The sequence below is a fragment of the Dendrobates tinctorius genome, unplaced genomic scaffold, assembly GCF_039654945.1.
Source record: "Dendrobates tinctorius isolate UK_male_01 unplaced genomic scaffold, ASM3965494v1 ptg000058l, whole genome shotgun sequence".
Taxonomy (NCBI): Eukaryota; Metazoa; Chordata; class Amphibia; order Anura; family Dendrobatidae; genus Dendrobates; species Dendrobates tinctorius.
The window spans coordinates 5,781,129-6,357,844 of NW_027361726.1; the positions used below are offsets into that span (position 1 = coordinate 5,781,129).

The 576,716-nt window shown below is 45.1% G+C and overlaps 2 protein-coding genes across 10 annotated transcripts in view; one reads left to right on the forward strand and one right to left on the reverse strand.

Annotated features, from left to right (window-relative positions):
• Positions 1 to 123,868, forward strand: part of WDR25 (WD repeat domain 25) — a 155,874-nt gene extending 32,006 nt beyond the window's left edge. For 2 of the 3 annotated variants that reach the window (XM_073577976.1, XM_073577977.1), the window contains exons 3-7: positions 54,726 to 54,873; positions 62,580 to 62,710; positions 112,163 to 112,333; positions 114,179 to 114,319; positions 121,477 to 123,868. In XM_073577976.1, the coding sequence (XP_073434077.1) occupies positions 54,726 to 54,873; positions 62,580 to 62,710; positions 112,163 to 112,333; positions 114,179 to 114,319; positions 121,477 to 121,698 (813 nt within the window). In that variant the 3' untranslated portion in view covers positions 121,699 to 123,868. The remainder of the gene's footprint in view (positions 1 to 54,725; positions 54,874 to 62,579; positions 62,711 to 112,162; positions 112,334 to 114,178; positions 114,320 to 121,476) is intronic. The other variant, XM_073577978.1, reaches the window with a different exon arrangement.
• A 35,772-nt stretch (positions 123,869 to 159,640) lies between these two features.
• BEGAIN (brain enriched guanylate kinase associated) lies at positions 159,641 to 452,897 on the reverse strand. Of its 7 annotated transcripts, none has more exons than XM_073577984.1 (8): positions 452,567 to 452,895; positions 319,679 to 319,768; positions 280,420 to 280,578; positions 278,513 to 278,579; positions 174,697 to 174,804; positions 167,238 to 167,321; positions 163,991 to 164,014; positions 159,641 to 163,894 (listed from the first exon to the last, which is right to left on the reverse strand). In XM_073577984.1, exons 1-8 carry the CDS (start codon positions 452,578 to 452,580, stop codon positions 162,635 to 162,637), a joined length of 1,806 nt encoding a protein of 601 aa, XP_073434085.1. In that variant the 5' UTR covers positions 452,581 to 452,895; the 3' UTR covers positions 159,641 to 162,634. The 7 variants fall into 7 exon arrangements, with proteins under 7 accessions (XP_073434085.1, XP_073434083.1, XP_073434086.1 ...); XM_073577982.1 differs by having other exon boundaries at positions 280,420 to 280,581; XM_073577985.1 differs by lacking the exon at positions 452,567 to 452,895 and adding an exon at positions 298,956 to 299,093 and having other exon boundaries at positions 280,420 to 280,581; positions 319,679 to 319,771.
• Positions 452,898 to 576,716: the final 123,819 nt, after the last annotated feature.

Sequence of the window (576,716 nt, forward strand, 5' to 3'; positions counted from 1 at the left end):
TTGAGAAACACTGCATTAGGGTTAGGGTTGGGGCGAAGGTTAGGGGTGTGTTAGAATTGGGGGCTTTCCACTATTTAGGCACATCAGGGGCTCTCCAAACGAGACATGGCGTCTGATCTCAATTCCAGCCAATTCTGCTTTGAAAAAGTCAAACTGTGCTCTTTCTCTTCCGAACTCTGCCATGCACCCAAACATTAGTTTACCCCCACATATGGGGTATCTGCATACTCAGGACAATTTTCAAAACAACTTTTTGGGGTCCAATTTCTCCTGGTACTCTTGGGAAAATAAAAAAATTGGGGGCAAAAAGATAATTTTTGTGAAAAAAAGATTTTATTTTTACGGCTCTACGCTATAAACTTCTGTGAAGCACTTGAGGGTTCAAAGTGCTCATCACACATCTAGATAAGTTCCTTAGGGGACTGCTTTCCAAAATTGTGTCACTTTTGGGGGTTTTCCACTGTTTAGGCACATCAGGGGCTGTCCAAACGCGACATGGAGATATTCCAGCCAATTTTGCATTGAAAAGTCAAACCGTGCTCCTTACCTTCTGATTTCTGCCATGCGCCCAAACAATGGTTTACCTGCATATATGGAGTATCGGCGTACTCAGGACAAATTGTACAACCACTTTTGGGGTCCAATTTCTCCTGTTAACATTGGTAAAATAAAACAAATTAGATCTGAAGTAATTTTTTTGTGAAAAAAAGTTAAATGTTCATTTTTTTTTTTTTTTAAACATTCCAAAAATTCCTGTGATGCACCTGAACATAGTAACATAGTTATTAAGGTTGAAGGAAGACTTTAAGTCCATCTAGTTCACCCATATCCTATCCTAACCTAACCTGCCCTAACATGTTGATCCAGAGGAAGGCAAAAAAAACCTCATGTGGCAAACAGTAAGCTTCCCGACTCCACATACAGAAATCAGACTAGCTCCCTGATCAACGCAATGTCAAGGAGACTAGTGTATATAACCTGTAATATTAAACTTTTCAAGAAAGGCATCCAGTCCCTTCTTAAATTTTAGTAGGGAATTACTCATTACAACATCATATGGCAGAGAGTTCCATAGTCTCACTGCTCTTACAGTAAAGAATCCGCATCTGTGAGTATGCTTAAACCTTCTTTCATCCAGACGTAGAGGATGCCCACTTGTCCCCGTCACAGGTCTAAGAGTAAAAAGATCATTAGAAAGGTATTTGTACTGTCTCCTCATATATTTATACATTGTAATAAGATCACCCCTAAGCCTTTGATTTTCCAAACTAAATAACCCCAAGTGTAATAACCTGTCTTGGTATTGTAGACCCCCCAGTTCCCTAATCACCTTGGTCGCTCTTCTCTGCAGCCGCTGCAGTTCAGCTATGTCTTTTTTTATACACCGGAGACCAGAACTGTACACAGTTTTCTAAGTGTGGGCGCACTATAGTGACTTATATAAAGGTAAAATTATGTTCTCCTCATGAGCATCTATGCGTCTTTTAATGCATCCTATTATTTTATTTGCCTTTGCAGCAGCTGCCTGACACTGGCTGGTAAATGTGAGTTTGTCGTCCACCCATACACCCTGGGCTTTCTCAGTGACAGTTTTACCCAGTGTTTTACAATTAAGCACATACCGTATATACTTGTGTATAAGCCGACCCCCGCCCCCTAATTTTGCCACAAAAAACTGGCAAAACTTATTGACTCGCATATAAGCCTAGGGTGGAAAATGCAGCAGCTACTGGTAAATTTCAAAGATAAAAAGAGATACCAATAAAAGTAAAATTAATTGAGACATCAGTAGGTTAAATGTTTTTGAATATCCATATTGAATCAGGAGCCCCATATAATGCTCCATACAGTTCATGATGGGCCCCAGAAGATGCTCCATACAAAATACACCCCATATAATGCTGCACAAAGGTTAATAATGCCCCCACAAGATGCTCCATAGAATAATATGCCCCATATAATGCTCAATAAAGGTTATGACTCCATAGATTATGCCCCCATAAAATGCTCCATAGAATATGCCCCCATATGCAGCCCCATATGCTGCCCCATAGGATATGCCCCCATATGCTGCTCCATAGGATATGCCTCCATATGCTGCCACATAGGATATGCCCCCATATGCTGCTCCATAGGATATGCCCCCATATGGTGCTCCATAGGATATGCCCCCATATGGTGCTCCATAGGATATGCCCCCATATGGTGCCACATAGGATATGCCCCCATATGCTGCTGCTGCAAAATAATACCATACTCACCTCTCCTGCTAAGGACCTCACCTGTCTGGGGGCCATCGCTGCTCACCGCTGTTTGCCATGTCGTCTGTCATTGACGTTCAGCCAGCAGAGGACACAGCGCGCACTAACCACGTCACCACGCCCCCTGCTGCCTAAACGTCACAGACAGAGGATGCAGCAGACAGCGGTGAGCAGTGATGGACACCCCGGACAGGTGAATATCGCTATACTTACCTCCCCTGGCGTGGTCTCTGCAGCGGCAGCATCGCTTCTCCACAGTCTCCCTTCCTGCCTTCAACGGTCACGTGGTACCGCTCATTACACTCATGAATATGCACATGGTCATGAGTTTAATGAGTGGTACCTTGTGACCGCTGAAGGGAGACCGTGGAGGAGCGGGGGAGCTGCAGAGACCGCGCCAGGGGTGGTAAGTATGATCTCTGACACTCCCGCTCCCCCACCGACCCCCAGGTATATGACTCGTGTATAAGCCGAGAGGGGGGACTTTCAGCCCAAAAAAATGGGCTGAAAAATCTCGGTTTATACACGAGTATATACGGTAATTATACATTTTGTTTGTTCTACCCAAGTGCATGACCTTACATTTATCCCCATTAAAGCTCATTTGCCATTTATCAGCCCAAAGGTTAATAAACGTCTTGAATGTGAGCATCTTCAGGGGTGCAGTTTTTAGAATGGTGTCACTTTTGGGTATTTTCTATCATATAGACCCCTCAAAGTGACTTAAAATGTGATGCGGTCCCTAAAAAAAAAAATGGTGTTCTAAAAATGAAAAATCGCTGGTCAACTTTTAACCCTTATAACTTCCTAACCAAAAAAAATTGTGGGAAATGTTACTTATTAAGTATTTTGTGTGACATATCTCTGTGATTTAAGGGCATGAAAATTCAAAGTTTAAGGCTATGTGCCCACGTAGCGTTTTAAAACGCTCACTAAAAACCGAACTCCTTCCCAGAAATCGCGCGTTTTTTCTGCGCGATTTCACCGCGATTTTACCGCGATTATGATCGCGATTTTGCCGCGATTTTCGCGTGCGATATTCAAGCACTTTCCAAGCGATTTGAAGCATCGCTTGTAAAGTGATTGACAGGTTGGTTACATTCGGCAAACATAGTGTTTGACAAGTGTGACCAGGTTTTTACTATTGAGGCCGCCTATGCGGCCTCAATAGTAAAAGATAGGATGTTAAAATGCTAAAAAAAAATAAAAAAATCGGGGTATATTTACCTTCCGGCGTCCCGCGCTGCCATCACGGGCCACAGCGTTCCCAGTAATGCCTTGCGAGACCTGTGATGACGTAGTCTCGCTTTGCTATAGCGATCTCGCGAGACCACGTCATTACAGGGCCTTGCCGCAAGGCATTACTGGGAACGCTTAGGCCGGGATGCAGCGCGGGACACCGAAAGGTAAATATACCCCGATTTTTTTTAATTTTTTATTCTTTTTTTTTACAGGGGTATGGTACCCAGGGCCTGGAGGACAGTCTCCTCTCCTCCACACCGTGGGTACCAACCGCACATGAGACGCTCAATTTCCCGCATGGTGGGCATAGCCACATGCGGGAAGTAAGCGATTCTCATGCATTCCTATGGGTGCGGAATCGCGGCAATTCTTTGCGATTCCGCGCAAAAGAATGAGCATGCTGCGATTTTTTTCCGCGATGCGATTCCGCCGTGGAAAAAAGCGCAGCATTAGCACAGCATGTGCGAAATGCCATAGGTATGCATGGGGGGCGTTCTGTACACGATTTTTAAACGTTTTCGCGCTGAAAATCGCGGCAAAAACGCTTAAAAATTGCTACGTGGGCACACAGCCTGAAAATTGCGAAATTTTCACAATTTTCGCCAAACTTCCATTTTTTTTTCCACAAATAAACGCAAGTCATATCAAATAAGTTTTACCACTATCATGAAGTACGATATGTCATGAGAAAACATTGTCAGAATCACCGTGACCAATGGAAGCATTTCAGAGTTATTAACTCATAAAGGGTCAATGGTCAGAATTGTAAAAATTGGCCTGGTCATTAACATGCAAGTCACCCTTGGGGGTAAAGTGGTTAATTGCACCTGTTTGAACTCATTACCTGCCAAGACCAAAGAGCTGTCTAAGGACACCAGGGACCAAGTTTTAGACCTGCAACAGGACAAGCAGCTTAGTGAGAAGGCAACAGCCTTTGGCACAATTATTAGAAAATGGAAGAAACACAAGATAACTGTCAATCTTCCTCGTTCTGGGGCTCCATGAACGTTCTCGCCTCGTGGAGTAAGTATGATTCTGAGAAAGGTGAGGAATCAGCCCAGAACTACACAGGAGGTCCTGATCAATGTCCTGAAGAGAGCTGGGACCACAGTCTAAAGAACACAGTCCAATCCGTGAGGCATGGTAGGGGAAACATCATAGTTTGGGGTTGCTTTTCTGCAAAGGGGACAGGATAACTCCCAGGGCTCAAAGCATTATATGGGGCCCATTATATCCTCTTAGTGACAGAGCCAATTTGGTACTTAATGGCCAAGCCAATTTTTACAATTCTGACCACTGTCACTTTATGAGGTTATAGGTCTAGAACACTTCAACGTATCCCACTGATTCTGAGATCGTGTTTTTCGTGACCTATTTTACTTCAGGATAGTGGTAAAATTTCTTTGATATCACTTGTTTATTTGTGACAAAATTGGATCTTTGGCAATGTTGCAATTTTCAAACTTTTAATTTTTGTACCCTTAAATTAGAGTGGTGTCACACAAAATAGTTAATGAATAACATTTCCCATATGTCAGCTTTACATCAGCAAAATTTTGGAAACATAATTTTTTTTTGTTAGGACGTTTATAAGGGTTAAAAGTTGACCAGCGATTTCTAATTTTTCCAACAAAATTTACAAAACCATTTTTTTAGGGACCACTTCACATTTGAAGTGAGTTTGGGGGTCAGTATAGCAGAAAATACCCAAAAGTGATACCATTCTAAAAACTGCACCCCTCAAGGTGCGCAAAACCACATTCAAGAAGTTTATTAACCCTTCAGGTGCTTCACGAGAACTAAAGCAATGTGGAAGGAAATATTTAGCATTTTACTTTTTGCACAAAAAAATTACTTTGGAACCATTTTTTTTTATTTTCACAAGGGTATCAGGAGAAAATGGACCATAAAATTTATTATGCAATTTGTCCTGAGTGCTCCAATACCTCGTATGTGGGGGAAAGCCACTGTTTGGGCGCGTGGCAGGGCTCAGAAGGGAGGGAGCACAGTTTGACTTATTGAACCCAAAATTGGCTGGAATCAATGGCGGGTGCCATGTTATTTTTGATGTACCTAAACAGTGGAACTCCCCCATTCTAATCAACCCTAATCCTAACCATAACCCTAAACTGGCCCAAATCATGTTCTCTGAGACTCTGGAGAAATTCCGATTCTGAGGGGCGCTATACATTTATTTCTCTGCGCCGTTAAAAAGTGGCGCTGAGGCATAAGTACCCTCTGTTTTGTCTTGTGCTATAGGAACCTGCGAAAAGGTACCTCTAACATTGGCAAATATTAAGAGGGTGAGTTTGGTTTGTGCCAAGAATATGGAGAAATTGAGTAATAGGTTGAAGGATTGTGGGTATTAGGTGCAATATGGAATAAGAATAGTTTGAAACCTGATACGCACCCATGTAAAGCTATAGGGGGTGCAGAATGAGCAGTCATACGCCTGACCCTTATGCCGGAGGGGTACAAAAACTTCTCTTTCCCCAGAGAAGATGACAGTATCTTGAAATAATGGAAGCTCTACACCATGCAATAGAAGCACCTATTAATTTATTATTTTGGGACTTGTCTCTTGCCCATTAAGTCTCAGCTTGCCAGGTAAATACCAGCTATTTTTCCTATTATAGAGAACGGTCGCTTACAACGGGCAGGATTGTTTTTGTCCCTGTAATTCACAATAAAAAAGTAAATGATCATTACATAGTATATAACCACTCCAGCGATATTAAGAGCAGTGACCTAATCCATCACTGCCGAGCCAGGATTATTGTGCGGAGAAGACCCATATTTCTTCTTTACTCTGGCATGTGTTTGCTAAAATCGCTGCAGGGGAAAAAGGTGAAGATTGTATCTTAAAGTGGCAGTCATATACAAAAGCTGAAAGCTACACATTGCATGTTTTGTTTATGTATAGTGTTAAAAGGGATGTCTTCTATTTGGACAAACCCTTTCTCATTCTTCTTCTTTGGCCTTGTTAAAATTAAAACACCTATACAACTCCTATGTCGACACTCATGTTCCCGGGGTTCACGTAAAGTTATGTCAGGTGAGCTCTGCGCCCAATCAGCGCTGCTATCTGTAGTAACAGGTGTTATATTCGAGGGTAGCTATGTGTCCCCCAGAATGCACATAAAAGCGTATTAAGACCGCTGGAGTGCATTGTAGTCACAGGCATAGCTGTGATTGCAGTGCAAAATAAAAGTAAGTTTGATCTTGGGCAAGCTATTTGCCCAAGGCAGATTTAAGAACCCGGCATGGGCTTTTATTTTTGGAACGAACTACAGGATGGAAGTGGGGCATTTGGCTCCCTCCAGGCCAGATCTTACAAGTGGCCCATGGCCACAGATTCCATTTAAAATCCCCGCAGCAAAGGATTTGGTGTGTCAATCTTGAATTGCAAACTGCAGAGCAGATGGCTCTGCAAAGCTCAGCCTGTGTGAAGTAACATGGAACCAAGCAAAGCCAAAAGGCCTCGCACACCTCAGTGTAGCAGGGTGGTGCAGTTGCCCACGGGAATGGGTCTCGTGTACGGACTGTCTTGATTCCCAGTTGCGATCCGAAGGATACCGTGTGCTGTTTATTTTGTGAGTCTGTACATTAAAGCACGTTTGTTTTGAAATTTCCTGGATCACTGCACCAACCCCGCTGCACTACATATGGTTGGAGAATGCGGGCATTGTGAACTGAGGCATGCCCACAGCTCAAGCCTGCTGACAAGATGGAGGAAATACTCAAACAGTTGGCCTCCACCCAGCAACGGCAGCAGGAGCAGCTGCAGTTCCAGTGGCAACAGCAAGAGCTAGCCGCTGCAGTTTCAGCAGCAACAACAAGAGCAACCGCAGCAGGAGTAGCACCAGTTGCAGCAGCACAATCGTCAGCAGCAGAAAACTAATGAGCTGATTCTACAGCAGATTGCGGCCCTGAGAGAGGCACCATCACCAGCGTCCCCAATCCTTTCAGAGGCCCGGTACACAGTCCGGTCACCACTGAGGAAGATGAGTCTTGAGGACAATTTGGAGGATTTCCTCACTGTGTTTGAGCGCACAACAGAGCGGGACAGCTTGCCGATGTCCCAGTGAGCTGAAGTGGTGGCCTCTGTTGTGAATTCGCTTTCTGGCCTACCTCTGGTTACCACTGAAGGTAGTGGAGTTGGCCAAATTGACAGAGGGGTTGCGAGTTCTCTTTCTGGGCTTCCTCTGGTGGTTACTGTAGGTAATGGAGCTGATCTGATTAACAGAGGCTTGCCACCTGATAATGAGGACGACTATTGGAGATCTGGGATTTAAGACAGCCGACTCCCTCTATCCCTGCTGGTGATTTTCTTCCTGCCTCCTGAGGTCTTAGTTTCCAGCTCAGTCCCTGCATGTTCAGCTAAGTGTTCATTTGCTACTCTGTTTACATTTGATCTGGTTTTGTCTTTCAGTTTTGTGTGGGTCAGCCAGCTCTGGCTGGGGTTGTGCTGAATCACCATCCATATGTTACTGCTTGTGCCAGTTTGTTTTTGTCCCTTATTAGATTGGCCTCTTTTTGCTCTGCTTTCATAATATACCAGAGTGCTGATATAGTGGGCGAAGTCGTACGACTTCAGTATTTTTTGCATCAGATGTGTTGGACTTTTTTGCAGGGTTTTTTGCGTGATTGCAGACAGTGTCTTTCCTTTCCTGTCCTGTCTAGTCAGTGTGGGCCCCATCGTTTGCTCAGTCTATTTTCCTGCCTGCGTTTGTGTTTTCATCTTGTCTCACCGACAATATATGTTTGGGGCTATCTATTCCTTTGGGGTCTGTTCTGGGGCAGTTTAGATTTCCCCTTTTCTTGCTTTAGGCTTAGTTAGCACTCCGGCTGTGCCGAGGCATCTAGGATCATCGTAGGCATGCTCCACAGCTACTGCTAGTTGTGTGGATAGGATCAGGGGTCTGCAATTCGCTTAGTTACCAACCTCTCTGGTTTTCTGTGGCTTGGCTTGGGCTTGCTCTCCTCTTCGGTGACCCAATCATAACAGGCCCCCTTCCTGACGGGAGATGCCCAGAAGGCCTACCTGGATCTCAGTCGGGACGATGCACTGGACTATGAGAAGCTGAGAGGTGAGATCCTTGCCCGACTTGGGGTTAATACATATGTGCGGGCTCTGCGGGTGTACCAGTGGTCCTTTACGGAGTCTTGTCCTGCCCGGTATCAGGCATATGACTTGCTGCAGCTGATTAAAAAAAAAAAAAATTGCTTCAGCCTGAGACCTTAGCCCCTTTCCAGATGGTAGAGAGGGTGGTAGTTGACCAGCTGTAGAGGGTTCTGCCAGCAGCCATACAGCGTTGGGTAGGGCAAGTGGACCAGGCCACTCTGGACCAGGTGGTTGGACTGGTTGAGCGGTATACAGCCACTCAGGACTTTATATGGGACACTGCTCCACTTCAGCTGTCACGTCGAACACCGCCAGCCCAGGAGCCTGAGAAAGGTCCCCGACTCTGCTGGGGCCAACCAGGACCGAGTCCGTATGGAGGGAGTAACCCAAAGTGAGAGTAACAAGAGAACCGGTTCCCCTAAGTTGGCCCCAAGGTCTAGTTGTGTGGCAGCTATTAAGTGTTGGCGGTGCCAAGGGCCCGGAAATGTGGCTGCCAACTGCCTCCTGACAGCTGAACCCATGGACAGCGTGTATACTCGCCATGTGTCTATGTATGCCTAGCAAGTCTGCACCTAAACTACAGGTACTGCTGGCAGCGAACCCCAATTGTGCCAAGTACTCGTCAACGGGTACCAAACGGAGGCTCTCTTTGACTCGGGGAGCTTAATGACTCTGGTGCATGGGTTCCTTGATGCTGGGGACAACTCCAATGTACGGAAAGTGGGGGTGGTGTGTATACATGGGGATCTCAAGGAGTACCCGACCACGGAGGTTACTTTTTCCACACGGTGTGGAAAAGTAAAACATGTAGTGGGAGTGGTGAAGACCCTTCCATATGGGACTGTGTTGGGAAGAGACTTGCCCCTATTATGGTCCCTATGGGAGACCATGGTTAAAACTACCAAAGGTAAATGTTATTTCTGGCGCGGAACCCGAAGATCCCGAGTTGGGGATTCCTGCTGAAGGGGTCGCCAACCTAGGGACAGAGTGTAACCCTGATAGGTTTCCTCTAAAGGTATTGATAGGGGAGGTTGAGGAGACCCCACTGATCCCCGAGCTGGAAGTGTCCCCTGGTAAGATCTGGACAGCTCAGCTCCAGGATTCTACTCTGGCCCAGGCACAAGAAAGGGTGATGGAAATAAATGGAGTGGCTCAGCAACCGGGTGCCGAGGCAGTTTTCCCTCGCATGGCTATTCACCGGGATTTGTTATACAGGGTGGATAAAATCCAGGATTAAGTGGTGGAACAACTGGTAGTGCCAAAATGACTCACACCCGCATGCTGGCAGGGCACTTGGGAGCCAAAAAGATGCAGTAGCGCATACTGCATCCATTTTTTTTTTTTTTTTTTGCCTAGGATCTACGCTGAGGTCCAGAGGTATTGAGTTCTGTCCTGAGTGACAACTTGCCACACTCACTGCACATTTCCAGAGTTCATAGGTGCCTCTACCCATTATAGAGGTCCCATTTGAGCAGATAGCAATGGATCTGGTGGGGCCTATAGTGAAATCTGGCTGTGGCTATCAACATATTTTGGTCATAGTGGACTACGCCACACGGTACCCAGAGGCGATACCTCTCTGCCACACCTCAGCAAAACTAATAGCTCACAAACTATTTGCCATTTTTTGTCTTCTTGGGCTACCAAAGGAGATCCTCACGGAACAGGGGACTCCTTTTATGTCCAAGGTGACCAAGGAGCTATGCAAGCTGCTCCGGATCAAACAGCTATGCACGTTGGTGTACCACCCACAAACCGACGGGTTAGTAGAGAGGTTTAATAAGACACTTATTAACATTGGCACATGTTATTGGGACATGTTATTGCCCTATCTAATGTTTGCTATCCGCGAGGTACCACAGGCGTCCACAGGTTTCTCACCATTTGAGCTATTGTATGGCAGTCATCCGAGGGGGTTGCTCGACATAGTTAAGGAGATGTGTTAACAGGAGCCAACTCCACATCTGAGTGTAATCGAGCACGTGGCAAGCATGCAGGACTGGATTTTGGCTGTCAGGCTTATAGTAAAGGAGCATTTGATAAATACCAAGGCTGCGCAGAGCCGCACGTATAATATAAGAGCTATTTTCACGACCTATAAAGAAGGGGACCGGGTGTTGGTACTAGTGTCCACCACAGAGAGTAAATCAAATAAAAAAAGACCAGACACAAATGGGCATGCACACCTGTTTCAATATTCAGATCAAGATAACAATAATATATATAGCTTTATTAGGACACACAAATCCACAAGCAATAAAAACAATTAAAAACAAATATTCATCATGGCGAACAACCCGCACCCTCTCAATGTTAAGTGGTGACTACCTGTCAGTTTTCATACCCGTGTGTTAAATCAACAGTACACAACTGGCAGTTAATTGTTTTTATTGTTTGTGGATTTGTGTGTCCTAATGTCTAAATAAAGCTATTTATTTTATTATTGTTATCTTGATCTGAGTATTGAAAATGATGTGCACGTCCATTTGTGTCTGGTCTTTTTGCTTTAATTCACGTTGTATTTTCAGGTTCGGTGGTGGCACCCGGTTACACAGATTGACATGCAGACTACCTAATGGAGGTGCACCCTCTTTTTTTTTTCCCTGTTACACCACATAGAGTAAACTCATGGCTAAGTGTAAAGGGCCATATGAGATATGGGGGAAGGTGGGAAAAGTAAATTCTAGAATCTATTAGCGTTTAAAGAGGAAACCCCAAACAACTGTACCATGTAAACCTGCTAAAAGCTTGGAAGGAGAGTCACGGAGGTGACTCCGGTCGTATCAACGGGGAACCCTCTGTCACCGGCCAAGGACGCGGCCGAGGGTCAGGTTAAAATAAATGACGCTCTCACAAAACAGCAGTGACGGGAGGCTCGGGTTCTGGTGCAACAGAATACGGAGGTATTCTTAGAGCTGCTGGGTCGGATTTCGGTGATCCAGCATGACATTGTAACCGAGCCCCAGGTAAGGGTACAGGTGAAACAATACTGAGTGCCAGAAGCCCGGAGGCAAGCCATCACGGTCAAACTGAAGCAAATGCTTCAGTTGGGAGTCATCGAGGAATCCCGGTGTGAGTGGGCTTCCCCCATTGTACTAAATCCAAAGCCAGACTGGTCATTACGTTTTTGTAATGACTTCAGAAAATTAAATGAGGTGTTCAAGTTTGACCTCCATCCAATGCCCTGGGTCGACAAGCTAATTGAGAGACTGGGGGAGGCCCAGTACTTCACCACGCTCAGTCTTACCAAAGGTTACTGGCAGGTCCCACTGACTGAATCGACGAAAGAAAAGACTGCTTTTATAACGCCAGAAGGCCTCTATTTCTATGTTGTCTTGTCTTTTCGATTACATGGGGCTCATGCCACATTCTAGAGGCTGATGGACATCGTATTAGAGCCTCATCGGAAAAAGAGGTAGGTCTAGGAGCAGTACTGTTGCCAGAGGTGAACGGGGATGAACAACTAAACAACTACTTGAGCAGGAAACTGGCCCCGGCAGAGAAAAATTTATAGCGTAGTAGCGAAGAAGTGCTTGGTGATTAAGTGGGCCTTGGAGTCCCTACGCTACTATTTGCTCGGGTTTCAGTTTCATTTCATAACGAACCATTCACCCCTTGTCTGGGTGAGCAATGCAAAAGAGAGGGATGCTCTCGTCATCAGATGGTTCCTGTCCCTACAAAACTTTAGTTTCTCAGTGGAACATTAGACAGGGAATTCGCAAGGAAATGAAGATGCCCTGTCACGGGGCCCCCTGTATGGTAACAAATGTTCAACCCCACAAGTTTGAATGGAGGGGGGTATGTGAGGCAGTGACAGGTGTTTTATGCAAGGGTCGCTATGCTCATAGAAGCGTATTAAGACTGTTGCAGTGCATTGTAGTCACAGGTATAGCTGTGATTGCAGTGCAAAATAAAAGTAAGTTTGATCTTGGGCATGCTATTTGCCCAAGGCAGATTTAAGAAAACCTGGCATGGGCTTTTATTTTTGGAGCGAAATACAGGATGGAAGTGGGGCAATTCGCTCCCTCCAGGCCGGGTCTTACAAGTGGCCCATGGCCACAGATTCCGTTTAAAAACCCCGCAGCAAAGGATTGGGTGTGTCAGTATTGGTTTGCAATGCTCAGCCTGTGTGAAGTAACATGGAGCCAAGCAAAGACAAAAGGCCTAGCACGCCTCAGCGTAACACGGTAGTGCAGTCGCCCATGGGAACCAGTCTCAGATACGGACTGCCTTGATTCCCAACTGCGATCCGGAGGATACCGTGTGCTGTTTACTTTGTGAATTCTGGACGTTAACCCCTTCCCGACCTGTGACACAGCGTATGCGTCATGAAAGTCGGTGCCAAACCGACCTGTGACGCATACCCTGTGTCACTGTTATGCGGGGCTTAGGTCAAAGGAGGCTGAAATACCCGGGGCCCCTGCGGAGTCCCTCCAACTAGGGAAAACCCTGTCTGACCCTCAACCCAGGGTTTTTGCTAATGGTGCAAATGCCTGAGCCTCCAACCTTTCCTTATCTCCTGCTCAGCCCTAAGCTGAACCCTCCACCCAGTGAGTTGTCAAACCACCAAAGCCCACACAGTAGTGACAGACAGGGAGAACTTAAACCACACCGCGCCGCAAACACACAGGACAATACTGTAATGTGAACAGGGCAAAACAAAGCACAAATATAGAAAGGCGAAAAGGTAACAACGGATCATACGCCACCAGATATGAATTTCTCTCTCCAACACCTCCTCTCCAGACCGGAACCACTTGGCATAAAACACAAGCTATAATCGGCGACGCCCACAGGCCAGCACAAAGACCGTGGGCGTGACCAAACATCCCACCTGATTTCCAGCTAGATTAACCCCCGATAACCTGAGTAAAATCAAGCCGGCGCCACTGAGGCTATAGTGCACGGAGATGGAACTACCGCTGCCTGCCGGACGCTGTGGTGTGAATAGCGTCCGACATGACAGTCACAGAATGATCGCCCTCCTGCGGGCTGGGTGACCGGGGTGAATGAAAGGTCACCCGGCACGCAGGTACAGGGGGACCTATACTTGACCCCAGGGGGGGTGGCTTAGCCCCCCCGTGTCTACGATCACTCCTGGTGACCTTTTTGTCACCCCCCCCTCTGATCTGATTGGAGCTAGCGTCCATGTGACGCTAGCCCTCCAATCAGATGTGGAGGGGCGGAGAAAAACAATGTCTGCCTTGCTCCTCAGCTTCATCCCATCTGTGGAAGCCGAGGAGCGAGGTGCCTGACCGCTGACCTGCCCGACAGAGCCCGCGATCGCCGCCGCTGCTAGCACCACCGCTGCTGTGTGCTGAGGACAGGTACTCCCCCCTCCTGTCCTCCACTCCACCCGACCTCCGCTCCCTCCCCCCTGCCCCCCGATCACCACCTGAACGGGTGATCACCCCCTGCCCCCCCTAATCACCTGCTGCATTTGCTCACCTCCTCCTGCAGGCACCATTTACTCCCCTCCTCCCTCCTGCCCCCCCTGCGCCTGACAGCTCCATTTTCTGGCCTCCTCCCCTTGTGATCACCCCCTGCCCCCCCAATCACCTGCTGCTGCCATCTACATTTTCCGCTGATCCTCTGCTCCCCTCCTGCCCCCAAACGCACCTGACAGCCCCATCCTCCCCTGGTGATCACTCCAATCACCCCCTGATCACCCGCTGCCGGCTTCATCTACAGCTGGTCCTCTGCTACCCTCCTGCCCCCCCCCCCCGCACCTGACAGCCCCATCCTCCTCTGGTGATCACCCCCCCAGTGATCACCCCGTGTCCCCCTGATCACTCCCTGATCACCCCCTGATCACCTACTGCTGCTGCCGGCTTCATAAAAACAGCTCGTCCTCTGCTCCCCTCCTGCCCCCCCAGTGCCTGACAGCTCCATCCTCCCCTGGTGATCACCCCAATCACCCCGTGCCCCCCTGATCACCCCGTGCACCCCTGATCACCCCCTGATCACCTGCTGCCCGCTCCATCTGTAGCTGGTCCTCGGCTCCCCTTCTGCCCCCCCCCTCGCAACTGATAGCCCCATCCTCACCTGGTGATCACCCCCCCCAGTGATCACCCCGATCACCCCGTGCCCCCCCTGATCACCCCGTGCCCCCCTGATCACCCCCTGATCACCTGCTGCTGCCGGCTCCATCTGTTGCTGGTTCTTTACTCGCCTGACAGCCCCCGCCCGCGCCTGCCTGCCCTCCCTCGCCCGCGCCTGCCTGCCCTCCCTCGCCCGCGCCTGCCTGCCCTCCCTCGCCCGCCTGCCCTCCCTCGCCCGCCTGCCCTCCCTCGCCCGCGCCTGCCCGCCCTCGCCCGCCAGCCCTCCCTCGCCCGCGCCTGCCTGCCCTCCCTCGCCCGCGCCTGCCTGCCCTCCCTCGCCCGCGCCTGCCTGCCCTCCCTCGCCTGCCCTCCCTCGCCCGCGCCTGCCCTCCCTCGCCCGCGCCTGCCCTCCCTCGCCCGCCTGCCCTCCCTCGCCCGCCTGCCCTCCCTCGCCCGCGCCTGCCCGCCCTCGCCCGCCTGCCCTCCCTCGCCCGCGCCTGCCTGCCCTCCCTCGCCCGCGCCTGCCTGCCCTCCCTCGCCCGCGCCTGCCTGCCCTCCCTCGCCTGCCCTCCCTCGCCCGCGCCTGCCCTCCCTCGCCCGCGCCTGCCCTCCCTCGCCCGCGCCTGCCTGCCCGCCCTCGCCCGCGCCTGCCTGCCCGCCCTCGCCCGCGCCTGCCTGCCCGCCCTCGCCCGCGCCTGCCTGCCCGCCCGCGCCCGCGCCCGACTGCCCGCGCCCGACTGCCCGCGCCCGACAGCCCCGTCCTGCAGTAGAAAGTTTTTCACCAAACACTCGCACATACACACGCCCACGCACACTATAATAAAGCTTTTTTACGCACGCACACACACAATGTCCCGCTCATCCCAGTCACAAAGGGTCTACTCAGTTGTGGAGGCATATGAAATTATTGCCTCCGAAACTGATAGTGAGGAGGACCCCACCTTTCTCTATACCTCCCACTCTTCCTCTTCCAGCGACATAGACTTGCCACCACCAAGATGTCGCAGGACGAGAAATCGTCCAGAGCCCAGGGAGGAAGAGTCGGGTACCTTGGAGGAAGTCCCACAGTCGTGTGAGTTTCCCCCAACCTAGTGCTAGTCACGCCCAACCTAGCACTAGTGCTCCCTCCTGGACCCCCGTCCCTGAAAATTTTGCTCCACGGATTCCTGATTTTTTTCGTTCCCCAATCAGGAATCCAGTTTGAGACTGCCAACTTCAGGGAAATAGACTTTTTCAAAGTCTTTTTCTCTGAGTCAATCGTCAGTCTCATGGTGGAGCAAACAAACTTGTATGCCCAGCAATTTTTGGCCGAACACCCAATTTCTTCATTCTCTACTTGGAGTCCCGTGGACTCTGTAGAAATGATTAAATATTGGGGACTGGTTCTTCACATGGGGATTGTGAAGAAACCAGAAATTCGCCAATACTGGAGTACTGATATTTTATATCAAACTCCAGTATTTGGCATGGTTATGTTTCGCAAACGTTTTGAGGCGATTCATAAATTTCTCCATTTCAGGGACAACACTGAAAGCCTTCCCCGCGATGACCCGAATTTTGATAGACTGTTCAAAATTCGTCCGCTCATCGAACACTTCAGCAACAAGTTTGCTGAAGTGTACATTCCCGAAAGGGAAATTTGTGTGGATGAATCCCTCGTCCACTACAAAGGGAGGCTTCAGTTCCGTCAGTACCTGCCCAGCAAAAGGGCGAGGTACGGGATAAAACTCTACAAGCTGTGTGAGAGTACCTCAGGGTACACTCTCAGCTTTAGAGTTTACCAAGGAAAGGACAGTAGGATCCAGCCCCCAGAATGTCCACTTGCTTTGGGGGTGAGTGGGAAAATAGTGTGGGATTTGGTCCACCCAATGCTTGATAAAGGTTACCATTTGTACGTTGATAACTTTTATACAAGCATCACACTATTTCAATCCCTCTCTGCCAGAGCTACCGTCGCTTGCGGTACCGTGCGCAGAAACCAGAGGGGTCTCCCTTTGCCGCTAATTGAGCAGCCTCTCCGAAAGGGTGAGAGCCGAGCCCAATGTAGCGGCAACATGCTTGTGGTCAAGTTCAAAGACAAAAGAGATGTCTTTGTCTTCACCACAATCCATGGTCCCGGCACCATGGCCACCACCGTTCGAGGTACCCCAGCACCGGTCCACAAACCGGACTGTGCCCTGGCGTACAACCATCACATGGGGGGAGTTGATCTTTCTGATCAAGTCCTCCAGCCCTATAGTGCCATGCGGAAGGTGAAGGTGTGGTACAAAAAACTGGCTGTGCACATCGTACAAATGGCACTGTATAATGCATGCATGCATGCTATCACGATGTGCAGGCCAGACCCACACCTTCCTTCAGTTCCAGGAGGCGGTGATAAAGGCCATGATTTTTGGAGAGGAGGACGGAGCGCGCCCCAGCACCCCTGGAACTCAAGTTTCCCGTATGGTACCAGGGCAACATTTTCCCAGTGAGGGGATAACAAGAAAAAGGTGCCGGGTGTGCTATAAAAGGGGGACAAGAAGAACGACTCGTTTCCAATGTGAAACGTGTCCTGACAAACCTGGACTGTGTTTGAATGAATGCTTCAGAATTCACACGTCCATGGACTAAACACATCCAGACATTCCACGACAGAACTCGCCCACACTAGGCTGACATACACAACACCACACACACCAACCTGACGTACACTAAACCACACACGCCAACCTGACATACACTACACCACACACGCCAACCTGACGTAATGTGTCAGGTTGGTGTGTGTGGTGTAGTGTACATCAGGTTGGTGTGTGTGGCCTAGTGTACGTCAGGTTGGTGAGTATGTGTGCTGTACACTACACCACACACACCAACCTGACGTACACTACACCACACACCAACCTGACGTAGTGTTTCAGGTTGGTGTGTGTGTGTGTGTGGTGTAGTGTATATCAGGTTGGTGTGTGTGGCCTAGTATACGTCAGGTTGGTGAGTATGTGTGCTGTACACTACACCACACACACCAACCTGACATACACTACACCACACACCAACCTGACGTACACTACACCACACACACCAATCTCACATAGTGTGTCAGGTTGGTGTGTGTGGTGTAGTGTGCATCAGGTTGGTGTTTGTGGCCTAGTGTACGTCAGGTTGGTGAGTATGTGTGCTGTACACTACACCACACACACCAACCTGACGTACACTACACCACACACCAACCTGAAGTACACTACACCACACACACCAACCTGACGTAGTGTTTCAGGTTGGTGTGTGTGTGTGGTGTAGTGTACATCAGGGTGGTGTTTGTGGCCTAGTGTACGTCAGGTTGGTGAGTATGTGTGCTGTACACTACACCACACACACCAACCTGACGTACACTACACCACACACCAACCTGGCGTACACTACACCATACACACCAACCTGACGTAGTGTCAGGTTGGTGTGTGTGGCGTAGTGTACGTCAGGTTGGTGTGTGGTGCAATATAGTGTACATCATGTTGTTGTCGTGTGTGTGGGTGGTGTATATTACACCACACACCAACCTGACATACACTACATACTTTCCATAAGCGACATGGTGTCCGCTAACGATTGGAGCTAATTTTCCATTCAAAAAGTCAAATGGCGCTCCTTCCCTTCTGAGCCCTGCCGTGCGCCCAAACAGTGGTTCCCCCCACATATGAGGTATCGCTGTACTCAGGAGAAATTTTCCAACAAATTTTAGGATCCATTTTATCCTGTTGCCCATGTGAAAATGAAAAAATTGAGGCTAAAATAAATTTTTTTTGTGGGAAAAAAAGTACTTTTTCATATTTACGGCTCAATTTGTGACGCACCTAGGGGTTCGGAGTGCTCACTATGCATCTAGATAGGTTCCTTGGGGGTTCTAGTTTCCAAAATGGGGTCATTTGTGGGGGTGCTCCAATGTTTCAGCACACAGGGACTCTAAACACGACATGTCAACTGCTAAATATTCCAGCATATTTTCCATTCAAAAAGTCAAATGGCGCTCCTTCCCTTCTGAGCCCTGCTGTGCTCCCAAAGAGTGGTTTATGACCACATATGAGGTATCGCTGTACTCAGGAGAAATTTCCCAACAAATTTTAGGATCCATTTTATCCTGTTGCCCTTGTGAAAATGAAAAAATTGAGGTCTAAAAGAAAATTTTTGTGAAAAAAAGGTACTTTTTCATATTTACGGCTCAATTTATGAAGCACCTGGGGGTTCGGAGTGCTCACTATGCATCTAGATAAGTTCCTTGGGGGGTCTAGTTTCCAAAATGGGGTCACTTGTGGGGGTGCTCCAATGCTTAGGCACACAGGGGCTCTCCAAACGCGACATGGTGTACGCTGAGGATTGGAGCTAATTTTCCAGTCAAAAAGTCAAATGGCGCTCCTTCCCTTCTGAGCCCTGCTGTGCACCCAAACAGTGATTTATGACCACATATGAGGTATCGCTGTACTCAGGATAAATTTACCAACAAATTTTAGGATCCATTTTATCCTGTTGCCCATGTGAAAATGAAAAAATTGAGGCTAAAAGAACATTTTTGTGAAAAAAAAAAAAAAAAAGTACTTTTTCATATTTACAGCTCAATTTGTGAAGCACGTGGGGGTTTGGAGTGTTCACTATGCATTTAGATAAGTTCCTTGGGGGGTCTAGTTTCCAAAATGGGGTCACTTGTGGGGGTGCTCCAATGTTTCGGCACACAGGGACTCTCCAAACGCAACATGGCACCCGCTAAATATTCCAGCATATTTTCCATTCAAAAAGTCAAATGGCGCTCCTTCCCTTCTGAGCCCTGCTGTGTACCCAAACAGTGGTTTATGACCACATATGAGGTATCGCTGTACTCCGGAGAAATTCCCCAACAAATTTTAGGATCCATTTTATCCTGTTACCCATGTGAAAATGAAAATATTGATGATAAAAGAAAATTTTTGTTGAAAAAATTAAAATGTCCATTTTTTTTCTTCCATGTTGCTTTAGTTCCTGTGAAGCACCTTAATAAACTTCTTGAATGTGGTTTTGAGTAGCTTGAGGGGTGCAGTTTTTGGAATGGTGTCACTTTTGGGTATTTTCTGCCATATAGTCCCCTCAAAATGACTTCAAATGTGAGGTGGTCCCTAAAAAAAAATGGTTTTTTTAATTTTGTTGTGAAAGTAAGAAATCACTGGTCAAATTTTAACCCTTATAACGTCCTAACGAAAAAAAAATTTGATTCCAAAATTGTGCTGATGTAAAGTAGACATGTTGGAAATGTTATTTATTAACTATTTTGTGTCAAATAACTCTCTGGTTTAACAGAATAAAAATTCAAATTTTGAAAATTGTGAAATTTTCAAAATTTTCACTAAATTTCCATTTTTTTCACAGATAAACGCAAAAATTATAGACCTAAATTTACAACTAACATGAAGCCCAATATGTCATGAAAAAACAATCTCAGAATCGCTAGGATCCGTTGAAGCGTTCCTGAGTTATTACCTCATAAAGGGACACTGGTCAGAATTGCAAAAAATGGCCAGGTCATTAAGGTCAAAATAGGCTGGGTCATGAAGGAGTTAAAACACATTTGTTTTGAACTTTCCTCGGTCACTGCCTGCCTGTCACACTGCACCAACCTTGCTGCACAATTCATCACTGTCCCCTCTTTCGGACAAATCGAAAATCAAGAGGAATTGAGAGAGCAGCCGCAGCCCTGGCTTCCTATTGATGTTCAAAGGCGGGGACAGTGATGGCAGCGCTAGTTAGGTGAGGGGCTCACGTGACATAACAACCTCACATGAGCCCTGGGAACACGAGTGTCGACACTGCTGTAACAGCACTGACACAGCAGGTGAGTATGTGTCTTTATTTTAATGGGGCCAAACATGAGAAAGGGGTTGTGTACAACCCCTTTAACACATTTGCAGCACTCCTGTTTTTGTCGATTGGGTTCTAACTGCTACTTTTTCAATTTCAGAATATGTTAAAGTGGCAGTCATTGTGCAGAAGGAACCTCGAGTATTAGCCCTCAATCCTTCTATGCTCAGAAGATACTAGCGCAAAGATGTGGAATTACCCTCAATAATTAGATTGGGCAATGCCCTCTATGTCCAAGAATATAAGTAGTATAAGGCTGTGTGCCCACCTTGCGCTTTTTAAGCTTTGCCGCAGCGGAAACGCGTAAAAAGCGCATTCCCATGCAATCCTATGCGATTCCGAAGTTGCTGTGCCCGTGCTGCGGATTTTCCAGCTGCGGAATCGCATAGCGGTAAAATCCGCAGCATGTCCATTATTTCTGCGGAATCGCGGCGATTCCGCTGCCATATGATTGTATTGAAACGCTCACTTTACGCATGTGGCTTTACCCATCATGCGTAATGTGAGCGCTTCATGTACGGATAGTACTCAGGGTCTGGAGGAGAGAAGACTCTCCTCCATGCTCTGGGTACCATATTCCTGTAAAAAATAGAATTAAAATAAAAAATAAGGATATACTTAGCCTCTGATGGCCCCCGGAGTCCTCCCGGCTCTCAAAGGTGCCGGCGGCATCTTCCGTTCCCAGGGATGCATTGCGCGAATCACCTGAGATGACGTAGCGGTCACGTGACCGTGACGTCATAAAGGTCCTTCGCACAAAGCACTATGCTTGACAAGTGCGACCCACCTGTCAATCACTTTTCCAAGCGATGCTTCAAATCGCTTGGAAAAGTGCTAGCATTCTGCAAGCTAAAAACGTTTGCAAAATGCTTGTGTTTTGTGGTAAAACGCATGCGAATTCCGCATGCGTTTTTACCCGCGGCAGGATGTTGCGCTAATGCTGCGGACATTTCTCCTTCGCCTCATTGGGGGACACATACTGTGGGGTGTATGCTTCTGCCGCTTGGAGGCTGACACTAAGTGAAAAAAAGAGATCCTCCTCCGCTATAATCACCCTCGCCCCCTTTGCGGGCGGAAATCAGTTTTTTGCTTAGTGTCCATGGAGGCACACGTCTGGCTTTTTTCTCCAGACTTTTTTCTTTTTTCCCATGAAGATTAGACAGGGGCAACGGATCCTATTGAAAGGGTCCGATTTCCCCAAACCAACAACAGGCGAGCACGTGCTAGTGTCGCCTCCACGTATCCTCTCCCGCGACGTGGGACACAATGCCGGACTTAGCCCTGACCACCCCTAGGTATTGAAACCATGGGCTGTACAGAGGCACCAGACTAGTATGTGCGGCCCCCACTGCTCCACCAATGCTTAGACTGCGGTGCTGCAAGGCGGCGGACGGTCCCTCTCCTCACCCCCTGAAGGGGTTAGATGGAGCTAGGGTGCCTGCACCGTCCTATTGTTCGAGGCCCCCCTCACATACCTGAGCTCAGGAAGCTGAAGAGGATCGTCAGAGGAGGATGGCCTGGGAGGGTTCCTGCTTGATCCGGGGCTGGAGTCCTTAGCCGGCGGAGAGCGTAAGTAGCGCCATTTTTCGGCGCCATGGAAGGTCCACGCCCCCCCCCCCGTCGCGGCCGGAAGTCCCGCCTCCGGGACATGCGTCATTCCGGCGGCCCGCCCCTCAAGCCTGGGAGGCGGTGAATAAATTGAGTCCCCAGCTTCGGAGCGCGGCTAGGCCGCAGAGCCGGAAGTACCGCCCCTGGAGCGGTTCATATGCTGGCAGGCCCGCCCCAGAGGCCACGCTACAGGGAAAACGAGGTGCTACCTCCTCCCCCCCCCCCCCCTCCCCAGCAGCGGACAGATACAGGCCGAAAAAGCAAAGACGCACACGTTTTTTTACCCTGCATGCATCTCTTGGGCTGCGTTTCCGCGGGCGCAGAGCAACCGATTATGCGATGCCTGCGAGACAGAACGCGCCCAGGAGCCCTCCCCTGCGACCGCGACAGAGGTCCCGAGCCCCCTGGAGTGGGCCCTATCACTATCACAGTCCATGGCGTGGCTTACGAGGGCAATCGAGTCCCTTCAGGCCCCAGATAGGGGCAGGGACAGTGGCTCGCCGGCCTTAGAAGGAACCTCCACCTCACAAGAGCCTTCGGCCTGCAGTGGCCGCTCTCATTCCAGGCAGACCCGGGGGAAAAGAATCCACACGGTGTCGCCCAGTCCATCCGGTGCCTTGGCATCCGAAAGTTCTGCTTCTCGCTCCCCGTCACCAGTGGTTGATAGCGAGCAGACCTCAGATTTCAACTCAGACGAGCCCCTGGACCTGGATGCTCCAGGATCACGTGAAACAGTGGACAGCCTCATAGAAGCCGTCAATCAGACCTTGGGGATTGAGGATGGTCCCGCAGCGTCTACAGGGCATAAGGTAGCGTTTAAGCGAGTGAAGCGGCCGCACAGAGTTTTTGCCACTCACCCTGAGTTTGAGGACATAGTGCAGCGACACAGGGAACGACCAGACAGGCGTTTTTCGGGTCAAAAGGCACTCGAAGCAAGGTATCCATTTGCCCCGGACCTCCATAAAAAATGGACGGAATCTCCGATGGTGGATCCACCGGTTTCGTGCCTAGCCACTAAAACCCTGTTATCCGTACCTAGTGGTTCTTCTATTAAGGATCCCACGGATCGCCTCATAGAGAGCTTAGCTCGCTCAGTATATGAGGCGTCAGGATCAGCGCTCTCTCCCTTGTTCGCAGCAACTTGGGTAGCCAAGGCCATGATTTCATGGTCAGAATCATTAAACAAGGTCGTGAGGGAGCAAGATCTACCTGCAGAGATATCGGAGATCGCAAGTCAGATCGCGATGGCCGGAGACTATGTAATCAATGCATCTTTGGATGCGGCCAATTGCCCGGCACTTGCTTCCGCTAACGCAATTTCTATTAGAAGAGCTCTTTGGTTAAGGACATGGCGGGCCGATTCTACTTCCAAGAAGTCCTTGACTTCCCTGCCTTATCAGTACGGCCGTCTATTTGGGGAGAAGTTAGATCAACTTATCTCCGACTCCACAGGAGGAAAGAGCGGTTTTCTCCCTCAACAAAAGGTCAAACCCAGTTAATTGTTTTTATTGTTTGTGGATTTGTGTGTCCTAATGTCTAAATAAAGCTATTTATTTTATTATTGTTATCTTGATCTGAGTATTGAAAATGATGTGCACGTCCATTTGTGTCTGGTCTTTTTGCTTTAATTCACGTTGTATTTTCAGGCTCGGTGGTGGCATCCGGTTACACAGATTGACATGCAGACTACCTAATGGAGGTGCACCCTATTTTTTTTTTTTCCCTGTTAAACCACATAGAGTAAACTCATGGCTAAGTGTAAAGGGCCATATGAGATATGGGGGAAGGTGGGAAAAGTAAATTCTAGAATCTAATAGCGTTTAAAGAGGAAACCCCAAACAACTGTACCATGTAAACCTGCTAAAAGCTTGGAAGGAGAGTCACGGAGGTGACTCCGGTCGTATCAACGGGGAACCCTCTGTCACCGGCCAAGGACGCGGCCGAGGGTCAGGTTAAAATAAATGACGCTCTCACAAAACAGCAGTGACGGGAGGCTCGGGTTCTGGTGCAACAGAATACGGAGGTATTCTTAGAGCTGCTGGGTCGGATTTCGGTGATCCAGCATGACATTGTAACCGAGCCCCAGGTAAGGGTACAGGTGAAACAATACTGAGTGCCAGAAGCCCGGAGGCAAGCCATCACGGTCAAACTGAAGCAAATGCTTCAGTTGGGAGTCATCGAGGAATCCCGGTGTGAGTGGGCTTCCCCCATTGTACTAAATCCAAAGCCAGACTGGTCATTACGTTTTTGTAATGACTTCAGAAAATTAAATGAGGTGTTCAAGTTTGACCTCCATCCAATGCCCTGGGTCGACAAGCTAATTGAGAGACTGGGGGAGGCCCAGTACTTCACCACGCTCAGTCTTACCAAAGGTTACTGGCAGGTCCCACTGACTGAATCGACGAAAGAAAAGACTGCTTTTATAATGCCAGAAGGCCTCTATTTCTATGTTGTCTTGTCTTTTCGATTACATGGGGCTCATGCCACATTCTAGAGGCTGATGGACATCGTATTAGAGCCTCATCGGAAAAAGAGGTAGGTCTAGGAGCAGTACTGTTGCCAGAGGTGAACGGGGATGAACAACTAAACAACTACTTGAGCAGGAAACTGGCCCCGGCAGAGAAAAATTTATAGCGTAGTAGCGAAGAAGTGCTTGGTGATTAAGTGGGCCTTGGAGTCCCTACGCTACTATTTGCTCGGGTTTCAGTTTCATTTCATAACGAACCATTCACCCCTTGTCTGGGTGAGCAATGCAAAAGAGAGGGATGCTCTCGTCATCAGATGGTTCCTGTCCCTACAAAACTTTAGTTTCTCAGTGGAACATTAGACAGGGAATTCGCAAGGAAATGAAGATGCCCTGTCACGGGGCCCCCTGTATGGTAACAAATGTTCAACCCCACAAGTTTGAATGGAGGGGGGTATGTGAGGCAGTGACAGGTGTTTTATGCAAGGGTCGCTATGCTCATAGAAGCGTATTAAGACTGTTGCAGTGCATTGTAGTCACAGGTATAGCTGTGATTGCAGTGCAAAATAAAAGTAAGTTTGATCTTGGGCATGCTATTTGCCCAAGGCAGATTTAAGAAAACCTGGCATGGACTTTTATTTTTGGAGCGAAATACAGGATGGAAGTGGGGCAATTCGCTCCCTCCAGGCCGGGTCTTACAAGTGGCCCATGGCCACAGATTCCGTTTAAAAACCCCGCAGCAAAGGATTGGGTGTGTCAGTATTGGTTTGCAATGCTCAGCCTGTGTGAAGTAACATGGAGCCAAGCAAAGACAAAATGCCTAGCACGCCTCAGCGTAACACGGTAGTGCAGTCGCCCATGGGAACCAGTCTCAGATACGGACTGCCTTGATTCCCAACTGCGATCCGGAGGATACCGTGTGCTGTTTACTTTGTGAATTCTGGACGTTAACCCCTTCCCGACCTGTGACACAGCGTATGCGTCATGAAAGTCGGTGCCAAACCGACCTGTGACGCATACCCTGTGTCACTGTTATGCGGGGCTTAGGTCAAAGGAGGCTGAAATACCCGGGGCCCCTGCGGAGTCCCTCCAACTAGGGAAAACCCTGTCTGACCCTCAACCCAGGGTTTTTGCTAATGGTGCAAATGCCTGAGCCTCCAACCTTTCCTTATCTCCTGCTCAGCCCTAAGCTGAACCCTCCACCCAGTGAGTTGTCAAACCACCAAAGCCCACACAGTAATGACAGACAGGGAGAACTTAAACCACACCGCGCCGCAAACACACAGGACAATACTGTAATGTGAACAGGGCAAAACAAAGCACAAATATAGAAAGGCGAAAAGGTAACAACGGATCATACGCCACCAGATATGAATTTCTCTCTCCAACACCTCCTCTCCAGACCGGAACCACTTGGCATAAAACACAAGCTATAATCGGCGACACCCACAGGCCAGCACAAAGACCGTGGGCGTGACCAAACATCCCACCTGATTTCCAGCTAGATTAACCCCCGATAACCTGAGTAAAATCAAGCCGGCGCCACTGAGGCTATAGTGCACGGAGATGGAACTACCGCTGCCTGCCGGACGCTGTGGTGTGAATAGCGTCCGACATGACAGTCACAGAATGATCGCCCTCCTGCGGGCTGGGTGACCAGGGTGAATGAAAGGTCACCCGGCACGCAGGTACAGGGGGACCTATACTTGACCCCGGGGGGGTGGCTTAGCCCCCCCGGGTCTACGATCACTCCTGGTGACCTTTTTGTCACCCCCCCTCTGATCTGATTGGAGCTAGCGTCCATGTGACGCTAGCCCTCCAATCAGATGTGGAGGGGCGGAGAAAAACAATGTCTGCCTTGCTCCTCAGCTTCATCCCATCTGTGGAAGCCGAGGAGCGAGGTGCCTGACCGCTGACCTGCCCGACAGAGCCCGCGATCGCCGCCGCTGCTAGCACCACCGCTGCTGTGTGCTGAGGACAGGTACTCCCCCCTCCTGTCCTCCACTCCCCCCGACCTCCGCTCCCTCCCCCCTGCCCCCCGATCACCACCTGAACGGGTGATCACCCCCTGCCCCCCCTAATCACCTGCTGCATTTGCTCACCTCCTCCTGCAGGCACCATTTACTCCCCTCCTCCCTCCTGCCCCCCCTGCGCCTGACAGCTCCATTTTCTGGCCTCCTCCCCTTGTGATCACCCCCTAATCACCCCCTGCCCCCCCAATCACCTGCTGCCATCTACATTTTCCGCTGATCCTCTGCTCCCCTCCTGCCCCCAAACGCACCTGACAGCCCCATCCTCCCCTGGTGATCACTCCAATCACCCCCTGATCACCCGCTGCCGGCTTCATCTACAGCTGGTCCTCTGCTACCCTCCTTCCCCCCCCCCCCGCACCTGACAGCCCCATCCTCCTCTGGTGATCACCCCCCCAGTGATCACCCCGTGTCCCCCTGATCACTCCCTGATCACTCCCTGATCACCCCCTGATCACCTACTGCTGCTGCCGGCTTCATAAAAACAGCTCGTCCTCTGCTCCCCTCCTGCCCCCCCAGTGCCTGACAGCTCCATCCTCCCCTGGTGATCACCCCAATCACCCCGTGCCCCCCTGATCACCCCGTGCCCCCCTGATCACCCCCTGATCACCTGCTGCCCGCTCCATCTGTAGCTGGTCCTCGGCTCCCCTTCTGCCCCCCCCCTCGCAACTGATAGCCCCATCCTCACCTGGTGATCACCCCCCCAGTGATCACCCCGATCACCCCGTGCCCCCCTGATCACCCCGTGCCCCCCTGATCACCTGCTGCTGCCGGCTCCATCTGTTGCTGGTTCTTTACTCGCCTGCCTGCCCTCGCCCGCACCTGCCTGCCCTCGCCCGCGCCTGACTGCCCGCGCCTGACTGCCCGCGCCCGCGCCTGTCTGCCCGCGCCTGACAGCCCCCGCCCGCGCCTGACAGCCCCCGCCTGACAACCCGCACCTGACAGCCCCGTCCTGCAGTAGAAAGTTTTTCACCAAACACTCGCACATACACACGCCCACGCACACTATAATAAAGCTTTTTTACGCACGTACACACACAATGTCCCGCTCATCCCAGTCACAAAGGGTCTACTCAGTTGTGGAGGCATATGAAATTATTGCCTCCGAAACTGATAGTGAGGAGGACCCCACCTTTGTCTATACCTCCCACTCTTCCTCTTCCAGCGACATAGACTTGCCACCACCAAGATGTCGCAGGACGAGAAATCGTCCGGAGCCCAGGGAGGAAGAGTCGGGTACCTTGGAGGAAGTCCCACAGTCGTGTGAGTTTCCCCCAACCTAGTGCTAGTCACGCCCAACCTAGCACTAGTGCTCCCTCCTGGACCCCCATCCCTGAAAATTTTGCTCCACGGATTCCTGATTTTTTTCGTTCCCCAATCAGGAATCCAGTTTGAGACTGCCAACTTCAGGGAAATAGACTTTTTCAAAGTCTTTTTCTCTGAGTCAATCGTCAGTCTCATGGTGGAGCAAACAAACTTGTATGCCCAGCAATTTTTGGCCGAACACCCAATTTCTTCATTCTCTACTTGGAGTCCCGTGGACTCTGTAGAAATGATTAAATATTGGGGACTGGTTCTTCACATGGGGATTGTGAAGAAACCAGAAATTCGCCAATACTGGAGTACCGATATTTTATATCAAACTCCAGTATTTGGCATGGTTATGTTTCGCAAACGTTTTGAGGCGATTCATAAATTTCTCCATTTCAGGGACAACACTGAAAGCCTTCCCCGCGATGACCCGAATTTTGATAGACTGTTCAAAATTCGTCCGCTCATCGAACACTTCAGCAACAAGTTTGCTGAAGTGTACATTCCCGAAAGGGAAATTTGTGTGGATGAATCCCTCGTCCACTACAAAGGGAGGCTTCAGTTCCGTCAGTACCTGCCCAGCAAAAGGGCGAGGTACGGGATAAAACTCTACAAGCTGTGTGAGAGTACCTCAGGGTACACTCTCAGCTTTAGAGTTTACCAAGGAAAGGACAGTAGGATCCAGCCCCCAGAATGTCCACTTGCTTTGGGGGTGAGTGGGAAAATAGTGTGGGATTTGGTCCACCCAATGCTTGATAAAGGTTACCATTTGTACGTTGATAACTTTTATACAAGCATCACACTATTTCAATCCCTCTCTGCCAGAGCTACCGTCGCTTGCGGTACCGTGCGCAGAAACCAGAGGGGTCTCCCTTTGCCGCTAATTGAGCAGCCTCTCCGAAAGGGTGAGAGCCGAGCCCAATGTAGCGGCAACATGCTTGTGGTCAAGTTCAAAGACAAAAGAGATGTCTTTGTCTTCACCACAATCCATGGTCCCGGCACCATGACCACCACCGTTCGAGGTACCCCAGCACCGGTCCACAAACCGGACTGTGCCCTGGCGTACAACCATCACATGGGGGGAGTTGATCTTTCTGATCAAGTCCTCCAGCCCTATAGTGCCATGCGGAAGGTGAAGGTGTGGTACAAAAAACTGGCTGTGCACATCGTACAAATGGCACTGTATAATGCATGCATGCATGCTATCACGATGTGCAGGCCAGACCCACACCTTCCTTCAGTTCCAGGAGGCGGTGATAAAGGCCATGATTTTTGGAGAGGAGGACGGAGCGCGCCCCAGCACCCCTGGAACTCAAGTTTCCCGTATGGTACCAGGGCAACATTTTCCCAGTGAGGGGATAACAAGAAAAAGGTGCCGGGTGTGCTATAAAAGGGGGACAAGAAGAACGACTCGTTTCCAATGTGAAACGTGTCCTGACAAACCTGGACTGTTTGAATGAATGCTTCAGAATTCACACGTCCATGGACTAAACACATCCAGACATTCCACGACAGAACTCGCCCACACTAGGCAGACATACACAACACCACACACACCAACCTGACGTACACTAAACCACACACGCCAACCTGACATACACTACACCACACACGCCAACCTGACGTAGTGTGTCAGGTTGGTGTGTGTGGTGTAGTGTACATCAGGTTGGTGTGTGTGGCCTAGTGTACGTCAGGTTGGTGAGTATGTGTGCTCTACACTGCACCACACACCAACCTGACGTACACTACACCACACACACCAACCTGACGTAGTGTTTCAGGTTGGTGTGTGTGTGTGGCCTAGTATACGTCAGGTTGGTGAGTATGTGTGCTGTACACTACACCACACACACCAACCTGACGTACACTACACCACACACCAACCTGACGTACACTACACCACACACACACCAATCTCACATAGTGTGTCAGGTTGGTGTGTGTGGTGTAGTGTGCATCAGGTTGGTGTTTGTGGCCTAGTGTACGTCAGGTTGGTGAGTATGTGTGCTGTACACTACACCACACACACCAACCTGACGTACACTACACCACACACCAACCTGAAGTACACTACACCACACACACCAACCTGACGTAGTGTTTCAGGTTGGTGTGTGTGTGTGGTGTAGTGTACATCAGGTTGGTGTGTGTGACCTAGTATACGTCAGGTTGGTGAGTATGTGTGCTGTACACTACACCACACACACCAACCTGACGTACACTACACCACACACCAACCTGACGTACACTTCACCACACACACCAATCTGACATAGTGTGTCAGGTTGGTGTGTGTGGTGTAGTGTACATCAGGGTGGTGTTTGTGGCCTAGTGTACGTCAGGTTGGTGAGTATGTGTGCTGTACACTACACCACACACACCAACCTGACGTACACTACACCACACACCAACCTGGCGTACACTACACCATACACACCAACCTGACGTAGTGTCAGGTTGGTGTGTGTGGCGTAGTGTACGTCAGGTTGGTGTGTGGTGCAATATAGTGTACATCATGTTGTTGTCGTGTGTGTGGGTGGTGTATATTACACCACACACCAACCTGACATACACTACATACTTTCCATAAGCGACATGGTGTCCGCTAACGATTGGAGCTAATTTTCCATTCAAAAAGTCAAATGGCGCTCCTTCCCTTCTGAGCCCTGCCGTGCGCCCAAACAGTGGTTCCCCCCACATATGAGGTATCGCTGTACTCAGGAGAAATTTTCCAACAAATTTTAGGATCCATTTTATCCTGTTGCCCATGTGAAAATGAAAAAATTGAGGCTAAAATAAATTTTTTTGTGGGAAAAAAAAGTACTTTTTCATATTTACGGTTCAATTTGTGACGCACCTAGGGGTTCGGAGTGCTCACTATGCATCTAGATAGGTTCCTTGGGGGTTCTAGTTTCCAAAATGGGGTCACTTGTGGGGGTGCTCCAATGTTTCAGCACACAGGGACTCTAAACACGACATGTCAACTGCTAAATATTCCAGCATATTTTCCATTCAAAAAGTCAAATGGCGCTCCTTCCCTTCTGAGCCCTGCTGTGCTCCCAAAGAGTGGTTTATGACCACATATGAGGTATCGCTGTACTCAGGAGAAATTTCCCAACAAATTTTAGGATCCATTTTATCCTGTTGCCCTTGTGAAAATGAAAAAATTGAGGTCTAAAAGAAAATTTTTGTGAAAAAAAGGTACTTTTTCATATTTACGGCTCAATTTATGAAGCACCTGGGGGTTCGGAGTGCTCACTATGCATCTAGATAAGTTCCTTGGGGGGTCTAGTTTCCAAAATGGGGTCACTTGTGGGGGTGCTCCAATGCTTAGGCACACAGGGGCTCTCCAAACGCGACATGGTGTACGCTGAGGATTGGAGCTAATTTTCCAGTCAAAAAGTCAAATGGCGCTCCTTCCCTTCTGAGCCCTGCTGTGCACCCAAACAGTGATTTATGACCACATATGAGGTATCGCTGTACTCAGGATAAATTTCCCAACAAATTTTAGGATCCATTTTATCCTGTTGCCCATGTGAAAATGAAAAAATTGAGGCTAAAAGAACATTTTTGTGAAAAAAAAAAAAAAAGTACTTTTTCATATTTACAGCTCAATTTGTGAAGCACGTGGGGGTTTGGAGTGTTCACTATGCATTTAAATAAGTTCCTTGGGGGGTCTAGTTTCCAAAATGGGGTCACTTGTGGGGGTGCTCCAATGTTTCGGCACACAGGGACTCTCCAAACGCAACATGGCACCCGCTAAATATTCCAGCATATTTTCCATTCAAAAAGTCAAATGGCGCTCCTTCCCTTCTGAGCCCTGCTGTGTACCCAAACAGTGGTTTATGACCACATATGAGGTATCGCTGTACTCCGGAGAAATTCCCCAACAAATTTTAGGATCCATTTTATCCTGTTACCCATGTGAAAATGAAAATATTGATGATAAAAGAAAATTTTTGTTGAAAAAATTAAAATGTCCATTTTTTTTCTTCCATGTTGCTTTAGTTCCTGTGAAGCACCTTAATAAACTTCTTGAATGTGGTTTTGAGTAGCTTGAGGGGTGCAGTTTTTGGAATGGTGTCACTTTTGGGTATTTTCTGCCATATAGTCCCCTCAAAATGACTTCAAATGTGAGGTGGTCCCTAAAAAAAAATGGTTTTTTTAATTTTGTTGTGAAAGTAAGAAATCACTGGTCAAATTTTAACCCTTATAACGTCCTAACGAAAAAAAAATTTGATTCCAAAATTGTGCTGATGTAAAGTAGACATGTTGGAAATGTTATTTATTAACTATTTTGTGTCAAATAACTCTCTGGTTTAACAGAATAAAAATTCAAATTTTGAAAATTGTGAAATTTTCAAAATTTTCACTAAATTTCCATTTTTTTCACAGATAAACGCAAAAATTATAGACCTAAATTTACAACTAACATGAAGCCCAATATGTCATGAAAAAACAATCTCAGAATCGCTAGGATCCGTTGAAGCGTTCCTGAGTTATTACCTCATAAAGGGACACTGGTCAGAATTGCAAAAAATGGCCAGGTCATTAAGGTCAAAATAGGCTGGGTCATGAAGGGGTTAAAACACATTTGTTTTGAACTTTCCTCGGTCACTGCCTGCCTGTCACACTGCACCAACCTTGCTGCACAATTCATCACTGTCCCCTCTTTCGGACAAATCGAAAATCAAGAGGAATTGAGAGAGCAGCCGCAGCCCTGGCTTCCTATTGATGTTCAAAGGCGGGGACAGTGATGGCAGCGCTAGTTAGGTGAGGGGCTCACGTGACATAACAACCTCACATGAGCCCTGGGAACACGAGTGTCGACACTGCTGTAACAGCACTGACACAGCAGGTGAGTATGTGTCTTTATTTTAATGGGGCCAAACATGAGAAAGGGGTTGTGTACAACCCCTTTAACACATTTGCAGCACTCCTGTTTTTGTCGATTGGGTTCTAACTGCTACTTTTTCAATTTCAGAATATGTTAAAGTGGCAGTCATTGTGCAGAAGGAACCTCGAGTATTAGCCCTCAATCCTTCTATGCTCAGAAGATACTAGCGCAAAGATGTGGAATTACCCTCAATAATTAGATTGGGCAATGCCCTCTATGTCCAAGAATATAAGTAGTATAAGGCTGTGTGCCCACCTTGCGCTTTTTAAGCTTTGCCGCAGCGGAAACGCGTAAAAAGCGCATTCCCATGCAATCCTATGCGATTCCGAAGTTGCTGTGCCCGTGCTGCGGATTTTCCAGCTGCGGAATCGCATAGCGGTAAAATCCGCAGCATGTCCATTATTTCTGCGGAATCGCGGCGATTCCGCTGCCATATGATTGTATTGAAACGCTCACTTTACGCATGTGGCTTTACCCATCATGCGTAATGTGAGCGCTTCATGTACGGATAGTACTCAGGGTCTGGAGGAGAGGAGACTCTCCTCCATGCCCTGGGTACCATATTCCTGTAAAAAATAGAATTAAAATAAAAAATAAGGATATACTTAGCCTCTGATGGCCCCCGGAGTCCTCCCGGCTCTCAAAGGTGCCGGCGGCATCTTCCGTTCCCAGGGATGCATTGCGCGAATCACCTGAGATGACGTAGCGGTCACGTGACCGTGACGTCATAAAGGTCCTTCGCACAAAGCACTATGCTTGACAAGTGCGACCCACCTGTCAATCACTTTTCCAAGCGATGCTTCAAATCGCTTGGAAAAGTGCTAGCATTCTGCAAGCTAAAAACGTTTGCAAAATGCTTGTGTTTTGTGGTAAAACGCATGCGAATTCCGCATGCGTTTTTACCCGCGGCAGGATGTTGCGCTAATGCTGCGGACATTTCTCCTTCGCCTCATTGGGGGACACATACTGTGGGGTGTATGCTTCTGCCGCTTGGAGGCTGACACTAAGTGAAAAAAAGAGATCCTCCTCCGCTATAATCACCCTCGCCCCCTTTGCGGGCGGAAATCAGTTTTTTGCTTAGTGTCCATGGAGGCACACGTCTGGCTTTTTTCTCCAGACTTTTTTCTTTTTTCCCATGAAGATTAGACAGGGGCAACGGATCCTATTGAAAGGGTCCGATTTCCCCAAACCAACAACAGGCGAGCACGTGCTAGTGTCGCCTCCACGTATCCTCTCCCGCGACGTGGGACACAATGCCGGACTTAGCCCTGACCACCCCTAGGTATTGAAACCATGGGCTGTACAGAGGCACCAGACTAGTATGTGCGGCCCCCACTGCTCCACCAATGCTTAGACTGCGGTGCTGCAAGGCGGCGGACGGTCCCTCTCCTCACCCCCTGAAGGGGTTAGATGGAGCTAGGGTGCCTGCACCGTCCTATTGTTCGAGGCCCCCCTCACATACCTGAGCTCAGGAAGCTGAAGAGGATCGTCAGAGGAGGATGGCCTGGGAGGGTTCCTGCTTGATCCGGGGCTGGAGTCCTTAGCCGGCGGAGAGCGTAAGTAGCGCCATTTTTCGGCGCCATGGAAGGTCCACGCCCCCCCCCCCCCGTCGCGGCCGGAAGTCCCGCCTCCGGGACATGCGTCATTCCGGCGGCCCGCCCCTCAAGCCTGGGAGGCGGTGAATAAATTGAGTCCCCAGCTTCGGAGCGCGGCTAGGCCGCAGAGCCGGAAGTACCGCCCCTGGAGCGGTTCATATGCTGGCAGGCCCGCCCCAGAGGCCACGCTACAGGGAAAACGAGGTGCTACCTCCTCCCCCCCCCTCCCCAGCAGCGGACAGATACAGGCCGAAAAAGCAAAGACGCACACTTTTTTTACCCTGCATGCATCTCTTGGGCTGCGTTTCTGCGGGCGCAGAGCAACCGATTATGCGATGCCTGCGAGACAGAACGCGCCCAGGAGCCCTCCCCTGCGACCGCGACAGAGGTCCCGAGCCCCCTGGAGTGGGCCCTATCACTATCACAGTCCATGGCGTGGCTTACGAGGGCAATCGAGTCCCTTCAGGCCCCAGATAGGGGCAGGGACAGTGGCTCGCCGGCCTTAGAAGGAACCTCCACCTCACAAGAGCCTTCGGCCTGCAGTGGCCGCTCTCATTCCAGGCAGACCCGGGGGAAAAGAATCCACACGGTGTCGCCCAGTCCATCCGGTGCCTTGGCATCCGAAAGTTCTGCTTCTCGCTCCCCGTCACCAGTGGTTGATAGCGAGCAGACCTCAGATTTCAACTCAGACGAGCCCCTGGACCTGGATGCTCCAGGATCACGTGAAACAGTGGACAGCCTCATAGAAGCCGTCAATCAGACCTTGGGGATTGAGGATGGTCCCGCAGCGTCTACAGGGCATAAGGTAGCGTTTAAGCGAGTGAAGCGGCCGCACAGAGTTTTTGCCACTCACCCTGAGTTTGAGGACATAGTGCAGCGACACAGGGAACGACCAGACAGGCGTTTTTCGGGTCAAAAGGCACTCGAAGCAAGGTATCCATTTGCCCCGGACCTCCATAAAAAATGGACGGAATCTCCGATGGTGGATCCACCGGTTTCGCGCCTAGCCACTAAAACCCTGTTATCCGTACCTAGTGGTTCTTCTATTAAGGATCCCACGGATCGCCTCATAGAGAGCTTAGCTCGCTCAGTATATGAGGCGTCAGGATCAGCGCTCTCTCCCTTGTTCGCAGCAACTTGGGTAGCCAAGGCCATGATTTCATGGTCAGAATCATTAAACAAGGTCGTGCAGGAGCAAGATCTACCTGCAGAGATATCGGAGATCGCAAGTCAGATCGCGATGGCCGGAGACTATGTAATCAATGCATCTTTGGATGCCGCCAATTGCCCGGCACTTGCTTCCGCTAACGCAATTTCTATTAGAAGAGCTCTTTGGTTAAGGACATGGCGGGCCGATTCTACTTCCAAGAAGTCCTTGACTTCCCTGCCTTATCAGTACGGCCGTCTATTTGGGGAGAAGTTAGATCAACTTATCTCCGACTCCACAGGAGGAAAGAGCGGTTTTCTCCCTCAACAAAAGGTCAAACCGCCTTTTCGCCACCCGTTTCAGGCACGTTTTCGGGCCTTTTGCAACCCCGGGTGGACCACAGCGGCCAATTCCGCCGCTTCAAGCCACCCCAACCAGGATAGGGAGCGGCAGGTCTCATATAGAACCAACCCACTGGGGAGAATGCGTGCTCAGCAGCCCAGATCGAGGGGATCCAGATCCCAAAGATCGTCAGCCAAATGACTCGAGGCGTTTGCCAGACGTCACCAGCAGGGTGGGCGGCCGACTACTCTGGTTTTGCCACGTCTGGTTCAGTGTCGCATGCGACGCATGGGTAAAGGAGTTGGTGGCCTCAGGTTACAAAATAGAATTTGTCAGATACCCTCCAAGACGTTTTTTTCTTTCTTGTCTTCCCAGGGTGGATACCCAGGCAAGGGCTCTGTTAGGAGCCATCGAATCGCCCCAGCACAGCGGGGTCATTGTTCCCGTGCCAGAGCACGAAAGGGCTCAGGGCTTTTATTCCAACCTGTTTGCGGTTCCCAAAAAGGACGGGTCGGTCAGACCGGTTTTGGACCTGAAGCTTCTGAACAAATTCATCAGGATCAGACGTTTCTGGATGGAGTCTTTCCGTTCAGTCATATTGGCCATGAAGCAGGGAGAATACTTGGCCTCGATCGACATCCAGGACGCATATCTGCATATTCCCATTACTCTGTCGCCTCATTGGGGGACACAGAACCATGGGTGTTATGCTGCTGTCGACTAGGAGGTGACACTATGCATAATCTGAAAAAGATTAACTATGGCTCCTCCTCTGCAATATACACCCCTGGACGGCGTCAGCCTTCTCCAGTTTTTGCTTAGTGTCGCAAGGAGGCACACCTAAAGGATTTTTTTTTATTTTCCGTGTTTTTTTTCTTCCGGATGACAGATGAAGAAAAGTGGGTCTCCTTTGAGACTCCCGGCATGGCTCCTTCCTCGGCCCTCTATTATGGGGTGCCCAGTTGAAGTCGAGATGGTGCTTCCCCATGTCGCTCCTTCCCCAGCCCTGCGGGTGCTGGTTCGAAATAGAGACCCCCCACCTTCCCCAATTCCTTTTGGTCTTGGGCTGAGGTCGAGGCGAGGAAGAAGCCCCCTGATGGTGACAGCAGCACCCTCCCTAATCCCCCTATGGGGGTATTAGGTTGAGACGCCTCAGATAGGGTCTGCCCCATGGCAATCTGCACGGTATCCAGGAACCCCAGCCAGCTGCTGGCTTCTGTCGGGGACGGGGGGGGAGTGCTGGCAGGCATAGCACGTACAGACACAGGGCTCCCTGCGTCCCTGTCTCTGGCAGCATCACGTCTAGCGCCTCAGGAGGACCCATCACAGGGCCCCGCTTCAGATTGCAGCCTCACCGCTAGCCTGCCTTTCAATCCAGAGGGGTCCAGTAAAAATCCGACCCCCCCCTCCCCACGGACTACCGCGCTGGCCTCGAGCCCTTCCTAGGCATCGGTCTCTAATTTAGGCCGCGGCTTCGGCCTAGCTGCGGTCGCCGCCTCCTCTCCGGCCCCCGGATGACAGTTATGACGCTCCACAGTGTCATAGAAGGGGCGGATCGAGGCAGATAGGGCGCGTTTCTACACAGCTCTGCGCTCCCTTTCTCAGCTCTCCGCCCCCTTCTTCTCCCTCCTCATCCTCCCGGCGGCCATTTCTGAAGCAGGCAAAGGGAGAAAATCAGCAGCACCATGCCAGCCAGTCTCCGGGGAGCACAAGGGCGGTGGATCTTCGGCGCTGGACCTAGGGGCACACTGGTGGGGTAAGATCACAGCTCGGGCTCTTGTGCTCGGCTGTGAATCTGGATTCCCTGTAAGGCTCCCCTATAAGTTACCCCTGCATATCCACCCCTGTAGGGCTCTCTCATAACCAGTCCTGCCGTGCTCTGAGCACTATGCCAGTCTCAAGGTACAAGAGAACCTGGCAGGAATGCTTTTATGCATTCTGCACAGCCTGCAAATCCACTCTTCCCAGTGGCACCACGTGCCCCCACTGTAGGGACTGTATCCAGAATACTGGGTCAGAACCCCAAGAGGTTCCTACCAATGCTTCAGCGACTGCTACCACGTCAGAATGGGCTACCCAGATGTCACAGTCTATGACACAGTCTATAGATAACCTAACCTCCACATTACCCCAGGCTCTGCAGGGTCATGTCTCGGCTATGAGCGTTACCCAGCAAAGGGATAGCTCCACTCAGGGACAGGCAGTTTCTGACTCCCCCAGACATAAGCGGGCCCACACGTCCCGTTCCTCTGCGTCATCCCATAGCACACGGTCATCCCCCTCCAGGGAGAGACACCGTAGCTCCAGGTCATCTAGACCGTCCCCTACCAGAGACAGACAACGCAGATCGCCGCAGCGACCCCTGACTACAGAGGACCTCCGCCCCTTGTCCCCCTAGCAATACAGCGCTAGTTGAAGACACAATCTCTTCCATCCATCAGGTGCTGGACATTTCCGATCCAACCCCGGAAGCCCCAGAACACAAGATTTGCTTTGAAGGTGTCCTGAAACCACCTAAGGTTTTCTCTAACCACCCGGAGTTTCAGACGATCCTTACTAAGCAATTTTCTCAGCCTGAGAAGAAATTCTCCCATCGCAAATATTTGGAGGCTAGGTACCCCTTCCCACAAAAGGACACCAAGCAGTGGACAGATCCACCCGAAGTGGACCCCCGGTATCTAGACTAGCAGCACAGACCCTACTCTCACTGCCAGATAGCTCAACCCTCAGGGACGCAGCAGACCGGCAGGTAGAACGCATGGCTTGTTCAGTCTTCGAAGCGGCAGGGGCCTCTATACAGAAATATTAATTTTACTTCTTTCTCTGTTTCGCAGATTCCTGGCGACTGGAGAGACCCTATCTTCACTACACTTCCAATACCGGATTGGAATCTCCACCTTGTCGGGAATTGTTGCGGACACCTGCCGGGCTTTGTGGGACATTCTCTGTCCAGAATTTATGCCCCTGCCCACCGCAGAAAAGTGGATGGAAATTGCTGACAAATTCTGGACAGTCTGCAATTTCCCCAACTGTTTGGGAGCTGTTGATGGTAAACACATATGGATCATCAAACCCAAAAGAACTGGATCTGAGTACTATAATTATAAAAAGTACTTTTGTTCAGTACTCATGGCCATTGCGGATGCCGGATATATGTTTCTAGCAGTGGGCATTGGGGCATTTGGCCGTGGTAATGACTCACAGGCTTTTAAAAACTCGGACATGGGCCGGAGGTTGTATGGCAGCCAATTTAATTTCTCCATGCCACGGCCTCTTCCCCACACCGAAGCTCCGTCACAGCCCTTTGTTATGGTTGGGGATGAGGCTTTTCAAATGTGCGCAAACCTACTGAAACCATACTCCCAACCGTGACTTGAACCACACCAAAAAATTTTTTAATTACAGGCTGACCAGGGCCAGAAGAACTGTAGAGTGTGCATTTGGGATTCTTGTCTCCAGATGGCGTATTCTCGGCACAGCCATTAATCTTAAACTGGAAACAGTGGATGAGGTGGTGATGGCATGTGTGGTTCTACATAATTTTGTAATGGCTAAAGAGCACCCGACCTTTCAACTCGATGATGCTGCTCCTAACCCATTGCCTGAATTCACTCAGCACCCTCTCAGGTCATCCATTTGAACTGAGACTGTAGAGATAATAAAGTTTATAAAACTTCTACAATCCCCAAGCCTAGTGTCATGCTGAAGTGAGGACGCCAAAAATAACGCATCCTGACTTCAGAATGTTATCACACCTGGGCAGGTAAATACACATATGAGTTAGACTACAGCATCGCTACAGTCTGCGTGAAATATATTCAGACTGAAGCGACGCTGCAGGTGAAAAATCATGTGTATTCACCAGCCCAGTTTTGATATATAGTTGTGATACTAGGCCTGGCTATTGTACATATGACGTGTATTTTACCCATCATTTCCTCAGTTTATTCAACACTCACTGAATAGAGGATGTCGTTAATTACAAGGTATATCTAGAATCCGCCCGGGCTGGTCTCACAGTAACTGAATTGAGGATGTTAGAAAACAGACCATCCTCAATTCAATTTTTATGATACCTGCCAAGGTGACAATAGATATGCCTTGCACTCAACACCTTCCTCTATTCAGTCTGTGCAATTTTAGCAAACTGAATAGACTGGTGGTGAAAATACAAGTCATATATTTGTGTTTTTGACAACACATATCTCCTTGACAGACAAGAAACGTGTCAGTGGAGTTATGAGTTGTCAAATACACAAAGTGTACAGCGCAGTGTGTGTAGGCGGCGAAAAACACATTAATCAAAATTTATTATGGTAAACCAGAAATGAAAATGTATTTTTTTTTTAAAAAATATGAAAAAATAACTTTATTTTTTTACCCTGTTTGAGGGAAGATGAGAGCAAGTTTGGGGTGTGCAGTGATGATGAGCGGCTTACAGTGGATGAAGGTGTTCTAGGCGAAGGGGCAGCAAAAGTTGTGGGGGAAGGGAGGTCAGTGATGGAAATGGAGGTAGACTCACTACTAGGAGTGGGGGGAGGTACAGTTAAAGTTCTGTGACCTTTTTTGTTTCTCCTGAGACTGTCCTGCCTGGACCTCCTTGTGCCCATGACCGCCTTGATTCTTGGCTCCAGCTGGAACTTGGGGCAAATAAGGAATGGAGGTACCCCGTTTGCTGTGGCTGCTGCTGCTGTAGCTGCTGCTGCTGTAGCTGCTGCTGCCGTGGCTGCTGCTGCTGTAGCTGCTGCTGCCGTGGCTGCTGCTGCTGCGGTGCCTACCGCTGCTGCGGCTGCTGCTGCTCAGTGGTGGCGGTAGCAGTGCTCGTCCTTGCATGTGGACTAGTTGCGGCAGTGCTGATCCATGTTTGCGGAGTGGTGGCGGCAGGGCTACTGCTTGTAGGAGTGGTGGCGGCAGGGTTGTTCCACGCTTGATGAGTGGTCACGGTGGCTGTGCTCCAAGCAGGGGGGGTGGTGGTGCTCCAGACAGGAGCAGCGCTTGCCATGGTGGTGGCGGTGAAGTGACCAGCTGCACTCCGACTTGTGGTGGTGTAATGTTGGCTGTCAAGGCTTTGAATAGAGGTGGCCGTGCAGTGATATGCAGCAGAAGTCGGTAGTTCGGTGTGGCGAGTCAGTGGTGGCACAGTTGGAAATGACACCACTGACTGCTGCACGTACCGATTCTGCTGCATAGCCTGCAAGTAAGCAGTGTTGCAGGCCTGTAACACACTCAGCTGTTGCTCAGGACTAAGGTGTTCTGCCATGCCCCGTTCAATTTTACTGAAAAAATGGTGCGCTGGTCTGTTGAGGTCGGCCTCCAGACGGTCAAGGCGCTGTTCGACAGACTGGAAGCGGTGTTCCATGTGGTTAAAACCTCGTTCCATGAGTGAAAAACCGCTTTCCACTCTGTCTGACAGCAACTTGAGACTGGCATGAAAGGCTTTGCTCAAGTGCATGAACTCGGGCAAGACAAGCCTGTCCAAGGCCCTCTGGTGCTGGCGGGTATTGCCCGCATAACCAGTGACAGAGACCTGGGACTGGGAACACCTGATGGACCAGCTTCCTGGTCACCAGCTGTCCATGTTGCTGACCCTGCAAGATGCTTCTTGGCTGTCGGATGGCTAGGACGGGTCCGAGGTCGTCCGATGAAGGACCGCTCCAGGGACAGGTTGCAGGGTGCTGCTCCAGGTGCGGTGGAAATAAAAGAAAAACATTACTATCATGCATTTACAAGAAGCATCAGCTGTGGAATAGAAAAGCATAGATTTAAGAAAATAAAATACTTATGCTCTGGTGGCAAGGACCGGTCTTAGGAACTCCAAATTGTGATGGTACCGGTATTTGGTTCTGGTCCTTGCCGCTGACCCACTGCGAACCTGTCCCTCAGCACGAACAACAGTGTTGAAGCGGTCCTTCATCGAGCGCCAATGTGTTCGGACTGTTGGAAAAACAAAGAAAATACATTTATGTGTATGATGCAAGATATATTCTATCAGTAAACACAACAGTGCCATCTGGAAAAACAGTGAAAGCAGCACAATTCAGCAATACAATACCAAAAGTAGTCACTGTTGATCCTGATATTTTTGTTGTTTTTGCTGATAGAATATATCTCTCAGTAAACACAACAGTGCCATCAGGAAAAACAGTAAATTCAGCAATACAAAACCCAATGCAGTCACTGTTGATCCAGATATACTGTTGTGTTTACTGCTAGAATATATCTAGCTGAAAACATAACAGTGTCATCAAGGACAATAGTCACTGCGGCATCACAGAGCAGGGAAATACTTACGAAACGCCTTTTTGGAAGTTGCAGGGGCGCTGTCACAGCCATCCATCAACGCTGCGACCACCTCATTCCATAGCACCGTGTCACCACATTGTCCTTGTGAAGCTGGTCACGGCTGTCCCACAACGGGACACGCTCCTGGACCAGGCGGATCAGGTGTTCATTATCCAGGTAGACGTCTTCATTCCGTTGTGGAACCTATAAAACAAACACACATTAGAATATTGGAATTTTGTGTGAATTAAAAAGTTCTAAAAAGAAACAGAAAAGAAGAAAAAAGGTAAAAAAAAAACAAAAAAGGGACATTCAAAATCATTTTATACTTACATTGCGTCTCACCGCCGGGACTTGGCTTTGCTGCTCCTCCTGTTCGGCCTCACTAGCAGAGTCCGATGATGATGATGTCTGGAAAAAAAAAACCTCAAATTATTAGACATTTGTAGATGCAGCAGCTATACTTACCCAAAGGCACGAAAGTAATCACCTCACGCTTTGCTTGGGCCAGTTCCTCCCGAGATGGTGAATAATTTGATCCTGAAGACATACTGCATGTAAAAAAAAAACAAAAAACATTAGTACATAATACATTTGTCAAGACAGGCATACATTTAGATGTAAGAAAACTCACATTCTTGGTGCTGAAGCTTGAATCCAAAATTCTATTTTGTTTTTCAACTTGTCTGCTCTCCAGGCTGTCTGTAGAGTTGTGGTACAGTACAGGCAGACACCTTGTTTTATCTAGACTCATCTCAAACAATGTTTCTTGTGTAGGGGGTGGTTATTGTCTAGACATTGTTTACTCAAACTTTCCACGCGCTGATAAGCGCTGACGTGCGCTGAGCCATGCGCTCGCCATTGCACCCATAGACTGTAATGTTGTTTTTTTGCGCTTTACGTGCGCACACGTGCGCATGCGCTTTTTTTAAGCCGATGGGCGGAACAAAAATGCAACATGTAGTGTCTGGCGCGTCTGGGCGCACACCTGGAAAATGCGCAGCGCACGACAAACTCTGATGAACGCGTGCAAGCGCTAAACAATTTGCACCCATGTTAAAGATAGGGGGGCATTGAGCATGCTTACTATAGCGCACAATGCGCTGCGGGATAAAACGCTAATGTGAAACCAGCCTAACATACCCCTTCTGTGGACTGTGCATACTGGGTGTGGATTTATGGAGCGGACTCAGGCTGAAACCCACGCCATTTTCATCAGATGCTGGCTGTATTAAGCCATGTTCAAACGTTCAGTATTTGGTCAGTATTTACATCAGTATTTGTATGCCAAAACCAGGAGTGGTGATAATACAGAAGTGGTGACGGGTTTCTATTATACTTTTCCTCTGATTGTTCCACTCCTGGTATTGGCTAAGATATACTGATGTAAAATACTGACCAAATACTGATAGTGTGATTGTGGCCTTAACACAGCTGGCATTTGCCAGTAACCGCAATGACCAGAGCTAGCTCCTACCGCTGCTGATGAGCCAGTTAAATGACATTGTCAAGCTCTGATAGCGTCACTTAAAGGGAAGGGGCCATCCAAAAATTTTTTTTTTTCAGCAATTGAAAAAATGTAAAGAATTATTGTTTACATTTTCTTAAATATTATCATTTGTTTTTAATTTTGCAATATATGAAAAATATTTTTAAAAAGTTTGGCATTTCCACTTGTTAACACTAGGGGGAGCAGCTACTGAAATTTGGCACAAAAACCTAGTGTACAACTAGCTCACATTACTGCCCTGCAGTAATTATGGGCGGAATCTGCTGACATGGGTGTGATGTCACTCCTCTCCTCTCCTTCTGGGTGTTTGCTAAGGGAAAAAAGAGGATGACATTTAGGAACACAGTGAGCAGCCATTTTGATGGGGCCTGCAAAGTTACTGACTGTCTTTGCATGCAAAGTCTGGATCAGAACAGGTCATCAATCAGCAGAAATGTTTCCTGGATTTCTGTGGCGCAGACGGTCCATCCATGTGTATATAACACAGCGCTCTATGTACAATCCCTGGCACCGTACAGGGTGCCCTCCATAGACCAGCACACTGCTCTCCTGAAATACTCTGCGGCTGTCTCCCTGTTCCTTCCACCATATATCAGGCCCCTGTCGCCTCGCTTTGACACATCGCCAGGACAGTATCTGAGGAGAGGAATGGGGTCTTCGGTCGCTGAGGATGGCAGGCAGCAAGGATTCTGGGAGCAGGGTGACAGCAGCACAGAGTATTTCAGGAGAGCAGTGTGCTGGTCTATGGGGGCACAGAGGGAGATATATGGGGGAGGAGCAGGGTGACAGCAGCAGAGAGTATTTCAGGAGAGCAGTGTGCTGATCTATGGGGGGGGGGTCACAGAGGGAGATATATATGGGGGAGGAGCAGGGTGACAGCAATCCAGGAAACATTTCTGCTGATTGATGGCCTGTTCTGATCCAGACTTTGCATGCAAAGACCCCATTCCCCTCCTCAGATCCTGTCCTGGCGATGTGTGAAAGCGAAGCGACAGGTGCAGTCCGGGGATGACCCTGGGAAGCAGGCTGGGGGAAATGTAGCCATACAGTAACGATAAAAATGAGACCCCTCTCTTCAGCTGCCTCACCAGCCCTCCCCTGACTGCACCTAAATATTACCCCTGACCCGTGTGCAGGTGCTCAGCCAGAACCACCCTAGAATGGGTCCCCGTTTAGCAGATAATAATGCCATAGTATTCTCACATAATACCGCCATATAGATCATACACAATACCACCATGTAGATTACACATAAAACCAGCAGGGTGACAGCAGCACAGAGTATTTCTGGAGGGGAGTATCACACGGGATAGGATTAGATACACGGCTCAGCAGACAGTATCACAGGATAGGATTAGATACACGGCTCAGCAGACAGTATCACACGAGAGGATTAGATACACAGCTCAGCAGTCAGCATCACACAGGATAGGATTAGATACACAGCTCAGCAGTCAGTATCACACAGAAGAGGATCAGATACACAGCTCAGCAGTCAGAATCACACAGGATAGGATTAGATACACGGCTCAGCAGACAGTATCACACAGGAGAGGATTAGATACACGGCTCAGCAGACAGTATCACACAGGAGAGGATTAGATGCACAGCTCAGCAGTCAGTATCACACAGGAGAGGATTAGATACACAGCTCAGCAGTCAGAATCACACAGGATAGGATTAGATACACAGCTCAGCAGTCAGCATCACACAGGATATGATTAGATACACAGCTCAGCAGTCAGTATCACACGGGATAGAATTAGATGTCCAGCAGATTGCCAAGTGTTTTGAAACAGCAGGAAGCAGCTCCTCCTATGTTTTGCAAGAGCAGGGGCAGCAGCTGGCCTTGTGTTTTGGAAAGAGCAGCTCGGTCTCCAGGAGCTCCTCCTGTATCCTCTCCGGCAGCTGGTATGTGCAGAGTGAACATCCAAGCCGTTATGCTGGAACAGTACAGCATCCAGGGCTTGTAATAGAGTGTAAATGGAGCTAAAAGGAAAGCACTTGGCTCAAATAAAATGACGCCTGGCCACACCTACAGCTGTGAATTGAGCTGCCCACAGAGGCGTGTGCCCAGTTCGCAGCTGATGCAGCTGCAATGAAAGAGAAAGGGTCGGGAGCCGACTGTTATGTCTTATGCCCAGGGACTATTGTAAATGAGCATGGAAAGTGTAGTTCAGCAGCCAGAAAGGTAAGATGGCAGCCCCCAGTGGCAGCATTAATACAGTAAATAAAACCAACCATACACACCACTGAGTCAAGCTTAGGGGACAATATCTCTTTATACTATTTTCTTTTTTACATTAAATTATGAAAAAACACGGCACCTTCCATTTTAAGGTGCAGTCCCGGGGCCATGCAGTTTCCAGCGCTCTTCTACCACATAATGATCGCATGGTGCCAGTTGATTGTTGTTGATACTTATGTGAAGCCCAGACATAGAAGTCTGTCATTTTAATTTAGTATGTGATCGCAGGTTCAAATCCCTAAATGGACAAAAATAAAACAGTTAAGTATTAAAATAACAAAACTGGAATCACCCCTATTTCCCCCTTTGAGGCTGTGTGCCCACGATGCGATTTTTAAGTGTTTTTGCCGCGATTTTTTGTGCGAAAATGCTGCGGAAATGTTTAAAAATCTTGTACAGAATGCCCCCCATGCATTCCTATGGCATTCCGCACATTCTGTGCTAATGCTGCGCTTTTTTCCACGGCGGCGGAAAAAAAATCGCAGCATGCTCATTCTTTTGTGCGGAATCGCAAAGGATTGCCGCGATTCCGCACCCATAGGAATGCATGAGAATCGCTTACTTCCCGCATGTGGCTATGCCCACAATGTGCAAAGTTAAGCGTCTCATGTGCGGTTGGAACCCACGGTGTGGAGGAGAGGAGACTGTGCTCCACGCCCTGGGTACCATACCCCTGTGTAAAATAAAAAAAATCGGCGTATATTTACCTTCCGACACCCCGTGCTGCATTCCCGGGCCTCAGCGTTCCCAGTAATGCCTTGCGGCAAGGTCCTGTGATGACATAGTCTCGCGTGACTCTAGTGGTCTCGTGAGATCGCTATAGCAACGCGAGACCAACGTCATCCCAGGTCTCGCAAGGCATCGCTGGGAACGGGAGCGTTGCTGAGACTGCGCGGGACGTCAGAAAGTAAATATACCCCGATTTTTTATTTTTTAATTATTTTTTTACATTCTTTCTTTTACTACTGATGCCGCATAGGCGGCCTCAATAGTAAAAACCTGGTCACACTCGTCAAACACTATGTTTGATGAGTGTGACCAACCTGTCAATCACTTTCCAAGCGATGCTTCAAATCGCTTGGAAAGTGCTTGAATATCGCACACGAAAATCGCGCGGAAAAAACAGCGCGATTTCTGGGAAGGAGTCCGGTTTTCTGTGTCTGGATTTAAGCGCAACGTGGGCACATAGCCTGAAAGATATACATAAAAGATAAATATACATAAAAAAATAAAACATTCAATATTGCTGCATCCATAAGTGTCCAATCTATCAAAATATGTATTTTTTTTTAAATGTATGGTAATCGCCATAAAGGCAAAAAATAAATTGCCAGTATTGAAAGATTTTTTTTTTTGCCTCATCTTCCTCCAAAAATGCAATTAAAATGCACAATGACATAGCCAATGAAATCCATAAAATCGTCAGCTTTCCATGCAAAATAAAAACATGCTCTCCCTCCATCGATTGAGTATAAAAATAGTTACGGATTCCAGAAAATAGTGACTTAAACTAATCTTTTTGTTTTCAACAAGTGTCAACAAAATATTATGACTATGGGACGAAGGGGAGTAAAAAACGAAAATATAAACGTGGCATTTAGGTTTGAGGGGAGAAAAAAAAGTGCAGTTCTGTTGAGATGTCATGAGTGCACAGAGTGATTCTTATCTGTCATCTTTGTTCGTTCCACATTTTTTTTTTTTACATGATTTTATCTTTTTTATGCATTAAAATTCTTTATTTTAATACTTAATCGTTGGCTGATAATGTTCTGTCTCTCCAATCTGAGACCTTCACTGCCCATCCGATGTGGCAGCTGCCTGTAAATTTAAGAATCGCTTTTCTTCCTGCAAGTTGTCACTCATGAGCGGATGTCGATACTGGCATTTTTATTTCCAGGGAAGAACCATATTTTACTTTTTCACTAGTGACATCCACTTTTTCTAATTAAACTTTTTCAGACAGGTTAACTTTCTGGAATGTCACACTCATTCTCTTAGTTTTGCAGAAATATAATTTTTTTTCCCCGAGTTTTTCATTTCATATTTAAAGAGGACCTCCACTATTTTGGTCAGCTAATGTAAAATCCAACTGTGAAGAATGGCAATAGAGAGATCACACAGAATCCCACTGCTGCCACCACTTGTGATGAACCCGCACCTCGCCACCCATCCTGATATCACTATTACGTCAGACAGATCACGTAATGTGGTCTCCCCACTTTCGCCAATGTGATATTACGCACCCCCTGGGGACACGTAAGGTCATCAGGTACAATTTTACACAGACACCCACTGTCCCCATGGGCCCAGTGATGCCCGGGGAGTGAGAGGATGTGGCCGATGCAGTCACTGACATGGCACCACACTCTCTCACAACACTGACAGGCTGATAGGCCCCTTTCACTAGCACCAGTGAAACAACACCTGGTCAGCCCTGTAGGACTGCCACCAGTACCTCGTTAGATACGGTATATAATGGAGTTGTATCAGGCCAGAAGCCAGCTCCGGTAGTAAGGAAAGTTAAGTCGAGAATACGGACATGAGGATTCTTGGATCGAGATAGAGGAGCGGCCCAATGTAAAATTATAGAATCCCCTCCCCTTGGCTCTAGCAGCTAAAAACACCAACACTGAAGATGTGTCATAAATCCTTAATGGATGGTCTTAGGGAGGAGGTTTTGGCCCCATCGGATCTGGCCGGGCCCCTGCTATGCATTGAGACTAAACACAACTTCGCTATCTGGTTCCTTCTAGCCATGCTACATATCTTCACATCCTGTGCTGCTAGCACAGATCGAGATCCTGGAAGGCATTCTTCCCGTTCCAGAGGTCTCAAAAATGTAATCGGTGTGTGGCTAGAAGTCCATATTCTCCTTATGAAATCATAGCTGTCAGAACAAAGAAGTTACAAGCTCGCCTTTTGTTCTGAGCTTAGCTGGCTCAAGGAGTGAGATCCGTCACTCTCAGCCTTTGGCGGCATGACCCCCCTTGCTGAGCTAGGTGTTCACATGCAGCTGCACACTGAAGGGGGGTTTTATGATGCAATGCCAGATAGGATACAAGTACCGTATATACTCGCGTATAAGCTGAGATTTTCAGCCCATTTTTTCAGGCTGAAAGTGCCCCTCGGCTTATACGCAAGTAATATACGCCAGGGGGTAGGCGGGGAGGGGGATCGGGAGTGTCAGATCATACTTACCCACCCTGGCGCGTGTCTCCAGCCCCCCTGCTTCTCCCACGGTCTCAGGCTCCTTCCTTCAACGGTCACGTGGTACCGCTCATTAAAGTCATGAATACGCGCATGTTCATGACTTTAATGAGCGGTACCACGTGACGGCTAAAGGAAGGAATCGCAGCCGGAGACCGTAGGAGAAGCGGGGCTGTAGAGACTGCGCCAGGCGGAGGCAAGTATATGCGATATTCAACAGTCCCCGTTCCACCGCTGCGCACCGCTCTGTCCTCTGGCTGTGATGCTCAGATCAGAGGGCGTGATGACGTAGTTAGTGCACCCTGTGCCCTCTGCCCGAACAGTCACTGACAGAGGTCCCGGAAGACAGAGCGGCGCGCAGCGGTGGAATGGGGACAGGTGAATATCTCAAGTGCCGGGGCCCTGAGCCAGCGGTGACACTGACACCTGTTTCCCATAGCACGCCAGTGTCCCCGCCTGCTCAGGACACCGGCAGCTGGCCCCCAGCGACAAGAGGTGAGTATGATATTTTTTTTTAATTTGCAGCACCATATGGGGCCAATTCTATGGAGCATTTTATTGAGCATCTTATGGGGGCAAAATCTATGGAGCATCTTATGGGGGCATAATCTATGGAGCATTTTATGGGGCATAATCTATGGAGCATCTTATGGGGCCATTATTAACTTTGTGCAGCTTTACGTGTATTTTGTATGGAGCATCTTATGGGGCCATCATGAACTGTATGAAGCATTATTCAATATGAATATTCAAAAACATTTAACCTACTGATATCTCAATTAAATTTACTTTTATTGGTATCTATTTTATTTTTGAAATTTACCAGTAGCTGCTGCATTTTCCACCCTAGGCTTATACTCGAGTCAATAAGTCCCAGTTTCCAGTTTTTTGTGGCAAAATTAGGGGGGTCGGCTTATACATGAGTTTATACGGTAATTGTGGTGAAATTATCTTATATATTTTTCACACCACCATTTTCGGGATATATTTTAAATTGAGTTAGGTTTTATTTTTTTATCACTTCTGCCCATAAGCAAGCTGATTCTGATGGATCTTGCATATTTTGGATGCAACTTTAATATTTTGAGTACCAATCTTTGTCTGTCATTGCATCTAAGACTAGAGTGTTATTTATCGCTGAACAAGACAGTCCTCCATTCCAGTCTCTGTTACTCTATTTCAGCCTCCAGGAGTCCACGTATGCAATTTCATGAAGAAGCCTACAAGAAACCTGACACTGGACTTGCACTCGGGAATAAGATGTAGGGTGGCATAATGTACTATATCTGGTCCCATCTGGTCTTATTCTAGATAAACGAACAGCTCGGTGTTGAATTAATTTTCATGGAACCAGTGAGGCGGCCATTTCTCCAGAGTATCATGAGCTGTTTTTCAACAGTACAACGCCAAGCTTCATGTTGCCAGTGCTACTGTTAGCAGCCTGTGTGGCCTAAACCTGCTATCTTGGCTGCAGCATCTCCAGACCTGTCTGCTATTGAGCACATCGGGGATGACATTTGTCGGTGATTACACAGGAGCTGCCAGCAGCGTATCTTGATGATTTAGTCAAGCGCATTCAGTAGCAGAACCTTCCTCAGACATCCATTAATGAACTCATTGTCAGTGGATGAGGCTGTAAGTGCGTGTTCTTTAATTCTGACTGTGGAGGGGATCGTTGTGAGCTCTCCTTGTTATTTATTTACGGCGCACCCCTTTGGATTACATTATTTTTTAATATTAAATGGGTAAAAGAGGATCAGGAACTGCTTTCTACAACTTTTCTGTTTTTTTTTTTTTTTTTCTTTTGACTATAGGGTTAGTAATGCAGGATGTCTTATGTAGCTGTATGGCAGTTTGTTTTCTGCTGGACAAGATTTTCAGCCGTATCATTTTTATTGACATTTGTTTTTTTGATCACGTTTTCTTTGACTTTTTGTTCAGCGGTATGATGATAAAGCATTTGTTTTTTTGCCTCTTTTTTTTTTTTAGGTGTTCACTGAAGGTGTTAACTAGTGGGACAGTTTTATAGAGTGGGTCGTTTCAGATGTGACGATACCAAATAAGTGCACTTTTTTGTTTTTATTTTTTTGCATACAATGTATTTATTGGATTAATAGTTTTTCTTATTCTTTATTTTGGAATTTTTTTACAGTTTTTAGTAACTTTTTTTTAAACTTTTTATGCATCATCCTTATACTGACAGATCGCTGATCTGATATTCTGCAGGGGAGGATGCGTGTCAGCTTCTGCTCTTAGCAGGCGCTCACAGGCCACCTTACCTGAAGTATCCCTGGGCCATTTTGTGAGCGGGGGGTCACCATGGAGACCATAACCATAAGGTGATCGCATCGCATTGTGCTGATGGGAGCACACAGGGAGCTCACTTCCTGTGCAATGCTCCTCGATGTCCATGTCACTATTAACAGCAGCATCAGAACGGTTAAACGTCCGCGATCGATGCTAGCACCGATCATGAGCTTTGCTACAGGGTGTCAGCTCTCCCATAGAGCTGACACTCGCACCTGATCGTCTCTGCACCATACATATACTTTTCTTTGCGGGAACGTAGCTCCCGCTGAGCAGTATATATATGACGCATGTCGGGAATGGGTTAATATCAGCCTGCAGCTGTCTGCTTGGCTTTTGCTGGTTATTAAAAATAGGAAGGAGCCCACATAAAATTTTTTTTATAGTCCCCCCCCCCCCTTTTTAATAACTAATAAAGGCTAAGTAGACAGCTGTGAGCTGATATTAATAACCTGGGAAGATCCATATTTCTTGCTCCCTTCCCAGAATAATAACACCCACTCTCTGCTGTCTGCGTTCCCTCAGCTGGTTATTAAAAGTAAGAGGGATGCCACACCATTTTTTTTTGTATTGATTATTGATTTAATAGGTTTAAAATGATAAACACCCTTTAATGCCACATGAAACACACTAAAGGGTGCTAGTTTACAGTATTATATGTGTAGGGGTTTTGTGGTGTTAATTATCTACAGGACATCTATTTATCGATCTCTGTATGTATATATCATACAGATGCTACTTAATAAAAATCACATTGTGCTCGCATGACACTTGCCCTACTTTTCAGGAACAACATCGAAGCGATTTTATTTGCGCAGTTGAGTGTGAGCCCTATCAGTTGTCCTATGGACATTTTCTGCCACATGAGCTGTGGATAATGGATTGATCAGTGCTCCGTGAGATGTTCAGAGATTGGACTATATTTTATAACCCCTTTTTACTCTTCTCCATAACGTTATCCCTGACCGGTCTGGTGGGCGCCTTGGTTTTCATGATGCTGTTTTATCCCTAATGTCCTCACATAATCTCTGCAGGAGACGGTGTGCAGCAAGTGGGTTTAGCAGTTGCATAACAGAAGCTGTATTTTATAGCAAGACATTGTCTGTACAGCATGAGCTGCTGTGAGATATAATATCTTTGGCCTAATGTCTTGGAAAAAGAGAAATAGATAAAACAACCTGAATGAATGCTGAATGCAGCTTTGGATGTGACCAGAGTAAAACAAAATATCAGCAAAGTATTTACAAAATTATGTGGCATTTGAAGACTGTAGAACAATAGAGCGATGCATCCTGCCTTGTGTATTTCGTGTTGCCTTGTGCAGATTTTATCCAGTATCTACAAAGGATCCGTCACCTGCTGCTACAAGCCTTCGGAAAACACCAATTTGTGGAATCCTTCTGTTTCATTCAGTTTTGATAAGGAATAAAAATAATTCACAAAACTGTCAAGCCGTCATGGATCGGCGCATCAGACCCAATGCTTTATTTCTGTGCTCCAGAGGAAGCTGACGACTGAGCGTTGATATTCCAGTGGCATCCCCTCTGAACGGAGTGCCAAATAATTTAATTTTAGTCTGCTAAGAATTTTTGTATTGTCTTGCAGAACACTCTGTACTTCACACAACTGAAGAAACTAAATAAGTGTTTACATTATTTATGTCACGCAAGAACGGTTGCAGTCCTACACTGCGCACAAGCCGCAGATAGCAGACACCCATCATGTGGAATAAAGACATATATCCTATGTTCAGTTCATCAAAACTTACTATGCCCCATAATATATAGTCATACTGCTGTATACAAACTAATGCTAGTCATCATCTTGTAACTAAGGGGCTGTATTATAGTGGTTATATTCTTGTACATAGGAGCAGTATTATAGTAGTTATATTCTTGTACATAGGGACAATATTATACTAGTGGTATTCTTGTACATAGAAGGCAGTATTATAGTAGTTATATTCTTGTACATAGGGGCAGTATTATAGCAGTTATATTCTTGTACATAGGAGCAGTATTATAGTAGTTATATTCTTGTACATAGGGGCAGTATTATAGTGGTTATATTCATGTACATAGGAGCAGTATTATAGTAGTTATATTCTTGTACATAGGGGCAGTATTATAGTAGTTGTATTCTTGTACGTAGGAGCAGTATTATAGTAATTGTATTGTACGTAGGATCAGTATTATAGTAGTTGTATTCTTGTACATAGGAGCAGTATTCTAATAGTTATATTCTTGTACATAGGGGCAGTATTATAGTAGTTATATTCTTGTACATAGGGGCAGTATTATACTAGTTATATTCTTGTACATAGGAGCAGTATTATAGTAGTTATATTCTTGTACATAGGGGCAGTATTATAGTAGTTGTATTCTTGTACGTAGGAGCAGTATTATAGTAATTGTATTGTACGTAGGATCAGTATTATAGTAGTTGTATTCTTGTACATAGGAGCAGTATTCTAATAGTTATATTCTTGTACATAGGGGCAGTATTATAGTAGTTATATTCTTGTACATAGGGGCAGTATTATACTAGTTATATTCTTGTACATAGGAGCAGTATTATAGTAGTTATATTCTTGTACATAGGGGCAGTGTTGTAGTAGTTATATTTTTGTACATAGGATCAGTATTATAGTAGTTATATTCTTGTACATAGGAGCAGTATTATAGTAGTTTAATACTGCCCCTATGTACAAGAATATAACTACTATAATACTGCTCCTATGTACAAGAATATAACTACTATAATACTGATCCTATGTACAAAAATATAACTACTACAACACTGCCCCTATGTACAAGAATATAACTACTATAATACTGCTCCTATGTACAAGAATATAACTAGTATAATACTGCCCCTATGTACAAGAATATAACTACTATAATACTGCCCCTATGTACAAGAATATTAGTAGTTATATTCTTGTACAGAGGAGCAGTATTATAGTAGTTTTATTCTTGTACATAGAGGGCAGTACTATAGTAGTTATATTCTTGTACATAGGGGCAGTATTATAGTAGTTATATTCTTGTACATAGGGGCAGTATTATAGTAGTTATATTCTTGTACATAGGGGCGGTATTATAGTAGCTATATTCTTATACATAGGAGCAGTATTATAGTAGTTATATTCCTGTACATAGGGGCAGTGTTATAGTAGCTATATTCTTGTTACACCAGTATCTCATTGAGGTATTTCTTTATGGTGACTATCTTGTGTTTCAGGTGTGGGATGCAGTGGACTCTGGTAAATCTTTATGTACAGTCTCCTGCCACCGGGCTGCAGTACGAGATGCACAGTGGTCACTCTGCGGAAGGAAAATACTTACTGGGGGCTTTGACGCTTTCTTGCATTTAACAGATGTAGAAACAGGTTAGTTACCGTAAATTTTAATGTGACAATCGATTAGAATGTTTCTTGGTTTCTCTATATGTTTTCATGGTGTTGAGGTAAATATCTTCCTCTTTCTCAGAGAATCCTCCATGTATCACCTTGCAGGGTTTATGAATATAATACTAAACGCAGTAATCACTGACACGCAACAGAAGGTGTTCAGGAATATAACCTTTCAATGACGCAGTCAGTGATTGCAGTATCGGTGGTCACTTGTTACTTTTCACCCACGGTTCTTGGTGCCTCAGAGTCATTTATGGCCCATTGTCCTTTTTAATATAACACCAAGGCATTTAGCTCTGTGACGTTACTGTGATTTCTACTTGACTGTGATCTCATCTGATTTTGTGCACACAATTACTTTCCCCATTTCGGCGTCTCGCTTTACTGCGTGGCGGCACTGTTAGGCTAATTACTAAGTCAGGTGCAGTTGTTACATGCTGTCAGTATAATACCGGGTGTGAAAACATGAGAGGACAGCTCCACCAGCGATACTGATGTACGCTGCAGAAAAATACATTTCATACACAGCAATGCACAGTGATCGTGTCAGTGGCATTGGAAGTGCACAATACCAAATATATGCCATATATAGAAAAAAACAAACAAATCTGATCTACGCGAGTGTTTAATTTACCCAATATTCCTCAATCTGTGATTTCTGATCAGATCTGCATCTCGGCTATGGATTACACCGCACTGTCCCCACTTCCAGAACCACAGTGGATGAAATGTCACTGTATCCTATATAAACTGCCGTATTTTTTGCTTTCATCCCCTTTGGCGATACAGACCAGTTATTAACCAGACATTAGCTATTCATGGACATTTAGCAATGCATCTGTGCTCATTCGGGTTTTAATATTAAACTCCCCTATGCACTATTAAAGGTAAAGCTGTGACATAAAAGTTCTTCATTTACCAACTGTATTGTGCTAAATTCTGAATACTGCACATACAACCCAATTTCATTGCCCCTCCTGTAGTCCCGGAATCTCCAGATCTAGGCAAAGAGCTTCTTCTCCAGTTTGTGTAGCTCCTGTGCTAAGCCATCCCCTTTTCTGTCTCAATTGATACTGTGTTCTGGCTTAGAAATTAAGCTTGGCCCAAAAAAACAATCTGTCATCATTTTCTGTCACGCCTGGTGTGAAAAAAAATATGGAAGGAGGCTGGCTTGGTTAATGAGTTTAGCCACATTGTGGTGGTGACACGATGAAGGAGGCTGGTCCTGGCTCATTTGGTTATCTATACTAGCCTCCTTCTCAGTCTTTACATCAGCCTTAGGGAAAGAAATGGTTTGCTCAACTGGAAATGATATGTGCCCAAAAGAATGAGCTTAGGCTGAGAAATATAAGGCCGGGGTCACACTGGCGAGGAATACGGACGAGTGAGAGGCGTTAAAAGCACGCATTACACACGGACCAATGATTCTCTATGGGGCAGCTCCCAACAGCCGTATAATTCTCGCCTGTATTCTACGGTCCGTGCCAATCGCAGCATGCTGCGATTGTCAGCGTACTATGCCCGTAGTACGCCAATGCAAGTCCATGGGTGCGCAAAAAATACGCATTACTCACGGACCACACATGTGACTTGCGAGAAATAGCACCCAGTGTCCGAATCAAATCACTTGTCAAATCATTCCCCAACCCGACATGAAATGACACAGGGTTTACATACAGTAAACCATTTCATTTCATGTTTTTTTTTTTGTATGTCTTTCATTAGTAATTAGATGAGGGTTGATGTGTAAAATTTGGGAGGTGTAGGTGTTAATTTAAGGGGTTAATTCGTTGTAAAAAAATGTGTGCGCTCCCGCATTGACAAATTACCGCGGGAGCGCATGTCCTCACTATATCTGAAACTGAACCTATCAAAGACTGAACTCCTTGTGTTTCCTCCCGCTACTAATGTACCTACACCCGACATTGCCATTTCCGTCTGTGGTTCCATTATTACTCCCCAGCAACATGCCCGCTGTCTTGGGGTCATACTTGATTCCGAGCTTTCCTTTGCCCCCCACATTCGATCACTGGCTCGCTCTTGTCATCTGCACCTCAAAAACATTTCTAGAATTCGACCTTTTCTTACTTTTGACTCTGCAAAAACTCTTACTGTTTCTCTTATTCATTCTCGTCTCGACTATTGTAATTCTCTTCTAATCGGTCTCCCTCTTACAAAACTCTCCCCTCTCCAATCTGTCTTGAATGCTGCAGCCAGGATCATATTCCTCACCAATCGTTACACCGATGCCTCTACCTTGTGCCAGTCATTACACTGGCTACCCATCCACTCCAGAATTCAGTATAAACTTATTACCCTCACCCACAAAGCCCTCCATGGCTCAGCACCACCCTACATCTCCTCCCTTGTTTCAGTATACCACCCTACCCGCGCCCTCCGTTCTGCTGATGACCTGAGGTTAGTATCCTCAATAGTCAGAACCTCCCACTCCCGTCTCCAAGACTTTACACGTGCCGCGCCAATTCTTTGGAATGCACTTCCCAGGTCAATACGATTAGTCCCCAGTCCCCACAATTTTAAGCGTGTCCTGAAAACGCATTTATTCAGACTGGCCTATCGCCTCAACACATTAACCTAACCTATCCCTGTGTGGCAGAGCCAAAAATTTTACCATAACCAGGTTCCCAGCATCATGTTCCCACATGCTTTATGCATCCATTAGCCCTCTGTGTCTGTACTGTTACACACTTAACATTATGGCTGGTCCATACAATCAGGGCAACTGTTACCACCCACCTTTCGTGTCTACCTCTTTCCTCATAGACTGTAAGCTTGCGAGCAGGGCCCTCACTCCTCTTGGTATTTGTTATAATCTACTGTATGTGATTATTGTTATGCTGTAATGTCTATTGTCTGTACAAATCCCCTCTGAAATGTAAAGTGCTGCGGAATATGTCGGCGCTATAAAAATAAAAATTTATTATTATTATTATAAGTGAATGAACTGCAGAGAGCTGGGACCAATGTAACAAGGCCTACCATAAGTAACACACTACGCCACCATGGACTCAGATCCTGCAGTGCCAGACGTGTCCCACTGCTTAAGCCTGTACATGTCCGGGCCCGTCTGAAGTTTGCTAGAGAGCATTTAGATGATCCAGAGGAGTTTTGGGAGAATGTCCTATGGTCTGATGAAACCAAACTGGAACTGTTTGGTAGAAACACAACTTGTCGTGTTTGGAGGAAAAAGAATACTGAGTTGCATCCATCAAGCACCATACCTACTGTAAAGCATGGTGGTGGAAACATCATGCTTTGGGGCTGTTTCTCTGCAAAGGGGCCAGGACGACTGATCCGGGTACATGAAAGAATGAATGGGGCCATGTATCGTGAGATTTTGAGTGCAAACCTCCTTCCATCAGCAAGGGCATTGAAGATGAAACGTGGCTGGGTCTTTCAACATGACAATGATCCAAAGCACACCGCCAGGGCAACGAAGGAGTGGCTTCGTAAGAAGCATTTCAAGGTCCTGGAGTGGCCTAGCCAGTCTCCAGATCTCAACCCTATAGAAAACCTTTGGAGGGAGTTGAAAGTCCGTGTTGCCAAGCGAAAAGCCAAAAACATCACTGCTCTAGAGGAGATCTGCATGGAGGAATGGGCCAACATACCAACAACAGTGTGTGGCAACCTTGTGAAGACTTACAGAAAACGTTTGACCTCTGTCATTGCCAACAAAGGATATATCACAAAGTATTGAGATGAAATTTTGTTTCTGACCAAATACTTATTTTCCACCATAATATGCAAATAAAATGAAAAAAAAACAGACAATGTGATTTTCTGGATTTTTTTTTCTCAGTTTGTCTCCCATAGTTGAGGTCTACCTATGATGTAAATTACAGACGCCTCTCATCTTTTTAAGTGGTGGAACTTGCACTATTGCTGACTGACTAAATACTTTTTTGCCCCACTGTATATATAGATAGTGTATTCTATGTGTCTATATCTATTCTTTCGTTTGTGTTATAAACCCTGTCATAGGGCTCCATTATATGTCCATTTTGCAAGCCGGCGAGAAAGTCTCAGCATACGGATTACATACGGATGCTTACATGCGCAAAATACGTGACCACACCTTGCTTACGGATGACATACGGATCACTATTTAGAGGTCATTCATCCTCGTGTTACGCCTGTAAACTACGGACCGTATTTTGCGTCGGTTAGTGTGACCCCCGGCCTAAGAGTCACTTCGGCACGGAAAAAAATGCAAGAAAGGTTTATTTCTCAAATAGTGTTTAGTACTCTCCTGACAATGGAATAGATAAATATCCAATGTTTCGGCCCTGCTGGCCTTTGTCAAGCTTTATCTGAATGGAACCAATGTTGGTGCGTATATGGGGTTCTTAGTGCATGGGGCTCAACTTTCTTGCATTTTTTCAGTGCCAAAGTGACTTTTTTTTTTTTTTTTAATCCAAGTCTGGAGTCTGATGTGATGAGGTCACACAGACCCATGATGAGCTCACTCTAGTGGTGTCTTATGTGATGATATCACATTTACCCATGATGAGCTCCCGCTAGTGGTGTCTCATGTGTTGATGTCATATGGACTCATAATAAGCTTCCTCTAGTGGTGTCTGATGTGGTGATATCACATTTACCCATGATAAGCTCCCTCTAGTGGTGTCTTGTGATGATGTCACATGGATTCATGATAAGCTCCCTCTACTGGTGTCTAATGTGAAGATATCACATTTACCCATGATAAGCTCCCTCTAGAGGTGTCTCATGTGTTGATGTCACATGGACTCATGATAAGCTCCCTCTAGTGGTGTCTCATGTGGTCATATCACATTTACCCATGATGAGCTCCCTCTAGTGCTGTCTCGTGATGATGTCACATGGACTCATAATAAGCTCCCTCTAGTGCTGTCTCGTGATGATATCACATGGACTCATAATAAGCTTCCTCTAGTGATGTCTGATGTGATGATATCACATTTACACATGATGAGCTCCCTCTAGTGCTGTCTCGTGATGATATCACATGGACTCATAGACTCATAATAAGCTCCCTCTAGTGGTGTCTGATGTGGTGATATAATAATGATAATAATAATAATAATAATAATAATAATAATAATCTTTATTTATATAGCGCCAACATATTCCGCAGCGCTTTACAGTTTAACAGTTTCAAAACACAAGTCATAATTAACAACTTTAACAATACAGTAATTAAAGTAAAATAAGACGACCCTGCTCGTGAGAGCTTACAATCTACAATGAGGTGGGGGAGATACAAAGTGCAAGTGTGTATTTACAATGATGGTCCAGCCATCTTGAGGGAGTAAGGGATGGATGGAGATCGTGAATGGGCTACACACGCACACTTACGCATAGAATGACTCTGATTAGTGAACGTGATAGACCGCTCTGAACAAATGTGTTTTGAGGGAGCGCCTAAAACTATGCAAAGGTGGATAGTCCTAATTTCTTGGAGTACAGCATTCCAGAGGATTGGCACAGCGCAGGAAAAATCTTGGAGTCGGGAGTGGGAGGTGCGAATTAGTGCAGAGGTTAGTCGAAAGTCTTTTGCAGAGTGCAGCGGTCGGCTAGGCCGATAGACAGAAATGAGGGAGGAGATGTAGGGGGGTGCTGCACTGTGGAGAGCTTTGTGGGAGAGAACAAGTACTTTGAATTGGTCCCTATAATGAATGGGCAGCCAATGTAAGGACTGGCGAAGAGCGGACGCGTCCGAGTACCGATTAGCCAGGTAGATGACCCTGGCTGCTGCATTAAGTATGGACTGGAGAGGGGAAAGTCGAGTAGCGGGGAGGCCAATAAATAGAGCATTGCAGTAATCCAGGCAGGAGTGGATCAATGCTAGTGAGGGTTTTTGTTTCCATTGTGAGTAAAGGGCGAATTCTGGAGATGTTCTTTAGGTGTAGGCGGCAAGATCGGGCAAGACATTGTATATGGGATGTTAAGGAGAGGTTTGTGTCAAACATAACACCCAGACAGCGTGCCTGCTGCCGGGGTGTTGTTATGGTGCCACCCACGGAGAGGGAAATGTCAGATTTAGGGAGGTTAGTAGATGGCGGGAGCAGAAGAAGTTCAGTTTTGGAGAGGTTGAGTTTCAGATAGAGAGCGGACATGACGTTGGAGACTGCGGACAGACAGTCACTGGCGTTCTGTAGTACAGCGGGGGTAAGGTCGGAGGATGACGTATATAGTTGTATATCAGCAGCATAAAGATGGTACTGAAAGCCTAATCTGCTCATGGTCTGTCCAATTGGGGCCGTGTAGAGAGAGAAGAGAAGGGGGCCAAGGACTGAGCCCTGAGGTACCCCGACAGCGAGAGGAAGAGGAGATGACGTGGAGCCAGCGAACTAAACACTGAAGGAGCGATTAGAGAGATAGGAAGAGAACCAGGAGAGAGCATTGTCCTTAATGCCTTGTGACTGGAGCCTATGGAGTAGTAGACGGTGGTCAACAGTGTCGAAAGCTGCAGAAAGGTCGAGAAGATTGAGCAGAGAGTGATCACCGTTACACTTTGCTGTGAGAAGGTCTTTGGTCACTTTGATGAGTGCAGTTTCAGTCGAATGTAGGGGTCAGAAGCCGGACTGTGAAGGGTCTAGGAGGGAGTGAGTGGAGAGGTAACGGGTAAGGCGGCAGTAGACTAGGCGCTCCAAGAGTTTAGAGATGAAGGGGAGATTGGAGACTGTCTGTAGTTGTTTGTGCAGGATGGGTCGAGAGCAGGTTTCTTTAATAATGGAGTAATTATAGAGTGTTTGAAGGAGGATGGGAAAATGCCTGAGGAGAGGGAGAGATTAAAGATTGTAGTTAGGTGAGTTGTGATGACTGGAGAGAGAGACTGGAGGAGATGTGAGGGAATGGGGTCGGTAGCGCATGTAGTTGGGCGAGAAGAAGAGAGGAGTCTGGAGACTACTTCTTCTGTGATGGGATCAAATGTGGAAAGTGAGCCAGGGGAGATGCAGGAAGGGATGTGAGTCACAGTACTTGGTGGTTGGGATCGGATTTCCTGACGGATGTTATCTATTTTCTCTATAACATGGGAGGCCAGGTCATTTGCACAAATGTTTGATCACATGGACCCATGATGAGCTCCCTCTAATGGTGGCTACAAGCTACTAGGGTTTCATTGTTGGCTCTGTTTATGCAGGAGATTTGGAGCAATGTATAGGATGTAAATCTGATGTTGGAAGCAGTTAATAAAATTGCCAGGAAGGCGGATTGTGACATCAGAACATGTCACTGCGAACACAAGCTGTAATTAGGCTCGAATGCCGTTGTAAATTACAGTGGGCGCCGAGTCATACACCATCGTTTATACGGCGTAGTCTTCCTCGGCTGTCAGACGTTTTGCCAAAGGTTTTGTTAATAAACTTTTTGTATCGAACTGCGCTCTCATAATTCCATACATAATTACATCTCAAGCTGCGTCGGCATGGTAACGGTGCCCCCCCCCCCCTTTCTTTAATATCACAATGCAATTTTCCTTGGGGAAATTAAGTGAGTCCATTCACACGTTTAGTTTTATACATTAAAACTCGGGATTGAATGCAATTTGCTCTTAATTTGATGCATGGATGAAAAAAACAATAAAAAACCCTGAATTCATACACTTACTATTGTAATAATGGGTTAATTAAAGAAGTCGTTAAGTTATTTAGTCATTTGCACTTTTTTTGTTTAAGGGAAGGACCTGTTCACTGCCAAGAATGACTGCAGGATTAGCGCTGTCCGGTTTCACCCATGTGACTCTAATCTGTTTCTATGCGGAGGTTTTTCTCCTGTGATAGTGGCCTATGACGTACGGGTTGGTAAGGTAAGTTATTCATTAATTGCTACCCTGTTTCTGGCATTGGGTCCACTTTATTGGGTGCTGCAAGTCTGCAAACTTTTTACCATATTTATGTATACCGTGGCACAGCTGAAGTGGTGCACAAAAAAGGTTCCCACACCAGAGTAATATATAAATACATTTTTGGCACCCAACTTGAAATAGTAGAAAAATTTTATTCGCAGTCACAATAGACGTTTCGGTCAATACACTATTACCTTCTTCAATATACCGACTGCTCTTGTAATGTAAGAATGTGCAGCCTCAGCATGAGAAATATCATTGGAAAACCAGGATTCCATGAATAAATTGCATGGGATCCTATTGAGTCCTGTAGTAAAATATACAGAATCTCATGTCATATATGGCGTTGGTCACTGACGTCAGTTTACCATTTATGTATATGTGGAGGATGGCCAAACCAGACCACGTATGCACTAAGGCGTATCTATATTTTCCTTGGTTTTTATCACCCTGTAGTGGCTTGCAAATGTAAACCTGTGTGTCCCTTTTTTTTTCTTTCGGTAACCATATAGTGGCTTTGCAACCCGGACTCAGAAGTCTGAATATCGGTGCGGTCGGTGGTGGATAGTGGTGTCTCCTGCCACTGGGGAATGCGGCGTCCACCGCTTGTTCACGGGCCCATTCTTACATTACAAGAGCAGTCGGTATATTGAAGAAGGTCATAGTGTATTGACCGAAACGTCTATTGTGACTGCGAATAAAATTCTTGTACTATTTCAAGTTGAGTGCCAAAAATTTATTTATAACCAAACTTTTTACCAGCGCTACAGTTTTTGTGCCCTCTGTCCAAGTATCTGCATTATTAAGATATATATGGGAAAAATAAAGTCTGTGCGCCCTTATAGTATCTGCATTTTTTTTATGCATCATAAACCTTGGTTCAACCTTTTTTTTTTTTTTTCCCGTTTCCCTTTAAATGTAAAAGTAGATCCATTTTCTTCCGCTTTGTTAGAACTTATTTCAGTATCAGTCTATGCAAGAAAAAAAAAGCACAATGAAATAAAAGGGTCGACAAAGGCGCGCTCCTCTGTGCAATATATGTAAATTGGTAAACTGTAACTTCAGAGGCGTCGTCATAGTAACTTCTGCTAAGGCTACTTTCACACATCAGGTTTTCGGCGTCAGGCGCGATCCGGCGTCGTGCCGGAGCGCCGGATCCGGCAAATATTTCGTAAAACCGGATGTGACGGATCCGTTTTTCTGCCGGATCCATCTTGTTCTTGACAGACAAAACCGGATCCGTCTCATCCGGTTAATCCGGTTTTTGTTCCGTTTTTTGACGGATTACGCCAGATCCGGTTTTTAAAATTGACCCTTGTGGCCTTCCGAACGGGATTGGCTACTGAAAAACTATATATAGCGTGTTCCTACAGCCCTTCTTTGACAGGTTGTAGAGGAGAAAGTGCAGGTTGGAGAGAAGAGCAAGTTACTGGCGAAGATGGATGTTGTGATTGGAAATATTTTGAAGAATTTGGCGGATTTTACAGCGGAGGCGAATCGTTTGAGGGTGATTGTTCTGAAGAAGGAGAGAGCGAGACAGCAGCGCATCAGGCATCGTAGACGACGTTTGTGGATCCACCCCATCACAGCCAAGAGAATGACGCGTGGGGTCTATTCTACACTATGCATGGACCTTAGACGAAACCCGGATAAAGTTTTTGGATATGTTCGGATGAAAATGGAAATTTTGATTACTTGGTGGAGCGCATTGCACACCTCATAAGAAAAGCAGACACCTATTGCCGCTTCTCTGTTTCACCCACAGAGCGTCTGATGGTGACTTTAAGGTAAGCCACATTTATTGGATGTGCTCGCATCAGAGCACACTTTCACTGCAATCTTGTTGGTGGTAGTTTGTATCTCCAAGTGTTATAGCTGACTTTTGGTATGTAATGCTGTGATTTAAAACTAATTTATTGTTTTTTAATTCCCCACAGATTTCTTGCAACTGGAGAATCTCTTTCGTCACTGCATTTCCAGTACAGACTCGGGATTTCCACCATATCTGGAATAGTGAAGTACACATGCCGTGCACTGTGGGACTCCTTAGCTGAAGAGTTTTTACCAGAGCCCACAACAGAGAGGTGGATTGAAATTGCTGACAAGTTTCAACAGATATGTCAGTTTCCCAACTGCTTGGGCGCTGTGGACGGGAAACATATCCGCATTGTAAAGCCAGCCGGATCGGGATCGGAATATTTCAATTGTCCTCATGGCCATCGCTGACGCGGAATACAAATTTATTGCTGTTGATATTGGGGCCTATGGCCGCTCCAATGACTCTCAAGTTTTCAAACTGTCTGCCATGGGGCGTAAACTGTATGGAAACACCTTCCAGTTCCCACCCCCTAGACCGCTGCCGCAAACATCTGGTCCACCTATGCCATTTGTCTGTGTAGGGGATGAAGCCTTCCAGCTGTCAGAACACCTTTTGAAACCGTACTCTAGCAGAGGATTGACAAGAACAAAACGCATTTTTAATTACCGCCTCACAAGTGCAAGAAGAATGGTTGAATGTACCTTTGGTATTCTGACAGCCAAATGGCGGGTCCTATTGACTGCGATCAACCTCAAGACAGAAACTGTGGACGAGGTAATCAAAGCTTGCGTGGTACTCCACAATTTTGTTATCTGCAAGGAACCCATTTCCATTGAGGACACCTCTGAAGAAACCACCTTGCAAGATTACCATGACATTACCACTAGAAGTTCTGTGACGGTTTCAGTAATGAGGGACAATTTTGCACTATACTTTGTCACCTCAAGGCAGAGTACACTGGCAGGATGACAGAGTGTGAAAGATTTGTGCCCTTAACCAAAATTGTGTACCTTCTGTACCAACAGTATATACCTTTGCCAACCAAAGTTGGCTATCTTGTCATGGTCTTACTATTTTTAGCTTTAGGCCACAGGTGTGTACCTGGTTGTGTTTTATGCAAAGTATTTCACCTTGTAACAAAAGTTGTGTACATTGTTAGGAAATCACCAACAATAAACACAACTTTTTAGGTGAAATACTTTGCTTCAAACACAACCAGGAACACAACTGTGGCAAAAAGGTAAAATTTACCTACAGTTATATACCTGGTTTTGAATACCTTTTTACCTTTGAAATACCCTGTATTTAACCTTTTTTTTAAACATAGTTCGCCGCAGAAAGAAATGACAGACAACCAGTGTAAAACGATAATTTAACTTTTATTTAAAATATTTTTTTTTTTGTAAAATGTTTTTAAAGTTTAAAAAACTTTTTTAATAAATGTTTGAAACCAACCAAATGGGCATTTTTATTACAACAAAAAACATTATAACTCGGTGTAGTGTGGGGTGGAAATAGTGCTGGAGGGGCTGCGGGACACTTCGACACTGGGAGTGTGGAGAGAGGACTGGGATCGTGGTGGGGAAGGAACAGTTAGAGGTGAAGATGTGGAAAAAGCTACAGAATGGGTGGACATGTGGGAGGCAGAAGAGGTGGTGGAGTGGAGGGTTGGGCAGGGACTGTAGGAGCAGATGATGTTGATGGCAAGTTGTATGGGGAAGGAGTTTGGTACGGGGAAGGAGTTTGGTACGGGGCAGGTTGCTGGTACTGGGGAGGTTGCTGGTACTGGGGAGGTTGCTGGTACTGGGGAGGTTGCTGGTACTGGGGAGGTTGCTGGTACTGGGGAGGTTGCTGGTACTGGGGAGGTTGCTGGTACTGGGGAGGTGGCTGGTATGTAATAGGAGGGGGAGGATGGAAAGTGGCTGGAGGGGGTGCAGGTGGAGGAACTACTGTGGTGGGAGGAGGTTGGGAGGTAACGTGCTGGAGAGCACCGTGGCATGAATGCATTACATGCATCTGCTGGGTAGGAGAGAGCGTTTCCATGCGCTCCACAACAGACCTGAAAAAGGTGTGGTTTGGCGAAGATCTTGCTTCTGAATGCATGGTTTGCAGAAGTGTCTTCACCTCCAGAATGCTGGAGTTGATCTGCTGAAAGCCTGTGGAGATTTGCTCTGACAAGACTTTTAGACAGTTCTGGAAAGATGCATTCAGATGCAAGAACTCTGGTGCATAAGTCTTTTCCTGACCCCTCTGCCGCTGCCGCCCAGTACCCGCAGGTGTACTAGAGGTGGCAGGGGCAGAAGGGTGGGGTAAAGGGAAATCGATCTCCTCACCAGCAGCTTCATGTAATGTAGGCGGCCACGATGCTCCTGTGCTGGTGGATGGGACAGATGGGTCGCATGTGTGGGAAGGCTGGGAAGGTGCAGATGTACCGGGGCGGTCGAAGTGTCCCTCGGTGCCGGTCTCCTCAGGGATCGCCTCAGAAGGGTCCAATCGTGCAGGCTCCCGAGTGCTGCTCACCGTGCTGTGGAATAAAGAGAAAAAAAAACAATTAAAATACTGACATGGTATGGCCCTGGCTGAAAAAAAAAAGTTACATCTAAACATTTTTTTTCACATGTGGTGTGTAATATTTACCTTCTGGTGACCATTGTTTCCCGGAGGAACGACAGGGCTTGTGCGTACTTGTACTTGCTCCTGCGTCCTCCAGATCCACTCGGGGCCCGCATCTCTTTATTGAACTCCTTCTTGAAAAGATCCCTCACAGACCGCCACCGCTTCACAATTCTGTCCCCTGAAACGAGAAAGGAGTGGTTAGTATACAACATCAGTGTTTCCCAAACTCCAGTCCTCATGGTCCCCAGGGGTCATGTTTTCAGGATTTCCATAGTAAATGGAAATCCTGAACACATGATCCGTGGGGACCACGAGGACTGGAGTTCGGGAAACACTGGTTTACATCAAGCAACCGGTACTGTATATACTTACGCTCTTTAATCTGGGCCCGAGCATCGAGGTCCTCCCAGCGGTCCACAAGGAGTGAACAGATTTCCTCCCAGAGTCGTCGCTGGGTAACGATCAGGTCAGCATGGCGGCGGTCAGCCATATTCCATAGCGGCTCCCTTTCTCTGACGAGATCGATGAGGTGGCCCACATCAATCCCTCCATCCTCACTGTCAGAGTCGGGAGCACGCTGTGAAGGCTGTTAAAGAAAAAGACAAAAATAACATAATTTGCCTCCACAAAAGAAATGAAATAAAAAGTGCAAAAAAACAAAGCAAAAATATTTATACTTACACGCTGGTGACCGCCGCGTTGCTGTCGCCGACGACCCTGGGAGGCACTGCGAGGACCTCTTGGCCGAGCACCAGATTGGGAAGACTAGAGAAGAAAACAAAAAATGTTATGTCTTTGGATGTAGGCATTTGTTTGTTGTGTGTGGTCTGCAGAACATTGTTTTCTATGTGTTGTGTGTAGTGTGATGTTGTGTTTCTGCATTTGATGCAAAAAACTTACCAATTGTGAGCCTACTCGGGGTGTCTGTCCACCCCTTCCTTCTTCTTCTGGGAGCTCCTCTTCATCTTGTGATTCCTGTTTTGAAATAAAAGGCAATGAATAGACATATATTACAGAGATTATGGATTTTGGAAATAAAAACTTACCGTCAAACGCTGACGATGCGAGGGAGGGCTCCCAGAAGAAGATGTGCTGTCTTCCTGCTGGCCAGACTCCATGCCTGTGGGTGGTGGTACTGCTGCTGCCAGTGCTTCCAGTGCTGCCACTGTTGCTGCTGCTGCATCTCTTGGGCGGCTGTTGAATAAAGAGAAACAAAGGGGCAATGAATATCTTGATATTCCATGGCCCTAGTTTGGAGGAATGGGGGATTTGATAATTACCGTCTCTCATCTGCTGCTGGACTCCCCTCCCGTTGTTCAGCATGCTGCTCCATTTGGGGTGGTGGTGGTGCTGCTGCTGTGGTCTCCTGCCTTCTCCTGCGCCTGGTTGCTGTCTTGGGTGGCATGTTGGGTGTGGCTGAGGGTCCCACTGTCATGCATTTATATATGTGTCTTGTGGGCAGAGCTACTGAGCATGCTAAGACCAAAAAAAACGGATCTGGCCGCCGCCGGATCCGGCGCATTGCGGCGCTCATAGGCTTTCATTGTTTGAAAAAGCCGGACACGCCGGATCCAGCGTGTCCGGCTTTTTCGCCGGAGGCAAAAAAAAAGTTACAGTAGCCGTTTTTTCCAGACGCCGGATCGCGACACATTGCCGGATCCGGCGAATACCGGATGAAACGCATGGCCATCCGGCGAGATCCGGCGCAAATGCAAGTCAATGGGGGGGAAACCGGATCCGGCATTGCATTTCGCCGGATCCGGTTTTTGTCAAAAGCGCCGGATCGCGCCCGACTGCGAAAACCTGATGTGTGAAAGAGGCCTAATGAATGCATTTTTATTTATTTTTTTCACTTTTCCCCCCCCCCCAGTTTTTTCTCTTTGTATCTTCTTGATTCAGGGACGGCTGCGAATTGTATTCAAAATCCGATGTGGCAGGAGAAATAATGTTTCATTCTAGGGTTCGGGTGAGCTGAGATTGTGACAAGTCCCAGTAGTTACGTAGGGCTACCGTATAGTCCCTCAATGACCGATGCGGAACTAAAGGCAACAAGCACTGGCTCAGATGTCACTATTTGGGTCTGTTTTGAGTCCTGACATTAAAATAGGAGTTTGGTTTACGGACTTAAATTCTTTTAGCGGTCTCTTCTTAGGTCTGAAATTAATGTAGCCATCTGGTCCGGGGTCATGGCCTTAATGTACAATAGACAACCCTTGCCATGTATCCATACCCAAATGTCATACATTTGTAGTTGGGAAGCCATCATCCCTGAGCCACAAGAGGGAGGACTTATCTGTGCTCTGTACACTTTTTGTTCTTATTTGTTCCTTTTTGCTGTAATGTTTCTTAAGTTTTTTTAGTCTTCCTCTGTGTTATCCCATACCTGATCATGGACGCTATTACCTCTTTTAAAGGTTCACATTAGCAATTCCACGCTAAATGCCCCTCAACCGCTCATCCCTCCATAATTGTCAACGTGATGGATCCTCCACGAGCCACATGCCAGTTGTGTGGTGAACGTGCACAAGCATTTCATGATGAGAGGCACGGAATATTTGGCCATGGTCCTGAGCTGAATTATACTGGGCAGGAATAATCCTGATTAATTACCGTGGACGTGACACTAATTACCATCAAGTTGGCTTGACAAACCCAGATAAAGTCCTGGCTGAGGTCTCGCTTGTTCCGGTGATGATAGGGACTGTATTTATTTGTCATCAGTGTTTGCTTTTTTGATAATTTGCAAAAGAAACACCCTTTCATGTAAGTCATGTTAGATTGGGAAACACTGGGCTCCCCCGGACTGAGGGCTGTGGCAGGAACCGTCCGAGTCCACCTGCGTTACAATCTATTCCTATTTATAGCAACATATCATATTCCGGGGTTGAATCACATTAAAAAATGTGCGTTAGTAGCCGAGCCACATTGTATAGAGACACTAGAGAAGGCAACGTGTGTAGCAAAGGTTACATAGTGGCGTGATGACCCGTATCTTCGCGTGACTCCGTGTCCCCACCATTCTTGGACCATTCTTGGACTAATGGGTTGAATGCCTCCATCTCATCCATCTTATCACTTTGCTGAAGGGGACAATCTTGCAGAGAATCAGACCGACATAAGATGGGGCTCCATCTGTGTGATTACCATGAAGTGTATATATTTGGCCATGTCTGGCGAGCCCACATCCTTTATAATTAAGTCACTAAACTGGATTCCTCATAGACTTTTGACTTTGTTACTACTGTGTGCCAGGTACATCCAAGCGGCGGTAGTCTGTCCCCCCACAAATATCTAGAAGGGACTGTGCATTTAGGAACGTGCCCTGATGAGTTGTCTCATTTTTGCTCTGCTGAGCGGCTGCATTGGCCATAATGTTCCAACCATGTAGCTTCCAATCAATCTCAAGTGGAAGAGAAAGGAGCCCAAACTTTACGTTATTTTATAGATTACACCACTGTTCAGAGGGGAGTAGACCACCCATGCATTGACATTAGTGGATAACCCATAGACTAGCACAATTACTACACAAAGTCAGCCCTGTTATGGATACCGCGCCAATGTCGTCTGCTTAATTCCACTTCTCCTACGGTGATAATAGAAGAAATTTCAATAACCAAGGTCTGGTGTCACATAATCCCTACAATACCAAAAATTTGCGCAGTTGCCTGTGACATGCATGAGGCTGCACCGAGCGCAGTCTGCAGCTTTAATCTCTAGCATCTTGCTCAAAATTTGGGCCCATCCGGATTATGGACAGGAGTTGGATAGAGGTAGAATATGAGGAGATACTGTAGAAGGGCATTATATTAGTGGTGGGTGGGGATGATTTAGTGTTAGCTTAAATAAGTGGTGGGATCCGCATCTATCACACACCTGTGCCATATATATGTGAGATTTGGAATACCCCTTCAAGTGACCTACCATATGCATAAACTAAAAGCTCCTTTGATTGCCGCAGCAAATGTAGATTTTTTTAATACTCCCCCAGTGAGGAGATTGCAGGGAAAGGAGTTAGGTTTCATGTTTATCACCATGATAACCCTTCCTGTTCTGTCCTGTAAAATATATATGGGTGTGTGTATATATGTATGTGTATATATATATATATATATATATATATATATATATATATATATATATGTATGTATATATATATATATATATATATCACACACACACACACACACAGGTTGGACAAAATAATGGAAACACCTGGAAACATCAACAAAAGTTAAATATGGCGTAGGTCCACCTTTTGCGGCGATTAGAGCCTCGATTCTGTCCTGTAAAATATATATGTGTGTGTATATATATATATATATATATATATATATATATATATATATATATATATATATATATATATTAGTGTATGTATATATGTGTGTGTGTGTATATATATATATATATATATATATATATATATATATATATATATATATCTAGTGAGGAAGAGAAAAGGAAAACCAATGTGTTATTCTTCACAGAGCATCTCCGAGCCTGGCACACCGCCCTGTGCAAGCAATATCAACACACAACCAAGTCTGATACCAATAATAGCCGGCAGATTAGAGTCAGAAACCATAAAGACGACGAATGCAGCTCACTTACCATCACTCTGTACAACAGTGGCACCGTCCTGGTGCAAGGGACTGAGGACAATCTGGGGCAATTTGAAGACAGGTTCCCTCATATTAAACTCCAGGCTCAATCCCACAAAGAACAACAAACCCCAGCCACCTCTGATGTCCATACGCCTACAGAGTCCTCCAGAGACACCACTGCCCCCAATGCTTCACACCCCTCACCCCAGACCCTCAGAGACTGTTTATCTCAATTAGAAAGAGAATTTGTACAATTTAAGGAAGAACATCTGAGAAACACTGGTGACAGAAATGCTAATGACCACATAGTTACTGAGATAAGCAAACTGAAATGTGAATACAGGTCATCCCTGCAGCAAATACGAGCCGCAATGTGTGAACTGCAGGAAGAAAATTCCAGGCTGAGACAGGAGATAGAAAGGCTGAAAGCACCAACACCTGGACATCTGAGCCAGGAGGGGGCCATGGAAATGAGGAGTGGAGAGGACATGACCTCCACTGGCCAGGAGGCTGAGAGGCCAAACAACCCCAATATGGAGGAACCGGAGTCTAATCAAAGTGAGCCAGAAACAAGACCCATAGAAGAGAAAAGAGAACCTGTTACCAGCATAATCTCCAGCACAGTCCCCCATCAGCAGCCACATCCCCCACCAACATCACAAAGTCCTGACACCGTCCTCATAATGGACTCAAATGGGAAATACCTGAATACAAGGCGGCTATTCCCAGGAAAAAGGGTCAAAAAAATCCGCTGTGCAACTATTGAGCAGGTGACAGCGGTCATCAATAATCCACGGTTTTCCAACCCAATCCATATCATTATACACACCGGCACAAACAATCTGCCAGACCAGCACCAGCAGATCTCAGGACAACTGGCCCAACTAGCAAAGACGGCACAACTAAGATTCCCAGACAGCAAAATCATTGTCATCTCTGCTCCCAAGAAAGGACATATCCAACCACACCATCCAGAACATCAATATGGACCTAACAGAAAGAATGAAATCTGTTCCAGGAGTGATTCTAGCCCAACACCCCTCCATAAATCACCATCACCTCTATGACAGTAAGCACCTGAACAAATCAGGGGTCAGCCTTCTGGCCAAAGAGCTGAAGGACATTGTACTAAACAGAGACCACCCTAGGCCTGGAGCCAACACCAACCAGAATCCCATGAAAAGACCCCCGACAATAAGAAGGAAAGAAACAACAATTATATCAAAGGAAGCTGAAAACATACACCCTCACCCAAAATTGGACCATCAGAGGAGGAGACCACCATGGAGGAGTTCACCGACCTCACAGAGAGACATGCGAAACAGAGGCATACAGAGCAGAGACATACAGAGCAGAGATTTGGAGGAGATAAAGACTCTACTCAACACAGTGTGCAGGAAACTAATGTGACTGGACGGAAACAACACCATTAATAAACCAGTCAGAGATCCGGTGTGTCCTACACAGCCATACTCATTACAAGGTATATACACCCAAGAGATATAGAAAAAAAAAAAATGACCTCACTTACAATCAGCACCTGGAATATTCAGGGTCTCAACACCTCGGCCTTTGGATGTAAAACAAATGACCCTGACTTTATACAAAGACTGAGAAATATAGACATTCAGATCCTCCTGGAAACATGGACCAGAGCCGAAGACGAATCTCTGGTGCCCATCGGATACAGGGAAATCTCTGTCCCTGCCCTGAAAAATAAAAACATCAAACAGGGCCGGAGCTCAGGAGGAATACTGATCTGGCATAAAGAGGAGCTCCACCAGTACATCAAACCGGTGAAGAGAGGAGGCAGCCACATATGGATCAGGATCAGCAGCTCCATCCTCACCTCTCAGTCTGATGTCTATCTCTGCGCCAACTACCACCACCAGAGTCACCCTACTTCAATCCAGACTGCTTCGAGATCTTACAAAGAGAAGCCGCCCACTATCAGGGCCTGGGCAAAGTTCTCATCTTTGGAGACCTCAATGCAAGAACAGGGAGAGAAAACGACTTCCTGACCACAGATGGAAACATCTACATATTTGGAGCAGAGAATAACGGCCAAGACTCAGTAGTCACAGAGAGAAACAGCTATGACAGTACAGTCAACAAAAGTGGTAAAAAGCTCCTGAATGTATGCAGAAGTTTAGGACTTCATATTCTTAATGGACGAACCAAAGGAGACACCTTAGGGAGGTGCACACTAAACTCCCATGTAGGGAGGAGTGTAGTAGATTATGCCATTACAGATATGAACCTGGCAAATATCAGCGCCTTCATTGTCTCCCCACAAACGCACCTGTCAGACCACAACCAACTTCTTCTGTACCTGAAATCTACAGAGAAACCATCCACTCAAAAGCCACAGCAGAGTGGCCTCTTCACCCGGCCTCCATCCTATAAATGGCACAAAACGTCGGCATTAAAGTATAAAGAGGTTTCCAGCAGACCTGAAATACAGCGGATGCTCCACCACTTCTACAACTACGAGTACCAGCCTAACCCAAAGGGAGTGAGTCAAGCTGCAAAAGACCTCAACAATATATTCTATGCAATGGCCAGACTGTCCGACCTTAAAAAAGTCAACTACAAGAGACCAAAAGAAAAACAGATCAATGGATGGTTTGACAGAGAATGTAAAGCCGTACGGAAGACCCTGAGAACAGCCTCAAACAAGAAACACAGAGACCCCAACCACCCGGGTCTGAGGGAAGCCTATAAAACCATCCTCAGGAGGAAGAAGCAGGGTTACATCTCCACCAAACTTAACCAACTCCAAGACGCCCTCCAAGACAACCCCTTCTGGGAACTATGGAACCACATGGGCACAAAAGACATGAAAAACAACATCCATATCCAAAATGGCAACATCTGGCTCCAGTACTTCAGAGACCTCTATAAAGACATTCCAAAGGAAGAACTAAGCCAAGAACAGGAAAACATAATGGCAAAACTAAAAGCAATGGAGCAAAAAGTAAAAAATTTCCAAAACCCCGTGGATGCACCTATTACATTACAGGAAGTAGCAGAGAGAATCTCTTCCATAAGATGTAGAAAAGCCGGTGGCCTGGATGGAATCCTACCAGAAATGCTGAAGTACAGCCCACCAGAATTACAGGCCGCAATGGTTAAACTCTTCAATATTGTGCTAAGTGCCGGCTACTTCCCTCCTACCTGGAATCAAGGCCTCATCACACCCATCCACAAGAATGGGGACAGGTATGACCCAGCCAACTACAGAGGAATATGTGTCAGCAGCAACCTGGGAAAACTGTTCAACAGCATCCTGAACAAGAGGATCCTCAGTTTCCTCACCGAGCACAACGTCCTCAGCAAGAGCCAAGCAGGCTTCATGCCAAACCACCGCACTACTGACCACATCTACACCCTGCACAGCCTCATTCAGAGCCACGTCCACAATACAAAGAACGGGAAGATATACGCCTGATTTGTGGACTTTAAAAAGGCCTTTGATTCGGTCTGGCACCCAGGCTTATTCCTGAAACTGCTGGAGAGCGGAATAGGAGGAAAGACCTATGATGTTATCAAAAGCTCCTACACCGAGAACCTCTGCAGTGTGAGTGTGAACGGCAGAAGAACGACTTATTTCCAGCAGAGCCGGGGAGTCAGACAAGGCTGCAGCCTAAGCCCAACGCTCTTCAACATTTACATCAACGAGCTGGCTACCGCTCTGGAATCTTCCACAGCATCAGGTCTCACCCTCCACAACGCGCAGGTGAAATTCCTGCTGTATGCAGATGACTTGCTGCTTCTGTCACCAACCGAGAAAGGCCTCCAAGACAACCTGAAAATCTTAGAGAAATTCAGCTCCACCTGTGCTCTTCCGGTCAACCTAAAGAAAACCAACATCATGGTGTTCCAGAAGAGAAAGAGAAAATCAGACCAGCACCCTTCATTTATCCTCAACAACTGTGCCCTTACAGGAACGGACAAATATACCTATCTGGGCCTAGAGATTCACCGATCAGGGAGCTTCAAACAAGCCATAGAGACCCTGAAAGACAAGGCATGCAAAATCTTCTATGCCATCCGAAGGAAACTCTACCATCTAAAGCCACCAGTGAGGGTCTGGTTAAAAATCTTCGACTCTATCATCGCCCCAATCCTCCTGTATGGCAGCGAAGTCTGGGGTCCTCACACCTACCCAGACTGGTCAAGGTGGGATTCAAGCCCAACAGAAATATTCCACCTGGAATTCTGCAAGCACCTTCTCCAAATCCATCGGAGCACCTCCAACAGTGCTTGCCGGGCCGAGCTGGGCAGATTCCCTCTACACCTAACGGTTCTAAAGAGGGCACTGTCATTCTGGGCTCACCTACGTAGGAGCAATCCAAGCTCCCATCACCATAAAGCCCTGACCCATGTAGGGGAAACAGAAAAACCAGGACCCTCGGAACAGCTCACCCAAACCCAACCTGACCAGAAAACCAATCACAACAACCTGACAAAAGCCGGTATCAGGAAGATGGTAGACGAAGGCCAGGAGAGGTACGTGACTGGAAGAACGACATCATCAGCTCACAGAAACTGACCATGTACCAGAGTCTACAGAGAGACTACAGACTGGCTCCATACCTGGAGAAACTCCCGGACCCCAAAGACCGCAAGATCCTGAGCTGGTATAGACTCAGTGCCCACAGTCTGGCCATCGAATCCGGCTGACACAGGCAGAGCTACAAGCCCAGGGAGGAAAGACTATGCCAACACTGTGACCAGGAGGCCCTGGAGGATGAGACCCACTTCCTGCTACACTGCTCCAAGTACTCAGCAGTGAGGGACACTCACTTCAGGAGACTCTCACATCTCTTCCCGGATTTCACCACCATGAAGGAGGAAGAGAAAACATACATGCTGCTGGGGGAAGAAGAGAGAGCAGTGGAGATAGCAGCGCAATATGTGAGCGAATGCCATAGACTGCGAGAAAGAGAACTATGATATGCCATGGACTTCTATGGCCCCCACCCTGGATAGCCCCAATCCCCCATCCACCTTCCCTATGCCATGGACTTCTATAGCCTCATCCTGGATCTGCCCCCATGTCCCCATCCACCTTCCCTATGCCATGGACTTCTATAGCCCCATCCTGGATCTGCCCCATCCACCTTTCCTACAGCCCCTTCCCAACATCCCTACAGTCCCTATCCCTATTCCCTTCTGTACACCTGCTTTGGCAAAACTAATGTGTATTTAGTCCTGCCAATAAAGCTTCTTTTGAATCTTTGAATCTTTATATATATATATATATATATATATATATATATATATATATATATATATATATATATATATATATACACACACAGGGGTTGGACAAAATAATGGAAACACCTAGAAACATCAAACATCAACAAAAATTAGTTTAATATGGAGTTGGTCCACCTTTTGCGGCGATTACAGCCTCAATTCTCCGAGGTGTGGATTCATACAAGGTGTGAATTGTTTCCAAAGGGATTTTAGCCCATTCTTCAGTTAAAACACCCTCCAGTTCTTTGAGCGACAATGGCGGCGGAAATCGCCGTCTAACTTGAATCTCTAAAATCGACCATAAATGCTCAATAATGTTGAGGTCTGGGGATTGTTGGGGCCAGATGAGATGCTCAGCTTCATTACAATGTTCCTTGTGCCATGCTTTAACGATTCTAGCTGTATGAATTGGTGCATTATCATCCTGAAAGATGGCGTTCCCCTCCTGGAACAGTGCTTGAACCATAGGATGCACTTGGTCGCCCAAAATGCCTAAATAATCGCGGCTGTTAATTCTTCTATGAAGAGATATCATTGGCCCGGCGGATCTCCACGAAATAGCACCCCAGATCATCACAGAACCTCCACCATGTTTTACTGTTGGGAGAAGGCAGTCTGGATGGAATGCTTCTTTCAGCTGTCTCCAAACGTACACTCGTCCGGAGGTCGGAAAGAGAGTAAACGATGATTCGTCTGAGAATATCACATGTTTCCACTGCTCGAGGGACCAATTCTGGAGGTTTCTACACCACTCTAAACGCTTGGAAACATTTGTCATTGAGAGCAGCGGTTTTCTAATTGCAGCTCTTCCGTGGAATCCAGATTTGTGCAGCTCCCGATGAACAGTTTTCGTGGAAACTGTGTTCTGTAGGTGTTCATTGAGCTCAGCAGTGATTTTCGGAGCCGTGGTCTTGCGATCCTCTCTCACAATTCGCTTTAGAGTCCGACGGTCTCTCTCAGTCAACTTCGACTTTCGGCCGGACCTGTGCTTTGCTGCGGACGTTTTTCCTTCTCTTTCAAACGCAGTCATTACTTTGGAGACAGTACCTCTTGACACGCCAAGCATTCGGGCACTTTCTGTTACACTAGCGCCTGCCATACGAGCACCAACAATTTGGCCTCTTTGAAAATCCGAGAGGTCTGCCATTGGTATCAGGTTCTCATCAATGTTCTTACAATTCTGCAAAACAAACAGTTAATTTACATACACATATCACATAACATTAATAATCAACCACAAAATTTTACCATCTGTCACGGTTTGCATGTTTCTAACATGTACGAAGATTATGATGCCAAAACGTTAGGTGTTTCCATTATTTTGTCCAACGCCTGTATATACACATATACACACAGGGTGGGCTATTTATATGGGTACACTTAAAAATAAAATGGGAATGGTTGGTGATATCAACTTCCTGTTTGTGGAACATTAGTATATGGGAGGGGGGAAACTTTTCAAGATGGGTGGTGACCATGGTGGCCATTTTGATGTTGGCCATTTTGGATCCAATTTTATTTTTTCAAATGGGAAGAGGGTCATGTGACACATCAAACTTATTGAGAATTTCACAAGAAAACAATGGTCTGCTTGGTTTTAACGTAACTTTATTCTTTCATGAGTTATTTACAAGTTTATGACCTCTTATAAAATGTATACAAAGTGCTGCCCATTGTGTTGGATTGTCAATGCAACCCTCTTCTCCCACTCTTGACACACTGATAGCAACACTGCAGAAGAAATGCTTGTCTAAGGGGGTCAGATTCCTAGTAGGAATGCTCGGGCCTGACACCCATAATGTGGTGGTGCACCATCTTGCTGGAAAAACTCGCGGAACGTGCCATCTTCAGTGCATGAAGAGGGCAACACATTATCATGTAGCAATTTCAGATATCCAGTGTCATTGAGGTTTCCACTGATGAAGAATGACCCCACTATCTTTGTACCCCATATACCATACCATCAATTATGGGTGTCAGGTCCGAGCATTCCTACATGAACAGTTTCCTGTAAAGTGGATTGGTCGTCGTGGGCATGTTGAATGGCCACCAAGGTCTCCCGATCTGACCCTCTTAGACTTTTATCTTTGGGGTCATCTGAAGGCAATTGTCTATGCTGTGAAGATACGAGATGTGCAGCATCTGAAACAACGGATACAGGAAGCCTGTGCTAGCATTTCTTCTGTGGTGTTGCTATCAGTGTGACAAGGGATAAGGGTCCATCTTCCCACAACTTCCACCACCCACTTTTACTCGGGTGATTAACTGTGTAAGGGGTCCCCAGTGGTCATGTGATTGCTGTGGCCTCTTCTATGTTTATGTTGGGTCGTGTGCCTGCACGCCATCTTACTTGTAATCGTGGTGAAGGGTGTTGTAGCTTGGTCTTCTACGATCAGCTCATTTGTGAGGTTGCCCAAAGTCAACCCCCCACAACTTACAATGTACAGGGATGAAATTTATGGGGAATCTGCAGCAAATGTGGGTGCAGACTTTGCAGCCAACCTCAAGATTTCTTCTGTCTCTACAGCGCCATAGTTCATTTGCCAGGTGCATAACTGTAGGGATACTGATGACATATAAGCGCCAGGTGTCAGGGTCACCAAAAAGCCTCTCTACCAGGGCAAGTGGAGCAGCCAGGTCCTGTGCCCTTCACTACGCCTGTGCCAGGGCCGCCCATGTATGATTCATATAGGAAGACTGATGTATTTATCACCCATTAATAATACAATGCAGAAATAATCCTCAGCAAAAAAAAAAAAATCCCGGTTGACAAAGGCGAGAACCGAATCCTCAGTTTCCATAGTAACCATTTGTGCACATTAGGGCCAAGTGCTATCAAATCCTCTACCATTGGGGTGAGAATGTGTGCAGTAATTGTTTGTGCTCGAGAGCCTACAGTAAACCCCTCTGAGCAGCCATTTTTGACCTTATTATCTCCTGCACTCCGGTCTCTCACTGTAATTACATTTGCCATTAAAATCTACCAAACAAGGTAACGGGAGTTAATGCCCCGCTCGTCACTTCTACAAGACGTCTGCAAAATGTCCTGAAAGCATCGGGAGCTTGACGACAATTTGCTTGCCAGTCCTCGCATGACTTCATAAATATCAAAAGACTGACTGTCACTTCCAAACAGAAATCAGTTGCTTACTAAGAGTAGCCATCTCCATATACAACCAAACAAAGTAGCACTCTATGGGAAGGTAGGATCCTCCTGTAATTGCCAGAGAGATGTAGACTTTAGTCTGAGAGGATTCACATTAGGCAGGTCCCAGCAACGAGATTCGCCTTATCATGGTTTCCGGGTACACATGAATTGGCCAATTTATGTGCTAGGTATTCTCAATTTTTCATATTTTCTAGTGCAGTAATACAATTAAAATTTTCATATTTCATGTTTGCTTGCTATAGCGCTACAGAGTGCTATTTTATTTGTTTGGTTGTATTTGGAGATGGCTACTCTTAGTAAGCAACTGTTCACACCTGATTTCTGTTTGGATGTGACGTCAGTCTTTTGATATTTGCATGCATCAGCTCTCTGACTGAGCACTCTGCCCCTCAGTCTCAGACATTTTTAATCACAGCAGGATCCTAACAACCCATAGAGATATAGACTTTAGTCTAAAGGCCTCGTCACACATACAGATGCACCAGCGATCCCGACAACGATACGACCTTGTCAGGATCGCTGGTGCATCGCTACATGATCGCTGGTGAGCTGCCAAACAGGCAGCTTCACCAGCGATCAGCACCAGTGAAGGACGCTGGTCTCTAAGGTAAATATCGGGTTACTAAGCGGCGCGCATCACTTAGTTACCCGATATGTACCTTAGAAACCTGCGTGCTCGTGCTGGGAGCTGCCAGCACGCAGGTTTCGAAGGTACACATTGGGTAACTAAGTGACGCGCGCCGCTTAGTAACCCGATATTTACCTTAGAGACCAGTGCCTGCTTAGAGCGCTGTGAGCCTGATTTTTGGCTCCCGCTGCCACATGCAGCGATGCGCGCTGGCCAGTGGGAGACCAGCGATCAAAAAACGGCCCAGGCCGATCGAGCACGATCAGCGATACCCGGCGGGGGGGCTGGTCGCTGATCTCCGTCACACACAGCGATCTCACTGGCGTGATCGCTGTGGCGTCACAAAATCAGCGATTTCGCTAGCGAGATCGCTGTGTGTGATGGGTCCTTAAGAGTGGATTCACATTAGGCAGGTCCCAGCAACTAAAATCGCCTTATCACAACTGCCGGGTACACATGAATTGGCCAATTAATGTGCTAGGTATTCTTAATTTTTCATATTTCTTGTGCAGTAATGCAATAAAATTTAAACATTTCATGTTTGCATGCTATAGCGCAGACCTGGGCAAAGTGCGGCCCGCTGGCCACATCCGGCCCTTTGGCTGTCTCAGTTCAGCCCCGCGGACCGAGACAGCCATTGGGCTGGAAACCTGAGGTCCGTGGGATGAACCGTGCCCACCCGCTCGCTGTCTCCTGCAGTCAGCACTTCCTCCACCAATCAGCTTGTGAAACAACTGACGCGAAGACGTCATTTCATGGCGTCAGCTGTGTACCGCCGGAGAGTCAGCGCTCTGGAGGCAGAAGCAGGGCGCCTGGGAATGGGACCGATGTGAGTATGTGGTGTTTTTTTTTTTTTTTTGTCGTGTATGAATATGGGGGTGAATATAGGGATTCTGTGGGGTTGAACATGGGGATCCTATGGGGTTGAACATGGGGATCCTATGGGGTTGAACATGGGGATCCTATGGGGTTGAACATGGGGATCCTATGGGGTTGAACATGGGGATTCTATGGGGGTGAACATGGGGATTCTATGGGGGTGAACATGGGGATTCTATGGGGGTGAACATGGGGATTCTATGGGGTGAACATGGGGATTCTATGGGGGTGACGTACAGCACATGGGGATTCTATGGGGGTGACGTACAGCACATGGGGATTCTATGGGGGTGACGTGCAGCACGTGGGGAGGCTATGAGAAAGCTGTATACTGTCATGCAGTATATGGGAAGGTTGTGTGAGGCTCATGCAGTACATGGGAAGGCTGTGTGGGGCTCATGCTGTATATAGGGAGGCTGTGTGGGGCTCATGCCGTATATAGGGAGGCTGTGTGGGGTTCATGTCGTATATAGGGAGGCTGTGTGGGGCTCATGCCGTATTAAGGGAGGCTGTGTGGGGCTCATGCCGTATATAGGGAGGCTGTGTGGGGTTCATGTCGTATATAGGGAGGCTGTGTGGGGCTCATGCCGTATAAAGGGAGGCTGTGTGGGGCTCATGCCGTATATAGGGAGGCTGTGTGAGGCTCATGCCGCATATGGGTGAGGCTGTGTGGGGCTCATGCCGCATATGTAATAGGCTGTGAGGCTCATGCTGTGGGGGGGTTTAAAGATATATAGGGGGGTGTATAATAATATTAATGAATTAATATTGAGTAGAATTAATTTCAAGCTATTGGTTTAGCCCTCCACAACAGTCATGGTCTCTCATGTGGCTCATGGGGAAAATTAATTGTCCACCCCTGATATAGCGCTACAGAGTGCTACTTTCTTTGTTTGTTCGTATGGCTTTATGTCATACACACACAGGAAATACTAATATTCCAATAATACAGTAATAATGGCCGCCCGAATATCAGATTTTGTGCAGTTCTGTGCCATACTGCCAGCGTTTTTGGATCAATGAATACAGAGTCACTTCTAGATCGCTTTCTAATTGTCACTATGGCTCAATTCTTTACCATTTTTTAGATCTCTGAGTGGGATTTTAAAATGTATCCGCTATCCTGAGGATACTTGACAACCTGCGAATCAGTGGGGGCCTGACGGCTAGTCTCAGAATGACCTCTCGGAGTGTGCCACCGCTCCGTTCATTCTTTATGGCAGTGCCTAAGATAACAACCGAGGACATTCGGAGGCTGGAGACCTCTCACCACCCGCTTCTGCCTGGGGCTGGTTTCTATGCTTCCTGCAGCGGAAACAGTGTTCATGCGCAGTCTGCAATGGCCCCAAGATTTTTAAGATGATGCCCAATTATAACCATAAAACCATGTGCCCACTGTCCACGAGCGCACAGTAGCCAAACCATAACGCACTGTGATGAGCCATTTGGCAAGTTCTCTTTTGACATGAGCAGGAGAGAGACTACCTGACAACTGGGAAAAAGAAAAGTTTAAAAAAAAAAAATATCTCTCTTCTTTCCTCCTGTGCTAACGCTCCGATAGTCCCCATAGCCTGTGCTTAGAAGCGTCCAGCTGGTGACTGCTGCTGGTCAGTGGGTTCAGCGAATACTTGCCCTATTATGAGTAGCGATGCCATGAAACTATGACCCGTGGGCGCTGTGGCCAGTTGCTCATCAAGGCCTGAGGCACCAGTGGGGCATCGGTGCGGGATAGCTGGAGGGAGAAGAGGGCAGCAAGTTAGTCTTGTTTTATTACACTTGCTGTTTTTTTTAGACACTGTACAGCAACAATAAATGTTTCCATTCACTGACAGCATGCAAAGATTTTAAAAATAGTGAAAAATGTCAACAAGGAGAAAATGGCTGCTGTCAATTTTCTGACACAGACAACTCAAAAGATGCTCCAAACTTATTAAGAGGAAGCTGTCCATTAAATTTTGCTTATTTAATGCAAGTGGCCTGTAAAACATTCCCACTGGATGGACTTAATTTTATGCCCCATCTTTCGCTCATATCTATAGTAAACCCTGTGCACATGATATGTATACATAGTAACATTTCAATAGAATAATCTTTTCTATTGAAATGGACTTTTGGCAATGTTCCTTCCATGGGTGAGCACCCATTTATACAGGTATACATGCCTACAGCGTTTGTGACCCTGCAATTGGGTGGGCCTGCTTGAGTGGTGCAGCAGTGCGGATTGCTTGTTTCTTTGCATGAACGTATACATAGTTACGTTGTGTATGGAAGAGGCGATGTAAGATTCAAGATCTCGGAGATTTCTGATCAAACTACTCAGACATTTGACCTTCAAGGGAATGTTGCATTTTCATTCCTGCAGCCCGGAGCTACGCAGCAAAACCACTGACCTCCAATTACTGTAAATCAATACTTGTCCGTTTAATTATCTCCTGTTACATGGGGACATGCAAAGTAAATGCGTTGTATCTGATTATAGAAGTATAGTCTGGTGCTGTCCTGATTATAAACCTTCATTAAAGGGGTGCTGAACTAGAAAAACATGCCGGCTTCCTTCCAGAAACAGTGCCTGGTCTGGGCATAGGTAGTTTACTATTGCAGCTCGACTCCATTGAAGTGAATGATACCAAACACAATCTTTGTATAGGTGGGAGCAGTTCCTGAAAGAAAGCTAATAAGTTTTCCTAGTACTGAACAGCCGTCACTCAGCTCCTGCATTGAAGTATTATTGCCAAGGGGATCCACATACGCCCATGCATTGACGGGCGGACATCACTCCTCAGCAGTTTCACCTCATCCCTTCTACCGGCATTTTTCATCAGAACCCCCCCCCCCCATCTTTTTTTGGTTCTCTGCAGCAGATCCCCCATCTTTTCCCTGCCACTCTGTGACAGATCCCTTATCCTTTTCCCACCACTTCGCAGCAGATCCCCCCCATCCTTTCCCTGCCACTCTGCAACAGATCCCCTATCCTTGCCCTGCCACTCTGCAACAGATCCCTTCATCCTTTTCCCACCACTTTGCAGCAGATCCCCATCCTTTCCCTGCCACTCTGCAGCAGATCCCCTATCCTTGCCCTGCCACTCTGCAACAGATCCCTTCATCCTTTTCCCACCACTTCGCAGCAGATCCCCTATCCTTGCCCTGCCACTCTGCGACAGATCCCTCATCCTTTTCCCTTTACTGTGCGACAGATCCCTTGTCCTTTTCCCACCATTTCCAGCAGATCCCCCATCCTTTCCCTGCCACTCTATGGCAGATCCCCTATCCTTTCCCTGCCACTCTGCAGCAGAACCCCTATCCTTGCCCTGCCACTCTGCGACAGATATCTCATCCTTTTCCCGTTACTGTGCAACAGATCCCTCATCCTTTTCCCACCACTTCGCAGTAGATCTCTCATCCTTTCCCTGCCACTCTGCAACAGCTCTCCCATCCTTTCCCTGCCACCCTACGGCAGATCCCCTATCCTTTCCTTGCCACTTTTCAGCAGATCCCCCATCTTTTCCATTCCACTCTGCTGCAGATCCCTCATCCTTTTCCCTTTACTGTGCGACAGATCCCTCATGCTTTTCCCACCACTTTTCAGCAGATCCCCCCCCATCCTTTCCCTGCCACTCTAATAGCTCACCCATCCTTTCCCTGCCACTCTGCGACAGATCCCTCATCCTTTTCCCACCACTTCGCAGCAGATCCCCTATCCTTTCCCTACCACTCTCCAACAGATCCCCCATCCTTTTCCCTTTACTGTGCGACAGATCCCTCATCCTTTCCCTGCCACTCTGCGGCAGATACCCCATCCATTTTCCACCAGTCTTCTTGCACTCTATCAAGATGGACATGATTTTTTTTCTCACATGGAGGTAAGAATTTAAAACCACTTTTTCTTTGCGGGGTAGGGTGCCCTTTAATGTTGGATACAACAAATCCTTCCATATTGTTATAAACCCAAGCAGCTGTCCGTAATCAGCCTTCACATAAGAGGGATGACAGTTTTGCTTCACCCTCCTAGCTGCCGCCTCTCGGTGACATATTGCAGAACAAAGCATTTCTGAGAAGACGCTTTCATCTCTACAAAGGTGTTTTATTTCTGCTCAGCAGGAGAAAAATGGAAGAAAGCCAAAGCTGTGCCTTGTGTATTCTAAATATAGTGCCAAACAGGGGGGCATTGCATTCCCCAGTGTAAACCTGCAAGCATCTCAAATATAACCTAGGAACATTGACTATTAGTTTGTGGTTAGGTAGAAACTGCTGCTCTTGTGTGCAGGGGCAGGGTGATTGGTTTATGTAAGGCCTCTTTCACACATCCGTTTTGCGCTGTCAGGCGAGATCTGGCTTTTTTTTGTAAAACTGGATCCGGCGAAATGCAATGCCAGATCCGGTTTTCCCCCATTGACTTGTATTAGCGCCAGATGGCATTGTGGTTCGTCCGTTTTTTGCCGGATCCGGCTACTTGTCTTATTCCGGCGTCTGGAAAAAACGGCTACTGTAACGTCTTTTGTCTCCGGCGAAAAAGCCAGAAGCGCCGGATCAGACGCTTCCGGCTTTTTGCCACAATGAAAGTCTATGGGCACCGGAATGCGCCGGATCCAGAAAAAGACGGATCCAGCCACCGGATCCGTTTTTTTAAGTCTGCGCATGCTCAGATCCAATTGGCCAACCCCCAGGAAACATATAACCTGCTAGACGGAACCGGCAGAAAAACGGATCCATTTCTACAGTTGTCAAATTTACGCCGGATCAGTTTTTTCTAAAAAATAGCCGGATCTTGCCTGACGGCAAAAAACTGATATGTGAAAGTAGCCTAAATGTTTCAGGTGACTTTTCAGAATAAGTTGTGTGTTGTGATAAAGTCATTGGCAAAGTGCTGGAGCAAAGATATGTTTCACTGAGACTGTTAGTTTCAGTGATTTGAAACCCAGAAGTTTGCTCCAGCACACCATGTGTTGAGAGGTGTTAATTTGCCACTTTAAGGGTTGGGTTTTGTGGACAATCAAAGTGCGGGCGGGTGGGTTGCCTACCTTCTCTCCACCCCAGGGTGTGGTCTGTGGTTTAAATAGTTGGTCTCCTGAGGCACTCTTTCATGACTCTGTTGTTGGGTGTCCCGGGACCAGGGTCTCCTTCCCTGTCCCTAATGCTACGGTACGCACTAGCTCACTCTGCTCCCCGGATTACTTCTGATGGTGAAGACGCCAGGGCCATGTACTTTGCCTTAGCTCCTGAATCTGCCCTTTGTCTGAACCCTTCCCCCAACCAGTGAAGAGGGGAGTAGTAGTGTACCGTAATACACCAACCAGACTAACAAGGTAATATGAACATGGGTAACAAAAACTGCCAAACCTACAAATATACTCACTCATACAACAGAGGAAATCACTAGGGAGGGGAGAATGTGGTTAAATAAGAATAGGAGAAATAAGGGAATTATCACAAACTCAAAACCTAGCAACAGTCACAGATAAATCCACCAAACACTTTCTCCAACAACAACCTCCAGCTATGCAGCATAAGCTAACTCTGACAATGAGTGCTAGCCAGGGCCCAGTTTATATAGGAAATGGGAGTGGCTAACAGGGCACAGCTAAGAGCCTTAATGCAGGAAAGCTTCCAGGAGCTCTCAAATGAGCAGATTAACCCCAGAACTGCAAAAATAAATTTACACCGTTTAATAAGAAGGTGAAGTGCTTCTAATCAGTGCCGGAGAAGGAGAAATCAGATGCTGTGTTCTTCTGGCTCCTCTCAGTCGTGGCAAACCTGTGACATATTGAGTGTTCAGTGTGTCTGGAAAGGCTAACTCCAGAGAAGTGTTAATGTTTGTGCTAATCTGAACTGTGTGTTTTGCTAACCCTGAACAGGAGGATCACTGCCACCACAAGGACTGTGCTTTGTGTTACCATTTTGTTTTCCTGTTTTTGCCCAAAGGGCCATATTTATTTTTATTTCACCATGGTTTATGCCACATCTCTATATATAAAAATGAATGTGTGTGTGTCACCAACCAATCACGAAGCATCTTTCATTTCACCAGAGCTGTTCAAAAGAAGCTGAGCTGTGATTGGTTGCTATGACCAACAGTTTTCCCACTTGACAACACCTCAGCAGACACTGACATGGTGGGAGAAATATAGCATCCCTGGGAACATAAGCTCCCATCCACTGTCTGCCCCCCTGAAAGGAACAGAGAGCACATGACAGAAATGAATCCCCCCTCCCTGCCCATATCCCCATCACACATCCTCCATCCCGTAGACACATCTTCCCTCTTAAAGGGATCCCCGGTATGGAAGTTAGGACAGTTCCACTCAGCTCTGTGGTTCTGACCCCAGGGTCTCTTAAATGGATCATTGTTATGGAATTTAGGGCAAATCCACTCTGCGCTTTGGTACTGATCCCAGGCCCTTCTTAAAGGGATCTCTGGTATGGAAGTCAGGGCAAATCCATCCAGCGCTTTAATTCTGACCCCAGGCCTCTCTTAAAGGGATCCCCGGTATGGAAGTCAGGGCAATTGCCTTCAAATGCTCTGGTACTGACCCCAGGCTCTCTTAAAGGGATCTCCTGTATGGACGTTAGGGCAAATCCCTCGGCGCTCTGATTCCGACCCGAGGGTTCTATTAAGGGGATCATTGGTATGCAAGTCAGGGCAAATCCACTCAGCGCTCTGGTTCTGACCCAAGTCCCCTCTTACAGGGATCCTCGGTACGGAAGTGAGGGAAAATCCACTCAACGCTTTGGTACTGACTCCAGGCCTCTCTTAAAGGGATCTTCGGTATGGAAGTTAGGGTAAATCCCTCAGCGCTCTGATTCTCACCCCAGGCTTCTATTAAAGGGATCATTGGTATGGAAGTCAGGGAAAATCCACTCAGCGCTCTGGTTCTGACGCCAGGCCTCTCTTAAAGGGATCCCCAGTATGGAAGTTAGGACCGTTCCACTCAGCGCTCTGGTTCTGACTCCAGGCTGACAGGATGATGTGGGATATTAGTGGTAGTTGTCCGGTGGCTCTGGCTGATGGGATGATGTGGGATATTAGGAGTAGTAGTCCAGTGGCTCTGGCTGAAGGCATGATGTGGGATATTAGTGGTAGTTGTCCGGTGGCTCTGGCTGATGGGATGATGTGGGATATTAGGTTTAGTAGTCCAGTGGCTCTGGCTGACGCGATGATGTGGGATATTATGAATAGTAGTCCGGTAGCTCTGGCTGACGGGATGATGTGGGATATTACAGTGAATGTGGCTATGCGGAATGGGTGGGGCTCTACACTCAGCTTTATATATAGATATAATCATAATTTGTTATAACTAACCGTAGTTAGTTGCGATGCCCGGGCAGCGCCTGGCTCTTCAGCTAGTGTATAATAAAGCAGTGAAGGTCTTAAAGAGACAGTGTTCCTGTGTCTACCTCTTTGTATAGGTGAGTGAGCCGATCTACCACAGTGTGTAGGACTATGAGGAACACCAATATTTCTCCTCTTTTTCAACAGTTTTCTTCACTGCAGGCTCTTTATCTTATGTTCAGTTGTCTCTGGGCAAGTATTAGGAGAGGAACTGTGTTGTGAGTTCATTTTCCCCTTCACTGTTGATGTCTGATGAACTCCCTCTGCTGGTGAAGAGAGGTAGTGAAATTGATTGGGTTGGGAAGAACCTGTCATCTGAACAGGTGGAGCCTGATTGGACACCCGGAATCACTGAGTGGATATAAGGCAGCCGACACCCTACTGGGGTGCTGGTGATCCTTTCTGCTCTGAGCTCTTGCAAACCAGTTCAGTACCTGTCTTCTGAAAGCTAAGTATTTGCTGTCTTATTTTTCCATGAGATATTGTCTGTTTACTTAGTGTTTGTGTTCTGCCTGCCCTTGTTGGTACAGGCTGAGCTCCATTTTTGTCTCTGGTCAAGTTGATCTTATGCTCAGTCTTCAGAATATACCTGAGTGCTGATATAGTGTTTTTGAAGTCTAGTGACTTCAGGGCCTTTTTTCTATCAGACGTGTTGGACATTATTTTGGCAGTATTTTTGCAGATTGCAGCCAGCATCTTTTCTGTCCTTTCCTATTTAGTTAGTTGGGCCCCATCGTTTGCTCAACCTGTCTTTCTGTCTGTGTTTGTGTTTTCATCTGCTTTTCACCGACAATACATGTTGGGGGCTGTCTATTGCTTTGGGGTCTGCTCTGGGGCAGTTTAGATTTCCCCTTTCTTTCTTTAGGCTTATTTAGTTCTCCGGCTGTGAACGACGGGTCTAGGGCACCGTAGGAACCCCCCACGGCTACTGTTAGTTGTGTGAATAGGATCAGGGGTCTGCAATCCGATAGCTACCAACCTCTCCGGTTTTCTGGACTTAGCTTGTATTTTTGTTTTTTCCTCCTTCGGTGACTCATTCATAACAGAACTGCTTTTATGTCTCCAATATGCAGCACACGCAGAGATGAGGGATTCCTGCTCCCCTGTCTCTATGTAGCACATGTTCAAAAGCAGCAGCATGTAGAATATTATACAAAAGTACTGAGCAGTGTAAATGTGAATCCGCCTCTGGGTGAGATAAAAAAAAAAAAACTTTACTAGAAGGCAACAACATGATTTTTCTTTCTGCTTCTTTCTCTCTGCTCCTCCACACGTCCTATATCAACACCTGTAATCTGATCCATCATTGAGCTTTCAGTCCATTTTGCATTCAGCAGGACTGATTTTAGCAGTTTTTCTGAGTAGATGGTGAGTTCAGGTGCCAGAGATGAAATGACTTATAAGTGCGCAAGCAGATTTTTCTGATAAGATATACAGTCATGGCCGAAAGCTTTGGCATCCTTGAAATTCTTCCAGAAAATGAAATATTTCTCTCAGAAAATTATTTCAATTACACATTTTGTTATACACTTGTTTATTTACTTTATGTGTATTAGAACAACACAAAAAAGAGAAAAGGCAAATTGGCCATAATTTCACATGGAACCTCAAAATGGGCACCTTTCCAAACTTCTAAAATTGTTGGCACCTTTCAAAAATTATGGGTAAACCACTTTTGTGTCAAGCATGTGATGCTTGTTCAAACTCACCTGTGGCAAGTAACTATTGTAGGTAATATGAAAATCACATCTGAAGCCAGGTATAAAAGGGAAAAGTTGACTCAATCTTTGCATTGTGTGTCTGTGTACCACAATAAACATGGAGAAGAGAATTGTCTGAAGCCTTGAGACCCAAAATTGTTGAAAAATATCAACAATCTTAAGGTTACAAGTCTATCTCCAGAGATCTTTGTCCACGATACGCAACATAATCGAGACGTTTACAACTAATGGCATTATGTAGCTAATCTTCTTGGACGTGGACAGCAGAGAAAAAAATGACAAATAGTCAGAATGGTGGATAAGCAGCCCTAATCAAACTACAAAGAAATTTAAGCTGTTCTGCAGGCTCTGGGTGGATCAGTGTCAGAGCAGACTATCTGTCTACATGTGATTGAAATTAAACGCTATGGGAGGAGACCCAGGAGGACACCACACAGAGACATAAAAAAGCTAGACTGCAGTTTGCCAAAATCTTTCTGGGAAAACGTCTTGTGGATAGATAAGACTAAGAGCTTTTTGGTAAATCACATTATTCTACAGTTTATCTAAAATGGAATGATACCTACAAAGAAAAGAACCCAGTACCTACAGGCAAATATGATGGAGGTTTAAACATATTTTGGTGGTGTTTTGCTGTCTGTGGCCCTGGTTGCCTTGACTGTATTCAAGGCATCGTGAAATCTGAAGACAACCAAAGGATTTTTGGGTCGCAGTGTATGCCCAGTGTCAGAGAGCTGGGTTTGCATCCTAGGTCAAGGGTCTTCCAGCAGGAAAATGACTTCAAACATTCAGGTCCATCTCACAGATTTAGAATACCATCAAAAAATGAATTTATTTCAGTTTTTCAATGCAATAAGTGAAGCTCATTATATGGAGTCGTTGCAAAAGAGTGATCTATTTCACGTGTTTTTCTGTTAATGTTGATGATTATGGCTTACAGCCAATGAAAACCCAAAAGTCATTATCTCAGTAAATTAGAATACTTTATAACACCAGCTTGAAAAGAATTATTTAAAAATCTGAAATGTTGGCCTACTGAAATGAATATTCAGTAAATGTACTCAATACTTGGTCGGGGCTCCTTTGGCATCAAGATGAGAGACACCAGACCCAACAATGCAGACGAGCTGAAGGCTGCTGTGAAAGCAATCTGGGCTTCATAACACCTCAGCAGTGCCACAGGCTGATTGCCTCCATGCCGCAATCATGCAGTAATTGATGCAAAAGGAGCCCCGACCAAGTATTGAGTGCATTTACTGAACATACATTTCATAATTCCAACATTTCAGATTTTAAAATCATTTTTCAAGGTGGTGTTATAAAGTATTCTAATTTACTGAGATAATGACTTTTGGGTCTTCATTGGCTGTAAGCCATAATCATCAATATTAACAGAAATAAACACTTGAAATACAGTATATCACTCTGTTTGTAATGACTCTATATAATGAGTTTCACTTTTTGTATTGAAGAACTGATATAAATTCACTTTTTGATGATATTCTAATTTTGTGAGACGCACCTGTACTTAAAGAAGCCCCCAGAAATGGATGGAAACAAAGCGCTGGAGAATCCTGAAGTGGCAGCAATGAGTCGGGATCTAATTCCCATTGATCAACTGTGGAAAGATCTTAAAATTGCTGTTGTGAGAAGGTGCCTTCAAATATGAGACCGGGAGCAGTTAGTAAAAGAAGAGTGGTCCAAACTTCCAGTTGAGAAGTATAAGGCTATGTGCACACGTTGCGTATTTGCTTGCAGAAATTGAAGTTTCTGCATCTCTTGGCAGGAAAAACACTGCGGCAAAAACGCGTGTTTTTTGCATGCATTTTTGTACAGTAATGAATGTTTTTTTAAGCTAAAGATGTTTAAAAAAAGTTTTGTGACGTAATTTCTTGGTTCAATACCACCTTTTTCATTCTGATGCAGTGGCATCAGGGTAATGGGATTAGGGGCTTGGTGTCAGCAGCTGTCATTGACACCTAGCCCTAGGCTTAATAATTAGAAGGTGTCAACCCGATACTCTCATTACTAAGCTGACAAGTAAACACACAGACAAACACACATGCGCACACATATTGTCACAAGCCTATGTAGGAGCATTGACAGAACGAACGAACGTACATAGGCTGTAACGAAACAGCAACAGTTAATTTTAACCCCTGTCTGACATTAGACGTAATAATACATCCCTGTGACCTGGGTCTACCTGATCAGGGACGGATTATTACGTCTGCACGATCGCCTGCGCATGCGGGTGGTATGTGGGTGATCGCCGACGGGTGTCAGCTGATTAAGATAAAGAAGAAAGTATATGCAAACAAGTGATCACCATAAAATAAGCAAAATTTTATTAGAATACAACACACAATTCATTAAAAACACTTAAAAAATCCCATAGTGGATATTGCACAAAACAAAGATCCATAGTCAAGAGTATAATACTCATGGACCTACAAGCCATTAAAGTATCAATTTGTTTAACAAGGTCCCCAGAAAAAAGAAAAATAAATAGATGTACTAGTCACAAATCAAACTGATCAAAGGCTATACAGAAGACAGTGCATTCATGTGCAGTTATCCCAATTGCCACATCCCACTACATGATGATACAGAAGAAAAAAATGCCCAAAATAACAATAAAAAGGATCGTGGCAACTAAAGAACCTGCACAAAAGAACAGATCCTCAAACAATCTTTCTCATAAAAAATATATTTTTTATTGAACAATGTCAAGATAATTATATTAAAAGGGATGATGACACACAGATAAACCAATGCAAAACATTGCGCGGAGGGAAGTGTTTTTGCCCCATATATACTGTAGAGCAATATAGTCTACATTTCTAAAAAAAGTAAGAAAATAGTAAATAAATAACTCCGGTAAAAGATATATAGCAAAAAATTATAAATAGAGGCTCAAAAACCAATCCCAAAGACAAACACACGGGTTGAATATTTTTACAGGCTAAAATGAAGACATTCTCAGTTTAGAGGTAAAATACCATATACACAGCAGCCTGAAAGAATAACTAAATCTTTTTGCACACCAGGGCCAACCTATAAACAATGACCGATATTCATAATAATATAAAGGCAAATAATAGCAGAGAGTACATGGTTAACAGGAGGCTAGATGATGCACATATTCACCCAAGGTCCACAACCGCCACAAAGTACCCCTTGACGCGCGTTTCGATTCTTCCTCAGAAGGGGTGCACAAATGGACATCTACCCAGGCCAGTCCTTTATATCCAAATGTGGGATTAATCAGAACGCCACAAGTGTAATGTGCCCCTGCGCACGCCGGACGTGTGATCCACCATTCAAGATCCGGGATGAGGAGAGCACAGTGCGCATGATCGAGTTTAGACGCTATCCGATTGGTTACCTGAACACCATGTGATCAGAAACGTCACTGAATAATCCAGCGCGTCATTCAAATCCCATGAATCACCAAAGTGTCATGTCATCTGGCGCGTCATTATGCCCCCCCCCCCTCACATACACAATCATAACCTGGCCTCAACATCCGAGCTGCAGGCTAAAAGGAGCACAGAAATAAGCGGCATCATCAATGAGCACACATTCTGAACAGTATGAGGTCGACCAATGATGCCAGTTCGAATCCAAGCCAAATAGGATAATTAAAGCTATATTAACATTTTGCATCAAAAAAGCAACACATATATTATATATTGGATATTAGCAGATGATGCATGTGGGCCCACATGCAGCATCTGAACAGAATAAAATTCAAAATCCATATCTAATACCGTGACAATGGATGATACTTATTATTATACAAAAAAGTATTTAAATTTTTTTATTTTTACGTAAAGATGAAAAGAAGAAAAATGTAAAAAATGAAAAATTGATGAAAACATGAAAAATAAAAGAAAAAAGAAAAATTGTTGAAAGAAAAAATAAAAATAAAACTAAGAAATGAATGAAAATATTTTGGAATCTGTAAAAAAATGACACGTGAAAAATACAGCATAGTGAAATGAGACAAAAGTGAAAATAAAATTAAATAATACATTTAATGAAATAAAGTGCATATATTATAAAGTACAAAAATACACATAGTGAATGTGGGACAAGACAAAAATATAAGCAAATGCAATACATGCAAGAAGTGCACTATATGAAATATATGTAAAGAACATTTGTTCATATATGCTGAAGACGTGCATACAAGATAAGCTCATGTATAGTAAAGTGCCAAGTGCAAAAGAAAAAGAAAGGCGCCTATAAAGCGCAATAGTGCCCTAGTGAACACTGAATCAGTGCATAAGCAATAAAAAGTGCAAAAAGAAGATTGCATAAGTGCGAAAGTGCAATGTCCGAGTGCGAAACCTCAATATGAGTACTTAGACTTTAAAAAATATAATAGACATAATATAAATATGAATATAAATATAACAAATATAATAAAAATAATCAAGCACTCATATACAGAACTTGACCATAGGTGTGCAAAAAGAATCCAAAAATAAACAAAAATCAAAATAATGTAATAGAGTATTAAGGCTTAGAATACACAGATCACGGCTATTTGATTATTTAATAATTAATGACAAGTCCAGTTGAGAAGTCCAGAGAAGCATATATGACTAATGCATAAGAAGATCCAAGTATTAGATTATAGCCAAGTATAATTATTAAAAACAGGTGCGTGGGTCTTGGTCCAAAAATCAAGACGAAGGTCATCCTATCAGGTGGTAAAAAATTTTTTTATCTCTAGCCATACAATCAATACTGTCGAAAGTCTTCGGTTTCCAATCTTGATATATAGTAGAATCTCCACTGGACTGCTGTTAAGTGGAGGACATTTCCTAAATTTTGGGTAAAACAAAGGAGTGGCTCATTAGATGAATAATTAAAAACGATTAAAAACACTAAAAAGCAAGAAAAATGCAAAAAAAACAATCCAAAATTTTTTTTTAAAGAAAAGGGGCATAACTCAGAATCTCATTAAGACCCTTAGGGCGTACCGTTCCCAACTTCCAAATCCACCTTGATTCCAGTTGTGATAACATCTTCCTCGCATCACCACCACGATGGTTCATTTTGACACAGTCAATACCGATCACCTTCAGATGTCTAGGATTGCAGCCATGTACGGATTTAAAATGTTTAGGAATTGGCTTCAAGGCAAGCAAGTCTTCCACTTTTTCGGCATTGATAATATCCAAAACATGTTCGCGAATTCTCACGCGCAATTTCCTGCTAGTCAAACCAACATAGATGAGATTACAAAAACAAGTAGCATAGTAAACTACGTATTCCATGTTGCATGTAATATGCTGAGTTATCTGAAACTTCTTTCCACTACTCGATATGAATTCTGAATCCTTCCTCATATTGGGTCATGCGAGACAAGTCCCACACGGAAAAAAAAAAACCCATTTTGGTCCACTTGATCCAAACATATTAGGAGATATAGTACCCGCATAATTGCTCTTCACCAGATGATCTCTCAGGTTCTTTTCCCTACTATAAGTAATGGAGGGCTGGTTGGCAATGTATCCTTTGAGGACTGTATCAGTTGTCAATAGAGACCAATGTTTAGAGGTAAAATACCATATACACAGCAGCCTGAAAGAATAACTAAATCTTTTTGCACACCAGGGCCAACCTATAAACAATGAAAGATATTCATAATAGTATAAAGGTAAATAATCAATAGCAGAGAGTACATGGCTAACAGGAGGCTAGATGATGCACATATTCACCCAACGTCCACAACCGCCACAAAGTACCCATTGACGCGCGTTTCGATTCTTCCTCAGAAGAGGTGCACAAACAGACGCAAAACTTATGACTCAGCAGCAATCTCGCTAGCGAGATCGCTGTGTGTGACGGGGCCCTAAAGCTCCAGCACCTTATAAAGCACTATAGATAAAAAGCCTTACAGATAACCATTGCAAGGGAACAAAAGGAGGTGATTAAATAAATTCTAAGCCCTATTGCAGTCAAGCAGTCACTAGACCATCTGGCTCTGTAGGTACAAGGACCCACGCGTATGGTATCTTTCTCAAGGTGACAAATGGTGACTTGTTTATAAAAATAAAAAAATCTCTGTCAAAGACAAAGTAGTTTTTTTCCAAAACAAATTTCAACAAATTTTTGGTTTCTTAGTTTCATTTTTTATTCTTTCTTCTACTTTCACAGGTTATTATTATATTTTTTTTCCTGGAATCTCCAACACTTGATTTGATTGGGAGAAGACTCGTCACATCAATTGGATGTATCTTGAATCCGTCATATTCATTACTTAATGTTCGCTCTTCTTTTTCTGTTCTGTTTCATAACACACGCTGTTATCACATGGCACTACACTAGGTTTTTATAACCTATTTTTTAATAATTGATTAGTTCAGATTGTTATGTCTAAAATTCTATTTGACACATGGCATACTCAGTTTACTGTTTTGGACATATATTGTCCCTTAATTATTATAAGACACACATTTCTGTAATTAAAATTTTTTGTCTGTCTTACATTGCAATATCTATATATGTCTTCCTCTTTCTATATTAAACAGTGGGGGCCCCACTGTAAACCCCCCCTTGCCTTACATCCTTTAGTTCTGTGGTCTGTCACCTTCTGAATGCATTCACCCTCAGCTCTATAGAATCATTATTGTTTGATTTACACCATGAGATTGTTCACATCTTTTGCTTCCATAGTCTGCCACCTTATGAACATACTCACCCACAGGGCTAGAGAATCAGTACTGTGTGATTTGTAACATGGGATTGTTACGTGTCTGTGACTTATATTTGAAGTCGCTCACCATCTCGTGTTGTTTTTACAATTTACATATGTCAATGATATGCAGACCTTTTCATATTTATTTTTGCTATGTGTCCAAATGCATCCCTTGTTTTTGAGTTGCCTTCATTTATTTAAAACAAAGCAAACATGGGTTTGATGGATTTATTGGCATGTATTGACTCTCAGTAGAACACCTTGCTAAACCTTGTACATATAATCCTTTACAAATATGGATTTTTCTCTAACTTAAGCAATGTATCCCCGGCGTAAGATCAGTGCATGCGCATAATGTAAACATAACTAGTTGTGGATCGGAAGTGTGACTTCCGGTTAACACACGTTCTTGCGCATTACTTCTTGTAATTATGCAGGCTGTGACATTTGTTGTTTCCGAGTATAAGAGACCTTGTGCTTACACAATGACTGGAACTAGATGCCATCCATTCTAGCACATGGACCTGACCACTGAACAGCTGGTACAAATCATGTAATTTTAGCATTTACTCTCTTGTATTTATAGCTGCTATTCAACACCATTTGTCACTTAGCTTGAGAAAGACACCATTTGGTGTCGATACATGTGGGTCCTTGTACCTACAGAGCTAGATGGTCTAAGCAAAAGGGGGCGACTGCCTGACTGCAGTAGGGCTAAGTATTTATTTAATCACCTGCTTTTGTTCCATTGCAATTGTTATCTGTAAGACTTTTTATCTATAGTGCTTTATAAGGTACTGGCTTTATTCATCAGGTAGTGGGATGTCGTAATTGTGATAACAGCACATGAATGCAATGCAGGGCCGGTTCCAGGTTTTTGAGGGCCCCGGGCGAAAGAGTCACAGTGAGCCCCCCCTTTAACACATACCACGATTTATGCCGTGTGACATCCGTTGTGCCAGCCAAAAACGGACTTGTCTTCGTGTGGATCACACGGACAAGCATGTGATCCACACAGATGCTCGCTCTGTGTCAAAATACGTTCATGTGAAGGAGGCTATTGATTAGTAGTGTACATATGAAAGAACAGAGAGAACAGAAAGAAAGAGGGGAAAGAAAGGAAGAACAGAGAGAGAAAGAACAGAAAGAAAGATTATAGAGAGAAAGAGAGAAAAGAACAGAGAAAGAGAGGGGGAAGAAAGAAAACAGAGAGAAAGAGGGGAAAGAAAGAATAGAGAGAGGGGAAAGAAAGAACAGAAAGAAAGAGGGGAAAGAAAACAGAGAAAGAAAAGAAAAAGAACAGAGAAAGAAGAAAAAGAACAGAGAAAGAAAGTGGACAGAAAAAAAGAACAGAACAGACAGAGAAAGAAAAGGGAAAAAGAACAGAGGGAGAGAGAAAGAAAGAGGGGGAAGAGAGAACTGAGAAAGAAAGAACAGAGAGAAAGAGTGGACAGAAAAAAAAGAACAGGGAGAAAGAGAGAAAAAGGAGGGGAAAGAAAGAACAGAGAGATAGAGAGAAAAAGAAAGGGGAAAGAACAGAGAAAGAAAGGGGGGAAAAAGAAATAACAGAGAAAGAGGGGAAAGAAAGAACAGAGAGAAAGAAAAGAGAGGAAAGAAAGGAAGAGGGGAAAGAAAGAAAGAACAGAGAGAGAGAAAGAAAAAGAAGATTAGAAGGAAAGAACAGAGAGAGAAAGAAACAAAGCAAGAAATAAAGATTCTATAAAGATACCATAGCAGCCTGGCTCCCATTGTAGTGCCCACCTGAGCCTCCTGGTGCAGGACATATCATGATCCGCATACATGGCAGGCATCCAAGATTCCAAGGCGATCCCGCTGTCAGAGGAGGACACGGTAATGGATCTGAAGCATTCTCTGAAGTGCCTCCATGGTTCCGTCACAATCTCCTCCCGAAATTACCTCATTTCTGGTCAGCTTCCAGCACGTCACTTCCGGTAGAACGTCACGTGCGAGTTTTAAAGTGCTCCTTGGGGCTCCGCCATGTACTCCTGTGTCTGTGGGAAAAGTAAGCTCCCGGCTGGGGCAGTCTCAAAATCGGGTCTGTCTCGCTGGATCCGGGACGGTTGGGAGGTATGAATGCTCCCCACCATGCACCTCGTACACGCACGGCTCCGCTTTGTATGCCTCATACACGCACTGCTCCGCTCCGTACACCTTGTACACACGCGGCTTCACTCCGTACACCCCGTACACATCCGGCTCTGCTCCGCTCCATAAATACACGGCTCAGGTCCGTACACACAGTGCTCCGGTCCATACACCTCGTACACACACGGCTCTGCTCTGTACACCTCATACACATCCAGCTCCGCTCCGTACACCTCGTACACATTCGGCTTCGCTTCGTACACCTCGTACACATGCAGCTCCGTTACGCACACCTCGTATACACACGGCTCTGCTCCGTACATTTCGTACACACGCGGCTCCGCACCGTACACCTCATACACACATGGCTCCGGGCTCCATACCGCACACCTTGTACACACGGCTCCACTCCGCACACCTCGTACACACATGGCTCCGCTCCGTACACCTTGTACACACATGGCTCCTCACCGTACACCTTGTACACACGCGGCTTCGCTCCGTACACCTCGTACACACGTGACTCTGCTCCGTACACCTTGTACACACGCTGCTCTGCTCCATACACCATGTACACACACGGCTCCGGGCTCCGTTCTGCACACCTCGTACACACATGGCTTCGCTCTGTACACCTCGTACACACACGGCTACACTCCGAACACTTCGCACACACGGCTCCGCTCTGTACACCTCGTACACCCACGGTTCCGCTCCGGTACACCTCGTACACACACGGCTGCACTCTGTACACCTCGTACACACATGGCTCCGCTCCATACACCTTGTATACACACAGCTCTGCTACATCCACCCTGTAAACCCCTCCTGAACCCACACACTAACTTTACCTCATCCAGCACCATGACAACCAGCATAGCAGAGTCCTACAGCCACAGAGGCCCCTGATCATGTGACCCCTGACTCCTCCCCTCCTGTGACCTCATCACAGGTCCTGTGCCGCACACAAGAGAACAGCCGTAGCGATGACTCATTGCTGGCTGTGAGGGACTGCGTGGGTCCCTCAGGGAGGGCAAGGATGGGGTTTGAAGCTATGTATGGTATCCCAGACAGCGTAAGTGGGCCCCCCCATCTCGCCAGGGCCCCGGCACTTACCCGGGTGCTGACACCGGCCCTGATGCACTGTCTTTTGTATAGCCTTTGATCAGTTTGATTTGTTACTAGTACATCTATATACTATATATATTTCTTTTTACTTGGGAACCATGTTAAAGAAATTGATACTATAATGACTTGTAGGTCCATGAGTATTATACTCTTGACTATGGATCTCTGTTTTGTGCAATCTCCAATATAGGATTATTTTTTAAGTGTTTTCAATGAATTGTGTGTTGTATTCCAATAAAATTTTGTATATTTTATGGTGATCCCTTGCTGTTTGCATATACTTTCTTCTTTACCTTAATTGTGTCAATATATATACCGGGTGAGTCATAAAGGACGGACGTTTTTAAACTAATCATAAAATCGTTAAATATTTATTAAATATAAATGTATTCACAGATTTGGTTACGTATACTAATAGCATTTGACAAATTCAAGTGTGGAAAACAACATCTGCCATGTGGTGGCCATTATCAGTGATGCATTTCCAAAGGCGTTCTTGGAAGTTGGCATCAACACGTTCCAACACAACTCTGTCGATTTGGGCAACTTCCACTCGAATAGCTTCCTTCAGTTCTTGTAATGATCGAGGCTTACACGTGATTTGAGGTGACCCCATAAGTAATAATCGCACATGGACAGGTCTGGGGACCTAGGAGGCCAATTAATATCGCCAAACCTGGAAATGATGCGACCAGGGAAGAGAGGGCGAAGAACGTTCATTGTTGCTCCGGCTGTGTGGGCCGTTGCCCCATCTTGTTGAAACCACACACTAGAGATGGGGATATGTTGCCGTCGTAACTCAGGAACAAAGAAGTTATTTATCATGGCGATATAACGTTGTGAGTTCACGGTAACAGTATTGCCATTATCACCTTCGAAAAAGTACGGACCGATCACGCCATATTTGCCCATAGCGCACCACACCGTTACCTTAGGGCTGTGCAGCGGTCGGTCATGTAATTCTTTCGGATTTTCATAGGCCCAATAACGGCAGTTCTGCTGATTAACCATGCCATTGACATGGAAATGAGCTTCATCACTCATGAATAAAATAAGGTTGTCGTTTTGCTCAATAATTGCTTCCATCTCATGTGCGAACTTCAGTCGCGCTGCGTAATCCCCGCGCTCCAACTGTTGCACAATGGCCAATTTATAGGGGTGGAAATGCAGGTCTAAATGCAAAATACGCCTTACTGTACGATTACTGAGGGCAAGTTCTAAAGAATGTTTCCGAGCAGATCGACTCGGACTACGCAGCATGGCTTGCCTGACGCGTTCCACATTTTCAGGGGTACGTGCCGTTCGTGGAACCCCCGGTGGTCGTTTGTTCATTAGTGTACCTCGTGTACGGAGTGCTTCAACCCAACGTAGGATAGTGTTACGAGCGGGAACAGCTTGATTTCTGTGAATATTGAAATGACGCCGAAACTCACGCTGAACGGCTGTGATACACTCATTATTCTTGACAAAACTGTCGTACGCAAAAACGCGATGTTCTATCGTCCACGGCACCATAGCTTAAACTGAAACTAAAATAAAAACAATGCTTTCACCTCACAAACATAACCCCGCCTCCCGCACATCTCTACCTCCACCTGGTGGTGAGTTATAGCCACTTCAAATACATCCGTCCTTTATATTTAACGATTTTATGATTAGTTTAAAAACGTCCGTCCTTTATGACTCACCCGGTATATGCAATAGGTGATCCCAGGTTTTTGTATTGAATGATGGTGCCCGCATACATATTCTTTAAGTTTGGGTGTCAGCTGATTCTGGCAACTGACACCTGACACTAAGTGCCAGGAGCAGTGTGTGAACGAGATTGCAGTATTCCGGGAGGCGGCAGAGAGCTGACAGCCCATCTGCCGTTTAGATTGGAGACCCCCAGAGTGTGATGCGGGGTCCTGATCGTTTCCATTGTGACCAGATTTCTTCATGACAACATGATTTCTTCATGACGACATCTGGGTCACCAGAGCTAGGAAACATGCTGATCATGCACTGTGCACTTCTCTGTCAGTGCACAGTTGACAGTCTCTACAGCAGTGGTAGAAGCGATCAGTCTGCAAAAAAAAAAATGATAGTCCCATAGTAAAAAGGTTTTAAAAAAAAAAAAAATTGAATATTTTTTTTTTCAATAATTGTAAAAATATTTATTAAAGAAATCAAAAATAATAAAAAAATAAAGGATACTGTATCTATAAATAAATATTTGAATGAAGAAAAAAAATAAACAAAAGTACACATTTGGTATCACCGTGTTTGCAACGACCCGACCTATAAAACGTTCCCACCCCTTTAGTGAGCACCATAAAAAATAAAGAAAAAACAATGCTTTATCATGCCGCTGAACAAAAAATGAAATAAAATATATAAATAAACTTGGTACCTCTGATAACGTCATCTTGTCCCGCAAACAACAAGCCACCATACAGCTCCATCAGTGAAAAAATAAAAAAGTTATAGCTCTCAGAATAAAGCGATACAAAAATAATTATTTTGTCTATAAAAGTTTTTATTGTGTAAAAGCGCCAAAACTAAAAAAAACTATATAAACTGCCTAACATATTCTACTAGAAGCAGAAAGACATAACCCCCCCACACAAACAAAAAAAAATCCTGAATTGCTGATTTTTGTTCATTGTGCCTCCCAAAAATCGGAATAGAAATCGATCAAAAAATGTCATGTGCCCGAAAATGGTACCAATAAAAATGTCAAATCATCCTGCAAAAAACAAGCCCTCACATGACTCTGAGTCAAAATATGGAAAAAAGATAGCTCTCAGAATGTCGTAATGCAAAAACTATTTTTTGCAATAAAAAGCGTCTTTTAGTGTGTAATCGCACCGATCGGAAGAATAAAGTCGCCTAATCACATACCATATGAGGAACGGTGTAAAAAACTAAAACCAATACTTCACCTGCTGTTGATTTTTTCTTTCTACCTCCCAAAGATCGCATTAAGGCTCGGCGTACATTTATCCTGCGCTCTGCGCTGAGCTTCTTGCATCGGGGTTTCCGTGTAAATCTCTGAAATGCATGATTCAGATGGAACTTCTGGCGAAAGATTCCCTGTAATGATGCAGATGAAGGCACTGTGGACTCCGTCTGACCTGTGATCCACCTTTTTAGGATTGCATAAAAATGTTGTCGGGCACGTTACTGGTGGTACAAAGGCTCTGGAAAAGTGAAATGGCTTCTCACCAACCAAAAGAAATTCAGCAAATTCTGCACTCTCAAATCCAAATGCCCCTTCTCTTTTGAGCTCCACAGTGTACCGAAACCATATATTGCGTCCCTGTTTGGCATTTCTGCAGCAATGAGAGCCCGCCTAACTTAGAGGTGCATGCCTCCAGAAGCACAGGCTGGGCATAACGTACTGGTGACTGCAATGTACTGGTCACTACAACCGCAATTTGCAATTTTCACTCGGTAACATTCATTGCTGCTTGTCTCTGGAAAATACCAATGGAGTCAAAATCGTCACAACACCTGTAGATAAAGGGGTATAGTTTCCAAAATGGGGTCACTTGAGAGGGGATTCTGCTCTTCTAGCAATTAGGGGCTCTGTATATGGAGTCCGCAAACTATTCTAGGAAAATCTGCGCTCCAGAAGGCAAATATCACTCCTTTCCTCCCGAGTCTCCCCGTATGGCTAAGTAATACTGTACAGCCACATAAGGCATGTTCAGTAGAAATTGTGGGATAAATTGTAAACTTTTTACCGCTGGTCATTACTGCAGGTCACAGTCACAGCTGCGGGGTCACGCTGACATCTGACAGCATGAATCCCACAGCTCTCTGACTAACAGACTTATCAGTGGTAGAGTTGCCGTCGATAACCCTAGCATCGGTGTTTCCCACGCTGTCACACAGATGACAGCGTTGGAAACACCATAGGAAGCTGGTAAAACCGCAAACAAAGTCTCAGCAAATCCACCAATATTTTTATACCAGCGTTTTTGCTGCGGATTTTACTGACTCAATTGAAGTCAATGGGTGAGAAACGCACAAAGAATTGACATGCTAGAGAAACAAAAACACACTGAAAATACTCAAAGGAAATTTACTGATCATGTGCACAACACTTCAGGATTGTCATTGAATTAGCTGGCATAAGGATTCCATAGCGTTTTTGGCACATTTCTGCATGGAAAAAATGCCACGAAAATTCATCAAAAACACACTGTGCACATACCCTAAGACGCTTGTTGATGGTTATTGGAAGCAGTTGACTGCAGTTATTTACTCTAAAGGGTGTGCAACCAAATATTAATTTGAGGGTGCCAACAATTTTGTTCTGCCCATTTTTGGGGTTTAGTGAAATTATGTCCAAATTATGTCCAATTTGCCTTTTTTTTTTTTGTGCGTGTTGTTCCAAATACACACAAGGGAAATAAACATGTTTATAATAAAAAATGTGTAGTTGCAATAATTTTCTGGGAGAAATACTTCAATTTCTGGAATAATTTCAAGGATGACAACACTTTCAGCCATGACTATATTCTATTATATTTTCTTGCACTATTGATTTAGGCAAAGTTTGTACAAACAAACATCAGTGACTCTTTTACTCGCTATTTTCCATGCAGGTCGTTCCACAGTACGGTAAAAGCCTAAAGAGTGCCACACAATACCTAGAGCCAATGCATGCACAGAAAGTGCCATTATTTGCCTATGTAGTCGTACAGTGCCCAAATGGTGCTATGCTATTGACAGATAAATAATGCATGTAGTGCCAGCAGCGCCCATACTGTACCTAGAACAACGGCATGTACACAATTGCCACGCTTTGCCTATGTAAACATACAGTGCCAATATAGATAGAAGACGCTATAGAGCGCACAGAACAGAAGAGCGTTTAGTGCCCTGGACTCCTGGGAATCACTGAGTTACTACTGTAGTATAATGCTAGATACATTTGGTTACCCTATAGCCCCTCTCTGTTTATGGTAGGTGTCCCCTTTTCTAGATCTTTGGGCAACGAACACCAAGAGCGTTGTGAGTATATTGTATGCTACTGTCGTTTCACATGCAAAACAAATGGAGCAGATTTCTCAGTGATCCAAACGCCACTTCAGTGGACTTGCCGTGTTATTATTCTGGTTCCCTGTGGCGTGGCAATGCACTCACTGAATTTTGTCTGTAAAAATCACAGCTGGAAAACACATCAAAATGTTTAAAAAAAAAATATATATATATATAGATAAAAAAAAGAAATGGAAAAAGAAGTTTCGCTCCAGCTGCATAAAATCTTTTATTAGAAATACATAAAATGACAAATAGTTCAGCTCTCCATATAGCCACACCAGACCAAGATGAAACAAAAGGTTACGCGCTTCGACCTACATGGTCTTTATCAAAGCCAAGGCGATCCCGACAACGATATGAACTTGTCAGGATCGCTGGTGTGTCGCTACATGATCACTGGTGAGCTGCCAAACAGGCAGATCTCAGCAGCGCTCAGGACAGCGATGATGTGGGTAACAAGTGACGCACATCGCTTAGTTACCCGCAGTGTACCTAGATACCAGCGTGCTGGTGCAGGGAGCTGGTAACCAAGGTACACATCAGGTTTCTAAGCGCCCCGCGGTGCTTTGAATCCCGCTGGTTACTAGCTTCCTGCACCAGCGCGCTGGTATCTAACGTACACAGCGGGTTTCTAAGCGCCGCGCGGCGCTTAGAAACCCGATGTGTACCTTGGTTATCAGCTCCAGCTCACTGATCGCTGGTCTCCCGCCTGCCACACTCAGTGATGCGTGCTGGCCAGTGGGAGGCCAACAATCAAAAAAATGTCCAGGGCAGGGCATTCGAGCATGATCAGCGATACCCGACAGGGGGGCCGGTCGCTGATAAGTGTCACACACAGTGATATCGCTGGTGAGATCGCTGTTGCGTCACAAAACTTGTGACTCGGCAGCGATCTCGCTAGCGAGATCGCTGTGTGTGACGGGGGCTTTACCTGTAAGACTTAACTCATTTATAAGGTTATATACTAATGATTTCTTCCAGACTCCGGGGAGTGTGGGTGCCTGGGCGTAATTGCTGCCTCCTGACTTCATTATAATGGTCCCCCTCCCATCAGCGTCACACTGACCTGGTCGGCGCTGTAATCCCGCACATGCGCTGCGCGATCGCGTGGTTATACAAACCCTGTGCTCCCTCCTGTGGGCTGTGTATGTTTGATCTGCGCAGTGACAGACTCGCCGGTGCCTGCACAGAAGATCAATGCAGACACTGTCCACAGGAGGGTGCACAGGGTTCACAGTGCATGTGCGGGATTACAGCACCGACCAGGTCAGTGTGACGCTGATGGAAGGGGGATCATTATAATGAGGTAAGGAGGCAGGGATTACTTCAAGGCACCGCACACCCTGGAGCCTGGAAGAAATCATTAAAATATAATGTTATAAATTAATTGCTTAAGATCTACACCACAGCTATGAGGCATACAGCAAGACTGGTTTAAACATTCAATTACCTGTATGCCCACAGTAATAGATCAAAATCATCCAGGGGGGACAGATTCCCTTTTAAGCCAAATTACCATTATCTTAACCCCTTTGAAGTCCATTTTGCAAAGACAATTCTGCCCGAAAACTAGATATTTATAGGATATTTTTTGGAACACCAGGACCCCTGTATCATCTGTTCTCACACCCTTTATGCATTTACTAGCCCTCTGTGTCTGTACTCTTACACATACTGGTTGGTGACCGGTTCATGCAGCATTACATGAACACTATATTTACTACATTGATGGCCGGACCATACAATGAAAGCAGTTGTTACCATCCACCTCTCGTCTCCCCTTGCGAGCAGCCGGACCCTCACTCCTCTTGGTATCTGTTGTTTATGTGATTATTGTTATTCTGTAATGTCTTGTATTTTCTGTACAAGTCCCCTCTAAAATGTAAAGTGCTGCGGAATATGTTGGCACTAAATAAAATGATTTAATATGTAGTTGTCTTCCCTTTTCTCAATATTGTATTGCAAAACATGCTTGTGCCAATAGTACTGTCTCCCTGTCTATTTGCAAATTCTGTAGACAGATAGTACTGTCTCCCTGTTTCTGCCCATAAATGATTTAGATTGCTGTAGAATTATCTAATTTTCTTTAACGCAACGTTGACAAGGAGAGAGTGGGTATCTGTAGGGTCTGCCCCTAATAGGTTTGCACAGATTGTGATACGGCCTTGTCACTTTCTGTGAATGATTCCTCTCTGGCACTATCTTTAAATGTTGCAGGCACAGATACTACTGCATCTCTCTTTCCCTGTAAGGCTGGGGGCGGAGCTTAGCGGTGGCCGTGCAGGTCTGTACAACGCAAGTGTGAAACCAGCCTTAAATGACTTACGAACAGAGACTACCTTCTTAAGCCCATCCACCCTCTTGTAAATGAAGTAGGTACAGATAGTACTGCCCACTTGTCTCTCTGTGTAAATTATGCAGACACAGATAGTACTGCCTCCTTGTCTCTCCCTATAAATGATTATGCCTCAAAATGACCTTTCCTCTAATTCACTTTAAGAAAAAAACAATATGAGTGTAATAACTGCTATAATAACCCAATAAGTTACCTTCTGCAGTGCTGAACAGACCATTGAAAGATTTCTCCCAAATTTTCTAGGTCATATTTTATATTAAAAGGAAATTAACTTAGAGATTTTTTTTTGTGTTTTTATGTTCTCAATAAATTGTAAAAAAAATAAAATTGATTTAACAGACATTGATCATTGTCATCTAGCCAGATGATCTTTTTAACTAATAATCGTGGCGATCCTTGACCTGTGCTGGGTGATGTCAGAGCAGGTGCATTATTGTTAAGGGTTACCATCTCAATAAGCAGCAATTTTATTTTCTCCTGGATTATATTCCGCTTACCTTCCCTCCTGAGGCTCGAACCAAGCAGTTATTTCCAGAAATACCAGGTGGAACTGGCATTTAATTGTGTGTGAACCTGAGAGCCAAGCAGAAATTAGTCCCTGAGAATATCAGGCTATTTCTATGTACAAAAACTGCTTACAGGCATCATCCTGACACCAGGCACATACGTACAGTGTGCGTGGTCAGCCTCATATTTACTGCTGGATCCCGGGGCCGAGTCATGACTACCGTATTTATTATGGGTTTCAGTCCTGAGGTATTATATGTTGCGCTGTTAAAGAGAACCTGTCACCTATAAATTAATTTTTTTTTTTTTTCAACCTGGCATCAATGACGTTGTTATCCTTAATCTGGAGTTGTTTTTCTTTCGTTCTTCTGCCACTCCATTCCCTATATGTAAATCTAGTTTTGTTAGCTGAATGGCTGTGATCACTCCGGTAGAGTAGAGTTTATGACGATGACCACTTGGCTAAAAAGACTCAATTTATATACAGAGAAGAGAATATCATATATAATTGACAGAGAGGCTCAGGAACAAAATAATGGGGCAGAACACTGATACAGTATTCTTATATATAGGTGGTAGATTATACAGTAATACTGCCCCCCATGTACTGCCATTATATTCAAGAATATAACTACTATAATACTTCCCCTAGTACAAGAATATAACTACTATAATACTGCCCCTATGTACAAGAATATAACTACTGTAATACTGCCTCTATGTACAAGAATATAACTACTATAATACTGCTCCTATGTACAAGAATATAACTACTATAATACTGCTCCTATGTACAGGAATATAACTACTATAATACTGCCCCTATGTACAAGAATATAACTACTATAATACTGCTCCTATGTACAAGAATATAACTACTATAATACTGCCCCTATGTACAAGAATATAACTACTATAATACTGCCCCTATGTAGAAAAATATAACTACTATAATACTATAATACTGCTCCTATGTACAAGAATATAACTACTATAATACTGCCACTATATACAAGAATATAACTACTATAATACTGCCCCTATGTACAAGAATATAACTACTATAATACTGCCCCTATGCACAAGAATATATTATATTATAGTACATAGATGCAGTATTATAGTAGTTATAGTCTTGTATATAGGAGCAGTATTATAGTAGTTATATTCTTGTACATAGAAGCAATATTATAGTAGTTATATTCTTGTACATATGAGCAGTATTATAGTAGTTATAATGTACAGTATATAAGGGGCAGTATTGTAGATATATTCTTGCACATAGGGGCAGTATTATAGTAGTTATATTCTTGTGCATAGGAGGCAGTATTATAGTAGTTATATTCTTGTACATATGGGCAGTATTATAGTAGCTATATTCTTGTACTTAGGAACAGTATTATAGTACTTATATTCTTGTACACAGGGGACAGTATTATAGTAGTTATATTCTTGTACATAGGGGCAGTATTACAGTAGTTATGTTCTTGTACATAGGAGCAGTATTACAGTAGTTATATTCTTGTACATAGGAGGCAGTATTATAGTAGTTATATTCTTGTACATGATAGGAGCAGTATTACAGTAGTTATATTCTTGTACATAGGAGGCAGTATTATAGTAGTTATATTCTTGCACATAGGAGCAGTATTACAGTAGTTATGTTCTTGTCAATAGGGGCAGTATTATAGTAGTTATATTCTTGTACATAGGGGGCAGTAATATAGTAGTTATATTCTTGTACATAGGAGCAGTATTTCAGTAGTTATGTTCTTGTACATAGGGGGCAGTATTATAGTAGTTATATTCTTGTACATAGGGGCAGTATTACAGTAGTTATATTCTTGTACATAGGGGCAGTATTATAGTAGTTATATTCTTGCACATAGGAGCAGTATTTCAGTAGTTATGTTCTTGTACATAGGGGGCAGTATTATAGTAGTTATATTCTTGTCCATAGGGGCAGTATTATAGTAGTTATATTCTTGTACATAGAGGGCAGTATTATAGTAGTTATATTTTTGCACATAGGAGCAGTATTACAGTAGTTATGTTCTTGTCAATAGGGGCAGTATTATAGTAGTTATATTCTTGTACATAGGGGCAGTATTATAGTAGTTATATTCTTGTACATAGGAGCAGTATTTCAGTAGTTATATTCTTGTACATAGGGGCAGTATTATAGTAGTTATATTCTTGTACATAGGAGGCAGTAGTATAGTAGTTATATTCTTGTACATAGGAGGCAGTATTATAGTAGTTATATTTTTGCACATAGGCGCTGTATTATAGTAGTTATATTTTTGCACATAGGAGCAGTATTACAGTAGTTATGTTCTTGTCAATAGGGGCAGTATTATAGTAGTTATATTCTTGTACATAGGGGCAGTAATATAGTAGTTATATTCTTGTACATAGGAGCAGTATTATAGTAGTTATATTCTTGTACATAGGAGCAGTATTTCAGTAGTTATATTCTTGTACATAGGGGCAGTATTATAGTAGTTATATTCTTGTACATAGGAGGCAGTAGTATAGTAGTTATATTCTTGTACATAGGAGGCAGTATTATAGTAGTTATATTCTTGTACATAGGCGCTGTATTATAGTAGTTATATTTTTGCACATAGGAGCAGTATTACAGTAGTTATGTTCTTGTCAATAGGGGCAGTATTATAGTAGTTATATTCTTGTACATAGGGGCAGTAATATAGTAGTTATATTCTTGTACATAGGAGCAGTATTATAGTAGTTATATTCTTGTACATAGGAGCAGTATTTCAGTAGTTATATTCTTGTACATAGGGGCAGTATTATAGTAGTTATATTCTTGTACATAGGAGGCAGTAGTATAGTAGTTATATTCTTGTACATAGGAGGCAGTATTATAGTAGTTATATTCTTGTACATAGGCGCTGTATTATAGTAGTTATATTTTTGCACATAGGAGCAGTATTACAGTAGTTATGTTCTTGTCAATAGGGGCAGTATTATAGTAGTTATATTCTTGTACATAGGGGCAGTAATATAGTAGTTATATTCTTGTACATAGGAGCAGTATTATAGTAGTTATATTCTTGTACATAGGAGCAGTATTTCAGTAGTTATATTCTTGTACATAGGGGCAGTATTATAGTAGTTATATTCTTGTACATAGGAGGCAGTAGTATAGTAGTTATATTCTTGTACATAGGAGCAGTATTTCAGTAGTTATGTTCTTGTACATAGGGGGCAGTATTATAGTAGTTATATTCTTGCACATAGGAGCAGTATTACAGTAGTTATGTTCTTGTCAATAGGGGCAGTATTATAGTAGTTATATTCTTGTACATAGGAGCAGTATTTCAGTAGTTATATTCTTGTACATAGGGGCAGTATTATAGTAGTTATATTCTTGTACATAGGAGGCAGTAGTATAGTAGTTATATTCTTGTACATAGGAGCAGTATTTCAGTAGTTATGTTCTTGTACATAGGGGGCAGTATTATAGTAGTTATATTCTTGTGCTTAATGTACATTTATCTTATGTATTTTAGGTAATCCACGTATACAGAGCTGCTGTACAGCAACACTTTGACATCCTCTTCCTCCCTGATGGTAGAGAATTTTTGAGCACAACGGACTGTGTGAGTCGAGACTCTGCTGACCGCACCATCATCGCCTGGGATTTCGCCACAACTGCCAAAGTCTCTAATCAGATATTTCATGTATGACTCTTGTGTAAATGTCTGAACTGCACTTCTGTATAAATGTGTAACTTTACAGGATATTTTTTTGTGAATAGTTTTGAAGAAGTTTGGTTTATGTCTCTGTAAGAAGAGAATGAATATAATATGATTTTGCCAGCTTTAGAAAAAGAACTCACTTATGGACAAATAAGTGTTTTTGGATATGATGATGCATGTTTTCCTTGCATGTTTTTACTCCTCGTGATGTGTTTAAGGCTAATATTTTTTTACTTTGTCATTTTTTTACCTGTATCTTCACAGGCTTCTGAGTGCCGTTTTTTTCTGTTAAAAGCTCTCAATCCCTGCTGAGCTGTAGTGTTAAATGACAATATTCTGGCCACCTAGAGCAGTCACTGGAGGGAGCTTACAGTACAGATCCCCGAAATAACCCCGTGCCTAGTGAGCGCCCCCCAGTAGAGACTGACTGCAGGTAAAATGTTATATAGATATAACTATAGGAGGACTTGGAGCGCCAGTAATAAAAGCAGAGTTGCAGCTAATAAAGAGAAATTAGCACATTGGGCAGCACTGCTCCAATGGTCCACCATCTGTCTTGCACATTTAGTATGAGCTAAATGTTTTCAACAAGGGCCCATGAGCATTAAAAAATAACAAGCACTCATATATTATATTGACGACCGATCTGTAGGCTAGATTATCAGTATCGGATTGGCGGGGGTCCAGCACCAAAAACCTGCACTGATCTGCTTTTATCTGACGCTTGGTGGTTGGATACAGACAATGTACAGAACCAGAATAGCGCAGCTCTGTCACCTGTTTAGTGGCCGCTCCTGAGTACTGCACCCTATCACCGATTCAGGTGACGCTGCCACTAAAAAATGTACGGAGCCACGCGGTGCCTACCACATACATTGCTTACATCCGTACTCCAGAGATAACCAGGTTCACCACCTGGCACCTTGATCAATGTTGGTATCAGACTCCCCCTTTCAAGTTACACTTCCATTTTTAGCATTTGGTCCATTTCATGTGTTCAATACTAGAGTTTTTATACATTGTACATTTTCAAGGACGGGCTGCAGGGAAAAAAAATAAGAAAAATGACAAACATAAGAAAAAAAAAAAATCTAAAGCCTGAAAATTGAGAAATGTAAGTTCATGCAGGGCTGAGAGCCGCCCCCATAAAGCCTTCATAGTGCTGGTATAAAGAACATCTACACCGAGCCTGCCACGTGGAAAATAACTCTCACATGTAGTAGACCCTATTAATATTCCCCGTCCTGCTGCCACCAATGCTGTGCGAGGGTTATTTATTGATTGCAATTTATGAGATTTTATTAAATGTGAATGCGTCCGGCTCTTGTCATAAGTGAAGTACAGAATGAGACACACTTGACTTTCATCTTATCGCTGGAACTTGAAACAGATATTTTATTTATTCTTTCCAGAAAGTAAGATTTCCAAGCTGTTCTTTGCTTTTACATCCTGCTGTTTGCAACTAGCTCGGCAAAAGCTTATGCTAGACTACAACTCCCAGTATCCTGACAATAGTATTAGTATAGATTACCATATGTCCCTAACAGCCCCTCAGTGATGACATTACCTCCATCATTGAGTCATTCATTCCAGCGGTGATGTTTGCTCATACAGCACATGGCTGGCGATTCCTGCAACAGTATATTAACAAACCTTCACAATGGTTTAAGCAGCGCTAAGGTTCAGGTCATAGAACCATTTACAGCATGGTGGCTTACAACTGTGGAAGTTTAGATTGATTTGCTCATTTCACCATTGGATACTATGTTTTCTTTTATGTATGCACTAATTAAATGAAATGTAATTGGATGTTTTTCTATATTTTAGGAACGATATACCTGTCCAAGCCTCGCACTGCACCCAAAGGAGAGTGAATTCGCTGCACAGACTAATGGGAACTACATTGCTTTATTCTCTACTCAGCGCCCTTACAAAATGAATAAGAAGAAAAGGTTTGAAGGACACAAGGTAATAAATGTATAATATAGAATTCTACCATTCCTATACTTAGGAGGCAGTATTATAGTAGTTATATTCTTGTACATATGGGGCAGCATTATAGTAGTTATATTCATGTACGTAGGAGCAGTATTATAGTAGTTATATTCTTGTACATAGGGTGCAGTATTATAGTAGTTATATTCTTGTACATAGGAGCAGTATTATAGTAGTTATATTCTTGTACATAGGAGCAGTATTATAGTAGTTATATTCTTGTACATAGGAGCAGTATTATAGTAGTTATATTCTTGTACATAGGAGCAGTATTATAGTAGTTATATTCTTGTACATAGGAGCAGTATTATAGTAGTTATATTCTTGTACATAGGGGCAGTATTATAGTAGTTATATTCCTGTACATAGGGGCAATATTATAGTAGGTACATTCTTGTACATAGGAGCAGTATTATAGTAGTTATATTCCTGTACATAGGAGCAGTATTATAGTAGTTATATTCTTGTACATAGGGGCAGTATCATAGAAGTTATATTCTAGTACATAAGGACAGTATTATAGTAGTTATATTCTTGTGCATAAGGGGCAGTATTATAGTAGCTATAATCTTGTACATAGGGGAGAGTATTATAGTAGTTATATTCTTGTACATAGGGACAGTATTATAGTAGTTATATTCTTGTAAATAGGGTCGATATTATAGTAGTTATATACTTGTACGTAGGGGCCAGTATTATAGTGGTTATATTCCTGTACATAGGAGGCAGCATTATAATACTTATATTCTTGTACATAGGGCCAGTATTATAGTGGTTATATTCTTGTACATAGGGGGTAGTATTATAGTAGGTATATTCTTGTACATGAGAGGCAGTATTCTAGTAGTTATATTCTTGTACATAAGGGGCAGTATTATAGTAGCTATAATCTTGTACATAGGGGTCAGTATTATAGTAGTTATATTCTTGAACATAGGGAGCAGTATTATAGTAGTTTTATTCTTGTCCATAGGGACAGTATTATCGTAGTTATATTCTAATACTTGGGGACAGTATTATAGTAGTTATATTCTTGTACATACGGAGCAGTATTATAGTAGTTGTATTCTTGTACATAGGGGCAGTATTATAGTAGTTATATTCTTGTACATGGGGGCAGTTTTATCTCTCTATATAAAAACGAGTGTACGACGATGTCATAATAGGTTGCCATAGCGACCATGGTGTCTTAAAGGTTGCCATGGCAAAGATGTCATAATGGTTACCATGGCGACGATGATGTCATAATAGGTTGCAATGGTAACGGTCGTGTCATAATGGGTTCCATGGTGACGATGATGTCATAAGTTTGTGTGTATCGACGATGTCATAATGGTTGCGATGGCGCCGATGTCATAATAGGTTGCCATGGTGACGGTGACTATGATGTCATGATAGGCTGCCATAGCGACGATGATGTCATAAAGGATGTCATTGCAACGATGTCATAATGGTTACCATGGTGACGATGTCATAATAGGTTGCAATGGTGACTGGTATGGCATAATGGCTGCCATGGTGACGATGATGTCATAATAGCTTGCCATGGTGATGGTGACGGTTATGTCATAATGGTTGCCATGGTGTCGCTGTCATAATGGGTATATTGGTACGGGACTATGGGATAAGGATGTGTGATGGGTATATGGGCACTAGACTATGGGATGGAGGATATGTATGTTGGGTATATGGGCACGGGACTATGGGATGTAGGATATGTATGATGGGTATATGGGCACGGGACTATGGGATGGAGGATGTATGATGGGTATATGGTCACGGGACTATGGGATGTAGGATATGTATGATGGGTATATGGGCACGGGACTGTGGGGTGGAGGATAATCATTATAATTTGTTATAACTAACCACGAATAGTTACTATGCCCGGGCAAAGCTCTTCAGGTAGTAGTAGTTATAATCTTGTACATAGGGAGCAGTATTATAGTAGTTATAGTCATCTTCAGTATTACTGACGTCGATCAGCAGCCATTGTCCTTCTCTTTCTCCGGTTCTTCAGTTTTATACACCTTATGTTACTCCACACGGATTGATGATGTCCCTAATATCCCATTCTTAGAGAATAAAATAATAAAAAGTCGTTCTTAATTGCAACCATATTCCATATTTAGGAATAACAGCATATTTAGGTGTTGATTAGACGGTCTTGAATTTGCACCATTGCACTGAAGTTTATTTTCCTTTGCTGCAGCGTTCTTCGAGCAGGGGTCACAGTAATACCCTGATAGGTGTATAGAAATATCATCTATGTTTCCCCTTTAAATCCTGACTCTTGGTGTTACAAAGGTAGTGTTTAATTTGTTTCCTGAGCTGCATACATGAAGGGAGCTCCTAAGGTTATGGACAATAGACCCCCGCCATTCAGTAAGCAGCGCTCTGTAATCCATGGCTGGGTCATATATTATTCATGCAGAGCTCGATGTCTGAATGTAAATGTTTTACCTGTGGCTGCGAATGCAGGAGGCTTTGTGCCTGTGTGCCGCTCAGTAATACAAGTTAATATTTAGTTTGTTAGATTTACTTGCAGGCTGTAGGTTTAATTGCTAAAGTATTTTTTTATTTTACTGTTCATTTCTGCTCCATTTTCCACTACAAATTAGTCATTGTATAATAAGTATTCTTTCAACTTTCTAATAATTTTGTGCTTTGAATCATCTCCATTTCAGGGTCTCTGCTTGCTGTAAGTAAATTAAAATGATAGCAAAAAGCTTAAAAGGAATGTAGATGGAATCAGATCTGTGGACTCCAGGGTACAGAGAAGGAGAAACTGAGTGATGTGTAGGCTTATTGGAAAATTATTCAGTAAAACATTTTATTCATTGACATCTCTGGTGTCTGTGTGCAAAGGAGTTCATTGGGCTGTTCTACTCTGTGCATGCAAAGAAAGCTGTCAGTCACTGACATACAGGAAAGACTGTCATTGAATAGGACCGCCCACCGGACTCTTAAGGCCCCGTCACACACAGCGATATAGCCAGCGAGCTCGCTAATTTTGTGACGCCACAGTGATCTCGCTAGCGAAATCGCTGTGTGTGACATGGATCAGCTACCGGCCCCCTTGCCGGGTATCGCTGATCGTCAAGGGCCATTTTGATCGTTGGTCTCCCGCTGGCCAGCACGCATCGCTGCGTGTGGCAGTGGGAGAGCAACGATCAGCGACGCTGGTTTCCAATGTAAACAGCGGGTATCTAGGAGCCGTGCGGCTCTTAGATACCCGCTGTTTACCTTGGAAACCAGCTTGCTCACGGGTCCTGATCGCTGGAGGGGCTGTCTATGTGACAGCTCACCAGCGATCAGCTAACGATGTCCCAGCGATCCCATCCACGTCGGATCGTGGGTGGGATCGCTAGGACATCGTTATGTGTAACGGGGCCTTTAGGGTATGCGCACATGATCAGGAATGGCTTAGTATTTGCTCAGGATTTGACGCAGGTGAAATCTGCTCCAAATCTGCATCTGAGGTCACTGGCAGGTTACCTGGGTTTTTTATGCATCTTTTACATGCGTTTTTGATGCGTTTTTTCATTGAATTAATTTTTTTTTCACTTCAAATAAAGCTAATTAAAAGTTGGTTTCTGGGAAGGAAAAAAGTCATTTCCTTTTTGCAGATATATTGGGATAATGTTCCCATGGTCAGTAAACGCAGTGGGTTGGATGCTGCGTACATCTGCAGCATCCAACCTGCAGTGTCCAGCTGTTACAGCATAGTGGATGGGATTTCAAGAAATCCCGTGCCCCCTATGCGTGCACCAATACCCGGTGCTCACCAGAGACGGACATGCAGCGCAGCTTTCCAGACCGCAGCATGTCAAGTTACGTACCAGTGACGCTAGTCTCCACTGCGTAAATTACTAATAGACTTTCATTAGATGCTGTAAAACAGCAATATCTTCCTAGTCACATACGTATTAAGTGCGGGAACGCAGCTTACTACGTATGTGTACTAATGTACATAATGGTGAATGTTGTGACACAGCCAGAAGTACATGACACAGGAAGTGGAGGAAAGCACAGAGAGAGGTCCTTATTTTTAATAAATAAATAATAATTTAAAAAAAAAAAAAAAGTGTGGGGTCCCCCTATATTTGTTAAGCAGCCAGAGTGAAGCAGACTACTGGGACTGGTATTTCAGGCTGGCAAGGATCCAATATCCATGAACCTTACCAGCCTGATAACACCAGGCCGCAGCAGTCTGCTTATCTTGGATGGTTAGCAAAAATAGTGGTATCCCCTCCAAAAAATAGTGTGGGGTCTCCCTATTTTTGTTAACCAGCCAAGAAAAAAAAGCAGACTGCTGCGTCCTGGTATTCTCAGATGGGCGAGGCCCATAGATTTTGGCCCTCACCAGCCTAAAAATAGCAGCCTGCAGCCGCCCCACAATTGGCACATCCAAAGATGTGCCAATTGTGGCACTTTACCCGGATCTTCCCATTTGCTCTGTAGCGGTGGCAATTGGGGTTCATATTTGTGGGGTTGATGTCACCTTTGTATTGTCAGGTGACATCAAGGCCATGGCTTAGTAATAGAGAAGCGTCTATAAGACACCTATCCATTACTAATCCTATAGTTAAATGGTAAATAAAGACACAGCCAGAATAAAGTCCTTTAAGTGAAATAATGACACAGACTCCTTTAATAGATCTTAATTAAACAATACTTACTGCATGGCCTATTCCACCGAAGCCAACGTCTCCTGTAAGAGAAATAAAATAAAAAAGCAACAATATACTTACCTGTCCTCCGAGAAGAAACACATACTGTCCAACGATGAGTCCAGCTCTGCTACATCTGGATGCCTTTGGCTGAACGGTGGCATTATGCCACCACTCAGCCTGACATCCAGACACAGCGGAGTTGAAGATGATCACTGAACCAGAGGAGATAATGCGGTCCCCGACATCACGTGCACTGCAGTTCACACGGTCAGCTGATCGTGAGTACTTGGCAAGTGACTAGATATATCCCCGTCCCTGGGAGTCATGTGCATGGCAGGTCTCGTGGTCAGCTCAGCTCATCGCGAGAACTGAAGTGTAGCTGTACTGCCAGTTGAAACAAGGTACACCTTTATTTAAATTAGTACACATTCGTAGTAAGGTGCGTTCCCACGCTTAATATGCATGTGACTAGAAAGATAATGCGGTTTTACCGCATCTAATGATAGTGAATGGGTAATTTACGCAGCAAAGACGGAGCGTCTCCACTGCATAAATAGACATTCTTCAGTCAGGAAAGTTGCGCGGCATGTCTGTCTCCGCAGGGAAGCTAGAGGCATTTCAGGACGCATAGTGAAGATGGGATTTCTTGAAATCCCATCCACAATGCTGTAACATCTGGCCGCTGCGGATGTACGCAGCGTCCAGCCAACAGCGTTTACTGACCGTGGGAACATACCCTTATAACTACAAACACCAGGGATGGCAATGAATAAAATGCAAGTTTTACTGAATCTTTTTCCAAAAAAAAGTACATCAATCATTAGCTCCTTCTTCTCTGTAACATCCTGCGTGCAGATCAGATACCATTTACAACATTACAGGTTCAATTTAAACATCCAACATGACCAGCTCTGTAGAGAGCTGAGGGTTTGTTACCAGTTTAGACTATCCAGTGTGGATTCCAGGCTAAAACACTGCTCACACACCCCTACACTTCTCCCTCAGACCTCTCTGTTCCACATGTCTACACTGCGGCCACACCCCAACACTGTGGCCGCCCCCCTACACTGCAGCCGCACCCTTACACTGCACCCCTAAACTGGATTCCAGGCTAAAACACTGCTCACACACCCCTACACTTCTCCCGCAGGTGCCTCTGTTCCCACACCCCTTCACTGCAGCTGCACCCCTTCACTGCACCCGCACTCCTACACTGCAGCCGCACCTCTACACTGTAGCCACACCCCTTCACTGCATCCCAACACTGCACCCGCGCCTCTAGACTGTCCCTGCTCCCATACATGATAACAAACTAGCCGAGCAGGAGAGATTAGTGCTGCCAATGATTTATCTTACATATTGTTTTCTAGACTGGAACAAACCCTCAGCTGTGAGAACTTGGCCTATATTGGTCTAAAAAGGTACATAAAATAAATAATACCTATACTTGGCGACAAGTCCCGACGTGCCTCCACAGCACTGCCTGTTTCCTCTGTCAGTTTTGTTGCTTTGTCTTCTGGCGATCACATCACATGGTGTTTGAAGGGAATCAGCTGCCATTGATTGGCTACAGTTGTGATTTTCTTTCTGGGCCAGAATAAACCATCTTCTAGCTTTGTGTTCCGGCTCAGACAGGATAATATCACCACATGATGTCCGCCACTGAAGAGGTACCAAGAAGACTGGCAGGGGATACCGGCAGCAGTGGAGACGAATGGCAGGTGTCCGGTAGGAGAGTATCATTTGTAAAAATGACATCTTGATGCAGACAATCTCTTCAGGATGTTACTATTTAAAAAAATAGTTACTCTGTGGCCATCCGGCCCAGCATCTGTCAGAATGGCAATTTTCTGGCATATTATTGGTAAATGAGTCAATGAGGACATGTTCCATGTAGGCGCCAGGAGCTCTCTGCCTGCATATACTGAATGAGTTTAAAAAAAACAACCCAAAAAACCGCCCTAATAATTATTTTTCTCAGCATGTGCTGTGCCCACCAAGCAGTGGGTGATTGAGCTTAGCCGGTTGACTAGCGTTCACTTGGCTGGATCACCAGCAGCTTCCTCTGTGCTGGATTGATGGCCTTGGCTCTGAGAAATTACTCATTGTATTTTTTTATGCGTTTGTTAAGCTGTTTTTCGTAGGACAGGAAGAAATGAGGGGGGACCCTGCAGGAGATACAAATGCTGGAGTTTGTAACAAAAACTATTGTAATGTTTCCCTCTGTGTATTCCATAATCTCCTCACCAGCTTGTAAAACAACAACAAAGTTGTCGAGCAAATTGAATTTATGCCGTTGATTAGGAGTCTGCCGGCGTAAGGAGCCTACATGAGGGAGCAGAGACGCCTTCCAATGTTTGCAGAAAGAGAGATGGTTTCTCTGCGATCCCCGGTGAGAGGGAAGGATTATCGATGCAGGAAAACTCATTAAGGTGCTCCATCTCTTCCAAACAGGTGGAGGGATTTGCCGTGGGATGCGAGTTCTCTCCAGACGGATCCATCATCGTAACGGGAAGTTCCGAAGGAAACATCGTCTTCTACAATTATCATACATCCAAAATCATCCAAACTCTCCCCAGCCAGGGGAGTCCATGCGTAGGTGTCAATTACCACTCTGTGCTGCCGTCGCTGCTGGCATCCTGCTATTGGGACGGAGAGATCAGAATCTGGGAATGAGCAGCTATGGACTTGATTTTGTGTTTTTTTTTTTTTTTAAATTTCTAATTATGTTTACTCAACTCCAAAATGAATCTTAATTGCCACTGTGGGTTAGATTCAGCAATAAATGTTGCTAGTCTGCAGATTTAGGATATTTCCTTCCCTCTTCTCGTTCCTGTAAATGCACAGCTTCTCTGTTCCTGCTTTCTGGGCACTTACTGGTGCGATGTCCGAGCTGTGCTTTGTGCTGCTCCCTCATTCAGACACTGCAGCTGTATCTTCTCCACTCTCTCATTTTTCCTGTCAGCACAGAATGACTCTTCAGCTCAAGCACAGTTACTTGGTGAGGACAAACAGTTCACTGCATATTCCCACCTATTATTTTCCCCATCTTTTTCTGCACATCTCTGGCTTTTATGAAGTAAGAGCTGTTACTCAAGTAAGAGGATGGTGGAGATAGATACAGACAAAGAAGGTGGGAAGGTGCACTGAACTATTTGACCAATCCAAGATTGTACTCAGCATTTGTGCTTGGTTTGAATGGTTATTTAGTGTTGATAGTCTCCCTTTAAGGCCTCTTTCACACATCCTGATATTTCCATTTCTGGAAAAACCAGTACCAGTGCTATCCGTGTGTAACATCTGTGTGCTGCCCTTGTGCACCATCAGTGTGACACAAACTAGTGCCTGGGAAGAGCATTACAGTAAGTGATGTTACCAGCAATTCTCATTATTGTCACCTGATCTCCCTCCGATCAGCGTGGCCAGGTGACGCTGATGAGAGTTGGAGTCAGCACCCGCCATCTGTGTATCGTGCATATTGAAAAAAAGTCCCACTTTACATAACCAGCTGAGGGAAAGTCGACAGCGGAGTGCTGGGATTAATATTCTGGGAGGCCAATAGCCATAAAGGTTCCCAGCCTATTAATAACAGTTCACAGCTGTTTGCTTAGCCTTTACTGGTTGTTGAGTGCCCCCCCCCCAAGAAAAATGACGTAGGGTCCCCACTGTATTCACTAACCAGCAAAGGCTAAACAGACAGCTGAGGGCTGATATTAATAGGCTGGGAAGGGGCCCCTTTCCCACAATAAGAACACCAGTCCTCAGCCGTGCGTTGGCAAGTGGGGTAATAGTTTTGGAGTTGATGTCAGCTGTTTTATGTTTGCTGACTTCAAGCCAAGGGGTTAGTAATGTAGAGGCATCTAACAGACACCCCCAGTACTAACCCCTTAGTCAAAATCTATAAAGACACACAGAGAAAAGTCCTTTTAATTAAAAATAAACAAAAAACTCCCCAACCCTACTTTACCCATCGTGGGGAAACCAGGAGGCAAGGATGAGAGTTGTATTCAGCACCCGGCGCCTGAGAACAGCGCTAACTCTATTGTTTTTCCCAGACGCTGGTATGTGTCACACTGATGACACACAGATGTTATTCTTGTGTCATCAGTGTTCACATGTGCGGGACATATTGCAGACCATGCTGCTTGCAAAAAAACGGACATGTCTACTTGTTTGTTCACTGATATGGTTCGCAGAAACACACTGACATGTGCACAGACCTATTGATGTGAATCGGTCTAAGTGTGTGTGTTTCCAGTACGCTTGGAAACTATCACCATATGTAGCGGTGACACGGATGTGTGAAGGAGGCCTAAAGGATTCCCATCTCAGCTGGGGTTGTTCACTGGAGGTGGCCCTGCGGAAATTGCTGAGAGCTACTGAGCTACACTATTACTGTGTCTCATATGCATTTCTGTGTTTGGGAACAGCGTAGCTTGGCTGCACTTGGCAGTGTCCAAAGATTCACCTCCCGAGCCCAGAAGTGGACAAAGTTAATCCACGAAAGGCTAAGTTATGAGTAACCCCTTTATTGGTCTACACTGGGGTCACTGTTTGTGACGGAGGGAAATATTAAGGCTAAAATCACTGTGGTCGTTACGTGGTATCCAGATGATTGTTAGTTCTCTTCATCCTTTAGAGCAAGAGTTGTTCACAGTACCACATTTTTTAATTCATCATTGGTCCATATTTTGAAGAATTATTTATTATATTAGCTGTATAATAGGTGTGTATGTGCATGTATAATTTAAATATGTAGGTATGTGTGTGTACTTGAGAGAGGCTTCACATGATAAGCTGTAATGTCGCATTTATCTGTGTGAATAAAGTGAACTTTGTACACTGATTTCCATTGGAGTGCTGCTTCCGATCTAGGTTTTCTACATTTGGAGGCTTCTTGGCTGGTTGCTTGCATAAGTATTTCACCCACGACATTAGGAGTGTGCTGTTATTCTACCATGTGATATATATTTTAACATTCATTCAGGTGTAGCATCATGCAGAAAATACTGTGTTCCCAAACTTGTATACATTTACGTGGGTCAAGTCGTTTTCTGGTGAAGACGCAATGGTTGTTTTGTCTCCTGGTTTCATCGACATGCCCTGGAAGAGACTTGTGGTGATGTACCCGGCCTGGAAGATTTCATGCAAACCAACCAAGACGGGGACCAGCCAATTTAAAGGGGTTGTCCTGTCTTAAACTACAAATTTGCTGTCAATCTATTTGACTGCAGACTTGTGAATCCTTACTGTTCTGTCCTCACTAATTGAAGCAGACTTCATGTAGCTTATACAGGCAGCTAAACCGCTATACCGGGGTCCAATAAGGAGAATGTAAGTTGAATCTGTGTTTTATTAAATGTGGTGGTATATTGATGCGGTGAAACAGTGATGCTGTCGCAAAGGGAGAAGAGAAATGAGACGCTTCCAGAATGCAGGCTGAGAGAAAATGAAGAACTGGGGGAAAATGGGGCTGGACTAACCATGATCCTTTGCAAAACTTACCAGGGTGCCTTGCAAACTTTCCCAGAATACATTGTGAACAGAGGGAAAAAAGATTAGACACACAATAACACTGCGGTTATGACTCTGGCCACTAGATGGAGCCAGAAACAATGAAAACAATAGAATCTATAGAAAACCGAACATCCTATATATTCTCAATACATCATTGGAAATATTATCAAATAGACAGTCAAAGGTTGTGAATTAGATGTCGGAGACAGAACACTTACATCTTGCACACATCTTCTCCGGTGATGGCGCCAGGAATGGCGGTCATGATTCGCCGGTGCATGGCATGTTCCAACTAGACTGCCTCGCCTTATACACATATACTTGTGGTCACATGACTGCTGCTCCCTGCGCCGACTGCAGAATCCTCACAGGGTGCAGTGCGCGAGATGCGAAGCTTCACAAGTCTGCAGTCACCTAAAAAAATCGGGGTCTGTCGCTCCCAAAATGCTAATTAAACCACTTGTACATATATGTAGGGGAGTAAACGTCTATAAAAATCATACCTATGATAAAGATTTTTTTGTATGTAAATGAAGGGGCAATGGTGCACTCTTGCCATGGTCACACTCGTCACTTCGTCACTTTTTTTCTTTGCAATTACACCTCTAAAATCTATAATACAGGTATGATTGTATTTTGGGGAGGGGCAAAGTCTTTCTCCTCATATCTGTAAAAGTGGCTTAATTAGCATTTTGGAGGTGATATTCTCCATTTCACCTTTAGAAGGTTGCCGCCACCCCTCTGGCAGACTCTACACGACCATAACCAAAAGAAAGTAATGCATCATCACTGAGCGCCGTATACCGTCCTGGATATCGGGGGGTTTGGGTGGCCTAAATTATTGTTACAAGTTCCCTTTAAAGGAGTTTTTAGCAATCATTGTGTAATGAAATTTTCTGAAACTTTGTAACATACTTTGTGTCCGTTTCTGATCACTTTATTTTCAAGATCTCTGCTTGCTGTGAGCAAGGTAATGGGAATATTCTTGTTGCCATCTAAAGGCTGGTGTTCATGTACAAAGCTGATGGGTCGTTACAATGTATAAACAAGCGTCTGTGAGCTAAATGGTAAGGAGTGATGCATTTTACCTGCACTGAGACATTGTAGCAAACGGTCAGGGTGAGAGATTTGTGAAGCTCACAGAGGCTTACCTACACTGGACACAATTGTAATAAACCCTCGAATGTGAGCAGCATTAGGGCTGTGCGCGTTTCCAGCCTCAGGATGGCTTTTCTCTACAGGTCAGTGACAATAGATGAATGTTTTTTTTTCTGTCTGGGGTTTTATAATCAAGTCATAATGGCATCTTATTTGCATTTTTTTTAATGAGACATTAAAATGATTTTTGGTTGCACTTGTGTGCACTGTTTACCTGATAACATCTATTTCCTCACTGGAGGTTTAGTTGTTGGTCATCTTTCCATGTAATGACTCCCTGCTGAGCAGAGCAGCAGTGTAAGGGTACTGTTACACCTAGCGATGCACTAGCGATCCCGACCAGCGATATGACGCGGTCAGGATCGCTGGTGCATCACTAGGTGGTCGCTAGTGAGCTGCCACACAGGCAGATCTCACCAGCGACATAGCAGGGGATGGGGATCGCTACTTACCTGTCAGACGCGGCGATCCTGCGTCCTCCTGCCCGGCTCCACGCGTCGCTCGTCGGCGCCACAGGAAGCGCCGGAGGAAGTGACCAATGAGGAATGGTCCAGGAGCTTCTCGCGCGATCAGCGATAACCAGCGGGGGAGCCGGTCGGAGGTAAGTATCACATGCAGCGATATTGCTAGCAATATCGCTGCAACATCACAAAATCGGTGACTTTACAGTGATATTGCTAGCGATATCGCAGGGTGTAACGGGGGCTTAAAGGCCCCGTCTCACATAGAGAGATCAATAGCGAGATCGCTGATGCGTCACCAATTTTGTGGCGCAACAGCAATCTCACTACATGTGACACATAGCGGCCACCGCCCCCCCTGCTGGATATCTCTGATCATGCTCGAATGTCCTGGGAGACAGCAGCACAGAGTATTTCAGAGCAGTGTGCTGGTCTATGGGGGGCACAGAGGGAGATATATGGGGGAGGAGCAGGGTGACAGCAGCACAGAGTATTTCAGGAGAGCAGTGCGCTGGTCTATGGGGGGCACAGAGGGAGATATATGGGGAGGAGCAGGGTGACAGCAGCACAGAGTATTTCAGGAGAGCAGTGTGCTGGTCTATGGGGGCACAGAGGGAGATATATGGGGGAGGAGCAGGGTGACAGCAGCACAGAGTATTTCAGGAGAGCAGTGTGCTGGTCTATGGGGGGCACAGAGGGAGATATATGGGGGAGGAGCAGGGTGACAGCAGCAGAGTATTTCAGGAGAGCAGTGTGCTGGTCTATGGGGGGCACAGAGGGAGATATATGGGGGAGGAGCAGGGTGACAGCAGCACAGAGTATTTCAGGAGAGCAGTGTGCTGGTCTATGGGGGGCACAGAGGGAGATATATGGGGGAGGAGCAGAGTGACAGCAGCAGAGTATTTCAGGAGAGCAGTGTGCTGGTCTATGGGGGGCACAGAGGGAGATATATGGTGGAGGATCAGGGTGACAGCAGCACAGAGTATTTCAGGAGAGCAGTGTGCTGGTCTATGGGGGGCACCCTGTACAGTGCCAGGGATTGTACATAGAGCGCTGTGTTTTATACACATGGATGGACCGTCTGCTTGTCTGCTCCACAGAAATCGAGAAAACATTTCTGCTGATTGATGGCCTGTTCTGATCCAGACTTTGCATGCAATGACAGTCAGTAACTTTGCAGGCCCCATCAAAATGGCTGCTCACTGTGTTCCTAGATGTCATCGTCTCTTTTCCCTTAGCAAACACCCAGAAGGGGAGGAGAGGAGTGACACCACACCCATGTCAGCAGATTCTGCCCATAATTACCGCAGGGCAGTAATGTGAGCTAGTTGTACACTAGGTTTTTGTGCCAAATTTCAGTAGCTGCTCCCTCTAGTGTTAACAAGTGGAAATGCCAAACTTTTTAAAATTATTTTTTATATTTTACAAAATTAAAAACAAATGATAATATTTTTAAAGAAAATGTAAACATTAATTCTTCACATTTTTTCAATTGCTGAAAAAAAGTGTGTTTGGATGGCACCTTCCCTTTAAGGCTTAACAACACTTTGACAAGAGCCTTTGGTTGTAACATCCTAGAACTGTGACATGACTGTGTGAAAGGTCTGGAAGGACCAATAGTGAAACATCTCCTAGTACAGAAACTGCAGAAATGCAAGGATCATCTCCATGAAGAAGCATGGTGGCATCACTGTATGAAAGGTCCTGGCAGTAGTGAAGCTCCATAAATTGAAGAATCTCTGCCCCAATTAGATGCAGGTGACAAACACTGGTTTTATTTTGTACTTTGTGCACCAATTCAATTTGCAAAACTATTTGCCTTTTCTTGTCTCGCAGGGCTCCAGCACAATCTATTTCTCGTATTTTTCGTGGTAGTGCTTCATGTGATTGACAGGAAGAAGCAATTATGGTTCCGGAGTGCTGAGAGGAGCAAAGAATGGTCAGTAATCAGCCGCACTATATGCAGTTAGATGACTCTGTGAGGCGCTGCTCCATTTACCCCCGTCAACCTCTGGAGGCTGCTGTAAAGCCATTGCTTTGAACTGAATAGCTTCTTCTTTGCATAGATAATTGACAGTATCTTACTGAATGCTCATCACATCATCATATTGAAGGTGATTGTTATGTTCATTCAGTTATGGCTCCTTTAATAAAGTTAGAACAGCAATTACGGTGGGTCAGGACTTGCTGTCAATCATCACCTTTTAAAGGGGCTCTCCTCTCATGATCAGCCAACAATACTTGATCGGTGGGAACCCTGCATTCACTACCTTGGCTCCACAGGCAGTGACTAGTAATGTGAGTCAGGGGACGGACCTTCACCATCAATCACTGATGACTACATCCTGGAAATCTCCTGTAATCTGCCCCCCTGGATGCAAGCAATGGGTCTGCATCCATAGTGGTAGCACACGCAAATGTAAAGGGGTCATTCTGTATTATGGACACATGGCTTCTTTATTTTATTTTTATCTTTCTCACCATTAATTCCACAGCGCTTTACAAACACTATCGTCACAGTCTCTATTGGGGCTTACAATCTAGATTTCCTATCAGTATGTTGTTGGAGTGTGGGAGAAAACTGGAGAACCTGGAGGAAACCCACACAAACCCGGGGAGAACCTGGAGGAAACCCACACAAACCCGGGGTAGAACATACAAACTCCTGCAGATGTTGTCCTTGGTGAGATTTCAACCCAGGACCCCAGCGCTGCAAGGCTGTAGTGCTAACCACTGAGCCAACATGCTGCCTATAAGCAGCGCCACCCCTTGTATGAGGTGCATTACAGCTCAGCCTAACGACTGTTGAAACCAAACACAGGCGTTCGGGGCACCCTTCACTTGGTCGAGTAGTCCAGCGCTCCTTCCCACCTCCTTATTTTGCATCTATATATACTCTTGTCTTCCTTAATTGACAGCTCTGGATTTACAGGAACCAGAGGGCAGAAATAGAGAGAAAACAAATAGGTAGGAAGGTGCACTGCACCGCTCAGCAACTGCAAGGGGTGCACCTGAACTGCTTTGCCACTGTGAGGGGTGCACTGAACTGCTCGGCCACTGTGAGGTGTGCACTGAACCGCTCGGCCACAGGCGTCTTTTTTTTTTTTTCATCACAGACCACATTAGGGCACATTTAGACGGCCGAGAGCAAGATCGAAACGCAGTGCACAGACTGGCCTGCAGATCTCCAGACCTGAGCATGCTAACTACATATAAAAAAATGCAGCTGTTGCGCTCTGGTCCGGAGAGCCGCCGGCCAGTCCGTGCACTGCTTCTGATTTCACTCCAATTTAAAGGACCTTCTGACTCTTCCCTTATAGTCAAAGTTAACGATACATAGTAGACATTAGCGGATTGGGCAAAATTCTAATTTGTCTGTTCCCACAGGCAAATTATATTAGCTGAGAAGTGATTCTCTGTGAATTGAGTGTCCCTTATTATCTCTGGAATCTTCCCAAATCCCAGAGCATAATAAATGTAAAATATAAAAAAAAAAAAAAAATTCCTGATACTTCCCGTTACCGTTCACTATAAATGGGCAAACACCTGGATGTGCGGGTTCGGCCGAACAGTTACAAAAAGTTTGGGATCGGGTACCAGAACAGTACCCGGACCCGAACCCAGACGCCATTCATTTGAATGGGGGGCCGAACATCCAATGTTTGCTGCGCTGTCATGTGCATGAGCATAGGTTCCCATAGGGGCGGACACTGACAGCTTGGGGCCCCTGTGCAAGAAATGTGTCTGGGCCCCCCTCCTTTTATGGCAACAAAGATAATATATATATATAGTAAGGTAGCACCTAGTGTTCATGTTGAGGGACACTCACTCGGCAGCGGATTAACCACGTCAGGCACGGGTTGTTCACATAAATCAGTCCATCTGGATTATTGTGCGGCATAAACCATATAGCAGCAACAGTCTTACATAAGACTAAATGAAGATTCAATGTAGAGCTCCGCTCTCGGTCCTGTGGTCACACAGGCTGCGCTTTGTCCAGCAAACAAGCTTTACAGTCTTACCCCCTGTCCGGGGTTACCTCCTAGCTGCTTCTCAGTCCTGATGTCCCTTCCCTCCTGGGGACTGTCCAGTACTCACAGGCTATTACACACAGGCCACACACGGTCAGCGGCGTCCACATGTGCGCTTCAGGAAGGCAGCACACCTAGCACGTCGCCCTTCCGGGACCTTCCACACGGACCAATCAGATCAGCTGTTTTCTCATGTGACCTACCCTGGTCACCTTATATGGTCCGTAGCCACACCCACAGCATCACATGCCTCATTGCAGGTCCATTAGATTCACGACCACACACATAGGCTTTACTTCAGACACACGCCCCTAGGTGGGTTTGTAGGTGACTGGTGGATGAAGAACCTCCACATCAAATGCCCTTCATGGCCAGCCCAATCTCCAGATCTGAACCTCATTGAAAACCTATGGAATGTAATAACAGGAAGATGGATAATCACAAGCTGTCAAACAAAGAAGAACTGCTTAAATCTGTGTACCAGGACTGGCATAAGGTCACCCAAAAGCAGTGTGAAAGACTGGTGGAAAGCATGCCAAGACGCATGAAATGTTAGGAACGGCAGAACGCATTAAATAAAAATAAATAATAAAGTGCGTTCGCCGCTCGGGGTCCACCGTGCAGTAGTTGTTACACCGCTGCTAGGTAATGACAGAGGAGCAATATGGCGGTATAATGCGCATGGGTTCAACTTCACCCGGAGTGCGCAGAGCAGGCTCTGTTCACACAGAGGTGCCGCAACAAAAACATACAAAATGCTGAACCTGTTAGTGACACAGGCCTCAGGAAAAATGCACACACGGTATCTGGTCACAGGAGCAGGACCCAAGACAGAGAAGCTGCGTCCCTCTAGACCTACCGTGTGTACGGTGTCGCTTCTGCGAGCGCTAAGAAAGGGCTGCAGTGCGGCGTAGGACACTGCCGCTCGACGACAAAGCCAGAAAGCAAGCGCAATGTCGGACGCTAGCGTAGCGGTGCGGTGTGCACAGTGGCTTGAGGCTTGCCACTGACTGTCGCTGACTGCTAAACTAATTCCCTATCCACATGCGTAATATCAGAGGGAAGGGGTTTTATAATGAGTCAGTCACCAGAAACACATCCGTCACCATTCACACATAGCAAATATAGTCTATACTAGCACATGGCGGAACGGCCATGCGCACTTTTTATAGCCGTGCGGGACCTTCCAGATCTCCGAGATGGACCAGTGAGATCTTGAACAAGACCTGGGCACATGACTCCCAATCTCCAACAGGAGATCGTCTCTTGAGCATGCCCGGTAGAAGCAAAGAGGGACTTAGTCTCTGGAGCGGTCTGCTGCAAAGTAATCTCTGCAGTAGAAAGACAGCAGGAGACCACAGAATGTGAGGCTCTGGATTCCTGCAAAGCAGACTCAGAAACCTGACGCCTAACATGAAAGCTGTGATTTAAAATCATGGTTATTCCACAAAATATTGATTTGTTTAACTATTCCTGAGTTAAAACATTAGTATTGTTGTTTCTAAATGATTATGAACTTGTTTTCTTCGCATTATATGAATTTTTTTGTTCTTTTGACCATTTCTCCTTTTCGGAAAATAAATACAAAATTTAGTGCTTGGAAATTCGAAAACATGTTGTCAGTAGGTTATAGAATAAAAGAGCAATTTACATTTTACCCAAAAGTATACATAGAGAGAAAAATCAGATAAACTGAAAATTTTGCAGTGGTCTCTTAATTTTTGCCACAGCAGTATATTACATAGTCTCCTTTATTATGTATATTGCCATCCCTTATTATACAGTGCCCTCTCTTGTTATGTACAGTATCGTCCCTTACATATTGGATTATATAGAGCCCTGTTTTTTATTACATACCATCCTGTCTTGTTAGATGTATAATGCAATGATGGCTAATTGAGCATGGGAAAGCTTTTTTAATGGAGGAGCTGATGGACTGGTCGTTTGGTCACTGGCTCCTCGATCAGCAGTAATTTTATATCTAAAAAGAGAGGGGACTATGTAATAAAAGAGGGCGCTGTGAATAACAAAATTAACAAGAATACACTATGTAAAAGACAGCACTGTACATAACAGCAGAGAAAGCTATATAATAAGTGATGGCACCATTTATAACTAGAGAGGACGGTACGTAATAAGGGACGGTGTTATACATAATATAAAAGGAAACTATGTAACTAAGGATGGTGTTATACAGAATTAGTGAGTACACTATATACTAAGGGACTGTTTTATACATAAGTACGTACACTATATACTAAGAGACTGTTAGACATAATAAGTGAGTACACTATATACTAAGGGACTGTGTTATGTATAATAAGTGAGTACACTATACACTAAGGGACTGTGTTAGACATAATAAGCGATAATGTCTTCCTCCACCTCCCCCTGTTCCTAAGTCAATTATAAGTCCTCCTTCCCAAATCCCTCATTGCCCTTCTCCCCCGCATCTCATTATTGTCCTCTCCCCCACCCCATCATTGCCCATTCCACCACCTCCATCATTTCCTCCTCCCCACCACCACCATTATTGCCCTTTCTACCACCATCATTGCATTCTCCCCCACCACCCCATCATTGTCCTTTCCATCACCACCATCATTTCATTCTCCCCACCACCTCCATCATTGCTTTTTCTGTCACCACCCCAGTCCTCAAGGCCCACCAACAGGTCATGTTTTCAGGATTTCCCTTGTATTGTACAGGTGATGCAATTATCACCTGGGCATTACTAAGGAAATCCTGCAAACATGACCTGTTGATGGGCCTTGAGGACAGGAGTTGGGGAACCCTGTTTTACACTACCACCATCATTGCCTTCTCCCCCACGCCCATCATTGCCTTCTCCCCCACTGCCATCATCGCCCTTTCCACCACCTCCATCATTTTCTCCTCCCCCACCAATTCCCCTCATTGCCCTTTCCACCACCTCCATCATTTCCTACTCCCCAACCATACCCATCATTGCCCATTCCACCACCACCATCATTTCCTCCCCCCTCCACTCCCATTATTGCCCTTTCCACCAACCACCTCCATCATTGCCTTCTCACCCACCACCATTCCACCAAGTCCATCATTTCCTCCCCCACCATCCACATCCTTGCCCATTCCACCACTTCCATCATTTCCTCCCCCATCATCCCCATCATTGCCCTCTCCATCACCCCATCATTGTCTTCTCCCCATTACCCCATCATTGCCCTCTCCTCCACCTACACACACAGCACCATTCACCTCTCTGCACATTCCCCGCAGCGCTACGCATGCACGCACACACCACTCATCTCTCTACACACACAACACACATACATACAACAAAACACACACACACAGCACCTCTCCCACACTCTCCCGCAGCTGAAGCATCACCGTCGCTGGAAGCTTCCTCTCCCTGGCACAGCCGTGCTGAATGATGACGTCATCCAGCGGCACTGCTGTCTCTGTGAGAGGAAGTGCGGGCAGGAAGCAGGAAGGATCTTTTCAGCTCCACTCCGCTGCTATTTTCTCTTGTAGGCAGCGGAGCTGCAGGGATCACTCCCTGCCCGCTGCACATAAGGGCAATCTGGCCAGGGGCCCCCCGGAGCCGGATAAATAGGCCAGATTGCTCTCATTATTAGCCACCCTGCAGGGGTCCCCCTCCACCTCTGGGCCCCGGTGCAGCCACACAGGCTGCACATGCGGTATGTCTGCCCATGGGTTCCCAAGCTGTCAAAAGTCAGCGAGAGCACTCATCTGTGATTGGAGGTGTAAAGCTTACCTCTGGTCACTGGTAGCTGATGGGACTACTGATCCCATCATCTGACACCTACTGCCGCTAATTTCAGTGAGAGCAGAAACGGCGGATGGTAGTATTCATCAGCCGCTGCTGTGCTGTAACTAACTAATGAAAAAAAAAATGTGGGTTCCCTTGTATTTTTGCTAACCAGTAGGGCAAAACTCACAGCTGGGCTTCAGCAAGGCTAGTTATCAAGAGTAGAGGGGTCCCCACGCTGGTTTTTTTAAATTAATAATTTGAAAAAAGAGTGTGGGTCGCCCCCCATTTTCGACAACCAACACTTTTGCCGGTGCATCCGCCCTTTTGGCGCTGCGCCGAGTGCACAAAAATGCAACACAGTGCGTTTGGCGCACGTTGGCACAGCTCCAAAAGGGTGGATGCACCAGCAAAAGTTTCCCACGCACGCCAGCATACCCAACGCTAAATATAGGGTACGCTGATCGCATGCAGCGTCATGCGATCAGAGGCGGAGCTGACCAGAGGGGGCGGAGCTTAGCGGCGGCCGTGCGCTGCAGCGGGTAACGCTAGTGTGAAACAAGTCTAAAGCAGACAACTGGCTGGTAAGAGGCCATGGATACTGGCCCCCCAACTATCACCTCACTTGCCACCGCTACAGGGCAAGTGGAAAGAGCTGGGCAAAGCGCCAGAATTGGCCATCTAATAGATGTGCCTTTTCTGGGCAGCTGTTGACTATTTTAAGGCTGGGGGGCCAATATCCATGGCCTCTTACCAGCCTGAGAATACGAGCCTCCATCTGTCTGCTTTAGCAAGGTTGCTTGTCAAAGAGGTGACATCAAGCCCCGAGGTTAGTAATGGAGAGTTGTCAATAAGATACCTATCAGAAGCGGTGCTTGCCATGCTGTCATGCACACGACAGCATGACAAACACCTGGTGTTCGGGCACTTGAACCCAAACAGTAAGGCTATGTGCCCACGTTGCGTCTTAAAACGCACATTGAAAACCGGACTCCTTCCCAGAAATCACGCGGTTTTTTCCACGCGATTTTACAGCGATTCTGTTCGCGATTTTGCCGCGATTTTCTCAAGCACTTTCCAAGCGATTTGAAGCATCGCTTGGAAAGTGATTGACAGGTTGATCACACTCGTCAAACATAGTGTTTGACAAGTGTGAGCAGCTTTTTACTATTGAGGCCGCCTATGCGGCATCAATAGTAAAAGATAAAATGTTAAAAATGATAAAAAAAATTAAAAATCGGGGTATATTTACAGTGGGGAAAAAAAGTATTTAGTCAGTCAGCAATAGTGCAAGTTCCACCACTTAAAAAGATGAGAGGCGTCTGTAATTTACATCATAGGTAGACCTCAACTATGGGAGACAAACTGAGAAAAAAAAATCCAGAAAATCACAATGTCTGTTTTTTTTTTCATTTTATTTGCATATTATGGTGGAAAATAAGTATTTGGTCAGAAACAAAATTTCATCTCAATACTTTGTGATATATCCTTTGTTGGCAATGACAGAGGTCAAACGTTTTCTGTAAGTCTTCACAAGGTTGCCACACACTGTTGTTGGTATGTTGGCCAATTCCTCCATGCAGATCTCCTCTAGAGCAGTGATGTTTTTGGCTTTTCGCTTGGCAACACGGACTTTCAACTCCCTCCAAAGGTTTTCTATAGGGTTGAGATCTGGAGACTGGCTAGGCCACTCCAGGACCTTGAAATGCTTCTTACGAAGCCACTCCTTCGTTGCCCTGGCGGTGTGCTTTGGATCATTGTCATGTTGAAAGACCCAGCCACGTTTCATCTTCAATGCCCTTGCTGATGGAAGGAGGTTTGCACTCAAAATCTCACGATACATGGCCCCATTCATTCTTTCATGTACCCGGATCAGTCGTCCTGGCCCCTTTGCAGAGAAACAGCCCCAAAGCATGATGTTTCCACCACCATGCTTTACAGTAGGTATGGTGTTTGATGGATGCAACTCAGTATTCTTTTTCCTCCAAACACGACAAGTTGTGTTTCTACCAAACAGTTCCAGTTTGGTTTCATCAGACCATAGGACATTCTCCCAAAACTCCTCTGGATCATCCAAATGCTCTCTAGCAAACTTCAGACGGGCCCGGACATGTACAGGCTTAAGCAGTGGGACACGTCTGGCACTGCAGGATCTGAGTCCATGGTGGCGTAGTGTGTTACTTATGGTAGGCCTTGTTACATTGGTCCCAGCTCTCTGCAGTTCATTCACTAGGTCCCCCCGCATGGTTCTGGGATTTTTGCTCACCGTTCTTGTGATCATTCTGACCCCACGGGGTGGGATTTTGCGTGGAGCACCAGATCGAGGGAGATTATCAGTGGTCTTGTATGTCTTCCATTTTCTAATTATTGCTCCCACAGTTGATTTCTTCACTCCAAGCTGGTTGGCTATTGCAGATTCAGTCTTCCCAGCCTGGTGCAGGGCTACAATTTTGTTTCTGGTGTCCTTTGACAGCTCTTTGGTCTTCACCATAGTGGAGTTTGGAGTCAGACTGTTTGAGGGTGTGCACAGGTGTCTTTTTATACTGATAACAAGTTTAAACAGGTGCCATTACTACAGGTAATGAGTAAAGGAAAGAGGAGACTCTTAAAGAAGAAGTTACAGGTCTGTGAGAGCCAGAAATCTTGATTGCTTGTTTCTGACCAAATACTTATTTTCCACCATAATATGCAAATAAAATGAAAAAAAAAACAGACAATGTGATTTTCTGGATTTTTTTTTCTCAGTTTGTCTCCCATAGTTGAGGTCTACCTATGATGTAAATTACAGACGCCTCTCATCTTTTTAAGTGGTGGAACTTGCACTATTGCTGACTGACTAAATACTTTTTTTCCCCACTGTACCTTCCAACGTCCCGCGCTGCCATCCCGGGCCTCAGCATTCCCAGCAATGCCTTGCGAGACCTGTGATGACGTTGGTCTCGCGTTTCTATAGCGATCTCGCGAGACCACGTCATCACAGGACCTTGCCGCAAGGCATTACTGGGAACGCTTAGGCCGGGAATGCAGCGCGGGATGTCGGAAGGTAAATATACCCCGGTTTTTTACTCTTTTTTTACAGGGCTATGGTACCCAGGGCCTGGAGGACAGTCTCCTCTCCTCCACACCGTGGGTACCAACCGCACATGAGACGCTTAACTTCCCGCAAGCGATTCTCATGCATTCCTATGGGTGCGGAATCACGGCAATTCTTTGCGATTCCGCACAAAAGAATGATCATGCTGCGATTTTTTCCGCGATGCGTTTCCGCCGCGGAAAAAAGCGCAGCATTAGCACAGCATGTGCGGAATGCCATAGGAATGCATGGGGGGCATTCTGTACACGATTTTTAAACGTTTTCGCAGGGTTTTCGCGCCGAAAATCGTGGCAAAAACGCTTAAAAATCGCATCGTGGGCACACAGCCTAACACAGACTTCCTGGTGGCATCCGTGTTCGATGTCCGTGCCCGAAGAGTAGGTGTTCGGTACGGACACTGAAATTTACTGTTCAGATTCACCCATTTCTACCATTCACCTCTCTGGCCCCTTCACTCCTCACTATTGCTCATCTGGTCTTCTCCACATCTTCTTAACACTGCTATGAGCGCTGAATCTCCGAACCTCCCCATGCTAGGTCCGGGATTCCTGGCTCAGAAAATGTCAGGGAGGGTCCTGCACATGCACACGCAAGGTCACGGTGCTCCTCATGACTTCATGGCTTTTTGACAGGTGATGGTGAAGAGCCTAGGGGCCAGAGTGGTGAGCAGTAAGTTCAGTATAAGCATTTTATTTTAAACTTTTTGATGGTCATATGTGGTCAGAGACGTGTCGGCCTGTAGCCACCATTTTGATGATTCTGCATGGAAGCAAATTACAAAAAAAAAAGCATTATGGCGGATGTAGTTTTTGAGACACTGTGGAGAGGGACTCAAGTGCACAGAAAATAGGGCAATACCTGGTAAAGGATATGTAATAGTGATGGTAGTACTCCCCTAAAGGTGTTATGTGCAGGCACAACACCTCTAAATACCTAGAAAACACTGCTGCTGCCAAGTGGCTGGAGAAAATGGTTCTTCTAGATGTATCATTGCAAAAAAGGAAACTGGCACGTTTAGGTGGGCTGCGCTGTGCTGCGGAAAAAGAGCCTTGGGATTCCAGATGTCATGCGTTTGAGTTTGAACCCTTGAGCCCGTGCTTTGGTGTCAGCTACACTGTTCGCCGAGCCACAACACATGCACCTTTTCTCTGGGTATTTATTTTCTGTCATCCTTCAGTCTTTTTAGGGTAACAGGTGTTTTCACTAACTCATTTGTCTGCCCTATCACCTTTTGTATACTTTCCCCCTTGCTGGTATTTCCTGTTGGTGATAGTCTCATGTGGATATCCAGCCATACTGCTGTAGTTTAAAGGGAACTTGTCAGCAGGGTTATGCATAGTAACCTACACACTGTCAGGTCGGTGCGGTTATATTTAATAAAATGATACCTTGGTTGATGAAATCCGTTTTTTTGTTTCTTAATCTTTATTTTCATTTTTGTGTTAATGATATGCTCGTGTCCTAAGACGGAGTTGGGGTATGTGGTGCTCTGATTAGCTATTCATAATACAGATTGCTGACAGGTCACTGATCCCTCATTGCCCCGCCCTCTTGTTTGCATAATGAATACCATCACATACTGAATTAAAATTAAAAAAAAGAAAAGCTTCTGCAGGCAGGTGCCAGCTGTGGCACCTGCGCTGCAGCATAATCACATGGTTAACACTAAACTGAAAATAAAGATTAAGAAACAGCCACAAGAGAGATTTCATCAACCAACGGCGCCGACCTAACAATGTATGTAGGTTGCTATGCATAACCCTGCTGACAGGTTCCCTTTAAGCCAGTCAGTGAAAGACCAGCTAGGGTTTATCTCTCTGCTGTCTATGTTCTTTACCTTGCTCCTATCTTCTGTTTCTTTTTAGGAAGTGGGCGGCATATTCTTTATAAGTACATACACCATGTTCCAAATTATTATGCAAATGATATTTTTCTCTGATTTTCCTAAACGGTCAGTGCAAATGACAGTCAGTCTAATAAAAGTCATCACCCGCTAGAGTATGCATCGAATTTTATTGAACAAACCTCCCAATGATAACAGTATAATCTCCAAAATGAATAAAAACTCAAAATGCACTGTTCCAAATTATTAGGCACAATAGAATTTCTAAACTTTTGATATGTTTTAAAGAACTGAAAATGCTCATTTGTGGAATTTGCAGCATTAGGAGGTCACATTCACTGAACAAAAAAGCTATTTAACTCCAAAACATCCTAACAGGCCAAGTTACATGTTAACATAGGAACCCTTCTTTGATATCACAATTCTTGCATCCATTGAACTTGTGAGTTTTTGGAGAGTTTCTGCTTGTATTTCTTTGCGTGAAGTCAGAATAGCCTCCCATAGCTGCTGTTTTGATGTGAACTGCCTCCCACCCTCATAGATCTTTTGCTTGATGATACTCCAAAGGTTCTTTATAGGGTTGAGGTCAGGGGAATATGGTGGCCACACCATGAGTTTATCTCCTTTTATGCCCATAGCAGCCAATGACTCAGAGGTATTCTTTGCAGCATGAGATGGTGCATTGTCATGCATGAAGATGATTTTGCTCCTGAAGGCATGTTTCTGCTTTTTATACCATGGAGGAAAGTTGTCAGTCAGAAACTCTATATACTTTGCAGAGGTCATTTTCACACCTTCAGGAACCTTAAAGAGCCCTACCAGCTGTTTCCCCATGATTCCGGTCTAAAACATGACTCCTCCACCTCCCTGCTGATGTCGCAGCCTTGTTGAGACATGGTGGCCATCCACCAACCATCCACTACTCCATCCATCTGGACCATCCAGGGTTGCTCGACATTCATCAGTAAACAAGACTGTTTGAAAATTAGTCTTCATGTATGTCTGGGCCCACTGCAACCGTTTCTGCTTGTGAGCACTGTTTAGGGGTGGCCGAATAGTAGATTTATGCACCACAGCAATCCTTTGAAGGATCCTACACCTTGAGGTTCAAGGGACTCCAGAGGCACCAGCAGCTTTAAATATCTGTTTGCTGGTTTGTAATGGCAATCTTGCTGCTGTGGCCCCGAGGGAAGATGAGTTGGATGACAAGGTCAGGAGGATCCACAGGGAGGAGAGTGCCACTGCCTCCGAATCCTCCCATTATGAAAGTTTGGATGAGGATAATAGGCAGTGGCTAAAGTACAAGTGTAAGCTCACCACCAAAAAGAAGAGAAAGAAGGGAGATAAAACATCTCCCGCTCTGACCAAGGTACCTAAGGAAGGAAAAACTGACTCCCCTCTGGTTGGTCTTTCTAACCGGTTCCAAGCCCTTGAGAACATCTCTTCCTCTGAGGAGGAAGCTGAGGGTGAGGTTCCGGCTTCGGCGGGGCTTACAGAGGGTGCCGAGTCTCCTTCTTCTGGGAATGTAAAGTCCTTGGAGGGAAGGACTGGCCCAGAGGACGGAGACGAGGATGATAAAAAGAAAAAAACACGTGGGAATGGACACCTCTGTGCCATTAAAGAGGGAGAAGGATTCCTCTGAGGCAGTGGATAACAGGAGTGGTAAGAAGAAAGCCATTTAACTCAATCACCAATGATGGTGGTACCTACTCTGTTGACACTGGCGTCCATTAATATCGCCAGCATAAAGTCAAATACAGTCAGATTTTGAGGCCTTTGATTTTCTCAGCCGGGTTAAAGCTGACATTTTCTTACATAAATACCGTTTTTATTCCTCCCGTGGTGTATGTAAATATGCTTGGTCCTGTCTGATGGGCCGGGCTTATTGTCCGTCTTTCCCCCCCTCCTAGCTTGCTCTACGCATTCCTTTCGGGTAATTCCTGTATTCGCATAGTTATCGCTCGTGCGCATTCAAATGGTCCCTCACGCGTGCGCAGTATGCTTTGCCCAACTGTGGGCAAAGCCAAAAAACAGTATTGCGCCGTCATATGCCATGGCGTTCTGCAATGAAAGTCTGCGAAGGATATTCATTGGGATATGTCGCAGACATTGGGGGATCAATGCCCTTCACATTCTACAGTTAAGAACTGGGTTGCCAAATTTAAAACGGGAAACTTTAGCAGCGATCAGGAACATCCTGTACGATCGAGAGTGGTTGGTATTCCGGAGATCGTCAATGCTGTGCACAACCTCATACTCGAGAATCGTCGAATTTCAGCTAAAGCAATAGCAGACATCATGGGGATTTTCGTGAACGTGTAATTATTCATGAACATTTGGACTTGAAGAAACTATCTGCAAAGTGGGTCCCCAAATGTTTGACAACAGATCAGAAAAGCATGCTAGTGAAAACTTCCCGGTCCATTTGTCAGCATTTCCAGACTGATAAGAACCTGTTGAGGGCAGAGCAGAATTCTGCAGTGCGCAGGCGCCGGACCTCTCCCGACGCCTGCGCACTGCAGGACTCTGCTCTGCCCTCAACAGGGCAGAGCAGTGCGCTTGCGCCGCAGCCATTACAGGACGGGAGAAGAGGATGTCATCGCATGAAGAAGGGAGGCGTCGGACCGGACCGCAACGCCCAACGGACCGGACCGCCCACCCCGGTGAGTATAATATAACGTGTTTTTCTTATCTTTCAGGTTACATCGGAGGCTTATCTACAGCACTACAGAATGCAGTAGATAATCCCCCTATGTCTATGTCGGCAGCTGCAAGCCGAAAAAAAGGGTGACAGATTCCCTTTAAGCTGCAAAAACAGAAAAAACCCATCCGAGAAATTGCTACAACATTAGGAGTGGCAAAATCTACAGTTTGGTACATCCTGAGAAAGAAAGAAAGCACTGGTGAACTCATCAATGCAAAAAGACCTGGGCGCCCATGGAAGACAACAGTGGTGGATGATCGCAGAATAGATGGACAATGACCCAAAACATAAAGCCAAAGCAACCCAGGAGTTTATTAAAGCAAAGATGTGGAATATTCTTGAATGGCCAAGTCAGTCACCTGATCTCAACCCAATTGAGCATGCATTTCACTTGTTAAAGACTAAACTTCAGACAGAAAGGCCCACAAACAAACAACTGAAAACCACCGCAGTGAAGGCCTGGCAGAGCATCAAAAAGGAGGAAACACAGCGTCTGGTGATGTCCATGAGTTCAAGACTTCAGGCAGTCATTGCCAACAAAGGGTTTTCAACCAAGTACTAGAAATGAACATTTTATTTACAATTATTTAATCTGTCCAATTACTTTTGGTCCCTTTAAAAACAGAGTGGCACATGTTAAGGAGCTGAAACTCCTAAACCCTTCATCCAATTTTAATGTGGATACCCTCAAATGAAAGCTGAAAGTCTGAACTTCAACATGCATCTGAATTGTTTTGTTTAAAATTCATTGTGGTAATGTCTAGAACCAAAATTAGAAAAATGTTGTCTCTGTCCAAATATATATGGACCTAACTGTACCTATTTCATTAAATAAAACCATGTACATGGTGCTGGAACCTTTTTTCTTCTGAATTCCAGTGAGGCACCACTAATCCCTTTCTTTGCTCCCAGTATGATGTTGGATTCAGATTACTGTATCTACTAATTTTTTATTTCAGGGACGTCTCCCATACACTGCTAATGTTGATGCGTGAGTGTGTGTGTGTGTATATATATATATATATATATATATATATATATATATATATAATATATATATATATATATATATATATATACAGTACAGACCAAAAGTTTGGACACACCTTCTCATTCAAAGAGTTTTCTTTATTTTCATGACTATGAAAATTGTAGATTCACTCTGAAGGCATCAAAACTATGAATTAACACATGTGGAATTATATAATTAACAAAAAAGCGGGAAACAACTGAAGATATGTCTTATATTCTAGCTTCTTCAAAGTAGCCACCTTTTGTTTTGATTACTGCTTTGAATGAGAAGGTGTGTCCAAACTTTTGGTCTGTACTGTGTGTATATATATATATATATATATATAATATATACATACATATGCTACTAATTACCTATAAATAAGGCTTGGACCAGATGACCCAGGAGGTCCCTTCCAACTCTACCATTCTATGATACTATAAATCTAAACTCCATATTCAGTGTATGTGATTCACTCCCCTATTGGACATACCCCATAGTCTAATCTATATACCGGTAGATCTTTTTGCAGCTCTAATTAATCTTCCTTTTTAGGCCTATACCCTACAATAACAGGCATGTGACGACCATATATACGGTACATTTTTTTCATTTTAAGTAGGATGAGTGCATGCCCTCTGTATGCAGTAAATTTTGCATTTGTATTTTCCTCATTTTTTAATAATTGGTGTATGTATGTCTAATAAAGGTAAATTTCTTTGAATATTTGGCATAGGATTCCTTGTGTTTGTAGGATTACTGAATATAATATGGATTGAAGAATTTAAAAAAAGACACGCCCTTTATTTTACATAATGAATATCATATATATATTTAAAAAAAAAATCACCTGAAGCAGACTGGCTTGATCAGGATGATCGCATATATAATATCCATTTAATGATTTTATTTAGTGATATCAATTTCCTAATAAAAAAGTAAAATTAGTTCTCAAAATGGCCCCGGGCGACAGATGCTACTGGGCAGGCGCTGACGGCGCTATTTTGAGAAATATTTTTATTTTTTTTCTGAAGAAATTGATATCACTAAATAAAATCATTAAATGGATATTATAGATGTGATCATGCTACAGCACTACCACCTGCATACTGAATGTGATTATTTTTTTTCAAACCATATTATATTCACTATGTAAAATAGGGGGCAGGTGACTGAGGGATCAGTGACCTGTCATAAGTCATCAGTATGAATACCTAATCAGAGCACCACATAAAGCCCCAGCCACGCCCTGGAGCACAAGAATCTCATTAACTCAAAACTAAAAATACAGATTCCACAACAACCACAAGACGGATTTCATCACCAGGTATCAGTGTAATCAGTATAACGGCGCTGACCCGACACTGTCTGTAGTCACTGAGCACAATCCTGATCACAGGGGAACTTTAATGAAAACTTCCTAAAACAATAAGAGGTTGGAGTCTAGTGAAGTCCCCATGGCCATGGGTGAAATTGTAACATTTCAAATCTCTAGTTTTAAAGCAAAACTGCAGCCTTTTCTGCTTAGGTCAGGGTGCTATAATATAATAGTAATATAAAATATGCCGCTATCAGACAGGGTGTCTTGCCTTCTCCCTTGTGGTCGGATCATTAGTAGTCAGACTATTAGAAACTAAATATAGAGCTTTTTACAATACTGGGACTAGCAGAGGCTCTATGTCCTCAGAATAATGGTGTTCTTCATTGTTTCCTTATTTGTTACATTGTCTAGAAATGTGATCTCCTGGGATCAGCTGTAATAAGGAATAATGAAAACGTCAATGATGTGGAGCTGCACACATGTCGGGGACATAGGAATGCATGTAATATACCAGCGTCTACTGCGGAGCAGGTAAAGATGTAATGTGGCTTGCTGCACCGCTGGATGTGAAGGTCAGCTACATCCTCTGCAGCTGGAGCCTTGTCTCTAATTACACCCATAGGAAATATATGTTTGCAGAGATGTTCTTTTCTCGTAAAGGTCGTCAGAAATTGAAAGTGTTTCCGAGCTCCCAGAATGGAGGCTTTGATGATCACATTGGCTATTTAGTGCAAGATAATAAAATGTTTCAGATTATGCAGTGTACACTTGACCCCCTTATTGTATAGAATAGGTGACTATAAGGAGTTAAAGGGGAATTGACTTTAGGACAGCCTGGATTTAAGACAAAAAAATAAGTGTGCTCCTCCTGTATGTGTCAAATGACCCTTTTGCTTGGCTGATTGGCTTAGAGTAGTCAGATGGGAGGAGCTTACAATATTGAAGATTTGTGTAAGCTTTTAATACATTTGTCACAAACTATTGCTGTATGGATGAGGGGTGGGAGCATGTAATAGGGCATTACGGTGGCTCAGTGGTTAGCACTGCAACCTTGCAGCGCTGGAGTTCGAATCCCACCAAGGACAACATCTGCAAGGAGTTTGTATGTTCTCCCCGTGTTTGCGTGGGTTTCCTCCGGGCACTCCGGTTTCCTCCCACACTCCAAAGATATACTGATAGGGAATATAGATTGTGAGCCCCACCGGGGACAGTGATGAAAATGTGTGCAAACTGTAAAGCGCTGCGGAATATGTTAGCGCTATATAAAAATAAAGATTATTATTATTACAAAACGTTTATGCAATTAAAATAGTGTAAACCCCATCGGTACAAAGTCTATATACAATGTGATCTCTGATGGATAACTGATACATGTAATGATAGTTACTCAATAAGCAATCCTGTATTATACTCCAGAGCTGTAGTCACTATTCTGCTATAAGGCTCGGCCGCAAGAGACCAATAGGAGGGCCCGAGTCTCCACTCCCTCTTAGCGTTAAACATGTCTGCCATGTTTGGCAGCCTGGTCTCTTGCAAAAAGAAAATGTCAGCTATAACCCGGCTGAGAAAATCAAATGCCGCAAAATCTGGCTGTATTTGATTTTATGCTGGTGATATTAATGGACGCCAGTGTCAACAGAGTAGGTACCGCCATCATTGGTGATTGAGTTAAATGGCTTTCTTCTTACCACTCCTGTTATCCACTGCCACAGAGGAGGAATCGTTCTCCCTCTTTAATGGCACAGAGGTGTCCATTCCCACGTTTTTTTTCTTTTTATAATCCTCGTCTCCGTACTCTGGGTCAGTCCTTCCCTCCAAGGACTTTACATTCCCAGAAGAAGGAGACTCGGCACGCCCTGTAAGCCCCGCCGAAACCGGAACCTCACCCTCAGCTTCCTCCTCAGAGGAAGAGATGTTCTCAAGGGCTTGGAACCGGTTAGAAAGACCAACCAGCGGGGAGTCAGTTTTTCCTTCCTTAGGTACCTTGGTCTTTCTCTTCTTTTTGGTGCTGAGCTTACACTTGTACTTTAGCCACTGCCTATTATTCTCATCCAAACTTTCATAATGGGAGGATTGAGAGGCAGTGGCGCTCTCATCCCTGTGGATCCTCCTGACCACCTCATCCAACTCATCTTCCCTCGGGGCCTCAGCAGCAAGACTGGTGTCTAGGACAGGGGCCGTCCCAGGAGCCCAGGGTTTGCCCAGCTCCCTCTCCTGTCTGCGCTTCTCTAGATGCCTCTGCTGGGCAGGTGTCTTTTTATAGCTTATCCTCCTTGGCCCCTTAGCTCCCTCACCCCTGCGAGTCCCTTCCCCAGAAGAATAAGCCTCAGGGCTTTCTCCCACCGGGGTCATGACTGCATTAGTGAAGGAGTGAGGACAACGGCTGAATAGGTGACCTAACTCGCCACACAGGTGGCACCTGATCTCCACACAAGATGTGGCAAGATGGCCGATATCCCCACACAACGCACATTTCTGCACAGTGCAGTTTGCACTGAAGTGTTTGGGGTCGCCGCACCTTTGACAGAGCTTTGGTTGCCCCTGGTAGAAGACCAGGATACGATCCCTACCCAGGAAGGCAGATTGTGGAATGTGGGTAGCCGTACCACCTGAACTCTTAAGTTTTACTATAAACGTCCAGTCCCCTGACCAGATACCAAACTCATCACGGTTTTTCTTTGGCATCTCCACCACCTCTCCATATTGGCCAAGCCATGTCATGATGTCATAACAAGAAAGTGATCATCATGGTCACTTTCTTGACTTGGTTTTGGCGAGACACACCTGAATGGCAACGTCTCGCCAGCCGGGCTCATTTTTTGCCAACTCATAATTCGACCAGAAGAGCTCAAGCCCCACTGGCCGAACAAAGCTGACATCAAACTTCGGCGTGGAATAGGGATGTATCAAGGCATAGATGTCAATTGCCTTGAAGCCCATCTTCAGCAGGAGCTCTCCACAACCTTAGACCTTGAAGGACACGCATCACTGCCCCTCCATCGAAGACGGACCACATTCCTACGCACACTACACGGCCCTGCTGTTGGGAGGGACCACACTGTATTTCCCCCTTTTTGCTCTCACAAGTTGAGGATCAAGAGAAGCACTTCTGAGCAACCGCGCTGCTACAGTGACACGAATTCTTCAGAAATCCATATAAATAAGTTGACAACTCTGTACTGCAACCTGAAGAAGAGGTGCGGTTTGTCTCCTCGAAACGCGTAGTTTTTGTAGTACATTTAATAAAGAACTTGAAATATTTATATGGATTTCTGAAGAATTCGTGTCACTGTAGCAGCACGGTTGCTCAGAAGTGCTTCTCTTGATCCTCAACTTGTGATTCTTAGTGGACGTTTCCACCTGCACGAGCTCTGCAGCAGCTATACAACTGCAAAAATGTTGTGAGTGGTTGTGTCTGAACACAACCCATAAAGGGTGAGTACTTCAGAGTACTTTTTTCATTTTCATTGATTTATACCAGGTGAAGCCCTATGTCTGCGCCCCCTCCCTTGTTTTTCCCTTTTTGCTCTCGGAAGGCTCGGAGGCCATGCCTCTCTATCCAGAAGGATAGATCAACCTCTCGACCCTCTACTATTAGTGATCTCTCCCCCTTATTTAGAGCCTCCAGGAGACGCCGCTGCAACATGCCGTCCGCAGAGCCCGGAGACGAAGAGGACGCCGTATTTGCCCCGGAGGTGACAGTGATATAACGCCTGATGGGTTCTGCCACCACCGGGTGGGTACCCGGACCAGTGACCACATCAACACCTACAGTACCACTATTACCCACCTCCATGGCCGGACTGGCCATCTGGCAATTCTGGCAAATGCCAGAAGGGCCTGTCTGCTCGTGGCCACCTTGTCTGCTACGTTGTTAACAGAGTGGGTGTTCTCAAGACACCCATTCTCTTAAGGGATATGATGGAGGTATCATTATAAATATTGGTCTTGTAGTAAATCTTGCTTTCCTCCATGGAGGGTAATATTAGTAATATATCCCATCTGATGCTTGGTGATGGGGATAGCATGGGCCTGTGTGATTTCAAATGCCAGGGCTGAATTTCAGCCTCAGTCCGTACATGCCCACCTCCATAACCCCCCTCACCCTTCACCAACCAGCAACCACACCACTAGAGAGAGAATTTTCCTCATTCATACCCCCCACTACATTCACTCCTGCTGGACCAGTGACAACAAGGGGTGATATTTTGACTTCTGCATCATCAGGCACAAGGGGCTCAGTCTTCTCCACAGAACTGAAGGCGACCTCACCCCTGGTCTCGCGTGTGCCCTCCGCATCATCAGCTGGTAATTTCCGCTGCTTTACTGTTGATACCAGGCGCCGCTGATCTTTTGCTGCTGTGAGGTGACGCTGCTCCTTTATATCAGTATTTTGTTGACCAGTGTCGCCAACACAGAATAGGACTTTGGGAGGACCGGGACTCGCACTGCTGCAACCCCCTCGCACTGCCGCCGCTTCTCAACTAAGTGATCAGCGGCAACAGCATTTAGGGGTGCCAAGGCTACCAGAGCTGCCCCCGACACTGGGCTGCTCCCCCCTCCCACTGAGGAGCATATCACAGTATCGTGGCCTGACTGTATGCCGGCCGCCCTCACTGTCCAGCGTCTCAGCTGATGCACCTCCTTCTACGTCACTACTACTACAAGCAGTGACAGAGTTCTGCGCCTCGCTACCGTGCTCTATACTCTCCCCACGCCTTTGCACCGGATCCATGGCAGAACCCGGGCTGGGCTGGGCAATGGAACTTATACAGCGAGCTGACCGTGCAGCCTACTCAGGGGGTACAGGGAGGGGGGCATACACATAGCTTACCACCTCCTGCAGCTTTTGCTTGGTGGGATTTGCCTTTTTCTTCTGGCCCCCAGGTGCCTCCTCTGGTAAATCATCAAGATGGAAGTTCTGAAGGCACACTGGGGACTCCAGGAGCTTAATCTCCGACATTAGCGCCCCTCCCTGGCCGATGTTGTCACTGTCATCCCCAGAGCCAGCAGAACTGTGACCAGATGTCAATGTCGCCTGTCCTGCAGGGAGTTCACTGCATGTGGCCTGCGGGTGACTTTGCAGGCCACCAGGTGGGGCTTTTTGCTGGTCATCATCCTCCTCCTCATCATCCATCTGGCTCTCAGGCTGCAGCCCCATCTGCCTTTGCTCTCTGTTATCAACCATTTCTCGAAATCTGTCCTCAATCATGTTTTTCCTTGAAGGGGGCACTCTTCTCTCTGATAAACGCTTTCCTCACTTCAAGCTCATTTATTTCATGTTTCAGTCTCCTTACCTCCTCCTGGAGTTGTGTCTTCCTTGGTTTGGAGGAACCGGCAGCTTTGGCGCTTGTGCGGCGCAGCTCCTCCTGGAGCCTCCTGATGGTCTTGCTTGCATTTTCATAATCACGGAGATAGCTCATGACTTGGGAGCCATAAGTGGACACGGACTCCTGTGGTCTCTGCAGCCCCCAACCTTCCTCAGTGAGGTCAGCCTCAGCTCCGTGAGCACCCAGCTTTCCCCTGGAAGGGCCGCCATCTTGCACACTAGCAGGTTTCTCCATACCTCTCAACTTTTGATTAAGGGAAAGAGGGATAAAGGCTGCGGCACGCATAGCACGTCGTGGCAAATTTTAGGCCATTCTCCCAACCACACCCATTTCACAACTAGTGACACTCATGTCCACGCCCCAACTGCACCCATTTAGCACTGCTGATCACACTGGTACTGAGGGCACAGTGGCTGGCATTATGGGCACAGTGGCTGGCACTGTTGGCAAACTGACTGGTACTGAGGAAAAGAAAGAACAGAGAGAGAAAGATTAGAGAGAGAAAGAAAGAGAAAGCAAGAACAGAACAAAAGAAAACAAAGAGAGAAAGAACAGAGAGAAAAAATGAAAGAGGGGAAAGAAAGAGAACAGAGAGGGAGAGAGAAAGAAAGAGGAAAAAGAAAGAACAAAGAAAGACAGGGGAAACAAAGAAAGAAACAGAGCGAGAAAGAAAGAACAGAGAGAAAGAAAAAGGGGACAAAAAAGAACAGAGAGAGAAAAAAAGAGAGGGGAAATAAAGATCAGAGAGGGAGAAAGAAAGAACAGAAAAAAAAGAACAGAGAGAGAAATAAAGATGGGAAAGAAAGAACAGAGAGAGAAGAGAGAAAGAGAGAGAGAACAAAGAGAAAGAACATAGAGAAAGAAAGAACAGAGAGCGAGAAATAGAATGGAAAGAAAGGGGAAAGACAGAAACAGAAAGAAAGAACAGAGAAAGAAGGGACAGAAAAAAGAACAGAGAGAGAAAAAGAAATAGGGGAAAGAAAGAAAGAACAGAGGGAGCGAGAAAGAAAGAGGGGAAAGAAAACAGAGAGAGAGATGGAAAGAGAACAGAGAGAAAAAGCGGGGGAAGAAAGAGAACAGAGAGAGAAAGAAAGAACAGAGAAAGAAAGGAAGAACATAGAGAGAAAAATTAGAGAGATAGAAAGAGTGGAAGAAAGAAAGAACAGAGAGAAATAAATAGGGGACAGAAGAAAGAACAGAGAAAGAGAAAAAAGAGGGGAAAGAACAGAGAGGGAGAGGGAACGAAAGAGGAGAAAGAAAGAAAGAACAAAGAGAGAGGGGAAAGAAAGAAACAGAGAGAAAGAAAAAAAGAGAAAGAAAGTGGGGAAAGAAAGAACAGAGGGAAAGGAAGAAAGAAAGAAAAAGAACAGAGAAAGAAAGAGTGGACAGAAAAAAAGAACAGCGAGAGAGAAAAAATAGGGGAAAGAAAAAAACTGAGAGGGAGAGAGAAAGAGCAGAGAGAAAGAAAAAAGAAAAAGAACAGAGAGGGAGAGAAAAAAGGAAAGGGGAAAGAAATAAAAAACGGAGAAAGAAAGAGGGTAAAGAAAGAACAGAAAGAAAGAGAAAGAAAGAGAGAACAGAGAGACAAAGAACAAAGAGAGAGAGGGAAAAGAAAAAGAAACAGAGAGGGAGAGTAAAAAAGAACAGAGAAAGAAAGAGGGGACAGAAAAAAAGAAAGAACAGAGAGCGAGAGAGAAAGAAAGAGCAGAGAGAAAGAAAGAAATAAAAAGAACAGGGAGAGAAATAAAGAGTGGACAGAAAAAAAGAACAGAGAGGGAGAGAAAGAAAGAGTGGACAGAAAAAAAGAACAGAGAGGGAGAGAGAAAAAGAAAGGGCACAGAGAGAAAGAGGGGATAGAAAGAAAGAACAGAGAGAGAAAGAACAGAGAAAGAAAGAACAGAGAGAAGAAAGAAAGAACAGAGAGAGCGAGAAGGAAAGAGGGGAAAGAAAGAGAACAGAGAGAGAAAGAAAGGATGAACAGAGAAAGAGAAAGAAAGGAGACAGAGAGAAAGAAAGATTAGAGAGTGAAAGAAAGAACAGAAAGAGAGAAAGGAAGAGAGAAAAGAAAGAGATTCTATAAAGATACTATAGCAGCTCCCATTGTAATGCCCACCTGGAGCCTCCTGTTGCAGAACATATCATGATCCGCTCATATGGCCCACATCCCCGAGTCCAAGGCGATCCCGCTGTCTGCGCTGTCGGAGGAGGACACGGTGATGGATCTGAAGCATTCCCTGAAGTGCCTCCATGGTTCCGTCGCAATCTCCTCCCAAAATTACCTAATTTCCGGTCAGTTTCTAGCACGTCACTTCCGGTGGAACGTCACGTGTGAATTTTAAAGTGCTCCTTGGGGCTCCGCCATGTATGTCTGTGTCAGCGAGAAAAGTAACCTCCCGGCCGGGGCAGTGCACACATCATACACACACGGTTCCGCTTTGTATGCCTCATACACACACGGCTCCGCTCTGTACACCTCGTGCACACACATGGCTCCACTCCGTAAGCCTCGTACACATGTGGCTCTGCTCCGTACACCTTGTACACATGTGGCCACGCTCTGTAAACCTAGTACACACATGGCTCCACTCCGTAAACCTTGTACACATGCGGCTTTGCTCCATACACCTCATACACACGCGGTTCTGCTCCGTACACCTCGTACACACGCGGCTCTGCTCCATTCACACGCAGCTCCACTCCGTACATCCTGTACACACATGGCTCAACTTCGTACACTCAGGGCTCCGTTCCGTACATCCCGCACACATGCGGTTCCGCCCTATACACACGCGGCTCTGCTCCATACACACGCGGCTCTGCTCCATACACACGCGGCTCTGCACCATACACACGCGGCTCTGCTCCATACACACACGGCTCCGCTCCATACACACACAACTCCACGCCATATACCTCGTACACACACGTCTCTGCTCCGTACACCTCGTACACATGTGGCTCCGCTCCGTACACCTCGTACACACGCGGCTCTGCTCCGTACACCTCGTACACACGCAACTCCGCTCCGCACACTTCGTACACACGCGGCTCTACTCCGTACACTTCGTACACACGTGGCTCCGCTACATACACCTCGTACACATGCGACTCTGCTCCGTACACCTCGTATACACACGGCTCCAACACCTCGTACACACACATCTCCGTATACACACGGCTCTGCTACATCCACCCTGTAAACCTCTCCCGACCCCACACATAAACTTCCCTCATCCAGCACCATGACAACCAGCACAGAAGAGTCCTGCAGACACCGAGGCTCCTGATCATGTGACCCCTGACTCCTCCATTCCTGTGACCTCATCACAGGTCCTGTGCGCACAGAAGAGAATACAGCCTAGCGACATCATTGCAGGCTGTGAGGGGCTGCAGTGGGTCTCTGGGAGGGCGAGGATAGGGTGCATGGGGGGGCGTGCGGCTTATCTCCCTGCTGTGTGGGAAAAATAGACTCCCGGGCGGGACAGCGGGTGGGCGGGGCAAAAAGAGACTGTCCTGCTGAATCCGGGACGGTTGGGAGCCATGCTTCTCCATGTTGGAAGTGTTGCGGCTTCTCTGGGTCTCTGCGGACCTGGAGGAGTAGGAGGCACATTGCTGCGACTCCTGATGGAGCGTCTCACCCCCGAGACCTCTGATATGCAAGACGGTTGCTGGTTCCCCCTTTCCCCCCCCGTTGGCCTGGTCCAGGAAACTGAAGCCTGGGACTTGGCTCCTTCATGCATCCCAGGAAACCCACTCCTCTCCTGGGTAAGAGAGCAGAACCCCGGGTGGAGAGGTGGTGGTTCTCTGGAGCTCAGGAGCACACAGCAGGATCAGTAGCTAACACACCCACAATCACCAGAGCGAGCAACAGCTGAGCAGAGCTGCACTCATTATTCTGCTGGCGCAGTCACTGTGTACATACATTTCATTACTGATCCTGAGTTACATCTTGTATTACACCCCAGAGCTGCACTCACTATTCTGCTAGTGCAGTCACTGTGTATGTACATTACTGATCCTGAGTTACATCCTGTATTATACCCCAGAGCTGCACTCGCTATTCTGCTGGTGCAGTCACTGTGTACATACATTACTGATCCTGAGTTACATCCTGTATTATACTCCAAAGCTGCACTCACTATTCTGCTGGTGCAGTCACTGTGTACATATTGGTTTGAAAGACCAGCTCACCCACGTCTGACCTCACCGCACCTCAGACTCGGATCTGGCCCTGCCCTGGCCGCACAGCAGTAATAAAAGAAGAAATGATCCAGCTGAAGTGCTCTGGTGATTTATTGAGTGCTGTTCAGACAACAGAACATTGTTTACGCGTTTCTGGCTAGACGCCCTTAATCATATGATCTTATGATTAAGGGCGTCTAGCCAGAAACGCGTAAACAATGTTCTGTTGTCTGAACAGCACTCAATAAATCACCAGAGCACTTCAGCTGGATCATTTCTTCTTTTATTACCACTGTGTACATACATTACTAATCCTGAGTTACCTCCTGTATTATACTCCAGAGCTGCACTCACTATTCTGCTGGTGCAGTCACTGTGTACATACATTACATTACTGATCCTGAGTTACATCCTGTATTATACTCCAGAGCTGCACTCACTATTCTGCTGGTGCAGTCACTGTGTACATACATTACTGATCCTGAGTTACATCCTGTATTATACTCCAGAGCTGCACTCACTATTCTGCTGGTGCAGTCACTGTGTACATACATTACTGATCCTGAGTTACATCCTGTATTATACTCCAGAGCTGCACTCACTATTCTGCTGGTGCAGTCACTGTGTACATACATTACATTACTGATCCTGAGTTACATCCTGTATTATACTCCAGAGCTGCACTCACTATTCTGCTGGTGCAGTCACTGTGTACATACATTACATTACTGATCCTGAGTTACATCCTGTATTGTACTCCAGAGCTGCACTCACTATTCTGCTGGTGCAGTCACTGTGTACATACATTACATTACTGATCCTGAGTTACATCCTGCATTATACCCCAGAGCTGCACTCACTATTCTGCTGGTGCAGTCACTGTGTACATACATTACTGATCCTGAGTTACATCCTGTATTATACTCCAGAGCTGCACTCACTATTCTGCTGGTGCAGTCACTGTGTACATACATTACTGATCCTGAGTTACATCCTGTATTATACTCCAGAGCTGCACTCACTATTCTGCTGGTGCAGTCACTGTGTACATACATTACATTACTGATCCTGAGTTACATCCTGTATTATACTCCAGAGCTGCACTCACTATTCTGCTGGTGCAGTCACTGTGTACATACATTACATTACTGATCCTGAGTTACATCCTGTATTGTACTCCAGAGCTGCACTCACTATTCTGCTGGTGCAGTCACTGTGTACATACATTACATTACTGATCCTGAGTTACATCCTGTATTATACTCCAGAGCTGCACTCACTATTCTGCTCGTGCAGTCACTGTGTACATACATTACTGATCCTGAGTTACATCCTGTATTATACTCCAGAGCTGCACTCACTATTCTGCTGGTGCAGTCACTGTGTACATACATTACATTACTGATCCTGAGTTACATCCTGTATTATACTCCAGAGCTGCACTCACTATTCTGCTGGTGCAGTCACTGTGTACATACATTACATTACTGATCCTGAGTTACATCCTGTATTGTACTCCAGAGCTTCACTCACTATTCTGCTGGTGCAGTCACTGTGTACATACATTACATTACTGATCCTGAGTTACATCCTGCATTATACCCCAGAGCTGCACTCACTATTCTGCTGGTGCAGTCACTGTGTACATACATTACTGATCCTGAGTTACATCCTGTATTATACTCCAGGGCTGCGATCACTATTCTGCTGGCGCAGTCACTGTGTACATACATTACATTACTGATCCTGTATTGACCTGAGTATTCTGTATTATACTCCAGAGCTGCACTCACTATTCAGCTATTTTGCAACAGGCTTGTTGTCTACTAACAGTCTGACAGGTTAGCAGAACTCCTCATATGAGAGACAATTGTTTTCTACATTAGAAGATTATATTTTGTTAAGTTACCAAATAAGTGACACCAAGTTTGCTGATTTTCGCTGCTAACAAACAGCTGAATAGTGAGTGCAACTCTGAAGTATAAAACAAGATCAGTACAAGATAAGTAATGTAATTTATTTTTTTTTATGTAGAATAAATATTTATGTAAAATGGTGATTAATAATAGACTTCTCCTTTAATTGGATGTAGCAGTCACTATGTGTCTTCTACTTACAGTAATTATAGGGCTCTTCCTATTTCCGGTGATTCCTTTGCAGTAAGTGCACATCCTCCTCGGATACGGCTCCTTATGAATGCGGCAACGGGCCAAGTGATTCACCGTGTTACCATCTGCCCATAAAAAATTCTCAAGACGCCAAGATCTAAACAAACAGTAACAATGCAAAGTGGAGCACAAGGAGTAAGAGGAGGCCCGGCCACTGCAGGGCAATAATCACATTATCATTACAATAGACACCATGCACAGGACAGGTGAGCAGACAGATGCTATAAAAAGCAGGGTCTGCAGTTGCTCTGGAGACCAGTGCTCAGGATTAGGGTGACTCGCACTTTCTCGGCTGATGACATTTGCAAGCATTGTGTAAATGACATTTGCTGCACAGAGAGCGATGGAGCGTTTCTATGGCTCACTTCATCTCATAGGTGATCAGAGCTGCAAATTGGCAGCATCGCCTTTCTTGCAGGAGATGGGAGTAAGAATCTGGTGACAGCCACAGCTGCCGGATGTTATGATCTATGAAGTGTCAGACTCATCGTGACTCACCGTGTCGGTCATGTCATGCATCCAAATGAAACGCTGATGAATTCACTTTGCTAAGCGAACGGCACATTACTGGTTGAGATACGCAATCAATGACCGATATGTGGGGGACTGACCAGTGTGGGACCCATGTTAATCCTGAGGATGAAGCAGGGAGGATTCAGTTTTAATAGACCTTTTTGAGGGTGCAAAATTGCATGTGACTTGCGATTTGGAAAAAAAAAAAATTCTAACATGATGATTTTTTTGTGCTTGCAGTGCTGCACCCACATAAAATCAGATGTGCACATGCGACACAGCAAGGACACATCGGTTACGATATTGTTGTGATCTACTCCATCACAATGGTGTGATAGTCGAAGCAGCTAAATCACTGTACAGCCCGGGCATGAAGCTTTTGTCAAAGAAAAGTGGAGCACAATAACGATAGATCGGACCTGGAGCAGAGCGTGCCGTAAGAACAACCATGAATGTGAAAAAGCATTACGAAGAATCATAACAATGAAAAAAAAAACATTCCAAACAATGCTTACAATGCATTTTTAGCTATAAACCCCTCGCACTGTGATATCTAATCCCCCCCCATGTGCTCACCCACCTATCCACTCTCTTTTTCCCCATGTGCTGACTTCTCCCCCTTGTCTGCTATCTCTCCTTCCTGTGCTGTCCCATTTGAGCTGTCTCCCCCCTGTGCTCTGTCTCTCTCACCCCTGTGTCTGACCGTGTACTGAACATACCACAGCTCCTGGGCAGGGGAGGAAGCAAAAGACAATACTGACATTACAGCAGGAGATCGCAGAGGATTCATTTTGTGAGGTAAAATATTGCTTAAAAACAGTCACTGAAATATTTAACCTCACAAAATGAATCCTCTGTGATCCCCTGCTGTAATGTCAGTATTGTCTTTTGCTTCCTCCCCTGCCCAGGAGATGTGGTATGTTCTGTACACAGTCAGACACAGACAATTTTTAAATGAACTTTCGTTTGTGGGAAAACCCCTTTAATGTGACCGGCTTCCTCTGCCTGTAGACACGTCGCGCATCTGCTGCCACGATCAGCCGATTCACTGCGCCTGCGCTCCGCTGGTGGTACCGCGTAAGAGGCTTCGTGAGTGTGTGTGTGACTGTGAGTGGATGTGAGTGTGACTGTGAGTGTGTGCGAGTGTGTGGTGCGAAAGTGTTCCACTGGTGGTACCGCGCAATAGGTTGATACCAGCAGTTTCCATATTGAGACACCCAATATGGCAGTCGGTGAACTTCCTCCGCTTGGAATTCTGGGATACGTTGACATCTGGACAGAACAGGAAATTAAAACATTACAAGGCAATTATATAAATAGATGTAAGTGCTGTGTGTCTATCATCTGTGTCACTAGGTTACTGAGGCATAAATGCTGCAGCTGCCTCCTACCTCTACTGTAGTCACAAGAGGATCTTCTTTGGGGTTCTAGGAGGTTTATTAAAAGGAAAAGCAAAACTACAACCTTCTAAAAGGTTAGGAAGTCTATTTTTTATTATGTTACCACTTTACCTACTATTTTGTTATAAATTCCCAGACAAATGTCTTTAAAGTGAAGCTCAAACTTTTGTAAAAAAGACATTTGTTACTTTTGTAACAAAGACATTTTACAGCAAATGACAATAGTCAATCCTGGTGTTCAAACCTATCATATATCTTAACAATTGTGTTACTCGTGCCCTCTCACAGCGTGCACAGCCTGAAGAAGACTGCTGCTGTGGTAGCCATCCTCCTCCCTTTATATAATTTATTGCTGTAAATGAAGTTTCTGCACTTTTTTGAAAAGTCTGAAGACCTTCTAATAGGAACTACATTAGGTAAGGGAGATGCTACTTTTACCCTATAAGATATATTGCAAAGTGTGTACTTGCACATAATACTAATATACGTATACATAACTGTTCAGTGTCTCGAAGTTTGTCAGTTTTTCATCCTAAAGCTCCACTTTTATTTGTGGATTTTTTCTTCATACAGTAAGAAAGCAGGATGTGTAAGGTCGAGGATGGCAGATATGTGCTGCCGAGGTGGTTGGCCTGAGTAATGTAAAATCTGTACCATTAAGACTAGGTTACTGAGAGGGTTAGTTTGACTATTTTAGGTCTGGGATTTAGGATCAACGAAGAGTCTGGATAAAAAAGGTTTTTCCCATAATCCAGCTTGGTGCTTACAGGCTTAATAACAGCAGCTGAGTTAGCTCAGCAATGTGAAGTTGTGCTGGAGCTGAACAGAGGTGTTTGTCTGAACACGTTTAAATTGCCTGGGATACTGAGATTGGTGAGGCTGCTACATTTACTTACTTTCATTGTGCCTGAAGAAAGGACTGTTTATGTTATTCATTTGGACTGGAGAAAAGCTGTTTTATTTTGTAGCTGTAAAGTTTATAATGGACAGAAAACTTCATACTGTTTATATAAAAACCCTGTGCCAGTTCGTAGCCAAGCGACTACCCTCTAGAGTGCTGAATCCCTACAATACCCATTCTGGAAGTGAGAGAGAGTGAAATATGGCCTGTGCAATTTAGAGAGGGTGTTCTGTTATACAGCAAAGAAAACACAACTAGGAAAGCAGCCTGTAGAATACACAGACTGAGAAGTCAGAAAATGAAAAAGGGTTTCCACCTTCACAGAAATGGTGCTTGTTTGGTTTGCTACTATGTAAACACCGATGCTTCTCACCCTCCCCAGGTCCAGCGTGAGTTTTCTTCACTGTACTGGTTTCTATGTTCTGGCTGCAGCTGTAATGTCATGATTACAATGTTGCAGTCAATCACTAAGCTGGTGCTTTACCAGGGAAAGTAAAATCTGTGTTTATTGGGTTGTCTAATCTTCAATTGTTTGGGCACTAAATCTGTAAAGGTGGAAACCCCCTTTAACTTAGAAGTAATCTATTGTTAAAAGAGTAGATTTAAGCAAACAGATTCACAGGATCCTGGTCTAGTGGCCAGGTTACTAATCTGTGGCCACCAGACCAGAGTCCTGTGAATCTCCTCCTGCCTGCCAGTATCCCCAGTGCTTCTTCTGATTAGCTGGCCCCGTGCGATGTTATCAGTGCAGCATCATGCATGCATGATCTCACCCCAGGCCACTAACCAGCAGAAATACATGGGCTCTGATATGACAACCACATAATACAGACATGGCTGCTGGTTGCTGGACCATGACATTCAAATATTTTTGGTCAACTGTGTGTAGGAGCGTTAAAGGGTTGTGACAAGATGGGGGGAACCCCTCCAATCCCAAGAATGGCATTTTGCAGAGCCTCACCTGCAGTTTGGGAGTCGTGTATGCGCTCTGCCTCTTCATTCGAGTCTATGACACTGGTGACGATAGCTCGGCACATTGTGGTGCTCACTTATATTTTGGGTTGTGCAGTGTGTGACCTGATGCTCCAATCATGTCCTCCAGGCTTGTGGTGGGTCCGGACAACCTGTGGACATGGGTGTCACTGTTTTTTGGAAGAAGGCAGTAATATTTTTTTAAACTTGGAAAACCCCTATAAGCAGTTGATGATTGTAGGAACAGAAAGAACTTTTGGTAATTCAGGTTTTTTTTTATTCATTTAAGAGTTTTCATCATTGAAAATTACAAAATATTTCAAAATGCATTCTTCATGTTTTTTCCTCCCTAAAAAAGGGTATTTCACAGTTAGAAGACTAGAAGAATATACAATTTAAGGATGATTTGGGAGGGGTGAAGGAAAAAAAGTGGCAGCAAAACTCTAGAATCAACAATGTGTCTGTGTTAAACCCATCTGGTATGGACCAGTATACAAGGCAAGGATTGTTAATGAGAAGTACTAATTATGATAATGCAAACTGCATATATCTCAATAGTGAGACCATTGGATGTGCGCAGCCTCCCGGCTTTATGAAGATTCTACCTCTGCCTTCATTTTTTTGAAGTGCAGCGTTTTGGAAGAGGCAGAAAAAAAATCTGTTAGTATAAGCTCATGTCCCGGTTGGTCATATGGACGTCTTACGGGGAACGTATTCCTGAGAAAAGAGTGTTGCGTTAAATAAAAAAAAAAAAAAAGGAACGCTTATGTGCACTAAATCCACTCGGCTTTTATCGGTGCCAGAGGAGAAGATTTCGAGCCTTTTAGAACCACAGTTTCGCAAGTCATCGTTCTCCCTAATATGCAGTCAAATGATCAATTAGTAACACGTCCTTGTTAGAAGAAAAAAAATGAATATTTCAACTTGTTGCTTTCATTGAGTAATGCAAAACACAACACCATTAAGGACAGTTCATGCGTTATTACCAATATAAATGCAAGCGTATAGAAAACATATTAACAAAGAGCTCCTCAATTACTTCTGAGGTAGCACATGTGGAGCCTTAGGGTCTTAGCTTTCGTCTCTCTTGCACTGACCACTAAATATCTTGGTAAACCACTCCATTGGCTGTGACATTGGCTGTGAAGAATACAGAATGTGGTTAGTGGCAGAACTAATACCAAGATTCTCTGCGAGGCAAATGAGAAGGCCTCAGGGCCAGCTTCATATTGATCTATGAAGAATTAACCGGCATTCTACTTAAATTCTTGAATTAGTCACCTTGTATCACATGCACGCAATAGCTCATAATGCAACAGATTAATGGGGCACTTTATGCTCTTTTCACCGATTCTCTGAATGCGACAGGATGGATCAAAAGCATTGGTGGAACCAGGGACTGAGAGACCTCCCTCTAGGCACTGTAACATGTCAGAAGGTCATCAACATTGTATACCACTCGGAACAAAAAATTGTGATCTTCCACTAAACATTGGTGTCCAATTAAATTTGTCGCTTTGTGTCTCTTTTACCTATCTTTCTCCAAATCTGCTTAACTGGAACTAAAGCATGGGTGGGACTGAGGGGTATTGCAAATTCAGGGACCTCCCCCTAGGTACTGTTACTTTTCAGTAAATGACTACCTTCAACCAAAACTTAGGTAGCCAATAAAACATTTTACTATTTACAGGGGTTAATCTTTTTTCAGGAATGGTGGTCCCCAAGCACACTTTGTTATATATCAAAACAAACAACCCTCCAACAATGCATCTCCGTCACTGCTCCCAGTGCCTGGTACTGGCTGCAGCTCCTGGTGGGGCGTTGTGTCTACACGGGCAGAGGTCCCTTTTTTGACAAGATGTTACCTCTGTAGTCAATATCAGAAACCAGGAGCAACAGCAGAGAGCCACCAGTGAACCTAGGGACAGTGAGTAAAGCAATTTTTACTTGTTTTTACCACAAACTGCACCCTGGAACTAAGGTTTTCTGAAAGAGAAACAACCTTTTTAATTTTAGAAAAATATTTTGACGTTATAAAAATGCTTAATCTAAACCAATGAGCCCTGGAGAGGAGCAAACATTTAAATGAGACTGAACATGAACTTATCCATATCTTCATTCATGGAGAATATCCTCCCAATCACAATTCAGCAATCTTAGAGTTGTTGGTGCACTCTTGGTGACAGATTCATCCAGAAGTTTTCCTCAAAATTCTGAAATGTCGCAAATTTTTTGCAACAACTCAAAGTTGCAGAAAAATGTAACAACTTTTATAGTTTAGTTGAAAAATGGATGGCGCATGGACAGGGTGAGGCCAAGTGCTCCAGGCAAATTCTTCACAATACATAACACAAGGTGGTGTAAATGTGACTGATGTACGCCCCGCCCTGGCTCCTGTATATTTCTGGCAAAGGTGCACGGCAGTTCACAGATACGCTAAAGAGGGTGCAGGCCTCTTTATGAATTTGGAGCACCTGTCGCGAACACTGGTGTGCAAATCTCCAGTCTTAAGAAATTGTGGCCTTAGTTTTTAAATAAAATAAAAGAATTAAGGACTTGGACCTCATGAACCCTTCTGGTTAATTGCCAGTCATGGCTGTGAATTTCTTGTAAACCTACTTCATGTGCCATAGAGTGTGAAAAATGAATGCAATTTGCATATTGTGCCTTCACATAAAATACAAGGCCCCAGTTGAAGCGGATTTTGAGTAATGATTGTAGCCAAGACTTGCTTTGGTTCAAAGCATTTTATATATAAAAAAAATGAAGGAAGTAGGGGGTCAAGTTTTCGGCTGAATAGTCAATATAGAGTTTTGCAAGCTAAGGCTGGGATAAAGATGAGCTGCTAAATCACTGGCACATATCATACAGCTCATGTAATCTAGGACCCTGATACATCTGGTTTTCCTGCTATAGGACTGTGACTTTTCCTGGGTATTCTTAGAATTAATGGCTACTTCTTTGTTTTTTGACTTGTTTTTGTTTTACTTTGGTTATAACCCTATGCCGCTTCTATAATTTGTGATTGACACCCCCCCTTTAAATTTATAGAATGGTCTTATGCACAAATGCAGCGAGGTAAATCTCATATGTACAGGGTCATTTGTTGGATATTGGAAGCTTTCCACAAAAGTGCAAGATACACAAACACTTAATAGAGAAATATTAATACTGGCTCAATGGAAACTCGTAAACATCCCAGAATCCATTGTCCGCTCTTGGCAATCTTATTGCAATTTGGAAGATCGCTAATTCAACAGTGTCCCGTATAATTGTGCTTTTGTAAGACTATCTTTTCTTGTTAACCCAATGCTTCCAGTTCTTTGGAATTGCTGGGGCTTGCCATGAAAGCTTGCATGTCCTTGGTCAATGGAAGACTGGTGTACGTCCGAAACCTCCATAGGGCTTTGACTGAGAGATTCCGCAGAGCTATTGGGACTAACATCAACGTATTCCCTCTTAGCTGCGGCATTGGGGTCTACGTTTTTATTCCCTATCTGAACAGACATCCTCTCGCTTATTTGGTCTCTTGCTTCTTTTGTCTTAAAGGTAGACAGCATTTCTTGTTTGCAGCTGGCACTGATGTCTATTTTCAAGCCAGAGTCTGTACGGAGAAAGCATGAGTCTCCCATTCTGCTTTGACAAACTTCTTCCCCTTCCGAAAAGCTGTCCTGTTTATAGCTTGCGTACAATGGGCTCATCCTACTTTCCAACTGTTTAACTGGACTGGGGGAAAAATACTGATCTGTGAAACTGCACTGCGATATTCGACCATCGTTGCTGAAAGAGTAGGCGCCGATATCTTCCACGCTTAGTTGCCTCCACCTGGTTGGCAAGTCGTCTTCGGAGAGATGGGAGCTTCTACATTCGCTGTGTGACTTGTGAGCACCTAGTGTTTGTTGCGTACGGACTCTGGAGAAATGAAAAGGCTCCTCTACATAGGAAGAGGATCTGGTGAAGTGGGGAGATGCTGCATTTTCTGGACTGTGTTCCATATGCTGGACAGACTTGGACTTTACAAATCTTGGACTCGCAGTATGTTCGTAGCCTGTGGTAGACTTGCATTCAAACAGGTCATCCCTGTTGCCCATGTAGATGGCCTGCTGAGAGGCAGTTAAAGTGTTGGCTTGGTTGTTTTCCTTCTCTTCGGATGTAGCACTGAAACTCGAATATGAACTGGATGTGGGTAAGGAGGCTACATATTCATTGAAGGCTTCATGTGAGAAGCTCGAGTGGAATCCATCCTCTACAGTGCTGTCTGTAGAGTTCTGGGATCTCAAGAAGACTTCATCTTTAACTTGCACATCAAAGCTCTGCCTCCGATCCCTTCTCCTTTCTTCTGGGCAATAGAGAGCAGTGTCGCTGCAGTAAATTTCAGACTTAAACTGCTGTCTCTGCCGGAGTTTCTCCTCGGGCTCTTGAACTCGCTCATGCTCATAGCTAAGGTCTCTCATTGAAGCACTTGACAGATGTGAAGACAGGCTACTGGGATCGGGTTTTTCCAAAACCTTAGCAATGACACAAGTAGGAATGCTGTCAGCATATGAGGTGTTAGACAGGGGCACACTTAGTTTACACCCATGTTTTTCCAAGTGTTCACTTACTCTTTCCTGAAAGTCAGCTGGGAGCTGCAGAAAAAGAGAAGACATATAAGAAATTAACTCCTTCACTTACCAATGCACAAAAAGTTTCCAATCAATCTTACTTTCTTGGTTATCTTTATCGAGGCTGTAACCACTAGATGACCACTTTTCTAAATGTTGTAGCCCTGGGGATGAGATTGGTCAATAATAACTGGATCCACTATAGGCTGCCAGTAATGAATGCATGACTTGTTAATACATGGCTGCATCCAGTCCAGCACAGCAGGTACTGCCCTTTCCAGTCTCTCCAATCTTTGGCTAATAAATGGGAATGCGGCCAGTGTCCCTAGCCACAGAAGGGGTAACCTACTGCTTGATGAAATTGCGAACCCAATCCTAAGAAAAAGGCACTGCCGAGCCTCATGTTGAATGGAGCTGGGGTGCCCATGCTTGACTTCCACTTGGATAAGTGGAAGTCAAGCAGAGGACAATGTCGGATAAAGCAGAGGACAATACTCCAGTATTTCTGGCAGTCCTATGGACAATGAAAACATAACTAGGGATAGCCCCGTTTTTGGGATACAGTTGTGGCCAAAAGTATTGACACCCCTGCAATTCTGTCAGATAATACTCAGTTTCTTCCTGAAAATCATTGCAAACACAAATTCTTTGGTATTTGCTGTATGGCTGCTGGCACACCTCTCACCAGCCAGTCTGCCACCACCCTCTCTACTATCTGGAAGGGAGTTAAGGTCTCAGGCTGAAGCCACTTCTTCACCAGCTGCAGCAAGTCATATGCCTGAGACCTGGTGGGACACGACTCCACAAAAGATCACTGGAATACCTGTTGTGCACGTACAGTTGTGGCCAAAAATATTGACACCCCTGCAATTCTGTCAGATAATACTCAGTTTCTTCCTGAAAATGATTGCAAACACAAATTCTTTGGTATTATTATCTTCATTTAATTTGTCTTAAATGAAAAAACACAAAAGAGAATGAAGCAAAAAGCAAAACATTGATCATTTCACACAAAACTCCAAAAATGGGCCAGACAAAAGTATTGGCACCCTCAGCCTAATACTTGGTTGCACAACCTTTAGCCAAAATAACTGCGACCAACCGCTTCCGGTAACCATCAATGAGTTTCTTACAATGCTCTGCTGGAATTTTAGACCATTCTTCTTTGGCAAACTGCTCCAGGTCCCTGATATTTGAAGGGTGCCTTCTCCAAACTGCCATTTTTAGTTCTCTCCACAGGTGTTCTATGGGATTCAGGTCTGGACTCATTGCTGGCCACCTTAGAAGTCTCCAGTGCTTTCTCTCAAACCATTTTCTAGTACTTTTTGAAGTGTGTTTTGGGTCATTGTCCTGCTGGAAGACCCATGACTTCTGAGGGAGACCCAGCTTTCTCACACTGGGCCCTACATTATGCTGCAAAATTTGTTGGTAATCTTCAGACTTCATAATGCCATGCACACGGTCAAGCAGTCCAGTGCCAGAGGCAGCAAAGCAACCCCAAAACATCAGGGAAGCGGAGTTTGACTGTAGGGACAGTGTTTTTTTCTTTGAATGCCTCTTTTTTTTTTCTCCTGTAAACTCTATGTTGATGCCTTTGCCCAAAAAGCTCTACTTTTGTCTCATCTGACCAGAGAACATTCTTCCAAAACGTTTTAGGCATTTGCAGGTAAGTTTTGGCAAACTCCAGCCTGGCTTTTTTATGTCTCGGGGTAAGAAATGGGGTCTTCCTGGGTCTCCTACCATACAGTCCCTTTTCATTCAGACGCCGACGGATAGTACGGGTTGACACTGTTGTACCCTCGGACTGCAGGGCAGCTTGAACTTGTTTGGATGTTAGTCGAGGTTCTTTATCCAACATCCGCACAATCTTGCGTTGAAATCTCTTGTTAATTTTTTTTTTTCCGTCCAAATCTAGGGAGGTTAGCCACAGTGCCATTGGCTTTAAACTTCTTGATGACACTGCGCACGGTAGACACAGGAACATTCAGGTCTTTGGAGATGGACTTGTAGCCTTGAGATTGCTCATGCTTCCTCACAATTTGGTTTCTCAAGTCCTCAGACAGTTCTATGGTCTTCTTTCTTTTCTCCATGCTCAATGTGGTACACACAAGGACACAGGACAGAGGTTGAGTCAACTTTAATCCATGTCAACTGGCTGCAAGTGTGATTTAGTTATTGTCAACACCTGTTAGGTGCCACAGGTAAGTTACAGGTGCTGTTAATTACACAAATTAGAGAAGCATCACATGATTTTTCGAACAGTGCCAATACTTTTGTCCACCCTCTGTTTTATGTTTGGTGTGGAATTATATCCAATTTGGCTTTAGGACAATTCTTTTTGTGTTTTTTCATTTAAGACAAATTAAATGAAGATAATAATACCAAATAATTTGTGTTTGCAATCATTTTCAGGAAGAAACTGAGTATTATCTGACAGAATTGCAGGGGTGTCAATACTTTTGGCCACAACTGTAACTGGGGTTGCCAGTGGTCGGACCTATGTTGATCAGTAACATTTCCCTTATACCGTGGGCAGGTGTTAATTTTCAATTCTGGGAATACCCCCATAAATACATCTCCCATGCACCTTCCCTAAACCACACACACAGGAAGTATGGACAGGGAGTTGTCCCGTTATGCAATCAACCAAAGATGAACTGAAATCAGAAAACCCCATAATAAATATTTCCAACATTTAATACAGATAATTTTTTATCTCACAAATTAATAGTTTTTTATGTGCGGCAGCGTCTCACAGGGTGTGGACTGTGAATCGTCCGCCCATCCACTTCACAGAACTGCCAGACGCCAAGAAATGTTAATTTTTCAGACTCTTTCTATTTACAGCCATTATGTAGAAATATATACAGGACACCACATCTTCAAAATGTGTATATTAAAGAAAAAGACAGTTCAAATTGGAAAGGTGAGAACTGGTAGATAGATGGGGGGTGGCTCTCACGACTGAGACCCATACCGATTGCCAGAACAGCTGGATCTGTGGCCCCTTTACCTCTTGGCTGCAGGACCGTGAACAGAAGGAGTTAAGTGATATAACCGGATGCCCTTCTGCTCCAGCCAAGTCTATGACCCTGCAGTCGGCTTTCTTCATCAATGTGAACGGAGTAGCTGGATTCATACGTGACCTGCGGCACCATTCTATTCCCCTTGGTCGTGGTCTAAACTCGAACCTCAATTGTGTTTTCCTCTCCATAAAATTACTGTATGGTCAGATATTGGGTCTCACCTCAGATAGCTTGTGTGCTCTGTAGTAACTTTTGCTGCACTGTAACAGCTGAGAGGCTAGGTTACAATCTTTCCTGTACAATTCCTAAGGAAAAAAAAGGAGCAGCTGGGTTAAATCAAATCGCAGTAACTGGTAACAGCACCATACTTTTCTATTGGTTGCGTCTGGTATTGCATTCATCCCTTAGAAAAGTGTGGCTCCTTTAACAATGAAGCAGAAGTAATAAAAACCTCCTGATTGCAATGTTTCCAAGCTCATATAATTCAGAAAGAAGAAAAATGAAATCATGAAAGGAACAATTGGCTTTATTTTAGAGTAAAAGTTATACACCGAAGAGATAATGTAATTTTTTTTTACCTGGATACCATTTTTACAGTGATAAAATTCTTTTAATTTCGGATTGCCGACCTCCGGCCTTACATTGACAGATGACTTTTGTCTCACTGATCCGTCTACCCTGTGCCAGCGCCGTCGTTGCCCGTGGTTTGTCTCCTCAGAAGAGGCGGCACATGAGTGGTAACTTCCTAAAGAGACACTGAGAGTGGACTAAGTGGACTGGCAATGCAGCGCCATCAGGAGCTTACTGCGCATGTGTTGCCTTTTCTGATGAGACAAACCCAGGGCAATAATGGCACCTGCGCAGGGGAGTGACCTGTCAATCAAAGCAAAAAATTAAAGTGACACAAAAAAAACAACCAAACAAATGTTGAATCAAGCCCTCAGACTAGGCGTCTGCTATAACATCTCATCTTAGTTACACCATCTCATATTAGAATTTCGTGGCAGCTATTACTGTTGGAACAGCTTAAAGAAGTAGACATTAAATTTCTTTTTTCACCTTCTCCCATGACAGCACCATATGAGAGAGGGTATCCACCCATTAAGTACAGGAAATCTACTGAATAAAAGGGCGGGACCTCTCCTCCACATCAGTTTGGTTTCCTGTCCTTGAGGAAACCTAAGAAGAGTGGTATATTTAGGACTTACCCAGGTATGGAGGGTGTCCATGGACAGTATGCCTTCCGGACTAGAGATGCACCGCTGGTCAGGAGGTCGGGGCGTGCTGTGGCATGCAGGCAAAGACCTCTTGGTAAAAGTCTTGCTGTCACGAAGTCCCGGGTCTGCGCACACCGGGGCTATCGGAATACCCTGTGCTGAGTGCCCTGGGACATGCTGCCGAGTCTTTGCAGGCGTGGGGTGCGCTGGTAGAAGATCCGGTGTGCCCCAGTAATGAGTGCGTCGAAAAACATGGCTACCCAGGTCTGCGCACATACAAATTGTGCAATGGAATATCCAGGGCTCCCTGATGACTCAGCACACCAGAAAGTGATGCAGTGATCCAAGTCTGTGCCTGCACAGGGTTTGCTGAGCCGATAAAAGAGGAGGGCCAGAACGGAAGTGTGACAAGACCATCCCACAATATATAAGAGGGATGGTCACAATATTTTGGTGCCTTGCAGCAGCTTCATCCTAATAATGGGTGTGCTTCAAGAGCAGCAGCAACACAATCGGGGACACAGCAGTGACAGTTGGACAAGTGGCAGCAAGACCGACCAGAAGAATAGGGTAGGACATGAATCCACCAACACCAGGAGAGAATGATCATGTGAAGTGATCCAGCCTCCATCTCCGGTACCCTTACTGAACATCAGAATGGTGAGCGATCTCCATGAAAGTTCACCAGGTTAAACAGGTTTTTTCTATGTATTTTTTTTTTTTTTTACTAGGGAAGACCCATGAAGTGTAGGCCCAGGCAGAGAATGTGCGCTGTGCACAACACATATATAAAGAAACTGTGTCCAGATTGTATTCAGACGACCATCTCTGAAGAAATACCCAGCTTTGCTATGGATTTAAAATCCATAATTACATTCTAAGTCACAGATTTATTAAACAGGCATCTGATTCAGATGGATCAGTAATATTAGAAGATAGAAATGTATCAGACACCTCTTCTCTCTCCTCCTTGGATAGTGATGCAGGGGGTAGGCCTTATTTTCCGTCGGAATACACAGACAAGATAGTAAGAGCCAGCAGGGCAGCCATGGAAATAGCAGACTCTAAAACCCCTAGAGCAGTTCAGGACATCATGTTTGGGCTTTGGAGCAAAAGAGAAGGCGCATTCCCCGTCAATCAGAAAATTAAAATGCTCATTTGATAGAGAATGGAAAAACCTGAGGAAAAGGGTCAGCTACCATCATCATCAAAGAGGAGGTACCCATGTGATGAAGAAGAAACAGGCGTATAGGATAAAACCCCTAAGATTGATGTAGCAGTGGCAAAATCCTCCAAAAGATCTACAGTACCTTGCCTTTCGAAAGATCTTGACACTCTTAAGGACCCCCTGGACAAAAAAGCAGAGATCTATTTGAAACAAACATGAGTCTTCAACGGGGGCATTGAAGCCAGCAATAGTAGCAACCTGCACTTCTAGATCAATGATGGTTTAGTTACAACAACTAGAGGATCAGGTTAGCAACAACACTCCTAGAGATAAGATCTTGGCCAATCTCCCACAGTTCCATGCGAGGGAAAATATGTCTTCAGACAACTTAGGCAAGGAGGCAGACAGGAAGAAGGGATTTCCCAGTGTGTCCATTCCACAATCCTTTCGCAAAAGGAGATATAATCGGAACATGCCCCTCTGAGAACAGGGAAAGTGGAAGGAGAAGAAGCCAAGAAGTGGAGGCCTCATGTTCGAGGGCCCTTCCTCTAAGGCCAGAAAACCTTCTAAGTGAAGGGCTTCCCCAGGTAGGAGGAAGGCTGTCAAGCATAGAAAAAGATTGATTCAGCTCACCCTTTGAATGTTTCTAAATCTTCAAGCACGGATCACGTTCCTGTCAAACGATGTGCAACATGGCTTCTTGTGAAGAAAGATCCAGCTCAGAAGAAATGATAAAAATGCAAAACTTTATTCCAGATCCAAGTAAAATTGAACATACCCGACCGGGAGACCCGGAGGAAAGGTTGCTAATAGCGATCTTAGCTCGATCTTAGTTCGATCTTTCTTCACAAGAAGCCAGGAGGAAGGCTGTCCCACATCTGGCCTGCCTGGGAGAAGATTTCATCAAGCATCTGGATTCTGGTAATAATATGAACAGGGAGAAACTGGAATTCAGATCTATTCCTCGGCACACCTTCAGGATATCATCTCCCAGTAGTCCTATGGAACAATTAGCCTTGGAGATAGAAGTATTAAGCTTGGTACAGAAACAAGTTCTGATGGAGGTGCCAGTACAGCAGCAGGGAGAAAGGATTCCATTCTCCCCTATTCCTGATTTAAAAAAAAAAAAACAACAGCACCTTCAGGACCATAGTCAATCTGAAAGGACAGAAGTTTCTGGTCTATAGGCCCTTCAAGATGGAGTTCATAAGATCGACCATAAAAATGCTGTTTCCACAATGTTATATGAGTGTCCTGGACTTAAAGGAAACTCATTACTACGTCCCAATCCATGTGAAAGTCCAACAATTCTTCAGAGTAGCCTTGTATATAAACAAGCAACTCTGGCACTTTCAGTACAGGCCTTTCTATGGCCCCAAGGGTATTCATGAAGATTATTTTGGAAGTTACAGCACATCTTCGAGAACAAAATATCTTAATTCCTTATCTGGATGACTTTCTGGTGCTTGGCAGATTAATAGGACACTACAATTACCAACTAATGAAGGTCAGAACCAGCCTGACCCAGTTAGGTTGGTTATGAAATCTGGAGAAGTCAAAACTGGAACTACAAAGGATTCAGTCTTTCTTAGGGCTTATCTTAGACTCAAGAGAACAGAAAAACAAGGTCATAGCCCTAATAGCAGCAGCAGTTACCAAACTGGTTATGACTCTAAGGAAGTTAATGTCACTTCTAGGCACAATACCTTCTTGTATTCCTGCGGTCCAGTGGGCCCAGCTACACTCCAGATATTTACAGTAGGATATTCTGAAAGGAGAATAGAAACTCAAGGGCTATTTAGAAGGAAAGATAATACTTTCCCTAGTTACTATCAATTCCATGACTTGGTGGCTGGAATTGGAGAATCTGTCGCAGTGAGTCCCTTGTTCCTATGAGATCAGGGATGTGATCACGACAAGCTTGGAGGAAATTACATAGTCCAGGGAGTCTGGTCAAAGACAAAGACTATTCCTCAAATATGAAAGAGTTGTTGGCAGTAAGAAATGCAGGAGTGAAGCTCTTTCCCCATCTACAGGGGCATCATGTCAGACAACCGGACATCGGTTGGCTACATCAATCATCAAGGGGGCACAAGATCTCGCCCTCTGATGTTGGTGACAGAAGAGATCCTTTAGTTCATGGAACAACATCAGTTGGTACTGAAAGCACTGCACATAAAGGCCCCGTCACACATATCGATCTCGCTAGCGAGATCGCTGCTGAGTCACAATTTTTGTGACACAACAGCGATCTCACCAGCGAGATCACTGTGTGTGACAGCGATCAGCGACCAGCCCCCCTTCCGGTATCGCTGATCGCTGCAGGAAAGGCCAGGACTTTTTTTTGATTGCTGGTCTCCCGCTGGCCACCACGCATCGCTGCGTGTGATGGCGAGAGACCAGCGATCTGCTGGTAACTAATGTACACATTGGGTATCCAAGGGACGTGCGTCCCTTAGATACCTGATGTGTACGTTAGTTACCAGCGCGCTGCTGCAGGGAGCTGGTAACTAATGTACACATCGGGTATCTAGGGGCGCACGTCCCTTGGATACCCGATGTGTACGTCAGTTACCAGCTTCCTGCATCAGTGCATTGGTTACTAACGTGCACAGCGACGTTGGGCGTCGCTGTGCTGATCGCTGGTGAAGCTGTCTGTTTGACAGCTCACCAGCGATCACATAGCGATTCACCAGCGATCCTGACACATTGATATCGTTGTCAGGATCGCTGGTGAGTCGCTATGTGTGACTCCAGCCTAAGAGGGAAGGATAACGAAAGAGCAGGCTTCCTCAGTCAAAATGAGCTAAGGCAGGGCGAATGGGAGCTGAATCCGGTGATATTCCAGCAGATTGTGGATTGCTGGGGGGCAGCCAGAGGTAGTCCTGTTTGCAAATGAGCAAAACAGAAAATTTCTGCTCTCTGAATCCGAGAGAAAATTCCTATGTGGATGCGCTGCACATTCCCTGGGACTTAAACCTTGCCTGCGCCTTTCCACCCATTAATGTTGATTCCTGCAGTATTGAGGAAGGTTCGGGAGGGGAGAGCAAGGATAATTCTAATTGCTTCATTTTGGCACAAGAGACCATGGTTCATGTGGATGAGGGTGATCTCCATATCGGATCCATGGGTCCTCCCAGATGTCCTTAATCTCCTCTGACAGGGCCCAGTTTTTCATCCTCAGAGGTTGGGCCTGCATTTGATGGCCTGGAGTTTGAAAGGGCACTATTAATTCAAAAGGGCTTCTCCCCGAGCTTAGTCTATACTCTGCTCCAGAGCAGAAAGTCAGTAACAACTAAAATATATGGTAGAACATGGGTGAAATTCTTGTCTAGTTCAGGGCAATTCTTGAGGAGTAAAATTCTTATAAAGGCCATATTAGAATTTCTTCAGAAAGGTATGGAGATGGGCTTGGCCACTAGCACTCTTAAGTTGCAAGTGATAGTCCTAGGGGCCTTGTATAATTATAATTTGACAGCAGATAGGTGGTTAATGAGGTTCATTAAGGCATGTGACAGATCTAGAATGATACCTGCCCCAAGAATGCCTCCCTGAGATCTTAACCTGATCTTAGAAGCATTAACTAGATCTCCGTTTGAGACCTTAGATGAATTACCAGTCAGAATACTCACCTTATAGATGGTATCCTAACATCAGCACATAGAGTCAGTGACTTACAAGCTCTATCAATTAACCACCCATTTACGCAGATCATTGAAGATAAAGTAATATTGAGACCAGACCCAGCCTATCTTTTGAAAGTGGCATCTAAATTTCATAGGAGCGAAGAGATTGTTCTCCCCTCCTTTTTAAAAAAAAATATTTGGAATTGAGAGTCTTCAGTGGTTGATAACTTTTAATGGCTATCTGAAAAGATGGTAACAAATTGCAAGCTTTCAAGATTACTCAGGTCTCTTCAACAGGCATATAGACTAATACAAAATCTGAAGAATCACATATTTATACACAACACAGCACAAAACTGTCATTATGGGAGCGTGATAAACAGTTGTGTCCTTAAATATTGGAACAGTTTGTAGATAAGGAGCGAAAATTTTATAGTCTTCTGATTGGGGTCTGGTTCTGTGTTGTGATACCCCCGTAAGGTCTGATGAGCAAATTTCTTAATTGATGTAAAAAGACATAAATCAATTATGGAATTTGATCTTCAGGCCTTGGTGGGGCGAACCAGACTCCAATCGGAGGACAATAAAAAACTTTTACTCCTTATCTACAAACTGTTCCAATATTTATGGACAAAACTGTTTATCACTCTCCCATAATGACAGTTCTGTGCTGTGTTGTGTATAAATATGTGATTCTTCAGATGTTGTATTAGTCTAGCCTGATGAACAGACCTGAGCAGTCTCGAAAGCTTGCAATTTGTTACCAGCTTTTCAATTAGCCATTAAAAGGTATCAACCACTGAGGACTCTTAATTCCAAATTTTTTTCTATCTACTGGCTAACATGGTAGAAAGATATATATCTTTCCTCCTTTTTTAGGAATCCTAACAATGCAGAGGAGCAGAGGCTACACACCCTAGATGGTAAACTGGGCCTGGTAGAGTATTTGGCTATATCAAAACAATGGAGTGACAAGAGTGACTCCTTGTTTGCTTTCTTTGAGAAATTTAGGAAAGGTTTCAAGGTAACAAGGGGTACCATAGCTAGATGGATCAAGGACACCATTAGCTTAGCCCACTCCTCTAGCAATATAACAGTTCCAGAAAACTTGAAGGCTCATTCAAGCAGGGTCGTGGTGACTTCCTGGGCTGAGAAGGCGGGAGTGTTTATCAACAGGGTATGTAAGGCAGCTACATGGTCCTCTCTTTCCATCTTCTATAAGCATTATTGATTTAATTTATCCTACTCTGCTGATCTGTCCTTTGGGAGAAAGGTGTTGCAAGCGGTGATCCCTCCCTAAGAGGTTTTTTCCATATCTCTCAGGTGGTGCTGTCATGGGAGAAAGGGAAAAAATCTTAGTTACTTTACCAGCAAGTACCCTTTTTATCGCTAGTTGGTGTGCAGTACTTAGGGGTGTATAATCATAAATGTTGATTGGTGATGGTCGTATTAATGACTGTCTGGAGGGTCTCTCATTCTCTGAAACCCAACTGATGCGGAAGAGCAATACCGCCCTTTTATTCAGCAGGTTTCCTGTCCTTCTCAGGTCGTGCTGTCATGTACTCTGTAAAATCCGGTAAGTAACTAAGATTTTTCCAGTTTATGGAGCCACATTTTACTATTTTGACAATTTAAGTACTCCATTACCATGCACAAAAAGAGTACTTACGTTATCTTCTGATAGTTTGTCAATTGTCACCTTGGCCTCCAGCAAATGGTTGTTCAGGGCAATCACCTCGTGACCCAGCGCTCTCTTTTCCTCTTCATAATGTTGTCCCTGAAAATACATAGTGAATACATTTCTTCTTTCACTCCAAAAGAGAACAGGTCATATAATTTATTTTTTTCTTACTATTTAAAAAGTATTACAAGGGAGAAAGAAAGGAAGGAAACCTAATTACAGAGATACAATGTAATTCTTAATAAGTCACAAGTAGAGAGAAAAAAGTAAATTTGGGAAATAAATAAGGGAAATACGGTAGGGGGAACTATAAATTGACTAATTCAGAAAGAAAATGAAAAATATTTAAAATATTAGTGAGGTGTTGTATATCACTAAATAATTCTTGTGATGTCAACCAATTAAAATAACCAGTTGTTTATATGAAAAAAAAATTATGTGAAAGTATTCCCCCCACAGATTTCCAATAGTCTAGATCTTTATCATGTGATGTATTAGAGCTAGAAAAGTGGATTCCAAATCGTACTATTTTTCTAGGTAGAACAAGATACGGGAGACTTCCATAAACTAGGAATTGTCAGTTGGCAATATAAATAGGATGTATAACCAGCACAGTAAACGGTAGGAAATTTTCCAGGTGAATGTATTGCTAAAACCGGGTCTTCAGCAAGAATGCAGGCCCAAAGTTTCATAAATCAAGTTGAATACTTCCCTCATAGTATCCTGTAGTTGGGATCCAGTCCTTTCCAATATAACATAGAGGAGATCAGACCTCTGGACACAGTGTTATGTGCGATCTCTGTACAAGCATAGAACGACTGAACACGGACCAAGAATAACCTGGGGCCAATTCACATGTGCACTTTTCCTCATAGGCAGATTGTACAATTCACGGTACTTTGGTCTGATTCTTGGATGATAAAATGAAAACCTGGCACTCAACTTAATGCTTGGTGAGGCAGTTTAATGTAGTATCAGAAAACGTTTCGGTCAATATAGACCTTCATCAGTTACATGCTAGTATGTTTGAAAGTAGCTTGAAGGAGGGCACTTTTTATGTTATTCACTGATAACGCCAGTAATCAAATGGTCAGAATACTGCTGTAACGCAGGATAATCTTAATAGTTGAAAATATCAGCGCAGCCTGGTCCTCCTGGACGTGGGTAAACACCACTTGTCCAGTGGTGTTTACCCACATCCCGGAGGACCAGGCTGCGCTGATATTTTCAACTATTAAGATTATCCTGCGTTACAGCAGCATTCTGACCATTTGATTACTGGCGTTATCAGTGAATAACATAAAAAGTGCCCTCCTTCAAGCTACTTTCAAACATACTAGCACGTAACTGATGAAGGTCTATATTGACCGAAAACGTTTTCTGGTACTACAATAAACTGCCTCATCATATATGGTTTGGGAACCTAACTTGGCACCACTACAGTAGTGCACACGGTGTTTTCTACTAAATGATTCTTGGATGAGTCTCCTCTATCTTAGTCTATAGATCAGTGAGAAACCTAATGCACTAGGAAAGAAAACTGATTCAACTCAGATGGACAATATCGTTCCTCTGAATTCATCCTGAAATACCTTGTATGGTAAATGCGTTGGGGTACCGTTTGGACCATCATTGTGCAAATGGTAATAGACCTTTGGAAGGGGATGAACCACACACATCTGACTTGTCAGGACATGACTCTGGAAAGGTCGAGTTCCTGTGACTGTCACCCCACTCACACCCCCCCCCGGCCTCCCAGCATTCCCCCCTTTACTATTTCTAAACAAAGAATACACCACACGTTCAATTTTGCATAGTGATGGCCACAGCAACCAACTTTTATTAATAATTAAAGACACTTGGTGGACCCCCTCGAAGCTATCACTGTCCTGGTCTGGTGATTGTGCCGCCCTTGGCATTGCCTCTTCCCTCCCAGCCTTACTTCCAGCTGCATCTTTTCCTGCTAGGAAGCACCATGAATCGAGGGAAGAGGTTGCCTCCACCATTAACCTGTACACGACTACCGTCGTCGGGTACCCCTTATCTTTGCTATGCACCCGACTACCATCGCCGGGTGCCCCCGTAATGTGACCTCGACTTCCTCGTCGGGCATCACCCACTTCTCACCAGACCCCCAACACATAACCACCCAATAAGTGGGATCCCCGCAATGCCAGAATCCTCTATTTTCTCATTTTATTTACCAGCTTCGAGGGCCCACCAACGCTCCAAATCATCATTAAAAGTGAGAACAGAACCTCTGGCTCACGAAGAGCCAACTGCCGCCAGGCAGGAGATGAAAAACCCCCTGTGGGGGAAACCTCTAGGGAACCATGGCTGACGGATTGCCCTTCCCCTGGGCTTAGGAGGTGACTGTCAACTATTCTGTATGTAATTTTTTTTTTTTTTGCATCCAGATGTGGCCACTGCGACCCGGTTGTTCTTTCCTCAGGGTGGGCGGGTGGGTCTTGCTGTCCGGCGTCCTGGTCAAAGAGAAAGGGTCCTGCCTCCCTGCGTCCTTTTGTTTTCCCTGACCCCTCCTCTGTCCTTGTCACTTCCCCCTTTCTCTTCCCCGTCACTTCCTCCCTGCCAGTGTCATGCTCGCCTTCCTCCAACCCCCTTCTGGGGTCTCGTCCTGCGGGTACTGAACATCCAGTATTTGGCTAGAATGCATGCTGGTCAAGCTACACCCCGGCTAACAGTGAAGTACTCTTCTACCTTTCTGTTACTACTACTTTCTGAAAAAGTGGATTGACGAGGAGTACCAGGATTCAGGATAGGCAACTGATGATTTTTCATGTAGATTTCGTCTAAAGAGAACCATTCACCAGGTGAAAAATGGCCAGTTTTTCCTCTTATTGTATGTACTGTTGCTTCTCCTGAGTATTCGGCTTTTTGATTTGTTTTCCGATCCACCATGTGGTTCCAGAGAGATGGGCCTTTTATTTCTGGTTAGCATTTATTACCTTTCCAAGGGGCTGTGAGTCACAGGGCAATTATGCAGAGCACCCTAAGGACACCCACATGGCAAATTGAAAAAGTACTCGGGAACAGTGTATAATAGTGAAAACTGCCCACTTTTGACCTGGTGACAGGTCTTCGTTACATAATATTAATAATCGGTGATATAATTGCTCTGTATTGAGCAAAGGTAGCAATTCTGCCTGCAAGAAGCGAGGCGCTGCAAGTGCATGTACTGCTGAAATGCACCTACTGATGGTCACTTCTGTAGGATCCTCATTTATTTGCGTTACCATTTTAGTTTTTTTGTGAAAAAATGCCTATAGAAGGGTGCAAGAGAAAAGAAAGAAAATATACTTTTTTCCACCGCATTTGTACCTTTCCCTTTTTTCTGGCTTTGGTTTGAACTGAACCTGCTCTGTCATTAGTTTGCAAAGCTGTGCAGACCGGCACGTCCTTGATTTTAGCCCACAGAGACATTTGCTGGTGTTACACTGGTTGACAATAGGTCATTTGTGATGGAGTCCTTCTCGACACAGAAAGAGAAGTAAATAGTGAGGCTGTTACTGCACCTGGTCTCCTGCTAAAGCCTGATTCATCTAGAGCGCCATCGGCTCATGGACAGAACAAGGGGCAGGCGACCACCTCACAGCACATGAGCTATCTGTGTACTTTGTAGGAGAGCAAATATATCACTGAATACTAATATTATTATAGGAAATGCTGCGTCTCACAGAAATTAATCTTCTTAATCATGCAAATTAACATCACAAGTGCATTTACAGTGGAGTCTATAGTAGGAGAGGGCAGGGGGGAGATCACCTTGGACCACTCAATCGGAGGCGCACTACAGACCACCTACAGTGTGCTGATCGCTGCAGTCAAATCATCAACAATTGCACATCCTGAGAGCGCAGCAGATGAGAGCGCAGCAGTCAAATCATCAACACATTGAATACCTATTGAGTTTGGCTTTGTCAGTTCAGCTCCTGCTTCAGCAGAGCGCAGCCGATGAGAGCGCAACAGATGAGTTGGCTTTCTCACTGACTGCTGTGTTCTGTACATTCAACTTAATTTTACCGAGAGCAGTAGCCAGTAACAAAGTCGACTCCATTGTCACGCTCTGCAGAGTTGATCTGACGAAGCCGAGCTCAATAAGTGTTGAGTGCAGCAGCTGGTGGCAATTTGAGTACTGCGCTCTGCATATCCAGTGGCTTAAATGCCCACAGAAGAGTGCAAGCAATAAATCTGTGTCAACGCATTGCAGAGATGTTATGTTTTTTGCCACAATAGTAGACAGAAACGCAAAGAAAAAAATGCAATGCAGATAAATCATGTGAACTCAGTGTAGGACTTGTTCACGTGATGCATTTCCAATGCAAGCCACAATTTTCTAAAATTCTGTAAAATTACTGGTTTTATGCCTACATTTTTGAAACCTTGCAACCAAACCATCGCAAACGGATTGTGTGAACATAGCTTTAAACTAGGTTCACAAAGAGCTTCTGGATTTAGATGTGGATCGGCTTCAAAATTTAAGGCTCCATTCTCACGTAGTGGAAAATCCACTGCATCTTATTGTCAGTATAGTGCACAAAATGTTATGAAATCTCATGTACATGCTGCGAAAAATGTCCAAATTTGTGTGAGTCTGTCACTTAGTAACTCACAGTGTCTAATCTATGGAGTCTGCATTTAGCTAAGGATCTGGAAATGGGGTCTGTGTTTGTTTAGGGTCAGGTTTTTGTGTTTATTATGGGGTCTGGTCTGAAGTCGTTATTTCAGGGTTAGGGTCTATGGTAATTGCACTTGTGCTGGAATCCACAGGTTAGAACGTGTTCCAATTGAAAATCCCTACACATATTCATTATACACTGCTCAAAAAAATAAAGGGAACACTTAAACAACAAAATATAACTCCAAGTAAATCAAACTTCTGTGAAATCAAACTGTCCACTTAGGACACTAACACTGATTGACAATCAATTTCACATGATGTTGTGCAAATGGAATAGACAACAGATGGAAATTATTGGCAATTATCAGGACACACTCAATAAAGGAGTGGTTGTGCAGGTGGGGACCACAGACCACATCTCAGTACCAATGCTTTCTGGATGATATTTTGGTCACTCTTGAATGTTGGTTGTGCTTTCACACTTGTGGTACCATGAGACGGACTCTACAACCCATACAAGTAGCTCAGGTAGTGCAGCTCATCCAGGATGGCACATCAATGTGAGCTGTGGCAAGAAGGTTTGCTGTGTCTGTCAGCATAGTGTCCAGAGGCTGGAGGCACTGCCAGGAGACAGGCCAGTACATCAGGAGATGTGGGGAGGGGCGTAGGAGAGCAACAACCCAGCAGCAGGACCGCTACCTCAGTTTTTGTGCAAGGAGGAACAGGAGGAGCACTGCCAGAGCACTGCAAAATGACCTCCAGCAGGCCACAAATGTGCATGTGTCTTCACAAACGGTTATTAATCGACTCCATGAGGATGGTCTGAGTGCCCGGCGTCCACAGATGGGGTTGTGCTCACAGCTCAAAACCATGCAGAACGCTTGGTATTTGCCATAGAACACCAGGATTGGCAAATTCGCCACTGGCGCCCTGTGCTCTTTATAGATGAAAGCAGGTTCACACTGAGCACATGTGACAGAATCTTGAGACGCCGTGGAGAGCGATCTGCCTGCAACATCCTTCAGCATGATCGGATTGGCAGTGGATTAGTAATGGTGTGGGGTGGCATTTCTTTGGAGGGCCGCACAGCCCTCCATGTGCTTACCAGAGGTAGCCTGTCTGCCATTAGGTACTGAGATGAGATCCTCAGACCCCTTGTGAGACCATATGCTGGTGCGGTTGGCCCTGAGTTCCTCCTAATGCAGGACAATGCCAGACCTCATGTGGCTGGAGTATGGCAGCAGTTCCTGCAAGATGAAGGCATTGAAGCTATGGACTGGCGCCGCACGTTCCCCAGACCTGAATCCGATTGAACACATCTGGGACATCATGTCTCGCTCCATCCACCAACGTCACGTTGCACCAGACTGTCCAGGAGTTGGCGGATGCTTTAGTCCTGGTCTGGGAGGAGATCCCTCATGACAACATCCGCCGACTCATCAGGAGCATGCCCAGGTGTCGTAGGGAGGTCAAACAGGCACGTGGAGGCCACACACACTACTGAGCATCATTTCCTTGCCTTGAAGCATTTCCACTGAAGTTGGATCAGCCTGTAATTTGATTTTCCACTTTGATTTTGAGTATCCTTCCAGACCTCCATGGGATATTAATTTTGATTTACATTTATCATTTTTATGTTTTCTTGTTCTCAATGCATGCCACTATATAATGAATAAAGATTTGCAGCTGCGATATTTCATTCAGTAATATCTACGATGTGGTATCTTAGTGTTCCCTTATTTTTTTGAGCAGGCAAAACGCATGAAAATCATGGACTTTCTATGTGAATCAGCCCCTGAGGAGGAAATGAAATATATACGTCGTCTTGCAGGAATTTGAAGACGGAAAAAGCTTCTTGACACTTTAGTAAACCGCACAGTATAATATAATGGTGAGGAATATGTTCCGGCTACACAGAGTTAAATGTATATCATCTGAGGTTCCGGGTTGCTTAGCAACAACACAGAAGATGGATTATAACGATTAATCATTAGTCAGGGGTTCAGGCACGAACAATAAAACATTTGCAGCCTCAATCCTTTCATTTACTCCAAAATAAGGCAACTTCCAAACTTAGTCAAATCCATCCCTGAGCCGCCTGAGAAATCACATTCTGTCTTAGCTCCCATTATTTGAGTCGAGAGTGCGGTTCTGCCGTGTGGACGGGATCCAGCATTTACAGTAAATGGACACTGGCAAACATGAGTGGAATGGCCGATGCAAATAGGAAACTATGGAATATGTAAGAAAACAGCACAAACAGCAATCCCCTAATGTCTTAGTTTCCATTGTAAGACCGCACAGTTCATAGAAATCCTACATGCTGCATCCAAAGCAATGTATTGGCCTTGACCCAGTAAAAACATCTATACTCCCCCATTTACAGCTCCCATCTGCCCTCCCTAATAGTGAGTCAGACACAGCCCTTACAGAGACTGCCCCCAAACACAATGCTCTCACAGAGACTGCCCAGACACAACGCCCTCACAGACTGCCCAGACACAACGCCCTCACAGAGACTGCCCCCACACACAACGCCCTCACAGAGACTGCCCTCACACACAACGCCCTCACAGAGACTGCCCTCACACACAGCACCCTCACAGAGACTGCCCCCACACACAACACCCTCACAGAGACTGCCCACCACACACACAGCACCCTCATAGAGACTGCCCCCACACACAGCACCCTCAGACTGCTCTCACACACAGTGCCCTCAGAGACTGCCCCCACACACAGCATCCTCACAGAGACTGCACTCACACACAGCACCGTCACAGATTGCCCCACACACAGCACCATCAGACTGCCCTCCACACACAGCGCCCTCACAGAGATTGAACCCACACACCGCAACCTCACAGACTGCCCCCCACACACAGCGCCCTCAGACTGCTTCCCACACACAGCACCCTCATAGAGAATGCCCCCACACACAGTGCCCTCACAGAGAATGCCCCTACACAAAGTGCCCTCACAGAATGCCCCCCCACACAGTTCCCTCAGAGTCTGCCCTCATAGTCTTTCAGTTAGTGACTCCCTCACACAGGAACACAGCCAAATACTAGGCCCATACAATGGGGAATGGTCATACGGACTACTCAAGCTATAGATGGACTCTGAGCACAGTTCACAAGAAAGAAATTGCCCCATATTTAGTGCCCCAGACATGGCAAGAGACTGACCACAAAAACAGCACTCCAGTCAGAGACTGTCACCATAACCTGTGCAGAATATCTAGAGACTGGCATGTGTATGGGGCAATTTCTGTCTGAAGATCTGTGCACGGAGGCAATGTATGGATAGACTCCTGAACATTGGGGCAGAGGCCGACTCTGCACACAGTTCTCCACCCAGAAACTACCCAACACACAGAGATCGCCCACCCTCCCCCTCCCAGTATACTGTGCGGCTTTTCTGCTGGGTCAGAGTGGCCGTGTTTTCCGCTAATCTATTACAGCCTGTAAGTTTCCCACTACAATTCGGGTTAGTCCATTATATGTTGAGTTAGACAAAACGATGTGGATGTTTATTAATTATTAAAGTTTCCCAAGAGACTGCTTTCTGCTACAGCCCAGCAAAGCAAAAAAAAAGTACACAGCATCTCTTATGTATTTGAAAATCATTTTTCATTTTATATGATACTCTAGTTACTATCAAAGCTACATTTAAGCAAACATTGTAGTCAAGGGTTGCAGAAAAGAAATAACGATCATACAGCCCAAAAGTAATGAAGAAAAATTAAAAATGCTTTATTAACATTCAGAATAGGAGAACAAGGTAAGAAAGGGAAACCACAAAGTGCAAATGTGCAGTATACAAGAAAGGGACAGAGTGTGCTGGAATAGAGTTCTCTAAAAATTAAACTGGTTATATTTGGCTAATAGCCATCCTTAATACAAAATTATCCAGACCATATGCCCCATAATGTAAGTCTCAATCATCTGGTGATCAAACATATAAAGCATGCAAAAATAATAGTACTGGCAGGTAGAGAAATATATGCAGAGTATATACAATGCATTTGTAACAAGCATACCTCATGAAGGCATCACCGAAACGCGCGTCGGGGTGGACACGTGTGTTGCTGGGTGCCCCCCCTTACTTTCTCTACACGGTGTCTACGTGGAGTATGCTTGTTACAGATGCATTGTACTCTAAATATATTTCTCTACCTGCCAGTACTATTGTGCCTTTTCTGCATGCTTTATATGTTTGATCACCAGATGATTGAGACTTACATTATGGGGCATATGGTCTGGATAGTTTTGTATTAAGGATGGCTATTAGCCAACTATAACCAGTTTAATTTTTAGTGACCTCTATACCAGCACACTCCGTCCCATTCTGGTATACTGCACATTTTCACTTTGTGGTTTCCTTTTCTTAACTTGTTCTCCTATTCTGAATGTTAATAAAGCATTTTCCATTTTTTCATTACTTTTGGGCTGTATGATCGTTTGTCCTTTTCTGGAATCTATTCACAATATTGATGATCAGTCCGCTTACTCGGTCCTCGATTTGTGTACCATGGTTAACAATATGACACTATAATATAATGAATTATTTAATATGGTACTATTTTCTCTGTTGAGTGATTTTTAAATTGTCGCCAAGGGTGCGGAGTCCGGGATTGCTGGATGATATGAAGCCCTAGTAATAACCTTGGAGCTGTCCATGCTGATCTGGTGCTGAAAGGGTGACATTAGCAGGAGTTTCAGCCTAGTTAGGTTTGTGTCTTCCACCACTGCCTGTATTCTGCTATAGAGGATCAGCAGTATTGAGGCGGACGAGCAATGCAAGAATTAATATGTAGTAGATTAGGTTACTGATAGACAATATCTTCTGCCGCTGCTGCAGCCCAACACTCAGTATATCATATATCACCATGGCTGCTACAGTCATCAGACATCTAGTAGTGCAGAATAATAACAGTATTTATCCACTCTCAGGTCATCTTCAGTCGATCACTCATCTTCTCTTACTTATAACTTGTCATTAGAGATGGATATATAAACGCCAAACTCCAGACCGGGAGCCATGAGCCTGGATGATGATGGGTCAGTGAACAATGTAGCTCCAAAATATTAAAACACCAATTTTGTAATCGAGGCCAAGAGAATCGCAGTCACACGCAAGCTGCATTGTGGTCTATAATGGCATTCATTCACAAAGCCATCAGGTTTGGATTTCCTGCAACTGTTGCACTGCGATAAGCCACGGGACACCGCCAGACTATTGACATTCATTAGATGTGATGTTGCACTGTGACATTGTGATGTTCATGTCGCATGATGTGTCGGTTTGTTAAACAAGCATTAGAGGCAGTAACATAAGAATTTAAAGGAGGGCTCCAATATAAAGCTAGCTGCCATTGTAATCAAGATTATTCAACCCCCCCCACTGCAATTTAAATTTAATAAGAAAATGTACAAAGTTTCTGCAATAAAACCAAAACCAAGTAAATGGCCCAACACAACGAATACTGTACAGTAGTGTTCACAATAATAGAAGTGTGTTCACAAACATGAGTTAATCACACGATCTTTTTACTAGTTTTTATTTCCAGCATTGGGAACATTGCACACTGTTTTCTAACTAACAACATGAAGAGAAATGTCGATAATTATATAATTTTTAACTAATTTACAGAAAATAACAAAAAATGAATTAAAAAGTATCTTAATATATGCAAACTGGTCCATGAGCCGTGGTATGTAGTAAATACGCTACCGTTCAAAAGTTTGGGGTCACCCAGACAATTTTGTGTTTTCCATGAAAACTCATACTTTTATTAATCAAATGAGTTGCCAAATGAATTTAAAATCTAGTCCAGATATTGACAAGGTTCGAAAAAAAGATTTTTATTTGAAATAATAATTTTCTCCTTCAAACTTTGCTTTCGTCAAAGAATACTCCCTTTGCAGCAGTTACAGCATTGCCGACCTTTGGCATTCTAGCAGTTAATTTGCTGAGGTAATCTGGAGAAATTTCACCCCATGCTTCCAGAAGCCCCTCCCACAAGTTGGTTTGGCTTGATGGGCACTTTTTGCGGACCATACGGTCAAGCTGCTCCCACAAGAGCTCAATGGGGTTGAGATCTGGTGACTGCACTGGCCACTCCATTACAGATAGAATACCAGCTGCCTGCTTCTTCTCTAAATAGTTCTTGCATTATTTGGAGGTGTGTTTTGGGTCATTGTCCTGTTGTAGGATGAAATTGCCTCCAATCAAGCGCTGTCCACAGGGTATGGCACGGCGTTGCAAAATGGAGTGATAGCCTTCCTTATTCAAAATCCCTTTTACCTTGTACAAATCTCCCACTTTACCAGAACCAAAGCAACCCCAGACCATCACATTACCTCCACCATGCTTGACAGATGGCATCAGGCACTCTTCCAGCATCTTTTCAGTTGTTCTGCGTCTCACGAAAGTTCTTCTGTGTGATCCAAACACCTCAAACTTGGATTCGTCTGTCCATAACACTTTTTTCCAATCTTCTTCTGTCCAATGTCTGTGTTCTTTTGCCCATATTAATCTTTTCCTTTTATTAGCCAGTCTCAGATATTGCTTTTTCTTTGCCACTCTGCCCTGAAGGCCAGCATCCTGGAGTCGCCTCTTCATTGTAGACGTCGACACTGGCATTTTGGTGTACTATTTAATGAAGCTGCCAGTTGAGGACCTGTGAGGAGTCGATTTCTCAAACTTCAGACTCTAATGTACTTGTCTTGTTGCTCAGTTGTGCAGCGGGGCTTCCCACTTCCCTTTCTACTCTGGTTAGAGCCTGTTTGTGCTTTCCTCTGAAGGGAGTAGTACACACCATTGTAGGAAATCTTCAGTTTCTTGGCAATTTCTTGCATGGAATAGCCTTCATTTCTAAGAGCAAGAATAGACTGTCGAGATTCACATGAAAGTTTTTTTTTTTTCTGGCCATTTTCAGAGTTTAATGGAAGCAACAAATGTAATGCTCCAGATTCTCAACTAGATCAAAGGAAGGTCAGGTTTTTAGCTTCTCTAATCAGCCAAACTGTTTTCAGCTGTGCTAACATATTTGCACAAGGCTTTTCAAGGGTATTCTAACCATCCATTAGCCTTCTTACATAGTTAGCAAACACAAAGTACCATAAGAACACTGGAGTGATGGTTGTTGGAAATGGGCCTCTCTACACCTATGAAGATATTGCATTACAAACCAGACATTTGCAGCTAGAATAGTCATTTACCACATTAGCAATATATAGAGTGTATTTCTGAATCATTAAATGCTAGCTTCATTGGAGAAAACTGTGCTTTTCTTTCAAAAATAAGGAAATTTCTAAGTGACTCTAAACTTTTGAACGGTAGTGCAGGTCCTGCACCATAGTAAGAGAAACATGCCCGTATCATGATGCTTGCACCACCATGCTTAACTGTCTGTAGAGTGTACATGTGGCTTGAATGCAGAGTTTGGGGCTCGTCTGACGAACTGTCTGCAGCCCTGGGACCCAATAAGAACAATTTTACTTTCATCGGTCCACAAAATGTTTCTCCATTTCTCTTTAGGCCAGTTGAGGTGTGTTCTTTGGAAAATTGTATCCACTTCAGTACATGTCTTTTATTTTAACAGTGGGACTTTGCAGGGACTTCTTGCTAAGAGATTAGCGTCACACAGGCATCCTCTAACTATCACAGTCCTCACAGGTAACTTCAGACTGTCTTTGATCATCCTGGAGCTGATCATTGGCTGAGCCTTTGCTATTCTGACTGTTCTTCCATCCATTCGAATGGTAGTCTTCCATTTTCTTCCACGTCTCTCTGGTTTGGCTTTCCATTTTCAAGCATTAGAGATCATTTTAGCTGAACAGCCGATCATTGTCTGCACTTTATAAGTTTCACCCTCTCCAATCAACTTATTAATCAAAGTACGCTGTTTTTCTGAACAATTGTCTCGAACACCCGATATTTCTCAGGCTTTTCAGGAGAAATGCATGTACAACGTGCCCTGGCTTCACCATTAAATAAAGGCCCCCTGATTCACACCTGTGTCTTCACAGAATGACTGACCTCACTAATTGATCTCCACACTGATATTATTGTGAATTAATTATTCTAATACACAGACTCAGAAACTTACAGATTATGAATGCTGAGTCTGGTGGTTTTCTTACAATCTACGGCACTAACTGGTAAATCGTTTGACATGTGGTGATATATTTTATACCAAAAACAGAGATTAATCTGGTTAGTCATATTGGACTGATAGTATTGTGAACACTACTGTGAGTGCTTTCTCCAAATTCAGCACAAAATTCCACTTTTACTGACTCCTGCAGTCTCAGAATTATTCGTCCCTTTCACGATAGTACTACGTTTTTAGTACTTAGGAGAGCCTCTCTGGCTGTTACAACCTGTTGCAAATGTGATGCAAAGCTAGAGTCCAGCTTCTGACAGCGTTCCTGAGGAATTTTACTCCATTCTTCATAGGCAATTGCCTCCAGGTCACTAATAATCTTGGGCTTGATCCAACCGCCTTTACAAAGGCATTAAAGATTTTCTATTGAATTCAAGTCATATGATTCTAATGGCCACTCCAGAATCTTCCAGAATGATTCTGAAACAAAGCCTTGGTGGAATTTGAGGTATGCATGGAATCACTGTCATTCTGAAAGGTTCAATGAGGCGAAGCTGCAGGTTCTTTACTGAAGGCATGATGTTTCCTGACTAGATGTCCTGACACTTAATTGAATCAATATTGACCTCCACTCGATGCATGGTTTGCACTCTAACCTCACCGGGTCACTGCCATGCCTTACTGTAGGCAGGGTGTTCTTAGAAAATTGTTTAGTCGCTAGATAGAACAGAATCCCAAAACTACCATGGCTTACTTATATGGTTTTAACTAATATGGAGCCTACTTTTCTTGTGCTGTTGGGTCAGTGAAGGTTCATGTCTTGGAGTTTATCATTTAGTGTGTGCCTTACTGTGCAAACTGAAACCTCATTACCTGCTGCAATCTTGTTGTAGGTCTTTTACAGTGACTTGAGGGTTTTTGACCACTAACCGCTTTGGGAATCTGATGACGGTCATTGACCACTTCTTCTTTCTGCCACGTTCAGGTAGTGTAGCCGATGCTCCTATGTGACTTCTGTTGTATCTAAATGAATATTTAATTCCTTTGTATGGTTTTGTACGCTTTATCTTGTTTATGCTGTGCAACGCGATGATCTCTTCTCTTTAAGGGAATCTGTCATTAGTTTTTTGCTGCCTAATTTGAGAGCAGCATTATTAAGGCACAGAGACCTTGATTCCAGCGATGTGTCTCTTAGTGGGCTGTTTGAGGCAGTTTCGATAAAATTACTGTTTCATAAACAGGAGATAATCTTTAGATGACGAGTAAATCTGTACTCAGAAAGGTGTCAATCAGTGGCGTTGGCAGTATTGTACAGAGCTCAGCATTCAGTGTATTGCTAGATATGCAGCAGAGAAAACAAATTTTATCAACACTACAACAACAATCGGTGTCTCTGTCACTACATCATGCTGGTCTCAGATGGTGTAGAAAAAAGCTGGTGACAGATTACCTTAAACTTTTTGAACCTTTGTCTTGACAACCCAAGAATATTTGCAGGTTATAACAGCAAGTGGGGCTCTACTAAGTGTGGAATACGCACTTTAGGCAAAGTATCATTTCCAAGCAATTGTCTACTATGAGGAGGAAGGTTAATGGGACACAAAGAGAGAAATGCAAGAGGGAGGCCAGTATAAGCAACCCTATGATATACACCCTATTGGAGAATTTGTAGATAATACAGGGGGCCTCCGTTCAGAGTCAGTAGTTATAAAGTGCAACTCTTGCTCTGCATCACCTATTCTGTTCTGTATTACACAGACAACCCATGTATGTGATTGCCGTGTTATGCTTTATTCTCCCTGTGGGGGCGCTGCAGGGAAACAGAACACTTATTGCCAGGTTTCCCCAAAGATAATGGTTAATCCATGGGGTGGCAGTAAGGGGGACACTTTGTGATCAGCTTATTCTGAAGGAAGCCTTCTAACAAGTAAGAACTGTACAAATTGGAGAGGCCTGAATGATGGGAAGCATAGCAATGACAGGAAAAGGAACATCCAAGCTATCCATGCCGATTAGGAGCTGAAAGACAAGGCCTACCCAAGCTTAAAAGGTCCCTAATCCATACATGTTTGTATATATTTTGCTGAAATTAATCATAGCAGTAAATTAGAATTTGTGAAATTATTACAATTGTCAGATGTGGTATGTAAAAGGCACCATTCGCTCAGCTGAATAGGTGTCTGCACCTTTGAGAACAACGTGGAAGCAACTTTATACAATGTGTACTGTTAAATCTGAGAGCATCTGGGTCATAGAGCGATCACTGAGAATCTCTGTTCACCAGCGTCTATATAGGTGAGCTGTCAGCATGCTATATAGCATGATAGTGTCACAGCAAGCAGGGTCAGCAGCACAGAGCTTGGCCCCCACTACAATGGGCCCCATAGCAGCCACCATCCTGCCGTTATGGTAGATCTGTGACCGTTACGGTAGATCTGTGACAGTTGTGTTACATCTGTGACCGTCCTGTTAGATCTGTGCCGTTATGTTAGAACTGTGCCCGTTACGGTAGATCTGTGCCGTTATAGTAGATCTGTGACAGACAATGACACCAGGACGTTTAGAATTGAATGTTAATGTGGAGAAAACCTGAAACATCCACTGACTACAAGCAGTAGAATCCAGAGGATTTTTTATAAATGGGGAAAGACACAAAACTCATTGTTTAGTGCTCCGACAATTGCCAGGAAGGCTTTCGCTTACTGAATCTACATTCTACTCTCAATCTGCACAGCTGAACCAATGAAGGTGTGAAAGGGAACCTGTCAGCACGTTTTTACATATAACAGCTGTTGCATATTTTACAGTTGCTTGTCCCATAATAAAAATGATGACAGATCCGATGTGTCAGTCAGCAGAAATCTAGTGCAAAAGCCATATGTAAATCAGGCTGCAAGTGCACTGGAGGCGTGTCACTGTACTTCTGCTTCTTGACACACCCTCATTGCACTACTAGTCTGATGTATGACTGCTCCAGTAGAGCTCATTTTATTGGAGGATAAGTAACTATACAGCCATCCGCTACCTCCATATGTGCTGACAAGTTCCTTTAACCACCTCCATTAAAAGGAACCTGACAGCCGATCCACTGGCAGCACATATCAGGCCCTTGCTGTATGATCGCAGCCAGGTATAGTAGGTGAACTAAGAATTTGATACAATGCCCATTTTGCAAGTTTTCCGACCTATAAAGAATGGAGAGGTCTGTAATTTTTATCGTATGTAACTTCACCTGTGAGAGACAATTTTTTTTTTAAAAATCCATGATTTTACATATTTCATGCAATAAAATGCAAATTAAGTATTTGATACAATACAAAAACAGAACATAATATTTGGTCCAGAAACCTTTGCAGGTACAGAGGTCAGACGTTTCCTGTAGTTCTTGGCCAGGTTTGCAGACAGTGCAGCAGGGATTTTGGCCCCATCCTCCATACAGATCTTCTCCAGATCTTTCAGTTTTCAGGGCTGTCGCTGGGCAATATTGAGTTTCAGCTCCTCCAAAGATTTTCTTTCTTTCTCTGGATACTGGCTCGGTCACTCCAGGACCTTGAAATGCTTCTTACAGAGCCACTCCTTAGTTGCCCTGGCTGTGTGTTTTGGGTCATTGTCATGCTGGAAGACCCAGCCACGACCAATCTTCAATGCTCTTATTGGGGTAGGTTGTTGGCCAAAATCTTGCAATACATGACCCCATCCATTCCCCTTAAATACAGTGCAGTCATCCTATCCCCTTTGCAGGAAAGCACCCCAAAGTATGATGTTTCCCCCCCCCGCCATGCTTCACGGTTTGTGGACGGTGTTCTCGAGGTTGTACTGATCCTTCTTCCTCCAAACAAGACAAGTGGAGTTAATATCAAAAACTTCTATTTTGGTCTCATCTCACCACATGACCTTCTCCCATAGGGAACATCCAACAGGCCTGGACATGTGCTAGCATGAGCAGGGTGACCTTACATGCCCTGCAGGATTTTATCCATGACGGCGTAGTGTGTTACTAGCGGTAATGTTTGAGACTGTGGTCCCAGCTCTCTTCAGGTCATTGACCAGGTCCTCCTGTGTAGTTCTGAGCTGATTCCTGACCTTTCTCAGAACTATCCTTGCCCCATGAGACAAGATCTTGCATGGAGCCCCAGACCAAGGATGACTGACAGTCATCTTGTGTGTCTTCCTTTTTCTAATTATTGTGCCAACAGTTGTTACATTCTTACCAAGCTGCTTGCCTATTGTCCTGTAGCCCATCCCAACCTTATTTTGGTCTACAATTTTGTCCCTGGTGTCCTTAAACAACTCTTTGGGCTTGGCCATGGTGGAGAGGTTGGAGTGTGATTGAGTGTGTGGACAGGTGTCTTTTATAAAGGTAACGAGTTCAAACAGGTGCAATTAATGAGTGCAGAGTATAAGCCTTCTTACAGAAACACTAACAGGTCTGTGAGAGCCAGAATTCTTGCAAGTTGGTAGGTGATCAAATACTTATTTCCCCCACTGTATGTTTGACTATGAAATGCCGCAAAAACATACTTTAAAAGACTCTGGGGATTGAGCTGCTCTGGAAACTAGTCGGACAGGCGAATATAAGGAGAGACCAGTCAATAAAGGGCAGCGGGTGGTAAGAAACCACCTGGGATTTGCCTGCATCCATATCTCCATCATGGATCCTTTTTGAATGGCTTTTAAAGTACCGTATACACTCGAGTATAAGCCGACCCGAGTATAAGCCGACCCCCCCTAATTTTGCCACAAAAAACTGGGAAAACTTATTGACTCGAGTATAAGCCTAGGGTGGAAAATGCAGCAGCTACTGGTGAATTTAAAAAATAAAAATAGATACCAATAAAAGTAAAATTAATTGAGACATCAGTAGGATAAATGTTTTTGAATATCCATATTGAATCAGGAGCCCTACATAATGTTCCATACAGTTCATGATGGGCCCCATAATATGCTCCATACAAAATACACCCCATATAATGCTGCACAAAGGTTAATAATGGCCCCATAAGATGCTCCATAGAATAATATGCCCCATATAGTGCTCCATAAAGGTTATGCCCCCATAAGATGCTCCATAGAATAATATGCCCCATATAGTGCTCCATAAAGGCTATGCCCCCATAAGATGCTCCATAGATTATGCCACCATATGCTGCCCCCATAAGATGCTCCATAGATTATGCCCCCATGTGCTGCAGCTGCTGCATTTAAAAACAAAAAAATGACATACTCACCTCTCCGTCGCTGGGGGCCAGGTGCCGGTGTCTCTGCTGGCACCTGAGATATTCACCTGTCCCCCGGTCCATCGCTGCTTGCTGCTGTCTGGCACGTCATCTGTCAGTGACGTTCAGACTGCACGGGGCGCGGCGCGCACTAACCACGTCACCGCGCCCTCTGCTGTCTGTACGTCACTGACAGATGACGTGCCAGACAGCAGCAAGGAGCCATGGACGCAGGACAGGTGAGTATTGCTATACTTACCCATCCTGGCGCTGTCTCTTCAGCCCCCAGCTTCTACGCGATCTCCTTTCCTGCCTTCAGCGGTCACGTGGTACCGCTCATTAAAACTCATGAATATGCGCATATTCATGAGTTTAATGAGCGGTACCATGTGACCACTGAAGGAAGGAAGGGAGATCGCGGAGAAGCTGGGGGCTGAAGAGACAGCGCCAGGACGGGTAAGTATGACCTGACACCCCCGCCCCCACTGACCCCCTGGTGTATATGACTTGAATATAAGCCAAGAGGGGGACTTTCAGCCCCAAAAAATGGGCTGAAAATCTCAGCTTATATTCGAGTATATACGGCATGTTTCATTGTTAAACACCAAAGCATTTCAGAGTCAAACATACCTGGCTGAGATCAAACCGCCAGTGCCTAATACATCCTGCAATAATACATCGAAGCAAGAGCAGCATGTATCAGTTGTCAGGTTCCCTTTAATTTTCAAAAGTCGTACAAAGTGAAAAAAAAAAGCTGAAGAATGAAACGTCACAAATGAGGTACATTGGGCACCTGATTAAGTGTTTTCTCACATATGGAGGGTTTGAAAGGATTAATGTCAGCTTTGGGAAGTCCATAATGTTCTATCATGCAGATAATGAGGTCTAGTGTTATTATAATATTACAGTATTCCACATAGGGGGCAGTATTATAGTAGTTATATACTTGTATATAGGAGCAGTACTATAGTAGTTATATACTTGTATATAGGAGCAGTATTATAGTAGTTATATTCTTGTACATAGGGGGCAGTATTATAGTAGTTATATTCTTAAACATAGGAGCAGTATTAAAGTAGTTATATTCTTGTACATAGGGAGAAGTATTATAGTAGTTATATTCTTGTACATAGGAGCAGTATTATAGTAGTTATATTCTTGTACATAGGGAGCAGTATTATAGTAGTTATGTTCTTGTACCTAGGGGGCAGTATTATAGTAGTTATATTCTTGTGTATACGGGCAGTATTATAGTAGTTATATTCTTGTACATAGAGAGCAGTATTATAGTAGTTATATTCTTGTACATAGGGAGCAGTATTATAGTAGTTATGTTCTTGTACATATGGAGCAGTATTCTAGTAGTTATATTCTTGTACATAGGGGCAGTATTATTGTAGTTATATTCTTGTACATAGGAGCAATATTATAGTAGTTATATTCTTGTACATAGAGGACAGTATTATAGTAGTTATATTCTTGTACATAGGGAGCAGTATTATAGTAGTTATATTCTTGTATATAGGAGCAGTATTATAGTAGTTATATTCTTGTACATAGGAACAGTATTATAGTAGTTACAGTATATTCTTGTACATAGGGGCAGTATTATAGTAGTTATGTTCTTGTACATAGGGGGTAGTATTATAGTAGTTATATTCTTGTACATAGGAGCAGTATTATAGTAGTTATATTCTTGTATATACGGGCAGTATTATAGTAGTTATATTCTTGTACATAGGGAGCAGTATTATAGTAGTTATGTTCTTGTACATATGGAGCAGTATTATAGTAGTTATATTCTTGTACATAGGGGCAGTATTATTGTAGTTATATTCTTGTACATAGGAGCATTATTATAGTAGTTATATTCTTGTACATAGGGGCAGTATTATAGTAGTTATATTCTTGTACATAGGGAGCAGTATTATAGTTATATTCTTGTATATACGGGCTATATTATCGTAATTATTTTATGGTACAGGTTATTTCCATATATTTTAGGCTTACACCGTGTAGATATGTTTAACAGTTTAAATACAAAATTTGCCAATCTCTTATTGTTTTAGTGGAAGCCAATATTACAATATTAGACACTGCGTTGATATTGACGCTATGAATCGGAGTCTCCAATCATCCTAAACATTCGTTAACCTAATTACTTAAAATTGAATAAAAATATGAATTTTCTACATTATTTGTTCAATAGGGAAAATCTAATTTGCACTTAATACTGAAGTCACAGCTAATTCTCTCAAGGGAAAATAATTACCTGCAAATGATTCACGTACAGGGTAAGCGGCTGTGTTTATTTAGGATGTGAACAGTGTAACCTGATTACATCCAGTAAGGAAAATATGTGGAAATTATCCATATTTGCCGCTCTGCATCCTCAAAATTCTGGACCAAGGTGCAGGACAAATGAGGTGGAACCAGTATGTATCCAAACTTAACACACAGGGAAAAGCATGTCCCTGATGAAACGGACATCTACAATTCCGCCCTCTTATTGAGCCCCTCCTCTTTGCTACACGATTTTTTTGTCTTGGTCTCTGGTTATTTAGTTGGGTATAGTTTATAATGATTCTCTCCTTATTTCTATATTTCTATCTACTACTTTCCAGCTGAGTCTGGACAAGCAGTGCTGCAGTGTAAAGCAAAGAAGATGGACAGAATGATTCAGGCTCTATCAGACAGCTAATAGGAAGTCATTTTTTTCCACAGTTCTGTTTTGCTTATATTGAGCACTGCATTGGTATTTGAACATTTCTTAGGCTATGTGCACAGGTTGTGGTTTTTTTTGCCGATCTGCAGCGCTTTTCCCACGCGGAATTGCATCAAATTCGCAATGTAATGCCCAACCAATGTTAATCAATGGGAATCCAGAATGGGTGTGCACATGCTGCGGAAAATTCAGCATAGATTTGCAGTGTTTTACACAGCATGTCAGTTCATTTTGCGGATCTTCAGCATTTCTGCTTCCATTGAGTCAGTCAAATTTGCAGCAAAACCGCAGGTGTAAAAAGGACTGCGGATTTGCATGCCAAAAACGCTGCGGAAGGAAGGAGAAAGGGTATGTGGGCGGTGACTGTGTGAGCAGAGAATGTGTGTGTGTGAGCGGAGAATATGTGCGTGTCTGTGTCTGTCTGCGGTTGTCTGTGTGTAGCTAGGCATCGTCTGATGGGACAGTAGAAGTCCTTCATCCGGCGACTGTGTTCAATTGTAAAACAAAAAACACATTCATACTCGCCAAACACCTAATCCCCGACGCCCTTGATCTCCTGCAACAAAAATAAGATAATAAACCAACATATACTTACCTTTCCACAGTAGTCCATTTAATAACTAGTGTCCCACGGCGATCTCACGTGTAGAACAGTCACATCGGGAGATGTGACCGCTCTACCTGGCCTGCGGCGATCCACTGACAAGAGGTGAGCTTCCCGCAGTGTATCACTGGGCTGCCGTCAGAGGTCACCAGAGTTCGTGCTATCACTTGCGGCACCACTGCATGAGAAAATTTTGGAAACTAGACCCCTAAGGAACTTACCTAGATGTGTGGTGAGCACTTTGAACCCTCAAGTTCTTCACAGAAGTTTATAACGTAGAGCCGTAAAAATAAAAATCATACTTTTTCCACAAAAATGATCTTTTCGCCCCCAATTTTTTATTTTCCCAAGGGTAACAGAAGAAATGTGACCACAAGAGTTATTGTGCAATTTGTACTGAGTACGTTGATAACCCATATGTGGGGGTAAACCACTGTTTGGGCACATGGCAGAGCTCAGAAGGGAAGGAGCACCAGATTTTACTGTTATGGTTTGCAGGTGCCATGACCTACTGGGAGAGTCCATGAGGTGGAGGAACGGAGCGCTATTTGTCTATTCAAGTGAATAGGTCTGTGCACATGTCAGTGTGTCTCCACGGACCGTGTGTCTGTGGGCAAAACATGCTGACATGTCTGTTTTTTAATGTCAGCACGGGCCACAAAACATCCAGCACACGTGCATATGTATAACACACATGTATGTCATCCATGTGACACGCATCGGCGTCGGGGAAGTAGCGTTACAGTAAGCGCTGTTCCCTGGTGCTGGGATCTGAACATGGCTCTCATCATTCCCCGTGCTTGTGCCGATCGCGGGCAGAGCAGGGGAGAATGATGAGAGCCGTGTTCAGCACCCGGCGCCGGGGAACAGCGCTTACTGTAACACTTCTTCCCTGGCGCCCGTCCTTGTGGTACTGATGCGGCACACGCATGCCACACGTGTGCCGCAAGTATTACACACAGAAACTGACATCTCCAGTCCCGGAAACATCAGGACATGTGAAAGAGTCGTTATAGCGGGTTTTTCTGTTTGGCAGCTGTCACACACTAAAAGACGTTTTTTATTGCAAAAAATAGTTTTTGCATCACCACATTTTGAGAGCTATAATTTTTCCATATTTTGGCCCACAGAGTCATGCTAGGTCTTGTTTTTTGCGGGACGAGTTGATGTTTTTATTGGTACCATTTTCGGGCACATTACTTTTTTTTATCGCTTTTTATTCCGATATTTCATTCTATCTTTTACACTTTGTTCTACTATGGGACATTCATTTTGTGCAGGTTGATCGCTTCTATAGCATGCAGATGAAGCAGCATCTGCATGCTATAGAAGCTGTCAGCACTGAAATCTGTGCACACTGACCTGAGAGACTTCCTGACATGCACTGCGCATGACAGGAAGTTTCTCAGCTCTGGTAAACCGGATGTCGTCATGACGACATCGGGTTACCATAGCAGCGATCGAGACCCCGCATCACGCAGCGGGGTCTCCGATCCAAAGGCAGAGGGGCTGTCAGTCCTCTGCCTGCTCCCGGAATGCTGCAATGATCGCAGTATTCCGGGGGTTAAAGTGCCTAGAACTTAGTGCCGAGTGTCAGCAGTGAGAATCAGCTGACACCCGGTCGCGATTATCTGCACACCACCCGTATGCACGGCTGATCACTATGACGTACTATTCCGTCCATGGGAAGTAAGGCCCAGGTCACATGGACGGAATAGTATGTATGATGGCAGAGAGGAGTTAATATCAGCCTGCAGCTGTCTGCCTAGATTTGCTGGTTCGATTTTATAGGGGGACCCCATGTCAATTTTTTTCTGGGAGTTCCCCTGTAAACTAGCCAGTAAAGGCTAAGCAAACATCTGTGAGCTGATAATAATAGCCTGGGAACCTATATGGCTATTGGCGCCTTCCTAGAATATTAACTTCAGGCCTCAGCCGTTGGCTTTTCCTCTGATGGTTATGAAAATTACATGGGAGCCCATGCAATTTTTTAAAAAAATTTCTTTGAAAAATAAACAATTATTGCGTTTCACGCAAATTTCGTGTGTGTCTTTTATTTAACTCTTTATGTAACATTTTATTTATGAGGGTATCTGGCTGACACTATAATATGTGTGTGTAAATATACTGCATATTGTATATATGTGTGTATATAATATGTGTATATATATATATATATATATACACACAGTATATATGTGTGTATTATATATATATATTCACTTATATTTGTTTTGTGTGTGTAAACATTATATTTGAACATGGTATGTAATGATAGTATGGTCTTCAATGGAGAATGTAAAAGAAGAGTGTCATGAACACCGCACTGCACTTGCTCCCTGAGCCAGTGCGCGTGTCCTTAGTAAGGCCGACTGTACTCATAGATACCTGTGGAGCAGGGCAGCAGCGATGAAGATGCATGCTTCAGGCAAACAGGACCTGAAGCACGTGACTGCTGAGGGCGGAGCCGGCCAAAGGTCTCTAAGAGGCAGCAGGAGCAGAGAGATTGCTTCAGGCCAGATAAGACCTGAAGCACCTAACTGCTGGGGGCGTGGCCTAAACTCAGAGAGCTAGGAGCAGAAGGAAAACTCCTAGAGGGGTAATTACTGGACAAAGTACAAAAGGGCAAATACAGAGACGTAAACCAGATCAGGCCGGGGTCAAAACATGAGAGAGAACGACAGTACCAAAGGATAAGACAGAACGAATAGTCAGGACATAGCAAGAGATCAGAAAACCAGAACGGGCAAATACACAGTACCAAGACAGTAGACAAAATCACAACGAAGAGACGGACCCGGTCAAAACTAAACAAGCAAAAATATATCAGGCACAAGGCACGCAAGGGGTCAACTAACTGAGGGCAGGAGTATAACTGACACCAGACCTAGGTCACTTTGCAACTAAATAGCCACCCTCTGCCAGAGAGAAGCAGAAACAATTAACTCCTGTCTGACCAGGACGGGACAAAGACAAAACCCCATCCTGAATCATGACAAAGAGGTTGGACAAGGAAATAACTTCACAATTCTTTTTTTTTTTTAAATAATATATCTTTGGCTATGTGCCCACGTTAGCGTTTTTAAATGCTCAGAAAACCGGACTCTTTCCCAGAAACCGCACGGTTTATTTCTGCGCGTTTTTTTGCGTGATTTTTGCACAAAAAACGCACGTTTTTCATGCGTTTTTTCCGTGCAGTTTCTGGGAACATTGGAAATGGCTAAAAACGCGGACCTATGCGGAAAGTAATGAGCAACGTGGGCACACAGCCTTATTTAGCTTGCAAATCCACAGAGAAAACCGCATGAAAATCCGCATCAAAAACGTGTGGATTTTCAACTGCGTTTTCTGCCGAGAGGAAGAATCCGCGCAGAATTTTACAAAGGCAAATGCGCAACGTGCACACATAGCAGATTTTCTAAATATTAAGTACTAGCTGAAGAGCCTGGCGCTGCCCGGGCATAGTAACTAGCTACGGTTAGTTATAACAAATTATAATGATTATATCTATATATATAAAGCTGAGTGTAATATCCCACATCATCCGGTCAGCCAGAGCTACCGGATTACTACCCCTAATATCCCACATCGTCCCGTCAAAGCCACCTGACTACTACCCCTAATATCCCACATCATCCCGTCAGCCAGAGCCACCGGACAACTAAATCCCACATCATCCCGTCACAGCCGCCGGACTACTACCCCTAATATCCCACATCATCCCGTCAGCCAGAGCCACCGGACAACTACCACTAATATCCCACATCATCCCGTCACAGCCGCCGGACCACTGCCCCTAATATCTCACATCATCCCGTCAGCCAGATCCACCGGACTACTACCCCTAATATCACACATCATCCCATCAGCCAGAGCCACCGGACTACTACTCCTAATATCACACATCATCCCATCAGCCAGAGCCACCGGACTACTACCCCTAATATCTCACATCATCCCGTCAGCCAGATCCACCGGACTACTACCCCTAATATCACACATCATCCCGTCAGCCAGATCCACCGGACTACTACCCCTAATATCCCACATCATCCCGTCAGCCAGATCCACCGGACTACTACCCCTAATATCCCACATCATCCCATCAGACAGAGCCACCGGACAACTATCACTAATATCCCACATTATCCTGTCAGCCAGATCCACCGGACTACTACCCCTAATATCACACATCATCCCGTCAGACAGATCCACCGGACTACTACCCCTAATATCCCACATCATCCCGTCAGCCAGATCCACCGGACTACTACCCCTAATATCCCACATCATCCCATCAGACAGAGCCACCGGACAACTATCACTAATATCCCACATCATCCCGTCAGCCAGATCCACCGGACTACTACCCCTAATATCACACATCATCCCGTCAGCCAGATCCACCGGACTACTACCCTAATATCTCACACCATCCCGTCTGCCAGATCCACCGGACTACTACCCCTAATTTCCCACATCATCCCGTCAGCCAGATCCACCGGACTACTACCCCTAATATCACACATCATCCCATCAGCCAGAGCCACCGGACTACTACCCCTAATATCACACATCATCCCGTCAGCCTGGGGTCAGAACCAGAGCGCTGAGTGGAACGGTCCTAACTTCCATACAGGGGATCCCTTTAAGAGAGGCCTAGCGTCAGAACCAGAGCACTGAGTGGATTTTCCCGGACTTCCATACCAATGATCCCTTTTATAGAAGCCTGGGGTCAGAATCAGAGCGCTGAGGGATTTGCCCTAACTTCCGTACGGGAGATCCCTTTAATAGAGCGTGGGGTCAGTACCAGAGCATTTGAAGGCAATTGCCCTGACTTCCATTCCGGGGATCCCTTTAAGAGAGGCATGGGGTCAGAACCAAAGCACTGGATGGATTGCCCTGCCTTCCATATAGGAGATCCCTTTAAGAAAGGCCTGGGGTCAGTACCAAAACGCTGAGTGGATTTGCCCAAACTTGCATACCAATGATCCCTTTAAGAGACCCTGGGGTCATAACCACAGAGCTGAGTGGAACTGTCCTAACTTCCATACCGGGGATCCCTTTAAGAGAGGCCTGGGGTCAAAACCAAAGCGCTGGATGTATTTGCCCTGACTTCCATACCGGAGATCCCTTTAAGAGGGAAGATGTGCCTATGGGATGGAGGATGTGGGATGGTGATATGGGCAGGGAAGGGGGGATTCATTTCTGTCATGTGCACTCTGCTCCTTTCTGAGGGGCAGACAATGGCTGGGAGCTTATGTTCCCGGGGATGCTAGATTTCTCACACCATGTCAGTGTCTGCTGAGGTGTTGTCAAGTGGGAAAACTTGCTCATAGCAACCAATCACAGGTCAGCTTCTTTTAACCAGCTCTGGTGAAATGAGAGATGCTTAGTGATTGGTTGCAAGGAAAACTGTTGCTCATAGTAACCAATCACAGCTCAGCTTCTTTTGAACAGCTCTGGTGAAATGAAAGATGTTTCGTGATTGGTTGGTGATGCACACACATACATACATACATTCAGTTTTATATATAGAGATAGTATAGGGCATCATGTCCAGGTGGAGAATCTGTACAGTCACTGATATATTGTCTCACACATGGAAAATAATTTTCCTTTTTTTTTTATTCCAATGAAATCTGCCGGAATCCTTGTCAATCTTCGCAGTTGCAATGATCTTCCTTTTTGGAATCCCATTTATTAATTCACATTTACACTCCGAGCAATAACAGACTCTATTTTATGTGGTGGAAATTGACTTCCTCTCATCAGCTCTCCGCACGGCACTGTTATAATCCCTCATTATCTGTAAATGTGCATCACACAGATACAGTTATCAGAGAGACTCTACCTGGAAATCTACAATAAACGTATTAAACATGCCCTCCAAAAAAGCTGTAATTGTCGGCAGTCGGGACTGGGGTTTGCAACATGATGGGATCTGTATTCTCTGCTATGTGACTTGGATTGTTACGGGTCCTAACAGTCAACACTGTATCACCACAATTCTGTCCTGAAAGGGATTGCCTCATTATCTGAAATGGGTGTAAAATTGAAAAGTGATGGTAAAAACAAGCGATTTTGCAATTTGCCTCATTAGAAATTCTCTCTGTTATATAGACTAGAAGGATTTTTAATTTTGATTAGTGCTCATTGCCTAGGTTACCGGCCACCTCTGCAATTTGTCATTAGTTCTAATAGGCTCTTAGCAATAGAGCTTGCAAGAGCTGCTCTGAAACTATATGGATACGGGCTTGTGGTGTGACTCTGTAGCCGGCTATAAATCATCAGAGGAGCACCGATACCGCCGGCAAACGGGACGCTGGGGAGCAGTGCACCCCTGAAGAATAATGCAAAAACCCTGCACCATCCATCATCTTTGCATCTATTATCACACACCAGTTTGTTCTGGCAAATCCCATCACATAAGGGGACTGTGCTTTTTTGCTAGGACAGGCAGGGATATTCTTATGCTAATAAACCTTTGACAGTCAACAAAATGAGATTTGCGCTAAAAACATTGAAATAACCTAGTCAACAGTGTCTCAGAATGAATACAGCAGTTATCCTTGGTGAAGAATGTAATCAGCCAGAAAAGGTGGGCTTTTTAAGTTCTTTGTTTTCTAGCACATTGCTGGCTGAAGGATGTTAACTGCTGAGAACCTGTCAGACCGTTCTGACTGGGAGTTTCTATCTCATATCTGTCTTTTTCTGAACTCTTTTATGATTAGTTATTACCTCATCAAAATTAAGCTCCATTAAAATGGGGTATGTGTTTATAGGTCAGCTGAGAGCTCAGTATGTGACAGATAAGAGGTAAAATTCAGAAGACTTCTAACGACAGACCGCACTGAAGTGGAGCTCATCTCTGATGTGGTCATAACTCATCTGAGAGGAGTAAGAGGGAATTGACAGCTGATGCATCGCTGATCAGTCTATGGGCAGCGTGTATCGGGCACTGGCGGCTCAATCTTAGCCAGGTATGTTTGACTCTGAAATACTGCGACGTTTCATAGAGAAACATGGCTTACCATCCGCCACAGGAGACTAGTCGGACAGGCAGGTCCCCGGCGGATTCTCCGTACCCGCTCACCTGAAGTGGCAGGTTTTTCCCTATACACACGCAGAGGCAGTGCTGTCACTCCTGGGCAGCGGTTGAGGAGAAGCCGGAGAGAGTCAACTAGTCTGTGCGTCTTGGTACCCAGTGGCTGTTAAAATATGTTTTTCTATACGTGCCTGAAATCATAAAGTCCATAGATCGGGCAGCATGTATCAGCTGCCATGTTCTTTAAGGTTATGTGCACACGATGTGGATTCTGCTGCGGATCTACAGCGTTTCTGGCACTGCGGGTCCGCAGCAGTTTCTGCTGCGTTGTACAGTACCATTGTTTTCAATGGTGAAACCAAAAACGCTGTGCACATGCTGCGGATTTTTCGGCGCGGATTTGCTGCGGGTTACAGTCCGCAGCATGTCAATTCTTTGTGCGGAATCCGCTGCGGTTTCACACCTTATCCATTATGAGGTGTGAAACCGCAGGTAAACCGCAGGACTTTTGACCTGCGGATTTACCTGCGGTTTTTTACAAATCTGCGGGGACAAATCCGCAGCTCTCAAAACTACGTGTGCACATAGCCTAAAAGAAAAAGACGAAGAAGTTACAAACTCCCCATCAGATTGATCTGACTGACAAGTTTTCACTTGACTCATTCCACAACCAGCAATGTGCAGGATTACAAACAGATTTAAAACACAAACACTAAAAAATGTCGATGAATCCCAATTGTGAACGTTATTTTTTTTAGCTCAAAACACGTATTTAAGTAAAAACAAAATGATATTGTTCAAAACCTTTAAAGAAATCACAAAAACATGAATCCCTCTGTCCGGTGAATTTGACATGTCCCGAAGTGAGTGGGATGCTTACAATGATAAAACTCAGATTTTATATATTATGTATTAGGTTATTACTTCTGCAGACATTACATATCAGAATATTTAACCTCCATGTTTTTATAGGACGTGATGAATTTCACGTACAAAACGGACGTCATTAAGTTGAATAATTCAGGGCATCCATGAATGATTTAGAGATTCAGAAATAATTGTGTCGCAGAGAAAATATCCATAGTGTAGTGAAGCAGTGTCCACACTGTGCAGTGATGAGGCAGTGACCCAGGAAAAGTTCAAAGCAAAACGTGTTTAATGTCCAAACTCACAGAAAATAAATAGCACATGGTATCCTCTGGATCGCAGCCAGGAAACAAGACAGTTCACATCCAAGACCGGTTGCCGTGTACGCTGTGGGTGCCAGGCCTTTTGGCTCCCCTTGCCTGTGTTGCCTCACACAGGTGGAGCTCTGCAGAGCCTTCTGCTCTGCACACTTGCAAACCCAAACTGAGACACTCTGACACACCCAAACCCTTTACTGCAGGGTTTTTAACTGATATCTGTGGCCATGGGCCACATGGAACACCTGGGCCAGGAGGGAGGAAATGGACTGCCCCACTACCATCCTGTAGTCCGTTTCAAAAATAAAAGCCTAGACCAGATTTTCCTAAATCTGCCCTGGATAATAGCTTGCCCAAGACTAACACTTACTTTTATTTTACATTGCAATCACAGCTATGCCTGTGACTGCAATGCACTCCCGCTGCCTCAATATGTTACTGTGCGCATCCTTGGGGACACATAGCGACCCTCACATATAACACCAGTCGATGCCTCACACTCACACTCCCCCCCCTGTTCAAACTTGTGGGGTTGATCATTTCTCACCATACAGGGGGGCCCATGACAGGGCATTTGCATTTCCCTGTGACTTCCCCGCCCGATGTCCCACCGGCAAACTAAAGTTTTGTAGGGACAGGAACCATCGGGTGACTCGAACATTCCTCTCTTTTGCTTTTCTCATCCAGGCGAGGGGTGAATGGTCCGTTACTAAACAAAACTGATGCCCAAGCAAATAGTAGCATAGGGACTCCAAGGCCCACTTAAAGGCACTCCTCCACTATGTTATAATTTTTCTACTTAGGTAGATGACCAGATGCTCCTTTCCGTTCACCTCCTGCAACAGGACCGCTCCTAGGACCACGTAAGAGGCATCTGTCTACGCAATGAAGCAATGAAGTTGGGGCTGATGAGGAGGGGCTGTTCACACAGCGCCACCTTCATGGATTGGTACGCTTCCTCCGCCTGGGGGTTCCACCGAACCATGACTGACTTCTTTCCCTTAAGGAGATCGGTAAGGGGGGTTGTTCTCCGTGAAAAATTAGATATAAACCTCTGGTAATACCCAATGATTCCAAGAAACACTCTCACCTGTTTGGTGGTAACAGGTCAGGGCTAGTTCTGAATGGCCTTGATTTTATTTATTTGGGGTTTGATAACCCCACGGCCTATCACGTAACCCAAGTACCAGGCTTCCTCGAGCCCTATCATACATTTCTTGGGATTTGCCATCAAGACCGCGACTCTGAGCAGATCTACTACCACTTGTGCCTGGGACAAGGGGGTATACCAGTCAGCACTAACGATGATGATGTCATCTAAGTACGCTGATGCATACTTCCGATGGGGTTCTAACATGTCCATCAACCTCTGGAATGTGGCAAGGGCTCCAAGTAGTCCAAAGGGCAAGACTACGTAGTGGTAAAGACCCTCCGGTGGTATATTCTCCTTCATGCTGCCATGTCCTGATCCATCTGCTTTCCTCCACAGGTATGTCTGCTGAACCCCGCTTAATCCAGAATACCCACTGAACCCCTGAACCCTCATGCATTCCCCACCCTCTGTTTTTAATTGGTACGTCTGTACTTTGTTTTTTCCCCTGATTTTAATTCCATGTATCATACTTCAAATTAACTGTATGCATATTGATATACCCATGCTCCTCACACCTAGTCTTATCCTTCCATCTTATCCTACCTCTTTCTTCAACTTTGATGTTAGTCAAATGTCCTATTAACTGCAATCTGTTAATTGCTCCATGCTGTGAACCATCCTCCTGCTCCCTCTCTCCCTCACATGGCTTCATTTCATGGACATTTGAATGGTATAAGTTGAACAGAGCAGGTCAGATATGACCTTGGTCAGATGCGACATCATTTGAAGTGACATCTTTAAAGTGATACATGAGAAATAGACCAGAAATAGTCCAGAAATCGGTCAGACGGTAAGACTAACCACTGCTTTCTTACTTTACTTGCTTTTTTTTCCCTGCTCTTTAACCATGCTCACATTTGAGATCACCGTTTTTACCCCAATAGTCTTCACTCTCCTTCGCTATCCCCAAACCCCTGCACCTTTAAACCAATTAACTATCTTCCCCTCGCTCTTACCCCCCCACCTCACTTTATCTTCAGACTCCTTAACCTCAGACCTCTCCTACTAAAATACAATACAAGACGATCACTCTCCTTCACCCACCCGCTTTCCCTTTCTCTGCTTCTTCTCACTGCTGGTGACATATCCCCCAATCCTGCCCCCCCGCCTCATACATCCCACTAATCCTCACCCCTATCTTTCTCACACTAAGAGAAACTACCGCAATCCCTCACACTTAAAACCTGTGCCACTGACCCCCTCCCTGCCGCACCCTCTTTCTGGAGCACTTTGGAATGCTCACTTCATCTGCAACAAGCTCCACGTGATCCATGACCTCTTTACCTCCTGCAACCTTTCCTTCCTGGCCCTCACTGAGATCTGGCTGACACCCCCTGACACGGCCTCCCCGGCCGCGCTGAGTTATGGCGGCCTCCACTTTACCCACACTCCTTGCCCTGGCAACAGACATGGTGGAGGAGTGGGTTTCCTCTTTTCTAAAAACTGCTCCTTCAACCCTATCCAACCCCCACCCTCCCTTATCCTCCCTTGTTTCGAGGTTCACTCTGTCCATATTTACTCTCCCTCTAATCTCCAAATGGCTGTCATATACCGACCAACGGGCTCAGCCACTGCCTTCATCGACCAATTCTCCACCTGGCTCCTCCAATTTCACTCTTCTGACATCCCCACCATCATCATGGGGGACTTCAACATCCCCATTGACACCCACCAGCCAGCAGCCTCCAAATTCCTGTCACTTACCTCATCCTTTGGACTTACTCAGTGGTCCTCCACAGCCACCCACACAGATGGACATACATTAGACCTCATCTTCACCCGCCTCTGTTCCCTATCTAATCTCACAACCTCTTTCTTCCCCCTATCTGACCACCATCTACTCACCTTCTCATCCTTGTCCTTCTCACCTGCCCCCCATATCCAGCCACTAGCACATCCTTGCAGAAACCTCGCACACCTAGACATTCACAGACTCTCGGACTCTCTTCTACCTCTGTCCTCCATATCTTCACTCCACAACACGGACAGTGCCACCGCTTTCTACAATGCCACCCTCACATCAGCCATAGACTCAGTCGCTCCTCTCATGCATGGAAAAGTGCGACAAACCAATAGGCAACCCTGGCACAACAACCTCACCAAAAAACTATGACAAGCATCCAGGGTCACGGAGCGGCGTTGGAAGAAAACACGCCTGACAGACGACTTCACTGCTTTCAAACAAGCTACACTTGCCTTTAAATCTGCCCTCACCTCTGCTAAACAGACCTATTTCACAAACCTTGTATCTTCATTATCCCACAACCCAAAACAACTGCTCAGCACATTTAACTCTCTCCTCCGCCCACCACTGTCACCTCCAATTCCCCTCATCTCTGCTGAGGACTTTGCCACCTACTTCACAAACAAGATCGACCAAACAAGGCAAACCTTTACAGTTCCACCCCCCCAACCACTCCACATACCCGACCTCTGCCCTTCCCTAATAACCTCCCTCTCCAACATCACTGAAGGAGAGCTTACTCATCTCCTTTCCAAATCACACCTCACCACCTGTGCACTTGACCCCATCCCATCCCACCTGCTCCCCAACCTCACTAACATGATCATTCCAGCCCGCACATTCAGCGTTTCCCACTCCCACACTACCTCCTCATCCCGCCCCCTCTCTGTTGGAGTCCCCCAAGGCTCTGTCCTGGGACCCCTACTTTTTCCATCTATACTCTTGGCCTAGGACAACTCATAAAGTCCCATGGCTTCCAGTACCACCTGTATGTAGATGACACTCAGATCTACCTCTCTGGCCCAGATGTCACCTCTCTGCTGTCCAGAATCCCCAAGAGTCTATCAGCCATATCCTCCTTTTTCACCTCTCGCTTCCTAAAACTCAATGTAGACAAAACTGAACTCATTATCTTTCCTCCATCTCACATATCTTCCCTACCCAATCTATCTATTATGGTAAACGGCATCACGCTCTCTCCCGCACCTGAAATCCGCTGCCTCGGAGTAACTCTCGACTCTTCCCTGTCCTTCAAACCACACGTCGAAACTCTTTCCACCTCCTGTCGCCTCCAACTCAAAAATATTTCCAGAATCCGTCCCTTCCTCAGCCCTCAATCTACTAAACTCTTGTACATGCCCTCATCATTTCCTGCCTTGACTACTGCAACACTTTCCTCTGTGGCCTCCCTGTTAACTCTCTTGCACCACTCTAGTCTGTCATCAATTCTGCTGCCAGACTAATCCACCTCTCTCCTCGCTACTCCCCTGTCTCTCCCCTCTGCAAATCCCTCCATTGGCTCCCAATTCCCCAACAAATCCAGTTCAAACTACTAACACTGACCTACAAAGCCATCCACAACCTTTCCCCTCCCTATATCTCTGAACTAATCTCCCAAAATCTTTCCTCACGTAATCTTCGATCCTCCCAAGACTTCCTACTCTCCTCCACACCTATTCGTTCCTCACACAACCGCCTCCAAGATTTCTCCCGAATATCCCCTATCCTCTGGAGTTCCATGCCTCAACATGTCCGATTATCCACCACCCTCGGATCCTTCAAACGGAACCTGAAAACCCATCTTTTCAGGAAAGCTTACAGTCTGCAATAACCATTCTGCTGCCTCACCACTGCCTGAGCTGCCGCCTCATCACCACCAGAGCTGCTGCACCCCCGAACTTCTGTCACTTCCCCACTATCCCGTAGAATGTAAGTCCACAAGGACAGGGTCCTCTCCCCTCTGCACCAGTCTGTCATTGTACATTTGTTTACTGTTAACGATATCTATAACTTTGTATGTAACCCCCTCTTCTCATGCACAGCACCAAGGAATTACTGGCGCTATATAAATTATTAATAATAATAATAATAATAATAAATGCAGTCTTTTCCATTGCTGACTCCATAAGAGGCACCTGCCAAAAAACCCTTGGTCAGATCGAGCGTAGTGAAGTACTGGGCCTGACCTACTCGCTTGATCAGCTCGTCTACCCGGGGCATTGGGTAAAGATCAAACTTTGACACCTCATTCAACTTACGGAATTCATTACAGAACCGTAATGATCTGTCCGGCTTCAGGATTAGCACAATGGGGCTAGCCCAGACATTCCGGAATTCCTCAATTACTCCCAGATGGATCATTTGTCTTACCTCACTCATGATGGCTTGTCTCCGGGCCTCGGGCACCCAATAATGTTTCATTTGTACCCTTACATGAGGCTCGGTGACAATGTCATGCTGGAGAACGGAATCTTGACGCTGCTGTTTCGAGAGAGGGTCCCCTGTTTTTACCTCTCTCTCTCGGCCTTGTCCTTGGCTGGTGACAGAGGGTTCCCTGTTGGTACCACGGGGGTCGCCTCCGTGGCCAAACATTCCCAGTCCTTCCTTTCCCAGGCTGGTAAACTCTATAATTCACTTCTCCCAAATTCCCCCATATCTCCTATGGCCCTTGCCACTTGGTCAAGAGCTTACTCTCTGGGGTAGGCACTAGTACCAACAGCCGATCTCCTTCTTTAAAGGTCCTGACCGTGACTCTTTTGTTTTACATGCTGCTCTGCGCGGCCAGGGCATCCATTGGATGCTCCTTTACTATGCACCGTACTGCCACAATCCAGTCCTGCATGCTTGACACATGCTCGATGACACTCTTGCGGAGTGGGCTCCAGTTCCCATGTCTCCTTGGCTACGTCCAGCAGTCCTCTTGGGTGCCTGTCATACAATAGCTCAAATGGGGAGAACCCCGTCGATGCCTGTGGTACTTCGCGAATAGCGAACATTAGTGCTGTAACATGTCCCAATCCCTCCCGTCCTTGGCGACCACCTTTGTTAGCATGGTTTTGAGGGTCTTGTTAAATCTCTCCACCAACCTGTCGGTTGGTGGGTGGTACACCGATACACCGATGTACATAGCTGCTTAATCCGGAGCAGCTTACACAGCTCCCTGGTCACCTTGGACATAAAAGGTGTCCACTGATCTGTAAAGATCTCCTTTGATAGACCAAGGTATCAAAACATGGCAAATAGTTTGTGGGCTATTAGCCTGGCCAAGGTGTGGCGGAGAGGTATCGCCTCTGGGTACCGTGTGGCGTAGTTCACTATGACCAAAATATGTTGATGGCCATGGGCAGATTTCACTATGAGGCCTACCAGATCCATTGCTGTCCGCTCAAAGGGTACCTTTATGATGGGCAGAGGTACCAATGGATTTCGGTAGTTTGTTTTGTGTTGGGTGCAGTAATATGTCCTCATTCCTTCCCTTCCTTGGCGACCACCTTTTTTAGCATGGTTTTGAAGGTCTTGTTAAATCTCTCCACCAACCCGTCGGTTTGTGGGTGGTACACCGATACACCGACGTACGTAGCTGTTTAATCCGGAGCAGCTTACACAGCTCCCTGCTCACCTTGGACATAAATGTCCCCTGATCTGTAAGGATCTCCTTTGGTAGTCCAAGGTGTCAAAACATGGCAAATAGCCCAGGGGCTATTAGCTTGGCCGATTGGTGGCGGAGAGGTATCGACTTTGGGTACCGTGTGGCGTAGTCCACTATGACCAAAATATGTTGATGGCTACGGGCGGATTTCACTGGGGTCTACCAGATCCATTGCTGTCTGCTCAAAGGCTGCCTCTATGATGGGCAGAGGTACCAATGCACTCCTGTAGTTCGCGGTGGTTGATGACAGTTGGAACTCAGGACATGTGTCACAGTACTTCTGGACCTCCGCGTAGACCCCAGACCAAAAGAAAAAAAAACGCTGCAGAATGCGCTCCTGCATCTTTTTGGCCCTTAAGTGCCCTCCTAGCATGTGGGTATGAGCCATGTCGAGCACCGCCCAACAGTAGGATTGGGGCACCACCAGCTGTTCCACCACCTCATTGCGGACTTTATCCACCCGGTATAACAACTCCTGGTGGCAGAGGCGTATCTAGGCTTTCTGGCACCCGGGGCAAGAATTTGGTTCGGCGCCCCCCCAAGTACATATGCGACTTGCACAGTTAGTCATGTACCCACGAGCTGCTCTCCCTAATGCTCTCAATGTTCAGTAAAAAACTGAAAGCAGGAAGAGAAGCTCGTTGTCACAGGACCATAACTATGAAAATCGCATATGAGTGAAGTGTCCATGTGATGAGTACTGGAACCTGCAGAGCTGAATCCTGACATTGCAGCTTCTGAATTCTCACAACGAATGCACTGCACACATTTAGGATTCTCCCTTGCCGATATACAGTCATGTCAACACAAGTATGTGATTTGTATACTTCTGGCCACATTCCAACTAGACGTGCCCGGCCTCGCTCCGTTCACTTTCATTGAGTGAGGCCACACATGTCTAGTCAGCATGTTACCGCATGTATGTAAATTACCAGCACGAGAGAATCCTGACAGCATTCAGTGAGCACTGTGAGAATTCAGAAGTCTGCAGTCACATAGAATGTCTGCAGACTCAGCACAGACCTGGACAACCCCTGTAATGCTCCTGACATAAATAAAAAACATGAGAATTAGTCAATATCACAAATAATATTTACATCCAGGTACCTTATAGATGACGTCATCTCTGGAGTCGTTCTCCTTTTCTTCTTCTTGTCCAGACCCCATGATGAGTTTTCTCATCCACATCTCGTCTCTGCAGACTTCCATCTTCAACGGTCTTCTGCAGCAAATCCCCACACGATGCCCTTAAAGATAGAAGTGTCATTATAATGCCCCTAAATACAAATATCTGCAATATACTGTCTCCTCACACTATTCCCCTCCCTCCTCATACTGTCTCCTCATATATTTACCCCCTCACTCTCTATACTGTCTGCTCACACATATCCCCGACTCCCCATACTGTGTCCACATGCATTCACCCGTTCGCACCCCTTACTGTCTGCACCCATCCCCCATACTGTTTCCTCATACATGCCCTCATACATACTCTTCATTTTGTGTCCTCAAATCTCCCCACATACATTAAATACCATCCCCACTCCAAATCCCCCCCATCCCCAATCCCCCACACACATTAAGTACCCCCCATCCCCACTCAATAACCCCTCGTCCCTACTCCCAAATCCCCCCACACATTATGTACCCCCACTCCAAATCCCCCCACACATTATGTACCCCCACTCCAAATCCCCCCACACATTATGTACCCCCACTCCAAATCCCCCCACACATTATGTACCCCCACTCCAAATCTCCCCACACATTATGTACCCCCACTCCAAATCCCCCCACACATTATGTACCCCCACTCCAAATCCCCCCACACATTATGTACCCCCACTCCAAATCCCCCACACATTAACCCCATCCCCACTCATTAACCCCTCCACACATTAACCCCCATCTCCACTCATTAATCCCCCATCTCCACTCATTAACCCCCATCTCCACTCATTAACCCCAATCCCCACATTAACCCCCCACATTAATCCCATCTCCACTCATTAACCCCCATCTCCACACATTAACCCCCATCTCCACTCATTAACCCCCATCCCCACATTAATCCCATCTCCACTCATTAACCCCCATCTCCACTCATTAACCCCCATCTCCACTCATTAACCCCCACACATTAACCCCCATCTCCACTCATTAACCCCCCACTCATTAACCCCCATCCCCACATTAATCCCATCTCCACTCATTAACCCCCATCTCCACTCATTAACCCCCACACATTAACCCCCATCTCCACTCATTAACCCCCCACTCATTAACCCCCATCCCCACATTAATCCCATCTCCACTCATTAACCCCCACACATTAATCCCCATCTCCACTCACTAACCCCCATCTCCACTCATTAACCCCCCTCTCCACTCATTAACCCCCCTCTCCACTCATTAACCCCCATCTCCACTCATTAACCCCCACCCCCACATTAACCCCCCTCTCCACTCATTAACCCCCATCTCCGCTCATTAACCCCCATCCCCATCTTCGGTGGTTCTTCAGCTCCACCAGCGTTCGCTCTGGGCGCCGGGAGTGACGTCAGCAGCGTGATCACATGACCTGATCACGCTGCTGACGTCGCTCTGACCCGGCGGTCAGAGCTTCAATTGTACTGGCGTCTATAGACGCCAAGTACAATTGCTGCCTGGGAGTCGGCGCGGCCTCCTTCTCTGCGTCGACTGTCAGCTTGACAGCTGACACAGAGAACCGCCGACTCCCAGGACTGGTAGCGGCAGAACGCAGCCGCCGGTGGGGGGGGAGGGAGGGAGATACTGGCATACTGCGGACCGCTGCATTAGGCGGCCGGGCGGCTCGACTGCGCCCCCCTGCTGCCTGCGCCCGGGGCAACTGCCCCGGCTGCCCCCCCCTGGATACGCCACTGCCTGGTGGATAACCATGCGGGGACAAACTGTATCGGCATCAGATTGTTTAGCTACTCCATTAATTTCAATCATCCTTTCTGGTGCCCGGGCCAGAGTGGGATCCTGGAGCTGAGCTGTCTCGAACTTACCAGTGGAAACCTCCAGCTTGGGGATCGGAGGGATCTCCTCGATCTCCCCTGCCAATACCTCTAGAGGAAGCCTATTGGGGTTACACTGTGTCCCTATGTTGGCGACCCCTACGGCACGTATCCATGACTCGGGATCTTCGGGTTCCGTGCCCCGAATAGCATTTACCTTGGGAGGGTTAACCCTGGTCTCTCACAGGGACCAGAACAGGGGCATGTCTCTTCCCAACACATTCCCATACGGAAGAGTCTTTACCACTCTCACCACGTCTTATTTCTCCACATGGGGTGGAAAACTTAACCCCTGCGGTCGGGTACTCTTGGAGTTCCCCATGTATGCACACCACCACCACTTTACTACCATTAGGGTTGTCCCTGGCAACAATGGGCCCTTGAGCCAGAGTCACTAAGCTGCCCGAGACCAAGAGAGCATCCGTCTGGTACCTGTTAACGAATACCTTGCAGAGTTGGGGTTCGGTACCGGCAGTGCCTGTAGTGGCTGTGCAGACTGGCTGGGCATACATAGACACACGACGAGCATACCTGCTGTCCATGGGTTCAGCTGTCAGTAGGCAGTTGTCAGCCTCATTTCCGGGGCCCTGGCACCGCCAACACTTGATAGCTGTGGCGTGACTGAACCTTGGGGCCGATTTAGGGGGACAGAGGTCTGCTGTCACTCTCCCTGCGGGATACCCCCTCAGTACGGGCACGGTCCAGATTGGCCCCCCCGTGGAGGGTCGTGGATTTTTCCCAGACTCCTGGGCTGCCGGGGCCTTACGTGACTGCCAACGTGGAGCAGTGTCCCGTATACAGATAGGTCCATATATATTTGGACAGAGACAACATTTTTCTAATTTTGGTTCTAGACATTACCACAATGAATTTTAAACAAAACAAGTCAGATGCAGTTGAAGTTCAGACTTTCAGCTTTCATTTGAGGGTATCCACATTAAAATTGGATGAAGGGTTTAGGAGTTTCAGCTCATTAACATGTGCCACCCTGTTTTTAAAGGAACAAAAAGTAATTGGACAATTGACTCCAAGGCTATTTCATGGACAGGTGTGGGGAATCCCTTCGTTATGTCATTCTCAATTAAGCAGATAAAAGGCCTGGAGTTGATTTGAGGTGTGGTGCTTGCATTTGGAAGGTTTTTCTGTGAAGGAAACATACGGTCAAAGGAGCTCTCCATGCAGGTGAAACAAGCCATCCTTAAGCTGCAATTAAAGAAAAAACCCATCCGAGAAATTGCTACAACATTAGGAGTGGCAAAATCTACAATTTGGTACATCGTGAGAAAGAAAGAAAGCACTAGTGAACTCATCAATGCAAAAAGACCTGGGCTCCCACGGAAGACAACTGTGGTGGATGATCGCAGAATAATCTCCATGGTGAAGAGAAACCCCTTCACAACAGCCAACCAAGTGAACCAAACTCTCCAGGAGGTAGGCGTATCAATATCCAAATCTACCATAAAGAGAAGACTGCATGAAAGTAAATACAGAGGGTTCACTGCACGGTGCAAGCCACTCATAAGCATCAAGAATCAAAAGGCTAGACTGGACTTTGCTTAAAAAAAATCTAAAAAAGCCAGCACAGTTCTGGAAGAACATTTTTTGGACAGATGAAACCAAGATCAACCTCTACCAGAATGATGGAAAGAGAAAAGTATGGCGAAGGCATGGTACATCTCATGATTCAAAGCATACCACATCATCTGTAAATCACGGCGGAGGCAGTGTAATGCCTTGGGCATGCATGGCTGCCAGTGGCACTGGGTCACTAGTGTTTATTGATGAGGTGACACAGGACAGAAGCAGCCAAATTAATTCTGAGGTATGCAGAGCCATACTGTGTGCTCAGATCCAGCCAAATGCAGCCAAAATGATTGGTCGTCGTTTAATACTACAGATGGACAATGACCCAAAACATAAAGCCAAAGCAACCCAGGAGTTTATTAAAGCAAAGAAGTGGAATATTCTTGAATGGCCAAGTCAGACACCTGATCTCAACCCAATTGAGCATGCATTTCACTTGTTAAAGACTGAACTTCAGAAAGAAAGGCCCACAAACAAACAGCAACTGAAAACCACAACAGTGAAGGCCTGGCAGAGCATCAAAAAGGAGGAAACACAGTGCCTGGTGAGGTCCATGAGTTCAAGACTTCAGTCAGTCATTGCCAACAAAGGGTTTTCAACCAAGTACTAGAAATGAACATTTTATTTACAATTATTTAAGCTGTCCAATTACTTTTGGTCCCTTTAAAAACAGGGTGGCACAAGAGCTGAAACTCCTAAACCCTTCATCCAATTTTAATGTGGATACCCTCAAATGAAAGCTGAAAGCCTGATCTTCAACTGAATCTGAACTGTTTTGTTTAAAATTCATTGTGGTAATGTCTAGAACCAAAATTAGAAAAATGTTGTCTCTGTCCAAATATATATGGACCTAACTGTATAGTCCTGTGTGGCTGTATACCGCTCAACCAGTCCAACCACCTGGTCCAGAGTGCCCAGGGTCCCCTTGCCCCACCCAATGCTGTATGGCTGCTGGCACACCTCTCACCAGCCAGTCTACCACCACCCTCTCTACTATCTGGAAGGGAGTTAAGGTCTCAGGCTGAAGCCACTTCTTCACCAGCTGCAGCAAGTCATATGCCTGAGACCTGGTGGGACACGACTCCACAAAAGACCACTGGAATACCTGTTGTGCACGTACAGTTGTGGCCAAAAATATTGACACCCCTGCAATTCTGTCAGATAATACTCAGTTTTTTCCAGAAAATGATTGCAAACACAAATTCTTTGGTATTATTATCTTCATTTAATTTGTCTTAAATGAAAAAGCACAAAAAGAATTGTCCTAAAGCCAAATTGGATATAATTCCACACCAAACATAAAAAAGAGGGTGGACAAAAGTATTGGCACTGTTCGAAAAATCATGTGATGCTTCTCTAATTTGTGTAATTAACAGCACCTGTAACTTACCTGTGGCACCTAACAGGTGTTGGCAATAACTAAATCACACTTGCAGCCAGTTGACATGGATTAAAGTTGACTCAACCTCTGTCCTGTGTCCTTGTGTGTACCACATTGAGCATGGAGAAAAGAAAGAAGACCAAAGAACTGTCTGAGGACACCCGGCCGGGGGTGAGCTGAATTCCATTTTTGTCTCTGATCTGTTGATCTTTTGCTCTGTCTTCAGAATATACTTGGGTGCTGATATAGTCTTTTGAAGCCTAGCGACTTCAGGGCCTGTTTTTCCTATCAGTCGGTTGGCTCATTTTGGATAGGGTTTTTGCGGATGGCAGACAGCAGCTTTCCTATCCTGTCCTATGTAGTTAGCTTGGGCCCCATCATTTGCTCAACCTATCTTTCTATCTGTGTTAGTGTTTTCATCTTGTTTCACCGTCATTATATGTTAGGGGCTGCCTATTGCTTTGGGGTCTGCTCTGGGGCAGTTTAGTTTTTCCCCTTTCTGTCTTTAGACTATGTAGTTCTCCGGCTGTGATCGAGGGGTCTAGGGCACCATAGGAACCCCCCACGGCTACTGCTAGTTGTTGTTAGGTTCAGGGGTCTGCAATCCGATAGCTGCCAACCTCTCTGGTTTTTCTGGACTTAGCTAGTATTTTGTTTTTTCCTCCTTCGGTGACTCATCATAACACATCACCTTCCTTGGTATAAACAGATCCTCGGAGACATATTTGTATTGTCCCCTTCTATACTTATATATGGTTATTAGATCACCCCTCAGTCATCTTTTTTGTAGACTAAATAATCCTAATTTTGCTAATCTCTCTGGGTATTGTAGTTCCCCCATCCCCTTTATTAATTTTGTTGCCCTCCTTTGTACTCGCACTAGTTCCATTATATCCTACCTGAGCACCGGTGCTCAAAACTGTACACAGTACTCCATGTGTGGTCTAACAAGGGATTTGTACAGAGGCAGTATAATGCTCTCATCATGTGTATCCAGACCTCTTTTAATGCTCCCCATGATCTTGTTTGCCTTGGCACCCGCGGTCTGGCACTGGCTGCTCCAGGTAAGTTTATCATGAGCTAGCATCCCCAAGTCCTTCCCCATGTCAGATTTACCCAGTGGTTTCCCGTTCAGTGTGTAATGGTTATATTGATTCCTTCTTCCCATCTGCTGAAAGGTGGCAGATGCGGTTTAACAATGATAAATGAAAGGTTATTACATTTATCGTTGTTAAACCGCATCTGCCACCTTTCAGCCCGTTTCCTACGTATCCAGATCCATCTGTGGCAGAATACTATCTTCTCTTGTACTGACTACTTTGCATAGTTTTGTATCATCTGCAAATATCGATATCGATATTTTACTGTGTAAACCTTCTACCTGATCGTTAATAAATATGTTAAAGAGAATAGGTCCCAACACCGACCCCTGCGGTACCCCACTGGTCACAGTGACCCAGTTAGAGAATATACCATTTATAACCACCCTCTGCTTTCTATCACTAAGCCAGTTACTTATCCATTTACACACATTTTCACCCAGACACAGCATTCTCATTTTGTGTACCATCCTCTTGTGTGGCACTGTATCAAACGCTTTGGAAAAATCAAGCTATACCACGTCCAATGACTCACCTTGGTCCAGTCTATAGCTTACCTCTTCATAAAAACTGATTAGATTGGTTTGACAGGAGCAATTCCTCATAAACCCATGCTGATATGGAGTTAAACAGTTATTCTCATTGAGATAATCCAGAATAACATCCCTCAGCAACCCTTCAAATATTTTACCAACAATAGAGGTTAGACTTACTGGCCTATAATTTCCAGGTTCACTTTAGAGCCCTTTTTGTCCGTAATAAAATCGGCCGATAAATGAGTCCAAGGTCTGCTGGGAATCTCCAGTGGATGGAGAGCTCCTGTTTCCTCATCTCAAACAATTTATTGAAACAAAAGGTGCACTTACAAAGGTGCACTGCTTCATCATGAAGCATGACCCGTAGAAGCGCAATTGTGCAAAGCGGCCATCGTCCTTACACTCCACTGTCCTGCTGAAGATGTTTTAAGATTTGCAATAACCACCGGATTTTAGACTGACAATTTAAAACGCGTTGGGAAATAAAAGTACAATTAGCATAAACTGGAAGGAGTGATCTGTCAAGCAGCGCACGTTTAATCCATAAACTTTCTCCTTTGCAATTTGATGATTCGTGGTCACGGAGTGGCCCTTTGGATGTGCAGCAGCCTCACTTTCTGTTCCTATATGTCTGAATCTTCCCTGCATAAGGTGAGTATAATGATTTGATTTTACATCAATCTCTACTCGGGTAAGACCCTATTGCGCTTTTTTCTTTCAGCTGTTTGACTACAGGGCATTTTAGGCATTTTAGGATCATCATGAAATTTTGCGAGTGAGTAGTGTAATTATGGCTATCCAGCGGATTTCTATATCTATATCAGAAAATCTTTGTTCTGACTGCTATAAACCATAAATTCAGCAATCAACTGATACTGAAATTGTCTCTAAGCACAACGTGATACAAGGTGGCGACGCACGGTAAAGGCACAGCGCTGATTGACCGCTCTCCAGCTCCCTACTGACGCTGTCCATTATAGCATACATATTCAGTCAGGCAGCTCAGCCTTTTCCCGCATACATGTAAGTGAAAGAACACAAATAGAAGTGAGCGACAGACGCTCGGAACTGAACATTTATTAGATTTGCCCTATTTACAACAATGTATCATCTGCCTGACAGTCCTGGTGGAATAGTGCTTCAGGCCACAGTGAAATCTGACAGATGAGGCCCCACCTCACTCGCCTTCAACTCGAGGAATTAAAATGTTTTCTGAAACCAAAGCCTCATTTACATAAGAAAAAAAAAATCCAATGTGGCAGTTTGAGATTTCTTAGTATCAGATGCTGCGCTGGCATAAAGACGCCCACACACCAGAGTAATTGAGATTTCTTGGGCTTCAGGAGAAAGGTCTTTCATCGTGTTCATTGAATATCTGTAGATCCATACAACGAAAACACATAAATTAAGGAACACGAGCCCATTCATGCTGCCGTAACATAATGGGACAGTCACGCAACCTCAATGTTTCACTAAGGGGAAAAGTATGAGCTGACTGCAATAACACTGACAGATTTTGAGTTTTAACTATTGCTTATTATCCATTACATAACAGAAAAAAATACTGCATTTAAGGGTCTCTGGTCCTAATAAAATCTCTGCTACAAGGAGTGTTCTTTGTTACGTGCACCCCTCAGCGGTTAGGCATGCGCAATGCCGCGCCTTTCTTGCAGTAATAAAAGCTCCTTGTTCTGCAGCCGATGCAGGGTCCCAACAGTTGGACCATCCAATCATCAAGTTATCACCTATCCTGTGGATTGATGATAACTTGTTTTCACTGGATAATCCATCTTAATCCCTTAACAACCGCCGATACGCTATTTAACGGCGCTGAGAAATAAGTGTATAGCGTGTCCCAGCGTCGGAAAATCTGTGGGGTGTCAGCTACCATGGGTAGCGGAGAACCCGGAAAACATGATTCTGGTCGGATTTTACCGTCCCCAGTCTCGTGATCTCCGTTATTCACCAAATAACGGTGATTGCAAAAAAAAAAAGAAAAGAGAAAAGGGGTCTCCCGAGCCCCCCAGTACCTCTGCCATCCTTGGACCCTTCAGCTCCGTCCCCTTCCTGGAAGAAAATGGCGGGCACATGCGCAGTGCGCCGGCCGAGATCTGCCGTCCGGCACCCAGCAACAGTAGAAGATTTTTCCTATTGGTTCATTTTGATCGCTGTCACAGACCCTATCACAGTGATCAAAATAGAAAAAAATAGTAAATCAAACTCCCCTTTTTCCCTTCCTTAGTTAGGTAAAAATAGGTACATCTCCTTATGCAACATGGCACTTGCCATTGATTCCAACCAATTTTGCGTTCACAAAGTCAAATGGTGCTCCTTCCCTCCTGAGCCTTGCCATGCGCCCAAACAACTTCTTGAATGTGGTTTTGAGCATCTTCCTTTCAGAATGGTGTCACTTTTGGGTATTTTCTGTCATATTGACCCCCCAAACACACTTTAAATGTGATGTGGTCCCTAAAAAATGGTTTTGTATATTTTGTTGGAAAAATGAGAAATCGCTGGTCAACTTTTAACCTAACAAAAAAAATGTTTCCAAATTTGAGCTGATGTAAGGTAGACATATGGGAAATGTTATTTATTACCATATTATTTGGACTATAAGACGCCGCACCCCAAATTTTGGGGTGGAAACTAGCAGAAAATAAGATTTTTATAAGCTGGGGATCCGTCTTATTGTCCGAATTGTAAGTATCTTACCTGAGGGCTGGCGGTGGTAGAGCTGGATCACAGGAGGCATGGTCCGTTCCTCAGGAGGCTGGTGGTGGCAGAAGTGGGGCAATGCTGCAGTCCCAGGGTGCGATGCTGTGGGTCCGGTGTCGGCCGTGAGGCGGAGCAGGGTGAGACCTCTGCGGCCCTCGGCTTCAGGAAAATAGGCGCCGAGATATAAATCTGCACACGCGCGGCCTTCGGCGGCCATTTTCCTGAAGCCGAGAGCCACAGAGATCTCAATCTGCGCACATGCCACCTCAGCTTCAGGAAGATGGCCGCCGGGAAACCGGTGATGCACTTGGCTCTGCTCGCTGTGGACACCGGGCCCCGGCTTCGCCACATTTCTGCTGCCGGAATCCTGAGGAAGGGACCCTGCTCATGTGCACTCCGCACTGCCGACACCGAGCTTCAGCATCGCCACACCTCTGCCACTGCCGGTTCCGTTGCTACACCACTGCCGCAAACCACCGGTAAGCCTGTGTTCAAACTATAAGATGCACCCCCCATTTTCCCCCAAAGTTTTTTGGGAAAAAGTGCGTCTTATAGTTCGAAAAATTTTGTGCGATATGACTTTCTGAATTAAGGGCACAAAAATTAAAAGTTTGAAAATTGCTACATTTTCAAAAATTTTGCTAAATTTCTGTTTTGTTCATAAATAAATGCAAGTCATATTGAAGATATTTTACCACTAACATGAAGTACAATAAGTCATGAAAAAATAATCTCAGAATCACCGGGATCCGTTGAACTGTTCCAGAGTTATTACCTCATAAAGTGACAGTGGTCCGAATTGTAAAAATTGGCCCGGTCATTAAGGTCAAAACTGGCTCGGTCACTAAGGGGCTAATACAGTAGTTTCTTACCCATTACACAGCAGTACAGGTGCTCATTTACAGCTGCTAGTAAATGGTCATTGTCACTTCAACAAATTTTGCATAAATCAATAGCACAAAGGAGTATAAGAAACTTTGTAATTTATCTCATAGCAGAAAAACTGCTAACATCAGTCCTGCTTAAGACACACTGCACTGTCAGTTCACCGAGGAATCAAATATGTAGCGTATGGAAAAGGTGAGGAGCAGAAAGAAACACGGACTACGCTGGAGCTTTCTAATACGTATTTTATCTCATCCCAGGGCCAAATTCAAAGTGACACTGCTTGAGGCTGGTGCTACATAGATATCAGAGAGCAAGAATCCTTCATGTCTGTGTGTGTGATGAGATACAGCAGCCTCCACCTACTAGCTCAGAGACAACTGAAAAATCGAGAGTCTGCAAGTAGAAAGAAAGGAGAATACAAGTGGAACAATGAAAAATCGAACAACTGAAAAATCGAGAGTCTGCAAGTAGAAAGAAAGGAGAATACAAGTGGAACAATGGGCAGACATAGTGTTATTCTCACGTACACGGGACAGCATGAAATTCGCCTGAAGTGACAGGAATGGTTTCATTTACATTTGAGAATATGTCCGCTATGTCCTCTGTGGTCAGTATCATCCTGTGGACACCATTTTTTTTTTAATTTGATTAGATGAATCCTGCATGTGTCCAACCTCTATCATTCATCTTTGCAGCACATACAGTTAGGTCCATACATATTTGGACAGAGACAACATTTTTCTAATTTTGGTTCTAGACATTACCACAATGAATTCTAAATAAAACAATTCAGATGCAGTTGAAGTTCAGACTTTCAGCTTTCATTTGAGGGTATCCACATTCAAATTGGATGAAGGGTTTAGGAGTTTCAGCTCCTTAACATGTGCCACTCTGTTTTTAAAGGGACCAAAAGTAATTGGACAGATTAAATAATTGTAAATAAAATATTCATTTCTAGTACTTGGTTGAAAACCCTTTGTTGGCAATGACTGCCTGATGTCTTGAACTCATGGACATCACCAGACGCTGTGTTTCCTCCTTTTTGATGCTCTGCCAGGCCTTCACTGCGGTGGTTTTCAGTTGCTGCTTGTTTGTGGGCCTTTCTGTCTGAAGTTTAGTCTTTAACAAGTCAAATGCATGCTCAATTGGGTTGAGATCAGGTGACTGACTTGGCCATTCAAGAATATTCCACTTCTTTGCTTTAATAAACTCCTGGGTTGCTTTGGCTTTATGTTTTGGGTCATTGTCCATCTGTAGTATGAAACGACGACCAATCAGTTTGGCTGCATTTGGCTGGATCTGAGCACACAGTATGGCTCTGAATACCTCAGAATTCATTTGGCTGCTCTTGTCCTGTGTCACATCATCAATAAACACTAGTGACCCAGTGCCACTGGCAGCCATGCATGCCCAAGCCATCACACTGCCTCCGCCGTGTTTTACAGATGATGTGGTATGCTTTGGATCATGAGCTGTGCCACACCTTCTCCATACTTTTCTCTTTCCATCATTCTAGTAGAGGTTGATCTTGGTTTCATCTGTCCAAAGAATGTTCTTCCAGAACTGTGCTGGCTTTTTTAGTTGTTTTTTTAGCAAAGTCCAGTCTAGCCTTTTGCTTATGAGTGGCTTGCACTGTGCAGTGAACCCTCTGTATTTACTTTAATGCAGTCTTCTCTTTATGGTAGATTTGGATATTGATACGCCAACCTCTTGGAGAGTGTTGTTCACTTGGTTGGCTGTTGTGAAGGGGTTTCTCTTCACCATGGAGATTATTCTGCCATCATCTACCACTGTTGTCTTCCGTGGGCACCCAGGTCTATTTGCATTGATGAATTCACCAGTGCTTTCTTTCTTTCTCAGGATATACCAAACTGTAGATTTTGCCACTCCTAATGTTGTAGCAATTTCTCGGATGGGTTTTTTCTGTTTTTGCAGCTTAAGGATGGCTTGTTTCACCTGTATGGAGAGCTCCTTTGACCGCTTGTTTCCTTCACAGCAAAACCTTCGAAATGCAAGCACCACACCTCAAATCAACTCCAGGCCTTTTATCTGCATAATTGAGAATGACATAACGAAGGGATTGCCCACACCTGTCCATGAAATAACCTTGGAGTCAATTGTCCAATTACTTTTGGTCCCTTTAAAAACATGGTGGCACATGTTAAGGAGCTGAAACTCCTAATCCCTTCATCCAATTTTAATGTGGATACCCTCAAATGAAAGCTGAAAGTCTGAACTTCAACTGCATCTGAATTGTTTTGTTTAAAATTCATTGTGGTAATGTCTAGAACTAAAATTAGAAAAATGTTATCTCTGTCCAAATATATACGAGTATGGACCTAACTGTATAATGGTATTTAACTATTTCCAGCAACTTCACTGAATCCTGCATGTGTCCAACCTCTATCATTCATCTTTGCAGCATATATAATGGTATTTAACTATTTCCAGCAACTTCACTGAATCCTGCATGTATCCAACCTCTATCATTCATCTTTGCAGCATATATAATGGTATTTAACTATTTCCAGCAACTTCACTGAATCCTGCATGTGTCCAACCTCTATCATTCATCTTTGCAACATATATAATGGTATTTAACTATTTCCAGCAACTTCGCTGAATCCTTCATGTGTCCAACCTCTATCATTCATCTTTGCAGCATATATAATGGTATATAGTTATTTCAACTCACCCTGCTTGACCCCTTATGCTATTGAGGTCAAGTAACTTTTCAAAGTGGTTTATGATCCATGAAGGCCTGGACACTTGTTTATCTGCTAAATACACTTATTGTGTCCTCCTGTCATAACTTAGTTTGATTGATTGCTAACGAGTGAAGAGAGAAAAAAAAAAAAGTTAGATCTTAGAACTGGCCTACTATAAATTCAGAGCTAGCCTGGGGAAGGCATTTATGCAGGGGGGCATTTATGTACATGTATCAAAGTACGCTGGCAGCTATAACATGGCAGTTAGACAGGGCAAGAGACAGGTAAGACAAATAAATAAATCTATTCCCTGTACATTTGGACTACCACAAATATTTACCATATGCATTTGTATAATTTATATCCTGGCGGCTGCATTTACACACATCCACCGCCCTGGCATTAACTCTCTACACTCCGTCCATATTGGCCCCTCACTCCTTTCCTCTCCTATGTATAGCACTCACACTCTTTTCAAATTCCTACACAGCACAGAACCATTCAGTCCCACCATTCAACATCAGAGACGCTCTCACAAATCACATAACCATTTGCTCACACTTTCTATCCTCCTTCTCCTAGTCGCAGGAGACATTGCTCCCAACCCTGGTCCCCCATGTTATAGAAAGTCAAACCCCCCAACTGCTACACTCAGAAACGGCTCTAATCTTATTAATATTCCCTGCCTGCCATCTGTCTCTCTTAATTGTTCCCTTTGGAATTCTCGCTCAGTGTGTAACAAACTCTCCTTCATTCATGACTTTTTCCTTTCTAATTCTCTTAACCTTCTGGCTCTTACTGAAACCTGGATCCAGCAGTCAGACACTACCGCTGCTGCTGCTCTTTCATACGGGGACTACACTTCTCTCATACCCCAAGATCAGACAATAGATCAGGTGGAGGCGTTGGTCTGCTCCTATCACCAAAATGTACCTTTCAGGTTATCCCTCAAGTACCCTCACTTGTCTTCCCTTCTTTTGAGGTCCATGCCGTCAGACTCTACACCCCCTTCTCCATGCGAGTGGCAGTGGTATATCGTCCTCCCGGACCCTCCCATCAGTTCCTGGATCATTTTGCCACTTGGCTTCCACATTCTCTCTCCTGTGACATCCCTACCCTCATCATGGGCGATTTCAAAATCCTCATTGCTCTTCTCCTCTCCCCATCTGCTACTCACCTTTTATCTCTAACCTCCTCGTTTGGCTTTTTGCAGCTTACTAATTCTCCAACGCATGAAGACAGAAACTCCCTCAACTTGGTCTTCTCTCGGCTTTGTGCAGTGGATGATTTAGCAAACTCCCCTCTCACGCTCACTGACCACAACCTTCTTTCATTATCTATCAAGAACTGCCAGGCTGCTCAGGTCACCCCCACTGTCCATATTTATAGAAACATACAGGCCATTAACACCCAGAAACTTATGAAGAACTTGCAGTCTTCATTGGCCCCTATCTCCTCCCTCTCATGTCTTGATTCTGCATTGAAGCATTACAATGAAACACTTCAAAGTGCCCTGGATGAATTTGCACTTCCTATACATAGAACACCACAACACAGACGGCGACAACCCTGGCACACCCTGCAAACACGTTTCCTGCAGCGGTGCTCCAGGTGCGCCGAACGTCTGTGGAGAAAATCCAACCTACCCGAAGATTTCATCCATTATAAGTTTATGCTTCGAACATACAACACTGCCCTTCACCTCTCAAAACAAACCTATTTCAACACCCTCATCACCTCACTGTCCAATAACCCTAAACATCTCATTGACACCAACCACGGAGCTTCGCGCTGACGATCTGGCCAATTACTGCAAAGAAAAAATTGACCAGATCCGACAGGAAATTATCTCCCAATCACCTCATACCATGCATTGTCCTCCCTCCCCACTGCATCTAGCTCATTCTCTGATTTTGAACCAGTCACAGAAGAAGTAAGCAGGCTCCTTGCAACTTCTCGCCCAACCTCTTGCACCAATGACCCATTTCCATCACATCTACTCCAGCCCCTTTCCCCTGCTGTCACCCCTCACCTAACTAAAATATTTAACCTCTCTCTCTCTTCTGGTATCTTTCCATCCTCATTTAAGCATGCCGTCATACATCCACTACTTAAAAAACCATCCCTCGACCAAAACTGTGCCGCTAACTATAGACCTGTCTCTAATCTTCCCTTCATCTCTATCTCTTTGATAACTCTCTTCTCACCCTCTCCAATCCAGTTTCTGCTCTTTACACTCTACTGAAACTGCCCTCACTAAAGTCTCTAATGATCTACTGACAGCTAAATCAAATGGTCATTACTCCATGCTAATTCTCTTGGATCTGTCTGCAGCATTCAACACTCTGGATCATCAGCTCCTCCTCACTATGCTCCATTCCATTGGCCTCAAGGACACCGTTCTCTCCTGGTTCTCCTCCTATCTCTCTGACCGCTCCTTTAATGTATCTTTTGCTGGCTCCTCCTCCTCTCATCTTCCCCTTACTGTTGGGGTTCATCAAATCCAGTCCAGTTGGGGTTCCTGATCCAGTCCTAGGCCCCCTCCTCTTCTCTTTGTATACTGCCCCTATTGGTCAAACAATCAGTATATTTGGTTTCCAGTACCATCTCTATGCTGACGACACCCAATTATACGTTTCTTCTCCTGACATCACGCAAGCCTTTCTAGAAAACACCAGCGATTGTCTAAACGCTGTGTCTAACATCATGTCCTCACTATATCTGAAACTGAACCTGTCAAAGACTGAACTCCTTGTGTTTCCTCCCACTACTAATGTACCTATACCCGACATTGCCATTTCCGTGTGTGGTTCCACTATTACTCCCCAGCAACATGCCCGCTGTCTTGGGGTCATACTTGACTCTGAGCTTTCCTTTGTCCCCTGCATACGATCACTGGCTCGCTCTTGTTATCTGCACCTCAAAAACATTTCTAGAAATCGACCTTTTCTTTCTTTTGACTCCGCAAAAACTCTTACTGTTTCTCTTATTCATTCTCGTCTCGACTATTATAACTCTCTTCTAATCGGCCACCCTCTTATCAAACTCTCCCCCCTCCAATCTGTCTTGAATGCTGCTGCCAGGATCATATTCCTCGTCAATCGTTACACCGATGCCTCTACCTTGTGCCAGTCATTACACTGGCTACCCATCCACTCCAGAATCCAGTACAAACTTATTACCCTCACCCACAAAGCTCTTAATGGCTCAGCACCACCCTACATCTCCTCCCTTGTTTCAGTATACTATCCTACCCGCGCCCACCGTTCTGCTGATGACCTGAGGTTAGCATCCTCAATAATCAGAACCTCCCACTCCCGTCTCCAAGACTATACATGTGCTGCGCCAATTCTTTGGAATGCACTTCCCAGGTCAATACGATTAGTCCCCAATCCCCACAATTTTAAGCGTGCCCTGAAAACTCATTTATTCAGACTGGCCTACCGCCTCAACACATTAACCTAATCTATCCCTGGGTGGCACAGCCAAAAGTTTTACCATAACCAGGTTCCCCGCATCATGTTCCCACATGCTTTTTGCATCAATTAGCCCTCTGTGTCTGTACTGTTACACACTTAACATTATGGCTGGTCCATACAATCAGGGCAACTGTTACCACCCACCTTTCGTGTCTCCCTTTTTTCCTCATAGATTGTAAGCTTGCGAGCAGGGCACTCATTCCCCTTGGTATCTGTTATGATCTATGTGATTATTGTTATGCTGTAATGTCTATTGTCTGTACAAGTCCCCTCTGAAATGTAAAGTGCTGCAGAATATGTCGGCGCTATAGAAATAAAATTTATTATTATTATATCATTAGATGAAGAGTCACAAATCTTCCTTCTCGCTCCCCCATCTTGGTTTTCTCTTAGGAGTGTTTCTTTTCCAGACGACTTCAGTAAAGAACACAACATGTTGCTGTATTATCATGTTTCTATGCTGAAGAGCTCGGCGGTGATTTGTTCGGCCTTTGTTGTGACAAGGTTTTTCTTGGCACAGCTGCACCACCCGTCTCCGCAGAGATGGATCCTCCGACGTCGTCTTCTCTGGGCTTCTCGCATATTCATGTCTTGGTTTACGAACCTTATTATGAAGTCTGCTTTGCATAAAGCTTTTTCAGGCTTCTTCAAGAAGGCTGGATACAGCGAGCGGCCTGTGTAGAACTTCTACCACATATATGAATTGATTGCGCTCATTCCCTTTCATATAACCCATCGCACCCGGAGAGAAGAACATGGCAGCGGCCGTTCCCTTCTGCACCCGGAGAGAAGGACATGGCAGCGGCCATTCCCATCTGCCCCTGGAGAGAAGAACATGGCAGCGGCCATACCCTTCTTTACCCAGAGAGAAGAACATGGCAGTGGCCGTTCCCATCTGCGCCCGGAGAGAAGAACATGGCAGCGGCTGTTCCCTTTTGCACCCGGAGAGAAGAACATGGCAGCGGCCGTTCCCTTTTGCACCCGGAGAGAAGAACATGGCAGCGGCCGTTCCCTTCTGCACCCGGAGAGAAGAACATGGCAGCGGCCGTTCCCTTCTGCACCCGGAGAGAAGAACATGGCAGCGGCCATACCCTTCTGTACCCAGAGAGAAGAACATGGCAGTGGCCGTTCCCATCTGTGTCCGGAGAGAAGAACATGGCAGCGGCCGTTCCCTTTTGCACCCGGAGAGAAGAACATGGCAGCGGCCGTTCCCTTTTGCACCCAGAGAGAAGAACATGGCAGCGGCCGTTCCCTTCTGCACCCGGAGAGAAGAACATGGCAGCGGCCGTTCCCTTCTGCCCCCGGAGAGAAGAACATGGCAGCGGCCATACCCTTCTGTACCCAGAGAGAAGAACATGGCAGTGGCCGTTCCCATCTGCGCCCGGAGAGAAGAACATGGCAGCGGCCGTTCCCTTTTGCACCCGGAGAGAAGAACATGGCAGCGGCCGTTCCCTTTTGCACCCAGAGAGAAGAACATGGCAGCGGCCGTTCCCTTCTGCACCCGGAGAGAAGAACATGGCAGCGGCCGTTCCCTTTTGCACCCGGAGAGAAGAACATGGCAGCGGCAGTTCCTTTCTGCACCCGGAGAGAAGAACATGGCAGCGGCCGTTCCCTTCTGCACCAAGAGAGAAGAACATGGCAGCGGCAGTTCCTTTCTGCACCCGGAGAGAAGAACAAGGCAGCGGCCGTTCCCTTCTGCACCAAGAGAGAAGAACATGGCAGCGGCAGTTCCTTTCTGCGCCCGGAGAGAAGAACATGGCAGCGGCCGTTCCCTTTTGCACCCGGAGAGAAGAACATGGCAGCGGCCGTTCCCTTTTGCACCCGGAGAGAAGAACATGGCAGCGGCCGTTCCCTTCTGCACCCGGAGAGAAGAACATGGCAGCGGCCGTTCCCTTCTGCACCCAGAGAGAAGAACATGGCAGCGGCAGTTCCTTTCTGCACCCGGAGAAAAGAACGTGGCAGCGGCCGTTCCCTTCTGCACCCGGAGAGAAGAACATGGCAGCGGCCGTTCCCTTCTGCACCCGGAGAGAAGAACATGACAGCAGCCGTTCCCTTCTGCACCCGGAGAGAAGAACATGGCAGCGGCCGTTCCCTTCTGCACCCGGAGAGAAGAACATGGCAGCGGCCGTTCCCTTCTGCACCCGGAGAGAAGAACATGGCAGCGGCCGTTCCCTTCTGCACCCGGAGAGAAGAACATGACAGCGGCCGTTCCCTTCTGCACCCGAAGAGAAGAACATGACAGCAGCCGTTCCCTTCTGCACCCGGAGAGAAGAACATGGCAGCGGCCTTTCCCTTCTGCACCCGGAGAGAAGAACATGGCAGCGGCCTTTCCCTTCTGCACCCGGAGAGAAGAACATGGCAGCGGCAGTTCCTTTCTGCACCCGGAGAGAAGAACATGGCAGCGGCAGTTCCTTTCTGCACCCGGAGAAAAGAACGTGGCAGCGGCCGTTCCCTTCTGCACCCGGAGAGAAGAACATGGCAGCGGCCGTTCCCTTCTGCACCCGGAGAGAAGAACATGGCAGCGGCCGTTCCCTTCTGCACCCGGAGAGAAGAACATGACAGCAGCCGTTCCCTTCTGCACCCGGAGAGAAGAACATGGCAGCGGCCGTTCCCTTCTGCACCCGGAGAGAAGAACATGGCAGCGGCCGTTCCCTTCTGCACCCGGAGAGAAGAACATGGCAGCGGCCGTTCCCTTCTGCACCCGGAGAGAAGAACATGACAGCGGCCGTTCCCTTCTGCACCCGGAGAGAAGAACATGACAGCAGCCGTTCCCTTCTGCACCCGGAGAGAAGAACATGGCAGCGGCCTTTCCCTTCTGCACCCGGAGAGAAGAACATGGCAGCGGCCTTTCCCTTCTGCACCCGGAGAGAGGAACATGGCAGCGGCAGTTCCTTTCTGCACCCGGAGAGAAGAATATGGCAGCGGCCGTTCCCTTCTGCACCAAGAGAGAAGAACATGGCAGCGGCCGTTCCCTTCTGCACCCGGAGAGAAGAACATGGCAGCCGCCGTTCCTTTTGCACCCGGAGAGAAGAACATGGCAGCGGCCGTTCCCTTCTGCACCCGGAGAGAAGAACATGGCAGCCGCCGTTCCTTTTGCACCCGGAGAGAAGAACATGGCAGCGGCCGTTCCCTTCTGTGCGGAGAAGAAACGCGAGAGCAGCACTAAGGTGGACTGTCAGTGGAGGAAAAATAATCACTGACAGCAGCTTCAAAAGAAGAAATCGCAGTTATCTCCATCACTGTAAATGAGTCTCCTTCCCCCAAAACACAAGTGTCAGGATAACATGCACGTAATCTTCTCAGCAAGGTCCTGATGTATAAGGACCGGCTGCACCTAAGAGCTGGGGACTTATTGGTTGCTATGGGAAACTGCGGCACTTTATGTTTATTTATAGATTGTTCTCTTGCTTAACAGGATATTATAGGAGTATAACCTATGTCCAGGCCTATACTCTAGTCACACCCAGAGCTGCATTTACGCTAGTCAGTTCTATACTCCAGTTACACCCAGAGCTGCATTTACTGTCTAGTCAGTTCTACACACCAGTTACACCCAGAGCTGAATGTACTCTACTCTCCAGTCAGTCCTATACTCTAGTCACACCCAGAGCTGCATTAACTGTCTAGTCATTTCTATACTCCAGTTACACCCAGAGCTGCATTTACTGTCTAGTCAGTTCTATACGCCAGTTACACCCAGAGCTGCCTGTACTCTCTAATCAGTCCTATACTCTAGTCACACTCAGAGCTGCGTTTACTGTCTATTTTAGTCAGTCCTAAACTCCATTCACACCCAGAGCTGCATTTACTGTCTAGTCAGTCCTAAACTCCAGTCACACCCAGAGCTGCATTTACTGTCTAGTCAGTCCTAAACTCCAGTCACACCCAGAGCTGCATTTACTGTCTAGTCAGTCCTATACTCCAGTCACACCTAAAGCTGCATTTACCTTCTAGTCCTATAATCCAGTGACACCCAGAGCTGCATTTACCCTCTGCCTAGACCTATACTCCAGTGACACCCAGAGCTGCATTTATCCTCTGTCTAGACCTATACTCCAGACACGCACAGAGCTGCATTTACCCTCTATCTAGTACTATACTCCAGTCACACTCAGAGCGGCATTTATCCTCGGTTTATACCTATACTCCAGTCACATCCAGAGCTGAAAAAGGCATCTGCCGAAACGCGTAGTTTTAGGGGGATGAGGCGCTAACTTTTTGTCTATACAGGTAAAGTTTTTTGGATTGATTACATATTGAGAAGTTTTTTGATAAAACATCTACTACTGTTCCTTCAACGCTTGCTGGAAACAGGTTTCATTTGAGGTCTCTGATTTCATTTTCTAAGATGTGTCTGAGAGGAGGAATCTCATTGACCTCAGTCAGAGTTGAACTAAGGTCCCAAGCGTAGAATGGCAATGTAGGTAACCACTGAGCCACTCTGCTGCCTGAGAGTTCTTTTCTGGCCAGATCATCAATAGGACTGTACAGCAATCACTGCGCCCAACAGGTCTTTTGTTTTAGAACATGGGAGGAAACCCACAGAAAATTCTTGCAGACATCACTCTTTGTGGGATTTGAACCCAGAACATCAGTGTCAGTGCTGACCACCAAGCTACAGCGCTGCATATGAGTGACTACATTGCAAAGTGATCAATATTACAGCCATCCGCAATAGTGCTAACCACTTAGCCTCCATGCTAATCACTGAGCCACTGTGCAGCTTCACTGCAGGCAGGGGGTGTACTTCGCAGAGTATGCTTCATTCTCCATCTTTCAGATGTCACTGATCAAGGCCAGACTGGCTGTCTACAAATGCTAGATGAGCCAGGATGGCCCTGGGCCACATTGATTGCGACACCGTGAACACCGACAGTACAACCGTCCTCAAAATACCAGTAGTATTAACAGCTGTGGCGGAGCATGGAGCAACGGTCACCGAGCAGGACACAGGCTACTTTTGGCCTGTTGGAAGCTGACACCACGCTGAGGTCATAGGTCGGCGTGATGACGTCACTGCATCACTTCGTCCATGTTCTCTGCGAGGTAGAATAGAAGAAGAGGCTGCAGGGACAAGGTAGACTGGATTAGGGAGTATAATTGTTTTATGGACTGGGAGGGACCATTATACTGTGTGGGGGGTTATCATACTGTGTTGAGGGAGGACTGTGGAGAGCATCATTCTGTGTGGGGGCATCATACTCTATAGGGGGCCATGGAAGAGGCATCATACACTACTAGGGTCATGAGAGGGAAACATATTCTATGACGTCAATGGAAGGGACAATAAACTTTATGGGGGCTATGGAAAGGTTATCATAGTGGGAGAAAAAGGGGATTCAGTAGGGGCAAACTAACTGTGTGAATTCAAAATACATATTTATCTCTGTGTCTTACAAAGTTGTGAGGTCTGTTCTTCTGTGACTGTGCCTATGTGCCGTGATAAGACTTTTGCTATGGAGCTTTGTGATTTCTATGTCCACCCTAAGGGGAATTAGTACTATAAAGAGGCACTGAGAGTCATTATTATAAGGAGGCACAATGGGGGGGATCGTTATAATTATATCGAAGGACAGGAGGAATTATTATTATTATAAGAATGCACACGGCAGTTGTATTATTATAAAGAAGTGTGGGGTCATAATTATTATAAAGAGGCACTGAGAGTCCTTACTACTATAAGGAGGCACTGCGGGTCATTATTATAAGGAGGCACAATGGGGAATCGTTAGGATTATAGGGAAGGACAGGAGAAATTATAAGAAAGCACAAGGGGTTGTATTATAAAGAAGTGTGGGGTCATAATTACTAAAAAGAGGCACTGCAGGTCATTATTACTATAAGGAGGCACTGTGGGACATTATTACTATAAGGAGGCACTGCAGGTCATTATTACTATAAGGAGACACTGCAGGTCATTATTACTATAAGGAGGCACTGCGGGTCATTATTACTATAAGGAGGCACTGCGGGACATTATTACTATAAGGAGGCACCGCGAGTCATTATTACTATAAGGAGGCACTGTGGGTCATTATTACTATAAGGAGGCACTGCGGGTCATTATTACTATAAGGATACACTGTGGGTCATTATTACTGTAAGGAGGCACTGCGGGTCATTATTACTATAAGGAGGCACTGCGGGTCATTATTACTATAAGGGGGCACTGCAGGTCATTATTACTATAAGGAGGCACTGCAGGTCATTATTACTATAAGGAGGCACTGCGGGACATTATTACTATAAGGAGGCACTGCTGGTCATTATTACTATAAGGAGACACTGCGGGTCATTATTACTATAAGGAGGCACTGTGGGACATTATTACTATAAGGAGGCACTGTGGGACATTATTACTATAAGGAGGCACTGCACTGTGTTATAAAGAGGTGCGGGGTCATTACTATTATGAAAGGTCAAGGGGCGTTATTCTTATATTGAGGCACGTGAACGTTATTACTATAAGGTGCTGGATGACTGTAGGAGGCACAGGGGAGCATTAGTATAAAGACTTACATAGGGGGTGCTTTTATTATGTTGGGCACAGCAGGAGGGTACTATCACTGTGCAGGGCACAGAGAGGGCATTATTACTGTCTAGGGCCCTGATTATAGCACCATGTGGTTTGTGGAGAGATGGGTTAATGTGAGGAGGGGGCTGGAAATCAGTAAGTCAAAGATGTCTGCTTGCATCTTCCAGGGACAGGTTATGGATGGTAGAAGTGGTCCTGGTGGTCTGCTCCATATGGAAAAGAAAAGGGAAATGACAACAATCAGTGAGCACCACTGGGAGTATCTGTACATTAGGCGATATCACCACTATGAGAGTAGTGAGTTTCTGATGTTGTAGATTTCTGCACCTATTAAGTAAATTAGGCTACATGCGTTTTTTTCATTGCGTTTTTTGTCTCTTTTTTGGTTTGTCATCTTTTAGGAAAGCTGCTTTGTGTTGGATTCTTCCTGATATTTGGCTTTGATAAACTTTCATTGATACAATCATATGCAAATCAAAAGCGTTTTTTACCTATAAATGTTCTGCATCTCAGGCAATTCTATGGGGAAAATCCGCACATAGAAACCGGCGTACCCGTGGGAGAAATTCACGTTGCGGATTTCACATGCACCGCACGTCAGTTTATGCTGCGGAGAAAAACCATTTGGGTATGTGCACACGCTGCGGATTCTGCTGCGGATCCGCAGTGGTTTGGGCTCTGCGGGTCCGCAGCAGATTTTGCTGCGTTGTACAGTACCTTTATTTCCTATGTAAAAAAAAAACCCGCTGTGCACATGCTGCGTTTTTTCCCACGGGGTTTTGCTGCGGTTTACAATCCGCAGCATGTCAATTCTTTTGTGCAGAACTGCTGCGGTTTCACACCTCATCCATTATGAGGTGTGAAGCTGCAGGGCAAAACCGCAGATAAACCGCAGGACTTTAGTCCTGTGGATTTATCTGCGGATTTCACTACAAAATCCGCAGATCCAAAAAACTCCATGTGCACATACCCTTTATATAAATCCATTCCGCTTTGCTGGAATTGTAAGACACTGCGTGTGTTGTGCAAAGAAAACACGCAGTGTCAGAAGCTCCTTGCGGGAACTTAACCTTATATTGCAATTTTTTATTATTATTATTATTATTATTACATGTTATATGGCGGCATTATTGGAAATATTGGATTTGTAGTAAATCTTGAAGCGGATTGGGGAAAGCCTGGGCCTTGTGAGCTTTGCAATGCCACAGCTGAATATTAGTCCATGTATGAACACACGCATACAGTGATTACATTTAGATCTCAAAATGCACAGTGGAAATTAAAAAACAAATTGTGAAGTAAAACGTTAAATTGCCCCCACCCTTGAATAACACTGACAACTGGGGAACAAATCTGGACTTAAGCCCTGAGTATTGTACAGGGCCGGTTTTAGACAAAGTGGAGCCCTGGGCAAAAGTTTAAATTGGGGCCCCAAATGCTCACATATTGCACCATCACACAGAAACATTTGTATTTACATGCACTGAATTCAGACCGAGTTTCTTTACACCGGCTGAGGAAGAATGATGGGGACATATAGTATGTAGCAAACATAATAGCAAACTGGTGTCAATAACTTGGGTAAGACACTGCCAAAAAATTTAAATGGAGGTCTGAATTGGCACAATTTTGAGCACACTGATATGTGATCCATGGGACGGACAAACACCAGTTCAAGATATCTGGCCTGTAAATAACTTTTTTTTTTCAGCAAAATGGTGTCAATAACTTGGGTAAGACACTGCCAAAAATTTTACATGGAGGCCTGAAATGGCACAATTTTGAGCGCACTGATATGTGATCTGTGTAACGAACAAACACCAGTTTCAAATATCTGGCCTGCAGGTAACTATTTTATTTTTTTTTTTCAAAAAAATGGTGTCAATAACTTGGTTAAGAAACTGCAAACATTTTTTATATGAAGTCCTGAAATGGCACAATTTTTAGCGCATTGATATGTGATCCTTGGGACGGGCAAACCCCTGTTTAAAATAGCTGGATTTTTAGCGCTGTAATATGGAAAGGATCTGGCTGTATTCTGCAGCGCCAACAAGCAAATGAAGCAGAAAAATGGTGTTCTCTGGATTGCTTTTAAAGCAAATAATCAGGATTAAGATCCAAAAAAAAATTATTTCTGGCCCCTAATACCTGGGGCTATGTCTACAAATATCTGTAATAGGCAGCAGCAGCAGACAGAACTGGAATGGACCCTCTTGCTATATGCATTGAAGTCTGCCACATACACTGCCTGACTGCCTAGCACTGATATCTATGCAGCTTTATTAGTCCTCAAAAGGACTTTTAGCTGAGATGGATATGTGTATTAGATATGGTATACCCACACTAAGAACGAAGCAAACAAACCTCTCCCTAGGTCAGCAGCAACTCTCCCTACACTGACTGATTCCAGAGCAGACTGTGACAAGCATGGCGGTGCCAGGTCTGATATAGACCTGATGACACTTTGTGGCCAGCCAAAATGCCACAACCAACATGGCTGGCGGCATTACAGTGTATGGCAGACAATCCCCGCATGTTTATTGGCTCTCTAAAGAGCACCAAACATACAGGGCGGGACCCAAGCTCCCGCCAAGCAACCCCGGAAATACTCGGCGAACTACAAATAAATTTAACAGAATTCCTCCAGTAATACAAAACTAAATTCACTTGGATTGTACCTACATTCATTACATATCCAGATATACATATAAAATTAACTTAAAGAGTCCATACTTCTGGTTTCAGAAACGAAAAAACGAACACGTGGCAAACTGAGCTCATCATATTTCAACCCAGTGACACATCCTTCTATAACTTTACATTTTAACTTTTCCTTATTCCTAATGATTTTATCTGAGTTCGGACATTTTCTGGTTGACAGCGTCACAGATCTGAGACGGAGTTATTCTGCCCACCACCGGTCTCCATTTCAGACTCTACCCGGGTGCCCTCAGGTAAGGGCTTCCGCTTTGGCGGAGAACAGTCTTCTACGTCCCTATCACACTCTGCGTCGATTCTTTTAAGGTCATCTTCAAAGTCACCATCTCAGACAGAACATCAAACCTATTAGATACTGCCATGACACCTGCAGAACTCTGGAATTTCTTCCCGGCTCCTTGGCCAGTGTCATACTCCTCAGGTTTACGGGAGGCCTTGTCCTTTTTTTTTCCTTTTAGTCTGATTATTGCTATTCCCTTCAGACACAGATGGTGGTACTGAAATAATGCCTGCCTGTGACGACTGCTGCTGCTGAGGTACAACCTCCATACTCCCCTTTGCACCCTCTGAACCCTGCTGCTCTGGTGTTAGCTGAGTAGATCCCTGGTGGACGTCTGGTCAGTATTTCCCCTGACAGTAAAACTGACTCCTCCAGAATCTCTGCCCCTGCCACCAAATCCTCGTCAGTAAAGTCCTTACAGATATTGTGCCAGGCATCTGGACAGTTCCTGTGAGGGTGACCGATTTTCTCACAGAGGTTGCACCTGATGTTCTGGCAGTCTGCAGCTACATGGCCAACCTCCCCATACAGGCTACACTTCACCACAGTACAGGCATTTGCCAGGTGACCTGCCTTGCCACATTTAAAGCACTTATGAGACTGCCCAGGATAGAAACACACACCCCTCTCCCTCCCAATAAAGGAGTTGGGTAAGTGAGCAGTGATGTTATTGCACTGGCGCAGTTTCACCAAGACCCTTCACCCTCCCGTCTAAATACCATCATTGTCTCTGCATTTGGTGAGGTCAGAGACCAGGTCACCATGCCTCCGGAGCCACATCACAAAGTCCTGCGGGGGAACAGACTCATTCCAGAAGATGACATTAATGGTAACAGTATCTGGCTTAGAGATAGAAATAAAGCTGAACTTACTCCAGCCTTCAGTATCTCTAAAGTTGGGGAAATTTGACCAGAATCTGTCCAGGTCAGTCATGAGCTTAAAGCTGACGTCATATCCCTGCCTGTCTGGAAGATTAATTACTGCCAAGATGCTGACTGGCGCAAACCCCATCTGGTGGCACAAGAGCTCCCTGACCACAAACCTCCTGTCTGGCAGGTCCTTCTTGGCACCTCTGAGCCGGAAACGCACGTTTCTCCATTTAAACGCCTGGCCGGTATAATTGGCACCAGAGGTAAAGGACGGAGCTCCACTACTCCTGGCATTACTGGAGGGGAACGTATGGGGTCACACTGGTCTGACTGACGGGGTGAGGGTCTGCAGCAGGGGGGCTGCTACACGTTGTGTGCTCGGAATTAAAGGGGGGAAATCATAGACATTACCATGCACCTTGTAATCATCAACATCAATGTCATTATCAGACTGTTCTCCCCGAAGCCCCTGACCCCTCAGATATAGCACGTTTAGCCCCAGCATCAGAGCCCTGCTGGGCACCATCAGTAACTAATGGCACATGTCCACTGTCCAAATGTTGTGCGTGGCGATCTGAAACTTGTAGTCCCTCTGCTGGAATGTGCAATCCATGCTGCTGCTTGGAATCTGCCGCAGGTTGTTGTGCTGGGCATTCTGAGACTTGTGGTACCTCTGCTGGATTCTGCACAACATGCTGCTGCTTGTGCAGTATGTGACTCTTTTGGAAGCAGAAACTTGCAGGTTGCAGCAGTGGCTGCACCTGCTTCTGGGGTCCACCTGAGACAATATCTAACCTGGAACCTGCAGAGTTCTGCTTATGTGACACAAACTGTTCCTGGTTCCTATAAGTCTCTGCAAGGGGCCCCATCCTCTTTAGGACACAGTCCATGTCCCTCACCGCTTCTGCCAGGAATACACCCAGTGAGTTCAGAACCTGGTCATACCTGGTGTGAGCCCCGTGATTAGCAGTCTATTTGTATCTGCATCATGTCTTTGAGCTGCTGTAAAGCTCCCATCACACACAGCGATCTCGCTAGCGAGATCGCTGCTGAGTCACAAGTTTTGTGACGCAACAGCGATCACACCAGCGAGATCACTGTGTGTGACACTTATCAGCGACCGCCCCCCCCCGCCGGGTATCGCTGATCATGCTCAAATGGCCTGGACATTTTTTTGATCGTTGGTCTCCCGCTGGCCAGCACGCATCGCTGCGTGTGGCAGGTGGGAGACCAGCGATCAGTGACGCTGGATCTGGTATCCAAGGTAAACATCGGGTTTCTAAGCGCCGCGCGGCGCTTAGAAACCCGATGTGTACGTTAGATACCAGCGCGCTGGTGCAGGGAGCTGGTTACCAAGGTAAACAGCGGGTTTCTAAGCGCCGAGTGGTGCACAGAAACCTGATGTTTACCTTGGCTACCAGCTCCATGCACCAGCGCGCTGGTATCTAATGTACATTGCGGGTAACTAAGCGACGTGCGTCGCTTGTTACCCGCGTGTCGCTGTCCTGATCGCTGCTGAGATCTGCCTGTTTGGCAGCTCACCAGCGATCATGTAGCGACACACCAGCGATCCTGACAAGGTCATATAATTGTCGGGATCGCTGGTGAGTCGCTATGTGTGACGGGGCCCTAACTCACCGAACCAGTCCTGGAATCTCCTCTGCGAGCTGCAGCTCAGGTGCATGTGGCGTCTCCTTCTGGAATCCTGCTTTCAGAGATTTTCACCAACACTGGTTTCGTGACTCCAGGCTCCACAGCACTTTTACTGCTGCCACCTGACTGCGACCTAGTGCACCCAGTGCTCGCCATGCTGGTCACCACATGCTTCTGCTGCAGGTTTTCCCTTAATGTCTGTCTCTCCAGTGATGTTCTCCTCTGCCTGTTGGGAGTGAGCTGCACACCTGAGGCCGGTGATGGCACCTCCTGAGTTGCAAGCTGCTTCACTCCATTCAGCTTCTCACCAGTAGATTTCTAATGGATTTTTCCTAATTGTACTTCACTCTGCTTGCATTGGCTGGCCGACTGCTTAACTGCAATTTTCTTACATACAACCATGACTTTTTCTTGTTCCTCTACTTTACTCCCTTTCACAGCTTCTTTTCCTCAGAAATCACTTTGGGATTTGCCACCGCATTAGAAACAGCTTGGGTATTTCTTCCCAGTGTAGGCCTGAAAGCCTGGGCCTTGCTTGGGGAGTTTCCCTGCCCAGTGAGGCCCCTCCTGTTCTGTCCCCACATGAGGCGAATGGAGGTGTAGTTGATTGGGGCTGGGAGAGATTCCTACCTTCCGTTTCCTCAATGCAGAGCAGACAGGACCATGTTGCTGTTTTGCTGTTCAGCGTCCGGAGAGATGATACACACCAGGGATTGTGTTTATTTGGAAATCTGGACATACAGCATATGATTGGTAATGCAGTACTTCTCCAGAAATGCGGAGTGTAACAACCAAGGTGGTACTGCAAATTTGTGAAGCAAGGTGTGAGCAAGGTGTGCAGCAAATTGTGAGCAAAGTGGTGCAGCAAGGTGGTTAAAAAACTGATGCCTTTCACAGCGTCTCTCCCACAGAAAATTAAACTAAGATTGGGTGCTAGCAGGAAGAGAAGGCGTGACCTGACCCAGAAGTGGAAGGCATGTACTAGAATTAATTAGCTGCAGGCTGCTATACAGAAAAAGGACAGCAGGTGCCAGCAGAGCAAATGCAGGACTATTATACATGGCATGGAAAATAACACAGTCTATGAAACCATATACCGTATGCAGAACTTTAGACGGAACAGCACACCTCCTTGGGCTTGCTCCAGACATCAGGAGAGCTACAAACACACAACCTCTCAGCTAGGAGGCAGCATTATATTAGTATGATAGTATTTATATTCTTGTACATAAGGGGCAGTATTATAGTAGTGTGATTCTTGTACATAAGGGGCAGTATTATAGTAGTTATATTCTTATACATAGGGAGAAGTATTATAGTAGTTATATTCTTGTACATAGGGGAAGTATTATAATAGTTATATCCTTGTACATAGGGGCAGTATTATAGTAGTGATATTCTTGTACATAGGAGCAGTATTATAGTAGTTATATTCTTGTACATAGAGGGCAGTATTATAGTAGTTATATTCTTGTACATAGGAGCAGTATTATAGTAGTTATATTCTTGTACATAGAGGGCAGTATTATAGTAGTTATATTCTTGTATATAGGGACAGTATTATAGTAGTTATATTCTTGTACATAGAGAGCAGTATTATAGTAGTTATATTCTTGTACATAGGGGCAGTAGCAATTATGTACACTCACATTGCAGGTCAGCCATGACAAGATGCTCCAGGGTATTGGATTTTGAATAATACAATTAGCAGTAAAATTGCATCTTCCCCTGGACATGGATGGAAAGACATGACAATTTGAGTTGCTGGCAATGAAGAAAATGCAGCAAGTCTTCCTCAGATTACGTGGCTCACATTCACCAAGGATTCAGGAGAGCCGATGCCAAAACCTCTGCAGATTTTGTTTTATTCCAGGGATGGGTACGAAGCCCTTGCCATACTCTGTAAGGGATTCACTAAGGAGCCGCTATGGGGCAGAGAGATGCCAGGACCAGGTGTCACTGCTCATCTACTTATATAATGGTGAGGTGATGGCACTATTTTTTCAGCCATCGCATAGCCGCGCAGTACACATGATGCACGCCTGTGACAGTTTTCATCATGTCTGCAGAAACACCTTATAATACACAACTGTTCACCTTCCTAACACAGGCATCTACAGACTACAGAGACATAAATAGCAAACTAGGCCCCCAACATGGAGTCAAACTTTGCCCCCCGGGGCACTGGAGCCTAGTATGTTTCCATCTTCCACAATGATTTGATGACCCTGGGGCCAATTCTCTACACTCTTCTGTCAGCACTGCAGTTTTTCTACGGTGGAGTCTCACACAAGTTGTTACCCCAAATATCAAAGCTGATGGTACCAAAGAGGACGGACCTCTAATATCCAACTGGTGGTTTAACTTAGAGGTTTCCCGCAGTAGCATGTACTCACAGTCACCTATGAATCTCGTGTCGCTTTTGTGTCCCTTTGGCCATGTGTCCTGGTGGTCTGATTTTCTGATGTGGTCAACGTGTGACAACTTCAGCCAACTGATAGCCACAGCTACCGGCTGACCACGCCAGGAGAGTAGCAGTACGGCCACAGGGACGGGGGGCGACTGGAGATTGATAGATGAATGTATAGGATTTCTTATTTTTTCTACCACACTGTAAAATTAAACAGAGGATCGTATAAACCCCTTTTTAAGAAAATCATTGCTTCCTTTTTCCAACAATAGCAAAACCATTGTCTACAGGTTGTAGCAATTCAGATCTACATCATCAATTTAAATAAAGCTAAGCTGCAATACCAGAAACAACCTGTGATCAAAAGTGGCGATGTATTGAAAGAAAGCAGCTATACTTTTTTTGCCTAATCCTGGATAACAGCTTTAATGTGGCCAAACACCATGGCTGAAGTTCTCATCCAACTGCTGTTTCTCTCAGCCCCATTCTACATGCACGCTTGGTCCCGGTTGACATGACAGTATTGGGAAAACCCTCCACCATTCCCTGATGTCACATCTGCTGTCACATCGTCAGCGGCCGCACTGAGACCGTGACATTGTGTATTGCAGTTCAATTATTGAATCCAGTGTTACTGACACTCACCGAGCCAAGCATTTTACATAGTGCCAGACCCAGCGGGTCACTGCCACCGGAGCACCGCACCTTCCACTTCATTCCCACTGCACAAATGCCTGTTTCTAGTGTTGATATGTAAACTCCAGCACAAAGCCAAGAACACACAGAACTAACATCTTTAAATCGTATTTCTAAATTGCTTGTATAGAATTCTTTGCAAACCCAAGTTCACACGACGTAATCAGGCGCTGTCACCAGTTATAACATATTGTACCCGTCACCGGGAATCACTGCCACAGGTAATGTGTCCCTACAAAACTCAGAACAAAACTAGGAAAAGGGCAAAGAAAAACCCATGATAAAAAACTAATTACAAAATGAGCTTGGATGTTATATCTCTTTATTTGTATATTTAGTCTCCGTCCATCTCACATCTGTCTATAATCTGTGCATCCATCTATCCTGCCTATATCCCTTATATCTATATCTTATCTATGTGCTATCAGTATATCGGCATACACCGGTCTATAAGCTAAGTATCCATCTATCCTGCTTCTATCCCTTATATCTATATAATATCTATCTGTTATTAGTATATCCGCATACACCGGTCTATAATCTGTGTATCCATCTATCCTGCTTCTATCCCTTATATCTATATAATATCTATCTGTTATTAGTATATCCACATACACCGGTCTATAATCTATGTATCCATATCCTTCCTATATAATATCTTATCTATCTTCTATCAGTACATACACATACACTGGCCTATAATCTGTGTATCCATCTAACCTGCCAATATTTCTTATATCTATATAATATCTATCTGTTATTAGTATATCCACATACACCGGTCTATAATCTATGTATCCATATCCTTCCTATATAATATCTTATCTATCTTCTATCAGTACATACACATACACCGGCCTATAATCTGTGTATCCATCTAACCTGCCAATATTTCTTATATCTATATATTATCTATCTGTTATTAGTATATCCGCATACACAGGTCTATAATCTGTGTATCCATCTATCCTGCTTCTATCCCTTATATCTATATATTATCTGTTATTAGTATATCTGCATATACTGGTCTATAATCTATGTATCCATCTATCCTGCTTCTATCCCTTATATCTATATATTATCTATGTGCTATCAGTATATCCGCATATACTGGTCTATAACCTCTGTATCCATCTATCCTGCTTCTATCCCTTATATCTATATAATATCTATCTGTTATTAGTATATCCGCATACACCGGTCTATAATCTATGTATCCATCTATCCTGCTTCTATCTCTTATATCTATAGCTTATCTATGTGCTATCAGTATATCCGCATACACCGGTCTATAATCTGTGTATCCATCTATCCTGCTTCTATCCCTTATATCTATATAATATCTATCTGTTATTAGTATATCCGCATACACCGGTCTATAAGCTATGTATCCATCTATCCTGCTTCTATCCGTTATATCTATATAATATCTATCTGTTATTAGTATATCCGCATACAGCGGTCTATAATCTGTGCATCCATCTATCCTGCTTCTATCCCTTATATCTATAGCTTATCTATGTGCTATCAGTATATCCGCATACACCGGTCTATAAGCTATGTATCCATCTATCCTGCTTCTATCCCTTATATCTATATAATATCTATTTGTTATTAGTATATCCACATACACCGGTCTATAATCTATGTATCCATATCCTGCCTATATAATATCTTATCCATCTTCTATCAGTACATACACATACACTGGCCTATAATCTGTGTATCCATCTATCCTGCTTCTATCCCTTATATCTATATATTATTTATCTGTTATTAGTATATCCGCATACACCGGTCTATAATCTATGTATCCATCTATCCTGCTTCTATCCCTTATATCTATATATTATCTATCTGTTATTAGTATATCCGCATACACCGGTCTATAATCTGTGTATCCATCTATCCTGCTTCTATCCCTTATATCTATATAAAATCGATCTGTTATTAGTATATCCGCATACACCAGTCCATAACCTATGTATCCATCTATCCTGCTTCTATCCCTTATATCTATATATCTATCTGTTATTAGTATATCCACATACACCGGTCTATAAGCTATGTATCCATCTATCCTGCTTCTATCCCTTATATCTATATATTATCTATCTGTTATTAGTATATCCGCATACACCGGTCTATAAGCTATATATGTATCTATCCTGCTTCTATCCCTTATAGCTATATATTATCTATCTGTTATTAGTATATCCGCATACACCGGTCTATAAGCTATGTATTCATCTATCCTGCTTCTATCCCTTATATATATATATATTATCTATCTGTTATTAGTATATCCTCATATACCGGTCTATAAGCTATGTATCCATCTATCCTGCTTCTATCCCTTATATCTATATATTATCTATCTGTTATTAGTATATCCGCATACACCGGTCTATAAGCTATGTATCCATCTATCCTGCTAATATCCCTTATATCTATATATTATTTATCTGCTATTAGTATATCCGCATACACCGGTCTATAAGCTATGTATCCATCTATCCTGCTTCTATCCCTTATATCTATATAAAATCTATCTGTTATTAGTATATCCGCATACACCGGTCTATAATCTCTGTATTCATCTATCCTGCTTCTATCCCTTATATCTATATAAAATCTATCTGTTATTAGTATATCCTCATATACCGGTCTATAAGCTATGTATCCATCTATCCTGCTTCTATCCCTTATATCTATATATTATCTATCTGTTATTAGTATATCCGCATACACCGGTCTATAAGCTATGTATTCATCTATCCTGCTTCTATCCCTTATATCTATATATTATCTATCTGTTATTAGTATATCCACATACACCGGTTTATAATCTATGTATCCATCTATCCTGCTTCTATCCCTTATATCTATATATTATCTATGTGCTATCAGTATATCCGCATATACTGGTCTATAATCTATGTATCCATCTATCCTGCTTCTATCCCTTATATCTATATATTATCTATGTGCTATCAGTATATCCGCATATACTGGTCTATAATCTCTGTATCCATCTATCCTGCTTCTATCCCTTATATCTATATATTATCTATCTGTTATTAGTATATCCGCATACACCGGTCTATAATCTATGCATCCATCTATCCTGCTTCTATCCCTTATATCTATATAATATCTATCTGTTATTAGTATATCCGCATACACCGGTCAATAAGCTATGTATCCATCTATCCTGCTTCTATCCCTTATATCTATATAATATCTATCTGTTATTAGTATATCCGCATACAGCGGTCTATAATCTGTGCATCCATCTATCCTGCTTCTATCCCTTATATCTATAGCTTATCTATGTGCTATCAGTATATCCGCATACACCTGTCTATAAGCTATGTATCCATCTATCCTGCTTCTATCCCTTATATCTATATAATATCTATCTGTTATTAGTATATCCACATACACCGGTCTATAATCTATGTATCCATATCCTGCCTATATAATATCTTATCTATCTTCTATCAGTACATACACATACACTGGCCTATAATCTGTGTATCCATCTATCCTGCTTCTATCCCTTATATCTATATATTATCTATCTGTTATTAGTATATCCGCATACACCGGTCTATAAGCTATGTATCCATCTATCCTGCTTCTATCCCTTATATCTATATATTATCTATCTGTTATTAGTATATCCGCATACACCGGTCTATAATCTGTGTATCCATCTATCCTGCTTCTATCCCTTATATCTATATAAAATCGATCTGTTATTAGTATATCCGCATACACCAGTCCATAAGCTATGTATCCATCTATCCTGCTTCTATCCCTTATATCTATATATCTATCTGTTATTAGTATATCCACATACACCGGTCTATAATCTATGTATCCATATCCTGCCTATATAATATCTTATCTATCTTCTATCAGCACATACACATACACTGGACTATAATCTGTGTATCCATCTATCCTGCTTCTATCCCTTATATCTATATAATATCTATCTGTTATTAGTATATCCGCATACACCGGTCTATAAGCTATGTATCCATCTATCCTGCTTCTTTCCCTTATATCTATATATTATCTATCTGTTATTAGTATATCCGCATACACCGGTCTATAAGCTATGTATGTATCTATCCTGCTTCTATCCCTTATATCTATATATTATCTATCTGTTATTAGTATATCCACATACACCGGTTTATAATCTATGTATCCATCTATCCTGCTTCTATCCCTTATATCTATATATTATCTATGTGCTATCAGTATATCCGCATATACTGATCTATAATCTATGTATCCATCTATCCTGCTTCTATCCCTTATATCTATATATTATCTATGTGCTATCAGTATATCCGCATATACTGGTCTATAATCTCTGTATCCATCTATCCTGCTTCTATCCCTTATATATATATAATATCTATCTGTTATTAGTATATCCGCATACACCGGTCTATAATCTATGTATCCATCTATCCTGCTTCTATCCCTTATATCTATAGATTATCTATGTGCTATCAGTATATCCGCATACACCGGTCTATAAGCTATGTATCCATCTATCCTGCTTCTATCCCTTATATCTATATAATATCTATCTGTTATTAGTATATCCACATACACCGGTCTATAATCTATGTATCCATATCCTGCCTATATAATATCTTATCTATCTTCTATCAGTACATACACATACACCGGCCTATAATCTGTGTATCCATCTAACCTGCCAATATTTCTTATATCTATATATTATCTATCTGTTATTAGTATATCCGCATACACCGGTCTATAATCTGTGTATCCATCTATCCTGCTTCTATCCCTTATATCTATATATTATCTGTTATTAGTATATCTGCATATACTGGTCTATAATCTATGTATCCATCTATCCTGCTTCTATCCCTTATATCTATATATTATCTATGTGCTATCAGTATATCCGCATATACTGGTCTATAACCTCTGTATCCATCTATCCTGCTTCTATCCCTTATATCTATATAATATCTATCTGTTATTAGTATATCCGCATACACCGGTCTATAATCTATGTATCCATCTATCCTGCTTCTATCTCTTATATCTATAGCTTATCTATGTGCTATCAGTATATCCTCATACACCGGTCTATAATCTGTGTATCCATCTATCCTGCTTCTATCCCTTATATCTATATAATATCTATCTGTTATTAGTATATCCGCATACACCGGTCTATAAGCTATGTATCCATCTATCCTGCTTCTATCCCTTATATCTATATAATATCTATCTGTTATTAGTATATCCGCATACAGCGGTCTATAATCTGTGCATCCATCTATCCTGCTTCTATCCCTTATATCTATAGCTTATCTATGTGCTATCAGTATATCCGCATACACCGGTCTATAAGCTATGTATCCATCTATCCTGCTTCTATCCCTTATATCTATATAATATCTATCTGTTATTAGTATATCCACATACACCGGTCTATAATCTATGTATCCATATCCTGCCTATATAATATCTTATCTATCTTCTATCAGTACATACACATACACTGGCCTATAATCTGTGTATCCATCTAACCTGCCAATATTTCTTATATCTATATATTATCTATCTGTTATTAGTATATCCGCATACACCGGTCTATAATCTGTGTATCCATCTATCCTGCTTCTATCCCTTATATCTATATAATATCTATTTGTTATTAGTATCTCCACATACACCGGTCTATAATCTATGTATCCATATCCTGCCTATATAATATCTTATCCATCTTCTATCAGTACATACACATACACTGGCCTATAATCTGTGTATCCATCTATCCTGCTTCTATCCCTTATATCTATATATTATTTATCTGTTATTAGTATATCCGCATACACCGGTCTATAATCTATGTATCCATCTATCCTGCTTCTATCCCTTATATCTATATATTATCTATCTGTTATTAGTATATCCGCATACACCGGTCTATAATCTGTGTATCCATCTATCCTGCTTCTATCCCTTATATCTATATAAAATCGATCTGTTATTAGTATATCCGCATACACCAGTCCATAACCTATGTATCCATCTATCCTGCTTCTATCCCTTATATCTATATATCTATCTGTTATTAGTATATCCACATACACCGGTCTATAAGCTATGTATCCATCTATCCTGCTTCTATCCCTTATATCTATATATTATCTATCTGTTATTAGTATATCCGCATACACCGGTCTATAAGCTATATATGTATCTATCCTGCTTCTATCCCTTATAGCTATATATTATCTATCTGTTATTAGTATATCCGCATACACCGGTCTATAAGCTATGTATTCATCTATCCTGCTTCTATCCCTTATATATATATATTATCTATCTGTTATTAGTATATCCTCATATACCGGTCTATAAGCTATGTATCCATCTATCCTGCTTCTATCCCTTATATCTATATATTATCTATCTGTTATTAGTATATCCGCATACACCGGTCTATAAGCTATGTATCCATCTATCCTGCTAATATCCCTTATATCTATATATTATTTATCTGCTATTAGTATATCCGCATACACCGGTCTATAAGCTATGTATCCATCTATCCTGCTTCTATCCCTTATATCTATATAAAATCTATCTGTTATTAGTATATCCGCATACACCGGTCTATAATCTCTGTATTCATCTATCCTGCTTCTATCCCTTAAATCTATATAAAATCTATCTGTTATTAGTATATCCTCATATACCGGTCTATAAGCTATGTATCCATCTATCCTGCTTCTATCCCTTATATCTATATATTATCTATCTGTTATTAGTATATCCTCATATACCGGTCTATAAGCTATGTATCCATCTATCCTGCTTCTATCCCTTATATCTATATATTATCTATCTGTTATTAGTATATCCGCATACACCGGTCTATAAGCTATGTATTCATCTATCCTGCTTCTATCCCTTATATCTATATATTATCTATCTGTTATTAGTATATCCACATACACCGGTTTATAATCTATGTATCCATCTATCCTGCTTCTATCCCTTATATCTATATATTATCTATGTGCTATCAGTATATCCGCATATACTGGTCTATAATCTATGTATCCATCTATCCTGCTTCTATCCCTTATATCTATATATTATCTATGTGCTATCAGTATATCCGCATATACTGGTCTATAATCTCTGTATCCATCTATCCTGCTTCTATCCCTTATATCTATATATTATCTATCTGTTATTAGTATATCCGCATACACCGGTCTATAATCTATGCATCCATCTATCCTGCTTCTATCCCTTATATCTATATATTATCTATCTGTTATTAGTGTATCCGCATACACCGGTCTATAATCTGTGTATCCATCTATCCTGCTTCTATCCCTTATATCTATATAAAATCGATCTGTTATTAGTATATCCGCATACACCAGTCCATAACCTATGTATCCATCTATCCTGCTTCTATCCCTTATATCTATATATCTATCTGTTATTAGTATATCCACATACACCGGTCTATAAGCTATGTATCCATCTATCCTGCTTCTATCCCTTATATCTATATATTATCTATCTGTTATTAGTATATCCGCATACACCGGTCTATAAGCTATATATGTATCTATCCTGCTTCTATCCCTTATAGCTATATATTATCTATCTGTTATTAGTATATCCGCATACACCGGTCTATAAGCTATGTATTCATCTATCCTGCTTCTATCCCTTATATCTATATATTATTTATCTGTTATTAGTATATCCACATACACCGGTTTATAATCTATGTATCCATCTATCCTGCTTCTATCCCTTATATCTATATATTATCTATGTGCTATCAGTATATCCGCATATACTGGTCTATAATCTATGTATCCATCTATCCTGCTTCTATCCCTTATATCTATATATTATCTATGTGCTATCAGTATATCCGCATATACTGGTCTATAATCTCTGTATCCATCTATCCTGCTTCTATCCCTTATATCTATATATTATCTATCTGTTATTAGTATATCCGCATACACCGGTCTATAATCTATGCATCCATCTATCCTGCTTCTATCCCTTATATCTATATAATATCTATCTGTTATTAGTATATCCGCATACACCGGTCAATAAGCTATGTATCCATCTATCCTGCTTCTATCCCTTATATCTATATAATATCTATCTGTTATTAGTATATCCGCATACAGCGGTCTATAATCTGTGCATCCATCTATCCTGCTTCTATCCCTTATATCTATAGCTTATCTATGTGCTATCAGTATATCCGCATACACCTGTCTATAAGCTATGTATCCATCTATCCTGCTTCTATCCCTTATATCTATATAATATCTATCTGTTATTAGTATATCCACATACACCGGTCTATAATCTATGTATCCATATCCTGCCTATATAATATCTTATCTATCTTCTATCAGTACATACACATACACTGGCCTATAATCTGTGTATCCATCTAACCTGCCAATATTTCTTATATCTATATATTATCTATCTGTTATTAGTATATCCGCATACACCGGTCTATAATCTGTGTATCCATCTATCCTGCTTCTATCCCTTATATCTATATAATATCTATTTGTTATTAGTATATCCACATACACCGGTCTATAATCTATGTATCCATATCCTGCCTATATAATATTTTATCTATCTTCTATCAGTACATACACATACACTGGCCTATAATCTGTGTATCCATCTATCCTGCTTCTATCCCTTATATCTATATATTATCTATCTGTTATTAGTATATCCGCATACACCGGTCTATAAGCTATGTATCCATCTATCCTGCTTCTATCCCTTATATCTATATATTATCTATCTGTTATTAGTATATCCGCATACACCGGTCTATAATCTGTGTATCCATCTATCCTGCTTCTATCCCTTATATCTATATAAAATCGATCTGTTATTAGTATATCCGCATACACCAGTCCATAAGCTATGTATCCATCTATCCTGCTTCTATCCCTTATATCTATATATCTATCTGTTATTAGTATATCCACATACACCGGTCTATAATCTATGTATCCATATCCTGCCTATATAATATCTTATCTATCTTCTATCAGCACATACACATACACTGGACTATAATCTGTGTATCCATCTATCCTGCTTCTATCCCTTATATCTATATAATATCTATCTGTTATTAGTATATCCGCATACACCGGTCTATAAGCTATGTATCCATCTATCCTGCTTCTTTCCCTTATATCTATATATTATCTATCTGTTATTAGTATATCCGCATACACCGGTCTATAAGCTATGTATGTATCTATCCTGCTTCTATCCCTTATATCTATATATTATCTATCTGTTATTAGTATATCCACATACACCGGTTTATAATCTATGTATCCATCTATCCTGCTTCTATCCCTTATATCTATATATTATCTATGTGCTATCAGTATATCCGCATATACTGATCTATAATCTATGTATCCATCTATCCTGCTTCTATCCCTTATATCTATATATTATCTATGTGCTATCAGTATATCCGCATATACTGGTCTATAATCTCTGTATCCATCTATCCTGCTTCTATCCCTTATATCTATATAATATCTATCTGTTATTAGTATATCCGCATACACCGGTCTATAATCTATGTATCCATCTATCCTGCTTCTATCCCTTATATCTATAGATTATCTATGTGCTATCAGTATATCCGCATACACCGGTCTATAAGCTATGTATCCATCTATCCTGCTTCTATCCCTTATATCTATATAATATCTATCTGTTATTAGTATATCCACATACACCGGTCTATAATCTATGTATCCATATCCTGCCTATATAATATCTTATCTATCTTCTATCAGTACATACACATACACCGGCCTATAATCTGTGTATCCATCTAACCTGCCAATATTTCTTATATCTATATATTATCTATCTGTTATTAGTATATCCGCATACACCGGTCTATAATCTGTGTATCCATCTATCCTGCTTCTATCCCTTATATCTATATAATATCTATTTGTTATTAGTACATCCACATACACCGGTCTATAATCTATGTATCCATATCCTGCCTATATAATATCTTATCCATCTTCTATCAGTACATACACATACACTGGCCTATAATCTGTGTATCCATCTATCCTGCTTCTATCCCTTATATCTATATATTATCTATCTGTTATTAGTATATCCGCATACACCGGTCTATAATCTGTGTATCCATCTATCCTGCTTCTATCCCTTATATCTATATAAAATCTGTTATTAGTATATCCGCATACACCGGTCTATAATCTATGTATCCATCTATCCTGCTTCTATCCCTTATATCTATATATTATCTATCTGTTATTAGTATATTCGCATACACCGGTCTATAATCTATGTATCCATCTATCCTGCTTCTATCCCTCATATCTATATATTATCTATCTGTTATTAGTATATCCGCATACACCGGTCTATAAGCTATGTATCCATCTATCCTGCTTCTATCCCTTATATCTATATAAAATCTATCTGTTATTAGTATATTCGCATACACCAGTCCATAAGCTATGTATCCATCTATCCTGCTTCTATCCCTTATATCTATATATCTATCTGTTATTAGTATATCCACATACACCGGTCTATAATCTATGTATCCATATCCTGCCTATATAATATCTTATCTATCTTCTATCAGTACATACACATACACTGGCCTATAATCTGTGTATCCATCTATCCTGCTTCTATCCCTTATATCTATATATCATCTATCTGTTATTAGTATATCCGCATACACCGGTCTATAAGCTATGTATCCATCTATCCTGCTTCTATCCCTTATATCTATATATTATCTATCTGTTATTAGTATATCCGCATACACCGGTCTATAATCTATGTCTCCATCTATCCTGCTTCTATCCCTTATATCTATATATTATCTATCTGTTATTAGTATATCCGCATACACCGGTCTATAAGCTATGTATCCATCTATCCTGCTTCTATCCCTTATATCTATATATTATCTATCTGTTATTAGTATATCCGCATACACCGGTCTATAATCTATGTCTCCATCTATCCTGCTTCTATCCCTTATATCTATAGCTTATCTATGTGCTATCAGTATATCCGCATACACCGGTCTATAATCTCTGTATCCATCTATCCTGCTTCTATCCCTTATATCTATATAATATCTATCTGTTATTAGTATATCCACATACACCGGTCTATAATCTGTGCATCCATCTATCCTGCTTCTATCCCTTATATCTATGTGCTATCAGTATATCCCTTATAGCTTATCTATGTGCTGTCAGTATATCGGCATACACCGGTCTATAAGCTATGTATCCATCTATCCTGCTTCTATCCCTTATATCTATATAATATCTATCTGTTATTAGTATATCCGCATACACCGGTCTATAATCTGTGCATCCATCTATCCTGCTTCTATCCCTTATATCTATGTGCTATCAGTATATCCCTTATAGATTATCTATGTGCTGTCAGTATATCGGCATACACCGGTCTATAATCTATGTATCCATCTATCCTGCTTCTATCCCTTATATCTATATAATATCTATCTGTTATTAGTATATCCGCATACACCGGTCTATAATCTGTGCATCCATCTATCTTGCTTCTATCCCTTATATCTATAGCTTATCTATGTGCTATCAGTATATCCGCATACACCGGTCTATAAGCTATGTATCCATCTATCCTGCCTATATAATATCTTATCTATCTTCTATCAGTACATACACATACACCGGCCTATAATCTGTGTATCCATTTAACCTGCCCATGTTTCTTATATCTATATATTATCTATCTGTTATTAGTATATCCGCATACACCGGTCTATAATCTGTGTATCCATCTATCCTGCTTCTATCCCTTATATCTATATAATATCTATTTGTTATTAGTATATCCACATACACCGGTCTATAATCTATGTATCCATATCCTGCCTATATAATATTTTATCTATCTTCTATCAGTACATACACATACACTGGCCTATAATCTGTGTATCCATCTATCCTGCTTCTATCCCTTATATCTATATATTATCTATCTGTTATTAGTATATCCGCATACACCGGTCTATAAGCTATGTATCCATCTATCCTGCTTCTATCCCTTATATCTATATATTATCTATCTGTTATTAGTATATCCGCATACACCGGTCTATAATCTGTGTATCCATCTATCCTGCTTCTATCCCTTATATCTATATAAAATCGATCTGTTATTAGTATATCCGCATACACCAGTCCATAAGCTATGTATCCATCTATCCTGCTTCTATCCCTTATATCTATATATCTATCTGTTATTAGTATATCCACATACACCGGTCTATAATCTATGTATCCATATCCTGCCTATATAATATCTTATCTATCTTCTATCAGCACATACACATACACTGGACTATAATCTGTGTATCCATCTATCCTGCTTCTATCCCTTATATCTATATAATATCTATCTGTTATTAGTATATCCGCATACACCGGTCTATAAGCTATGTATCCATCTATCCTGCTTCTTTCCCTTATATCTATATATTATCTATCTGTTATTAGTATATCCGCATACACCGGTCTATAAGCTATGTATGTATCTATCCTGCTTCTATCCCTTATATCTATATATTATCTATCTGTTATTAGTATATCCACATACACCGGTTTATAATCTATGTATCCATCTATCCTGCTTCTATCCCTTATATCTATATATTATCTATGTGCTATCAGTATATCCGCATATACTGATCTATAATCTATGTATCCATCTATCCTGCTTCTATCCCTTATATCTATATATTATCTATGTGCTATCAGTATATCCGCATATACTGGTCTATAATCTCTGTATCCATCTATCCTGCTTCTATCCCTTATATCTATATAATATCTATCTGTTATTAGTATATCCGCATACACCGGTCTATAATCTATGTATCCATCTATCCTGCTTCTATCCCTTATATCTATAGATTATCTATGTGCTATCAGTATATCCGCATACACCGGTCTATAAGCTATGTATCCATCTATCCTGCTTCTATCCCTTATATCTATATAATATCTATCTGTTATTAGTATATCCACATACACCGGTCTATAATCTATGTATCCATATCCTGCCTATATAATATCTTATCTATCTTCTATCAGTACATACACATACACCGGCCTATAATCTGTGTATCCATCTAACCTGCCAATATTTCTTATATCTATATATTATCTATCTGTTATTAGTATATCCGCATACACCGGTCTATAATCTGTGTATCCATCTATCCTGCTTCTATCCCTTATATCTATATAATATCTATTTGTTATTAGTACATCCACATACACCGGTCTATAATCTATGTATCCATATCCTGCCTATATAATATCTTATCCATCTTCTATCAGTACATACACATACACTGGCCTATAATCTGTGTATCCATCTATCCTGCTTCTATCCCTTATATCTATATATTATCTATCTGTTATTAGTATATCCGCATACACCGGTCTATAATCTGTGTATCCATCTATCCTGCTTCTATCCCTTATATCTATATAAAATCTGTTATTAGTATATCCGCATACACCGGTCTATAATCTATGTATCCATCTATCCTGCTTCTATCCCTTATATCTATATATTATCTATCTGTTATTAGTATATTCGCATACACCGGTCTATAATCTATGTATCCATCTATCCTGCTTCTATCCCTCATATCTATATATTATCTATCTGTTATTAGTATATCCGCATACACCGGTCTATAAGCTATGTATCCATCTATCCTGCTTCTATCCCTTATATCTATATAAAATCTATCTGTTATTAGTATATTCGCATACACCAGTCCATAAGCTATGTATCCATCTATCCTGCTTCTATCCCTTATATCTATATATCTATCTGTTATTAGTATATCCACATACACCGGTCTATAATCTATGTATCCATATCCTGCCTATATAATATCTTATCTATCTTCTATCAGTACATACACATACACTGGCCTATAATCTGTGTATCCATCTATCCTGCTTCTATCCCTTATATCTATATATCATCTATCTGTTATTAGTATATCCGCATACACCGGTCTATAAGCTATGTATCCATCTATCCTGCTTCTATCCCTTATATCTATATATTATCTATCTGTTATTAGTATATCCGCATACACCGGTCTATAATCTATGTCTCCATCTATCCTGCTTCTATCCCTTATATCTATATATTATCTATCTGTTATTAGTATATCCGCATACACCGGTCTATAAGCTATGTATCCATCTATCCTGCTTCTATCCCTTATATCTATATATTATCTATCTGTTATTAGTATATCCGCATACACCGGTCTATAATCTATGTCTCCATCTATCCTGCTTCTATCCCTTATATCTATAGCTTATCTATGTGCTATCAGTATATCCGCATACACCGGTCTATAATCTCTGTATCCATCTATCCTGCTTCTATCCCTTATATCTATATAATATCTATCTGTTATTAGTATATCCACATACACCGGTCTATAATCTGTGCATCCATCTATCCTGCTTCTATCCCTTATATCTATGTGCTATCAGTATATCCCTTATAGCTTATCTATGTGCTGTCAGTATATCGGCATACACCGGTCTATAAGCTATGTATCCATCTATCCTGCTTCTATCCCTTATATCTATATAATATCTATCTGTTATTAGTATATCCGCATACACCGGTCTATAATCTGTGCATCCATCTATCCTGCTTCTATCCCTTATATCTATGTGCTATCAGTATATCCCTTATAGATTATCTATGTGCTGTCAGTATATCGGCATACACCGGTCTATAATCTATGTATCCATCTATCCTGCTTCTATCCCTTATATCTATATAATATCTATCTGTTATTAGTATATCCGCATACACCGGTCTATAATCTGTGCATCCATCTATCTTGCTTCTATCCCTTATATCTATAGCTTATCTATGTGCTATCAGTATATCCGCATACACCGGTCTATAAGCTATGTATCCATCTATCCTGCCTATATAATATCTTATCTATCTTCTATCAGTACATACACATACACCGGCCTATAATCTGTGTATCCATTTAACCTGCCCATGTTTCTTATATCTATATATTATCTATCTGTTATTAGTATATCCGCATACACCGGTCTATAATCTGTGTATCCATCTATCCTGCTTCTATCCCTTATATCTATATAATATCTATTTGTTATTAGTATATCCACATACACCGGTCTATAATCTATGTATCCATATCCTGTCTATATAATATCTTATCTATATTCTATCAGTACATACACATACACTGGCCTATAATCTGTGTATCCATCTATCCTGCTTCTATCCCTTATATCTATATATTATCTATCTGTTATTAGTATATCCGCATACACCAGTCTATAAGCTATGTATCCATCTATCCTGCTTCTATCCCTTATATCTATATATTATCTATCTGTTATTAGTATATCCGCATACACCGGTCTATAATCTGTGTATCCATCTATCCTGCTTCTATCCCTTATATCTATATAAAATCTATCTGTTATTAGTATATCCGCATACACCGGTCTATAATCTATGTATCCATCTATCCTGCTTCTATCCCTTATATCTATATATTATCTATCTGTTATTAGTATATCCGCATACACCGGTCTATAATCTATGTATCCATCTATCCTGCTTCTATCCCTTATATCTATATAAAATCGATCTGTTATTAGTATATCCGCATACACCAGTCCATAAGCTATGTATCCATCTATCCTGCTTCTATCCCTTATATCTATATATCTATCTGTTATTAGTATATCCACATACACCGGTCTATAATCTATGTATCCATATCCTGCCTATATAATATCTTATCTATCTTCTATCAGCACATACACATACACTGGACTATAATCTGTGTATCCATCTATCCTGCTTCTATCCCTTATATCTATATAATATCTATCTGTTATTAGTATATCCGCATACACCGGTCTATAAGCTATGTATCCATCTATCCTGCTTATATCCCTTATATCTATATATTATCTATCTGTTATTAGTATATCCGCATACACCGGTCTATAAGCTATGTATGTATCTATCCTGCTTATATCCCTTATATCTATATATTATCTATCTGTTATTAGTATATCCACATACACCGGTTTATAATCTATGTATCCATCTATCCTGCTTCTATCCCTTATATCTATATATTATCTATGTGCTATCAGTATATCCGCATATACTGGTCTATAATCTATGTATCCATCTATCCTGCTTCTATCCCTTATATCTATATATTATCTATGTGCTATCAGTATATCCGCATATACTGGTCTATAATCTCTGTATCCATCTATCCTGCTTCTATCCCTTATATCTATATAATATCTATCTGTTATTAGTATATCCGCATACACCGGTCTATAATCTATGTATCCATCTATCCTGCTTCTATCCCTTATATCTATAGCTTATCTATGTGCTATCAGTATATCCGCATACACCGGTCTATAAGCTATGTATCCATCTATCCTGCTTCTATCCCTTATACCTATATAATATCTATCTGTTATTAGTATATCCACATACACCGGTCTATAATCTATGTATCCATATCCTGCCTATATAATATCTTATCTATCTTCTATCAGTACATACACATACACCGGCCTATAATCTGTGTATCCATCTAACCTGCCAATATTTCTTATATCTATATATTATCTATCTGTTATTAGTATATCCGCATACACCGGTCTATAATCTGTGTATCCATCTATCCTGCTTCTATCCCTTATATCTATATAATATCTATTTGTTATTAGTATATCCACATACACCGGTCTATAATCTATGTATCCATATCCTGCCTATATAATATCTTATCCATCTTCTATCAGTACATACACATACACTGGCCTATAATCTGTGTATCCATCTATCCTGCTTCTATCCCTTATATCTACATATTATCTATCTGTTATTAGTATATCCGCATACACCGGTCTATAATCTGTGTATCCATATCCTGCCTATATAATATCTTATCCATCTTCTATCAGTACATACACATACACTGGCCTATAATCTATGTATCCATCTATCCTGCTTCTATCCCTTATATCTATATATTATCTATGTGCTATCAGTATATCCGCATATACCGGTCTATAATCTATGTATCCATCTATCCTGCTTCTATCCCTTATATCTATATATTATCTATCTGTTATTAGTATATCCGTATACACCGGTCTATAATCTATGTATCCATCTATCCTGCTTCTATCCCTTATATCTATATAATATCTATCTGTTATTAGTATATCCGCATACACCGGTATATAATCTGTGCATCCATCTATCCTGCTTCTATCCCTTATATCTATAGCTTTTCTATGTGCTATCAGTATATCCGCATACACCGGTCTATAAGCTATGTATCCATCTATCCTGCTTCTATCCCTTATATCTATATAATATCTATCTATTATTAGTATATCCACATACACCGGTCTATAATCTATGTATCCATATCCTGCCTATATAATATCTTCTTTATCTTCTATCAGTACATACACATACACCGGCCTATAATCTGTGTATCCATCTAACCTGCCAATATTTCTTATATCTATATATTATCTATCTGTTATAAGTATATCCGCATACACCGGTCTATAATCTGTGTATCCATCTATCCTGCTTCTATCCCTTATATCTATATAATATCTATTTGTTATTAGTATATCCACATACACCGGTCTATAATCTATGTATCCATATCCTGCCTATATAATATCTTATCTATCTTCTATCAGTATATACACATACACTGGCCTATAATCTGTGTATCCATCTATCCTGCTTCTATCCCTTATATCTGTATATTATCTATCTGTTATTAGTATATCCGCATACACCGGTCTATAAGCTATGTATCCATCTATCCTGCTTCTATCCCTTATATCTATATATTATCTATCTGTTATTAGTATATCCGCATACACCGGTCTATAATCTGTGTATCCATCTATCTTGCTTCTATCCCTTATATCTATATAATATCTATCTGTTATTAGTATATCCGCATACACCGGTCTATAATCTGTGCATCCATCTATCCTGCTTCTATCCCTTATATCTATAGCTTATCTATGTGCTGTCAGTATATCCGCATACACCGGTCTATAAGCTATGTATCCATCTATCCTGCTTCTATCCCTTATATCTATATATTATCTATCTGTTATTAGTATATCCTCATACACCGGTCTATAATCTGTGCATCCATCAATCCTGCTTCTGTCCCTTATATCTATAGCTTATCTATGTGCTATCAGTATATCCGCATACACCGGTCTATAAGCTATGTATCCATCTATCCTGCTTCTATCCCTTATATCTATATAATATCTATCTGTTATTAGTATATCCACATACACCGGTCTATAATCTATGTATCCATATCCTGCCTATATAATATCTTATCTATCTTCTATCAGTACATACACATACACCGGCCTATAATCTGTGTATCCATCTAACCTGCCAATATTTCTTATATCTATATATTATCTATCTGTTATTAGTATATCCGCATACACCGGTCTATAATCTGTGTATCCATCTATCCTGCTTCTATCCCTTATATCTATATAATATCTATCTGTTATTAGTATATCCACATACACCGGTCTATAATCTATGTATCCATATCCTGCCTATATAATATCTTATCTATCTTTTATCAGTACATACACATACACTGGCCTATAATCTGTGTATCCATCTATCCTGCTGCTATCCCTTATATCTATATATTATCTATCTGTTATTAGTATATCCGCATACACCGGTCTATAAGCTATGTATCCATCTATCCTGCTTCTATCCCTTATATCTATATATTATCTATCTGTTATTAGTATATCCGCATACACCGGTCTATAATCTGTGTATCCATCTATCCTGCTTCTATGCCTTATATCTATATAAAATCTGTTATTAGTATATCCGCATACACCGGTCTATAATCTATGTATCCATCTATCCTGCTTCTATCCCTTATATCTATATATTATCTATCTGTTATTAGTATATCCGCATACACCGGTCTATAATCTATGTATCCATCTATCCTGCTTCTATCCCTTATATCTATATATTATCTATCTGTTATTAGTATATCCGCATACACCGGTCTATAAGCTATGTATGTATCTATCCTGCTTCTATCCCTTATATCTATATATTATCTATCTGTTATTAGTATATCCGCATACACCGGTCTATAATCTATGTATCCATCTATCCTGCTTCTATCCCTTATATCTATATATTATCTATCTGTTATTAGTATATCCGCATACACCGGTCTATAATCTATGTATCCATCTATCCTGCTTCTATCCCTTATATCTATAGCTTATCTATGTGCTATCAGTATATCCGCATACACTGGTGTATAATCTCTGTATCCATCTATCCTGCTTCTATCCCTTATATCTATATAATATCTATCTGTTATTAGTATATCGGCATACACCGGTCTATAATCTGTGCATCCATCTATCCTGCTTCTATCCCTTATATCTATAGCTTATCTATGTGCTGTCAGTATATCCGCATACACCGGTCTATAAGCTATGTATCCATCTATCCTGCTTCTATCCCTTATATCTATATATTATCTATCTGTTATTAGTATATCCGCATACACCGGTCTATAATCTGTGCATCCATCAATCCTGCTTCTATCCCTTATATCTATAGCTTATCTATGTGCTATCAGTATATCCGCATACACCGGTCTATAAGCTATGTATCCATCTATCCTGCTTCTATCCCTTATATCTATATAATATCTATCTGTTATTAGTATATCCACATACACCGGTCTATAATCTATGTATCCATATCCTGCCTATATAATATCTTATCCATCTTCTATCAGTACATACACATACACTGGCCTATAATCTGTGTATCCATCTATCCTGCTTCTATCCCTTATATCTATATATTATCTATCTGTTATTAGTATATCCGCATACACCGGTCTATAATCTGTGTATCCATATCCTGCCTATATAATATCTTATCCATCTTCTATCAGTACATACACATACACTGGCCTATAATCTATGTATCCATCTATCCTGCTTCTATCCCTTATATCTATATATTATCTATGTGCTATCAGTATATCCGCATATACCGGTCTATAATCTATGTATCCATCTATCCTGCTTCTATCCCTTATATCTATATATTATCTATCTGTTATTAGTATATCCGTATACACCGGTCTATAATCTATGTATCCATCTATCCTGCTTCTATCCCTTATATCTATATAATATCTATCTGTTATTAGTATATCCGCATACACCGGTATATAATCTGTGCATCCATCTATCCTGCTTCTATCCCTTATATCTATAGCTTTTCTATGTGCTATCAGTATATCCGCATACACCGGTCTATAAGCTATGTATCCATCTATCCTGCTTCTATCCCTTATATCTATATAATATCTATCTATTATTAGTATATCCACATACACCGGTCTATAATCTATGTATCCATATCCTGCCTATATAATATCTTCTTTATCTTCTATCAGTACATACACATACACCGGCCTATAATCTGTGTATCCATCTAACCTGCCAATATTTCTTATATCTATATATTATCTATCTGTTATAAGTATATCCGCATACACCGGTCTATAATCTGTGTATCCATCTATCCTGCTTCTATCCCTTATATCTATATAATATCTATTTGTTATTAGTATATCCACATACACCGGTCTATAATCTATGTATCCATATCCTGCCTATATAATATCTTATCTATCTTCTATCAGTATATACACATACACTGGCCTATAATCTGTGTATCCATCTATCCTGCTTCTATCCCTTATATCTGTATATTATCTATCTGTTATTAGTATATCCGCATACACCGGTCTATAAGCTATGTATCCATCTATCCTGCTTCTATCCCTTATATCTATATATTATCTATCTGTTATTAGTATATCCGCATACACCGGTCTATAATCTGTGTATCCATCTATCTTGCTTCTATCCCTTATATCTATATAATATCTATCTGTTATTAGTATATCCGCATACACCGGTCTATAATCTGTGCATCCATCTATCCTGCTTCTATCCCTTATATCTATATATTATCTATCTGTTATTAGTATATCCGCATACACCGGTCTATAATCTGTGCATCCATCAATCCTGCTTCTGTCCCTTATATCTATAGCTTATCTATGTGCTATCAGTATATCCGCATACACCGGTCTATAAGCTATGTATCCATCTATCCTGCTTCTATCCCTTATATCTATATAATATCTATCTGTTATTAGTATATCCACATACACCGGTCTATAATCTATGTATCCATATCCTGCCTATATAATATCTTATCTATCTTCTATCAGTACATACACATACACCGGCCTATAATCTGTGTATCCATCTAACCTGCCAATATTTCTTATATCTATATATTATCTATCTGTTATTAGTATATCCGCATACACCGGTCTATAATCTGTGTATCCATCTATCCTGCTTCTATCCCTTATATCTATATAATATCTATCTGTTATTAGTATATCCACATACACCGGTCTATAATCTATGTATCCATATCCTGCCTATATAATATCTTATCTATCTTCTATCAGTACATACACATACACTGGCCTATAATCTGTGTATCCATCTATCCTGCTGCTATCCCTTATATCTATATATTATCTATCTGTTATTAGTATATCCGCATACACCGGTCTATAAGCTATGTATCCATCTATCCTGCTTCTATCCCTTATATCTATATATTATCTATCTGTTATTAGTATATCCGCATACACCGGTCTATAATCTGTGTATCCATCTATCCTGCTTCTATCCCTTATATCTATATATTATCTATCTGTTATTAGTATATCCGCATACACCGGTCTATAATCTATGTATCCATCTATCCTGCTTCTATCCCTTATATCTATATATTATCTATCTGTTATTAGTATATCCACATATACCGGTCTATAATCTATGTATCCATATCCTGCCTATATAATATCTTATCCATCTTCTATCAGTACATACACATACACTGGCCTATAATCTGTGTATCCATCTATCCTGCTTCTATCCCTTATATCTATATATTATCTATCTGTTATTAGTATATCCGCATACACCGGTCTATAATCTGTGTATCCATATCCTGCCTATATAATATCTTATCCATCTTCTATCAGTACATACACATACACTGGCCTATAATCTATGTATCCATCTATCCTGCTTCTATCCCTTATATCTATATATTATCTATGTGCTATCAGTATATCCGCATATACCGGTCTATAATCTATGTATCCATCTATCCTGCTTCTATCCCTTATATCTATATATTATCTATCTGTTATTAGTATATCCATATACACCGGTCTATAATCTATGTATCCATCTATCCTGCTTCTATCCCTTATATCTATATAATATCTATCTGTTATTAGTATATCCGCATACACCGGTATATAATCTGTGCATCCATCTATCCTGCTTCTATCCCTTATATCTATAGCTTTTCTATGTGCTATCAGTATATCCGCATACACCGGTCTATAAGCTATGTATCCATCTATCCTGCTTCTATCCCTTATATCTATATAATATCTATCTATTATTAGTATATCCACATACACCGGTCTATAATCTATGTATCCATATCCTGCCTATATAATATCTTCTTTATCTTCTATCAGTACATACACATACACCGGCCTATAATCTGTGTATCCATCTAACCTGCCAATATTTCTTATATCTATATATTATCTATCTGTTATAAGTATATCCGCATACACCGGTCTATAATCTGTGTATCCATCTATCCTGCTTCTATCCCTTATATCTATATAATATCTATTTGTTATTAGTATATCCACATACACCGGTCTATAATCTATGTATCCATATCCTGCCTATATAATATCTTATCTATCTTCTATCAGTATATACACATACACTGGCCTATAATCTGTGTATCCATCTATCCTGCTTCTATCCCTTATATCTGTATATTATCTATCTGTTATTAGTATATCCGCATACACCGGTCTATAAGCTATGTATCCATCTATCCTGCTTCTATCCCTTATATCTATATATTATCTATCTGTTATTAGTATATCCGCATACACCGGTCTATAATCTGTGTATCCATCTATCTTGCTTCTATCCCTTATATCTATATAATATCTATCTGTTATTAGTATATCCGCATACACCGGTCTATAATCTGTGCATCCATCTATCCTGCTTCTATCCCTTATATCTATATATTATCTATCTGTTATTAGTATATCCGCATACACCGGTCTATAATCTGTGCATCCATCAATCCTGCTTCTGTCCCTTATATCTATAGCTTATCTATGTGCTATCAGTATATCCGCATACACCGGTCTATAAGCTATGTATCCATCTATCCTGCTTCTATCCCTTATATCTATATAATATCTATCTGTTATTAGTATATCCACATACACCGGTCTATAATCTATGTATCCATATCCTGCCTATATAATATCTTATCTATCTTCTATCAGTACATACACATACACCGGCCTATAATCTGTGTATCCATCTAACCTGCCAATATTTCTTATATCTATATATTATCTATCTGTTATTAGTATATCCGCATACACCGGTCTATAATCTGTGTATCCATCTATCCTGCTTCTATCCCTTATATCTATATAATATCTATCTGTTATTAGTATATCCACATACACCGGTCTATAATCTATGTATCCATATCCTGCCTATATAATATCTTATCTATCTTCTATCAGTACATACACATACACTGGCCTATAATCTGTGTATCCATCTATCCTGCTGCTATCCCTTATATCTATATATTATCTATCTGTTATTAGTATATCCGCATACACCGGTCTATAAGCTATGTATCCATCTATCCTGCTTCTATCCCTTATATCTATATATTATCTATCTGTTATTAGTATATCCGCATACACCGGTCTATAATCTGTGTATCCATCTATCCTGCTTCTATCCCTTATATCTATATAAAATCTGTTATTAGTATATCCGCATACACCGGTCTATAATCTATGTATCCATCTATCCTGCTTCTATCCCTTATATCTATATATTATCTATCTGTTATTAGTATATCCGCATACACCGGTCTATAATCTATGTATCCATCTATCCTGCTTCTATCCCTTATATCTATATATTATCTATCTGTTATTAGTATATCCGCATACACCGGTCTATAAGCTATGTATGTATCTATCCTGCTTCTATCCCTTATATCTATATATTATCTATCTGTTATTAGTATATCCGCATACACCGGTCTATAATCTATGTATCCATCTATCCTGCTTCTATCCCTTATATCTATATATTATCTATCTGTTATTAGTATATCCGCATACACCGGTCTATAATCTATGTATCCATCTATCCTGCTTCTATCCCTTATATCTATAGCTTATCTATGTGCTATCAGTATATCCGCATACACTGGTGTATAATCTCTGTATCCATCTATCCTGCTTCTATCCCTTATATCTATATAATATCTATCTGTTATTAGTATATCCGCATACACCGGTCTATAATCTGTGCATCTATCTATCCTGCTTCTATCCCTCATATCTATAGCTTATCTATGTGCTGTCAGTATATCCGCATACACCGGTCTATAAGCTATGTATCCATCTATCCTGCTTCTATCCCTTATATCTATATATTATCTATCTGTTATTAGTATATCCGCATACACCGGTCTATAATCTGTGCATCCATCAATCCTGCTTCTATCCCTTATATCTATAGCTTATCTATGTGCTATCAGTATATCCGCATACACCGGTCTATAAGCTATGTATCCATCTATCCTGCTTCTATCCCTTATATCTATATAATATCTATCTGTTATTAGTATATCCACATACACCGGTCTATAATCTATGTATCCATATCCTGCCTATATAATATCTTATCTATCTTCTATCAGTACATACACATACACCGGCCTATAATCTGTGTATCCATCTAACCTGCCAATATTTCTCATATCTATATATTATCTATCTGTTATTAGTATATCTGCATTCACCGGTCTATAATCTGTGTATCCATCTATCCTGCTTCTATCCCTTATATCTATATAATATCTATCTGTTATTAGTATATCCACATACACCGGTCTATAATCTATGTATCCATATCCTGCCTATATAATATCTTATCTATCTTCTATCAGTACATACACATACACTGGCCTATAATCTGTGTATCCATCTATCCTGCTTCTATCCCTTATATCTATATATTATCTATCTGTTATTAGTATATCCGCATACACCGGTCTATAAGCTATGTATCCATCTATCCTGCTTCTATCCCTTATATCTATATATTATCTATCTGTTATTAGTATATCCGCATACACCGGTCTATAATCTATGTATCCATCTATCCTGCTTCTATCCCTTATATCTATAGCTTATCTATGTGCTATCAGTATATCCGCATACACTGGTGTATAATCTCTGTATCCATCTATCCTGCTTCTATCCCTTATATCTATATAATATCTATCTGTTATTAGTATATCCGCATACACCGGTCTATAATCTGTGCATCCATCTATCCTGCTTCTATCCCTTATATCTATAGCTTATCTATGTGCTGTCAGTATATCCGCATACACCGGTCTATAAGCTATGTATCCATCTATCCTGCTTCTATCCCTTATATCTATATATTATCTATCTGTTATTAGTATATCCGCATACACCGGTCTATAATCTGTGCATCCATCAATCCTGCTTCTATCCCTTATATCTATAGCTTATCTATGTGCTATCAGTATATCCGCATACACCGGTCTATAAGCTATGTATCCATCTATCCTGCTTCTATCCCTTATATCTATATAATATCTATCTGTTATTAGTATATCCACATACACCGGTCTATAATCTATGTATCCATATCCTGCCTATATAATATCTTATCTATCTTCTATCAGTACATACACATACACCGGCCTATAATCTGTGTATCCATCTAACCTGCCAATATTTCTCATATCTATATATTATCTATCTGTTATTAGTATATCTGCATTCACCGGTCTATAATCTGTGTATCCATCTATCCTGCTTCTATCCCTTATATCTATATAATATCTATCTGTTATTAGTATATCCACATACACCGGTCTATAATCTATGTATCCATATCCTGCCTATATAATATCTTATCTATCTTCTATCAGTACATACACATACACTGGCCTATAATCTGTGTATCCATCTATCCTGCTTCTATCCCTTATATCTATATATTATCTATCTGTTATTAGTATATCCGCATACACCGGTCTATAAGCTATGTATCCATCTATCCTGCTTCTATCCCTTATATCTATATATTATCTATCTGTTATTAGTATATCCGCATACACCGGTCTATAATCTGTGTATCCATCTATCCTGCTTCTATCCCTTATATCTATATATTATCTATCTGTTATTAGTATATCCGCATACACCGGTCTATAATCTATGTATCCATCTATCCTGCTTCTATCCCTTATATCTATATATTATCTATCTGTTATTAGTATATCCGCATACACCGGTCTATAAGCTATGTATCCATCTATCCTGCTTCTATCCCTTATATCTATATATTATCTATCTGTTATTAGTATATCCACATATACCGGTCTATAATCTATGTATCCATATCCTGCCTATATATCTTATCTATCTTCTATCAGTACATACACATACACCGGCCTATAATCTGTGTATCCATCTAACCTGCCAATATTTCTTATATCTATATCTTATCTATCTTCTATCAGTATATCCACATACATCGGTCTACACCTACAGACCCCATACACATTGGCCTAATGTCAGCTGTACCTGCTGATATCAAGATACGGGCGACACGCTAATGTGTATGGGGGCGTTGGCAATTAATGGTCCCATTGGACCCGCTTGTCCAATTTCAGGTTGCCTTTAGCCTTGTTCTCCTGGTGATAAGCTATAGAAGTGAAGTGTTGGCAGTTTCTCATAGAGGAGACAGGATCACTTGGCTAAGATAGTGCTCCTGCGTATGGGAGAGATGGCATAGATGGGGAGATCTGCCAAAGCGTCATTCCGCTGATAGCCATATATTGTGTATAGCCAGCTTAACCCGATCCATCCCTACATCTACAGCAACTTCAGCTGTATATATAGTATCTGATCTATCTGTCCATTTATCCTCAGTCTGTCTATATCTGCTCCAATATCTCTCTGTCTCTTTCCGTCCCTCCCTTCAACTGTAGCAACCTGCACCAACCATAATGTAGCGTTTTATCGATAAGGAATATTGGTTCTTCTAAAAGGCGGCATACAGAACGTCAGTCGGAGTCACAGTAATCATCAGATAAATCTCAGGATGTTTCATGAATTGTTTAGTTGACTGTAATTATATTTTGCTGATTAACGCTTTGTGAGCTGGTATTATGTATGTCTTGTAAGAAGTGCTACAGAGCAGACAGCCGCCTCCTGCCGGCCCTGGTGGGACTCCACTACACCTTGAGTGGTATTGAATTGTTACAATGTATCAGCGCCGCAGGAAATAAGACAATACAGCGTCTTGGAGTGTAACGTTCCCGTACCGCACACTGGCTTTAATAAATTGGATGAAGACTCCAATATCCTGATGAAGCCAAACAAGACACAATATTGAGCTGCCATCACAAGGCAAGGATTTCTGACTTTTCATTTTATGTCGAAAAAAAGTTGCGGGAAGGCGCAATTTCTGAGACAAGGATGAATGAAAGCTGAATGTCTGGGCTTGTGGAGGCTGATATAGATTAATCCCTCTGAGCTTTCATGATCCTTGACTTCAGAAAAAGCATCATGCCGACAGGATTCTCTGTCCAGATTCTTAGCCAGCAAAGATCTTGTATTTCTCTTCTACACTTTGATAGTTTCATTACCTAAAGCCAACTTCGCAACTTTACTCAAAGAGGAAGAAATGTGACGGGATTGTGAAGTACGGTAATTATGGACAATGAGGAGTTGGATTTCTCTCCAGCGTGTGCAGTCATTAGGAAATGATGGGGAACAATCCTGCAGAAAACCGCTATATCGCCTCATTATTTCCACTGTATCCTATACTCTGTATAATACTGCTCTACTTCTGTCACCTACCAAGTATCCTTATATGAGCCAGTATTATAGTAGTTAAATTCTTGTACATAGGGGCAGTATTATAGTAGTTATATTCTTGTACATAGGGGCAGTATTATAGTAGTTATATTCCTGTACATAGGGGCAATATTATAGTAGGTACATTCTTGTACATAGGAGCAGTATTATAGTAGTTATATTCCTGTACATAGGAGCAGTATTATAGTAGCTATATTCTTGTTTCCTTGGAGAAGTATTTTAGTAGCTATTCTTGTAAATAGGAGCAGTATTATAGTAGCTATATTCTTGTACATAGGGGCAGTATTATAGTTGTTACATTCTTGTACATAGGAGCAGTATTATAGTAGTTATATTCTTGTACATAGGAGCAGTATTATAGTAGTTATATTCTTGTACATAGGGGCAGTATTATAGTAGTTATATTCTTGTACATTGGTGCAGTATTATAGTAGTTATATTTTTGCACATAGGAGGGAGTATTATAGTAATTAGATTCTTGTACATAGGAGCAGTATTATAGTAGTTATATTCTTGTACATAGGGGCAGTATTATAGTAGTTATATTCTTGTACATTGGTGCAGTATTATAGTAGTTATATTTTTGCACATAGGAGGGAGTATTATAGTAATTAGATTCTTGTACATAGGAGCAGTATTATAGTAGTTATATTCTTGTACATAGGAGCAGTATTATAGTAGTTATATTCTTGTAAATAGGAGCAGTATTATAGTAGTTATATCCTTGTACATAGGAGCAGTATTATATTAGTTATATTCTTGTATATATGGGGCAGTATTAAAGTAACTATATTCTTGTACATAGGGGCAGTATTACATTAGTTATATCCTTGTAAATAGGAGCAGTATTATAGTAGTTATATTCTTGTACATAGGGGCAGTATTATATTGGTTATATTCTTGTACATAGGAGCAGTATTATAATAGTTATATTCTTGTACATTGGTGCAGTATTATAGTACGGTAGTTATATTTTTGCACATAGGAGGGAGTATCATAGTAATTATATTCTTGTACATAGGGGCAGTACTATAGTAGTTATATTCTTGTACATTGGTGTAGTATTATAGTAGTTATATTTTTGCACATAGGAGGGAGTATCATAGTAATTATATTCTTGTACATAGGGGCAGTATTATAGTAGTTATATTCTTGTACATTGGTGTAGTATTATAGTAGTTATATTTTTGCACATAGGAGGGAGTATTATAGTAGTTATATTCTTGTACATGGGGCAGTATTATAGTAGTTATATTCTTGTACATGGGGCAGTATTATAGAAGTTATATTCTTGTACATGGGGCAGTATTATAGTAGTTATATTCTTGTACATAGGGGACAGTGTTATAGTAGTTGCATTCTTGTGTAAAGGAGGCAATATAGTAGTGGACAGTGATACATTATATCTAGATGAACACATCTTAAGCAGTTGCAATCACGTTTGTAAGCCACAATTATGCCCAAATGAGCTTTCACGACTTTAGCCAACTTGCAAAGTGAATGAATCAGAAGAGGTTCACACTGAATGATGGAAAATGATGCAGGATAATAAGAACCTAGATTTGCGTTTAATTTGGGGGCATAATGAGAGAGATTTTTTATAGAATATTGCGTGCTTACATTACATATGAAGACCTTTTAATGTTTACAGGATATAATACACATTTCCAGGACGTCTCTCCTGACAGCACCATAGAGGTCATCCTCCTCCTCCTTAAAGGAACAGGAAACACACTAGAGGTTAAAAGGCCCCTCCTCACCGACCTCCTTCAGTGTTTTTCCTGTCCCTGCAGGACGCACGAGAGAGCAAGCAGAAGCTTACCGGATGGGCTCAGGGGGATCGTGTGGCGCAGCTAATCCTTCCCCCTGTCAAGAGGCCCGAGGCTGACACTCTCCGATGGGAGTCCCTCGACCACAGAGACCAGTTGAGCGGAAGCCTCCTGGGTTGAGCTGCTTCCCCCCATGGTGGAATGCAGAAGTGATGCACAGACAGGTAATAAGACCTTTACCTGGGTCTTGGGAGGCACTCAGCATTCACGGAGACACTATGGAGGAAGCGGGCAGAGGAGGTCAGGACTGCATGGTGTGTTTGATGCAGTTCCACCTTCTTTTGTAGCAGCCTGATTATCCCTTCCCAGCCGCAGCTCCGGTCTGGAGTGCCAGCAGTAGTGACAGGTGTTAATGCGAGAGACTCAGGCAAGTCTCTCGCATCACATACGGTAGTGTAATTCTGGCCTTAAAGGGATAATCATTCAAAGTTTGAAAATTGCTAATTTTTTAACATTTTTCTCAAATTTCAGATATTTTTTGTAAACACAAAACATAACAAACTAAATTTACCATTATCATAAATTATAATATGCCATGAGAGAGAGAGAATGGAAACGGCAACCGTATCTGCAAAAAGAATTGACATGCTGTGGAAAATAAACCTCTGCGAATCCGCGTGGAATTTTCCGCAGCATGTGCACAGTGTTTTTGCATTTCCCATTCATTAACATTGTGTGCACAATGCACTGTGGATTTGAGGCAATTCCACGCGTCCAAAAACACTGCGGAAACGCATCAAAATCCGCACATGTGCACATACCATGGTCAGAGACAACGCCTCTAAAGATAAATTATGTCCCATTCCCTTCTCAGGGTTAAGGGTGATTGGGCCGACCTTGGACGATATCTTAGAGAAAGCGTCGGATAAAAATAAAGGATTCCCTGAAGATAAGTTAAGAAGGACTCAGTCCTTTCGGAAACCTGGGCCGTCTCGGAGACATCCCGATTATATGGGCCAGGGGAGGTCCAGTAGAGGACCTACCACAAAGGAGGGAAAGGTAAAGGATCCCTATTTGGGACAGGCTCAAGATCAATGAGGCAATGACGCCATCCAGGTCGGGGGGGCGACTCAGGCAGTTCGCGGTAAGTTGGCACCATATTACCCAGGATCAGTGGGACTTGAGGACCGTTGTGAATGGGTATGCAATCGAATTTACAGCGCCTCTCCCCAAAAGGTTTATTGCTCCCTGTACCTTGTCAGCAGATTCTCTTATGTCGCAGACATAAGAAAGCTTGTCGACACAGCTGTTGTGATTCTGGTCCCTTGGTCGGAAGAGGGCAAAGGACAGTATTCAGCATTATTCACCATCATACATAAAGCCAACAGGCGAATTTCACACTATAATAAATCTAAAGCCCTTAAACGTCTGGGTAAATTACAAAAGATTCATGATGGAGTCAATAAAATCGATGGTTTCCCTTATAGACTGGGAAGCATTTATGTGCAACCTGGATCTAAAAAGTGTGTATTACTTGTTCCCAATACACCCAGCGTCCCAAAAATTCTTGAGATTCGCAGTAAAAATCCAGAATCGAACCTGCCACTTTCAATTTCAGTGCCTGCCATTCGGCCTAGCCTCGGCTCCTCGGGTCTTTACCAAATTTTTGTCAGAGATCGTAGTCTGTTTAAGGAACAAGGGGATAATATAGTTCCATATCCGATGATTTCCTCCTGGTGGCGCGTTCGGCGGAGGAGCTCTGGTCCCACAGAGAAAAGACCATATCCACATTGGGGTACCTAGGTTGGACTTGGTGCCGGGAAACATGAAGATTTTCCTGGGAGTGCTGTTGCATACCAGACGTGGAGCATCCTTCCTGCCAGAAGAAAAACAAGAGACCGTGAGGAACTGAATCCGAGAGTTCCTGAAAAGTCAAGCTTCAATCAGGTCAGCAATGTAGATTCTAGGCTTCCTGACAGCTATCATCCCCTGTGTCCGGAGGGCCCAGTTCCTCTTGAGAGCCTTGCAGAGGGAAATCCTGTAACTGGCACCAGATATCACTCGACAGAGGAATGTCCTTATCCCCTGCGGTGAGAAGATCGCTACTCTGGTGGACTTGGTCGGAAAATCTGCAGTTAGGCATTCCTTGGATCTCCTCACCTTGCATAATGATCACTATGGATGCTAGCAAGGAAGGATGGGGAGTGCACTTTGAGGGAAGGATTCTTCAGGGCAGATGGCCGTCAGAGATCCGGTCCAAGTCGCTAAACTACAGGGAGCTCTATGCTGTATGGGAAACCCTAAGGCGAAATCAATTGTGGCTAAATCTTATCAGACAATGTAATGATGATGTCTTTCTTGCGACACCAGGGGGCCCCAGGCACCGTGCTCTCCAGGATCTGGCGTACAGAATCTTTTCCTGGGAAGAGAAGACTGTCCTCTCGGTGGCAGCGGTTTATCTCGAGGGATCCCAAAACGTTGTGGCGGATTACCTGAGCAGACAAAAGGTCTGGCCGACGGAATGGGAACTAAACAAGGAGGTTTTCCAGCACTTGTGCCATCTTTGTGGTACACCTCAAATAGACCTATTCGCGACCATAGAGAACTCAAAGTTGCCGGATTCTACTCCTTTAATCCTGCGGACAATCCAGAAGCCGTTGACGCGTTTAGTCAGAGGTGGGACAGGTCTCTGTCTTATGCCTTTTCCCCGATGGCACTTATCCCAAGATTGTTCAGGAAGATTCAGGAGGATCAGGCGAAGATACATCTGACCGTTCCGTATTGGCCAAAGAGAAGATGGTTCTCACTGCTAAGAACTATGGCCTTAGAAGTTATTGCGATGCATTCCCAGAGGAAACTTTTAATTCAGCAGGGCCCGGTCTTCCACCAGAACCTGGAAAGACTTCATCTGTCGGCCTGGATCCTGAGTGGAACATCCTAAGGGCTCAGGGGTTATTGGACCAGGTTACTTCCACGATTCAGGCTAGCAGGAAGCCAGTCACTTCGGTGGCAGGTCTGATGTTGTTCCCGGCAGGCCTGATATTCCAAGGATCTTAGATTTTTTTCAGGCGGGATTTAATAAGGGTCTCAAACAAAGCACCCTTAAAGTCCAAAAATCAGCATTAAGAATATTTTTGGACCATCCGTTAGCCTATTACCCGTGGCTAGCTAGGTTCGTCAGGGCAATACAAAGGTTGCGACCAACTATAAGGTGGTCGGTGCCTCCTTGGGATTTGAATCTAGTCCTTAAAGCCATTTGTAAAGATCCTTATGTACCTGGGGAGAATATGTCCATCTCATATCGGACCATCAAACTGGCGTTCTTAGTGGCCATTACTACCGCAAAGAGGCTAGGAGAGATTCAGGCCCTGTCCACTCGCGATCCGTATCTTCAAATATGGGATGACCGCATAGTCCTTAAATTAGATCCTGCATTTCTACCAAAGGTGGTGTCCACTCAAAATCTAAACCAGGAAATTATCTTACATTCCTTTTGTGAGAATCCGTCAATTCAGAAAGAGCAGGTCTTTCACGCGTTGGACGTTAGACAGGCGGTCATCGAATATCTAGAGGCCACTCGTATTTGGAGGCAGGACCCTAATTTGTTTATTTTATTTGGTGTAAAAAACAAGGGGAAAAAACTCCTCAAAAACCACTATTGAAAGATGGATCACTTTGGCAATTTCCCTAGATTACCATTCAGAAGGGATTATACCTCCCTGAAGGACTAAGAGCCCACTCGATAAGAGCAGTCTCCACCTACTGGGCTGAGAGGGCTGGGGCTTCAGTCAAGCAAATTTGTAGGGCCGCAACCTTGGCCAGATTAGATATGTTTTGCAAACAAACTAAATTAGAGGTATTATCTAGTCAACAAACTGCCTTGGGAGAAAGGTTTTCCAGGAAGTGGTATCACCCTGATGAGGTACTTTGGTATTCTTCATGGTGCTGTCAGGAGGGACATCCTGGAATATAAGGTATTAGACCTACCGGTAATTATGTCTCCAGTAGTCCTTCCTGACAGCATGGATAGTTACCTCCCTGTTTGGGTTCTTTCATGATGTCTTAATATGATATTGGTTGTAATAAATTTGTTAAGTTGCATCAATCATGGTGTGGTTCTTGTTAAAACACTAAGGGACGTGGGTGGGGAGGGGCCTTTTAACCTCTCGTGTGTTTCCTGTCCCTGTAAGGAGGAGGTGGACGACTTCCATGGTGCTGTTAATATGGACTCCTGGAAACATAATTACCGGTAGGTCTAATACCTATTTTCTTCTTGTATCTCTCATTGTAATAAATGAAGTCTTAAGGTCCTGTTACATTTAGCGATGCACCAGCGATCCCGACATCGATACGACCCAGTCAGGATTGCTGGTACATCACTAAATGGTCGCTAGTGAGCTGCCAAAGAGGCAGATCTCACCAGTGATGCAGCAGATGTCGGCAGTCGTTACTTACCTGTCACACGCAGCCCTAATAACGACTTCCCCCCGTGTCCATGCGTCGCTCGTCGGCGCCAGCATGAAGCTGACAATGATAAATGGACCAGGACGATCGCGCGCGATCAGCGATATCCAGCGTGGGGGCCGGTCGGAGGTGAGTATCACATGTAGCGAGATCGCTAGCGATATCGCTGTTGCGTCACAAAATCGGTGACGCTTTAGCGATATCGCTAGCGATATCGCTATGTGTAAAAGGCCCTTTAGATGGGTCATAGAGCACTTACAGTAAGGACATTGAGGGATGGTTGCCATTAGTTAATGTAAACAGATACAATAGCACAGATAACAGCAGCCATATTTGCAGACAGCCCATACCTGTGCACTGATGAATGGTTTATATGCAACGGACATGAAAGCGTCCAGCACTCACCATTCTGTGCAGCTTCTCCTCCAGTTCTTGGTTTATTCTTTGTAATGACAAGTAATTGGTTTGGATCCTGCAAGAAAAAATAAAAAAAACAATTGAATCGATATTCGGCAGGTCGATGCTTTTCTTAAAGTGCCAGAACACTGTTTTAGTTTGTAAATAAAACCTACCTAAAATGTTGAGCAAAAAAGATGACAACAAGCAGACATTTTGAAAAAGAGGAATAATTCACCCAGAGCGTGTATTCTGAGGTGCTGTGTAACTTTGTAATCTACAGCGAATGAGCTGGATTGGCTGTACTGCCCCTTTAAGAGCCGACGCCTGCAGGTTATGAATATTTATCACGCATTTGTGAATCGCAGCGAGTGATGGCAGTGATACCTCCCGCCGCCTCTTTAATGATTTACTGTGTCCGCTAATTATTCTTAATATTGCAGAAACAATGAATCAGAGCTGTTTTTTGTCAGGCGGCGAAAAATTCTGGCAGACGGGAGTCATTAGGGCCTCGGATGAGTCTCGCTGACAGACTTGTTGTGGGGGTGGGGGCTGTATTAATACAGCTCTATAATATAGCAATGAACATGGAATCTATGTGATGTGCATGTACAGGTGGCAGCCAGACACTAAATGTGGGACACGTTCTATAGAAAAGACAATTGCATATATAGCAGTTCCCATATGCACACGGTCTCAAAATGGGGCTAAAAGGTTAATCTTTAAAGGTAAATGGCCCTGAACTAAGCTAGAAAGTCATGAGGAATCGTCAGGCTTCACCTCCAATCAGTTCATTGTTTTCTGGGACGTTGCTGGTTGCAGAACGAGTCCACTGAAAATCTGGTAGGGAGTTTGTAACTATATTATCTTCTAATTTATGACCAAAGAACACATCAAAGTAGACCTGAACTTTCATGTGGTCTTAGATGACATGAGAAGAAGGACTACACAGTGGCATGTAAAAGTTTAGGCACTCCTAGTCAAAATGTATGTTATTGTGAACAGTTAAGCAAGTTAAAGATGAAATGTTCTTTAAAAGGCCTAGATGACACATTTACTTTGCATTTTAGGCAAAATAATATATATCTTGTCATTTTTTACATTACAAAAAGGAAAATAGGCTGATACAAAAGTTTGTGCCCTCTTGGAGATTTGTCCAAGGTTTCAGACCATAATTAGCCTGTTAGGGTTATGGCTCGCTCACCATCATCATTAGGAAAGGCCAGGTGATGCAAATTCTCCAGCCTCCTCTAACCTTGTGCCAAACACAGCAGCCATGGGTTCTTCTAAGCAACTGCCTGGGAAATGAAAATGGTGGAAGCCCACAAACATTGTCCCAAAACATGTTTATAGGTTTTAAGCAAAACAAAGTAGAATTACTGTACAGGAGGAGGCAAAGTATTGGAGACTCTTTCACCCACCCCCTCATGGTATAATTTGGCCCATGGCCTCATGCTTGTGGCTGCCCCTGGGCACAGGCCTCTTCTGTCTAATAGACGGTGGGCAGACTTGCTCATTTTTTCTCATAGATAAACTAGAATTCCTCAAGCTAAGTATCAGTTTTTGTCCCTCGAGGGCGTCCTCCTGGGCAGGTCATTAAACTGTGGTCTTAGAGCCTTTTTGGGTCACTTTAAATTAGAGCAACACGTGAGCTCAATATAACAAATCTCAAGTCGTGTTCATGTCTTAGAAGCAATTCTACATTTCTTCTATGTATTGTGAGATCTTATAGGGACCCAAATGGGTTATTAACCTGTTACTTTACAGTTTTTGGTCTCCTAGGCCCACAGAGCTCCTATTTACAAGGAATGAAGCCTCCAAGTGGCATCAAGCAGCACATAAACAGTTATAAAGGGAGAAGGGAGGAACTACAATGTATCACAATATCTGAGATTGCTAGGAAATTTAAGACTGACCGTCTGAGCTTCTCCGTCACTTTCTCCAGCTCCTCCTGGGCTCTCCTCAGCTCCGTTTCCAGGTACTGCCTGGTGGAATCAAACTCATTTTCCAGCATCTCCAGCTTGTGTGTTGTGTACGACAGGCGTTTCTGCAGCTCTTCCTTCTGGTCTTGTAAGCTGCTGGAAGCAAGGAAGAAATATTCCACTAAGCGTAATTAGCAGCGAAGCAAACACGCAGCGTGAGAAGAAGGCTGCCTGCTGCTGCTGCCTGCTGTCTGCTGTTGCTTGCTGCATGCTGCTGTCTGCTGCTGCTTGCTGCCTGCTGCTGCTGCCTCCTCGCGCCTCCACAAGCTGATCTCAGACACTGCCCATTCTCAGGTATGCAAATAAATTAGCATTAAGTATTAATGGTCCAGAGCTGTAAGTGGCAGATTCCTTCATTAGATCTTTTCTTGTACGGTGCATGGTAATACCAATACAGAATCACCACTAATTTGGATGCCTTAAAGGGAATGTCATGTATCGGATTCTAGATCATTTATTAGATGTAAGAAAGAATGTGTAGGTTCTAATCTTACATGTTATAGTAATTGGGGCCATATTGGAGACACACTTTCTTTTTGTATAGCAGCACAGTGTGCACGCTTTATGACGTCTGTAACACATCGAATTATCTAGGCCTCTATCAGTACAATTCAGCTGTCATCAGTCATTAACTCTCCAAGTCTAAGGATAAGGCCACGTTCACACATTCAGTATTTGGTAAGTATTTCCATCATATTATTTTCATGATCTATTATGGTAGGGTGCCATAAACATTAAGAAGTGAGGAGAAGCAAAAAATGTGATAAAAATGATAACTTTACTGAATAACAATATTAAAAATACAATTGGAAAGTTAAAAAGACAGGGCAAAAGGGGCCTCCAATTAAAGGGGAGAAAGACTAATAGCAATTAGCATATATAATGTAAATAGAATGTAAAGCATTGTATTGTATTAAAAGCCCCAGAGCAATGTATTATTAAATATTCTGAAATCGATCCCAGCAAAGGCCCAGATCCTAATCCTCAAACAGGGCTGGCAATGTGAGGCTCAGCAAAGGCACATTGACTGCTTTTTAAGATGAGTTTGGCAAGACCATATTAAAGGGAATCTGTCACCCATTTTTTGAGATATTATGTAAAGATATCTTTCAGTTGTGTGTTACCTAAGTATTCTAGTCGTACTTTTGATCCCCCCGCCCCCGCACCTTTGATGAATAAATATCTTTTTTATCACTCTTCCGATGTATGGAAATCGCCGCGGTCTGGTCCGATGGGCGTCGCTTATTCTCTCCCCCCCCTTGTCTTGCTCTGCGTATTTAGTTATTGTTAGTCTTGAGTTCACATAGTATGTCAGTGCCTGCGCATTGAAAAGACCGTTCGCGCTTGCGCAGTATGCTTTGCCCAACTGTGGGCAAAGCATATAATCGCTACTGCGCATGCGCCGGTATTTTTCCCTGCGTCTATGACCCGGAAGTCTTCATATGAAGACTTCCGGGTCATAGACGCAGGGAAAAATACCGGCGCATGCGCAGTAGTGATTATATGCTTTGTCCACAGTTAGGCAAAGCATACTGCGCAAGTGCGATCGGCCATATCAATGCGCAGGCGCGAATAAACAACGGCATTTGTGATATTCACAGAAGAAATTAGGTCCAGCAAGCCAAGGTGGGGGGGAAGGAGAATAAGCCAAGCCCATCGCCCAACCAGACCGCGGCGATTTCCATACATCGGAAGAGTGATAAAAAAGGTATTTATGCATCGAAGGTGCGGGGACAGGGGGATCAGAAGTACGACTAGAATACTTAGCTAACATGCAATTCAATGATATCTTTAGATGATATCTCGGCGACGCGGGATTTCCGTTACAAACAGAGAGACAGACAGAATTAGACGATTATATTGGAGACTAGATGGAGGCCCGATGCTATCGCATCGGGAGAGCGCAGAGATATACTCACCTTCCGACGGCCCCCGGACTCTTTCCCTCCTCTCACCACGTGCCCGGCATCTTCCGGTCCCAGTAATGCTTTGCGCGAAAGACCGCTGATGACGTTGCGCTCTCGCGAGAGTGACGTCATCTCCGGTCCTTCGCGCTAAGCATTGCTGGGACGGGATGATGCCAGGAGCGTGGAGAGTATGTCTCTGTGCACTCCCGATGCGATAGCATCGGGCCTCCATCTGGTGTATATATTGCTGTATTATAATGTTTACAAATGTGTTTTATGGTAATTGCCTGCGGTACTGCTACATGTATGACTATGTATTACTGCTCATCGTTTATGGTATTGCCACATGTACTTACCATTGTGTACTGTATAATATTATGTGTCTTTTGTACAGTTAGGGAAAGCTAGTGCATCCTTCTTGGGACATTAGAGGAGGGCACTCTTAGTACATATTTGCCCCATAGACCGGTAGATGTAATTATGTTGCGGGCCAATAGATAGGGGCATACTAGTTGGGCTTGATAGGCTGTTCATAAAGGGTTAATTGTAAGAGGGGCTGCTGGGAGTTAAGGTTAGTGCTGAAGAGCAGTTTAGTTAGATGGGGCCAGGGCACCCAAGTGTCCACATGTGCTATAGGCCCGGACAGCTCAGCAGCCACGTAACGTTAAGTCGTTATAGCCCATGTTACCCACGGCCACTGCATGTCTTAGGAGTGGGCCAGAAAAGGAAAGATGTGGTGTCTCATCGCCTGGGCCAATGCTTTTAGGGCAGAAGTTGGCTGAACTAAGGAGATCACAGAGGGATCCACCTCAGATTTCTAGATGTGCTAATTACAATCGTTATGGTGCTGCAAACAAAAGTATGTGCCCCCTTCCAAAGTAAAGAAATGTAGAGTAACATTTTTCAATAGATATTTCAAAAACTAGAAATCAGGTATTAAGTACAGGGGGAAAAATTCCACATCCAAACTACACCCCAAACTCTTGATTAGTGGGAACTTAAAGAAGTGCACCGCAAGTAAGACACAGGCTCTTTCTGCTGATTGCTTATTAGAAACCGCCTGACCAATTCTACTTTCGAAGACTTGTGCCATGGATTACTTCCTGCTGCGTGGATCAGCGGATCTGAAAAGCATAGCTGCAGTGAGATGTGGCCCCGCCCCTGAGGAGCAGCTACTAAGTGGTAAAGAAAGGAGAGAGGTGAGTATTTGGAAGCCGGGACAAAGCCCGGATGTGCAGGAACAGTGGGACTGAGCCCAGAAATCGGGACAGTCCCAATTTGGAACCATTGGGAGCTATGGTGTAAGCACTTGAAACTACCTCTGACTTCAAAAAACAATGCAGCTAAGTTAGTCACTGATCATAGGTTAATAGAGCTAATAAAAATAAACTCACTTTTGCAAAGCATCACTCGTAGGTTAATGTCTTAAATGGGTATTCTGGAATTTACAGACAGGATGACGTAAATTTTGGTGTCTTGCTTAATCATCCCAATGTATAAATGTCATTTGGGTGGCTGAGTCCTTTAACTGCTAACATGATCTGGGATGATACTGTAGGCATCAAGTCTCATATACAAGTTAGTAATTCCTTCTCCCTCGGAAAATTATCTCTAAACGTCCCCAATTCATCACCGAGGATGAACGACACCTCAGGATGTCAGATGGTGAAGTGCTGAGTTTAGATTATATTGTAACCTATTTATCAAAGTCAGAAAAGCTAGTGAATTATGCTCCTGTGGGGTGAGCCTCTGTTGTGCAAAAATTGCAAACCTTTGGAAAATCATCATGGGCGCCTGTGGATATAAACTTCCTGACTCTTCGGGATCCTCTTAATAATGTCCCCAAACTCGCAGCTTCAGGGTTCACATACTTTGTCATACATTGGAAATAGCAGCACAAATAAATAATGAGCTCACAAAGGTGACTGACGCTCGTGGGCAGAGAGTCCAGATCCTACGACGATGGCCAGGATCACTGTCATTCTAGGTAAGGAGAATTCCACTGCGCATGCACAAGAAGTCTGTACATGTCCAATGTAAAAATACGCACAAAATAATTCAGTTTTGACAGTGTATTGGGATTTTTTCCATACGTATTGTGTTTTTTATAAAGTGATAATTTTCGAGGCTCTGACGCTTCTGCTATGTTTTGTATCAGTCAGTAGTGGTTGATATAATCCGTGTGACCTGATTAGATTGGCACTGCCCTCATATAATTGTATTTGTTCTGTGTAATACCAGTGATACAGTTCATAACCTAGGCTTCCTGTGTGACTTCCTGAAAGCGGAGCCGGTTACCTTTGGCTCCTGACACTGATTGTCTGCACCGATTACACGTGTTCTGGTATAGAGAGATGACTTGTTCCCTTTACTATTATTACAGATGGGTGTGAGCCATAGCCAGAACATGGGACAGAGGACAGAAAATCGTACACTAGTGCAATGCGGGTGGCAGGGTTGATAGCTGCCTGTGGTTGGCCACTGGCTGATGATGTTAAAGCATAGCTCCCAACCGTTCCGGATTCCGCGGGACAGTCCCGTTTTTGCCCCGCTGTCCCGCCCAGGACTCTATTTTTCCCGCACTGCAGGGAGATAAGCCGCACGACCCCCCATGCACCCCATCCTCGCCTTCCCAGAGACTCACCGCAGCCACCTTACAGCCTGCAATGACATCACTAGGCTGTTCTCTTCTGTGGCACAGGACCTGTGATGATGTCACAGGAGTGGAGGAGTCAGGGGTCACATGATCAGGTGCCTCGGTGTCTGCAGGACTCTGCTGAGCTGGTCGTCATGGTGCTGGATGAAGGAAGTTTATGTGTGGGGTCAGGAGAAGTTTACAGGGTGGATGTAGCAGAGCTGTGCGTGTACAAGGTGTACGGAGCGGAGCCGAGTGTGTGCGAGGTGTACGGAGCGGAGCCATGTGTGTACGAGGTGTACGGAGCGGAGCCGTGTGTGTACGGAGTGTTCGGAGCGGAGCCGCATGTGTACGGGGTGTATGGAGCGGAGCCGTGTGTGTACGAGGTGTATGGAGCGGAGCCGTCTGTGTACAAGGTGTACAAAGCAGAGCCGGGTGTGTATTAAGTGTACGGAGCGGAGGTGTACGGAGTGGAGCCGTGTGTGTACAAGGTGTGCGGAGCGGAAATTTGTACGGAGCGGAGACATGGGTGTGCACAAGGTGTACGGAGCAAAGCCTCGTGTGTATGGAGCGGAGATGTGTACGAGGTGTACGGAGCAGAGCCGTGTGTGTACGATGTGTACGGAGCAGAGATATATACGGAGCGGAGCCTCGTGTGTACAGGGTGTAGAGAGCGGAGCCGCGTTTGTACGAGGTGTATGGAGCGGAGAGGTGTATGAGGTGTACAGAGCGGAGCCGTGTGTGTACGAGGTGTACGGAACGGAGCCCTGTGTGTACAAAGTGTACGGAGCTGAGCCATGTGTTTACGGAGCAGAGCAGAGCTGTGTGTGTATGGGGTGTACGGAGTGGAGCCGCGTGTGTATGGAGCAGAGCCGTGTGCGTACGGAGCGGAGCCGTGTGTGTGTACAGGGTGTACGGAGTGGAGCTGTGTGTATGGAGTGGAGCCGCGTGTGTACGAGGTGTATGGAGTGGAACTGCGTGTGTACGGGGTGTATGGCGCAAAGCCGCATGTGTACAAGGTTTACGGAGTGGAGCCGTATGTGTACAAGGTGTACAGAGCGTGGCCTCGTGTGTACAAGGTGTACAGAGCAGAGTCGCATGTGTACGAGGTTTACGGAGTGGAACCATGTGTGCGAGCGAGGTGTACGGAGTGGAGCCGTGTGTGTACGAGGCAGACAAAGCAGAACCATGTGTGAATGAGGTGTGCAGAGCTATGCATGTACAAGGTGTATGGTGGGGAGCATTAATACCTCCCAACCGTCCCGGATCCAGCAGGACAGTCCCGATTTTGAGTCTGCCCTACTGCCCTGGCTGGGAGGTTACTTTTCCCGCGGACACGGGAGTACACGGCAGAGCCCCGAGGAGCACTTTAAAATTCTCACGTGACGTTCCACTGGAAGTGACGCGCTGGAAGCTGACCGGAAATTAGGTTATTTCGGGAGGAGATTCTAACGGAACCATGGAGGCACTTCAGGGAATGCTTCAGATTCATCACCGTATCCTCCGACAGTGTGGACAGAGGGATCGCCTTGGACTTTATAGAATCTTTATTTCTTTCTCTGTTTCTTTCTCTCTCTCATTTCTTTCTTTCCCCTCTTCCTTTCTTTCTCTCTCTCATTTCTTTCTTTCCCCTCTTCCTTTCTCTTTCTCTGTTCTTTCTCTCTGTTCTTTCTTTTTTCCCCTCTTCCTTTCTCTCTCTAATCATTCTTTCACGCTGCTCTTTCTTTCTCTCTCTGTTCTTTCTTTCTCTCTCTGCTCTTTCTTTCTCTCTATGTCCTCTTTCTTTCCCCTCTTTCTCTCTCTCTCCGTTCTTTCTGTCCTCTCTTTATCTCTCTCTCTTATTTCTCTCTCTGTTCCTTCTTTCTTTTTCTTTCTCTCTGTTCTTTCTTTCTCTTTCCCCTCTTTCTTTCTCTTTCTGTTCTTTCTTTCCCCTCTTTCTTTCTCTCTCGCTCTCTGTTCTTTCCCCTCTTTCTTTTTTTCTCTCTCTGTTCTTTTCTGTCCACTCCTTTCTCTCTGTTCTTTTTCTTTCTTTCTTCTTTCTTTCTCTCCGTTCTTTATTTCCCCTCTTTCTTTATCTCTCTGTTCTTTTTTCTGTCCCCTTTCTTTCTCTCTGTTCTTTCTTTTTTTCTCTGTTTCTTTCTTTCCCCCCTTTCTTTCTTTATTTCTTTCTCTCTGTTCTTTCTTTCCCCTCTTTCTTTCTCTTTCTCTCTGTTCTTTCTCTCTCTGCTCTTTCTCTTTCTCTCTGTTCTTTCTTCCCCTCTTTCTTTCTCTCTCCCTCTCTGTTCTTTCTTTCTTTCTTTCCCCTATTTCTTTTTTTCTCTGTTCTTTTTTTCTGTCCCCTCTTTCTTTCTGTCTGTTCTTTCTTTCTCGCTCTCTGTTTATTTCCCATCTTTCTTTCTTTTTCTCTCTCTGTTCTTTCTTTCCCCTCGTTTTTTCTTTCTCTTTCTCTCTGTTCTTTCTTTCTTTCTCTGTTCTTTCTTTCCCCTCTTTCTTCCTCTCTGTTCTTTTTCTCTCTCTGTTCTTTCTTTCCCATCGTTCTCTCTCTCTATTCTTTCTTTCCCCTTTCTTTCTCTCTTCTTTCTTTCTCTCTCCCTCGCTCTGTTTTTTCTCTTTCTTTCCCCTCTTTCTTTCTCTCTCTAATCTTTTTCTTTCTCTCTCTGTTCTTTCTTTCTCTCTATCTGTTCTTCCTTTCTTTCTCTCTGTTCTTTCTTTCTCTCTGTTTTCTTTCTTTCTCCTTTCTTTCTTTGTGTTCTTTCTTTTCTCACTCTCTGTTCTTTCTCTCTCTCTGTTCTTTCTTTCTTTCTTTCGTTCTCTCTCTGTTCTTTTTTTTCTGTGCCCTCTTTCTTTCTCTCTGTTCTTTCTCTCTCTGTTTCTTTTTTTCTTCTTTCTTTCCCCTCTTTCTTTCTCATTCTCTATTCTCTCTTTCTTTCCCCTTTCTTTCTTTGCTTCTTTCTTTTTCTCTGTTTTTCTTTCCCCTCTTTCTTTCTCTCTCTGTTCTTTCTTTCTGTCTCTGTTTTCTTATTTCTCTCTCTCTGTTCTTTCTATTCCTCAGTACCAGTCAATGTGCCAACAGTACCAGCCACTGTGCCCATAATGCCAGCCACTGTGCCCGTAATGCCAGCCACTGTTCCCTCAGTACCAGTCAGTGTGATTAGCAGTGCTAAATGGGTGTGGTTGGGGCGTGGACATGGGTGTGACCAGTTGTGAAATGGGTGTGGTCAGGGTGTGGCCTAAAAAATGTCATGACGCGCTGTGCGCATTGCAGCCTTTATCCTTCTTTTCCTTTCAAAAGTTGGAAGGTATGGTTAAAGGATTAATCTGCAGCTCTTCTCCAGACATGGAGGCTGCATGCAGGTAACAGCTAATCCACGTACTGGTAAGGCAATCATCATCAGGAGAACTGTGAGAGTAAATCACCAGGTTGTTGAGATGCATAATGCCAATAAATATTTAACAGGAGAGACTGGTAAAGTGTGCAGTGCCGTGTGTGAATGGACACTACCCGGTACCATGACTGGCTTTGGGCAATACAGTTCTTACTTACAAACTACATTTCAGGCCTAATATTTGTCTTCCTTGGCTACAAATTACATTTCTTCAGCTCACAATTCATGTCTATGTGCAGCGCTCCATTCTTTCCTATTTCCGTACAGCGCTCACTTTTCTGCAGAATGCGGATTACATGTGAGGCTGTCACAACCGAGAAGGTTAAGATCAGTGGACGACACAACTTATATCTACAACGAGATGGAATGCAGTGACGAATGTCCTAACCGTAGGGAACGAGAGATGGGGGAACCTCCTGAGCTCCAACCTGAGCCTGTTCCTAAACTCCCATAATGCCCTAAGCGGGTCCTTCCACCCTGTCGCTGTCCCATGCCTGGACTCTGATTGTCACCTCACTAATCCCTGGCTAGTGTACTGGCCAGCAAGGATGCTAGCTTCAACCATTGCAAATGATGAACAACACGGAGAGGAACAACAACAAGACAGACAGATAGAGGGGAACTTATACTTAACAACTGTCTCTTCTGTAAATTACCACACAGCAGAGAGTAAGGCACCAGGACCAAGTACTCCAAGAAAACAGCGGATTCACTACTGCAACCAAAGCGCTCCTTAATCCAGGCTTGGTCATCATAGATTACTCTCAGCTGATTACTCTGTCAGCTGATCGGTCATGTGACTTTTTAAAGGATGGTGGGAGTGGTCACCAACCACATCAGTTTACTAGCAATCAAATCAGTTGCCAGCAAGGAAACTGACATTTAACCCTTGCTAGCCTGAAAGGAAAAAAGCTACATTTAAATTATAGCGGAACCAGAGCTGGCGCAAATCCAAAAATGAATCATGGCAGTGTAGTGATACATTGTACGATGCCAAAGTAATTATAAGGAGGCGGCAGGGAACCTTACATGCCTCCTCTCTTCTGGACCCTGTTCTCACACCCCCTGAGGAAGACAATACGAAACGTGCATTGGGGTGGAGGGAAGCACTGCCAGACCCCGCATCAGCATGCTGGACCTTGATCGGACCGTCACACATTAGGTAATATTAATTTGTGCCCGATTTGTTAATAATGTATTACATCTGCATGCAGCAGTTTTACACCTAATATATTTAATACACATTGTGAATATGTGCAGGCACTTGTACCTTCTACTGCATACTTCTGCCCTATAAAAGGACATTTGAATATATTAATACAGGGCAGGGTCTTTTTTCCTTTTTCCTTTCTAAATACAAGCCTAGTGTTTTAGTGTATGGGACTCCGTCTAATTATGGTCCTCACTAGGTATTTATGCTATAAAATTATTTATATGCGGTTTTGTTCTGGCAGTTCCTCCCTCACACAAGAGGCATCTTGTTAGTATTAATTTTTAATTGAGTTCATTCATATTAAGGAATTTGTTAATAAAATAATACATTTTTAAACGAACACAATTGTGCAAGTGGTTATCTTTTTGTCGGCACTGGGATTTGTCACTATTTCAGGTCTTGCTGGTGGATTTTTCTCTGTTTATTGGACTTTTTTGATGATATCACATTAGTGATAAGAGTATAGTGTAGCATAGAGAAGGACTTAGGCAGCACAAGGGTTAACCTGATGGGAGGGGCAGCTAAGAGCAGAGTACTTTTTAGTCAGAATACTTCCTGGTTCTGTCAGACACCTGGGCAGTCTGCCCAAGGGCAGGACATATGCAGTGGACAGTAGCAAGCTGTGGGGACAAATCTGCGGATGGTAGTAAGGGACCCCCAGCTGAAGAATAGTGTAATCGGGCACCAGCTTAAAGGAATCATCCCCAGGAAGGATTCAGAGTATAAGACCGGGGTGGGAGCAGCTGAGATGGCGTTCCCGGCACCTTTACCTATTGGAACCGGACAAGGGGATGACAGAGAGCTGGTGATGCTGAAGGTATAGATGGGACATGGACTGTCCAAAGGGACTGCCCGTATGGCAAAGGAAGGGAAAGTACAGGAAACGTTGCCCTGTGTGAACTGTGCTGCTGATGTGATGTTACTGTTTAGGAAAGTTCAACTTTTGGAAAAGAACTGTGACTCTGTGGTGTTACCTGGAGCCTGAAGGTCAGAAGCTGGAGTAACCGAGATAACCAACTGTATAGTAGTACCAGGACTTTATCCTTTCATGTAGAAGGTGCCAGGGTGCTCACTGACTGTTGCTTAGTGAACTTGCCCACGACTACCACCCTGTGCCACCTTGTTACATAATTACAATATACAGGGCCATATACGTCCTCTATTATACCGCATGCGGATTAACTCTCAGGATGTTACAGGTCCCTTCTACCCTCAGGAAAACATATGTTCTATACAAATCTACCGGCTACCGGGGTTCTCTAGAACCATTCACTTTGGCATTGGGATTGGAGTGGCACCAATGACACCCGAACTACATATAACTGCTTGGACGGATACACGGAAAGCAGGTATCTTACACCTGTCCTATGATGTTGCGTTTATACACACCTGCTGATAGTGTATGCATCCTGGCTAGAATGTGTAGATGCGATGTCACTGGTGCCACTCACCACCCATAGTGAAAGTGAGTGCCACCGAGGAACACCATTAGCCCATATTGCAATCATATGTGGTGCTGATTGGAGACTACTTTCTCAACACTCGAGCAGCAGATGACTTTCCCCAGCGAGCTGCCTACAGCACATACTTCTCACACCTAATCCACACTATTCTCTCTGCTGTCCCGTGGGCTGTAAATCAACTACAACAAAACCCTTCAACCATTGTACCCATCAGAGGTATATGGCCCCTTTTTTCTCACAATGGGGGATCATAGACCTCCTGTCCAATGCTACTAATGGAATTAGAAAACTTTACTCACTCTTGGGGTTTTATTTGGCCACTTAATCTCATTTTGGGGCTGCTCAGAGAGCTTGGTCAATGCAGAGATTGCATAAATAATAACCTAGGTAGAGCCTACAATAAAGAACAATCAAGTGAATGGCTCTTCAGTCTCTCTCTGATTGCAGAACATTAAGATCACGGGAGTAAAATGAATTTCTTCCTCCACTGAGACGTCTGAATAGTTTCATAACAAGATTTCAATATAGAACGTGCGCACGTAATGCAAAGATTATCACCTCCGCTCCTATAGTGCTCTTTATTAATGGTGGGATTCATCCTCTCAACACTACCCATGGGGATAAAGGGGAACTGATCAATGAAACACCCCAGATCTTACAATCATATAGTCATCATTTTGGACACCATCCATTAGCCAGTGGAAAGTCACTGCAATGACCTGGAAGACTCAGGATGTCCATATAGTATTTGTTGCTCAATCAAATAAATCATGTCAAGTCCTCCATGGTGAATATAGCAAGAAGGACTGACACTATAAGCTTCCACTTTTGTCAGTGCTTAGCTGTCAAATTATGCTGGGAGTTATAGTTTTACAAATTCTGGAGATGCCCAAGAAATGCATGTCAATGCAACCTTGTGTAGGCAGCGGAGACACCCTTGTGTAGGCAGGGGAGAAACCCTTGTGTAGAAAGGGGAGACACCCTGGTGTAGGCAGGGGAGACACCCTGGTGTAGGCAGGTGAGACACCCTTGTGTTGGCAGGGGAGACACCATGGTGTAGATAGGGGAGACACCCTTGTGTAGGCAGGGGAGACACCCAGGTGTAGAAAGGGGAGACACCCTTGTGTAGGCAGGGGAGACACCCTTGTTTAGGCAGGGGAGACACCCTGGTGAAGGCAGGCGAGACACCCAAGTGTAGGCAGGTGAGACACCCAAGTGTAAGCAGGTCTGATCTCCCCCTGCAGGGGAGATGCCCTTGTAGAAGCAGGGGAGACACCCTTGTGTAGGCAGCGGAGACACCCTTGTGTAGGCAGGGGAGACACCATGCTGTAGTCAGGGGAGACACCCTTGTGTAGGCAGGGAGACACCATTGTGTTGGCAGGGGAGACACCATGGTGTAGATAGGGGAGACACCCTTGTGTAGGCAGGGGAGACACACTGGTGTAGGCAGGGGAGACACCCTGGTGTAGGCAGGGGAGACACCCTGGTGTAGGCAGGGGAGACACCCTGGTGTAGGCAGGGGAGACACTCTGGTGTAGGCAGGTGAGACACCCTTGTGTAGGCAGGGGAGACACCCAGGTGTAGAAAGGGGAGACACCCTTGTGTAGGCAGGGGAGACACCCTTGTGTAGGCAGGGGAGACACCCTGGTGAAGGCAGGCGAGACACCCAAGTGTAGGCAGGTGAGACACCCAAGTGTAAGCAGGTCTGATCTTCCCCTGCACTCTTCTTTCCTGACCACTAGTCCAAGTTAAAGGCTTATTTTCAAAAATCAAGGTATCCCCTCTCTACAACGTGCTGATTTCAGGAGATCTGACCAGTGGGACCCCCAAATTTCCTGATAATAAGGGTCTGGAAACCTAAAAACGCAGATCTGCATCCTTGTCCTGAATGGAGCAGAGGGAGCTGTGCGCCCTCGGCCTCATTCATTGTTTATGGGGCTGTTGAGCACTGCAGTCAGCTATCTCTATCAGTCCTGCCAAAAATAGTGCGGTGTGGGGGCCACACACGTGTAAATTCATTCAGGATGAAACTACAGAGGCCCGCTCTCAGAATCCCTGCAGGTACCAGCAGTCGGACCCTAAGCGATTAACAAGTTATCTTCCATCACATGGATGTAGATGTTAACTTGATTTGAGCAATAACCCTTTAAAATCCCAATAACTAGTACATCATATAAAGAACTATTTCCGGGAATTCATCCAAACAAAAGAACCATGTAGTGAAATGGAGACGTCCTCTTAAGTCAATAACCCTCTTCCATTTACCGTGGAGGACATCTCCTTTCATGGATAATCGGCAATGTAACACTCATTTCAGGCTGGTCGCAATAGGCATGAAATTCAAAAAGATTAGTGTAAGAAATCGCTACAAATTACAGACATCTAATGCAGAATCTGTACGGCGTAGCCGTTTATCATGGAGCAGCCTCAGGATCACACCCCATGTGGGCGCTCCCTTATTAGTATAGGCTGTCCGTACTCTCCATGACATCGTCTAATCAGTGCTGTGCTGTTACACTATGCCGGGACACATCATATCGACACAGTATTGTCTGTAAGTGCTCATTCCCACTTACGTTAAAATCGGACGAATGCAATTGTGTGTTCATCTGCGTTTTTTTCCAGCTCGGATCGGATCACGATTGGACTGGAAAAAACTTGCAGCATGCTGCGACTGTAATCAGAAATCGGATTGCATCCCGCAATAGAAGTCAATGGGTGCAAGACAAAAAAATCGCACAGCACTCGGACTATGAAAGTGCTGTCTGATTTTTACACAACAATCTCCTTGGAAAAGCCGGCAATTCCTCTGCTGCGCACAGTAAAATCATGGTGTGACAGGTTAGAATAGAATAGATATATACACATAGAATACATAGATATATAGATGTTATCGACACACTCTTGCCACTCATACAGGGCAAGTGGGAAGAGTGAGGCTAAGTGCCAGAATTGCTGCATCTTAGAGATGAGCTTTTTCTGGGGCGGCTGAGAGGTGATGTTTTTAGCCTTGGGGGGGAGGCAGTACTCATGGCCCTTTCCTAGGCTATTAATATCTGCCAGCAGCTGTCTGCATAGTCTTTGTTGGTTATTATAGGGGGACCCCACGTCATTTTTTTTGCGGTCCCCCATTTTGATAGTAAAGGCTAATTATACAGCTGTGAGCTGATATTAATATCCTGGGAAGGTCCATGAGTATTACCCCCTTCCCAGGCTATAAACATCGGTCCCCAGCTGTTAGATTTCCCGCTGATGGTTAACAAAATTACGCCGAAGCCCATGCCATTTTTTCAGAAAAATAATCTTTTATTAATTAAATACATGTACAGTAAGCTGCACACACACTGTACTAATTGTATATGTCACTGACATCTGTATATCTACTGTGTATTTACTGTATGTAATCCATCTATTCTATCCTGTCTGCTCCTGCTGTTATTTTACACTACGCAGCTACTGAATTGCCAGCTTTTATTCTATTCTATCTATTTATCATATACAGTACACATACATATATAAATATTTATATATATGTGTGTGTGTGTTTTGAAGAATATTTCCTTTGAAAACGATGTGTAAATGACTCAACCTCTCCAAAACTGAACTTCTGCTCCCGCCGTCTACTAACCTCCCTAAATCTGACATTTCCCTCTATGTGAGTGGCACCACAATAACACCCCGGCAGCAGGCGCGCTGTCTGGGTGTTAGGTTAGACACCAATCTCTCCTTCACATCCCATATACAATCTCGTGCCCGCTCTTGCCGCTTACACCTAAAGAACATCTCTAGAATCCGCCCGCTTCTCACCATGGAAACAACAAAAACCCTCACTGTAGCATTGATCCACTCCCGCCTGGATTACTGCAACGCTCTATTAATTGGCTTCCCCGTTACTCGACTATCCCCTCTTCAGTCCATACTTAATGCAGCGGCCAGGATCGTCCATCTGGCTAATCGGTGCTCGGACACATCCGCTCTTTGCCAGTCCTTACATTGGCTGCCCATTCATTATAGGATCGAATTCAAAGTACTTGTTCTCACCCACAAAACTCTCCACAGTGCAGCACCCCCCTACATCTCCTCCCTCATTTCTATCGGCCTAAACACCGCTGCGCTCTGCAAACGACTTTCGACTAACCTCTCCACTAATCCATACCTCCCATTCCCGAATCCAAGACTTCTCCCGAGCTGCACCAATTCTCTGGAGTACTATACCCAAAGAAATTAGGACTATCCACAATTTGCATAGTTTCAGGCGCTCCCTCAAAACACATTTGTTCAGAGCGGCCTATCACGTTCACTAATCAAAGTCATTCTATGTGTAAGTGTGCATGTGTAGCCCATTCACTATCTCCATCCATCCCTCACTCCCTCAAGATGGCTGGACCATCATTGTAAATACATCATTGTAAATACACACCTGTACATTGTATCTCCCCCACCTCATTGTAGATTGTAAGCTCTCATGAGCAGGGTCATCTTATTTTGCTTTAATTATTGTATTGTTAACGTTGTTACTTATGACTTATGTTTGGAACTGTTAAACTGTAAAGCGCTGTGGAATATGTTGGCACTATATAAATAAAGATTATTATTATTAGAGAATTTCTCTATGTAAAATCTCATGTTAAAATCGCATTGCAGTCGGATAGCAATCGCACTGCATGCGGATGTAAATCGGGTGCTAGGTGTGAAAAATCGGATTGTACTCACATGAAAAATGCATGACACTTGCATTGCACTCGTCCGACTTTGAAGGAACAAAATCAGACTGATTTTAAAACCACTAATGTGGCTACAGCCTTACTGTGCTGTGCTACTACACTACTGTGCTATTTGTTACTGTGCTGTGCTGTTACACTACTGTGCTGTGTCTGTTACTGTGCTATGCTATTACTGTGCTGTGTCTGTTACTGTGCTGAGATGTTACACTACTGTGCTGTGTCTGTTACTGTCCTGTGCTATTACTGTGCTGTGTCTGTTACTGTGCTGTTACAATACACTACTGTAAGTCAGGCTAGACTAATACAACATCTGTTGTTACCATCTTTTCAGTTAGCCATTAAAAGCTGGCTAACATGGTACAAAGATATATACAGTTGTGGCCAAAAGTATTGCCACCCCTGCAATTTTGTCAGATAATACTCAGTTTCTTCCTGAAAATTATTGCAAACACAAATTCTTTGGTATTATTATCTTCATTTAATTTGTCTTAAATGAAAAAACACAAAAAGAATTGTCCTAAAGCCAAATTGGATATAATTCCACACCAAACATAAAAAGAGGGTGGACAAAAGTATTGGCACTGTTCAAAAAATCATGTGATGCTTCTCTAATTTGTGTAATGAACAGCACCTGTAACTTACCTGTGGCACCTAACAGGTGTTGGCAATAACTAAATCACACTTGCAGCCAGTTGACATGGATTAAAGTTGACTCAACCTCTGTCCTGTGTCCTTGTGTGTACTACATTGAGCATGGAGAAAAGAAAGAAGACCAAAGAACTGTCTGAGGACTTGAGAAACCAAATTGTGAGGAAGCATGAGCAATCTCAAGGCTACAAGTCCATATTCAAAGACCTGAATGTTCCTGTGTCTACCGTGCGCAGTGTCATCAAGAAGTTTAAAGCCCATGGCACTGTGGCTAACCTCCCTAGATGTGGACGGAAAAGAAAAATTGACAAGAGATTTCAACGCAAGATTGTGCGGATGTTGGATAAAGAACCTCGACTAACATCCAAACAAGTTCAAGCTGCCCTGCAGTCCGAGGGTACAACAGTGTCAACCTGTACTATCCGTCGGCGTCTGAATGAAAAGGGACTGTATGGTAGGAGACCCAGGAAGACCCCACTTCTTACCCCGAGACATAAAAAAAGCCAGGCTGGAGTTTGCCAAAACTTACCTGAAAAAGCCTAAAACATTTTGGAAGAATGTTCTCTGGTCAGATGAGACAAAAGTAGAGCTTTGTGGGCAAATGCATCAACATAGTTTACAGGAGAAAAAAAAGAGGCATTCGAAGAAAAAAACACGGTCCCTACAGTCAAACATGGCGGAGGTTCCCTGATGTTTTGGGGTTGCTTTGCTGCCTCTGGCACTGGACTGCTTGACCGTGTGCATGGCATTACATTATGAAGTCTGAAGACTACCAACAAATTTTGCAGCATAATGTAGGGCCCAGTGTGAGAAAGCTGGGTCTCCCTCAGAGGTCATGGGTCTTCCAGCAGGACAATGACCCAAAACACACTTCAAAAAGCACTAGAAAATGGTTTGAGAGAAAGCACTGGAGACTTCTAAGGTGGCCAGTAGGGTGACTGCAAAAAATCGATGTCGGAATTTTGTCCATCTGGACCCCTCAAAACGATTCCCCTTTCCAGATATTGAGATAGCCAAAATTTGAGCTCGATCAAACGACGTTAACCCGTGCCGCTCGTCGCTCAAAGTTTGAAAAAATCCAAATTGAGGTATTTTAAGATTTAGGTATTTTGCATAGTCTGTTAGACTATAAAGAGTGTGACAACAACATTGCAGAAATAGCCCTGACCAAATTTTCGAACCATTTGTGGTATTTGAATGCAGAGTTGGTGGGATTATCGTTTTTTGATCCCACCATTACAGACAATGAAAAGTTGTTAATGGCTAATAAATTGCTCAGTAGCACAGATGAACCATCAGAGCACGCTAGGGTTGTAAATCCAAAAGTTAGGAAAGAAAAATTAAAAGAGGTAGGAAGTAACCGACTTTAACGACCTTCTGACAAAAGATGAAGAACAAAAGCAATATGTCCTGCAAGTTGTAAGCAAATGCCGAGCATTATATTCTGACGTTTCAAAAACTACTTTAACAAAAGCTCTAGAATAGATTAGATAACTATGTAAAATTATCAACTCATGTAGGTTAGCGTGCTCTGATGGTTCATCTGTGCTACTGAGCAATTTATTAGCCATTAACAACTTTTCATTGTCTGTAATGGTGGGATCAAAAAACGATAATCCCACCAACTCTGCATTCAAATACCACAAATGGTTCGAAAATTTGGTCAGGGCTATTTCTGCAATGTTGTTGTCACATTCTTTATAGTCTAACAGACTATGCAAAATACCTAAATCTTAAAATACCTCAATTTGGATTTTTTCAAACTTTGAGCGACGAGCGGCACGGGTTAACGTCGTTTGATCGAGCTCAAATTTTGGCTCTCTCAATATCTGGAAAGGGGAATCGTTTTGTGGGGTCCAGACGAACAAGATTCTGACATTTTTTCCCCCCATATGAGATCCGGTCACCCTAGTGGCCAGCAATGAGTCCAGACCTGAATCCCATAGAACACCTGTGGAGAGATCTAAAAATGGCAGTTTGGAGAAGGCACCCTTCTAATATCAGGGACCTGGAGCAGTTTGCCAAAGAAGAATGGTCTCAAATTCCAGCAGAGCATTGTAAGAAACTCACTGATGGTTACCGGAAGCGGTTGGTCGCAGTTATTTTGGTTAAAGGTTGCGCAACCAAGTATTAGGCTGAGGGTGCCAATACTTTTGTCTGGCCCATTTTTGGAGTTTTGTGTGAAATGATCAATGTTTTGCTTTTTGCTTCATTCTCTTTTGTGTTTTTTCATTTAAGACAAATTAAATGAAGATAATAATACCAAAGAATTTGTGTTTGCAATCATTTGCAGGAAGAAACTGAGTATTATCTGACAAAGTTGCAGGGGTGTCAATACTTTTGGCCACAACTGTATCTTTCCTGCATCACCATGAGTATTCCAAGTCTGAATAAAAAATATAAAAAAGTCAAAGACCATCATCACATTGTTCATTACAGGGTAAGACAGGGTAAGACTCAATCAAAGCTTCAACTCTCTTTCAACATAAATTACCTATATCTCGTAAACACTGATATTATGCTTAAACAGATATTGGCCACCCCAGGATATTTTCTCCTGTCCTCGTCATTGGTCATCTAATTCTGGGGATGTTTCAGGAGCGCAATGAAATCTTGCCTTCAAAATCAGTACCTGGGAAACAGAGAAGACTTTCATTTGGAAAGAAAGTGAACCATTACTACTGTACATGGAGGTCACTCCACTTGTGTAACATTGTCAAGGTGAATTTTTTTTCCTCATTTTTTTTTTAAATAAAAAAGCCAAGTTTGTATTTTAAAAGGCTTAGTTATGGGAAATATGTAATAGTTTTTAATACATTCCTTTTGTCTACAAACTCTTTGGAGATATAGAGTTTATCAAACAGAAGATGATCCTAAAATAATTTCTAATTTTTTATGAGTAGTTTTTTTTTTATGAAATGCAATAGTATGAAAATGTAAGAAAATACCTAAATGTAAAAAAATAGTAGTGTGCAGAGGCTTACAGTGTTACCATGACACTTGGGACCCAGAGAGCCCCTAAATCCCCTCTGTTCCTTATGAGGAGACTGTTACTATGTTGACATGTGACAATTATTATTGTGACAATTGTCACAATATGTGACAATTATTGCCCCTATTACACGTTATATCAGGGGCCTCTCTGGCATAAGTAAAACCACATTAGGGGTCATGGATTGAAATTAAATAAATGTAAGCCCTGTAATCATCTGGCCTATAATTAAGCATGAGGGGGACTGTGAAGACACCAGAGTATATCTTACCCAGACGACTATGTTTTTGCAAACCAAGAAGAATAGAATTTTTATCTGTATATTGGCTTGTGGATTTAAGTGTTTCTCTCTGGTGGGTCAAGAAGACAGACTTGCATACCATTTAACATACTGTGTAAGTCTGTAATAGTGACATGTACATAGTGTGTGTTTATGTGTGTTTATTGTGTGCTCATATGCTAATTATGTATTGTATTCTATAACCAGTTTGCTGACTTTGAAGGTAGATAGGCTGTGAGGGTGGACTGAAGGACACTGGGTAAATCTAAAAACAGATCACATGCCTCGGGTATAAAAAGGCTCAAGAGACAGAGAAAGCAGATCTCATCACACAGAGCTACCAGTCGGACATTCTGCAAAACATGCAACGGACGAGAGGACTGCAGCCAATTCATCATGGCACCGTCACGAGGGACACGGATCTATGATTACATAGGAATCAACTTAGGAGTTGTTGGCTCTGGTTGGAAGGACACAGATCTGATCCAGTGACCATCTCTTAACCATGGATATGTTTGGAGAAAGCCAGGTTTTGGGACCCACCGGTCGCCTGGTTCCATGGAGATGGTCGGATAAGCCAGGTGGTGACTCTCGTGTCAACTGGCTTTGGACCTTGTACGGATTCTATGGACTGTTGTCTAACATTTCCCTACGTTTGTCGTTACCTCTTCTCTGTGTGTGTATCACAGGTGGAATAGGGACAATGGGAGCTCAGACCTTTGTGTCAACTGGCTTTAGACATTGTACGGACTGTATGGATCTTTCTCGGTCATATCCCTACGATTGTCGATATCTCTTCTCTGTGTGTTTATCACAAAACACACAGGTGGAATAGCGACCCTGGGAGCTCTGACGTAACATCAACCATTATCCCGGCGAAACAGCGGAAGGGTGTGACCTTGTAAAGTGCACTATCTTGGGGTAACTGCTGGGATTGTTCTGTTTGCTATTGGGTGTTGTGGTTCAATAAAGTATTGCCACACTGTTTTACCCTAACCCTGTGTTGTCTGTGTAGTGTTTTGCACACCAGGAAATGGAGCGGGTGTTCAGTGGTATGAGCCCTGGTCCATGCAGTCTTGCTAAAGGCTGCCGGGCCAGCGGACGAGAGCACCCACTGACCCCGTTTCTCCACAGGGACTGACAATTTGACTGGACCCAAGTCAACAAAAATACCTTATTCTGTCCTTCCTGTCACATATCATTACACCATACACTTGCCAACTTTTGGATTTTGCTTTCAGGGAGATTCTATAAGATGTTGTTGCAACCCACCACAGATTTTTCTTTACAGGTGAAACTTTTTTGCAGTAAACATCCCCCTTACAAGGCTCTTTTTTTTACATGAATGTAATTGGGGGAGTGATGCGCTGGAAAAAAATTGTCAATACTTTTGGGAGTCCACATAAAACTCTCCCAGAAAAGGGGAAGACTACTTCTACCTCAGCACCTGCACCTTCCATGGGGGTCAGGGGATCTTCTTCCGCACCCGCTTCTTCCATGGGGGTCAGGGGATCTTCTTTCGCACCCGCTTCTTCCATGGGGTCAGGGGATCTGCGTTCGTATCTGCTTCTTTCATGTGGTCAGGGGATTTGCTTTCGCACCTGCTTCTTCCATGGGGTCAGGGGATCTGCTTTCGTATCTGCTTCTTTCATGAGGTCAGGGGATTTGCTTTCGCACCTGCTTCTTCCATGGGGTCAGGGGAACTGCTTTTGCACCTGCTTCTTCCATGGGGGTCAGGGGATCTGCTTTCGCATCCACTTCTTCCATGGGGATCAGGGGATCTGCTTTCGCACCTGCTTCTTCCATGGAGGTTAGGGGATCTGCTTTTGCACCTGCTTCTTCCATGAGGGTCAGGGGATCTGCTTTTGCATCCGCTTCTTCCATGGGGAAGTTGCATTTTTTGTTGCTATTTACTTGTTCATTGAATATTTATATACATTTTTGCACCTTATTGGTAACTTTTGCCCCTGCATTTTGGTGTACAGCAGCCTTTTATTCTATTTTTGTCTATTTATGTGATATATCTAATAAAATTGTATCTTTTAAAGGATTATATTCCATGGTGCTGGTTCATTCCCCTCCTTTTCTTGGGAGATCAACCTTGGTTTATGCTGCCTACAATAAACCAAAGAAAGTTCTGAAAGCCGCAGTGTACCCGTGTCTACCTCTGTGTGAAGCTGAGTGAGCTGCTCTACCACACCATGTACAGATGTCGCACTGGTCTTCTGATGAATGTGCTTTACACGTAATGTATGAAAATGCCAAGCCCTTGTCTGGCACTGAGTGTTACTCCCAGATCTGGAGCGCGGAGATCTGGCATCATTATTTGCCGGTAGCGGTGTTTGTTGCTAGGCAACAAGCCTCAACATATACCAGTTGCTGCTTCGAAAAATAAGATTCATTAGAGACTAATATAATTAATTACAGTGGGAAATTATAATTTGAATGTCTCCCAATAAAGAGCAGATCCTTGGTTACCTGCACATACAAGTCCACGAGTCTTCCCAGGTAGATGCTGGGCGACAGACGTAATGGTTGTCAACTGGACAGACCCCAAATATCATGTAATTTTTCATTATTATGAATGAATGCCTTCCTACTTATGAACTATATAATACAGATACCGGTTGGTTGGATGAAAACATTTTTGAATTATGTTTCATTATTATGTAACATCTATGAAGAACTATTGGAATAAAGTAACCAAACATTTACCTTTTTTTTATTTTGCTGCCACTTTATTTGTCTGCAGATTGGTGGGATCCAGGTCCTGAGACCCCCAGAGATTTCTCAATAGACCCCCAAAAAGCATGCAGCTCAGGGAACAGGCGCTCAGACAGGAGAGGCCCCTGTGCAAGAACAGTATACGGGCCTCTGTGCAAGAACAGTATATGGGCCCCTGTGCAAGAACAGTATATGGGCCCCAGTGCAATAACAGTATATGTGCCATGTGCCCCTGTACAAGAACAATATATGGGCCCCTGTTCAAGAACTATAGATAGGACCCTGTGCAAGAACAATACATGAGCCCTTTGCAGCCCAATATCTCATCATAATGCACAATTCCACCTGCCCTTGAGGTGATGTGGCCCCTACACCTCTCGACCCTTGTGCAGCAGATTAGGTTGCACCAATGAGATGTCCGCCCCTAGCTCACAGCATATACTTTGTACTGAATCCATTCTCTGCTCTCTGTGCTTTCTGAGCTACTCACCTCTCAAGGTTCTATTGAGTGATCGGGGGGGGTCTCAGGACTTGGACCCCCAAACAATTTGCAGGTAGTGAAATTTGAGTAAACATGGTGAAAGTTTAGTTACTCTTTAAGAGCCATTGCCATTAATAACTCTCAGAATATCATTAATAGAAAGCTGCGTTTCCTCCGAAAAGTATAGGACTAGAAAGCGATTTCTGCAAAGAACAGATTTTAGATGGGAATAAAAGGACACCATTATGTGATATTGCACTTATTAGCTGAAGAATATGAAACCTCTAGATGCCATAAATCACTGTATATATCTAGAATTATGCAACAGTAAGAAAAACCGATACTAGTACCAGGCACCGCCGGTTATGGAAGGAGTGGAGGGATGCGCTGCATTAGGAAGATGGGACCGCAGCAACGCCACCCATGGTTTACTCTAAAGGTTCATTCACATGGCACAATTATAGTGGACGAGCGCTCCTGGGATGCTGATCATTCTGAAGACTGCTCGACATCCATCCTCTGCAGTGGCATAACTACAACGTTATGGGCCCCGGTGCGAACTTTCAAATGGGGCCCCCCATGCCAAAATACACGCACATCTCCGCTCTGTACACCTCGTACACGCGCGGATCCACACACCTCATACACGTGTGGCTCCGCATACCTTGCACACATGCGGCTCCGCTCCGTACACCTCATACACATACGGCTCTGCTCTGTCCACCTTGTACACACACGGCTCCGCTCCGTACAGCTCGTACACACACGGCTCCGCTCTGCCCACCTTGTACACACACGGCTCCGCTCCGCACACCTCGTACACGCGCGGCTCTGCTCCATACACCCCCTACACACACGGCTCTGCTCCATACACCTCGTACACACGCGGCTCCGCTTCATACACACAGCTCCACTCACCTCGTACACACGGCTCCGCTCCGTACACTTCGTACACACGCGGCTCGGCTCGGCTCTGTCCACCTTGTACACACATGGCTCCGCTGCACACACCTCGTACACATGAGGCTCTGCTCCCTACACCTCATACACACGGCTCCGCTCCGTACACCTAGTACACACACAGCTCCGCTTTGTACTCCTCGTACACACGGCTCCACTCCGTACACCTCGTACACACACAGCTCCGCTCCGTACACCTCGTACACACACGGCTCCGCTCCGTACACCTTGTACACACGCGGCTTCGCTCTGTCCACCTTGTACACATGCGGCTCTGCTCCGCACACCTCATACACACACGGCTCCGCTCTACACACCCCATACACACATCTTCGCTCTGTACACTTCGTACACACACGGCTCCTCTCCTTACACCTTCTACACACGCGGCTCTGCTCTGTCCACCTTGTTACACACATGGCTCCACTCCGTACAGCTCGTACACACACGGCTCCGCTTTGTCCACCATGGCTCTTCTCCGTACACCTTGTAAACACGCAGCTCCACTCTGTACACCTTGTACACACGCGGCTCCGCTCCAGACACCTCATACACACGCGGCTCTGCTCCGTACACCTCATACACGCGGCTCCGCTCCGTACACCTCGTACATGCGGCTCTGCTCCGTACACCTCGTACACACACGGCTTCGCTCTGTCCACCTTGTACATACGCGGCTCTGCTCTGCACACCTCATACACACACGGCTCCGCTCTGCACACCCCATTCACACATCTTCGCTTTGTACACTTCGTACACACACGGCTCCTCTCTGTACACCTTCTACACACGCGGCTCCTCTCCGTACACCTCGTACACACGCGGCTCTGCTCCGTACATCTCATACACACGCTGCTCTGCTCCGTACACCTCATACACATGGCTCCGCTCCGTACACACGCGGCTCCGCTCCGTACACCTCATACACGCGGCTCTGCTCTGTACACCTCGTACACACGTGGCTTCGCTCCGTAAACCTCGTACACACACGGCTCCACTTCGTACACCTCGTACACACGCGGCTCCGCTCCGTACACCTCGTACACACACGGCTCCGCTCCGTACACCTCGTACACACACGGCTCAGCTCCATACACCTCGTACACACATGGCTCCACCTGCACCCCCCATACACACATCTTTGCTCCGTACACTTCGTACACACACGGCTCCGCTCCGTACACCTTGTACACATGCGGCTCTGCTCTGTCCACCTTGTTACACACATGGCTCCACTCCGTACAGCTCGTACACACACGGCTCCGCTTTGTCCACCATGGCTCCGCTCCGCACACCTCGTACACGCGCGGCTCTGCTCCATACACCCCTACACACATGGCTCTGCTCCGCACACCTCGTACACACGGCCCCGCTCCGTACAGCTCGTACACACGCGGCTCCGCTCTCTCCACCTTGTACACACATGGCTCTGCTGCGCACACCTCGTACACACACGGCTCTGCTCTGTATACCTCGTACACACGGCTCCGCTCCGTACACCTAGTAGACACACAGCTCCGCTTTGTACTCCTCGTACACACACGGCTCCGCTCCGGACACCTCGTAGACACACGGCTCCGCACACCTCGTACACACGCGGCTTCGCTCTGTCCACCTTGTACACACGCAGCTCTGCTCCGCACACCTCATAACACACGGCTCTGCTCCGATACACCTCATATACACGCGGCTCCGCTCCGTACACCTCGTACACACGCGGCTCTGCTCCGCACAACTCGTACACACATGGCTCCGCTCTGCACACCCCATACACACATCTTCGCTCCGTACACTTCGTACACACACGGCTCCTCTCCGTACACCTTGTACACATGCAGCTCCGCTCCGTACACCTCGTACACACGCGGATCTGCTCCGTACACCTCATACACACGGCTCCACTCCGTACACACACGGCTCCGCTCCGTACACCTCGTACACGCGGTTCTGCTCCGTACACACATGGCTTTGCTCCGTACACCTCGTACACACACGTCTCCACTTCGTACACCTCGTACACACGGCTCCGCTCCGTACACACGCGGCTCTGCTCTGTACACCTCGTACACAAGCGGCTCCGCTCCGTACACCTCGTACACACACGGCTCCGCTCCGTACACCTTGTACACACGCAGCTCCGCTCTGTCCACCTTGTACATACGCGGCTCTGCTCCGTACACCTCGTACACACATGGCTCCGCCTGCACACCCCATACACACATCTTCTCTCAGTACACTTCGTACACACACGGCTCTGCTCCGTACACCTTGTACACATACACTCTGCTCCGTACACCTTGTACACCCCCAGCTCCGCTACATCCACCCTGTAAACCCCTCCTGACCCCACACATAAACTTCCCTCATCCAGCCAGCACCATGACAACCAGCACAGCAGAGTCCTGCATACATCAGGCCCCTGATCATGTGACCCCTGACTCGTCCCCTCCGGTGACCTCATCACAGGTCTTGTGCCACAGAGCAGCCATATCGTCAGGCCAATTGCAGCCTGGCAGACAATCAAAAGAACGGAGCTGCACAGCCAATGAGCAGCGCTGCGGCTCCGTGATCAGGCCCCTAAGGACTCCGGGCCCCGTCACAACTGCGACCTCTGCGACCATGGTTTTCCCACTCCTGATCCTCTGCATTGTTATCTGGTACCACGCTCTGTCTTCTTTGTACTCCCTCTATTCTGACTCTTCAAGGCAGCATGAGTCTCTAAATTCTTAGCCATTAATCCCTTACATAACTTGTGTGATTGTTGTACCCACATGCCAGGTGTCCTCAGAGAGTGCCAACTCAGCCAGCACTGACTTGTAATAAGTGTCCAGGAGAAACAGAGTTGATATTCTCTGAAATCTTGTATTAAGTACAATGCAGCAGGTGGAAAGAGTACTCCCAAACAGGGAGAAGCAAGGGCTAACATCATCAACTACAGAAGGGAAGAAGTGACAAACTTCAAAGAGCAGGGCTTCTCTCTAGCAACAACAGAATGCAATACATAACATAGAAATACAATACATAACAAGTTGTTTCCATTCATGGGACACAAAGCCCTCCTCTGCCTTGTTATCTGGTGCCACGCTCTGGCCTCTTTGTACTTCCTCCTCTGCCTTGTTATCTGATACCACGCTCTGGCCTCTTTGTACTTCCTCCTCTGCCTTGTTATCTGATACCACGCTCTGTCCTCTTTGTACTCCCTCCTCTGCCTTGTTATCTGGTGCCACGCTCTGTCCTCTTTGTACTCCTTCCTGTGACGAGGTCAGCTTATGCTGAGTCGATTTCTTTAGAGTGGACCCTCTGGGTCATGGCACCCACCTAAGGCGAGCTGACCTTGTGAGGAACCACCCCCTATACAGGGAGTGTCAGACCAAGGGGGTGAGCCACCAGGACTGCTGGAACCAGACGGCCGGCTCAAGTAGACACTAGGTACGAGTGTCTGACGACAAAGGACATGCAGGAAACAAGACAAGACAATACGTGAATTCAAGGTATCTTCATTAAGGCAAATTCAGGATAACATTAAGTGCAAAACGTGATAACAGGCAAAGACAGCAAGGTGCGTACGTGGCACGCCAAGGTCCATGGCATGGTATGTGCCAGAAGGTAAGCCCGGTTACCTGCAAGGACACGATGGCATCGGACTCCGGACAGCTGGCAAGGATCAGGGCATCTGGCTGCGGACACCAGCTCCGGACATCAGGCCGCAGTCTTCATGCTTACGATCTCTGGCAATGATGGCAGGTTCCGGGAATCCAGCAGGCAAACCAGGGTACAGGCAAGGAGGCACGACAGATCTCCAGACATGGTGCGTGTTAGGGAACACGCCGAGGTCCAAGGCAAGATTCCAGGCAGGGTGCGTGCTATGGGCACACCAGGGTCCAGTGCAAGGTGCGTGTGTAGGGGACACACCTGGTTTAACGTGCAAAGTACGGTGCGTGTGTAGGGGACACGCCAGGGTTCAAAGTTCAAAATACGAGACCGGGTGCGTGTGTAGAGACACGCCAGGGTTCAAAGTCCAAGGCAAGGTCCTGCGTGTGCCGAGGGACATGCCAGGGACAGGGTTCAAGGCAGAGTCCTGCGCGTGCAGAGGGGCACGCCAGGGTCAGGGTTCATGGCAGAGTCCTGCGCGTGCAGAGGGGCACGCCAGGGTCAGGGTTAAAAGCAGAGTCCTGCGCGTGCAGAGGGGCACGCCAGGGTATAGGCTAGGACCTGTGCGTGCTAGAGGGCACGACAGGGTACATGGCAAGACCTGCGCGTACTTTTACAGAAACATGGGGAGGTATGCCACGGGGCAGGCGAGGGCCTGAGCGTGCTAATAGAGGAGCACACAAACACAGTGCAGAGACAGCATGGGTGCAAGGAAGCACAGAGAGCACGGCTGGGGCACTGGCTAGCTGGTCGGGCTGCAGCACAGACAGGCGGGCAAGACTCCAGCAAACCCGGCTGGGGCATAACAGGCGACACAGCTGTCACTGACTGACGAGTACGGCTGAGGCACAAGCAGGCGGGCACGGCTAGGGCAGGCACGGCTGAGGCACAAACAGGAGGCTAGGAAGGCCAGGCGCATGCAAAGAGCACACGAAGAAACAAGGCAAGGCAACGCAAGAAACAAGGCAAGGCAAGGCAAGAAACAAGGTGAGACAAGGTACAGGGCAAGGAGCAGAACGTAGGCAGAAACACAGAGACAGGTCAGAGCGAGAACAGAGCTAGCAGCGGAGCATAGGCCGAAGCCCAGAGCTGGGTCAAGGGGGAGACCTTGAGACTAGCCCCGGAATGTGCCAGAGAGCACAAAAGGTAAGAGAGGAGGAATGGTGCATGTGCCAGGAGGCACAACAGAGCGCCATAAGTAAAAGGAGAGGAATGGTGCGTGTGCCAGGAGGCACTACAGAGCACCATAGGTAAGAGAGGAGGAGTGGCGCGTGTGCCAGGAGGCACAACAGAGCACCCTAAGTCAGAACAAGGAAGACCAAGCAGAAACAGGGAAGCGGAAACAGTACAAGGAAAGCATAGCATAGACAAAACATGGCAAAGCAGGCAAAGGCAGAGAACACAGGAAGGACTACAACTCCAAGCATAACAAGGACAAAACATGGCACAAAGGACAAACACAAGACAAGGCACGGGACAAGAGGCAGAGTACAAGCACAGAGCGTGTGCAGAGACGCACTACAGGGCAGAGTGCAGGGGCACAGAATACAGAGAGCAACTGAGCAGACCAAGCAGCCATGGAGGAAAGCAACACGATACTCAGGCCTCGACCATCGGAAGGGGCAGTCTGATATAGGGCATTAGCACCTGCACTTCCGGGTCAGGACCAGGGGAGAACTTCCGGTTCAGTTCGTCCAGGATCATAGAGAGCGTTGCTAGATCAGACTAGGCTGGACCATAGAGAAGGTCACATGATCAGGGGCTCCACAAACACTGAGAGGTTAGCTGGGTCAGGCAGTGCTGGAACATAGGAAAGGTCACATGATCAGGAGCTCCAGGAATACAGAGAGGATTGCAGAATCAGAGCAGAGACGATGGTTACCTAGCAACGGCGTGCAGCCATGAGGTAAGGCGCGCTGCACACTGCTCCAGGCATCTTGCAGCACAACAGTCACGAGGTGTGTGTGCACACTGCTTCCAGGGATCTTGCAGCATGAGACATAACCGGCATGAGAATTCAGTGCACGTGCACACTGCTCCAGGGGTCATGCGGCACTACAGACATGGCGGGCATGACAGGCATAACGGACATGACGGGCATGACACTTTCTCTGCCTTGCTATCTGGTACCACGCTCTGTCCTCTTTGTACTTCCTGCTCTGCCTTGTTATCTGGTACCACGCTCTGTCCTCTTTGTACTCCTCTGCCTTGCTATCTGGTGCCACGCTCTGCCCTCTTTGTACTTCCTCCTCTGCCTTGTTATCTGGTGCCACGCCCTCCTCTACCTTGTTATCTGGTACCACACTCTGTCCTCTTTGTACTTCCTCCTCTGCCTTGCTATCTGGTGCCACGCTCTGTCCTCTTTGTACTCCTTCCTCTGCCTTGTTATCTGGTACCACACTCTGTCATTTTGGTACTCCATTTTCTACCTTGTTATTTGGGGCCACGTTCTGTCCTCTATGTATTAAATCCTCTACCTTGTTATCTGGTAGCACGCTCTGTCCTCTTTGTACTCTATCCTCTGCCTTGTTATCTGGTACCATGCTGTCTTCTTTGTACTCCCTCCTCTGCTTTGTTATCTGGTGCCATGTTCTGTTCTCTCTGTACTCCCTCCGCTGCTCAAAGCACAGTACGCTGCCGAGGAACAGCACGTCACTAATAACGAAGCTTCTACGGGGAAGCCATTAGGCGCCTGATGTGGAAATTATTTTTAAGGGGTTCACCCATGACAAAGCAGGACTGGCTCGGGTGCGGGCTCTAAAGGCTTAGTAGCCCTCACTGTCTGCCACATTCTTAACTATATGAGCCAAGATCCAGCTCTGTTCCTCGAGCCTCGATAACGTACATTGGGGGCGCTGCTGTGTGCTCGTTTCTTAGGGCACATCAGCTCCATCTTCAATAATAATATTCATCTAGTCTTTGATTTAATAATCCCTCAGAGCCGTCGCCTTCTGTCGGCCTCGCACTTCAGAAACTTAACTATAATTTAAAGACTTCATTTACAAGTCAGTTCTTTTCACTGTCACATCATGTATTTTCTATTCACATCTGAAATTTCTGTGTTAATTTCTCTTCCCATTTTTATTCTCCGAGCTCTCAAACTCTTAAAGGGATTCTGCAACGCAACATATTCTTGTAGACACTAATTAATATGACTAATATGGCGGGGAAATTAGAACAGCCTGATGTGGTGTAAAATAAAGCTTGTGCGAAATCTCCAACAAGACCCCCAAAGTATCATGTGTCTCCGATAATATTGCTCTTTCCATAGGGTCCAAAAAGACTTATGGAGCCACCCAAGGCTCCAAGTTAACGACAACCACACGCACTATAGTAATGCAGAGACCGAGCAAATTTCGACACCATATAGTAGCTTGTATCCTTGTAGGAACAGGAGTTATGGACATTATCACTTTGGCTTGTCTAATACACTAATGATGGTGATTAAAGCTCATGCATTGCATCAGCCCACGATGGGCCAAAACAATATTGGGATCAATGACCCATCTTCTTGCTACCCGTGTTGCTCCCCATGTTTTGTCCATCCTTGGTTATTCATTCATGGACACATAATAGTTTCTGTCTTTGCTGGAGCAACTACGAGAGGAGTTTGAGACATCTCACCATCATGAATGACTGGATTATGGGATAATAGATTAAAATAATGAAAATTATTCTAGGTTATTCACAATAAAAAAATGTAGAGTCTTTATTTTACGTGTGGTCTCATACCCTCATACTCGACTAAAGCTTATGAATTATGGTGCAAGAAATGAATTCACTAACATGCCCACTGCATGGGTAGACTAGGGAACCATGACCTACTAGAAAAAACAACTATCCCTACAGCACCCCTAAAGGAAGAGTAAAGCACAACAGTTGTTCAATGGTAAATGAGAAACACTACCTGGTCATAGAAAGTCGCAAAATACATTCATAGGTTTATTTGTAAAAGACCAGTGCACAATTGGAAAGATGATTTGATATTCTACCCGCACCTCTCTCATGTTGCTGAGCCCACACCCGGCATTTCATGTTGTATATCTCGTACGCAGCAGAAATAAAAAATGCCTTTCACAATCAATTTAATTGTGACAGCAAACATGACTGATCCGGTTACATGGAGCATAGAGAGATGCATCATAAAACAGATATCCCCAAACCAGGAGTAGCCCTGTCACCATTGGGACCAATTAAATCTTGTTTGTGTTGTACCAGAAATGGAGTTTACAGGAGGTGGAAAAGAAAGTCGACAAAGAAATACAAATGGAAACAAATATCCAAAGAGAGAAGGTTGTGCAGCAGATCAACACGAAAGGCCATGTGATACAGGTACTCTGCCATTGTGAAGTGGATAAAAAAAACTTCAAAAGTCCCAATTATTAACCCATGTCTCCATATTAAGTCCAAAGATTTTGATATTGGAATTAAAAAAAACCTCAAATATTCTTCCACCCACCCTCCGGGTTCTCTGCAATCATGGATCTCTGGTATCGAGCCTTGGAAACAAACAATAGTCCCATATCCAGTTTGGAGAGACTTTCGGAGAGGTTGGTGCATGTTGTTCTCAGTCATAGCTCTGCTTTTCAGGCACTGTGGAGCTAATAAAAATATGGATATCCTATAGCCTACATATTGTAATATATTGTTTATATGCTTTGATATAGTGTGGTCACTAGCCCAAGGGTGGAATGTATTGCAAATATGAAATATGGTTGTTTGAATCCAAACACTATATATTGCAATGTACTACGGTGTAATATCATTGATGCTGAACTTTGATACTGAGCCACAAAGTGTTTGCTCTGTGTTAATACCGTAAAGGTACTGTCACACTTAGCGATGCACCAGCGATCCCGACCAGCGATATGACGCGGTCAGGATCGCGGGTGCATCGCTAAGTGGTCGCTAGTGAGCTGCCACACAGGCAGATCTCACCAGCGACATCGCAGGGGTCGGGGGTCGCTACTTACCTATCAGACGAGGCGATCCTGACGTCCTCCCGCCCGCGCCCACGCGTCGCTCGTCGTCACAGCAGGAAGCCCAGCAGGAAGCAGACGACGAGAATCGGTCCAGGACGTTCTCGCGCGATCAGCGATAACCAGCGGGGGAGCGGTCGGAGGTAAGTATCAGACATGGCGATATCGCTAGCAATATCGCTATAACATCACAAAAAACAGTGATGTTATAGCGATATTGCTAGCGATATCACTTAGTGTGACAGGCCCTTTAGACAAGGCTAATTGTTCCATGGTCTTTGAAGCTGTGTGTTTCAAGGATTCATTATCCTGATTTGCACACAAGTGACCAATGTGATATGTGCTTTGACAAACAGTGATACTGAATACTTTCTCTTTTCTATACCCTGCCAATTGGGTTAAAGGAATTGGGGGGTGGTTGATGGGAATTCTACAAGGAGCTTTCCAACTAATTCTGTGTGGTATTCTAATATATGTAGGGGTAAGAGTTGTGTGGTGTATTCTTACACATGTGCTGGGAAAAATTACAAAGACAATCGGAAAAATAACAACTGTACAGATAATGAATATTTATGCTGCTTGAACAAGGAAGTCTTGTGTTCAATAATAGTGTGATGCTCAGAGACAAGGGAGACCAAAATGTTTTGATGGTTTCATGTAGCAATGGTCATGCATGACATCAATAATCAAGGACCGATTGTGATACAAATGAGACAAGTATGAGTGTGTGCCTGGGTTACGATAGGTATCCAGTTTTCAGAATAGGTGATTATGGAAGTCATGCTGCCCATATGCTACAATCTTAGAGCGTTATGCTATGAGCATGAAGAGTTAACTTTGTGACAAGCAACATATGGTTGAACTTTGAACAGAAGCAAACAACCTTGAAGCATTGTGCTATTGTTAAGAGACATGCCAGTGGCAAATAAATCTTGGGTTGTAATCAGTAACAAACAACCTATTGCGCAATTGCAAGATACTGATGAGTCAGCCTAAACATACTGCACAGATGTGATAGGGGAGGATGTGGAAGCTGTGTATAAAAATGGGGACCCTGTGTCAGTGAGGTAGGGACATTCCAGAAGCTATCATGGACGCACGGTTTCTGTGATGACAAGACCAGAGTATTTCCTTCTCGTTGACACTGTGGTCCCTCCAGTGAAGAAGTGATGTTACAATACTTGGTAATGTATTGATGCTTATTTCTCTATGTACTATAATGCATATTAATTAAAAAAACAATAAAACAAAAAAAAAACACAAAAATTGAGCTTGGTTTGAGTTGGTACACATGCAGCATAAAAATGCATGTTCACATGGCCAAAAAGCATGCAAAACCTACAAAAGACAAAATGAAAAAAAAACCTGGTATAATAAAATAAGAAAAAAGCAAAAGTGCATTTAAATCATACATAATTCATATTAATTGTATGATTCACATGAAATAAATTAACACAAAACAAGGTAAAATTATATCTGCCATTCCATAATTCAGCATTATCCTGATGTAATCTTAATAAATTGTTATATATTATTGTTTTACCATAGAACTGTATTCAGTGTGCCTAATTTGTATATTAGTGAGCGTTACGTAAGTAAGGGCGTACCCGCTCTGTCACTTTAATGTGGTAAAACATAAAGAAATGCAGTTTAATATAATGCTGGAGCATCCTCCATTCTCCAGTGCTTTCTGAGATCTGCTCTGTTCATCTGTGGAGGAGTGAAAGCATCATAATAGGGGAAAGGAAGCGGGGAGCACCATGATGAGCGATTGTGTGTAGGGGTGGATGGAGAAATATGGGGACATTATACAGTGCGTGGGGCTCTAGGGGCATCATAATAGGGAAAAGGAAGTGTTGGGCACCCTACTGAGCGAGTGTGTTTGCAGGGGTGCGTGGGGAACTATGGGGGCATTATACAGTGTGTAGGGCTCTAGGGGCATCATAATAGGGGAAAGGAAGTGTGGGGAACTATAGTGAGAGAGTGCATGTAGGGATGCATGGGGACTATGGGCGACATTATACAGTGTGTTGGGCTCTTGGGGCTTCATAACGTCTTTGTAGGGTTACAGCAGCTTTCTGTGTGAGTACATCATTGTGTGGAAGGGAAGCATTGCGTGGAGGCACTGTGGAGGCATCACTGTGTGGAGGGGAACCTTTCCATGTTAGGACTGTGGAGGCATCATTGTGTGGAGGGGAAAATTGCATTGGAAGGACTGGGGAAGGCATCATTGTGTGGAGGGGAACTTTTCAATGGAGAGACTGGGGAAGCATCATTGTGTCTAGAGGAACCTTTGCATGGACGGACTGGGGAGGCACCATTGTGTGGAAGGGAACCTTCCCATGGAGGGACTGTGGAGGCATCATTGTGTGGAGGGGAACCTTTCCATGGACGGACTGGGGAGGCATCATTGTGTGGAGGGGAACCATTCCCTGGAGGAACTCTAGATTCCTCATTGTGTGGAGGGGAACCTTTGCATGGACGGACTGGGGAGGCATTGTGTGGAGGGGAACTTTTCCATGGAGGGACTGGGGAGGCATCATTGTGGGGAGGAGAACCTTTCCATGGAGGTACTGTGAAGGCATCATTCCGTGGAGGGGAACCTTTGCATGGAAGAACGGGGGAGGCATCATTGTGTGGAGGGGAGCCTTTCCATGGAGGGACTGGGGAGTCATCATTGTATGGCGGGGAACCTTTCAATGGATGACTGGGGAGGCATCATTGTGTGGTGGGGAACCTTTCCATGGAGGGACTGTGGAGGCATCATTGTGTGGAGGGGAACCTTTGCATGGAGGGCCTGGGGGGGGCATCATTGTGTGGAGGGGACTCTTTCCCTGGAGGGACTCTCGAGACATCATTGTGTGGAGGAGAACCTTTCCATGGAGGGACTGGGGCGGTATCATTGCGTGAAGGGGAACGTTTGCATGGAGGGACAGCAATGTCATCATTGTGTGGAGGGGAACCTTTGCATGGAGGGACAGGGGAGGAAACATTGTGTGGAGGGGAGCCTTTCCATGGAGGGACTGGGGAGGCATCATTGTGTAGAGGGGAACCTTTTCCTGGAGGGACTCTCAAGACATCATTGTGTGGAGGGGAACCTTTGCATGGAGGGACTGTGGAGGCATCCCTGTGTGGAGGGGAACCTTTCTATGGAGGGACAGCGGAGGTATCTGTTGTGAGCTCATTTTCGGGTTTGCCTCTGGCTTCTGGTGAGGGTTATAGAGCTGGCTGTGCTGACAGAGGAGTAGTGAGTTCTCTATCTGGACTCCCTCTGTTGGTGAAGGGAGGTAATGAAGCTGATCTAAATGGCAGAGACCGGCCACCTGAGGAAGAGGACTGCGATTGGACATCAGGAGTTTCTGATTGGATTTAAGGCAGCCGACTACCTAGTTTCTTGCTGGTGATTTTTCCTGACTGTGGCTCCTGGTTTCCAGTTTGGTTCCTGCCTTCCTAAAGCTAAGTTTTCTCTGCTATTGTTCATATGAGTTTTTGTCTGGTTTACTTAGTTTTTGTGTTCAGACAGCCCTGGCTGGGACTGGGCTGAATCCCCATTTTGTCTCTGATCAGTTGATCTCTTTGCTCTGTCTTCAGAATATACCAGAGTGCTGATATAGTGATTTGAAGTCTAGCGACTTCAGGGCCTTTTTCTATCAGACGTGTTGGACATTCTTTTTGGCAGGGTTTTTTGTGTGATTGCAGACAGCAGCTTTTCTTTCCTGTCCTTTCTAGTTAGCGAGGACCTCATCATTTGCTCAGCCTATCTTTCTACCTGTGTCTGTGTTTTCATCTTGTTTCACCGACAATACATGTTGGGGGCTGTCTATTGCTTTGGGGTCTGCTCTGGGGCAGTTAAGATTTTCCCTTTCTTTCTTTAGGCTTATTTAATTTTCTGGCCGTGACGAGGCGTCTAGGACCACCGTAGGCACACTCCACGGCTACTGCTAGTTGTTGTGGATAGGATCAGGGGTCTGCAATCCGCTAGTTACCAACCTCTCCGGTTTTCTGGGCTTAGCTTGCTTTTTGTTTGTTCCTCCTCGGTGACTCATTCATAACAGGCATCATTGTGTGGAGGGGAATCTTTGCATAGAGGGACTGGGGAGGCATCATAGTGTGGAGGGGAACCTTTCCATGGAGGGACCAGGGAGGCACCATTGTGTGGAGGGGAACCTCTCCATGGAGGGACTGGGGAGGAATCATTGTGTGGAGGGGAACATTTCCATGGAGGGACTGTGGAGGCATCATTGTGTGAAGGGGAACCTTTGCATGGAGGGACTGTGGAGGCATTGTTGTGTGGAGGGAAATATTTGCATGGAGGGACTGTGGAGGCATCATTGTGTGGAGGGGAATCTTTGCATGAAGGGACTGTGGAGGCATTGTATGAAGAGGAACTTTTGCATGGAGGGATTGTGGAGGCATCATTGTGAGAATGGGAACCATTCGATGGAGGGACTGGGGAGGCATTGAGTGGAGGGGAACATTTACATGGAGGGACATTGAAGGCATCATTGTGTGGAGGGGAACCTTTGCATGGAGGGACTGTGGAGGCATCACTGTGAGAAGGGGATCCTATGCATTGAGGGACTGTGGCGGCATCATTGTATGGGGGGGGGGAAATTTGCATGGAGGGACAGTGAAGGCATCATTGTGTTGAGAGGAACCTTTGCATGGAGGGACTGTGGAGGCATCATTGTGTGAAGGGGAACCTTTGCATGGAGCGACTGTGGAGGCATCATTGTGTGGAGGGAAACCTTTGCATGGAGGGACTGTGGAGGCATCACTGTGTGGAAGGGAATCTTTCCATGGAGGGACTGGGGAGGCATCATTGTGTGGAGGTGATCCTTTGCATGGATGGACTGGGGAGGCATCATTGTGTGGAGGGGAACCTTTTCATGGACGGACTGGGGAGGCATCATTATGTGGAGGGGAACCTTTTCATGGATGGACTGGAGAGGCATCATTTTGTGGAGGGGAACCTTTCCATGGAGGGACTGTGGAGGCATCATTGTGTGGAAGTCGAACCTTTCTCTGGAGGGTTTGGGGAGGCATCATTGTGTGGAAGGGAACCTTTGCGTGGAAGGACTGGGGAAGGCATCATCGTGTGGAAGGGAACTTTTCAATGGGGAAGCATCACTGTGTGGAGGGGAACCTTTGCATGGAGGGACTGGGGAGGCATCATTGTGTGGAGGGGAACCTTTCCATGGAGGGACTGGGGAGGCATCATTGTGTGGAGGGGAACCTTTCTCTGGAGGGTTTGGGGAGGCATCATTGTGTGGAAGGGAACCTTTGCGTGGAAGGACTGGGGAAGGCATCATCGTGTGGAGGGGAACTTTTTAATGGGGAAGCATCACTGTGTGGAGGGGAACCTTTGCATGGAGGGACTGGGGAGGCATCATTGTGTGGAGGGGAACCTTTCCATGGAGGGACTGGGGAGGCATCATTGTATGGAGGGGAACATTTGCATGGAGGGACAGCGGAGACATCATTGTGTGGAGGGTAACCTTTGCATTGAGGGACTGACGAGGCATCATTGATTGGAGGGGAACCTTTTCATGGAGGGACTGAGCAGGCATCATTGTGTGGAGGGGAATCTTTCCATGGAGGGACTCTCAAGACATTGTGGAGGGGAACCTTTCCATGGAGGGACTGGGGAGGTATTATTGTGTGGAGGGGAACATTTGCATGGAAGGACAGCGAAGTCATCAATGTGTGGAGGGGAACCTTTGCATGGAGGGACTGTGGATGCATCGTTGTTTGAAGGGAAACCTTTGCATGGAAGGACTGTGGACTTAACATTGTGTGGAGGGGAACCTCTCCATGGAGGGACTGGGAAGATATCATTGTGTGGAGGGGCACTGTAGGGACTTCATACTGTGCTGGGGTATCTTTGGGGTGTCAATTGAATATAGACCTAAAAGAGGTATTAAACTGCATGCGTACACTAAAGGGCGGCATTAGGGGCATTTTTTGTGTGGGTAAATAAATAACTGGGCAGGGTTAGAGTTATAGCTTAATTGTCAAAAAAAAATTAAAGCGGCGATCTGCAATGTGTGTCCCCTTTTCCTGTTCTTCACAGATGGGAGGTATGATGACAAAAGGGTTTTGGATAAGGCCACAGATTGTCACTTAAGTAATGTTTTTAATTGCTCTATCACCTAAAAGAGGAGATCAACCTTAAAGATCCACAGAAACAAAATGACTGGCTCATTTTAAAAGCTACATCTTCCCCCTCAGGACACGTCTGATAATGTCAGTACATGAGTCAGTTCTGTATTCTGTTACACATCTGAATAGACTTTTTCTTCTGTGTAAGGATTTTAAGTACGTTATATGGAAATTCAAATTGACCACAATTATGGCCCCATTACTGCTCCTTAAAGAGGACCTTGCACCATGTAAAAAGTGACCATTTTCTGCTCATATATTACTCTCACTGCTCCCTGGAATATTCTGTTGGTTTTTTTTTAATATTTGCCACATGGTTATAGCAATATGAGCCTTTTAATTCCCTGCTCATTTTTTATGCTCTTTAACAAGGGGGTGACACTCAGGGTAATAATAATGAAAAGCAGCCTGAAAACACGCACCAGAGGAGCCTAAGAGCAATGCCTCCAGAGAAGACCATAAAAGTTTGCACTGAATAAAAAGCCTCATATCTACGGCACCATATGGCAGATTGCAAGAAAGAAAAGGCAAAGTAAGGGAAGCAACAGGAATAGAATAAGAGCAAAAGCAGGACATTCTTGACCTGGTGTCAGGTTCTCTTTTAAGGAGACTTCAAACTTTTTCTTCTTAGGACTCTGGATGGCAAATTTTCCTAAACTTATGATATGAAATCCCTTTACTTACATTCCTCTCACAGCATGCCTGGACAGCAATATGATATCAGCTTGTGAGTTGTAGCTTAGTACTAAATGGAAAGCCACAGACCACTGCCTTATATAATGGCTCCCATCCAGGCGGACATATGATCTGGTTGTTTTGTTTTTCTACACCTTGGACATGGATCATAAAGACTGATGATGAGATGAGTATGTACAACGACATATCGCTAGAACAAATGCCGCCCTGAATACACAGCATCAGTGGTATTAAGGAAAAACAACGGAAAGGTTTCAACAAAATTCACCAACACAACATGACATGTAGTTACCTGTCCCAGAGGTTAGGAGAAGATTTTGCGTGACTGTCTTGCAGAATTTTAGGTTGCCACAGACAGGTGGGTACCCAGGAATTCCGTACCCTGCAGCATAAAGGATAAACCATGGCTAGATATGGCTCATACAGTAAGAAACTCCACCACCAGGACCCACCATGTAAATGACATAACGTAATGCAGCTTTTAGGTCCGTTACTTACACTAAATGGAAGCTGATCCCAAAAATCATGAAAATAAAAGTCAGTATGAGGGTCTCAGCCTTCAGTCCATATATAACAACTTCTAAAACATATCTGTCCTCCATAAATCTGGCCATCCTATTGATCTGGTGATAATGAGGTAACTGAGACCATAAACGCCAACTTCTAATGCAATAGTCTATCCTTGTGATCATTCGTTTAGGAGAAAATTACATTTTATAGCTTATTTTACAAAACTTTTGGCCAAAATGATTTTCCTAAGGAAGGAGACTACTGCAAATGGCAAAAATATTTACCTACTTGGGTTTCAATTGCCTCAATTTCTGACTCTGGGACTGTGATGAAACCTGCAGTAAATTGAAATGCGCTTCACCTCTATGGCTAAGTGCACACGTACTTTTTTGCCCTGCGGATTTTTCTGCAGAGAATTGAAGAAATCCGCAGGTCAAATGACCTGCATTTTTCCTGCGGATTTCTTCCATTTTTCTTGCGTTTTTTGTGCGGTTTCCCCCTGCGGATTTGGTGACAGGGGAGGTGGAAAGCTGCACAAAAGAAGTGACATGCTGTGGATTTTGTACCGCAGGAAAACCGCAGCGTCTGCACAGCGTTTTTTTTTTTCTATTGACTAACATGCTACTGTACATCACAATGAGGATATGCAGCGTTTCTGCGCGGTAAAATACGCTGCGGATCCGCTGGATATCTGCATCGTGTGCACATGGCCTAAGGCTGCATTGTTACATGCAGTTTTTGATATTTTTTTGAAGTGGATCAAAAAGAAAGTCAAGACCAAAATAAATCTGGTGTAGAACTAGAAGTTACAACTGGATCCCAGTGCTGAAGGGGAAACCAACCATAAGAAGACCCCAATATTATAATGGTGGTAGATGCCCTCCTAATGACATTGGGTCCAGAGTCACTTTTGTTTTTCATATATAAAATACAAATGTAATTTGGGTACATTGTGTAGTTGGGATAGTCACCCAATCTCAGTGCCTTCATGTAGAAAATAGGTGCTAACGTGTGCATCACCAAGTGCATAGATGTGGCCCTTGTCAACAGGGCCACAGACCGCCTATCTGCTTTCCCCACAAGCGCTCGGTGATCCTGGCTCCAGCACAGCGCTCTCACTACTACAGCAGGCACCAGCTCCTGCCCTCCTCACACTGTGATGACTCATAGTTGGGAGACCCCTACTACAGATGTGGAGTCCGGATTTATGCACTTGGCACTAGTCTATATTCTCTGCATGAAAGCAGCAAGATTGGATAATCAGCCCTATTACAACATGCAGCAAAATTACATTTCTAATTTAAAAATAGCAAAAACATATCCAATTAGTGACTTTTTCCAGTTATGGCTCTTCAGCATCAGAGAATCCAACCCAACAGCTTCCACTTTGTGTAGTTTAAGGACACACTAAGGAAATAATGGCCCAAGAGAAAAGATCATGTAATAAGATGGCGGTGGTGACCAACGCGCTTCAGTAACAGTCATGGTCACAATGAAAAAGTGCGAGTAAATAAAATATATGATGTGATGGAGTGTACTGTCTGTGGATGCACGTGGTGGCAGCACTGGACCTACTGCACTCTCCTAATCACAAGTTCTGAGAGTCTGCTGAAGAATGACATTTATCCACCTCTCAGATGGACAACGCCTCATACTCGGCTCCAGAGGCATCACTTCTGGCCCCCCGATACAAAATATTTACCAGGACCCCACATACCATGTGCCAGTTATGGTACTAGTGCCTCGGGCACGAGAACCCAGGTACAACAGCCACCTCTGCAACCTTGTGTCTCTCAGCGTCTATGACTGACACACCGTGTGCTGGCCAATATTACTTACAGCTCTGCCAAAAATTAAGAGGCCACCACATCAAAACCCTGTCATGGGCAGCCCAATCTCCAGACCTGAACCCCACTGAAAACCTCTTGCATGTAATCAAGAGGTTGATGGATAGTCACAAGCCATCAAACAAAGAAGAACTGCTTACATTTTTGCGCCAAAAGCAGTGTGAAAGACTGGTGGCAAGCATGTCAAAACACATGAAAGCTGTGATTAAAAATCATGGTTATTCCACAAAATAGTGATTTCCTGCATTAAAACATTAGTATCATTGTTTCTAAATGATTATGAACTTGTTTTCTTTGCATTATTTGAGGTCTGAAAGCACTGTTTTTTTTTTTTAATTTGGAGAATTTCTCCTTTTCAGAATAACAAAACAAAATGTATTGCTTGGAAATTCGGAGACATATTGTCAGACGTTTGTAGAATAAAATAACAATTTACATTTTACTCAAAAATATACAGTACAGACCAAAAGTTTGGACACACCTTCTCATTCAAAGAGTTTTCTTTATTTTCATGACTATGAAAATTGTAGATTCACTCTGAAGGCATCAAAACTATGAATTAACACACGTGGAATTATTAACAAAAAAGTGTGAAACAACTGAAAATATGTCTTATATTCTAGGTTCTTCAAAGTAGCCACCTTTTGCTTTGACTACTGTTTTGCACACTCTTGGAATTCTGTTGATGAGCTTCAAGAGGTAGTCACCGGAAATGGTTTTCACTTCACAGGTGTGCCCTGTCAGGTTTAATAAGTGGGATTTCTTGCCTTATAAATGGGGTTGGGACCATCAGTTGTGTTGTGCAGAAGTCTGGTGGATACACAGCTGATGGTGACAACTGTTGGGAATTTATTCATAATTGAAGGCATACTGAACCAGCATGGCTACCACAGCATCTTGCAGCGGCATGCTATTTCATCCGGTTTGCGTTTAGTTGGACCATCATTTATTTTTCAACAGGAAAATGACCCCAAACACACCTCCAGGCTGTGTAAGGGCTATTTGACCAAGAAGGAGAGTGATGGGGTGCTACGCCAGATGACCTGGCCTCCACAGTCACCAGACCTGAACCCAATCGAGATGGTTTGGGGTGAGCTGGACAGCAGAGTGAAGGCAAAAGGGCCAAGTGCTAAGCATCTCTGGGAACTCCTTCAAGACTGTTGGAAGACCATTTCCGGTGACTACCTCTTGAAGCTTATAAAGAGAATGCCAAGAGTGTGCAAAGCAGTAATCAAAGCAAAAGGTGGCTACTTTGAAGAACCTAGAATATCAGACATATTTTCAGTCATTTCACACTTTTTAGTTAATTATATAAATCCACATGTGTTAATTCATAGTTTTGATGCCTTCAGAGTGAATCTACGATTTTCATAGTCATGGAAAGAAAGAAAACTCTTTGAATGAGAAGGTGTGTCCAAACTTTTGGTCTGTACTGTACCTATAAATAGAAAAATCAGACAAACTGAACATTTGAAAGTGGGCTCTTAATTTTTGCCAGAGCTGTATATGGGTTGATGGAATTTCACAGCTTTCTATGTATTGGGAATGATCAATAATCCTTAAAGACTGGGGGATATGTAATGATCGAAATTTCCAGAAAACCAATTATTCAAGACTTGCACCATATTTTTATGTGATTGAGATTTAAAATTATAATATAATTAAAATTGTAAATTTTGGTACAAATTTCTGGTACAAGGTAAGCCAACTAATCAAGGTGTAAATATGGGCCCCGATTCATCAATATTGGGTAATTTTTCTGTCTTCCCCGATTTTGCTAGTGGACCTTGTGACAAATTCTTCCAAATGGCGCACGATGTCTGTCATTTGCATTACATGTGCCTTTTTTTTTTAAGTAAAATGTGGCATGATGCTTTCAATAAGGCACAAATTAGTCTTCAATTGAGGGGGAAAAAATCAATTTTGTACTCCACTAAGGTGGACAATTGAACAAAAATTTTGTGTCAGCCTAAAAGTTTGTAAATGATAAAATAGATGAAAATGCCTGGAAAATTAAAACAACTCTGAAATTGGCGAGCAAGCCGAAAAGAAAATCAAGAAGCAGGAAAAAAATCCTACCATAAAAATGCCACAAAAGCCATAATGAATTTGGTGCAAAAATAGAAATGCCTAAAATCCAAATGTTATTGTTGAACAAAAAAAGCACAAAAGATTGATGAATCAGGGTCTTGGTAAGAAAAATACCAGATTTATCAAGCAGCAAGAAACAATATGATAAATGTGGCACATTTTAAGTCTAACAATTATACAATGTTAATAAATCTGCCCCATTGTGTTTAGATTGAGGCAACTGTCAAACAACAGGGCTATTCTGGCTACAGTTATATGGACTTCAATGGGAATCCAAGTTGGAGGAGAAAGAAACTAGTTTCTCCCACACCAGTAATCTATGAACTACACTTCCCAGCATTCCCAGATTCCAATTTAGTAAAAATAACAATATCTACTAAGTTCCTAGTCTGTAAATAATGGTGAAGGCTGTGGTCTCCTCTGTCTGATCCATCAGACCCTGAACTTACTGCCTGGTTTAGAAGGGAGACATTCCATTTTTGAGACAGACTGCTGGGAGAGGTGTATAGGTAAATGCACACGTTCTGTGTTTACTGCAGATTTCCTTCACAGTTTTTCCATGTGGATAGGGCCATCATCAGGGCATTACTGCCCTTACTGGTATATGGGGTCCGGTGAGCATAGGGGGCCAGGACCGGGCCCCTTCTCCTGCTCACAAGGCCCCAATGGCAGAGTTCTACTGGTTGAGTAACTGAATGTGTGTCCTTGGAATGGAGACACATGAGCGCAGAATGGAGACATGTGGGGGCAGAATGGAGACACACGGGGCAGAATGGAGACACATGGGGCAGGATGGAGACACATGGGGGCATAATGGAGACACATGGAGGCAGAATGGAGATAGATGGGGCAGAATGGAGACATGTGGGGGCAGAATGGAGATACAGTGCCTTGCGAAAGTATTCGGCCCCCTGGAACTTTTCAACCTTTTCCCACATATCATGCTTCAAACATAAAGATACCAAATGTAATTTTTTGGTGAAGAATCAACAACAAGTGGAACACAATTGTGAAGTTGAACAAAATTTATTGGTTATTTTAAATTTTTTGTGGAAATGCAAAAACTGAAAAGTGGGGCGTGCAATATTATTCGGCCCCTTTACTTTCAGTGCAGCAAACTCACTCCAGAAGTTCATTGTTGTCCTAAATATATAATAATAATAAATATAATCCACCTGTATGTAATCAAGTCTCCGTATAAATGCACCTGCTCTGTCATAGTCTCAGGGTTCTGTTTGAAGCACAGAGAGAATCATGAAGACCAAGGAACACAATAGGCAGGTCAGTGATACTGTTGTGGAGAAGTTCAAAGCCGGATTTGGATACAAAATGATTTCCAAAACTTTAAACATCCCAAGGAGCACTGTGCAAGCGATCATATTGAAATGTAAGGAGTATCATACCACTGCAAATCTACCAAGACCCGGCTGTCCCTCTAAACTTTCATCTCAAGCAAGAAGACTGATCAGAGATGCAGCCAAGAGTCCCATGATCACTCTGGATGAACTGCAGAGATCTATAGCTGAGGTGGGACAGTCTGTCCATAGGACAACAATCAGTCGTACACTGCACAAATCTGGCCTTTATGGAAGAGTCGCAAGAAGAAAGCCATTTCTCAAAGATATCCATAAAAAGTGTCACTTAAAGTTTGCAACAAGCCACCTGGGAGACACACCAAACATGTGGAAGAAGGTGCTCTGGTCACATGAAACCAAAATCAAACTTTTTGGCAACAATGCCAAACGATATGTTTGGCGTAAAGGCAACAAAGCTCATCAGCCAGAACAAATCATCCCCACTGTCAAACATGGTGGTGGCAGCATCATGGTTTGGGCATGCTTTTCTTCAGCAGGGACAGGGAAGATGGATAAAATTGATGGGAAGATGGATGGAGCCAAATACAGGACGATTCTTGAACAAAACCTGTTGGGAGTCTGCAAAAGACCTGAGACTGGGGCGGAGATTTGTCTTCCAACAAGACAATGATCCCAAACGTAAAGCAAAATCTACAATGGAATGGTTCAGAAATAAACGCATCCAGGTGCTAGAATGGCCAAGTTAAAGTCCAGACCTGAATCCAATCGAGCATCTGTGGAAAGAGGTGAAAACTGCTGTTCACAAACGATCTCCATCAAACCTCACTGAGATAGAGCTGTTTGCCAAGGAAGAATGGGCAAGAATTTCAGTCTCTCAATGTACAAAATTGATAGAGACATACCCCAAGCGACTTGCAGCTGTAATCGCAGCAAAAGGTGGCGCAACAAAGTATTAAGTTAAAGGGGCCGAATAATATTGCACGCCCCACTTTTCAGTTTATGAATTTCCACAAAAATTTAAAATAACCAATAAGTTTCGTTCACCTTCACAATTGTGTCCCACAGTTGTTGAATCTTCACCAAAAATTTACATTTGGTAATTTTTATGTTTGAAGCATCATATGTGGGAAAAGGTTGAAAAGTTCCAGGAGGCCGAATACTTTCGCAAGGCACTGTACATAGGCCAGAATGGAGACACATGCGGGCAGAATGGAGACATGCGGGCAGAATGGAGACATGTGGGCAGAATGGAGACATGTGGGCAGAATGGAGAGCCATGGGGACAGAATTGAGAGACATGGGGGCAGAATGGAGAGACAAGGGGCAGAATGGAGAGACATGGGGGCAGGATGGAGATGACATGGGGGCAGGATGGAGATGACATGGGGGCAGGATGGAGATGACATGGGGCAGAATGGAGATGACATGGGGGCAGAATAGAGATGACATGGGGGCAAAATGGAGATGACATGGGGGCAAAATGGAGATGCCATGGGGGCAGAATGGAGATGACATGGGGGTAGAATGGAGAGACATGGAGATAGAATGGAGAGACATGGAGGTAGAATGGAGAGACATGGGGACAGACTTGAGAGACATGGGGGCAGAATGGAGAGACAAGGGGCAGAATGCAGAGACAAGGGGCAGAATGCAGAGACATAGGGGCAGGAATGGGAGAACACAAGGGGCCAGGAATGGGAGAACATAAGGGGTCAGGTATGAGACACCACAAGGGGCCAGGAATGAGACATGTGGGGTCCAGAATGAAGTACATATGGCACCAATATTTGGGATACTTTTACTGTGGGGGCTAATTAAGGGATATTATTACTGCTGTGATGTATTGTATGTATTGTATGTATGTATTGTATGCTGTGATGTGATGTGATGTATTTTTGAGGATACTGTTTTCAGTGGGACAGTGAGGGATGTCCTGTCAATGTGCAGGGCAACACTGTATATTATGTACAGAGCTCCTGTATATAATGGTACCGGTGATAACTGTATTACCTGTACACTGACACTATATACGGAGCTTGTGTGTATAATGTCACTGGTGATCACTGTATTACCTGTACACTGACACTATATACAGATCTCCTGTGCATAATGTCTCTGGTGATCACTATACTACCTGTACACTGACACTACATGCAGAACTATTGTGTATAATGTTACTGGTGATCCCTGTATTACCTGTACCCTGAAACTATATACAGAGCTCCTATGTATAATGTCACTGGTGATCACTGTATTACCTATACACTGACACTATATACAGAGCTCCTGTGTATAATGTTAATGGTGATTTCTGCATTAACTGTATATAGTGTCAGTGTACAGGTAATACAGTAATCACCAGTGACATACACAGGAGCTCTGTATATAGTGTCAGTGTACAGGTAATACAGTATATACTATTCAGAGTTTCTGGGTCTAATATCACTGGTAATCACTGTATTACTTTTATACTATATACAGAGCTTCTGTGTATAATGCCACTCATGATCACTGTATTACCTGTATACTATATATGGAGCTTCTGTGTATAACGTCACTTGTTATCCCTGTATTACCTGTACACTGACAATATACACTGTACACTATGTACAGAGCTCCTTGGTATAGTGGCACTTATGGCAATACTAGTATTGTAGCTTTTTTATTAATGATCAGTATTGTATTCGGTCAAATTGTGTTGGTAATATGTGGTCTGGTCATGGTGTGGTGGTATTTGTTCCTTGTATGTGGTATTTATTCACTATGTGGTGGTAATATGTTGTCTGGTAATGGTGTGGCAGCATTTGTTCCTTGTATGTGGTATTATTCAGTCACTATGTGGTGGTTATATGTGGTTCAGTCATGGTGTGGCGGTACTTGTTTCTTGTATGTGGTATTATTCGGTCACTATATGGTGGTAAATAATATGTGGTCTGGTCATGGTGTGGCAGTATTTGTCCCCTGTATGTTGTATTATTCAGTCACTATGTGGTGGTAATATGTGGTCTGGTCATGATGTGGCGGTATTTGTTCCTTGTGTGTGGTATTATTCAGTCTCTATGTGGCAGTATTTGTTCCTTGTTTGTTGTATTATTCAGTCACTATATGGTGGTAAATAATATGTGGTCCGGTCACGGTGTGGCAGTATTTGTCCCCTGTATGTTGTATTATTCAGTCGCTATGTGGTGGTAATATGTGGTCTGGTCATGATGTGGCGGTATTTGTTCCTTGTACGTGGTATTATTCAGTCTCTATGTGGCGGTATTTATTCCTTGTATGTGGTATTTATTCACTATGTGGTGGCTATATATGATCCGGTCATGGTTTGGCGGTATTTGTTCCTTTTATGTGGTATTATTTGGTCACTATGTGGTAGTAATATGTGGTCCGGTCATGGTGTGGTGATATTTGTTCCTTGTATGTGCTATTACTCGGTCACTATGTGGTGGTAATATGTGGTTCGGTCATGGTGTGGCAGTATTTGTCCCCTGTATGTTGAATTATTTAGTCACTATGTGGTGGTAATATGTGGTCTGGTCAAGGTGTGGCGGTATTTGTTCCTTGTATGTGGTATTATTTGGTCACTATGTGGTGGTAATATGTAGTCCGATCATGGTGTGGCGGTATTTGTTCCTTGTATTTCCCCTGTATTATGGCTTTGTATGTAACCTGGTGTTGGATGTGAACTCTTAATGTGTGATTGGTGAGGACGTGGTACAGAAGTGGAGTTTTTCCAAGAGTGGACTGTAGGATGGTGGAAGGTTCAAGGGCCAAATGTGGAGCTGGGGTGGAGGCGGAGTCTCAAGGGGGCCCAAAAATGTTGCTAGTATGGGGTCCTGAAATCTGCATTGTAATACAGTACCAGCAAAGTCCATAAGATTTCCAAATATGTCTACATACGGGAACATTTCCATGCAGAGAGAATTTGGAGATCCACAACATGTCAATTCTGGGTTAAGAATTCACTTTTGCTGATGAGTTTCACAGCAAAATTAGCATTATTATGCCGGGTCAATTTACGTTGCAGAAATTTCTGCAACTGAAATTGTTCATTCAGATTAATAGAACAGTTGCAGAACTTTACACAACAAAATTCACAGTGTGGGAATTCAATTTAAAGGGGTTGCTTCCTTTCAGTTAAATTTCATCTTCTGGTGCAACTTAGTATAAAATAAAATAAACAAGGCTGTACTCACTTTCCCCGGATCCACCGGTGAGTCTTCACTGCTGCTCCTGGTGTCTGGGATTATCTGTGGTGCTGACAAATCGTCAACATCGCTGGAGTCAATCAGTAGGCTTGTGGCCCTGAAAGTGTAGTTGTAATACCCAGTCAGAGCCACTCAGCTTATTGATTGGCTGTGGTCCTGATGTGACATCGACAGCCAATGTCAGACACGAGAAGCAGCGGTGGAGACTCACTGGTGGATCAAGGGAAGGCGAGTACAGTATGGTCTATTTTTTATATACCAAACTGTGCGAGGGGATGAAGTTTAATTTGCACTCCTCCATGAAAGTTTTTATCCTCTTAATATATTGCAGCCATCATATTACATAGCACCGTTTACTTACAACTGCTAATTTTGCCTTTCTACCCTGATTTTTCTTGTCTTTTCTCTGCTGTATGTAGAAACAGGAAGTCTCTTGTCTCTGCATTTATCATTGCCCTCTTCGCCTCCTGACTCAGCTGCTCTGGTCCACCCCCTGCCAGGGAGTTTTGCAGTGACTCATGACTGGTACAGGGAAAATTGACCTCCTGTTTCTACATAGAGCTTATAACAATTCAGATTGTCAGTTTTTAATCATATGATGTCATAGACCTAATAGAAAATAGAAAAATTAGCCGGGTAGAAGGGCAAAATGAGAAACTGTAAAACACAGTGCTATATAATGTGGTGACAGCAATATATTAAGAAAATAAAAATTGTGATGGGAGTGTGTCTTTAACTGAAAGGGCACAGCCCCTTTATGGGTAAATTGGGAATGAATAACTGCTGCAGAGAACCCCACACCATAGGCTGACCCTTTGCAATGCAATTAGTAAAATCTGTGATGAAAATCTGCACAAAAAACATCCGCCAGGTGTAGATGAAATGTTTTAAATCTCATCTTCTTAGCAGGTACAATCTAATGCTGTGGAGAATCCTTAGCTAGTACACGCCATGTACATTTACCTAATACGACCAAATGACAATCAAACTCCATGAGAACAAATATGGCTGCCTATAATAGCTGTCAGGCAGCTACTTCCTAGTTAAAGGGAACCTGCCAACTAATACTGTACATGCTGCTCAATCCACAGGGCATGTGACTATTAGCTGCCAAGGACTAAGCCGATCAAGACATTGTTTGGACAGACGGGTCCCCAAAGGCTTCTACCCTCGCCCTACAAGCGCACCTGGATCCAGCAGCAAGTAACAGCTAACAGGTTCCCTTTAAAAGAGCAGCTCACAACATGGTTGAAAGAAACATTTTGGAGGAAAACTGAAACATTTACAAACATCATATAATTTATCACTAAATGACCATAATCAAATTAAAACAATTTGCAGATTTCTACTGTTAGATAGAACAGATCTGCAAAGCAAAATCCCAAACAGTAGATGCCAGTGAGGAGAAAGCTTAGTGCTAGGTGATACATTGTTGTCACTTTACTTAATTTGAAACATTGATATACAAAGCAAATGCCACAAACAAAGCAACAGAGATACAGGCTGGTCCATAGACACAACTTCGGTACACGCTGACATAATGACATAATTAGGCGGAATGACTGTAAAGAGTACGTATATCGGTGGATTGTACTCCACACACATTTACACAGCAGTACATGGAATGTAATAGGCAAACAAAGGTGCTGGTCTCTGGGAGACATACAGAAATTACTAAACCAAGAAAGAAACCCAAACGTTTGATCTACAAAAAAGATCTCTCCAATTATCTCTGAAGCACAAACTTGATGTCATTTTTACCATGGAAAGAACATTAACTAAAGCTCAGTATTACCCCCTACAGAGTTATGGATTTTGTAGGAAAGAAAGCGAAAGCAATAAGCTGATAAATAATAAATTACTGATAAATTGCAATAACAAAATAAATAACAACTATACAAAACACATAGTCAAGAATATAACTAGTGTAATACTGCCCCTAAGTACCAGATTATAACTATAATACTGCCCCTAAGTACAAGAATATAACTATAATACTGCCCATATGTACAAGAATCTAACTATAATACTGCCCCTATGTACAAGAATATAACTAATATAATACTGCCCCTATGTACAAGAATATAACTATAATACTGCCCCTATGTACAAGAATATAACTAATATATTACTGCCCCTATGTACAAGAATATAACTGCTATATTATTGCCCCCTATGTACAAGAACATAACTACTATAATACTGCTCTCTATGTACAAGAATTTAACTATTATAACACTGCCTCTTTTCTACAAAAATGTAACTACTATAATACTGATCCTATGTACAAGAATATAACTATAATACTGCCCCTATATACAAGAATATAATTACTATAATACTGCCCCCTATGTACAAGAATATAGCCACCATAATACTGCTCTTATGTACAAGAATATAACTACAATAATACTGCCTCCTATATACAAGAATAAAACTACTATAATACTGCCCCATGTACAAAAATATAACTACTATAATACTACCCAATGAACAAGAATATAACTACTATAATACTGGACCTATGTACAAGAATATAACTACTATAATACTGCCCCTATATACAAGAATATAACTACTATAATACTGCCCCTATGTACAAGAATAAAACTAATATAATACGGCCTGCATGTACAAGAATATAACTACTATAATACTGCTCCTATGTACAAGAATATAACTTTTAGAATAATGACCCCATGTACAAGAAAATAACTACTATACAGTAATACTGCTACTATGCACAAGAACATAACTACTATAATACTGCCCCTATGTACAAGAATAAAACTAATATAATACTGCTCCTATATACAAGAGTATAACTACTATAATACTGCCCTCTATGTCCAAGAATATAACTACTATAATACTGCTCCTATGTACAAGAATATAACTACTATAGTACTGCTCCTATGTACAAGAATATAACTACTATTATACAGCCCCCTATAGACAAGAATGTAACTACTATAATACGCTCCCATGTACAAGAATATCACTACTATAACACTTCTCCTATGTACAAGTATATAATTACTATAATACTGCTTCCGATGTTAAAAACTATAACTACTATAATACTGCTCATATGTACAAGAATATAACTACTATAATACTGCTTCCTATGTACAAGAATATCACTACCATAATACTGCCTCATATGTGTAAGAATATAACTACTATAATACTGCCCCCATGTACAAGAATGTAATTTCTATAATACTGCTCCTATGTGCAAAAATATAACTACTATAATACTGCTACTATGCACAAGAATATAATTACTATGAGGCTGGGTTCACAAGTAACGGAATTCCCGCGGAAGTTACCGCAAGAATTCCGGAATTCCATTCCGCGGGAAAATCGCATTTTAAATTCCTGCGATTTTCCAGCGGAAAAACTAGCGATTTGCAAGCGTAATAAGCTTGCAAAATGCTAACGTTTTCCAAGCGATCTGTAGCATCGCTTGGAGAACAGATTGACAGGTTGGTCACACTCGTCAAACATAGTGTTTGACGAGTGTGACCAACTTTTTACTATTGAGGCTGCCTATGCAGCCTCAATAGTAAAAAGATCTAGTGTTAAAAATAATAAAAAAAATAAAAAAATCGGGTTATATTCACCTTCCGACGTCCCTTGCAACGTCCCCAGGCCTCCGCGATGCTCCGGCAGGTCCCGTTCCCAGTGACGCATTGCGGCAATGACCTTTGATGACGTCGCGGTCTTGCGAGACCGCTACAGTATCGTGAGACAGCGCTGTCAGCAAAGGTCATTAACGCAATGCATTACTGGGAACGGGACCTGCCGCGTGTATCGCTGAAGCCTGGCGAGACTGCGCGGGACATCGGAAGGTGAATATACAACAATTTTTTTTATTTTAATTCTATTTTTTACAGGGATATGGTACCCAGAGCCCGGAGGACAGTCTACTCTCCTCCGGACCGTGGGTACCATCCGCAAATGTTCTGCTTACTTTTCGCATGGTGTGCACAGCCACATGCGGAAAGTAAGCAGAACAATGCATTCCTATGTGGGCGGAATCTCCACGATTCCGCAAAATAATGAGCATGCTGCGTATTTTTCCGCAATGCGATTCCGCCGCTGGAAAATCCTCAGCATTAGCACAGCATTGCGAAATCGCATAGGATTGCATGGGATGCTGTTTTTTTGCGTTTTCGCAGCAAAATCGCGCGTTAAAAACCGTCGCGAAAACGCGAAAAAACTGCGACGTGTGAACGCAGCCTAATACTGCCCCCTATTTGCAAGAATATAACTACTATAATACTGCCCCTATGTACAAGAATATAACTACTATAATACTGCTCCTATATACAAGAATATAACTACTATAATACTGCCCTCTATGTCCAAGAATATAACTACTATAATACTGCTCCTATGTACAAGAATATATATAACTACTATAATACTGCTCCTATGTACAAGAATATAACTACTATAATACTGCCACCTATATACAAGAATATAACTACTATAATACTGCTCCTATATACAAGAATATAACTACTATAATACTGCCCCTATGTACAAGAATATAACTACTATAGTACTGCCCCTATGTACAAGAATATAACTACTATAATACTGCTCCTATGTACAAGAATATAACTACTATAGTACTGCTCCTATGTACAAGAATATAACTACTATAATACTGCCCCATGTACAAGAATATAACTACTATAATACTGCCTTCTATGTACAAGAATATAACTACTATAGTACTGCTCCTATGTACAAGAATATAACTACTATAATACTGCCTCCATGTACAAGAATATAACTACTGTAATACTGCTATGTACAAGAATATAACTATTATAATACTCCTATGTATAAGAATATAACTACTATAATACTGCCTCCTCAGGCCACCCTGGGTGGGGAAGCTCCCCAAACAAGGCCCAGGTTTTTTGGCCTACACTGGGAGAAAGCTCCCAGGCTTCTTCTAATGGCAGTACATATCCCAAAGTCAGCATTAAGAAATGTAACACAACAAGCGAAGGCTCCACTGCTTCCATGAAGGAAGAAAACAGAGTTAATGTGAATAAAATTATGGCAGATACACCAGCTCCAGTAACAACAAGGAAACCTGTGGTAAAGGTGTCAGTAAGCAATGAAATACAGCAAAGCCCAAGGTCCAGTAATTCCCCAAAGATAATTTCTGTCAGTAAACAGAGCTAGCCTGGTGCACAGAAGGTGAAGCAGACGCCATTTCCCACCTCAGGGGTGCAGCTCACTCCTCCACACAGGCAGAGATGGTCATCTCTGGAGAGGCAGACATGGCAGAAAAACCTGTAGCAGCGAGACATGGTGACAGGTATGGCACGCTCAGGACACACAAGGTTGCAGGTGGTTGGCAGCAGTAAAAGTGCTGTGGAGCCCGGAGCTAGTAGTGAAACCATAAAGTCATCTGAGGTAAAACTAGAGGAGACTTCTGCATTCAAAAACCCAGAGCCATTGTCCAAGCCAAAACCTGAGAGGGAGAAGGCGCATGCAGCAGAGCTGCAGCTGGCAGAGGGGATACCTGCCCAGGTGAAGGCGATGGGGGAGTTACAGCAACAAAAAGAAATGCTCCAAATGGAGACTGATGTGATATACAGCATAAACTAAAGGCTGCTCATCCTGACAGGAAAGCTGTGTGTGACCAGACACTTTACTCACTGGTAAACATGAAGAACCTTGGTGTCTAAAAGAACACCAATTGGCAAAATACCCAAATTCCCTCAACAGGGAGACACAATACCCGCTCAAATAAGACATATATGCAGGAGAAAAATGAGCTACTAGGTATAGATATAATAATGTGTATCATGTAAGACGCCCCCCGGATCCACGGGATTAAAAAGGTTAAAAACACAAAGATACTAAAAAATACCCGAATTAAGGGGTCATGAAGGGTATCCCTTCATGACCCTTTAATCCGGGTATTTTTTAGTATCTTTGTGTTTTTAACCTTTTTAATTTGTTTCTTTTTATTTTTCTTTAGTTGGACCGTATGATGCAACTGTTATTCTTGGATCCACCTTCAGCCTGGCCTTCTTTTTGTCAGTTATTTCTGTGATCCTTTCTTCGCCACATTATCCACAATGTGATTTGTCTTTATTTTTTAATTTTTGTATTTTTTATTTCTATTTTTGTTTTTTGTATTTCGTTTGTATATGTTATATTGTTTGTATGCACTTTGCACTTTCATAATGCTATAATTGCACATTTATGTGCAATGTTTATGTCTTCACTGTGATATTTATTCTATGGTGTTAAATCCCTGTGGATATGGATATCTACACTGTCTTATTGGTGACTCCTCTAGCGGTGCGTGCGCGCTGTGCGCCCTGATCCCGGGGATGCGGGGGGCGTCTTACATGTCCCTCGTGCGCTCATTGGGAATCTGCTTTTCCCTTTGTGCGTCTGCTGTGGGACTTGACGTCTTCCTGCTTCCGCTGGTTTCTGTGGCGCGCAGTGCGCATGCGCCGATCCAAGCACCGCTATTGGCCCGCCGATCATCAGCTGATTATGTCACATGGGCTTTTAAGGTCCTGCATACGCCGCAGATACTCCCCTTGAGAAAGCGGTGCTTAGTGCACGCGAAACGTGCGTCGGGGTCCTAATACCCGGTCTTGGGGTCTTTATCCGGTGCCCTGTACTTACCTGGTGAGTTCTCAGATTTTTTTCGGTCTCTTGTGCTCTATTTTTATAAACATGCACTTGCTAGTAATCTCATTAATATATTTTTGATTCACAATTGAGTCCGTTTTCCCTGAGCTCTCCCCTGGCATTAATACCTTTAAATAGTGCATATATTTGCCTTTAACTCTATACCTATGTGATATTCATGCTCATTTGGGCACCGTGGTTCCCCCTGTGACGCACCCCGGTCTTTTCCTGCTGCAGTCTTATATCTTAAATCATATGCAATGATATTTTTGTATGTCTTGATTATTTGTTTAATAAAATTATACACATTATTATATCTATACCTAGTAGCTCACTTTACTCACTGGGTTTGGAGCTGGCCAGTGTGGTCAGGGACATTATTACTATTATTATTTATCTAGTGCCATCAATTCCATGGTGCTGTACATGAGAAGGGGGGGGTTACATACAAAGTTATAGATATTGTTAACAGTAAACAAATTTACAATGACAGACTGGTACAGAGGGGAGAGGCCCCTGTCCTTGCGGACTTACATTCTACGGGATATTGGGGAAGAGACAGAAGGTCGGGGGTGCAGCAGCTCTGGTGGTGATGAGGCGGCAGCTCGGGCAGTGGTGAGGCGGCAGAATGGTCATTGCAGGCTGTAAGCTTTCCTGAAAAGATGGGTTTTCAGGTTCCGTTTGTAGGATCCAAGGGTGGTGGATAATCGGACGTGTTGAGACATGGCATTCCAGAGGATAGGGGATATTCGGGAGAAATCTTGGAGGCGGTTGTGTGAGGAACGAATAAGTGTGGAGGAGAGTAGTAGGGACATAGACTGTATCCTGGAGAAAGATGGGGCCCCCTGGCAGAGACCTACAGAAACCAGGAACAATTCACATCTCACAAGTCGGATTATGGTGTAGAGTCCACGGCCTCTGATGCTGAGCTTTGGTCAGAAACTGTACAGGATGAACTTCAGAAGCAGCAGACACGGCCCTTGTTACAATCTGCACATTTCTGTTTCCAGGAGGGACAAATACTGCAGCAGCAACATGCACCTCAGATTCATGCAGTAGAGGCACCACAAGTCTCAGAATGCTCAACACATGAACAGCACATTGCATGTGTGACTGTGTGTATTAATGGTGCACAGCAGAGCCCTAATGCTGACTCACAGACTGGGGATAACCACACTGTACCCACGGGGTTGGAGGCTGGAGGGGGCTCACAGTCTGTAGTGAATATCACAATGTCTGATGAGTGATATTATTGTTGATACCAATATACAGGATAATGTGTGCAATTTACCCCCCTTTAATACCTAATGCACAAGAGGTGATGACAGGTCCCCCCTGCAGCAGACCCTCACCCCATCAGTCATCCCATTGTGAACTGACAGGGTCCCCCCAGTAATGCCTGGAGCCATGATGCTCCGTCCTTCACCTCCGGTGCCAAATATACCGGCCAGGCTTTTAAAAGAAGAAACATGGTGTGATTTAAGCACATAGGTGCCAAAGAGGATCTGCCAGACAGAAGGTTTGTGGTCAGGGAGCTCCTGTGCCAACAGATAGGATTTGAGCCAGTCAGTATCTTCATAGAATCATAGAATGGTAGAATTGGAACGGACCTCCTGGGTCATCTGGTCCAACCCCCTGCTCACAGCAGGATTAACTAAATCATCCCAGACAGATGTCTGTCCAGCCTCTGCTTCAAGACTTCTTTGGAAGGAGAACTCACCACCTCTTGTGGCAGCCTGTTCCACTCATCGATCACCCTAACTGTCAAAAAGTTTTTTCTAATATCTAATCTGTGTCTCCTCCCATTCAGTTTCATCCCATTGCTTCTTGTCTTTCCTTGTGCAAATGAGAATAAAGATGATCCTTATACAATGTGACAGCCCTTGAGATATTTGTAGACAGTTATTATGTCTCCACTCAGTCTTCTTTTTTACAAGCTAAACAATCCAAAATCCTGTAACCCTTCCTCATAGGACATGGTTTGCAGACCGGTGACAATTCTGGTCGCTCTTCTCTGAACTTGCTCCAGTTTGTTGATGTCTTTTATAAAATATGGTGCCCAAAACTGGACACAGTAATTCAGATGAGGTCTGACCAAAGAGGAGGAGAGGGCAATAATGACTTCACTTGATCTAGACTGTATGCTTCTGTTAATACATCCAAGAATTGCATTTGCCTTTTTTGCTGCTACATCACACTGTTGACTATGATCTATTAGTATACCCAAGTCTTTTTCACATGTACTGTTGCTTAGCCCTATTCCTCCCATTCTGTATATGTTTTTTTCATTTTTATTGCCCAGATGTAGTACTTTACATTTTTCCCTGTTAAAAACCATTCTGTTAGTTGCTGCCCACTGCTCCAGTTTATTTATATCTTTTTGAATCCTCTCTCTCTCTTTAGTATTGGCGATCCCTCCTAGCTTTGTGTCATCAACAAATTTAATCAATGTACCTTCAATTCCTTCATCTAAATCATTGATAAAGATGTTGTACAATACAGGACCCAGGACAGAGCCCTGTAGTACCCCACTTGAGACATTCTTCCAACTGGATGTGCAGCCATTTACGACCACTCTTTGGGTCCGATCACTAAGCCAGTTATGAATCCACCTAAGAGTTGCCTTGTCCATTCCATACTTAGTCATTTTTTCAATAAGGATGGTGTGAGATACTTTGTCAAATGCTTTGCTGAAGTCAAGATATACTATATCTACAGCATTTCCCTGATCCACCCAGTCAGTGATTCTGTCATAAAAGGAAATTAAGTTAGTCTAGCATGACTTATTTGTTACAAACTCATGCTGACTCTGGTTAATCACTTCATTCTAATCCAGGTCCTTCCATACATGTTGTTTAATAATTTGTTCAAAGATTTTTCCTGGTATATAAGTCAGACTTGATAGTGATTAATCTTTCAGACAGGGCTATGATGTCAGCTTTAAGCTCATGCCTGATCTGAACACATTCTAGGTAGTGATGAGTACTAAAATGCTTGGGTGCTCGTTGCTCGGATCGAGCAAATTGGAATGCTCAGGTGCTCGAACCGAGCAACAAGCACAATGTAAGTCTATGGGAAAACCGAGCATTTTTGCAGCAACCCCCACCTTTTAGGGTCTAATAATTTCTGAAATCGATGGCAACAGTGCTCAAATGACATGGGAACATCATGGGGAATACCCTTGGAAGCATTTCTGACTCCCAGATCACAGCTTTGAACAATGTTGTCAGAGTGTTACGCCACTTTTACAGGCGCACACTAAAACATACAAAAACAAAACCAAAATGGATTTTCCTGGAAAATATGTTAAGGCACATCCTTTCCAGGGTAATTATTTGTATGTAAGGCAAAATAAATAACCTCCCAAAAAATGGACCTCCACCACTTGGGCTATGTTCTCACGTAGTGTTTTTTATGGGTTTTTCAACTGTAGCATTGCTTTCAACCAATGCAAGTGCATTCACTGGGAAATATCATTTTAACATTTAACAACCTTAGCTGGCCATGTGGAATGTGACACATCATCAAACACATCCTGTTTCATTTATGAAGGAGGGACTCTGAAAGTCCCAAGGCCTATTTTTATAGGGGCATCAGGCGGCATTAAAGGGAATCTGTCACCTCATTTTCGGCTTATCAGATAAAAATATCATTGCATTGAGTGTTTTCTATACATTTCCCACCTAGTTATGAATTCCCCTGACTCCCCATGTATCACCCAAAAATACCTTTTTTCTTTCACCCGCACTGTATGTAAATTAGTTGGGTCTGGTCCGATGGGCGGTGTTTTTGCTCCTTCCCTCCACCCTTCCTTGGCCGCTGTACACAATATTTCAGGTAATTTCCGTAGTTCTCGTCCATATTTCACGCGTGCGCATTGCAATCTCCATTCGCGCGTGCGCAGTATTGCTTTTACCTGATATGCTTTGCTGTTCCCATTATTAAACAGTGGGTCTCCTATACTGTTATTGCCTACTGTTAAAGAAGTGGTTAATTTCTCTTGTCCAAATTCTCTTGAGAAGAGGAACTGTTGAACTAAAACACATTGACATTAGGAAAGCACCCCCATATTCCTGTCATCTATGTCATCTAATTTATCTTGTGTCCCAGGATGTGGTTGATAACTCATCGTATAACCTATATTTTTATTCCAACTATTGTATAAACTCCCTTTTTATTTTGCCAATTGTTATGTAATTTTATATTATAAAAGATCACCCTATCAACCCATTAAACAGGAGATTTACTTGAAAGACAAGCTACCCTGTGTCTCTCTTTATTTCTCCTATTGCTAGGCGCCTGAGCGAAGCTATACCTGAGGTTGGTTCCAGAGAGAAAAATTCCCGACTCTAACACTATGCAGTGAGTGGCTGGGCTGTCAAAAATTAGGATGCACCCCAATACCCCTTTGACGAGACGTACAGGAGGACTTCATGAAAAAATGTTCCCATTATAAGAAAGTGGGTCTCCCATAGTGTTTGACTATGCATTTAATGCAAGGCCTGCCTTGCCCCAAAGTTACATGCACCCCAGTAACCCTTTGAACCAACGTACTGGATAGCCACAATAAACCAAAGTTGCCATTATTATGATTTTTGTACTCCCATAAAGTTTTCCATGAAGTGAATGCAAGGCTGCCCTGTCCCAAAGTTACACGCACCCCAATAACACTTGGAACAGACGTCCTGGATGGCCACATGAAACCAAAGTTCCCATTATTAGAAATGTTGTACTGCCAAACAGTTTGCCTATGCATTGAAAGCAACGCCCACCCTGCCACAAAGTTACACGCACCCCAATAACCCTTTGAGCCGACGTACTGGATGGCTACATGAAACCAAAGTTCCCATTATTATGAATTTTGTACTCCCATAGATTTTGCCCATAATGTGAATGTAAAGCAGCCCCAAATTTGCATGCACTCCAGTCCCCCTTGGAAGAAACGTGGAGGAGAGCCTCATAAAAAAAATTTCCAATGAAAAAGGAGCGGGTCTCCTATACTTGTAATGCCCATACACTTTAGTATGGGCTGACAAACCTTTCCCCCTGGGGGAACACATCAACATAGTGTGTAAACTTGTTTTTTGCGGGCATCATAAACACCTGTTATGATTGGGTCACCGAGGAGGAAAACAAGACCAAGCTAAGCCACAGAAAACCAGAGAGGTTGGTAACTAAGTGGATTGCAGACCCCTGATCCTATCCACACAACTAGCAGTAGCCGTGGAGCATACCTATGATGATTCTAGACGCCTCAACACAGCCAGAGGACTAAATAAGCCTAAAGCAAGAAAAGGGGAATCTAAACTGCCCTAGAGCAGACCCCAAAGGAATAGATAGCCCCCAAACATATATTGTCTGTGAAACAAGATGAAAACACAAACACAGGTAGGAAAATAGGCTGAGCAAACGATGGGGCCCACACTAACTAGAAAGGACAGGAAAGGAAAGATACTGTCTGCAATCACACCAAAAAAAACCCTGCAAAAATGTCCAACACTTCTGATAGCAAAAAAAACCCTGAAATCACTAGACTTCATCCACTCTATCAGCACTCTGGCATATTCTGAAAACAGAGCAAAAAGAGGCCAATCAAATAAGGGACAAAGCAAACTGGCACAAACAGCAACATAAGAATGGAAATTCAGCACAAATGTGAACAATATCAAAGAACACTTAGCTTGAGAATGCAAGGACTGAACTGGAAACTAAGACCTCAGGAGGCAGGAAAAATCACCAGCAGGGATAGAGGGAGTCAGCTGTCTTAAATCCAGTCAGAGACTCCAGATGTCCAATCGTCATCCTCATTATCAGGTGGCAGGTCTCTGTTAATTAGATCAGCTTCATTACCTCCTGCAACCACCAGAGGGAGCCCGAAAAGAGAACTCACGACTCTTCTGTCTATACAACCAGCTCCACCACCCTTACCAGCAACCAGAGGCAGACCAGAAAGTGAATTCACAACAAACACCCTTGAAAACAATAACGTGATTTCCTACACAGTTGCTGCTGGGAAGGTGCAGGTTTTTAGCATAAATATGGCGGACGAGTCGTTGGATGAAGTGATCAGGAAAAGGGGCATGGTGATGGCAGGAATGGGAACTTACAGGATTAATAAAGGGGGGGCTATGGGAGGTGTGAGTTCCAGGACACAGCCTACAATGATTAGTCTTTTACCCATGACCTATTATCAGAATGCGTTTGATGCCCGTCAGAAGATAGGTATAATAGATGCGTGTCTGAAGCTCGGCATAAAAGATGCCCATGAGAAATAGGTTGCAAAATACCCATGTGTCCGTATAAACGGTTAAGATGCTCGTGAGATGCTTAATTCTAGAAAGCAGCAGATCAGTGTTGGAGGTAAACCAAACAACCTGATGGATGCTCGTGAAAAACTAAGTTTAAAGAGGAGTGCACCGGCCGTAACTATCAACACACCCGAGGTACAAGGTTCTTCATCTTCACTCATACATATTACCTAGAATATCTAATTTTCACAGCCGAAAACTATTTGTTTTGGTGTAACGAACACTGTTAAAGGAATGCCAATAAACGACCCTGGGAAACAGATTTCCTCTTTACAAGATATGGACTATGATAGTATTGATGACGACTTGGATCTTTCCCACATCCGCACCAAGAATATGAAGATCACAGCTGTCAGCAATGTGCAAAAAAGGCCGTGAATGTCTGGAAATTCATTTTCTCTTGGGCAAACTTTACCTCTTACTAAAGTGGTACAGAATGATTCATACGCAGCTCCCATGTCTACTCGGCACGAGACTTCAACACTTTTATTGAGCAAGGTCGTTTTATTTAGCTTTAATTATTGTATTATTGTTAACGTTGTTACTTATGACTGTTCTGTTTGAAACTGTTAAACTGTAACAACAAAGCATATCCGGCTGATGGCCCTTTAAGAAGATTAATGCCGCCTGATGCCCGTATAAAAATAGGTTTTGTGACTTTCAGAGTCCCTCCTTTATAAAGGAAACAGGATGTGTCTGATGATAAGTGACACACCAAATGGCTAGCTAAGGTTGTAAAATGTTAAAATGACATTTCCCATTGAATGCATTTGTATTGGTTGAAAGCAATGCTAAAGTTGAAAAACGCATCAAAAACGCTACGTGTGAACATAGCCCAAGTGGTGGAGGTACATTTTTTGGGGGGTTATTTATTTTGCTTTACATACAAATCATTACCTTGGAAAGGATATTCCTTAACATATTTTCCAGGAAAATCCATTTTGGTGTCCCTTTTGTATGTTTTAGTGTGCGCATGTAAAAGTGGCATAACACTTCCACCACATTGTTCACAGCGGTGAACTAGGAGTCAGAAATGCTTACAGGGGTCTTCCCCATGATGTTCCCATGTCATTTGAGCACTGTTCCCATTGATTTCTCACATTTTAATACCCTAAAAAGACCGCCGGGGGGGGGGGGTTGCGGCAAAAAAAATGTGTTTTTTTTTATAGCAAAATATTGTTAATAATTGGAGTAACATACAGCAAAAACACTTGAATGGAGGCCTGAAATGCCCCAATTTTTAGCCCACAGATAGATGAGGCATCTGACAGAGATAGCCCACGTTCAAATATCTGTCCTGTATTTTTTGCTTTTTTCCTGTGCAATAGTGTATAGAACTAGGGTAAGACACAGCAAAAAACGCTGAATGGAGGACTGAAATGCCACATTTTATAGCCCACAGATAGTTGAGGGGTCTGACAGAGATAGCCCACTTTCAAATATCAGGCCTGTAATTTTTTTTTTCCCTGCACAATAGTGTATAGAACTATGGTAAGACACAGCAAAAACAGTTAAATGGAGGCCTGAAATGTCACATTTTGTAGCCCACAGATAGATGAGGTGTTTTTTGCTTTTTTCCTGCACAATAGTGTATAGAACTAGGGTAAGACACGGCAAAAACAGTTGCAAGGAGACCTTAACCTCTTCACGACCGCCCACAGTAGATAAACGTTGGCGCTTGCTGGGCTTTGTGCAGCGCCGACGTTTATCTACTGTCGGCGGTTTTGTGCCCCCCGGGACCCCCACATACCTTCCAACGCGGGGATCCCGGTGCGCAATGCATGCTGGGACCCCCGACGTCATCGAGACCTGATTGGTTCAGGTCCCGATGACGTCAGCGTCACAGCAGCCAATGGGAGCGATCGCTGGGAAAGCTGCTTGTTTCCCGGCGATCTCCCTCATTGTAACGCGGCTTCTCCCTCTGATCTAACACTGACAGCTGATCAGAGGTGAAGCAGCGTTATTGTGTGACTAGATCGCTGCCTGGCACAGCTGATCGCTGCCTGGCACAGCTGTGCCAGGCAGTGATCTTGTCACACAGTAACGCTGCTTCACCTCTGATCATCTGTCATTGTGAGATCAGAGGAGAAGTCGCGTTATTATGTGCCAGGCAGCGATCTTGTCACATAGTAACGCTGCTTCTCCTCTGATCTCACACTGACAGATGATCAGAGGTGAAGTGGCGTTACTATGAGTCAGATCGCAGTGCAGCGATCTTGTGACAAAAATAAAAAAAAAAGTAAAAAAAAAAAGTAAAAAAAAAAAAATGCAGGGGCTAGGGTTAGGGCTAGGGCTAGGGTTAGGGTTAGGGTTAGGGCTAGGGTTAGGGTTAGGGCTAGGGCTAGGGTTAGGGCTAGGGTTAGGGCTAGGGTTAGGGCTAGGGCTGGGATTAAAGTTATGGGTGTGTTGGTGTTAGGTTTGTGGTTAGGGTTATGGTTAGGGCTGAGATTAGGGTTAGGGGTGTGTTGGGGTTAGGGTTGGAATTAGAATTGGGGGTTTCCACTGTTTAGGTACATCAGGGGCTCTGTAAATGCAATATGACGCCCGCAGACCATTCCATCAAAGTCTGCATTTCAGAACGTCACTACTTCCCTTCCGAGCCCCACCGTGTGCCCAAACAGTAGTTTTCTCCCACATATGGGGTACCAGCGTACTCAGGACTCAGGACAAATTGGACAACAACTCTTAGGGTCCAATTTCTCCCGTTACCCTTGTGAAAATAAAAATTGGGGGCTAAAAGATCATTTTTGTGGAAAAAAAATTATTTTTTTATTTTCACGCCTCTACATTATAAACTTTACTGAAACACTTGGGGGTTCAAAGTGCTCACCAAACATCTAGATAAGTTCCTTGGGGGGTCTAGTTTCCAAAATGGGGTCACTTGTGTGGGGTTTTCACTGTTTAGGTACATCAGGGGCTCTGCAAACGCGACATGACACCCACAGACCATTCCATCAAAGTCTGCATTTCAGAACGTCACTACTTCCCTTCCGAGCCCCACCGTGTGCCCAAACAGTAGTTTTCTAAAACATATGGCATACCAGCGTACTCAGGACAAATTGGACAACAACTCTTAGGGTCCAATTTCTCCTGTTACCCTTGTGAAAATAAAAATTGGGGGCTAAAAGATCATTTTTGTGGAAAAAAAAATGATTTTTTTATTTTCACGCCTCTACATTATAAACTTTACTGAAACACTTGGGGGTTCAAAGTGCTCACCACACATCTAGCTAAGTTCCTTGGGGGGTCTAGTTTCCAAAATGGGGTCACTTGTATGGGGTTTCCACTGTTTAGGTACATCAGGGGCTCTGCAAACGCAACATGACACCCACAGACCATTCCATCAAAGTCTGCATTTCAGAACGTCACTACTTCCCTTCCGAGCCCCACCGTGTGCCCAAACAGTAGTTTTCTCCAACATATGGTGTACCAGCATACTCAGGACAAATTGGACAACAACTCTTAGGGTCCAATTTCTCCTGTTACCCTTGTGAAAATAAAAATTGGGGGATTAAAGATCATTTTTGTGGAAAAAAAATGATTTTTTTATTTTCACGCCTCTACATTATAAACTTTACTGAAACACTTGGGGGTTCAAAGTGCTCACCACACATCTATATAAGTTCCTTGGGGGGTCTAGTTTCCAAAATGGGGTCACTTGTGGGGGGTTGCCACTGTTTAGGTACATCAGGGGCTCTGCAAACACGACATGACACCCACAGACCATTCCATCAAAGTCTGCATTTCAGAACGTCACTACTTCCCTTCCGAGCCCCACCGTGTGCCCAAACAGTAGTTTTCTCCAACATATGGCGTACCAGCGTACTCAGGACAAATTGGACAACAACTCTTAGGGTCCAATTTCTCCTGTTACCCTTGTGAAAATAAAAATTGGGGGCTAAAAGATCATTTTTGTGGGAAAAAAAATGATTTTTTTATTTTCACGCCTCTACATTATAAACTTTACTGAAACACTTGGGGGTTCAAAGTGCTCACCACACATCTAGATAAGTTCCTTGGGGGGTCTAATTTCCAAAATGGGGTCACTTGTGTGGGGTTTCCACTGTTTAGGTACATCAGGGGCTCTGCAAACGTGACATGACACCCACAGACCATTCCATCAAAGTCTGCATTTCAGAACGTCACTACTTCCCTTCCGAGCCCCACCGTGTGCCCAAACAGTAGTTTTCTCCAACATATGGCGTACCAGCATACTCAGGACAAATTGGACAACAACTCTTAGGGTCCAATTTCTCCTGTTACCCTTGTGAAAATAAAAATTGGGGGCTAAAAGATCATTTTTGTGGAAAAAAAATGATTTTTTTATTTTCACGCCTCTACATTATAAACTTTACTGAAACACTTGGGGGTTCAAAGTGCTCACCACACATCTATATAAGTTCCTTGGGGGGTCTAGTTTCCAAAATGGGGTCACTTGTGGGGGGTTGCCACTGTTTAGGTACATCAGGGGCTCTGCAAACGCGACATGACACCCGCAGACCATTACATCAAAGTCTGCATTTCAGAACGTCACTACTTCCCTTCCGAGCCCCACCGTGTGCCCAAACAGTAGTTTTCTCCAACATATGGCGTACCAGCGTACTCAGGACAAATTGGACAACAACTGTTAGTGTCCAATTTCTCCTGTTACCCTTGTGAAAATAAAAATTGGGGGCTAAAAGATCATTTTTGTGGAAAAAAAATGATTTTTTTTTATTTTCACGGCTCTACATTATAAACTTTAGTGAAACACTTGGGGGTTCAAAGTGCTCACCACACATCTAGATAAGTCCCTGGGGGGGTCTAATTTCCAAAATGGGGTCACTTGTGGGGGGTTTCCACTGTTTAGGTACATCAGGGGCTCTCCAAATGCGACATGGCATCCGATCTCAATTCCAGCCAATTCTGCATTGAAAAAGTCAAACGGCACTCCTTCCGTTCTGAGCTCTGCCGTGTGCTCAAACAGTGGTTTAGCCCCACATACGGGGTATTGGCATATTCGGGAGAAATTGCACAAAAAATTTAGTGGTTCATTTTCTCTTTTTACACTTGTGAAAATAAAAAAAATGGTTTTGAAGTAAAATGTTTGTGAAAAAAAGTTAAATGTTTATTTTTTCCTTCCATATTCCATTCATTCATGTGAAGCACCTGAAGGGTTAATAAACTTCTTGAATGTGGTTTTGAGTACATTGAGAGGTGCAGTTTTTAGAATGGTGTCAATTTTGGGTATTTTCTGTCATATTGACCCCCCAAACTCACTTCAAATGTGAGGTGGTCCCTAAAAAAAATGGTGTTGCAAATTTTGTTGTAAAAATGAGAAATCGCTGGTCAACTTTTAACCCTTATAACTTCCTAAAAAAAAAAAAATTATGTTTCCAAAATTGTGCAGATGTAAATTAGACATGTGGGAAATGTTATTTATTAACTATTTTGTGCGATATCACTCTCTGATTTAAGGGCATAAAAATTAAAAGTTTGAAAATTGCAAAATTTTCTAAATTTTTGCCAAATTTTGATTTTTTTAACAAATAAGTGCAGATCATATCTAAAATTTTTTACCACCATCATGAAGTACAATATGTCATGAGAAAACAGTGTCAGAATCAGTAGGATCCGTTGAAGCGTTCTAGAGTTATGACCTCATAAAGTGACACTGGTCAGAATTGAAAAAATTGGCCCGTCACGAAGGCAAAAACAGGCTCGGGTGCGAAGGGGTTAAATTCCCGAATTTTTAGGCAACAGATAGGTGAGGCATCTGACGAAGATAGCCCATTTTCCAATATCTGTCCTATATTTTTTTTGCACAATAGTGTATAGAACTATGGTAAGACACAGCAAAAACAGTTAAATGGAGGCCTGAAATGTCACATTTTGTAGCCCACAGATAGATGAGGTGTCTTATGGAGATAGCCCACTTTCAAATATCTAGTCTGTATTTTTTTTTTTTTTTCCCGTGCAACAGTGTATAGAACTAGGGTAAGACACAACAAAAACAGTTGAATGGAGGCCTGAAAAGCCACATTTTGTAGCCCACAGATAGATGAGGCATCTGATGGAGATAGCCCACTTTCAAATATCTGGCCTGTAATTTTTTTCCCTGCTAAATTGTGTCAATAAGAAGGGTAATGTGGCGCCCCTGAGGGTTCAGTCACCACAGAGGTACTGCACCTCCTCCTGAGGTGTATTTTTTGTTTATCCTGCACAATAGTGTATGGAACTAGGGTAAGACACGGCAAAAACAGTTGCAAGGAGACCTTAAATTCCCGAATTTTTAGGCCACAGATAGGTGAGGCATCTGACGGAGATAGCCCATTTTCAAATATCTGGCCTATATTTTTTTTGCACAATAGTGTATAGAACTAGGGTAAGACACAGCAAAAACAGTTGAATGGAGACCTGAAATGCCCCAATTTTTAGCCCACAGATAGATGAGGCGTCTGACGGAGAGAGCCCACTTTCAAATATCTGTCCTGTGTTTTTTGGGTTTTTTTTGGACAATTGTGTATAGAAATAGAGTAAGACACAGAAAAAACAGTTGAATGGAGGCCTGAAATGCCCCATTTTGTCGCCCACAGATATATGAGGCGTCTGAAGGAGAGAGCCCACTTTCAAATATCTGGCCTGTATTTTTGTTTTTTTTCCTGCACAATAGTGTATAGAACAAGTATAAGACACACCAAAAACAGTTGAATGGAGGCCTGAAATGCCCCAATTTTTAGCCCACAGATAGATGAGGCGTCTGACAGAGATAGGCCCCTTTCAAATATCTGGCCTGTATTTTTTGCTTTTTCCTGCACAATTGTGTATAGGACTAGGGTAAGACACAGCAAAAATAGTTGAATGGAGGTCTGAAATGACCCAATTTTTATGGTCACAGGTAGATGAGGCATCTGACGGAGAGAGCTCACTTTCAAATATCTGGCCTGTATTTACTTTTTTCCTGCACAATAGTGTATAGAGCTAGGGTAAGACACAGCAAACAGTTGAATGGAGGCCTGAAATTTCCCAATTTTAGGCCACAGATAGGTGAGGCATTTGACAGAACAGAAATAGCCCATTTTCAAATATTTCGCCTGTATTTTTTTTGTGAACAATAGTGTATAGAACTAGGGTAAGACAGCAAAAACAGTTGAATGGAGGCCTGAAATGCCACATTTTGTAGCCCACAGATAAATGATGTGTCTGATGGAGATAGTCCACTTTCAAATATCTGGCGTGTATTTTTTGTTTTTTCCCTGCATAATTGTGTATAGAACTAGGGTAAGACACAGCAAAAATAGTTGAATCGAGGCCTGAAATGCCACATTTTGTAATCCACAGATAGATGATGCGTCTGGCAGAGATAGCCAACTTTCAAATATCTAGCCTGTAATTTTTTTCCCTGCTAAATTGTGTCAATAAGAAGGGTAATGTGGCGCCCCTGAGGGTTCAGTCACCACAGAGGTACTGCACCTCCTCCTGAGGTGTGGTACCCCACCATCCAGGTAAGGTGGAGACACCTGACCACACTCCAACACCTGCAGTCCACACAACATAGTAGTGTAGCAAAGCACCCTTTGGTGGCTCCCTGCTTGGAACACGAAGCGTGCTGGGAGGCAGCTGGAGTTTAGTTTTGCATCAAAAGAGCGGGAAGAGTTTAGGATTCAGTCAGTTTGTCACAGGAGTCTGACGAGGTCAGTCTGTGAAAGGAGATCCCGGGAGTGGGATGGAGGAAGGAAGTGCTGCAGCCGACCTCAGTGATCTGGGTCTGCTGGCACAGGAAAGGAACATCGATAGAAAGCCTGACTCTCCATAAGAAGGAAAGGATTAGTACGGAACGTGAGGAGAAGAAGAGAACTAAGGATTAGGGTTAGAGGAGAACCCTTCCCAAGTTCTAAGCGCAAGGCCGGGGTCCGGTCCCCGAGGTTGTATGGATACTAGAGGTTGTATGGATACTAATGGTCCTGCAGCAGACACCGGAGGAATAGAAGTTGTCACCACTTTATTCCCACACAAGACTTGGGGGTACAACAGCAACGTGAGTGAGCCAGGACTAGGTAGTAAGGAGTCCCCGAAGCAGGCCACAGTTGTCTGCCGTACAAGTAGAGTTCATAGGAACATCTGGCAGGAGGAACTCCAGTGTAACTCAGTACTGTGAGTACTTCACTAAAGGCGCTAAGAGGGAGACGTTCAGAAAAGGCACATAAGTTGGCGGAGTGTTGGAAAGGAGTACTTCATCTTGCCTGGAAGTTGGCTGAGCTCCTGACCCAGAGGACACGGCACAGATGCGGGCTCTTGTGCCACAACAGACTGTGAGTAAAGCTTTGGAACTACATGCCCTGGTGTCCTCCACTTATTCCTGCGTCAACCTGCTCGGCACGGCTACATCTCCCCCCCCCGCGCCTGACACTATACCATCTACGTGTCACTTCACCTACTCTGCCCTGGGACTACAGCCCTGCCTGTGGAGGGCTATAACATCATTGATGCACCACACCATCGGTCCCAGAGGATCTGTCTGCAGCGTCGGCTTAACATCATTCATTGCCGAGCACCACAGGTGGCGTCACGACTCATTCAATCATCATAAGCACACTGAACATTCCCCCTTTTACAATGGGTGCCTGGGGCCACGGGCCGGGTCCCAGCTGCCGTGACATCTCCCATTGAAGCTCATCGGGCCCGGTACCGAGTACCCCACAGCCCTGGGAGGGCGACCCAGTAAGACATAACAAAAAAATTCCATGGAGGCCTGAAACGGCACAATTTTCATCGCAGTGATATGCGATCCGTGTGGTGGACAAAACCCAGTGTAAAATATCTGCCCTGTAGGTAAATATTTTTTTGGCAGCTAAATATTTTTGGCCAGCGAAATGGTGTCAAGAAATTATATAAGACACTCCAAAAAATTTTTACAGTACCATAAAAATGGGAGAATTTTCTGCGTACTCAGATGTGATGCCTGGAATGGGGAAACTCGTTTAAAATAACTGGATTTTCACGCTGTGGTGTGAAAAGGATCTGGCTGTATTCTGCACTGTCACCAAATGGAGAAAACAAAAGGGGGCTCTGGATTGATTTGGAATAAAATAATCAGGATTAAGATGCAAAAAAAAATATTCCTGTCCACTGATACCTGGGGCTATGTATATACGGTCAACATATGTAATAGGCAGCAGCAGGCAATAATGGAATGGACCCTCTTGATGTATGCAATGAAGTATGCCACATACAATGTCTGCCTGCTACTGATATCTATATACCCACATACACTCCCTGCCTACCTAGCATTGCAAACTATATACCCCGTATTTAGTCCTTAGAAGGACTGTTCATTAAGCTGGAATTGTGTATTCTATTATAGTATGCCCACACTAACTTATAAACCCCCAAATCTGACCCTATCTCGGCAGCAACTCTCCCTATACTGTCTGATTCCAGAGGTGACTGTGACGAGCAGGGCGGCAGCAGGTCTCATTGTGGTGTGACTCCGGAGACATTGTGACCTTGTCTCTGTCTCATCAAGAATTGAGATGTTGATGGTGTCTGGACGAGAGGATGGAAAGTCCTGGTGAAGCTGTGGCAGAATAACATCACTGCCCACTTACCCAACTCCTTCTTCATTAGGACAGAGAAGAGTGTTGGTTTCTATCCTGGGCAGCCTTGTAAGCGCTTTAAATGTTGCAGAGCAGGTCACCTGGCAAATGCCTGTACTGTGGTCAAGTGCAGCCTGTGTGGAGAAGTAGGCCGTGTAACTGCAGACTACCAAAACATAAGGTGCAACCTGTGTGGGAAGATTGGCCACCCTCACAAGGACTGTCCAGATGCCTGGTATAACATCTGCTGGGACTTTCCTGATGAGGATTTGGTGGTAGAGGCAGAGGCTCCGGAAGAGGAGCCATTAATGTCAGGGGAGATACTCACTAGATCAAAAATCCACCAGGAGTCAGACCATCTAACACCAGAGCAGCAGGGGGCACATGAAGCACATGGGAGTATGGAGGCAATTCCCCAAGGTCAGCAGCCACAGTAAGCCTGTGCATCTGTGTCTCCATTACTACTTGATAATGGTAACATCTAGCAGACCAAAAGGAGAAAAAAAAAGTGTCCTCCCGTAAACCCAAGGAACGATATTACAGTGACCAAAATGCCAGAAAAAACTCAGCAGCGGAGTTGGTGTGATGGTCATGTCTAACAGATATGAAGGTCTGTCTGAGTCAGATGTAAATTTTGAACAAGAACTGAAAAGAATAGAGGCAGAATGTGACAGAGATATAGAGGACCATCCGCCTACAAAGGGAAGCCCTTACCCATAGACACTAATGTAGCACTAATGTAGAATCAGACATGGAGACTGGTGGTGAACAGAAGAATTCTGAATTATGAAGATGGGTTCTACTTCTCTGCTCCTTTTATGTATTGTTATGGCGGGGTTTTCTTTAAAAATTACATAAACTAATGTGAACAGCATTAAGAGCAATGGACTTGAGCTAATTGTATTGTAATATTTTATTTTATGGAACTTGTATTGTCTTTGTTGAATGATTACTGTTTTGACATTTATGGTCACAATAGTCACAATATACAGTAATATGTACTGATTGTTTTTAATAAAAAATTGCCTACTATGTACAATAATATAACTACTATAATACTGCTACTATGTACAAGAATATATCCACTATATTACTGCCCCTATGTTCAAGAATATAACTACTATAATACTGCCCCTATATTCAAGAATGTAACCTATAATACTGCTCCAATGTACAAGAATATAACTACTATAATACTACCCCTACGTACAAAAATATAACTACTATAATACTGCCTCCAATGTACAAGAATATAGCTACTATAAGACTGCTCCTATGTTCAAGAATATAACTGCTATAATACTGCTCCTCTGTACAAGAATATAACTACTATAATACTGCCCCTTATGTACAAGAATATAACTACTGTAATACTGCCCCTATGTACAAGAATATATCTACTATAATACTGCTCCTATGTACTAGAATATAACTGCTATAATACTGCTCCTCTGTACAAGAATATCTATAATAATAAATGCCCTAACCAGCTTCCGGTTGTAACAACTTCCGTCCAGTTGTAACCGGTGACGTCACCACACACACACACGCACATGTTAACCCTCAACACACCACACCGCCTCAACACACACTCCTCTCACCTTTCACCTCCACTCATGTCCACTCACTCTTTCACTCCACATACGTTCCTTTCTCTCACTCCGTTTCTCATACTCACACCGTCATCGTCGCTGCCCCGACATCTTCCTCCGCCGCCGCGATCCAGGATCCAGACGTTCTCCAGGCCGCCGACATGTTCTTGCGGGACGCCATCTTGGATGTCGTGAAATCCCGCGAGATTCAAGATGGCGTCGCCGCAACAATATGTCGCTGGCGTGGACGACATCGGGATCCAAAAAGATGGCGTCGGCGAAATCTCGCGAGATTACGCCGACGCCATTTTGGATCCCGATGTCGCCCATGCCAGCGACATGTTGTTGCGGCGACGCCATCTTGAATATCGCGGGACTTCACGACATCCAAGATGGCGTCCCGCAAGAATATGTCGCTGGCGTGGGTGACATCGGGATCCAAAATGGCGTCGGCGTAATCTCGCGAGATTTCGCCGACGCCATCTTTTTGGATCCCGATGTCGTCCACGCCAGCGACATGTTGTTGCGGCGACGCTATCTTGAATATCGCGGGATTTCACGAAATCCAAGATGGGGTCCCGCAAGAACATGTCGGCAGCCTGGAGAACGTCTGGATCCTGGATCGCGGCGGCGGAGGAAGATGTCGGGGCAGCGACGATGACGGTGTGAGTATGAGAAACGGAGTGAGAGAAAGGAACGTATGTGGAGTGAAAGAGTGAGTGGACATGAGTGGAGGTGAAAGGTGAGAGGAGTGTGTGTTGAGGCGGTGTGGTGTGTTAAGGGTTAACATGGCAAGAGGTGTTAACGACGTCGGCGAGATTTCGCCGACGCCATCTTGCATTCGTGAAATTGCGTCATTTACCTCACACCGACTTGCTGTGCGGACGCTTGGCATTGCCTGTACCACCATAACTACTGCTGCCTTGGTCCTATGCCTGTTTACTGCCAGTGTCTAATTACAGGGCCAATTTGCCTGTACCGCCATAACTACTGCTGCCTTGCTCCTCTGCCGGTGTCTAATTACAGGACCAATTTGCCTATACCGCCATAACTACTGCCTTTGTCCTCTGCCGGTGTCTAATTACAGGGCCAATTTGCCTCTATCGCCATAACTACTGCTGCTTTGGTCCTATGCCTGTTTACTGCCGGTGTCTAATTACAAGGCCAATTTGCCTCTACCGCCATAACTACTGCTGCATTGCTCCTCTGCTGGTGTCTAATTACAGGGCCAATTTGCCAATACCGCCATAACTACTGCTGCCTTGCTCCTCTGCCGGTGTCTAATTACAGGGCCAATTTGCCTCTACCGCCATAAGTACTGCTGCCTTGCTCCTCTGACTGTTCACTGCCTGTGTCTAATTACAGGGCCAATTTGCCTCTACCGCCATAACTACTGCTGCCTTGCTCCTCTGCCGGTGTCTAATTACAGGGCCAATTTGCCTCTACCGCCATAACTACTGCTGCCTTGCTCCTCTGCCGGTGTCTAATTACAGGGCTAATTTGCCTCTACCGCCATAACTACTGCTGCCTTGCTCCTCTGCCGGTGTCTAATTACAGGGCCAATTTGCCTCTACCGCCATAACTACTGCTGCCTTGCTCCTCTGCCGGTGTCTAATTACAGGGCCAATTTGCCTCTACCGCCATAACTACTGCTGCCTTGCTCCTCTGCCGGTGTCTAACTACAGGGCCAATTTGCCACTACCACTTCATAACTACTGCTGGGCAATTACAGGGTCAATTAGTATCTGTTTACTCTACAATACTCCAGGACGCCTTCTTCACTGCCAGATAACTGCCAAATAGACTCCTTTACCTGTGCCAACATGAGTCATAACAAAAAGTATGCCAATGCCAGTGAAAGGAAAGCAGCTTTAGCACTACGACAAAAACAACGCCGTGCTAATGAGACTCCTGAGGAAAAACACCATCGCCTTGAGAAGATTAAGGCTTATAAACGCCGTCGCCTCACACACGAATCCCCTAACTCTAAATCCATAAGATTGGCTGAAGAAGCCTCTGCACGCCGTCACCGCCGACAACAGACGGCCTCTTCCTCATCATTATTATTAGACTCACAACAGGATGCTTCCACATCAGCATGTGGAACAATTTACTGCTACACTTCATCCCATATGCCGTTCACTGACATAACTAATCAGCAATCTGTTTCTGCCCTATCAATACCACCATTCAATACCGATGCACAGTATGCCAATGCCAGTGAAAGGAAAGCAGCTTTAGCACTACGACAAAAACAACGCCGTGCTAATGAGACTCCTGAGGAAAAACAGCATCGACTTGACAAGATTAAGGCTTATAAACGCCGTCGTCTCACACACGAATCCCCTAACTCTAAATCTATTACATTGGCTGAAGAAGCCTCTACACGCCATCACCGCCAACAACAGACGGCTTCTTCCTCATCATTATTAGTAGACTCACAACAGGATGCTTCCACATCAGCATGTGGAACAAGTTACTACCACACTTCATCCTATATGCCGTTCACTGACATAACTAATCAGCAATCTGTTTCTTCCCTATCAATACCACCATTAGTCAATACCAATGCACAGTTTCTTCACATACAAGCTGCAGTTAGCCCGCAGAAAGTGCAACCAAGACAAATATACGTTGGTCTCAAAACTAGGCGCTCCCCATCGGTTGGACATGCACTTCTACTACAACCTCACATTTTCACTAATGATGAAAATAGTATTACCGAACACAGCTGTGGTGACATGACCCATGTATGTGAGCATTGCGAAGCTTTGCATTTTGTAGCAGAGATACCTTCTGATAACAACTTTACGCTCTGCTGTCAGAAGGGTAAAGTCCATGTACCCATACTACAATATCCTGATGTCTTTACACGTTTGCTGAAAGGGCAAAGTGAATTTAGCAAAAATTTCATGGATAATATTCGAAGTATTAACAGTTCCTTTGCTTTTGCCTCCATGGGTGCAAATATTTCACCACCTCCTGGATATGGCCCATACTGTTTCCGCATACATGGCCAGATCTATCATAGAACTGAAACACTACATCCCTCAGATGACCAGCAACGCGCATTTGCCCAACTTTACATTCTCGATACCACTACCGCAAACGAACAACGCTTACGATGTAAAGAAAATCAAAAATGTCATCCTACATTGATGAACATTATTGCCCTTCAAATCCAAACTATTAATCCTTTTGTGGAAGCTTATCAAATGTTACGTGATGTGGAAGAACAAGAAAAAATTAAATCTCTACAAAACGGAACTGTCATGCCAAACATCACTATGGCTATTAAACAAGATCGTACTCAAGACCCTCGACGCTACAATAATCCCACTGTCAGTGAAGTAGCAGTCGTGTTTCAAAATGACAATGGTGAGCCACTAATGTCCACTCGCAGGATTTCAGAATACTCAAGATGGCATGGCCGCAAGAACATGTCGCCGGCGTGGACAATGTCGGGATCCAGGATGGCGCCGGCGGAAGAAGATGTCGGGGATCGTGGAGCAGCGACGATGACGGTGTGAGTATGAGAGACGGAGTGAGAGAAAGGGTCGTATGTGGAGTGAAAGAGTGAATGGACGTGAGTGGAGATGGTGAAAGGTGAGAGGAGTGTGTGTTGAGGCGGTGTGGTGTGTTGAGGAGGTGTGTGTGTATTGAGGGTTAACATGGCAAGAGGTGTGTCACTATCCTCTCTATGCGATAGCATCGGGCCTTAATCTACTATAATAAATGTGCTAAGCAGCTTCCGGGTTGTAACAACTTCCGTCCAGTTGTAACTGGTGACGTCACAGCACACCTCTTGCCATGTTAACCCTCAACACACCACTCCTCAACATACACTCCTCTCACCTTTCACTATCTCCACTAATGTCCACTCGCAGGATTTCAGAATACTCAAGATGGCATGGCCACAAGAACATGTCGCCGGCGTGGACAACGTCGGGATCCAGGATGGCGCCGGCGGAAGAAGATGTCGGGGATCATGGAGCAGCGACGATGACAGTGTGAGTATGAGAGACGGAGTGAGAGAAAGGGTCGTATGTGGAGTGAAAGAGTGAGTGGATGTGAGTGGAGATGGTGAAAGGTGAGAGGAGTGTGTGTTGAGGAGGTGTGTGTGTATTGAGGGTTAACATGGCAAGAGGTGTGTCACTATCCTCTCGATGCGATAGCATCGGGCCTTAATCTAGTAACTACTATAATACTGCTCCTATGTACAAGAATATAACTATTATAATACTGCCCCTATGTACAAGAATATAACTATTATAATACTGCCTCTGTGTACAAGAATATAACTACTATCATACTGCTCCTATGTACAAGAATATAACTGCTATAATACTGCCTCTGTGTATAAGAATATAACTATACTCTCATTTATTTGATGCAGCAGGACATATTCAAACAGGGTACATGGCATCCTCATTCTTGTGATTGTGGAAGTCCTAGCAGTCCGACACCTTACAACCATCTATCGGTTATCACCTGTAACTGAGGTATCCTTCAAAATATCAAATTCTTACTGTCTGCAACCACCTATGGAGGGAGCTGACTGTATACTTTTTTACTATTGAGTTCAATGTGTGAGCTGTATACAGTGTGCTATTTAGGTCCCTCTAGTGGCAGCTGCAGGTAGCAGGTTGTTGCCATTTAAGTAGGTATATGCACAGGATTTTTGAGCTCTGTTTCAGTGAAATGGAGCCCTGGTCACTATGAAGCTATAATAAGTGAAATAATCATCAGACTAATTATTCTGTTTAAAATCGATATTTATTTTTCTCATGTCCAATGCTACATTTATGAGTAAATATTATAAATCTGCATCCATGGGCTGAGTCATATTTCAGCATTGCGCCCCCCAGAATCGCTTGATATTTGAGGTCATGCATGGTTGTCGGTCTTAGCTCATTAACTGGCAGAGAAGAGACAGTGAGCAGTAAATGTAACGAGACACGAGTGGGTTGGAGGTTAATTTCTATCTCCAAGGTCTCCAGGAATGCTCATGTATCCTTGAAGTACCTAGCAAATCATAGAACGATGCATTGTTGGTGGACCCTTATGGGTCTCATCTGCTTGGACCCCCAACAATCAGTTGTGATCTGGAAGGAACTGTGGCAGCCAGTGTTCAATTTCATCGAAGCGCTACGTGAAATTAAAGGGAATCTGTCAGGAGGATTGACCCTCCTAAGCCATCTATATGGGCATGTAGATCATAAGAAGCTGAATAAATCGATACCTTCACATCTGTGATCCAATATTTTATTCTTGAGAAATCCACATTTTTCCTAATATATAAACGAGCTGTTAAGATCTATTGGTTGGACAGAGATCTACCTGAAAGTCATTATTATCACAGAAAAATATTCAGAATTGAGAGTCCTCAGTGGTTGATACCTTTTAATGGCTAACTGAAAATATGGTAAAAAATTGCAAGCCTTCAAGACTACTCAAGTCTCTTCATCAGGCATATCTACTGGCTAACAAGGTATTATGGCTGTATTATCACAGTAATGACTGCTGTTCAGCAGTTAAAGGGGTTGTCCACTCAATGTTATATTTTAATTAAAAAAAAAAAAAAAGTATTGGTGTAGAGTATGCTCCCTTTACTGATCCCCTGATGGTTCTCTTTCAGCACCATAGGTTACAACCAGATGAAAAGAGACTGTCTACTATACAGATATCTGACTGCAGAGGTGACACATTGGATATTGCTGAAGCTAATGATTGGTTTCAGTGGTCACATGCCAAATCCCTGGAGATGATGGTGGCACCTCCAGCCCTTGGCTGTTTTTGAAAATTTATTTTGGGGATGGATAACTCATTTAACCCTTAAAGCACCAGAGCATAATGCCTCACTTACTATTTATCTTCACTCAGTGGATACAGGTGGACTGGATACAAATGGTCATAGTCTACCAGTTATGGAGCAGGAACATCCTTTGCAAATCCTTGGATGAACATATCCTTGAAGTAGACTCATCCTATAGAGTCCTTTATCTATAGAGATGTTTAAAATAAACGGAAATGGATAAATGTGCCCAAATTATGTAGACAAAGAGATTTAATGTTCCAGATCTGTAATCAACATCAAAGCGTACAATGCATCTCATTCAAGTCTCTGCTTTCCTGTGTTAAGCCTCATTATCCCCATAGGATGGAGTCACATGGAGCAGAATTCGTTAGTGACAGACACATTGAAAAATGCTTCAGGCTAAGAATAGCTCATGACTGAAGGATTGTGCTATCAGGTGACATTCTGGGCAGGTTCCTGACTTGTACCAGGCACAGGTGCCACTGGACTGCTTACACAGCTAAAGTTTAAGAGATGGGAGCCTTGGGATTGAGAATGCCAAGTCTAAAAGGTACATGTGGGGAATTCCTAAGAATAGCAGGCAAACACAACATACCAGGTCCTAAGTAGGTTCTTCCGCTCTATGGTTTTATAGGCCATTGAGTAACGTATCAATGGGTGCTAGCAAGTCACACTGCATTGGCCATGGTATTTATATAATGGGCTTCGGCAGAAAAAGGAATCTTTGCCCTAGATGAAAGAAGCCTAGTTATGGCTTCACATTAGGCGGTAAGTGATACACAAAATCTCCTTCACAAGCCAAAAGGGCCTTTTACACATAGCGATATCGCTAGCGATATTGCTAAAGCGTCACGGATTTTGTGACGCAATAGCGATATCGGTAGCGATATCGCTACATGTGACACTTACCTCCGATCGGCCCCCCCGCTGGCTATCGTTGATCGCGCGAGATTGTCTTGGTCCATTTCTCGTTGTCGGCTTCCTGCTGGTGCCGACGAGCGACTCCATGGACGCGGGAGGAAGTCATCATCAGAGCTGCCGTCTGACAGGAAAGTAACGACCTCCGACCACTGCTGCCTCGCTGGTGAGATCTGCCTGTTTGGCAGCTCACTAGTGACCATTTAGCGATGCACCAGTGATCCTGACCGGGTCATATCGTTGTTGGGATCGCTGGTGCATCGCTAAATGTAACGGGATCTTTAGTCCTTAATTACAGGTGCCACAATGGACATCTCCTATCCATATGCCTGATCACTAGGGGGTCCCACCAATCAGATAAACAATTGGCCAATACCCCCATCCATCACAGTAAAAATACTTTTTTAGAGAGATGGTCATGCATGGAGCCCTGCTGCTTCATCAAATGCCTTTTGCGCTGATGGAAGTCTATAGACATTGAGTAGAGCGGCCAACACCCCTACTGCAGATAGTCTCCCCTAACTATCTAGCAAAAAAATAGATTACAGTTTACTACAATTCTGATAATATATCACCTGGAAAAAAACTTGAATCCCACTTGTTTCCTAATATTATTGTTATTAATATTATTTAATGGCCTTCAGCTCAATCTCGAGCCATGGTGATTAGATGGATAAACCCTTTGTAGGAAGATCGATCTTGTGCAAGTCTAGATTGTTCCACCAGGGTCTTCTCCACCGTTATCTTGATTGTATCAAACATTTGGGTTGCTGGTCTTCCTCTTCGTCTTGTTCCTTCTTTTCTTCCGACCATGATGTCCTTCTCCAATGATTGCTCTGTTTTTATGATGAGTCTGTAAGGGGTGTACCGGGACCATGTGATGCTCCACTCCCTTTCCTCATGTTGATATTGTACTGTTTGTATAATTGTACGTGTAACGTTTCTGATGCTGCTATGTGTATATATATATATATATATATATATATATATATATGTTGTATAGATAGGGAAAGTGCAGTTATAACATTAACCACTAGAGGGTGGCATAGTAGGTTAGGAATAGGGGTTTAGTATAATAAATAGTTAACATAGGAGGAGCCTACTGTGAATAAGCCAGGAGTATTTTCTGATTGTAGTCAGTAGGGCCAAGGAGCCCAGACAGTCCTGTAGGGCTTAGCGCTCGGGACAGTGCAGTGACCCCACAACGTTCACAAGATAGGAGCCCAGTCGTCCAGGGCTTGAGTACTGGAAGATTCAGCAACAGTGGAATGCAGGGCACCACCAAGATGTGGCATCTTACTACATGGGCAGATGCCCTTATGTCTGGGGCAAAACAGACACGGCAACTTCTGAAAGTAGTGAAGCTGGACAGTCGAAGGAACACCATGGTACCGGACAAAACGGTACGACCCGGGGGCATTCTAGAAGAAATAGGGAAAAGCACAGGAAAAGACCAAGATGTGTACTGTGATGTTCCCTGGACTATTTCCTGATTGTAGTCAGTAGGGCCAAGGAGCCCAGACAGTCCTGTAGGGCTTGGAGCCGGTACAGTGCAGTGACCCCCCAACATTTACAAGATAGGAGCCCAGTCGTCCAGGGCTTGAGTACTGGAAGATTCAGCAACAGTGGAATGCAGGGCACCACCAGTCGAAGGAACACTGTGGTACCGGACAAAACTGTACAACCCGGGGGCATTCTAGAAGAAATAGGGAAAAGTACAGGAACAGACCAAGATGTGTACTATGATGTTCCCTGTGAAGTGGCTTTAACTAAACTGGATATACTGCGAAAAGATTCAAGTTGAAACTGGACTCTGTCTCCTTTAGTGTGAAACCAAAACCAAAAGGACTCTGACGGCACAGAAGGCGTTGAAGAAGGTACGCTGCAAAGGGGACATGGTATGCATGTGGCGGGAGGCCAGGGTGTGCCTAAGCAGCCATCATTGAGGGTCTTGACTACGGCCCTGGCTCCCCTCTCAAGTCCAAAGTAGGAAAGTCGTAGTTTGGTGATCCTTGCTTCAAGTCACATGTCAGGCTTGATTTTTCTCCAAAATTGCTTGGTTTGTTCTTCTTGCCATCCATGGTATTGATAAAATCCTTCTCCAGCACCACATTTCAAAGGTGTTGATTCTTCTTCTGTGTCATTTCTTTATCGTCCAGGTTTCGCATCCATATATCACTGCAGAAAAGACCAAACTATGTACGAGCCATATCATCGTCACCAGTGAAATATTCCTCAATTTGAAGACCTTGTCCAGTGACTTCATTGTTGATTTACCCATAGCTATTCTCTTATTAACTTCCAGTGTGGTATATATGACCCAATTTATCCTATACTATCCATTGTTTGGTCATTACTTTTCAGTCTAGTCTTGTTAAGAAGACAACCCTGGGACTGTTGAAGTCAGAAAGGTCCATATTCAATTGTGTCTGAGCGTCCCCCATACCACTGATGTCCCATGATGGTCCAGGTCTCTTCATCCACCAATGCTTCTGACAGAGGAATAAAACCAGCCAAAATGTAATTTTCTATCTGTATCTTCAGTGAAGGTTTTCAATGAACAGCCGTACGAGTCACAAGGGTAACCCTAATTTATACAAAAGCGGAGGAATCATATATGGTTGCCATAGCAGCAGATATTCTTGCAAGACAATGGCTGCCTTGCTGGGGTCTTGTGACATTTCTGCTGATACTGACACTAAGATTGTCTTCTATAATACAGGTTGTCATTATCCCAGTTTATTCCCCGGATCAGTAGATGACAGCAAATAAAAAGCTTGAGGCTGAGTAACGGAAACCTCCTCATGTTTTGTATCCCACTAGATTGGCACATAATGAACACAAAGACTCTGAACATATTCATTCTGGGTCATATTATATTTTCTCATCCAATCCCAGCCAAAGCTGCAAGCCGAATCCTATGGATCTGACCTCCCTTAGTTGTAGATGCTCACTGCTCATGCTACTAAGGGTCTGTGAAGTTCCATTTCAGGGGGGTGGACCCCCATCTTGGGACCCTTCTCCATTATCTGGGGTAATGCAGCACGTCGAGCTTGTTTCTGGTGGAATGCTAGCACCCATAGATTTGAATGGAAACCAAGTGAGATGCAAAACTGCAGCTTTGTGAACATACCTTCTTCATAGCCACAAAGTAACGTGTCAGGTTTGCCACAAGGGGGCAGTTCTAGGTCATTTTGTGGTATTTTTGGGTGGACTGGTAGAATATGTAAGGGCTGCAGTGTAACTTGCCTCCAACCACGTGTATTTCCCAAAACATTGGAAAAAGGGTAAACCTCACAGAAGAGTTGGCAACCTACTGCGGATTGTAGAAGCCTCACTAAACCTCCTGGAAAGCCACACATCTGGAAGGTTTCCTGCGCTTGATTCTAGGATGCACCATCTTCAGCTTCCACATGCACATGTATGCATCAGAAAACGGGTGTTGGTGAGGATGGCCATACAAGCATCAAACTGCCAAGTACGTGTACAATGCTGATGTCTTCCTACATTGCAAAGCACCAAGACCCCAAAACAGGCAACACCTATCGCTATCCCCCTGCGTAGGTCTGGGGTAAAGGGGGAGCACCGGATATATTATCTTACCATGTCCACATGATCCCAAATCTTCAAAACATATAAATTCCCACTTTTTGGGACATTTTAAGGCTCTGCTCCTTATAAAACTTCAGATAAATCCCCAGATTGGGACCCATTTGCATCAGTTCTGCCCCCAAAGATCAATTTTTCTGAAAAGCAAGGCAGTCATAAGTAAATATGAAAATGACCTGAAATTGAAAAAAGTTCTTACTAACAAGCATCTCAGGCATTTCCCACCAACCCATAAATTAAAGGGCCAGAGCCATGAGATATTTAGCCATCAATGATCCTGGGTGTAGGCAGAACATTATGCAGTAATTATCTATGGCCACTTCTGGTCTCCCCTTTCCCAGCTCATTCTGCGCCTTGTAGCAGCTGTTCCAATGATTTCTTCATTAGCTATTTATGATTCCATCTAGTTTGTGCATCTTGCAGCACCGGAGAAGTGGTGGCGAATACTAAGCTGGGAAACCTCTGTGTTCACAGGCAATGCATCATCTTAATGATGGCAACCTGGCGATGTGCTGCAACAACCGCATTGATTTAATAAGAGATATGTAAACCTGGGCGGTTATTGTGACTTTTAATCATTATAGGATATCCTGCGAGGTTTTATGTTATTGATCTCATCTGTTCTCCCAGGAGATGGAAGTTTCCCCAGATCTACAGTCTACAGGGGGAAACACCCGGGCTCCTTGTTTAAAATAATAAAGTATATACCTATCAGTACAATTTTCAGGATCTTTCGTTGCTGTCAGTTACTGGAAGCAATGGCTACAATTCATAAAACTCTGCACAGATCTACTACTACTCATCGGTGGGATTATCAATGTAACATTCAGGGTCTTATGTGAGCTGGACATTGGAGTAGGGCAAAGTCGTAATAATTTGTTACAAATGTATCACTGCGATGAAATTCAATGTAGTGTAGTAAATCAGTCTGAAGTCCCAGCTATTAGTGGGGCTTCCCATTTAATTATTTTTTATTTTATAGCCATCATTATGCGTTGAACTTTCCTCTGATGCTCCAATGCTTTGTATATACTGCTGCATCAGTGATGTCAGACTACTGCATGTGACCGCTGCAGCCAATCACTAGGCTCAGCAGTCAAAAGCTCATTGTTGCAGCCGAGGTTGTGACGGAGTAGCATGGGATAGCACAGCACAAGAGGGTGCCCATAAAATACAAATAAATCTGAAAAAACCCATTAAAGCTCAAAGAGGATGGAAGAAAGTGTTGCTGAACAATTCTACAGTATTCTTGTTTATGCTAATTTCATTAAGGTCTCCAATTTCTCAGGATACAAATACAACACATTCTCACACAGACACATATGGCATAAAAAACATCCGGCAGAGTAAATGAAAACTTTTTTTTCCCCAATGTTAGTCATCTCTGGATAGATTGAGCCAAGGGTAAAGGTACGGAAGGACACATCTGTAGGTCTGTACAGGTTTCCTGCCCCTGAACTGATAAGAATACCGTCCCCTACTTCAAATTTCATGCATGTGCATAGCCAAAATGATTCAACTGTGTAATGCGCATGTACCAACCTCTGGGTGACTGGCTAGAGCGGCAGATTTATGTCCTGAGTGTCATCCACATAAATCACTGGCTGGATTGCTAAGTGGGCAAAAGCCGCAGCATATGGTTCGGGCTTACATACAGCTCAGGACATATAATTCAAATTCAAAGAAGCTTTATTGGCAGGACTAAATACACATTAGTTTTGCCAAAGCAAGTGTACAGAAGGGGATAGGAACTGTAGGGATGTTGGGTAGGGGCTGTAGGAAAGGTGGATGGGGGCAGATCCAGGATGGGGCTATAGAAGTCCATGGCATAGGGAAGGTGGATGGGGGGGATGGGGCAGATCCAGGGTGGGGCTATAGAAGTCCATGGCATAGGGAAGGTGGATGGGGGGATGGGGGCAGATCCAGGGTGGGGGCTATAGAAGTCCATGGCATATCATAGTTCTCTTTCTCGCAGTCTATGACATTCGCTCACATACTGCGCTGTAATCTCCACTGCTCTCTCCACTGCTCTCTCTTCTTCCCCCAGCAGGATATATGTTTTCTCCTCCTACTTCATGGTGATGAAATCCGGGAAGAGATGTGAGAGTCTCCTGAAATGAGTGTCCCTCACTGCTGAGTATTTGGGGCAGTGTAGCAGGAAGTGGGTCTCATCCTCCAGGGCCTCCTGGTCACAGTGTTGGCACAGTCTTTCCGCCCTGGGCTTGTAGCTCTGCCTGTGTCGACCGGATTCGATGGCTAGACTGTGGGCACTGAGTCTATACCGGCTCAGGATCTTGCGGTCTCTGGGGTCCGGGAGTTTCTCCAGGTATGGGGCCAGTCTGTAGTCTCTCTGTAGACTCCGGTACATGGTCAGTTTATGTGAGCTGATGATGTCGTTCTTCCAGTCACTTACGTACCTCTCCTGGCCTTCGTCTACCATCTTCCTGATTCCGGCTTTTGTCAGGTTGTTGTGACCTTGTGTTCTGGTCAGGTTGGGTTTGGGTGGGCTGTTCAAAGGATCCTGGTTTTTCTGTTTCAGCTACATGTGTCAGGGCTTTATGGTGATGGGAGCTTGGATTGCTCCTACGTAGGTGAGCCCAGAATGACAGTGCCCTCTTTAGAACCGTTAGGTGTAGAGGGAATCTGCCCAGCTCGGCCCGGCAAACACTGTTGGAGGTACTCCGATGGACTTGGAGAAGGTGCTTGCAGAATTCCAGGTGGAATATTTCTGTTGGGCTGGGATCCCACCTTGACCAGTCTGGGTAGGTGTGAGTACCCCAGACTTCGCTGCCATACAGGAGGATTGGGGCGATGATAGAGTCAAAGATTTTTAACCAGACCCTCACTGGTGGCTTCAGATGGTAGAGTTTCCTTCGGATGGCATAGAAGGTTTTGCATGCTTTGTCTTTCAGGGTCTCTATGGCTTGTTTGAAGCTCCCTGACCGGTGAATCTCTAGGCCCAGGTAGTTATATTTGACCGTTCCTGTAAGGGCACAGTTGTTGAGGACAAATGAAGGGTGCTGGTCTGATTTTCTCAGACTGAATATACTGTAAATGCACGTCACAATTTGTAGATTGATATTTTTTCAATATTTAGAAAACCTTGCATCATTTCTTTAGACATCACAAATACTTGCTACTTTGTGTTGGTACTTGTATATCACATAAAATCCCAATAAAATACATTTTTGTTTGCGGGTGTAGTGTGAAAAAATTTGGAAAGTTCAAGGGGTATGAATACTGTTCAAGGCACTGTATAAAAGCAATGTTTTTATGCTACAACAGCCTGCGGTGGTGTAAAGGGCACATTAAGAAAGCTGTGAAGAGGGAAAATAACGGGTGCCAGTAGATTAGCATGATGGGACCTAATGATAGGTTCCCTTTAACCAACAGCAATTAGAGACCCTGATAAGTTTGTCTTTCTTGATATAACTGAGTGGAATAAGGTTCACATTTTATAACTGTGATGAAGCCCAGAAAATGGGCTTCAAAAACAACATTATCCAAGTAAACCTGCAACAGTACCCATTACCAACCATTCAGACATTATCTTAAAAGCTTTCTCCAATTTCTGCATGTGTTAGTCTTTGTAGAAGTGATATAATTTTCCCAACGTACCTTCAGCATTAAATACACACCATTTTCAAGAAGTCTGCTAGCTGGCATTCAAATAAGAACCTTCATTGTTTACTTCTAGGATACACCGTCCATCTCACGGAGAGGCAATAGATTTGTGGTTACAGCACCTACAGCTGGACCATTCTTAGAATAGGATGTGCAGTGGTCAGAGCTCTCTCTCCTGACCGGGGGGAATATATCTTAATTCAGATGCTCAGACCTAGTGGTGACTTTTTGGGTTTACTCAATCTTTATTCCTCATGAGGAGTACCTTTCCATTCTACGCCAACTTCCATAGGAGAATCTCTGCATGACCTGTGATACTAAAACTGTAGGGCAGAGAGCATCCTCTCCGACCCAAAGATTTCACAGAGAAGGCTCTTTTTAAACGGTGCTTAATCCCCACCCCCAAAAACAGCTGTAAACTATCATTTTGAAATCAATATTGGGGGTCCAATCAGTTACTCAACCTAGAGTCAGAGAGTCACTTTGTTATAAATATAGATACGAAAAATGTCTAAACTCAAAGTAAGTGGTCAGCCATACAAAGTGACAAACACATTATATATCATAAAACATAAAGTTAACTATTACACCTTTAAAAATATTAACAATAAAATCAAAGACACCTTAGAAAGGAGGGACACACAGAAGACCTAAATACACATAATGCAATAAGTAGTAAGTTGTGCTATTTCAAACGGCGGAAGGCCTTTAACAGTCTTAGCAATCATAAATTGTAGATATGCATTAGAGTATAACAGGTATAAAACAAGCCATAAAAATAGCACAATTACCAGTAATGAGGTCCCAAATGTAGATAAGAAGTATAGCAGGTCTGGTGTCCCTCCACCCTGACACACGTTTTGTAGCACTTCAGGACACCTCCTGCAATTTATGATAGCTAATACTGTTTAAAGATGTCAGCCTATTTGATTGTTAATGTTTTTAAAGGTGTAATAATAATCTTTATGTTTTATGATATATACTGCAATGTATTTGTCACTTTGGCTGGCTGACCACTTACCTTGGGTTCAGCCATTTTTTGGTATGTAACCCATCACCTGTAACATTCACCACCATCAGCTACGCATCTAATGGTGAAAAAAACACACTTTTTATGAGATTTTATGCTCCATCCAGGATGAATAGCGCATTATAGTCACACCACTACATGACCTGATTGCTATGTAAGAGGATCCTTTGAGGGGTCAATGCTCTATGACAAGAGGTCTAGCAGAACATCCCATATGGATTCAATCACTTGTTTCTAGGGTTTAGTTCTCATGGGTTAGTATTATCTACAGATACCATTAACAAGGAATCAAAAAATGAAATAGAGGCCAGCAGTCAAAGTGTCACATAAAATTCGATACTTTATTAATATTCTATAATTGGACATAGGTACATGAAAAAAGGGGGGGAGAGGACACACCAAATGGCTAAACAAAGGGCCTCGTATGTCACCCACATCGACCAGGGTATCAACCCCATATGGTCATAACACCCAGGAGTTCGTGCACAAGTCACCACATAGTTGGTTAATATAATATGCATCCACATGATAAACGGGGACTCATGGAACTACCTGGTAACTGTAAATACATATAATCTGAGAACAAGTGTTCATAGTAGATAGACCTACCCCCCTGTGGAAGGAGCAGCACGCTCCGAAACGCGCGTCGGGGTCCGGCCGCTGTATGGTCTTCTCCCACTCCGTCCAGGTAATACTGTAGACCCCTTTTAGGTCTATCTACTATGAACACTTGTTCTCAGATTATATGTATTTACAGTTACCAGGTAGTTCCATGAGTCCCCGTTTATCATGTGGATGCATATTATATTAACCAACTATGTGGTGACTTGTGCACGAACTCCTGGGTGTTATGACCATATGGGGTTGATACCCTGGTCGATGTGGGTGACATACGAGGCCCTTTGTTTAGCCATTTGGTGTGTCCTCTCCCCCCCTTTTTTCATGTACCGATGTCCAATTATAGAATATTAATAAAGTATCGAATTTTATGTGACACTTTGACTGCTGGCCTCTATTTCATTTTTTGATTCCTTGTGTTTGCAGTTGTCTAGACCATTTGTCCTTTATGTGCATGTGAACTGGTTACATTCATCTGCCATGTGACTAATTGAGTTCCTTTTGGTCCCATGTACATTATGTATTCCACAATTTTCATTTAAGATACCATTATCAAGAAGTGGAACTTCTTATCTGTAATTTTGGCTTTCTTTAGGTGTCTTGCTACATTACCCGAGTCGCTCTGCCTCTGGCTGCCCAAGGTTGATTGTGGGGATTATTTTTGGTCTAGTATATTGCTCCTGAGGATGCAAAACTAATTGCATGCTTGTTGGATCAGATAATCTGTGTGTAGAATGACAAAAGTCAAGCGGGGTCATCATCTTGAAGAGTTTAGCTTGTGTCTCGTTCTCTCCAGCACACTTCGTAATCGTAACATCTTTGTTCTGGAGGCAAAGATGTAACCATCAAGAAACATGAAATGATAACTTGTATCTTCTTCTATCCAGTATAGATGGGATACAATAGATGGCTACTGAACATGGTAATGAGGGCCTGAAGCTCCAGAGCCTCAGGGAAGAGTTTGCACTTGTGATGATTTTGGCGCTTCTACATAAGCATCATGTTTTAAAGCAAACCTGTCAACAGATGAGATGTGACCACCACCTTTCAGGGCTGATATACAGCATTCTATAATGGTGTATATCTGCCTCCAACCCGACCTGGAAGACAAGAAAAAGAGCTTTTATTACACTCACCTGCGGGGTGGTCCGGTTCGGGGGTGTCACTGGTCTTGGTCTCCCTTCTTGTGATGCCGTCCTCCTACTTGCTTCGTATGGATGACGCGTCACTATGTCATCTATACAGTCTTTTTGGTATCATGATCCTGCGCAGGTGGACGTCTCTATGTTAACTAGGGGCAGAGCAAAGTACTGCAGTGCGCATGCGCCGGGGTTCTTTGACCTTTCCTGATGCCTGAGGATTAAGAGACTCTGATGTTGCGTCCCTTCATGTGTTTTTTCCACTTTGTGACATTTCCACCCTCCTAGCTGTGCCACCAACTGTTCCATTCACCTGTGACTCTGATTACTGCTGTGCAGAAGAAAAGCTATGAAGTGTATGCAGATTACAGCTAGCATTGCAGCCCTTCATGCTCAGGATCAGTCCCTGGGGGAGCCATATGCCATCGCTTGCTGACATGGGAATATCCCTTTAAGGTCGATATAAATCACAGATTATCTTCACATTTATATTTATTGTTTTGCTTCTTTTTTCCAGGCTCCCCCATGATGGCACGTCTTCAGGATTTACTATATTATGAGATGTTATATTGTGACTTCTGTCCCCGGGTGCAAATATACAAAGCAGAACATTAGATTCTGCAGCTGATGTATCGCACGTTGCCGGGTGCTTTATGGCCGCCTCCGAGGCCTCGGCTCGTGCGCTGATGTTAAGCCTCTGGGGCAAGATGAAATTAAGTGCCCGGCCAACCAGAATCAAATTAATTTAGTCAGGACTGACTCATTTCTGGAGCTGTAATTGTAATTAGGGGAGCTGCGCCATGGAGCATGGAAAGGCCGTCCTGTAAAAAAAATCTCCGGATTTCTGATGACTTTCAGGATATCCCACATTTGTTATGATTAGATGTATGTTCTTCATTTCCATGTAGCTTTTTGCACTACTTTTCTTATGTATTACTTCGGAATTACAATCATTCTGATCACAGATTGTTATTAGATCAGCTGTGATTTGTTGAGAAATCAACCACATGTTCTATTCCCTGCAGCGCCTCCACAGGAGAATTTAAGCATTACACAATTTATATAAAAATCAATAGGCCCTCATGTGATTTATGTCAATGCCAGGCCCTACACAGATAAAGATGCTCTTGGTGACCATTTTGTCTCACTAAAACATGATGTTTTATCCACGCTTCACCCCCACACAAATTATTTACAAGATGGTATTTTTAGTGGATTACAATAGGGATCTGTTCTGTTTGGATGGCCATGTTTTTAAGTGACTCCACGAACTGCAACCATATTGGTTCGTTCTCTCTCACAGATGACATTTCGCTATGATATGCTATCACTTAATGAATGGTGAGGAGGGTCTGACCTCTGGGACCCCAGTGATCCCCAACAAGAAAAGGAAGCAGAATTCGTTTAGCACAGCATCACAACCACTGTTTTTCCCCTGTCCAGTACCATCGGCCAGTCAGCTGGTACCAGTACCAGCACCAGTACCTTCGACCAGTGGATAAGGCTGGCTGCGTTTCATAGGAAACATTGGTGGCTGGAGTGCCGCTGTGCAGGAAAAATGATAATAAAGGGACGCAGCTTTACTCCAGCGCTGCGTCCTATCTGTTCTCATCATCAGAGGGTCCCACTAGGTGAACCTCCATCAATCATTCAAATCAATAGGAGGAGGCTGTGCAGTACCCAGTCGTGGCCACAATACAGTAGGTGAAGCTGTGCTGCACAGCTCCATAAATAAGAAGTTCGGCAGCTGCCGACACCGAGAACAGCTGATCAGCAGGGGTGTTGGGCGTCTCCTCCCCACCGATCAGACATTAATGACGTATTCTAAGGAAAGGTCATGTTAAAGCATTGGACAACCTCTTCAATTTTTCTCTTTTTCTCTTGTCTTTGCTCTGTGTAGAAACAGGAACTCTCTTTTCCGTGCATGAATCATCCCCATCTTCAACTCCAGACCCCGCTGCTCTGCTCCTACCCTTGTCAGGAACTTTTGTAGTGATGACTCATGAAGGGAAAAGAGATCTCCTGTTTATACATAGAGCTCAGACGGATTCAGACGTCAGTTTTTAATCACATGGTGTCACAGAACTAATGAAAAAGAGAAGGATTTACTGAGTAGAAGGGCAAAATGTGCAATTGTAAGTACACAGTGCTGTGTAATACGGTGACTGCAATATATTAAGAGCATAAAAATGTTGATCGAAGGAGGAGGTAGAGGAGGAAGAGGAGAAGGACAAGGAGGAGGTGGCATGCTTCTTTAAGTGCAGCTGCAGGATAGGGAGTTTTTTCGTAGGTTGGAAAAAAAGGAGGATGGTGTTGGTAATATGGGAAGTAAAATGTGTCTGTGTTGCAAGCTTCAAAACAGATGAATCAGGTAGAAGAAGTCATCATGGGGGTCTGGCCAAGTAGAAAACAGAGGAAAAGTGCACAACTCCAATCAGACAGAATGATAAACCTGAGTCAATGGACTTGCTTGCACTTGTACGTCATCCTTTATTTATTCTACAGAGTTATCTGTCATTACACAGTCGCTGTATTGCGGTAATATTGGTCTTTTTTTATAGCATTAGCATGGGGTCTGTTTTGTATCACTAGAAAATAATGACTATGGCCGTCATTGCAAAGCAAATTAGAAATCCATGTAGTCTTGATTCTTGTTCCGCATCACAGGTTACTACAGCTCGCCTAATTGGGGAAATGTTCTTCAGCAAAGTATTCATTCTGGAGAGTTTATAGGCAAGTTAAATTATGAATGTCCGTGTGTTTTATGTAAGAGGCTGGCCTGACAGATCATGTCTAATTTCAATCAAGAAGGACAATCCCTGAAAAAGCAATTCCACCAAAAGACTCATGTACACAGAAAAGCAGAATGCATGGGAAATGTATGGCAGAGTTCTGATGGCCTAGCATTATACCGCCGGAGGCTCACTGTGTGCACCATATGGCACTATTTCATTGAGAGATTCTCCCACTCCCAATTCTTTTTCTGCTCAATTCTGTATGAATCCAAAAGAAAAATCAGAGACATATGGAGGATTAGTTAGGCCCCATAGACTCACAAGTGCCACATTAAAGCGCTTTTACAATGAGGAACTTGTACAAAAGAGAAGCACAGCCAAGTGCGGCACTAGAAAAAAAGTGCATAAGACGGCCAATGGCTGCACATACATCTATTCGGAAGATTGTCCATCAATACAGTCACCTTGAAGATTAGGAAACTGTTTAGTGTAAGGACAATTTCAGGGTCATTTTTGGCAGTTTTATTAAAAACTTTGGATTGTTTGGTGTCACATCCTTATTTTCCATATTCTCTACATAACAGAATGCAAAAGGCGCTACAAATCTATCAATCAGTGAGCTCATTCTCTGTCCCCTTATTATTGCTCGCTTGCAGGGAATGGAAATACGTTTGTAGGAGGGATCCCAATTTGCGTTTAAGATACAGAAAAAAATCCAGCAAACTTCTAAAAAAAAAAAGTTCTTGTATTTATTTGCTGTAATTGGTGTAAAAAAAAGTATATTCACATACTAATAAAATGGAACATAATAAAATTACAAACAATTATTTAGAAACCATTGTATAACGCGTATCAGCTGTATCAGTCGTATCAGTCTTTGTCAGGTGCCTAGAGACATACCGCCCATAAACATTATTTCTACCTATCTTCATTATTTTGGGTGCAGTTTCTTACAGGAGAGATCCAATCATTCTTACATATTCTACTGAGGCTCTCTTAGGATAAGATTAAGGAACCGACCCCATTGGTAGAACGAATACACATTAAAGTGAGGCATCTTATAATTGTATTATGAACACAATTCTTATCCTTTAGTAATTCTGTGTAGATCCCAGACCTCAATTCTGATCGTTTTTGGCTTTATATTGGTAACATGCTGATCTTGGCACATATTAAAATCATGGTAATCAACTGTTTAAATGGCCAAAGTATTCCACAGAGAATATAGATCCACTATCGGTGATCAACTCTCTGCAGTATCTCACTGTTGATGTCACCCGTCGCCATCTCCCATCATTGCTGGTGGTGATCGACTGTTATACTGACCACAATATTCCACTACAAACACCGAAAACGATCCACTGTGCGCGGCCACAGAGAGGAGGTGCACCACACAACTGCCTCCACACTATCCCACCACCGGTGCCACTCACCGCCATCTCCACTCAGTGGGACATGCAGCTGACCTGAAATGGACCACATTGGCTGTGATCTGACGCCCATTGGAGCCCCGATGTGTCCCCCCAGATAATCCCTGAACTTGGACCCCCCATGGCTGGAGGAAACAGAAGGGACCTCACAAGAAACTCTGCAATGCTCGCAGACTGGGAGTACAATGGATAGGATTTCCATTGTACCGATTCCAACTCATTGAGTCCGTCTGTATATAAAATGCCCAATCTGTATATCCAGGAGGGTTCCTTTGAATTGAGAACCATTTTTCTATTTCGTGGTAGAAGTGGGAATTTGCTCCGTAGGTGCGAATCGTACAGAGTCAAAATTAGTGTTGTGTATTAAAGTAATGTGTTTGGACAGACGTTGTTGCAGGTAACCTTGCTTGACATTATGTCTGTGATCATTCATGCGGCTCCTCAGTGGTTGTGTCATTCCACCAACGTATTGGAGCCTTCAATTACACGTCTCTACATAAATAAAGTCTGACCTGTATGAGAGTTCTTGTGTGAAGTTGTAAACTCTGTTGGTATTTTTCACTTTCATAGGCCAGTTTCACATTTGCGCTTTATAGCGCTGCGACGGCCTGCGCACAGCCGCCGCTAAGCCCCGCCCCCTGCCGGCTCCCTGCCCGCCCCATCCGGTCATCGCCTCCTACTAGCGCACATGGACGCTTGCGATCTGCGCACCCTATCTTTAGCATAGGGTGCGCAGATCGTGCACTGGCCGTGCCCTGCGCACTTTTGAAGGTGCGCCGTGCGCGCCGAAATGCAACATGCTGCGCTCGGCGCACCTTCAAAAGTGCGCAGCGCACACAAAAATCCTGCTAGCGCACGGCCAGGGCACGATCTGCGCACCCTTTGCTAAAGATAGGGTGCGCAGATCGTGCCCCGGCCATGCTCAGGCCGTCGCAGCGCTATAAAGCGCAAATGTGAAACTAGCCATAGTTTTGATCCCACATTCGACGATTTTACAACAGTGACCATTTTTCCCACACTTAGCCATTCCCACTTTGTCATTTTTACAGTGTATGCCATTGTTAGGTCTCTCAGGAAACCCCTTCCCTCTGATACGCATGTTAGTAGATTTTAGAGCTTCGAGTCAGCGCCAAGTAGTGGCACTGCCTAGCGCCGCAGTTCTCCCGGCTTCTATCACATTTTAGCGCCAGTGTGCGCCACGCAACATTAGGCACTACGGTACCGCACGTTCAGCAACATCAGTCAGAGCGGCGCCGTGCGCCATTAATGCACTTTCCAGACCAAAGCTTAGGCTGGTTAGTGGCATCCGCCAGAGCTGCGCTGCACGTACTTCGTGCGGTATTCATCTATCAGCTGCACCCTGTGACTGTTAAAAGGGCACAGCGTTCAGTAAGGGTCTCTCCCTGGCGTCACTGTTGTGGTGCCAAACGCTAGTGGGTCTAGAGGGACTCTTACCCCGTGTCCTTGGGGCAGGGTCCTGTGACCAAAACACTAGCGTTCACTCTGCGGTATCACGGCTCTGTGAAGCAACAGGGTCTGCCTCCTATTCACCGGGTGAAGTTAACCCGTGTGTGTTTGGTATACCGCCAGTTTCCGTCCGCCATTACCGAGCAGCAATCTACCATCTCTCCACGGTGGACCCCGGGCTGCGATCGCACCTCATTACCATCTTTTATTATTTGGTGCGTTCCGCCAGCCCTAACAGAGATTTATTCTATGAGGGAGATTTATTCTGCAGGGGAGTTTATTTTATGGGGAGATTTATTCTGTGGGGGGGGGGATTTATTCTGTGGGGGGAGATTTATTCTGGGGGGAGATTAATTCTATGGGGGAGATTTATTCTGTGGGGGGAGATTTATTCTATGGGGGAGATTTATTCTGGGGGGAGATTCTGGGGGGAGATTTATTCTATGGGGGAGATTTATTCTGTGAGGGGAGATTTATTCTATGGGGGGAATTTATTCTGTGGGGGGATTTATTCAGTGGGGGGAGATTTATTCTATGGGGGATATTTATTCTATGGGGGATTTATTCTATGGGGGAGTTTTATTCTATGGGGGAGTTTTATTCTATGGGGGATTTATTCAGTGGAGGGAGATTTATTCTGCAAGGAAGATTTATTCTGTGGGTGATGATCTACTCTGTGGGGGATGATTTACTCTGGGGGGAGATTTATTCTGTCGGGGGAAGATTTATTGTAATTGGGAAGATTTGAGGACACAAGTTTTGGGAGCAAGAGAGGGACAGGTGCAGACACAATATGGTGAACGGAACAGATCTGAAAGCACAGTATAAGTGGCAAGTGGGGATATTTGGGGAATCTATGAGGAAACAGTATGGGGGGAATACATGCATTCACAGTATGGTGATTGGGAAAAATGAGTGCAGACACAGAATGGGGAATATGGGTGCGAACACAGTATGGGGAGTCAAGGGGGTGATGAGTGCAGACACAGATTATCAGGGGAGGTGTGAGAGAAGACAGCATGAGGAGGGAGGGGGAAATATGTGAAGAGACTATTGATGGGAATAATGTGAAGAGACAGTATGGGGGAGAAAAGTGTGAGTGGGTGCTGAGTACTTTAATTATAAAATGAAACCCTGGAGCTAATTCTAACAGCGTGTAATATACTGACTGTGAAAAATGAGGATGAATGAACTCATGGAGATCAACATCCAACACTGCGGAGACACCATCACATGTTTCTCAACGCAGTGATTCTAGAGCAATGCCCCCATCCCTTATGGGAAATATGTAAAAATATGCAAAACACAAGCCACGGAGACACCATCACATGTTTCTCAACGCAAGCAATGACTAGCCAGGTCTTTCCCCGGGAAGGAACAACCACGGGAAGGGCAGTCTCCAATGAAGGAAACCACCTATGCCAAAACATGGTATCCATCCACAGACAGCTGTTTCGGGGTATTGCCCCTCATCAGTGTGGAGTAGGAAACTGGCTGGTAGGAGCAATGCCTAGTAGAAGACTGTGAAAAACGAGGATGAATGAACTCATGGAGATCAACATCCAACACTGCGGAGACACCATCACATGTTTCTCAACACAGTGATTCTAGAGCAATGCCCCCATCCCTTATGGAAAATATGTAAAAATATGCAAAACACAAGCTGCGCAGACACCATCACGTTTCTCAACACAAGCAATGACTAGCCAGGTCTTTCCCCAGGAAGGAACAACCACGGGAAGGGCAGTCTCCAATGAAGGAAACCACCTATACATGCGTCCATGTAAAAGGGGTTAGGCGTGGCTGTTAAAGTTTATAAGTGGATGATACGTGACGCCACCCGTGGTGCTCGGCAATGAAGGGGTTAAGCCGACGCTGCAGGCAGATCCTCTGGGACAGATGGTATAAGGCAGCAAGAGGTAATAGCTCCCCACAGGTAGAGCTGTAGTCCCAGGGCAGTGAGGATATGTGTTGAGGAAGAGGGTGCAGTGTTAGGCACAGAGATGTAGCAGTGCTGAAGGGGTTGCAGGAAGAAGGCAATGACACAACAGGGTGCAGTTTCCTTTACCTTTACTTTGCAAGTGCAGTCCAGGGTCCAGATTACAGATGGAACAGGAGCTGATTAGCCTGGAAGCAACTCAGGAGTCTCTCTATGCAGATGGGTTGTGTAGTCTCCTTTCTAGCGCTTACCTGAGGTACATGCAGTACTGAGTTACACTGAAGTTCATCTTGCTTTCTCTATTTTAGAACTCCCTCGTATGGCAGACAGCTGTAGCCTCCTTCTTCTGGCTCACCCGTTGCTGTTGTGCCTCCGAGTCTTATGTGGGAACAGAGCATTTACAGCTTCCTATTTCTCTGGTTTCTGCTGCAGGAACATCAGTATCCATACAACCTCGGATACCGGAATCCGGAACCATGCGCCACGCTAGAAGTGAGCCTGAACTCTGCTCAATCCTCCAGCTCTTCTCTCGTCCACACACTTCGCCCTCCTCACACGAATTAACTAAACTTCCCCTTCCTGGCCCCCAGAGAGCACCTCTTCCCCCAGTTTTGGTTCACAGCTCCCTCTGCTGGCCTGGAGTGGGAACTGTGCTGTGTGTTGAATTTACCTGACAGAGAGACCCTTTATTGCTTCCAAGCATGACATCACACTCCCTAGGAGGAAGGTAATGCCACTGTGGCGACCATACTCCTGGGGGCGCCACAAGGTCACAGACTTAATAGGAGAGAGGTGAAGGTTACAGTCCCAGGCGAGGTCACAGATTAACTAGGAGAGAGGTGAAGGTTACAGTCCCAGGCGATGTCACAGACTCACTAGGAGAGAGGTGAAGTTTGCAGTCCCAGGTGAGGTCACTTACGGACTCGCTAGGAGAGAGGTGAAGATTACAGTCTCAGGCGAGGTCACTGACTCACTAGGAGAGAGGTGAAGTTTACAGTCCCAGGTGAGGTCACTGACGGACTCACTAGGAGAGAGGTGAAGGTTACAGTCCCAGGCGATGTCACAGACTCACTAGGAGAGAGGTGAAGTTTACAGTCCCAGGTGAGGTCACTTACGGACTCGCTAGGAGAGAGGTGAAGATTACAGTCTCAGGCGAGGTCACTGACTCACTAGGAGAGAGGTGAAGTTTACAGTCCCAGGTGAGGTCACTGACGGACTCACTAGGAGAGAGGTGAAGGTTACAGTCCCAGACAAGGTCCCTGATGGAATCACTAGTAACTTGTCCTGCAGTCCGCTATGTACTATACACAGAGGAAGCACTGGAAAAATGCTGCAAAATTTGTAATAAAATACAAATTTTTTTTAATAACAAATGCATAAATTTAAGACAAAAAATGCCTATAAAAGTTTTCCAGACTCTGTAACATTGTAGATGAATGGGATTTTTTTAATAATGGTTGCGATAAGAGTGATCCAAAAATAGAGCAAGACAAACAAGGGAATTTAAAAACTCCCTAGTGCCTCCGAGTACCGTATCTGCCAGACTGCTACACTCTGCCAATGTATAGTCTGCATATGTAAAACAGGAGCCAGCCTGGTAATTCTCAGGCGGCCCGCGCTATGTGCACATTGCTCCTGTACTATCCCACTAAATTGTGAAACTGATCTTGGGACATAGTCATTATTAGATGCCTTGGGGCCAAGGGGTTGAGGGTCATCTCAAAGTAGGTCAGAAAATCACTGTTTTTTTTATTGTGGATGCATTGGATACATTTTAATTTTGCCACAATTGGTGCCAACAATCAGGTCATTTGGAATTTATAGAAAAACTCAAGCGTAAAGTTAAGAAAAAAGATTTGCGTTGCCCTGGTGGAATTCAGTCTTGTCCTGTGTGGTAGCTTCACGTCTACACCGGTCATTCTGGGCAAACTCTTGTGCTTACTAGGACCTGCAATGATATACAAGAAGCTCCCCCTTGAGGAAGCAGATTTAGTGGTGATACACATTGGGGTTTCCTCATCCCATCTCTACCTTTACAGGTCCTTCTATGCTACAAACATGATTGTCACTTCACTTGTGTTGATACTCCGACATCAGGTTCTATATAACACTGTCCTTTTTCAAACCACTACTTCTAGTGTAATTATATCTGAGGGAATTGTGCACTTTATAATCACTATTCTATGACCATATTTTCCTCCAGTGTCTATAAATATACATAAGACTGATTGCATATCATCTACTATAACCTCTGTAATCCATACTTATAGTTTTCTTTTATGGTGATCAGCACATCATGAAAGATTGTAGGTTGTGATTTCTCTTGCAGAGGGGGCAGAAGACTTTATATACTTATTACCTACTATGTGTTAGGCGTCAGGTTCCTGTTCCTGCACAGCAGAAATCCTGAGCTCTGCTCCCGGCGGTCTCTCATTCCTCCCCAGCCGCAGAGGAGGTTGCTCAGCAAACTCATCAGTCCCAGCACTCTGCCCAGACCACCTCCATGGATTTGCTTGCTGCTGCCACCTCTGGCACAGCTATGGCAATGCAGGCTGCTCAGCAGCGAGATTCTCCAGGGACCAAGTCCTCATGTCGGGCCACTGAGCATGCCCATGGAGTGATCTCCTATTGGAGATCGAAGGTCATGTGCTCAGGTCCTGCTCCTGTTCGGATTAGCCCATCCGAGAAGCCAGGAAGGTCCCGGACGCTCGCGGCTATAAAAGGTTCGCATGGCCGCTCGGCCATGCGTTAGGATACTCTGTATTTTCAGACCATGAGGAGTGAGTGATGTATGCACGTATGAATGTCTCTGGTGACAGACTCATTATGAAACCCCTACCCTAGGTACGCATGTGTTGTGCAGCCTAGCCTACTAGCGCCCAGGCTTAGGTGTAGGTAGGGCAGAGTCGGAGTCAGGCATTAGTCTCCATCAGTGACTCAGCATGCCACAGTGCACATGCTCCACACTCCGTAGCCAGCGTCTATTGTTATGAATGAGTCACCGTAGGAGGCAAAAACAGAAATACTAGCTAAGTCCAGAAAATCAGAGAAGTTGGCAGCTATCGGATTACAGACCCCTGAACCTATCAACAACAACTAGCAGTAGCCGTGGGGGGTTCCTACGGTGCCCTAGACCCCTCGATCACAGCCGGAGAACTACATAGCCTAAAGACAGAAAGGGAAATCTAAACTGCCCCAGAGCAGACCCCAAAGCAATAGGCAGCCCCCAACATATAATGACGGTGAAGCAAGATGAAAAAACACTCACACAGATAGAAAGATAGGCTGAGCAAACGATGGGGCCCAGGCTAACTACAAAGGACAGGATAGAAAAGCTGCTGTCTGTAATCCGCCAAAACCCTATCAAAAGAGCCAACAGCTGATAGGGAAAAAAGACCTGAATACGCTAGGCTTCAAAAAGACTATATCAGTACTCAGGTATTTTCTGAAGACAGAGCAAAAAGGAATTCAGCACACCCCAGCAGGGAATGGCAGAAATCCAGAAAAACAAGGAAAAACAAAACCAAAACACAAATGCAAAAAACAGAGCAGAGAACTTAGCTTTTGAGGAGCAGGAATCAGACTGGTCTCCTAGAATCCCTCAGAGAGATCACCAGCAAGGCAGAAGGGCGTCGGCTGCCTTATATCCAGTCAGAAATTCCCGTCACCCAGTCATCATCATCCATCTCAGGTGCATGGTAATCAGCCTCACTACCTTCCTTCACCAGAAGAGGGAGTTCATCAGATCTCAATGGTGAAGGGGAAAATGAACTCACAACAGTCTATAGTGATGTTCGCGGCAGCGACACCGTGCGCTCAGAGGGCCTAGAGGAACTCTAACCCCGTGTCCTTGGGCTAGAGTTCTGTGGCCGCTTTCTGTGCGCTTTTTGGCCGGGCTCTGTGAGCTAAATAGGCTCCGGTATTTGTGCTTAGCGACTGTGCGGCTCTGTGAGTCAAAAGAGTTCGCTCCTGTTCACACTGGGTGACATAACCCACGTGTGACTTTTTTCACGCCGCTCTATTCTTCCGCCATTACCTAGCAGCAGTGTACCACCTCTGCACGGTGGACCCGGGGCTGCGAACGCACCTACCGTTATTTATAATTTGGTGCGTTCCGCCAGCCCTAACATTATCCTAGCGCCAGGGTCTGGCTAGTAATGGCGGACGAACAACGACTGCACAGGTACATCCAGCAGCTGGTTGGCAGTGCTAGAGCGTTCGACCTCAGCTGCGGATGTTACTTCGGTCACTGTTCAAGCAGCTACAGAGGCTGTCAACCGTGTCTCCACGGCCAGCCCTGCCCCGACCTTGTCTCGCCTCCCGCTGCCCGAGAAGTTCTCGGGTGATAGTGCATCATGCAGGGCTTTCATGAGTCAGTGCTCCATTCACCTGGAGTTGCTGGCCACACGATTTCCCTCTGAGCGGGCCAAGGTGGGATTTATCATCTCCCTCCTGTCGGGCAGGGCCTTGGAGTGGGCCACCCCACTGTGGGAGCGTGGGGATCCTCTGGTACAGAGTGCCACCCATTTTCTGCTCACTCTGAAGCAAGTGTTCCTGGGAACTCGGGTCATGCACGACATCGCACTTCAGTTGCTGGCCCTAACCCAGGGTCCGTCTCTGGTCAGCCAGTATGCCATCCTCTTCAGGACTCTGGCCTCCGAGCTGGAGTGGCCAGATAAGGTTCTCATACCTATATTCTGGAGAGGCCTGGCTGATCATGTCAAAGGCGCCCTGGCTACCAGGGAGGTGCCCACCACTTTGGAGGAGCTATTACGGTCTCCACCCGAATCAACGTTCGCTTCACCGAGCAAGGACTGGAGCGCTCCAAGTCCAGCCAACGATATAGGTTGGCGCCAAATTTTGCTAGACTGCTGGAATCTCCCGGTCAGCCACCCGAGCCTCCAGAGGCCATGGAGGTGTCCCGCATGGGGTCCAAGTCCCGGCCTGCACGGGTATCTCCAGTCTGTTTCCATTGTCGGCAGACTGGGCACGTTGCTAACCAGTGCCCACAGCGGTCGGGAAATGCTCACGTCTAGTGGTTATTGGAGGGGGCCTACTAGACACAGTGACTTTCTCCTCCAAGCTCCTGTTTAAAGGGGCGTTAGAGTTCAATTCTTCCACTCTGACTGTGGATGTTTGCGTGGACTCTGGGGCGGAGGGCAATTTCATGTCGTCTGAATTCACCCAACAACACGCAATCCCCCTGGTCCTGCTTCCTCAACCAGTCACTATCAGAGTGGTGAATGGTGTGACACTCCCGTCCCAAATCACCCACCAGACGGCTCCACTGAGACTCTCACTGTCTCCTTCTCCTCAGGAGATGCTGTCTCTTCTTGTTATGCCTGAAGGTATCGACCAGGTCCTCCTAGGAGTTACGTGGTTCGTTCCCTGGTTACGAGCTCACTCTCCTCACATAGAGTGGTCCTCGGGAAAAATCCTCGGTTGGAGCAAGTCTTGTGAGGGTAGGTGTCTGAGGGACTGTGTACAGGTCGCTACCTCTGAGGTTCCCGCAGATCTCTCCTCGCTTCCCAAGCCGTACCAGCAGTATGCAGACGTTTTCTCCAAGAAGGCGGCGGAGACCCTTCCGCCGCACCGCCCTTACGACTGTCCTATTGACCTCTTGCCCGGTGCTGAGCCTCCCCGGGGTCGAGTTTACTCCCTATCTCTCCCAGAGACAGAAGCCATGTCTCAGTATATCAGGGAGAATCTGGCAAGAGGATTAATTAGGAAGTCGGTGTCTCCGGCGGGAGCGGGATTCTTCTTTGTCCAAAAGAAGAATGGAGAATTACGTCCGTGCATCGATTACAGGGGTCTTAACGCCATAACCACTAAGAACAAGTATCCTCTACCCCTGATATCGGAACTGTTCGATAGGCTACGGGGAGCGAGAGTGTTTACTAAGCTTGATCTGCGAGGAGCCTATAACCTGATTCGCATCCGTGAGGGGGACGAATGGAAGACGGCATTTAACACCAGAGACGGGCACTATGAATACCTGGTGATGCCCTTCGGGCTATGTAATGCGCCAGCCGTCTTCCAAGACTTTGTCAACGATATCTTCCGGGATATGCTTACCACCTCGGTAGTAGTTTATCTGGACGATATACTCATTTACTCACCAGATATTGACTCCCACCGCAGAGATGTTCCCAAAGTTTTCGATCTCCTGCAGGCAAACTCCCTTTACACCGAGTTGGAGAAAAGTGTATTTGAGCAGGAGTCGTTGCCTTTCCTGGGCTACATCATCTCTGCCCAGGGTTTGGCCATGGATCCTGCCAAACTACAGGCGGTGATGGATTGGCAAGAACCCCATTCCCTCAAAGCGGTGCAGCGCTTTATGGGGTTCATAAATTACTACCGCCAATTCATTCCCCATTTCTCAACTTTGGTAGCGCCCTTGGTAGCCCTCACCAAGAAGGGTGCAAACCCCAAACTGTGGTCGGAAGCTGTCTCCAAGGCCTTCGCTTCTATTAAATCCCACTTCGCTAGTGCTCCCATTCTACATCGCCCCGATGTAGATAAGCCCTTCATTCTGGAGGTGGATGCCTCTTCTGTCGGTGCTGGAGCGGTCCTGTTCCAGAAGGACTCGCAAGGTCGGAAGCACTCATGCCTCTTCTTCTCTAAGACCTTCACACAAGCGGAGAGGAATTATTCCATCGGGGACAGGGAGTTGCTAGCAATGAAGCTGGCCTTCTCAGAGTGGAGACACCTCCTGGAGGGGGCTCGCCACCCTTTCCAGGTGTTCACCGACCACAAAAATTTGGTCTATCTACAGACAGCCCAGCGGCTGAATTCTCGCCAGGCCAGATGGTCCTTGTTCTTCTCCCGATTCCATTTCACCCTGCATTTTCTCTCCGGGGAGAACAACGTCCGGGACGATGCTCTTTCATGCTCCGTGGTGTCATCGGAGGAGGAGGAGCCTCGCCTAATAGTAACATCAGAGAGCCTGAGGACCGTGGCTCTGGCTGCTCTCGAGTCAGTGCCTCCAGGCAAGACTTTTGTCCCTGCCCATCTGCGACCGGAGGTCCTCTCTTGGGCTCATTCGTCCAGGGTGGGGGGACATTTTGGGACCAAACGGACCTCTGATCTCCTGGCAAGGACGTACTGGCGTCCGCTTATGGCCCGTGACGTCAGGGACTATATTCAGGCGTGCGTCTCTTGCGCCCAGAATCGGTCCTCTCGGCAGCGGCCCGCTGGGTTACTCTATCCCCTGCCGGTAGTGGACAGGCCCTGGGAGATGGTCGGTATGGACTTTGTGGTGGGTCTGCCCAAGTCCAGTGGCAGCACCGTCATTTGGGTGGTCACTGATCATTTCTCCAAGATGGTGCATCTGGTGCCACTCTCGCGGCTGCCTTCTGCACGGGGCCTGGCAGCGTTGTTTATTAAACATGTCTTCCGCCTGCGCGGCATGCCGGATAAGATTGTCAGCGACCAGGGTCCTCAGTTTACATCTCGGTTCCGGAGAGAGCTCTGTTCTCTGCTCAGCATCGAGCTAAATCTCTCCTCGGCCTATCATCCCGAGACGAACGGGTTGGTTGAGAGAGCCAACTAGACCCTGATGACATATCTGCGACATTTTGTCTCGGCCAGGCAGGATGACTGGGCATCCTTGCTGCCGTGGGCGGAGTTCGCTTTGAACAACGCTGTGGCCGACTCCACCGGTCAGACTCTATTCCTCTTAAATTACGGCCAGCATCCGCGCGTCCCCGTGCCCATGCCCATGTCATCCACTGACTCTAGGGTGGCAGACTGGGCGGTGGAGGCACGTGACATTTGGGATCGCACGCAGGATGCTATCTGGGCCTCCAAGGAGAGAATGAGGGCCTCCGCTGACACACACACAGGCGTCCTGCTCTGACCTTCGCCCCTGGTGACTTAGTGTGGCTTTCTGCCCGAAACATCAGGCTGTGGGCTGAATCCTCTAAGTTCGCATCGCGCTATATTGGCCCTTTCAAGGTCCTCAAGCAGATCCATCCTGTGGTCTACTGCCTGGCCCTTCCACCACACTTCGCTATTTCTGACATATTTCATGTGTCCCTCCTTAAGCCGGTTCACATGTCCCGGTTTTCTGAGCCATCTGCCAGAACATCAGACCTGTCGTCTGACGAGTTTGAGGTCAATGCCATTGTGGGATGCAAGATGATGCGGGGCAAAAAGTTTTATTTGGTGGATTGGAAGGGTCATGGTCCAGAGGCTCGGTCCTGGGAGCCGGTGGAGAACATCCACGCTTCACTTCTCATTGCAGAATTTGAGCGGAGCGAGGCTCAGAGAGGGGGGGGCCCTAGGAGGGGGGTAATGATAGGCGTCAGGTTCCTGTTGCTGCACAGCGGGAATCCTGAGCCCTGCTCCCTGCGGTCTCCCATTCCTCCCCAGCCGCAGAGGGGGTTGCTCAGCAAACTCGTTGATCCCGGCACTCTGCCCAGACCACCTCCGTGGGTTTGCTTGCTGCTATCACCTCTGGCATAGCTATGGTAATGCAGGCTACTCAGCAGCGAGATTCTCCAGGGACTAAGTCCTCATGTCGGGCCACTGAGCATGCCCGTGGAGTAATCTCCCATTGGAGATCGAAGGTCACGTGGTCAGGTCCTGCTCCTGTTCGGATTGGCCCATCAGAGAAGCCAGGAAGGTCCCGGACGCTCGCGGCTATAAAAGGTTCGCATGGCCGCTCGGCCATACGCTAGGATACTCTGTATTTTCAGTCCATGAGGAGTGAGTGATGTATGCACATATGAATGTCTCTGGTGACTCACTCAATATGAAACCCCTACCCTAGGTACGCATGTGTTGTGCAGCCTAGTCTGCTAGCGCCCAGGCTTAGGTGTAGGTAGGGCAGAGTCGGAGTCAAGCATTAGTTTCCATCAGTGACTCAGCACGCCACAGTGCACGTGCTCCACACTCCATAGCAAGCGTCTATAGCGGCGTTCGCGGCAGCTCAGAGGGCCTAGAGGAACTCTAACCCCGTGTCCTTGGGCTAGAGTTCTGTGGCCACTTTTTGTGCGCTTTTTGGCCGGGCTCTGTGAGCTAAATAGGCTCCGGTATTTGTGTTTAGCGGCTGTGCGGCTCTGTGCGTCAACAGAGTTCGCTCCTGTTCACACTGGGTGACGTAACCCACGTGTGACTGTTTTCACGCCGCTCTATTCTTCCGCCATTACCTAGCAGCAGTGTACCACCTCTGCACGGTGGACCCCGGGCTGCGAACGCACCTACTATTATTTATAATTTGGTGCGTTCCGCCAGCCCTAACACTATGGGTGGCCTATTGGCCTTTTAATTGTTTTTACTTATTCTAGTCCCTTTCATGTTGGAAAAATAAAATAATATAGGTGATCCCTATGGGTTAGCATATTTATTAATTTTTCCTCTTTTCTAAGTGTTTGGATAACAACACATTTCGGGGACAAATTCCGCCTTCATCAGGTTAATGAGAAAGCAACTCAGCAAAAACACCAGTATCATAGCAGAAAGGTACATCATAAATAAAGTAATAAAGAGACGATGCTGAAATAGTGGACAAATATACGGCCTGATCGCAAAATACCAATACAGAACAAACGAAAAAAGACGATCATGTAGTCCATAGTTTTTTACAAAGATTCATAGAAAATTCTTTTATTAATCATAAATAGATGAACAGTTGAAGACAAATAGAACACCACGATGTGAAAATAGAAAGAAACACGGGACGCTCATATATCGACAGTATCACTGCATGAATGTATAATAAATTAGTTGCTGATTAAATCAATATCAAATAATGCAAATACCCCTCTCTGCCAATTCCCAATTCACATGTCCTGGAATTATATAAATAATAAATATCCATTTATAACTCCTTCATGGATCATGCCAAAACCCATATATCAATAAATCCAGGTAGATGCGATCATAGCATATTAAACTCAGTAAGTAATAGACGTCATAAACATACCGGTAAGCGCTTCCTATTAGGGCGGCACAGGAGGGAAGGAGTAGGAGCTGTCAGTACATGAGAGTCTCCCCGACGTGCGTTTCGGCAAAGCCCTGACGAAGACTTTGCCGAAACGAGCGTCGGGGAGACTCTCATGTACTGACAGCTCCTACTCCTTCCCTCCTGTGCCGCCCTAATAGGAAGCGCTTACCGGTATGTTTATGACGTCTATTACTTACTGAGTTTAATATGCTATGATCGCATCTACCTGGAGTTATTGATATATGGGTTTTGGTATGATCCATGAAGGAGTTATAAATGGATATTTGTTATTTATATAATTCCAGGACATGTGAATTGGGAATTGGCATAGAGGGGTATTTGCATTATTTGATACTGATTTAATCAGCAACTAATTTATTACACATTCATGCAGTGATACTGTCGATATATGAGCGTCCCGTGCTTCTGTGCTATTTTCACATGGTGGTGTTCTATTTGTCTTCACCTGTTCATCTATTTATGATTAATAAAAGAATTTTCTATGAATCTTTGTAAAAAACTATGGACTACATGATCGTCTTTTTTCGTTTGTTCTGTCTTCATCATGTTAAGAAACACTAATAGTCAAGCAGAAAATCCAAAAAGATTGAGAATTACCACCACTGGTGAGGGAAGAGGTCACACTAGGGTGACAGTACTGCCATCCGCAATAATCCCAAGTGTCAGCTCCATAATACACATAATAAATGTAGGCTGTCAGCAGTATAATTGTGCATATATGACATGTATTATGTGGCTGATGCTCGGGATTATGCCTAGTGAAATAGGCAGTACCCCAATACCCTAGGGTGATCTCTTTCCCCGGTTGTGGTGGTAATTCTCTAGGGATACCTGTTGTGAGTTCATTTTCCCCTTCGTCACTGAGGTCTGGTGAACTCCCTATTCTGGTAAAGGAAGGTAATGAGCCTGATTATCAGGCACCTGAGACTAATGAGGATGACTGGCTGAGTGGAGTCACTGACTTAATATAAGGCTGCCGACGCCCTTCTGCCCTGCGGGTGATTTCTCTGTGGACTTCTAGGACACCAGTCTGATTCCTGCTTCCCTAAAGCTAAGTTTTCTGCTTTGCCTGTTTGCATTTATGTTTTGTTTTTGTTTTCCTTGCTTTTCTGGATTCTGCCATTCCCTGCTGGGATGAGCTGAATCTCCTTTTGCCGGTTGCTCTGTCTTCAGAATATTCCTGAGTACTGACATAGCTTTTTTGAAGCCTAGTGTCTTCAGGGCCTTTTTCACTGTCAGTCTGTTGGCTCTTATTTTCATAGGGTTTTTCACGGATTGCAGACAGCAGCCTTCCTGTCCTTTCCTATCTAGGTAGTTTGGGCCCCGTCTTTGCTCAGTCTATCTTTCTGTCTGTGTTAGTGTTTTCATCTTGCTTCACCGTCATTATATGTTGGGGGCTGCCTATTGCTTTGGGGTCTGCTCTGGGGCAGTTTAGATTTCCCTTTCTGTCTTTAGGCTAGGCAGTTCTCCGGCTGTGATCGAGGGGTCTAGGGCATCGTAGGAACCCCCCATGGCTACTGTTAGTTGTTGTGATAGGATCAGGGGTCTGCAATCCAATAGCTGCCAACCTCTCTGGTTTTCTGGACTTAGCTAGCAGTTCTGTTTTTGCCTCCTATGGTGACTCATTCATAACAGAATCACCCGCCATACTGCAGATCCTAGGGTACTCAATAGCAGGAAAGAATTGTGTTTAAAAAAAAAAAAAAAAAAGTGTGTGTATATTCTTTCCTCTATATCTCTGAGGCCATAGGGGGAATTTTTTTTTCTCTCAATGGAGATAAAGCAATTGTCTGATCGTGTGGAGCAGCTCGCTGCGGAAGTGCTGGGAATTTCCGCCTACCTTGCTCGTTCGCATGCTGTTGAACCAAAGATCCCTACACCTGATGTATTTTTTGGGGATCGATCTAAATTTTTGAGTTTCAAAAATAATTGTAAATTATTTTTTGCCTTGAAGCCTAACTCGTCAGGGAGCTCCGCGCAGCAGGTTAAAATTGTCATCTCTTTGCTGCGTGGCGATCCCCAGGATTGGGCGTTTTCTTTGAAACCAGATGATCCTATTCTGACTAATGTGAACGCATTCTTTCAAGCTTTGGGATGTTGTATGACGAACCTATTGCTATTGATCAGGCTGAAAAGACCCTGTTGGCATTAAACCAGGGTTCGAGATTCTGCAGAGTTGTACTGTCAAAAGTTCCGAAAGTTGGCGGTCCTTACTACCTGGAATGATAATGCCTTGGCTGCTCTCTTTCGGAAGGGTTTGTCAGAAGCCGTGAAAGATACTATGGTGGGATTTCCTGTTCCCTCTGGTCTGGACGATTCTATGTCATTAGCCATTCAGGTTGATCGGCGTTTAAGTGAACGCAGGATTGCACGAGAGGTGTTGCCACCGGTTGAACAGACGTCTGAACCTATGCAATGTGATAGAGTTTTGTCTAAGGCGCAACGTCAGGAGTTCAGAAGGCGTAATAAGCTGTGTTTTTTCTGTGGAGATGCCTCGCATATTATTTCTGTTTGTCCTAAACGAGAGAAACGCTTTGCACACACGTTTTCTGTTGGTGGTGTTCAACCTAAGTTTCTTCTGGCAATTACTCTGATCTGCTCCTTGTCCACATTTTCCTCCAAGGCTTTTGTGGATTCGGGAGCAGCGCTAAACCTAATGGACTTGGATTTTGCTAAACGTTGTGGATTTCCGATGACACCTCTGCAGACGCCTATCCCTTTGAGAGGGATTGATGCTACTCCTTTGGCTAAAAATAAACCTCAGTTTTGGACCCAGGTGGTCATGCGGGTCGCCCTAGACCATCAAGAAAATTGCAGATTTTTGGTGTTGCATGGTCTGCATGATGCCGTTGTTCTGGGGTTTCCCTAGTTGCAAATTCATAATCCAGTTTTGGATTGGAAGTCTGTGTCTGTGGTGAGTTGGGGTTGTCGGTGTGCCTTTAGTGAGGCTCCGGTTTTTTCCACCTCTCCTCAGTCGCATGATGTTCCTGACTATTTGGCGGACTTTTATGATGTATTTAGTGAGATTGAGTCTGCGTCCTTGCCTCCTCATAGGAGTTATGACTGTGCTATTGAACTAAGCCCGGGGTGTAAATTTCCCAAGGGCCGGCTCTTCAATTTATCTATACCCGAGCACGAGGCTATGTGGTCCTATATTAAGGAGGCGTTGGAGAAGGGTCATATTAGACCATCCTCTTCACCCTTAGGTGCCGGTTTTTTTTTGTGGCCAAAAAGGATGGTTCTTTAAGGCCTTGTATTGATTATCGTGCCCTCAATAAAATTACTATTAAATATCAGTATCCGTTACCCCTGATTTCGGATCTATTCTCTAGAGTTAGAGGTGCTTGCTGGTTTACCAAGCTTGACCTCAGGGGGGCGTATAATCTTATCCGCATTAAGCAGGGGGATGAATGGAAGACGGCGTTTAATACTCCGGAGGGACATTTTGAGTACCTGGTGATGCCTTTTGGGCTCACTAATGCCCCTTCTGTCTTCCAGTGCTTCATGAACGATATTTTCCGAGACTTTGTCGATAAATTTTTGATTATCTTTCTGGATGATATTTTGATCTTCTCCAAGGATTGGGATTCTCATGTGGAACATGTTCGGACTGTGTTCCGGATCTTGAGGGAGAATTCCCTGTATGTCAAAGGATCGAAATGCCTTTTTGGAGTACAGAGGATTTCATTTTTGGGATTTATTTGGTCTCCGTCAACTACTGAAATGGACCCGGCCAAGGTACAGGCCATTTATGATTGGGTTCAGCCCACTTCTTTGAAGGCCCTCCAGAAGTTTTTGGGTTTTGCTAATTTTTATCGGAAATTTATAGCAAAATTTTCTAGTATTGCCAAGCCATTGACTGATCTGACTAAGAAGGGTGCTGATTAGAGTTGAGCGACTTTTGGTTTTTTAGGGTCGCGTTTCGTTTCGTGAAACCCGACTTTTCCAAAAGTCGGGTCGAGCAAGATCGTCCGATTATAGGGAAAAGTCGGGGTCGTCCCGAAACACGAAACCCAATGTAAGTCAATGGGGAATAAAAGTCGGCAGTGAGAGGAGGACAGGAAACACACCTACAGTGCCCATTTGAATGCCAAAAGCATCAATTCTTCTTACTTAAGCTTGTCAACCTTAATTAACTTCATAATACAAGTTACGCACTGAAAAATGGGGGTTATTTGGCTAAAGTTGTGGGGGGGGGGCTGGCTCCAGGTTTTCATGTGCCCTGGGCGAAAGAGCGCCCCTTTAACACATACCAAAACTCATCATGCTCCGATACGGCAGAGAAATAGCGGTATAGTACAATGAAAAATACTTCACTTTTTACATCTCATGACGAGGCCCATCTATTTCTCCATACAGAATCATTGGTCCCATATAATGTTTGAAACAGTATATGATGAGCTCCACATAATGCTACAGTATATGTTGGTCCCCATGGATGAAGCTCCACTGTCTTATGGGCCCAAATAATGCTCCAAACATAATGGGCCCCATTTCTAATGCTCTAGTGTATAATGGGCCCTGTAAATGCTACTCCAGTGTCTGATGTCCACCTTTGGAATGTTCCAGTGTATGGTGGGCCCCATCTATCATTCTCCAGAGTAACGTGCTCCCCAAAAATTGCTGTCCCAACATTGAAAACAATCAAATAAGTCTCCTCGCTAGGGAATCCCTGTACTAGTCTGGACTCCTCGTCGTCCCCATCTTCCATCTCACTGCACAGTATTTCAACCTTGCAAGTGCTGTGATCCTGAGCAAGCAGGGGGGGCCCACTCGTTGGCGACGGCACTGGCACAGGGCCCCTGATAGTACGGTGGTGTGTCTGATGGCGGGTGGGCCGAACCTGCACTTTCATCTGCAGCTTCCTCTTTGTCACCGTGTAAGATGGAACTGTATATGGGAAGGGTAACCTGAGTTTCATCAGGGTCAGATTCAGGCCGTGTAGCGTGCGAGGGGAATGTAGTGGTCTGGGTCAATGTACCAGCAGATTCATCGAGCAGTGGCTGGGCATCAGTGCACTTGTGTTGCCCCCAGGAGTACGGTCGCCACAGTGGCATTACCTTCCTCCTAGGGAGTGTGATGTCATGCTTGGGAGCAACAAAGGATCTCTCTAGCAGGTTAACTGATTGGGCCGCGTTATTCCCACGAGTCATGACCCTCCAAACAGCGTTCATGAAGGCAAATTGTTTGTTTTACGTGGGCAGTATGGTTGCAAAGCTGAACCTTAAAGGAATGTCCAGAAGGGCACCACCAGGAGTGGAGCCTACGGTTAAATTCGACTCCACCTGGGAAACCTCAACCATGCCAGCTACAGAACAGATGCACACATTGCAAGCTTAATTCCGTTAACGAACGAGACTCCGTCATGCCCCGCGGTCCGAATCCGGCTTACTAGAGGGACACGTGAGGCTCTGGCACATGAGATTGGCCAATAACTGGTGTGTCATGCCCTTACATGTCCGTGACTGCATGTGCGCTACAATGAAAGGCCAGCGTTTGTCGCTTACAGGTGCAGATAACCCGCTGAACAACGTTAGTGATGGGGATCACTGATTACAATTATTACCCGCGAACAATGATTTCCCAGTAAGTGCAGGTCAACTGCAGTTCCGGAATTAGGCCTAACCGTCATTCCTGAAAAAATGAAAAACTTACGTGTGCAAACCACAGGTGCTGTAGCTTGCTTAACAGCTCGCCAGCCGTTCTCACGCCCAGTATGGATTACACGTGATTGCACAAAGGTTAGAAAGGGTACCGTATCCCCAGATAACATGTATGGATAGCGTACACATTCAAAATATATGTCTCAGGAGGCAGGCTCAGACGGTGTTAGGCCCAGTATGGATTGCACGTGATTGCACAAACGTTAGAAAGGGTACCGTATCCCCGGATAACATGTATGGATAGCGTACACATTCAAAATATATGTCTCAGGAGGCAGGCTCAAACGGTGTTAGGCCCAGTATGGATTGCACGTGATTGCACAAAGGTTAGAAAGGGTACCGTATCCCCGGATAACATGTATGGATAGCGTACACATTCAAAATATATGTCTCAGGAGGCAGGCTCAGACGGTGTTAGGCCCAGTATGGATTGCACGTGATTGCACAAAGGTTAGAAAGGGTACCGTATCCCCGGATAACATGTATGGATAGCGTACACATTCAAAATATATGTCTCAGGAGGCAGGCTCAGACGGTGTTAGGCCCAGTATGGATTGCACGTGATTGCACAAAGGTTAGAAAGGGTACCGTATCCCCGGATAACATGTATGGATAGCGTACACATTCAAAATATATGTCTCAGGAGGCAGGCTCAGACGGTGTTAGGCCCAGTATGGATTGCACGTGATTGCACAAAGGTTAGAAAGGGTACCGTATCCCCGGATAACATGTATGGATAGCGTACACATTCAAAATATATGTCTCAGGAGGCAGGCTCAGACGGTGTTAGGCCCAGTATGGATTGCACGTGATTGCTCAAAGGTTAGAAAGGGTACCGTATCCCCGAATAACATGTATGGATAGCGTACACATTCAAAATATATGTCTCAGGAGGCAGGCTCAGACGGTGTTAGGCCCAGTATGGATTGCACGTGATTGCACAAAGGTTAGAAAGGGTACCGTATCCCCGGATAACATGTATGGATAGCGTACACATTCAAAATATATGTCTCAGGAGGCAGGCTCAGACGGTGTTAGGCCCAGTATGGATTGCACGTGATTGCACAAAGGTTAGAAAGGGTACCGTATCCCCGGATAACATGTATGGATAGCGTACACATTCAAAATATATGTCTCAGGAGGCAGGCTCAGACGGTGTTAGGCCCAGTATGGATTGCACGTGATTGCACAAAGGTTAGAAAGGGTACCGTATCCCCAGATAACATGTATGGATAGCGTACACATTCAAAATATATGTCTCAGGAGGCAGGCTCAGACGGTGTTAGGCCCAGTATGGATTGCACGTGATTGCACAAAGGTTAGAAAGGGTACCGTATCCCCGGATAACATGTATGGATAGCGTACACATTCAAAATATATGTCTCAGGAGGCAGGCTCAGACGGTGTTAGGCCCCGTATGGATTGCATGTGATTGCACAAAGGTTAGAAAGGGTACCGTATCCCCGGATAACATGTATGGATAGCGTACACATTCAAAATATATGTCTCAGGAGGCAGGCTCAGACGGTGTCAGGCACAGTATGGATTTGACGACCCAGATTACACAGCGGAGGAGCAGGGAGTGGTAAAGATTGCAAATGCTGGGGCCCTGCCCAAGCAAGGGGGGCCCACTCGTGGGCGTCGGTACTGGCACTGGGCCCCTCATAGTACAGCGGTGTGTCTGACGGCGGGTGTGCACCACCACCGTCAGAGACACTTGATTGCACTATGAGGGACCCTGTGCCAGTGCCCGCGCCCAAGAGTCGGCCTACCCACCTGTCCAGGGCAACGGCACTCGCACGGTGTCGTGCGCTAGGTGGTGACCCCGGCCATGGGGGGGGAGGCAGCACAGTTAGGGAGTTTTAGAAAGTGGCATATGTTGATGTTGGACATTCAGCTGATGCAAAAGGCGAAATAGGTCAAGTCCCAGGAAGAGTTGGACCAAAGCAAGCCATTTTTCTGTCACCCTATGTGTCATCAGGGGAAGGTGGGACAAAATCCTTGGAAACCCATGCATGGTTCATTTTAATGAAGGTTAGATCATCCACATTTTGGGTTGACAGACGGGTCCTTTTTTCTGTCAGGATTGATCCAGCTGCACTGAAGACTCTTTCCGATAGCACACTTGCAGCTGGGCAAGCGAGCTCCTGTAAGGCATATTGGGCCAATTCAGGCCAGGTGTCCAGTTTAGCGGCCCAATAGTCAAAGGGGAATGACCTGTGTGGGAGAACATCGATATGGGAGGAAAAGTAGTTTGTAACCATGGTTGACAACTGCTGTCTCCTGTCACTTTCCATCGATGCAGTATTACCAGTTGTGTGAGCGGTATTTGAAAAATCAGTCCACAAGATTGTCATGAAACCCCTGTCTCCAACGCCACTTCTGCTGTGTGCACCACGAACACCTCTACCAAGCTGCCCCCGGCCCGTACGGCTCGTGTGAGAACCATCACCGCTGCTGTGTGCGGGGAATGCCTCAAGCAACCGATTTACCAGAGTTGCTTGTTTATTAGCCAATATTAGGTCAAGGTTCTCCTGTGGCATGATGTTTTGTAATTTGCCTTTATAGCGTGGATCCAGGATGCTGGCCAACCAGTAGTCGTCATCGTTCATCATTTTGGCAATGCGGGGTCCCTTTTTAGGATCCGCAAGGCATAATCTGACATGTGGGCCAATGTTCCCGGTGTCAATGATGCACTGCGAGTGCTGGTTGGAGGAGCACTTTCTGGCAAATCCACATCCCTCCAGTCACGCACAAACCCTGTACCAGACCTTGCCACGCCAACATTTTCACTTGCCCCACGAGATGCATCCTCCTCCCCTAAGTAATCATCCCCATCATCATCCTCCTCCTCCTCTTCTTCCTCCACCTCATCCAGGAGAGGTCCCTGAGCAGACAATGGCTGAATGTCATCAAGGATTCCCTCCTCCTCTTCCTCCTCATCAACATTGGCTGCAGACGCCTGCTCCTTAAGGTGCGTCAAAGTTTGCATGAGCAGACGCATAAGTGGGATGCTCATGCTTAGGATGGCGTCGTCTGCGCTTACCAGCCGTGTGCATTCCTCAAAACACTGAAGGACTTTACAGAGGTCTTTCAGCTTCGACCACTGCACACCTGTCAACTCCATGTCTGCTCTCAAAGTGCCTGGCCGTGTATCCTCCCACAAATGCATTATGGCCTGCCTCTGCTCGCACAGCCGCTCCACCATGTGCAGGGTGGAGTTCCACCTTGTTGCAATGTCGATAATGAGGCAGTGGTTGGGAAGGTGGAGCAATCGCTGCAGCTTCTGCATACGAACGGAGTGTACAGGCGACCGACGGATGTGCGCGCACAGTCTTCGCACCTTCTGGAGCAGGGCTGTTAACTCCGGATAATTTTTGAGGAAGCACTGCACCACCAGGTTCAAGGTGTGAGCCAAGCAAGGTATGTGGCTGAGTTTTGAAAGGGCTATGGCTGCCACAAAATTACGGCCGTTATCACTAACTACCTTGCCTGCCTCAAGATGTACACTGCCCAGCCATGACTCAGTTTGTCGCTTCAAGTACTCGGCCAGCACCTCGGCGGTATGTCTGTCGCCCAAACACATCATCTGCAACACAGCCTGCTGACGCTTTCCACTAGCTGCTCGATAGGGGGACACATCGTGTGCAACAGTGGCAGCTGCAGATGGAGTGCTCGTACGACTGCGCTCTGTGGACGAGCTTTCGCTTCTGGAGGAGGAGGAGGAGGAGGATGGAACGCCTACAGCCAACTGTTTCCTATACCGTGGGCTAGGCAGCACTGTCCCACCACCGCTGTCCCCTGTGGACCCTGCATCCACCACATTAACCCAGTGCGCAGTGATGGACACGTAACGGCCCTGTCCATGCCGACTGGACCATGCATCAGTAGTGAGGTGCACCTTTCCGCTCACTGACTGCTTGAGTGCATGGACAATGCGGTCTTTCACATGATGGTGGAGGGCTGGGATGGCTTTGCGAGAGAAGAAGTGGCGACTGGGTAGGTCATAGCGTGGTACTGCATAGGCCATGAGTTCGCGGAAAGCTGTGCTTTCCACCAACCGAAAGGGCATCATCTCAAACGAGATTAGTTTGGCAATGTGGGCGTTCAAACCCAGTGTACGCGGATGAGAGACTGAGTACTTTCTTGACCTACTCATAGTGTCTGGGAGGGTGAGCTGGACTTGAGAGCTGCATATGGTTGAAGTAGCGGTGGACAGGGCGGACTGAGAGAGGGTTGATGATGGTGATGGAGTTGGTGTTCTTTCTGATGGCCTAGAATCAGTCTTTCGTTGATATAACAGTGGGATTCCCTGACTGCTGTGGCCTTGCAACGACACCTCAACATTTGCTGCTGTGCTAACCGGTGGGCTTACAGTGGGGGAAACAATGTAGCGTTGCTGACTACCTTCGTTGTGATCAGTTGCACATGTGGCACTTGAGGTTTGGTGTTGTGTCCACGCTTGCAAGTGCATGCTGGTTAAATGTCTAAGCATGCAACTGGTATTCAAATTTTTCAGATTTTTCCCTCGGCTAAAGGTCTTTGCGCACTTCTTACAGATAACCTTGGCCAGATCATGAGGATTTTGTTCAAAAAAGTGCCACACTGCACTCTTCCTACTTTGGCAGACATTTTGCGGCCTAGCACGCTGTGATCTTTTGACCCTCTGGACAAGCTGTCCAGCAACTCTTTTGATGTTTGGAACCTGTCTTTGGAGTGCTCCGGGCCTGCCAGATAACAGCTGTTGCGATGTCGATGTCTGCTGTGGATGCTCCTCATCTGAGCTATTGGAAGCAGCACCCTCTTCCCCCAATGGATGCCAATCTGGGTCAACAACTGGGTCATCCATCACCTCCTCTTCTATGTCATGTGCACCTTCCTCTGTGTCACCGTGTATGGTGGTATAGTGTGCGGGAAGGGGCACCTGAGTCTCATCAGGGTCAGAATCTGGCTCTGTACACTGCGAGGACAATGTAGTGCTCTGAGTGAATGTACCAGCAGAATCATCCATCAGCGGCTGTGCATCAGTGCACTCCATGTCAGATTCATCTTGGCCTGGGTAATTCACCATTTCACTTGATAATCCAGGCATGGTATGTGAAAACAGCTCCATGGAGTAATCAGTAGTATGGCCTGCGTCATCCTTCAATCTTGCTTGGGGTGAAGGAAGGGAAAGGTGTGGTTCATGAACATGAGCCTCCAATGACGACTCAGTGCTTTTACTTTTTACAACTGAAGAAGAGGAGGCGATAGAGCTGGAGGCTGAGTTAGCAATGTAAGACAAAACTTTTTCCTGATGCTCTGGCTTTAAAAGCGGTTTGCCAACTCCTAGAAAACTAAGCGTTCGAGGCCTTATGTAGCCAGACGATGACGCAGGCTCAACACCTCCTGCATTCGGTCCTATTTTGCTCTTGCCACTACCATCAGATCCATCACCAACACCATCATTACCAGCTGCCAACCCCCGCCCAATTCCACGGCCTCTTCCACCAGCCTTCCTCATTTTTGGTAGAAATGTAGACAAAATCCAACAAACTATATAGTATGTAAAACAAGGTACAAGGTGTCTATAGGACAGGGGAGATTTTGAATTTCTGCACACACTTTTGGACACTGGACACTTTTGGATTGTGTGAGGCCCACTGAATATCTGAACGCTATGTGACAGGCTCGATGGCACAGCTGTGACCTAAGTGACTAGAGGATAAGTGAGATTTTGAATCTCTGCACACACTTTTGGACACTGGACACTTTTGGATTGTGTGAGGCCCACTGATATCTGAGCGCTATGTGACAGGCTCGATGGCACAGCTGTGACCTAAGTGACTAGAGGATAAGTGAGATTTTGAATCTCTGCACACACTTTTGGACACTGGACACTTTTGGATTGTGTGAGGCCCACTGATATCTGAGCGCTATGTGACAGGCTCGATGGCACAGCTGTGACCTAAGTGACTAGAGGATAAGCAAGATTTTGAATCTCTGCACACACTTTTGGACACTGGACACTTTTGGATTGTGTGAGGCCCAATGAATATCTGAGCGCTATGTGACAGGCTCGATGGCACAGCTGTGACCAAAGTGACTAGAGGATAAGGGAGATTGGATTGCTTTTAAAAAAGCAGTTTGCGGAGCAGTGGGTAAACAGCAATGCCAGCCTGTCAGGATGCCTTAAAAGGCAGCCCAACAACCAACACTACTGATACACCACAAAATAGCCTCCCCTTGCACTGCACACACAGTGACTGGTGTGTTGTGCAGGCCAAATTGCTATCAGCAGCAGAAGCAGTTTTTTTTTCTTCTCAGCAGGACAAAAAAAAAAAAATTGGGCTTGCTTTTAAAAAAGCAGTTTGAGGCCCAATGAATATCTGAGCGCTATGTGACAGGCTCGATGGCGCAGCTGTGACCAAAGTGACTAGAGGATAAAGGAGATTGGATTGCTTTTAAAAAAGCAGTTTGCGGAGCAGTGGGTAAACAGCAATGCCAGCCTGTCAGGAAGCCTTAGAAGGCAGCCCAACAACCAACACCACTGATACACCACTATATAGCCTCCCCTTGCACTGCACACACAGTGACTGGTGTGTTGTGCAGGCCAAATCGCTAGCAGCAGAAGCAGTTTTTCTGTCTTCTTCCCTGCCTAACGCTCTCCCTACAGAATCAGCAGCAACCTCTCCCTATGCTAAGATCGGCAGAAGTAAGATGGCGGTCGGCGTGCACGCCCTTTTATACCCCCTGTGACGCCCACCAAAGCAAGCCAATCACTTGCATGCCCTTCTGAAAGATGGTGGTGACCCGTGCCTATGTCATCACGTTGCCCACAGTGTCCGTGGATCCTGATTGGCTGAAAAAGAGCGCAAAACAAACTTTTGAAACGCGACTTTGGCGCGTAAGTCGCCGACCTCGTGGCCGACCTCATCCTAGGGCCGGGTTTCGTTTCATGAATTTTTTGAATTTTTTCGACCCGTTTCGCTCAACTCTAGTGCTGATGTATTGAATTGGTCTCCGGAGGCTGTTGCTTCCTTTCAGGAGCTGAAGCGAAGATTTACCTCCGCCCCGGTTTTGCGGCAACCTGATGTCTCACTCCCGTTCCAGGTAGAGGTGGATGCTTCTGAGATTGGTGCAGGAGCTGTTTTGTCCCAAAAGGATCCTGTAACATCTAAATTGAATCCCTGTGCTTTCTTTTCCCGAAAGTTCACTCCATCTGAACGTAACTATGATGTGGGGAATCGGGAACTGTTGGCCATGAAATGGGCATTTGAGAAGTGGAGACATTGGTTGGAGGGAGCTAAACATCAAGTTGTGGTCCTCACTGACCACAAGAATTTGATTTACCTAGAGTCGGCTAAACGCTTGAACCCTAGACAGGGTAGGTGGGCCTTGTGTTTTACACATTTTGATTTTGTGGTCTCTTTTCTTCCTGGAACTAAGAATGTCAAGGCAGACGCCCTCTCTAGGAGTTTCTTTGCTGATTCTCCTGTGGTGACCAAGCCTGCTATCATCTTAGGCGAAGGGGTAGTTCTTTCTGCCATCTCGCCCGATTTGAGACTTGCTCTGCAAGAGTTCCAGGAGGACAAACCTGAGCGTTGTCCCAGTGGAAAGTTGTATGTTCCTGACCAGTGGAAGAAGAGAGTGATGTCTGAAGTTCATTGCTCTGCATTGGCTGGTCATCCAGGTATTTTTGGTACTAGAGATCTGGTGAGTCGCTCTTTTTGGTGGCCCACCTTGTCTCATGATGTCAGGAATTTTGTGCAGTCCTGTGGGACTTGCTCCCGGTCTAAATCTTGTTCTCGCTCTAGTGGGTTGTTGATGCCTTTGCCGGTCCCCAGGAGGCCATGGACCCATATTTCAATGGATTTCATCTCTGATATGCCGGTCTCTCAAAGAATGACTGTTATTTGGGTGATTTGTGATAGGTTCTCTAAGATGGTTCATCTTGTACCACTCCCTAAGTTGCCATCTTCCTCTGAGTTGGTGCCCCTGTTTTTGCAACAGGTGGTTCGCTTGCACGGGATTCCTGAGAACATTGTATCTGACAGAGGAGTTCAGTTTGTGTCTAGATTTTGGAGGACTTTCTGTTCCAAGCTGGGAATTCAGTTGTCCTTCTCCTCTGCTTTTCACCCTCAGACCAATGGGCAGACAGAGAGAACAAACCAGACCTTGGAGTCGTATTTGAGATGTTTTATTTCAGCTGATCAGGATGATTGGGTTTCATTTTTGCCCTTGGCCGAATTTGCTTTAAATAATAGAGCTAGTTCTGCCACTTTGATGTCACCTTTTTTTTGTAACTTTGGGTTTCATCCTCGATTTTCTTCAGGGCAGGTGGAGTCTTCTGCCTGGCCAGGTGTTGATACTGTGGTGGAGAGAATGCACCAGATCTGGGACCAAGTGGTGGATAAGTTATCTCTCTCCCAGGAAAAGGCCCAGCGGTTTTCCAATCGACATAGGACCATTGGTCCCCAGTTTAAGATTGGTGATATGGTGTGGTTATCATCAAAAAATATTGCTATGAAGGTGGCTTCTCCTAAGTTTAAGCCTAGATTTATTGGACCTTACAAGATTTTGGAGATTATTAATCCGGTCTCTTTTCGCTTGGCTCTTCCTGTCACATTTAAAATGCATAATGTGTTCCATAAGTCCTTGTTGAAGAGGTTTGTTGAACCAGTTGTTCCTGGGGTGGCACCTCCAGACCCTGTATTGGTTGAAGGTAACATGGAATATGAGGTAGAGAAAATACTGGATTCCCGTCTGGCTAGACGGAGACTCCAGTATTTGGTTAAGTGGAAGGGTTATGGTCAGGAGGATAATCCCTGGGTCTCTGCCTCTGATATTCATGCCAAAAGATTGGTGCGTGCCTTTCATCGGGCTCACCCTGATCGCCCCGGTGGCGTGGTTGAGGGTTCGGTGACCCCTCCTCAAGGGGGAGGTACTGTTGTGAGTTCATTTTCCCCTTCGTCACTGAGGTCTGGTGAACTCCCTATTCTGGTAAAGGAAGGTAATGAGCCTGATTATCAGGCACCTGAGACTAATGAGGATGACTGGCTGAGTGGAGTCACTGACTGGATATAAGGCTGCCGACGCCCTTCTGCCCTGCGGGTGATTTCTCTGTGGACTTCTAGGACACCAGTCTGATTCCTGCTTCCCTAAAGCTAAGTTTTCTGCTTTGCCTGTTTGCATTTATGTTTTTTGTTTTCCTTGCTTTTCTGGATTCTGCCATTCCCTGCTGGGATGAGCTGAATCTCCTTTTGCCGGTTGCTCTGTCTTCAGAATATTCCTGAGTACTGACATAGCTTTTTTGAAGCCTAGCGTCTTCAGGGCCTTTTTCACTGTCAGTCTGTTGGCTCTTATTTTCATAGGGTTTTTCACGGATTGCAGACAGCAGCCTTCCTGTCCTTTCCTATCTAGGTAGTTTGGGCCCCGTCTTTGCTCAGTCTATCTTTCTGTCTGTGTTAGTGTTTTCATCTTGCTTCACCGTCATTATATGTTGGGGGCTGCCTATTGCTTTGGGGTCTGCTCTGGGGCAGTTTAGATTTCCCTTTCTGTCTTTAGGCTAGGCAGTTCTCCGGCTGTGATCGAGGGGTCTAGGGCATCATAGGAACCCCCCACGGCTACTGTTAGTTGTTGTGATAGGATCAGGGGTCTGCAATCCGATAGCTGCCAACCTCTCTGGTTTTCTGGACTTAGCTAGTATTTCTGTTTTTGCCTCCTACGGTGACTCATTCATAACAGATACCTCTTTCCCCACCTGTGGTGATAATTCGCTAGGGAGCCCTCTTTCCTTATCTGTGGTAGTAATTCCTTGAGGGGACCTCTTTCCTCACCTGTGGTGGTGATTCCCTAGGGAGACCTCTTTCCTCACCTGTGGGGATAATTCCCTAGGGTGACCTCTTTCCCCACCTGTTTTGGTAATTCCCTAGGGTGACCTCTTTCCGTGCCTGTTGTGGTAATTCCCTAGTGAGACCTCTCTCCTCACCTGTGGTGGTAATTCCCTAGGGAGCCCTCTTTCCTAACTAGTGGTGGTAATTCCCTAGGGTGACCGCTTTCCCCTCCTGTGTTGGTAATTCCCTAGGGTGACCTCTTTCCCCACCTGCGGTGGTAAATCCCTAAGGTGACCTCTTTCCCCACCTGTGGTGGTATTTCCCTTGGATGTCCTATTTCCCCACCTGTGGTGGTAATTCCCTAGGGTGATCTCTTTCCCCAACTGTTGTGGTAATTCCCTAAGGTGACCTCGTTCCCCACCTGCAGTGGTAATTCCCTAGGGAGACCGCTTTCCTGACCGGTGGTGGTCATTCATAAAAGCTATATCTGTGGATGTTAGCTGTTTTACTATTAGTGGTTTTCAGCCTAATGAAGGTCGTGATTTGTCACCAAAATGTGTTATATGCCAAATAATAAAATAAGAACTAAGCTTTGCTGCCATTTGATCTCCGGCCCTGGGAGTGACGTGTCGACTAACAACCTTTGTTTTTCCCATACTTACACCATAATTACAAGACCAGTCCCCGGCGAGGAATCAGGAGGAGGAGGTCCAGTAGCTGCTCATTACCCATATGGTGATAGATATTCTAGAGTCCACTCAAAATCGGCATAAACACCCCATGTGGATACCACTGTATTACTGGTAGTGTCATCCTATGAAGCATTCTTATGCTTTTCTTTTTTTGCATATGTACAATTGTGTAAAAATGAACATTTTGCCTGAAATATTCTATTCATTTTGCAGCTTCCCTACTCCTCTAAAACCCCGAGATATTTGAACCCAACAAGCTGCGATCTTCACATTTATTTGAGCCAATGAAAGACTTAGAATCAAATAAAAATGAATGTAATACCACCTAACACCAGGCGATTATATCACTCCCACACCACATTTTCTCCGCTGTTATAATGCAGCTCCGTTCACTCAGCTCATAGTTATATGGAGGTCCCCCTGTGGGTAAATATAGAGGCTTCCCTACTTAAGTCCTTAAATATCCCATCTCTTTCCTGGTCTAGAAACCCTCTGCAGCTTAATTTAATAACACTCAGCCCCATTCCACCCCACTCCAGCATACCAAAGACGCACTTAAGACAAACTGCCAACTTATTAACAACCCTTAACTACATACTAGAATACACACTAACACGTAATTTCCACCAAGGCTCCAGCTTTCTTACTGTACTTGGTGGATAGGCACAAGTTTGGCATTTTTAAGATATTTTACATCAGGCAGCAAAATTATATCTGCTCAACATGTCATTTCCTGATGAAGAGTATTTTAGGATGCATCAGATTTTTCATTTTGATCATTCTCTCGCAAACACAAGAAACCTCCCAACCCCCTACTGCGTTTGTGTTCTATCATCTAACTATCTATTATCAATCTACCTACAGTGGGTGCGGAAAGTATTCAGACCCCTTTAAATTTTTTCACTCTTTGTTTCATTGCAGCCATTTGGTAAATTCAAAAGAGTTCAATTTTTCTCATTAATTTACACTCTGCACCCCATCTTGACTGAAATAAAAACAGAAATGTAGAAAAATTTGCAAATTTATTAAAAAAGAAAAACTGAAATATCACATGGTCATAACTATTCAGACCCTTTGCTCACACACTCATATTTAAGTCACATGCTGTCCATTTCCTTGAGATCCTCTTTGAGATGGTTCCATTCCTTCATTGGAGTCCAGCTGTGTTTAAATAAACAGATAGGACTTGATTTGAAAAGGCACACACCTGTCTATATAAGGCTGGAGATGGTTGGGTCGAGGGTTGGCTTTTTAAGGTGTGATTGTGGCATGTTTGAAAGCAGAAGGGAAGGTACCAGAACTTAGTGATAGATTGAAGAGATGGGTTAGGGATGGGATAAGTGTGATGGTAAGTTTGGGGAGGAGGTGGGATGGGGTCTAGTGCACAAGTGGTGAGGTGTGATTTGGAGAGGAGACAATTAAGCTCCCCTTCAGTGATGTTGGAGAGGGAGGTTATGGGGTTTGGGCATTGGACTGGTATACAAAGGGGTTGTAGTAGTTGAACAATAAAGACTTGCCTTGTTTGGTCGATCCTATTTTTGAAGTGTGTGGCAAAGTCCTCAGCAGAGATGTGGGAGGTTGCAGGGGGCAGTGGTGGACAGAGGATGGAGTTAAAAGTTTTTAATAACTGTTTGGGGTTGTAGGATAGGGAAGATACAAGGGTTGTGAAGTAGGCCTGTTTAGCAGTGGTGAGGGCAGATTTGAAAGCAAGTGTTGCCTGTTTGAATGTAGTAAAATCATCTTGTAAATTTGTTTTCTTCCAACGTCGCTCTGCAACCATGGACACTTGCCAGAGCATTTTAGTGATGTTATTGTGCCAGGGTTGTCTATTGATACGTCGCACTCTGCCATGAATGAGAGGTCGACCGTGTCAATAGCTGATGCGAGAGTGGCATTGTAGAAAGCAGTGGCACTGCCTGTGTTATGGAGTGAGGATATGGATGCCAATGGTAGAATAAAGTAAAAAAACAAGTGATTGTGTAGGGTGTGTGAGGTTTCTGCGGGGGTTTGCATGTTGCTCAACATAGGTGACAGGTGAGGAGGACAGGGATGAGAAAGTGAGTAGATGGTGGTCAGATAGAGGGAGTAGGGAGGTGGTGAAGTTAAATAGGGAGCAGATATGGGTGAAGACAAGGTCTAATGTATGTCCGTCTGTGTGGGGGGCTGAGGAGGACCACTGAGTAAGTTCAAAAGATGAAGTAAGGGACAGAAGTTTGGAGGTTGTTGACTGAAGGGTATCAGTGGGGATGTTGAAGTCACCCATGATGATAGTGGGAATGTCAGTGGAAAGAAAGTGAAGAAGCCAGGTAAAGAATTGGTCAATAAAAGCAGTGGACGGGCCCGGAGGTCGGTATATGACGGCCACTTGGAGGCTGGAGGGAGAGTAGATGCGGACCGATTGGACTTCAAAAGAGGGGAGGCTAAGGGAAGGTATAGGTGGAATTGGGTTGAAGGTGCAGTTAGTGGAAAAGAGAAGACCCACTCCTCCACCATGTCTGTTGCCGGGGCGAGCTGTGTGGGTGAAGTGGAAGCCGCCGTAACACAGCGCAGCAGGGGAGATGGTGTTGGAGGGTGTCAGCCATGTTTCTGTAAGGCTGAGGAAGGCAAGATTGCGAGAGAGAAAGAGGTCATGAATCGCATAAACCTTAGTGCAGATGGAGCGGGCATTCCTAGTGCTCCAGAGAGAGGGAGCAGGGGGGTGGACATCAAGGGTTTTACGTTGGAAAGATTGCGGTAGTTCCTATTAAATAGGGAGCGTTAGGAGGGAGAAGTAGTGGGAGGTATGAGCTGTGGGGGTCCAGGATTGGGATATATGTTGCCAGCAGTGAGGTGAATGCAGTAGTTCATATTAGATAGGGAGCGGTAGGAGGGGGTTGTAGTGGGAGGTATGAGCTGTGGGGGTCCAGGAATGGGAGATATATTACCAGCAGTGATGAGAAGCATAGAGAGGGCGAGCAGGTGGGAGAAGGAAAGTGGCTGGCTTGTTTTATGTTTTATTAGGAGATATCTGAGGTTGAGGAGCAGGTCAGCAGAGGTGGTTAGGTGGGTAGGTAAGAGGTAAGGGGAGATGATTATTTGGTTAGAGGGTGTTGGAGGTTTGGGGATAGTGAAGAAGAGTGAGGATTAGTGGAGAAAACACTGTAAGGGCATATGTACACATGGTGAAGGAATAAGGGTATGTGCACACGCTGCGGATTCCGCTGCGGTTTCGCAGCGGTTTTGGCCGCTGCGGACCCGCAGCAGTTTTAGCTGCGGTGTACAGTACCATTCAAATGAATGGTAAACAAAAACCGCTGTGTAGACGGTGCGGAAAAATCCGCGCGGATTTCCTGCGGTTTTGAAACCGCAGAAAGAATTGACATGTCAATTCTTTCTGCGGAATCCGCAGCGGGTTCCTATCTCCACCATTGTGGAGATGGTGAATCCGCAGGACCAAACCGCAGGCAAAACCGCAGATAATCCGCAGGTCTTTTGACCTGCGGTTTATCTGCGGTTTTTGCAAAATCCGTGCGGATTAATCCGCAGAGGATTCCGCAGCGTCTGCACACACCCTTAGATGGGAAATGGGTTAAAAGAAAAGTTAGGTCCAAGTAATAAAAAGTGCTTACTTGGCAAACATACCCAAAAGAGACAGATACATAGTGTGGGGTCCTGACTCCTGCCGTGACAAACTGCCGTTGAAATAACTGCAGCTTCTAGATACTTACCTGCAGTGATACTTTTCTGCAGGGGGACGCGTGCCAGACCCCACACGCTTGCACCCCTTAGGATGCTACTAAATTTAAAGGACTGAGTAGAGGATCAGGTGAGAGGGATTGTGGGAGCTGGTTTTGGATAAATTAGCAGTTGGCTAGCACACCAGGGGAGGCACTGGGCCTGGCTACATCTATATGCTATAACACCTTGCACCAGATAATATCTCTAGTGACCCCAACCTTGGATATACAGCAGTGAATACTGAGTACAATGCAACAAATGAATTTAGCAAAGATTCAGCAGGCATCTATCTATCTATTATCTATCATCTATTATCGATCTATCAACTTTTTATTATCTACCTATATATTATCTATTATCTATCATCTATTAGATATGTATCTATATATTATACTGTATATCTATTATCTATGTATATAATAACTAGCATGTATTTATTATCTGTTTATCTATCATCTATATATCTATCTTTCTATCTATCTACTGTATATAATGTGAGGTAGCGCTGTCATTCAAGTAGGGGATACTCGCTCAGCAGCCACAAAATCAGATCCGGCACAGGTTTTCCATAAAATCATAACAGTCCATGTGGTTTATTCAGCAGCATAAACCCATAACAGCAACATAAAGTTCATATACAGCATAGCGTCCATGACAGAGCTTCACTCTGTTAGCAGTGTCCAAAACGCAGGCTTTTCAGCCTCACAGTTATATCTCACCCACGTCAGGGTCACTCATGGTTCCTTTAGCATACTGCAGACGTCCATTCCCTCCAGGGAACTATCAGGCACGTGCAGCCATTAAAACAGCATTCACCTGTTGTCAGAAGGCAGCCCCCATCTCTCTCTCAGACGGGACCTTTCACACTGGACCAACCAGGTCCCAGCATTCTCCTCATGTGACCTACCCTGGCCACCTAATATGGTCCGTAGTAACGCCCACCGGGTCACATGGCTATGACCTCATCACAGGTCCTTCACACACACATATACAATTTACAATAGCGTTATTAAACACACCCCTTGGGTGGGTTTGTAGGTAACTAGTCCCTGACACATTGAACCAGCACCTCAGCAGTATCACTGCTGATTAACACACATAAATCTCCATCTCAAGGCCACCCACCTTGAGATACATAACGGTCATTCAGTATCTTGCCATTCATCCACTCTCCTGGGACATCCATACAGCGCCCCCTAGTGGACACTACACCACAATATCTATTATCTATCTAATTAGCCTAAGACACATCTCCAACATAGACCCAGCTATGAACTAACCCCCAGCCGATACTAAACTACTATCCATACTGCGATGGGAGCAGTGTCTGGGCCTCCAAACGTACATTGATCATTGGCAGTGTTGCTGAACCACAATTACTGAAGGCTATCATCCACTTGGATGAATCTTCCTTTAAGACATTACACACAACCTAATTTGTTCCCACCTGGTTGCATGACTTATTTCCAAGAGCCATCTCTACTGTGGTTCAGAGGATGCCCAGATCCTGGGTTCATGTCAAATACATGGTAGCATTGCCCACAAATATCTGCCTTCTGGCACCTGATATCTCAGGTCTTATACTCACCATTCCCTAAATTTCATCTGTTTTTGTACTGGTCAATAAACCTCCAGGTTTTCCGACCCAAGCTCATAAATCAAAACAGTACATCTGCATGGCGGGATGGATTCAAGTTGTCTCACAGTGGAAAACTCAGCGCCTCAACGTGGATATGATTACATAGAGGATAACCTGATGTCTGTAAAAATAAGTTCAATATGTACTGTAGGGATTTGCTCTGGTAGGCAATGGCAGGACCGCAGTAACAAGGCAACACACAGGCTTAAAGTCCAACTTCAGTGGCTTAATGTCAGTTTAAAACAGCAGGTTAACAGAAGTAACGGAAAACAAATATACTCCAGCTTCGAGAACCACTGGTCCCAGACTCACCCTTGCATGATACGGGCTTAACTAAGCGGCTGCCAGGTCAGCGGCAACGACCAGGTGCCATTCCCCGGGTTATTTGGTGTCTTGCTGCTAAAGCTCAGCAGTACCGGGATCCTGTATACAAGTTCAGGCTAAGTCCAGCCAAGTTCCTGTATCTTCCACACACACTCACCATGTGCCAAATACCAACCTCCATTACATAGCCCATAACCCCTCCCACAGGTGAGGTAGACATCACATGGGCTGATCACATGACCATGACATCATCGCCGGTCCTGTCTTTAGGGAAAATCCCAGTACAAACTTTAACCTGCTGGGAGAAATGTATCTCCCAACCAGCAAAACACCCTTTGCTGTACCACAGTACATACTGGATGGAGCTCTTTCAGAAAACCTGGCAGTCTTGGGTCGATTTTATTGATATTCATGGTCTCCATACTTCTTCTCATCCCTAACTTTCGGAGAGTCCACTCTTAGACCTCACTATTTTATTGGGTCACTCTTCTCCTTTCCCTCTCGCTTTGCTGTCCTCAGAGTAAACATTATACTCTACTTTCTACACATACTGTTATTTAAAAAAAAAAAAAAAAAAATCCCATGTGTGGGAAACTTGTTTGAGCACTAGATTAGTTTCACAACAATAGTTGCTGTTTTTTTCAAAATAAAAACTTTTAATGAAAAAAAATTGTAAAAAACATAAAATCTAATATAAGAAATGCTTTTAATGTTATCAGTTAATGTGTGTGAGAACTGAGCGTGGCTGCTGAACCCGTCCGACCTCAGATCTTATAATATAATCGGAGTATGATAGTAATTATCTTTACAATCGCATGGTGTTTGTGCAGCTGACAGTGATATCAATGGTCTCTGCCATTACTGAGGGCTAGTATTCCTCTCTACGCTCCCTCTTGCAGGTGTGATAGGGGGGGGATTTGCAAAAATCGCCACTGACAAGCATACCATGGATGATGTATGTAATCTGCAATAAGTCCCTACAGCACCAGAAGCCGCTTCTCAAGAAGACAGTGAACCGGCCATATCCAAAATATTTGCAAGGTACAAAATCCTTTTACTCATCTATAGTCTCAAATAACAAGTACATATTATTTTAACAAAGCTCGTATTTTGGCACTAGTTTGAAGGGATGATCAGGACCATCCTGCTCCACATGTCTTAAGGCCCTTTTACACTTAGCGATGCACCAGCGATCCCGACCACGGTACGACCCGGTCAGGATCGCTGGTGCATCGCTAAATGATCGCTAGTGAGCTGCCACACAGGCAGATCTCACAGCAATGCAGTAGCGATACAGCGGACGATACTTACCTTTCAGACGCGGCGATGAAGATGTCCTCCCGCCCGCGTCCACACGTCGCTCGTCGGCGCCACAGGAAGCCCAGCAGGAAGCGCCCGACGAGAAATGGAGCTGGCCGATCTCGCGCGATCAGCGATGGACAGCGGGGGAAACGGTCGGAGGTAAGTATCACACATAGCGATATTGCTAGCGATATCGCTATAACGTCACAAAATCGGTGACGCTTATAGCGATATTGCTAGCGATATCGCTATGTCTAAAACCCCCTTTACTGTGTGGAGAGGGAGCTCAGGTCAGAGACCATTTCCATTACCCTGAAGACAGACCTGCAAAGACTCATTTATACAGAACGGTGAGTGGTGGTGGCGGCACGTCATCCACAGTGACTCCACTCATGCAGACTTAGTCCTGTGGTAGTTATGGCACCAAATGTTATCAATCAATCTATATCTTAAATACTAGTCAATTAATGGTCTTAAAACGAAAGCCCTCTGGTCAGTGGCTCTCAGCATACTGGGAACTCTTTTGTGGCAAAACCTGGAGAGCCACAGGTTGGATCTCTGCCTTATACAGGCTGGATCTCTGACATACTCAGGTTGGATCTGTGCCCTACACAGGATGGATCTCTGGCCTCCACAGGTTGGATCTCTGCCCTCCACAGGCTGGATCTCTGCCCTCCACAGGCTGGATCTCTGCCCTACACAAGCTGCTTCTCTGCCCTCCACAGGCTGGATTTGTGCCCTACCCAGGTTGGATCTGTGCCCTACACAGGTTGGATCTGTGCCCTACACTGGCTGGATCTGTGCCCTACACAAACTGAATATCTGAATCATAGAATCATAGAATCATAGAATCATAGAATCGTAGAGTTAGAAGGGACCTCCTGGGCCATCTGGTCCAACCCCCTGCTCCAAGCAGGATTCGCTAAATCATCCCTGTTAGATGTCTGTCCAGCCTCTGTTTGAAGACTTCCATTGAAGGAGAACTCACCACTTCTCGTGGCAGCCTGTTCCACTCATTGATCACTCTAACTGTCAAAAAGTTTTTTCTAATATCTAATCTGTGTCTCCTCCCATTCAGTTTCATCCCATTGCTTCTAGTCTTTCCTTGTGCAAATGAGAATAAAGTTGATCCTTCTACAATGTGACAGCCCTTTAGATATTTGTAGACAGCTATTAAGTCTCCTCTCAGTCTTCTCTTTTGCAAACTAAACATTCCCAAATCCTGCAACCTTTCCTCATAAGACAGGTTTGCAGACCGGTCACCATTCTGGTCGCTCTTTTCTGAACTTGCTCCAGTTTGTTGATGTCTTTTTTAAAATGTGGTGCCCAAAATTGGACACAATATTCCAGATGAGGTCTGACCAAAGAGGAGTAGAGGGAAATAATTACTTCACGTGATCTAGACTGTATGCTTCTGTTAATACATCCTAGAATTGCATTTGCCTTTTTTGCTGCTGCATCACACTGTTGACTCATATTCAGTCTGTGATCTATTAGTATACCCAAGTCTTTTTCACATGTGCTGTCACTTAGCCCTATTCCTCCCATTCTATATATGCGTTTTTCATTTTTATTGCCCAGATGTAGTACTTTGCATTTCTCCCTGTTAAAAACCATTCTGTTAGTTGCTGCCCACTTCTCCAGTTTATTTAAATCTTTTTGAATCCTCTCTCTCTCTTCTCTAGTATTAGCTATCCCTCCTAGCTTTGTGTCATCAGCAAATTTAATCAGTTTACCCTCAATTCCTTCATCTAAATCGTTGATAAAGATGTTGAACAATACAGGGCCCAGGACAGAGCCCTGTGGTACCCCACTTGAGACATTCTTCCAACTGGATGTGCAGCCATTTACGACCACTCTTTGGGTCCGATCACTAAGCCAGTTATGAATCCACCTAACAGTTGCCTTGTCCATTCCATACTTAGTCATTTTTTCAATAAGGATTGTATGAGAGACTTTGTCAAATGCTTTGCTGAAGTCAAGATATACTATATCTACAGCATTTCCTTGATCCACCCAATCAGTAATACCGTCATAGAAGGAAATTAAATTAGTCTGACATGACTTATTAGTTTCAAACCCATGCTGACTCTGTTTAATCACTTCATTCTTATCCAGGTACTGACATACATGTTGTTTAATAATTTGTTCAAAGATCTTTCCTGGTATAGAAGTCAGACTCACCGGCCTATAGTTGCCTGGGTCCACCTTCTTCCCCTTTTTGAAGATAGGAACAACATTTGCTCTTCTCCAGTCTTCTGGCACTTCTCCTGTTCTCCAAGAATTTTCAAAGATTATGGAGAGGGGTTCAAAAATTTCTTCTGCTATCTCCTTCAGTACTCTGGGGTGTAATTCATCTGGACCTGGAGACTTGAATTCATTTAGGTTAGGTAAGTGTTTCCTCACTATCTTTCTGTTTATAGATATCCTGGATTCTTCTATTCCCTTAATAGGACAGTGAATAACAGTTGATGTTACATTTCCTTTCTGAGAGAAAACAGATGCAAAATAGGAATTTAAAAGTTCAGCCTTCTCAACATCCTGTCTTACCATTTCATCATTTTCATCCTGTAAAAATCCTATAGCATCTTTGACTTTTCTTTTACTTTTGACATATCCCCAAAATCCTTTATTATTGCTTTTGACATCTCTGGCAAGCCTCAATTCATTTTCAGCTTTAGCTAATCTGATTTGTGCCCTGCAGGTTCTGCAGACAGCATTATATTCTTCTTTAGATATGCCTCCCTCTTTCCATTTTATAAACATTTTTTTCTTCCTTTTTAGCATGTGCTTAAGTTCTGTGTTCATCCATCCTGGTTTCCTTAAATGCTTCCTATTCTTCCCTCTTTTCGGAATTGTTAACAACTGTGCTTTGAGAATTTCATTTTTCAAGATTTCCCATCCTTCCTGGACATTTTTGTCTTTAAGGATATCCAGCCATTGGATCCCTCCAATTCTCTTTCTGAATCCCTTAAAATCTGCCTTTCTGAAATCTAACCTTGACGTCTGAGTCTTCACAGGTCTTCCGCCTCTAGTTATCCAAAATTCTAAAATAGCATGGTCGCTACCTCCTAGGGTCCCAGCCACTTTTACCTCCTCAACCATTTCCTCCCTGTTTATAAGGATTAGATCCAAGGTAGCAGTTCTCCTTGTTTTCTCCTTTACCTTTTGGAAGATAAAGTTGTCAGCAAGAGAGGATAAGAATTTCCTTGACCTGTTAGTTTTGCCTGAGAGAGATTCCCAACAAATGTCTGGATAGTTGAAATCTCCCATGACAACTATGTCATATTTTTTGGAGAACTTGGCCATTTGATGCATAAAGAGTTCATCCATATCTTCAGCTTGCACAGGCGGCCTGTAGTAAATGCCTACAATGGTGTCCTTTCCATTGTTCTGTCCTTGTATTCTTACCCAAACAGTTTCCACAGAACTCCCAGTCTCTGAAGCTTCAATCTCTGTGCAGATATACGCATTTCTAACATACAATGCGACACCCCCTCCTCGTTTATCAAGTCTGTTTCTTGCAAATAAGTTGTATCCTTCTAGTCTTGTATTCCAATCATGTGTATTGTCCCACCAAGTTTCAGTGATTCCAATGACATCATATTTCTTTTCCTGTGTTAGTAGTTCCAATTCTCCTTGTTTGTTGCCCATGCTTTGTGCATTAGTATAGAAACATTTTAGTTTGTGATTGGTTTCTCTTTCTCCAATATTTTTATTAATTAGATTCTTTCGTCTTTGTTCTTCCTTTCCACTTCTAATAGCAGAGTTCTCAATAGCATTTGTCAGGTGTATGGCTTTTTCTGGTCTTTTGCTTCCCTTCCCATGTTGTTCTAGTTTAAAGCTCTCCTTACAAGTGTAGCAAGGCGACTTCCAAATACCTGCTTTCCAGTCTTCGTAAGGTGCACCCCATCTCTAGCAAGTAGTCCATCATATAAGTAGTTCACTCCGTGATCCAGAAATCCAAATCGTTGCTGACGGCACCATCGACATAGCCAGTTGTTCACCTGCAGAATCTTATTCCACCTCCTTGTTCCATGGCCATCCACTGGGAGGATGGAAGAGAAGACCACCTGCGCTCCCAGTTCTTTCACTTTCTTGCCTAAGTCTTCAAAGTCTCTGCAGATGGTTTCCAGGTCGTTTCTTGCAGTGTCATTTGTCCCCACATGTAGTAGCAGGAATGGGTAGTCATCTGTAGGTCTGAAGAGTCCTGATATCCTGTCAGACACATCTTTAATTTTTGCACCTGGAAGACAGCACATTTCTCTTGAAGTTATATCCGGTCTGCAGATAGCGGCCTCTGTTCCTCTCAACAGGGAATCCCCCATGACCACCACTCATAGGATGGATCTCTGCCCTACACAGGCTGGATCTCTGCCCTACACAGGCTGGATCTCTGCCCTACACAGGTAGGATCTCTGCCCCACCCAGGTTGGATCTCTGCCGTACACAGGTTGGGTCTCTGCCCTACACAGGCTGGATCTTTTCCCTACACAGGCTGGATCTGTGGCCTACATAGGTTAGATCTGTGCCGTACACAGATTGTATGTCTGCCTTACAAAGGCTGGATCTGTGCCCTACACAGGTTGGATCTCTGCCCTACACAGGCTAGATCTCTGCCCTACACAGGCTGGATCTGTACCCTACACAGGTTGGATCTCTGCCCTACACAGATTGGATCTCTGCCCTACACAGGCTGGATCTGTACCCTACACAGGTTGGATCTGTGCCCTACACAGGTTGGATCTGTGCCCTACACAGGCTGGATCTCTGCTCTACAAAGGTTGGATCTCTGCCCTCCTACATTGTTCCTGTAAGTATATCACCAATGGCTATGGCCAAATAACTCAATAAGCTGAGAGTCGCTGCTGGCCCTGGATTCGGATCAGTGACTACAAAGATGTCTCTGCAGCAAGGGAAACCTCCGCTCTCCAGCAATGAGTCATTCTGCTCTGCAGTTCACACTAGGTAGGAATAATTACACAAGAAGAAGAACAAAGCTCTATCATGGCCGAAAGATTCACAGGAACGCAATATTTACAGCAGCACATATATAGGACTTGTCATACTTGGCACGCAGAGATTCTATCATTCTGTCCATCTCATATCTCTCCAAAGTATTATCTAGACTATATTATATAGAGAAAAGTATTGGGACACCTGTCTTAATCATTGAAATTCAGCCCCATTGCCCCCGGTGTATAACATTCAGCCCCATTGTCCCCAGTTTATAACATTCGGCCCATTGTCCCCAGCGTAAAACATTCAGCCCCATTAACCCAAGTGTATAGCATTCAGCCCAATTATCCCCAGGGTATAATATCTGCCCCATTGTCCCCATTGTATAACATTCAGTCCCATTAACCCAAGTGTATAACATTTAGCCCCATTATCCCCAGTGTATAACATCTGCCCCATTGTCCCCGGTACAGTATATAACATTCAGCCCCATTGCCCCTGTGTACAACATCTGCCCCAGTGTATAACATTCAGCCCCATTGTCCCCAGTGTATAACATTCAGCCCCATTGTCCCCAGTTTATAACATTTGGCCCATTTGTTATAAATAATAGGAGGTGCGTTCGCCGCCCGGGGTCCACCGTGCGGTAGATGGTAAGACCGCTGCTTGACAATGGCAGACGCACCAAAAGGTAAAGTACTGCGCTCGGGTTAACGTCACCCGAATGCTAAGAGCGGCTCTGTTAAGACACAGAGTCGCCTTACAATAAAGAATGTAAGGACGCTGGCCCTGTTAGCCTCACAGGATGACCAGCGAGTGGCGTTGCAGCCGCAACCACCATTGGACGCTGCTACCGCAGCGCGGCAGTAACTAAAGCCGCTGCATGACGGCGCCGGAAGGCCGGACACGGTCGGACGCTAGTGTGCAGTGCAGGAGGCACAGTGGCATCTAGCTTGCCACAATCTGGCGCTAACTAACCAACACTCTGTCACCATTCGTATTATCAGAGGGAAGGGGTTTCTTAATAAGTCAGTCACCAGTCCATGCATCCATACACACACAGCATAATATGCTACACTAGCACATGGCCGAGCCGCCATGCGGGCTTTTTATAGCCATGCGCTTCCGGGACCTTCCAGTACCCTGGAAGGACCAATCAGATCCGACGCAGGACCTGAGCATGTGACCCCTGCTCTCCAGTGAGAGGTCACCTTGCGGGCATGCCCAGTAGCACGGCACGAGGACTTAGCCTCTGGAGCGGTTCCCTGCAGAGCAGGTTGCACTACCACTGCTGCACCAGAGGTGGCAGCAACATCCAGGCTGTCAGAGCAAGTCTGAGCAGCACGCGGAACGGTCGGAGGAGAATGGGAGACCGCTGGATGTCTGGCTCTGGATTCCTGCTGTGCAGTGTCAGGAATCCGACGTCTAACATTACCCCCCCTCCTAAAGCCCCCTCTCCTCTGCGCTTCACTGTGCTCAAAAGCCGCGATCAGGAGCGGTGCGTGGACGTTTTCCACCGGCTCCCAGGTCTGAGCCTCGGGCCCATGACCCTTCCAATCCACTAAATAAAATTTTTTACCATGGACAAACCTGCGCCCTATGATTGCATTAACCTCAAACTCGTCAGACGACAAGTCTGACGACCCGGCCGATGACTCAGAAAACCGGACCATGTGAACTGGTTTGAGGAGGGACACATGAAACACGTCCGAAATGGCTAAATGTGGAGGAAGAGCCAGGCGGTAGACCACCAAGCTAATTCGCTCGAGAACGTTGAAAGGTCCAATATATCGCAGCGCGAACTTAGGGGACTCGACCCATAGTTTAACATTTCGGGTGGCGAGCCATACCATGTCGCCAGGGGAGAAGCTAGGAGCGGGTCGCCGATGCGTGTCAGCGAACGTCCTCATCCTTTCCTTAGACGCACGGATAGCATCCTGAGTGCGATCCCAAATGTCCCGAGCCTCCACTGCCCAGTCTGCCACCCTGGAGTCAGTGGAGTACACTGGCATCGGGACAGGGACGCGTGGATGTTGGCCGTAGTTTAGGAGGAAGGGTGTCTGACCAGTGGAGTCAGCCAGCGCATTGTTTAGGGCAAATTCATCCCAAAATAGCAAGGATGCCCAGTCATCCTGCCTGGCAGAGACAAAATGCCGTAAGTAGGTGACCAAGGTCTGATTGGCTCTCTCGACCAAGCCATTCGTCTCGGGATGATAAGCGGAGGACAAATTTAGCTCGATGCTGAGTAAGCTGCAGAGCTCCCTCCAAAACCGAGGCGCAAACTGGGGCCCTCGGTCACTCACGATTTTGTCCGGCATGCCATGCAAATGGAATACGTGCTTAATGAACAAAGTGGCAAGACCACGAGCGGAAGGCAAGCGTGCGAGTGGCACCAGATGCACCATTTTGGAAAAATGGTCGGTGACCTCCCAGATGACCGTACTGCCACCAGACTTGGGCAGGCCAACTATGAAATCCATGCCAACCATCTCCCACGGTCTATCCGCCACTGGCAAGGGATATAACAGCCCTGCCGGCCTCTGACCCTCTAGAGGGTCTGTTCCGAGCACACGAGACGCATGCTTGCACATATTCCCTGACATCTCGAGCCATATGCGGCCACCAATATGACCTTGACAGGAGTTCGGTGGTCCGTTTATTACCAAAATGACCACCCACCCTGGAGGCGTGTGCCCAGGTGAGGACCTCCGGCCGTAGCTGAGGAGGCACCAAGGTCTTGCCCGGTGGCACTGACTCGAGTGAAACTGGAGCCACGGTCGTAAAACTCTCTGGTGGGAGAATAAGCCAAGGTACAGCCTCTCCCTCTTCCGCCGAAACCACCGAGCGTGAAAGAGCATCCGCACGGACGTTCTTCTCTCCGGAGAGATAATGCAGGGTGAAGCGGAAGCGGGAAAAGACCAGCGACCACCTAGCCTGACGGGAGTTCAGGTGCTGGGCCGTCTGCAAATAGACCAGATTTTTGTGGTCCGTGTATACCTGGAAGGGAAACCGAGCCCCCTCCAGGAGATGTCTCCACTCAGAAAAGGCCAACTTCATGGCCAGCAGCTCCCTGTCACCGATGGAGTAATTCTTCTCCGCCGGTGAGAAGATCTTTGAGAAGAAGAAGCATGGATGCTTCCGACCTTGAGCATCCTTCTGGAAGAGGACTGCTCCTGCACCGACGGAAGAGGCATCTACCTCCAGTATAAATGGCTTGTTCACATCGGGACGATGTAGGATGGGAGCGCCAGCAAAGTGGGATTTGATAGACAAGAAGGCTTTGGAGACCTGTTCAGACCAAGCATTAGGATTAGCTCTTTTCTTGGTGAGAGCAACCAAAGGAGCCACCAATGTGGAGAAGTGTGGTATAAACTGGCGGTAATAATTTACGAACCCTAAGAAGCGCTGCACCGCTTTGAGTGAATGGGGTTCCTGCCAGTCCATCACCGCTTGCAGTTTGGCCGGATCCATAGCCAATCCCTGGGCCGAGATGATGTAGCCCAGGAACGGCAAGGACTCCTGCTCAAACTGACATTTCTCCAGCTTGGCGTATAGAGAGTTCGCCCGTAGACGGTCGAAGACCCTGCATACGGCTCTCCGGTGAGTGGTCAAATCTGGCAAGAAGATGAGTATGTCATCCAGTTAGACCACCACCGAAGTAGAGAGCATGTCGCGGAAGATGTCGTTGACGAAATCTTGGAAGACAGCTGGCGCATTACACAGGCCGAAGGGCGTGACCAGATATTCATAGTGGCCATCCCTGGTATTAAAGGCTGTCTTCCACTCGTCTCCCTCGCGAATGTGGATCAGGTTGTATGCCCCCCGTAGATCTAGTTTCGTAAAGATCCGGGCCCCTCGCAACCTGTCAAACAGTTCAGAGACCAGCGGAAGAGGGTATTTGTTATTTACTGTTATGGCATTGAGACCTCTGTAATCAATGCAGGGACGTAACTCTCTGCTCTTCTGAACGAAAAAGAACCCTGCACCAGCTGGCGACACCGACTTCCTGATAAAACCTCTAGCCAGGTTCTCCCGGATATATTGTGACATAGCTTCTGTTTCGGGGAGTGATAGGGGATACACACAACCCCTAGGAGGTTCTGTGCCTGGCATGAGGTCTATCGGGCAATCATATTAGCGGTGTGGCGGAAGCGTCTCCGCAGATTTTTTGGAGAAGACGTCCGCGTACTGATGGTAGGATTTAGGAAGCGCGGAGAGATCCGCAGGCACTTCAGTGGAAGCCACCTGAAGACTGCCCTTCAGACACCTTCCCTCACAATCCTTGCTCCAAGCCAGTATTTTCCCTGATGCCCACTCGATATGAGGAGAGTGGCAACGGAGCCAGGGAAGACCAAGTAGCACCTGGTCAATACCATCAGGCAAAATGAGCAGGGACAAGATCTCTCGATGGGAGGGAGGGATAAAAAGCCCGAGTGGAACTGTCTGATGGGTTACCTGAGTGGGCAAATGCGCCCCATTAACCACCATGATGGTCAGTGGTTGAGGCAGCAACACCTGAGGGATAGCGTGTTTCTGGGCGAAGGTTGAGGACATAAAATTCCCTTCGGCCCCAGAATCCACGATAACCTCTGCCTCCCAGGTGAAGGGACCACTGTCTAAGGTACCCCGGAATACCGGTTTGGGTGAGAAGGGTTTCATGTTGGACTGACCACCTCCTATGACCACAGGACGTAGGCGTTTTTTCGCCCGCAAAGGACACGTGCTAGCCGAGTGACCAAATTGTCAGCACTGATAGCAATGTACATAGTGCGAGACACCTCCATAGGTTCAGAGGGTACGAGCGCCTGTGCAGGATATCTCAGCGGCTCGGTGAAAGTGGGAGCCAAATTAACCCTTCGTCTGGATTGTGCACGTTCCAGCCCGCGCTCCGTAAACTGGAGTTCAATGCGGGTGGAAACTGCACTCAATTCCTCCAGACTTGTGGGAACTTCTCTAGTAGCTAGAGCATCTTTTACATGCCCAGCCAATCCCCTCCAAAACACCGGGACTAATGCTTTGTCCGGCCACTCTAATTCGGAAGCCAATGTCCGGAACCGGACGGCATAATGGCTGACCGAGAGTGACCCCTGTGTTAGGGACAGAAGTTGAATAGAGGTGTCGTGTGTGATCCGTGCTCCCAAAAAGACCTGCTTCAGGGCCGCGAGGAACTGAGCAGCACCCTGAACCACAGGATCATCACGTTCCCACAACGGTGTAGCCCACTGTAATGCCCGGCCAGACAAGAGTGACACAATAAAGCCCACCTTAGCCCGCTCTGTAGGAAACCGTGCAGCCAGTAACTCGAGCTGAATTGAGCACTAGCTCACGAATTCCCTACAGGTGGCGCTATCACCCGAAAACTTGTCGGGAAGCGAGAGGCGAGTAATTGTCAGCGTGGGCAAAAGTGTGGGCTCAGCAAAAGTGTGACAGCCTCAGCAACTGTCTGAGCAGCAGCTAGTGCAGTATTCGCAGCTGAGTTGGCGCTCTCAATAGCCGCCAACCTGCTCTCCAGCTGCCGAATATAGCGCTGCAACTGCTGCACGTCTGCCATTACCAGCCAGACCCTGGCGCTAGTGTAATGTTAGGGTCGGCGGAACGCACCAGATATAAATAAAAGGAGGTGCGTTCGCCGCCCGGGGTCCATCGTGCGGTAGATGGTAAGACCGCTGCTGGACAATGGCAGATGCACCAAAAGGTAAAGTACTGCGCTCGGGTTAACATCACCCGAACGCTAAGAGCGGCTCTGTTAAGACACAGAGTCACCTTACAATAAAGAATGTAAGGATGCTGGCCCTGTTAGCCTCACAGGATGACCAGCGAGTGGCGTTGCAGCCGCAACCGCCAATGGACGCTGCTACCGCAGCGCGGCAGTAACTAAAGCCGCTGCATGACGGCGCCGGAAGGCCGGACACCGTCGGACGCTAGTGTGCAGTGCAGGAGGCACAGAGGCGTGTAGCTTGCCACAATCTGGCGCTGACTAACCAACACTCTGTCACCATTCGTATTATCAGAGGGAAGGGGTTTCTTAATAAGTCAGTCACTAGTCCATGCATCCATACACACACAGCATAATATGTTACACTAGCGCATGGCCGAGCCGCCATGCGGGCTTTTTATAGCCATGCGCTTTCGCGACCTTCCAGTCCCTGGAAGGACCAATCAGATCCGACGCAGGACCTGAGCATGTGACCCCTACTCTCCAGTGAGAGGTCACCTTGCGGGCATGCCCAGTAGCACGGCACGAGGACTTAGCCTCTGGAGCGGTTCCCTGCAGAGCAGGTTGCGCTACCATTGCTGCACCAGAGGTGGCAGCAACATCCAGGCTGTCAGAGCAAGTCTGAGCAGCACCCAGAGCGGTCGGAGGAGAATGGGAGACCGCTGGATGTCTGGCTCTGGATTCCTGCTGTGCAGTGTCAGTAATCCAACGCCTAACACCATTGTTCCCAGCGTATAACATTCAGCCCCATTAACCCAAGAGTATAACATTCAGCCCCATTATCCCCAGTGTATAACATTCAGCCCCATTGCCCCTGTGTACAGCATCTGCCCCATTGTCTCCAGTTTATAACTTTCGTCCCATTGTCCCCAGCGTATAACATTCAGCCTCATTAACGCCAAGTGTATAACATTCAGGCCCATTATCCCCAGTGTATAACATCTGCCCCATTGTTCCCAGTGTATAACATTCAGGCCCATTGTCCCAGCGTAAAACATCCACCCCACTGCCCCCTGTTAGGGCTGGTGGAACGGACCAAATTATAAAATAATACTAGGTGCGTTCGCAGCCCGGGGTCCACCGTGCAGAGGTGGTACACTGCTGCTAAGTAAAGGCGGAAGTATAAAGCGGTGTGGGAAGGTCACATGTGGGTTAACGACACCCAGTGTGAACAGCAGCAACTCTGTTAACTCTCAGTGCTGAACTACCGCTGAACATAAACACCGGAGCCTGTTTAACTCACAAAGCCTGGCCAAGGAGCGCGCAGAAAGCGGTCACAGAACCCTGCCCGAAAGGACATGGGGTCAGAGTCCCTCTAGACCTTCTGAACGTGTGGCGTCGCAACTGCGGGCGCCGGTATAGATGCTGACTTCAGTGTGTAGAGCACGTGCACTGTGGCATGGAGACCAATGCCTGTCACTGACTCTGACCTACCTACACCTAAGCCTGGGCACTTAACAGGCTAGGCTGCACAACACATGCATACCAAGGGTAGGGGTTCTTAATGAGTCATTCACCAGAGACATTTATACATGCATACGACACACACTCTTGATAGTTAGCGGCCATGTGAGCCTTTTATAGCCGCATGCTTCCGGGACCTTCCTGGCCTTTCGGATGGACCAATCCTAGCTGGAGAAGGACCTGAGCACGTGACCTTTGATCTCCAATGTGAGATCAGACCACGGGCATGCTCAGTGGACCGCAAGGAAGACAGTCCCTGGAGAGACTCATTGCTGGCCAGCCTGCGTTGCTAAAGGTGGACCAGAGGTGGCAGCAGCAAACAAGCCCACAGTGCTTGTCTGAGCAAAGTGCTGGGAATGAGGAGTCTGCTGAGCAGGCTCTTCAGTGGCCAAAGGAGAATGGGAGACCGCCGAGTGCAAGGCTCGGGATTCCTGCTGTGCAGCAGCAGAAACCTGATGCCTAACATTACCCCCCTTCCCCTCTGAGCCTTGCTATGCTCAAATGCCGCAATAAGGAGCGGAGCATGGATGTTCTCCACTGGCTCCCACGTCTGAGCCTCTGGACCATGACCCTTCCAGTCCACCAAATCACACTTTTTACCACGCACCACACTGCGTCCCACAATGGCATTGACCTCAAACTCGTCCGAAGACAGGTCTGATGTCCCCGGCAGATGACTTGGAGAACCGGGACATGTGAACAGGTTTAAGGAGGGACACGTGGAAGGCGTCAGAGATAGCCAAGTGCGGTGGAAGGGCCAGACGATAGACCACAGAGCTGATCCGCTCGAGGACTTTAAAGGGCCCAATGTAGCGAGGAGCAAACGTAGTGGACTCTACTCGCAGCCTGATGTTACGGGCGGAGAGCCACACTAAGTCGCCAGGAGAGTAAGTTGGAGCAGGACGCCGATGTGCGTCCGCGGAGGACCTCATTCTCTCCTTAGAGGCCCGAATGGCATCCTGGGTACGGTCCCAAATATCACGTGCCTCCACCGTCCAGTCTGCCACCCTAGAGTCGGTGGACGACACGGGCATGGGCACAGGGACATGAGGATGTTGGCCGTAGTTAAGGAGTAATGGAGTCTGGCCAGTGGAATCGGCCACAGTGCTATTCAAGGCGAACTCAGCCCACGGCAACAAAGATGCCCAGTCATCCTGCCTTGCCGAGACAAAATGTCGGAGATATGTGACCAGGGTCTGGGTGGCCCTCTCTACCAACCCCTCGTCTCGGGATGATAGCGAGACGCAAACTGGGGACCCCGGTCACTGACAATTTTGTCTGGCATGCCGTGTAAGCGGAAAACATGTTTGATGAATAGCACTGCTAAACCTCGTGTGGAAGGTAGCTGAGGGAGAGGCACCAAGTGCACCATTTTGGAAAAATGGTCAGTGACGACCCAAATAACTATGCTGCCACTGGACTTGGGTAGACCCACCACAAAGTCCATGCCAACCATCTCCCTGGGCCTGTCCGCCACCGGTAAGGGGTAGAGTAACCCAGCAGGTCGTTGCCCGGAAGGCTTATTCTTGGCGCAGGAGACGCACGCCTGAATGTAGTCTTTGACGTCACGAGCCATATGCAGCCACCAGTATGTCCTTGCCAGAAGCTCAACTGTCCGCTTAGTACCAAAGTGTCCACCCACCCTGGACACGTGAGCCCAAGAGAGGACCTCCCGACGCAAACGGGCAGGAACAAAAGTTTTGCCCGGGGGTACAGACTCAAGGGCGACCGGAGCCACTGTCCTCAGACTCTCAGATGGTACGATTAACCGAGGCTCCTCCTCCTCCGCTGATACCATGGAGCGAGAGAGCGCATCGGCTCGGACATTCTTCTCACCGGAAAGGAAATGTAGGGTGAAGTGGAACTGGGAGAAGAAGAGGGACCATCGAGCTCGGTGAGAATTTAACCGCTGGGCGGTTTGGAGATAGACCAAACTTTTGTGGTCAGTGTGAACTTGGAAGGGATAGCGAGCCCCCTCCAGGAGGTGTCTCCATTCAGAAAAGGCGAACTTCATGGCTAGCAACTCCCTGTCCCCAATGGAATAGTTCCTCTTCGCCGGCGAGAAGGTCTTAGAAAAGAAGAAACAAGGATGCTTACGACCTTGAGCATCCTTCTGGAACAGGACTGCTCCAGCATCAACGGACGAGGCATCCACCTCTAGAATAAACGGTTTATCCACATTGGGGTGATGTAAAATGGGAGCACTAGCGAAGTGAGACTTGATGGAGAGGAAGGCCTTAGATACCTCCTCTGACCTCACTTTAGGATTCGTTCCCTTCTTGGTGAGGGCAACCAAGGGAGCTACCAAAGTCGAAATGTGCGGGATGAATTTGGCGGTAATAATTAATAAATCCCATAAAGCGCTGCACCGCTTTGAGGGAGTGAGGCTCCTGCCAATCCATTACCGCCTGCAGTTTGGCAGGATCCATGGCCAACCCCTGGGCCGAGATGATATAGCCCAGGAAAGGCAAGGAGTCCTGCTCAAGCACGCACTTCTCCAACTTGGCGTATAGGGCGTTTGCCCGTTGGAGATCAAAGACTTTGCAAACCTATCTCCGGTGGGATTCGAAATCTGGAGAGAAGATGAGAATACCGTCCAGATAGACCACCACCGAAGAGGAAAGCATATCTCAAAAGATATCGTTTACGAAGTCTTGAAAGACGGCCGGGGCATTACATAGGCCAAAGGGCATGACCAGATACTCATAATGGCCATCTCTGGTATTAAAAGCCGTCTTCCACTCGTCTCCCTCACGTATGCGTATCAGGTTGTACGCTCCCCGCAGATCGAGTTTGGTAAATACTCTTGCTCCCCGCAACCTATCGAACAGCTCTGATATCAGGGCAGAGGGTACTTATTCTTAACGGTGATAGCGTTAGGACCCCTGTAATCGATGCAAGGCCGCAATTCACCGCTCTTCTTCTGCACAAAGAAGAATCCCGCCCCTGCTGGTGACACCGACTTCCTAATAAATCACCTGGCCAGGTTCTCCTTGATGTATTGTGACATGGCCTCCATCTCCGGAAGAGACAGGGGATACACCCAACCCCGGGGAGGCTCTGCACCAGGCAGGAGGTCGATAGGACAGTCGTAGGGGCAGTGTGGCGGGAGAGTCTCTGCCGCTCTCTTGGAGAACACATCTGTGTATTGCTGATAGTGTTTAGGGAGCGAAGAGAGATCTGCGGGAGCCGCAGTGGAAGCAACCTGAGCGCACTCACTCAAACATCTACCCTCACAAGACTTACTCCAACTGAGAATTTTCCCCGAGGACCACTCAATATGGGGAGAGTGGCAGCACAACCATGGAACTCCCAAGAGAACCTGATCAATACCCTCAGGCATAATAAGGAGGGACACTGTCTCGTGATGGGACAGAGACAGTGAGAGTCTTAATGGAGCAGTCTGATGGGTAATCTGTGAGGGTAATGTCGAGCCGTTCACCACTCTGATGGTGACCGGTTGAGGTAACCTGGCCAAGGGTATCGCGTGCTGAAGAGCGAAGGCTGAGGATATAAAATTACCGTCCGCTCCAGAATCCACGCAAACCTCCACTGCCAGAGTGGAGGAACCGAACTCCAGCTCCCCCTTGAAGGTTAGCTTGGAGGAAAATGGTGTGGAGTCACGTGACCCTTCTGCTATTGCCACTAGACGTGGGTGTTTTTCCGAGCGCTGTGGGCACCTATTGGCAACGTGACCAGACTGTCGGCAGTAGGAATGAGCTTCGGAGGTTCGAGCAGGGGAGAACTTAGAGCCCGTGTGAGGCACCTCCATAACCACCGACGACTTGGACGCTCGATCGCATGGCTCCAGAGGTTTAGAGAAAGTTGGAGCCAACCTAAACCTGTGTCTGGACTGGGAGCGCTCCAACCCTCGCTCTAGGAAGCGGGGATTAATGCGGGTGGAGATGGTAATAAGCTCCTCCAGAGTACCAGGAACCTCCCGAGTGGCCAGAGCATCCTTAACGTGGTCAGCCAAACCCCTCCAAAATATTGGTATTAGGGCCTTATCCGACCACTCCAACTCGGAGGCCAGTGTCCGAAAACGGATGGCATACTGGCTGACCGAGGATGAACCCTGTGTCAGGGCCAACAGCTGGAGTACGGTATCATGTGTGACCCGTGGTCCCAGAAAGACCTGCTTCAGGGAGCCTAGGAACTGGGAGGCTCTCTGAACCGTAGGGTCACCACGCTCCCACAGTGGGGTGGCCCACTCCAGAGCCCTGCCAGCCCGAAGGGAAAAGATGAATCCAACCATAGCCCGCTCAGAGGGGAATTGCATGGCCAGCAGCTCTAACTGACACTGGCTGACGAATCCCCTACAGGAGGCACTATCGCCCGAGAACTTCTCGGGCAGCGGGAGGTGGGATAACATCGGTGCAGGGATGGAAGTGGGAACATGAGAAACAGCCTCCGTGGCTGCCTGGGCAGCAGCCACAGTAACATTTGCAGCTGAGGTTGAATGCTCGAGAGCTGCCAACCTGCCCCCCAGCTGCCGAATGTGCTGAAGTAGTTGCTGTTTATCCGCCATTACTAGCCAGACCCTGGCGCTAGTATAATGTTAGGGTTGGTGAAACGCATCAAATTATAAAATAATAGTAGGTGCGTTCGCAGCCCGGGGTCCAACGTGCAGAGGTGGTACACTGCTGCTAAGTAAAGGCAGAAGTATAAAGCAGTGTGGGAAGGTCACACGTGGGTTAACGTCACCCAGTGTAAACAGCGGCGACTCTGTTAACTCACAGTGCCGCACTACTGCTGAACATAAACACTGGAGCCTGGTTAACTCACATAGCCTGGCCAAGGAGCGCACAGAAAGCAGTCACAGAACCCTGCCCCAAGGACACAGGGTCAGAGTCCCTCTAGACCTTCTGAGTGCGCGGCGTCGCAACTGCGGATGCCGGTATAGACGCTGACTTCAGTGTGTAGAGCACGTGCACTGTGGCGTGCCGAGCCACTGGTGAAGACCAATATCTGTCACTGACTCTGACCTACCTACACCTAAGACTGGGCGCTTAACAGGCTAGGCTGCACAACACATGCGTACCAAGGGTAGGGATTCTTAATGAGTCATTCACCAGAGACATTCATACATGCATACGACACACACTCTTGATAGTCAGCTAATATAGTCTATACTAGCGCATGGCCGAGCTTCTGGGACTTTGCTGGCCTTTTGGATGGACCAATCCTAGCTGGAGAAGGACCTGAGCACGTGTCCTTCGATCTCCAATGAGAGATCACACCACGGGCCTGCTCAGTGGACCGCAAGGAAGACAGTCCCTGGAGAGACTCCCTCTGGCCAGCCTGTAGTGCTAAAGGTGGACCAGAGGTGGCAGCAGCAAACAAGCCCACAGTGCTGGTCTGAGCAGGGCGCTGGGAACGACGAGTCTGCTGAGCAGGCTCCTCAGCAGCCGAAGGAGAATGGGAGACCTCCAAATGCGAGGATCGGGATTCCTGCTGTGCAGCGGCAGAAACCTGACACCTAACAGCCCCCAGTGTATCACATTCAGCCCCATTGTCTCTAGTGTATAACATATACCCCATTGTCCCCAGTGTATAACATTCAGCTCCATTGTCTACAGCCTATAACATCTGCCCCGTTGCCACCAGTGTATAAGATTCAGCCCCATTGTCTTCAGTGTATAACATTCAGCCCCATTGTCCCCAGTGTGTAAAATTCCCCTGATGAAGCCGTACGAGTTACGGCGATATGTGTGGGGTGATGGTCTGGGGCATGGCATCTTTGGATCTGCACCTTACTTGCGGGAATTGATCCTTTTGGTAATATTTCTTACCTCTTGCTCTCCCTTCTTGCCTTCTCTTGGATTATCGGTATATTGAAGGTTGGATTCTTGCCCCTTCTGGCCACCTGGACTTATTATGGTCCTTGATTGAATTGTATAATGCAGATTGTTGTGTGTTGCTGTGTTCCTATACTTATGGGCTGCATTTTGTTTAGGGCTATATAGTCCTCATGAGCCTAGGAGTATATTGTTACGCTGCAATTAGATCTATTTGCATATATTGTATATGCTTTCATGTTTAATGTTTTGTGTCAATATGTATTATGGATATCATGGATGCCATAGTTTTTTGATTTTATCATGTTTTTATCTTGTATAACTCTTTGTATCGATAAAATTATTTCACTACAGTATAATTCATTCTTGGATCAGTGTGCGCTTTTTTTGCAGTGGTGCTTTGCTCCTTGCTCTTTTCTCCTGTCTACATATCCACTGCTGCGGCACCTGGCCTCATTATTGATGTTGTGATTACGTTACACAGCTTGGTGCGCCCAAAACCCCACTTTTTGTGTCCAGTGGGTAAAATTCGGCCACATTGCCCCCATTATATTACATTCAGCCCGATTTGTCCCCAGTGTATAACATTCAGCCTCATTGTCCCCAGTGTATAACAATTCAGCCCCACTATCCCCAGTGTATAACATTCAGTCCCATTGTCCCCAGAGTATAACATTCATCCCCATTGTCCCCAGTGTATAACATTCAGTCCCGTTGTCCCCAGTGTATAACATTCAGCCCCATTGCCCCAGTGTGTAACATCTGGCCCCATGCTCCAGTGTATAACATCTGGCCCCATTGCCCCTCGTGTATAACATCAAGTTCCTTTTGCTCCCAGTATATAACCTCCGTCCCCCCCACCATGCGGTTTGCATTACTATGTAATAGAACAGCTGGTGTTAAAGAGCCACTGATAGCCTTGCAGACCTGTAATAGAAGCCACGGTGTAAAAAAGTTCATTCATGACATTTCTTTCACGAACCCCGGGTGTACCTGCAGCAAGGCGGGCAGCTTGCCAAAGTAAGGGAGACACGAGCAGAGCGGCGGAGAACTCACCGGGCAGCAAGCAGGACCTGAACTACGTGACTGAGGGGGAGTGGCCGAGGGCAGAGACAGGCGCCGGAGAGAAGTCAAACATGCCGAGATCAAAAGCGGGAGGTCAATGGGGTACCAGAGTGAGACGGAAGGACAGTCAGGTGAAAGCCGGTCAGGGAGCCGAACTGAGCAAAGAAGTACCGAAAGAGACGCGAGGTAGCGAAGTCAGAATAAACAGGCCAGAAGGTCAGAACCAAGGAAATCAAACAATGAGAGACACCAAGCAGAGAACCCGAGAGAGTAAACAATCCAGTTCATAGACGGAGAGCAGTCAAACAAACGCAGTATGCACATGCACACCAGGGGGTCAAACACACTGACAGAACGAAAGTATAACTGACAGAGAATCCTGGTTCAGAGTGGGTATAAATATCCCTCCCAGATCCAAAAGGAGGCCACATACAATTAACCCTGAGAGGGCAGGGCATGAACCCTGTCCAAACCATGACAGTTTCTTGCCCATCACCTGTTTGTGATATTATTGATAAGTGGATACCCAGCAACTCACCTACAAAGTGACGACCCCGTAACGTTACAAGCGGGGGGGCCTCAGTGCTGAGGAGCAGAGGTCAAAAATGTCACGTGATCGCAAGTATGTGAGAATACACCGGTGTTGGTGCAGGGAATGAGTGATACGTGTACTTCTGGCCAGAACCTGACTAAAATGTTTCTAGCACCATCAATACAGCTGTATTGCGTTACTCTGGAAGAGTTTAGTCGGTTTCTGGCCAGGAGTATGCTTATCGAATCTTTGGAGTCACGTGACTGCCGTTTCTGGCAATGATGCCGGAGAATCCTCACAACGCGCAGAGCGTGTGCTGTGAGGATTCACAAGTCTGCGGTCACATAGAATGACTGCAGACTTCTAGTTTTAGATTGTACAACCCCTTTAATGCTTGAGCATAAGACACTGTGGATGTGAGGTTAGTCACTATTCACGGACAAGTTGCAAGGCTGGGCAGTCAAGTCAGAGTTCAAAAACAAGGAGGCTACCTCATGGAGAGAGGGGTGAGACAAAGACATAGTCAGGTCATAGTCCGGGGTCAGAATTCCAAGAAGGTAGCAGATCATGACAAAAAGGCTAGGCAAAAGCAAGGTCAAAGGCAAATGCAAGGTTGAGCACCAACTGGCCGGCAAGGACACTAACATCACCACTGCAGATGGTACAAACGCATGAGGTAGTTACGAGCACGAGACAGACAAGGTAAATACACAAGTAACTTAGCTCCAGGCTCTGCTGCCAAGCTCCACCCGGCAGAGGATACGGAAACAGCACCCCATACTTCACAGAAGTAGCAGCTTCAGCGCTGACACCAGAGAGCTGCAACTCCAGGGCTGGTCTACATTGAATAACTCTATCACCAACAGTCAGCTGATGCGTCAGGTGACTACTTAAAGGATGGTGGGCGTCACCACCCACATCAGGTGACCTAGAAACAAAGCAGCTTCCAGCAAGGAAACTGACATTAACCCTTGCTGGCACAAATGCAAAAAACAACGTTTAAATTAAAGCAGATCAAGAGCTGTCACAAATCCAAAACTGGATTGTGACACCTATATTAACTGCTTTAGATACAAGTTATTTTTATAAAGAATTACATTTATCTGCAATATTTGAGAAATGAAACACTGATGCTTGGGGTACAGGATAAGGTCACTGGGGCTAAAGGATAAGGCCGCTGAGACTTGGGGTACAGGATATTGACATTTATACTTTGGGTACACCGTACAGGATAATGACAGTGACAATTTGGATAAAGGATAATGGTGCTGATACTTGGGGTACAGGATAATGTTACTGATATTGGGGTACAGGATAATGGCAGCTTGAGATAAAAGATAATGACCCATTGTCACGAGGGCCACAGGAGGGGGACGGTATAATGACGCACTGACACTGGGGGGGCAGTACAATGACACAATGACACTGGGTGGACAGTATAATGAGACACACTGACACTGACGGGATGGGATAATGATACTGACACTGGGGTGCAGGATAATGACACACTGACACTGGGGGGATAGTATAATGACACTGACACTGTGGGACAGTATAATGATACAGTAACACTGGGGGGACAGTATAATGGCACTGAAACTGAAGGGACAGGATAATAACACTGACACGGGGAGGCAGTATAATGACACAGACAATGGGGGATAGGATAATGACACTGAGGGATGAGATAATGACACAGACAATGGGGGATGGGATAATGACACACTAACACTGGGGGATGGGATCATGACACTGACACTGGCAGATGGGATAATGAAACTGACACTGGGGGATGGGATAATGACACAGACAATGGGGGATGGGATAATGACATGGTCACTGAGGGTACAGGATAATAATATGCTAACACTTGGGTTACAAAATAATGACAATTTTGTTCCTAGGAAACTAAGGCTTGAGGTAAAATAAATGTGTTTTTATTGAACTGACCCGTTTGGGGTCCAGGTCTATGACACAATAATATGTCCCTGAAGCGTGAGGACACACTGGAGAGCGGCCATTAGTCTTGATGCCTCCATTGTCTCTGTAAATAATGATGAATTTCATCCTGATATTACTAAAGTGCAGATAGTGTTCGGTTAGGCTACTTTCACACATCCGTCAGGGAGATTCCGGCGGTGTGCGGCGAAAAGCCGGACGGCCGGAAGCGGAGGCAGCGGAAGTAGCTGCGGCGCAACTTACGGCGGACTCGGCAGTCGTCACAGTAGTACGGGGGAAGACCACTTTTCAAGAGAGAGAGAGAGGGAGCTGTCCGGGCATGCGCAGAGGAGGAAAACTGCAAGCGGTTCCCGGATCAGGTAAAAGCCTGATCCGGCTGCCGGACGTTACCATTGCCTTTCATTGGCCCACAGTGCCGGAAGTGCCGCATGCGTGCATGTCCGGCTTTTTTCGCCGGACAAAAAAACGTTGCAGCACGCGTTCTGTCCGGCCGCCGGACAGCAGATTTCAGCCGGATCCGGTAAAAACCGGAACAAACGGAAGCACATGCGGCGCGATCCAGCGCATGTGCTATTCAATGACAAAAAAACGCATCCGGCTGGAAAAAAAAACGGATCCGTTTCTTTACACACATGCCGGATTGCGCCTGACGGCAAAATCCGGATGTGTGAAAGAGGCCTTAATAGACAGAACTATGCAATGTTCTCCAGAAGGCTGTGTGAGCATTGAGAGCCGCATAATAGACTAGACATGACTGCATCCTTGATGAGAATTCAATGTGCCTTATCTGAGGCTGCGGTCGCTGATGACTAAGACAATGCAATGTGTACTGCCTACCCCTATACACTAAAACACAATAATAGCTGCATTGTTGTCAGACTGTAAGGAAATCTGATGCCGTTGTACTATCTGTAACAATGTATGGGGTGCAAACTGCAAGAAAAACCTTCTCTTAAAGGGAAAACATATATACAAATCACTGCTAGTAGTAGTTGCCATTACGTAGAGGTTCGCGCTGTGCGCTGCCTTCATCAATCCCAGGTAATGTTGTATATTCTTTTAATGCTGGATCTGTTTTGAACACTTGTTCCTTGATTCTTTTCTTTAATGGAGAGCTGTTGGTCCCTGCTTATGCTGACATGCACTGGCTTTATATAACTGTGTGATATATTGTGGGGGTTTTGACACAAATATATACTTGAACCTCCGTTTTCTGTTCCAGCTTTGCTATTGACTAACTATTATATTAGTATATAGAGGTACACTTCCTGGATTGTGCAGGTGGCATACTTGGCCTATTTTTTTGCAATTGTACACACCTGTTTATATATTTCTCTCCCCTTCCATGTACCTTATGTCTGTTTGTCACATAAATTATTAATAAAATATTGTCTTTTATGGGACTTTTTTGACTGTGTGCTTCCTCTTTTGGTGCTTATCTATTTAGATTGCAGTTGTCCAGATTATAGTTCAATATGTATATGTGACCTGGGTGAATTAATCTGCCATGTAACTAATCAAGTTGTCTGGTTTCACATATACTATGTCTACCACAATTTTACTTTCCTATAAGATTCTCTGTAGATTGACAGATGCCCTTTAGATAGATGACCCAGAAAAGCGAGCTTTAGCTGTGACACCCATGATATTGTGTCACGATCCTTACGCAATGCGATGCACGTTTCCATCGCCTTGTGAGTCACCTACAGAAATGTACGGAGAGACCTCGCATGTCCCAGTAAGGGGGAAAATGGTATCACAAAATGGGGATGGAGATGAGTGGCGGCAGTATATGCGCTTTTACAATAGAGGGACCCTGCGTTTTACCGCCAAGGGCAGCACTAGCCCCTCCATGCCTTCAGCTTTCCTTCCACCAAATTAGTCATTGTTTCCATGATTTTACCACGGTAAGGCAAGCAGCAAAACAATTTACTTCCTCTTGAGAAAGAAAGTAGCTCATTGAGCTTTGGGATGGTGGATTTAGCTCACAGCTATTTCAAGTTTCCATGTGGTCAGGTTTTTATTAGTCTGAAGTGAAACAAGAAATATTACCAAAGAAGCCCCAAAGCTATGCGACCTCTCTATACCACAGGTGTCTGGCTCCCGCCGCTCTCTAGCAGTTGGCAAACTACAGATCCTAGCGGAACCTCACAGCCATCAGCATCACATCACTGCTCTGCACTGCACTGCACTGTTAGATGGCTGCCGGATGGGTCCTTTAGAGGAGATATGTATCATTGCGGTTGGTAACTTCGGTGATGTGAGCTCGGAAGCATGCTCCAGCACACATAGTGCTGAGAGGGTTATTAGGCCATTCCAGGGCCGTGTTTTACGAGCAGTCATAATTGATGGGTGGGAATGACCGCTCACATATCCTCACCACAGGGGTGTGGTTTGGCAGATAAAATGGAGGCCGAGTGTCTCATTCAATGTCTGGATCTGGAGATGTGTGGATCTCCTGTGTGTTGCTCTGTACTAAGGCCTAAAGAACCGGACAGTATCCTGAGTGGGCGGACCTGCTATATTGGACTCATTGGAAGCTGGAACCTCGTCGCCCGGGGCCAGTGTTTCAGTCTCAGTGGGGACCGGAAACAGCGGCTGCCTCGGAGGAACCAGCGCCGGAAGTTGAGGCCAAGCCGGTACTCTATCTACCATCGGTGGAGTGCACAGCCGCAACCGCGGAAGAATTCAGCGTTCCCGGGTTAGGTGCGGCCAACGTACCTGGAAGGGTGAGTGCACCCCAGTCCCTAACCCCAGAAGGATGGTCCTTGTCACGGGCCCCTGTATCGAAGGCTGTCATCTGGCCCCGCGTCCATGAAGGGGGGGTCTGCGCCACGGCCTTGTTTGTCGGAGGCCCGGCCTATCTGTAACACCACCATGTCCCTGGGTGCCTCTCACTTCCATCTTCCAGCGGAGTGCCCTTTTCCTACTCCTGGGCAGGCTGCCTGGATTGAAGTTATTATAAAGAGAAAGAAGCAGCGGGAAAATGAGGTGTGGGCTGAATTGCTCCAACCCGGAGGGGGCGCCCTGGCTGGTCGATGCACCTGCAGCCGACTAGTGTATACGATCATTGACAGAGGGTACGGATTTATCCGTGAGGATGGGACTGACGCCAAAATCTACATGAACGCGGCATCAGTGAAGTTCGGGAAGCCCTTACAAGAAGGGGACCGGGTTTAATTTTTTAAGGAGGACTGACCCCAGGGTTACTACGCGGTCGCAGTCATCCTTTACAGCGAAGATGACATGGGACTCTTCTCGGGCCCGGAGCAGGCTTAGCTGGCCCCAGACAACTGGGCTACTGCTAGGCCTAATCCGACCACTACCACTTCGTGGCAACCTACGACCTCTGTGGCTGCAGAGGCATCTCCAATCCGAAACTGGGCAGGAGATTTAGCTACCTTTGGAGCGGCCTGGGATGCATGCCATTGATTTGCAAAAGTTGCTTTATTACCTTAATAAAAAAAAGTTTTTGCACGTTGTAACCTGAAAATAATGGGACTGTTCCGCGTCCCTGCGGACGATGAAGCCCTGGAGCACCCCGAGAGAAGGGTGTAATGCGGCCGGACGGCCAGGAGTGAACTTTGCTTTTATTGTTTTTTTTTGTTGTTGTGCCTTTTCTACTGAAAGCAGGAACTTCCCTTTCATTAAAGGACTGCCGACCTAATGCATAGGTCTTACATCTGTAAATATGTTGGGGACCGTGCTCTCTTCAAGGGAAGGGGGAGCTCATTCCCAAGGACTTACAGACTCCACACACAGGTCAAGCTGTGCAATTTTATTTAATGGACATCACCTGGGGGACTGTGAACCAGGCTTGCGTATTGGTGCATGGACTTCAGTGTGCCGTACTCTGGACTCAGCTAATGTTGAGTCAATTTAATTGTCAATTGACTACCTCATATTGCTTCCCTGCGTGGAGTATTGCATGTATAGAATTAAAAAAAAAAGAAAAGGAGGGTTTATGCGGTACTTGGTTGGGGATGACCAAATTAAGGGAAAGGAAGAATGTAAGGGGTTTGCTATATTTATGCTATTCTCCTTTGTTATTTTCTCATCCCGGTACCGTACGTTATCAGTGTATGTATATATATATATATATATATATATATATATATATATATACAGGATGGGCCATTTATATGGATACACCTGGGTGGGCCATTCATAAAGTTGGATCCAAAATGGATAGCTTCAAAATGACTGCCATGGACACCACCCAGCTTGAAAAGTTTTCCCCCTCTCATATACTAATGTGCTACAAACAGGAAGTTGATATCACCAACCATTCCCATTTTATTTAGGTGTATACATATAAATGGCCCACCCTCTATATTCATGTATAATGGTATACTCTTTTAATACTGCTACGCTATTATGTGTTTTTCCGTTTTGCTAAATGTATATTTAACATTATATACTATTGTGCTGCTATGCTTAGGGAATAGGGTAAGTGCAGTTACAAAATTGGCCACTAGATGGGGCACATCATAGTTGTAGATAAAGTACTAGTATAGTAGGAAGCCAGTTAATTAATAGTTAATTTAGGAGGGGCTTACTGTAGGTTGAGCTGCAGGATTTCCTGAGTAATGGGGAGAAGGACTTGGGTACCCGAACCGTCCACAAGGGTTATAGGCCTTGGACGCCGCAGCAGTCACGTAATGTTAAGAAAGCAGTGATGCCCAGCCATCCAGGGTCCTTAGGACAGAAGAACAGTATTAAGCATCAGTGTTGCAGCAGTTTGGAGGAGAAGGAAGAAAGCGGTCCGGGAAGAGTACAGGGCGCAGTTTGTCCAATATGTGGCAGGTCATTGCATGGGCTGATGCCCTCCGATCCGGGGTGAAACAGACAAGGGAGTCCCCAAATACAGTGGGTCTGGACAAGGAGGATGCTGCAGTACCGCCGAAGGCGCTATTACCCCGTAATGTATTGGAGGACGTGGAAAGGAGTGTAGGGAAAGTTGAAGATACGTGTATTGTGCAACCTGTGATTGATGCTGTGAAATACTTGGATATGCTGAGAAATGAAAACAGTAAAGTTGTTCAGTTTCAAGTTAAAATGGAATGTGTCTCTATTCATGCAAAATCACCTGCAGACAGTCTTCAGTGGCACAGAAGAGAACTTGACGATGATGGACCTGAAGACACAGGTATGCTGACTAATGGAGGTAATTTCTATGTGACAGGAGGCCAGGGCCTAGAAGCCCTGGTGTCCTCGGCCATGACTACAGCCCTGTCCCTCCCTTACACTACTACCATCTACAATCCACTATCCCCATAGTAAAAGAGTAAGCTATGCCAAAAACATATAGTTACATAGTGAGAACAGTGTCCTTCTGGTTCCACCAAAGAATGGGAAAAGGGAAGGGTAAGGGTGCATCCATAATGCATGATCCAGTCTGCGAAAGTCTGATCGCGAGACTTGGTCAACTGGATTAACATTCGGAAAATATGTTCATAAGAATATATACCTTCAATTCTGTAATTTATGGGTACGGAAATTATTCTGACCTCTTTAAATTTTTCACTCTTTGTTTCATTGCAGCCATTTGGTTAATTCAAAAAACATAATTTTGTTTCTCATTAATATTCACTCTGCACCGCATCTTGACTGAAAAAAAATAGAAATATAGAATTTTTTGCAAATTTATTAATAAAGAAAAACTGAAATATCACATGGTCATAACTTAGTATACAGACCCTTTGCTCAGTATTGAGTAGAAGCACTTTTTTGAGCTAGTACAGCCATGAGTCTTCTTGGGAATGATGCAACAAGTTTTTCACATCTGGATTTGAGGATCCTCTTCCATTCTTCCTTGAAGATCCTCTCCACTTCTGTCAGGTTGGATGTTGAACGTTGGTGGCCAGCCATTTTCAGGTCTCTCCAGTAATACTCAATTGGGTTTAGGTCAGGGCTTTGGCTGGGACAGTCAAGAATGGTCACAGAGTTGTTCTGACACCACTCATTTGTTATTTTAGCTGTCTGTTTAGGGTCATTGTCTTGTTGGAAGGTGAACCTTCGGCCAAGTCTGAGGTCCAGAGCACTCAGCAAGAGGTTTTCATTCAGGATATCTCTTTACTTGGCCGCATTCATGTTTCCTTCAATGGCAACCAGTTGTCCTGTTCCTGTAGCTGAAAAACACCCCCATAGCACGATGCTACCACCACCATGTTTCACTGTTGGGATTGTATTGGGCAGATGATGAGTAGTGCTTGGTTTTCTCCACACACACCACTTAGAATTATCACCAAAAAGTTCTATCTTCATCTCGTCAGACGAGAGAATCTTATTTCTTATAGTATGGGAGTCCTTCATGTGTTTTTTTTAGCAAACTCTATGTGGGCATTCATATGTCTTGCACTGAGGAGATGCTTCCGTCGGGCCACTCTGCCATAAAGGACTGACTGGTGGAGAGCTGCAGTGATAGTTGACTTTGTGGAACTTTTTCCTATCTCCCTACTGCATCTGTGGAGCTCAGCCACAGTGATCTTGGGGTTCTTCTTTACCTCTCTCACCAAGGCTCTTCTCCCATGATTGCTCAGTTTGGCTGGACAGCCAAGTCTAGGAAGACTTCTGGTGGTCCCAAACTTCTTACATTTAAGGATTATGGAGGCTACTATGCTCTTAGGAACCTTGAGTACTGCAGAAATTTGTTTGCAACCTTGGCGAGATGTGTGCCTTGCCACAATTCTGTCTCTGAGCTCCTTGGCCAGTTCCTTTGACCTCGTAATTCTCATTTGGTCTGACATGCACTGTGAGTTGTGAGGTCTTATATAGACAGATGTGTGCCTTTACAAATCAAGTCCTATCAGTTTAGTTAAATACAGCTGGACTCCAATGAAGGAGTAGAACCATCTCAAGGAGGATCACAAGGACAGCATGTGACTTAAATATGTGTGTCTGAGCAAAGGTGAATACTTATGACCATGTGATATTTTAGTTTTTCTTTTTTAAGAAATTTGCAAAAATTTCTACATTTCTGTTTTTTTTCAGTCAAGATGGGGTCAGAATGAACATTAATGAGAAAAAAATGAACTTTTTTGAATTTGCCAAATGGCTGCAATAACACAAAGAGTGAAAAATGTAAAGGGGTATGAATACTTTCCGTACCCACTGTATGTATGATGAGACACAGGAGGAGCTTGTCTTACAGAGGTCTCATGAAGACAGCCCAAGTCCGAACATGGCATAAAGAGCCATAGAGTAGAGAGTCAGGACGTCCCTTTAAGGGTTTCATTAATAGATATCTCAAGTTACTGATCCCAACCAGGATTCGCTTCATGAGGTAGAAACACTCTCTAAAAGCAGCTTCCATCTTGGTAGGCTCAAGAATTCCATGCAGTCATATAAAGGAATGTCTAGTACTACTTTGCAATTCTCATGATCGGCTATCCCACCTCTGTATTGACCCTTTATGACATAGCTATTCAGTGTAGACCAACTCCTGGATCACAGCTATGCCCCTATCTCCATCACTCCGACATGTACAAGAAATATCACTAATTTTGTTGTTTCTCTAAAGATGATGACCACACAAGAAGGTCTGATTGTAAGATAACGTGACAAAGACTTGATGGTAGAAACAAATCTTTCCCATCATCCCCAGGCATGAAATATCTGGCAGTGTCCAGATAAAAAAAGTGCTCCTGACCTATGCTCCAGCCATACAGGTACTGCAATGGTCAAGGCTCTTCAAAGCTTAAGGAAATCCAAGTTTTTGCTCCAGGTGTTTGTTTCCATAGAAGAAAGAGTCGGGTTGTAGGGTGTGGGGGACTGAATGATCACACTTACATTTGCACAAACTTTGCCCTTTATGCCCTTCCTTGTTTGAGGGATGGCCAGTAGCTAATATGATGAGAGTGGGTCAGATCTGCAGGGAATCGCCCTTTCCATTCATCTATTCCAAAATGAAAGCAGCGGCTGTGAGGATATCACAACCTGGGATACACTAGAGTCTGAAGGCCCCGTCACACTAAGCGATATCGCTAGCAATATCACTATAATGTCACTGGTTTTGTGACGTAGCAGCGATATTGCTAGCGATATCGCTATGTGTGATACCTACCTCCTACCGGCTTCCCCGCTGATTATCGCTGATAGCGCGAGAACGGCCTGGGCCATTTCTCGTCGTCAGCTTCCTGCTGGGGCTTCCTGCTGTGGAGACGAGCGACGCGTGGACGCGGGCGGGAGGACGTCAGGATCGCCTCGTCTGACAGGTAAGTAGCGACCCCCGACCGTTGCTATGTCGCTGGTGACATCTGCCTGTGTGGCAGCTCACTAGTGGCCACTTAGCGATGCACTAGTTGCTGGGATCACTGGTGCTAAGTGTAACGGTACCTTTACTCATCATCAGTGGCTGCACCCAGCAGACTGCGGATTACACATTGTGTGAGCTTCAAACAGCGACATGTTTGAAATGCAGATAATTCCTGTATGACACAAGAAGCTCATTATGAGAAATGTCCTGGACCTCAGTGAGGCAACTGGAGCCTCACTGACCATGTATCCATGTATTCTGTAAGGTACACTACATCACTTCATACGGCTGATGAACTCCATGATATCCCTTCTGGTGCCCACCTTTCCTTATTTGCAGGAAGACACAAATAATCCAAGCTAGAGATGAGCGAACTCGAACTGTGAAGTTTGGGGTTAGTACCGGACACTTAGTGTCTGGTGCTGAACTCCGAACACGGACTTCTCCTGGAAGTCCATTTTACAGTTCTGAAGTCCGAGGAGAGATGGAGATTTTGTCCAGCTGCAAAGTTCGGGTCTCCAATGATTTCAAAGGGATTTGGACTAAAGTTCGGTCATGTACCAGAACCTGAATTTCAACAAGTCCACTCATCTCTACTCCTGGCCATAGAACATTCATTCTACTATACAACATCTCCATATTTGTCATTGTGACTCTTCCAGAGGTCCTGTGCAGTGACAATTTCTCCATGACCATCAGGAATCAAGTGCGAATATGGCCAATTATGACCAGGATATGATAGTACTACTCCGAATGGTAGCATTGAGCTGTCAGTACAGTACCCGATTATCAGCTACTGGAAACCAAATATATTTAATAACACCAAAAACATAATAACCCGCAGAGCACAAGGGTCGGGACTCACAATATAGAGGTAATCAGCAAATCATAATATAAAGGAGGATGGCAATAATCACCAAAACCAGATAAATATACTGTATGTATCAAGGAACAAACAGCGTCCTCACATCGACCTATAAATCTGCCTACTATCGACCACACCATCCATCTGCTCTTATGTGTCTATCCATTCACCCATCCAACTCTTCTTTCCACCCAATCACTGTATGTCCATTACATTTGGAATTTATCCATTTTTTGGAATTTATAAATTCACTTTTTATATAACTACCCACTTATACTTCATAAAAACGGAAGAGAAAATTTCCATCATACTTACATTTTAGGAAACACCTGTCTTTGTTTTCTGGAGCACCATAACAATGATGCTGATTGACCAATAACATCCAATACCAAAAAGAGCTGGACGGGCAAATCCAATAATAAAAAATGATGTACGACATCATCCTTGTATGGATTTTTAAATAAATGTATTTGGAATAAAGCTTGAAGGTTTTTTATTATTGGATGCGCCTGTCCACCTTGTTTTTGCATTGGATAATTACCCACTTATTCATCTTCTATTTACCTATCCACACATCTACCTAAATTCCATCTACCCATCCGTCTATTCAACTACCTCCCATCCATCTATCTATTCATCCACCCACCCATCCACTTCCTATCTGTCTATAGGGTGGGAAATTTATATGGATTCACCTGGGTGGGCCATTTATAAAGTTGGATCCAAAATGGCCACCATGGTCACCACCCATTTTGAAAAGTTTTCCCCCTCCCATATACTAATGTGCTACTAACAGGAAGTTGATATCACCAACCATTCCCATTTTACTTAGGTGTATCCATATAAATGGCCCACCCAGGTCTATCCATATAAATGACTCACCCTGTACTTATCTAATCTCTACATCCTATCTGCCATCCATCCATCTCTTAACTTTATAACCATCAATCCATCTACCGTACTTCCCATCTACCTACCTTGTCATCCATCCATCCTATATCTGCCTACGTAACTACTCAACCATCTACTTCCTATCTACCAAGTCACTCAGCTCCTATCTACAGTACCTACTTATCCATCCACCCATTTACTGTATCTTCTACGTGTCTACTTATTCAACCATTCATCCATTTCCTATCTACCTAGCTTTTACCTGCACAGCCATACCTCTATCAGTCCAGATAGGTATCTACTTACCTATTCATTTATACATCCACTTATTTATCCGTCTACCTCACATCTACCTAACGTTCATCAATCTCCTATCTGCCTACCTATTCATTTACTTCTAATCTGTCTTCCCATTCTCTTTCTCTCACCATCTCCTGTCCACCAGCCAACCCATAACATCTACTCATCTCACAGGGAACTACCTATCCACATGTTCACCTATCCATCAACTTATTTGGCTACTTCCTGTTAAAATGTTGATTCTTTCTATATCCATTTCCAATTTACCTTTCTATTTTCTACATCCTTTCAAATCTCATATATTCCTATGATATATATAGATAGATAGACAGATAATAGATAGATAATTGATAGATCTATAGACAGATAGATAGACAGATAATAGATAGATCTATAGATAGATAGATAATATATAAATAATACACTGTGTGCAGAATTATTAGGCAAATGAGCATTTTGCTCACATCATCCTTTTTATACATGTTGTCCTACTCCAAGCTGTATAGGCTTGAAAGCCAACTGCCAATTATGTAAATCAGGTGATTTTCATCTCTGTAATGAGGAGGGGTGTGGTCTAATGACATCAACACCCTATATAAGGTGTGCTTAATTATTAGGCAACTTCATTACCTTTGGCAAAATGGGTCAGAAGAAAGATTTGATGGACTCTGAAAAGTCAAAAATTGTGAGATGTCTTGCAGAGGGATGCAGCAGTCTTGAAACTGCCAAACTTTTGAAGCGTGATCACCGAACAATCAAGCGTTTCATGGCAAATAGCCAACAGGGTCGCAAGAAGCATGTTGATAAAAAAAGGCGCAAAATAACTGCCCATGAATTGAGGAAAATCAAGCGTGAAGCTGCCAAGTTGCCATTTGCCACCAGTTTTGCCATATTTCAGAGCTACAACGTTACTGGAGTATCAAAAAGCACAAGGTGTGCTATACTCAAGGACATGGCCAAGGTAAGGAAGGCTGAAAAATGACCACTTTGAACAAAAAACATAAGATAAAACGTCAAGACTGGGCCAAGAAATATCTTAAGACTGATATTTCTAAGGTTTTATGGACTGATGAAATGAGAGCCACTCTTGATTGGCAAGATGGATGGGCCCGAGGCTGGATCAGTAAAGGCCAAAGAGCTCCACTCTGACTCAGACGCCAGCAAGGTGGAGGTGGGGTACTGGTATGGGCTGGTATCATCAAAGATGAACTTGTGGGACCTTTTCGGGTTGAGGATAGAGTGAAGCTCAACTCCCAGACCTACTGCCAGGTTCTGGAAGACACCTTCTTCAAGCAGTGGTACAAGAAGAAGTCGGTATCGTTCAAGAAAAACATGATTTTCATGCAGGACAATGCTCCGTCATATGCATCCAAATACGCCACAGCATGGCTGGCCAGTAAAGGTCTAAAAGAAGAAAAAAAAATGACATGGCCCCCTTATTCACCTGATCTGAACCCCATAGAGAACCTGTGGTCCCTCATAAAGTGTGAGATCTACAAGGAGGGAAAACAGTACACCTCTCGGAACAGTGTCAGGGAGGCTGTGGTGGCTGCTGCACGCAATGTTGATCGTAAACAGATCAAGCAAATGACAGAATCTATGGATGGAAGGCTTTTGAGTGTCATTGTAAAGAAAGGTGGCTATATTGGTCACATTTTTTTTTTTTTGAATGTCAGAAATGTTTATTTCTAAATTTTGTGTTGTTATATTGGTTTACCTGGTGAAAATAAACAAGTGAGATGGGTATATATTTGGTTTTTACTAAGTTGCCTAATAATTCTGCACAGTAATAGTTACCTGATAAAACAGATATCCTCCTAAGATAGCCAAATCTAAAAAAAAACCCCACTCCAACTTCCACAAATATTAAGCTTTGATATTTATGAGTCTTTTGGGTTGATTGAGAACATAGTTGTTGTTCAATAATAAAAAGAATCCTCTCAAATACAACTTGCCTAATAATTCTGCACGCAGTGTAGATAAGGTCAAAAAGAGTTGAAGCAGCACACCATAATGCAATTGGGCTAATAAAGGGCACCTTACAACTACATTATGGTGTGCTGCTTCAACTCTTTTTGACCTTATATGCAAGGACTGGTATGTGCCTGTGAGGCTTTGCACCCTATTTTTTAACTGTGCTGTTCTTTACTTTGTTTTCTAGGTGATAGATAGATAGACAGATAGATAGATAGATAGATAGATCAATAGATAATAGATAGATAAATAATAGATAAATAGATAGACAATATATAGATAATAGATATATAGATAAATAATAAGAGAGATAATAGACAGATACTAGATAGATAATTAGACAAATATAAAATAGAGATAGACAGATAATATAAAAATAGTTAACAGATAATTAGATAAATAGATAATAGATTATAGCTAGATAATATAATATATAGATAGATAATAGATAGATTACATAGACAATAGATAGATAATAGATAGATAGTGTAGTGCAGCGGTGTCCTCACTGTGCAGTGAAGCGGCAGTGACCCAGGAGAGTCCCAAGTAAACACAGGTTTAATGTCCAAAACATGCAAACAAAACAAACGGTATCCTCTGCATCGCAGCTGGGAAAAAAGACAGTCCGTAAATGTGGCCGGATGCTGAGGGCGACAGCACCACTGTATAATGCCACGGGTGTCAAAAGTTTGCTCTGCTTGGTGCTGTGTTCCCTCACACAGGCTGAGCTTTTGCAGAGTCGTCTGCTCTGCACCTTGCAAACTCCACACTGACACACCCAAACCTCTGCTGTGGGGTTTTTACAAAGAACCTGTGGCCGTAGGCCACATGGAAAACCCGGCCCGGGGGAGGAAATGGACTGCCCCACTACCTTCCTGTTGTCCATTTCAAAAATAAAAGCCCATGGCAGTTTTTTATAATCTGCCTTCAACAAATAGCTTGCCCAAGACCAACACTCACTTTTATTCTGCATTGCAATCACAGCTATGCCCGTGACTGCACTGCACTCCCGCGGCCTCAATATACTTCTGTGCGCATCCTGGGGGGACACATATTGACCCTCGCATATAACACCGGTCACTGCCTCATAATAGATAATAGATAGATAATATATAGATAATAGATAGAAAGATAGATAGATAGATAATACATAGATAATAGATAGATAGCAACAATGCAGGAGTGGATGTGATTTCTAGCAGTAGATGGATAGATGAAGTGTCAGCTCACATGCCCAGTGATGATTACTATCCAGTGTTGTTCTCCCCACCATACACAAGCACTCCCGACTGTTTAGTGACAGCCATTCCCATAGTAATGGTGCACACCGACTTACTTGCTGCTCATTACTCGAGAATGACGCTTCTCCTGTAGCCGGATTGTTCATTAGAAACATCTTTTTCATGACCTGTTGCCTGAATTATATTTTCCCCTTATTTTCCTCTTTATTGCATCTTAGGGCTATTTTGATCATACAAAATAATTGTGTCTTGTTTCAGAGGCATCAGGCCTGATTTACCGTGCACAGGTCTGACAGGCGAGTCCAATGGGGTGTTAAACTGTTCACTTAATGCAGGAAAACAGATGCAGCCAGGGGCATGTGAATTAGGCTGCATAAATAATACACAACGTCATTATTGCAGCTCCTTCCAAAAGGACGACAAGGAAGGAACATGGCTGCAGATTTACCATATATGATATTCTGAATGGAAATGTGCAGCCTACAGGTCATGGGCCATAAAGAGGTCCTGAAAAATGGTTCACCTTTTCTCATGATTTCTCTAACAATCTGTGATTATTCATTCTTCAATTTAGTTTCATAGCAATCAGAGCTACAAATTCCCAAACAACAAAACTCTGCCTACCCTCAGCCAGCACTAAAGGGTGCTTATCTTATGTATTTTTGTACACAGGTAGCTCCCCCTAGTGGTGGCTGCAGACAGAACCTTATCATGTATCTCTGTATACAGGGAGCTCTCCCTAGTGGTGGCTGCAGACAGAATCTTATCATGTATCTCTGTATACAGGGAGTTCCCCCTAGTGGTGTCTGCAGACAGAACCTTATCATGTATCTTTGTATACAGGGAGCTCCCCCTAGTGGTGGCTGCAGACAGAATCTTATCATGTATCTCTGTATACAGGGAGTTCCCCCTAGTGGTGTCTGCAGACAGAACCTTATCATGTATCTTTGTATACAGGGAGCTCCCCCTAGTGGAGGCTGCAGACAGAATCTTATCATGTATCTCTGTATACAGGGAGCTCCCCTAGTGGTGGCTGCAGACAGAATCTTATCATGTATCTCTGTATACAGGGAGTTCCCCCTAGTGGTGTCTGCAGACAGAACCTTATCATGTATCTTTGTATACAGGGAGCTCCCCCTAGTGGAGGCTGCAGACAGAATCTTATCATGTATCTCTGTATACAGGGAGCTCCCCTAGTGGTGGCTGCAGACAGAATCTTATCATGTATCTCTGTATACAGGGAGCTCCCCCAGTGGTGGCTGCAGACAGAACCTTATCATGTATCTCTGTATGCAGGGAGCTCCCCCTAGTGGTGGTTGCAGACAGAATCTTATCATGTATCTCTGTATACAAGGAGCTCCCCCTAGTGGTGGCTGTAGACAGAATCATATCATGTATCTCTGTATACGGGGAGCTCCCCCTAGTGGTGACTGCAGACAGACATAGTCTGATCATTTAACACTTTGTTTACACAGGAGACTTGGAACCCTGCATCATAAAAGTCAAGCTTCAACGACTGTAGAGATATTGAGAATGAGTTGGGAAAGAATAATCTATTTAGATTTTGAGAAAGTTAAAATGGGGTTCAAGCCTACACATGAAGGTGTAGAAATTCACATCTGAATTCTGGAACATTTTTCTTGAAAGGAATACCAAGGAATTGCAGTTCATGTAATTCATTCTCCTTGCTGGACCAAAATTAAATCTATGGTTCTAATAGAGGGAGGATCAATACACAAAAATGTGACAGAGCTTTACGTTATTTTGAAATGCATAGAATTTCAGTAAAGTTGAGATTTCCTCATGTCCTTTTTTCTGTATCCAAAGCTTCTTCCAAAATTCTGCCTATTGTTATTGTAAACAGACAACTGTTTAGCACCGCCCCGTTGTCAGTCATGTGACTGAACAGCTCAGTATACAATAAAATGTATCTCACACTTGATTTCCTACAATGCTTTGCTCCGTTTAACAGAAAACATCAGATGTCTGAATTTTCTGTAGATTCACTACGAGATAAATGATATAAAGGATTTATAAAGTCACCCAGCACCCCGCACAGATTTGTCTGTTGGACATTATTGCTTAAAAATTGAGTTTTCCTTTAATCTAGCAAAGGTTTGGTTACAAAAAATATGGTATACAATAATATACCACATTTGTAGTATTTTATATTTTCAACATATAAGAGAACATGCACATGTTCACAGCACCATGGAATCAATGGCGCTATATAAATAAATATTAATAATAATAAATAATTGCGTTCCAGCTGTTGCAAAACCTCAGCCCTTAGGTTACCCTGAAGGCTTCAAGGAATTGTAGTTTAACAATATTTGGAGACCATTAATAAGAGTATGGGTGGTAGGTGTCTATACAGACCAATCAGATCAGTACTTTAATTTTTTAATGTGTGCTGAGATTTTCTCACCCAAGCTGAAAGTATATAGCAAATCATCGGTCAAGTCTCATTTAGGGGTCATTTTTCAAGTAAGAAAATCAAAAAGCAAAAATCTACTTTGTCTATTCACCTCCAACCCAATACTCAACACCTTACTGACCACCCCACAGATGACCCAACAGTCACCATTACCAATGCAATACCCACCACCTTACTGACCATGCCACAGATGACCCAACAATCACCATTACCAGCCCATTACCCAACATCTTACTGACCATCCCATAGATGACCCAACAGTCACCATTACCAACCCGATATCTTACATCTCATTGACCATCCCACAGATGACCCTACAGTCGCTATAACAAACCCAATACTCAAAACCTTACTGACCATCCCACAGATGACCCAACAGTCACTATTACCAACCCAATATGCAACACCTTACTGACCATCCTACTGTTCATCTCATATAGGCACCAACCATTATCAATTCTACTCCAAACACCACAATGACCATGCCACAGATCAAATGTCCACAATTAATATCCGACAGATGAACTAACCACATAATGTTGTGCCCAGCCTAATTGGTGGGTTCATCTGTGGCCAACTCACCATGTACCAACCATATGCTCAACATCAGTGAACAGTTTACACATCAGCCACCTATCAGCCCTATGGTCAATACCAAACTGACCATTATATATTGGAACCCATCAATTACCAACTCTGCGCCCAATATCACACTTACCATAGCACATATGAACTGACCAGCTATTAATCCAGTGTTCAAAACAGTAACCGTTATAATACAACAACCTGCTCACCCACCACTTATCAATCATCATAAATATTAAACCACTTCCATCAACCCACTAACATCGTAACAATCTTACAAATGATTACACCACTTATCAACCCTTTGCCCAACATATTGTTCATCTAGGTGAACGAACCATATAGCATTCCTGTCCCAATAGCATCCTATCCCACATATTATTTTACCACTTATCACTCTTGCATCTGACAACACGGTAACTATCCCAAATATATACTTACCACCTGTGACATCGGCGGTTATGCCCGCCGATGCCCCTTTTGCTGCGGCGGCCGCTGCGGCATCCCCTCACCTGCGCGCTCCCGCCCGGCCACGCGCCCGCCGTCAATTCCTCTTCAAATCTGCTCCTGCTTCCCGCCCCCTGGTTCGCGCTCGCCGCCGTCTTCCCTCTCTCTCCCATAGTGGGCGGCGCTGAGAGTCGGGCTTGGTCTCCCCTGCAATGGGCGGCGCCGAAGGGCGGGTTTGGGTGACGCACATCCTGGGCTTGCTGTACTTCAGGCGTCCTCGCAGTTAGGAGGACGCCTGATGATCGTGTAGTTTTCCTGCACCTTCTGGCCTCTACAGTTCTACTGTAGCTAATCCGCGTTCCGCCTGATGCTCCCTGTCTCCTGCTTCCTTCCCTCCCAGCCTGCCTGCGCACTGTCTTCCATCCCCGGTGCCGTCCTCCGCCTTCTGCCCGCCTAGGTCTTCCCACGTGCCTGCCTTCCGTATTGGTTCTGTCCTGTTCCTCTGGTCCCTGCTCGTTCTACGTACCATTGCCTTCCCCCTCCTTCTGTCCGTGGAGCCGTCCCTCTTGGTTCCGGCTGTCGCGCCTCCGTCCTCTGTGGTCCTGCCCCAAACGATCCCTGTATAGGGGTCGGTCTTCACCTGGTGTGCTCGACCCTGGGGCTCCGGATCCGCGATCCAGAGGGTCCACTCTCTAACTTAGGTACCCCCTAGCATTACACCACCCATAAAGCCTATGCCAAACACATTGATCATCATATCCCACAGATGAACATACCAGGCATCAGTGTCCAATAAAATACTGACCATCTCCCCTAGGGGTTCCCACTTCATCCGAAGCATGTAACTGACAACGAAGACCATTCTTTATATAAACCAATCACTTACCAACCCAGTGCAAATTCATTTTTCCTGTCCTGTTTGAGAGAAAAACCCAGGCAGATCTATATTTCAGAAAAATCGAAGTCAATAGCAACAAGATGCAACAGGGTTGGTATAGTGTTTTGTAGGAACTTCATTTTCTAAATAGTACCATTCAACAGGAGGCAAAACCTGGTGTGAATGGGGCCGTACAATGATAATGACCAAGCCACATGTGAACCCACCACTTATCAAGCCTCTTCACCACCCTATATCGGCTGTAACCTGCCAAACCTGTCCACAACACCAATCATTCTACATAGAAACCCTGTGCTCAAAATACTGGTCTCCACCATTTACCATCTGATTGCCTACAATTGCTGACCATTCCTAATATGAATCCACCGTCTATTAACCCTGTCCAAAGGAAACTGATAATTCAACTGGTATAAACAACCAAGAATCACCCCATATATGAACTAGTCATGTATCACCCTTTTCCTAGCACACCGAAAGTCCCCATATATTGGCCCACCACCTTTTAAATGTCACCAACAATAATCATGCTTCATATAAACCTTGTGCCCATCAGATTGGTCTTCCACCATGGCTTCACCACCCACCTAGTCATTGCCCACAAATTCTGACCACTCCTGATATAAGCTCTCAACCAATCAAGACTTTTATCAAGAGATTGATTTTCCAACGGGTGTAACTCACCAAAACCAACCCACAATTTATCACCCCTTTTCCCACCACGATGAGCCCCCCATATATTGGCCCATCACCGGTAAAGCCTGTCCCAACACTAAATACTTTACATATAAAACCTGTGACTTACGCATTAGTTTTCTGGCTTGACATGCACCTCCACCATTGCCCACTCATATAGAGCACTCATGAAAATAATCCACCAGCTGTCAACCCTGTCTTCAAGACACTGACCATTCAACGTGCATAAACCACCAAGAGCTACCCCATATATGAACCCACCACTTATCAACCCTTTTCTCAACATACTGACAATCCCCATATATTGGCCCACCACCTGTCAAGAGTGTCCCCAACACTAATCATTCTAAATATAAACCATAAGCATAACACACTGGTCTTCCATAATGACTTCACCACCTATCGGCCCATTACCTACCCACACTGGCCACCTATAATTTGAACCCATCATCTATCAACTCTAAGAGATTGACCATCCAACAGGTATAACTTACCAAGAACCAACCTACCTTTTATCCAACCTTTTCCGAGCACAATTACCACTCTCATTTATTGGCCCACCACCTATCAACCCTGTCTCTAAGAAATTGCCCATCCAACAGGCATAAGTCACAAAGAATCCACTCACCATTTATCAAAGATTTTCCCAGCACACTGACCACCCCCATATATCGGAGCACCAACAGTCAAGCCTGTCCCCAACAGTAATCACTCTTCATATATACCGTGTGCCCAACACATTGGTCTTCCACCATGTCTTAACCACACCAATACCCACACACAGTAATGATATAAATGCAGAAATTATCAACCCTTACCACTTTGCCCAACAAGTCACAAATCACCCCATTTACAAAGTGACTCCAACACGTCTACTAAACCTAAAACTTCCAGCCTTGTGTTTTAAAGAACTTAGGTAATTAAACTCCAAACTCTGAAGCCATAAATCACTGTGATCAGTGGCACTGAATTAGCCGACTAAGTACTATTTAGTTAATGTTTGTACATGACCAGGGTCTGTGGATCCAGTAGCCAGTCTAGGAGGCTCCGGTGGCTAGATTGCATGGTGCTCATTATGTAGCAATGGTCTGAGAGCCTTCTATGCCTATAAAGCATCAGATCTGGAGTCAGAACACAAGGCAACAGCTATGATACATAGAAACGATTGTACACAGTGATACATATACATCGCTGCTATACAAAAATATACCAAAAAACACACAACACATGCCAGCAAGCAAATAGCAAAGACAGCAGTAGACCACAGGGCATGGGGTCTGGAAGCCTCATCCTAACAAAAGGGATTATTCTATCTGACCCCATGGAAAGGCTTCTGCAAATATGCATTCATAGTATAAAATGCATCCATTAGAAACATACTCCATTGTATTGAGAGTCTATTTCCTACTGCATAAGTCAATGCAATATATAAATCCCCCTCCCCCATTGCAAATGTTCATTCTTAGAAATGCCAGTCGCAAGAGAACCGAAACACTTAATAGGAAAATAAAGGGTCACTTACCTGATTTTCTCCATCTCTGCAGCAGAGGCCTAAAAGAAATGAAACAGGAGTCTCATATGAATGATAGGAGCTTCAGTCTTGAGATTTCTGCATAGCCCAAGCCTTATTGATGTTTCTTTCCCTCGTCTCTCTTTAAGCGAATGTGTAGAGAGCGACAGTGAAGGGAATCACATCTGCATTAGCAGAAAATAACATTGAACGATTAACTCGGGAGCAAAATCCGCACTGTGCAGAAAAACCATGTAAGAGCCACGAGCCAAAAGCAGCACAATGACTCAGTAGTAGAGCAAAGACTGAATAAAAAAACCACACAGCGAAAGGGAGAGAGAGAGGGAGAGAAGGCAAGTAACAGGTTTACTGCTGGATTGCTAGAGGGGAAAAAAAAGTTGAAGCATATTGTCTATGAAGATGATGAACCCGAGCAGTAGAGTAAGGCTGTGTGCACACGCTGCGGATTAGGTGCGGATTCATCCGCGCGGATTTTGTAAAATCCGCAGGTGAAACCGCAGGTCAAAATACCTGCGGTTTTACCTGCGGATTGCTCTGCGGTTTTGCCCTGCGGTTTTTCATCTCCTCAATGGAGGAGATGGCAAACCGCAGGGGAATCCGCAAAAAGAATTGACATGTCAATTCTTTCTGCGGATTGAAAACCGCAGATAATCCGCGCGGAAAATTCCGCACCGTCTGCACTGCGGTTTTTGATTCCCATAGGGAATCATGCTACTGTACACTGCAGCAAAAACTGCTGCGGGTCCGCAGCGGCCAAAACCGCTGCGGAACCGCAGCAAAATCCGCAGCGTGTGCACACAGCCTGATAGTCCTGCTCTATAGATAGTTGGGAATTGTAATATCAGAAAAAAAGCTAATTCCAGAGGTGCAAGCAGAGGATGTGTCCCGTGTGGTGTAGTATATAGAGGATGTGCTCTGTGTGGTGTAGTATAAAGAGGATGTGTGCCGTGTGGTGTAGTATATAGAGGATGTGTGCCGTGTGGTGTAGTATATAGAGGATGTGCTCTGTGTGGTGTAGTATAAAGAGGATGTGTCCCGTGTGGTGTAGTGTATAGAGGATGTGTCCCGTGTGGTGTAGTATACAGAGAATGTGTCCCGTGTGGTGTAGTATATAGAGGACGTGTTCTGTGTGGTGTAGTATAAAGAGGATGTGTCCCGTGTGGTGTAGTGTATAGAGGATGTGTCCCGTGTGGTGTAGTATACAGATAATGTGTCCCGTGTGGTGTAGTATATAGAGGACGTGTCCCGTGTGGTGTAGGATATAAAGGATGTGTCATGTGTGGTGTAGTATATAGAGGATGTGTGGTGTTGTCAGGAAAATATGAATTATTTTCCCTTGTGCGGATTACACATCCAGAACTGCCTGCTGCTCCACTTCCCATTGGTTTGTGTAAAACTAAACTCCACATGTAGCCCCCGCTCTCTGTTGTGGGCAGGCAGCCCCCTCTGTCTCCCTCTGTGAAATTCTACTCCCTCCCCCTCCCTCTCTCTCCTTTGGAATTTCCAGTCGCCGTTTCCCTCAGGTAAATGGTCTTTGCGTAATGTGAGATCATGATCTGCCAGCTCTAGCAAGAGCTGAAGATTCCCGCCAAGAATTTCTTTGTTCCTATCCCAAACTACTCAAAGTCAAATTTAATAACTCCCAGTAATCCTAGAAATATGAAAACTGGATTTCTAGGATCTGGGCACGCATGGCGGCGTTTTGTGACCGTTAGGTCCATCAGAAACCTGGGAAATGAATTTCTGCCCCCCCCAGTAACACGCAAACATACCGTGTTTGGTCTCAAAGGAATGGCAAATTTGCAGGGAAAAATATTATGCCCCTATCTCCTCCCCTTTATCGACATGTCATACCTGTGACTGAGATATAGTAAATTAATATGTTCATCATCCCTTTTTTTTACCTGTTTGTACATATTGTATTTTGTCACTTTTTGTAATATCTTTTGTATTTTTGTAAACACTGCTGATATTTTCTGGCGTAAACTTATAAATTTACTAGCTTTGTTCTTTTTGCTCTATGACCTATCCGACAGGTACTCCGTGCAAATTTCTGCTACCTGGGGTTGGTTTCTGACCCGATATAGGCTTAGGTAACGAACTTTGCTTGTATCTAATGAGGAACTAGTGGCAGCATAGCGTTTTGGTGTATTGGGGGATCCTAGCAGTGATGGATAGGAGGTTCATAGGTGTATTCCCAGCCTGGGACTGGTGATATACATACCGCCCTTACTGCAGAGCGTCCCAATAGCCAGTACGTGACTGGGCAGCCGTTCTGGCAACTACTTATCCTAGGTGCAGTTCCCTGACTGACCTAAGGGTAAGGGGTCACCAGAGAGCTGCAAGTTCCTAACTGGAACTGGAAACAAAAGGGTTTTCCCTGACAAATTAGTGGCAGAGCGATGGGATAATAGAGCATGAGTGATCGGGTTTGAGCAATCATTCCTCTCACTAAAAACTTGCAAGGATCTTGTGAGGACCCTGCACATCAAGTTTTGAAAATCGAACTCAGTGTTTAGATCTGAAACAATACTGTATGTGCAGCAGTTAACCCCTACCCATCTTCGTTTTTCTGTTCTATCTTTTATTTGGCAATTATGGCTATGATGGGAGAGTTCTGGTACGCCCAGCAGAAAAAGGACACTCTTGCTGGAATATGTACAACCAGAGGCATTGACCCCCTTGGCAAAAAAAAGACCAAATGTTCACTGAACTGCTGCGACTTGAATCAGATCAATCCTGTTCCCAGAGCTCAGCAGAGAACTGCAATTCCAAGACCAGCAGGCCCAACGAGAGGCTAAGAGAGCTGACCGGGAAGTGGCGAGCAGAGGCCCAAGCTTGGAGAGACCATGAGTTGTAGATGACCCGACTCGAGGTAGCACCATCTACCCCACGGAGCTGTGAGTCCAATAATGCAACAACTTTTAAACCCTGGCCAGAGCACTTTCTAGTGATGGAAAAGGATGGGGACTTGGACATATTTCTGCGGGAGTTTGAAAAGCCTGCTGTCAGTACCAGGTGCCTGAGGACCAATGGGTCCAATATTTAACTCCAGGGCTCAGAGACAAAGCTCTGGATGTGTTTGCTTATCTCTGTCAAGACCAAGATGGAGACTATGAGGCCATCAAGCAGGCCCTGATAAAAAAAAAGTACCAGCTGACTCCTGAAGTTTATCGTAAAAAGTTCCGGAGCCTCCAACGTTGACCACACAACAGCTACAGCGATGTGGTGCATGGACTTAGAACCCTCTTTGAGCAGTGGGTCCAAGGACTGTCAGTGACTACCTTCGAGCAGCTAAAGGACCTGATGGTGAAAGACAAATTCCTACATCTTTGTCCGGCTGAGGTGCAACAGTTTGTGATGGACCGGGAGCTACAGTAAAAGAGGCAGGTAAAGCAGCGCAGATCGCCAACACCTACGAGACCAACCGTAAACTGGGGGTGTGGAAACTGGTCAGTGCCAGCTAGAAAGGGGGTAAGCCATCGACCACCATCCCTACCCCGCCAGCTGACCTTCTGGAGGCCTTGTCTTCTTTGACAACGCAAGGCCTGCATCTGAACCCCGCAAGTGTTATTTCTGCAACCGAACTGGACACCTCAGCGCCACTTGCGCAGAAGATGCAGAAAAAGAGCCCCCCTTTCAAGATCCCAAGGCCTAACGCAGGAGTTCTTTTTGTGGCTGGGGTGGTTGGGAGGGCCTGTGAACATTTGCAGAAGGTCACCGTGGGGGACACTGTCACTGGAGGCCTCAAGGACATCGGGTCCGAACGAACCCTCATCTGATCTGAACTGGTGACCCCTGAAGAAATTATCCGGGGAAATCCCTGACTGTCTCCGATATTGGGGGAGTCCGCTGTCGCTTGCAGATGGCCTGGGTTTTTATAGCTTGGGTGCTGGGAGCGGGGTGAAGGAAGTGTCAGTGTCCAAAAACTTATCCACAAACGTTTTGTTGGGAACTGATTTGGGGAGGATGTTTGCGTATTATGTCCTTGACACCCCTCCCCGATCTAGTACTGATGGTAATATTAATGCTAATGATGCATGCTTTACCTGATAATGATGTATCTGGAGGTACAGGAGTACTCAGCCATGTCATGCTGCGGGGTGAAATTGCTGAGGACCCCCTAACAAGAGCAAGCATATGTGCTAAGGAAAATGGGGAGAGGCACGGGAACCATGAAGCCAGTGATGCTGTGCATCTGACCAGTGCCACAAAGGAAGGTGACCTGGCCGATGGTAACTGCCCCATAATGATCACTGCTCCTGAGGTAATAGGGGAGAATGGGGAAGTAGCATCCATAGCCGAGCAGGCTGATGGGACTGTGGTATTCGACGGGGAGACGGCCTATATAGTCGCTGTCACCCGCATTCAGAGTGCCCAGAATGCAAGTAACGCCCTGCCTTCTGGACCCTCAGTCAGAGGAATGACTGAACCAGTTACGGACCCAGAACACTTTTATCTGCCTCCAGCCAGGAGTTGCAGGCTGCTCTGCACTCCGATGCTAGCCTGGAGATATTGAGAAACCTCGCTGAGACGCCTACCTGCAAGACTGATAAGGAGAGGGTGTTCTGGGAACAAAGGAGATAGTACTAGGAGACGATTCCCTGTAAACCCCAACAGAAGTGGTTGAGGGACAGACAGCTGGTCATACCCTAACAATTTAGGGGTGAGTTATTACGGATTACTCATGAGATTCCACTCGCTGGACACTTGGGGGGTCAGCAAAACTAAGGCCCTGCTGTCTCACCACTTCTATTGGTCCAAAATGGGGACAGATGTAACAAACTACTGTCGCTCCTGTATCACATGTCAAAGGGTTGGGAAAGTCAGGGCCTGCTCCCAAAGCTCCCCTGATCTCTTTTCTAGTGATAGAGGAACCTTTCCAGAGGATTGCTGTGGACATTGTGGGACCACTGGCCATACCCAGCAGCTCTGGAAAGCGTTTCATCCTTACTGTGGTAGACTATGCTACCCGGTATCTGGTGGCAGTGGCTCTGTCCTCAACAAGAGCGGATAAGGTGGTGGATGCCCTGATGGCCATCTTTTGCCTAGTAGGATTTCACAGGGAGATGTTTACCGACCAGGGGACTCAATTCATGTCTTGCCTAATGGAGGCTCTCTGTAAGAAAATGCAGGTGGGGCATCTGGTATCAAGCACTTATCATCCTCAAACCAATGATTTGTGTGAGCAGTTCAACGGTACCCTCAAACAGATGCTAAAAATGCTGGTTGAGTCCCAGGGATGCGACTGGGAGTGTTACCTCCAACACCTGCTATTTGCTTACCGGGAGGCTCCGCAGGCCTCGACGGGGTTCTCCCCCTTCAAGCTCCTGTACGACAGGTGAGTCCGGGTACCCCTCAGGCTGGTAAGGGAATCCTGGGAAGAAGAGCCGAGCCCTTCAGAAGTGTCCATTGTGATGTATGTCATGCACTTCTGTGACAAGATGCCGACCTTGACACAGTTGGTGCACGACAACATGGTGCAGGCCTAGGCTGACCAAAAGCAATGGTATGACCAGAACTCCCGAGAACGGACCTACCAGGTGGGTCAGATGGTGTGCGTGCTGGTCCACGTACCAAAAGACAAGGTTCAGGCGGCCTGGGCAGACCCGTACATCATACATCAACAGCTCAACCCGGTCACCTACGTGGTCACTCTTGACCAAGCTCGGGGTATGCGAAAGGCCTTCCACATCAATATGATGAAGGCTCATCAGGAACATTGAGCCTGCGTCCTACTGGTCTGCAACCTACCCAAGGATGGGGAGTGTGAAGAAACCAGAGTATATCTTAATTGCCCAGACGGCTATGTTTTTGCAGGCCTGGAGGAATTGACTTTTTGTCTGTATATTTGGCTTGTGGATTTAAGTGTGAATTCTGGTGGGTCAAGAAGACTGACTTGCACAATGATATGCCATGTAACATAGTGTGTGCTTATCTGATGTTTGCTTATATTCTGGAATCAGTTTGTTGACTTTGAATGAAGATAGGGAAAGGCTGCGAGGGAGTACTGAAGGACACAGGGTAATTCTAAAAATAGTTTACCTGCCTCGGGTATAAAAAGACCCTGAGACAGAGAGACGGGGTGTCATCTCATCACACAGTGCTACTAGCCGGACATTCTGCTAAATACCCAACGGGCGAGAAACTCTTCAGGATCCCAGCTGAGGGTATGTCAGACCCGGCTTAAAGAACACAGGAATGCTCTCGGTTATCTCCCTACGCTTATCATGACCTCCTCTCTGTGTGTTATCACAGGTGGAGTAGCGACCCTGGGAGCTCCGACATAACATCTGCTAGCATCCCGGTGAGTCAGTGGAGGGGTGAGACCTTGTAATGTACACCATCTTGGGGAAATTGCAGGAATTTTTCTGTTTGCTAGTGGGTGTTGTGGTTCAATAAAGCTTGGCCACACTGTTTTACCCTAGAGCGGGCATTCAGTGGTAGGAATCCTGGTCCATGCAGTCTTGCTAAAGACAAGAGCATCCACTAACCCCGTTTCTCCACAGGGAGGAAGAACCCCTCCTGGACATGCTAGCCTAAGCGAAGGCCGGTGGGTCCATAGAGGGTGTGCTATCCGCACATCAACGATCGCAGCTGTGAGCAACGCTGGAATCCTTCCAGGCCGTGCTTACCAACATGCCTGGAAGGACTGAGGTAGCAGTCCATGAAGTGAACACTGGGAATCAAGCCCCAGTCCGGCGGACATCTATAGGATCTCGAACGAGGTGCAGCATGTCATGGGCCAGGAAATAAATGAGATGCTGAAGTTGGGGGTGATTAAATGGTCCAAGAGCACGTGGACCTCACCAGTAATCCTGGTGCAAAAGGATCGGACAATCCGGTTCTGTGTGGACTATAGGGGGCTCAACACCATAGCAGCCTCCAATGCGCACCCAATGCCACGCATTGAGGAGCTGCTTGAACGACTAGCTAGCGCGTGCTATCTATCCATTATGGATGTGAGGCGGGGATATTGGCAGATACCCTCGAGCCCCAAGGGACAGGAGAAGTCCGCCTTTTTTACCCTCTTTGGACTGTATGAGTCCACAGTCATGCCTTTTGGCATGAAGACTGCACCTGCCACATTCCAGCAAATGCTCAACCACCTGCTCCAGGGACTGAAGAGGTATGCGGTGGCATACCTGGATGACATTGCCATCTTCAGTCCCACCTGGGAGGATCACCTTGAGCATCTGCAGCAGGTGCTCGGGCGCATCCACCAAGCACTCTTTACCATCAAGCCCGGAAAGTGCCAGATGGGCATGAGTGAGGTTCACTACCTGGGGCACCGGTAAGGCGGGGTAATCTGAGGCCTGGCCCACCCACAGGACCAAGAAGCAGGTGATGTCCTTCTTGGGCACTGCAAGGTACTATAGGCGCTTTGTCCAAAACTATAGTAGTCTTGCAAAGTCCTTGACGGACCTCACCAAGAAAAACCTACCCCATACAGTCAAATGGACAAATGACTGTGAGGTGGCCTTTTGGGCTTTGAAGATGGCCCTGAGCTGCTCTCCTGTGCTAAGGGCAGTCGATAGGCGAGTTTAACCTCGGTGCTGTGCTTAGCCAGGTCGACTCGGGGAACGAAGAGCACCCCATGTTGTTCCTAAGCCACCAGCTCTTGCTGAGGGAAGTGACCTATTCCACCATAGAGGAGGGCCTGGCCATGGTTTGGGCCCTGCAACGCTTGCAGCCCTACTTGTACGGGTACACCTTCACCATTGTGACCGACCACAACCCCCTGAGTTGGCTGCACACCATGTCCGGTACCAATGTAAGGTTGCTATGCTGGAGCCTTGCGCTCCAGCAGTATGACTTTACCATACAACACACAAAGGGCAGCAAGCATGGCCATGCAGGTGGGTTATCCCAGGAGGGAGAGCCCTCAGAGATGCGCATGGAGAAGTACTGAAAGATCCTGCCTCTGTAGCGCAGTCCAAAAGGGGGGTGTCAGGAAAATATGAATTATTTTTCCTTGTCCAGATTACACATTCAAAGATTACTTACTGCCCTTTCCACAATTGGTTTCCCCACAACCAAAAGCCTGCTACATCCCCTTCACTGTTGCAAGCCCCCTCTGACCCCCTCTGTGAAATTCTACCTGCGCTCTCTGGAATGCGAGTTCATTGCTTTTAGTAAGAGTATTTTCCCGTAGGAAATTTCTTTGCTCCTATCCCAAAATACGCAAAGTCCAATTTAATAACTCCCAGTAATCATAGAAATGTGGAAATAGGATTTCCAGGATCTGGGCTCGTAGGGCTAGGCATGGCAACGTTTTGTGGCCGTTAGGGCCATCAGAAATCTGGGAAATGGATTTCTGCCCCCCAATTACACACATGCAAGCCGTGTTTGGTCTAAAAAAAATGGTAAATTCGCAGGAGAAAATATAATGCCCCTATCATTGCCCTGTGAGCATCCCGGCCAAAGATATGGAGAATAGGAGTTTTTGATAATTGTCCAAAAGAGGTGTAACTTCTTGAACGCAGCCCACATGTGAGGTCAGCAAAAGGAGGAGTCTCCAGGTTTGTGGGCAAAGCATAAAACAGAAATGTACATTTTGGGACGTGTTCAGAACTCAGAGAGTTAGCAAGACAAAATGTGTGGACTGAATCTTTTCTGTGGGATTCTCTCCTCCCCTTTATCGACACGTCATACTTGTGACTGAGATATTGTGAGTTTCATATTTTCATCCCTTTTATTTTTCTGTTTGTACATACAGTGGGGAAAAAAGTATTAAGTCAGCCACCAATTGTGCAAGTTCTCCCAGTTAAAAAGATGGGAGAGGCCTTTAATTGACATCATAGGTAGACCACAATTATGAGAGTCAAAATGAGAAAACAAATCCAGAAAATCACCTTGTCTGATTTTACAAGATTTATTTTGCTAATTATGGTGGAAAATAAGTATTTGGTCATTAACAAAAGTTCATCTCAATATTTTGTTATATATCCTTTGTTGGCAGTGAAAGAGGTCAAACGTTTTCTGTCAGTCTTCACAAGGTTGGCACACTGAGGCTGCGCTGACTCCCTGCCTGACCCGTGGTGACCTGACAGTGTGGGAAAATGGTTTTAAACTATTTAACCCCTTGAGATGGATTGCAGCGTGGGACATGACTGTACGACGGACAGGTATGGGATATTGTTGCTTTTTATTTTGGCTTCGATTGGATTGGGAGTTAAATAAAGATGGTAAAAATGTGTGTTTATTTCCTTAAAAGTCTTTATTCCTAATGTGTGTGTGATTTTTTTAACCTTTTCAGACTAGTGAATTAATAATGGATGGGTGTCTTATTGACACCTCTCCATTATTAACCAGGCTTAATGTCACCTTACAATAGGAAGGTGACATTAAACCCTTATTACCCCATATGCCACCCGCTACAGGGCAATGGGAAGAGAGATGGTAAGTGCCAGAATTGGCGCATCTCACAGATGTGCCTTTTCTGGGGTGGCTAGGGGCAGATGTTTTTAGCCAGGGGGGGCAAAAACAATGGTCCCTCTCTAGGCTATTAATATCTATCCTCAGTCACTGGCTTGCCCTCTCTGGAGGAGAAAATTGCGCGGGAGCCCACATAAGTTTTTTCAGTGAATTAATCCTTTAACAACTACAGCTCCAAAATTTTACACACATACACTACTAACATTATTAGTGAGGGGCATATACAAATCTAACGGCTATGCAATGGTTTACTGTATGTAAACCATGTCTCATATCCTGTTGGGTTCTGCAATGATTTTACAGAAGCCGACAATTGAATTATCGGCTATTCTGCTATCTACCTCTGTATGAAATATAAACATATATATATGTGTCTCACTGACATATATATACTGTATACATATATATATATATATAGGCTGTATATATGTTTTCACGAATATTTGAGGCCATAGATCCCTTATATGTCCATTTTGCAAGCCGGCGAGAAAATCTCGCTGGTCGGATGCCATACGGATGTCACACGGATGCTTAGATGCGAGAAAATCGCATCCTCGCATTGCACACGGATGACGTATGGATCACTATTCAGGGAAAATTTCTGCGATTCTCGTCTGTAGAAAAAGGACCGCATTTTTATACGTTGTGTGTGACTCCAGCCTTAGTGGGAGAACTGTCACAATTGGTGGCTGACTAAATACTTTTTTCCCCACTGTATTGTATTTTGTTTCTTTTTGTAATATCTTTTGTATTTTTGTAAACACTGCCGATATTTTCTGGAGTAAACTTATAAATTTACTAGCTATGTTCTTTTTGCTCTATGACTGAACCGACACATACTCCGCGCAAATTCCTGCTACCTGGGGATGGTTTATGACCCAATATAGGCTTTGGTAACAGACCTTGCTTGCATGAAACAAGGAACTGGTGGCTGCGTAGCGTTCTGGTGTTATTGGGGAATCCTGGCAGTGATGGATCGGAGGTTTTTGTGTTTATTCCGGGTCTTTGACTGGTGATATACATACTGCCCTCACTGCAGAGTGCTCCGATAGCCAGTACGTGACCAGGCATCCTTTCCGGTGACTACTTATCCTAGGTGCAGTTCCATGACTGACCTAAGGGTAAGTGGGCGCCAAAGAGCTTCAAGTTCATGAACTGAACTGAAATAAAAGTGGTTTCCATGACAAGTCCCGTGTGGTGTAGTATATAGAGGATGTGTCACATGTGATGTAGTATATTGAGGATGTGTCCCTTGTGGTGTAGTATATAGAGGATGTGTTTCGGGTGGTGTAGTATATAGAGGATGTGTTCCATGTGGTGTAGTATATAGAGGATGTGTCCTGTTTGGTGTTGTATATAGAGGATATGTGTTGTAGTATATAGAGCAGGGGTCCCCAACCACCGGTCCGCGGCCCAGCACCGGGCCGTTGCAGTGCCCTTGCCGGTCCGCGGACACAAGGGGAGCCGGCGGCGGTGTAGCAGCTGATACTCACCGGTCCCTGTCAGCTTCATCCAGCGCTGAGCGGTCAAGTGTACCGCTCATTTAAGGTCATGAATATGGATGCCACTCATCTCCCATAGGCGTGGCATCCATATTCATAGACCTTAATGAGCGGTAGCACGTGATCGCTCCGCACAAGAGCTGAAGCGCCGCGAGATGCAGGGAGGGAAGTTCAGCGACGGGAAGGAAGGTCAGCGATTTGAGGGTAAGTATGATGGGGGAGGATGGGGGAGCCGAGTGGAGCCATATATACAAGGGAGGGAGAGTGGGAGCGGAGCCATATATACAAGGGAGGGAGAGTGGGAGCAGAGCCATATATACAAGGGAGGGAGAGTGGGAGCAGAGCCATATATACAAGGGAGGGAGAGTGGGAGCAGAGCCATATATACAAGGGAGGGAGAGTGGGAGCAGAGCCATATATACAAGGGAGGGAGAGTGGGAGCAGAGCCATATATACAAAGGAGGGAGAGTGGGAGCAGAGCCATATATACAAGGGAGGGAGAGTGGGAGCAGAGCCATATACAAGGGAGGGAGAGTGGGAGCAGAGCCATATATATAAGGGAGGGAGAGTGGGAGCAGAGCCATATATACAAGGGAGGGAGAGTGGGAGCAGAGCCATATATACAAGGGAGGGAGAGTGGGAGCAGAGCCATATATACAAGGGAGGGAGAGTGGGAGCAGAGCCATGTATACAGGGGAGGGAGAGTGGGAGCAGAGCCATATATACAAGGGAGGGAGAGTGGGAGGGGAGCCATGTATACAGGATGGGAGAGAGTGAGCAGAGCCATGTATACAGGATGGGAGAGTGGGAGCATAGCCATGTATGCAAGGATGGGAGGATTGGAGCATAGCCATGTATGCAAGGATGGGAGGATGGGAGCAGAGCCATGTATGCAAAGATGGGACAGTGGAGCCATGCATTCAACAGGGGGAGCCACACAGAGCTGGACAGGACGGGGGGAACCACACATAGATTTGCTGATGATTAGAAAATTCAAAACCTATGGTGAGTTGAGTCACATTATAAATGTTATAATTAAATGATAAGTATGCACTGCTAAACTACAACCGTGTCCATAGCCCCGCCCCCTTATGACCAAAGCCCCGCCCCTGTCACACCTCCATCCCCGCCCTGCCAGGCCATGGAAGAATGGTCTTGCTTGAAGCCGGTCCCTGGTGCAAAAAAGGTTGGGGACCACTGATATAGAGGATGTGTCCCGTGTGGTGTAGTATATAGAGGATGTGTCCCATGTGGTGTATAATAAAGAGGATGTGTCCTGTGTGGTCTAGTATATAGAGGATGTGTCCCATGTGGTGTAGAATATAGAGGATGTGTCCTGTGTGGTGTAGTATATAGAGGATGTGTCCCATGTGGTGTAGTATATAGAGGATGTGTCCTGTGTGATATAGTATATAGAGGATGTGTCGTTGGTATCTGCTCTCAGTATTTGCCATGAACTCTTTTGTAGTTTCTTGGTTATTTGTGCCTCCTGCAAATTACTGGAGTTTTTAAAAATTTATGATAAGACTAGAACATTTCCATGGTGATACATCACTCTGCTTTGTTTCTGTATTTATTCAGTATGTGAATACCTAAAGTGGATCTTTTACCCGATTTCCTAGTACAAATTTTATACATTATTAAATAGATCTCTTAGACTTGTTGAGTCTGATGTATTTATTTTGAACATTCACAGCTGAATGACTGCAAATCCTGAAATTAAAATGAGCATTTCATGAGTCCAGCTATGGAGTGAGAGAGCTCATTACAGAAAGTGTATTCAGTCTCTGAGCACCCACTTTGACCAACAACTGCAGATTTTACAGAGTAGTGGGGAGTAAGGGGACAGACGAGCAGTCTAGGTGGGTAAAAATTTAGCAGCAGGGAGGAGGTTCACTGAGGAGCTAGCAGGTTATGTGGGCAGAGATGCAACAGCAGGGAGGAGGCATATTGTGTTGCTGTCAAACAGTCTAGATTATTGGAGATTCAGGAGCCGGATGGAGGACACACATGAGGGGTTATAAGGTTAGGGGGCAGAGATTCAGCAGCAACAGGGAGGAGGGACACTGAGGAGCTGACAATCAGACTAAATGTGCAGAGAATTAATTTAAACTTTCAAAAATTATCCAGCCACTCCAACATGAATTATCAAAGTAATTTCAACAGCCTTATCAGGTCCAATAAATGTATTTAATAATACACTTTGCATTGTGAAATCTAGTGACTACAGATGAGTGAATGGAGTTGCAGGTTCTTGGCCCGGCAGCCATAATAGTAGTCCTACAAACTGCCTTCTACCTGCTGGAATCCCCAGTGCCTCTTCTCATTATCAGTGTGGAGTGATGACATTGTTGTGGCATGGAGCAAACATCATGTTGTACCATGGATACTAATTACAGGAGGCAAGAGGAATGCCAGCAGGTTGAAGGAAGTTCAAATGGGTTCCAGCCTTGTGGCCACAGACTAATGACATGGTCACTGGACCAGGGTCCTGTAAATTGAGTCACTATTTTCAGGTTTCTTACATCCTTGCGGCTCCTATACATTCTCTATCCTAGAAGAATTCAGTAATGAGCTCTCAATGGAAGTCGTGTATCTGTGGAGCGGTGGTTGTACATCGTCGATGTACCCCTAGGCATCCTGGCAATTTATGACCTTTATTTTGACATCTTGGTCATCACTGTTAATAGAATCTGTTGGAGAATGATTGTTTGACTTAAACTACAAGATGGAAAAACTTTCCTGTGTGACATTTGCACTATTACTTTGCTAGAACCAGCCAAATCACATACAACCTGAAGCAGAGAAGTAGAAGTGCATGCGGTGGTGCTTCGTAGTATGTAACAAACTGCAGCTCGTCCAAGCTGAAAATGAGCACAATTTACCTGATTATTATTCTAGATAAGATTTTCAAGCATGCATATTAAAGGTTTATTTTTTGTTTCAATAAAAAAGCAAGTTTGAAAAAATATTTTTTTGTTCTAGACTTGCCATACAGACTTATACACAGCTCAAAAAATAAAGGGAACGCTAAGATACCACATCGTAGATATCACTGAATGAAATATCGCAGCTGCAAATCTTTATTCATTACATAGTGGCATGCGTTGAGAACATGAAAACATAAAAATAATCAATGTAAATCAAAATTAATATCCCTTGGAGGTCTGGATTTGGAAGGATACTCAAAATCAAAGTGGAAAATCAAATTACAGGCTGATCCAACTTAAGTGGAAATGCCTCAGGACAAGGAAATGATGTTCAGTATTGTGTGTGGCCTCCACGTGCCTATTTGACCTCCCTACGACACCTGGGCATGCTCCTGATGAGTCGGCGGATGTGGTTATAAGGGATCTCCTCCCAGACCTGAACTAAAGCATCTGCTAACTCCTGGACAGTCTGTGGTGCAACGTGACGTTGGTGGATGGAGTGAGACATGATGTCCCAGATGTGCTCAATCAGATTCAGGTCTGGGGAATCGGCGGGACAGTTCATAGCTTCAATGCTTTCATCTTGCAGGATCTGCTGACACACTCCAGGCACATGATGTTTGGCATTGTCCTGCATTAGGAGGAACCTAGGGCCAACCGTACCAGCATATGGTCTCACAAGGGGTCTGAGGATCTCATCTTGGTACCAAATGACAGTCAGGCTACCTCTGGCAGGCACATGGAGGGCTGCACGGCCCTCCAAAGAAATGCCACCCCACACCATTACTGACCCACTGCCAAACCGGTCATGCTCAAGGATGTTGCAGGCAGCAGATCACTCTCCACGGCGTCTCCAGACTCTGTCACGTCTGTCACATGTGCTCAGTGTGAACCTGCTTTCATCTGTGAAGAGCACAGTGGCGAATTTGCCAATCCTGGTGTTCTGTGGCAAATGCTAAGCATCCTGCATGGTGTTGGGCTGTGAGCACAACCCCCATCTGTGGACGTCGAGCACTCAGATCATCCTCATGGAGTCGGTTTCTAACCATTTGTGCAGACACATGCACATTTGTGGCCTGCTGGAGGTAATTTTGCAGGGCTCTGGTAGTGCTCCTCCTGTTCATCCTTGCACAAAGGCTGTGGTAGTGGTCCTGCTGCTGGGTTGTGGCCCTCCTACCGCCCCGTCCACGTCTCCTGGTGTACTGGCCTGTCTCCTGGTAGTGCCTACAGCCTCTGGACACTACGCTGACAGACACAGCAAACCTTCTTGCCACAGCTCGTATTGATGTGCCATCCTGGATGAGCTGCAAAACCTGAGCCACTTGTGTGGGTTGTAGAGTCCATCTCATTCTACCACAAGTGTGAAAGCACAAACAACATTCAAAAGTGACCAAAACATCAGCCAGAAAGCATTGGTACTGAGATGTGGTCTGTGGTCCCCACCTGCAGAACCACTCCTTTATTGAGTGTGTCTTGATAATTGCCAATAATTTCCATCTGTTGTCTATTCCATTTGCACAACAGCATGTGAAATTGATTGTCAAGCAGTGTGGCTTCCCAAGTGGACAGTTTGATTTACTTAGAGTTATATTCTGTTGTTTAAGCGTTCCCTTTATTTTTTTGAGCAGTGTATGTCTCCATGGTAGGGGTTTTTGTTTACTCTGTAACCATGGAGACACATAAGCCTGCATAGGAGCTGTATACATAGTATGGTAATATAAACTGAATATTTTTTAACATTCTCAATTCCTCTTTACCTTGAAATTTGGAAGGCCCCCATACACATAGGATCATCAGTTGATCCCACTGAAATGATCAGGTTTGGCAAAATTATTGTTCATGTGCATGACCAGCTTTAGACTGATGGTGGAAGATACAGTTTTTCGCAAATATGAGCAGTATTATTTTATTTTATATTGTGCCAAAGTCCAGCTTTTTTTACACATGACCTCCAGAGCTGCATTCATAGTTCTTCTTCTTCTGCTGGTTCAGAGTGGGTAAAGACCATGGCTACGACTGAGAGTTATGTTTAAAGACGTACAGTAGTCTCTATGGTAAATGCAGCCTTGGATGTAACTAGAGCACATGTAAAAATTACCCTCTGGTTAAGACAATCTAAGGAAAACACAAAGCATTCTATTTCTATAGAACATATCTCCAGTGGTATAGGGAGAGTTCTTTGTCCATCTCTTATACAACCAAAATGACCTAATGAATCAATTAAGCCCTTCCCGCCATGGCCAATTATAATTTTTGCACTTTTGCCTTTATCCTCCCCTTCTTTCAAAAGTCATAGCTTTTTATTTTTCTGTTGATGTAGCCATAATGAGAGCTTGTTATTTGCAAGATGGGTTGGATATAGAATCATAGAATCATAGAACCGTAGAGTTGGAAGGGACCTCCTGGGCCATCTGGTCCAACCCCCTGCTCAAAGCAGGATTCGCTAAATCATCCCAGTCAGATGTCTGTCCAGCCTCTGTTTGAAGACTTCCATTGAAGGAGAACTCACCACTTCTCGTGGCAGCCTGTTTCACTCATTGATCACTCTAACTGTCAAAAAGTTTATTCTAATATCTAATCTGTGTCTCCTCCCATTCAGTTTCATCCCATTGCTTCTAGTCTTTCCTTGTATAAATGAGAATAAAGTTGATCCTTCTACAATGTGACAGCCCTTTAGATATTTGTAGACAGCTATTAAGTCTCCTCTCAGTCTTCTCTTTTGCAAACTAAACATTCCCAAATCCTGCAACCTTTCCTCATAAGACAGGGTTTGCAGACCGGTCACCATTCTGGTCGCTCTTTTCTGAACTTGCTCCAGTTTGTTGATGTCTTTTTTAAAATGTGGTGCCCAAAACTGGACACAATATTCCAGATGAGGTCTGACCAAAGAGGAGTAGAGGGAAATAATGACTTCACGTGATCTAGACTGTATGCTTCTGTTAATACATCCTAGAATTGCATTTGCCTTTTTTGCTGCTGCATCACACTGTTGACTCATATTCAGTCTGTGATCTATTAGTATACCCAAGTCTTTTTCACATGTGCTGTCACTTAGCCCTATTCCTCCCATTCTATATATGCTTTTTCCATTTTTATTGCCCAGATGTAGTACTTTGCATTTCTCCCTGTTAAAAACCATTCTGTTAGTTGCTGCCCACTTCTCCAGTTTATTTAAATCTTTTTGAATCCTCTCTCTCTCTTCTCTAGTATTAGCTAGACTGAAAAACTGGCAAGTATGGTAAATAGTGAAAGCCCTCCACAATTCCGCCATTTTTAAGGCATTTAGTGTGTGATGAACCTAGCGACATAATTCCTCAGCTCAGTATGATATGGCAAAACAAAATTTGTATATCTTTTTGTTTTCATTTATAACAAAATAAAAATATGGGTTTGCGCTGACATTTTTTTCAGACTTATACCTTTTTTATTTCACCTTGTTTTCCTGTGCTAAGCTGTAATTTTTATTACTTTGTTTTATTTCTGTTTTTTTTTAAATTTATATATTTTAAAAAAAACTTTTTTTTTTATTCTGACACTTTATTATTTAGTCCCCATAGGGGACTTAACCCTGTGTCCTTTTGATTACTTGTTCTATATAGACAAGAATCTTTTTTTCTATTAAACATTCCTGTTGTTGTGTGGCGTCAGCTATTGCATCTCGAACCCTTTCACTTGAACTCGTCTGAGCTTCAACACCTCGTCCTACCTGAGGACAAGAATGTTGTATTTTCAGGAGAAAGCAGTCATGTTTCTCTTGTCTCATATGCCATTTAAGAGCATTTTTATTCCTTTAGTTTGATAACCACGGAGAAAGGAAATTAATAGAAGCCTCCTATGACTGCAATGTTCTATAAATCCTGGCATGTAGTAATAATTGTGTGCATTGTTAGAAAATAAAGCTGCCTCATGGGCATAAGGGAAAACTACAGAGAGCAGCAGCCAATTAGAGGGAGGTGGCAGTGTTTGCCTGATGCTCAGCTGTGTAGCGTACAGCATGCATCAACCTTATGCAAAACCATTGTTAATGAGGCCACTGCGCATAGACCTGAAAATGGGAGAATTAAATATGCTTTATTCGGAAAGAAATGGGGAACACAGTCTTTACTTAGTTCCAAGGACGAGATATTAGAGATGCTCCATCGCTCAGACCAAGCTCTAGACGTAACTGGTTTTATCAAAACTTATCACTTATCCACGGGGCAGCTGGTAAGTGATTGCTAGAGATTCCACTATTGTTTTTCAGATTTTTTTTTTTTTTGGTAGGAGAAAATGGAGTTTTTAGTTTAATTTTTTAAAATCTTTTAATTAACTTGATTTGTAGTATTCTAATGGAAAGTGAGCTGTGATTCATAATTTTGGTGAAGACACCTCAGCAAGACTGAGCACTTAGTCTTGTTTCCCTTACATCTGCTGATACAGTTCACAGCAGAAGATCACCCACTAGCTGTTATTTCAGGTGACTGTTTAGAATAAGCTGTCCTGTGTATACATGAGGAATAACACTATATCTGCTCTTTATATCACTTGTATAGTGTATTTATCATCAGGTTCCCCTCTATGACTGTCATTTTCCATTGTCTCTGAGCTAGTGCATGAAAACTAGCCAATATAATGTCCCCCTTGCACAATAGACACAGACATGAGGGATTCCTACTCGCCTTTCTTTATATAGCACATATTAAGAAGCAGAGGCATGGAGGAATACTGAGCTGTGTAGCTTTGAATCCAGCTCTTACAGTAGGGGAGTTTCTTTTTTAATATTTTTACTCACTTATATAGTGCCATTAATTCCACAGTGCTTTACAGACATAATCGGAACTGTCACCACTGGGGCTCACAATTTAGACTCCCTATCAGTATGTCTTTGGAGTGTGGAAGGAAACCAGAAACCCATGCAAACATGGGGAGAACATACAAACTTCTTGCAGATGTTGTCCTTGGTGGGATTTGAACCCAGGACTCCAGCACTGCAAGACTGTAGTGTTAACCACTGAGTCACCGTGCTAAGCAATTACTAGAAAGCAGAAGCATGGATGACATTACAGAGCTGACTGAGCAGTGTAGCTGTGAATCCAAAACTGGGGTGAGATAAAATACTTGCTAGATCACAGTAGCAGAATTTGCCTTCTCCTCTCTCTTCCTCACCTTCCCTTTTCTATTGATTTTAAAAGGCAGCTACAATCTGATCACTTTCTAAGCTGGCAGTCGATTTTTTTCTTGAGCAATGCTAACTTTAGCTTTATTTCAGAGTGTCCATCATTCTGTTTCATTTTTGAAGATTAGATAGATATTAGGCAAGAACTCATAATATAACATGGAGAGTAAGACAAAGTCAGAGAGGACCTGGAAAATAAAATATTGTACCATATAGTTATGGTATATATCACTACAGATGACATGGATAGAACATTGTTCCAGTAAGAAATCGTAATGAGTGGGTCGATCTTATACTAGACATAGATTCTGAATTGTGGTTGATTATCAGGTGCAGAGAAATTAAAATGATTACAGATGGACTCACCAAATCTGGTCCTTCAGTAATAAAAGTATGACTATAGATGGGGATATCAGTTTCATACACGTCATCCAGCCAGCAAAGACTTCCACTCTTCGAACAAAAACCATCATGGAAATAAGTAGGGTCATTGTTGAACCCTTTTTTGTTCTGGGACATGGAGGACTCTTGGTATGGAGAGTCCATCCTTCTGTTTGGATTTATCTCATGGCAACTTCGGCATGTAACATCCTCTTTCCACTTTGTACTATTCTTTGTCCTGTGGACATCATCCAGGCTTTTTGTGCTGTACCTTAAAGTTTCTTCAGCTTTTTCACCAGCCTTTCCACTAAACTTCCAGTCGAATTTGTTTTGACAGATTGGATTGAGTACACTGGCCGTAACCTCATTGAGGAACTTTGAAAATGGGAGTTTAGTGCTGTTCTCTTCAGCTCTGAAATTCGATGTGTCCGGTTGACTTATGTCTGAGGAAGAAGAGCTCAGTCGGAAACGAAGCTTTCCCTTTTTCACAAACATTTTTGCTCTTTGATTTGGCTTTAGGAGATCTTAAGTAATAATTACAAGCTTGACTCTCCTCCGTAGTTCAATCTTGTTGATGTTGAAATTTTGGAGAATGAATGTCCAGATGCAGATTAAGACATGATCTCGATGGTTTCCAAGATTCACAATTGGATCCAGTCAATCACAGAAAATAGGATCTTTTATCTTCATCCATAACCTGGTAATACGTCCAATCTTGCTGTAAATTGAGATAATTCTTGAAGTTTTTACTTTAATTTTGAGACTCTGAAATTATATGAAAACTGAAGTTAAATCGCTGTAGGAGATTATGATTGTTTCAAAACTCCTCATCAATAAACTTCATGAAATAGGGTCTTTAACAATTAATCTCCACAGTGGTCTTCTAGAACATACACAAGTTACGCAGATAGCTGTTGTTTTTAGACTTCTACAGTGCAATGTGAAAGATTCCTAAATACGGGGGTCTAAAGTGTCAGTGTGCCGCTGTACATACCCGCAATGTCAGGACAGTGATTGAACTGGAGACAGATGCACGCGTTAGACGAGAATCAATTCTTTGGTGCATCGCGGAAAAGTTGTCACTTGGATTTTTAAAATCAGATATCAGAGAAGGTCATGTTTTAATTAGTCTTCATGAGTTAATGCAATTAGCTGTCAGTGCTGGAGGCAATCAATTGCGTCTGGCATTAGTTCAAATGAGAAAACATAAGCGAGAACAAGGAAAAAAAGAGATATGGTCCAACATTGGCGATATCTGTAAATCTACATGAAAAGGGGCTGTCATTATGTAATTCATTTAGAAGGAGGCTCCAAGATGCATTTTTACTCTACAGGACTAAACACATACCAAAATTAGCTGGATAGCCCATGTATTGCCATGAGTGTGGTGTAGTATGTAATTTCTCCCATGGTGGCACTGGAACACCCCCAGGGCTGGTGGGGTTCTTACTCGGTATCGGGCCAGTGTCTCAAAGGGGATGTGTCGTGGTGGCAGTGACCCAGTCCGTGGCCCTGGGTGTCCATGTAAAATAGATGGAAATAAAGTTTATGTGTAGATAAGTTCGTGACGCCACCTGTGGTATTTGGTCAGAGGTGACCAGCGCTGCAGTGCAGATCCTCTGGGACAGGTGGTGGGATGCAGCAGAGGTGTAATAGCTCTCCACAGGCAGATTTGTAGTCCCAGGGCAGTTGTAGTAGATGTTGAGGTAAATGGTGTAGTGTTAGGCACAGAGATGTAGCAGTGCTGAGTAGGTGACGCAGGAAGAAGGCAGAGACACAGCTGAATGTAGTTTCAAAGCTTTACTCACGTTTCTGGCATACACAGGTGCCCGCTTCAGTGCCATGTCCTTCAGGTGAGGGGCTCAGCCAACTCCCAGGAAGATGGAACACACCCTTCCAGCACTCCCTTCCAAATGTGCCTTTTCTGAACGTCTCCTTACTAGCGCTAATCTGAAGTACTTGCAGTTATAAATTACACTCAAGTTCCTCTTTCTTGCTGTTACTTAGAACTCCACTCGCATGACAGGTAGCTGTAGCCTTTTCAGGGACTCCTTACAATCATGTCCCGGCTCACACATGTTGCTACTGTGTCATCGAGTTTTAGGTGGGAATATAGTGGTCACAACTTCTATTTCTCCTTTTTCTGCTGTAGAACCATTAGCATTCACACAGCCTCGGATACCGGTGTCTAGCCATTGGCGCATAAACTTAGGGAAGGGCTCTGCTCTAGCCCTAGTCCCAAGCTCTTCTCCACACGTTCCGTCCTTTTTTATCTTTCTTCTGAAGAACTGATCTTTCTCTTCCTTTCCTTGCCAGCAGCTCCAGCTCACAGGAGGCTGCTGCATATCCGTCCTCTCACTCCATGGCCTCTGTTTATCAGACCTTCCATAAAATTGGGGACAAAAAAATGACAGATAAAGTTCACTTGATTGAAATGGGATTGAATGCATGTCATATGTTAAGTGGAGTTCGTTGCAAGTAAAAAGGTTCAAAATGTTTTTTTTGTTCAACAATTGATGTACTTTTCCACTTATCTGCACAGACTTCTTAAAATGGACCAATAGCGGTTGGAAATATTGATTGAACAATTGTGTAATGGGGTTTAGTCATTCTCAAGTGCCTGGAGCAAGGAGCACACTAAAGAGGAGCCTGGTTTCTTTCTTTAGCTTGATTGATAAATCTTATTAATTCTCATGTTTCTAAGTAGGATGCCATGTTGTCCTCTAAAACCAATTTGCCCGATCAGCTTTGGAGGTTATCTTCTCCTTTTTCTAAACAAGTATGTGGTGCATAGTTGGGTGGAATTTTCACTCATGTAACTTTTACATTTTATGGTTTTTATGTTCAGAAAAAAACCCCAAAATATTTTGCCAGGGTTCACAAAAACATCTCTCACCCATAGTGGTCACCTCAATAACTTTAGGTCCTGAAGGGGAATCCAGTAAGAAGATATTCTGTATAAAGTATAGTTCATTTTGCTTGTGCTGAGTGTGTACACCAACACAAGTGTATCTGTCATCCCCATCCATGTCCAAAGAAATAGTAGCAGTCACTCCTGGTCTCCTATAAATGGCCAGCCCAGAAGTAATGAAGATATGGGGGTACGAGAACCTCAAGTGCACTTCTTGTCCATAAATATTAGTCTTTTGCTGCTTCTGTGCCGAGTGTGTGTGCATGAGTACATATGATACTGGGTAGATGTGTGAGCGTAACCAACAGCTGTGATGCTGTGAGGAGACCGCAGGCACGCAGTATGCAGTAACAGACTGTACACAGACCAAGGGTGAAAGGGGTTTATTATACAGTAGAAAAGCCATGCAGGGAGAAAACGGAGAGATAATATTCCCTAATACAGCAAAAGGCTAATGGGGATAACTTAAGGAACAGTGCCAAGTAAAGCCGACAATACAATAAAATATAACATCACTCAGGCGCCAGTCACGGTTGAACTTCAGTCTGTGACTGGTTCTGCTTAGATGTGTCACAGTGGGGATCTGTCACAATCCTGAGGTAAATGATGTAGTATCTTTTGACGTTGATGGTGTCCTCCCATGGTCCTGACGATGACGTGAATCCTCGGGATCCTGATGCGGGTCTTGGGTCCAGCAGATGAGGTGATGAAGAGGGATACGTCCTTATCCTCAGCGGTGAGTGTCCCAACACTACAAAGATTTGCAGCATTGCCCAAACACAGTTTACAATGGGCAGCCCAGTTCACTGTGCCGAGTCAACACATGCCTAAGTCCCGTTCACAGACCTTGCCTCTCACGGTCAGTACTGTCTGCGAGGGCAGCTGTGGCAGTGTTGTTGGTTGTGAAATTGGGTTGCCCTCCCAGGGCTGTAGGGTACTCGGTACCGGGCCGGTGTCAGTGGGATGTGTCACAGCAGCAGTGACCCGGACCGTGGCCCTGGGCGCCAAAGTTATGGGGGAATGTAGTTAATGGAATGGAATAGTTTGTGACGCCACCTGTGGTGTTCGGCAAGGGAGATGTTAAGCCGACGCTGCAGACAGATCTGCTGGGACTGATGGTATGGTGCAGCAAAGATGTAATAACTCCCCACAGGTGAAGCTATGGTCCCAGGGCAGTGTAGATGTGGTTGGCACGAGGATGTAGCAGTGCCAGAAAGGTAGGAAGCAGACAAGACACAGCGGGGTGCAATTTCTGTACCTTTACTTGGTAACTGCATTCCAGGGTCCTGATTACAGATGGTATTGGAACAGGCTAGCCTGGAAGCAATTCAGGGATTCTCTCTCAGCAGACGGGCTGTGCAGTCTCCTTCCTAGCACCTATTTGAATGAAGTACTCCAAGCACTGAGTTACACTGAAGTTCCTCCTGTCAGATGTTCCCAAGAACCTTACTTGCACGGCAGACAGCTGTAGCCTATCTCGGGGGCTCCCTTCTCCTGAGTCCCAGCTCTCTATCCAAGCTGCTGTTGTACCCTCAAGTCTTAGATGGGAGTAGGGCATTTACAGCCTCCTACTCCTCTGGTATCTGTTGTAGGACCGTTAGTATTTGTACAACCGTGGAGACCAGGCTCCAGTTCATGCGCTTTCACTGCGAGGGAGCTCTCCTTTCCTAGCTCAACCTCCAGCTTCTCTCTACACGTCTGCACACTTCACCCTCCGCAGACTAACTGACTACCCATTCCTCTTGGCCCTCAGAGAGCACTCCTCCCCTTAATCCCGGTTCAGAGTTCCCCCTGCTGGCCTGGAGTGGAACTGTGTTGCATGTATGGATTGACTGCGAGAGAGACCCATCATTGCCTCCAAGCCTGGCATTACCCTTCCCTGGAGGAAGGCAAAGCCACTGTGGCGACCATACCCCTGAGGGCGCCACATTCCCCCCTAGTGCAAGTCAGCACTCCTGGGCTGAACAAAAACATGAAACATATAAACAGTTAAACAATAATAATTGTACAAGATTGAAAAATGTACAAAAACCAAGAGCCTCAAAAATGGTCCTATGATGATAAGTCCAAGCATCAATGTCCATGGTCCATTCCTGGGCAAATGGTGGAATATTTACAAGGAAAGTTTTTGACCACACGCAAGTCCTGTGGTTCAGTGTCCATAAAACAAAGCTGGAAAGTTCCAAAGGAAACTCTTACAGGTTACCTGTAGGCACAAAACTTGAAAAAAGGTTACATATATACACATACACAATTTCAACATTTACATTTATTTTGAAATATATGCGATATTTGATGGGCGGTATACCTTGTGTATTGCGGGTAGACCTGCGTAAGACTGGTGTAGTGGGTAATGTACTGGATACACTACTGGGTAGTATTCTCCTACCGACTCTTGGACTCACCAGTGGCATGACAGATTCACCACTGGCAGGGTGAGGGTTCTCTGGCTCCACTGCTGGTGTGGCATCTGCTACCTGATTTTCCTGATTCTCTTGAGTCATATCTTCCTGTGCTACCAATTGGGGAAACAGCAACACTGGCACCACTATAGCATCGTTCACTTTAGTCCAATTCGCAGGGAATTCCCCAAGTATTGTGCTGACCTTCTCTTCTTCCACTATGGGTTGGATGTTATCTGGTTCTTCTTTTCTTTCTTTTAACTGGTCAGGGCATAACTTCAAATGATCTCTCGATACCGCTGCTGAGGTCTCACCTCCATCTTTACTAACAAGGCATACCTTAGTATTATCAAAGTTTGAGGGCAGAATGATATAAGGTTCAGCCTCCCATTGATCATCCAATTTGTGCAATCTTCTCTTCCTTTTCAAGACTTGCTCTCCCGGCGACAAAGGAAAGGCAGGTGCATTTTGATTACAAAGCTTCTCCTGCTTTTGTCTTGCCTGAGCCAGACTCCTTTCCACGCATTCTTGAACTCTCCTGTACTGTTGCTGCCTCTCCGTGTCCCAATCAGCATCTGGTGACGCTACTTCAGGTGTCAGGACTCCCATGTCTAAGTCAATAGGCAGCTTACCAGGTCTTACCAGGCAGCTTACCTTGCTCTCATTAAATAGGCTGGGGTACAGTTGGTAGAGTTCACTGGAATATGGTTGTAGAGGTCTACCAGATCGGGCAACTTCTCTGCCCACAGATTCCTCTCCTCCATGGGCAAAGTCTTCAGGAGGTCAATCACTACCTGGTTCATCTTCTCGCACATGCCATTGGTCTGTGGGTGGTACGGTGTTGTCCTGATCTTCTTACAACCATACAGGTTACAGAATTCATGGAACACTTCTGCCTCGAAAGCTGGGCCTTGATCCGTAAGCACTCTTTCAGGATACCCATGTGGTCTACAGAAGTGCTGTTGGAATGCTCTGGCTGCTGTCCTGGCCATCTGATCTTCGACAGGCACAACTACCAGGAATCTTGAGTAGTGGTCCACAATGGTAAGAGCATAGATGTAGCCTGACCAGCTTGGAACCAGCTTCACATGGTCCAGGGCTACCAACTCAAGGGGCTGTTTGTTGATGAATGGCTGTAGAGGAGCTCTCTGGCTGTCTCGATCCTTTCTGCGCAGGTTACATTGTCCACACTCCCGGCACCACCTCTCAATGGCTTTCCTCATACCAGCCCAGTAAAACCTCTCTCGGAGCAATGCTTCCAACTTCTTCCATCCGAAGTGTCCAGCTCCATTGTGGTATGCTTCCAGGACCATTGATGCCTCTCTCTTTGGGACTATCACCTGCCAGACCAGCTCATGAGTGCAGGCATTGATACTCCTCCGACACAACTTCCCTTCATAAATGAACAGCCGGCCTCTCTCCTTCCACAACTGCTGAGTTTCCTCAGGAGCATCCGACTCTGGACGTGAGTCAGCTCGTGTCAGCAGCTCCTTCACCAGGCGGACTGCAGGGTCACTATCTTGCGTTTATGCCCAATCATGATGGGGCAATGGATTCAGGGTGACCTCCTTCAAGCCAGACAGTCTGTTTCTCACTCCTTGAGCACGCTGGGCCGCAAGTGGCCGGAGGAAGGGAGGTAACTCTATTTCTTCGAGAGCCTCAGGGTCTTCTCCTCCATCTGGTAGGTTAGGCATTCTGGACAGCGCATCAGCATTGGCATTCTTGTGCCCTGCCCGGTACTTGATGGTAAACTCATAGTTAGATAGCCGAGCCATCCATCGCTGTTCCAGTTCACCTAGTTTTGCAGTGTCCAAATGCGTCAACGGATTGTTGTCCGTGAAGATAGTGAACTTGGCGGAGGCTAGGTAACGTTTGAACCTTTCGGTGACAGCCCAGACTATGGCAAGGAACTCCAGCTTGAAAGGACTGTAGTTGTCAGGGTTCCTTTCAGTGGGGTGCAGCTTCCTGCTGGTGTAGGAGATCACTCTTTCTTTCCATTCTGTACCTGTGACAGTACTGCTCCTAGTCCCACGTTGCTAGCATCTGTGTACAGTACAGCACAAAGGGTTTGTCATAATCTGGGTAAGCCAGAACCTCGTCACCTGTGAGAGCCATCTTCAGCCGAGTAAAGGATCTCTCCAACTCTTCAGTCCATTCAAAGGTGGAATTTTTCTGTTTGGTCTTCTTGGACTGCCCCACCAGAAGGTTTTGCATAGGGGTGGCTTTTTTGGTAAAGCCTTTGATAAATCTTCGGTAGTAGCCTACCAGTCCAAGGAATTGGCGTACTTCATGAAGGTTGCTGGGCTTTGGCCAGTCCCGGATGACTGTGACCTTGTCAGGATCTGGTGCCACACCTTCTGCACTGACCACATGACCGAGGTACTGCACCTTGGGCTTCAGGAGGTGGCACTTGGAGGGCTTCACCTTCAGGCCAAAATTGGACAAAGCTTCAAACCCTTCAGCCAGGTGTTCCAGATGATCTTCATAGGTTTTGGAGAAAGCAATGACATCATCCAGATACAACAGGACCGCCTCAAAGTTCATGCCTCCCAGGCAGCACTCCATCAGCCGTTGAAATGTTCCTGGAGCAGTGCAGAGCCCAAATGGCATATAATTGAACTCACAGAGATCCATTGGAGTGGTAAATGCTGTTTTCTCCTTGTCTGCCTCTGCCACGGGAACCTGCCAATACCCACTGGTGAGATCCAAGGTGGAAAAGTGATTAGCAGTTTTAAGTGCAGCTAATTATTCCTCAATTCTGGGTAATGGGTAGGCATCTTTATGTGTAATGCTGTTAATTTTCCGGTAATCAACACACATTCTCATGGTACCATCCTTTTTCTTTACAAACACTATTGGAGCTGCCCAGGGGCTACAACAGTCTCTGATGACCCCTGCCTCCTTCATCTCCCTCAACATACTCTTAGCACACTGGTATTGTGTTGGGGGTATAGGTCTGTACCTCTCCTTTATGGGTGGATGGTCTCCAGTGGGGATATGATGTTGAACCCCTTTTGCCTGCCCAAAATCTAGTGGGTGTTTGCTGAATACCCGCTCATACTCTTGTGTCACTCTGTAAACCCCATTTTTCTGGTATGAAGGTGTAGAGTCAGTTCCCACCTGCAGTTGCTGACACCACTCCTCTGGCTGCTTCGCAGAGTCATTGTCCTCCACCTGATCGGATGAGACCAAGGGTTCTGCTGCCTGCAAAGAATTGTTATTAACGGTGAGCAGCTTAGCAACTGTGTCGTACCGAGGTATTGTGGCTTCCTCTTCCCCACAATTCAAAAGGCGTACAGGTACTCTCCCCTTTCGTACGTCAACCACCCCTCTGGCTGTCAGGACAGTGGGCCTGCTCTCGGAGTATACTGGTTCTACCAACGCCTGGTAATCTCTCCCTCTAAGACCTATAGCTGCCCGACACCAAACCAACATTTCACATCTGGGGGGTATTGCAGTGGGGAAGGGGTCACTCACTCTGACACTGCCAATTTCTCCGCCAGAGAGTTCTATCTGTTGTCTATGCATCAGGGCTCTGATCTCCTTCTGCAGGACTCGTTGTTCACTGGAACCAGCAGTCTCAGCCACCTGTTGCAACAAGACAATAACCTCGGACAGACAGTTTTCAATTACATTTGTACCAAGAGTCATAATGAGATTACATTTGCGTCGATCAATATCAACAACTATTAAACCTTGAGACTTTAGCTCTACCCGACCCTCTTTAACAGTAATCTCTTTTCATCCAATCTGCGGCAAAGACTGACCATTACTAGCATCTACTGTCAGTTCATCAGTGGGGCCACGGGTAAGTTCTGAATCAACCCGATACCTCTTGTACAGAATGTACGGCATAGTGGTCACCTGGGAGCCAGTGTCCAGCAAAGCGTTCATGGGGATGCCGTCAATCACCACAGGAAGGATCGGTCTCCCTCCCACATACTTGGCTCTCCAGTTCCTTGGGCCTGGGGATACTATTCCTGGGGGTTGGCCCTCTGCCCCAGGGGTTGCTCGTTTAAAGGACAATATCTTGCAAGATGACCGGCCTTGTAGCAGCGACGACAGATGGGACGTCCGTCCTGGTCATAGCGATCGTTTTTCCTCCCTCGAAGTGGTGGGGCTTTCCTCCTCCGGAGCCACGGAACATCCTCTGGACTGGAAACAAGCTGGATCTTTTCTTTGGAAGACACTTGTAGGGACTGCATGGTTTTGGTAAGAGCAGCAATCCATTTGGTCAACTCTTGGACTTGAAGACGCAGCTCCTCAGATGGATCTTTATCCAGAGTCTGTGCATCAGCCTCTACCGGGATGGAAGGAAAAGATGTTGCTTCCTGATGGTAGGTGATCGCTGGGCGCCTAGGAGGCGCTGGATGGCTGTCAGTGAATTCCTGCAGCACCCGAATAGCCCTATCCTTAAAATCAGCAAAGTCCAGATCAGGGTTTTGCAGGGTTATGATACGCAACTGTCCTCTGTGGGTACTGGATAGGAGTCCTTCAATGAACTGCTCCTTAAACAGTTTATCTTCCTCATTCACACTGTCAGGATCAACTTGCTTAACTGCTCGCAGCGCCTCCTGCAGGTTCAGAGCATAGTCCCTGATACTGTCCTGCGCCTTCTGTTTACAGCCAAAGAACCTCATCTTGATTTCAGCTGCAGGGCGGGTGTCAAAGGTGCTCCTCAGCTTGGCCAGGATCTTTGCAACAGTCTCTTTATCAGTGTCCTGCCAGGTTTTCACCTCTCTCTGTGCTGCACCCGTTAGCTGTCCAATCAGGATATTCACTTTCTGGCTTTCAGACAGAGGGTATACTTTAAACAAACTGCACAGTCTCTCTTTAAATTCACTCAGGGTATGCGACTCACCCGAGTACTGCGGTAGCCAGGCCGCTCCCGATATGTAGGGCATAGACAGCGGCATTATGGAGACCTCCTGGCGGTGCTGCGGGGTTGGCAACGGCGCCTGCCGCTGCATCGCCGTTTGGCGCGGACATCCTCTCCCCCCCTAGTTAACGCTAGTCAGGGCCGGGGGTTATGGGAGCTCACGGCGGACGCATCACAGGCCCGACGCTCCGGCTGTAGGCCTCAGCTCCTCCTCTTCTCACGCGCTGTCCTCTCTTCCCGCGTGGCACTTCACTTCTTCGCGCTCTGTGGCAGGCTCCGCCCACGAAGGCCTGCCCCTTCTTCACCCCGCACGCGCCAAGCAGCGCGGCAATGGCAGCAATTGGCGCCAATTTCACACACAGTCTTTTTGCACAAACACAGTCTGTGGCACACAGGACCCGGGGGGTACAGGGCTCCGTAATCCTGTTCGTGATGCCAAATTGGGTCTCCCTCCCAGGGCTGTGGGGTACTCGGTACCGGGCCGGTGTCAGTGGGATGTGTCACAGCAGCGGTGACCCGGACCGTGGCCCTGGGCGCCCAAGTAATGGGGGAATGTAGTTAATGGAATGGAATTGTTTGTGACGCCACCTGTGGTGTTCGGCAAGGGAGATGTTAAGCCAACGCTGCAGACAGATCCGCTGGGACTGATGGTATGGTGCAGCAAAGATGTATTAGCTCCCCACAGGTGAAGCTATGGTCCCAGGGCAGTGTAAATGTGGTTGGCACGAGGATGTAGCAGTGCCAGAAAGGTAGGAAGCAGACAAGACACAGCGGGGTGCAATTTCTGTACCTTTACTTGGCAACTGCAGTCCAGGGTCCTGATTACAGATGGTATTGGAGCAGGCTAGCATGGAAGCAATTCAGGGATTCTCTCTCAGCAGATGGGCTGTGCAGTCTCCTTCCTAGCTCCTATTTGAATGAAGTACTCCAAGCACTGAGTTACACTGAAGTTCCTCCTGTCAGATGTTCCCAAGAACCTTACTTGCAGCTGTAGCCTATCTCGGGGGGTCCCTTCTCCTGAGTCCCGGCTCTCTATCCAAGCTGCTGTTGTGCCCTCAAGTCTTAGATGGGAGTAGGGCATTTACAGTCTCCTACTCCTCTGGTATCTGTTGTAGGACCGTTAGTATCCATACCACTGTGGAGACCAGGCTCCAGTTCATGCGCTCTCACTGCGAGGGAGCTCTCCTTTCCTAGCTCAACCTCCAGCTTCTCTCTACATGTCTGCACACTTCACCCTCCGCAGACTAACTGACTACCCCTTCCTCTTGGCCCTCAGAGAGCACTCCTCCCCTTAATCCCGGTTCAGAGTTCCCCCTGCTGGCCTGGAGTGGAACTGTGTTGCATGTATGGATTGACTGCGATTAAGACCCATCATTGCCTCCAAGCTTGGCATTACCCTTCCCTGGAGGAAGGCAAAGCCACTGTGGCGACCATACCCCTGGGGGCGCCACATCAGCGGTCTCAGCGAGGGCAGTGATGTCGGCTGGGACAGCGGTGTCTGAGCTGTTCTCAGTCGACGGTCTCCTGTCAAAGCACTCTGCCGTCCCAGGCTCTGCTCTGCACAGACGCCTCTCGGCTGATTTTACCTCACAGGCGTCCAGTGCGCCTGAAGTTCCCCCCCAAACTGTCTGGTCACTTGCGCGCTGCAGATCTATCCGCTTAGCCACGCCCCCTTTTCTCAAACACAGAGTACGGTCTGGAGTCTCAAGCTTTCTACCCCGCAATATAGGTGACAGCCCCAACTGTTCCGGACCCTTCATGGCGGAGACATGTCTAGTTAGTTCCTTCCCCTTACAATACGTGGCAGAATGGGCCAGTGGCACCGGGAACGAGGTGAAGGAAGGACAGTAGTCTGAGCAGAGGCCATCTGGCTGCTGAGAAAGTCAGAACGAGTGGGGGCGAGTCCGTATGCTGTGCTGTTCGGACATAGGAGAGAGGAGCTCCTGCTAGGCCTAGCTTCAAAGTAGCTTATATGCACCTGTGCCGGCATAATTACACACTGCAAAGATGGGCCACAGGAAGCTGAAGAACCCGGTACTAACAAGAGCGGTGACGGCTGCCCCGGCGACGGCTTTAGATGTCTTCCTCTTGAGCAAGCAAACAGGTGCGGGAGTGCGGTCACCATCTTGCCGTGCAGCCGAGGAGGCTGCAGAGAAGGAGGGAGATGCAGCACAGTGTGGAACGGGAGAAGGGGAGGAGAGGATCTCTGGGGTCTCCCTGACGATTATATCCCTGACCGGGGTGGAAAGGTTGGCCTCACACCCTGCTCTCAGCAGCACTAGCATGCACCTGCTGAACATAAGGAGCTGTTCCCTTCGGGGCACTGTGCTTTACAATATGGCGTCCCTTCACAGGATGGAGAGGACAGTTGCTGCTCCCCTCCCTTTCTGCAGTGTCAGATAGATGAGTCTCCACTGTTCCCCAGGGTTAAGGGGACTCTTCAGAAAAAGAACAGCACAGAAAGGGACAGAGAGGAAATGGTTTCCCTGAAAGGTCTTCCCAACAAAATTCTTCACGAACCGACGGTAGTAGCCGGCCAACCCCAAGAAGGCCCGCACGTCTTTCACCGTCTCGAGGGTAGGCCACCCCTGGACGGCAGCGACCTTTCTCAGGGATGGTCGGACACCCTCCACCGAGACGGTATGCCCCAGGTATTTGATCTGGGTGCGGAACAGGTGGCATTTCTGGGGCTTTACCTTTAACCCGTACTTCTGCAGCCGGCCGAGCACCTGCCCCAATTGCCTCAAGTGGTCCTCAAACATGGCAGAATAGATGATAATATCGTCCAGGTATATCAACGTGGCTTCAAAGTTGAGGTCTCCTAGACACCGCTCCATCAACCGCTGAAAGGTTCCCGGGGCATTGGCCAGCCCAAACGGCATCCGATTGAACTTGAACAGTCCCATGGGAAGGATAAATGCCGTCTTGGCTCTGTCTTCCTCCGACATCGGCACCTGCCAGTACCCACTGGCCAGGTCTATAGTTGAAAAGTACGTTGCGTTCCCCAAGGCGGACTGAGACTCTTCTATGCGGGGCAGTGGATATGAATCCTTGATGGTGCAGGCGTTCAACTTCCGATAATCCACGTAAAAACGCAGAGCGCCATCTTTTTTCCGAACCAGGACAATAGGGGCCGCCAAAGGGCTTTGGCTTTCTCGGATGACCCCCTTCCAGAGCATTTGGGCTAATAGAGTTTTCACTTCCTGGTATAGCTGCGGTGGTATTTGCCGATATCGCTCCCGGGTGGGGGCCGCTCCTGCAGTGGGGATCCCATACATGATGGCCGTGGTACATTCAAAGTCGTCCTTGTGGCTGGCGAAGACACTGTAAAATTGTCCAAGAAGTTTCTCTACCTGGAGAAGCTGGGCTGGCGCTAGGCCGGAAAGTTCGGCCCGCATTCTCTCCAGGATGGCTCGACCTTTCTCTTGGGCCGAAGATGCGGCAGTCTGTTGGGTTCGTACCGTTACTGCCCAGGGATCTTCGGGTTGCACCATCAACTGGACTGCGGGGTCTGGCAGCATCTCCTCCAATGGCCTTACTAGTTTGGCCATTTTGGCCCGGGGCATCAGGGCGATATCTTGATCTTCCAGGTTGACACAACGCACCAAGACGGTCCCTTCCCGCACTGTGGCCAGGGAGCGGGCCCCCAGGATGCCAGGGTGCAGGCGCTCTGAGTAACATGGTTCCATCTGCACCTCCACGCCCTCCAGTGGCATCGGGGCGCGGATCGGCAGAGCCACCACTGTCTGCCCTGGAGGAAGCACGAGTGGGTGGCCCGCCGGCACGATGACCTTGCCCAGCGCCTCACCCTCCTGACACTCCTGGAGCACTCGCGCCTCCTGCACTAACCGCTGGAAGACCTGCCCCTGGGCCGTGCGAGAACCCCATTGACTTAGGGTCTCCTGCGTGGAATCGTTGAGGAGTAGATTGCCGAACTCCCACAGTACGTTCATGCCCAGGATGATAGGATGACGGTCGTTAGTCTCTCCTTGGGTTAGGACCACTCCCCGGTGGCCGAGGGATTTACCACACAATGTCATCTGAAGCCACACCACTCCGGCGACAGGTACCGGCAGTTAGTTTGCGGCCACTAGTCGTATCATGGGCCCCCACTGGGGCCTTGCCGCTTCCGGTAAATGCTGCCAGAAGTAAGCTGCCGGCATGGTCGTTACCTGTGACCCCGTATCCACTAGACACTGCACAGCATGACCCTCGACTTCGGCCCATACTCTTGGGCACCTAGCGACCAGTTCTTTGGGACTTCCACCACCCCTTGTTGTGGCTTCCGGCTCCGAGTGGCATCCTCCATGCCCGGAGCCCTCTAGTTTAATGTCCGCCGGGGTGGGTATTTCCCATGCCGCAGACACTCCCGTGTGAAGTGGCCCAGTTCTCCACACTCATAACACCGGGGCTGTGAGGCTCGGCCACCCCGGGTATTGCGAGGCTCCCAGGGCCCAGGATTGTAGCCAGGTCGGCCGGGCGCGGTCTCCGTTCTCTTTTTCACTTCAGCCAGCTCGCCCCGGATACTCTTCAGTTCTTGTCTCATTTCCTCAATCCATTGAGGTTCTTCGACAACGCTTACGGAAGACTCCATGCTCCGGGCCTTCTCTACAGGAGCCGTCATCCCCTGCTCTTGCTCTCGTACCCGGGCCCGACTCCCCACTTCGGAGAAGGCTATATGTGGGTTCACTCGGACCTGTTCCCGCAATGCCTGCTTGATTAGCGGGTCCCGGAGTCCAGTCACTAGCAGGTCACTCAGGGTAATGTCAATGGGCCCTACCCCTATTCCGTCCTTTCTTTCTATGGTGGTGTATAGCTCCTGGAGGGCGTTCATATACTGGGTGATGGTCTCCCCCTCCCCCTGCATCCGACTGAACAACTGGGTTCTCAACTTCCCCACATCTGTTGGATCCCCGTGGGTCTCTTCCGGGATCTCAACATTACCGACTTCCGGGCTTCCCCATCTAGCGCCATAAGGGCCACCTCAGCCTCTAAATCCGGGGTCATGGGGTGCATGCGGAAAAGGCCCCGCATACGTTCTGTCCAGCTCCACAACAGCGTATCGGAGCCAGAAAACCGGGGCAAGTTACTTAGCATAGCCCCCAGGGAGAGGCTGGAGTGGGGGCCCCCATCATCATCTGCGCCCGCGGCCCCACTCTGATCAGGCGCACCGCCGTCTGCGCTCGGAGACTGCATCCTGCTGACTACGCCAAATGCAGTGACGAGTCACAAGACGATTTGGCGCTTTCTATAATAACGTTTATAGGACTAGAGGGAACTTAATTATATAGTCAACTTAGCCGTCCAGACGTCACTCGCCGATGGGGATGGTAGTCTTTCGGAGTAGCAGTCGCTGGGCCCAGTTGCTGAAGAGTTGACGAAGTTTTCGCGCTCTCTGGTGCTCTGATGACTCTGGAGCCCCACAGGCCCCGGCGGAGTCCTTGGACGGATGGGCCGCAGCCCCCGGACTGGGGCAAGCGGCAGCGATTTGGGGTGGCAAAGGGCAGGCCACCTGCACAGCTAAAGGCTGCGGCGAGGAATCCGCGGCCATTGGTGAGAGCAGGGCGGCTGCAGGTGGCGAGGAACAGGCCGCAGCCGTGGGCTGGAGCGAGACAGCAGCAGCCGCAGCTACGAGCTGAGGTGAGGCGGCAGCGGCCGCGGGTTGAACTGGGGCCGCAGTGGCCACGAGCTGGAGCGGGGCAGTAAGTCTCGGATGTTCGTCTTGGCGCCGTCCCTCTGGAGTCCTCAGTGAGTGTCTTCCCTGGCACTGGTAAGTCGCTCTAGCTTTTAGTCGCTCCCAAGGTCTCCTGCTGCCTCTGTCCCGGTCTGCTGACTCATCGTCCCGGGAATTCCCCGCCCCTTTATACTGATCCCTCCCCCAGCCCAGCTGTCTGTCACAACGGTCCGTCCCCGAACTCTGTCCCTCGGGAATAGTTTCCCCCGGAACCTAGATGACGGCTCCCTTGGTTCCGGCCCAGACACTCGACGAGGGCCGTTCCTCCCACACTCCCCCGCCCTGTATGCTCGCCAGTCCTCGGGCGAGGGTTTTTGTAGACTCGGGTTAGTTTTTTGGGACGACAGTCCTTGTCGCCATACGAACTGGTCCTGTTCGTAACGTTCAGGGGGATTGACAGCTGTTGACTGCTCGGAGTGTCGAAGCTCAGGTGTAGTGGTGTCTTCTGGGGTGGTGGAGGGTGGTCGAATAGTTGGTTCTGGTGGGATTCCCGGGTCTGCCGTAGTGCCACTACTGGGGTGACCCGCAGATGCGATGGTGAAGTCTTCTTCGTCTTCCAGGTCCCAGACCGTGGGCAGGGGGTCGGGGACCTGAGGGGTCGGTTCAAGCCGTGGGGGATCAATAGACGTACAAGGCCATAACATGTTACGGTGCACAACCCGAGTGAGAGGCGCGTTGTTTTCTTCAGATTGTATTTCGTACACAGGCCCGTCGGGGCTTATCTGGCGCAACACTCCGTACGGGTTCACCTCCCACCGGAACCTAGATGACGGCTCCCTTGGTTCCGGCCTGGACATTCGACGGGGGCCGTTTCTCCCACACATATGCCAATTGGGGGGTGGTCCCTTTTGGCCGCGAACAGAATGGGGACAGAAACCAACGTGCGTTCCAACAGGTCCTCTTTATTGGCTGTCCTCTCGACGACCTCAGCACCACGACAGCTCCTACGCACCGGCCCGGGTACCTTTCCCTTCCTGCTCGCCCCTAAAGCGACATCCCTCTCGGTTCTTTCACTGTGGCTGCCTTAGGCCCACCACCACAGCACTTTCCTGGCCTAGTCCGTCTGTCTGGTACCCGGGGGTCCTCTGTCCAGCGGCGATTCTGTCAGGGCCACCCCCTGACTGTCTCTCCTTCTAGTCCCTTCCGGAGCTTGTCCTTCTTCAGTCTCCTTCTGAGCTGAGCTGCGCTGAACTCCTCCTGGACTGGATTCTCCCCTGCGGCGCTCTCTCTCTCTTTTTATTCTCCTGCCTAGGAATTCCCCTCCCGAGTCCCCATATCTCCGCCCACCATGACTTTGCAGGTTCTTAAGCATTAGCTGCTGTTAAGTCCTTTCCCTGCTTTCTTTTGTCTCCCTCTAGTGGCCAAACCTCAGTACCGCACCCTCTCCTTTTCCTGCTATTCTTTGTCTCCCCCTAGTGGCCAAAACCCGGTCCTACACCATCTCTTCCTAACTCTAGCTGTTTCCCCATACGTATATACAAATTCACGTCAAGTATATTTACTGCCCATCTTACATTCACTGCTCCTCTTCAGACAGGTCCATGGGTTAGTCCACTTCCCTACACAGGTACAGAAACATTCAAATTTTAATTTGTTATATATAAAGCTGCTTAGTTGTATTGCAGAATTATCTGCATGGTGTCAGGAGTCCTGGCTTTTTGCTTCCTTCACTTTTCTCTAGCAACTGAAAGGGTTAGGTTTTGGAGCCTGTCCCCCAAGAGATTTGTTCTGGGGCTATTTGCTAACTTAACACCCCTGGTGGGTTCAGTTTAGTCCACAGAAGTAGCCCTGGACCAGGAGTTTTTTCCGGGGAAGTATGGTGTGTCATGGTTTGAACAGGGTTCTTGCCCTGCACTCACAGGGTTAAGTGTTCGTGGCCTCTTTCTGGATCTGGGAGGGGTATTTATACTCACTCTTTACCAGGGTTCTCTGTCAGCTATACTGTTGTTCTGGTGTGTCTGACCCCTGGTGTGCGTGTATTCTGCGTTGCTTGTTTGATTCCCGTGTATGACCAGGCCTGTTCCCTCACTCTGTACTCCGTCACTCGCTTTGGTACTACTGTCTTCTCCGGTTCTGACCTCCTGGCTTGGCTATCGTTACTCCGTTACAGTTTGTCCCCATTGTACCGTCTATTGCCCGTTCTGGTTTTCTGACCTATTGCTACGTCCTGACTATCCTTTCTGTCTAAACCCCGTGGTACTGTATTGCTATCTGGTGCTTTGACCCTGGCTTCATCTGGTTTCTGTCTCTGTCTATGCCCCTTGGTAACATTGCCCCGTAGTTACCTTTCTAGGAGTTTCCCTGCAGCTCCTAGATCTGTGGAGCTTAGGCCACGCCCCCAGCAGTCATGTGCTTCAGGTCCTGATACTCTGAAGCACGCATCGTCACCGCTGCTGCCCTGCTCCACAGGTATCTGTGAGTACTGTCTTTGTACTCAGGACACCCGCACTGGCACAGTGAGCAAGTGCAGTGCGGTGTTCCTGACATGGTGGTTACCTTATTTCAAATTGTTATTTGTGTTTTTGTATGTTCTTGTCTTAGTCTCCCCCATGCCCTGGTGTTTTTACCACATTTATTTGCACAGCCACAACCGTTTCTAGGGAGAAGTCATGACTGCAGAGAGAGTTTGGAAATTATTCATCCAATATGGGGTCCTGGTGGGGAAGGGGACTTTTTCAGGGTCTCTGGCACTTGTGAGTATCTCTCCTGTTCATCATGGCTCGTATAATTTCATTCAATGTTGTTAGGGGTCTTAATTCCCCTAGAAAATGTAAGCTCACCTTACAGGAACTAAGGTCTCAGAGAGCTGATATTGCTTTTATTCAAGAAACCCACTATTATAAGACTGGTACGTTTAAGTTTGCCCTCAGCACCTTTCCTGTGTCTTATTCAGCTTCTAGCAATAATAAGAGGGGAGGTGTTGCAATATTAGTATCCTCACTCTGTCCCCTTCCAGTGAATAATGTTTTGCACTATAGGAATAGAGAAAAGCACAAAAAGAGTATTATCTGATGATAAGGGTAAAAAGGTATTAAAATTATACCTGATATAAGAGAGGTATAGCGCATGGAATTATTAGTCAGCTGCTGCACGTCCAAAGGTCAAACAAGTGACCGCCGAAACATCAACTTCAATAGAACTTTTTTTGATTTCGTGCGCTGCTTGACATAATACACAAATACTAGTGCATTAAAAGATCGATATTTTATTCTTTTTCCCCCCCCAAAAAAGAAGCAGGGCTGTTGGGGGGCTGTGGGGGGGCTGCGGGGCATCGATCTGTCCGGCGGAGGGGAGGGGGGCTGTGTATGTATGTATGCATGTATGTGTGTGTACAGTGCCTTGCGAAAGTATTCGGTCCCCTGGAACTTTTCAACCTTTTCCCACATATCATGGTTCAAACATAAAGATGCCAAATGTAAATTTTTGGTGAAGAATAAGCAACAACAATAATGTGCAAACCCTTGTCTTGCGCCTGGATGCAGATAAGGCATTTGATCTATTAAATTGGTCTTTTCTGTTTGAGACTATGAGAGCATTTGGTATCTTGGGGGCTTTTTTAATGGCTATCAGGGCCTTGTATAGTTCTCCTTCGGCCCCAATTAAACTGCCTTTTCACTCTTCCCTCTCTTTTAAAATCTTGAATGGTACACGCCAGGGGTGCCCCTTTTCGCCTTTACTATTTGTTATGTGCATAGAGCCTCTAGCTGCCATGAAACAGCAAAATCCTGATAGTTCAGGGACAGAGGTTAGAAATAAAGTCTATAAGATTTCACTGTTCGTGGATGATGTACTTTTGACCCTTACTAAACTCCATAACATCTCATGGAGATGTTAAAAATATTTGCGGGCTTATCAGGATATAAATTAAATACTACCAAAACAGAAGCCGTCCGTTAAATGTTCCTCCGGACGTTCTGGATCATTTGAAATTAAATTTAAAATTTAGATGGAAGAATGATGCTGTCATGTATCTGGGGGTTCACTTGTTCTCTTCTTATAATACACTCTATAATTGCAATTTTCTATCGTTTTTCTCTGATCTGAGGAAATTGTTAGATAAATGGATGCCTCTTTCGCTTTCCTTGACAGGTCGTATAGCCTCTGTTAAAATGTCTCATCTCCCTAAGGTTCTTTACTATTCTGAGACTCTTCCAGTCAAGGACCTCATGGGGGAACGTAAGTCCCTTCAGGCTTCTACTGTATAATGAAGTTTATTTGGAATGGTAAACTGTATATAAAGGGGTAGGTGCATCTCCATCAGAAAATGATTTATATGTCAATGGCAGGGTGCTACATCTTTGTCTGGAAGACAGGTATGCAAAAAAGGAAGAAAAAAAGACCAAACACAACGTTGGGGTGCACACCTGATATAATAGAAAAACCATGTGAATCTTTATTTGAATCTGGGACATACACATAGATAAAAACATTTAAAGCCACAAAGCCAACATGGTAATCAATACACCCCCCCAAATAGTTTCACATAGGACAGCTTATATGTGGAGTTCCACCAGTACATAATAATACAGTCAGCAGTGCACTTCAGCAAAACAATTCATTGTTTGTCATGATAATGCATGCTAAGAATAGCCTCATGCATATACCAAAATGTCTCTGAGGACCCAATACAGAGAGGTTCAATGAATTGATATCAGTAAAAATTACCAATCCCACCATATAAATTAATCATAGAACATGAAAGACACAACATGTAATCTGAGCATATTTGGGGCCAATGAATCTCAAAACAGACATGCAATTAGCAGTCACCTAGTCCTCAGGGTAGAGAGAAGACATGTATTAGAAGGTAGAAATGGAATGGTATGGAAATAGCAGCCCCACATCAGGGCTGCAGAGACTTAAGGTAGAATATCAGTGTATCGAAATAACCCTTAGCACCCTAATAGTGATAAGGGAGAAATAACTCTAAAAATAGCTACTAAAGCAGCTCAAGGAGGGAAGTCCTAATGTCTGACAAAATGGGCAGCAAGTCCACATGGAGGGGGTGTGGGAATGGTAAGCGTCATCGTGTCTCTAAGCGTGTCCTTATCTATCACAGGATGCAAGGGGGGGTCTTTATGTGCCTGACATTGTTGGATACTATTGGGTGGCCCATTTGTGTAGGATTTCCTCATGGGGCTCTTTGTGAGCATTTAATAAATGGACGGAAATAGAAAATCTATGGCTAGCCCCTATCCATCCTAATGCCTTATTATGGACAAACAAGCCCATCAGAGTTTCAGTTCCACTATTGGGTTCCATGCAATTTATGAGGGAGGTTTGGCTAACGTGTATGAGGAAGTTTAACTTGGCCTCTTGCAACTCGCCAATGATATCATTTATTTATCAACCTTTGATGCCAAATAGCATGGATCCTGCAATGGTCCATCGATGGATTCAGGCAGGATTGTTCAGATTTGCAGATTTGGTAGATTGGGACACGCTAGGTTCTTACGTTTGACGATATCAAGGCTAGATTTAATATATCTAACCAAGGTCTGATAGTTGTGGATATTGATCGACGAGAATGTAACCCAATGATGACTCTTGGTACCAATGTGATTGAAAATTGTCTTTCCGAGGTTATTGTCTTGTTGCAACAGGTGGCTGAGACTGCTGGTTCCAGTGAACAACGAGTCCTGCAGAAGGAGATCAGAGCCCTGATGCAAAGACAGCAGGTAGAACTCTCTGGCAGAGAAATTGGCAGCTTCACAGTGAGTGATTCTTTCCCAATTGCAATACCCCCAGATGTGAAATGTTGATTTGGTGTCGGGCAGCCATAGGCCTCAGAGGCAAAGGTTACCAGGCAATGGTAGAACCCGTGTACTCTGATAGCAGGCCCACTGTCCTGACAGCCAGAGGGGTAGTTGATGTCCGTAAAGGGAGGGTACCTGTATGCCTCTTGAATTGTGGGGAGGAGGAGGCCACAATACCTCGGTATGTCACAGTTGCTAAGCTGCTTACTGTCAGTAACAACGCAATACAGGCAGCAGAGCCCTTGGTCTCATCCGACCAGGTGCAGGACAATGGCTCTGTAAAGCAGCTGGAGGAGTCGTGTCAGTAACTGCAGGTGTGAACTGACTCTACCCCTTCATACCAAAAGAGTGGGGTTTACCGAGTGACTCAGGAATATGAGCGGGTATTCAGTAAACACCCTCTAGACTTTGGGAAGGCAAAAGGGGTTCAACACCATATCCCCACTGGAGATCATCTACCCATTAAAGAAAGGTACCGGCCTATACCCCCAACACAATATCAATGTGCCAAAAGTATGTTGCGGGAAATGAAGGAGGCTGGGGTGATCAGAGACAGTTGTAGCCCCTGGGCAGCTCCAATAGTCTTTGTGAGGTGTTTGAAGCCTTGTCCAACTTTGGCCTGAAGGTGAAGCCTTCCAAATGCCACCTCCTGAAGCCCAAGTTTCAGTACCTCGGTCATGTAGTGAGTGCAGAAGGTGTAGCACCGGATCCTGACTAAGTCACAGTCATCTGGGACTGGCAGAAGCCCAACAACCTCCATGAAGTACTTCAATTCCTCGGGCTGGTAGGCTACTACCGGCGGTTCATCAAAGGCTTCAATGAGATAGCCGCTCCTATGCAAAATCTTCTGGTGGGTCAGCCCAAGAAGGCCAAAAAGCAGAGTCCTACATTCAAATGGAATGAGGAGCTGGAGAGGTCCTTCACTCGACTGAAGATGGCTTTCACAAGAGATGAAGTTCTGGCCTACCCAGATTATGACCAACCCTTTGTGTTGTATACGGATGCCAGCAATGTGGGACTTTGAGCAGTACTGTCACAGGTACAGAATGGCAAAGAAAGAGTGATCTCCTACACCAGCAGGAAGCTTCGTCCTACTGAAAGGAACCCTGACAACTACAGTTCCTTCAAGCTGGAGTTCCTCGCCATAGTCTGGGCTGTGACTGTACGATTCAAGCATTACCTAGCTTCAGCCAAGTTTACCATCTTCACGGACAACAACCCGTTGATTCACTTGGAAACTGCTAAGCTAGGTGCACTGGAGCAGCGATGGATGGCTCGGGTGTCTAACTATGAATTTACCATCAAGTACCGAGCGGGGCACAAGAATGCCAATGCTGATGCGCTGTCCAGAATGCCCAATCTGCCAGATGCAGGAGAAGACTCTGAGGCACTTGAAGAAATAGAGTTACCTGCCTTCCACCGGCCAATTGCGGCCCAACGTGCCCAAGGAGTGAGAATCAGACGGTCTATCATGAAAGAGGCCACCCTAAACCCATTGCCTCATCATGACTGGGCAGAAATGCAGGATAGCGACCCCGCAGTCCGCCTGGTGAAGGAGCTACTGTCACAAGCTGACTCACGCCCAGAGACGGATGCTCCTGAAGAAACCCAGCAGTTGTGGAAGGAAAGAGGCAGGATGCTCCTCTATAAGGGAAAGCTGTGCCGGAGGAGCATCAATGCCCGCACTCATGAGCTGGTCTGGCAGGTGGTAGTCCCAAAGAGGGAGGCATCAATGGTCTTGGAAGCATACCATAATGGAGCTGGACACTTCGGATGGAAGAAGTTGGAGGCCTTGCTCCGGGAGAGATTCTACTGGGCTGGTATGAGGAAAGCCATTGAAAGTTGGTGCCAAGAGTGTGGACAATGCAACCTGCACAGAAAGGACCATAACAGCCAGCGAGCTCCTTTGCTGCCAATAATAACCAAACAACCACTTGAGTTGGTCGCCCTGGACCATGTGAAGCTGGTACCAAGCATATCAGGCTACATTTATGCTCTTACCATCATTGACCACTACTCGAGATTCCTGGTAGTCGTGTCTGTCAAGGATCAAATAGCCAGGACAGCAGCCAGAGCATTCCAACAGCACTTTTGTCGACCACACGGATACCCCGAGCGAGTGCTTACAGATCAAGGTCCAGCCTTTGAGGCACAAGTGTTCCAGGAATTCTGTAATTTGTACGGTTGCAAGAAGATCAGGACAACACCGTACCATCCACAGACCAATGGCTTGTGTGAAAAGATGAATCAGGTGGTGATCGACCTACTGAAGACCTTGCCTTTGGAAAAGAGGAATCTGTGGCCAGAAAAGTTGCCAGATCTGGTAGACCTCTACAACCACATTCCTGTGAATTCCACCAACTGCGCTCCAGCCTACCTAATGAGAGCGAGGCCTGTCAAGTTGCCTATTGATTTGGATATGGGAGTCCTTACACCTGAGGTGACATCACCAGATGCTGACTGGGATACAGAACGGCAGCAACAGTATCGAAGAGTACAAGAGTGTGTAGAAAAGAGTCTAGCTCAGGCAAGACAAAAGCAAGAAAGGCACTACAATCGCCATGCACCTGCAGTTCCCTTGTCACTAGGAGAACAAGTCCTAAAGAGGAAAAGGAGGATGCATAAATTAGATGACCAATGGGAAGCTGAACCCTACACCATCTTACCATCAAGCTTCGATAACACCAAGGTGTGCCTTATCAGTAAGGATGGGGGAGAAACCTCAGCAGCAGTATCAAGGGATCATTTGAAACTATGCCCTGACCAGTTAAAAGAAAGAATGGAAGAGCAAAACAACATCCAACCCATAGAGGTAGAAGAAAAGGTCAGCACTGTACTTGGAGAATTCCCTGCAAATTGGACTAGAGCGAATGATGCCATAGTGGTGCCAGTTTTCACTTTTCCTCAACTGGTAGTACAAGAAGAAGTGACTCAAGAGAACTCTGAAAATCAGGAAGTTCAGGTAGCAGATGCCACACCAGCAGTGGAGCCAGAGAATCCTCGCCTTGCCAGTGGTGAATCTGTCATACCCATGGTGAGTCTAAGAGTCTGTAGACGGCTACTACCCAGTTTACCCACACCAGAGCTACGTAGGTCTGTCCGTAGTACCCAAGGAATACCACCCCTCAGGTTTCGCATCTATTAGTTATGCAAATAATGTAAATGTTAACCTGTACATGTATATATGTAATATTTAAGTTTTGTGCCTACAGAGACTCTGTAAGACTTTTTGGATATTTTCTTTTGTTTCAGTGGACAGTTGGGCCACAGGACTATGTGTGGTCAAAACTCTACTTGTAAATAGTTCACCATTTGCCCAGGAATGGACCATGGACATTGGACTAATCGTCACAGGACTATTTTTGGAGCTTTTGGTTTTTGTATTTTTCATTTTTTTCTCTAAATCTTGTACATTTATAAGTGTTAATGTGTTAATATGTTCATATGTTTTTTTATCAGGCCAGGAGTATTGAATTGCACTAGGGGGGAATGTGGCGCCCCCAGGAGTATGTTTGCCACACTGGCATTGCCTTCCTCCAGGGAGGGTGATGTCACTCTTGGAAGCAATGAAGGGTCTCTCTAGCAGTTAACCATAACATGCAACACAGTTCTCACTCCGGGCCAGCAGAGGGAGCTCTGAACCAGAATTGGGGAGGAGTGCTCTCTGAGGGCCAGGAAGGGAAGTGAGGAGTTAGTGTGAGGAGGCCAAAGTGTGTAGACATGGAGAGAGAAGCTGGGGGACTGAGCGGAGATGAGAGCTCATTCCCAGCTGGAGCGCATGATCTGGAGCCTGGTCTCCAAGGTTGTATGGATACTGACGGTCCTGCAACAGAAACCAGAGGAATAGGAAGCTGTAAATGCTCTATTCCCAACTAAGACTCGGAGGCACAACAGCAACGGGTGAGCCAAGAGAAGAGATAGATGGCTACAGCTGTCTGCCATATGAGGTAGATCTAAAAGGAAACAAGAAGGAGGAACTTCAGTGTAACACAGTACTGCATGTACCTCAAGTAAGCGCTAGGAAGGAGACTACACAACCTTTCTGCATAGCGAGATTCCTGAGTTGCTTCCAGGCTAATCAGCTCCTATGCCATCTGTAATCTGGACCCTGGACTGCACTTACAAAGTAAAGGTAAAGAAACTACATTCCGCTGCAACCTTGCCTTCTTTCTGCAATTTCTCCAGCACTGCTACATCTCTGTTCCAGACACTGCACCCTCTTCCCCAACACCGATCTACACTGCCCTGGGACTACAGCCCTGCCTGTGGAGGGCTACACCATCATTGCTGCACCACACAGTCTGTCCCAGAGGATCTGTCTGCAGCGTTGGCTTAACATCTTCATTACCGAATACCACAGGTGGCGTCACAGATCACTCGTAAACTTTATTCCACCACTCTTTTACATGGGCGCCCAGGGCCACGGACCGGGTCAACGCTGCTGTGACATTCCCCTCTGAGAGACCGGCCCGGTACCAAGTACTCTACCGCCCTGGGAGGGCGACCCAGATCTATGGAAAAAGGTAGTTGAACTGTATAAAACAGGAAAGGGATACAAAAAAGATAATTGATAATTACAAGTAATTGATAATGCTAGTCAGCAGCATTCAAACTGTGATTAACAAATAGAAAATCAGGGGCTCTGCAAAAACAAACCCACGGTCAGGAAGACCAACAAAAATTTCATCCACAATTGCCAGGAAAATTGATCGGGATGCAAAGAAAACCCAAAAATAACATCAGCTGAAATACTGGACTCTCTGAAAACTAGCGGTGTGGCTATAAGGAGGCACTTGAAGAAAAATGGGCTGCATGGTTGAGTTGCCAGAAGAAAGTCATTACTGTGTAAATGCCACAAAGTATCCCACCTACAATATGCAAAACATTACAGAGACAAGCCTCAAAACTTCTGGAAAAAGGTAAATTGGAGTCATGAGACCAAAATTGAAGTTTTTGGCCACAACCATTAATGTCACATTTGGAGAGAGGTCAACAAGGTCTATGATGGACTTAAAGTCTTCCTTCAACCTTAATAACTTAATACTATAATGAAAGGAACAAATTCCTACTGTAAAGCACAGAGGTGGATCACTGATGTTTTGGGGATGTTTGAACTACAAAGGCAAAGGAAACTTGGTCAAAGTTGAAGGAAAGATGAATGCAGCACATTATCAGCAAATACTGGAGGCAAATTTGCAATCATCAGCCCAGAAACTGCGCATGGGACGTACTTGGATGTTCCAACATGACAACAATTCAAAACACAAGGCAAAGTCAACCTGTCATTGGCTACAGCAGAACAAAGTGTAGGTTCTGGAGTGACCATCTCAGTCTCCTGACCTCAATATCATTGAGCCACTCTGGGGAGATCTCAAGCCCACAGCTCATGCTAGACAGCCCAGGAGTTTACAGGAACTGGAGGCTTTTTGCCAAGAAGAGTGGTCAGCTTTACCATCTGAGAAAATAAAGAACCTCATCTACTGTTAGGGTCGGCGGAACGCACCAGATATAAATAATAGGAGGTGCGTTCGCCGCCCGGGGTCCACCGTGCGGTAGGTGACAAGACCGCTGCTGAGTAATGGCGGATGCACCGAAAGGTGAGGTACTGCGCTCGGGTTAACGTCACCCGAACGCTAAGTACGGCTCTGTTCACACACAGAGTCGCTAAAACAACAGAGTTGTATGAGCACGCTGGCCCTGTTTACTTCACAGGATACCCAGTGAATGACGCTGCAACCGCAGATGCCAAGAACGCTGCAACCGCGGCGCGGCAATAACTATCGCTGCTGAGCGACGGCGCCGGAACGACCGAGCACCGTCGGACGCTAGTGTGTCGTGCAGGAGGCACAGTGGCGTGTAGCTGGCCACAACCTGGAGCTGACTACCCAACAATCTGTCACCATTCGTAATAACCGAGGGAAGGGGTTTCAAATGAGTCAGTCACCAGTCCATGCATCCATCACCATACACACAGCATAATATGCTACACTAGCGCATGGCCGAGCCGGCATGCGGGCTTTTTATAGCCATGCGCTTCCGGGACGTTCCAGTACTATAGGAAGGACCAATCAGATCCGACATAGGACCTGCACATGTGACCCCTGCTCTCCACTGAGAGGACAAGTTGTGGGCATGCCTAGTAGCACGGCATGAGGACTTAGCCTCGGGAGCAGTTCCCTGCAAAGCCGGTTGCTTCACCATTGCTGCACCAGAGGTGGCAGCAACATCCAGGCTCACAGAACGAGTCAGAGGGAGATGCCTGGCCAGCCGAGATTGCAGAGCAGGAGTCCGAGCGGTCGGAGAGGAATGGGAGACCGCAGGATGTCTCCCTCTGGATTCCCGCTGTGCAGTGCCAGGAGTCCGACGCCTAACTACTACAAAAGACTTCAAGCTGTCATTGATGTTAGAGGGGGCATAACACGGTATTAAGAAATGGGGTACATGAACTTTTGATCATTTGGATGTTTTTTGTTGTCATGATTTAAAAAGTGAAAACACAGTAGTTTGTCAATAAATGGCTTCACCCAACCACTAACCAAGAGTGGAGAAAAAGTTTTGGTGTTATTCATATTCTCTGAAAAAAGGCCAAGAAAGCAAAAATTCTGCCAGGTTATGTAAACTTTTGAGCACAACTGTATGATTAATGATGGCAAAAATTCTCCTGCAGATTGAAAAAAGTAATCACCCCTCCCTCCAATAAAGGGAGTGTAATTGCCAAAGTGTCAGTCTGAGGATTGTGAAAATTCTACAGTTTTTCTCATTTCTATTTTATTCTTCGAGAGACTGTGCAAACTCAGCTTGAGACTAGCAGCAAGCATTAAACCTGTTCAGAGACTGGAATCATGAAGCCTATCACCATGGCCAGCAACAGAGTGCTGCAGCCTCCACTTTATCTTGGAGCTGGTAACAGTGACATCTATTGTTCAAAGAATAGACTACAATAATTCAGCTGTACGTCTCCCAGGGAGAAAATAGAAGCCTTCTTATTCAAACCAAAAAGTGTATGGCCTAATCCAGAAGGGATACAGTGCATTGATATGTCACTTCATGTGCATATTTTTGTCTGTTTGCCATAGCTGAACCAGAAGACCAAGTAGCAGCTGTCATGGCAGAGCAACTATTGGTGGTAGAAAGCTTGTATGAGAACCTGGCAAAGCGACCACCCTGAGCGGGCAACAGGACTAGGAATGGTCTGTGACAGTTTGCAGATCTTGGTCCAGATTTTACACTTATCTTATGCCTTTGCTCATCTACGTATGGTGCAACTGCCAGGGTTATAGATATGGTAAATGCACTGGGTTTCAGAAATTCAGGAAAGTTTACTGGTGTGCACACAGGGCGGAAGCGCAGATTTTTGGATGAAAATGAGCTGTAAAATAAAGAGGTAATTCAGGACTATATTTTTTTTTACTTTAGACCTAAGTACAAACAGGCAATTAGCAGTTACTTCCTGCCTGTCATGCCCAGCGCCTATCTCCGCTGGCACAGAGCAGTCACAGACCGCCCTGCCGGTGATTCTGCGGCTTCTGCTGATGTCACTTCGACACAGTAGCACCTTTCTTCCACTTCGCTCCGTTGACGAGATGTAAAAGCGGATGTCGTGCTGACAACTGGATCCCATTCCCCGCTGTCTACCTGCGGGCAGCGATCAGTCATTCATCATGACATCAGCAGTCACACCCCAACAATAGAGCAGGCTGGAAGAGGAAGAGCTGATCTGTTGATGTGGAGCAGTTCAATCATCGGCAGGAGTGGTGCCTGTTGGTCTTTAGACGCCTAGTAAAGAAAAGATAAAATACACTTGGCTATACTCTTTAAATGGGTTCTCCACTACTAGGACAACCCCTTCTTGAACAAAATGTTTGGCCACGATAAAATAAGAAAACCTATTCTCACTGTAATGAATGGAAGCGGAGTTGGTGCAGTTCACATTCCTTTTCTATTTTATAAGTGGAACCTCTGGACCACGGTCCGGGGGGCTCCGAAGGGGGCATGACTAGTGAGCCCCAGGTACCCATAGTAAAGCCCCTCAGACAGGGCCAGAATGGAATACCCGGAGGACACAGGTGCTACCTCCAGTTAGACCCTGAACACGTGGCAGCTGTCCCAGCGGGACCAAAAGGGATAACTGTAGTTACAGCAGAGTCTGTAATGAGCTGGGTCCTGGATCCGGGTAGATGGTAAGGAGTCGGTTCCAGTGACCTTCACACAGTCCTCAGATACGGATAGCTGTTAGCGGAACGGGATGGCTTAGACCCAGATGGTTGCAGATATAACCAGGAAGCACAGGATACTGATATGCTGTGGAGATAGAGAGCATTAGACAATGCACAGAGACTGCAGACGCAGTGCAGACAGGTTAGCATGAGAACCGGATGTAGCAATGATAGATACTCATTGCTCCCGTGCTCTCCCTATGGAGGAGAGGCCAGAAATAGCAGCCAGTGCGCTGTCATTGGTTAATTGCACTTTTTGAATAATGCACGCAGCCCCTTTAAGAAGGCAAGAGAGCGGGCGGGCGTGCCTAATAGCCTTAGCTACAGATCTCCTCACAGGATGCCAGGAGGTGGAGGCAGGAGGGAGGCCAGAATGCTGAGCAGCAGCATGAGATTCAGAGGAGGCCGGCTGCTGCCTATGTGAGGCTCGAGGTGAGTGCCCAGAACGGAGAGCAGCGGCAGGCCTGGACGCAGCGCCAGGACAGGGACCAGGTGTAACAGTGGCAGACCTGGGTGCTGCGCCAGGACAGGGACCGGGTGTAACAGTATCCCCCTCTTTACACCCTCTTTACACCCCCTCTTCAAGCCTCCGTTTAAGGAGAAGAGGAGCCTGGATGTTCTCCCTAGGCTCCCAAGATCTCTCCTCAGGACCAAAACTCTTCCAGTCCACCAGGTAGTAGGTCTTACCCCTTACTTTTTTTACTGCCAGGATATGTTTTACCTCAATAACATCATCCTCCGAGACAGGGTCATGAGTGGTACCCGGATCCTTAAAGAAGGGGCTCAAAACTACTGGTTTGAGGAGAGAAACATGAAAGGAGTTAGGCACACGTAGGGAAGTAGGCAACTTCAGTTTGTACGAGACTGGATTGATCTGTCGCAAGATCTCAAATGGTCCGATGAACCGGGGACCCAATTTGTAGGATGGCATCTTTAAACGGATATACTTTGAAGAGAGCCATACCTTATCTCCAGGACGAAAGATAGGCGCATCCAAACGTCTCTTGTCCGCATGCCTTTTCATACGCTGGGAGGCTTTCTCCAGAGCTGTTTTGGTGTCCCTCCAGACCTTAGAAAAATCTTCGGAGAAAGTATCGGCAGCCGGAACACCAGATGATCTGAAGATGGGAAGAGGTATCCCGGGTTGCAGTCTGAAGACAATCTTAAAGGGAGACTTTCCAGAAGATTCACTTACTTGGTTGTTGTAGGAAAATTCGGCCCAGGACAGTAAGTCTACCCAGTTGTCATGGTGCGCGTTGACAAAGTGACGCAGGAATCCAGCCAGGATTTGATTTGTCCTCTCCACTTGTCCATTGGCCTGGGGATGGTATGCTGAGGAAAAATCCAGTTCAATTCTTACCAGTTTACAAACTGCTCTCCAGAATCTTGAGGTGAACTGGACTCCTCTGTCGGAAACGATGTGGAGAGGGAAACCATGGAGACGGAAGATGTGCCGGATGAACAGATGCGCCAACTCAGGAGCAGTTGGAAGACCAGGTAGCGGAACGAATTGGGCCATTTTAGAGAAGCGGTCCACCACTACCCACACCACAGAACAGCCGGATGACATCGGAAGATCTGTGATGAAATCCATCGCGATGTGTTGCCAGGGAGCAGACAGAATTGGTAGGGGCTGAAGCCTACCTGCGGGTAGATGCTTGGCCATCTTGTTACGGGCACAAGAAGGACAGGCTGTGACGTACTCCTGAATGTCCTTACCATAGCAGGCCACCAATAGTACTGGGAGATGAGTTGCAGAGTCTTTCTCAGACGGGCGTGACCAGCCAACTTGGATGAGTGACACCACCGAAGGACACGAGTACGTTCAGATGCTGGGGTGAAGTCGGGTAAGGTCAGAAGAAGCGACAGCGCCTAACCTTGAGGGTTCAATGATGTGCTGCGGTTCTTCCTCCTGATCAGGAGGTAGAAAGGCTCTGGAAAGTGCGTCTGCTTTGACATTTTTGTCAGCTGGGCGAAAATGAAGAACAAAATTAAAGCGAGCAAAAAATAAATCCCAGCGAGCTTGACGAGGATTCAGCCTTTGCGCAGTTTGGAGATAAGCAAGGTTTTTGTGATCGGTGTAGATGACTACCTGGTGAAGAGCTCCTTCTAGAAGATGCCTCCTCTCCTGCAGAGCCAACTTGATAGCCAACAATTCCCAATCTCCAATGGAATAATTACTCTCTGCGGAAGAAAAAACCTTGGAAAAAAAACCACAGGAGTGCATTCACCCGGTGGGCGATTTGTGGGTTAGTACGGCTCCCGCACCTACTGAAGAGGCATCGACCTCAAGAAAAAATTGTTCGTTAGAGTCAGGACGATGAAGAACAGGTGCGACAAAAGCCTCCTCCGCATCAAGGGGCCAATCCTTGGGACTTGTACCTTTCCGGGTCAGAGCCAAGATGGGCGCCACTCGGGTGGAGAAGTTAGGAATGAATTGTCTGTAGTAGTTGGCGAAGTCCAGAAATCGCTGTATGGCCTTCAGCCCAGATGGACGAGGCCACTTGAGTACAGCCGATAACTTCTCTAGATCCATTTTTAATCCTGTGGAGGAAACAATGTAACCGAGGAAAGGCAAAGAGGATTGTTTAAAAAGGCACTTTTCAAACTTGGCATACAGTCTGTTCTCCCTGAGTCTCTGTAAAACTAGGCGTACTTGCCTCCGGTGCGAGACCAAGTCAGTGGAAAAAATCAGAATGTCGTCCAGGTAGACAACAACACAGGTGTAAAGCAGATCCCTGAAAATGTAATTGACGAACTCTTGGAAAACAGTGGGTGCATTGCTTAGGCCAAACGACATTACCAGGTACTCGTAGTGACCATCACGGGTGTTGAAGGCTGTTTTCCATTCGTCTCCATCCCTGATTCGGATCAAGTTGTAGGCACCTCTGAGATCCAACTTGGTGAAGATCTTGGCCCCTCGGAGATGTTCAAACAGTTCTGAAATTAGAGGCAAAGGGTACCTGTTTTTTACCGTGATCTGGTTCAGTCCCCGGTAGTCGATACAGGGCTGCAAGGATCCGTCCTTTTTCTTCATGAAGAAGAAGCCTGCTCCTGCCGGTGATGATGATTTTCGGATAAACCCTCTGGTCAAATTCTCCTGGATGTAGTCCGACACAGCCTGAGTCTCTGCCTGGGAAAGAGGGTAAACTCTCCCACGGGGAGGAGATGTTCCAGAAAGAAGATCTATCGGACAGTCATACGACCTGTGGGGAGGAAGTTTTTCAGCCTCCATTTTCCCGAAGACATCCGAGAAGGACCAGTAAGCGGATGGTAATCCAGGCAGGGTAGCTGGTTGGACCGGGGGCGAAACTGTTTCAATCCGGGTTAAGCAACGGTCCGAGCAGGAATCTCCCCAAAGTAGAATTTCGCATGTTCTCCAATTAAGAACAAGTTCGTGTTTCTGAAACCAAGGCAAACCTAGAAGCAAGGGGTGAGACAAACCAGGGTACACATAAAAACGGATTCTTTCAGAATGCATAAGACCTACCCAGAGTTCCAGTGGAACCGTCTGGAACTGGACGGGTTCGGTCAGTGGCTGGCCTTCGACAGCGGTCACCCGCAGCGGATTGGGAAGAGCCTGAACTGGTAGGTGGTAACGATCCACAAGCGTCTGCTGGATAAAACTCCCGGCAGCCCCGGAATCCAACAGACAGAGTCCAGAAAATTGTATTGCTCCGCAGATCACGGAGACTGAGATCTGCAATGAAAGAGAGGAATGTTCTCTACCTAGGGTGGCCTCTCCTACCGAACCAAGGCACAGGAGTTTCCCGATTTCTTTGGACAGGAGCGGATCAGATGTTCGGAACTACCACAATATAGACAGCTTTCGTCTTTGCGACGCGCCTCCTGGCGGCGGCTGGCCAGACTTACTCGATCTACCGCCATAGCTTCGGAAGAAGATGAGGTAGACATTTTGGAAGAACTAGAGTCCAGGTGGTAGGACCTCTTGTCTCGTTTAATCTCCATGGAACGCTCCTGAAAACGCAGGTCAATCCGGGTTGCCAAGGAAATCAGGTCATCCAAGATGGTAGGCCTGTCCCGTCCCACCAGCTGATCCTTAATTTTTCCAGATAGGCCCTCCCAGAAGGTAGCCAGCAAGGCCTCATTGTTCCAGGACAGCTCAGACGAGAGGGTGCGGAACTGAACAGCATACTGAGCCACCGTGAGGGTTCCTTGGCGTAAACACAGCAGGTCAGAAGCGGTCGACGTGACCCGGCCAGGTTCATCAAAGGTCCTGCGAAAAGTCTCTAGGAAAGATTGAAGATCATTAACCAGCGGGTCTCCTCTCTCCCTTAACGGGTTTAGCCAGGCGAGAGCCTCTCCAGCTAGATGCGACATAATGAAGCCCACTTTGGCACGGTCAGAAGCAAACATGCGCCCCACTGATTAAGAAAGCCCCGACACTGAGTGGGGTCACCATGGAAGCTGGGAGGAGCCGCCAGGTGAGGACCCTTGCTTGCCGTGACAGCAGGTACCTGGATGGTGATAGGTGATTCAGAAGCAGCCGGGTTCAGCAGAGAATCCATGGTAAGTAAAGTACACTGTGCCGCCGCAGGCTCGGCGTTGCTGGTCCTGATCGCTGGTGAAGCTGTCTGTTTGACAGCTCACCAGCGATCATGTAGCGACTCACCAGCGATCCTGACACGTTGATATCGTTGTCGGAATCGCTGGTGAGTTGCTATGTGTGACGGGGCCTTTAGACCCGGATGGTTGCAGATATAACCAGGAAGCACAGGATACTGATATGCTGTGGAGACAGAGAGCATTAGACAATGCACAGAGACTGCAGACGCAGCGCAGACAGGTTAGCATGGGAACCGGATGTAGCAATGATAGATACTCGTTGCTCCGGCGCTCTCCCTATGGAGGAGAGGCCAGAAATAGCAGCCAGTGCGCTGCCATTGGTTAATTGCACTTTTTGAATAATGCACGTCGCCCCTTTAAGAGGGCAAGAGAGCGGGCGGGCGTGCCCTAATAGCCTTAGCTACAGATCTCCTCACAGGATGCCAGGAGGTGGAGGCAGGAGGGAGGCCAGAATGCTGAGCAGCAGCATGAGATCCAGAGGAGGCCGGCTGCTGCCTATGTGAGGCTCGAGGTGAGTGCCCAGAACGAAGAGCAGCAGCAGGCCTGGACGCAGCGCCAGGACGGGGACCAGGTGTAACAGTGGCAGACCTGGGTGCCGCGCCAGGACAGGGACCGGGTGTAACGCTCACCTCTGATAGTGGCATTTCCAGGGTGTATGCACTCGCTTTCCTTGGGGCTCTGATGCAGTGTTTTGACACGTAAGCCCAGCAACCAATCAGCGCTGGCGTCACTGTCTCCACCTGCAGCTGCTCTCTGACTTCCTCTTCATGTTCATCCCATATGTAGGCGGGGACAGTGACGCCAGCGCTAATCGGGCGTCGGGTTCACAATCCCTTTAAAGTAGCAGCATTGTAGATTAGATGCTATGGATAGAGTCTGCAGTGTAAATGAACCAGCGTTGTGGATTTAAAATCTGCAGCATGTCAATCCGTTCTATGAATTTCTACTGCAGATTTCACCATTTACGATACAACTTAAAGCAATTGTCTCACCATGATCGCTCCTTAAAAGAATGAAGGTACAAGTGCTTCTCACTAAATTAGATTATCATCAATAAGTTAATTTATTTCAGTTCTTCAATACAAAAAGTGAAACTCATATTATATAGAGTCCTTACAAACGGTGATCTATTTCAAGTGTTTATTTCTGTTTATTTCTGCTAATGTTGATAATTATGGTTTACAGCCAATGAAAACCCAAAAGTCGTTATCCCAGTAAATTAGAATAATTAACAAAACACCTGCAAAGGCTTCCTAAGCGTTTAAATGGTCCCTTAGTTTGTTTCAGTAGGCTCCACAATCATGGGGAAGACTGCTGAAATGACAGATGTCCAGAAGGCAGTCATTGACACACTCCACAAGGAGGGTAAGCCACAAAACGTCATTGCTGAAGAAGCTGGCTGTTCACAGAATGCTGTATCCAAGCATATTAATGGAAAGTTGAGTGGAAGAAAAAAGTGTGGTAGAAAAAGCTGCACAAGCAACCGGGATAACCGCAGCCTTGAAAGAATTGTTAAGAAAAGGCAATTCAAAAATTTGGAGGAGATTCACAAGGAGTGGACTGCTGCTAGAGTCATTGCTTCAAGAGCCACCACACACAGACGTATCTAGAACATGGGCTACAAGTGTCACATTCCTTTTGTCAAGCCACTCATGATCAATAGACAGCAACAGAAGCGTCTTACCTGGGCCAAGGAGAAAAAGGACTGGACTGAATTGGGGAGCCATGACATCTGCTGGTGTAGGTCCACTGTGTTTTATCAAGACCAAAATCAGCGCAGCCGTCTACCAGGAAATTTTAGAGAACTTCATGCTTCTCTCTGCCGACAAGCTTTTTGGAGACGGAAATGTCATTCTCCTGCAGGACATGGCACCTGTCCACACTGCCAAAATTACCAATACCTGGTTTACAAACAACAGTATCACTGTGCTTGATTGGCGAACAAACTTGCCTGACCTTAACCCCATAGAGAATCTATGGGGTATTGTCAAGAGGAAGATGAGAGACACCACGACCTAACATTGTAGACGAGCTGAAGGCTGCTATCAAAGCAACCTGGGCTTCCATAACACCTCAGCGGTGCCACAGACTGATCGCCACCATGCCATGTCGCATTGATGTAGTAATTGATGCAAAAGGAGCCCCGACCAAGTATTGAGTGCATTTACTGTACATACATTTCAGTAGACCAACATTTCTGATTTTAAAATAATTTTTCAAGCTGGTGTTATAAAGTGTTCTAATTTACTGAGATAATGACTTTTGGGTTTTCATTGGCTGTAAGCCATAATCATCATTAACAGAAATAAACACTTGAAATAGATCACTCTATTTGTAATGACTCTATATAATATATGAGTTTCACTTTTTGTATTGAAGAACTGAAATAAATTCACTTTTTGATGATATTCTAATTTTGTGAGAAGCACCTGTAGGTAGATGATCATCTGATTGTTGCAGGTTCAGGTAAATTTTCTCTACGGAGACCCATACAGGGGTAACGTAGTATTGCATTACAAGTTACTTGCACTTCATTGTCCAGGTGCAGAAAGGTAACAAGCGCTGATGCGTTGGCATATTTCTATTTTTTTCTACTCTTTGAACAACAGATGCCACTGTTATCGGTGCTGGGATAAAGCTCGGTGCTCCACTGCCGGCCATGGTGACTCACATCACTCAGTAGGGATCCTGCATATAGACCTAATGATGATTACTTATTATTACCGTTCACGCTGCATGAGAAATAATATATAAAAGTTTTATTAACCCTGCGTTGTCATATGTCAGTGCCCAAGGATTGCAGTGATTGTTTATGCACTGTATATATGGTAGTATCATGGGGACTTCTCCTAAAATACAAAATGCTCAATGGGAGGTTGTCTTATTAGCAATACTGAACTATGATATCAGCTTGTTTCAAATAATTTAGAATCTGTAGAATATTTGATAATCGTGCTTGCAAATATTTCTGTTGGTTTAATAGGGGAGAATTAATGAATAGAATTCATAATGATCTTTTATTTTAAAGGGGTTCTCCGATGTCACTTACTTCCCGATGTGTCCGTGTGCAGATAGCTACCAGGCTGCGTGCACAATTGCAATGCAGATTTTTACTGGAATTTTTACATCCATGTGCAAAATACACTTTTTATCTTAAAATACAATACATGTATTTGAGTTTAAAAAAAATTGCCCCCCAAGGTGTTCCTATCCATTCATAATGGTCGGCTTGCAGCACTACAAGGAGCGTAATAGCCTCCTGCCGTTTCCTGTATGCAGCACGCTCCTAGGCTCCCCCTAGTGGTGGTTTCAGATAGATACATAATTCTGGGGATATGATCTGTACATGAAAGATGGTGCACTGACAGCTAGGGAAACACATTAAGAAATAATGGGCACCTCATTTTGAACGCACTGTAAATATTGCCCTGTATTTGCACTTATAGTATAACAGGATAGGATTATAGCACATAATAATTAAACCACTTAGCAATCCAATATTCTCAGTAATGACCCTTCACCTGTATCAATGCCTATAATTTGTAGCCATGGAGCATGTTAATTACTGCTGCTATATCACAAATGTGACACCTCATTTGCGGTACTGTTGCCGTGCTTTCCAGCAACGCCAGCGTCATAAAAGCCCATCTATAATTAGCGCAAATGGTTTGCCATAGAAATCACAACCCGAGGGAACACGACTATTTTTATTTGCATGCGGCACAATTATGAAACATCTGAAATTAATCTTTTTAATATGGTGATGGGTTTGATTTTACTCAACAGAAATTGTGAAGGGTTTTTAGAGCGGGCGGCAGAAAGAGGCGACACTTAAGGAGCTGCTGATTACTGCCTGCTGAGCCTCCCGAAACAGCTTAAGTATTAGAAATGCATTTTCTATGCCCTAATGACACCAAGAGAAACACAATTATTATAATATCCCATCAGAAACTGCATCGGCAGGGAAAATAGGTAAAAAAATCCCGCCATACTGAAAAGCATTGTATGCGGAGACAATACCATGGAAGCGCTGTGATCTTTGCTATATTAAAGCATTATTTCATTTGCAGCTTCCAGTAAGATCCAGTCCTGAGCTCTACAGATATTTTCTATCTTCCTCATGAGATACGGCTTTTGGACTCTTGCCATGTACATGAAGGCAGCATACTGTCAGCAGAGCGTTATCTCTCATTACTTAGATCAATCTCCGCTGACGAGATCGAGCATTAATTAGGACCTTCAAAAAATGTTTAAAGATTCAGCCAGAAAAAAACAATATATGGTGCAAAGACAGTGAGGAGAGGAGAGGTAAGGTGGAGAGGAGGGAAATGCAGTTGCAGGTTTTTTTTCAGTGTATCTATTACCACATTTGAAGGAGACAGCTGATTAGCTGAGTGCATACAGCACAGCGATGGCGTCACACCAGGAAGAAGAACACTCAGCAGATGATGAGTAGAGTGCTTCTAAAACAGGGATTAAAAAGAAAGATACACAAAACCAGCCATTTGCACCCAACATTATATCTACAGTGGGTACGAAAAGTATTCTGACCCCTTTAAATTTTTCACTCTTTGCTTCATTGCAGCCATTTGGTAAATTAAAAAAGTTCATTTTTTTCTCATTAATGTACACTCTGCACCCCATCTTGACTGAAAAAAAACAGAAATGCAGAAATTTTTGCAAATTTATTAAAAAAGAAAAACTGTAATATCACATGGTCATAAGTATTCAGACCCTTTTCTCAGACACTCATATTTAAGTCACATGCTGTTCATTTTCTTGTTATCCTCCTTGAAATGGTTCTACGCCTTCATTAGAGTCCAGCTGTGTTTAATTAAACTGATAGGACTTGATTTGTACAGGCACTCACCTGTCTATATAAGACCTCAGAGCTCACAGTGCATGTCAGATCAAATGAGAATCATGAGGTCAAAGGAACTGGCCAAGGAGCTCAGAGACAGAATTGTGGTAAGGCACAGATCTGGCTAAGGTTACAAAAGAATTTCTGCAGTACTCAAGGCTCCCAAGAGCACAGTGGCCTCCATAATCCTTAAATGGAAAAAGTTTGGGACCACCAGAAGTCTTCCTAGACCTGGCCATCCAGCCAAATGAGCAATCGTGGGAGAAGAGCCTTTGTGAGAGAGGTAAAGAAGAACCCCAAGATCACTGTGGCTGAGCTCCACAGATGCAGTAGAGAGACGGGAGAAAGTTCCAGAAAGTCAACTATCACTGCAGCCCTCCACCATTTGGGCCATTATGGCAGAGTGGCCCGACGGAAGCCTCTCCTCAGTGCAAGACTTATGAAAGCCCGCATAGAGTTTGCTAAAAAGCACATGAAGGATTCCCAGACTATAAGAAAAAAAGATTCTCTGATCTGATGAGACGAAGATAGAACTTTTTGATGATAATTCTAAGCGTTAAGTGTGGAGAAAACCAGGCACTGCTCATCACCTGCCCAATACAATCCCAACAGGGAAATATGGTGGTGGCAGCATCATGCTATGGGGGTGTTTTTCAGTTGCAGGGACTGTACGACTGGTTGCAATTGAAGGAAACATGAATGCGGCCAAGTACAGAGATATCCTGGATGGAAACCCCTTCCAGAGTGCTCTGGACTTCAGACTTGGCCGAAGGTTCACCTTCCAACAAGACAATGACCCTAAACACACAGTTAAAATAACAAAGGAGTTGTTTCAGAACAACTTTGTGACCATTCTTGACTGGCCCAGCCAGAGCTCTGACCTAAACCCAATTGAGCATCTCTGGAGAGACCTGAAAATGGCTGTCCACTATTGTTCACCATCCAACCTGATGGAACTGAATAGGATCTGCAAGGAAGAATGGCAGAAAAAATGTCCAATAATTAACAATATTTATTAAGGAATGTAGAATACAATAAAATGAGAGGGTGGGAAACCAATACCAAGGAAAGGGCACAACACAGGGGACACTAAAGTATACTAGTAAAAGCCAAATTGGTCAGCATATCAAAATTTTACATACAAGCACAGTTATGTGCAACACATAAGGTAGGTGAAAATACATATTAAAGTGCAAATGCATAAGAAGAGTATGTGCAATAAATAAGGTATAGACTGGTAAGTAATAAGGTGCAAGTGCTTAAATTAAATGCCAGTGCATTTGCAAATTATCACACACTATTCAGAGACAACAAAAAACCTAATGAGTCATCATAAAGGTATTGTGTAAGATTAAACAATACCTAGTGATAGAGTTAGGCTTCCAAAGGTGGATAGCAAAGTGCTGTTACCTCATGTAAGTATGAAGAGAGTCCCCAGGATGCGCCCGCCCCGACGCGCGCTTCAGCGTTGCCTTCATCAGGGTTAGCTCTGACCTAAACCCAATTGAGCATCTCTGCAGAGATGTGAAAATGGCTGTGCACCAATGTTTTCATCCAACCTGATGGAACTGGAGAGGATCTGCAAGGAAGAATGGCAGAGGATCCCCAAATCCAGGTGTGAAAAACTTGTTTCATCATTCCCAAGAAGACTCATGGCTGTACTAGCTCAAAAGGATGCTTCTACTCAATACTGAGCAAAGGGTCTGAATACTTATGACCATGTGATATTTCAGTTTTTCTTTTTTAATAAATTTACAAAAATTTCTTCATTTCTGTTTTTTTTCAGTCAAGATGCGGAGTGTACATTAATGAGAAAAAAAATAAACTTTTAGAACTTACCAAATGGCTGCAATGAAACAGAGAGTGAAAAATTTAAAGGGGTCTGAATACTTTCCGTACATACTGTAAGGCTGATGTCACACTTGCGAGAAACTCGCACGAGTCTCGCTTCTCAATACCTGGCACTGCTGCCGGCACTCGGGACCGGAATGTGCGGCTGCATATATTTCGAGTGCCGGCGGTAGTGCCAGGTATTGAGACGCGAGACTCATGCGAGTTTCTCGCAAATGTGACCCCGGACTAAAACAAAAAAATCTGACTGTGTTTGTGGGCGTTCTTCAAGAATGTATTTTCCAGGGAGGTAGGGAAGTCTTGCAGATCTAAGATGCAGCTGAGCAGTTGGAGATGATGGGAGCCCAAGCAGACAAAGTGATATGAGCGGGATCGAAAACTCCCTTAGAAGCCTTTTTACACCAGGCAGGAACTGGAGTGAGATGCAACATTTGGTAAAAGTCACATTTCATGATTCTGTCTAAAACATCTGGATAAGCAAAATGTTCAAGAAAAAAAAATAATAATAAAAAAGACCAAAAATGGCAGAAAACTTTTAGAAAATAAAGGGCAAATAATAAAGCCACTAAAAATGAGCAAATTACTGGACTGGGGCTTGTCTTTTTGTTGCATTTTTTGAGCAGAAACTAAGCAAAAACTCCAGATTTTTAAGAGAATTTGAAGAGATTGTGCTCAATTTCTGCTAGAATACTCAAAAAAGACTCAGTATATGTATACCCTAATACTGGTCTCTTCTTATGTGACCTCAGGAGGTTATGTGTACCAGGACCCAGGTGTGACTCCCACCTCTGTATCGATCTTAACTAGGTTTTACAGGACTTTGTTTCTTAAGGGGGTTTTACACATAGCGATATCGCTATAACGTCACTGATTTTGTGACGTTATAGCGATATCGCTAGCGATATCGCTATGTGTGATACTTACCTCCGACCGGCTCCCCCGCTGTCCATCGCTGATTGCGCGAGAATGTCCGGCTCCATTTCTCGTCGTCAGCTTCCTGCTGTGACGACGAGCGACACGTGGAGGCGGGCAGGAGGACGTCAGGATCGCTGTGTGTGAAAGGTGAGTATCGTGCGCTGCGTCGCTGCTGCATCACTGTGAGATCTTTCTGTGTGAAAGCTCACTAGCGATCATTTAGCGATGCACCAGCGATCCTGACCGGGTCGGATCGCTGGTCGGATCGCTGGTGCATCGCTAAATGTAAAAGGGCCTTTAGCATAGGTCATCATTATCAGATCAGTAGGGGGTCCATCTTCCAGCACCCCCACCAATCAGCTGATTGAACAGACTGCAGCACAGCTCCATATATTGTGTAGTGGCTATTAAAAGTACTGTAAGTTCTCTCCCATTCACTTGCATGGTAGAGAGCTTGTCGTCCTTTTCATGGCCACTACACAATGTCTGGTGCTGTGTTACCAATCTAATTGGAGGGGTACTGGCAATGAGACCCCACTGATCTGATATTAACGACCTATCCTACAAGTAGATCATTTATATTAAATCTCCTCTGATACCCCTTTAATTCTGACCATAGTCACAATAGAGGAACGCTATTGTGCTGTCGTCATTAGTAAAGAAGACCAGTCCAGTCTAAGAATCTGTTGCCAGAATGTACTAAAGGGAGATATACAGGATTACAAAAATGTGTCTGCTTTCCTCATCAAACAGCACCACACTGGCCTATGGGTTGTGCCGAATATTGCAGCTTTGACCATTAAAGTAAATAGGGCAGAGCTGCAATACCACATGCAACCTGTAGACAAAGGTGGCGCTATTTTTCCAATAAATAAAAGCAGCAATGTTTTTCTAACCATTTTAAGTATACTTTTAGCAACTACTTTCTGCCGCCCAAACCATAGCCATCATTACAGGGTACATTTCACCCACAGCGATGTAGTAACCAGTCTGTCCATCAGTACGGTGCTAATGAACACCGTGTATTGTGGTCCAGTCAGCTGCTCGCTCCTATAACGTACATTTATGGGCTGTATAATAAACCTTTGATCCAAACCTGTAATCAACCGTTATAGAAATCCGCCCATTGAAAGCGTGTGAGATAATTATGGAAGCGCCTCGCTGCTCGCTCCCATCTATGGTCTGATTACATTTTATAAAAGCGATGTGTAGGTGATTTAGTGCTTATACTGTCTGTAGTCAGGCTACAATTTGCAATTTAAAGTGGAAATCCAAGCTCTTTATTTTCCCAAATCACAGACGATTCAAATGAGCGGAAAAGTAATTATTTTATTTTCCCCTCCGCAGATGTGAAAATTGTGTTCTTGCAAATAGTAGTTGAGTTCTTTCATTAAAGGGCAGAATTAAATGCGTCATTTCAGGTTATGGCAAATATATCGCAATTTTAGATTTTTTTTTTTCAATATCTTTTGATTTCCTATGCAGCGGTGCTGAATACAGACGTGTCAGACTAGGTTTTCCTGAAAGTAACTGATGGCTTTCTTATAAATGAGAGTTTGATTGAATTGCTGCCTTGAGATTCTGCAGTGAGAATACAACATCAGATCCAAACAAAGCAAGGAGCACAAATAATTCAATGGAAAGTGGAAATAAAGGAGAAACTGAACAGATGCCTGGATTACTTCTGGTCGCATGTACTAATGGTGCTGCAACAAAAGCGCTGCCACATCCATGTCCCCATCAAGAGTGTTGCCACACCCATGTCCTCACTAATAGCGCCACTACATCCCTGTTCCTATCAGGAGCGCCACCACACCAGTGACCCCATCAAGAGAGCCACCACACCCATGTCCCCATAAAGAGTGCCATTACATGTGTGTCCCTGGGTCGCCCTCCCAGGGCTGTGGGGTACTTGGTACCGGGCTGGTGTCAGGGGGAAATGTGTCACAGCAGCGGTGACCCGGCCTGTGGCCCTGGGCGCCAAATCAATGGTAGTTTGTGATATAGTTTATGTGATAGTTCGTGACGCCACCTGTGGTGTTTGGCAAGCAAGATGTTAAGCCAACGCTGTGTGCAGATCCTCTGGGGCTGATGGTGTGTTGCAGCAAAGATGGTGTAGCTCCTCACAGGTGAAGCTGTAACCCCAGGGCAGTGTAATTGCAATAGATGAGGATAGGCGCAGGCGGTGTGAGGAATGCTGGTACCCAGATGTAGCGGTCCTGACGGTGTTAGCGCACAAATGAATGGAAGACACCAGGGCTTGCAGTTCCAAAGCTTTACTCACAGTCCGTGGTACACACTGGTGCCTGCCTCCATGCCGTGTCGTCCGGGGCAGAGACTCAATCAACCTCCCGGGCAAGTCAGGATTTTCCTCTCCAACACTCCTCCAACATGTACCTTTCCTGAACGACTCCTCTATTGCGCCTTAAGGTGTGAAGAGCTCTAGTACCGTGGTACTCTGGAGTTTCTCCTGTCAGATGTTCCTAACAACTCTACTCGTATGGCAGACAGCTGTAGCCTCTCTCGGAGACTCCCTTCTCCGGAGTCCTGGCTCTCTATTCAGTTGCTGTTGTGCCCCAAGTCTTAGATGGGAGTAGTGCATTTACAGCTAACTTCTCCACCGGTGTCTGCTGCAGAACCATAAGCATCCATACAACCTCGGGGATCAGGCACTGAGAACCTACAGGCAGGGTTCCTCTTCAGACCCACAACTGTCATGATCCAGGCTGGATCTGACAAGTTAAATGGACAAATTGAACTTTTATTCCTTTGGCTGGGTGCCAAAGTGGGTTGATTGCCCCCGTGGCTATTAGAATTATTACACGTGGTGTTGTTTGTTCTAAGTTGCCCCAGTGGTGGTGAGTGGTATTACACTTTAGTTTTAATGTGCACATATTACAAATCAGGTGTGAGGCTCTATAAAAGAGTTTCAGGTGTGTTTGATGATCGTTGGTGATATTGATAGTTCGTCATTTGGGAAGCAAGCTGGGTGATGAAGGAGCTGAATGAGAGTCCTGGGCAGCCCAGCCAGAGGGGTTGAGTCAGCTATGGAGTCTGCAAGGAGTGCTGGCATGGATTGGTGGCGTTCAACGTTGGTGTCTGCAGGAAGGGCTGGCATGGCGTGGTGGAGTCGCAGTTTATGGTGTCAGCAGGAAGTGCTTGCATGGCTTGGTGGAGTGGTGACTATGGTGAGAGTTGCACTCAGCATGCTGGACTTGGTTGCTGAAAGCTGGACTCAAGCATGCTTGACTTCTTGGCAGAAAAGTTGGACTCGAGCATGCTGGAATTTTTGGCAGAAGCTGGACTCATCTTTGGGACTCTGTTTACTGGGCAGCTGCAACTGGTGGTGGACTCTGCTCCAAGGCTGCACTAGGGTGATGGATCCGGTTATGGTGATGGATCCGGTTGGAGGAGAAGATGCACGCAGGTGGTGGGCTCTGTTGCTAGGAGCGTATGCAACAGAGAAAAGCTAAGTGGTGTTCCCCCTGTATTGTCATTTTCCCTTATGTGTGTTTAGTGCAGTGGTGGGATTAGTTTCCGCACCGACCAATTCCCTAGTGAGGGTTTGAGGTACGCGTGCATCGCCAGGTGCGGAACTGGCATAGGGAACGTTAGGAGTGCAGGGACACTGGCTCAGGGGAGTACAGGAGGTCTCCACGTCCCTATTCCCTATCGCAGGGCCCACCATTGTTATTGTTGCACAGGTTTCCCCTTTATTATTTAAATTCGCCTTACTGGAGGCGGGGTTTCCTGACTACTGTATAGATAACGTGTATTACCTAAATTCGCCAGTTGGAGGCAGTGTATCCAGCTGCACGCTTTATTATTTAAATTCGCCCTACTGGAGGCGGTGTTTCCAGGGTCACGCGTGTCATGGGTTTGCCTTGTGGTACTCGCTGCGTCCAGACACACGTGACCGTGACAACAACTCCTCTCTGTTCTCCTACTCCTTCGCTCCGCACTGTTCCTTCTCTCTCTTATGGAAGCTAAGGTTGCAATTCTACGTCTTTCTCCTTCTGTTCCTTTCCCGTGCCAGCTGGCTCAGATCACTGAGGCAGCTGCAGCATTCCTTCTCCTCGGACCCATCCTCAGACTCTCCTAACTGACTGTTCTTCTCCCGCGTGACCTCCTGTCAGACTGCTCTCCCAGACTGATCTGTAATTCTAAACCTTCCCAACCTCTTATATGGATCTCAACTCCACCCACCTCCCAGCACATCCAGTGTTCCAAGCAGGGAACCACCAAAGGTGCTCTGCTACTCTCTAAGCTCTGAGCTGCAATGTGGTTGTGCAGAACTACCCTGTTGTGTGGGGTGCGAGTGTTGGAGTGTGGAAAGGAGTTCCCAACTTACCTAGGTGGTGGGGCACTACACCTTAGGAGAAGGTGCAGTACCTCTGTGGCGACTGAGCCTCAGGGGCGCCACATACCCCCCCGTTAAACACAGCACGTCCGTGGGCTGCAAGACAACAAAGTTGACAGTACAGGAACATACAAAAATTTTATAATGCTGCATAAACAATTCTTATACTAAACTTCCTAGTATAGGAGGTACTTATTCTTGAACGTTACAAACAATTCTTATTTAACTATCTAAGGTTCAAGTCAAAAAGTGCAATTTTTTCATTCTAAGTGCCATTATCTGTGACTCACTATCACTTCAGTATTATTCAGTTTTTCCTTCTCTAGTGCACATTTCTTTATCATTTTTCCTACTTTCTCTGTCTCTTCTATACGCAAGACGCTGACCGCAAGTACCTGGTCCGTCACCTGTCTACTTTCAATTCTTTATTCTTAATTCTGAATTCTCTGTAAAAGTCATTTCTCAGTTACTAATACTCTTATAAAACACATTATCAAATACTTTACAGTAAAACATTCATCAATTATTCTTGTAAGTGCTGGACACCGCTCCCAGCCGGGATCTCTTGCAGTGTCCTTTGAGGTAGACATCATCTTCGAAAAGTGTCCATGCAAAACATCATCTTCGCAAAGTGTCTTTATGTAAAACCAAGAGAGAGTACCTAAAGAGGCGCAAACTATTTACAAGAGAGTTTGTGATACACTCCAAGTTCATGATCACTGTAGTTCAAAATTGAAGAACGCTGCCACTGCAAAAATTAGGCAACAAAAGTGCTACCAGAAAAACATGATAACCAACAAAAATATAAACAGGCACAACGGTGCAAACAAACCCTCCTGGGTAACGACATTTTCTGTAAATTTTCTAATTGTGGTCCCCTCCTGGGGTACTGGAAGGCGAACTGGAACTGTCCTCATCCTGATTCTGGTTTCTTGCTAAAGGGCGGTGAAGCTGTGGCAAATGGAACCCATGATGTATCTCAATGCCCATCAACTGTTCCTCCTCGATAGGTGGTTCCGCTGTCCTGGTACGAGGTCTAGCTCCTAGGGCTTCTGCAGCTTGTCGGCGCTGATAAGCAACTACCTGGGGACTTGGCAGTGAAGGGATCCCAAGATCACCGTCCTAAAACGATCCAGACCCACTCTTCCCTGAAGATGTCGGATCAGGCGTGCCGGGTCCAACCGTACCCCTAGCAGCAGGGACCTCCTCATCAACCCATTAGGAGGGCAGGGATATATACCTGGGAGTTCCCGGTGGTGCGGTCTCTGCTCCGGTGCAGGCGTGGTGGCAACGGGTGATGCCCGGTGAAACCCCCGGAGACGGCGGTGGAGCCAATAGCAGCTCCGGTTCCGCGGGGGTCGCCGGCGAGCCCTGCGCAGCCGCGTCAGGTCCGGGCAGGAATTTCTTTTCCTCTGCTTCAGCTCCCTCGGCTGTGTACAACTCCTCCGGTATCAGCGGCAAAGAGGGGACAGAGTCGCAGGCGGCGCGTCAACTGGATAATCTCGTCCTCCAGCTGTTGGTGATTCATCCCTGAGATCGGGTCAGAGCCTTCAGCCATGGCGCCAGGGGGATCCGTTTCCCCGCGCTCCGCAGGCCTCCTTCCCTCACTCTCCAAAATGGCGTTCTTCTTCCGGCCTTGGCCCCTTTCCCGCCACTGGCTTCTTCTGCCCCTCCTTCCGGGGGCGGCATCTTCTCCCAGCGCCTCCATACCAAGCCAGTATACGAACCCCTCGGGGGGTGGGCCATGTCGCTGTCACATAGTAATTCAGGCAGGGAAGGCCCAATACTCTTTGCGGTCTTTTCCTAGGACCTCCCATCTCTTCACGCCCTTCTTCTCCGCGCCAGCGGCCATTTCTAATGTCCATTTTACAGTCTATTAAATTGGGTCTTCTGCACATTTTCAAAAGTTCAAAGTCTCACAAATTTCAGGGGCACAGAACCCGATGGTATCGGGTCTCATCATCCTGTTCGTGACGCCAAGTTGGGTCGCCCTCCCAGGGCTGTGGGGTACTCGGTACCGGGCCAGTGTCAGGGGGAAATGTGTCACAGCAGCGGTGACCCGGTCCGTGGCCCTGGGCGCCCAAATCAATGGTGGTTTGTGATATAGTTATGTGATAGTTCGTGACGCCACCTGTGGTTTATGGCAAGCAATATGTTAAGCCAACGCTGCGTGCAGATCCTCTGGGGCTGATGGTGTGTTGCAGCAAAGATGGTGTAGCTCCCCACAGGTGAAGCTGTAACCCCAGGGCAGTGTAATTGCAATAGGTGAGGATAGGCGCAGGCGGTGTGAGGAATGCTGCTACCCAGATGTAGCGGTGCTGACGGTGTTAGCGCACAAATGAATGGACGACACCAGGGCTTGCAGTTCCAAAGCTTTACTCACAGTCCGTGGTACACACTGGTGCCTGCCTCCGTGCCGTGTCCTCCGGGGCAAAGACTCAATCAAGCTCCCGGGCAAGTCAGGATTCTCCTCTCCAACACTCCTCCAACATGTACCTTTCCTGAACGACTCCTCTATTGCGCCTTAAGGTGTGAAGAGCTCCAGTACCGTGGTACTCTGGAGTTCCTCCTGTCAGATGTTCCTAACAACTCTACTCGTATGGCAGACAGCTGTAGCCTCTCTCGGAGACTCCCTTCTCCGGAGTCCTGGCTCTCTATTCAGTTGCTGTTGTGCCCCAAGTCTTAGATGGGAGTAGTGCATTTACAGCTAACTACTCCACCGGTGTCTGCTGCAGAACCATAAGCGTCCATACAACATCGAGGACCGGGCCCCAGCCTTGCGCTGAGAACCTATAGGCAGGGTTCCTCTTCCGACCCACAACTACTCTCTGTTCTCCTACTCCTTCGTTCCGCACTGTTCCTTCTCTCTCTTATGGAAGCTTAGGTTGCAGTTCTACGTCTTTCTCCTTCTGTTCCTTTCCCATGCCAGCTGGCTCAGATCACTGAGGCAGCTGCAGCACTCCTCCTCGGACCCGTCCTCAGACTCTCCTGACTGACTGTCCTTCTCCCGCCTGACCTCCTGTCAGACTGCTCTCCCAGACTGATCTGTAATTCTAAACCTTCCCAACCTCTTATATGGATCTCAACTCCACCCACCTCCCAGCACATCCAGTGTTCCAAGCAGGGAACCACCAAAGGTGCTCTGCTACTCTCTAAGCACTGAGCCGCAATGTGGTTGTGCAGAACTACCCTGTTGTGTGGGGTGCGAGTGTTGGAGTGTGGAAAGGAGTTCCCAACTTACCTAGGTGGTGGGGCACTACACCTTAGGAGAAGGTGCAGTACCTCTGTGGTGACTGAGCCTCAGGGGTGCCACATCCCCATCAGGAGTGCTGCCATACCCGTGTCCCAATCAAGAGCACCACCACACCCATGTTTTCATCAGGAGCGCCGCTACTCTGATGTCCCCATCAAGAGTGCTTCCACACCTGTGTCCCAATCAAGAGGGCCACCACATCTGTGTCCCCATGAGGAGCACTACCTCATTTATGTCCCAAACAAATGCACAACCACACCCGTGTCCCCATCAGCAGCACCAGTGTAGGGGGGACGAAGAGACAGCCTTTACTGGCATGCCGGATCCAGAACTTGAGAGGCTGCATCCACTGTTCCCGTGGGGAAACTTGAAGGAGGCAAACATTCCCCTGCAGCCTGGGGGAAGCCTGAGTGAGCTGGATCTTTCTCCTGTCCAAGGAGGCAGGGAGAGCCAGAAAGGTGTGCACAGCAGCAGCGGAAAAAAGGAAAAAATGCGCAAAGCAAGTCAGTGTGGCACCAGCGCAGAGCAGTGAGCAGCGCGCTCTGCTTCCCCCACCAGAGAGTGCCGGGGCTGTGATAAGCCGTGCTGCAGCAGGCCTCAAGGATGGGGACTGCTGCGTTGAGGGGAGTAGTGTGCCCAGCAGCAATCCAGAGAAAGAGACCGCTACAGAATAGAGCCATGTAGAGCAGAGCCGGGCAGAGCAGAGCCGTGCACACAGAGCTTAGGAGAGCTGTGTGAGCAGCAGCCAGGGGGAGAAGTGATATGCCCTGAGAGCACCAGCAGCGTGCAAGCCAGTGCCTGTCATCACCCGCTGCCAACAGCAGGTACCAGAGAGAAAGAGTTGGGCAGTGTAAGCCCGGTGACTACCAGAAAGCAAGGCGCAGGACGCTCTGTGTCCTTGAGTACAATACCCGTTCCCCAAAAGAGTAACCGGGGACTGGACAGACTCCTTCCCCCCGACCGTGCCAGTAAACAATTGCCAAGCCACATCGGGCTCATACAGGACAGGGGCCCGTACCCTTGTCAGACACTGCAGCAGGGACCAGTGAGTGCTTCGGTCCCGGAACATCCATACAGTGTAGGCCCGTTCACATGCACCATTACCGTCACCATTGACAGAGACTGTGAGGAGAGTTGTCTAGGGGCTCCGTCGGGCTGAGACAGTACCATTACCCACACTCCTCCGACCACATCAGGATATGGATTAGGGCGCAGCGAAAGATACCGGAGACCGACCGCTGCTGCCAGAAGACGGGGGATTGACGCTCACAGGATCACTTTGGAAGAAACACCGTGCCAATATTTGTCGGCGCTATCCATTTCCTGGACTTAGGAATCACGGTTTCTCAGCAGATCTGCCACAACTGAACCATGGTTCTGTTATTTAGAATATCCTTTGTCAATTATACTGTTTATCCCTGGTTTAACCCTTTAGCTCCCTGCATGGAGTATTCCCTGTTAATAAACCTGTTTAACCCTTGCTCTGCCTCCCTGTCCGTCACTGCATCTCGTCTTCCTGCTTGAACCTTACACCACCACACCCATGTCTCCATCAGCAGTACTGCCACTGATGTCTCTATCAAGAGTGCCGTGACACCTGTGTCCCCATCAAGAACACCACCACACCTGTCTTCATCAGGAGCACTACCACACTTGTGACCCCATGAGGAGGGCTGCCACACCCATGTCAAATGAAGAGTGCCATCACACTGATGTTTCCATCAAGAGCACTGCCACACCTGTGTCCCCATCAAGAGCGCCACCACACCCGTATCCTCATTAGGAGTGCCGCCATACCCATTCTCCCATCAGGAGCACCACCACACTCATGTCTCCATCAGGAGCGCTGCCACACTGATATCACCATCAAGAGAGCTGCCACACCTTTGTCCGCATCACTAGCAAAGCCACTCTGATGTCCCCATCAAGAGTCCTGCCACACCCATGTTCCCATCAGGAGCGACACCACAAATGTGTCTCCATTAGGAGCACCACCACATCCATGTGTCCATCAGGAGAGCCACCACACTGATGCCCCCATCAAGAGTGTTGCCATACCTGTGTCCCCATCAAGAGTGCTGACATACCTGTGTCCACATCAAGGGTACTACCACATCCGTGTCCCCATCAGGTGCACCACCACACTCATGTCCCCATCAGTAACATTGCCAAATGGATGTCCCCAACAAGAGTGCTGCCACACCTCTGTCTCTATCAAGGGTATCACCAAACCCATGTCCCCATAAGGAGCGCCGCCACATCGTGTCCCAATGAGGAGCTCCTCCATACATGTGTCCCAATCAGGAGTGCCACCACACCCATTTCCCCATCAGAAGTGCCGCCACACCTGTGTCCCAATGAGGAGCTCCACCATACCTGTGTCCCTATCAAGGGTGTCACCAAACCCATGTCCCCATAAGGAGCGCCGCCACATCGTGTCCCAGTGAGGAGCTCCTCCATACATGTGTCCCCATCAGGAGTGCCACCACACCCATTTCCCCATCAGAAGTGCCGCCACACCTGTGTCCCAATGAGAAGCTCCATCATACCTGTGTCTCTATCAGTAGTGCCACCACACCCATGTCCCCATCAGGAGCGCAGCCACACTAGTGTTTACATAAACAGCACCACCACACTCATGTCCTCATGAGGAGCACCACCACTCTGATGTCCACATCAAGAGATTTCTGCCACACCTGTATCCCCTTTGAGTGCCACCACACCTGTTTTCCCATCAGAAGCACCACCACTCTGATGTCCCCATCAAGATCACCACCATACACATGTCCCAATGAAGAGTGACACCACACCCATGTCCCACTCAAGGACGCAACCACATCCCTGTCCCCATCAGGAGTATCGCTGCACTTGTGTCCCCGTCAGAAGGGCTGACACATGCATGTCCCAATGAAGCGTGATAGGACTGATGTTCTTATCAAGAGTGCCGCTAGACCTGTGTCCGCATCAAGAGCTCTACCACATCTATGTCTCCATCAGGAAAATCACCACACCCATGTGTCCATCATGATTGTCATCATGCTGATGTCCCCATCAAGAGTGCTGTCACACCTGTGTCCCCTTCAGGAGCACTTCCACACTCATGTTGCAATGAAGAGTGCCACCACACTCATGTCCCGATCAGGAGTGCTGCCACACCTGTGTCCCCACCAGGAGCACCACCACACCCATGTTCCTGTCAGGAATGCCACTACACTGATGTCCTCATCAAGAGTGCTGCCACATTTATGTCCCAATTAAGAGTGCCACCATACCCGTGTCCCCTTCAGGAGTGCCGCCACAAACGTCTCCTCATCAGGAGCATCATCACACCCATGTCTCCATCAGGAGCACCGCCACACCTGTATCTGTATCAAGAATGCTGACACACCTGTGTGCCCATCAAGAGCGCCACCACACCCATGTCCCCATAATGAGCACCACCACACCTGTATTTGCATCAAGAGTGCTGCCGCACCTGTGTCCCCATCAAGAGTGCCACGGCACAAACGTCCCCATCAGTAACACCACAACACCCATGTTCCAATCGGGAGTGCCACCACACTGATGTACTCATCAAGAGTGATGCCACATTAAGTCCTAATTAAGAACGCCACCATACCCATGTCCCCTTCAGGAGCGCCACCACAAACGTCTCCTCTTCAAGAGCACCACCACACCCATGACCCTATCAGGAGCACGTCACACCTTTATTCTTATCAAGAGCGTCACCATACCTGTGTCCCCATCAAGAGCACCACCACACCAGTGTCCCCATCAAGAATGCCATAACACCGTGTCCCCATCAGTAGGGTCCCCATCAAACTCTTACTGCAAATGTCCCCGCAATACAACATATAAATGCATCCAACTGCCCTGGTGGTGACAGCAAGCAGCCTTTGGAGTGTAAATAGTCTAGTAATCCTTGCTGGCAGTCCAAGAGACCCGTATTTCAGTAGATTACCAGGCAATATGCAACACAAGATTTATATGAATCAAAGACTTAGATGTATTTATAGAAAAAAATAGTTGGGAAGCAAAGTTTGCCTGAGCAGGAGAGAGAAGTTCTGATATATTAAAACTAGCTTTTATACAGCCCAAATTTCAACTAGACTGTCCTAAACAATGTTCCATATTTATTTCAGTGGTTCATGGTAATGATACATTTGCTGATGTCTAAGTTTATACAACATATTAGTTGAATTTCCTTGATATTTTAAATTACGCCAAATTTTGAAGCAATTTTAGGGAATGTCCCTTTCCTGTCAAATACAACTTTCTGATAGGCCACGCTCGCTTGCTGCATGTGTCAAGAAAAATGTCTACAGCACATAATAAATGTGCACCTTGGTGTGTAAGACAGTTTTTGTGTAAATCAGAAGGATTTTGGAGGTTTTAGCTTATTAAATAAATCTGAGAGAGAACAGCAATCACCTGACTATAGGAAACCTCAGTGATCAAAAACGTTGATTTATTTGGGAGATTGTAGTCAGCATGCTTTGTGAGCTGCAGGGAGTGGGAGAAGCTCAGCCATCCCCATTACATATTGTCTACTGATGGTGGATCCGGTGCCATCTTCCGCCACCTTTATAATAGTAGCTACCTTTTTTTTGTAATCCACCTTGTGGGCTGCGCTCTGCTGATCTTCAGCACTCCAACTAGAACATAGAACGAATGGGACTGCAGTGCACAATATCGACCATTGCTCCATTCAGTTCTCTAGATCGGTGGGGCCCCAGCAGTCAGGACCGATAGCCGATGGAAAATGGACTTCAATTCCTCAGATAAACGATAACCTTCAAACTGTAGAATACTCCTTTAAATTACCAAGCTGAAAAGTGTGGCGGGAATGCAAAATATAATATTTCATGGACATTGAGAATCACAGATTAAAAAAAATATATAAAACCTTCATCTAAACAATATCATTTTCTTACCATAGGGGCCTCTAAAACGTTAAATAAGGGTTTGGTTTCAAATGGCTTAGTTCTGAATAAAAATGCTCACATTATAGAAGATGGGCCATAAACATAGGAGTCAAGGGGGAAAACATTAATCAAATAATAAAAACGAGAAATAATTAAGGTCATAGTCACCCAGGCTTCCCAGAAATGCACAGCTCCTGCTTTTTTCTTCCACAAAGCCGTGGAGTTCATATTAATATCTAAAGATTAACTTTTGGAAATATCGTGCAGACCTACAAAAAAAATTCGGCTTTTAAGAAAGGCAATAGTCTCCACATACTCCTCAAACTTTAATAGTTTTCAGCTTGTTGTTGACCCTTTTTTGCCCTTTTTTCCGCTCTGTCATTTCTCCCATTCCCGCTGCAGCTCTCGCATTGTTCTCTTGTATGTTATCTTCCTATTTACGTTCCAAACTTCTGCTAAATGTAATTACCTTAGCAACGCAACGCTCTCCTTTCATGCAGCAGATAAAGCAAACCAGGTTTCATAGAAAATGAATATAATACCTACATTCCTGATGCCCAGCTCCTATAGCTGAGGAGAAATCAGTAAATGGGGCCTGTTGTTCTACAATTATTAACATGCAAACATTTCTCCAAAGGTTTATCATGTTAAAATCATAATAATAACTAAATACAGGTCAAGGGAATGATTCAAAGCCCATGTCATATTCTATGGAAGCAATCAGGGTGGGGTTATGGGGTCTAAAAAGTCATGGGTCCACCCTCCCGTGAGGCTGTAAGAAATGCAAATTTCCTTCTGTTGGCCATTGACAAGTGTTGGCTGACAATTGGGGAAGTTTTATTGTTCTTGTCCATTCTGAATTTTATGTCTTTGGCCAATATAAGTGATTAGAAATCATCACTACATGACTGGTATCAGAGACAGCTCAGCTCCATTGGAGGTGTGGTACTGTTATGTTTTTCTCTTCTGTACAACCATTTTAGACCAGTTTGTGCAAGCGAGAAATTACTTATCCCAGCCCAAGAATTTTTACATTTTTTCCCCTTTTTTTTGAGACGATTGTCAGATATTTAAGCTCATGAATAGATTAAGGACCCAAAGTCCCTTGCTGTTACACATGCATCGATAAAATATTGGTGACTCCTCATGAAGGCCTCCCAGAGGATGACATGTAGAAGATATGTCTTCTGATCTTGGGATTCTGATTTTTTTTTGTCTTTGCTTAGGGATCTTGTTACTTTTTTTTGGGTAGAATGATTTACTGTATTTTCTCGCTGTCCTTTTACTATGTGACTCCTTCAGTCCCGATGTAATCCATCATCAAAACACGTCATGTATCCCTCACTGTAAACACTGTGTCTAATTCAGTACGATTTGGAAAACAGAAGCCCCTGGCATACAAAGTGACCTTTTCCTTTGTCTATCACTCCCTGAACTGGATGAGGAATATTCCCTGGAGACAGGAGAAGAACATTATCTCTGTAGACACATTTACATGTCCATAGATGCGGTATCTCAGCTCACAGGAGGTCTGTCCTACATAATGTGTTTGGATATATTCGAATCCGCTTGGAGACCAAATTCTCTGCTTGTCTATAATTTGGTTTGTTATAAAAATGCATTCTGCAGTCAGGGATCAGGATCATTTCCACCTCTACATATATTTTTTTTAACCTTTTGGACTTACAAATAAACCAAAAAGTGTCCACAAATATTAATAGCTGGCACTTCAGATCAGATAATCACCATGTTTGGACTTAAATATCAGTTGCCGAATGAAGAGATCCAGAAAATAGATAAAAATTGAAATGCTTTATTGATCAAAATTGAGTTAAAAAAGAAAAAGGTACAAATATAAAGCAACATATAAAGATAGAATCCCAGAGCGCCCTAATCAGGGGGATGCTGAGCTATAACCTACATTATACTCTGAGGGGGCTGCATTATACTGTGCATGGGGGGTTGCATTATACTCTGGGAGGGCTGCATTATACTCTGAACGGGCTGCATTATACTCTGAGGGGGGCTGCATTATACTCTGAATGGAGCTGCATTATGCTTTTTGAAGGGACTACATTATACTCTATGTGGTGGCTGCATTATACTCTCAGGTGGCTTTATTATACTCTATGAGGGCTGCATTATACTCTATCAAGGACAATGGGGAGTGCATTTTATTATATGTATTATATGGGACTGGCATTATACTGTATCAAGGACTATCTGCACCCATCATTTTTCCTCAGCCGGAGAAAGGGTAGGTGCACACAGTCAGCAAAAGCTGCAGGTTGGACGCTGCGTGCTTGTGCAGCGTCCAACCTTAGGCGTACATACAAGAAATCCCATGTCCACTATGCCTACACAGATGCCCATGGCTCACCAGCAGAGACGGACATGCGGCGCGTCTCTCCAGACAGCAGCTATCTATCTTGCAGAGACGCGAGCCTCTGCAAGATAAATATCACCCATACAATGTATTGGATGCGGTGATTCCAAACAGTTCAATGAACACATGCGGATTCACCATGCGGACATGTGCTGCATCCAAAGCTCTGCTAATACCTGACCGTATGCACATACCCTAAAGAGGCCGAGAAACAAGAGTCGAACGACTTCAGTATTGTCGGTCATGCTTGTTTAACGGCCTGAACTCAGCGCATGTAAATACAACAGAAATGTTTCTGTGTGATGGTGCAATATTTGAGCATTTGGGGCCCCACTTTAAACTTTTGCCCAGGACCTCACTTTGTCTAAAACTGGCCCTGTTAATTTCTAGAGCCTATGTAAATTTGGCCACAAGCCTTGCCTCCTAAGAGTATGTTGCTAGGTCATTAATATGTACTTAAGTGTTAATGAATTTAATGATAGTTTTATATATATATATATACAGTGCCTACAAGTAGTATTCAACCCCCTGCAGACTTAGCAGGTTTGATAAGATGCAAATAAGTTAGAGCCTTCAAACGTCACACAAGAGCAGGATTTATTAACAGATGCATAAATCTTACAAACCAAAAAGTTATGTTGCTCAGTTAAATTTTAATAAATTTTAAACATACAAGTGTGGGTCAATTATTATTCAACCCCTAGGTTTAATATTTTGTGGAATAACCCTTGTTTGCAATTACAGCTAATCGTCTTTTATAAGACCTGATCAGGCCGGCACAGGTCTCTGGAGTTATCTTGGCCCACTCCTCCATGCAGATCTTCTCCAAGTTATCTAGGTTCTTTGGGTGTCTCATGTGGACTTTAATCTTGAGCTCCTTCCACAAGTTTTCAATTGGGTTAAGGTCAGGAGACTGACTAGGCCACTCCAACACCTTGATTTTTTGCCTCTTGAACCAGGCCTTGGTTTTCTTGGCTGTGTGCTTTGGGTCATTGTCTTGTTGGAAGATGAAATGACGACCCATCTTAAGTTCCTTGATGGAGGAGCGGAGGTTCTTGGCCAAAATCTCCAGGTAGGCCGTGCTATCCATCTTCCCATGGATGCGGACCAGATGGCCAGGCCCCTTGGCTGAGAAACAGCCCCACAGCATGATGCTGCCACCACCATGCTTGACTGTAGGGATGGTATTCTTGGGGTCATATGCAGTGCCATCCAGTCTCCAAACGTCACGTGTGTGGTTGGCACCAAAGATCTCGATCTTGGTCTCATCAGACCAGAGAACCTTGAACCAGTCTGTCTCAGAGTCCTCCAAGTGATCATGAGCAAACTGTAGACGAGCCTTGACATGACGCCTTGAAAGTAAAGGTACCTTACGGGCTCGTCTGGAACGGAGACCATTGCGGTGGAGTACGTTACTTATGGTATTGACTGAAACCAATGTCCCCACTGCCATGAGATCTTCCCGGAGCTCCTTCCTTGTTGTCCTTGGGTTAGCCTTGACTCTTCGGACAAGCCTGGCCTCGGCACGGGAGGAAACTTTCAAAGGCTGTCCAGGCCGTGGAAGGCTAACAGTAGTTCCATAAGCCTTCCACTTCCGGAGGATGCTCCCAACAGTGGAGACAGGTAGGCCCAACTCCTTGGAAAGGGTTTTGTACCCCTTGCCAGCCTTGTGACCCTCCACGATCTTGTCTCTGATGGCCTTGTAATGCTCCTTTGTCTTTCCCATGTTGACCATGTATGAGTGCTGTTCACAAGTTTGGGGAGGGTCTTAAATAGTCAGAAAAGGCTGGAAAAAGAGATAATCAATCCAAACATGTGAAGCTCATTGTTATTTGTGCCTGAAATACTTCTTAATACTTTAGGGGAACCAAACATAATTCTGGTGGTTTGAGGGGTTGAATAATAAATGACCCTCTGAATAAACTTTTCACAATTTAAAAAAAAATTAAACAAAGAAATAACATTCTTTTTTGCTGCAGTGCATTTCACACTTCCAGGCTGATCTACAGTCCAAATGTCACAATGCCAAGTTAATTCCGAATGTGTAAACCTGCTAAATCTGCAGGGGGTTGAATACTACTTGTAGGCACTGTATATATATATCAGACTAACTGATTTGGCAGGAAAGATAGGTGGTGTAGGCCCCTATACTGTACTTGCCAACTTGCTCAGAGGTCTTAGCTGCCTTGGAAAACAGTTTCACCGCTTGGATTGATTGAAGATTTGGCAACTTTGCAGAGTGTTTCTTGTGCAGAACTGCATATTTAGAGAGTAATAAAAGTGGCATGAAAAAAGTGGTCTGTAAGAAAGTGGCTCGGTTTGGTGAAGTTTTTTTTCTCCCAGTTGTCTCCACAGAAAAACATTTACAACATAAAAAACAAGTAAGAGAATTTGACGAGGAGCCGGATGTGTGTGGAAAGGACCGTAAATATAAAAAGTAAGGTTTAGTAAAAATTGCAGGACACAGCGAGCCAATCAATAAGCTAAAGTCTCTGCAGATGGAGAATACGCTGCATTCCCTGTATCGCAGACGCTTCAGTGATCTGCAACTTGCCATTAATGCCTTGTGTAATCTTCTTATTCAGAGACGTGCTGTGTATTGCTTTATACTTGGAGGATAATAACACAACAGTTGGCGTAGCGACTCGTCAGCCGGAGCCTGGAAGCAGCAGAGCAAGAGATAACAGCCCTTATTCTGTGGCACGGATACATTATCCACATACAGAAGCTTGGCGCACACCGACGGCATGAAACATGGCTTCTGTGTTCATCACACTCGCTCACCCGAGAATTAGACTCGTTATTACTCAACTGCTGAGCTAACATTGCACCAGGAATTCCCGTCCAGTATCCGTGGACTAAAACGCGCTGGACTGTCAAATAATCCAAATTATAGAACTTACCCATGAAGGTACTTGTACTCATTGGTAAGACATGGGTAAAATGATGTCAAATATCCACAAAAGATTCACCTCCTTTATGAAAAAGAACATTTTTACATTACAGGTGATTTTTGTGCTTTTTTTTGTTCTTTAGTTTTTCTTTCCCTCTTTCCTACAGCCATGACTTTTATGTTACTCTATCGACATCGCCGTATGAAGGATTGGGTTTTTTTAAGGGACAAGTGGTCTTTTTAAAGACACCAGTAATTTTAACCTTGTAATGTCATGAAAACCAGGAAAAAAATCCATATATGTAGAAATAGTGATCCCCCCACAATTTTGCCATTATTGTTTGTAGTTTGTTTTTTCTACAGTCATTGTGTGGTTAAAGTCACCTGGGAACATTATTTTCTTGGTTAGTGAGATTCAGGCGATGACAAACTTAAAAAGTTTATATTTTAGTGGCTGAAAAAAATAATAAAATAAAAATCAGAACTTAGTATAAGGCCCATAACTTTATATTTTCCTATTCATGGAGCTGCTGTGTAATGGCTATTTTCTTTTTACATGTTTAGCTCACATTTTTAATTGATACCATTTTGGGATAGCTTTTTACTTCATTTTTTGGTGTGTGACCAAAATCCTATAACCTAAAGGTGGAGACACCATTTACAGTAAGGCTGTAATTTCAATTATTACCACAAGGGACAGAATCATTAAGAAAACTGTAAAAGCCAATGGTTCTGCTGCTGTATCCTTACACCCACTGTTATGGCAAACTGTTAACGCAGCTGTATGATGTAGAAGATAACCTAAAAGCTTGCGAAATTTGTAATAAAGATCAAATTGTGTACGGTGAAAAAAAATGGAGCATATAAATAAGAAAAATATTACTAACAGAGCCTCTGCTTTGATCTACTGATTCTGGCACCCATCAGTCAACTGCAATCACCATGTCTACTGCCTTGCTTTCCTACAGCACCACACATACAGGTGTGGTTGTACTTGATACTGCAGCTCAGTCAGGAGTGGACACAGACATAAAATGGCCCCTGTTCACGGACAATATATGGGCCCTTTTCAGGCCAACATCTCACAATAATGCACAATTCCACCTGCTTTGGAGGTAGATGAGGGCCCCCTTACCTCTTGGGTCCCTGTGCGGCTGCACATTGGCAGAGGCATATCCAGGGGGGGCAGCAGGGGCATTTGCCCCGGGCGCAGCCGCCAGAGGGGCGCAGCGGGCCGCCTAATGCAGCGGTCCGCACTGTCTCCCCCCGCGGCTGCATTCTGCAGCCCCCCGTCATGTGAGTCAGCGGTTCTCTGTGTCAGCTGTCAAGCTGACAGCCGGCACACAGAGGCTGCGCGCACCGGCTCACAGGGAGCAATTGTACTGGCGTCTATACAGCATCTATACGCTGGGTCAGCAGCGTGATCATGTCATGTGATCACGCTCCTGACGTCACTCTCCGGCGCCCAGGGCCCAGAGTGAACGCTGGTGGTAAGTGTGCTCCAATGTGGAGCTGAAGAACCACCAAAGATGGGAGATGGGCGGGGGGATTTGGAGAAGAGGAGGGGGATTTGGAGGAGGGGGGGTTTGGAAAAGAGGAGGAGGATGAGGAGGAGGGGGGATTTGGATAAGAGGAGAAGGATGATGATGAGGAGGAGGGGGGATTTGGATAAGAGGAGGAGGATGATGATGAGGAGGAGGGGGGATTTGGATAAGAGGAGGAGGATGACAAGGAGAGGGGATTTTGATAAGAGGTGGAGGGGGATTTGGATAAGAGGAGGAGGGGGATTTGGAGAAGAGGAGGAGGGGGATTTGGAGAAGAGGAGGAGGGGTTTTGGAGAAGAGGAGGAGGGGGATTTGGAGAAGATGAGGAGAAGGGGGATTTGGATAAGAGGAGGAGGGGGATTTGGAGAGGAGGAGGGTGATTTGGAGAGGAGGGGGGAATTTGGAGAAGAGGAGGAGGGGAGGATTTGGATAAGAGGAGGAGGATGATGATGATGAGGAGGGGGGATTTGGATAAGAGGAGGATGACGAGGAGGAGGAGGGGGATTTGGATAAGAGGAGGAGGATGACGAGGAGGGGGGATTTTGATAAGAGGTGGAGGGGGATTTGGATAAGAGGAGGAGGGGGATTTGGAGAAGAGGAGGAGGGGGATTTGGAGAAGAGGAGGAGGGGTTTTGGAGAAGAGGAGGAGGGGGATTTGGAGAAGAGGAGGAGGAGAAGGGGGATTTGGATAAGAGGAGGAGGGGGATTTGGAGAGGAGGAGGGTGATTTGGAGAGGAGGGGGGAATTTGGAGAAGAGGAGGAGGAGGGGAGGAGTAGGATAAGAGGAGGATGATGATGAGGAGGAGGGGGGATTTGGATAAGAGGAGGAGGATGACGAGGAGGAGGAGGGGGATTTTGGAGGAGGGGGATTTTGAGAAGAGGAGGAGGAAATCCATAAGAGGAGGGGGGATTTGGAGGAGGAGGGGGGATTTGGAGGAGGGGGGATTTGGAGGAGGAGTAGGGGGGATTTGGAGAGGAGGTGGGGGCTATTTGGAGAAGAGAAGGGGAATTTGGAGAAGAGGAGGGGGATTTTGATAAGAGGAGGAGGAGGGGGATTTGGATAAGAGGAGGAGGGAGATTTGGAGAGGAGGAGGGGGGATTTAGAGAAGAGGAGGTGGGGGGATTTTGAGAGGAGGGGGGTGTACTTAATGTGTGGGGGGATTTGGAGTGGGGGGTGTACATAATATTTGGGGGGATTTGGAGTGGGGATTGGGGGTTACTTTATGTGTGGGGGGATTTGGAGTGGGGGGTGTACATAATGTGTGGGGGATTTGGAGTGGGGAAGGGGGATACTTAATGTGTGGGGAGATTCGGAGTAGGGTCAGGGGTTATTTAATGTGTGGGAAGAATTTAGAGTGGGGATGGGGCTTATTTAATGTGTGTGGAGATTTGGAGTGGGGATGGGGGTATTTAATGTGTGTGGGGATTTGGAGTGGGGATGGGGATATTTAATGTGTGGGGAGATTTGAGGACACAAAATGAAGAGTATGTATGAGGGCATGTATGAGGAAACAGTATGGGAGATGGGTGCAGACAGTATGGGGAGCGAACGAGTGAATGTATGTGGACACAGTATGGGGAGTGAGGGTGATGGGATGTGTGCAGACACAGTATGGGGAGTCGGGTATGTGTGAGCAGACAGTATAGAGAGTGAGGGGGTAAATATATGAGGATACAGTATGGTGAACAGGGGGATATTAGAGGAAACAGTATGAGGAGGGAGGGGAATAGTGCGGGGCGACAGTATATTGCAGATATTTTTATTTAGGAGCATTATAATGACACTTCTATCTTTAAGGGCATCGTGTGGAGATTTGTTGCAGAAGACTGGAGAAGATGGAAGTCTGCAGAGACGAGATGTGGGTGAGAAAACTCATCATGGGGTCTGGACAAGAAGAAGAAAAGAAGAACGACTCCAGAGATGACGTCATCTATAAGGTACCTGGATGTAAATATTATTTGTGATACTGACTAATTCTCATGTTTTTATTTGTTAGGAACATTACAGGGGTTGTCCAGGCTTGTGCTGTGTCTGCAGACATTCTATGTGACTGCAGTCTTCTGAATTCTCACAGTGCACACTGCTGTTAGGATTCTCTCATGCCGGCAATTTACATACATGCACTCACATGCTGACTAGACATGTGTGGCCTCACTCAATGAAAACGATCGGAGCGAGGCCGGGCATGTCTAGTCGGAATGTGGCCAGAAGTATATAAATCACATACTTGTGCTGACATGACTGTACATCGGCAAGGGAGAATCCTAAGAGTGTGCAGTGCATTAGTTGTGAGAATTCAGAAGCTGCAATGTCAGGATTCAGCGCTGCAGGTTCCAGTAGTCATCACATGGACACTTCACTCATATGCGATTTTCATACTTATCGTCCTGTGAAAACGAGCTTCTCTTCCTGCTTCTTTCAGTTTTTCACTGAACATTGAGGGCAATAGAGAGAGCAGCTCGTCGGTACATGACTAAGTGTGCAAATTGCATGTGTGCTGGGGGGGGGGGGGCGGGGGCGCTGAACCGAATTCTTGCCCCGGGTGCCAGAAAGCCTAGATACACCTCTGCACATTGGTATGTCCACCCCTGAGTTCAATCTCTCCTTCTCTGGTCACCCCCTTGTAATGTTCCTTCATGCACGAGGACATGGCATCCAAGTGACAGTGGTGGGCCATAAGGGGTTTTGCTAAGGAATGGAAAATTATATCTATTCCACACCAACTTCCATTGTTTGGGGTCCAGATCCTCCCTTCCCTTATAAGACAAAAGTAGAACAAAACGTTGTACGTGACATTCTTTGTAGTATGTGAGATAACAGCGATTTTTTGGGCAAGTCTAGAAACTGTTTAATAATTGTTCCTGGGAACATTCAGTTTGTAGACAGAAACATGGAGGAAACAAGACAGATGCGGCGGCACAGGGATAATCAGCGGGGAATCGCATGCAGTAAGCCATGAAGAAGAATATGTTTTTAGAAACACGCCAGGATTCAGGCTTATAGGGATCCGTGATGCTGAAATTAACCCCTGCCGCAGGAAGCAGAGGCTTACAGTGGGGAAAAAAAGTATTTAGTCAGTCAGCAATAGTGCAAGTTCCACCACTTAAAAAGATGAGAGGCGTCTGTAATTTACATCATAGGTAGACCTCAACTATGGGAGACAAACTGAGGAAAAAAAAATCCAGAAAATCACATTGTCTGTTTTTTTTTCATTTTATTTGCATATTATGGTGGAAAATAAGTATTTGGTCAGAAACAAGCAATCAAGATTTCTGGCTCTCACAGACCTGTAACTTCTTCTTTAAGAGTCTCCTCTTTCCTCCACTCATTACCTGTAGTAATGGCACCTGTTTAAACTTGTTATCAGTATAAAAAGACACCTGTGCACACCCTCAAACAGTCTGACTCCAAACTCCACTATGGTGAAGACCAAAGAGCTGTCAAAGGACACCAGAAACAAAATTGTAGCCCTGCACCAGGCTGGGAAGACTGAATCTGCAATAGCCAACCAGCTTGGAGTGAAGAAATCAACTGTGGGAGCAATAATTAGAAAATGGAAGACATACAAGACCACTGATAATCTCCCTCGATCTGGTGCTCCACGCAAAATCCCACCCCGTGGGGTCAGAATGATCACAAGAACGGTGAGCAAAAATCCCAGAACCACGCGGGGGGACCTAGTGAATGAACTGCAGAGAGCTGGGACCAATGTAACAAGGCCTACCATAAGTAACACACTATGCCACCATGGACTCAGATCCTGCAGTGCCAGACGTGTCCCACTGCTTAAGCCTGTACATGTCCGGGCCCGTCTGAAGTTTGCTAGAGAGCGTTTGGATGATCCAGAGGAGTTTTGGGAGAATGTCCTATGGTCTGATGAAACCAAACTGGAACTGTTTGGTAGAAACACAACTTGTCGTGTTTGGAGGAAAAAGAATACTGAGTTGCATCCATCAAACACCATACCTACTGTAAAGCATGGTGGTGGAAACATCATGCTTTGGGGCTGTTTCTCTGCAAAGGGGCCAGGATGACTGATCCGGGTACATGAAAGAATGAATGGGGCCATGTATCGTGAGATTTTGAGTGCAAACCTCCTTCCATCAGCAAGGGCATTGAAGATGAAACGTGGCTGGGTCTTTCAACATGACAATGATCCAAAGCACACCACCAGGGCAACGAAGGAGTGGCTTCGTAAGAAGCATTTCAAGGTCCTGGAGTGGCCTAGCCAGTCTCCAGATCTCAACCCTATAGAAAACCTTTGGAGGGAGTTGAAAGTCCGTGTTGCCAAGCGAAAAGCCAAAAACATCACTGCTCTAGAGGAGATCTGCATGGAGGAATGGGCCAACATACCAACAACAGTGTGTGGCAACCTTGTGAAGACTTCTTCTGTCATTGCCAACAAAGGATATATCACAAAGTATTGAGATGAAATTTTGTTTCTGACCAAATACTTATTTTCCACCATAATATGCAAATAAAATGAAAAAAAAAACAGACAATGTGATTTTCTGGATTTTTTTTTCTCAGTTTGTCTCCCATAGTTGAGGTCTACCTATGATGTAAATTACAGACGCCTCTCATCTTTTTAAGTGGTGGAACTTGCACTATTGCTGACTGACTAAATACTTTTTTTCCCCACTGTATATTAAAAAGGGTGAAGAGCACCTTGTTTGTAAAATGAGCCCTATAAAAGAAATTTAATGTGGGTTTGTAATTCAAAATTTGTGTTTTTTGTTTTTTGGCGCTGGAAGTTTTTGCACCTTATTCAGTAAAATGGCACACGCAGGTTCTTGACTTTTTCTAAAACTAAAATGTGCTCATGTTTGTCTTTTCACCTTTTTTTGCATCTTTTTAGAGCAAAAGTAGCATAATCCGTTAAAATGCGCAGAAAATTTCTAGTGTGTAAAAAAAAAAATCACTCAAGGGAAACTAAAGTAAGGCTATCATATAGAATTATAGGTTAAATGCTCTGCAGGACGGGGGATAGTATACAGGTATAGGTGAGATGCTCTGCAGGGCAGGAGAATAGTATAGAGTTATAGGTGAGATGCTCTGCAGCACAGAAGCACATTTGCTTCTGCTTTTTGAGGGCGGGAGTCATGACAATGTTCTGTTGGTTCTTGAACTACGTTGTCATCTTTTGTTTTGAGAATTGAATGGCACTTTGAGGAGAGATGCAGTCGGCATTTCCAAGTCACCACTGCGTTGATAGTACGAAATGCAAGATATTCAAACCCCAAGTAAATCATAACTTTGTTGTTCCTCTGGCGAGAATACTTTAGATGAACTCAAAATACACTTTTATTGAAAATAAATTAAAAAATATGGGGATAGATCTAGAGTTGAGAGAAACGGGTCGAAAAAATTCAAAAGTCGCCGACTTTCGCCAAAGTCGGGTTTCATGAAACGAAACCCGACCTTAGCGTGAGGTCGGCCACGAGGTCGGCGACTTTAGCACCAAAGTCGCGTTTCAAAAGATGCTTTAGCGCCCTTTTTCAGCCAATCAGGAAGAACGGACACTGTGGGCAACATGATGACATAGACAGCGGTCACCACCATCTTGGAGAAGGGCATGCAAGTGATTGGCTTGCTTTGTGGGGCATCACAGGGGGTATAAAAGGGCATGCACGCCGACCGCCATGTTACTCATGCTGATCTCAGAATAGGGAGAGCTGCTGCTGCTGCTTATTCTGTAGGGAGAGCGTTAGGAAGGCAAAAAGAAAAAAAAATGCTTCTGCTGATAGCGCTTTTCACTGTAGTTACTGTGCAGTGAAAGGTGAAGACTTTTGCTTTTGTGCAGCAGCGCTGGTGATGATTAGCCGGGCTTTTAAGGCTAGCTGCATTGCTGTGTGCACACTGGTGTTCAAACTGCTTTTTTAAAAGCAATCCAAATTTTATTGTTTTGTCCTGGTGAGGTACTGAGCGTTCATTTTTTCACACACCGTACAGCGGTGTACGCTCCTCACACAGTACCGTGTAACGGCTGTTATCACGGCCAAATTGAAGCTATCTAAGTGTGTGACTCTGTAAGGAAAAGCTGAGGAGTTTGTCCGTTCTTACAGACCTACACCTTATAGTTTTGTCCGTTTTTCAAACAGTTTAGTGTATCTGCTGTTTGATTACATTCAAAACTAGAGAGAGACAACGTGTGTCAGTCCGTAAACAAAAACACAGAGCTTGACAATTTTACATACACCATACAGCGGAGTATGTGTACGCTCCTCTCACAGTACCGTGTAACGGCTGTTATCACGGCCAAATTGAAGCTATCTAAGTGTGCGACTCTGTAAGGAAAAGCAGAGGAGTTTGTCCGTTCTTACAGACCTACACCTTATAGTTTTGTCCATTTTTCAAATAGTTTAGTATATTTGCTGTCTGATTACATTCAAAACTAGAGAGAGGCAGCGTGTGTCAGTCCGTATACAAAAACACGGAGCTTGACAATTTTACATACACCGTACAGTGGTGTACGTGTACGCTCCTCTCACAGTACCGTGTAACGGCTGTTATCACGGCCAATTTGAAGCTATCTAAGTGTGTGACTCTGTAAGGAAAAGCTGAGGAGTTTGTCTGTTCTTACAGACCTACACTCTAGGGAGATTCCAATTCTGCCCAATTCTATATACACCTTGAAGTTTGTCATACACTAGGCAATTTCTGCCTGTCACATTGCGCTGTAATATACACAGGGCCTGACAGAATCCAACTGTGCCCTGAAGTCTAGAGAGATTCAAATTCTCCCCAGTCCTCTATACACCTTTCTTACACCATCCAGAATCTGCCTGTCACATTGCGGTGTAAAATAACAGGGCCTTACAGAATCCAACTGTGCCCTGAAGTCTAGAGAGATTCAAATTCTCCCCAGTCCTCTATACACCTTTCTTACACCATCCAGAATCTGCCTGTCACATTGCGGTGTAATATAAACAGGGCCTGACAGAATCCAACTGTGTCCTGAAGTCTAGAGAGATTCAAATTCTCCCCAGTCCTCTATACACCTTTCTTACACCATCCAGAATCTGCCTGTCACATTGTGGTGTAATATAAACAGGGCTTGACAGAATCCAACTGTGTCCTGAAGTCTAGAGAGATTCAAATTCTCCCCACTACTATATACACCTTGTACCTTGTTTTACAGTACCATATAGTTGGTGGTTTTTTGGGTACATTTTCCCCAAAAATGAGGAAGTGTGGTGGAAGAGTCTGTGGAAGTGGGTGGGGGTTGGCAGCTGGTAATGATGGTGTTGGTGTTGGTGGTGGATCTGCTGGTAGTGGCCAAAGCAAAATAGCACTTAATGCAGGAGGTGTTGAGCCTGCGTCATCGTCTGGCTCCACAAGGCCTCGAAGGCTCCCTTGTCTGGGAGTAGGTAAACCGCTTTTAAAGCAGGAGCTTCCAGAACAAGTTTTGGCTTACATTGCTGACTCAGCCTCCAGCTCTATCGCCTCCTCTTCTGAAGTTTTAAAAAATAAAAGCACTGAGTCGTCATTGGAGGCTCATGGTCATGAACCACACCTTTCCTTGTGTCCTTCACCCCAACCAAAATTGAAGGATGCCACACTACAGATTACTCCATGGAGCTGTTTTCACATACCATGCCTGGGTTATCAAGTCAAATCGTGAATTACCCCGGCCAAGATGAATCTGACATGGAATGCACTGATGCACAGCCACTGATAGATGATTCTGCTGGTACATTCACTCAGAGCACTACATTGTCCTCATAGTGTACTGAGGCAAAATCTGACCCTGATGAAACTCAGGTGCCCCTTCCCGCATACTATACCACCATACACAGTGACACAGAGGAAGGTGCACATGACATTGAAGAGGAGGTGATGGATGACCCAGTTGTTGACCCAGATTGGCATCCATTGGGGGAAGAGGGTGCCGCTGCCAATAGCTCAGAAGAGGAGGAGGAGCATCCGCAGCGGGCATCGACATCACAACAGCTGTTATCTGGCAGGCCCGGAGCAGTCCAAAAACAGGTTACAAAAACCAAAAGAGTTGCAGGACAGCTTGGCCAGACGGTCAAAATAGCACAGCGTGCAAGGCCTCAAAATGTCTTCCATAGTAGGAAGAGTGCAGTGTGGCACTTTTTTAAACAAAATCCTAATGATCAGGCAAAGGTTATCTGTAAGTAGTGCGCAAAGACCTTTAGCCGAGGGAAAAATCTGAGAAATTTGAATACCAGTTGCATGCTTAGACATTTAACCACCATGCACTTGCAAGCGTGGATGGACTACCAAAACTCACGTACCACATGTGCAACTGCTCCCAAAGAAGGTAGTCAGCAACACTACATTGTTTCCCCCACTGTAAGCCCACCGGTTATCACACCATCAGCAGCAAATGTTGAGTTATCATCGCAAGGGCAAATCAGTCAGGGAATCACACTGTTATTGCAATGAAAGACTGAATATAGGCCATCAGAAAGAACACCAACTCCATCACCATCATCAACCCTCTCTCAGTCCGCCATGTCCACTGCTAGTTCGACCATATGCAGCTCTCAAGTCCAGCTCACCCTACCAGAGACTATGAGTAGGACAAGAAAGTACTCATCCTCTCATCCGCGTACACTGGGTTTGAACGCCCACATTGCCAAACTAATCTCGTTAGATGATGCCCTATCGGTTGGTTGAAAGCGCAGCTTTCCGCCAACTCATGGACTACGCAGTACGACGCTATGACCTACCCAGTCGCCACTTTTCTCGCAAAGCCATCCCAGCCCTCCACCTTCATGTGAAAGACCGCATTGTACATGCACTCAAGCAATCAGTGAGTGGAAAGGTGCAACTCACAACTGATGCATGGTTCAGTAGGCATGGCCAGGGCCGTTACGTGTCCATCACTGCGCACTGGGTTAATGTGGTGGATGCAGGGTCCACAGGGGACAGCGGTGGTGGGACAGTACTGCCTAGCCCATAGGTTCGACCCTCCTCCTCCTCCAGAAGCGAATTCTCGTCCACAGAACGCAGTCGCACGAGCACTCCATCCGCAGCTTCCAGTGTTGCACACGAGGTGTCCCCCTATCGATCAGCTAGTGGAAAGCGTCAGCAGGCTGTGTTGAAGATGATGTGTTTGGGTGACAGACACACTGCGGAGGTACTGGTCGACTACTTTCAGCGACAAACTGAGTCATGGGTAGTCTACATCTTGAGGCAGGCAAGGTAGTTAGTGATAACGGCCGGAATTTTGTGGCAGCCATAGCCCTTTCAAAACTCAGACACATACCTTGCTTGGCTCACACCTTGAACCTGGTGGTGCAGTGCTTCCTCAATAATTATCCGGAGTTAACAGGCCTGCTCCAGAAGGTCCGAAGACTGTGCTCGCACATCCGCCGGTCGCCGGTACACTCCAGTCGTATGCAGAAGCTGCAGCGATTGCTCCACCTTCCCAAGCACCGTCTAATTATCGACGTTGCAACAAGGTGGAACTCCACCCTGCACATGGTTGAGCGGCTGTGCGAACAGAGGCAGGCCGTAATGCATTTGTGGGAGGATACACGGGCAGGCACTTTGAGGGCAGACATGGAGTTGACAGGTGTGCAGTGGTCGAAGCTGAAAGACCTCTGCAAAGTCCTTCAGTGTTTTGAGGAATGCACACGGCTGGTAAGCGCAGACGACGCCATCATAAGCATGAGCATCCCACTTATGCGTCTGCTCATGCAAACTTTGATGCACATTAAGGAGCAGGCGACTGCAGCCGAGGATGATGAGGAAGAGGAGGAGGGAAGCCTTGATGACAGTCAGCCATTGTCTGCTCCGGGAATTCTCCTGGACGAGGTGGAGGAAGAAGAGGAAGAGGAGGAGGAGGATGATGATGGGGATGATTATTTAGGGGAGGAGGATGCTTCTCGCGGGGCAAGAGAAAATGTAGGCGTGGCAAGGTCTGGTACAGGGTTTGTGCGTGACTGGAGGGATGTCGATTTGCCAGAAAGTGCTCCTCCACCCACCACTCGCAGTGCATCATTGACACTGGGAGCATTGGCCCACATGTCAGATTATGCCTTGCAGATCCTAAAAAGGGACCCCTGCATTGCCAAAATGATGAACGATGACGACTACTGGTTGGCCAGCATCCTGGATCCACGCTATAAAGGCAAATTCCAAAACATTATGACACAGGAGAACCTTGACCTAATATTGGCTAACAAACAAGCAACTCTGGTAAACCGGTTGGTTGAGGCATTCCCAGCACACAGCAGTGGTGATGGTTCTCACACGAGCCGTAGGGGCCGGGGGCAACTTGGAAGAGGTGTTGGTGGTGCACACATCAGAAGTGGCGTTGGAGACAGGGGTTTCATGACCATGTTGTGGACTGATTTTTCAAGTCCCGCTCACACGACTGGTAATACTGCATCGATTGAAAGTGACAGGAGACAGCACTTGTCAACTATGGTTACAAACTACTTGTCATCCCATATCGATGTTCTCCCTCACAGGTCATTCCCATTTGAATATTGGGCCGCTAAACTGGACACCTGGCCTGAATTGGCACAATATGCCTTACAGGAGCTCGCTTGCCCAGCTGCAAGTGTGCTATTGGAAAGAGTCTTCAGTGCAGCTGGATCAATCCTGACAGAAAAAAAGACCTGTCTCTCGACCCAAAATGTGGATGATCTAACCTTCATTAAAATGAACCATGCATGGGTTTCCAAGGATTTTGTCACACCTTACCCTGATGACACATAGGTTGACAGAAAAATGGCTTTCTTTGGTCCTCCTCTTCCTGGGACTTGGCCAATTTCGCCTTTAGCAGCAGGTGAATGTCCCACATCAACATATGCCATTTTTTAAACCTCCATAACTGGGCTTCCTCCTCCCCCCATGGCCGGGGTCACCACCTAGCGCACGCAACTGTGCGAGTGCCGTTGCCCTGGACAGGTGGGTGGGCCAATTGTTGGGCGCGGGCACTGGCACAGGGTCCCTCATAGTGCAATCAAGTGTCTCTGATGATGGGGGTGCAAACCCGCCGTCAGACACACCGCCGTACTATGAGGGGCCCAGTGCCAGTACCGACGCCCACGAGTGGGCCCCCCTTGCTTGGCCAGGGCCCCAGAATTTGCAATGTTTACCTCTCCCTGCTCCTCCGCTGTGTAGTCTGGGCTGTCAAATCCTTCACTGAGACTGCCACTACAAATTTGGTGAACTGATAGAAGATGATGGTTAAGACGTAGCTATGCCCTGTCCCGCTGGCTGGGCTCTAGCTTCAGATGATCAATGGCTTCCATTTCTTATGGATGTCGACTCACAATGAGATGCAGTGGTGGTTTCTCATCAGCTTTCCTACCGACAGACATGTGACATTCCAGCGCACATTTTTAAATGTGCCCTCTCATGCCAATCCAATTGAATCGCCTACGGCCTGTGGCTTCTGTGTTTTGCACTCCAAAAGTTACATGACAGATCATGATAGGCAGTGAGCACCATGTTTACATCTCTCCCTGTAATCAAAATTGGATGGATATGAGTTACGGCAATGGGATCAACGGTACTGCGATACAGCAACACTTTCTTCACAAAGAAAGGTTTTTGCTGTCTCCACACACTAATTAATTGAGGGTCAGCATCGCCTCTGAGAATTGTGATAGAAGTTTTTCCCGTGAATAGTATTTCCTAGATTTCTGCAATCACTAGACTTTATGTCAGTAATTGTATGCATCTCATTTCCTATTGCGGAGAGTCTGGACTGTCTTACTGAGACAGAAATATATATGAAGATTAAAAAATACCACCAAAAGTGTATACTAGTGTACGCTTCAAATACATTTCCTTTTTTCGACTTTTTAGATTGTTGTCTAATCCAATGTTTAAACTATGCTATATATACCTGCTATCCAGTGATAATATACCCTTTCTCAACTTTGTACAATCTGGTCAAATCCATACTGGACCTGAGAACGTCTGAGTCTGCCTCCTGATCTATAGACATATATTTTTAATGTGTAAACTATGCTATACATACCTGTTATCCAGTGATACGGTAACCTTTGTCCAATCACGTCTAATCCATACTGGGCCTGAGACCGTCTGAGCCTGCCTCCTGATCTATAGACATAGGTTTTTAATGTGTAAAGTATGCTACATATATATGTGTTATCCGATGAAACTGTACCCTTTATCACCTTTCTAGAATCTTGTCGAATCCATACTGGGCCTGAGAACGGCTGCTGAGCTGTTAAGCAAGTTACAGCATCTGTGGTTTGGACACGTAATTTTTTGCATTTTTTCAGGAATGCCGGTTAGGCCTAATTCAGGAATTGCGGTTGACCTGCACTTACTGGGAAATCATCGTTCGTGGGGAATAATTGGAATCACAGATCCCCATCACTAACGGTGTTCAGCGGGTTATCTGCACCTGTAAGCGACAAAAGCTGGTCCTTTCAGTGTAGCACGCATGCAGCCCCGGACATGTAAGGCCATGATAGACCTGTTATTACTCGATCTCGCGTGCCAGAGCCTCGCGTATCCCTCTAGTAAGCTTGACGCGTACCGCGGGGGCATGCCGGAGTCTCATTCGTTAACGGAATAAAGCTGACAAATCGCTAGCACAACTACAAACGGACGTACCACACCACACACAGAATCGACAAAACTTTCAATGTGTGCATCTTTTCTTGAGGTGGCATGGTTGTGGTTTCCCGGGTGGAGTCCAATTAAGCCGCAGGCTCCACTCCTGGTGGTGCCCTTTTGGACATTCCTTTAAGGTGCAGCTTTGCAATCATACTGCCCCCGGAAAGCAAACACTTTTCCTTCATGGATGCTGTTTGGAGGTTCGTGGGAATAACGCCGCCCGATTGCCAGTTGGCATAATTTATTGGTGGGAAGTCCGACGGTATATGATCGCGTTCGATTTCAGAATTTTTTTTTTTTGGTTTGTATTTTACATTTTTATTCCAGCCTTTCTTGACTTCATAACGGCATGACAAGCCTATATCTGTGTCTCCTCCACCTCCTCCTTTTACTCCTCCACCTCTTTTCTAAATGTACAGTTAGGTCCATATACAGTCATATGTAAAAGTTTGGGCACCCCTATTAATGTTAACCTTTTTTCTTTATAACAATTTTGGTTTTTGCAACAGCTATTTCAGTTTCATATATCTAATAACTGATGGACTCAGTTATATTTCTGGATTCAAATGAGGTTTATTGTACTAACAGAAAATGTGCAATCTGCATTTAAACAAAATTTGACCGGTGCAAAAGTATGGGCACCCTTATCATTTTCTTGATTTGAACACTCCTAACTACTTTTTACTGACTTCCTGAAGCACTAAATTGGTTTTGTAACCTCATTGAGCTTTGAACTTCATAGCCAGGTGTATCAAATCATGAGAAAAGGTATTTAAGGTGGCCACTTGCAAGTAGTTCTCCTATTTGATTCTCCTATGAAGAGTGGCATCATGGGCTCCTCAAATCAACTCTCAAATGATCTGAAAACAAAGATTATTCAACATAGCTTTTCAGGGGAAGGATACAAAAAGTTGTCTCAGAGATTTAACCTGTCAGTTTCCACTGTGAGGAACATAATAAGGAAATGGAAGAACACAGGTACAGTTCTTGTTAAGCCCAGAAGTGGCAGGCCAAGAAAAATATCAGAAAGGCAGAGAAGAAGAATGGTGAGAACAGTCAAGGACAATCCACAGACCACCTCCAAAGACCTGCAGCATCATCTTGCTGCAGATGGTGTCACTGTGCATCGGTCAACAATACAGCGCACTTTGCACAAGGAGAAGCTGTATGGGAGAGTGATGCGAAAGAAGCCATTTCTGCAAGCACGCCACAAACAGAGTCGCCTGAGGTATGCAAAAGCACATTTGGACAAGCCAGTTACATTTTGGAAGAAGGTCCTGTGGACTGATGAAACAAAGATTGAGTTGTTTGGTCATACAAAAAGGCGTTATGCATGCGCTGTATTGTTGATCAAATAGGAGAACTACTTGCAAGTGGCCACTTTAAATACCTTTTCTCATGATTTGATACACCTAGCTATGAAGTTCAAAGCTCAATGAGGTTACAAAACCAATTTAGTGCTTCAGGAAGTCAGTAAAAAGTAGTTAGGAGTGTTCAAATCAAGAAAATGATAAGGTTGCCCATACTTTTGCACCGGTCAAATTTTGTTTAAATGCAGATTGCACATTTTCTGTTAGTACAATAAACCTCATTTGAATCCAGAAATATAACTGAGTCCATCAGTTATTAGATATATGAAACTGAAATAGCTGTTGCAAAAACCAAAATTGTTATAAAGAAAAAAGGTTAACATTAATAGGGGTGCCCAAACTTTTACATATGACTGTATATTTCGACAGAGACAACATTTTTCTAATTTTGGTTATAGACATTACCACAATGAATTTTAAACAAAACAATTCAGATGCAGTTGAAGTTCAGGCTTTCAGTTTTCATTTGAGGGTATCCACATTAAAATTGGATGAAGGGTTTAGGAGTTTCAGCTCCCTAACATGTGCCACCCTGTTTTTAAAGGGACCAAAAGTAATTGGACAGATTCAATAATTGTAAATAAAATGTTAATTTCTAGTACTTGGTTGAAAACCCTTTGTTGGCAATGAGTGCCTGAAGTCTTGAACTCATGGACATCACCAGACGCTGTGTTTCCTCCTTTTTGATGCTCTGCCAGGCCTTCAGTTGCTGTTTGTTTGTGGGTCTTTCTGTGTGCAGTTTAGTCTTTAACAAGTGAAATGCATGCTCAATTGGGTTGAGATCAGGTGACTGACTTGGCCATTCAAGAATATTCCACTTCTTTGCTTTAATAAACTCCTGGGTTGCTTTAGCTTTATGTTTTGGGTCATTGTCCATCTGTAGTATGAAACGAGGACCAATCAGTTTGGCTGCATTTGGCTGGATCTGATCTCACAATATGGCTCTGAGTAAATCAGAATTCATTCAGCTGCTTCTGTCCTGTGTCACATCATCAATAAACACTAGTGACCCAGTGCCACTGGCAGTCATGCATGCCCAAGCCATCACACTGCCTCCACCGTGTTTTACAGATGATGTGGTATGCTTTGGATCATGAGCTGTACCATGCCTTCGCTATACTTTTCTCTTTCCATCATTCTGGTAGAGGTTGATCTTGGTTTCATTTGTCCAAAGAATGTTCTTCCAGAACTGGGCTGGCTTTTTTTAGATTTTTTTTAGCAAAGTCCAGTCTAGCCTTTTGATTCTTGATGCTTATGAGTGGCTTGCACCGTGCAGTGAACCCTCTGTATTTACTTTCATGCAGTCTTCTCTTTATGGTAGATTTGGATATTGATACGCCTACCTCCTGGAGAGTGTGGTTCACTTGGTTGGCTGTTGTGAAGGGGTTTCTCTTCACCATGGAGACGATCCTGCAATCATCCACCACCGTTGTCTTCCGTGGGCGCCCAGGTCTTTTTGCATTGATGAGTTCACCAGTGCTTTCTTTCTTTCTCAGGATGTACCAAACTGTAGATTTTGCCACTCCTAATGTTGTAGCAATCTCTCGGATGGGATTTTCCTGTTTTTGCAGCTTAAGGATGGCTTGTTTCACCTGCATGGAGAGCTCCTTTGACTGCTTGTTTCCTTCACAGCAAAACCTTCCAAATGCAAGCACCACACCTCAAATCATCTCCAGGCCTTTTATCTGCTTAATTGAGAATGACATAACGAAGGGATTGCCCACACCTGTCCATGAAATAGCCTTGGAGTCAATTGTCCAATTACTTTTGGTCCCTTTAAAAACAGGGTGGCACATGTTAAGGAGCTGAAACTCCTAAACCCTTCATCCAATTTTAATGTGGATACCCTCAAATGAAAGCTGAAAGTCTGAACTTCAACTGCATCTGAATTGTTTTGTTTAAAATTCATTGTGGCAATGTCTAGAACCAAAATTAGAAAAATGTTGTCTCTGTCCAAATATATATGGACCTAACTGTAGTTGCCCTTTTCCATATGTTAATTTTTGTCATCTGAGCATTTTTTCGGCTTTGGGACACCTTTTAAGGTGTTTTGTAATTGTTTTCTATGTGTTTGTATGTGTTTGTGTTTGTCTGACATTGTTTTCAATGTGGTTCGACGAACATTCGACGAACTTGCCTCCTGTGCGACGAACCAAAACACTAGCGGGGTGGCTCAACACTACTCCTGATATATAGACGTACATTGTTAATGTTTAAACTATGCTATATATACCTGCTATCTGATGATACTGTACACTTTGTCTACTTTTTATATTCTTGTCTAATCCATACTGAGCCTGTGAGCGTCTCTGTGTGACTGATCGAATATATATGGAGATTGACAATTATCCTTTGACTGAATAGAGCTGTACGCTTCTCATACAGTGCCATATATCTGATGTTATTTTGGGTCTATTTTGTGCTAAATTTTGAAGTTTGGTGGAAGAGGCCATGGACGTGGGCGTGGGGGGGCCAACTGGTGCTGATGGTGATGGTGCATCTGCTGGTAGTGGCCAAAGCACAATAGCAGCTAAGGCCGGAGGTGTTGAGCCTGCATCATGGTCTGGTTCCGGAATGCCTGGAAGGCTACCTTTTCTGGGAGTAGGTTAACTGCTTTTAAAGCCGGAGCATGAGGAACTGGTTTTGGCTTACATTGCCGAAACAGACTCCAGCAAATATGCCCTCCTCTTCTGAAGTTTCAAAAAATGCAAGCACTGAGTCGTCAAGTGCTGGCTCCTGGTCAGGAAGAACCCCTTTCCTTGTGTCCTGCACCCCCACCCAAAGTGAATGATGCAGCAGGCCACACTTCACATTAGTCCATGTAGCTCTTTCTATCATACCATGCCTGGGTTATCAAGTCAAATCGTGAATTCCCCAGTCCAAGATGAATCTGACATGGAGTGTGGGTGGCCATCCAGGGCAGTGGGGTTAATCGGTACCGGGCCGGTGTTTCACAGGGATGTGTCACGGTGGTGGTGACCCGTTCCGTGGCCCTGGGCGTCCATGCAAAGGGGTGAATTACGTCTATAGATGAATGATACGTGACGCCACCTGTGGTTTCTGATTAGATTGACCAGCGCTGCAGTGTTGCTTCTCTGGGATAGATGTTGTGGTGCAGCTAAGATGTAGAAGCCCTGCACAGGTAGGGCCGTAGTCGCAGGGCAGATGAAAGAGTTGGTAGATGGTGTGCAGTGCAGGATGTAGCAGAGCCGTGTGCCAGGCGCAGGAGAAAGATGACAGACACAGTCGTGCAGTTACTTTACCTGTACTTGGTAAGTGCCATCCAGGACCCAGAGTACAGATGGAGAAGGAGTTGGTCAGCCTGGAAGCCAATTTGGAATTCTCTCTCTGCAGATAGGTAGTGTGGCCTCCGTTCTAGCACTTATCTGAGGTACTCGCAGAGCTGAGTTCAATGAAGTTCCCCCTGTTAACTCTCTTTTGGAACTTTCTCGTATGGCAGGCAGGCGTAGCCTTTTCCTTCTGGCTCCCACACGTCGCTGCTGGGGCCTCCGAGCCTTAGTTGGGTACAAAGCATTTACAACTGCTACTTCCTCCGGTTTCGGCTGCAGGAACGTCAGTGTCCCTACAAACTCGGAGACCGGAATCCGGACCATGCGCTCCAGCTAGGAGTGAGCCTTAACTCTGCTCATCCTCCAGCTCCCCTTCTCACGTCCACACAAAGCCTCTTCCCTTCACAGACTGCCCTAACTTACCTCCTCCCGACAACAGAGAGCAGCTCCTCAGCAGTCAGGTTCAGAGGTCTCCCTGCTGGCCTGGAGTGGGAAATGTGTTGTGTGTTGGTTTAACTGCTAGAGAGATCCTTCGTTGCTCCCAAGCATGACATCACACTCCCTAGGAGGAAGGTCATGCCACTGTGGCGACCGTACTCCTGGGGGCGCCACAAGTGCACTGATGCCCAGCCACTGCTAGATGATTCTGCTGGTACATTGACCCAGACCACTACATTCCCCTCGCACTCTACACAGCCAGAATCTGACCCTGATGAAACTCAGGTTACCCTTCCCATACACTGTACCACCTTACACGGTGACAAAAAGGAAGGTGCAGATGAAAGTGCAGGTTCGGCCCACCCGCTGTCAGACACACCCACGTACTATGAGGGGCCCTGTGCCAGTGCCGTCACCAAAGAGTGGGCCCCCCCTGCTTGCTCAGGATCACAGCACTTGCAAAGTTGAAATACTTACCTGTCCCTGCTCCAACGCCATGACGTCTTCCACGTTTCCTGACAGTGATATTCTGATCAGAGAGTGCAATGACATCACGTCTGTATGCCTAGACTAGTACAGGGATTCCCTAGCGAGGAGACTTATTTGAGGAGACTTATTTAATTGTTTTCAATGTTGGGACAGCAATTTTTGGGGAGCACTATACTCTGGAGAATGATATATGGGGCCCACCATACACTGGAGCATTCCAAAGGTGGACATCAGACACTGGAGCAGCATTTACAGGGCCCATTATACACTAGAGCATTAGAAATGGGGCCCATTATATATGGAGCATTATTTGGGCCCATAAGACAGTGCAGCTTCATCCATGGGGACCAACATATACTGTAGCATTATGTGGAGCTCATCATATACTGTTTCAACCATTATATGGGACCAATGATTCTGTATGGAGAAATATATGGGCCTCATTACTCTGTATAGTGCACTATGCGGTGGCCATAATTCTGTATGAAGTTATATACTGTCCGTTTTTGGAGCTATTGGAGAATTTAAAATGGATTTCAGTCATGAGATGTAAAAAGTGAAGTATTTTTCATTGCACTATACCGTTATTTCTCTGCTGTATCGGAGCATCATGAGTTGTGCTATGTGTTAAAGGGGCACTCTTTGGCCCAGGGCACATGAAAACCAGGAGCCAGCCCTACCCCCCAAAAATTTAGCCAAATAACCCCCATTTTTCAGTGCGTAACTAGTATTATGAAGTAAATTAAGGTTGAAATGCTTCAGTAATAAGAATTGGTGTTTTTGGCATTCAAAAGGGCACTGTAGGTGTGTTTCCTGTCCTCCACTCCCTGCCGACTTTGCTTCCCCATTGACTTGCATTGGGTTTCGTGTTTCAGTCGGCCTTCGACTTTTCACAAAAATCGGCCGATTTCGTTCGACCTGACTTTTGCGAAAGTCGGGTTTCATGAAACCCGACTCGACCCGAAAAAAGGCAAAGTCGCTCATCTCTAGATAGAGCTATTAAAGTACATGTTTTAACTAACCAAAACACACACAGCAGGAAAGCCATTGTTCACTGGGGTTGCACCAAAAGAAATGACATGATTGCCAATTTGAAACAATGGTGGTGGGGAAGCGCTGGAAGGAACATGTGAAATAATGTCAACAAGGAAACCTAGCAAAATACAAGATACAATTGTGGGCACACTCGGCTGTGCATGATAGCAACATCAGTGATATGGCCAGGTGCCGCTGCAGTGGAATAATGACAATAGAAAAAGGAAACCAATTAAAGTGACGACTGAAATAAGTAATTTTTATTGATACTAAAGAGTTATACACAATAAAAACATGATAAAATCACAAAACTATGGCATCCATGGTACCTAAAATGCGTATCAATACAAAAATGTCATACGTATAAGTACATATAATGTGAGCTTATAATCCAGCGACACTATAGCACTATACCTCCTTATTCCCAGGCTCATGAGGACTGAATAACCCTAAACAAAGCCCAGCCCATAATAAAGCACCCACAAACAAGATGTCCCCTGACGAAGCCGTACAGGTTACGGCGATACGCATGGGGTAATGGTCCTGGGTATGGCATCCGTGTATCTTTATTTAAATTGCGACTATTGATTGTCTTGGTGGCAGTTTTAGATATTGTTTTGCCGTACTACATGTCCTGGCACCACTGACATGTGGAGTTAACTTCTCTTTCCCCTTCTCCTTGCTATCTGGGCTTATTAGGGTCCTAGCATGAAAACTATATAACATGGATTTTTGTTTGTGGTTGCTTTATTATGGGCTGGGCTTTGTTTAGGGTTATTTAGTCCTCATGAGCCTGGGAATAGGGAGGTATACTGCTATAGTGCTATAGTGTCGTTGGATTATATGCTCACATTATATGTACTTATACGCATGACATTTTTGTATTGATATGCATTTTAGGTACCATGGATGCCTTAGTTTTGTGATTTTATCATGTTTTTACTGTGTATAACTCTTTAATATCAATAAAAATTACTTATTTCAGTCGTCACTTTAATTGGTGCAGTGTGCGCTTTTTTGCAGTGGTGCTTTTTCTTTTCCTTTAACAAGGAAACCTAGTTGACTTCCATGGGCTCCATTGAAATACAATACAGCACAACACAGGCAGCAAAGAAAATGCAGAATGGATTTCACCACTGGTCTCTGGGCCCAGCTTACTTCTACGGGTTCTATAGATTCGGTTCACTCATACCTAGCCCCAGAGTACAGATTCTGTTTTTACGAGCTGTCATTCCACTTTCAGTGTGGTGTGTATGGGCCTAGAGACCCTTAATCAAATCCATTCTGCATTTTCTTTCATCCTATGCCTGCCTACACCTGCAGTATATGTGTATGATACATAACTATGTAGGATCTGTTCACTCTTATTCTCTTGGTAGTCATAAGTGGACAATGAAGGAAGTGCAGGTGCCAGAATCACTGTCACTGAAATCATAGAATCGTAGAGTTGGAAGGGACCTCCTGGGCCATCTCGTCCAACCCCCTGCTCAAAGCAGGATTCGCTAAGTCATCCCAGACAGATATCTGTCCAGCCTCTGTTTGAAGACTTCTATTGAAGGAGAACTCACCACCTCTCGTGGCGGCCTGTTACACTCATTGATCACTCTGTCAAAAAGTTTTTTCTGATATCTAATCTGTGTCTCCTCCCATTCAGTTTCATCCCTTTGCGTCTAGTCTTTCCTTGTGCAAATGAGAATAAAGATGATCCTTCTGCAATGTGACAGCCCTTGAGATATTTGTAGACAGTTATTAAGTCTCCTCTCAGTCTTCTCTTTTGCAGGCTAAACATTCCCAAATCCTGCAACCTTTCCTCATAAGACAGGGTTTGCAGACCGGTCACCATTCTGGTCGCTCTTTTCTCAACTTGCTCCAGTTTGTTGATGTCTTTTTTAAAATGTGGCGCCCAAAACTGGACACAGTACTCCAGATGAGGTCTGACCAAAGAGGAGTAGAGGGCAATAATGACTTCACGTGATCTAGACTGTATGCTTCTGTTAATACATCCTAGAATTGCATTTGCCTTTTTTGCTGCTGCATCACACTGTTGACTCATATTCAGTCTGTGATCTATTAGTATACCCAAGTCTTTTTCACATGTGCTGTTGCTTAGCCCTATTCCTCCCATTCTGTATATGCTTTTTTCATTTTTATTGCCCAGATGTAGTACTCTGCATTTTTCCCTGTTAAAAACCATTCTGTTAGTTGCTGCCCACTGCTCCAGTTTATTTATATCTTTTTGAATCTTCTCTCTCTCTTCTCTAGTATTAGCTATCCCTCCTAGCTCTGTATTATCAGCAAATTTAATCAGTTTACCCTCAATTCCTTCATCTAAATCGTTGGTAAAGATGTTGGACAATACAGGGCCCAGGACAAAGCCCTGTGGTACCCCACTTGAGACATTCTTCCAACTGGATGTGCAGCCATTTACGACCACTCTTTGGGTCTGATCACTAAGCCAGTTATGAATCCACCTAACAGTTGCCTTGTCCATTCTATACTTAATCAATAGGATAGCGGCGCTGCTATGGCACTTCCGGCTCCTGTGTTGGTCAGTGACATCACTATGGAGACACACCGGTCAGTGGGTGCTCTTGTCTGCTGACCTGGCTGTCTTTCAAGAGCCCGCAAAAACCAGGGCACATTCCACTGAACGCCCACTCTCAATCCCCACGGTAGAAAACCACTCAGACAACACAGGGTGCGGGGAACACACATTGGTAAGACTATTGGTTTACCAACAGAAAAACACAGAGGTGCAATGACTGTAGTCACATCGATTAAGGCCACGAGCAGGCACGGGGGTACAGGTGCCTGCTTCAGCTGGATCTCTGTCCTCACTGAAGACGCAGATCCAGATGACATGCATGGTGTTGCAGAGACCCGTTGGGTCCCTGCACTGTGATACTTGCTGCACTGCGACACATGCAGTGGCTGTGAGCTGACGTCGGAGGTGCAGCTACAGGGAGCAGCGCATGACAATGGCGCACACTCCGATGTCAGCTGCCGGGCTGTGCAGTGGATATAAAAGACACTGGGCAACATGGGAGCAGAGGAAAAGTGAGTAGAATGTTTTTGTTTTTAATTATGCAATAGGGGCATATCGGGGACACATACACTAGGATTGGGGACCATGTAAACCAGGATGGGGACATGTATACCAGAAAGTGGGCATATATACCAGGATGGAGACCATTTGGACCATACATACCAGGATGGGGACCATATATACCAGCATTGGGACATATACTGTATACCAGGATGCGGACATATTCACCAGGATGATGGGCATATATACCAGGATGGGGGACATTTCACTACATAATGAAGGGGGCAATTCATAAGTCTTTATAGAATTTAGAACACTACAGGGGCTCATACATCTGACCAACGTGTGTGTGTGTGGGGGGGGCAGATCCAAATTTGGCACTGAGGCCCATCGGACTCGAGTTACACCACTGCAAAAACATACATTCTCAGCAAGTACACAAGGTGGTACAAGTGGCAGAATTTCACCTTTCTGCTGTGCCTTCTGGGCTTCCAGGAACAACTATCTCTGCCAGCAGCACCCTGATTTTGGTCGGCTCCCACTGAGATGATAATGTATTAGATGTGACCTGCAGTCCCATGTAACTCAACAGATAATACAGTGATACTTTTGGGAGTACTGATAGCAGCGATAGCTCCTCAGGATCACACTTCTGCTGGTTCTGCATGTGCTGCTGTTGTGGGCTGGTGGGAGGAGTAAGGCAGAATCTGTGAGAGATGAGAGCAGACTATATCTATCTATTGCTGATAATGACAGACTGCTACAAACACAGATCTTCATTTTTGCAGTTTTGCACTAGATCAACTGTAAATCACAAGTTAATCACATATCATGTGAACATTCTCACCTTGCACCTCAAAAATCATAGATCTTAAACTTTGTAATGCTGCAATTTGCAATTTTCTGTGTGGGCAATTTTCCATGTGGACAAATTTCTGTGAGGGCAATTTTCCTGTGGGCATTTTTCCTGTGGGCAATTTTCCTGTGGGCAATTTTCAGGGAACCCCTTCTGGATGAACAGGTAGTAAAGAGAGTGTCACGGAAAATGACACACTATTTCCATGAAAATGATAATGGGGAAGTAACTGATGAATCCCTGTGGTCAGCGCATAAGGCTGTTATAAGATAGATTTTTTTTACAGCAAGCGTCCTATTTGAAGCACAATAGAGAAAAATATAGAGGCAGCCTCGTTTCCCATCTCAAGCAATTAGACTCTCTATATAAATCATTGCCATCTCAGGCATTATCAGAAGAGATTTAGGCTGAGTGCAGACGGACTTTTTAGCCCTGGGGATTTTTCTGCGCAGAATGGAAGAAATCCGCAGGTCAAGTGACCTGCATTTTTCCTGCGGATTTCTTCCATTTTTCCTGCGGTTTTCTTGCGGTTTTTGTGCGGTTTTCCATTGCGGTTTTCCCCCTGCGGATTTAGTGACAGGGGAGATGGAAAACCGCACAAAAGAAGTAACATGCTGCGGATTTTGTACCGCAGGAAAACCGCGCGGAAAAATCCGCAGCGTCTGCACAGCGTTTTTTTTTTCATTGATTTTAAGGCTACTGTACATCACAATGCGGATATGCAACGTTTCTGCGCGGTAAAATCCGCTGCGGATCCGCTGCAAATCTGCATCGTGTGCACACAGCCTTACAATATTAGATTTAAATTGAGAGAGAATCTCCTGTTGGTGTATGAACATAACAACTATCGAATATCACTGTACTACACTGCGGATTTGATACAATTCCTTGAGTCCAAAAACGCTGCAGAAATGCATCAAAATCTGCAACGTCTGCACATAGGCGTGGAATTGCATCAAATCCGCAGTGTAGTACAGTACCAATGATAGTCAATGGAAATTTGAGAATTGCCGCGCACATGCTGCGGAAAAATCCACGCGGATTCCCTGCGTTTTTTTTCCAGCAGCATGTCTATTATTTGTGCAGAGACGCAGCGTTTCTGCACCCATTGAGCATACATTGAGTAAGGAAAATCCGCACTTCAAAAAACACATGACAATCTGCAACAAATCCGCAAGTATTCCGCATCAATTCCACATGAAATCCGCAAGCATTTTGGCCTGCGTTTTCTGTCAAGAGATGCAGATTCTATGCGGAAAATTCCACAGGCCAATCCGCAACCTGTGCACATACCCTGATGGTCCCACTTTGAGTACCACTAGCTAGCATTCACAGTGGTGTGTGATTTTGTATTTATTGACACTTTCCATCTTGACTTCAATGTAGTCAGAAAGCAACTTGTGAATCACTGACGCCATGCTGAGAATTATTAAAATATAAAATGCTGAGCGGCAGGACTCTGACATGAATGCTTCTCCAGAAGAAGCAGTGTTCATGGATATATTTGCACTGTATCTATGAAAGCTGGGTGATAACTAAGTATATCAGTTTTATTAATGTTAGGGGGTGAAGAGTGAGAAGACCCCAAAGGAGGTTACCTTCCCTGCTCCTTATCCGGAACCACTTAGCCAGACAGCAGGGTTGCCGGGGGGAAGGCTTTCTGCCCTGGACGTACTGGACCATGTGACTGCTTGGGGCAGAGAGGAACAGGAAGGGGGAGTGGACCGGAAGGTGTGCAGGCAGAGGGCGCGAAAGCAGAGTGCGTTAGAGACAGGGGAGAGCACGCCGGAGAGGTAGCAGGCTGCAGCACCTCGTTCCCAGAGAGAGAGAACTCCCCATCAGAGCACTGAGACTGAGGCTGAGATGCAAGCCATAGTGAGAGCTGTAGTTGAGTACGTGGACTCAGGAGCCTCCATGACCAGAGGACACTTTCCCCCTGACAGTGCAGAGATAGTGACCCGAGCGCGCAGCCCCGGTGACTGCAGTGGCAAGCCGAGGCCCCTGAGTGCGGCAAGTAGACTGCCCAGTGTGCGCAGCATCGTTACTGCAGAGTGTCTGTCAGCCTAACATACAGAGATTCAGAGCAGGAGAGACTCCATTCAGCGTCTCCCTGCTTCCTGCTTCACCCTGAGTAGAGACTGCATAGATTTCACTTTGGAGGTCCTGTTTTCCTTCCAAGAAGAGAGAGAGAGACTACAGAGACTGCAAGCACCGCTGTTGACGGTGCCAACGTGGGATAGTGAGACCCTTCAATCAATATTTCCCCCAGACTGATACATTATATGAATCCCCTGTTTAACCCTTACAGTCCTGCTTTTCTGTTTAATTGTCTTCGATATCTTAACTACCGAATTATTGTTTACTCTGTTACTTTTACCCCCACTGCTGCTCCCTGCGTGGAGAGTTTATCCCCTGTAAATAAACCCTTTAACTCTTGGCCTGTCTCTGTTCCGTGGCGACATCACCAGTACTTGCATGATATTACACTTGGCGTAGTCGGCAGGATGTTGCACAATGGCGAGAAGGAGACAATCCAAGCAGTTGGGTGGAGGCCCCAGGTCTAGCATCTCCCTGGGAGCCATGTTAGTTAAAGGGAAGGTGCCGTGTTTTTTCATAATTTAATGTAAAAAAGAAAATAGTATAAAAAGATATTGTCCCCTAAGCTTGACTCAGTGGTGTGTATGGATTTTTCTTTTTCTGTAGTAATGCAGCCACTGGGGGCTGCCATCTTACCTCTCTGGCTGCTGAACGACACTTTCCATGCTCATTTACAGCAGTCCCTGGGCATAAGACATAACAGTGGGCTCCCGACCCTTTCTCTTTCATTGCAGCTGCATCAGCTGTGAACTGGCCACGCCTCTGTGGGCAGCTCAATTCACAGCTGTAGGTGTGGCCAGGCGCCATCTTATTAGAGCCCAGTGCTTTTCTTTTAGCTTCATTTACACTCTATTGAAAGCCCTGGATGCTGTAGTGTTCCAGCATAACGGCTTGGATGTTCACTCTGCACATACCAGCTGCAGGAGAGGACACAGGAGGAGATCCTGGAGACCGAGCTGCTCTTTCCAAAACACACAGCCAGCTGCTGCCCCTGCTCTTGCAAAACATAGGAGGAGCTGCTCCCTGCTGTTTCAAAACACCTGGCAATCTGCTGGACATCTAATCCTCTCCTGTGTGATACTGACTGCTGAGCCCTGTATCTAATCCTCTCCTGTGTGATACTGTGTGCTGAGCCGTGTATCTATTCCTATCCTGTGTGATACTGCCTGCTGAGCCGTGTATCTAATACTATTCTGTGTGATACTGTATGCTGAGCCATGTATCTAGTCCTATCCTGTGTGATACTGACTGCTGAGCCCTGTATCTAATCCTCTCCTGTGTGATACTGTGTGCTGAGCCGTGTATCTAATCCTATCCTGTCTGATACTGCCTGCTGAGCCGTGTATCTTATCCTCTCCTGTGTGATACTGTGTGCTGAGCCGTGTATCTAATCCTATCCTGTGTGATACTGTCTGCTGAGCCGTGTATCTAATCCTATCCTGTGTGATACTGTCTGCTGAGCCGTGTATCTAGTCCTCTCCTGTGTGATACTGACTGCTGAGCCGTGTATCTAATCCTATCCTGTGTGATACTGACTGCTGAGCCGTGTATCTAAAGATATCCTGTGTGATACTGACTGCTGAGCCATGTATCTAATCCTATCCCGTGTGATACTGCTCCTGAAATACTCTGTGCTGCTGTCACCCTGCTCCTCCACCATATATCTCCCTCTGTGCCCCCCATAGACCAGTACACTGCTCTCCTGAAATACTCTGTGCAGCTGTCACCCTGCTCCTCCACCATATATCTCCCTCTGTGCCCCCCATAGACCAGCACACTGCTCTCCTGAAATACTCTGTGCTGCTGTCACCCTACTCCCAGAATCCTTGCTGCCTGCCATCCTCGGTGACCGAAGACCCCATTCCTCTCCTCAGATCCTGTCCTGGCGATGTGTGAAAGCGAGGCGACAGGGGCCTGATATATGGTGGAAGGAGCAGGGTGACAGCAGCACAGAGTATTTCAGGAGAGCAGTGTGCTGGTCTATGAGGGGGCACCCTGTATGTTGCCAGGGATTGTACATAGAGCGCTGTGTTTTAAACACATGGATGGACCGTCTCCTTGTCTGCTCCACAGAAATCCAGGAAACATTTCTGCTGATTTCTGTCCTGATCCAGACTTTGCATGCAAAGACAGTCAGTAACTTTGCAGGCCCCATCAAAATGGCTGCTCACTGTGTTCCTAAATGTCATCCTCTCTTTTCTCTTAGCAAACACCCAGAAGGGGAGGAGAGGAGTGACACCACACCCATGTCAGCAGATCCCGCCTATAATCACAGCAGGGCAGTAATGTGAGCTAGTTGCACACTAGGTTTTTGTGCCAAATTTCAGTAGCTGCTCCCCTTAGTGTTAACAAGTGGAAATGCCAAACTTTTTAAAATTATTTGTCATATTTTACAAAATTAAAAACATGATAATATTTTTAACCCCTTCCTGCCATCCGACGTACTATCCCGTCCACGGTACCCGGGCCCGTATGACCGGGGACGGGATAGTACGTCGGGCCCTTTAATGCGATAATGCATTAAAATTCCGACGCCATCTCACCTTAGAAAAGATGGCGTCGGCATCCCGGGCTGCGATCCCGCCCCCCCGGCATCCAGAGCGCTGTGATTGCCTGTTCAATTCTGAACAGCCAATCGCAGCGTTTCTCATTGTTTCAGCCAATCAGCTTGGCTGAAACAATGATGTCCTAGGCGGGGATCGAGTACCGATGTACTCGATCCTAGAGCCGGTGCCTGGCAACGCCAGGCACCGGCAAAAAGCACCCGGATTGGCGCGATCGCCGATCTGATCGATCGCGCCAATCGCAGTGCACAGCGGCGCTATATTGCCGCTGTGCCCTGCCAGTACCGGCCAGGATCGGTGCTATATTAGCACCGATCGTGCTGGAGCCTGATGCAGGGCCTGCAGGAGTTGGCTGGCGCGATCGATTAGATCGGCGATCGCGCCAACCACAGGGCACAGCTGCGGTCACCATGTGACCTCTCTGTGCCCTGCTGGTGACCTGGGCATGACCTGCCTAGTAATCGGAGCTGTGAGCTCCGATTCTAGGCAGTTGCCATGGTCACCAGGCAGATCAGGGATTGGTGGGATCGATGTAATCATTCGATCCCACCAATGACAGGTCACAGCAGCGATGTGACCGCTCTGTGACCTGCCCCCTGACCTGCCTCTGACCTGTCTGACCTGTCTGCAGGGGTCCTCACTCTAGCTGAGGATTCCTGCAGAGAGGTCGGACGCAGCAAGAGCTCCTGTGCTGGGTATTGTGGTGCCACAGCTTGTAGCATCACAATCCCTGCAGAAGAAAGAAGAAGAAGAAGAAAGAAAACTACAATTGTAAGTGTTAATTGATCCCTGATCCCCTGCCCAATCTATCTTCACCCCCCCAATCTATCGTCATTACTTCCCTTTCGAGCCCTGACGTGTGCCCAAACAGTAGTTTTCTCCCACATGTGGGGTATCAGGGTACTCAGGACAAATTGGACAACAACTTTTGGGGTCCAATTTCTCCTGTTACTCTTGGGAAAATTAAAAATTGGGGACTAAATGATCATTTATGTGGGAACAAAACAGGATTTTATATTTTCACGCCTGGGCATTATAATCTTTAGTGAAACACTTGGGGGTTCAAAGTGCTCACCACACATCTAGATAAGTTCCTTAGGGGGTCTAGTTTCCAACATGGGGTCACTTATTGGGGGTTTCTACTGTTTAGGAACATCAAGGGCTCTGCAAATGGAACATGACGCCCGCAGACCATTCCATCAAAGTCTGCTTTCCAAAACGTCATTACTTCCCTTTCGAGCCCTGACGTGTGCCCAAACAGTAGTTTTCTCCCACATATGGGGTATCAGGGTACTCAGGACAAATTGGACAACAACTTTTGGGGTCCAATTTCTCCTGTTACTCTTGGGAAAATTAAAAATTGGGGACTAAATGATCATTTATGTGGGAACAAAACAGGATTTTATATTTTCATGCCTGGGCATTATAATCTTAGTGAAACACTTGGGGGTTCAAAGTGCTCACCACACATCTAGATAAGTTCCTTAGGGGGTCTAGTTTCCAAAATGGGGTCACTTATTGGGGGTTTCTACTGTTTAGGAACATCAAGGGCTCTGCAAATGGAACATGACGCCCGCAGACCATTCCATCAAAGTCTGCTTTCCAAAACGTCATTACTTCCCTTTCGAGCCCTGACGTGTGCCCAAACAGTAGTTTTCTCCCACATGTGGGATATCAGGGTACTCAGGACAAATTGGACAACAACTTTTGGGGTCCAATTTCTCCTGTTACTCTTGGGAAAATTAAAAATTGGGGACTAAATGATCATTTATGTGGGAACAAAACAGGATTTTATATTTTCACGCCCGGGTGTTATAAACTTCTGTGAAGCCCTTGGGGGTTCAAAGTGCTCACCACACATCTAGATAAGTTCCTTAGGTGGTCTAGTTTCCAAAATGGGGTCACTTGTGGGGGGTTTCCACTGTTTAGGCACATCAGACGCCCGTCAAACTTGACATGGCGTCCAATCTCAATTCCAGCCAATTTTAGGTTGAAAAAGTCAAACGGGGCTCCTTCCCTTCTGAGCCCTGCCATGTGCCTAAACAGTGGTTCCCCCCCACCTATTGGGTATCAGCGTACTCAGGACAAATTTGACAACAACCTTTGGGGTCCAATTTCTCCTGTTACCCTTGGGAAAACAAAATATTGGGGACTAAATGATCATGTTTGTGGAAAAAATATGATTTTTTATTTTCACGCCCGGGTGTTATAAACTTCTGTGAAGCCCTTGGGGGTTCAAAGTGCTCACCACACATCTAGATAAGTTCCTTAGGTGGTCTAGTTTCCAAAATGGGGTCACTTGTGGGGGGTTTCCACTGTTTAGGCACATCAGACGCTCGTCAAACGTGACATGGCGTCCGATCTCAATTCCAGCCAATTTTAGGTTGAAAAAGTCAAACGGGGCTCCTTCCCTTCTGAGCCCTGCCATGTGCCTAAACAGTGGTTCCCCCCACATATTGGGTATCAGCATACTCAGGACAAATTTGACAACAACCTTTGGGGTCCAATTTCTCCTGTTACCCTTGGGAAAACAAAATATTGGGGACTAAATGATCATGTTTGTGGAAAAAATATGATTTTTTATTTTCAAGCCCGGGTGTTATAAACTTCTGTGAAGCCCTTGGGGGTTCAAAGTGGTCACCACACATCTAGATAAGTTCCTTAGGGGGTCTAGTTTCCAAAATGGGGTCACTTGTGGGGGGTTTCCACTGTTTAGGCACATCAGACGCTCGTCAAACGTGACATGGCGTCCGATCTCAATTCCAGCCAATTTTAGGTTGAAAAAGTCAAACGGGGCTCCTTCCCTTCTGAGCCCTGCCATGTGCCTAAACAGTGGTTCCCCCCCACATATTGGGTATCAGCGTACTCAGGACAAATTTGACAACAACCTTTGGGGTCCAATTTCTCCTGTTACCCTTGGGAAAACAAAATATTGGGGACTAAATGATCATGTTTGTGGAAAAAATATGATTTTTTATTTTCACGCCCGGGTGTTATAAACTTCTGTGAAGCACTTGGGGGTTCAAAGTGCTCACCACACATCTAGATAAGTTCCTTAGGTGGTCTAGTTTCCAAAATGGGGTCACTTGTGGGGGGTTTCCACTGTTTAGGCACATCAGACGCTCGTCAAACGTGACATGGCGTCCGATCTCAATTCCAGCCAATTTTAGGTTGAAAAAGTCAAACGGGGCTCCTTCCCTTCTGAGCCCTGCCATGTGCCTAAACAGTGGTTCCCCCCCACATATTGGGTATCAGCATACTCAGGACAAATTTGACAACAACCTTTGGGGTCCAATTTCTCCTGTTACCCTTGGGAAAACAAAATATTGGGGACTAAATGATCATGTTTGTGGAAAAAATATGATTTTTTATTTTCACGCCCGGGTGTTATAAACTTCTGTGAAGCCCTTGGGGGTTCAAAGTGGTCACCACACATCTAGATAAGTTCCTTAGGGGGTCTAGTTTCCAAAATGGGGTCACTTGTGGGGGGTTTCCACTGTTTAGGCACATCAGATGCTCGTCAAACGTGACATGGCGTCCGATCTCAATTCCAGCCAATTTTAGGTTGAAAAAGTCAAACGGGGCTCCTTCCCTTCTGAGCCCTGCCATGTGCCCAAACAGTGGTTCCCCCCCACATATTGGGTATCAGCATACTCAGGACAAATTTGACAAGAACCTTTGGGTCCAATTTCTCCTGTTACCCTTGGGAAAACAAAATATTGGGGACTAAATTATCATGTTTGTGGAAAAAATATGATTTTTTATTTTCACGCCCGGGTGTTATAAACTTCTGTGAAGCCCTTGGAGGTTCAAAGTGGTCACCACACATCTAGATAAGTTCCTTAGGGGGTCTAGTTTCCAAAATGGGGTCACTTGTGGGGGGTTTCCACTGTTTAGGCACATCAGACGCTCGTCAAACGTGACATGGCGTCCGATCTCAATTCCAGCCAATTTTAGGTTGAAAAAGTCAAACGCGGCTCCTTCCCTTCTGAGCCCTGCCATGTGCCTAAACAGTGGTTCCCCCCCACATATTGGGTATCAGTGTACTCAGGACAAATTTGACAACAACCTTTGGGGTCCAATTTCTCCTGTTACCCTTGGAAAAACAAAATATTGGGGACTAAATGATCATGTTTGTGGAAAAAATATGATTTTTTATTTTCACGCCCAGGTGTTATAACCTTGTGTGAAGCCCTTGGGGGTTCAAAGTGGTCACCACACATCTAGATAAGTTCCTTAGGGGGTCTAGTTTCCAAAATGGGGTCACTTGTGGGGGGTTTCCACTGTTTAGGCACATCAGACTCTCGTCAAACGCGACATGGCGTCCGATCTTAATTCCAGCCAATTCCAGGTTGAAAAAGTCAAACGGGGCTCCTTCCCTTCTGAGCCCTGCCTTGTGTCCAAACAGTGGTTCCCCCCCATATATTGGGTATCAGCGTACTCAGGACAAATTTGACAACAACTTTTGGGGTCCAATTTCTCGTGTTACCCTTGGGAAAATAAAAAAATTGTTGCTAAAATATTATTTTTGTGACTAAAAAGTTAAATGTTCATTTTTTCCTTCCACGTTGCTTCTGCTCCTGTGAAGCACCTGAAGGGTTAATAATCTTCTTGAATGTAGTTTTGAGTAGCTTCAGGGGTGCAGTTTTTAGAATGGTGTCACTTTTGGGTATTTTCTGCCATATAGACCCCTCAAAGTGACTTCAAATGTGAGGTGGTCCCTAAAAAAAATGGTTTTGTAAGTTTTGTTGTAAAAATTAGAAATCGCTTGTCAAATTTTAACCCTTATAACTTCCTAACAAAAAAAATGTTGTTTCCCAAATTGTGCTGATGTAAAGTAGACATGTGGGAAATGTTATTTGGTAACTATTTTGTGTCACATATTTCTCTGTTTTTAGGGCATACAAATTCAAAGTTTGAAAATTGCAAAATTTTCAAAATTTTTGCCATATTTCTGTTTTTTTTCATAAATAAACGCAAGTTATAGCGAAAAATTTTTACCACTAAAGTGAAGTACAATATGTCACGAGAAAACATTCTCAGAATCGTCTAGATCCGTTGAAGCATTCCAGAGTTATAACCTCATAAAGGGACAGTGGTCAGAATTGTAAAAATTGGCCCGGTCATGAACGTGCAAACCACCCTTGGGGGTGAAGGGGTTAAAGAAAATGTAAACATTAATTCTTCACATTTTTTCAATTGCTGAAAAAAAAAATTTTGGATGGCACCTTCCCTTTAACTTGCCAAAATTATCGGGGAGCAGTGTTATGTTGTGGAGATGGACGGAGTGCATCAGAGTGATGATGTGGATGCATCCTATGACGCTAGCTCTGGAGGCGGAAATAGCTGTGATGGCCATAGAGGGGGATGCCTGGGACTCTGTTATGCTCAGACCCCCCCCAGGCGAGAGATACCCTGGACAAAGTATTACGTATACTTGAGTTGAGGAGATGCATGGGGACCCCACTGACGTAGGGGAGCTGCGCATGCGACTGTTTTGCAGGGTACAAAGAGAGGGGAAGACCGTGACACAGTTTATGAATGCCCTGCAGGAGAGAGAGACTACAGAGACTGCAAGCGCTGCTGTTGATGGTGCCAACATGGGATAGTGAGACCCTTCAATCAAGATTTCCCCCAGACTGATAAGTTACCTGAATCCCCTGTTTAACCTTTACAGTCCTGCTTTACTGTTTAATTGTCTTCCATATCTTAACTACTATATTATCATTTACTCTGTTACTTTTACCCCCACTGCTGCTCGCTGCGTGAAGAGTTTATCCCCTGTAAATAAATCCTTTAAATCTTGGTCTGTCTCTGATCTGTGGCGACATCACCAGTGAAGAAAGGAATGTCCAGCTCCACGATGTAGTGACATCACCAGTACCTGCACTTTATTACATTAACAACTGCATATACAGTATGTCTTCAGATGCACTGCCAATTAAAAAACTATTGCAGAGTAGAAAAATACTGGTTCTCTGCTCCACACTTGCTCTGCAGTCAACTGCCTGTGAAATACCCACATCTGCAGAGGACTTCTGCGTCTCGCTACAGTTGGAATAATGACGTTATTGCATTGCACCACCTGCACCGAGAGAATTAGTCAATAATGCCACTTGTGAGAGCTGGGACAGGTGAGAGGTGTTGTTTTTTTTTTAATTCCTGGTGGCATCTATCACGACACAATTGTTTGGTGACCTGAGACCCAGGGCTCCTTTTCTGGCCCTATCAATAGTGGGCGCCCTAGCTTGCCCTGTTCACCAGGATACTTCAGATGGTGAAGACGCGGGGTCTCTGCCCTTACCTTATCTCCTACAACAGCCATCCATCTGAACTCTTCCCCCACCCAAGGAGAAGGGGGCGCTACTGTGCACCGCAGAACACCAACCCGACAAACAGGGTGACACAAACAAGGGGTAAATGAAAGCTCCACACACCAAAATATTCACTCACATATAACAGAGGAATCCATCGGGGTGAGCAGGAAGGGGAATAAACCAAAAATAGGAAAGGATAAGGAATTACCACACGTACAAACCAAACAACAGTCGCTTATACTGTAACTCTTCCAGCACTCCTTCTCATACCAACTTCTCTCCCTTCTTTGTCATGCAGCAAAAAGTTAACTCTGACGAGGATTAGTAATGGAGCCAGGATTATATAGGAAAAAGGAGTGGCTAGCTGAGCACAGCTGAGCACAGGGATTACCAACATGGCCAATTAACCCCTGTTCTGCTAGAACAAATAAACATGTTTAATAAGCCAGAGAAGCGCTTCTTCTCAGGGATGGAGTAGGAGCAACCAGACACTGTGGTCTTCTGGCTCTGCTCCGTCATGGTAACCCTGTGACAGCATCACTAGGTATTATCCCTGTACTGTGACATCACTGTGTATTACCTCTGTGCAGTGACATTACTGTGTACATTATTCCTGTGGTGTGTCATTACTGTGTATTACAGTGGGTACGGAATGTATTCAGACCTTTTAAAATTTTCACTCTTTGTTTCATTGCAGCCATTTGGTAAATTCAAAAAAGTTTATTTTTTTCTCATTAATGTACACTCTGCACCCCATCTTGACTGAAAAAAAAGCAGAAATGAAGAAATTGTTGAAATTTTTAAAAGCTAAAAAAGAAAAACTGAAATATCACATGATCATAAGTATTCAGACCCTTTGATCAGTATTTAGTAGAAGCACCCTTTTGAGCTAGTACAGCCAAGAGTTTTCTTGGGAATGATGCAACAAGTTTTTCACACCTGGACTTGGGGATCCTCTGCCACTCTTCCTTGCAGATCCTCTCCAGTTCTGTCAGTTTGGATGGTGAACTTTGGTGGACAGCCATTTTCAGGTCTCTCCAGAGATGCTCAATAGAGTTTAGGTTAGGGCTCTGGCTGGGACAGTCAAGAATGGTCACAGAGTTGTTCTGAAGCTACTCCTTTGTTATTTTAGCTGTGTGCTTAGGATCTTTGTCTTGTTGGAAGGTGAACTTTCGGTCAAGTCTGAGGTCCAGAGCACTCTGGAAGAGGTTTTCATCCAGGATATCTCTGTACTTGGCCACCTTCCTGTTTCCTTCAAATTGCAACCAGTCATCCTGTCCCTGCAGCTGAAAAATACTCCCATAGCATGATGCTGCCACCGCCATGTTTCACTGTTGGGATTGTATTGGGTAGGTAATGAGCAGTGCCTGGTTTTCTACACACACAGTGCTTAGAATTATCATCAAAAAGTTCTATCTTCGTCTTATCAGACCAGACAATCTTATTTCTTAGTCCAGGCGTCTGTCATAAGTTTTTTAGCAAACTCTATGCGGGCTTTCATATGTCTTGCACTGAGGAGATGCTTCTGTTGGGCCACTCTGCCATAAAGGCCCGACTGGTGGAGGGCTGCAGTGATAGTTGACTTTGTGGAACTTCCTCTCATCTCCCTACTGCATCTGTGGATCTGTGCATCAGTGATCTTGGTGTTCTTCTTCACCTCTCTCATCAAGGCTCTTCTCCCACGATGGCTCAGCTTGGCTGGATGGCCAGGTCTAGGAAGACTTCTGGTGGTCCCAAACTTCTTCCATTTAAGTATTATGGAGGCCACTGTGCTCTTAGGAACCTTGAGTACTGCAGAAATTCTTTTGTAACCTTGGCCAGATCTGTGCTTTGCCACAATTCTGTCTCTGAGCTCCTTGGCCAGTTCCTTTGACCTCATGATTCTCATTCGGTCTGACATGCACTGTGAGTTGTGAGGTCTTATATAGACAAGTGAGTGCCTGGTTGTCCAAGGCAGAGCTAGGGAAAACCTGCTCTGGATTTGTGTTTTGAAATAGAGTGCAAGATGGTAGTGTTGCAGTCCATTTCATTCCTGGCTAGGTTTTCCATGTGGCTGAAGGCCACAGGTTGCTAGTTAAAAACCCTGCAGTATAGGGTTTGGGTGTGTCAGGTTGAGTGTCAGTCTGGTGTATGCTAGAGGGCAGAGCAGTCAGCGCTGCAGGGCTCCATCTGTGTGAGGCTCAGAGGCCTGGCACCCACAACATACACAGTGGTTCTGTCACCCACGGCAACAGGACTGTCTTGTGCCCGGCGGCGAACTGGAGGTAGACTGTCCAGTGCCCGAAGGAAGACTGGCGTGTTTAGTGACTGTAAACTGGAGGATATGGTTCCCGGCTCTGATCAGGAGGATATCATATACTGTGTAATGCTGTGAGTAGAACATTAACACGGTGGTACAGTCGCTCACGGCAACTGGTCTCTAGAGGAGGACTGGCGTGTTTAGTGACTGGAAACTGAAGAATATCGAATACTGTGTAAAGCTGTGAGTAGCACATTAACACGGTGGTGCAGTCGCCCACGGCAACAGGACAGAAGACTGCCGTGTTTACTGACTGTAAACCAGAGGATATGATTCCCGGCTGCGATCCGGAGGATATCATGTGCTGTGTTTTGCTGAGTTGAACATTAAAAAGACGTATTACTTTGAACTTTGCTGGGTCACTGACTCATCACTGCATAAGTGTGCAGTGTCATCACTGTTTATTATCCCTGTACTGTGACATCACCCCCTTCTTCTTATTGAGTCTTTGTAACCATATGGCTCTATCCATTAGCCTTTTTTGAGCTGGCAATATGGCGATCATGATCCACATCCCTAAGGCTATTAAGCCTTTTTAACTTTTTCCTCTGCATGACCCAGGGATCAGTTACCAGGTTGTATCACTGACGTTTCTGGTTGGGCTATGAGATTTCTCAGGCTTCTGATTTCTTCTCTTCTCATCTTCTCATTGGGTTTTACTCACGGTGATTCATAAGGGATACTGTGTATATATATATATATATATATATATATATATATAGTTTCTTTGGTCACTATAGTCTGACCTATTTGTACAGATCCATTTATCATTTTTCCATGTATATTTTAGCTTACTAGTATTTCCATTGTGGCAATAGCACAATCTGTATGCACTATAGATCTATATCAGTACACATCTCTCTTATAATGTATGCATGTGGTCATTATTATTCATCTTTTTGATGGACCAGCTCATTTATGATTGCTAGTGTATTTTAATTGTATAAGCCTTATGGCTTTTGGGGGTGTTGGGTATTGGTTCTGTGTTATGTGTTTTAAAGGGAACCTGTCACCCCCCCCTGGGCATTTTTAACTAAAAGAGCCACCTTCAGCAGCACTAAGGCTGCATTCTGTGAAGGTGGCTCTTCTGTTTCTGACCCCCATCACGCCTGCCCCAGATTCCCAGCCCCACAGTGTGAATACATCATAGCACACACACTGCGGGGCAGGATCTGGGGCCTCCGCAACACGCAGGCGTGATTGCCTGATGTCAGTTCACGGGCAGCGCGCACTGCGCATACCCAAAAATGGTTTTCACAGAGCAGGCGCCGGCATAGGAGACGGAAGGAGGCGGGGAACAGAAGCAGAGCAGGGGCAAGATGGACAGCTATGGGAGGCGAGGCACAGACGGCAGCACAGGGGCATGATGAATGGCTATGGGAGGCGGGGCACAGATGGCAGAGCAGGGGCATGATGGATGGCTATGGGAGGCGGGGCACAGACGGCAGCACAGGGGCATGATGCACGGCTATGGGAGGCGGGGCACAGACGGCAGAGCAGGGGCATGATGGAAAGCTATGGGAGGCGGGGCACAGATGGCAGCACAGGGGCATGAAGGAGGGCTATGGGAGGGCGGTTCCCAGATGCTACAGAGACATGATTGACGGCGGGGAGGCAGCTGCTTCAGGAGGAGACTCCATACCTATGGGACTGAATACAGGTATGAGGACCTATTTATAAAAGATAATATTTCAGCATTACTGGGGGTCAGAAACGGAAGAGCCACCTTCACAGAATGCAGCGTTAGTGCTGCTGAAGGTGGCTCTTTTAGTTAAAAATGCCCGGGGGGGTGACAGATTACCTTTAAATGTTTTTATGTTTATTGTTCAAGGTGAAATAAAGGTTTCTTTTATTTTATTATCATGTGGATGTGCATAGTCTAGTCTTTTCTCTTTTCTTGCACAGACTAGGTATTGCACCCCATTTTAATATCTTGTGAAGTACTGACAGTAGTGCACCCTCCATTCTATTTATATATTTATGTGTTTTGCTGAGTTGAACATTAAAAAGATGTTTTGCTTTGAACTTTGCTGAGTCACTGCCTCATCAGTGCATAAGTGTGCTGTGTCATCACTGTGTGTATTATTCCTGTGCTGTGACATCACTGTGTACATTATTCCTGTTCTATGTCATCACTTTCTATTGTTCCCGTACTGTGACATCACTGTGTATTATCCCTGTACTGTGACATCACTGTGTATTATCTATGTGCAGTGACATCACTGTGTATTATCTCTGTGCAGTGACATCACTGTGTATTATCTCTGTGCCGTGACATCACCGTGCTCATTATCCCTGCACTGTGACATCACTGTGCTCATTATCCCTGTACAGTGATATCATTTATGCTCATTATCCCTTTAGTGTGACAACACTGGGTATAATCTCTGTACTGTGACATCACTGGGTATTATTCCTGAGCTATTACATCTCTGTGCATTATCTCTGTGCTATGTCATCACTGTGTGTTATCCCTGCCCTGTGACATAACTATGTTTATTTTTCCTGTGCTGTACAGGAGTTTTATATGTCATGATCCCAGTGCAGGTTTTGACCTGCACGTCAGGGATTAATGTCTGGAGCCCAGTGCAGGCTTTGACCTGCACACCTGGGGTTAATTATTGTGGCCTCTCTTTGGTTCTGGGAGAGCTTCTCAAACCCCTGAGAAACTCCAATCCCCGTCAGCTATACTTTTGCCTTTGGCCGAGTGTGTTGACCCCTGTGTGCCTGTGCCGGTTCGTTGTCTTATAGCTTGCTTATATGGTTCTGTCCCGGTTCTGTTCCCCGTTGTGAGTATGCCTGTTGATTCTGTACTGTGCTACCCTCTCTGTGTATGACTCATTGCCTGTGATCTGACTACTCTCTGCTCGCCCCTCTTGTACTTTGCAGCTATCTCCGTGTATGACTCATTGGTACGTCCTAACTATCCTCCCTGTCTAATCCCCTTGGTAACTTTGTCCCGAAGTTACCCTGCTAGGAATTTTCCTGCAGCTCCTAGCTCTCTGAGGTTTAGGCCACACTCCCAGCAGTCATGTGCTTCAGGTCCTGTTGTTCTGAAGTACGCACCTTCTCTGCTGCTGCCCGTTCCACAGGTATCTCTGAGCACAGTTTGCTTTACTCAGGACACGCGCACTGGCTCAGTGAGCAAGTTCAGTGCGGTGTTCCTGACATTATAACTCACCGTGAACTTTTTTTTCTCTCCTCACTTCTGCAGCATGGACCCAATGTGTGCTTTATCTAAGCAGGTGAAATGCTTGACTCAGTCGCTGCAGAAGCTAAGTTTGGAACACCAAGCTCTAGCCCAGTCCCAACGGCAGGTTGCGGACTCGGTTCAGGCTTTCAGCAGGCGGGGAATAGAGATGTCATTTTAGTCCCACCCGAATCCCCTATTAAATTGCCAGATACGTTTGCTGGTAACAAAAATGAATTTAGAGCATTTAAGGAGGGCTGTAAACTCTTTTTCTCCTTGAGACCCCGCTCCTCTGGGGATGAGAAACAGAGGGTGGGGGTGGTTATGTCTCTGCTTAGGGGGTCCCCACAAGCCTGGGCATTTTCACCTTCCTCTTCTGCCCCTGAGAGAATGTCTGTGGATGCATTTTTTGAGGCCTTAGGGCTTATTTGCGATGAGCCTGATAGAGTGCGTTTGGCTGAGGACAAGGTGATGACTGTCTGTCAGGGGAAGCACTCGGCCGAGTGGTTCTGTTCTGGATTCAGACGTTGGGCAGCCGAGATCTCTTGGAGTGATTCCGCCCTTAGGGGGCTGTTCCATAGAGGCCTGTGTGAACGTCTGAAAGATGCCCTGGCACTCCATCCTCCACCTGACTCCCTGGAGGATGCCATGACCCAAGCGGTTCGTATGGATCGCAGACTGCAGGCAAGAGGTGTTATGCAACTTGAAATACCATTATTCTCTAGTGGAGATGAGACCCGGACTCTTCCTGTGGCTATGGAGGTGAGCGCTGTCACCTGTGAGGAGAAGGAAAGAAGACGCCGCCGGGAAAAGCAGTTGTGCTTCTATTGTGGGGAATCTGGACTTTGGAAGAAGGACTGCCCCTCCTGTCCGTCATCCTCCAAGATGGCAGGAAATGACTAGGTCTGGGTAGTAGTCGAGGAGGCTACCCAGACCTTCAGGTACAATTTTCCTCACGAGCAAAAATGGTGCTGCAGGTGGAACTGGAACTTGGTAATGGTCCGGTTCAGACTACTGCTTTTGTTGACTGTGGTTCTGCTGTGAACCTGATTGATACCCAAATTATGACTCTTAATAAGATAGGGACAGTCAGGCTCCAGGATCCTGTTAAACTTGTGGCAATTTACTCGTCCCCTCTTACCCAGGACGGTATCTGTTACAGGTCTGAACTTTTTTCTCTAAAAGTGGGTCCCACTCATGTGGAAAAATTATGCCGTTTTGTTATCATTTATTTGGATGACATTTGGGTGTATTCCCCGGACAGTCAATCTCCCTTGCAACATCTACAGACAGTTCTCCAGAGACTCAGGGAGAACCAATTGTTTGTTAAACTGGAAAAATGTTCGTTTTTCGTACAGGAACTGTCTTTTTTGGGGCTGATTGTGTCCTGTGAGGGGTTTCGTATGGATCCTAAGAAGGTGCTGGCGATCTCTGACTGGGTTCAGCCTCGAGATCTCAAGGGGCTCCTGCGCTTCTTAGGATTTGCAAACTATTACAGGAGATTCATTAAAGGTTTCTCACAAGTGGTTAAACCACTCACGGATCTTACCCAGAAGGGGGCTGATGTAAAAAATTGGTCTGTACTCGCTAAGGATTCCTTCTCAGCTATTAAGAAATGTTTCATGTCTGCCCCGGTGTTGAAAAAACCAGACCCGTCCAAGCTATTCATTGTGGAGGTGGATGCTTTTGAAGTGTGGGTGGGGGCTGTGCTGTCCCAGGGTCCGGCCACCCTTACTAATCTCAAACCCTGTGCCTTCTTCTCCAAGAAGTACTCTTCAGCCGAGAGAAACGATGATGTAGGCAATAGAGAACTTCTTGCGGTCAAGCTGGAATTTGAGGAATGGAGGCACTTTTTGGAAGGGGCGGCTCACCCCATCACTGTTATCACGGATCACAAAAATTTGGCATACCTTGAATCTGCTAAGAGGCTTACTCCTAGACAAGCCCGTTGGTCACTTTTTTTTCACGATTTCAATTCTCCATTACTTTTCGACCGGGGTCCAAAAATGTTAAAGCGGATGCCCTGTCCAGAAGTTTTGACCCGGTGTCTCCCCCTGAGCAGCCATCCTCCATTCTTCCCGCAGGGGTGGTAGTGGCGGGGGTCTCATCTGAGTTGGAACAAGAAGTTTTAAGGGCTCAGGCCCTAGCTCCTGCAACCAGGCCAGGGAATAAATTGTTTGTTCTAGATTTATTGCGGCCTAGACTTCTGCAGAAGTTTCATGAGTCTAGGCTGAGTGCTCATCCTGGTATCACGGCCACTAGAGAGTCAGTAGCCAGGGGTTTTTGTTGGCCTTCACTGAGGTCCGATGTCAAGAAATTTATTTCTGCTTGTGGTGTGTGTGCCCGTTCCAAAAGGTCGCATAACCGGCCGGCTGGGGAACTCATACTTTTACCGGTTCCTGATAGGCCATGGACTCATCTCCCCATGGACTTTATTACCAGCCTTCCATCTTCCAGGGGCAATACCGTGATCTGGGTGGTGGTGGATAGGTTTTCAAAACAGGCCCATTTCATTCCCTTGGCAGCATTACCCTCAGCAGAAACATTGTCAAGGTTGTTTGTGCAGCATGTGGTCCGATTGCATGGGGTAACCCTGAATGTTGTGTCTGACAGAGGTGTGCAGTTTGTGGCCAAATTTTGGAGGGCATTCTGTATGAAATTGGGCATCTCACTCTCCTTCTCATCGGCATATCACCCAGAGAATAATGGCCAGACCGAATGCACCAATCAATCCCTGGAACAAATTCTCATGTGTCTGACCTCCGCCAGACAGGAGGATTGGTGTGATGCGTTACCGTTGGCAGAATTCGCTTTTAACAACTGGGTGAGTCAGTCCACCAACATGTCCAATTCCTGATTAATTATGGGTTCAATCCGCATTTTGGGGAGTTTTCACAGGTGGATTCCGGTTGTCTAGGGGTAGAGGGGTCCGTTCAACCGTTAAAAAACCTCTTGGCTGAAGTCCAGCATAATATCTCTCGGGCCCAGGGGAGGTACAAATATTTTGCTGACAAAAAGAGAGTCTCGGGAGACATGTTTCAGGTGGGAGAGAAGGTTTGGCTTTCCACACGTAACATCAACTTAAAGGTACCATCAGCTAAATTGGGACCAAAGTTCATTGGTCCGTACGAGATTATGGAGATAGTCAACCCAGTGGCATATAGGTTGTGTCTCCCCGCCTCCTTAAAAATATCCAATGTGTTCCATAAATCTCTGTTGAAACCCATAGGGTATGTCAAGGAGGACTCCGAGTCTGTTCCTCCAGTGTTGGTGGAGGGTCAATTGGAGTATGAGGTCGGACATATTGTGGAGTCTCGGCAGGTGCGCCGCTCCTTGCAGTACCTGGTCCACTGGAAGGGATATGGACCAGAGGATCGCTCATGGGTCCCTGCTCACTCTGTACATGCAGATCGCCTGGTTCGGGCTTTCCATGCCAAATACCCGGGGAAGCCTGGGGGTCCAGAGGCCCCCCGTTGAGAGGGGGGTACTGTCATGATCCCAGTGCAGATTTTGACCTGCACCTCAGGGGTTAATGTCTGGAGCCCAGTGCAGGCTTTGACCTGCATGCCTGGGGTTAATTATTGTGGCCTATCTTTGGTTCAGGGAGAGCTTCTTAAACCCCTGAGAAACTCCAATCTCCGTCAGTTATACTTTTGCCTTTGGCCGAGTGTGTTGACCCCTGTGTGCCTGT

Coding starts and splice junctions, on each gene's coding strand:
- BEGAIN (XM_073577981.1), bottom strand. Junction 167,322..174,696: donor ACAAACTATCAGAAGATAAC/GTAAGTACTCTT, acceptor TTTTTTCCTTAG/GAATTGTACAGGAAAGATTG. Junction 164,015..167,237: donor GAGCACACAAGCTATCTGAG/GTGAGACCCAAT, acceptor CTTTTTCTGCAG/CTCCCAGCTGACTTTCAGGA.